Source organism: Mauremys mutica, chromosome 9, assembly GCF_020497125.1.
Source record: "Mauremys mutica isolate MM-2020 ecotype Southern chromosome 9, ASM2049712v1, whole genome shotgun sequence".
Classification (NCBI taxonomy): Eukaryota; Metazoa; Chordata; order Testudines; family Geoemydidae; genus Mauremys; species Mauremys mutica.
The window spans coordinates 48,424,306-48,898,210 of NC_059080.1; the positions used below are offsets into that span (position 1 = coordinate 48,424,306).

Genomic DNA, 473,905 nt, shown 5'->3' on the forward strand with positions numbered 1-473,905 from the left:
CACATGCAGCTTCCCCCTGATGTCAATTGCTGTTGCAACAGACTGGCTGGTTGTGTAGCCTCATAGGAAGAGCCCTGGCCTGGGACTCGAGAGAGCTGGCTTTGCTTCTGATGCTCTGTGACCATAGGCACCTCCGGATCCCTCTCTTTCCCTGTCTGGCTTGTCTGTTTAGAGTGGAAGCTCTTCAGGGCTGGAACTGTCTCTCCCTAGGTGTGTGTACTGCTCCTCGCACAGAGGGGCCCTGATACTGGAAAGGCCCTCTAGGCCCTGCTGTAATACCCTATAAGGCCAGGCTCCCAGGCGGCTCAGGAAGCATAACTCCTGGGATCGCACAGCACAGTAAAGACAAGCTGATGGTGCTGTTGTAACGGCATTTCAGGCTGGGGCTTGCGCTATAGGCATCAGCTGGGATGGCAGCTAACCTGGGTGCCAGGTATGTGGGTACCATCTTAGACAGGTGGCCATCTTATTGCACACCCATTTATGTTGGCACCCAGCTGTATCCTAGGGGAAGAGCAGCCAACTGCCCAAGCCTAGGTCCCGCCTCCTGAATGAACCGGCTGGGTGTTGTCCTGTCCGAGATGTTATCTGAGTGGACATTTTCTCCTGCCACTGCAGCCCCAGTGGCTCAGGCTCCAGACTGCACCTGTCCGAGCACTGGTAACAGAGGAAGGGAGCCTTGCCAAACATCCGATCCTTGCTGTACAGCCAGCCTGGTCCTCACTGCTCACGCTCACAGAGCAGAGACCCCGCCCACAGCACCCTGCCCCCCACACCTGCGGCCGCTGAGCCGCTCAGCCTGTGAGAGGGGGCTGGAGAGCCAGAGGGGCCAGTCTGACTCACCCCCCCCCCCCCGCAAGCTGGCCAGGCTACTCGCTCCAGACAAAGCAACCCCTGTTCATGCACGGCACAACAAACACTGCATCCGTGGGCAGTCCGGGCCTGTGGCTGAGGCTCTGCATGGCTTAATGTGCCCTGGTCACCAGGAGGCAGACCCGGCAATGACACAGCTACAGCCCTATCCCGGTACCCAGCAAGGGGCCCCATGTCAGCTCTGCCTGGGGGACCCTCCCAGATTGGTTGGCGTCCCCAATCATCTGCCATCTAGTGTGTAAACAGCCACTTGGATCTGCTGCAGCAAGCAGGTGGAGCTCTGGCCCCTGCCCTCAGGAGTCCACGCTGTTCTCACGGGTGGGATGAGGGAGCTAAGGAGCCCCACAGCTCAGGGCAGCTCTGCCCCCTCCCCTTTCCCCGCAAGCACTCAGCCTGAAACAAGGAGAGGGGCCCTGCTCCAGCTGCCACCCCAGGCCTGGGAGAGGGGGCTGAAGAGCCTCAGGAGCAGCAGAGGGGAGGCCATGGGGCTGAACTGAGGGAGCTGGGGGGGCAGGGCTCCTTGCTGGGCAGACGTGGGGTGAGAGCTGCTGTAGGTGGCCAGTCTCCCCTCACCCAGTGTGTGTGGGAAGGGGGCAGTGCTGATTGCTGCCCCACATGGAGGGGCAGGACAGTTCAGCCTCAGAAGACGGGCCATAGCTACACCTGCAGGGCCGACTGGGGGGGCAATCTCTGGGCTGGCCATAGTGAGGGTATGCAGAGAGCTCCACGGTCCTGGTGAAGGGTGAACATTGCTCGGGGCTGAGTGCTTGCATAGAGCCACCCCCACCATTTGTGTATCTAAATGAGAGCAGAGCACCTTTGAGACTCTGGCCCTTCACCTCTCTGGACCCAGTGCCACCAGGTGCCCAATGGAGCTAACAATCCTTCCTTCCACTGGGGTCTGTCCGGTCTCTTTATGTGGGACCCTCTTTGGGGCAGGGCCTGCCCCGCATGTATGTGTGCAGCACCTGCCCCGCGCGGCCTGCCCATCATACAAACACTAACTAACACCAGAGTGGGGTGTTCTGGACAATTGCTGCTGCAGCCTTCCTGTTCTCCCTCCTGCATTATGCCTCATGGCCTATCTCCCTGGGACTGGCCAGGCACTCCTGGGTGAGTAGTGCTGGGGGGCTTTAGACAGAGGAGCCTGGGGCTGCCTTACTTTGCACAGCATCAGCTTTATCCTGCCCATGTGTCATCATGGCACTCAGGGCACCATTCCCCCAGTGTGCTTGCATTCCTCTTGGTTCTGACCTGGCTGGGCTTAGCTCCTGCCCAGGCAAGCCTGGCCTCAGGGTATAGCCCCAGCATATCTCTCCACACTTCAGCCTGCACACAGGCGGGGCGGGGGGCATTTGCTGCCTCATCAACATCTGTTCCTTTATGATCCCCTTACTATAGCCCAGAAGCACAGTGGTGTGGCCAGGAAGCACAGCCGCTTGTTTTGGACTGTAAGTTGTATAGCACCTCCCACAATGGGGGGCCCAATCCTGAATGGGCACCAGGGTGACACCATAACAGACAATAAGAGGCAATAATACAGAATGATAAAAGCTCAATGAGACCATTCCAGCCCCAGTGCCCCAAGGAATGCTGGACTGTGCCATTCGGCTGCCTCTTTCCTACTGCTTGCATCATGGAGAGACTCTCCTTGACACAGCCAGCAAGATGGGGCCAGGGGCCTGTGAGACCAAACCCCTTTGTGGTTCATTCATTTCTGTGTTGCCACATGGTGAGGTTTAACACCTGGACAGTAATGGACAGCAGGAATTCAGGCAATGGGAAAGAGAAAGAAACCAGCAGCCACCAGAATACAACGTCTCTCTTATAAGGCTGGAGTTCTGATGAGAAGCTTGTTGTTGGAGGAAGGGTAACACCCATGCACACGCACACTTACACGCATGCATATAAATGCACACATGCAACACACACAGACATACACACACACACACAGGCATCCATACAAATGCACGTACACAGCACACACACACACAAACATATTGCTGTGTAGCATGTTCACACGCACACATTTACCAGAGAGCAGTTTTCATGGGATGTTTTTTAGGCATGCCAGTCATTAAACCAGGAAAAATTCATTAAAAAGCGGGAGAACATGGACATCAAGCTCCAAAATCCACTTGAAATGTTCATTTGCTTTGCACAGCCTCTTGGTTGCTCACTATCAGTGTTACGTTCAGGGTGTTCACAGGTTTGGCCCTCAAAGAGTTAATATAAAAGCCTGCGGAAGGTTCAGTGTGTAGCCTTTATAAAAAAAAAATTGCTTCCTGCAGGGAGTTTGTGTTAAGTTGTGAGAATCTGTCCCCAGCTCAGCCTCTAAAATTAGATTTTGCCTCTTTAACCTCTTCACTCCCAAATCAGACTAAAGGCAAGCTGGTTTCTCATCCGTGTTTCTGTGTTAGCCACGGTGACCTTAAGGTGATGCTGCCAAGGGGATGCTGGCATCAGCTCTGACCATAGGTGCTGGAACTAAGGAGGCTGCGGGGGGGCTGCTGCACCCCCTGGTTTCCATCATATTCAGGGTTTGCAGTTTAGTTCAATGGATCTCAGCACCCGCACCATACAAATTGTTCCAGCACCACTGGCTCTGCCATTCCCACATGGTCTGTGCCATCATGTCTCTGTCCCCGTGGGGCTGGTCTGAACAGGACTCTCCCGCTCCATCTTGGCTTCTCCCTTGCAGGATGCTGTTCCTAGAAGCCAATGATCCCAATTGCCCCTTCTGGCCTTGGAAGCTCTGAAGCTATAATCCTGCCAGCAGCTCAGCGATGAGACTTCTGGCCTTGGGATTTGAACTACATGCCTCCTGTGGCTCCTACGCCATGGGGTCCTTCCTCCCTAACCTCTCCAAACCGTGGGACTCCAGTACAGTTGTGAAGCATGGGGTGCTCAAATTCCTAACCTTGACTGATGAACAGGACGATATGACTCAGACAGGGTCACCTTTGAGGTGCTGTACTCAGGGGTGGCCTTAAGCATAGTCAAAGCAGATGGCCATTTCAGGGGTGCTGCAAGCTCTGCCAAGCCTGGGCCAGCTCCACATCACTCTCTCACTGGGAGCAAATGGCTCCTTGCCAGCCCCTTCCCCCAGCAGCAGCACCAGAAGCAATGACAATGTAGGCCCTGATCTCCCCTCCTGAACTCCCCAGACCTCAAGGCTGGCCCCGGACTGTGTCTGTACGCTCCATAGTCTGGACCAGCCGCTGAGAAGCAGCTGCAGGAGCCTTTTGCTCTCTACACTCTCCATTCTCGGGGACCTCTAGACGCTGCCAGCACAGCCAGTCAGAATGAATGGCGCTCATCAGTAATGTGGGTGAGTGGCTGGCTAAGTCTCTAACCCCAGTATGCTCTGCTTTGAGCCCCAGGACACATAATTTTGCCCTCCCATGCTCCAAAGGAAGGGGACACCACCAGGGTTCTCAGGGGGGTCAGGATGGGCGTGGCTTAGCCAAACACCAGAGCCCCAGGCCCAGTGGGGTTTGGGGCTGCACATGTGAGTGTGGGCTCTGCCCCTGGTGGGAAGCAGACCCATGCTTCTGCTAGCTCCCTGTGGTTCCTGCCTGTTTGAGATCCCTGCAAACCCTGAGGCTGTGTCCGCGCACTCCCTGTCTGCAAAGCCTCCAGAGTATTTCATCCCCACTCCAGGGTGACCCATTGCACCCTCCCTCTATGCCCTGTTCCCCAAGCATGATCACCCCGACCCCTGGCACGTGCTACAGGCCCTTGGGAGAGGAGTCGACATGTCCCCTTGGGGCACCCTGCCCCCATCCCACTGCAGAAGCAAGCCACGCAGGGGGGGCACCTAAAAGTGAACCCAGCCCTTCCTTCCTCCCCAGCTGCTGGCCCTGGCCCTTGCTCTTTAAGAACAGCCTTTCATTTACATAGCCCCACCTCTAAGATCCATGATTGGCTGGCCATGTCCTGAGTATTAAAGGATGGCCAGCAAGGGTGGAGTTTGCTCTGTGAATGAGACCCCCTCCTCATCCCACACCCAGCTAAACAGAGACATCAGTGTAGCCGAGAGAGAAGAATCAGTGGAGAGAGACCCACAGTGACTGGCCTGCGACTCTGGGACCTTTCTGTTTATACAGAGATTCTAGCTCTCTTCAGTGGTGCCTAACTCTCCCCACGCTACACTGCCTAGGAGGGGGGAAGCGGGGGGACTCTGGCTTTTGCACCATTGAGATCTGTGCCTTTTTATTCCTGCTAGGGAGTTCGCAGCTCAGCCTGTTTTTTTATCACATTCCCCTCCCCACTCCATCCCCTCCAAACAAAACCAAATCATACCAGCATTAAAAACCCAGCCAGCCCACGCGAGGACAGATAGCAGGGTTTTGCAAAGTTCTGCTTGATGAAAGCCAAAAAAAAAAAAAGCCCCGGTGTAACTCTGAGTTGAACTAAGCAACAGCCGGTGTGTTGTGGAGATGCAGGGCCTGGCTGGATGGATGGTGATCCTAGCCCTGGGGAAATGGGTTTGGGTCGAGGGTGTTGTGCCTCTGGCTGACTTTTACCCCTTTGGCTTGGAGCAGGGGGACGCTGTCACTTTGAAACAGGATGATGGAGGCTCCGGGCTTCAGCCAATCTCAGTGAAATTCCCTTTCTTTGGAGTGGGACACACAGGACTGTATGTAAGTAGTGGTTTCTTTACTTGGGTTCTGGGGGAGGCTGAGGGCTCTGAGTGGCTTCATGGCAAAGGGGCTTTGCTGGGGCATCACATTGTGCCGTGCAAGCTGCCAGTTCCTGGCACGAGGGTGTGGCCAGCCCACTGCCCATTTTGGGATGCTTATGCCCCCACGTTGAGTCCTCTCCGGAGCTCACCCAGAGGGAGAGAGAGACTCAGGGCAGAGTTTTAGTTCTCTTGCATTCCAAGCTGAGTAGAGAGAAAGAGCCAGGAGGGAAAAAGTGGCATAGAGTGAGTGACAAGTTGCTTTTGGCATGGAAACAGCTCCCAAGGCAGGCAAAGGGCTGGAGCTGGGCAGGGTGGCACTGGGGAGCCTACAGTTTTTTCCCAGACTCTACTCTGACTTTTTCTTTCCATAAGTCAGAGCCTAGTGCCTGTGAGAGGGAATGAGATTCAAGGGGAGAAACTGAAGTTGTGCAGAGTCTGGGTCCAGTACAGCCTGCTGCAGTGCCACCCTTCCCCGCAGCTCCACCACTCCTGGAACTGCAGGGAGAGAATCAGTCCATCTCCATGGCCATTCGGCCCTTGGCGTCTCTGCAGCATGCCTGCATAGGCGCTGGACGTGGACACCTGTCCACTGGGAACCAGACTGAAACTGCCACCTTACTCCAAACAGGCTACTGACGATACAAAGGCTCTGTGACTGAAGCCCAGTCTAGACAAGGAAGGGTTTGCCAGGAGAGCTATATAGCTATACCAACAAACCCTCTTAGTGTGGATTCTGCTTACAGTGGCTAAAAAGGCCTTTAGCCGGGATAGTTTATACTGGTTTGGCAAGCGAAACAAGCTATGCTGGCAAAAGGCCTTTTAGGCCAGTGTAACTGCATGGACACTGGGGCTTGTGCCGGTATAGAAATGTCCTTTCGAAATCACATCCAATCAGCGGGGCTGCGCCAATGAATGTTTTGAATGTAGACCCGGCCTTAGTGTGTCTGAGGGCATTGGGGGTGCGGGGGCAAGTCTAGCATTATGAATGATTGGTAGTGATTTGGGGGGCAGTCAGGTCCGGCCTCTGTGTTCAGGCAACATTCCAGGGGCGTCAATGTGGGTTTTGCCAGAGTATGGACAGTGTCACAACCTCCGGCCAAGGCACTATGTTTCTGAAGGGCACCTGTCCAGCATGTCTCAGACGCTGCCCGGCTTCGTCCTCTCCTACTATTCAAAAACTATCATGAAGCAAGATGATTAACACTGGCAAGGAATAAGATGCAATGGGCCAGTTCTTCTGCAGATGTAAATGGGCTTTGCTCTGCTGAAACCATTGGGGTGACACTGATTTACACCAGCTCAGGATCTGGCCCATTAAAAGTCCAGCTCAGGAGGAGGTGGGCAATAAATAAACGTGCAGCAGGGAGTGTATCAGATCTGAGCAAGTGGGGTCATATTAAGAGACAAGCCCTGTGAGCAAAGCTTTTGGGGTGCTGGTTCTACGCTGAGCTGGTGGTTCCGAGTTGTTCCCAAGTTGGAAAGTTTGAATTCGCAAGAAAAAATGTTCATGTACATTTTTTTGAATTATTTTTTGCAAATGTAATTCACAAAGGTTGATGGGACCTGGTGCCTTATTTTTCACTTGTCCCCATTCAGTGAGCAGCTGTAGGACAAGAGGATGGAAATGGGTGCCAAAGGGTCTATAGGCCAGGCTCTCTCTTAGCAAAGGCCAATCTCTCACCAAAAGGCTGGGGCGGGGGTGCAGATGGGGTGACAATCTGCAATGCAGGTAGAACCTGCACCTGCAAATCCTGGTGCTCTCTCCTCATCTCACCTGCCTCTGAGTGCTCATTTGGACTGAAAGATGGCCCTTGACCAAATGCCATGCATGGATGGTAACTCAGCAGGTCTAGGAACAGGCATATCTGCTTACTGTATTGCTATGGGAGGGTTTTTATCAGTCTGCTGATATAGGGCTATTAGAGAAGCTCTTATCACTTGTATATGTTTGTCTGCTTCCCATTAAAGTCTTGTATCTGAGTCACCATTAAAAAAACCCATTCATTCCCTGCTGACCTGGTGTGGAGGTGCCTGGCCCCAGCCGAACGCTCCCGATCGCTACATGTTGATAGTGGCTTCAGGTTGCCCACTTGGTTCCCCGGTGACCAATTGGTATGGAGATCACTGATCAGGGAGGCGCTTGTTTCACTTGGGGCAGCTCCCCTCCATCTGTTCCCTTAGGACCGGCAGGCAGAGGGGGTCAATAGGGAGTGCAGCGAGTGAAAGGAGTGATTCAGTCGCTCATCCCATTTCCATCTTCTTGTACAAACAGACAGAAGGTGAATATCCCCCAATCCCTGTGTTCCAAAAATGACCTTTAACCTTTACATCAGTGCAGAATTGGTGGGAAGGTACACCAGAGAACCCCCACAAAGTCTCTGTGGCAGTCTGCACTATGGACTGGAACATAAGAATGGCCAGACTGGGTCAGACCAATGGTCCAGCCAACCCTGTATCCTGTCTTCCGACAGTGGCTAATGCCAGGTGCTTCAGAAGGAATGAACAGAACAGGCAATCATCGAGTGTAGTCCAGTCCCAGCATCTGGCAGTCAGCTATTTAGGGACACCCAGAGCCCCTGGTTGTGTCCCTGACCGTCTTGGCTGAACAGCCCCTGCGGAACATGGGCTAAAGCAGTCCTGTGACCATTGTCGTTACTGTCACTAGACCAGGGCCCCCTTGTGCTAGGTACAAACTCTCAGTGAGAGACAGTCCCTGCACCAGAGAACTTGCTATTAAAGAGACTAAGGGTGGGAGGAGAAGCAGAGGCCCAGAGAGGCAGAGGGACTTGCCCATAGTCAGACTACAAGTTGGTGGCAGAGCCAGGAATGGAACCTGAGTCCCCTGTGTCCCAGTACAGCACTAGGCCAGAGGTTCCTAAGCCTTTTTTTCTTTGCCCCCCTTCTCTGTGGGAGTCGCATCACAGTCTCCCCTCCCCCCCAACTCCTGCCCATCTTGAGCAGAAAAGGACTCACTGAGGGGAATGGGCAGCTCATGGCCGGGGTGGCAGCAGGACCCAGCTGGCTCCATCCCTGGAGGAGCCCATAGCAGCGTGGTGCAGGGCGGGCTGGGGCGCCTCACATTCCCTCCCCCTGCCCAGAGCATCTCATTCCTGCAGGCTGTGGAGGGTTTGAAATATGCAGGGCTGCAGTCAGGCCAGGACAGCAGGGAGAGGGTACAGGGAGTGCCCAGCCATCTGGGCGGAGAGGAGGGGGAGCAGCAGGCTGCTGTCAGGGCGTGGCTGGGCAGGGTGGGGCTGCGCTCTCGCCAACGCTGATGACTCCCTGCGTGCCCTCCCTGGTGCAGCACGCAGCCGGCCGTGGCTCTGTGTCCCAACTTCCATCCCCCTGATGTCTTGTCGCATCCCACAGTGTGAAAGGCAATGCAGTCGCCACACTGCCTCCTTACAATCAGTCTGTGCAGTGCTTGACAAGCTAGGGCCTGCTCCTCTCCCATTGATGTCAGCATGAGCCACGCGCCTGGGAGCTTGCTGAACTGGGCACGTGGCATGAGCCACATTCCCTGCCATGAAGGGCTCACAGAGAAGGCCCCATTCTTGGACAGGGTTTCATGAGCAAGGACCTTGTGGTCTCCAAAAGGACTCTGCCTAGGGCTAAGGATCCCTACTTCAGCTCTCTGGGCAGGTGCAGGTAGTCAGGAAAGTGGGGGAAGCATCGGTGAGAAGTGACGGCTAGCTAGGACTCCTGACAGTGGTGGGGGGTGAGAAGGGATGGGAAGGAGAAGAGAGGGTGTGTGTTCCCAGGGTAGAGAGACCAGACTAGAAAAACCAAGCTGAGAGTGGCCAGTTTTGTGGCATTGGACAGAGAGTGGTTACGTCTCTGTATGGCTCAAACCACTCCACGCTAGCCTATTCTCTGTGAAAACCTGAAGGTTTGGGGAGTAATGTCTCAAGACCCCTCTTCCCTTTCCATAGCACCCTCGCAGGTTCCCTATTATTTCCTGTCAGACTTGTCCGTCAGGGGTGCGACTGACGAGAAGGAAGTGAGCTCGGAGGCATAGGTGGAACGAGGGGATTTAGGCCCTTGAAGGCGGGGGAAGGAGGTGCTGTGAAGTGGGGGTAGCAGCAGGAGGAAGCTGATGGTGGTGGCTCAGAGCCTTGTGGATGTTACCAAGGGCAGGCTGGGAGGAAGGAGAAGAGAGGAGGCCAACGGGCACTACTACAATAGTGAAGGCAAGCGGGGATAAGCAGTGGGGGCAGTGAGAGGGCGGGAGCTGAGTGATGTTAAAGAGGAAGAAGTGCTAGCATGTGAGAGGCTGTATCATGAACACATGGTTTGGCTTGCTGCGCATACACCACATCTGACACAAAAGCAAGGCGTGACCTAATGGTACATGCCCTCTCTGCCCCCCCGCCCCAAACATCCCCTTCCATTGCCACAACTCCGGCACATCACGCACCACAGCCTGCGCTCTACCGCTGCCCTGAGAGCTCCCTCTTCTGCACACACCCACTGGCCACCTACTACTTTCAGAGAACACCAGGCATCCTCGCCCCCTGTGGGGCCCGCCCAGTGTAGAAGGCAGCCCAACCACAGAGTCTCTGCCAGGGGCCTCCATAATGAAAACACCAAGGCTGACATCCCCAGCAGCCATTTCCTCATCATCTTGCTGAGGGTGACTGTTCTTCTTGCCGTTTCCCATGTTGAGGCATGTTTTCCTGCCACCCCCTGGGAGCTGAGCAGCACCCCTCACAGACTGTCCAAACCCACCAGGAACTCCCTTCCCTGCACCCAGGATTGAAACGGGAAGGCTAAGACTCAGCTGCCTTCCAGCTTCATTTTTCTCCATCCTCCCCCATCTTTTTAATTCAGTTTAAATTGTTCCAAATGCATCTGGATTTACTTGGGGACAGTTGAATAGTTCTAATTGAATTTAAAGCATCAAAGCTATAACAGGATGTTGAGAATCAGAATGCCTTTGGTATTTAAGGAAAACACAGGCAGGAGCCATGTGAAAAGTCCTGTTGGGCCGGAGATCTGGGTTCAGGCAAATCTCACAACTCACTTAGGCCTGGTCTACACTAAGGGGGGGGGGTCGAACTAAGGTACGCAAGTTCAGCTACGCGAATAGCGTAGCTGAACTCGAACTACCTTAGTTCGAAGTACTCACCCGTCCAGATGCCGCGGGATATAAGTCCGCGGCTCCCCATCGACTCCGCCACCGCCGTTCGCGGTTGTGGAGTTCCGGAGTTGACGGGAGCGCGTTCGGAATTCGATATATCACGTCTAGATTAGACGCGATATATCGAACTCCGAGAAGTCGAACGCTAGCCGCCGACCCGGACAGTAAGTATAGACGTACCCTTAGCTTCCCCCTGCTCTTCAGATCAGCTGTCCCACTAGTGACCTCCAGAGTAGCATTGTCCAGGCTGGTGGAGATTAGTAACTTGTAGTGGAGCTCCTGAGGCCTGCAGGCCTTGGACAGACAGACACCAGAGGCATCTCTTATATGTCACCTTTCTGCCGGTGAAGTTCAGCTGTCTCACCTGGGCTCAGTTCCACCAGAACTTGGGCCACAGAAACCAGTTGAATGGTGGGGCTGTCCTGAGGACTCATTTCTTGAATTGGTGAAGATCAGACACATCATGGAGGTAACCTCAGGAATTACATCCCCTCCACCAGTCAAGAGTGTATGGTATTGGCTGGTGGTTAGACATATCCCAGAGGTGACCTGAGAACGTGTGTTGTTGGGCGGTGGTGATGTCATGATTCATGGATGTGAGCTCAGAGCTCATGCTCTGTAAACTCTGGCTGTAATATGTGGCTGTGGGCGGATACCGTAGGACCTTGGGTGCGATGTAGAATAAACATCTCTGGGTTGAACTGTAAGACAGTGCCTGGGAATGCTCAGAGTCCTTCTAACAACTCAGATCACTTTCTGGAGAGCATTCCATTTATAGACCAGTCTCCTTACATAGAAGCAACTTTCTGTATTTATCTCTCCTCCACTATTGTTAGCAGAGTCCTCATGAAAACATGTCCCTTAACTGTCCCTCCTCTGCTGTCTCCGGCCCCTCACCTAAAGGCACATTCACCGGAGTTTGGAACCTCCATCTGCTGCTGTTGAAATGCTTGTGCCATAATCAGAGGGTGAGGGTTTCATGTAGGGATGACCACTCAAGCAGATAAACTCTTCAGAGACAAAGCTCTTGTTTTCATTCCAAATGTCCCTGAGGGAGAAGAAATATAAAGATATGACCTAAAAATTATAACCTAGAAGTTTGAATGGGGCCTGATTCTCTGCTCCTTGTGTTGACATTTACATCAGTGCAAAGTGATTGCTAGCAGATCAGAATGGCAGAGAGTTACGCACTCTCTGCACCAATCTAAATGACACCACCAGGTGCAGGGCAATGAAGAATCACACCCACATGTTCCTGATCCACCAATCACACCATGTCATCACAGGTCTGGAGATTCAGCACCAAACCAGATGACTCTCCTACTTGAGCTAAAGGGATAACTTTATTAGCTGGTAACAGTAATAGGCTCTTGTCCTCCATGTGGAACCAGTCACTGAGTGGACTGACACTCCTAGCTAGCATCTAAGTATTTAACAGTGAAGATAATTCATCACTGGAACAACTTACCCGGTCATGTGGTGGGTTCTCCATCATGCAGTCTATCAGTTAAGATGAGGTATGTTTAATGGAGATGCTGTAGCTCAGTGAGAAGCTCCAGGCTTGATGCACAGATTATGGCTAAGGTTCTCTGGCCAATATTACACAGGAGGTCAGACTAGATGATGGCAATTGTCCCTTTTGGCCTTAACATCTATGAGTCTATCTGAGGCTCACAGGAGTTCAGATCTCCATACTTTGCTGCCACCTGCACCACCAGGGACCAGAAAGGAGAGAACCAGGGCCACTGCCCCTTGTGTTAAGGATTTCCTTCATTGGTGCAGCAGGTCTTCCAGCTCCAGGGTCAAGGGGCAGGACTAGAACTCAGTCCCTGGTGACGACCCAGTCCTGGGGTGGGTAAACTAACAAAGGTTTTGTCTAATCTGCGTAATTTGTTAGAAATCCAAGATGATGGCAGCGACAGAAAGGGCTGATGAGCTGGGAGTTTAAATGCACGTATCTCTGTGATCGCTTGAAACCCCAACTGGTGCTCAGTCTCATGTGAGAGCTCAGCGTTTCTGCATAGCTGTGGGAATGTCAGCATTTGAGCAGATGTCATAAGGCTTTTGCAGTTTTGAAAACTGACATGCAGATGTTGAGTGCTGGGGGAAGGGCCTACCAATCCACAGGGAGAGACCAGAACCAAACTGGGAATAATAGTCTGCATCATTGGACTGTTAAAGCGTTGTGCTGCTTCCAAGAAAACTGCAAGAGCCATTCCTTCCTGTGCCTGGGTCACCTCTCAGTCACACCCACTTCTCCTACAGCCTCTGTCCAAAGACAATGTCTGGTCCATCACAAGGTGCACATGTGCCATCAGCACTGCAGATGCCCTTCCATGCATTCAGTCTGCCACCTCCAATCTACTTCTTCCATCAAATTGTACAGCACAATTGTAGGCCCTGAATCGGCAGAGGGATCCACTCTCATGCCTGTGTGGAGCTCCACTGGCTTGATGTTTAGGTCTAAGGCACCAATTCAACAAGACTCTGATTCAGGAAAGCACTTGCCTTAAGCATGTGCATGTGCATACATGCAGTCCTGAGCAGAGCTGTTTGCGTAACCTGAAGCACATACTGGCGCACCTTGCTGTGCTGAAGCCCAGGAGAGGGTTGCCAGAAGCTTGTACTTAGGACAAAGCATATGCCTGGAAATTAGGACCTGAAGGTTTGATGCGCCCCCCTGCTGCCAGCGTGTTGTGGGACTTTGGATATGTCACCCTGCCAGTCTCTGTACCTTTGAGTCCCATTGGTAAAATGGGGCTCAGGCTGCCCTATCTAACAGGGTTTGGGCTGTTGTTTCTGAAGTGCTTGGAGAGCCTTCAGTGGAAGAAATGCCTGGTGTTATCTTTATTACATGTAGGAGTGCTCCCCCCAGCCCCTGTATAGGATCCACACTGCTCTGTAGAACCCCTCCAGTCTCCTGCGAGGTCTTGCCACGCTCCACAAAGATTGTTCTGTTTGTATGGTGACTAGCACCACAAGCACCACCTTTACACTGACTTTCCAGGGCAATAGGAGACATGTAATTACAGTTGAACCCTGTTATGTCGCCGGCCTAGGGGTTTGCCAAAAATAGTCCAGATAACCGATGATCGAGATAAACCCCTATCCACCCCACCCCCCCCTGAACTCCCCTGCCCTCTCTCCAACACCCCCTCCCTGCCCCCTTACCGCGGTGCCTGCACGTGGCTGGATCCGGCGAAGCGGGACGGGGACCCGGAGCCGGGCAGCCAAAGAAGCGGGACCCGGTAAGCGGGCCGGGCGGCAGGCGAAGCGGGACCGGGTAAGCGGGGCCGGGCGGCAGGCGAAGCGGGGACCGGGTAAGCGGGGCGGGCGGGCGGGCGGCAGGCGAAGCGGGGACCGGGTAAGCGGGGCCGGGCGGGCGGGCGGGGACGGGCAGGGACCGGGTATGCGGGGCCGGGCGGGCGGCGAAGCGGAGCCGGGGGGGCGGCGAAGCGGGGACCGGCGAAGCGGAGCCAGGCGGGGGGGCGGCAGGCGAAGCGGGGACCAGGTATGCGGGGACGGGCAGGGACCGGGTATGCGGGGACGGGCGGCTGGGGACACGGTGGGTCGGGGATGCGGGGAGCCGGGCGGCTGGGGACGCGGGGAGCGGGCGGCTGGGGAACCGCGCGGCTGGAGAGCCGGGGAGCGGGCAGCTGGGGACACGGTGGGTCAGGGACGCGGGGAGCCGGGCTCGAGATATTAGGGTTCGGGGAATCGACATAAGGGATGAGAAACTCATAAGACAAAGAGGGAGTTTGGCGGTTCCACTTGTAAAACCTCGACTTAATAGAGTTGGCAAGTTAACCGAGGTCGAGATAAATGGGTTCGACTGTATTCAGATAGCTCTGGGCTGGATCCAGCTACCCTTACTTATGTGGAATAATGCTTGTGTGACATCCTGTCCCTGCTGAAGTCAATGGGAGTTTTGCCATTGATTTCAACTCATGAGAGCACCTATGGAGTAAGATGCTACCTAGCATGAGTAAAGGTCTCAGAATCTGGCCCTTCAAAACCAAGCAGCAGAAGAGTTAACTGCTTCCAGAGTACAGATTTGTATGTTCTGCTGCTTTCGCCTTGCCACTTAGGAGAGATACTAGGCAGGGTATTAAAATACACAAGGACAAATGTTGGCATCATCCAGTCCTTAATACTCAGGGAAACAAGCATGAAAATCAGCATTCCCAGCCCTGGTTCCATTGATGCCAGTGACAAAAGTCCCTTGACTGTGATGGGACCAGAATTTGGTCCAGTGAGACTTTGCCTGACTAAGGACTAAATCCAGATGGAGTCCGGACATCAGGACTTGCCCCTGGAGATGATGGCAGGGCACTGGAGGGAAATGTGGGGAGGGAAGACACTTGGGGGCAGACTTTTGGGTGCTCCTTATTCAGCATGGGGGTCAGCTTTTCAATATCTCAGCTGCCATTTGTCTCAGTAGGGGGAGTCTCTGTTTGTCTCAATGGGGGATTCTCCATTTGTCACAATGGAGGATTCTCCATTTGTCTCAGTGGGGTCGTATGGGTGCTAAGCTCTTGAAAATTGCCCCCAGTTGTGAGTGCTGAGCCTGTCTGAAAATTCGGGCCCTGAGTAAAAGTGTGATGAATTTCAGCTTGATCCTGCTCCCATTAAAGCCACGGGCTAAAATCCATTGAATTAATGGTGCAGGATCAGGCCCCAGGTCAGTGCTGGTTGTGGTTCGGTGGCATGGGCAGTGCCTGCTTGTTGTGCTGGCCTCTGCAGGGGTCCTAGGGCTTCTCCTTTCCAAACTGTTGAGGCTTCTCATGCATTGGGCAACACTGACTCACCCTGATGCAAGGAGCCACCCTGCTGTTGGACCACACACTACATGGGTGTTGCTAATTGCCAGGGCAGTTACTCATGTCAGGTAACAGCTTGTCACTGAACTGCTCAGAATTAGCAGATATGATGTGGCAAGCCAGATTCCCCTGCCCATTTCATCTCAGGCCCAGCCTACAGGACCTAGGAAGCTTGTGTCACTGAGCAGCATAATCAGGGCTTACACTGGACTGCAGGAGCACAAACCTGGGGGCTCGGCGAGGAGGAGCAGCACAGGGAAAGAGACAAGTGCGCAAAAGGGAAGGGGGATGACATGATTTGCAGAGAGTGTGTCAGATACTGACCCCAGTAGGTCATGCTCATCAGCTGGGCTCCAGCTCCAGCTGTCTGCTCCCTGCTTCCCTCCCTTCCTTGATTTCGGCTCTTGTTGAGTGCCTTGCATTACTGGCCCTGTACCCCACAGCGGGCAGCCTGAGTCAGCCAGCAACCAAGTTCAGGCAGGGGATTTCTTTCTTTTTTAACCTCTGGGGTTAAACCTCTGACTGTTTCAAGCCAGTGCTCTGGGGGAAGCCGGGGAAATCAATGTGTTTGGAAAACCAGTGATTAACTGAAACCTGAGCCAAAACATTGCAAAGCAGCTGCAAAGCAGCAGGGAGCCTTGGCGGAGACAGGCTAGGGGGTCCCCCAGGGAATGCTGATACAGCCCAGATAAGTAGGGACAACCCTTCTGTGCAGAGGAGCCTATGAGCAGACACAGCACCGCATCATGCCTGCCACTGCCCTCTTAGGTTTTTCTACCTGCCCCGATCCTGTGCTTTGCCAGCTGGGGGTTATAAAACCAGGCCCCGTTAAAGAGCTCCCGGAGGTACCACAGGTGGGGTGGGGGGAGAGAGTTTTCACTGAGCTCTTAGGTTATGTAGAACTCTGAAGCCATCAGGGCATGTGGCTAGCAGAAGAGGGTGAGAGTGCTGGCAAATGGAGGGGGCCCACAGGAATGGCTAGGCTTGCAGTCTTTGGGGACCAAGTTGCCAGGTGATGAGTTGACAGCAGGCATTCTCAAGTCATAGAATATCAGGGTTGGAATGCTCCTCTTCTCTGGGGTCTTAGAGTTCAGTATCCATAGAAGTGCCTGGGAGGTCCCAGAGCCACACGACTCCTAGAGGCCAGTGATTTGGGCACATACCTTACATGCACCCAGTTGAAAATGCACCCTGAATCATTCCCTGCTTCTCATTATTATTCAGCCATCAGTCTGTGCCTATGAAAATCCAGCTCCGTGATGGCTCAGGTCTGCTGGTGACCCAGAACCTACCAGGCCTTCTGTGCTTGCAGATTGGTCAGCATCAGAACTGAGTTTTAGAGACACAATTCACTGGGTCAAATCTAGCAGACACAACGCCACTGACTTCAGTGGCATGTTACTTGCTTACACCAGGTCTGAATTTGGCCAGTCATGTAGCATGGGAAGAAACCTGTCCCGCTTCCAAGCACCACCTCCTTCCCATGAACGATTCTTCTGTTACTGGAACGGGAGGTCGCTCATCCCTGTGGTGATGTGCTGGGGTGGCAGCACTAAGGGAATACTTTTAAAGAGCCAACAAGTCTTTGTGATTGGAACCTGCATCCCCCTCCCTTGAGGGGCCAGGGCAAGGTTCCACAATGTTATTTCAGGCTTTCGTGACTGTGAGGGTCAGACCCCAATGCCAGGGGCTTGAACAAGGCTGAGGCAACACTCAGCATCCTACTTAAACACTGTGGGCCCCAAGTAAGACCTAAGTGGGGCCTCAGCCTTGCACTGGTTCAGTGCAGGAGGAAGGCATAAGGTCCATGATTGCTACTGATGGCCTCAATGGGCCAGATCCCCAGCTGGTGTACATTAGTGTAAAACCATTGAGATCAATGTACACCAGCTGGGGATCTGGCCCATTGACTCCAATAGAGCTGTAGATGGTTTACACCACCTGGGGATCTGGCCCCAGGCATCCAGAAATTTTTCTATACAAGAGCGAGGGCTCAATTTTATATACAAGAGCAGAGGTAATTGGGTGAAATTCTCTGGCTTGTGATATACAGGAGGTCAAACTAGATCAGTGATACTCAGACCTCAGTGGTTTAGAAGCCAATTTAGCAATCAGCATTACCCAAAAGAGCCACAGGGGTGTGAGTTCATTGTTTATTTTCTATAGTACCGTATATTCATATTTAAACAGTACAGCAGGGAAATATTTAGAATATATATACATATATTATTCTCCCAGCAAAATGACTGACCAAGTCTTATTTTATCAACTACAGTTGGTTAATAACATAGGAAAAGCACATCCTGACTGATTAATAACTTAAATTGGTCAATAATTAAATCCCACGGGGCTTTAATACCATGTGCTGCAAAGAGCTGCAGGAGACACATTAAAGAGCCACTTGTGGCTCGTGAGCCTCAGTCTGAGGATCACTGAACTAGGTGATCTAATTGCCCCCTTCTGGCCTTAAAATCTAGGAGCAATAACATGACCTTGCAGCTCGGTGCTTTTGAACAGGAGGGGAGTCTATCCTGCTGGGGTTAAAAGCTTGGTGCAGGTGTCCTAGCTCAGCTCTGCCTGATTTGATGTTTTCCACACCTGCTGAATCTGGTAGGGAGATTACAGCAGGGGTTGGGCTTTATCTCCTGAGAAAAAGGGGAAAGACTAGGATTTTTTATTTTATTTTTTTGAGTGCTGTTTTCCAATTCCACATGCCTCTCTTTTGAAAAGTGCTGCAGGAGGGAACAAAATTCTGTCCCCCAAGCTGAGAGCAAGACTCCATGTCCCTGGTTAATGAAGGAGATGCCTAGATGAGAATCTTAACCAGGCCACATTCCAGCCAGATATGGGATTTAATGTGGCAGAGATAGAGCTGTGCTGGATGAAACCTTTTGCCAGAAAGACTCATGCACCTCTATCTGTCATGCAGTGTCCACACAGCACTAAAAGAGATGCATGCACATGTGCTATATCTGCCTGCCCTCCACTTCCACAATGGACAGGCAGAGACAGCTTGACTCCTTGTGCCAGTTCAGGAGCCAGTCCCACCTTGTCATTCTGCAGCTCTACCACCTGCCTACTTTATGAAAGTCAGCCAGCTCTTCAGCAGAGAGCAAGTGGGTTTACCATTCAGGTCATTGCTAGCCAAAGTCGGCACAACAGGGAATGATCCCAGATTCCAGCTGCTTACTCAGGCTGAGAAGTGAAGGTGCTGTTCCCAGGGGGTTGGTTTGCCCTGAAGTTTACTTTAATCACTGATTGGGAGGTCTTAAAATCACCAGCTTCGCTATGGCCTTTTTACATCGTGGGACAGAGTCCCCATTGGTGTAAAGCAGTGTCACTCCATTGTAGTCAGTGAGGCCAGATCCCCAGCTGGTGTAAATCAGGGTCACTCCACTGAAGTCAAGGCTGATTTATACCAGCTGGAGATCTGGCTTTACAGTTACCTCCCTCATGGGGAAGCCAATCACAGCCCAGTTGCACCCAGTCTATGTTCTCACACACTTTGGGTTTGCCTGTGTAGACCAGAGCAAACTCTTAGAGCACCATCTGCAGCCTTACTACACTCAGCCATGGCACACTTAGGACAGCACTTACTGAGGCCTCAATGTCCCCCCGCTACCACTTTCTAAAGGAAAGGCCATTGGTGAAGGAGCAGCTCCTCCTCACTCTCCCCACCTGTCTTGCTGGCTCTTGTTCTCTTTTCCTGTTATCTTACTTTGGGCCAAAGTCTGTGTGTAAGTGGTTGCAGTGCCATTGGCTCTGGAAACATGAGAGAGAAAGATACTTTCAGCCTTTCTTCCCCTTACCTTTGTTTCCTTTGTCTCCTCACACCCATCTCATTTCCCCCCTCCCCAGCACCCTGACTTGTCCCTCCCCAAGTTCCTGCCTTAGTCCTTCTCACTGCAGCACCAGGGCCGTGCTGCTGTCCACTTCATGTGTCTTGCTTCCTCGTAAGGAACCCCTGATGCTCTGGGCTGGGGCAACAGAGGATGCTGGGATGGCAAAGGAACCTCCACTCAGCTACACTTCCATTCTAGTTTTCTTCTCTCTTTGTATTTGGAGAGGGAAAGGGGGGCGGGGTCTGAGCTGTGCGGGGGGCCCAGTGTGCCAGTGGCATAGGCCAGCCTTTGGGGATGGTGAGAACGTGTCAGTTCTTCAGAGGGAAGCTGGTGGCTTTCTCAGGACTCTCAAAAAGACAATAACGGAGAACCTGCATTAGAGAAAATAAGGTCTCCCTGCTTAGGGGGAAATACATTCCTGAGGAGGAGGATGTTCTGTGCCCCCTGAGGAATACACAGGGTTATGCTTTCAATACACATTCCCCAAGAGAGGGATTTTCCCAGTTCTGTGTGAGACCTTGTTTCCTTACCCGGATCTCCCCCTGCAGAATACAAGGGATTAAAAACCTTCAAGCCAGGCATTCCCGCGCAGCATCGGGTTTACTCATCCACCTTCGGTTAAGAGTACTTTTCCCAGCTTTTGTTCAGGGGCTGTTTTCACCAAATGGTCTCTTGCTTCAGCACAGAAGGGAAACATCTTAATTTCTCCATACCAGAGAGAGGTTTCTCCCTTGAGAAGAAAGGGGATGCTTTTCACAGGCTGGCCTCTCCTGTCAGAACATGGGGGGGTAAGCTTTCCACCCTGAATTCTTCAAAAGGAAGGTAAGGCTGTGATTCAGTCAGGGGATCCATCTTAATCCCAATTTCTCCAGAAAAATATTCCCAAAACTGGCTCATTCTGGTCCAAACAGCATTGACAGGCCATCTTCAAGGACATCCCAATGGACAATTGCATCAATGCATTCCCTGCCTTTATAGAGTAAAGGCAGAAAACTTTGGCTAGCTCTATGATGGGACCCTTAAAGGGACACTATCCATTTGAAAATCCCAATCTGTTCTACCTACTAGTACATGTACAAGTAACACCTAATGCCCATGCTTCATCTGTGAGTTTGTTCTGTGTTGTGCAATGGCTAGCACAACAGATTCAATGATTAGGGCCCCTGGGCACTACAGTAATACAACTGATAAATACAAATCCCATTGCAGCCAGTGTACGTGTGTGTGTGGGTGGGTGTTACGCATGCCTGTAAATTTTGGCAGGACCAGGGCCTAAGATGCTAAAAGGCGTTAGGAAAAAAAAGAAATGGTCTCTGGATTTTCCAGTTTGTTTACTTGGTGTGTTTGACAGCCCTTTGGCCCAGATCCTCAAAGGTATGTAGGCTCCTAATTCCCACTGAAATCCCTGGAAGTTAGGAGCCTGAAAACCTTTAAGGATCTGGGCCTTTGTGTCTAGCCAGTTTCATGGTTTCTCTGGCAACTGGTTAGCAAAAGACCCTTTTAAACATCAACCGGGGGGGGGGGGGGAAGCAGGAAACCCCTTATACAAAGTTGAAAGGGAATTTTAAAAATCCAATTTAAAGGGCACTCTCCCAGAAGAGCCTGGAAATTAGTTAATATTTTAAAATACATGGAAGTTGGTCCCTTTAACTCTCTGGGTAAGGTTGGGGATTTTATTATTGCATGGGGATTTCCCTGGATTCCTGCCTTTTAGATTTCTTTGCTCCCTTTTCTTTTAGGGGAGATACAAAACAGCCCCTGGAGCAGAAACACGTATGAGAGCCATGTGTTTCTGGAAATGTGCACGTGCTTTTGGGGCTGGGGGAGCAGGGCCAGTGGATGTGCATTGCCACATTGTCAGCACTGGCCTGTTTGTTCACGAGGCTCTGCCCCATTTCAGGCCAGTGACAGGGGCATTGCCCTGCCCAAAGGGGGACTGGATTAATCTGTTGCATTAGGGATTCTAAAGAGGCCTGTCAGGAATAAGAGGGTCAGGACATGGGAAGGAAGGGGTGCTAATTTGTAGGACCTTGGTGCTCAAAAAGTTGATCCAGCCCTGCTGGCATGACTCTGTCCCCTGACTCATGTGGGCAGCCTGGGAGAGCTGAACTGTCTTGGCAGATTGCTACAAGATGCCATTAGTGCAGGGAGGGATTCTCCCCCCCGGGGAGCCTGGCGATTTAGCAAGAACCCAACCCTGGGCACACACAATGAATGCTGTGTGCTTGGAGATTAGGAGATTCCTGCAGGAGCACAGCACCCCTAATCATATCAAGGACAAAAATTCCTCACTAGAGAAAAACTGCTAGGTGCAGTGCAGTCCTCTGAGGGAGCTCAGGGTGACAGAAAGGGCAGGGGTGAGCTCAGTCTGGGAAGCAGGGGATTTCTGTGGAGTGGGACAAAAGTGCTGTCAGTAAGAAGCTGCCTAGCCTTTCTCTTCTCTGCTCACACAGGAATAACAACAGTGCTTAGCATTTATAGAGCACTTTACCATCATTCAGCCCTCACCACATCCCTGAGATCAGGCCTGGCAGGGATCTGACTTGACTTACTCAAGGCCATGCAGTAAATTAAGTGGCAGGACCTAGATTAGAACCCCCCAACCCAGTATTTATTCCTTCAGATCACACACATACTCTCTCTCTCTCTCTCTCGAAGCTTGGCACCCCATTGCATAACTAGTCTTAGTGCCCTCACTGTGCATGCAGAATATCATCTTGGACTCAAACCATCTAAGAAACATTGGGCTCATGCTGGCACATGGATCCCAGGTGGCTGATGACACACAGCACATTTCCCCACCTGTCTGTGGCCTCATTTGCATCATGTTAAAAAAAAACCAACTAACTCTTCCTTCCGATCAGTTAGCCAGAAAGAAAATTAGCAGTAGACTGTTTGTATCTATATTGAGACCAAGTAATGACCTTACAACATTCAGTGGTTTTTCTCCATATTCCTTTTAACTCTTTACAGGCACGCTAATTTGGCAAAACTAGGGCTCCATCTCACAGTTCTTATTCAGGCAAGAAGCCATTAGTTATTGGCTCCAGCCATGTCCACTCTTGCATGGATGAATTTGCTAGCTCAGGCCCCTAGTTCTCTGAAATGCTTGCTCAGTTGAACGAGTTAAAAGAAACCCCAACCCTTTACCTGCTGCCCTGCTAGCAGGTTACAAAATGCCCTGTCACTCATAGTTTCCAATACACACTGCAAGGAAAACATCTGAGATTAAGACTGACATAGGCAGATCTGGCAGCCTTTCCGTGTTTCCTTGAATTGGGAGAGATTTGAATTTGGTCTCTCTAAGAATGACTGTTGCGTCACTGCTATCTGAATAAGTCTTTGTTATGGATCAGGCACAGCTCTACAGTGTGTTTGTCAGATAGGGCGGATCTTCAGCCTAGATTGTGCAGGTCCACTTTTCTTCACGTGCCACTGCACCCTGAGGTGTGAACACGTGTCGGGTTGCGTGCACAACCCCCCCTATAGTTGTCCATGTAAATCAGATGCTGGGATTTTCCTACACCCCCCGTAGAGGGGGTGTACAGCCCCATGAATTTCCCCAACACCCCTCCCCACCCCATTACATGCAGTGTTGCCAATGTAATCATTGGTTGGAAATTTTAATTGAAATAGAAACATTTATACACACTTTAAAAGCATATACAGTATATGAGAAAATACTTGTACCTGAGAAAGCATAATGGGTTTGAAAAGTTATGATCAAAGACTAGCTTCTTCATACAGCTGTTATTTACGACAATGTCGGCACATTTCAAATGATTATTTATAAACAAGGTCTGAATGAGCTCTCCCCTGACAGCTAGTGATGAGCCAGTGGTGGGTGGAAAGGCTTCAGGACCAGACTGTCTTTACATGAACTCACCTACTCTGCCTAGGTATCCAGCAGACAGAGCTGTGCTGCCCAAGTGATCAGTTTTGGCTGGTGTTGGGTTAGAAATCACTTAAATATTAAATGTGGGGGTTATGAAACGTTGTTATCCTTATTGTATGAGTAAAGGGCAGCAGAACTGTACTTAGCCTGACTGAATAAGGGGGTCTCCCTCAGTGCTTAATTTGTGCCAGGGCTGAGCCCCAGCATCCCTAGGCTCGGCAATTCATAGCCCTGGGACCTCTGGGCTTGTCCCATCAGTTATGAAAGTAACAAACTTGCTTGAGCCCTGTCACCTCTTTCATTACAAATTAAGCACTGGTCACCCCCAACTGAACTGCACTCCCTAAGCAGGAGGTTTGGATGCCATACCCTAGTGAAGCGAGAGAGGGTGGGGCACAGGTGTTTTGCTTGGTGGTGTGGGCTCTGCCTAAGAGTCACAGGCATTATTTGACGTGCCGCTCTCTCCTGTTTAGAGAGAGAGCTGATTAGGCTTCATAAGTGACCACTAGAGCTGAAATCACTGATAGTCAGGTCTAAGTGCTTAGACCTGCTGTGGGACAGTGTTTCTGGGGAAGAGACAGCCCAAACTGCACTAGCAGCGAGGTTCCCCCCACCCTGTGAACTGAAATCACGGACAGCTGGGTGGTACCGTGAGAGACTGACTTGCAGAGGTTACAGTGGCATAGGGTGACCAGACAGCAAGTGTGAAAAATCAGGACAGGGGGTGGGGGGTAATAGGAGCCTATATAAGAAAAAGACCCCAAAATCGAGACATCTGGTCACCCTACAGTGGCAGGTGGCAGAAGAAGGTGACAGTGCAGGGCCATTGAGGACAGAGAGGTAGCGTGAACGGTGGCATGACAAAAAACAGCAGCCAGAGCATTGGACTATGCTTTAGTGACTTCACTACAGAATGTTAGATTTGTGACTGGGAAACATATATAAATACGTTTCCTAGTGGGCCAGGATTTTTAAAATGCATTATTTGCCAAGGTCATTATCTTACATCATCGCTATCTCAAGAGGTCATTATCTTGGGGAGTTTCTGTACTAAACTTTTTTATTATAATTACTTTTATGTAAGAACAGCCACATTGGTTCAGACTAATGGTCCTCTATCCCAGTATCCTATCTTCCGACAGTGACTATTCCAGGTGCTTCAGAGGGAGTGAACAGAACAGGGAATCATCGAGTGATCCATCCCCTGTCATCCACTCCCAGCTTCTGGCAAACAGAGGCTAGGGACACTCAGAGCATGGTTTTGCAACCCTGCCCATCCTGGCTAATAGCAATTGATGGACCTAACCTCTAGAAACTTATCTAGTTCTTTTTTTTAACCCTGTTATAATTTGGGCCTTTACAACATCCCTAGCAAAAAGTTCCATAGGTGACTGTGCGTTGTGTGATGAAATGCTTCCTTTTGTTTTAAACTTACTGCCTATTAATTTCATTGGTTGACTCCTGGTTCTTGTGTTAAGTGAAGGGATAAATGACACTTCCTTATTCATTTTCTCCACACCAGTCAAGATTTTATAAGCCTCTATCATATCCCCTCTTAGTCGTCTCTTTTCCAAGCTGAAAATCATTTTTGTTGCCTTTCTCTGTACCTTTTTCAATTCCAATATATCTTTTTTGAAATGGGGTGACTAGAACTGCACACAGTATTCAAGATGTGGGCATATCATGGAGGTATATAGTAAAAGTGGAGGAGCTTGGCTTGCCAGACTGATCCGCTAAGCCAATACTGACAACCTATATGAAAAGGCTGCAAAACACCATGCCTCTGGACTGCATCAACATGCAGAAAGCCTTATAAGCCAGTCACTGTCAAAGCCAATTTTAGAAGAACTTAATGAGGCTGTTAAACTGAGTTGTCTCCAGCATTCTTATGTGAACCAACATGGCTGTTGCACCATCCTTTCTATTTAAGTAAAAGATACCACACACTACAAACTGGAGGCCAATATTAAGTGCATTGTCTCTTGTTAATCCTGAAGTTGGACACTGGTTTCAAACAAGACTGACAAATGCTCGCTATCTTTCTGAAAAAACTCAGCTGACTCTCTAGAACAGGTTAGGGTGACTAGATGTCCCGATTTTATATGGACAGTCCCGATTTTTGGGTCTTTTTCTTATATAGGCTCCTATTACCCCCTACCCCCTGTCCTGGTTTTTCACATTTGCTCTCTGGTCACCCAAGAACAGGGGTAGGCAACCTATGGCATGCATGCCAAAGGTGGCACGCAAGCTGATTTTCAGTGGCATTCACACTGCCTGGGTCCTGGCCACCGGTCCGGGGTGCTCTGCATTTTAATTTAACTTTAAATGAAGCCTCTTAGACATTTTTAAAACCTTATTTACTTTACATACAGCAATAGTTTAGTTATATATTATAGACTTATAGAAAGAGACCTTCTAAAAACATTAACATGTATTACTGGCACGCAAAACTTTAAATGAAGACTCGGCACAGCACTTCTGAAAGGTTTCTGACCCCTGCTCTAGAAGCATGCAGTGCGACAATGAAAAGGCTCAGCAGTTGAAAAAGTGAAGAACTCTCTCACAGTATTCAAAATATGTGCATACATGACTGATGAAGCACCAATGCAAACAGGCATCAAGTATTAAGTCATTGCATATGTTATCTTGATGTCCGTGGTAGGCCAGTAGATGCATTCTAGATGTTCAGGTTATAGAAGACACATCAGCTGTATCTGTGACATCTTAGAAGAGTTAAATGCTTGTAAATTGAACCCCAAACAGATGGCTGCTTGTGCATTTGATGGAATTACAAACTTCTCTGGAAGACATGGTGAAGTACAAGCTTTGCTGAAAGAAAAGTGTAACCCTAATCTCTCCTATACACACTACAGAGGCCATGTACTCCAGCTAGCGCTAGTACAAGCTGCAGAATCTTAAAAAGTCATTAAAAAGCCACAAATTTAATGGCTTTTTTTATACTCTTTTTTTCAGCAAGATTCCAAAAGGACTGAACATCTTGGAAACAAATAGAAGATACACTGGGATTGAAGTTCAAATTAGTCCAACCTGGGAAAACGTGCTTTCTCATGAGTGTTTCTTGGCTGTTGTCTTAAAATTACTGCAACTGTTATTACTGGCTTTGGAAAGTATCCACCAAGATAGGACAGATCTAAGTAGTAAGGCTGGTGAATTACTTTTGTTACTAAGTTCAGAGAAGACTATCGCGATTCTCTCTCTTGTAAGTCTACTGTTGAAACCACTTGGGTCATTAAACAATGTCATCCCAAGCTTCTGCTTCAACAGTAGTAGATCTTTATCCAGCAATAGAAATTGCCCTTGGATCACTCAGAGATATCCATTGAAATTGTACTAGAAGAGGCAAAGACTTCAGTCCAGAAGTTGACTAATGAAAGTACTTATATTGACTCCTTAAGTGAAGAGGACAAGAAGTGCTTGTTAAGCCAGCTGAAAAAGTACCCAGACTTGATTCTTACAAATCCACAATAGCGATTTCTGGATTCTGCTCAACCTTCATGTCGCTTTTACAGATGCCTGTCTTATAAAACACCTACAGTTCAGTGGAGTGAGGCACTACCAGCAATAGGGCTGCTATGTGATCAGGACAGAATAGAGAATTTTGAACACAGAGTGGAATATCATATGACGAACGAATGAAGATTTAACTTCAACTTCTTTCTTATCACTAGTGGTTTAACCCAATCTTTGTGCTATGTTTCCTGGGATGAAAGAAGTAGGAATTCATCTCTTGCTATTCCCAATAACAATATCTACAGTTTAGCATACTTTTTCCTCATTGAATAGAATTTTGTGTTCTGAAAGAAGTCGCCTTTTGCCTGATCATGAGCATATCATGAAGGCCTGGAAGTAATGGACACACAAGACGACACCAAAGAGTGCAAAGTTACTACAAGAAACCAAGACGGATGTAGATGTAGTGCTTTGTAGCAGGTTTGAGTAGCCAACTTTAATTTTTGTGATGATTTTAAAATATGAGTTAAATCTAATAAAATGGTCATGAAACATTTTTCATTTACAGTGGTGCCATACAGCCCACCTTTGCCCTCACAGTCTCAACTTTCGTCAGCGCATGCGCGCACACACACACACACACAAATATTCCAACAGCCCCCTAATTTCAATTCCTGAGGAAAACACTACTGGTTATCCTGCCACCATCTTTACATATGGTTGGGTGACCAAGATGGAGGTGGTATGCACACTTTGAGTGTGCCATTAGTTGCTCATGCAAATATAGGTGTAGTACACACTGAGTGGGTGGGTCTTTATCCCAGTCTATTGGCTGGTGCATGTAGGAGATTTCTGAGTCTACCACCACTACTAGGTACCGCAGCAAGCTCTGTAGCTGAAGCAGCAGATGCTCATGCTGTTAGTTCTGGAGGTTCCAGGTAGAGGTCCTGCTGCTGTCCTGAGTGGGGTCAATTATACAGGCATGCTAAAAGGCCAGCCAGAACTAGGTATTTGGCCCTCTAATTGGGTTGCTGCCCCTGCTTCGTCCCAGTCAGGGGTTTTGTTGGTTATGTTTTTAACGTTTTAAAACTTTAAAACAAAATAAATTGGAAGTACCAGGGTAGTTGCTGAATTTGGATGCTATGTATGTGTGTGAGTGCTTAACCCTGGGAAGCTTGAGGAGGAATTTACTTGTCTTGAGGCCTCTGTGTTGTAGATGGAAGCTGAGTTGATATCAATGAGAGTTAAGCGCCAAAACATCTTTGAGAATCTGGGCTATGACTCCTCATTCGCTCCTCCTGATTCCTTTCCCTGTGAATATGGGCCACTAGCAGAGCTGTCCTATGTTAGAAGTCATTGGCAGCTAGAACGCTGGGAAGACCTATGGAACCAGTGAGCCTTGACCTGACCTGCCTCTGTCCCGATGAGAAGCCTCTTTCCTTGGCCTGCCCTCTCTCGTGACCTGCCTTCCTTAGCTGTTGGGCCCTGAGCACTCCCTTGGCCTGGGAAGGAGCTGGGAGGGAAAATCAGGAGCTGATGCCTGCGGGAGCTGGCATGGAACCCAGGAGCATAGCATGGAGAGGTCAGCCAGTCTACTAGGGGTGGGGGCAGGGACTTTGACCCTCAATGAAGGGATGGGGCAGGCTAGGGAAGACAGAGGTGCTTTTGCTGGTGGAGCACAGGGGCTGGACCAGCCTCAGCAACATATATTCCACTCCCATCCCTCCCTAAAGAAACCTGGAGTCACAAACACTCATCCTGAGGGATGGAAGAGTTAAATATACACTGGTATAATTGCACGCTTAATGGGTTGAAAAACTGTGTGCAGTCGGGCAGGCATCACAGCAATTTCCAAAATGTAGCCCTAGGCGACTAAAGGGTATTGGTAGCCTGGGAGCAGACTGCTTGCCCGGCTAAGTGAGTCACTGCTAAGTAATCACTAGTACTGGTGGGAAGGGGCTCTTTTAAATGTTTTTTTCACTGAAAAAAGGCTTTTTCATCCCAAGCGACAGATCCACAGGAAATGGCTGTTTTCAAGTCATTCTTCCCCCCCCCCCCCCCAAGCCCCCCCACCCGGGTATTGCTGAAAAATGTTCAGCTTTTGGTGACCAAAAATGTCTTGAAAAAACGTTTTGGTTTCTAGCAACCTAAAGCTGGAATTTCAGCTGGTTGGGCCAAACTTCACTGAAACCAAATCCTCCAAAAGCCTCTGTAGGAAACTTGCCAAAATTGATCATTTTGTTATTTTTGTCAAGATGTCATATGGGGGGGGGGGAAATCCTGAGCAGCTCTAATAATCCAGTGATTCTCTTGCGATAAACATGGGCGAGGGAGGTTTGGGCTTAGCAAGGAAAACAAGTCTATAATGCAGTAAGGAATTGACTATAAATATATTAGTTGCTGGTCAATTTTTTTGCATCTGTATGAGGTTTGCACATCTCGCTCTCCACCACTACCTAGAGACATCTAACTCCTTGGCTTTGGTGAGCTCCTCCCCTTCCCTCATGGCTCTCTGTTATTGCCCCCCACCAATTAGCAGCAGTCCTGGCTTGTGGGGGGTGCTGACATTTCCACTTGCAGCGCAGCAGCATCTCCTGCTGGGGGGCTGAATCCATTATCCGTTCTCTGCTATTTGAAAGAAGCAGTGAGGGCAAGTGACAGCTGCTCAGTGATGTCTTGGTGGGGTAAACACTGCACTGGGAGACGCTCGACCTAATCTGAAGGGATGGGCTGTTTTCCAGAGCTCTGGCAAAAGGCAAGTTCCCTGAGAGGTGTGCACTGATACCAGTCCTAGAGATGCTGCCCTTCAAGTGCAGCTGCAAACCCAGGCTCCTGGTTGGTTAGCAGAAAGCTGCCTCTGCCTGCCCTGCTCAGTGAAGCGAGCTCAGCATTCCCCTGGTGGAGAGCGCTCAGTATGGACTGGGCTAGATCCTCAGCTGCTGGTCCCTTGAAGTCAGTGGGGCTCCGTGGAGTTAAAGCAGCCGAAGCTCTGTGCACAGTTGCCAGTTACATTGCCAGTGGTGCAGCTGGTGGCCGTCGGCCTGCCAAAAAGGCCCTTGTTTTGTGCCATTGGCAGTGTTGGGGCCCCAGGGCAGGGGGCTGTCACGCAGTTTCCATCCCGCTTCAGCGAGCCAAAGCACAGGAGAGTGAAAATGCAAACACATTGTGTGCATGTGAATCCTGGACAGCTGTATTTGGTTCACTAACCCAGCATTGCAGCAGGAAAGAATGCAGGGGTCAGCTTTTCTGTTAGGGAACTGGCATCTGTGCGAGTTTAGCCCCTTGGGGCCAGCTTCCCGACTGCCATGTGCAGCCCCCGACCCTTGTGCACAGTGGGTGTAAAATGCTCCTGCCAGGGGGAGTGAGTGGAGTGTTCAGACTGTGCCTGGTGTAAATCGCAACACAAGGTGCTGGGCAGCAGTGAGTCAGAGCTAGGGAGTCCCCACTGTTCACGTCCCATAGATCAATGGAGGAGCGTGGAGCGAGGTAAGTGTCTGAGCACAGGCTTGTCCTTTCCCCCTTTTGTCGAACTCCTGGGACTTAGCATTTTTCTTACAGCCCCAGCTCCAAGAGTCATGTGATCCTGTGAGAATCCCAGCGTACTGCTCTTTTCTACGTACCCCTCTTGCCCTCCATGCCAGCAGAGAAAAGTGTGAAAGTCAGAACCCCAAAAGGCAAATTTTATTGATTTTCTTTCTTTTAAATCTCATGATCTGTAAGACAATTTCATGACTTCTTTGGACCCTCATATAGAATTTTTGAGCGCTTGGAGTTAGTAATACTGGACTTATTCCCATTTGTTGTGATCCATACATAGGAGGAGAGATGACCAGGCAGGCTATGGTCTCCTGTGCTGCAAGCCTAGAATCTGTCACCTTGTACATTTGGTGACTCCATTTAATAAAAGAATGAGTGATTGTGGAGAAGCTACTTACCAGGCATGTGTGTTTTAATGATAGCTCAGTGTTCTGAGGAACTAACAGAGACAATTCAGTGTAAATTCAGATACCTATTCATTTGGGGTGTTGAAGAGAATTGCACTACAAAGTGGTGACTAGTCCTGAGATTCATGTTAAATACCCCTCTTTACCTGTGTGAAATCTCCACTTCAATCTGTACATAAGACATTTTGGGGGGTAGTGGATTCTTTGAGTTGAAGTAAAGGTCCAGGTTCTTTGGTTTGGTATGATTGAATATAAAAATGAACTACATAGTAAAGAGAATAGCTGGCCTCAACAGCCGGAGGAGTGTAGTGGATATTTACTAGCGGTCCCTGTTTGTTGAGTGTTTCATGGACAGAACAGGTGCCCAGAGGATAGTGTGGTGGGGGTGTAGATACTCCTTATAAATTTGAACAAATATATAAATGAATGATTAACTCTCTGTATTATGGTAGCACCAGAGACCGTGACTGAGATCAGGGTTCCAGGTGGTTGGTGCTGTACCTAGTAATAGCAGCAAAGAGTCCTGTGGCACCTTATAGACTAACAGACGTTTTGGAGCATGAGCTTCCGTGGGTGAATACCCACTTCGTCGGATGCCTGCATCCTGCATCCATCGTCGGATGCCTGCATCCTGCATCCGACGAAGTGGGTATTCACCCATGAAAGCTCATGCTCCAAAACGTCTGTTAGTCTATAAGGTGCCACAGGACTCTTTGCTGCTTTTACAGATCCAGACTAACACGGCTACCCCTCTGATACTTGATACCTAGTAATAGACATTCCCTGCCCCAAAGAGCTTCTAAAAAGACATCTAGAAATCTAAGTAGATAAAAGGTGGGAGGGGAAACTGAGGCATAGAGGGGGAAAGTGACTTGCCCACAGTCCCACAGCCAATCACCAGTAGAGCTGGAAATAGAACCAAAGTCTCCTGATACCCAGTGTCCTATCCATGCTGCCACTCTGAAGTGAAAAACCCTTGGATCTGTCTTGAGGATGGTTGCTCCTAGCTGCCATTACTACTGGATGTCATGGGACATACTGTTAGTGGTGTTCTCTAGGGGATAAAATAGTGATGTTACTAAGAATAGTGGTAACATACTGGCTGTCCAAAAGATGAGAAGCGCACCAGAGCCTTATGGCATTGTTTTGTCAGCATGATTCAGCCAAGAGACATTGGGACTACATTCCATAGAAAATAACTTGGCGTGGGGGTGGGAGGAAGCAATAGTGAAGAATTGTAAATTGCATCTTGCACATAGTGGCGCATTGAGAAACTCTGGACTTCCATTTATTTCATGTGGATGTTTGTCCCTACCAGTCCCCATGCCCAGCTCTCCAGTTGATATTATTTCTAGAATTCTTATTCTGGAAATAAGGAATTCAACCCTCTGTTATAGAAATCAGGGCTTCTGAGAATAATGTTTGCGGTACTAATTTATATTCTGATGGCACATGAACCTAGGTCTGAATTTCAAGCAGGGAAAGCAAAGGTCTGGTCCTTGATTTCTATTAATGCATAAATCAAGGGCTAAATCCTACACTAAAAAATTCACGCTTCAGTGGTGTTTGGCTTGGCAGCAAGCAAACCAGGACAGCTTAAAGGAGCTAGAGTGCACTAAAAGGAAGAAAGGAGTGTGTTGAAGGGGCCCTCTGACTGGGTGTAACTTGAAAGGAAAGCTTAGCCTTTCATTAGCATAAAGACCTCTCCCTGCCAGCTCTGGGTGTGGCACGAGTAGCCATCTGCTGGAACTGTGCAATTGCATTCTGTCTCTCTGTGCTGCACGGAGGAGCATTTGGTGAGCTGTGCTCCTTGAAACATGGAGTATTTGGTCAGCTTTCTAGGCACAGTCCAGCCTCGCTCGTGCACTAGAGACTTTGTTTTGTATATTCATGTGGTGCTTAGGTGAGAGTCCCTGAAGGACAGCTCTGTGAACATACGGCCAAAGCCCAGCCTGCTGTTGGTCCCAGCAGCACAGAGCAGTAATGCTTGTGTAGACAAGTTGCCAATAACTTTTCACCTGCAGTGTGCCAAGCTGGGACACCTACTGCCTTAATGGCAGAGGTGCCAAGGACCTGACGTTCCTGTTGACTTAAGTTGGAGCTGTGGATCCTCCCCTTAAAATTAGGCACAAGGGCTCCACCAGGGCCGTCCTTAGGATTTATGGTGCCCTAGGCGAGATTATTAAACTGGTGCCCCTGTGCCTGATCTGCTCTTAGCAACACAAATATAAGCTTACAGTATTGGAAAACTTGCCACATTCACGTTATTAAAACCAGTTTAACTTAATTAAGCACACTGTAATGCTGATGCACTAGCACTAAAGAAGTAGCCCTATAGAAAAAATTCTGATTTGACAGAATGATGCAAATAATATAATTTTTTTCATTTGTCAAAATTTTATTGGAAATTTATATGAAGAGGTATTGAAACAAAGATTTGTTTTTAATTAAAAGCAATCTTTCTGGCTTTTTTGGCTGCAAAATCAATTTAATAAGCTGGGTTTCCAAACAGTGGGAAAATATAACCCTAGTTTTACTGCTAGGTAAAGCACAAAGTGACCAAAATGAAGTCAGCACAGAATCATCTCATCTAGATTAAGGTAGCACAGAAATGTTACAGAAGTCCTATTGTGCCTTATTTTTGTTTGGCAAGACATTGGCAATAGCAGCACATTCACATGATAAAATACATGATAAATCACTGTCTCTAAAGTTCCATCAAAAACTGACATTTTCACAGCTCTAGCACGATCTGCTGTACAGATTCTTCACAAGGAAGTGCCCCACCTAGAGTGACCAAACAGCAAGTGTGAAAAATCAGGACAGGGGGTGGGGGTGGGGGGGTAAAAGGAGCCTATATAAGAAAAAGACCTCAAAATTGGGACTGGCCCTATAAAATAGGGATATCTGCTCACCCTACCCCAACCCCCGTCCTGATTTTTCACACATCTGGCTAACCCCAGCCCAGCCCTGTGTGACATTCCAATCCTGGCTCACTGCCCAGGAAGTGAGTTACTTTCACTTTCATTCCTCAGCAGGCAGCCAGCCTCCTCCCCCCACATACCCCCCAGCACCTCACCCAACCCAGCCCTGACGGAGGGGAGGGAGGAGAGAGAGGGATGCTCCTGGGGAGGAGGGAGAAAGGAGGGGGTGCTCCATGGGACGGGGGGGAGAAGAATGGATGTTATGGGGGACAACAAAGGATACTGGTTCCAGAGCCGCAGAGCCTGCCTCACCTCACCTCAGCCAGGGGGAAAGAGTCACACTCACAGGTGAGCTCCTTCCCCAACCCCCTCCCCTTCCCAGAGACCCCAGCAGCCAATCCCCTCCCTCAGACTGTGCTGCATTCGGCTCTCTCTAGGACCCAGCAGCCTGCTCTTACATGCTCCACTGCTTCCCGTCTGTCCCGGCTCCCGGCAGAGTGGTGCCCCCAGACCTAGTGGTGCCCTAGGCGGCTGCCTGTTCTGCCTATGCCTAAGGACGGCCCTTGGCTCCACTGAAGTCAATGAGAGTTTTGCCATTGCCGTCAAATTGGGGCTGGGATTTCACCCGAGATGTCTCAAGAGGACACCCCAAATTAGGCTGGACCCTGCACTCTGATAGGCCTATGCAGAGTCCCCTGGACTGACGGGTCTGCCCACAGGGATCAGACTGCCGGATCAGGGCCTTAGCACTCCAAATCCAACCTGCGCCTTCTCTGGCCCTTGCCACAGGTACTGGCCATGTGCAGCTGTCATTTTGCTTGATATGATATTGACTATGCCATTAAGGGGAGATTTCAATAGGCATTTGGAGACTCAGTTCCCATTAATCAGTGGCACCAATTAGGGGGAGGTGATTCACTTGCTCATACTTCCACAGGCCACGGAGCTGGGGGTGGCCGTGGCCCAACCACTTGTAAGCAGTGGTCCCGTACTAAATCCAGAGCATTGCTCTGGCTGTGTGAGCGCAATGCCACTCAGATTTGACCTGGCTGTCCCTCCTTCCAGACAGAGGTGAGGCTGGGCCAAATGGCATTGTGACCTGGTGCATTGGGAGTCTGTTCCTGTGCGGTGGAGCATAGGGGAGGCTGCCCAGAACTCGACATCTGGCAGAACTGGCTCATGCACTGTGTGGGTAAGAGAGTGGGGAGACTCCCTGGCTGAGGGAGACCCAAGTCCCTGTGAGGTGCAGGGGTGTCGGGAGACAGAACAGAGTCCCTGCCGGAGGGCAGAGACCAAATCTCCCCCCCCCCACACACACACACCCGTAATAACAGCAATGGTACCATTGCTGTTAATAGACCCTTCTCAGTAAAGTTGACTATCATTCCTACCTCTAAGTAGGCTGGGTCTGTATTTCACAGGGGATGGCCTGATGCACAGCTTAGCTCTGGATTCGCTGCCGATTGAAGGCTCTATTCTGCCACCCTTCCCCTTCCCCGTTGTGCTCAGTGGAGGGCATTACTAGTCAGTGGGAAGAATGGTGGCACTAGGATGCCAGTAATACCTAGCTCTGACAGCCATAGTTCTCAAAGCGCTGTACAAAGGAGGACAGCATCACTAGCCCCATTTTACAGGTGGGGAAACTGAGGCATAGAGAGGTAAGGTGACTTGCCCATGCTCACCCAGCAGGTCAGTTGCAGAGATGGGGGGGAAAAAAAAACAGGTCTCCTGAGTCCCAGTTCAATGCTCTATCCATTAGGCCATGTAAAACCTGGCCCTGATTTTTCTGAAACATGGTAGCTCCATGGGTCTGGAAATGATACTCCCTTTTATCTCCCTTTCTTCAGCTCCCGGTGCTCGGGGATAATCTACATTGCTCCCCCGAAGACTGGGTTGAGTTGTTTGTTTGCGCTCCCAGATGGAGCTCGGGACCATCCTATTTATAGCTTTAAAGCTGTTGGCCAGGACACTCCAAGGGATCATCTGGAACCAGTAAAGGAGTTTATTGGCACCCATGCATTTGTAGCAATGTGATTTTTTCCAGATAAAGACGGTGGTTCTAATTAGGGCTGTCAAGCAATTAAAAAAATTAATCATAATTAATCGCGCAATTAATCGCACTGTTAAACAATAATAGAACACCATTTATTTAAATATTTTTGGATGTTTTCTACATTTTCAAATATATTAATTTCACTTACAACACAGAATACAAAGTGTACAGTGCTCACTTTATTTTTATTATAAATATTTTCACTGTAAAAAACAAAAGAAATAGTATTTTCAAGTCACCTAATACAAGTACTGTAGTGCAATCTTTTCATAATGAAAGCTGAACTTACAAATGTAGAATTATGTACAAAAAATAACTGTGCTTAAAAATAAAACAATGTAAAACTTTAGAACCTACAGGTCCCCTCAGTCCTACTTCAGCCAATCGCTCAGACAAACAAGTTTGGTTACAATTTGCAGAAGATAATGCTGCCCATGTTTTGTTTACAGTTTCACCTGAAAGTGAGAACAGGCGTTCGCATGGCATTGTTGTATCCGGCATGGCAACATATTTACGTGCCAGATGCGCTAAAGATTCATATGTCCCTTCATGCTTCAACCACCATTCCAGAAGACATGCGTCCATGCTGATGATGGGTTCTGCTCGATAATGAGCCAAAGCAGAGCGGACCGACGCATGTTCATTTTCATCATCTGAGTCAGATGCCACCAATAGAACGTTGATTTTCTTTTTTGATGGTTCAGGTTCTGTAGTTTCCACATCAGAGTGTTGCTCTTTTAAGACTTCTGAAAGCATTCTTCACACCTCATCCCTCTCAGATTTTGGAAGTCACTTCAGATTCTTAAACCTGGGCTTGAGTGCTGTATCTATCCTTAGAAATCTCACATTGGTACCTTCTTTGCGTTTTGTCAAATCTGCTGTGAAAGTGTTCTTAAAATGAACATGTGCTGGGTCATCATCCGAGACAGCTATAACGTGAAATATATGGCAGAATGCAGGTAAAACAGAACAGGAGACATACAATTCTCCCCCAAGGAGTTCAGTCACAAATTTAATTAATGCATTATTTTTTTAATGGGCATCATCAGCAAGGAAGCATATCCTCTGGAATGGTGGCCGAAGCATGAAGGGACATATGAATGTTTAGCATATCTGACATGTAAATACCTTGCAACACCAGCTACAAAAGTGCCATGCAAACATCTGTTCTTACTTTCAGCTGACATTGTAAATAAGATGCAGTCAGCAGTATCGCCTGTAAAAGTAAACAAACTTGTTTGTCTTAGCAATTGGCTGAACAAGAAGTAGGACTGAGTGAACTTTTAGGCTCTAAAGTTTTAAATTGTTTTGTTTTTGAGTGCACTTATGTGACAAAATAATCTACCTTTGTAAGTTACACTTTCACAATAAAGAGATTGCACTATAGTACTTGTATGAGGTGAATTGAAGAATACTATTTATTTTATCATTTTTACAGTGTAAATATTTATAATAAAAAATATAAAGTGAGCACTGTACACTTTGTATTCTGTGTTGTAATAGAAATCAATATATTTGAAAATGTAGAAAAACATCCAAAAATATTTAATCAATTTCAATTGATATTCTATTGTTTAACAGTATGATTAATCGCAATTAATTTTTTTAATCGCAGTTAATTTTTTGAGTTAATCGCGTGAGTTAACTGCGATTAATCAACAGTCCTAGTTCTAATTGTAGTGGGAGAGGTCCTCTGATTCCTAATCACACTGCTTGCCACGGCATATTTAGCTTGAATGGATAGTTTGTATTGCCTGAGCAATTGATGTCTGAAGTGTGTTTGTCTGAATGGTTCTTGTTTGATCGTTTTTCCTGGATTTTTTTTTGTTTGTGGTTTGTTTTTTGGTTTTGGGTTTTGGTTTTTTTTGGAAGGGGGTGGGTTAATTGTTCCTGGGTTTAATTGGGAATTTTTTTTCATCATTGTTTTAGTTTTGTCTGTTGTTTTTACCCTTTCCCTGTGTTTGTTTTTATAGTTTATGAAACCACTTTCTGAATGAATGCGTCATCCATGCCACATGTAATCACTGGGTGGCTCTTTGGAGTTCAGACATATGACAGCAATTAGAAATGTGGCATTCTACCCGTGAAAGGTTGGAAGACCCTTTCAGAAATGGCCACATAGGGTGTATTTGTGAAAATGTGGCCCTTGGGTTTCTTACTCTGCTTTGCCTGCACAGTGAATGTGCATTAAAAAGGAATCTGGGTGCAAAGTTTGAGAAGCAGCTGCTGTTAGTAACAGGCAGACATTTTTCAGAGTTTAACATCTTGGTTGTAGTGCTTTATTTTTTAAAACTTCAGATTGATCCTAGACAGCTACATTCTTTGTATTATGGAGATTAGTATTCCATTGCACTAGGCGCTGTACATAAACACAGCCTGAGGCAGTCCCTCCCCCAGAGCACTTCCAATCAAAATAGACAAGACAACAGGTGGGAGGGGAAACTGGGGCACCGAGCAATGCAGGGATTTGCCCAAGGTCACATGGCAGCTCAGTGGCAGAGTCAGAATTGGACCCCAAATCTCCTGATTCCCAGTCCAATGCCCCATAGACCAAACCATCCTGCCTCTGTGTGGATCATTGTCCTCTTCCAATGCTAAGTGCCTGCATCTCCTGTTGATTGCAGTGGGAGTGGTGAATGTTGGATATCTCTCAGCAAGAGGGCTCAGCAGCCTGCTGTGGTTGGCTCTAGGGGAGCTCAACAGCACAGATCTCATAAACTGTTTGTCACGGTGCCTGGAATGACTCACAGCTGAGAATGCCAAACTCAGAACAGGCTGTCAGAAAATAGAGCAGACACCTCAAACTGGTGGTGTATTCAATCATTAGATTTCACCAAGCCAGTAACAAAAGTTCACTCCTGGACCACTATTCTAGTTTTACCATGGAGTACAGGCAGTCCCCTTAGGCATCCCCACCCCCTTGTTCCACCCAGCCAAACTGGACTTTATGATAAAACCAAATTCACCACACATTAGATTCTTCCAGACCCAGAGGGATAGTCACTAACCGGGTCAATGAATTCTTCAGATCACACACCACAAGTAACGCTGTAGCCAATCCTTAGTAAACTAACTAAAGATTCATTAACTAAGAAAAAGAAATGAGTCATTAAAAGGTCAAAGCGGATAAAATACGTTACAGTGAATCAGATATGAGTCCAGTTGTTAGCAGAGATAGAATGTCTGCTAATTCTCCATATGTATATCAGAGTCCTTCCATGAACCTGTCAGGGTGTCCTGTAACAGGTTGGACTCACCGCAGCGGCGCCTCCTGCTGGTGTCTCTGGGAATTAGCTCTTTCCAGTGGAACGCCTCCTCCTGGTGGTGTCCCGTCTGTCGTTCTGTCCTCTGTTGTTATCTCTGGACCCGCGTTGCTGCGTGCTCAGCGGCATCCTCTTTGAGGCCACTGCCCTCCGGCAGTGCCCCTTAGTCCATCTGCACCCCCTTCCGGGGGTCGGTGCTCAGCAGTCCCACACCTCAGTCACTATGTTCAACCGCCCTTTGAGTCCAATCCCTTTTGTCAGGGATCTGGTGTAGCAAGATGGCCGCTCCCTACAGCCAATGGCTGGGTGCACTGCAAGGAGTGAAGGGGGGGGGACGACCCAGGCCCGCCCTCTACTCTGGGTCCCGGCCCAGGGACCCTCTGGCGTCAGCCTCGCTGTCCTTCTCTCCCCTTCAGCTGTCTGTTTCCCTGGGCCGCTTCCCCTACGGCCTCTTGCACCCGCTAGGCCCTTCCCTTCAGGGCCTGCAGCCTGGCAGGCTACGGGTTCAAGCTCCCTAGCCTCCCTGAGCCTGGCCAGCACTGCGCTGTCCGCGGTGCTAGTCTCCTCCCTTGGAGACTGACCTTTCCCTGTCAAAGGCCTGGGACAGACTGACTGCTCCTGCTCTGGGCAGCCTTTTTATATGTCTGAGCCTGGCCCCGATTGGCTGTCTCCAAACTGGGCCCTGATTGGCTCACAATAAGCCCTTCTCTGTTTGGCTCCCTGTATGCACAGGCGCCCTGGCCTGCCACAGCCCACTCTCACAGGGAGTGGGGCAATCCGCCCCACTGCATGTCCCAAAATGGCTTTTTGGGATCTCAGTCCAATGGCTCAAAAGTCCCCCTGTTAGAGTTCAGCAGGTAAGAGATGTTGGATCAGTCCCATGAACCTGTATTTATCGCTCTCTGGTACAGGGAGCAAGCCGACCGCTGTTCTCCCAGAAAGCCCATCACAGCATGTTTGTTCCTCTGGTGAAGAACAGATACTCGAGTCTGTGAAAAGTTCCAATGGCACTTGCTTTGAAGACAGAGGCGGCTCTAGTTTTTTTGCCACCCCAAGCACGGCAGGCAGGCTGCCTTCGGCAGCTTTCCTGCGGGAGGTCCCTGGTCCTGCAGATTTGGCGGCTTGCCTGCAGGAGGTCCGCCGGTCTCACGTCTTTGGCTTACCTGCCGCCGAATTGCCACCGAATCCGCTCTCGCAGGAACTGGCAGGTGCCCCCCGCGGCTTTCTGCCCCAGGCACTTGCTTGGAGCGCTGGTGCCTGGAGCCTCCGCTGTTTGAAGAGTAAATGCTTCAGCCCTCGGGCTTCTGTCTTGTAAACACAATTGCCAAGCGTTTCTTCAGTAAGTAAATTCACACTGAAATGTTAAATTAGGTACCTTTTGATCTAACAACAATTGAGTATAGTTGCATACATAATGTAAAGGTAATATAGAGTTATAAGACATGAAAAGGATTTAGCAACTCCAGGTTAATTTGGTTACTGCTGGTATACATCTAACAGGATGTCAGTAAATACAATTAACATCTGTTCTTGACTTTTATCAACACAAGTGAATGGGCTTGTGCTTGCTAGCCTATTTAATATCCCTTTGTTATCCACACCCAGTGAATTAACATCACTTTGAGGTTGTGCCCTGGGCTGGCTAGTTGTCACAGTTTTATAGCATCAGCCACAGATAGGCCCCAATTCTGCCCGCACGTCTGCCTACCTTGGGACACAAATGCAGTCCTGGGGATTGGGGCCTACACCACAGACAAAGCAAGATCAGCCCCAGGCAGGAGAGGACCCTAGAAGTCAGAGTCCAGGATGACAATACTGACAAATCCTTCACTGTAGTGCCCCTGTTAGCCCAGGAGCACTGTAGGCATCGCGGAACCTCATGTAACAACTTGTATGGTTAGGGCAAGATTTTTTTTTAAATGACTGCCAAAAGTTAGGCTCTTACCCCAACATGGGCACTCAAATCAGTGGCCTGCTTTTCTAAAGGGCTGGGAGCTGCTGGATGCTCAGCACTCTTGAAAATCAAGCCATTTACTTAGATGCTGTAAATATTGAGCATGGATTGAGATTTGTCACAGAAGCCGGGGGGATTTAGACACCTTTTCCCTTAAAAAGAATGCCAGGGAAGCGTCTCAATCCCCCAGACTGATCTGAAATTTTCACTGTAGGGGCCTGACATTAGGCACCCACCCCTCCTTTAAAAACCTTCCCACCTTGCTACAATAATCAGAAGAATGTTGCTCTGTGGACATTGAAAGGTTACTAAGAATTTATGGAGCAGTAATCTTATTCCCCTTAGTTATGGCAATAATTCACCGTGTGTTTACACAGGAGGGGCTACCTCAGCCAGAATGCTGACTGGAGAGCTCTCCACACCAACCCCCAGCACTGCCATGTGCTCTGCTTGACTGTAGCCCTTTCACAAGGAACTGTAATGAGCAGGCTGGAAAACCAGACTAGAGGGAATTAACCATTTCCAATGCTTAAACATCTTGTCTGAGGAAACAACCATGGATCCAGCTCTAGCACTATTAGGCACTCTGGGTGTGCCCAAGGGAGTTAGGAGCATACATCACATTGATTTTTCAGTTGGACTCATGTTCCTAACTCCTTTTGTCTGTTTTTAATCTCCACCCCTTGTCTTTATCTTCTGGGTATTCTGCATTTCTATATTTTCTCCTTATGTCTCTGAAGGAGGCAGGGATTCTGTTCTTTGCTTGGCCTGTGCTAGCTACTGGAAAGGGCCATGTGCAGTCCCATTATATAGAACGGCAGAGTTTGTCACAACTGTGAGCAGTTTTTTGGGTGCCCAACTGGAGATGCCTTAGAGCAGCATTCCTCTGAAATCAGGCTCCTAGGTGTCTCTTGTTAGGCACCCAAATCACTAACTGCTCTAGAAAATGGGGGCTGAGATCTATGTTGAACCATAGCTTCCAAGACCCCACATTAGGGAGCCATCATCTAGTCTGACCTCTGCACAGGCCATTAAACCCCACCCAGTTACCCCTGTGTGGAAAAATATAAAATAGTCAATTTAAAAACCTGTGTAGAAAGAGCCCTATATTTGCAAAGTGTAGCAGGAAATACCAGCATTGAAATTGCCTGGACCACCTTAACTCTGCACCCTTACGTGTGTATGCTAGGAGAGAAGGCCCAGTCCTTGAGTATGGCTGAGCTGTGCTCATGCAGAACCCAGGTGCTGAGAGGACAAATCTGGCTATATCCTGCCTTTGCATTAGTGTAACGTAGAGCAGCCTCAGAGTTGCTCTAATTCACACTAGCTATTAATGGCTCTCTACGGACTGTTATGCTAGCTGGGGATCCTTTCCACCACACCTCCTAGGGCAGAGAGGATTGGAATGGGTGGTATGCAGGTATATCAGCCCTACACTAGCAAGGATTCTCCTATACTTAGGGAAGCTCTCCCTCCTGGATCTGCCCCCAGGTATTAACCAAATATTGTGCTTTCCCCAGAACTCCACCGGCAAGTTGGACAGAGTGCTGGCAATGCACCAGCTGCTCAGCTTATCTTTGTAGCTCCTCTGTGCAGCATGTAGGCAAAGAGCACCAGCCCTGATCCCATGGACTTATAAGGTGGATAGAAAGCTGGCTAGATCATCAGGCTCAACATGTAGTGATCAATGGCTCCATGTGTAGTTGGCAGCTGGTATCAAGCAGGGTGCCTCAAGGGTCGGTGCTGGGGCCAGTTTTGTTCAATATCTTCATTAATGATCTGGAGGATGGTGTGGACTGCACCCTCAGCAAGTTTGCAGATGACACTAAACTGGGAGGAGTGGTAGATACACTGGAGGGTAGGGATAGGATACAGAGGGACCTAGACAAATTAGAGGATTGGGCCAAAAGAAATCTGATGAGGTTCAGCAAAGACAAGTGCAGAGTCCTGCACTTAGGATGGAAGAATCCCATGTACTGCTACAGACTAGGAACCGAGTGGCTGGGCAGCAGTTCTGCAGAAAAGGACCTAGGGGTTACGGTGGATGAGAAGCTGGATATGAGTCAACAGTGTGCCCTTGTTGCCAAGAAGGCCAATGACATTTTGGGCTGTATAAGTAGGGGTGTTGCCAGCAGACCGAGGGACGTGATCATTCCCCTCTATTCAGTGTTGGTGAGGCCTCATCTGGAGTACTTTGTCCAGTTTTGGCCCCACACTACAAGAAGGATGTGGAAAACTTGGAAAGAGTCCAGCGGAGGGCAACAAAAATGATTAGGGGGCTGGAACACATGACTTATGAAGAGAGGCTGAGGGAACTGGGATTATTTAGTCTGCAGAAGAGAAGAGTGAGGAGGGATTTGATAGCAGACTTCAACTACCTGAACAGGGGGTTCCAAAGAGGATGGATCTAGACTGTTCTCAGTGGTAGAAGATGACAGAAGAAGGAGTAATGGTCTCAAGTTGCAGTGGGGGAGGTTTAGGTTGGATATTAGGAAAAACTTTTTCACTAGGAGGGTGGTGAAGCCCTGGAATGGGTTACCTAGGTAGGTGGTGGAATCTCCTTCCTTAGAGGTTTTCAAGGTCAGGCTTGATGAAGCCCTGGCTGGGATGATTTAGTTGGGGACTGGTCCTGCTTTGAGCAGGGGGTTGGACTAGATCAGTGGTCCCCAACCTTTTTGTGGCCAGTAGCACATTCATGTTTTCAGAAGAGTGTGGCGGGCGCCAACAATTTTTCAAGGCTTATTTTGTATTTGTACATTAAATAATACAAAAAACATCATATTTAATATAACATAATATATAAATCCAGAGAGAAGCGAGAAGCCGGAGAGAAGCTGTGAAGACAGAGAACACCGGCGCCCGCAGCCTGCAGCCCCGGAGTTCTCTGCCCCCGGCAGGCGTGGGACCATGGCTTCTCTCCGGCTTTAGCCGCGGCCCTGCGCCTGCCAGGAACCGAGAACACCAGCACCCACAGCCTGCAGCCCCGGAGTTCTCTGACCCCGTCAGGCACGGGGCCACGGCTTGTCTCCCCTGCTGGGCACTAGGCGGGCCCTGCGCCTGCTGGGAACAGAGAACACCGTGCTCACAGTCTGAGTTCTCTGTCCCCGTCAGCTGCGGGGCTGCGGCTTCTCTCCCGTGCTGGGCACTAGGCGGGCACACATAAATGCCCCGGTTGGCGCCATGGCGCCCGCGGGCACCACGTTGGGGACCACTGGACTAGATGATCTCCTAAGGTCCCTTCCAACCCTGATATTTTATGATTCTATGATTCCCCTGCTGCTCTCATGGGGCCCCACCAAGCCTGCTGACTGAGTCTGGGTTGGACCTAGCAGACACAGTCTGTTTTGGGGCCATGAGGAGCCCAGAGTTGTGCAGGCAAGGGGAGTCACTTGCAGTAATGGCCCTTTTGCAGGGTGCAGCGTGCTCTCCCCCACTCCCCGCCCTCCTGAGGCATTGGAGAGGTGGGATCCAATCCATGGCTCTGTCTACTTACAGCTTCCTTTTGGGGGAGCAGTTCAGAAGCACCCTCCCTTCCCTTCTTGCCCAGACTTGTAGCCCCTTCACTCAGGGAAGCAAACATTTCCCTGCCCGTATTTGACCTTACCCAGAGTGCTGTGTTACTCAGGGAAGAATTCCCCTCCTCTCTAGCCACCCCTCGCCCCCGCCAACTCAGTCCTGGACCAGGATGAGGCCCTTGGCCCTTCCTCTGAGTTCTGTCAGCCCCTCAGTAGCTCCCTGGGACAGAGTGTAGGCCTGCCTGGTTCTCTGGACATCTGCCCTCAGGGCAAGTGGCTGAAATATCTTCATAGAATCACAGAATCATAGAAGATTAGGGTTGGAAGAGACCTCAGGAGGCAGGGCCGGTTCCAGGCACCAGCTAAAGAAGCAGGTGCTTGGAGCAGCCAATACCAAGGGGCGGCACTCCGTCCGGTTCTGGGGCAGCACGTTGGGGTCTTTGGTGGCAATTCGGCAGTGGGTCCCTCAGTCCCTCTCAGAGCGAAGGACCTGCCTCCGAATTGCCGCCGAAGAGTGGAGCCGTGCGATCACGCTGCCACGCCTTTTTTTTTTCTGCTTGGGGCAACAGAAAACCTGGACCCGGCCCTGTCAGGAGGTCATCTAGTCCAACCCCCTGCTCAAAGCAAGATCAGCACCAACTAAGTCATCCCAGCCAGAGTTATGTCAGGCTGTAGGAGCAGGATTTTATAATTGTACTATGAGAATTAATATTTGATTTGATTTTGCTAGCCACCCTTTTTGAATAGCAGAAAGGAATGACCCTTTGGGATTATGGGCTTTTGTTTTTTATATGCATTACAAATTGGGCCTTTTTTAGTTTTTTGTTTTAAGGTTTAGTTAGTAAGAGAGAGGATTTTGTATTGTGTCTATGTTAAATAGATTAGAGGAACGTTGAAGGCCTGGGCCTTAATGTGAATTGTTTTGGTTATAAAACTTAGCAAGGTTTAATTTAGGACTTTTTGCTCAATATAAAATACTGCTCTTTGTATTCTCAAAGGTCTCTGTAAAAGACTGTTTCTGTGAATGAGGAATGCATGCATCAGGAAAAGATAAGTTGTAAAGGCCATTGTTAACCAAATGGTCAAGAAAGAAGGAGCGAAGACACTTATACAAACTTATTGACGCCAAAAAACCATTAACGTGCATCCATGATTAAGAAAGGGCAAATTAACGACCCTAAGATGGAGGCTGGCACCCCTAAAAACAATTAATTAAATCAAATCCAGGACAAAATGACCCTCTCAGAGGTGTTTTAAAATGTTTACATAAAAAAATAACACCAATTAAAAAGTAACCGGTCATAAACTGACACAGCAAAATCCATAAACTTCAACAACAACAAAAAACTATAAGAACAGGGTGCTTTGCCATGGAACTTTGGGTTCGTCTTGCCACTACTCCAAAAGCATCAAATCGCAACCAGCAAAGCCCAGCTCCCCTCTGCAACCAATCCGGCTGGCCACTAAATTAATCCAAACTCTAAACTAGTAACTATAAACATCAACTGGCAAAACTGTGTGCATAATGTGTGTGTATAACTAAAAAGCATAAGCTAACTGCTGTATTCTCAATAAATGCAGCATGTTGCCTCCTCCCCTATAAAAAATCTTGTGTGCTTTGTTTAAGTATAACAAAGCCGGGCCTTAAAAACCTCTAAGGATGGAGATTCCACCACCTCCCTAGGTAACCCATTCCAGGGCTTCACCACCCTCCTAGTAAAATAGTTTTTTCCTAATATCCAACCTAGACTTCCCCCATTGCAACTTGAGACCATTGCTCCCTTGTTCTGCCACCTGCCACCACTGAGAACAGCCTAGCTTCATCCTCTCTGGAACCCACCTTCAGATAGTTGAAGTCTGCTAACAAATCCCTCCTCACTCTTCTCTTCTGCAGACTAAATAAGCCCAGTTCCCTCAGCATCTCCTCGTAAATCATGTGCCCCTGCCCCCAATCATTTTTGTTGCCCTCTGCTGGACTCTCTCCAATTTGTCCACATCCTTTCTGTAGTGTGGGGCCCAAAACTGGACACAGTATTACAGATGTGGCCTCAACAGTGCCGAATATAGGGGAATAATCACGTCCTCGATATACTGGCAATGCTCCTACAAACGTAGCCCAATATGTCGTTAACCTTCTTGGTAACAAGGGCACACTGTTGACATATATCCAGCTTCTCGTCCACTATAATCCCCAGGTCCTTTTCTGCAGAACTGCCACTTAGTCAGTCAGTCCCCAGCTTGTAGCGGTTCATGGGATTCTTCCATCCTAAGTGTAGGACTCTGCACTTGTCCTTGCTGAACCTCATCAGATTTCTTTTGTCCCAATCCTCCAATTTGTCTAGGTCACTCTGGACCCTATCTCTACCCTCCAGCATATCTACCTCTCCCCCCAGCCTAGTGTCATCTGTGAACTTGCTGAGGATGCAATCCATCCCATCATCCAGATCATTAATTAAGATGTTGAACAAAACTGGCCCCAGGACAGACCCCTGGGGCACTCTGCTTGATACTGGCTGCCAACTAGACATGGAGCTGTTGATCAATACCCGTTGAGCCCGACGATCTAGCCAGCTTTCTATCCACCTTATAGTCCTTTCATCCAATGCATCCTTTTTTCACTTGCTGGCAAGAATACTGTGGGAGACCATATCAAAAGCTTTGCTAAAGTCAAGGTATAGCACATCCACCGCTTTCCCCATATCCACAAAGCCAGTTATCTCACATAAAAGGCAATCAAGTTGGTCAGGCATGACTTGCCCTTGGTGAATACATATTGACTGTTCCTGATCACCTTCCTCACCTCCAAGTGCTTCAAAATGGATTCCTTGAGGATATACTCCATGATTTTTCCAGGGACTGAGGTGAAGCTGACCGGTCTATAGTTCCCCAGATTCTCCTTCTTCCTTTTTTAAAGATGGCCACTATATTTGCCTTTTTCCAATTGTGCGGGACCTCCCCCAATTACCAGGAGTTTTCAAAGATAAAGGCCAATGGCTCTGCAATCACATCAGCCAACTCCCTCAGCACCCTTGGATGCATTAGATCCGGACCCATGGACTTGTGCACATCCAGCTTTTCTAAATAGTTCTTTCAGCTCTGAGGGCTTCTCACCTCCTCCCCATACTGTGCTGCCCAATACAGCAGTCTGGGTGTTGACCTTGTCTGTGAAGACCTAGGCAAAAAAAGCATGGAGTACTTCAGCTTTTTCCACATCATCTGTCACTAGGTTGCCTCCCTCATTCAGTAAGGGTCCCACACTTTCCCTGACCACCTTCTTGTTACCCTTCACATCCCTCGTTAGCTGCAACTCCACTTGTGCTTTGGCCTTCCTGATTACACCCCTGCATGCTTAAGCAATTTTTTTATACATCTCCCTAGCTATCTGTCTAATTTTCCACTTCTTGTAAGCTCCCTTTTTGTGTTTAAGCTCTGTTAAGCCAAGCTGGTCGCCTGCCATATTTGCTATTGTTTCTGCACATCGGGATGGTTTGTACTTGCACCCTCAATAAGGCTTCTTTAAAATACAGCCAGCTCTCCTGGACTCCTTTCTCCCTCATATTAGCCTCCCAGGGAATCCTGCCCATCAGTTCCCTGAGGGAGTCAAAGCCTGCTTTTCTGAAGTCCAGGGTCCATATTCTGCTGCTCTCCTTTCTTCCTTTTGTCAGGAAGGCAAATATCTTGTGACTGATCTGGTGCTAATGGAGGAGGGGCATGGCACTGTAGTCCTCTTTCGCCCTCTTGCTGCATCTGCTGGGAAAGGCCATAGCACTGAATCCATTTCTTAAACTTCAGCAGGGCATCTCGGGAGGAGATGGGCTCTCTCTCCTAAGCACAGAGTGCAAAGGTGCTAGGAGCCAGAAGATTGCCTTTCCCTGTGAAATAATTCTCTCCCGCTTCCAGCTGCGTGCCCTTCGCAGGGTTCACTTCCCCTTTTCCCCACTGCGATATAGCCGCCCAACCCAGCCCAGGCATAGTGTGCTCAGTGCCTCCATACCCATTGCCCCATTGGTGTCTAGCACTTCCCAGGATTGGGCTATTAGCTTGTAAACAAGGCAAGGACCATGACTCGATCCAGTTTCCATTCATCGTAGTGGAGCTGGATCAGGCCCCATGGAGCTCTGTCTTCTTGTACAGCACCATGCACAGCCCCATGCTGTCCTGACTCCCTCAGTACCCTTCTTGTAGCACTTCAGCTTTGTGCACCAGCCAGCTCCAGGAAGTATGGGCATGTGTCTCCTCTACACCATGGCCTATACGCAAGAAGGCGGGTCTTAAAAGGACAATTAGACTAGCACCTGGTAGTTTTGTGGCTCTTCGGTGCACAGTGCGAACTCCCCAACAGCGTGTGTTACACCTAGTGTGATAGGCTGGGCAGATCAGAGTTAGGTTTCTTATTGCCCTTGTATAGAGCCGCCTCCTAAACGCAGCAAGTCATCGGGTTAGGGTAAGCAAGACAAATGTGTCACTAAATTCCCAGTAAGGTTAGTGCTGAACAAAGCAAACGTACAGGAAAGTGCTTCAATATGTCCTCAAAGCTGATGTTCCTTTCTACAAATCTTGACTCCTGCTCTTCTATTTAGGAGACTGTCCCCAGCTCTGTGTTGTCAGTAAGAGCACTGGCTGAGGACCCCACTCCTCCTTCCCAACATGCTCTCTAGATGAGTCCCAAGTCCCTGAAAACACAATCTAGCCATGTGCCCTGAAGGCAAATTCAGTTTCTTTCAGCTAGGTCTTGCCTCCTAGTGAATGTGTTAAACCCCAGCCCTGCATCATAGTGGGTTACTTTGGCAGCCCCACCATTTCACTCTCACAGACCATCCCAGGCCTGTAACTTTCATGCCATCAAAAGTCAAAGTCTAGTTCAGGGAAAATTTTCTGACCTCTTTGAAATCTAAAAGATCCCAGTTTGGCCCAAAGGTCCAAGCTGAGACACCCATCCCTTCTTTGATGCCTCTCTCTTGTTGCCGTTTTACCGAGAGTGGGAACTTGATAGTCTTTAAGTTGCTCAAGAAATAGAAGCCACTGTCAGGAAGGAGTTGTGCTATGTGGGCAGCTGTTAGGGGCTCAGGCAGGAAGGAGAATTAAGAGAACTTTCCATCACTCTCACACTCTGCCTCTGAACTAATCACCAAAGTGCTAATTAAAGGGTCAAGAAATAAAGTCAAACCCTCTTGCATTTCAAACACTTCAGGGACAGTTCTTAAGTCGGGGGGATAGCTCAGTGGTTTGAGTATTGGCCTGCTAAACCCAGGGTTGTGAGCTCAGGTTGGGGGCCATTTGGGGATTGGTCCTGCTTTGAGCAGCGGGTTGGACTAGATCTCCTGAGGTCCCTTCCAACTCTGATATTCTACTATTCTAAATCATTTAAGTCATCAGGGCTATGTTGATTTGTGCCAACTGAGGATCTGACCCCAGCCTTCTTTTTGCTCTCGCTATGCACTTATCTGCACAATGCTCCTGTGATTCCTAGGACATGGCCAGCCACTCGCACACAAAAATTTACTTGACTCCCAAGTTTGCTCAAAAGGGCTAAACAAACCCCCAAATGTAACACTTGCATGTAAGGTGGCATTCCATCTACAAACAAGGCTTAAGCTTCTTTCTCCTTCTTTTACCATTCCGGAGCTGTGAGTGATCTTTGTGTGGACATGGCACACAAGGAACTAGCAGTGCAAGAGGGACTTCCTAGGGTGGCAAGTGGTTGCTTTTCTCCTGGGCCTGGCTGCTCTTCCCAACATGGTTACATTTGATCAAACTCTCTCTGGGGTGGAAAGTGAAATCTGTCTTGCCAAAACATTGGCACACATGGCATGGCAGCACATTCAGTGCTGGGTTTTCTAACTTAGGCCTGCTTGGAGAAAAGCTTCACTCAAAGGCAGGGGCTGTGTGATCCGCAGCCCTCACAGTGCACTCCCTGACCTCAGCACACCCTGGCATTCTCATTGGTGAGACTAATTTGTCACTTTTTCTCCCAGAGAATGGCCATGCGCCAGCATGGAGCTTTGCTGTGGCAGAGTACTGTTGTTGAAGAGCTGCCAGGGGTCATTTTTAATCCTTGTGCATCTGGTCATTGCTGAAATAATGAAGGGGAGGGGTTCGTGCTGGCCCCTTCAGCCACCTGAGACCAGCAGGGTGCTGCAACTTCTCAGCAATTACAAGAGTCTTAATGAGTTGGTAATTTAGTGAAAGAGAGAAGCTGAGGGGCTCGGCTAGCCTGGGTTACTACCCAGGACCTGGCCACATTGTCCAGGGCTAGAAGAATGGAAATGAGGGGAACACAGCTGAGCTCCAAAAGTGTATGTTGGTAACATCTAGGTTGGACTATGGTAACTTGCTGCTTTTTGAGCTAGCAGATAAACCGGGGACCTCTGGAGCTTAGTGCATGAGCCTCTACTGCATGAGCTAAAAGCCAGTTGGCTGTTAGCTAAGCCCTGGTCTACACACAGCCCCGGGGTCGAACTAGGGTACGCGAATTCAGCTACGTGAATAACGTAGCTGAATTCGAACTACCCTAGTTCGAATGACTTACCCGTCCAGACGCCGCGGAAGCGAACTCCGCGGCTCCAAGGTCGACTCCGCCAACTCCTCCTGCCGCGGTGGAGTACCGGAGTCGACCGCGGCGCTTCCGGAGTTCGAACTATCGCGTCTAGATCAGACGCGATAGTTCGAACTCCGAGAAGTCGAACTCGCCTCGTCGACCCGCGCGGTAAGTATAAACGTACCCTAAGGCTGTAGAGCAGACTCATTTAACTCTGGGTGGTCTCGGTGCTACTAGATGGGACAGAACACCATGCCCAGAAGGTGTGTGGGTTACACATGGACCTCAGTTTTTATTCAGCTCAGTTTCACTACCAGGGTGTCCTGGGAAAGGTCACTGCCCAGAAGAGTTTGGTTGACACTGCAGCTCTGGGTGAGGTCCTATGTGCCTTATTGACTCCTCCTATGCCACCTGGGGTGCTCTGACCTAGGCAGGCTCCTGGAGGGCCTCGTGGGAGCCACCCAGCTGAAAGGACAATTGGGGCAGCTTGCCAGGCTCTGGCAGAGTTTCTCCCTGGTTGAATATTGGAGATGGTCTCTTCCACACAAGACTCTTAGCCCGGGCTAACGAAAAAATGTGTGAAGAGCACCGTTCTTGCCAGTTGGAGCGGCCCAGACTGCACCATGTGACAGGACTTTTCCCAAGGCCCTCCCTGTGCAGGTTGTGCACAGAGTCCCCTCCAAGCTCTCCCCTATTCTGACACCAGCTGAGCGCTGTGCTTTCCCATCAAGAGAGGCAGTGGAGTTTTCAGGAACACAGCATCAACTCTTCCAGCAAAGTGGGGCTTGCTGTGGGCTGCTTTCCCAATGGGGCTGCCTCCCGTCCTTGCAGATAGTCCTGAGAAAGTGTGTGTGTTGGAATGGGAAAACAAAGGAAGAGCTTTCCCCAGCTCCCCGCCCTTTGCAACACAGGGACCTGGGGTACATGTGGCTTATTATGAGCTGGGGGAGAAGGAGCATTTTGGCTCATCCTCTTGTGAGTTTGAGTCCCAGGCTGGAATTCTTTTTCCTGATTTGGGCCAGAAGATTCTGTTTTCAGGGCTAGCATCAAGACACCCACAGCAGCCACTCTGCCCCCCAGCCAGGAGTGATCAAGACCCCAGCGCCCATTCTTGCCCCCCATTCAGTTTTTTATGGTGTTTCCAGTTCTTCAGGGATTTGTTCTGAAAGGGTTCTGGACAGTAAAGCACTTTGGGGCATGTGACACCAATCTCCTCCTGGGATGTAAGAGGACTAGACCATATTTTAAACAAAGCCTTGTTATTTCAATCTGTCAGGGCCAGATTCTAAGCCAAGGCACCACCAGGACCCTCAGGTCCTCTGGGGCCCAGCAGGGCACCATGGCTGCTTGCCCCTAGGCTGAGGGGAAGGCACCCATTTTGCAGTGACGCATAACTCCACTGTCCCATCTGACAGCCCTGTGGACAGCTGCCCATCAGGGCAGTGGTGATAACCCTGGGGAAAGCAGTGAGATGGGCAGGGCAGGATGCCTGACCATCTCTCCTGAACAGAAGCTGCCACCCCATGGCCTGGAGACAGGCAGTGCAGCCAAAAGCTTCACCCTTCTCCTCTAGGGCATTTGGGGAGGGGTGCAACAGAGAGCCCCCAGCAGCTACACTTCCCCCACCACCAGCCAGGGATGATCAAGACCTCAACCCCCATTCTTGGCCCCTCCCTGCCTGCCCGGGGTTAAACTCCAGAAGGAGAAAAGCCTATTAACGTGATGTGGGAGTGGGTCTCTGCTCCTGAGGCATCGCATCATTGGCCACGTTCTCCCCTCTTGCGGCATTAAAGCAGTGCTGTGCTCCATTCTGCTAACTTGACGTTGGCCAGGAGTTGGTCTCTAGCCATCACTAATTAATTCTTTGGAAGGCCAACTTGAAAAAGCAAGTGACCCTGGAATACAGTGGGCTGCCAAGATGAAGCCATGAGCCATGCCTGACTATCCTGGAAGTCATGGTTTCTGGTTGGTTTTGATGAGATGGAGGGAATATGCTGGGGAAATGTACTGCCTCTTTGGAAGGTAGCTTGGCCTAGTGGCTAGGACACTGACTAGGACTAATGAGCCCTGGGCTCTGTTGCTAGCTCTTGCCTGCTTGGGCAAGTCTCTTTGCCATGTGTGCCTCGGTTTCCCCACCTGTAAAATGGGGATAGTGATACTGACCACCTTGTAAGACACTGTTGGGGTCTACCCCTGGAAAGTGCTAGCTAAGAGTGAGGGGGGGGTATTATGGTTATTTGATTGATTACTATTGTGTGTCATTTGAGCCCCCAGTAGTTCTGGCTCATGAATGATGTCTTGGGACACCAGTGTATTTGCGTTTCAGGGTCTGGTCCTGTGCAGGCAAAACTCCCTTTTGGCCGTAATGAGGGTTTCCCATGCAGGAGCGGAACTCTTCTGTGCGCTGAGAACACGTACGGCCCAGTTCTCCCATTGGTTAAACCCTGATGGAATTGCCACTGGAGTCCATGGACGCTGCCCTCCTGCAACTCTTTGGCTTCGTTAAGTGTTCTTTGGTTCCTGCTGGGTGGTGGAAGGTGCAGGGCTCAGTGACAGACACTCCTGTTGTCACTAAAGGAGAGGCAGATGCCAAAAGAGCTGAGATGTACAAGCAATGCCCACTGATGGAGAACGAGGGGCTCCTTTGTAATACTTCTGCTCCTTGCCCTGTGGCTGCCAGGAAGAATCTGTTTGGACTTGGAGGAGGCCATGGGTCTGCTCCAGAAATTCAGAGCTGGAAAGGAGGTGAGGCAAATGCACCAGCCTCTCCACCCTGTGGCAGCAAAGCCCAAATCCAACTTTCTAGCAGGCATTGCTGAAAGCTGAGCGCAGCCTTGGAGCAGCCTAGATGGAACTGGTAGCAGCTGGCACTGCTGCTGGGTCGTGCACAGAACGCTGTCGAGCGATGGGCTGATGATATAAGGGAATGCATTGCTCTCTCCTATTAGTAGCCTCAGGATTTGATTGGTCTCACAGCAAAGGTGAGATGAGATTGGTTTTGCTCCTGTCACTTGGGGGTGTTGGCAAAGCTGTGCTGTGATGCAGCGCTCTGTGGGACTCAGTACTAGACTAACGGGTGTGGATCAGGACTGCCAGGGATCAGCAGGGCAGCAGAAGGCCCAGCTCTGGCATGGCAGAGATGTCTGAGGTTCAGGCGTGCAGCTGGGGAACCTGGGGCTGGAGAGCGGAGTCGAGTGCAGCAGGTCAGCACTGAGACGTCTGTGGGGATCTGAGTGTGCAAGGGCTGAGCAGCTCTCTGCTGTGCTGCGGTGGCTGCTGGGCAGATCCCCATCCCAGCAGCCAGCCTTGAACAGGGAGAGAGAGAAAACCTCCCCCTCACACTTCAAGATGAATCCCAGCCTATTTAAAGCAAGGAAGTGAAAGCCAGTTCCGCTGGCACCAACGCCTTCCCTCCCAGCAACACGCAAACGACCCAAGTGAACTGGGCGCTGTTTGTTTAAACTGCTGTGGCTGCTGCAGTTTTCTCAGCTGTTGCTCCTTCCTCTGGCCCATCTCCGGCAGGAGAACAGAGCCCGGTTTGTTCTAGCCTCCTTCCCAGACCCCCAGGCTATGGCTTTGCAACCCGCCCCTCAGTCACAGCCAGCGAGGGGCAAGGCAGGCAGTAGAGTGAGGGGGTGACAGGGAGGGGCAGCCATTCCCTGGCAGGGCCTCAGCACGCTGTTTTTCATCTGCAGCCCATCAGCACCTAAGTGAGGGGCAGTCTGTGCTTCAAAGGGCAGGAAGAGGAAAAGCTCAAATGTTTATGGAAAAAACTCTCTAAAATAAGAATCCAGCCCATGCCCTGCAGCCATCAGACCATTCAGTCAGCCACAGCAAGGGAAGGCAGCTGTCTACTCCAGAAGGTCAAAGCATGAAAGAGTCACTTAACGGCTTGTAGGGAATGATTTATGTCAGGCTCTTTGGCCCTGATCTGTGTATCTAAGGTACGTATATGACCCCCATTACCATAGTAATGAGCACCTCACAATCTTTACAACATTCCTGGGAGGCAGGGCAGTGCTATCACCCCATTGTACAGACAGAGAACTGAGGCACAGATAGTCTAAGTCAGTGGTTCTCAAACTAGGGCTGCCATTTGTTCAGTGAAAGCCCCTGGCGGGCCGTGCCGGTTTGTTTACCTACTGTGCCCACAGGTTCGGCCAATTGCAGCTCCCAGTGGCCACGGTTCGCCACTCTAGGCCAATGGGGGCGGCAGGAAGCGGTGGCCAGTATGTCCCTCAGCCCACGCCGCTTCCTGCCGCTCCTATTGGCCGGGAGCAGCGAACCACTGCCACTGGGAGCTGCGATCACCAAACCTGCGGACACGGCAGGTAAACAAACCGGCCCAGCCCACCAGGCGCTTTCCCTGAACAAGTGGCAGCCCTAGTTTGAGAACCACTGGTCTAAGTGACTTGCCCAAGATCACACAGGAAGTCTGTTGCAAAGCAGGGAACTGCACTCAGGTCTCCCAATTCCTAGGCTAGTGCCCTACCCACTGGGCAATGCTTCCTCTCTCACACTGGCTGTCTCTTTCTGCCATGTCTAATTGTTCTTCTTCCCCTAATAGGTAAACAACAATGGAATCATCTCTTTCTTGAAGGAGGTTTCCCAATTTACACCGGTCGCTTTCCCAATCTCCAAAGACCGGCGTGTGGTAGCAGCTTTCTGGGCTGATGTGGATAACCGACGGGCAGGCGAAGTGTATTACCGGGAAAGTAAGGACCAGACCATCTTGGAGAGAGCCACCAAGGACATCGGACAGTATTTCCCTGAATTCCTGGAGTTCTCTGCCGTATGGGTTTTTGTGGCCACCTGGTACCGGGTGACCTTCTTTGGAGGAAGTTCCTTTTCTCCAGTGAGTTGTTGGCATTCAATGCTGGGTGGAGGATGGGATGGGAAAGGGTCAAGGTATGAAGTCCCAGATTATGCTCTCTGAGTTGCCCAAAGTAATTAAATTTGACCTAGCTAAGATCCTCCCGAGTCTCTAACTCAAAGGCAGACCCCTCTCACCTGCACAGCTGCACTTAGGGACTAAGGAACTGTGGATATTAATGAGGGAGTTTATATCAGAAATTTCATCAGAAAAATGTGAGTGATAATTTGGAATAATTTAAGAACACCTTACTACATGCCTAAAAAGTCACAATCCCACAACTGAGAAAGATGACCTATTAGTTAAAAAATCAACCTGATTTAGAGCAGAAGTGAAGACAGCAATTATATATATATAAAATGGAAGAAGAAGGAAGTTAATAGTAACAAATATAAATCAGAAGTTAGGAATTGTAGAAAATGTATAAGGGAACCAAAGGGACATGAGGAGAACGTATGGCCAGCAGAGTTAAGGACAATAAGAAGCCATTTTTAAAATATATTAGGAACAAAAAGGATCCTGACAAACGTATTGGTCCATTACTAGATGGAAATGGTAGAATTATCGATAATAAAGCAGAAAAGGCAGAAGTGATCCAAAAATATTTCTGTTCTGTATGTGGCGAAAAAACAGATGATATAGTCTCATCATATGGTGATCTCTTTCTATTCCTCTAGTATCTCTGGAGGATATTAAACAGAAGCTACTAAAGTTAGACATTTTTAAACTAGCAGATACAGATAACTTGCATCCAAGAATTTTAAAAAAGCTGGCTGAGGAGCTTGCTGGCCCATTAATGCTGATTTTCAATAAGTCTTGGAGTACTGGGGAAGTTCTGGAAGAAAACTAACAATGTGTCAATTTTTAAAAAGGATAAACAAGATGACCAGGGTAATTATAGGTCTGTCAGCCAGACATCGATCCCAGGCAAAATAATGGAGCAGCTGATACGGGACTCGATTAATAAGGAATTAAAGGAGGGTAATGTAATTAATGCAAATCAACATAGATGTATGGAAAACAGAGCCCGTTAAACTAGCTTGATATCTTTTTTTTATGAGATTACAAGTTTGATTGATAAAGGTAAAAATGTTGACATAAATTGCTTAGACTTCTTTGAGACAGACAAGACGAGTGAGTTAATATGTTTTGTTGGACCAGCTTCTGTTAGTGAAAGAGACAAGCTTTCAAGCTCACACAGAGCTGCTCTTCAGGTCTGGGAAAGGTACTCAGAGCGTCACAGCTAAATACAAGGTGGAACAGATTGCTTAGCATAAGGACTTAACACATATTTCAATGGGCCATTCAAGGTGCAGTGGCCTGTTAATGCTCCACCATTCAGAGAGGGCGAAGGAAAGAGGGAAGCCAGGTGGGAGGAGTTGTTAATGGATTGGGGGGGAGGGATAGCTCAGTGGTTTGAGCATTGGCCTGCTAAACCCAGGGTTGTGAGTTCAATCCTTAAGGAGGCCACTTAGGGATCTAAGGCAAAAATTGGTCCTGCTAGTGAAGGCAGGGGGCTGGATTCAATGACCTCTCAAGGTCCCTTCCAGTTCTAGGAGATTGGTATATCTCCAATTATTACCTATTACAGATTGTTGTTATGAGCCATAAATCCAGTCTGTCTGTTCAGTCCATGGTTTTAAGTGTCTAGCAAAGTTATGAATTCGTATGTAGCCTACTAACAGCCCCCACAAGCTGCGTCACTTCCTTTTCCCCCTATACCTGGAAGGGAGTTAACGGGCCACTTCACCTTGAATGGTGTCCCTTGAAATATGTTAACTACGTGGGGATAAGAGGCTTGGGGAGGCTAAACCTCCGCAAACAGGGCAAGAAATCCCAGATGCAGCACACCTCCCTTTGGAGGCACGCCACCCGCTGCCTTTGGAGCACCATCGCCGGAAGCTCCCAAGAAGTGGGGGGGGCAGTGGAGTCTGGACTGTGGCTCTGCCTGCGCTCTGCCCCCTTTCCACCCTGAGGCCCTGCTTCCACTCAACCTCTTCCCCCCAATGCCCCGCCTGCGCTCAGCCTCTTCCCGCCTTTGTTCCACCTCTTCCCCCCAGGCTCCCCTGCCTGCTGCTCACTCCTCTCCACCTTCTTCCCCCACCCACCATCGCTCACCCTTAAGGCAGGAGGGGGTTGAGAGGAGGAAGTGGCGGGCAGTGGCGGATTAATGATTTTGCTCCCCCTAGGCCCTGAAATAATTGCCACCCCTGGCCCCATATGAACTTGTTTTAGTTTTTTTACAAATTCATTTGAACTAAAATGAATCTAAATATCATTAAAATAATTGAACATTTACAAGTTTTATTATAAATAAAATTACAAGCACAGCGGACCCTTGCTTGAACATGCATCTGTATAGCGCAGTTTCACTTATAGCATGGGACCGTGCATGGATCCAAAACTGAGAACTGCTTAATTTCTTCCTTCCAGTCATATTATTAACATTTAGGATTCTCACGAGTATGTTTACTAAATGGCGCCGCGCCGTCATTGGTGGTTTCAATACACGCTATGATTGGTAGAATCGTGGTGTCACTGATGCCGCAATTACAAAAATGCTGCTATTATAAATTTGCCGTCCCTGCAAATTTGCCACCCTAGGCCTAGGCCTAGGCCTTGTTGGCCTAGGCGATAATACACTGCTGGCGGTGGGTGGGGGGCCTCAGGGGAGGGGGCAGAGAGGAGCAAGTGGCAAGTGGGGGGAGCCTCAGGGGAAGAGGCGGAACAGGATGGGAAAAGGCAGAATGGGGGTGGGGTCTTGGGGCGCAGCCAGGATGGAGTGGGTGCAGGACCACAGTTCTTGCACTGGTGGGTCCCACACACACTTCTAGGGGGCTTCTGGCGCTCACACCCAGCATCCCCAAATGCAAGAGTCATGTGCCACCTATGCATAGGGTTGCCAGTTTTGGTTGGATGTATTCCTGGAGGTTTCATCACTTGACATAATCTTTAATTAAAGATTAATCTTTAATTCCTGGTGATTCCAGGACAATCCTGGTAGGCTGGCTATGCTTGTGCTAAACCAGGGATTGGCAACCTTTGGCACGTGGCTCGCCAGGGTAAGCACCCTGGCGGGCCAGGCCAGTTTGTTTACCTGCCGCGTCCGCAGGTTTGGCTGATCACGGCTCCCACTGGCCGCGGTTCACCGCTCCAGGCCAATGGGGGCAGCGGGAAGCGGTGGCCAGCACATCCCTCGGTCCGCACTGCTTCCCACAGCCCACATTGGCCTGGGACGGCGAACCGCAGCCAGTGGGAGCTGCGATCGGCCAAACCTGTGGACGCGGCAGGTAAACAAACTGGCCTGGCCCGCCAGGGTGCTTACCCTGGCGAGCCACGTGCCAAAGGTTGCTGATCCCTGAGCTAAACAATCTGATCCAACTGGTATTTAGCTGTGACACTGAGTCCGTTTCCCAGACTTGAAGAAGAGCTCTATGTAAGCTTGAAAGCTTGTCTCTCTTGCAAACAGACATTGGTCCAATCAAAGATGTTACCTCATCTACTCTCTTTCTAGTATCTTGGAACCAACATGGCTACAACAACACTGTAGACTTCTATAAGGCATTTGACTTGGTATCACATGACATTTTGATTTTAAAAAGCTAGAACTATATAAAATTAACATGGCGCACATTAAATGGATTGAAAAGTGGCTAACTGATAGGTCTCAAAATGTAATTGTAAGCAGAGAATGGTCATCAAGTGGATGTGTTTCCAGTGGAGTCCCACATGGATCAGTTCTTAGCCCTATGTGTTTTAACATTTTATCAATGATCTAGAAGAAAACATAAAATCAAATCATCACTGATAAAGTTTGCAGATGACAAAACTTGGGGGAGTGGTAAATAATGAAGAGGACAGGTCACTGATTCAGAGAGATCTGGATCGCTTGGTACGGTGGGGACAAGCAAACAATATGTGTTTTAACACGGCTAAATGTAATTGTATACATCTAGGAACAAAGAATGGAGGCCACACTTACAGGATGGGGGGCTCTATCCTGAGAAGCAGTGACTCTGAAAAAGATTTGGAGTTGTGGTGGATAATCAGCTGAACGTGAGTTCCCAGTGTGATGCTGTGCCAAAAGAGCTAGTGTGCTCCTGGAATGCATAAATAGGAGGAATCTTGTGCAACCACTGCTGGAATACTGTGTCCGGTTCTGGTGTACACAATTCAAGGACACTGATAAATTGGAGCCACAAGAATGATTAAAACAACGAGGAGTCCGGTAGCACCTTAAAGACCAGGGCCGGCTCCAGGCACCAGCTCAGCAAGCAGGTGCTTGGGGTGGCCAAGGGGAAGGGGTAGCACATCAGGCTCTTTGGTGGCAATTCGGCGGCGGGTCCCTTGGTCCCTCTCGGAGGGAAAGACCGGCCGCCAAATTGCCGCCAAAGAAGAAAGTGGCGCGGTGGAGCAGGCGCCGATCGCGATCGCGGCTTTTTCTTTTTTTTTGCCGCTTGGGGTGGCAAAAACCCTGGAGCTGGCCCTGTTAAAGACTAACAGATTTATTTGGGCATAAGCTTTCATGGGTAAAAAAACCACTCCTTCAGATGCATGGAGTGAAAATTACAGATGCAGGCATAAATACACTAACGCATGAAGAGAAGGGAGTTACCTTACAAGTGGAGAACCAGTGTAGACAAGACCAATTCAGTCAGGGTGGATGTGGTTCACTCCGAATGAGGAGGTGTCAATACCAAGAAAAGGAAAATTGCTTTTGCAGTAAGCCAGCCACTCCCAGTCCCTATTCAAGCCCAAATTAATTGTTAAATTTGCAAATGAATTGTAGCTCCGCAGTTTCTCTTTGAAGTCTGTTTTTGAAGTTTTTTAGTTGAAGGATGGCTACTTTTAAATCTGTCATTGAATGTCCAGGGAGATTGAAGTGTTCTCCTACTAGCTTTTATATGTTACCATTCCTGATGTCTGATTTGTGTCCATTTATTCTTTTATGTAGAGACTGTCTGGTTTGGCCAATGTACATGGCAAAGGGGCATTGCTGGCACAGGATTGCATATATCACATTAGTAGATGTTCAGGTGAATGAGCCCCTGATGGTGTGGCTCATGTGGTTGGGTCCTCTGATGGTGTCGCTAGAGTAGAGATGAGGACAGAGTAGGCAACGGGGTTTGTTACGGGGATTGGTTCCTGGGTTAGCGTTTCTGTGGTGTGTGTAGTTGCTGGTGAGTATTTGCTTCAGGTTGGGGGGCTGTCTGTAAGCAAGGACTGGCCTGCTTCCCAAGGTCTGTGAGAGTGAGGGATCATTTTCCAGGATAGGTTGTAGTTCGTTGATGATGTGCTGGAGAGGTTTTAGCTGGGGGCTGTACGTGATGGCCAGGGGTGTTCTGTTATTTTCCTTGTTGGGCCTGTCCTATAGTAGCTGACTTCTGGGTCCCCGTCTCACTCTGTCAATCTGTTTCCTCACTTCCACAGGTTGCTATTGTAGTTTTAAGAAGTCACCTACTACAGGATAGGCCCAACAAGGAAAATAACAGACCCCAATGAATCACAAGCAAAGCCAGGAGGACTGCACTCAGCTTTCTCCATAGTTTCTCAGTGCTGCTGCGGCTTAGTGTGTCCCCTTCCTTAGCCAGCCACTCTACAGAGCTATCTGCAATGATGCCATCATGCTCTTGGGTACGCCTACACTACCCGCCGGATTGGCGGGTCGTGATCGATCTATCGGGGATCGATTTTATCGCGTCTAGCGTAGATGCGATAAAATCAATCCCCAATCGCTCTGCTGTCGACTCCGGAACTCCATCATGGCGAGAGGTGGAAGCGGAGTCAACAGGGCAGCGGCGGTGGTCGTCTCGCCGCCATCCTCATGGCCAGGTAAATCGACCTAAGTTAAGCTGACTTCAGCTATGCTATTCGCATAGCTGAAGTTGCACATCTTAGGTCGACCCCACCCCCACCCCAGTGTGGACCTAGCCTAAGTCTCCACTGGCCCAAGAAGCAAGTGTCATCTCTGAACCTGTCTGCCTGTCTCTTTCATTGTTTCTGTCTCACAAACAAGCTCCCAGCCAGGGAGCAGGGACATGTAGAGAGCCAGAACCGAGCCATGGTCCTGTGATCCCTGAAACACTCGGGTGACAACCAAGCCAGCTGGGTTCTACCTCTTTAGATTAGTTATTTATTTTACTATACCCTTATTGTGACAATGAAGGTTTACAGAAAAACCTCCCCATCTAATTGAAAAGCAAAATCCTGACCAATTACAAATTCCTCCCTGCCCCTGCCCCCCAGAGAGTGATTGGTTACTTCCAAACACCATCTCTTTTAACTCAACTTGATGTCGTCATCCAGTTTTCACTCTTAGGCTATGTCTACACTAGTATGTTTGTTGGCATAACTTTTGTTGGGCAGGGCTGTGAAAAAACACACCCCTGACCAATGTAAGTGTCACTGATAGAAGCACCAGCATGGACAGCGTTATATCAGTGGGATGCCAGTTGTAGGGGGTGTTTAATTATGCCAGCGAGAGAGCTCTCTCCTGCCGGCATAGAGAAGCTACACAGGAGACCTTACACTGGCGCAGCTGCAGCAGTACAGCTGTGCCACTGTAAGGTCCATAGTGTAGCCATAGCCTTAGATGCAGTGATAATTCTTTACTTCAGCGGCAAGTCTGTTCCACCTATTCAATACCCTCCCTGTGACATAATACCAAACTGTCAAAATCTACCTTTTGCGTGCCCCAAACTGGTGTGAAAATCCCAGTGTTCTCAGCTTCCAGTGGGTGTGCTGACTGAGGTTTGTCTGTCTAAACCCCCGACTTGTGCAAGGACACAAGGAGTGCGTGCACTGGGAGTTGCGCACATGTTAATCAGAGGATTAATGTTGGCTTTTACAAAGCTGATCCTAAATTCTTCCTTCTTAACTTAGATCTGTGTCATCTTATTCTGATCTTCCCAATGACCTCAGATACTTTTTTTGGTAGTAATCCTTATTTTATAGCCAACACTTAATAATAACCCTTGGCCAGCATATTTAGATTTTGGTTCCAAGATCTAAGCATCCAAACCCAAATTTAGGTACCTATGGAAGTGGCTTTATTCTCAGAGTGGCTGAGTACCCACAAATCCTAGAGAACCTAAAGGTGTCCTTATCTTTCCTCTCAAGCCCTAATTCATATGCTTTGATCATGTCCCCTTTTAATAGTCTCCTCCCAAGGCTAAATAATCCCATCGTTAATTTCCCTTTCCATGTAAAACACTCCATTCCAGGATTCCTCTTTAGTTTTTTTTACACTGAATTCCTGAGAGCTGATTGAAAAATGGAATTGCCATCCCATGGAGAGTGTTGATAAATCAACATTTGTTTTCATCCCAAATCAGGTCAAAAAAGTCTAAATATCAAAGATTTTTACACAATGAAAAGTTCCAAAGAGTTTCATTTCAGGAATGTCAAAACTTGTCAACTGAAATGAAATGTTTCGACATTCCACAGGCAGAGACTGCAGTGCATCATGGGAGGTGTAGTCCAGCCAGGGAGCAGGGTCCATAGGTTAGAATGCAGGCACAAAGGACCCGGAAATACAATTCCCATAAGGCACTGAAGCAGCAATGCAAGAAGACTCAATGCTTAAGGTCAATGCAAAACGAAACATAACATCTCATTGATTTTCTTGATGGAACGTTCTGTGGAAATCTATCTTTTCCCATGGAAAAAAATGAGTGTCAACAAAACCCCATTTTCTAATGGCAAAATGTTCCACCTGAACAGATTCCACTAGCTTTAGTCCTTTCTAAAGGCAAAGTGTCTTTCTCCAATGAGTTCTCTCAAATTAAACAGTCTGATCCAAACGGGTCAGCCGTTTCTTTATCTGCCAGTCTCCCTCCTCTGCTCTAGCTCCTCCTCCCTTAACCTGGATGTTTCTCCTGCTCTTGTAGGTAAACACCTTCCAGATTGTCCTCATCACTGACAGTAAACTCTCCTTTACCATCTTCAACTATGAGTCTATCACTTGGACCACAGGCATGCATGCCAGTAGCGGGGGAGATTTTGCTGGCCTGGGAGGCATCGCAGCACAGGTAAGCTCTGCCCATTGCAGACGCTGCTTCCTTTCTAATGTCTGGCACCATAAGTCTTCAGAGCCTCTTGGTGCTATTTCTTTTACTATATTATTAATTTCTTGCCAGGATCATGAAGCAACTGAGGAAATGTTGATGGTGGTTGTAGTTCTTAAATATCCATGTGTTCTCTCCCTCCTTGATGCTAAGTCCATATAGGGGGCTTTGGTATAGCAAAACCACAGTTCTTTACATTGGCCAATGCCTCTTAATTCCTTTCCTTCCTAACCTCAGACTTCAAGAGCAGCTGCTGCAGCAAGCATAGCTTTCCATTGTATTTTTATTCCAGCCCTGTGTGGTGGGGTGGTGGTGTTTTTTTGAAATCAGTGCCCGCTCGTATGTGTGAATTTCCCACCAGTTGCTCTGTCCTTGGCCCATTGCCTGCTCTTGTTTGAGAGTCTCCAGAAAGCAGGAAATCGCAGGTGTAAAGGAAACGGACACGTTTCAAATCCCAGAATTCAAAAGTGCAGATTTTATGTCTGTAAACAGAGCAGTAACCACATGCCTTGGAAGGCAGACAGTGCTCCAGAACACCCCACCCTAACACTGGCCAAAGAGAAGGGAAGTCTCAGAAAAGTCTCACCCAGTGGCAGTTTGTTAGTGAGTTTGCAAGAGTGAACTGCAGCCACTTAGAGTGAGACACAGTGACTGGGCTCTGTGTAGGAACAGCAGGACTCCACATGGCAAAGGAGCCTGCTTGGCCTGTGCTAGCAGAGCTGTTCCCCTGGACTTCTTTCCGTCCAAAATTTGTCTGGGCTCAACCTGCACACACAATGCCAGGTGCAGAGGAGAATGAAAATAGAATAGACATCACATGCTTTTTCCAAGGAGTGAGTCATCAACATGAGGAGATTGCTAGGGCAACGAATGCTTCCGTTTGCTGAGGCTGCTATGCTGAGCCACGCAGGAGGAGTGTTTCAATGGGCAGGCCTTTGAATTCCCTTTCTTTTAAAGCTGTCATCAGTAGGTAGACCGGCCCTGTTTCCTGCTTTTTATTCATAACCATTCTGTGTACAGCCATGCAGGACTTCCTACCAGCCAGGATTGTGTACTCCTTACATTGTTGTTTGTGTTCCTAAGCTGAGATCAGGGCTTTGTTGTGCTGGGTGCTGTGCAGACATGCGGGATACACCTGCAGTGCACTGGGAGGTGTAATTTCCAGGCAGGTAGATGTACATGCACTAGCTTTGATGGAGCTAGCATGCTAAAAATAGCAGTGAGAGCTGGCAGCACGGCCTAGCCACCTGCATACAATGGTACTCAGGTGGCTAGATCAGTGACAGAGCCAGGATTAAAACTTAGGTCCTCCGAGTCCTAGTACTGTGCCTTAACCACTAGACAACACTATTTCCAGGGCCTTGTTGTGCTGTGCCCTGTATACATGTGGCCAGCACCCCAGAGCAAAAGCTAATAGTGAGATGATAGTGAAATAAACAGCAGTCAAAGAAACCAACTTCTTCCCTTTTTTATTTCCTTGTGGATTTCTTCTTCTCAGGGTGCTGGACCATGGTGGAAAGTAAGCATCCCAGTCTCTTTACCTTCCCTCCACTAGAGTTTTCACTTTCCACTCTTGTCTTCCTAGGCAGGTTTCAATGCCGGTGATGGAAAGCGCTACTTCAACATCCCCGGATCCCGCACTGATGACATCGTCGACGTGGAGATGACTACAAATGTGGGTATCCCCGGGCGCTGGGTATTCAGAATCGATGATGCCCAGGTGCAAGTGGGGGGCTGCAACAACACAAGTAAGAGGACAGCAGTTAGGTTTGTTTAAACAAACAATTCTTCACTCCCTTCACTGGGTTCTCTTTCGTTCCCTGGGTAATGCCAGTGCCCATGAAAAGTGGGAAGAGAGCAGCCATGCAGTGGGACTTATCAGGAAAAAGAGCTAAGGGTATTGTGGGAGGAAATCCTAGAAACCACCAGCCCAATGAATGGCTGCAGTAAAATAAATGGCCAACGGAATACTGGATGCATTGACATAAGGCCAGAGTACCAAGCAAACCAAAGTGAGGTGGTTACTGTACCACGCACTGGCTGAGCCAAGTTCAAGGCCATACTCCTCTTGCTGAGGTTGATGGGAGTTGTCCTTCTATACCATGGCTGAGTGGCTCACTGTGTTTGCTCATGGGAAGGCTGCTTTCGCCCTTGAAGGGGTGCACCATAGAACAATAAAGCTACATCTTTAATGAGAAAAGGGCTAATGAAGTCCGGCCAAATTCAACTCCCTTAAGCAAGGCAGAGCTCTGTTGCAATGAATGGAGTTGTGCCTGCTTCTCCTAGGGCTGCATTTGGCCCGTTGGCCCTCTCTGCATTGGGGAAAAGACAACTGTGTGGTGTTGGGAGTGAAGTATTCACCATTATGAATGTGTTTGATAAGGGGGGAGGTGATAAATGTCTCTTGCTGATGAGATTCAGAGATGTACATAACCACTGTGGGTGCTGGAATGAGGGTCTCTCTCTTGAGTGCCCGGGATTGAAATTTGGGCTCAATGTCTCTTAAAAATAGGAAAACAAAGGGAAAACAATGGGAAAACTAACGGGAAATGGGGAATTCCAGCAGGACAACTGTAAAATGTAATAAGCAAGGTGGAATAAGGAAGAAATATAAGAGGAAGGACCTGGGAGAGCCAGGTTCAATTCCCTATTCTGCTACCTTGAACAAGTCACTTAAGGTTTGTTTACATGAGAAATTATATGGGTATAGTTGTGTGGCTCCAAAAGCGACATAAGCTAAACTGTAAAAAGGCCACTCAGCCACTCTTATATTGGAATGAGAGCATCTGCATGGGGACTGACAGGGTATAACGCTCACAAGTCCTAGCAAGCACCCTCCCATTAGAATTGCTGTGAGGGGAATCCAAGCTTCTGTCCTCTGGATCCCTGGGGCGTTTCAAGCTCCTGGAGCCTGATTGGCGTTCAGCCATTGCCCCCGTCTCGGGGTCCCTAGACACACAGTGAGGGCGCAGACCTTCTATCCAGCACCCCTCGGAAGAGGGGTGGAACCTGCTGTCCAGCGCCTAGCCCTGACCCTTTGACTGCCCCATGCTCAAACACACCCCTCCCACAGAACTGCTCCCCAAAGGAGTGTCACTCTCTCTGGGGCACGGAGAAGTTGTGAAGTAGGTGCGCGCACACACACACACACACACTTGGTACTACAATCTAACATCTTTATACTCTTTATATTTAATCTGGTAAAGCACAGAGCACCCAAAATAATAAAGCACCCTAAACCCTCACTAGCTCACTCTTCCCTTGGGGGATCATCTCTATTCAGACAGGCAGAGTCCTCCATCCCATTGCCTGCCCAGCCCCTGCAGCAGCCTCCCCCAGTGTCATCTGGTACAAAATGGCTCTCACCCCCAGCTCAGCCTCCCCCCTGTGAGTCCCCTTATGGACTACTGCGGGGGTCACCTGCTTCTTTTGTTCTGCCATTTGGTGACATTTGTTACTCCCAATCCCCACACAGGTGCGCGCACACACACACACACATACTCACACACACACCCATGAGACAAGAGGAAGAATTGCCTTCTCCCAGGCAGAGCAAATGCATTTTCCCAAGATGTACTTTGAATAGAGAGCACTGAATGCTGATCATTCACCATTGCCTCTCACCTGGCAGAGCTATGACACTACACGGACAGCTCATGAGGGATTCAGGTATATACATGACATGGTCATTTCATGAGACAATTTCACAAAATCATCCAAAATTCAGAAGTGGTACAGACAAAACCCCCAATTCATCACAATAACTATTGCACTTCAGAGTTGCACCATACCTTATGTAAGCAGGGGGATGGTCCTGCTATTGTGGGGAACTTTCCTACTTCTGCACTACCCCGGTGGAATCGGCTAGCGAATGGATCTGAGTCCTCGCTCCCACTTCCTTTACCCAGAGACCTGCCTGACCACCAGGACTCCCCTTCCTCCCTCCCATGTGGCAGAGTCCTCATAACCCCTACAAGACTGGGCCCAGGATTCCTGGGAGGCTGAACCCCCAGTCTTATCATGGTCACTTAGGATAGGGGCTAGGGTGTCCCCACTCCGGGGTGCTCACTTCACACCAGCCATGTCCCTGGCCTGGTGAACACTACATTAAGTTCAAACCAAATACAAGTCAGCAAACAGAAACAGTAATAAAAATAAGGAAAGAAATGGGAAAGGTTAAAGCAAACAAGGATCCTGCCCTGTGGGCATGGGGATACCACAACCAGCCCTCTCTGGGATGTAAGGGAAGGTCACAATCTGTTCCTCGCCCGTCCCAGACCTCCCCACAGGCCTTGGCTGTTCTGCGATGACACCGTGGGTCAGACCCTGCTCTGGAAGTGACCTCAGGCGCTGCGTGGCAGTGACCCCTCTCCCCAGTAGCGCCCCTCCCATTGGGATCATGTCCCACCTTTGAGTCAGGCCTGCAAGGCCTCTTGTTCAGCGACGTCTCTCTGCGCTGGGCCCTCTGCCAAGGGCTCCCCTTACTCTCCACAGCTGCTAGCCATACTCAGCTCTGGTGTTACTTGTGGCACAGCTGGCACCTGCTCCCCAACTCTGGGCCCGCAGCTCCTGCTATAGCTCAGCCCTGGCTCCCCATTGGCGTGGCTGGTCTGTTCAGTGCCAGCTCCCCAGCTCTGCCTCCTCTGGCTCAGTGTTGCTGCTCTGCCCCCAGCTCAGTCCTGGCTTCTCCTCTCCCCTTAGCTCTGCCCTACTCTGGCTCAGGCAGCTCCCGCTCACACATAGGATGGGCCCTGGACTCCTTACTCCCTCATTGGCCTGCCTGCCATGTCAATCAGGCTGACCTGGAGTGTTGGCCTCTCCCCATTGGCCCTGGAGACTGTCAATCTCAGGATCTTGATTTCTCTTTGTCCCTTCCCCTTTCTTTTGGTACTGGGAGAGGGCTGACCAAAAACCCCACTAAGTTTCAGTGAGAGGCCAACAGCCCCCTGAGATTTATACTGGTATATGTCCCATATAGAGAGGCCCCTAGCCAGTCTGTGCCTCAGTTCCCCATCTGTACAAAGGGGATAACAGCTCTGCCATGCCTCCCAGAGGTGCTGTGAGGATAGCTACATTAAAGACTGTGAGGTGCCCAGACACCATGGTAACAGGGGCCATATGAGTACTATAGCCAGAATGTGTTGCCAAAAAAATGCACTGAAACAAACCAAATAGCTACATTTAAGAGCCAGTGGCACTGGTATGCCATGGCTGGGACTGGAAGTCCCTGGGAATGCAGGAGAAAGTTGGTTCAGTCCAATGCCATTGTTGCTAAGACATATGGTAGGAGTCCTGTAGCGCGCGTTCTCTTCCATTAAAAGGTGTGCTACCTTGGTTTGCAGCCTCTGTGTGTTTGACGTTACGCCCCTGTTTGAATGGGGGGAAGTGTATTGAGGACTGCATCACGGGAAATCCTTCCTACTCCTGCTCCTGCCTCGCAGGCTTCACGGGCAAGAGATGTCATCTTGGTAAGTGCTCTCTGTGCTATCCTGCATGGGCAAGTTGATGGAGTACAAACATTTCTCCTCCCTCTGAAGCTTGCACCTCCATGTTAGCGTCTTCCCTTCTGGAGATCTGCCTCAAACTAGCTGCCATTATCCTGTGCTGCTTTGCTCCCTCCAGGAAGAAGAAAATTCTCCCAGTCCCAGGAACAATTATCCAACAAAAGGGCACTTCTGTTCCATAGGAAGGATGATCTAGTGGCTAGGGTGTTAGCCTAGGACTCAGGAGACCTGGGTTCAGTTTTTGTACTCTGCCTCAGACTGCCTGTAGAATCTTGGACAAGTCACTTAGTCTCTTTGTGCCTCAGTTCCCCATCTGTACAATGGGGATAATGGCACTGCACTGCCTCTCGGGGAGAGGGAGGGGTTGCAAGGATAAATAATGAATGATTGGGAGGTGCTTGGGTATCATGGGAATGGGGCCTGTATACGTACCATAGAGTCTGAGAACAGGGGTCTGAGAAGAGATGCCTGGGATGGAATGATGCTTTCTGGTCAGCCAGCCACAGGCCGAGAAGAGAACATGCCAGCGACGCCCTGCTCACCCTTATGGTCTCTGTAGTCTGTGGCTGACATATGACGGAAATGGGGACAGTTGTGGGGGTGAAGCAGAGTCTGTCTGTGGCTCTCTTCTGCCCCAGGCCATGGGGCGGTCTGTCCCAGTGTTGGTGAGCGTGGGCGGCAGGCTTCCCCTGAGGGAGGCTAGCTCCCTGCCCTGCCTCTTCTGCCCATGGCCCCTTGCCACTTGCCCCCCACAACTGCCACTTGCCGCGTCCCTCCTCTCCTCTACATCCCCTTTTACCCCAAGGCCCCCACCCCGTGCACTCTCCATTTCCCTCCTCTCCTCTATCCTGCTCCACCGTGAGGCCCCCACCCCTGCCCGCAGGGACACAGCGAGCAGCGGGGACCTCCAGAGAGCGGGCGTGGAGTGGAGGAGAGGAGGCACTCAGCCAGGCAGTGGCGGGCGGTGGGAGCCTCAAGGAAGGGGCAGAGAAGGGAGGGGAAGAGGTGGAGTGCAGGCAAGGCAACCAAGGCCCAGGTGACTAGCGGTGGGTCAGCAGCGGCTGTGCCAGGGGAGGCTTAGCCTCCCCTAGCCTGTTATACCCACCACCTATGTTGGTGAGCCCTCCTGGCCATGGGGCTGCTCTGGTGTTCCATGTTTCTTTGCCGCTTTTCCCCTCGCCGCAGGGGGAGTGTCACGTGCCCCTAACCCTCGGCTCGACCTTTGTTCTCTTTCAGATGTGGATGAGTGTCTTTCCCACCCATGTCAGAACAGTGCCACCTGCATCAACGGCATCAACAGCTTCAGCTGTCAGTGCCCACCCGGGTTCAAAGGAGCCATGTGTGAGACAGGTGCGTTGGGCTGCCCAGCTAGACATGTGGCCCACAATGCATTGCAGATGGGCTAAAAACCAAATACAGCTTGGCTGAGAGAATACAAACTCAGTGAACTCTGGGAGAGGATCCATCATTCTGTTCACACATGGGAACTTGGGGTGAGGGACCTCCATCAGTATCTGCCCACCTGGGATGGACTCTGGGCACTGGCTCCCTTTCTGCACATGCAGCTGGATTCAACAGCTATTCTAGCCAATGGAAAGACTTCCTTTGGCTGCACAGGGCTTTGGGTCAGGCCTTTTCCATGGGAACATGGAAATGCTCTCCCAGTGAAGTCCTCTGCATACAAATTGGTGGAGTGGAAACACACACGAAGGAAAGCCTCAAAGGCTGCGTTGATTGTATTCTAAACCTTGGCTTCCAGTTCTAGTCTAGAGGCAGGATAATGGGATGGGGAGATAGGAACTCCTGAGTTCTGATCCCAGCTCTGACGTTGACTCCTGCTGGGGCCTCGGACAAGTTGCCTAGCACTACGTTCTCCCATCCTAACTCTCTGTGACATAAATAGGAACACTCCCGGAGGGAGGCACCAGTCAGCATGGGTAAGAGTGATTGGAATGGGCCTTTAACCTCCCACTGTCAGTCCTCCCTCTGACAGAGGAGGATAACAGGATGTACCTTACAGAGCGGAGAGACAGCCCGTGGAACTCACTGCCAGGGGATGTTGTGAAGGTCAAAAGCATAACTGGATTCAAAAAATAACTGGGTACATTCATGGAGGATAGGTCCATCCATGGCTATTAGCCAAGATGGGCAGGGATGCAACCCCATGCTATGGTTGTCCCTAATCCTCTGACTGCCAAATGCTGGGAGTGGATTACTGGGGATGGGTCACTCAATAATTGCTTTGTTCTGTTCATTCCCTCTGAAGCATCTGGCACAAGCCACAGTCAGGGAGAGGATACTGGGCTAGACGGACCATTGGTCTGACCCAGTATGGCCGTTCTTATGTTCTTATGAGTGTGAGGGACAAGGCTGGGGCTGGGCAACTCCCTTTGGCTCCCCTGAAGAGTTAGGGTCAGATCCTCCCCATCCCCCACTCTCCATTGAGTAATACCTACCTCTGCAAATAACCCCACTGAATCAATGGACTCCTTGTGGAACTAAGTGCAGCTGCATGAAGGGGCAGGATCTGGCTCTTGAGGCCTGTCAGTGCTCTGTATTTTTTATCCAGCAGGGACCCTCCACTGGCTTAAAGAAATACCCATCAAGCTCAATGGCATGGTCCAGAAGCAGTTCTGAGCTCCTTGTAGAGAGCTACATGCATCCTGGATTTGGACCTTGCAAATCCAAATGAAACTGGTATGGCTGCAAGTGCCTCTTATCTGACACTGATGGCGCATTTCTGAACAGTCTGGGTGTTAGCACAGTGCACGTCAGCAAGTCATTTTGAAGCCTCCTCCGCTGTCAGTAGGTCCTGCTTAGTGAAACAAGCTAGGTGCTGTTTAATTAGAATGCAAGTGACCCTGCTCTCCGCAAGACTTTCACCAGTTCGGGTTTGGTCCAGAGCCCTTTGAAGTCAATGGGAACCTTTCCCCTGACTTCAGTGAGCTTTGGGTACAGCCCTTGGTCGTACTGAGTCGATGCTAATCCAAGCAGCAATATAATCAGGAGCTAGCATATCCACCCAGTCATGTGACACGTGTAGACTCCTCTGGGCATGAGGATGGCAGCAAGGGCCATATTTCAAGAGCTCAAGGGCGGATGTTCAAGTTCTCAGCACCCACAATCGGAGCCAGGTTTTCAGAAGAGCTCAGCTTCCCTTTAGAGACCTAAATAAGGGGCAGAGTTTCAAGAGTGCTCAGCACCCAGCGTGGTCCTGAGTCTGCATCCTTTGTCATGGAACCCCATCAAGACACCCCAGCCTCCATACTGGTGAGGGTATCTTATGTGCCCTGGGACAACTAAGCCAATAAACAGTGAGGGAAATTCTGAACAAACCTACTGAAAAATCAGCCATCTTATAAATAAGCCTGTGTAAGCCTCTACAGAGCTGTATTTAAAGGGGAGACCAATTCGCTTAGTTCTCAGAGATCTTAAAACAAAGAACAGGAGCTTAGCTCTGAACTGTTCAAGTCTGGACACATCAGTGTCCGTGTCCTCGCCATCCTGTCTGATTTCCTGATCCCTTGGGATGGGAAGTGGTCGGCATTCTCTAGAGAGACAAAAGATATTACAGCCCTGGCTGAGTTCTCCCTTGCAGTTGGACATCAGGCTGCTGTATTGGATCCAACCTTTGGATCTCAGGTACTTCCAAGCCTACTGAGTCTGAGCAGTGTCCAGACTCTGTCTCTAATTCTGGCTTCTCCGGAACCCTTCCAAGGTACAGTCCCCCGATGTCTAGTTCCCCTTCTCAGGAGGTCAGATCCCGTGGTCCAGCTGCCTAGACTCCAAGGCCAGTACTGCTCCATAAGTCTCCCCAAAACTTAAGCATGTCCTCCCTTAAGTTTTTCCTAATATGTAACTTAAGTCTCCCTTGCAGCAGATTAAACCCCTTACTTCTTGTCCTACCTTCAGTAGACGTTGAGAGCAGATAATCACAGTCCTTTTTATAACAGCCCTTAACATATTTGATTACTATTGTCAGATCCCCCTCAGTTGTCTTTTCTCAAGACTAAACATGCCTACGTGTTTTAGGTCAGGTTTTTAGAACCTTTTATCAGAACTGGACACTCTGCTCCCACTGAGCGCCTCAGAAGTGCTGCGTAGAGCAGGATAATTACCTCCCGTGTCTTACATACCACACTCCTGTTCTATAATTTCCTGGGTCTTCTTTGGTCCTCTTTTTAATGATAGGTACTGTTTGCCCTTCTTCAGTCCTTGTGACCTCACCCGTCCTCCAGGAGTTCTCAAAGATCATTGATAACAGTTCCAAGTTTACTTCAGCTAGTTCTTTAACTATCTTAGGATGAATTTCATCAGACCCTGATGACTTGATTATATCTAATTTATCTAAGTATTTTTTAAACTGTTCTATCCTTATTTTGGCTTCTGCTCCTTCCTTCTTGTTGTTAATATTAATTGTGTGAGTATCTGGTCACCATTAACGTTTTCAGTGAAGAGTGAAGCAAAATAGGCATTAAACATCTCAGCCTTCTTGATGTCAGTCGTTACTACATGGGCAGTGCATGACTCCTGCATTTGGGCAGGCTGGGCACAATCGGAAGCTCCCAAGACCCTGCCCACACTCCACCCCGCTCTGCCCCTAGACCCTGCCCACACTTCACACCTGCCACATCCCGCCCGTCTCTTATGTTTCTTGGCCCCCTCCCCTGAGGGCCCTCCCAGCCTGCCTCTCACGCCTCTCTGCCCCCTTCCCCGAGGTCCCCCCTGTGATGGGTTGGATCACAGAAACCCCCTTAGAACTGCCAATTGATGTGCCAAGACTACTTCTGCCCCTGCTTTCCTGCCCTGGCAGCTTGGGACTTCAGTGCCCTGCCTGGTTTGAGCCAGATCCGCTGACCTGCTGCAAACCCAGACCCAGGTCTGAGCCACGTCTCCTAACAGCTGCAGGCTTAATTGAAAGCAGCTTAAGAAGTGTTCCTGTCTTTAACACTCAGATGCCCAACTCCCAATGGGGTCCAAACCCCAAATAAATCCGTTTTAAAGCTTATACAGGGTAAACTCATAAATTGTTCGCCCTCTATAACACTACAGCGAGATATGCACAGCTGTCTCCCCCCCCGTATTAATACATACTCTGAGATAATTAATAAGTAAAAAGTTATTTTATTAAATACAGAAAGTAGGATTTAAGTGGTTCCAAGTAGTGACAGACAGAACAAAGTGAATTACAAGGCAAAATAAAATAAAACCTGCAAGCCTATGCCTAATCCAGTAAGAAAACTGAATACAGCTAAAATCACACCCTCAGAGATGTTTCAATAAGCTTCTTTCACAGACTGGACGCCTTCCTAGTCTGGGCACAATCCTTTCCCCTGGTATAGCTCTTGGTCCAGCTCAGGTGGTAGCTAGGGGGTTTCTCATGATGGCAGCCCCCTTTCTGTTCCACCCACTTATATGGCTTTGGTACAAGGTGGGAATCTTTTGTCTCTCTGGATCCCCTCCCCCACTTCTAAATGGAAAAGCACCAGGTTAAAGATGTCACTGTAAGGCTTCATTACCCACTTGCCAGCACACACCTATACAGGAAGACTTACAAGTAAAACAGAGCCATCCTGGTTGATGGGAGCCATCAAGATTCCAAACCACCATTAATGGCCCACACTTTGCATAATTACAATAGGCCCTCAGAGTTATATTTCATATTTCTAGTTTCAGAAAGAAGAATGATACATTTATACAAATAGGATGAACACACTCAGTAGATTGTAAGATTTGTAATGATACCTTACAAGAGACCTTTTGCATGAAGCCTATTCCAGTAACATTATATTCACACATATATGCATATTTTCATAAAATCATATAGACTGCAACATCACATCCCTGCCTGCCCTCTCCTCTCCACCTCCTCCCCCAAAACCCCCACCCACCCACCATTTAATAGTTTCATCATCAGCTAGGTGAAGAGTCAGTAGCTCGCTGTCAAAGTAAGTCAGCGAGCACTTGTCAAGGATATGCGACAGTCTGACATTGACCACATCTACATGACAGATTGTTAGAGAAACCCCATTTGAAAAGATTGGCCACACAATTACCCTGTCCTATATGAATCCAGGTCAGGGATGACCACTGGTACCTTGGCAGGTCAAAACTTGGTGGGCAGATGGTTGGGTCAGTGACGAGAGAGTGATTAATGACTGTCATTGCTGACCACTCGTTATGCTGAGCAGATTTCACCGCCGTGCCCTGTGGTGGCATAAGTGGCCAAAAAGGGTGTCTAGAAGACAGGCGAACTAGCGGGTGGTTGAACAGGTCTGAGTACAGAGGCAAGTTGCTGTTCTCACAGATCTTGGCCAGGAGTATGATGGAGGCCCCCTCACGGCGAATATGGGGCAGTGCTATGTTACTAAGTATTGGCAGCCATGCAACAGAGTTGCATGTAAAGTCCCAGTAACAATGCACATAGCTTTGTTAGCTCTACATTGATCAGCCTCGTGTGAGACGAGTGACCCCAGACAGGAACACAGTACTCTGCTGTTGAACAGCAGAGAGCAAGGGCCGATGTTCTCAGCGTCCAGGCACTCACACCCCAGCTTGAGCCAGCCAGTTTTCTGAGCAAATTGTTCTGAGTGCTAACTTTGGCTACTGTCTTCGTCAAGTGGTGCATCAATGACCTATCCAATATCACGCCGGGGTAAACCAGGTTTGGGTCGTGCTGAAGGCATTGGCCATTTAAGAAAATATTTAGCTTGTGGCTTGTGCTTGCATTATGCAGATGAAATACACGAGAAACCATCTTGGAAAAGCTTGGCTGCAGGTGCCATCAACTACAGTAGTCTGCCATGAGCTCCACAGCATCATTCAGAACCTTGTCAATTTCTGAGAAGCACTGAGCTTGGTAGCTGCAGCAGATGTCATCAGCATAGATAAACTTGGGTAAGAGTATCAGGGGGTAGCCATGTTAATCTGTATCCACAAAAACAACAAGGAGTCTGGTGGCACCTTAAAGACTAACAGATTTATTTGGGCATAAGCTTTCCTGGGTAAAAAACCTCACTTCTTCAGATAAACTTTGATGTACACTGAACAGTATTGAGAATAGAACTGAACATTGAGGAACACCGTTAACATGACACTTCCAGGAACTGAAATGGTCACCCATGAGTACTCTGAACTGCCTATTTTGAAGTAAGAGCTCTACTACTTCGACCACCCAATGAGGGGCAACTCAAGAGCATTTATACAGATGGCCGCTGTGCCAGACTGTGTCATAAGCAACAATCAAATCCAGGAAGACAGCTGTTGTCTTTAGATTTTGTTGAAAACCATTTTTGATAAAGGTGATCAAGGCTAGAACTTGATCACAGATGCTACGTCCTTTTCTGAACCTGCCTGCTCAACCTGCAAGACATCGTCCAAATCTGGAGCAATTTGTTGAAGGATCAAATGCTCAAACACCTTGAAATGCACTGACAGCAAGGATATTGGGCAGTAACTCACCATATTGTAGGGGTCCTTGCCTGGCTTGAGAATGGCTATAATCTTTGGTTGACGCCAAATGCACGGGAGCGTCTTCTCATTAATGACCCATATACAGAAATTAGTGAGCCACAGTGTCACCTTTGATCCAAGGTGCTGAAGGAATTCCGGCCAGATGTTCTCATACCCATTACTTTTCCAACCAACTTCTGGATAGTTAAAGTCCCCCATTACTGCCAGGCCTTGTGTTTTAGATATTTCTGTTGTTTGTTCAGAAATGCCTCATCCAGCTCCTACCACAATGTCATCCCTATTTTTCCCCCTTTTATCTTTACCCAGAGGCTCTCAACTGGTCTTCCTCTCCCCTCCTTCTGGACATCAGAACAAGCGTGTATGGTTTTGATGTATAATGCAACACCACCTCCCTTTTTACCCTGTCGGTCCTTCCTTCCATAGAGAACCATACTTCTCTATGCCAATATTTCAGTCATGACATTTATCCCACCAAGGCTCTGTGATGCCAATAAAGTCACAATTTACCTTATGTAGTAACATTTCCAGTTTTTCCTGTTTATTCCCCATATGCCTTGCATTTGGGTATAGACATCTAAGTTACCAAGCAGATTTCCCCACTGATTTCCCTCTTGTTGCTCCTGTGATCCATGCATTTCAGTATGTCAGCCTTCAGCTGTGCTGATGCTTCTCCCCTTCAGGGCAGATGACACAGGCGTCTTACACCTTAGCATTGATTCAGGACATTACTCCCTGCAGAAGGCTGAAGACATCAGTACTCGGAGACACAGTCTCTGATCATGATTGCAATGTGCCACCTCCTGCCAAATTTGCGTGGGTGCAGATGAGGGTGTTCAGAGGCCCAATTTTGGAAGGGAGAGGCTCTTGTGATAGATCAGCTGAGCTGTGATGGGGCAGCAGAGGGCAATGGGGTGAATCTGCAAGGTGTGAATATACCTCTTGCCTTCCAGCTGGGGAGAGTGAGAGCCAGCCAGCAGGGGCAATTCGGTGGCAATTGGAGGAGGGTTCACAGAGGCCAGGTGCCTAGGGCCCTGGGAGGAATGTGGCAAATGGGGATAGGGTGACTACATTTGTTGGCTTGAAATAAGGGAACATGAAAAATAAGGGACAACACTTTATTTTAAGGGACATTGCAGGGAAACACCATTTCTCGTAAGATAGCATGCATTTGTCTCTCAAGTATACACTTCTGCTGCCCTCAAGAATACAATGCAATTGTCATAAACTTCAATTTAATATTTCAAATGGTAAAGGGACAATCCCTTCAAATAAGAGATGGATGGTCACCCTAAGGGACAAATCAGTGATTTAAGGGACAGTCCCTTAAAATAAGGATGGCTTGTCCCCCTAGCTGGGGTGTGCATATCTGTCCCATAGACCCCTACAGCACTTGCTTCAGCTTTGGCCACCTGGGGCTCTAGAGGGGCTGTGTCAAGCCCATGTTTAGCACCCTACCCCAAATGAGTAAGGTTCCCACATCCAGGATATCCAGGACCAGGACATCCAGGATGATCCAGAGTCCATACAACTGAACAGCTGACAGTGTGTACTGAGCACCCATCCCAGGTCAGCTGTCTAAGAAGGTAAGGTGCTGCTCAGGATGCACAATGGTGTGGTGGGGCCCATAGTCATTCTATGAATCCAAGCTGGAGGGGCTGGGGTGCACAAGAGCTGTAGGATTGGGATCGGTTATATACAAAGCATGCTGCCATGGCAGATGATGATTCTGATATTGGGGCCTCATCTGGAGCCGACTGAAATCCAAGGGGTCTTTACATTGACTCCAATGGGCTTTGGCTCTGGTCCTTACTGAGAGCCAGCAGGCAGAAGCTGGACAAAAAGCTACACCTGCCTGGCAGGCAGCTGTCACTTAGGGTCAGAGAGAGCCAAGCACGAGGGCTTCCTTCCAGAAATGCTGACCAGGGCAAATTGCAAACAGACACTGACCAGAGCTTCCACTGGGGGCTGTTCTCAGAATGACAGATAGCTGCGGCTGCCCAGCTCAATGGACTCTTCTGGATGAGCCACCTCAGTCCGAGCACAGGCCCATGGTACTACCACGGGCCTCAGCAACTTGCCCTAAATAGCTGCAGTATCTTGGCCTCCAATAAGAAACCTTGTCCTAGGGAGCGAATATGAAAGTGGATGTTTACTAAAGGAAAACACATCCAAGAGCAAACATGGCACCAGCACCAAAAGGAGGAAGGTAAATGAACCAGCTGAACTGTCCAAGCCAGGGAATATTGTCTGATTTGCCCCAATGTAACAATAGCATCCTACATGGTATACATCTCTGTATAACTCCTTCCTCCTTGCATGTCACTGTTGAACCAGACTTCAGGGGAGCAAGTGCTAAAGGGGAGGGAAATGTAATGAAAAGGTACGTGATTTACTTAAAAAAACCCTAATGTGCAAGAATTAGAGAGAATTATTTAGTGCTGCCCCCTGCTGGTGTGATGGTGCTTGGCTTCCTGGGATGGTATGATTTTTGATGGTAGGGCTAGTGGCTGCTATAAAGATGAGCAAAGACCCTTCATTTTGAGGACCTGTCATTCCATAAAGGCCCTGAGATTCACAAGCTGTCCTCCTCGCTTTCTCCAGCAGCAGGACTTGAATGGGAGGAAAAACACCAGCAGTCCAGTTCCCTTTCCAGCCAAAGGATCTGATGTGGGGGCAGTGCCTGGGAAACGTGTCCTTACAGCAACCATGGGGGTGGGCTTGGAAGGTGCGATGGCTCCAGGTTGGGAGGAGAATGTTCTGAGCTTTGCGTATCATTCCCCAGCACCAGATTCAATCTCTCATTTGTTTATTTTGAACATTGCAGTGGAGTCGCCCTGTGAAATGAAGGAGTGCCAGAATGGCGGGCAGTGCCAAGTGGCAAACAAGACAGCGGTGTGTGTTTGTCAGGCAGGATATACAGGAGACTCCTGTGAGATAGGTAAGAAGCCAATTGGATGACCACGTGTTGGACTGGCCTCAAGTGAGAGGTGAAGTTTAAGGGTGACATCTCATATGTTCCACTTGAACTGAGGTGAATTTATGGGCCTCCTAGCAGATGTTGGATTGTACCCACAGAGGTAGCCCTGCATGTTTGGGTTTGCTTTTCCTACCTCCCTAATTCCTCAAATTAGCAGTTTTTGGAGGGCGAGGTTCTGTGTTGTTATTGTACATTTAGTTGATTTTCAACTCCATCTCTGCGCACCTGGATCCATATAGATTATTACTCTCCTCTGAAAGCATTCACAAGGATCTTAGAGGAAGTAAAGATGTATGTGTAGGTCAGAGATGAGACCACACCTAATACCAGACAGGTCCACATGGCGGGGTGGGGTGGAGAAGGTCAACGATGAAAGTGGAGTGAGCTAGACCAGGGATTGGCAACCTTTGGCACGCGACTCGCCAGGGTAAGCACCCTGGCGGGCTGGGCCGGTTTGTTTACCTGACACGTCTGCAGGTTCAGCTGATTGCAGCTCCCACTGGCCTCTGTTCACGGCTCCAGGGCAATGGGGGCAGCAGGAAGCGGTGGCCAGCACATCCCTCGGCCCATGCCACTTCCCGCAGCCCCCATTGGCCTGGGACAGCGAACCACGGCCAGTGAGAGCCGCAATCGGCCAAACCTGCGGACACGGCAGGTAAACAAATGGGCCCAGCCTGCCAGGGTGCTTACCCCGGCGAGCTGTGTGCCAGAGGTTGCCGATCCCTGAGCTAGACCAACATGTGGCTATGAGGGCAGAGACAAAGAAGTGCACTAGAAGTGCACTTAGTGGGGAGGGATAGCTCAGTGGTGTGAGCATGGGCCTGCTAAACCTAGGGTTCTGAGTTCAATCCTTGAGGGGGCCATTTAGGGATCTGGGGCAAAAATCTGTCTGCGGATTGGTCCTGCTTTGAGCAGCAGGTTGGACTAGATGACCTCCTGAGGTCCCTTCCAACCCTGATATTCTATGATTCTATGACACATGAAGCAAGCATCTGGGACTTGGAGGAGGGCAGAATGCTAGGTTTCCCCTAGGAGAGAGTGCAGAGGTCAGAGACAAGTCAGAAATCTAGAACCTAGCAGATACATTCGTCTGGAGGAGGAGCTGGAGAAGAGATCTAGCCCTAAGGAGATGCACACACCTGGAGTTAGAGTCAGAATCAGGGGCGGCTCCAGACCCCAGCACACCAAGCGCGTGCTTGGGGCGGCATGCCGCGGGGGGCGCTCTGCTGGTCGCCGGGAGGGCAGCAGGCAGGCCACCTCTTGCGGCATGTCTGCGGAGGGTCCGCTGGTCCCGCAGCTTCGGTGGAGCCGCGGGACCAGCAGACCCTCCACAGGCATGCCTGAGGGAGGTCCACCGGAGCCACGGGACCAGTGACCGGCAGAGCGCCTCCAACGGCATGCCACCCTGCTTGGGGCGGCGAAATGTCTAGAGCTGTCTCTGGTCAGAATAGGGATAGAACTCTAGGAGAGGGCTTGCCTCTCTATTTCCGGTGGTAAGAGACACAGCTAACAAACAGGAGGCCTTAACCACATCCACAGATGTGTGTGTTGGGTTTTAGCTAGTCCTGGAGCCAGGGTTAGCCCTGAGCCCCTTCCTGTTCTTCTCCTACAGAAATAAATGAGTGTGAATCCAGCCCCTGCTTGCATGGGGGGCGCTGCATCGACCTGGTGGATAACTACACGTGTGTGTGTGTGGAGCCCTTCGTGGGACAGCGCTGTGAGACAGGTGCCCTTCTCTTATCTGCGCACGTCAACAGCCCCTGGGTAGGGCTGGGATCGGTCCGTGGCTGACCCTTCGCCGTTCCTGCCTGCCCATGTGTGGCTGTCCCTCCCCAGGCTCCATCCAGCCATGCTCTTAGCACTCCTGAGTCAGCGTGGCTGAGCCGAGGCTCCCTCTCTCCCACTGCAGACCCCTCGCTGTGTGAGGACAGGAGCTGCAGGAACCGGCAGACCTGTAACTACATCCGCCCAGGACGCTACATCTGCACGTGTTCGCCAGGCTACTATGGCAACAACTGCCAGTACGGTGAGCTCGGCCTTGCTCCTTCCCCCTCAGCCGAGGACATGGGGCTCGACTCTGAGCAGCTTTGTGCTGCTTCCGCTGGAAACCTCTTTGGGATTTACCCTGGGTGGGAAGTCCCCAGACAGGACAGAGCTCTATGTCACACCACCTCCCAGCACTCAGAATCAGGCCTGGCCAGGGAGAAGGAGACTGCCGGGCAGTCCCCAGCCCTTGAGGTGCTCTTGGCTGCAGGCTGTATGCCATGGATTGGATCAGCCCCCAGCTGACCTCAGGGGAGCACAGAAGGGATCCTCCCCAAGTCCTACCCCAACCACCACTCAGGGGAGCGAGCAGAAGATTCGGTAGAACTCCCCCTAGACCGTGGCAGGAGAAGAAGGTGCAGGGCCAGAGGGACTCATCTGAAATGAGCCTTTTCACCAAGGCTCCTGCCAAGACACATGTGGGAAGTGATCGGAAAAGGACTATGGCCGGGGTTCTCAAACCCCTCAGGGGGTCACGAGGTTATTTCGTGGGGGTCATGAGCTGTGAGCCTCCATCCCAAACCCCGCTTTTCCTCCAGCATTTATAATGATGTTAAATATATTAAAAGGTGTTTTTAATTTATAAGGGGGGATCACACTCAGAGGCTTGCTATGTGAAAGGGGGCACCAGTACAAAATGTTGAAGTCAGCTGGGGACTGATCCAATCTGTGGCATGGCAACCAGTGTTTTCCGGCAGGACCTGCCTGGCTGTTGGAGCTGGCTGCTGGCCATCTGACCAGATTCATCTCTGGAGTTACTCCTGTTAATATCCTGGAGGATACTGGGGGCTGTTTTGGCCCCTCCTTAGCTTAAATGACTGACTTTTCCTGCCCAGTCTTTCACTGATGTTCACTCTTTGCAGGTGGGCCCAGAATGCCAAGTGCTTGTCTCTCTAGTCCATGCCAGCATGGGGGGAACTGTCTGGAAACTGAACAAGGCTATGTCTGTGAATGCCCAGAGGGATATACAGGCACTGACTGCAGAGACAGTAAGTAGCAGAGGTGGGGGTTTCTTGAGCCAGAGGCTGATCTCTGGATAGAGTTTGTCTTGGACAGTTTTACTGTTGTTACATTTGAGAGCAGGTCAATTAGATCAAGGGTTGATCAGAGTTCAGGATGTGCACAGACAAGTGTGGAAAGTGTAGGGGACAATTTCCTGGGGCAAGTGCTGGAGGAACCAACTAGGGGCAGAGCTCTTCTTGACCTGCTGCTCACAAACAGAGAAGAATTAGTAGGGGAAGCAAAAGTGGATGGGAACCTGGGAGGCAATGACCATGAGATGGTCGAGTTCAGGATCCTGGCACAACGAAGAAAGGAGAGCAGCAGAATACAGACCCTGGACTTCAGAAAAGCAGACTTTGACTCCCTCAGGGAACTGATGGGCAGGATCCCCTGGGAGAATAACATGAGGGGGAAAGGAGTCCAGGAGAGCTGGCTGTATTTTAAAGAATCCTTATTGAGGTTGCAAGAACAAACCATCCCAATGTGTAGAAAGAATAGTAAATATGGCAGGCAACCAGCTTGGCTTAACAGTGAAATCCTTGCTGATCTTAAACACAAAAAAGAAGTTTACAAGAAGTGGAAGACTGGACAAATGACCACAGAGGAATATAAAATATTGCTCAGGTATGAAATCAGGAGTGAAATCAGGAAGGCCAAATCACACTTGAAGTTGCAGCTAGCAAGGGATGTTAAGAGTAACAAGAAGGGTTTCTATAGGTACACCTCTACCGCGATATAATGCGACCCGATATAACACGAATTCGGATATAACGCAGTAAAGCAGTGCTCCGGGCGTGCGGGGCTGAGCACTCCGGCCGATCAAAGCAAGTTTGATATAATGTCGTTTCACCTATAACGTGGCAAGATTTTTTGGCTCCCGAGGACAGCGTTATATCGGGGTAGAGGTGTATGTTAGCAACAAGAAGGTGGTCAGGGAAAGTGTGGGCCCCTTACTGAATGGGGGAGACAACCTAGTGACAGATGATGTGGAAAAAGCTAATGTACTCAATGCTTTTTTTGCCTCTGTCTTCATGAACAAGGTCAGCTCCCAGACTACTGCACTGGGCAGCACAGTATGGGGAGGAGGTGACCAGCCCTCTGTGGAGAAAGAAGTGGTTCAGGACTATTTAGAAAAGCTGGACAAGCACAAATCCATGGGGCCGGATGCGCTGCCTCCGAGGGTGCTAAAGGAGTTGGCGGATGTGATTGCAGAGCCATTAGCCATTATCTTTGAAAACTCATGGCAATTGGGGGAAGGTCCCAGATGACTGGAAAAGGCTAATGTAGTGCCCATCTTTAAAAAAGGGAAGGAGGAGAATCTGGGGAACTACATGCCAGTCAGCCTCACCTCAGTCCCTGGAAAAATCATGGAGCAGGTCCTCAAGGAATCAATTCTGAAGCACTTAGAGGAGAGAAAAGTGATCATGAACAATCAGCATAGATTCACCAAGGGCAAGTCATGCCTGACTAACCTAATTGCCTTCTATGATGAGATAACTGGCTCAGTGGATGAGGCGAAAGCAGTGGACGTGTTATTCATTGACTTTAGCAACGCTTTTGATACGGTCTCCCACAGTATTCTTGCCAGCAAATTAAAGAAAGTGGGGAAGGTTTAGGTTGGATATTAGGAAAAACTTTTTCACTAGGAGGGTGGTGAAGCACTGGAATGGGTTACCTAGGGAGGTGGTGGAATCTCCTTCCTTAGAGGTTTTTAAGGTCAGGCTTGACAAAGCTCTGGCTGATATGATTTAATTGGGGATTGGCCCTGCTATGAGCAGGGGGTTGGACTAGATGACCTCCTGAGGTACCTTCCAACCCTGATATTCTATGATTCTATGTCCTCAGATAAGCAGTGGATCTCCTCTCCAACAGGAAGGTGCAGCTGGCTGGGGATTTGCCATCTCCTAGAGGTTAATTAAGTTAAAGTTCTGATGTCCTAGATGAAGAAAGGAGAGGTTCTGCTGGGAGGCTCTTGTAGCTAAATGGAATCTAGGCTCCTCGCACAAGGGAATCTGTGCAAGCCTCGTGTTTACTCCTTGTCAGAGTCACTTGGTTGCCACAGTGATGGGCAACCTGATAAACACCTAACTAGCTAGCTAGAGCATGGACTCAACTGTCCCAAAAGAGCCTCCGTTTGCCATCTCTGTTTGTCACAGAGCTCTCTGAGGATTGCGAGTGTCGGAACAGGGGAAAGTGTCTGGATGGAAACTTCACCATTTGCCAGTGTCCGCCTGGATATTTTGGACTTCTCTGTGAATTTGGTAAGAGCAAAGATCTCCCAGTTTATCAGACTCCCACATTTCATTCCTTTCCCCTTTCTTTTATAATTGAAAATAGAGAGAGAAGCTAGGAGTCCTGCTGGTCCCACAGCCATTGATGGAGTGCTAGCCCTCAGAGACTATTCCCTATCACAGCATCTGCTGTTCCACCAATCAGCCTCTGCTCTGCTCTAGAGCCAAGGGGAGGCTACATGCCCAGGTCCTCCCCTTCCTACTCTTCTCCACCAGAGCCCCCTATTCAGCATCAGAGAGTCACCTGCTCTGGGGAAAAGGAGAATGGACTATTTCCATTTGTTCAGTCCTTAACTCCACACCCTGCAGCCCGTGGACCCTCCCTAACTTGGCTGCTGTCTCCTGGAGGAAAGGGAGGTTTGGGGTTTCATACACATTCGCTCCTGAGCTCTCCACACCGACCCAAATAAAGCTGCAATAGCCTCTCCTTGGCAGGAGGGATGAAGGGATTCGGACAGGGTCACTTCCCCCTCCAGCTCCTCCTTAGCAAAAAAAGAGTAAAAAATCTCTGTAGAATGCTCTTCCCAGGCCCTGAGCTGTCTGAGCAGCTGGCTGGACACTGGCTTATGGCTGGCACACCACGGGGGGGTCACTCACCGGATGCTGACCTCTGGCTAGCACACCACGGGGGGGTCACTCACCGGAAGCTGGCTTCTGGCTGGCACACTCTGGGTCATTGAACAGACGCTGGCTTCTGGCTGGCACACTGAGGGATCACTCACAGGACACTGGCTATTGTCGCTGTTCTCACAGAAGTGACCACTACACCATGCAATATGAACACACAGTGTCCGGACGGGGGCTACTGCATGGAATACGGTGGGAGCTACCTGTGCGTATGTCATACGGACTATGGCACCAACCACTGTGAGTCCGGCTGGGTCTGGGCACAGGGAGGGGCTGGGGTCGATGGAAAGAGGGCGGGGCAGGCACTCGTAGTGTGGCTGAGGGGATCCAAGCTGCAGTGCTGCGGGGGGGGGGGGGGGTCAGCAGTGCCTACAATGACAGAGGAGCAGCGGAGGGGAGGGGTGGGGGGGGTGTCAATGGAGGAGGTCAGGCATTTGTGACATGGGTTGATGAGCTGCTACAGCACAAGGCATGAGCAGGGAGCACCTCAAGGGGATGAGCCGTGCCAGTAGGACGGCAGGGGATACCAGGGAGCCAGATTCCTAGCAGTTCCCTTAGGGAGTAGATCTCCCCTGCCCCACTCGTTCAGGGGTGTCAGAGACCCTCTTCCTCCCTCATGTCCCCCTGGTGGTGTCCCCGAAGTGGTGGTGATGACAACGCCTAGTTCCTATCTGGACATTCTGGGTCAGCTCTTTATCCCCATTGCACAGCTGGGCAGAGCAAGGTGCTGAGTCCTGCAGACAGGGCCTAACCCACAGCTCAATGGGGAGAGTCTCATGGGCTTTGGGTGATTTGCCTTGTGGCACCCAGTCACGCCACTGCAGGAATGCTGGAAGCTCCCCTAATCCTAGCAGCCCTGTGAATGACTAGAGCGCAAATGCTAGTGGCCCACAGCAGGGTGCAGGCCACAACAAGCCCTGCAACGATACAGCCAGGGAGGAATGCCAGGGAGCCAGCCAGCCCTGCCACAAGGAAGGAGCAGACTAGATGCACCTGTGGGGTTTTGCCACTCAGACCTGCTCTGCCTGGTAGGATTTATATTGACCATCTTAACTGTGTGGTCCCATCCGTGGTTTTTCAGCTGTGCCATCTCCCTGCGACTCAGAGCCCTGCCTGAACGGGGGGTCTTGCGAAGCCCACGACGACTCATACACCTGCGAATGTCCCCGGGGCTTCAACGGCAGGCACTGTGAGAAAGGTACTCCTGAGGCATGGGCTGGAGAGATGGGGCAGGGAGGGGCCTTTGGCATGTCCCACCTGCCATGCACTCTGGTTAGTCTGTGTTCAGGAGACTCCAGCCTCATGCAGAGTAGCAGCACAGGTGCAGGAAACAGCTGCATCCAGCCTTCCAGCTCCCCTTCCTGTCACTGTGTTGGGTAGCTCGGTCAAGCCGGGGAATGGTCACCTAGAAAGAGTTCCGGCTACATCCAAGAGATTGGAGCAAAATCCAAGCTCCGTAAGGCAGATGAGCAGCCTAGAGATCCTTCAGCTGTAAGAGCCAGTGCAATATCTACTGGCTCTTCACAGTGGGGAAATTCCACTCCTGGCTATGGGGGCAGTGGAAGGTGAGAGATCGGGGAAGAACTAACAGCCTTGGGCTCTAGGAAACCCCTGAGGAACAGAGATGCTAATTGGGGCAGTGAAATCAGAATGGCGATTCGGCCTGTTCAGGTCTCTTCCCTTCAGGACATCTCTTGGGACTGTCTGGCTTCCCCAGCGCTGAGCAGATTCTGTAGCTCATTTCAGAATGGAGTTAATCAGCTCTGGTGTCTGAAGCTGTGCATGGCTCATGTGCTATGCAATCCAGCCAAGCAGCCTTTGCCTCACTGGGGAGCAGTGGGTGACTTGCCCAGTTCATGCAATAGACAGGTGGTAGCCAGGGCCGGGCCAGAGGATTCAGGGGGCCTGGGGCAAAGTGGGGGCACTTGTACTCACCGGGTGGTGCTCCAAGTCTGCGGCGGCAGCGGGTCCTTCACTCACTCCGAGTCTGTGGCGGCGGCGGGTCCTTCACTCGCTCCACGTCTTCAGCAGCACTGAAGGACCCGCCACCGAAGTGCCGCTGAAGACCCAGAGCGAGTGAAGGGCCCACCGCCAAAGTGCCTCCAAAGACCCAGTCCGCCACTGGGTGAGTAGCCAGGGAAGGGATTCTCGGCCAGGGCTCGCAGGGCCCCTGCAGGGCCCGGGGCCTGGGGCAAATTGCCCCACTTGCCCCTCCGTCTGGGCGGCCCTGGTGGTAGCATTGCTGTGCAGGGCAGATACATGGGAGTCGCTGCAGCTGCTTCTGGCGTAGAGCACAAGCTGTGTCAAGGCACACAGCGACGCTGTGGAACAGCTTAGGCCAAGAGTGGATGTGCTGATTTGCCAACACTTTCAAACTTAGGTGGGGCCTAAAGTCAGGCTCTTAAATCCATATTTAGGCTCCTATGTTTAAGTGGCCTGTGTTTCCACGGTGCTGAGCTCCTACCTGCAGCGCCATTGGCTTTGGTGGGGCTGTGCCTGCTCTGCGTCATTGACAATCAGGCCAATCAGTTGCCTGACTGGATTTCTTTAAACCTGACTTTGAGCCCCCAGGGAGGAGATTGTGGCTGTTTCTGAGCAGCTGGCGAATGGAGCCCTTGGTGGCCCAGTCAGGAGGGGGTGGCTGGGGTGTGAGAGAAGCAGCCAGCCCATGAGAGGGGGTGAATCGAAGCCATCCCCACTCCTGTTGACGAAAGCACAAGGGGTGATGCTTTCACACGTGGCTCCTCTGCCTGTGTTCTCTTTCCTCAGTCAGGCCAAGGCTGTGCAGCTCCGGGCCGTGTCGGAACGGGGGGACATGTAAGGAGGCAGACGGAGAATACCACTGTGCCTGCCCCTACCGATTCACCGGGAAGCACTGCGAGATAGGTACCCACAATGCTGAGCACTAGTGAGGGGAGAGCTGGGAAGGCATTGGCTGCTGCTTAACATGGCTCTCTTTGTGCTCACAGGTAAGCCAGACTCCTGTGCCTCTGGGCCATGTCAGAACGGGGGCACATGTTTCCACTACATCGGCAAGTACAAGTGTGACTGTTCCCCAGGCTACACGGGCCGGCACTGTGAGATAGGTACGAGCATGGCAAACTGGCAAGGAGGAAAAACTAGGGGTCTGGTGCCAATGCTCAGCTCAGAGCCACTGGCCAGAGACCCAAGGTCTGCCGTTCAGTGCTTGGCTACTAGGCCGGCAATCAGTGGGCTTGGATTTGTTCACAGGCTCTACACATTAACCAGGGGAGCATCCTCGGCTGGGGAAGCCACAGTCAGGCAGTTTGGGGTACTGGGTGCCATTGCCCTGTCAATGGTGTCTCTGGCCATTTAGCAGAGGGCGTGCATTCAATCCCTGATTGCTGGAGCACAGCAAGCAGAGATCTGTGCTCAGTCTGTAGTATCCACAGAGACTGAGTTCAATGGCTGGCTAGTGTAATCACTGCCCAGTGAATCCAGCACCCGTCCAGTCGTAACCCAACTCCTCCATGTGCCTGGTCGGGTTCCCTAGAAAATCCTCTGCGAGCTGAGCAGGCTGGTGCTGGTTTGTTAGTGGGGTTGGAGGGCAATTGATTTAATGCTCCTGGGAGCTCATCCCTACATCCCCATGGTTTGGCAGCGTATCCAGGTAGCACTGTAGATGTGGCACAAAGAGGGAGGAAGGGCTCCAGGCAGCATGTCCATGGCCATTTGTGATACTCTTTTCCAGCCCCTTCTCCTTGCTTCCTGAGTCCGTGTGAAAACGGAGCCACCTGTGAGGACCACGGCAGCAACTACACCTGCACGTGCCCTGCGGGATACGTGGGAAAGCTCTGCCAGTCAGGTAATAGCCAAGAAGCCTCAGCACCAGGAGCAGCCCAGAGAACTAACCCTGCTCTTGAGCAAGGCCAGCTTAGAGCACGTCTCAAGCCTGCCCCTCGACAAGGGGAGAGTCCTGAACATCAGCTCTCTGGTGTTAGACCACCCAGCATGGTTCCATCATCCTGGCTGAATGAAGGGGGCAGGGCGGGGGGTGCTTTGCTGGAGAAAGAATGGGAGTTGGAAGACACGGCTTCTCTTTGCAGTTCTGCACAAATCCCCAGGCAATCTCGGGCAGTCCCTTAACTTGGCAGTGGAGTTCCTCTGAACTGACACCTGCATAACAAGCTGCAATTTGGCCCAGACTTCATACTAAAGGTGCCATCTTCTTAAAGAAGAAAAGTTCTTAAAACAAAGGGATCATGGAAGCGAAAGGCTCTGTGAAGATGCATCTCAGGAAGATCTCATGTTGGTCTCAGCCCTGTTGACACTGTAACTTCAGCCCTAGAAAGGCTGTTCTGTGTATCCCCAATATATAGGTCCTTCACTGTGGCACGGCTCCCCCTCCCCCAGATCATTGATGGCCTGGTGCAATGGCATCATGTTTCCTCCCTGAACAGTTTCCTCCCTGCAAGTAATGTCTTGGGCACCCATCGGAGGCGCTGGGAGAGGGTGGGAACCGAGGCCACTGGTGCTGTTCCTGGATCCCCACAACCCTACCAACAGCGGTAGGTGATTAGAAGCACTAGTGAAGGCACGTGAGTTCCTAATGCCTGCTGCTGGGCTTTCCCATGCCTCCTTCCCACCGCCCCCGCTTGCCTTGGCATATTTCAGGGCATGGGCATGGTGCCAATGTCAATGTGACAGGTTGGATCACAGAAACTCCCTTGGGAACTGCCACCTAATGTGTCAGGACCACCTCTGAGCAGGGGCGGCTCTAGTAATTTCGCCGCCCCAAGCACGGTGGCACACTGCAGGGGGGCGCGCTGGCGGTCGCCGGTCCCGCGGCTCCGGTGGACCTCCTGCAGACGTGCCTGCGGAGGGTCCGCTGGTCCCGCGGCTCCGGTGGAGCATCCGCAGATATGCCTGCGGGAGGTCCACCAGAGCCGCGGGACCAACGGATCCTCCGCAGGCACGCCTGCGGGAGGTCCACCGGAGCCGCCTGCTGCCCTCCCGGTGACAGGCAGAGCGCCCCCCACGGCGTGCCGCCCCAAACACGCGCTTGGCGCGCTGAGGTCTGGAGCCGGCCCTGCCTCTGAGCCCATTTTCCCTGCCAGCTTGGGACTTCCTACCTTGCCTTGTTTGAGCCAGACATGCTAGCGTGCTGCAAACACAGATCAAAGTCTGAACCACGTCCCCCACAAGCTGCAGTCTTAACTGAAAACAGCTTAAGAAGTGCTCCTGTCTCCAACACTCAGATACCCAGCTCCCAATCGTATCCAAACCCCAAATAAATGTGTTTTACCCTGTATAAAAACTTATACAGGGTAAACTCATAAACTGTTGCCCTCTATAACACTGACAGAGAGATATGCACAGCTGTTTACACCCCTCCCTCCCCAGGTATTACTACTTAGTCTGGGTTAATTAATAAGTAAAAAGTGATTTTATTAAATATAAAAAGTAGGATTTAAGTGGTTTCAAGTAATAACAGACAGAACAAAATAAATTACCAAACAAAATACAGCCTAATACAGTAGGAAGCTAAATGCAGGCAAGTCTCACCCTCAAAGATGTTCCAATAAGCTTCTTTACAGACAAGCCTCCTTCTAGTCTAGGTCCAGCAATCGCTCACACCCCTGTAGTTACTGTCCTTTGTTCCAGTTTCTTTCGGGCATCTCTTTGGGGTGGAGAGGCTCTCTTGAGCCAGCTGAAGACAAAATGGAGGGGTTTTCCCAGGGGCATATATAGTCTCTCTCTTGTGGGTGGAAACCCCTCTCTCCCCCTGTGTAGAATCCAGCTACAAAATGGAGTTTTGGAGTCACATGGGCAAGTCACATGTCTATGCATGATTCAGTTCTTAGAGGCCGATGCCATGGTTCACTTGTTAGCCCGAACATTCCCAGCAAAGCTCAGTTGTGGATTGGCGTCTATCAAAGCCCTTTGACAACTTAAGTGTTTCTTGATTGGGCACTTCCTGAGAACAGTCTTTTCTCAAGAAGCTGACCAAATGCTTCACTGAGGCTACTTAAAATCAAACAAGTACATAGCCAATATTCATAACTTTGAATACAAAAATGATACATGCATACAAATAGGATGAATATATTCAGTAGATCATAATCTTTACATAGATATGTTACATGGCAAATCTAGCATAAAACATATTCCAGTTATGTATATTTACACTCATAAGCATATTTCTATAAAGCATTATGGGATGCAACGTCACAGTCGATTCCTTTAAGGGGATGCTGTAAAAGTGCCCTGGGTTGCAGCCCCAGCCTTGGGGTCTGCAGGGTTGTCTCCAGGCTCAAGCAGCTCTCTGAGGCCAGTTCTCAGGCACGGCAGGGTTCGCCTCCCCAGGCAGAGCCAAGGTTCTGTGGGCTGGAGCTGGAGAGCTCTCTGGAACTCACAAGCACAGCCCTGGATGGCAGAGCCATCATGCTCTCTGGACTTGGCCCAGCTTGCCGCCTCTCGAAGAGACAGGGAGCAACTGCTTCTTGGATGCCCAGGTTACAACGCTGGCTCAGGGACGCCCGCTGTTCACATGCCTTGTCATTCACGCCTCTCCTCTTTCCCCAGAGGTGGACTGCGGCATTCCCAACGAGGTGAAGCATGCCCGGGTGCTGTTTAACTCCACCCGCATGGGCTCTCTGGCTGAATACCAGTGTGAGCGAGGCTACATCTTGCGCCCTCAGAACAACCCCCGCATTTGCAGCGCACAGGGCGTCTGGAGCGACCCCCCGGAGTGTGACGGTAAGTTGGTGCAATGAGGAAAGGGGCCTACACAGCCTAAGCTATCCTGCCAGAATGGCTGCTTCCTGGGGCCTAGCTGGGCCTGGAGCCCCCTTAGCAGCCATGAGATGTGGCCATTTCTCTTGTGGCACAGCCTGTGTGGTGCCCCTGGGGATGCTTGGGAACACCCCTCCCTGACTAGACCAGACTCTTTTCAGCCTGTGCTAAAATACCCAGGGCCCCATACCCCCTTGGAGGCGCACAACTCCTGGGGGGACATAGGGTCTGGATGCGGACTTCATGCTATCCTCGAGCCCTCTGCTCAATTCACATCTCTACCTGGTAGCCACACTTCTGGGATGTGCAGCACCTGCAAAGGACATGCAGCCGCTGGGAAAGGAGAGATCAAGCCACTATTCTGTGTGGTACCAGGGAGCGAGAGAGGAGCAACATTGTGGGGGCAGATTGGGATCAGCAGAGAGCAAGTGCCTGCAGCATGGGAGACAGAGGATAGTGCTGACATGGCGTCAATCAGAGCTTCCAGATGAGGGAGAGGACGGGCCTCCTGCCAGGAGCGCAGCACTGGGGGATGGAATGTCACTCCAGACCAATGGCTGGTTCACCGTCACTAGCCACACTCCCCTGGGAACCACCTCCCTGGCCTACTCCTGGGCTGGCTAGCTGGCGTCTCTGCAGCTGGCATGCGTGCTAGGCAGCACTGCGCTTTACCCTCTGCTCGGTCTCTGAGCTTTGGCTCTGACTTGGCCCTATCCGAGCTGCCATCCACGTCCATAATTACTGTTACTACAATCCCTTAGTGATCCTGGTGAGGTCCTCAGCCAAGTGTCCTGCTCCATTTGTGAGTTGTCCTCCCAATTTCTATACTTCATCCAAGAGACAATAGACCAAATACTGCATTGCCTTCCCTCTGCCCATCCCACAACTCTCTCCTCCTTCTCCCCTTCCCTTGGCCCAGTGACTCCATCCCATCTCCTGATCTCCCTGTGCCCACTCTTATCCCTGTTCTCACTGTGTTCTGAAACCTCTCCCCACCTGGCTCTTCCACTCACAAAACAAACATGCTTTAGCCTCTCCCAAAATTACCTTCCCATCTCCCTTATCTCTTCCACCTCTAAGCTCATTGAATGTGCTGACTACAATGGCTGTCTGGAGTTCTTCCTCTCCAATTCCATCTAGCCCTCTACTCCAGGCCTGTCTCCATCTGTCCAAGCTAAAACCTCAGCCTGTGTCTCTGACATCTCGTCATGGGTGTCCAAGACATCAGCTCAAACTCAACATGGCTAAAACAGAGTTCTTAATTTTTTCCCCTCCCAAGTCCTCCCCATTACCTCCTTTCTCAGTCACTGTGGACAACACCATCATCCCTGCCTGTCCTTCAGGCCTGTAACCTGGGCATCCTCTTCAACTCAGCTTGGATGTGAGTGTGACGGGTTCCCCCCGGGGTGTCACCTGGAACTGGGGTACCACTGAGCCCTCTGACCCACCAGCCTGGGCTCCCTCTCACACTTAGCTGCTGTGACAAGCTGCAAAGCCCTCCAGCCTGCACTTTCACCAGCATTCACACAGGTAGAGACACACCCAGCTGCAGTTACAGGCTCTCTAACCACCAGCTTCCCAGCCTAGGACCACAGAGCAGTACCGTCCTGCCCTGGTCAAATCTGGCCAGTATATGGGCTTAATGCCCAGTCTGCTGCTCCCTCAATGTGAAGAGGACAATGCACACTTGTGGTAACTGTGATGGGTTGAATCACAGAAACCCTCTTGGGAGCTGCCACCTGATGTGCCCAGACTACTTCTACCCCTGCTTTCCCTGCCAGCTCAGGACCCCAGCACCCTGTCTTGCTGAGCCAGACACTTCTGTCTGCTCCAACAAAGACCCAAGGTCTGAATTACTTGCCCCAAAGCTGCAGGTTTACCTGAAAGCAGCTAACAGAAGTGTTCCTGTCTTTAACACTCAGATGCCCAACTCCCAATGGGGTCTAAACCCAAATAAATATGTTTTACCCTGTATAAAGCTTATGCAGGATAAATTCATAAATTGTTCGCCCTTTGTAACACTGATAGAGAGATATGCACAGCTGTTTGCTCCCCCAGGTATTAATACATACTCTGAAAAGTAAAAAGTGATTTTATAAAATACAGAAAGTAGGATTTAAGTGGTTCCAAGTAGTAACAGACAGAACAAAGTAAGTCACCAAGCAAAATAAAATAAAATGTGCAAATCTATGTCTAATCAAACTGAATACAAATAAGATCCTCACCAGTTCCAGAATGCTCCCTTTTACAGACTAATCTCCTTTTAGCTTGGGTCCAGCAATCACTCACACCCCTTGCAGTCACTGTCTTTGTTCCAATTTCTTTCAGGTATCCTGGGGGGGTGGAGAGGCTCTTTCTTTAGCCAGCTGAAGACAAAATGGAGGGGTCTCCCAGGGGTTTAAATAGACTTTTTCTTGTGGGTGGAGACCCCCTCCTCACTCCTATGCAAAGTCCAGCTCCAAGATGGAGTTTAGGAGTCACCTGGGCAAGTCACATGTCCATGCATGACTCAGTTTTTACAGGTAGTGTGATGTCCATTGTTCACATGCTACCTTGAACGTCCTCAAGTAGACTTCTTATGCAGATTGGAGCATTCCAAGACTTATTGTCCTTTAAGTGTTTCTTGATTAGGTACTTAATTTCAACATTCCTTTCTCCAGGAATTGACCAAATGCTCTACTAAGGTTATTTAGAAATCAAGCCAGTACACAGCCAACATTCATACCATTCATAACTTTGAATACAAAAATGATACATGCATACAAATAGGATTAATACATTCAGTAGATCATAACCTTTGAGATATGTTACATGGCATATGTAGCATAAAACACATTCTAAGCATATTTCCATAAAGCCTTATGGGAGGTACCGTCACAGTAACCAAGCAGAGATTTTCCCTGAGCACTTCAGTCAAAGCCCACTGGTTTAGATTAAAACAAAAACAAGTTTATTAACTACAAAAAATAGATTTTAAGTGATTATAAGTGATAGCAAACAGATCAAAGCAGATTACCTAGCAAACAAACAACAAATGAAAACTAAGCTTAATATACTAAATAGAGTGGATATGAATTAGCAGATTCTCACCCTAAGAAATTATACAAACAGGCTGCAGATTCTTAAGGTACAAACTACACTTGCTTTGCAGCTTGGAATTCCCAGGTTTCAGTCTTTGTTCCTCAAGTTTTTCCAGGAGTCTTCTTGTGTAGGGAGTAAAGAACCCTAGATGACGTCACTCCTTGCTTATATAACTTTTATATAGGGCGGGAACCCTTTGTTCCAAAGCTGTGGACAAATACTGACATCCCAAGATGGAGTCCAGCATCATGTGGCCTGGTCACATGTCCTTGTACAGTCATAGCAGCCATCACTCACAGGCTGTCTGTAGTGTTCTCAGGAAGGCTCACCAGGTGGGAGATAAGCTTCTCCTAACGCTATTGTTTTTTCTAATGGCCCATTACTATGAATAGGTCTTTTACAACCAGCTGTTTAGACTGAAAGCATCTTGTCTAGGGGCTGTTACCCAGGTGTAACTACATTTGAAGTATAGATACATAGTGAGTATTTATAACTTCAGATACAAAAATGATACATGCATACAAATAGGATAATCATATTCAGCAAATCATGACATTTCCAATGACATCTCGCATAACCCGTCTTGCATAAAATGCATCATAATTACACTATAACCATATCATAACAATGTCACTATGAAGAGTATGGTGTGCAGTGTCACAGTGAGGACCTAGAGAGAAGTCTAAATCTTCCTGATTCTCTCTGCTTAACCCCTAAGGAACAGCCCTTCCTACCCCTCCACACAACTAAGGCTCTCATCGACTCACGCCTGAGTTACTGCAACATCCTTTCACGAGTGGAGTCCTGCCCCGCTCATGTCCATTCAGACTGTTGCTGCAAAGATTGTTCTCCTAGCCCAGCCTTTCTCCATGTCATGCCTCTCTTTGCATCCCTCCCTTGTCTCCCCCTTCTCTAGTGCATCGAACATGAACTACTTCTCTTCATTTCCAAGGCCCTTCACAGCCTATCACCAGCCTGTGCATCATCTCTCATTCACTACCGAGTGGTCGACTCCCACCACCAATGGGTCCACAAGGCCAACCTTCACTGCCACCAGTTATGTTTTCAAACTAGTCTCATGGGGCTGTCTCCCTCCCAGGCTGCCCCAGCCCCTCGCACATGGGACAAGCACCTTATAAACGTGTGACGCGTTCCATCTTCATCCCCTTCAGAGTCCTCCTCAAAACACTCATCTGCGGTGAAGCCAACAAAACACTTGCTGGTGGCTAGGCCACGGCTGCCCACAGCATTGACTCATAGCCTCTCATAGTTCCTTTGTGCTCCTCCATTGTTTGTCTACATCTGCTGGGTCCTGTCTTAGATTCCAACTCTTTGGAGCAGGCGCCATCTTATTGTTCTCTTCTTGTACAGCACCTGGTGCAATGAGATCCTAAGCCATGACTGGGGCTCCTCGGTGCTACCATAATACACCTAATAAATAATATATGGCTCCTGGTGCAATGGGGTCCTGGACCATGGCTGGGGCTCCTACATGCTACTGTAATATTTCTAATAAATAATGTGCAGTACTTGATACAATGGGGCCTGGGCCATGGCTGGGGCTCCTCGAGACTACCGTAATATGAGGGGTTTGGAGCTCCAGGGCTATGGCGGGAGAGAGGGCTCCCTCCAGCTCTCTCTCTCCGCAGCAGCACTGGAGCTGGGGAGGAGAGGCACCTCTCCCCACAATGGCAGATCCGGGGCTGGGGCCACAGGATAGGTGCCTCTCCCCAGGCCATGGCAGATCTGGTCCGTGGCAGAGTTGGGGCTCAGAGAGGGGTGCCCTGGACCGCGGCAGAATTGGGTGTGGGGGAGGGTGCCTCAGCCATGGCAGATGTGGGCCGGACTGTCCCTCCCCTGGCCACGGCATGTTGGGGGCCAGGCTAGGTTGGGGTTGGGGGAGGGACACCCCTCCCCCATCCGCAGCAAGTTCCTGGGTGGGTTCCCTGACCACCTGTGTGGCTCTTAATAGGCTGCTGCACGGCCATGCAGCTTAGAGGGATATTAGGTCCTAGGCCAAGACTAGGGCTCCTAGGTACTATGGTAATACACCTACTAAATAATGTACAGCATCTGGCACAACGAGGTCTTGAGCCATAACTGGGGCTCCTACGCGCTACCGTAATACACTTAATAAATAATAATGGTGCACAGGTAGGGAGACTCCACTCACCCACTCCCCACTGTAGGCCCAGGCAGCTCTCTGGCAGGCTGTCAACATGGGCTGTGCTTGCTCCTTTAGGCATGGTTAGCAGTGCAGCCTGCTTCACTGAATGCACCTCTGTGTGGGATGGGACAGTCATGGCCATGAGAGACGATCCTGTGTGGCTTGGATATTTCATTGACTATAATCCCTTCTCTCCCCCCCCCCCACATGCTTCCCTCCTCAGAAATTAACGAGTGCCTTTCTCAGCCCTGTTTCAACAGGGGCTTGTGCAAGGATCGTATTGCTGAGTTCCTGTGCCTGTGTGAAGCAGGATACACAGGCTCCCACTGTGAGTTGGGTAAGAGAATGTGAAAAATACACTTACGGGGACCCCATCCAATGGAGAGCATGCCTCTGCCTGAATTGACCCTGAAAGCTGCTTCAGAAATGGCCTGGGAGGGAGGTATTACCCAGGGATGGCCTCGCCCAGCAGCCCATCTGGAAAGCATCACAGCCAGGGCAGCCAAAGGCCAGTGAGGCAGCTCCAAGATCCATACCACTGGTGCTGCTCCTTAGAGTCATACCCTTAAAGTCATGCGAGAGCTACAGCACTCATCCAGCATACGGCCCTGCTAGCAGCTGTGGCAGAAAGAGTTCCAAGGTGCTTATCATCATAGATCTGTGCCTTACGGGGGGATGAACATCCATGCCACTGCGCATGTGTGTGATCAGTCTCCTAGAGCTATACAGGACAACGTGGCTGAGTTTTTCAATTCAGCCTAATGAATTTAGATTCACAGTCCCCTTTTAAACAAATGGGAATTGTGTATCTATATCCCCTAGTCAGCTTTAGGTCTGTATGTGTTGGGGATATAAACAGCCACATGTACCCTGCACCCTCTTATTCTCTTTATTGGAGCTGATTGGGACTTTTATTTTTTAGAAATGTTTCATTTTAATAATTGTAATATTTTTGAGATTTCATTTAAAAGAATGGCTTTCGGCAACCAAAAACTGAAAAAATTCAGCAGGTCAGGAGAAAAATGTTCAGTAAAACCAATAATTTTTTGCCCAGTTGTCCAAAATGTTTTGGTTTTTCAATGAAAGTCTGAAAAATGTGGTTGAAATTGGACACTTCCCATGCGTGCGGAGTGAGGGGTGAAGAACCCAAAGCTTTCCCCCAACTCAGTTCCTTGTACCTGCCGGGCTTGTGCCTGTGCCCAATGCACTCATGAACAGCAGTAGCCCTCTTAAATGGGTACCAGCCTAAGGGCGCAAATGCTTTCCGTGTGGCAGGAGTTTTGGCAATGCCTTTTGAACAGGGCATGTGTATATTTTACTGGCATGAATTACACACACAGCTGAAGGGGAGCTATGAAAAGGAAGAAAAGTGGCTGTGTTCTCTAGGTGTAGCATAGCGCACACAACCTACTGTCAAACCCACAGCATATACCAGCAAAAATACACACCAATATTCACAGTGACCCCCCTGAATAACAAGGCATTTGATTGTGTTTCGGACCACTCCTTCCCTATGTGAGGCTCTTGTTGTTCAGACTGCCCAAGCCTGAAATCAGAACTGGAGTAATGCACATGCCAGGGGTTCCAGCACAGCAGCCTGGCCTTTCAGGATTGACCTAGTTGTGCAGTTCTTACTCATGTTGGTGAGCACTTAAACAAGTAGCCCCAAGCCAGTGAGGCTTCTTGTGTGTGTAAGCGCCCAGGGCAGTGAGTAAGGGCCACCCGGTCTAGCTCTGTGTTGTCAGTGCATGCTGTGCTGAGGATGGGGTTCTGGTCTGTACATGACTGTTTCCTTTTGCTTCTACACAGAGATTGATGAATGTCAGTCCGACCCCTGTAAGAATGGAGGAACTTGCAAGGATCTCCCAGGATCCTTTGCTTGTCATTGTCCCGATGGCTTCGTGGGAATCCAGTGTGAAATAGGTAGAAATTTCACAGGGTAAAGCTCAACCCAAGTCCCTCAAAGGCAGTGCTGGGATTTCCAGTCTGATGCCCCGGACTAGTCTGAGAGAGAGCCATGGGGGCAGTACTGGCCTGCCCAGCCTGGTCCATCCTCACGAACCTTGACAGATATGCCCTGGAGTTCCCAGGCATGCTCGCTTGTAGGAGAACTATCTTCTCAGGGCTGGGATGGGAATTCAGCTTGGATATGCTGAATGTAAGGGGTTAAAGGATGAATATGTGTCCTGCATTTAGCCCATGGTCTGCACAGTATGTGCATCTGGACTATCTTGAGTGAGTCACCAATTTCACTTCCCCTTGAAACAGATGCATGTTCTGTGCATGGCCCATGGTTTGCACATATACTTCACCTGCTGCATCTGCAGCAAGAGTCCCCGCAAGGGATCCAGAGTTTCCTCTAATGTCCATGCTGTCTCTGGCAGATGTTTGACTGAGTGTATCTGTGCCCTCTAGAAGTGGATGCCTGCGAATCAGCTCCCTGCCGTAATGGAGGGGACTGTGAAAACTATGGTGGTTCCTACCTGTGTGTCTGCCCAGAGGGTTTCTTCGGCTACCACTGTGAGACAGGTAAGCCTTGGCTAGGTGTAAGAGATTTAGCTAATGACTTCCCAGAGCCCCCAGTACTTTAGCACTGACTGGTTAATTCAATGTGGCTGCATGCACTGAACCTGGCTCGTTTGCCAGCCTTGAACAGTAATTAACATTTTTTATTCGGCTTCTGGGCAGCGTGAGCCATAACCCTTGGTCTTGCTCCTCTCCCCCAGCCAGCGATCCTTGTTTCTACAGCCCGTGTGGGAGCCGAGGCTACTGCCTGCCTAGCAATGGATCCCACAGCTGCACCTGCAAGGTGGGCTACACAGGCAAGAGCTGCGAAAAAGGTAAAGGGGCTGGATGGCGACTCAAGTGAGTCCTGTCTGTCACCACAGACAGCATAAGCTGCCACGTGCACTGCTAGGATGCAGCCATGTGAGCCCACTGTGTGTGCGGGGGGAACCTATGTCTGGGCGAGACCCACTTGCAACAGGCTGGCACTGCCGGGCTCAGGCATCAGGGCAAATCGCCGCCTCGTCTTAGAGTGTGGTGATGCCTGCAGACGGAAGGTGCCAGAGGGGCTTGATCTTGCTGGGTGCTGAGCAACTCCTGGAGGTGCTGAAGTCAGTCTGAGAGAGGAAGGATGGCATTGGACTGGCACTCATGAAGCCTGGATTCAGTTCCCAGCTCTGCTGCACACTCCATGCAGACACACTCTGTGTCTGGCCCTCAGGTCTCCGTCTGTAAAATGGGGATTGATAACCTCTGTCTGGCTCGTCTGCTTTTAAACTGCCAGCTCTTCAGGACAATGCCCATCTCAGACTGAGTGGGCAGTCCTAGCACAATGGGGCCCTGATCCCAGCTCATGCCCCAGGGTCCTTCTTCAGGACTCAGACAGGATGATAAGGAGCAGCAGGCACCAGCCTTTGGGCCTGTGTCAACCCCCTGGGAGTGGAGAGTGCTCAGCACCATGCAGGCTCATGCCCAATCAGCACACACTCCCTGCACTGTGCACGACTGTTGTGCTGTATATCAGGGCTCCCCTCACAGCTACCTTGACACAGTCCTGTCAGCCAGTGTTTGTGTGCTGGAGGGTCAGTCCCAGGGGTCTGGTGCCTAAAGATTTACCATGTTACTTCTTCCCTTTGCTTTGATTGATACCCTGAAGAACTGCTGCCACCAACATCATTAAAGGTGGTCAGGGTGGAGGACACAGGGGTGTCGATTTCTTGGTACCCCCCCGAAGACCCAGTCGCCAGGCAGATGATTGACGGCTACGCCGTGACGTACGTATCCTTCGACGGCTCTTACCGCAGGACAGATTTTGTGGACCGAAGTCATTCTGCCCACCAATTACGGGCACTAGCCTCTGGCAGAGCCTACAATATTTCTGTCTTTTCAGTCAAACGCAACGTGAACAACAAGAACGACATCAGCAGGCCTGTCATGCTCATCACACGCACTAGTGAGTAGCGTCGGAAGGGGAATAGAAACGTGAGCATGCCCGCCTCTGTCCAACACCTAGGTTAATGCTCCAACGCCAGCTGGGGGCTGCTACTGTACAGACAGCTCATGGAGACCCACCAGCCAATGCTACCTCCTAACGGATGGCAGGACCTGCTTCCCGGCTATCCCAGCTTGCTTTCCACCACCTAACGCTACAGCAAAATTTTCAGCTAGTTGTGCACTGGTCTAAAAGCCCCCTCAGCCCACAGGACAATCCATCCTGCACCACAACCCACTTTGGAGTGTGTTAGGCAACATGGGAGCTCGGGGGTGGGAGTGGCCTCCAGGGACCAGAAGCTGTATGAAAAATCATGTTTTGCATACAGATATTTTCTTGCATCTATGAGCTTTATTTGGGAAATATCCATTTAGATCTAAAACCAGCATCCTTATGTATACATATTAACCTCTTAATGAAAAAGGCCCTCCCACCAACCTAATGGCCCAGTGGCAAGCCTCTGGCAAGGAAAATCTCCTCAGTCACTGACTGTGTCAATAGACAAGGAGAACTGATTGAGATGATTTAGTTGGGCTTTCAAAGTGTCTATTAAGGAAACTAAGTAGCCACAGAGTGAGAGGTGACCTTGAAATGGATCAGGAACTAGCTAAGAGACCAGAAGCAAAGGAGGACTAACAGGTCAATTTTCATATCCTTGCTGGGATCTGCAGTTAATATTATTTATTAACGATTGGGAAGGGGGGGCAGTGAGGTGGCATAGTTTATTTAGGTCAGCCAGGACCAGAGAGGACTGAGAGGAACACCAGAGACCTGAGCAAGCCAGGGGAATGGGCACCACACCAGCAGAGGAAATTCAGTGTTGATAAATGCAAAGTAATGCCAATTGGAAGGAGTGATTTGAGTTACTCCTGCGCTGCACAGGGTTGTAAGCTTGGTGTGCCAACTCAGGAAAGGGACCTAGGATCACTGTAGACAGGTCAATGAAGACCTCTCTGCTCAGTGTGCAGCAGAGGTTGAAAGAGCAACAAAATGTTGGGGTGCATAAGAAGTGGGATGGTGAATCTGTAAAATAGTCTCCTGCCTTTACACAACTCAGTGGTGCGGCCTCACCTGGGTACTGTCTCCAGGACTGGTCATCCTCTCTACAAAAGGGTATTACAGGACTAGAGGGGAGTTCAAAGCTGGGCACTGAAAACAATTAGAGCCCTGGAAAGAATTCCCTATAAAGAGAGGGTGCAAAGATGGAGGAGACAAATCAGAGCAGGCATGGTAAAGGTGCATAATGAGTGGTCTAGAGAGGGTATCTCAAGGAACTTCTGGTCACCCTATCTCCTAGCACTAGAACAAGGGAACGTTCAAAGAAACTGAAAGGCAAGAACTGTAAAAGTGACTAGAGGATAGGGTGATCAGACAGCAAAGGTGAAAAATCGGGATGGGGGTGGGGGTAATAGGAGCCTATACAAGAAAAAGACCCAAAAATTGGGACTGTCCCTATAAAATTGGGACATCTGGTCAGCTTACTAGAGGAAATACTTTTACCCACCACGTAACTGACTCTGGATTCCCTGCTACAGGATCTCATTGAGACCAAGGCTTTCCTAGGGTTTGAAACAGGCCTGGACCTCTTAAGGAGAGTGAGGGGATCAGAGTTACATTACAAAGCATAACAGACTAATGTAGAAGGGATCAAAATCCTCCTCCATCAGGGCATAAGTCAATCACCAAGTGACAAAGGCAGGAAAACACTTCCCTCAGGGCAGCTGATGCCATGGTTGTCCATTCTGGGGTTTCCTGTCCTCCTCTGAAGCAGCTGGTGCTGGCCACTGTCAGAGACAGAGTAAATGGACCACAGGGCTGATCCAGTCTGGCAGAGTTCAACCATCCAGCTGAACTGGGACACAGAGAATGGCTCCCACCTTGAGCTTTCACCCCCTGGCATGCTGTCTGGAGAGAGAAACAGCATAGCCAGCTTTGAGCAGGCCCTAGAGGGAAGGGCAGCCCTCCCAACTGGTAGGGCAGCGGCACCGAGGATGGTAGGAAAGGGCGAGTGAACATTGCACAGCACCCTCCTGCTTTCAGCAGACTGATTCATTCGGAGTCAGATGGGAGACTCCCTTGGCACATATTTAGCAGGGGTGAGGCCTGGGTTCCCTGCAGAGACACTAAGTCAGTAGAAATCTGCATGTACTGAGCACCATGTCTGCATTGGCTGGGAAAGGCTCCTGGTTGGTCTGGTCCCGCAGCAAGCTGCAGGACTCCTCCCAGCTGTGTGTTAGGCCACTGCACAGCAGTGCAAGTACAGTTCTGAGCTGCATGTGAACATTAGCAGGGTAGAGCCTGGGTCTCCTCTGGGAACAGAGTAGCTGGCCCTCCTGGCTGATTGCTGTGTTCTCACTCCCTGGCAGGCTCACAACTCACAGCTCCTTCCAGCTGCTGTGTCTCCCATTAATACGGAGTCGGTTTTGCCCTGGGTCGGGCCTGTGCTCCCTCAACTCCTACTATGTATTTTACAGTAGCACCTAGAGGCCCCAGCTGAGGTTGGGGTCCCCTGGTGAGAGACAGACAGCAAAGAGCTTACTGAAACAGCTGAGATGGCCAAAAGGTGTGTGTGTGGCGGGTTTGAAACTGAGGCACGGGGAGGGGATGTACTCACTCAGCCAGGAACAGGACCCAGGTGTCTCGAGTTCTAGTCCAGTGCTCTACCCACTGGACCACACCATCTCCATTGCCCTGTTCTAGGAAACTCCTGGCCTTTTGAAAGACAAGTATTTCAAAGATTGGGAATAAGCTTTCCTATCCTACAGCCACTGTCTGGCGCATGCACCACAAACCAGAGCAGCCTGCTAGGACTCAGTGAGGGTGATGCCTACCTGATTAGCATAGCCATGTGCCCATGTCCAAACTTTACCCAGCTCTCCTGCTGGAGTGCAGAGAACCCCCACCCACACACACACACACACACACACACAGGCCTGTGCCCTGGGCTGCTCTTTCTCTCTCTTTCCTGGAGAGCTGAACTTGGTCCTGAAAGTCCTTGGGAAACATCAGAAACAGCTGATGGGTTCTGGGTTCTCTCTCATTGGTGCCGTTAAGTGCCAAGCTGGCATGTCCCAGCCTGGTGCTTGGGGGATGGGCTCTGCTGCCTTGCGGGCACTAAGGGCCAAAACAGTGGGGGATAGGAGCCTGCCCAGCAGTCTCGCTATGTGCTGGCCTGGCGAGGATCAGGCCCCAGCCTTTGGCTGTGGTGCTGGTGCTCCCTGGCACCCAGTGGGAGCGGGCCTCTCGCTCTGTCTGTCAGAAGCACTGCAAGTGCTGGGCAGCCCAGGGAGGCCAGGCCAAGCAGCTGGGCTGAGATGCGATGCTCTGACAGGAAGATCTCAAAGGGGCAGGAGAACAGTCGTGGAGATGCACACACGGGCACAGGCCCCATAGGGATGAGAGGTAGCACCATGTCTGGCTTCTGAGGGGCACTCGAGGCTATTGTTCACCCCCCCCTGCCTTTGCTTCCTCCTCACCACAGAACCTCGCCCAGTGGAGGGATTTGATATCGCCAACGTGACGGCCAGCACCATCACGGTGCAGTGGGCTCTCCACAAGCTCCAACACTCCTCCATCAGCAAGGTGCGCATCTCCATCCACCAGCCCGGGGACCTGGAGGACCGCACCGTGGAGCTGAACAGCAGTGTGGCCAAGTACACATTCAGGTGAGGGAGGGCATGGCACAAGCTAAGAGATGGGGCTAGACACAGGGAGAAACAAGGGGAAATAATTCCCCCAGTTCTGGGCTGTGACTGAACTGAGCTTGGCACAGACCTGGGGCTTTGAGCAAAGGAGGCCATCCAGCAGATAGCACGACTGGAGATCAGTGTTCTCTAGCCAAACTCTTCTCTCCCTCAGCTGTTCCCCAGCCCCTCCATGGGGACTGCAAGTCGAAGGTGGCATAATGCTTTGGCTAGGGTTGCCCCTGGTGAGGATCTGCTGGCTTCACATACCCAGGATACTGCACATGGGACTGCAGCCTAGGGCAGAGTGTGGACCAATGAGAGCAGGCAGTTAATGATCCTAGGCGAGATTTAAAGGGATGCTGCTGACTTAAGAACCACCCTGTTGCCTGAGCATTGCTTAACCCACTTCTGTAACAGGTATCACTGAGGAGCATCTGTCTCTCTCTCTCTCTCTTCAGTCCATTTGCTTCATGCATTTTATAGCACTTTATATCTAATCAGTCCCATTGCTTTCTTCGGTAGTTAGTTACTGTTTGTGTGGGTAGTTCCTGCTTCCAACCTGGCTGATTCCTAGGGGAACTCCTGCTTTGTATGGGCCTTTTCACTCAGCAACAAGGCAGAAAGAGAGAACGTGATTGTAAAACAGAGGAACATGTGATTGTAAAACCCACAAAACTAGCAGGGGGTTCAGGGTACCACCTTCTTAAACTGACCACACTTCAATGTGATGGCCTCCCATTGGACACAAACTGAAAACAGCTTCAGTATACAAGTGCATTTATGGTCTGCAGACAGGGAGAGATCAATGCAAACCCAGGGGTTTACCTTTCACCAAGTTTCTCTTCATTCAGATTTTTTTAACCTAGTTTTTAGTAGCTGTTGGCCATGTGAGGCTGTGAGCACTGGTACTGGCCTACCTCAAAGGGGCATTGTGAATGAATGTCTCAGATGAAAGGTGCTGGATAGCTACCAAGTATCAGCACTAGGCAAGTTTCAGGATGAGGTGAAGAACCAAGCAAATGCCATGATGCTGTAATTTCTGCCATGCTGGCAGACAGCTGTGTCCAGGGACAGCCCCACTAACTTCGATGGGACTCTCTGCGGGTATGTTGTAAATTGCAGGATTGAAATCCAAGCTGTTACATCCCTCGATATTGTTAATAAGCAGACACGCTAACATGCTAGTGACACTGACAGCGGCCTCTCTTCCTACCAGTGACAGACACTTCAGACCTGGCAGTCAGTTTCGGTCCTTGAGAACAAATAATATGTGACAGATGTTAGTCACATTGCTCAATACCCTACTGGAAGGCGCTCAGATCCTACAGCAATAAGTGGTGTATAAGAATGTGTATGCAACAGAAGAGGGAGCCCTACAATCAGACAGTTTGTGTGATTCCTGACCCTTACCTATTTGCCACACTTGGTTTCTGGAACTCCTTACTCAGCTAATCCAGCTGAGCTCGATGGAGATCTAGTGGGGTCAGGATCATGCTATGAATTGTGTGCTCAGGTTTTTCACAAATGTTATCAGTGTAAAGTCTTTTGCAGGCTCTCATCACCCAGGATCTCAGGACCTGTGTGTGATAAGTTACATATTCAGTGGGGTTTGATTGACATGTTTGTAAAATGCTCTGAGACTTAGGTGAAAGGTCCTGGAAGGGTAAAGTGCTGTTTATGGGTTCTGTCTGTTGTCACGGTAGTGATGGTGAAACCAGCCATCGCAGTCCCTGCAGCACATGCTCCCTGCCTTGTCCTGGCCATTGGTGGCAGTTGCCAGAGGGAACTGACCTGGCTCCTGCTCTAACTCCCACTCCTTTGCTCTCAGCTCTGGACCCTGCTCCTCCGTTCTAGGGGGATGCGTGACAGGCCCCTCTGTCCACCCAGCCCAAACCCACTACAGTGCAGACGACTGCAGTGTGAACACCACACCACATCTGCAGAGAGCAGCACACACCGGCAGAAACCTACATCCCACGTGCTCAACACCCAGGGCCCTCCTCACCCCTTCCATGGGCTCTCATTACAAGGGTTGTGGGGAGGAGCACAGCTGCTGGTGCTAGCTGTGATCACATGCCCACCGATGCTGGTAACTGGGAGAGTGGGCAACCTGGCTTTCCCTGCAACGCTACGGATGGCAGTAGTTTAAAACCGATCCCCCCACACACACACACCCATGGTGCAGGGGCTGAGTGACTGTGTGGACACTGATAGCCACAGAGGGGTTGTGTAGTAAAGAGTCCGTCACACAATAGAGTCAGGTTTCTGCCCCACCCTAGGCTCCTTGGAAATCACATCAGTGCTCCTGCTTTCTTAGCTTGGGGATTGCAGTCACTAGGGGCGGGGAAGCATAGTGAGTATTTCTGTCAGGGGCCCAGTCAGGAGTGGGGTCCATTGTGCTGGGTGCCATCCAGACATGGGAAAGATGCAATCTCTGCCTGGAAATCTCTGCCATAAGAGCTAATCGTTCCTATGTTCCTTCCCTCTGCCTCCTCCACCTCAGGGACCTCCGGCCAGGGGAGAGGTATCTCATCCACGTGTCGACCCTGAGCGGGCTGGAGATGGAAGATCCTCCCTCAGAGAGCCAGGCCATGGCACCCTTCCACGTGTGGACTCGTGAGTGCGACCAGACATTCCCTTGCCTCTTCCTCAGGGCCGGAGCCTATGGCCATTCCCTGAGGAGGAGCCTGTGATGTCCTAAGGGATGTGAAGGACTCATTCCAACCCCCTGCCCTTAGGGGTCCCCAGCCAGCATAGAGCAGCCCAGCCCCAGATGGCCTGTGTGGCTGAGGGTCAGCACGGAGTGGCTCTGTTTAGAACATGCTCACCACGTTTTGGCTGGAAGCAAATGGGAGCATAAGGCTAAGACAGTGAGCCCACAGACAGCAGCCTCTGCTTCCAGCTGGAGAGTGGGCACCTGCTCCAAAGCCAGCCTCCCTCCCAGGGAAGGGGAAATTCTCACCAATGGTCAAGACATCCAGCATGGTGTACAGACCCAGCCAGCACTCGCTTGCACCATCCCGCTGCCTGGAGAGCAGCGACAGCAGCCGCTGCTTCTCTGGGCTGTGTGCCTCTCCCTGGACACAGCGTGGTTGCCTGCACTGTGGAGTGGGGGGGCTGGTCGGACTGATATCATTGGGTCCATGCTGCATCCTGACAAACCAGCCTGGGTCCCGCGTCTGAGCTAGGGCTGGTTCTGGAGGGTGGCAGGAGCATGCTGTGGCTGTGGCTGACGGGGGCTGGCCCACCAACCCATGCTCAGAAGTACCCTTTGTTTCCCAAGGCCCTGGCTGCTCCTTGACCATCAGCAGGGCTGTTCCATGCCTGTGCCCGATCTCATGTGCACGGTGATAGACAGAGACAGGGGCAGCTCCATCCTGCCACTGGCTGTGGGATCATGTGATGCTCCCCGGATCCCCAGGCCAGATCATGGCAGAAGCACATTGCTTGCCAACTGGAATAACATCAGGGGGAGCAGCCACTCTCTGAGATCCTTGGCTCGCTCCAGCTTCGTTGTCTTGCCTAGGGGGCCGATTCACCCCTCGAGCCTGCAGGACCAACTCCATCAGCCTCAGCGGAGAAGGCCCTGTTCACAGAGGCTCTGATTTGACACTAAGTGTCAGGGGGCAGAAGCAGGTGGTGGGGATTGCCTTAAACTAGGAGCTGTGTGGCAGATTCTTCATACGCACTTGTTAGTTATAGTCAAAGAAGGGGAGAACCTCTTGGTTCGCTCCTTGCTGTGCCCAGTGAATGCCAAATGCAGCTGCTTGCAGCTCTCTCTCTCCCTCCCTCGCTCCACTTGGGGCTGATTCTGCGCCATCCCTGAATATAGAGCCATGCTGGAGCTATGGCCAGCCTGCAGCTGGGCTGAGCATCACCCACACTCTGCCCCAGGCCCCGGGGTGGTGGTGTAGGAGCTGACCCTATACAAATTCCCTGCCAGGGGCACTCGCCAGGTAGCCCTCTAACCTGGCTTCGCAGCACCATGGTGCCGCTGGCGCAAGGCTGAGGATCTGGCCCTGCATTTTCAGCTCTAGATTAGAGATACCCCGGAGAAGGGGCTGAAGCAACAAACCAGGAGTGCTGCAGAGGTCTGGAGATGGGCCCCGTCCTAGCAAGTGGGGTGCTGGAGGGGCTCCCTAGAGCTGCCACCCACTGTGGGCCCTGGCTGCAGTCAGGACACTTGCCCCATTGGAACTACATTAGCCTGGCACAACCTGTATGTGGCCTGGATGCAGCAGTGCAGTGGGGTTTACCTCAGTGCTGCTCACTTCGCTGCACCAGATCACCCCATGCTAGGATCTGCCCCAGACGCAGGGGCGGCTCTAGACATTTCGCCGCCCCAAGCAGGGCGGCACGCCGCGGGAGGCGCTCTGCCGGTTGCCGGTCCCGCGGCTCCAGTGGACCTCCCGCAGGCGTGCCTGCGGAGGGTCCGCTGGTCCCGCGGCTCCACACCGAAGCCGCGCTGGACCAGCGGACTCTCCGCAGGCACGCCCGCGGGAGGTCCACCGGAGCCACCTGCCGCCCTCCTGGTGACCGGCAGAGCGCCCCCCGCGGCATGCCGCCCCAAGCACGCGCTTGGTATGCTGGGGTCTGGAGCCGCCCCTGCCCAGACAGTTACACTGGTGCCAGGCTCACAGCTAGCCCAGGCCTGAGCATCTAGGTTAGCCTAGCCTGGGGGCGAGCAGCCATGCTGCACAGCCAGAGCCTGGTTACTGGGTCCTCGCTGCTGCTGTGTGCCCCTGGGGTGTCACTAGGACTGCTTGGGCCATTCCAGCAGTGAGCTGAGCCCCTCTCTGAGTTTGTCCCAGTGAAGTGGGGTAGAACAGGGCACCTGGCAGGAATTGTAGAAAGGCATCAGAGGACTTTAGCCAGTGCGAAAGTAGCACATGGACTCTAAGCCCCGCCCCGCACCAGGCCAGTGAGCTGAGGGGTTCTGGGTGTGGGCAGGACTGAGGGGATAGTGGCAACGCCTGGGTTAACTGCAGTGAAGACAGACCCTGAGTAAGCAAAGTTAAACACAGGCAGGCAAGGCTCAGAGCACCGAGCGGTCCCAGAAGCAGAGATCACAGGCAGCTTGAGCCATGTAATCAGCGAAGGGACGCTCCATTGAAATCATTTGGACTGATGTTTCCTTCCCGCTGGCACAGGGCCTCTTCCTCCCCAGAACCTCACTGCCTCCAGAGTCAGCACCACCTCTGTCCACATGACCTGGGACCAGCCACTGGCAGGATCCGTGGAGGGTTATATCATCAACGTCACCACCAACCAGAGCATCAAGAGCCGCTACGTGCCCAATGGGAAGCTGTCATCCTACACAGTGCGTGACCTGCTTCCCGGTCAGAGGTATCGCTTGTCCATGATGGCCATCCAGAACACCGAGCAAGGGCAAGGGCACAGCGAGCCGGCCCATGTCTACATCTTGACCTGTAAGTCCATGATCCCGCCATAGCCTCCCCGGAGCCTGGCGGGGGAATGTTATGCTGTGGGGGGCAGAGCATACACAAGGGAACAGGTGCCTCTGCTGGAGGAGGTTAGCGGGGGGGACAGGCATTGAACTAGTGATGTGACAACAGGGCATGGGAACATCAGCATGTCCATGAGAAGCAGCGTAGCCACCTGGGGATGTAAATGGCCCACGATCTGGAGCCGCCATGCCCTGCAGGTGTTTCACTGAGCTGGAGGAAATGCTGCTTCCCTGCAGTGTTCTCCACTCGAAAGCCAGCGGGGACCCTGCATGGTTCTTCCTTTGCTACACTGGGTGTGGGTGTCACCCCTTCTGTATCTGGACACGCAGTGACATGGGGGAGCTGTCTCGCATGGCGCGTCTGGCATGGGGTGGAGGCAGAGCCATCGTGGGGGTCCAGGCGTTTCCCAGGGGCATGCTGGCTGTACACACACTGATTCCCACAAATGCCATCGCTGCTCAGCGGGAGAATCCCCGGCCAGCTGGGAGTGGGCTCTCTCGGGGGCTGTGGCTTGATGGTAGAATTACACTCCATTTACTCCACTGATTCACTGCTTCGTCCTGGCTAAGCCTAACCCTTTGTGCCTGCAGTGCAGAGGGATGGAACCCCAGAGAGGCGATGGGGCCAAGCAGGACAGCCACGGGTGCTCAGGAACAGGCTCCCCCCAGCATTACTGCCGGAACTGCGCCTGCTTGCTGATCACAATATCCCGGAGGAACCCTCGCAGGCTCCCAGGTAGGGACCGGCTCAGTGGCAATTACACCAGCCCTGCTTGAAGTCTGAGCACTAACAAATAACATGTGGTGTTGGGAGCTGGATGACAGCGGGAATGGGCCACTTCTGCTGAATCTTTGCATTCCAGTACAGATCAGGTCACATGTAAGCCATATTTCCTGGCCTTGCTCTAGTTCTCAGTGTATATTTGGCCACATCACAAATCCACCGTATAATCGCATGATTGACAGCCTGCACTTGGAAGGGACCCAGCCCTAGAACAGTCTGATTAGTGCATGGGGGATGTTCCCAGCAAATCCCCTGCTGCCCTGGCTTTGACCCTTGGGAGCTGGAGTGCACCTGCCTCTCCCATGTGTACAAAGAGTGGGTGGGATGTTCACAGTTGGTGGGTGGCTCTGGCTGCCTGATTTCCTTTAGGGGACTGAGCATCCAGCCCCACTTCCATGACAGGTTTCAAAGTAGCTTTAAACAGCCCACCCAGAGTGCTCTATTCAAATGTAACCTCTCCATGAAGTTGCTACAACCTATGCAGCCCAGTGCTCGTCAGTTGCTCTGCTGTGTGAGCATGGAATCTCTCCTCCCCCTAGGGTGACCAGACAGCAAGTGTGAAAAATCGGGATGGAGGTGGGGGGTAATAGGAGCCTCTATAAGAAAAAGACCCAAAAATCGTGACTGTCTCTATAAAATCGGGACAACTGGTCACCCTACCTCCCCCCCTACCCCCACTCCCACCCCTGTGGACACTGGCTGCCTGGCTCATGTTTCAGATCTTCAGCCATCTCCTTACTGCTGTTCCCACCTTGGAACCAGCCTGCTGCACCCCTTCCTGGAGCCAGTAACACAAACCAGGCCTGCTCCTCCTGCTCAAGGGAGAGATCTGCATTTTAAATAGAAGCTCTTCAGATTTTTTAAGTGGGGTGAGCAGCTGGAGGAGATGGAACACAATAAACCCAGAGGAGAAAGCAGACACTAGGGTGTAGACTGGCTGAATGCCCTGGATATGCATGGTGGGACACAGGAGAATGTAGTAGAGGTGCCCTCTGCTGCTCAACGCATCTGTATCGTGGCCACACACACTCCTCCTGCTAATCACTGTAACTCCTCAGACAGGAAACTGTCAAGGGCAGTGAGACTCCAAAACCTACATGAAGCGCCAGATTCCGCAATGGGCTATGTGGCTACAAAGCCAGCATAGCCACCATGGGATTGGCTCCCCATGGCAGTTGTACCCACATCACTGAGTAGAATGTGCCCCTAGTTATTTCTCTGCATCTCAGTTCCCACTTGCTGTGGTGTTAATGCAGCACTTTAGGAGTGTGCGCCACAGGCTTCCTGCATTGATGCTGATTGGTGGTGTCCCAGTAGTGCCTTGAAGCCCCACTTGATATCGGAGCCCCTCTGTGCCTGCATGTCACCAAGAGGAACGGTACAGGACTTTGCAAACAGCCTTCACTTTGCAGGCTCCAGGAAAGCACTGGAAACAAAACAAATTTAAACAAGATTTTGCAACACCATTGGTGCAGTTTAAATGACCAGCGTATTCATCCTCTGGCTGATGCTACGCTCAGCGTGGTCCATCACAATTCCTTTCCACAGGCTGCTCTCTGCACTCAGAATGCCACTGCTACGGCCCACCAGCTGAACGAGCAATTCTTGTCGGCAAGCCATATAACTGTGTGCTGTATCCCACTGATTTTTGTGTGGGGGAGCACCCTCTGGTACGAGGGCTAGTAATTCTTTCCCTTTCCAGGTTTACTGAGCTGGTGGATGGCAGACGGAGGATCAGTGCCAAGTTCAGCAGCTTGCCGAGCAAATCTGTCACTGTGAGAACACGTAAGTACTCTCCATCCTCCCCAGCCCCCTTGTCTGTCACCCAGGCCTCTGTCCCACATAGGGCGTGAGAGCAACACCGGCACGATTGCCTGCTGGACTGCAGGAGGTGTAACTGAGATGGTTTGACGTGTGCAGCACCTGCCCCACAGGGGTGTGAAAAGTCTCTGTCTCGCTCTCTCTACACACAGCCCCCAGCCGGCTTTGGAGAAGGGGCCAATCCCACAGCCCAGCACAGATGTGGACGTGACTCCGCGGGCAGAACAAAGCCGGGGGAAATGCTGGCAGGGGCAATGGCTCAGCTCTCTAGAAAGAAGATCCCTGGGTTGGAATGGCCAGGGGTCCCGGCACCGCATGTGCGAGGCCACAGTGCCCTGGCAATGAAGCAGCACAGGCTGACCCTGAATGCCACGGAAGAGCCCCAGAGCCATGCTGCTTCCCCACCAGTCTGTGACTTGCTGGGGCAGGGGTCAATCCCAGCTGACTGCTGCAGGGCCTGGTCCACACCTGCTGCTAACAGCATTGTCAGATTGGCCAGACTGGTGCTGCCCGAGGTGCAGCTCTCCCTGTATTCTGTCTTGGATGGTGGCCGGCTTCAGCTGCCTCTGAAGAGAACCCTGCTGTAGGCAGCTGCCCCATGTAACTCCCAGCCATGCTCAGACACGGTAACCAAGGCCTGGGATGCAGGTGCCATGACCAGCCCCGCCTCCAGCCCAGCCTGGGCTAAGGGATGGAGACTGGAGAATGAGAGAGGAAATGGGCAGGGTGCTCGAACGAGCGGCTGTGCTGAATACAGCCCTGCAGCCATCTCTCGACTCCCTGGACCATGCACATCACCAGGAGGTTTTGCTAGTGGTAGCTGTGCTGGGGTTTACATGCAGGGATTCAGATCCTGTGGCCCCACATGGTGAAGGGGGAAGGAGTTAACCTGTCTAGAAGAATGTAAATCCTATTCAGAGGACCTCTCTGAAATGGCACCTGGCACTGAGTCACCTGAGTTCTAGTCCCAGTTCTGACACCTGACTCCCTGGGTGACTGTGGCTAAGTCCCTTCCTTTTCTGCACAATGGGGCTAGTTGTACTCTCCGGCCCTGGGGAAGTGCTGAGTGATCACTGTGGGAGAGGGGCTTTGGAGAGGAGCTGAGCTTAGCGGGGTTCCTAAACAGACTGGACATTTGTATGGATAAAAATGGCCTGAATGACAGGAGCCAGGATTCAAAAAATAAAAACTAAGCATTTTGGAAGGAATAAATCTTAATGCTTTAGGCCTTAATGCAGCCTCTGCTTGTTGGGGTTTAGGAAGAAAGCGTCTTTCTGGGCAGATTACAGCTGCCTCCTGTGGGGTCCTTCCACCTGCCACTGAAGCAGCTGGTGCTGGTGACTGGGCTGGATGGCCCTTGGGGCTGATCTTGTCTGGCACTGCCTAGGTTCCAGTATAAAAGGGATAAATATTATTGGTTGTTCTCCTAGAACCTGAGGCGCCGGTGAAGCTGGAAACCATGGAGGAATCAACCAATCGGGTTGGCCTGGCACTGCAGCTGTCGGAGTCTGAGAACCAGAAGAGAGAGCGTAAGTCTGGCGAGAGGGGGGTTTATGTTCGCAGATGGGACCCAACCATTAAAGCTGGTCACAAACCGTATCCCCTGCGCTAGACAGCCCCAAACTTTGGGGAGATTTGAAATCCAAACCTGAATCCCCAGCCCCACTTTGCAAGTGATCCGAATGGTTATTATGGGTCAGACCCAAACGCCAGGGCCGCCCAGAGGATTCAGGGGGGCTGGGGCAAAGCAATTTCAGGGGCCCCTTCCATAAACCCTCTGGCTGGGCATGCTATGGCACTCTGTCCAGGCCATACACTTTGACCCCTGGATGTGCATCCTCCACCAAAGGCTGGAGCAGCCTGATTCTAGTGTTTGTGTTTGCAGACGACAGCCAGAACTGCTCTACAAACCCCTGTAAAAATGGGGGGACCTGCATCCCAGGTGTCGAGGTCTACCTCTGTGACTGCATCCCCGGCTTCAAGGGCAGACGCTGTGAACTAGGTGAGGCTACAGCTGCCCCCCCCCAGCCCTAGCCCTGCTGCCCGCCAGCAGTGAGACCAGCGAGTGTGAGGCGGGAAGAGCCAATGCTAGGGCTGCAGCAGTCAGTCACACCAGGGAGCAGGGCCCAGCCAGCAGGGAGCCCCTGTCCTGCAGGCTAGGGGGGCGCCAGGAGCAGCAGTGCCAAGGCAGAGCATGGCGTGCGGGGTCAGTAATGCCCAGCAGCAGGCTAGAGGCCAGGAGAGGCCCTGGCATAGTGCCCATGTGACTGAGGACAGGCTGCTTTGGTGCTGGCTGGGCCAGAGGAAGACAGAATTCCACCCCTCAGGCTCCATCATACCGAGCAGCCCCCAGCCCCCTCACCTTTCCTCCCAAGCGGCTGGGGGCCAGGGTCGTGAGGCTGCTGCTGCCTGAGGGGAGAAGAGGCTGCTCCCTGTTAGCACTCATTTGTGGGAGGGCAGATCTGAGACCCAGCCTGCCCCTCCCTCCCAGGGAAAAGCTTGCTTGTCTGCCCCTCCCCTGCTGTCTGGAGCAGCCAGTCACTCCCACGCTGCCCCTGGAACACTAGTGTCTGGGCTTTGCAGCAGGTGCTGCCTCCTGCCCTAGCTCTGCTAAGAGAGAGCAGGGCAGCGCTGCAGCCCCCAGGCAGCAGGAGCAGAGCCATCGCCCCTGAAATGCTCATCTCCGCTGTGGGAGGTGAGAGCAGCGTTTCAGCAGAGGGGGAGGAAACCTGGGCCAAGACTAAGGGCAGGCACAGGAGCTGCTTTCTCTGCGCACAGTGGGGCCTGGTCCGATAGCAAGCGCTGTGTGCTGCTGGAGGGGTCAGTTTGTCAGGGACTCTAACCCCGACAGCGAAGTTCGTTGTCTGACCAGAGAGAGACAGGCAACACCAGCAAGGTCCGATCAAAAGCTCTTTATTGACAAGTGCACGCATCAATAGAGAGCAGCTCGGCTCCAGAGAGAACCAGCCCCCCTTTACAGCTTAGTGTTAGCCTATATAGACAGTTTTATTACGTCATACATCATTCACTTGAGCAACCCACCCCCCTTTGTCTAACAACTTGAAACTAGACACTTTTAATATACACACATGCCTAGACTTTATGTCTACAACTACAGATTATTTAATAACATCTTAACAAGCACCAAAAGTTAGGAATACAGGGGAGTTTTAAACAAACCTATAACTCAACCAGGGAGTTAGAATCTGAACTGTGGGATGCTAAAGTTTCTTATCAGTTCTTCAAACACTGTTCTTAACACTGCACTGCTGATACTATGCCAGGAATGCAACTCCTGGTTTATCTCACTTTTTCCAGGGCTTTGTGAGACAATGCTGCTTCTCAGTATTTTCCCACTCTGGGATTACCCAGAAACCTCTATTAGCCTGACTTCAGTCAGGTTGGTATACCTGTTTTGTCTGCTATATCTTCATTCAGGCCTAACAAGTTCATCCCCCACGCTGGGGTGCACTGCCCAAGGGGCTAGAGCTCTTGGAGATGGTGCCCATAAGAGCTGAGGCTAAGATTTTTCAAGAGTGACCAGTGACTTTGGGGAAGGAGCCAGAGGCACCTCAGACGGGCCTGATTTTCAGGCCTCCCTGTGTGCCCCAAGTCACGCACTGCTTTTGGAAACCTTCTGTCAAAGTACTGACGTGGTCCCCGTCCGGGAAGCATCCAGGCGTCTCCCACGTGGTAACGGCCATACCTTCCCAAGGCCCCTGGGAGGCGGGGCTCATACGCGGCGAGTTCCATACCCATGTGGTGCTCAGGCACCAGCAATATTCAGAACCAGGGACCCAGCTCCAGCAATATGTGGAGCCGGGTGCCCGCCCCACCTGCGGCCCCCCCCCCACCCGCGCCTCCCCCGAGTGTTCCATGGCCCCGACTTGCTGCCCCTGGGCCCTGCCCCCCACTCGTCTTTCCCGGGCCCAGGAGCAGAGAATCACTGACTGTCTCTTCCCTGAGCAGCTCCATGTTGCCTCCCAGCAACTGCTGCTGCAGAATCCTAGTGCCCCCCAGCTCCACGGCCAGGACAGACTGACTGAGCCTGCCCTGCCCCCTCAAACCCTTCCCTTTTCTGGCAGGACCCTCAAGCAGCACATGGGGGGGGCCCTCTGCCCACAGTCACCATTCCTGCCCCATGCAAGGAGGCAGCCCCATCCCTCACCCCCAGTGAGGCTACAGTGACAGTGTGCTGCTGAGGGGCAGGAAAGGGGGGCCCCTCCCCCAGAGCTTGCTGCTGCCTGCAGGGAAAGGGCTGGGGGGAGTCCTCTCTGGCCCCTCTCCCAGAGCAGCCTGCTTGCACCCCAAACTCATCCCCAGCCCTGCCCCATCCCAGAGCCCCCCCACCACACCCTCAACCCACTACCCTAGTCCTGAGCCCCTTCAGCCCCCCAAACACCTTATCCCCAGTCCCAGCCAGAGCCCTCATCCCCCACACTCCTACTCTTGCCCTGAGCCCCTCCCACACCCCAAGCCCCTCATTGCCAGCCCCAAAGCCCTCACCCCTACACCTCTACTCTCGCCCTGAGCCCCTCCCACACTCCAAACCCCTCATCTGCAGCCACACCCCACAGCCTTCACCCCTGCACCCCATCCCTCTGCACCCCTCCCATCCCCAAACTCCCTCCCAGAGCCTGCATCCTGCATCCCAATCCCCTGCCCCAGCCTAGGGTCTGCACCCCAGAGCCTTGGGCAGGTGGGGGGTGGAGTTTGGGGGCAGGGTGGAACTTGGGCAGGGGCGGGTTCTGGGCACCACCAAAATTTCTACAAACATGCCACCCATGGCGGGGCTGTGCTGGTGGCCTCACTGCAGATGGGAACCTGAGGCAGGCTGAAGCTGAAGTGACTTGCTCAATGTCACACACGGCATCTGTGGATGAGCTGGGATGGGACTTGAATGCGGGTGGGCTCCTTAATCCTGTGCTCTAGCCACTAACTCCTCTTCCCTGCCCTTGGGCCCGAGGTCTTACTTGGATTCCAGTTCTATCCACACACACCCCAGCCCCCAAGATACCACAAACCTCCGCAGCGGTAGCCATCGCGAACGTGGAGCTGGTGCCTTACGGGCACTACCATGGCGCCTTGGGAAGGGCAGCAGTGCTTCGGTCGCCATCAGCCACTGTGATGTTAACACACACATTATATGGCCCCCTGGCTAAAGAATACTCAGCCAGCCTCACATAACAAATCCTGCTGGGCAGCGAGCCCCATGGGCTGACGGCCCTAGGAAATGCCACAGAGCATGCACTGCCATCCAGGGCGGGAGCCTGGCACTGCTAAGCCACGCTGTGCAACCTCAGATGTCAGGCAGGCACTGGGATGGCCCAGAGTACAGCATGTATGAGGGCAAATATTTCACGGATGCACAAAGGAAATTCAGCAGGGGAATAAACTCAGCTGCCTGATTTCTGATTTCCCCTCATGCATTGCTGCCACTAGGACTCTCACCCTCTGTTCGGTGTCAAGCAGAAAGCAGGAACAGTTGTCCTGTCCTCAGCTGCTAAGTCCCCATCTCGCTTTCCCCTTTATAGCCCTGCTTTAAAACCCAGCCCCCAACTGCCACCCACCCAAGCTGGGGGTTGGCTGGCTGGCTGGCTTAGCAGTTCCTGGTGGCAGGGACCATGCCTCGCTTGGGATAAATGCATGCTGCTAGGGAAGTGGGTTTGAGCAGTTAGTGTCATTCTTTTAATGACAGATTTTTCCTCCATAATTGGGGTGTCCTGTTGCTAATAGGGCTTCAAATTAACCCTTTCTCCCCTTCTCTCTGCCTAGCCTGCAAGAAGCTGCCCCACTCCTGCACTCGGCTGTACTCAGAAACCAAGTCATTTCCTGTCTGGGAAGGCGGCATCTGCCATTACCTGTGCGTATAGCTCGCCTCTTGCCCTTCCCCCTTCCTGTTTACACTGGGCCCCATGGAGAGCTCGTGGGTGATGGCTGAGGGTACACTGCAGTTCAGCCGGGTTTGGAACCCCAAGGAGGAGGAATGAGGATCAGCTGCTTCCGGATGTATTTTGTCCCTGTCTCATTTCTGTTATCTTGTCTGGCTATGTCTTATGGGGGGGGTAGGGGGAGCTGCAGTATGGGGGCAGCTGTAGCAGCCAAAAACCATTCCACATGCTGTCCTAGCACCTTCACTGATGTTTGGCGTAGGTGTGGTTCTGCACTCGAGGGGCAGCTCCAGGCAGTGCTGCAGTAGCTTGGGTTTTCATCAGTGTGATGAAGGCAGGTGGTAGGCTAGGGCGTGACACTAGACATGTTGGCTCTTCTGGAGCATCTAGAAAACATGACACTATACCCACCCCTCACCTTTACCAGACATTGGGGTGTCTGCACGTGTTGTGCTTATGCGAAGGCAACCAGTGCCTTTTCCCCCGAGAGTTGGGCAGGGAGGAGGGAGAGTGAGCTGGTTGGAGGGGGGCTGGCTGGCTCATCTTCTCCAGTTCCCCTATCTCCCTTACAAGCAGAGATTTCTCTCTCTCTCGCCATCAGTTAGGGCCGCAGCCAGTCTGACAGTGAGTATTTCCCATCTGCTGAACCCATCTCAACGTGCTCGCCCCTCCAGAACGCAGCTGGCACTGCTGTTTCACTCGGGGGCAGTGCTGATGCTCTAGTTGCTATCACGGGGTCAGTTATTCAAATGTTTCTGGGCTGTAGTTTGACACCCTTGGTCCATTGTCTGTCTGTTTGGCTCCCATGAGCTATCTAAGTGCTATGGGAGAGGCTGGCCATTAAGCGTGCAATAGCAGAGCTGTGTTTGAGTTGAACGGAGCTGTGGTGCTTAATGTCTTTAAGCATTTCCACCTATGTAAGGCATTGTTAATCCCTCTCCTCTTCACAGAATAGAGAAATAAAGCAGCAAAGAGTCCTGTGGCACCTTATAGACTAACAGACGTTTTGGAGCATGAGCTTTCGTGGGTGAATACCCACTTCGTCGGATGCATGTATTCACCCACGAAAGCTCATGCTCCAAAACGTCTGTTAGTCTATAAGGTGCCACAGGACTCTTTGCTGCTTTTACAGATCCAGACTAACATGGCTACCCCTCTGATACTATAGAAATAAAGTAGCTGACAGTGCAGTCATATTTTAAAGCAGGGTGATAACCACTGGGTCTTTAGTGGCAGCCAGTCACAGCACATACTTACTGGGCTCTTACCCACCAGACCCTAGACTCCAGGCTATGTTTGTTAACCGTGTTACCCTCCATACCAGCCACCTCTTAGCTATGCGCCAGACCCATGCACCATTTCTGGAAGGGTCTCGTCTCACTCCCCAAACTGTGCTGCCCTAAGTACCAGCCAGAAAACTGGCTCCCTCCCCGACTCTAACAGTAGCTGGGATTCCACTAAGGATTAGGAGTCCATTCTGAACCTGGCCAATAGACCCTGCAGCTGGTGGGTGAGTGGCCAGTGCTCTCCCATCACTGGGCTGGTGGTGAGCTTGATCAACATTGGACGTGACACCAGTCTTTTGATCAGGATTGACCAAATCCCACTCCACAAGCGGACACAGGGATCCAGCGCTTGCGGCCAGGCAGGTCTCTACCCTTTTCACTGTCTGTCTACAGCAAATTGTTCTGCTGTGTCCTCTTTGTGCTAACAGATACAAGAGGGTCTACAAAGTCCACCAGGACATCTGCTACAAGGAGAGCTGTGAGAGCACTGCTTCAAAGAAGACAGGCAGCAGGTAGGGTCGGTTGACAGCTACTGCAATGGCTTTGCAACACTGCAACGTATGGACACATGGGAAACCAGGGCTCACATTTTCAATAGAGACTAGTCATTATTGGTGCCCAGTCTGAGACACCATTACAGGGAGCTGATTTTCAGAAAATGCTGAATGCCTGCCTGCCTTCTAGAAACCAACCCCTTTAAAGCAGCTCAGCCTGGGCCCCCCAAATCAGTCACAGCTGAAAACTTAGGCCTAGATGCCTGAAGCTGTAGCAAGGGCTGGTACACTGAAATTGTTTGCATGAGGGGCTGGTTAGGATCAGTATGTGTGTGCTGTCGCTCCTCCTCAGAGCATGGAAACACAGAGCTGAGTCCTAGGCTGTCTGGATGTTAGTCACCTTGGAGACAATGTTTGTGGGTGTCTGCCATTGTGAGCAACATTAGTCCTTTAGAAATGATGAGTTGGGTTTATGGGATAACTTTCAAAGTCATGAACTCTGGGGGTCCCATTAATACAGGGACTGAACTGCACCTCACTTCTATGGAAACGTACCAGTTAGTGTGAACAAAAAGAAAAAGGTCAGCTGTCTTGTATACCGAGACCTCTCTCTTTCCTTCTTCCAGAAAACAAAGTAACAGTCACGCACTGAAGAAGCCATAGAGTAAGTGATCTTTCTCCCTGAGAGTCTTTTAGAAGGTTGCTGCACTGAGGAGTCCGCCACCATGCATAGGACCTGCCAAGGACAGATGGTTTCACAACGGGGTGGGGTGTGAGACAATCATTCTCCAGGGTTAAAAGGGCAGTCAGGCAGCCTCCTACCTGGAGAGCTGTAAGAAGCACGGCTGCTAGGGCCTTGCCCCAGTCTTTAACCACAGTGAGCACGTCCAAAACCCACGACATGCTGCTCATTGGTACCTGTGATGGACCCCCAAACTACTCCCATGCAGAAATGGCACATGGGCAAGACCACCTCGGCCAAAGGTGGCAGAAAGCTGAAATCCATTGCTAGAATAATGCGGAGAGCCCCGGACTGAACAAATAGTGCCCTGGCTCCCTGGAAATGAGGGGGCCCTTGAGTTATCAACAAGCTTGTATTTGCAATGGATTCTGGCCCCACTGATTTTCTATGTTGATTTCCTCCCCGCACTGCAACACCAGGATCAGCCTCTTACAGACAAACATTTTCTTGCTAGCTTCAGATAAGAGTTAAACCCTTGGTTTTAAGATCTTAAACTTCACTTGTGTGTGTCTGTTCAAGGCTAATGTAAAGGCATAGCTGGGGGTCAGGTAAGCCACCCTAGATGGATGGCTTTGAGAGCTCTTGTCCGCATTCCCCTTCTCATTGTGCTTAAGCTGGTTAAATATTGCCACAGATACCAGCCAAATGATATAAGCATGCAGTGCCTACAAGGAAGAGTGTGCACTTACTTTATTTGGAGTAGACTCAAAGTTTGACCCCTCAGTTCATCTTTATTTACTGTAGTTGAGTGCTGCAAGGTCTTTGCTTCCTATTAGCCTGGGGCTTTTGTCCTCCTTGTAAGAGAATGCTTGCTGTGCCGTCGAAAGCTAATCTAACACCTTTTACAAATCTGCCATCAGTTGTTGGGGACTATCTTCTAATGAGCCCAACTCCCACAGACCCATCCCTGGCTTCTGACAAAATCTGCCATGCCATGGGTGCAGCAGTAGCCGCCACCCACAACTCCAGCTCTGCAGTTGACTGATGGAGCCTTTTAGGTGGGAACGGGCAGCCTGGAGATGCAGTGATCCAGCTTCTGTTGGCAGGACTCCTATAGAGCCCCGCTCCTGTCTATCTACCCTCCGTTAGGAGAATGCCCAGGGCAAGGCAGTAGTACATTATTGTTGTATTTGTATTATGGGAATACAGATCCCTAAATGGCCTCTTGTTTTTGATGTTAGAATTAGCCAGACAGTGGCCTGGTCTACGCTGGGGGGGGGGGGGTGGAGGGGGGTGTCGATGTAAGATACGCAACTTCAGCCTCAGGAATAGCATAGCTAAAGTCGACGTATCTTATTTCGACTTACCTCCCCTCCTCACAGCGTGGGATCAACGGCCGTGACCCACCCATCGACTCCACTTCCGCTGCTCGCCCTGGTGGAGTTCCAGAGTCGACGGGAGCATGTCCGGGGATCAATATATCGCGTCTAGACGAGACGCGATATATCGATCCCCGATAGATCGATTGCTACCCGCCGATCCGGCGGGTAGTCTGGACGTACCATAAGAGAGAGTTCCTGCCTTGCAGAGGTGCATATTAGTGAAATGAACAATTCAGACAAAGGGTAGGAGGGAAAGTGACTTGCTCCAGGTAGAGATCAAGGAAGTCTGAAATATTGATGGCTATTACGTGCTTCTCAAAACTAAACTTCCTTTACTTCTTTCAGAATGAGAAATGTATTATGTGTACTTCAGTTAGGCCATAAACAAGTGCTGGTTGGAGAAGTATACATTCTTTAGCTTTGATATGAATAATAATAAATTTACCTAGTGCGAGGGAGGGAGCTGCAGATGCACCCTAAGGTGCTCAGATGTATTTTTTCCAAAAATCTCTTTCTTGAGTGGGGTCTGAATTAGCTGTTACCACTCAGAAAAGAGAACTTGGAGTCACTGTGGATAGTTCTCTGAAAACATCCACGCAATGTGCAGCGGCAGTCAAAAAAGCAAACAGAATGTTGGGAATCATTAAGAAAGGGATTGATAATAAGACAGAAAATATCATATTGCCTCTATATAAATCCATGGTACGCCCACACCTTGAATACTGCGTGCGTCCCATCTCAAAAAAAGATATATTGGAATTGGAAAATGATTAGGGGTATGGAACAGCTTCCGTATGAGGAGAGATTAATAAGATTGGGACTTCTCAGCTTGGAAAAGAGATGACTAAGGGGTGGTATGATAGAGGTCTATAAAATCATGACTGGTGTGGAGAAAAATAAGGAAGTGGATCACTAAATGAAATTAATAGACAGCAGGTTTAAAACAAACAAAGGAAGTATTTTTTCACACAACATACAGTCAACCTGGGGAACGTCTTACCAGAGGATGTTGTGAAGACCAAGACTCTAACAGGGTTCAAAAAAGAACTAGATAAGTTCATGGAGGATAGGTCCATCAATGGCTATGAGCCAGGATGGACATAGATGTTGTCCCTAGCCTCTGTATGCCCAAAGCTGGGAATGGACAATAGGGGATGGATCACTTGATTATTCCCTGTTCTGTTCATTCCCTCTGGGGCACCTGGCATTGGCCACGGTCAGAATACTGGGCTAGATGGACCTTTGGTCTGATCCAGTATGGCCATTCTTATGTTCCCTAGTGGGTGACATAGGAAAAAAAATGTAAACTGTGAAAGACAGTTGTAAACAAAAGGGAAGGTATGTAAATAGACGTGACTTGCCATACTCACACAGCTACAGAAGAAACATGTTTCTAGAGAAAAAGCTCAGGAAATGAATGTTTCTAAGATGTAATTAATAGAGCGTAATAATCAGGACCACCAATACATTCAGGTATATACCTAAACTTTATGGTAACACCACCATTAGACTCTTTAGTAGTGGAGTGTCGTCATATATATATACACTTGGACGGGTTGGATCACAGAAACCCCCTTAGGTTGCCAGCTGATGTACCACGACTACTTCTGTTCCTGCTTTCCTGCCCTGGCAGCTTGTGACTTCAGGGCCCTGCCTGGTTTGAGCCAGACCCACTAGCCTGCTGCAAACCCAGACCCAGGTCTGCACCATGTCCCCCAATAGCTGTAGGCTTAACTGAAAGCAGCTTAAGAAGTGGACATCTGAGCATTAAAGACAGGAACAACTCCCAATGGGGGTCCAAACCCCAAATAAATCTGTTTTACCTTGTATAAAGCTTATACAGGTTAAACTCATAAATTGTTCATCCTCTATAACACTGACAGAGAGATATGCACAGCTGTTTCTCTCCCTCCCCCCCCCCCCACGTATTAATACATACTCTGGGTCAAATAATAAGTAAAAAGTGATTTTATTAAATACAGAAAGTAGGATTTAAGTGGTTCCAAGTAGTAACAGACAGAACAAAGTGAATTACCAAACAGAACATGCAAGTCTACGCCTAATACAATAAGAAAACTGAATACAGATAAAACCTCACCCTCAAAGGTGTTCCAGTAAGCTTCCTTTTACAGACAAGTCTGGATCCAGCAATCACTCACACCCCCTGTAGTTACTGTCCTTTGTTCCAGTTTCTTTCTGGTATCCTTGGGGGTGGAGAGGCTATCTCTTGAGCCAGCTGAAGACAAAATGGAGGGGTCTCCCAGGGGTTTAAATAGACTCTCTCTTGTGGGTGGACACCCCTCCCTCCCCCTGTGTAGAATCCAGCTATAAAATGGAGTTTTGGAGTCACATGGGTAAGTCACATGTCCATGCATGACTGAGTTCCTTACCAGCCAAGCCACATTCCTGGGAAAGCTCAGATGTGGATTGGTGTCTCCAAGTTCATTGTTGGCTTAGGTGGTTCTTGATTGAGCACCTACTGAGAACAGTCTTTTTTCAGGAAGCTGATCAACTGCTTCACTGAGGCTATTTAAAATTAAACAAGTACATAGTCAATATTCATAACTTCGAATACAAAAATGATACACGCATACAAATAGGAGGAATATATTCAGTAGATCATAACCTTTACAGAGATATGTTACATGGCAGGTGTAGCATAAAACATATTCCAGTCATGTCATATATATATTCATAAGCATATTCCCATAAAGCATTATGGGTTGCAACATCACATACACACAGTAAATTTCATAAATATAGACAAAACTAGCCAGTCTGTGAACCACTATAATATCACGTAAACAGTTACTAATGTAGCCTTGGATATGCTAGCATAGCTCAAGTTTTTCCTTTTTTTCCTTCCTCTTTCCTGTTAATTCTGAGAGAAAATATTTCATATAAGTTTCTTCACAATTCTTCTCAAAATTTCAAATTTTTCCATTCCAGGTCTTGAAGGGGCATCTAAACATTTCCACTTGTTTTCCAAGCCCTTCCCCAAGTCAGCAGCAGAGCTGAGACTTGATCCCAGTCTTCAAGGCCTGTCCCTATGGCCTTTCCACTCCCTACCCGTGCCTCGTTGTGGCAGAGCTGCCCCAGGCACAGACATTGCAGGCTGCTACACAGGGGTGAATCTCATAGACTTTGAGGCCAGAATGTACCATCATGATCATCTCTGACCTCCTGCACTAGTTTAAACCTGCACGTGACCAATACCCCATGCTGCAGAGGAAGGCAAAAAACCCCAGGGTCTCTGCCATTCTGACCTGGGGAGAAATTCCCTTCCAACCATAGAATCATAGATTCATAGAAGATTAGGGTTGAAAGAGACCTCAGGAGGTCATCTAGTCCTGTGGGGCCCAAAACTGGACATAGTACTCCAGATGAGGCCTCACCAATGTCCAATAGAGGGGAATGATCACATCCCTCAATCTGCTGGCAATGCCCCTACTTATACAGCCCAAAATGCCATTAGCCTTCTTGGCAACAAGGGCACACTGTCGACTCATATCCAGCTTCTCGTCCACTGTAACCCCTAGGTCCTTTTCTGCAGAACTGCTGCCTAGCCATTCGGTCCCTAGTCTGTAGCAGTGCATGGGATTCTTCCGTCCTAAGTGTCCTTGTTGAACCTCATCAGATCTCTTTTGGCCCAATCCTCTAATTTATCTAGGTCTCTCTGTATCCTATCCCTACCCTCCAGCGTATCTACCACTCCTCCCAGTTTAGTGTCATCTGCAAACTTGCTGAGAGTGCAGTCCACGCCATCCTCCAGATCATTAATGAAGATATTGAACAAAACCGGCCCCAGGACCGACCCTTGGAGCACTCCGCTTGATACCGACTGCCAACTAGACATAGAGCCATTGATCACTACCTGTGTTGGCCCAATCCTCCAATATGTCTAGGTTACTCTGGACCCTATCCCTACCCTCCAGCGTATCGACCTCTCCCCCCAGCTTAGTGTCATCTATGAACTTGCTGAGGGCGCAATCCACCCCATCCTCCAGATCATTAATGAAGATGTTGAACAAAACCGGCCCCAGGACCGACCCTTGGAGCACTCCCCTTGATACTGGCTGCCAACTAGACATTGAGCCATTGATCACTATCCGTTGAGCCCGATGATCTAGCCAGCTTTCTATCCACCTTATGATCCATTCATCCAATCCATACTTCTTTAACTTGCTAGCAAGAATACTGTGGGAGACGGTTATCAAAAACTTTGCTAACGTCAAGATATATCACATCCACCGCTTTCCCCATATCCACAGAGACAGTTATCTCATCATAAAAGTCAATCAGGTTGGTCAGGCATGACTTGCCCTTAGTGAATATATGTTGACTGTTCCAGATCACCTTCCTCTCCTCCAAGTGCTTTAAAATGGATTCCTTGAAGACCTGCTCCATGATTTTTCCAGGGACTGAGGTGAGGCTGACCAGTCTGTAGTTCCCCGGATTCTCCTTCTTCCTTTTTAAAAGATGGCCACTATATTTGCCTTTTTACAATTGTGCGGGACCTCCCCCAATCACCAGGAGTTTTCAAAGATAATGGCCAATGGCTCTGCAGTCACATCAGCCAACTCCCTCAGCACCCCTGGATGCATTGCATGGACTTGTGCATGTCCAGCTTTTCTAAATAATCCTTAACCTGTTCTTTCACCACTGAGGGCTGCTCAGCTCCTCCCCATACTGTGCTGCCCAGTACAACAGTCTAGGAGTTGACCTTGTCTGTGAAGACCCAGGCAAAAAAAACATTGAGTACTTCAGCTTTTTCCATATCATGTCACTAGGTTGCCTCCCCTATTCAGTAAGGGTCCCACACTTTCACTGACCACCACCTTGTTGCTAACATATCTGTAGAAACCCTTCTTCTTACCCTTCACATCCCTTGCTAGCTGCAATGCCAACTGTGCTTTGGCCTTCCTGATTACTCCCTGCATGCTCAAGCAATATTTTTATACTCCTCCCTACTCATCTGTCCAAGTTTCCACTTCTTGTAAGCTTCCTTTTTGTGTTTAAGCTCACTGAAGATTTCTCTGCTAAGCCAAGCTGGTCGCCTGCCATATTTGCTATTGTTTCTGCACATTGGGATGGTTTGTTCCTGCACCCTCAATAAGACTTCTTTGAAATATAGTCAGCTCTCCTGGACTCCTTTTCCCCTCATATTAGCCTCCCAGGGGATCCTGACCATCAGTTCCCTGACGGAGTCAAAGTCTGCTTTTCTGAAGTCCAGGGTCCTTATTCTGCTGCTCTCCTTTCTTCCTTGTGTCAGGATCCTGAACTCGACCATCTCATGGTCACTTCTGCCCAGGTTGCCACCCACTTCCACTTTCCCTATTAAATTCTTCCGTTTTTGAGCAGCAGGTGAAGAGTAGCATGGCCCCTAGTTGGTTCCTCCAGCACTTGCACCAGAAGTTGTCCCCAATGCTCTCCCAAAACTTCCTGGATTGTCTGTGCACTGTTGTATTGCTCTCCCAGCAGATGTCAGGATGAATGAAGTGCCCCATGAGAACCAGGGCCTGTGATCTGGAAACTTGTTAATTGTCCTCAAAAAACCTCATCTACCTCATCATCCTGGTCTGGTGGTCTAGCAGACGCCCACCATGACATCATTCTTGTTGCTCTCGCCTCTAAACTTAACCCAAAGACTCTCAACAGGCTTTTCTCCAGTTTCATACTGGAGCTCTGAGCAATCATACTGCTCTCTTACATAGAGTGCAACTCCTCCAACTTTTCTCCCCTGCCTGTCCTTCCTAAACAGTTTATACCCATCAATGACAGTGTTCCAGTCATGTGAGTTACCCCACCAAGTCTCTGTTATTCCAATCACATCATAGTTCCTTGATTGTGCCAGGACTTCCAATTCTTCCTGCTTGTTTCCCAGGCTTCCTGCGTTTGTGTACAGGCACCTACGATAACTAGCCGATTGCCCTACTTTCTCAGTATGAATCCGGAGGCCTCCCTTGTTGCACCCTCCTCCTTGTGTTTCCTCCCCGGTATCCCACTTCCCCACATACCTCTGGGCTTAGGTCACCATCCCCTGGCAAACCTAGTTTTAAGCCCTCCTCACTAGGTTAGCCAGCCTGCCTGCAAAGATGCTCTTCCCTCTCTTCGTTAGATGGATCCCATCTCTTCCTAGCAATCCTTCTTTCTGGAACAACATGGTCAAAGAATCCAAAGCCCTCTCTCCCACACCACCTGTGTAACCATACATTTACCTCAACAATTCGATGGTCCCTGCTTGGGCCTTTTTCTTCAACAGAGAGAATATGGTTCTTTCAACCCCAAATATGGTGATCAGTTAGACCCAACACCAGACATCAGGGAAAGACTTATCTGTAGTAACTGAGAGCCCTCCCCATCTAATCTGCCCCATTATCTTTATTTTAAATATTACTTGTCGAACGGGGGAAGCACAAAATCAAATGCTCCACCCCACCCCTTGCTGGTGCGTATGACCCTGAATCCCATAGCTTTGCCTTTCTATGCTAGAGCAAATAAGTGTGCACTAACAAACACTAGGGGGCAGATTTACACACTTGTCAATTGCAACTAGAGAGCTAAGCCCTATAAAAAGCGGCAGCCCAGAAATCTTTAAGAACCAAAGGGCCAAAACCACCACTGACTTCAGTATGGAAAAGGGGACACATAGGAAAGCATTAATACTGTTTCCAAGCTCTTATGGGGCAAGTACTCTCCATCAGCCAAACCCCATGGGAGCAAGAGTGGGTCACTGCCTCAGGCCAAAGGGAATTGAAGTTGGAGTGCTTTCAGCTGATTCTAATGTTCTCTCTCTCTTTCATAGGGTTCAAAGCACTAAGAGCTTCCATCTTACCAGGTCTAAGGGCTTTCAAACACCAGGAAGATTGGATCTACAAATAGTGGGGGAGACCTTCCTACGTGGAGTCACTGCCCTTCCCTCTCCTCCAGCCTGTTAGGGATACACTCAGACTGGCACTTCCCCTCCCGGTAGCAGGCGCACCAGAGCCCTCACACGGGCTTTGTTTATTGCGGATGCCCTTCTTCCCATCACCAGACCCCATCCAGGGACAAGCAACATCAGATTAGAATGGCTGACTGTCTCATATGGGGGTTCGCCTAGCTTCGTAACCCAGGCATGTTCATGTGAGTCCCCCTCCTCTGCATGGGCATTTACAGGGCTGAAATCCAGCCCCCTTACCAGCATATGCACCAATCTGTTAAATTACAAATCAAGTTTAATGCAGCACTACACTCCTTAGCTATGAACTGACACCTGACCTACAGAGCCCCGGCAGAGAAGTAAAATATTCCCCTGCACAGTCAAGTAAAAAAAAATCCTATTTCAACTGATGAGGGTGGAAAATAAAGAAAGTAGATGACACATGTCCCCTTCTTTTGTACCTTAAATGTTTGGTTTTTAAGAACACTGTGCTGAATAGCAGGCAATATTGGCTATTTTCCTCAAGTTATTAATTTTAACTGAGTTTCAGTGTGTAGCTTAGAAAAACATCTACAGCACCTAACAATGGTGAACTTTTTTCCTCAAAAAAAAGGGTGAAGGCTTAGAAATGTGTTTGCTCCCATACTCATTTTTATAGCACATCAACACACTGGTCTATGAAATCATTCCAGGGCACTGTAGCTGTGTTCAGCAAAGAAAATGTTTAAAGTCCTTATCTCCAGCTGAAACAGATTTAGTAAGTGTCCAGAGCATTTGTCAGCTGTAATCCACTTCTCTGTAGCTGTGTATTTTAAACCAAGCAGTACCAGGAAACTGACACACACACTGATACAACTGTGACACCAACTGGCATCCAAGCACTAATTCCCTGTATTACTGCAGTGGTGCTTAGGTATTGGCAGCAATACCAGCTGGGCAGGCTCAAGGAAAGCATGTCTGGCTTTTAAGATTTCCTAGCTTTTGAGAGTTTGTATGAGTATGACACTAGTTACACATAGATTTGTGTATTACTATACACAGTGTATATTATAAATTAATACACACCAGAGATATAGCTTAGTAATGGTACTAGAGTGTTTCAGGAGCAGTATATGGGTGCACCTCTAGGAGGCTGTGACTCATGGCACAGGATACAGCAGCCTTTCCCCACCACCTAGACCTAATAGTCAAGGGGGTGTGAAGTGTAAATACAGTTTCTTTAGCAAAGGAAAGAATGGCTCTGAGCAGAACACAGCGCAGGCGTTAAGCAGCTCCCCTCAGCAGGCGTCCTCCCTGTTCTGAGCATCTTGCCAAACACCCCTCTGAGCAAGAGAATGTCAGGGTGCTGAGGAACCTGGCCAGCCACAACAGCTAACTGGAAAACCAGGCTCCTTTCCAGGCAGTGGTGGTAATGCCATTACCCACAAGGGATGAGGAAAAACCAGTTCACAGATCTCTGCTGCAGTGGACTATTCCCTTTGCCTCCCAACTCCATCAGGCCACTGCCATAGAGATCAGGCACAAAAACGACTCACTTGAGAGATGCTGTCGGAAACCAAACTGGGAATTGGACGGGTTGACAGGTAATAAGGTTTCCTAAGGACCCGCCCCACAACTCTAGAGTCCCAGTTATCCTGAGCTCATTTCACATAGGAAAGCTTAGAATCCCTAGCCCTTAAACGCCCTTCACGTGGCCATGGGGGAGGGGTGGCATTGCTTCTGGGACGTGGGAGGAGGTTGTCAGAGATCTGGAAAGCCCTTGTCATTACCTGGGGAGAGAAGAGAGTTGGGACCAGAACACCAGGGGTCAAATCATCCAACGTTCGCAGTCAGAATGACAGGCCCCTTTCCCCAGGTGTTCTGTCACCTGAGTCCAAGCTGGCGGCGGACGAGAAGGACGTCCAACCCTTCTGCGATGCTGTCTGGAAAACGGGTCACTGAATGCATCCGCAGACAGTGAGGTTCAAAAGAAGCCAGCAGCTTGTTAAAATCTCGAGTTTTCATGCAAACCTATCCCTTTAACTGGAAACTAAAGCAATCCTGCAAGCAGGCTGTGCATGTTCCCTTTCAGTCCAACTATGGCACCCTTTGAGCTATAGGACAGGAGAGTAGATCTCTGGCTGCAATCCCAGGAGTTGGCGCTCCCACCCTCCTCATGTTCCCCCAGCAAGACCAGCAGGTTTACATGCACCGTCAGCCTGAGAGCTGCTGCCCGGAACAGATCCATGGCCTGGCAGCAGCAAGGCAGGTGCAGCAGCTTGCTCCCCTTCTGCCATACAAGGAGTCTCCACTCTTGGTATGTGTTGTAATGTAGCTACCTGAGAGCTTGCGCAGCAGCGTCCAGGTCAAACCATATGCTACACAGAGACTAAGCACAGTATGTAACGCAGCAGAAAAAGATTTTATCTTGTTCAAAAAAGTTAGTTATTTTGTTTTTTAAATAAAATTACAATTGCTAGCCATTGGGTCCTTTGTTCAGTGGGTGGTGGGGAAGAGGCAGAGGGAAGGGGAGAGTCAATCCCTTTTCCCCAGCCCACAGGGCCCACCTGTGCCAGAGGCATCTCCTCAACACCAGCCACAGACACGTGCCTCACATCAAACCAGTCTCTTGCCCCCCAACCTACTCACCAGCCTCCTCAGCCCACAACCAAACCACTTCTCTTGAACCAGCAGTTCACTTGCTCACACAACCTGTCTCCTTTCCTGGGCCCAACCCCGAGCTCTCTCCTCTCTCTTGATCATTCACCCCGCATCCGTCTCCTCTCCTGCCTCTGAAGCTCGGTGGACTCTTTCCTTCCACAGCCAAAAAATCCATCATCTTGTCCTCCTGAACTCTGATCCCAAGCTCCCCCATCGCCTCCCCTCATTAGAGAGCTCAGGTGTCTCAGTCTCCAACCCCAAAATCCAGCTTCTCTCCAGGACCCCACACAATCCAGCCCCTCTACTTGGGGCCATGCTAAACATTTACACTCCCTACGGCAGCAGACAGCTCTCACGTTTCTGGTTCCTAGCAGGCGCAGCCATCCCTTCCTCCCCTGACAGCTGTCTTTGTGGGGGAAGGTTTGGGCAGGACAGACCTGTGCTTGAGGAGCATTTCCTAGCACTGGCCCTGGCCACCATTGCTCGTGTAGCAGTGCCATTGGTGGGGTAGCCCCACCGCATCAAAGCAGGCTGTGCTGCAAAGGGTGAGCAGGCGTGAGCTACCAATGCCCTCTGGTGTGTGGCAACCAGGGCTCGTCTTCCAGCTACACCAACTTTGGGCAGCAGTCCCCAGCCTAGAGTTGCCTCTTCCCCTTGCTGAGCCCATCTGGCAATGAAACAGCAAATCCCTCTTGAGCTGGGGTGTCCCACCGCTCTTGAGTGGGGAAATCAGGCCAAGTGAGAGAGAAGGGCACTCGCTTCCTGAAGGGTCTGAGCTTTATTGGTTTTACACAGCTACCTGAAACAGAGGCCTCAGCTCACTGAGGAAAACAAGGACAGAACTGCCTGTCCCCAGGCAGAAGTCAAGCCCCAGGCTGTGGCCCAGGGGAACCTGTGTCCAGTGAATGTTTCCAAACTAGTGATGTTATGGCAACACAATTAAACACACAGGTCAGAAGCACACAGGTCTAGGAGCAGCCAAGATGTGTGGTAACCCCAGCAGCTGGTTTCCACCAATGACTCTTTGGCCAAGTCCTTAGTGAAGCTTGTGGGTAAGAGTTCAGTTTCCTTCCTCGCTGTCAGACATTTCCCCTTCCCCTTCACTGGCTGAGTCTGTCTCTTCAGACGCTATATCCTGATCCCCCTCCCCCTCCTCCCGAGCCAGCAGCTTCTTAAAGACCTCAAACTCCTCCAGGGAGGAGTGGGCTATCTTGGCCAGGAAGTCCCCTTCCGAGACTTGGACGATCTCCTTCAGTTTCGGGTTGACGATCTGGGTCTGGCCTTTCTTGTCAGGCGTTTGATAAAGCCCCAGGCGTTCTAGGAAGATGTGCCGGTTCTTGACCTCAGCTATTGGAGTTTGGAAGAGACCAGATTTCACCACTGCTTTGTGCTTTACTCCCATTCTGAAGTACACGTACTGCAGGAAAGACAAAGGGAGACAAAAATACACCCTGCAAAGTGGAAGGAACAGACACCTGTTTGGCTGATGTCAGCACATCCCAGGAAATACACTGGGTTGGAGCTAAGGGGATATAAAAGCTGTGCCTCCCTTTTCCTATAGACGTACCCAGGTAACTAGCCGCAGAGAAATCTGAATTGAGGACTTCTAATGCACCTACTGCGAATAGTTATTACTGTGCACACTGGCAGTACATTTACCAAGACACAGTCTCTGCTCCATAGAGCACTAGGTGACGGACGAACTCAAAAGCAGAGCAGAAGTCTTGACGGGATCACTGCTGATGAGGGTGTTTTGAGGAGGGTGGAAGAGTACATGCATTAAACACAAGTACACTTCAGCTGTTACATTTTGGAGGTCATCCTTTTTTTAGGAAGGCTGGGGGAACAGTGGAGCAGACACCAAGCAAGTAAAATACTGCAGCTCAGTCCCTCCAACCTCGCCTCTGTAAAAGACGACAGCACTCTGAAGTGTTAGCATCAACAGTACAGTCAGATCCAGTTAAGCAGAACCTGTTTGCACACTGCATGTGTATCTCCACTAAATACACATGCATGCTGCTCCACGCAGGCCAAGAAACTGGTCTCTCCTTCAGATCTCTCAGATTGAGAGGCACGAGAGAAGCCAATCCCATGACACTCAGATGTCAGTGTGCGGCACAAGACAGATACATGTGGGGAGATAAACCTGGTGATTCCTACTCTGGTTTGATTTATCCACATGCCCTGGAGTCCAAACCACCAGCCAGACTTTCAGATGGGTTCATGCTACAGCAGGCCCTTAGGGAAGGAGTTCTGCAGCCCCCCAGAGGCCCAGCCTCACCTGGAATTTGTACTCCAGGTCATTCGGTTCCTCCAACAGGACATTGGGGCAGCGATGCAGAATCTCTGTCACTTGATCCACTGTGAAAATACACTTCTCCTTGAACACCCGCACCACTGCATCTATTTTCTTCCAGGACAAGGTGAAGATACTGGGGCAGTGGCTCACCACTCGCTGAAGGTTCCCTGCATCAGATGAAAGGGCAGACAGTGAGACATGCTCAGCATGCAGGAGAGGATGATTTACTGGGGACAGGGATTCAAGCAGTAGATATACACAGTCAGATTTGAAGCAGAGGTGGATTGGTCTGCCTCTCCCTTCTCACAAGCAGCATATGGGATCAGGAGTCTCATGCAGGACAAACAGCCTGAGCCACCTGCCTCTCCCACCAGGGTGCTCTGTGGAGGAAAGATGCAAAGCTGTAAACAGATCCCAGACTTTCTCTCAGTCATCCGCTAAGACCTGGACAGCTCCCCTGCTCTTCACACACACTGGCAAAGACCCCCTAGAGGAACAGGTTGGCTAAGCTGCAGGTGAACAGGCAGTTTGCTACTATGTCTAATTAGTGGCAGAAGCACAAGGGGGAAATTTTCAGCTATAGAAAATTAGTCCCCATCAAATGAAACACATTCCTGTCAGGGCAGGCGGAGATAGGGGAAGAGCACTGCAACAACCTAGGGGGAGGTTTAGGTTGGACATTAGGAAAAACTTTTTCACTAGTAGGGTGGTGAAGCACTGGAATGGGTTACCTAGGGAGGTAGTGGAATCTCCTTCCTTAGAGGTTTTTAAGGTCAGGCTTGACAAAGCCCTGGCTGGGATGATTTAGTTGGGTTTGATCCTGCTTTGAGCAGGGGGTTGGACTAGATGACCTCCTGAGGTCCCTTCCAACCCTGAGATTCTATGATTCTATGAACACACAAGTAACATAGAGATTGATCTGTCAGCAGCAATTCAGTTGGGACAGAGATGCTTGGGGTGGCAGAAATGGTCTGATAACAAGCTTTTCTCCCTGGTACAGATCAGCATTTGCAGAGGGCTGGAGAGAGATTGCATACATTTCTGGGAGGCAACAGGCTGGAGCTGAGGGAAGAAATTTAAAACATTCTTGCTAAAATGTTTCACAGAGCTGGGATAGTGTTAATTAATCTGCTGACTTTCCTTCCCATGATCCTGACTCTGTGCAATTTCTGGCAGCTGAAACAACTGCTGAAGCATTCAAGGTGCAAATACCTTCAGACTGGGTGATTTTATGAACCCCACCAAAGGCAGAGCTACAAGCTGCCTGAGTTCTTGTGCATCATTTTGGTAGGTAACATCCATCAGGTCAAATCTCCCATCTCTTACACCAGAGGGTGTGCTGCCAGGACACCAGAGTTAAATAGCTCTCACTCCAGAAGAGCGTAACTGCAGAGAGGGGATCGTCTGAGGGCACGAGGTACTTTTGGCAACACTTCAGCATTGTATCTCGTGTAAGGCAGTAAGCACGCAACACCATGTTACCTTCTCCAAGGTCCAGTCTCCGCAGGTAGTCTGCACGATGCCTCAGCTGCTGGGCCGTCATCCTTAGCACCTCAGGGCTCTTCTGCAAGACCTTCAGCGTGGAGTCAGCATCCAAGCCCAACAGGAGGAGCTCGGAAACCACCGCCAGCCGTGTCTGAGGAGCCAGCTTGGGCTGCAACCCGAACAGCTGCATTATCTGGGTGTTACTGAATCCCATGTCAGAGAATGAATTCAACATCTTCCCCAGCTCCGAGTTCCCTATATCAGCTTGTCTCTGCTGTGCCGCCAGGGACAGACGGACAGCTTCCAGGAGCTTTCCACTGGGTGCTGGCTCATTGCTATCCTGCTCCCAACTAGCAGAGGACAAGCCCCCACCACTCCATTCTGATGAGGCCACAGACGCCAGTCTACGCCCACTGCTTAACAGAGGGCAGAAAGAGGCAGGCAATCCAGCAGATGGAAAGGCACACAACCATGACTGTCTTGTAACAGGGAGATGGGTGCTGGGAACCAGTCTGCATCCCTGCAGGACCTGCAGAAAGATACCACAAAACAAGCTGATTGCAAAGTCGGTACAAAAGGATCAGAGAGGTCAGAAACAGGAGAGATCTTGTAGATCACTGAGTCCATCCTCCTGCAGCGTGGAAAATGTAACCCAATAACTGACATTAAACCAACACTCTACTTAGGACTAAGCACACAGCACTCGTTGGCTCTCTTGCTCATCTTAAAGGGTGACTGTAACAGCACAGATTTTAATTAGTCATCACTGGCTGCATCCCACTAGTGCCTAAGTGCCTCAGACAAAGATCTTGTTGCAACTGATTTCATTTTGTTTAAAAAAAAAAAAGTTAAATAATTCTTTACAAATCTGGGATGTTGAAGGAAGCAGCAATGAAAGAACTCACTCTTCCAACGTTATTACCTACAAAAGAGTTTTCAAAGTCCCCCTGTTCAAAAATACAAAGCGGTTTTTGTTTAAGACAACAAAACTAAAGGGAAATAGAACCTCCTGTGGTTTGTTTTTCACAATTTTGCCTTACATGAAGTATCCAAGTCAAAATAAAATACATCCTTTCTGAGGTCTATTATCTAGTTTATGCAATCGGAAATCCTATCAGACCAGAAGTCCAATAGTTAAGATGACTGAAACTGCTCCAGTAAACACTAGATTATATAGACTACTACATTACAAAAAAAAAGAAAGGAAAAAAAGTTAGAAGTTCAGGTTGCAAAATCAAACACTCATAAATTAGGAAATGCCTGGATTAAGGATGCCCCTGCAATTTTAGTTTGGCCCCCTTGTGCATACACGTTATGAAAGTCTTTAATTACATGATCACATGCTATTTTTTCCACAGGACTCCTGCTTCATTCCATGCACAGGATGGATGGTGCTCGCTGAAGGTAGCTATTAGGGCTCTCAAGAGATTAAAATATTAATCATGATTACTCATGCAACTTAAAAAATTAATCACGATTAAGCACACTTAAAAATTAACAGAATACTATTTATTTAAATATTTTTGGATGTTTTCTACATTTTCAAATATATTGATTTCAGTTACAACACAGAATACAAAATGTACAGTGCGGACTTTATATTTATTTTTGATTACATATATTTGCACTGTAAAAAAATGAAATAGTATATTTCAATTCACCTAATACAAGTACTGTAGTATAATCTCTTTATAATGACAGTTGAACTTACAAATGTAGAATTATGCACAAAAAATAACTGCACTCAAAAATAAAACACTATAAAACTTTAGAGCCTACAAGTCCATTCAGTCCTACTTCAGCCAATCCCTCAGACAAACAAGTTTGGTTACAATTTGCAGGAGATAATGTTGCCCACTTCTTGTTTACAGTGTCACCTGAAAGTGAGAATAGCCATTCACATGGCACTGTTGTAGCCGGCACTGGAAGATATTTACATGCCAAATGCGGTAAAGATTCAAATGTCCCTTCATGCTTCAACCACCATTCCAGAGGACATGCGTCCATGCTGATGATGGGTTCTGCTCGATAACGAGCCAACACATGTTCATTTTCATCATCTGAGTCAGATGCCACCAACAGAAGGTTGATTTTCTTTTTTGATGGTTCAGGTTCTGTATTTCTGCATCTGAGTGTTGCTCTTTTAAGACTTCTGAAAGCATGCTCCATACATCATCCCGCTCAGACTTTGGACGGCACTTCAGATTCTTAAACCTTGGGTCGAGTCCTGTAGCTATCTTTAGAAATCTCACATTGGTACCTTCTTTGCGTTTTGTCAAATCTGCAGCGAAAGTGTTCTTAAAATGAACATCATGTGCTGGGTCATTATCCAAGACTGCTATAACATGAAATATATGGCAGAATGTGGGTAAAACAGAGCAGGAGATATACAACTCTCCCCCAAGGAGTTCAGTCACAAATTTAATTAACGCATTATTTTTTTAACAAGTATCATCAGCATGGAAGCATGTCTTCTGGAATGGTGGCCAAAGCATGAAGGGACATACGAACGTTTAGCATATCTAGCACGTAAATACCTTGCAATGCTGGCTACAAAAGTGCCATGCGAACACCTGTTCTCTCTTTAGGTGATATTGTACATAAGAAGCAAGCAGCATTATGTCCCATAAATGTAAACAAACTTGTTTGTCTTAGTGACTGGCTGAACAAGAAGTAGGACTGAGTGGACTTGTAGGCTCTAAAGTTTTACATTGTTTTGTTTCTGAGTGCAGTTACCGTATGTAACAAAAAATAATCTACATTTGTAAGTTACACTTTCATAGTAAAGAGATTGCACTACAGTATTTGTATGAGGTTAATTGAAAAATACTTTTTCTTTTATCATTTTTACAGTGCAAATATTTGTAATAAAAATAATAATATAAAGTGAGCACTGTACACTTCATATTTGGTCTTTTAATTGAAATCAATATATTTGAAAATGTAGAAAAACATCCAAAAATATTTAATAAATTTCAACTGGTACTCTATTGTTTAACAGTGCGATTAATCGCGATTAATTAATTTTTTTTCAGTTAATCGAGTGAATTAACTGCGATTAATCGACAGCCCTAGTAGCTATTCAATATTTTGCTTTATCCTCATCATTCTATGTATGGTCCCATGTCTTAATTGCTGCACACTATTCAAACCCTACACTGAGTACAGAATTATTCCCTCAGAGGCTTTTTGTAGCGCTCCACAAACACTAATGAATTTAACTTCCCAATATTCCTGTGAGGTACAGTTTATATCAGTATCCTCATGTTACAGATAGGGGCCTGAAGCACAAGAGATTAAGGTCAGAAGTGTCCACTAATTTCAGGTGACCAACTGGAGAGACCTGGGACCTGATTTTCCTGGTATTACATAGCAGTCTATGTTCAAAGCACAGCTCCCAGTGACCAGCTGCAACAGTGAGTGCTCTGCACGGGTGCAAATCAGACCCCAGGGGTCTCAAGTTTGGCATACAAAAAAGGAAGAACACCTGTGAAAATGTGCATGTAAGTGACTTGCCCAGCATCACATAGAAACTCTGTGGCAGAGGCAGGGATAGAATCCAGTTCCCCAAGGCAGCATTCAAGTGCAATGGGACCATTCTGTCTCCTTCTGGAATCCCATACTTCATTCCCTACACACCTTCCAACTTCTGCAACAAAGGAGGCAGAGGGCCTGCAGGTCTCCTTCACTATACAACCGAGATGCGGCCAACCCATGGAGCTGTCCACCCCATGCGACCTGTCATGTGCTCCAGGTGGTGAGGGCAGCCTTGCCGCCTGTCTCTCTTGCTTTCCCTTAAGCAAGCCTTGAAGGAGTGTGCTCCCTGCCCACCTCTCACTCCTGGCCCCCCAAAGCATGCCATCGATGCCACCCCGCAAGCCTCGCCAGCCACCTCCAATATGCACAGTATCCAGCCAGTCCACCTCCAAACCATGCCCAGGAAACATCTGTACACACTTCTCCTCCAGCCTATTCACTTCCTCACCCTCGCGTCCCCCCAACACCAAGCAATGGGGCCTGCTGCCACCAGCGGAGGGCAAGGAACCCAGTGCGCCAGCCTATACTCCACTCTGATCCCACGGCCCACTGGGGATATCAGCTGGCGGCTTCCTCACAGAGCTGTGAGTGCAGGCACGTACCTGGTATGGTTCACAAACTCCCCTGACCCCTGCCTCTTTTGTGTGTCTTTTGTGCTGCATCTACGTAGGGTGGGCCAGGCTGCAGCCCCTCTTCCGGCTCCTCCAGAACCTCCTATTGAGGTCCTGGCTGCACTGTCCCCTGCACCTCCCAATTTATACACACCCTATCTGTGGCCCCACAATTTGAAAAACCTCATCAACCTACCCCTGGTACTGGCCAAGACAGCCATCCACCACTCTAGGCGGAGAAAACTGGGGGGGGGGGGGGGTATTTCCTTTTCCTGGTAAAGTCACGTCTCCACGCAGATCTGCTCTGGACAGTGTCCACTGGACTTCTCTGAGGAGCAGTGGCTGTTGTCGGGGTTTTCTGCTCCGTGTCCCCCTCTGGATCCCTGAGTTTTGCCCTGTGACCTTCACTCCCATTCCTGTTTTTTCATTTGTTGCCCCCTGTAGTCAAGTGGAGCCTGAATGTAGTGGTTCCTCCACTTTGTGAAAGGGGAGGGCCTTTAGTTTTTGGCAGGCCTAGACCCACCTGTACCGGTATTTCAAATAGTGCACAACGCTGATTCATCCACAGTGGTACCAACCTTGGTACCACATTCATCTATTCCTCTCTTGGCTGTCTCTGTGCCACCCACCCACACACAGCATGCCCTCCCTACTGCAGGCCCAGCTCTACAGTTTTCACCGCCCCAAGCAGCACACTGAATTGCCGCCGCGGGTGGTGGGGGCAGTCCGTCTGCCCTTAGGGCGGCAGGCGCATTTCCGCGGCAGCAGCAATTTGGCGGCAGCTTCTATGTTTAGCTGAAGCCGCCCCAGACAGCTAAACATAGAAGCTGCCGCCGAATTGCCACCACCGTGGAAACGCGCCTGCTGCCCTAACGGCGCATGGACTGCCCCCGCCACCCGTGGCTGCAATTCAGTGTGCTGCTTGGGGGCAAAACAACAGGGACTGCCGCCCCTTGCAGAATGCCGCCCCAAGCACCAGCTTGGAATGCTGGTGCCTGAAGCCGGCCCTGGGCCCAGGCTCCTTGCTCAAGACTCCCATCATCTGTGATAGTGACTAGAAAGGAATCAAATCACATTAACAATGTATTTTTAAAAAACCATGGGCATTCCTTCCACGGCCCATGCACTCTCACTCGGGCTTGTTTAGACTGGAAGCTCTTTGGGACAGGGAAAGGCCTTTATATTGCAAATCATGTCTAACCCTCCTGGGAATAACGTCCAGAATGGTTCAGTCCCTCCTAAGGTGACCAGATGTCCCGATTTTGGGGTCTTTTTCTTATATAGGCTCCTATTACCCCCCACCCCCGTCCTGATTTTTCACACTTGCCCTCTAGTCCCTCCCTGCGACGGAACGTCAGCGGGCCAGGCAGATGGGTACATCTTTCCATATAGAATAGTGAGTTCAGGAAGGATTCAGCAGCCAGCAGGCAGGGGAGGCGCTATGTTTTTTGCCACCCCAAGCACGGCAGTCAGGCAGCCTTCAGGGGCATTTCTGCGGGAGGTCCGCCCCGGTCACGCAGATTCGGCGGCAGTTCCGCGGGAGGTCTGCTGGTCCCGCGCCTTCGGTGTACTCACCGCCAAATTACCACCAAAACCACGGGACCGGCGGATCTCCTGCAGAAACGCTGTCGAAGGCTGCCTGTCTGCCGCCCCCCACGGCTTGCCGCCCCCCCCCCCCGCCTGTGCTTGCTGCGCTGGTGCCTGGAGCCGCCCCTGCCAGCAGGAACGGTGGGTACAGGTCAGGGGCAGGTGGAGGCTGAGTTAGCAGCTGATGCTTAGGGGCTGGGCCCAGAATAGTGAGACAAGAAGAGCCCCCCAGGACTGTCACGCCCACGCGTTCAGAAATCAAGGGGGGGAAGTGACCTGCCCCTCTCTCCGCAGTCCACGGCCGGGCCGCGCCGCTCACCCTGTCATTGTCTCACTCCCCGCGAGTCCTGCCCTGCCCCCGCATGGCCCGGCCCCGCTGCCCATTCTGCCCCCGCGCTGCACGGCCGGGCCCCGCCGCTCACCCTGCCCGCGCTCCCCGCGCTGCACGGCCGGGCCCCGCCGCTCACCCTGCCCGCGCTCCCCGCGCTGCAGGGCCGGGCCCCGCTCCCCGCGCTGCACGGCCGGGCCCCGCCGCTCACCCTCCCCGCGCTGCACGGCCGGGCCCCGCCGCTCACCCAGGCCGCACTCCCCCCCCGCGCTGCACGGCCGGGCCCCGCTCCCCGCGCTGCACGGCCGGGCCCCGCCGCTCACCCAGGCCGTGCTCCCCCCCGCGCTGCACGGCCGGGCCCCGCCGCTCACCCAGGCCGCGCGCCCCGATAACTCCCGTATCGGGCCCAGGCTGCTGCTGTGCATGTCGCCGGGCGGCTGCAGCCTCCGGCCCGCCTGGAACCAGCAAGCGGCCCGTTCCGCAGCCCCGGGCCCAGCTCTCTGCCGCCGCGGCTCTCCCGCTGGGCCACACAGGCCGCTTGCGGCTCCTTCGGCGGGAGCGCCCGTGCGCGCCGGACTAGAGGCGCCTGTGTTACAGCCCTGGGCCTTCGCTCGGCTCCCTAGGAGCTGGCACGTCTCCGCACCGCCCCTGCCCCACGGGGACTGGACGGGGTGAACAGCGCCGCCGAGCTCGCTCGGCAGCGGGCCGGGAGACACGGGGTGTGAGGGGCTGCGCTGAGATCGCATTGGCAATTGACCCAGCAGGCTAGGCCCACATGGTGTTGGGTGGCCGGAGAACACCAAGCCATGGCCCTGGGTAGGCACAGCTTACAGCAGTGTGCCTCTCTACCTTTTCCTGCTGGCCACCCTCTTTCGACTTAAAAAAAAAAGTGACCCCCTCCTCCCCCCGGGCTCCAGAGTTCAGCAGCCCCACAGGGTTCTGGGTTTCAGCCCAGCATGGGGCTGAAATGTACATTAACTTTCTGGGGGGGCAGGTAATTGCCCTGCTACCTACCCTCTCATGCTTGGGGACACCCCCCCCCCCCGAAGTTCCCCTCCTGCATCCCCCAGATTGAGAAACACTGGCTTAGAGAACATACATAAGAACAGCCATATTGGGTCAGACCAATGGTCCGTCTAACCCAGTATCCTGTCTTTGGACAGTGGCCACTGCAAGGTGCCCCAGAGGGAATGAACAGAACAGGTAATCATCAAGTGATCCATCCCCTGTCACTCATTCCCAGCTTCTGGCAAACAGAGGCTAGGGACACCATCCCCATCCATCCTGGCTAAAAGCCATTGCTGGCGCTGGACTGAGCTGCCATGAATTTAACTAGCTCTTTTTTGAACCCTGCTATAGTCTTGGCCTTCACAACATCCTCTGGCAAGGGGTTCCACAGGTTGATGACATTGTGTGTTTGTTTTAAACCTCCTGTCTATTAATTTCATTTGGTGACCTATAGTTCTTGTATTATGAGGAGGAGTAAATAACACTTCCTTATTTACTTTCTCCACACCAGTCATGATTTTATAGACCTCTATCATATCCCCCCTTAGTCGTCTCTTTTCCAAGCTGAAAAGTCCCAGTCTTATTAATCTCTCCTTATACGGAAGCTGTTCCATATCTCTAATCATTTTTGTTGCTCTTTTCTAAACCTTTTCCAATATATCTTTTTTGAGATGGGGTGACCACATCTGCATGCAGTGTTCAAGATGTAGGTGTACTATGGATTTATATAGAGGCAATATGATATTTTCTGTCTTATCTATCTCTTAATGATTCCCAACATTCTGTTCGCTTTTTTGACTGCCGCTGCACATTGAGTGTATGTTTTCAGAGAACTATCCACAATGACTCCCAAGATCTCTTTCTTGAGTGGTAATATAACTCTACCTTGATATAACTCTGTACATGATAGACCCAGATTCTTAAATAATTCCTATATAGGGCTCTACCTGATCAGACCAAAGCCCCTATGAACGCTCCACAATAGCCCTGGGAGAGAGGAAATTATAACCATTAAATAGAAGGAGAAACCTGGCGCACACAAGTGAAGGCATTTACCAAGACGGTAGAGCTGGGATAATTCTCACCCCCTCACCTGAAGGAGAACACCTTTCATGTTGTACAGCTGGAGATACAGGCAGCAGGACAAACTGGGGAAGAGGTTTTGAACCCAGCAGCACTTTCTCTTGGAGGATTATGGGAAAGTTTGGCATCTAATGGTCATCATCACTGAAGGGGAAATGTTTATTACCTTCATCTGCTCCTGCCCATCCAGCCTTTAAACTCCTAAGCCCCTCCCCATCCACCAAGAACCAGAGGGGAGAGATCCTCCCTAATGACCCTCTTCATTCAGCAAAATCTGCTATCCTGGGGCTTGTACAATTTCCTACTCTACATGCAGCATGGCAGGTGCTCTGTCCCATCATACAATGCAGGGGAAGGGGGGGCACAACGAATGTGTGAGCTAGAAAGATGGCTGACAGAGAACCACCTAGGCAGCTGTTGAAAGCAAAAGCCTACAGCACCTGGTATTGCCAGGAAGTCTCCTAGCCAAGCGCTAACCAGGCCCAACCCTGCTTCCAAGTGCATTTGGCCTGCTAAGGCTAGAGCCACCCTCCGCTTTAACATTTGCCCTGTTCTGCCAGATCACACCTTTCCCCTGCCATTCACACAGCTACAAGCCCCACACCCAAAACAACTCTGTGATAAATGAAGGGGGGGAGGGGTAGCTCCCTTTTATGGACACCCAGCCAGCCAGCTAGCTATAAAGTCCTGCTTGGTAGCTACTTGCTTTACCTGTAAAGGGTTAAAAAGTTCCCCAGGTAAAGAAAAGGGTGTGGGCACCTGACCAATAGGAAGGCTAGAACTTTAAAAAAGGGGAAAAAAGTTTTCCCTTCATCCTCCAAACCTAGAAGGATTAATTGGGACAGGGAATGTTTAGATAGATGTGATTAGGTTTATTTCTTTTATTTTCTGTAAGGCTTGTGGACTCCTCTGTGCTAACCTCAGATGCTTTTGTTTGCTTGTAACCTTTAAGCTGAACCCCCAAGAAAGCTATTTTGGGTGCTTAATTTTGGAATTGCTCTTTTAAAATCTAGCAAAAGCCTAAGTTCCAGATGTATTTTATTTTTGTGGTTTTAATCAAATTTACCTTTAAGAACCTGATTGGTTTGTGTGTCTTAAAAGGTCTGTGCATATGTTTTTCAATTAGCTGGTAGCAACAGCTGGGTTTCCCTTTTGTTTGTTTTCTTCTCAGCTTTCCTGAGGGAGTGGTGGAAAAGCCAAGGGACCTCAGGGAAAACTTCCCAAGTGAGTTTTTCTAGGATTTGCAAGAGGCAGCTTTTCACTTGAGTGGTGGCAGCGTTTACCAAGCCAAGGTCATAGAAAAGCTGTAAGCTTTGGGGTTTAATACAAGCCTGGAGTGGCCAGTATTATTTTTAAAATCCTTGTGGACCCCCACCTTCTGCACTTGAAGTGCCAGAGTGGGGAACAAGCCTTGACAAACTCACTTGTTCCTTTTACTCACACGTTTGCCACATACAATATGCTGCACAACTGCGGCAATGGCTCAACACATTTGTTACAGCTCTTGGCTACATTTCACTGCCTAAATGAACTAAAGGAACAGATACAGGGCAAGACCCAAAACCTTTGACATGTTACATGGTTACACTTTTAAAAAAAAAAAACCTCATACATGCTAATCACCATCTGTTAAGGCAAAATCCCCACTCTCACTCCAAGTGTGGAAGGTGGGGGCCCACAAGGATTCTAAAAATTAATACTGACCACTCCAGGCTTGTATTATGCTCCCAAGCTTACAGCTTTTCTCTGACCTTGGCTTGGTAAATGCTGCCACCACCCAAATGCAAAAAACCCACTTTGAGCCCAGGAAGGAGCACTTGGGAATTCCTCCCTCTGGGGAACCCTCAAACCCTTTCACCCCCACTCTGGGGAAGAGCTGAGAAAGAAAACAAAGAAATTAGCTGTGGCTACCAGCTAATCAAACAATATTCACAAACCTCTTAGGACACCAAAAATCCAATCTGGTTCTTAAAAAAAGGTAAATTTTATTAAAAACAAAAAGGAGAAAAATTACATCTGAAACTTAGGCTTTTTGCTAGATCTTACAAGAAACAATTACAAATTAAGCACCCAAAATAGCTTTCTTGGAGGTTCAGCTTAAAGGTTACAAGCAAACAAAAGGATCTGGGGTTAGCACAAAGGAGATTCACAAGCCAATAAATAAACAAACCTAATCATGTGTATTGAACCATGCCCTGTTCAATAATTTCTTCTAGGTATGGAAGATGAATTTTTATACCTGCTTCAAACCTTACACAGCATTGCTGCTCCATCATCCTTCTCTAGAGAACAAGAGATGCAGACAAAAGGAAGTTTTTTCCCCCATTTTAAAAACTTCTAGCCTTCCCATTGGCTCTTTTGGTCAGGTGCCCACTCCTTTTCCTTTACATGGGGAATGCTGTTAACCATTTACAGGTAAAGCAAGCAGAGAATAGCCACCACGAGGGACTTTATAGCTAACTGGCTGGCTGGGTGTTCATAAAAGGGAGCTACCCCCCTACACAATTTATTTATCACACCATCCCAGGTGTGAGAGCGAGCACGTGCAGGGCCTTGGCAGGAGGGAGACAGAGCAGAAAGATTCAATGTGAAATGTTTTTCTGGGCTGCCCTGCTCTAGAGCAGAATCAGAAGGGAGGGAATGGTCATATCCTCCTCCACTAGGACTTTCATCTAGCAGTACCATGTGGGAGCAGGTGTGATTTCCAGTGCTGCGAGGAGCATGGCAGGAGTTTTTGATGGGAAATCAGAGAGTGGAGTTTGTACCAACTGCAAGGTACACAGGCAAGTTGCTCTTTCAGACTGTGAAGTCTTTATTGCACCCACAAGACATTGCCATTGAAAACTGCAGTGCACAAGTCAGTCATATGATAACACTCCTGCAAGTTACACACCATTTCCAGACAGTCACGCAATTAATGCTGGCTGGGCCCTCCCTACAGCTGTGCTGCCTGCTGGGGCCGACCCTCCTTGCACATGCTGGTGCTAGCCACAGCCCTCGGTGCCTCACACCAGCAGGTGGCTTCAATTTGGAGACCTGAAAGGAAACCCCTTTCACCCCACCCTATCACAGATGGGTCAGCAAATTTAGGTCTTGGCAGGGTCAGAAGCAGAAACCCCCAAACCATATTAACCCACCACATTCCCTCAAACTATCTTTGCCCCCCCAGGAGGCTCAATGTGAAAGGCATCCCTAGGTCACTTAGCTCTACAACCAACAGGGAGGAGAACCTGAGCAGAGAGACCCTCCTTCAATCAGCAGAATTTGTGGTTGGTGCATACTGCAAGCAGGTGTGATCTCCAGCTGTACATGCCATTGTTGCAGGCCCATTGCCCTGTCACTGAAGCAGGAAAAGAGGGGAAATAAAGGTGGTCTATGAATAGGGCTCCTAGGTGCTACAGCAATACAATAAATAAATAATAATAAATTAGGAAAAGAGGTTGGAGAGGCTGTATGTGTGGTTGTGCAAGGGAAAGCAAAAGCCTACAGCACGTGGTGTTCCCAAGCAGACTTCCATCAAGGTACTAACTAGGCCCAACTCTATAGCTTCCAAACTCAGGTGTATTCAAGGTGGAATGGCCATAGACAGCCTTTACTCTAACTGCGCTCCTTTTCAGGGCTTGTTTACACTGGCAAGTTTTTTTGTTTAAACTAACATCGCCAAGGAAAAATCGACAAAAGCAAAGTTGCCAAAGCGTGTCTTCATTTGCTGTCTCTGTTGACAGAGCGTGTTCACATTTGGGGCACCTTTGTCAATAGCGAGAGCAATGGACTGTGGGGTATGTATCCCACAGTGCCTGGCGACACCATCCGTTGCTACGTCTTGTGGGAATATGGAAACTGAGTGTGGCATATCCTGGGATACGCAAAATGTTCCATCATGCATTGCTTTGTGTCCCACCCCTCCAAACTTTTCTGGCTTCCTTTCGCGCCATTTTTCCAACTGTCATTTCTTTGTAGTGTGCGCCAGCATCTGTCGTGAGGATATCGCGCATGGTAGCACAGTTACACACAGAGTTACTCGCAAAGTTAGAGGATGTATCGCAGGCACCCGAGTGTGATATGGACGGCAGCAATTTATCAGTGTTTTGTGCATTCACAGAGCAGCTGCATATGGTAGACCGTCACTTTTGGGCTAGGGAAACAAGCACTGATTGGTGGGATCGCATTGTCATGCAGGTGTGGGATGAAGACTAGTGGGTACAGAACTTTAGGATGCATAAAGCAACCTTCATGGAGCTATGTACTGAGCTGTTCCCCAACCTGCAGCGCAAGGACACCCAATTGACAGCTGCCCTTTTGGTAGAGAAGCGTGTTGCAATCGGTGTGTGGAAGCTGGCGAATCCAGACTGCTTCCAGTCAGTTGCAAATCAATTTGGAGTAGGAAAGTCCACTGTTGGGGCTGCATTACTCCAAGTGTGCAGGCAATAAATTGCATCCTGCTTCATAGGACTGTGACTCTGGGAAATGTGCATGAAACAGTGGATGGCTTTTCAGAGATGGTTGTCCCTAACTGTGGCGGGGAGATTGATGGCACACACATTCCAATTTTAGCACCAGACCACCTTGCCTCTGTGGAAGCAGGGAAAGAATTAATAAAGTATTTGATTTTGCTGCACCCAAACGAAAAAGCGAGAACTGAGTTTTTCTCTGACACCTCTGAACACATCAGTAGGAAGGGATACTTCTCCATGGTTTTGCAGGCACTTGTGGATCACCAAGGGCATTTCATGGACATCAGTGTAGGCTGGTCTGGAAAGGTGCATCACACACGCGTCTTCTGGAACAGTGGCCTGTACAGAAAGCTGCAGGCAGGGACTTTCTTTCCAGACCACAAGTTCACAGTGGGAGATGTGGAAATGCCATAGTAATCCTGGGAAACCCGGCATACCCCTTACAGCCCTGGCTCATGAAACCTTACATGGGGCATCTGGACAGCAGCAAGGAGCGTTTTAACAACAGGCTGAGCAGGTGCCGCATGGTAGTTGAATGTGCCTTTGGCCATTTGAAAGCTTGCTGGAGGTGTTTAAATGGCAGGCTAGACCTTGCTGAGGATAATATTCCTGTGGTCATAGCTGCGTGCTGCACTTTGCATAATCTGTGTGAATCTAAGGATGAAATGTTTGCTCAGGTGTGGAGCACTGAGGCAGAGCGCTTGGCTGCATAGTTTGAACAGCCAGACGCTAGGCCTGTCAGAAAAGCCCAGAGGACTGCTATTAACATCAGAGAGGCTTTAAGGAACCACTTTGAAAATAAGTGGTAGTAACACGTCTGCTTTGGAGTTGCTTCCCTGTTGCATCCATGTACAATTTTGGGGCCTAAGATCCAGGTAACACAATGCTTTAGAAGCCTGTTCCCGAAAGTAAATTGATTGCTATACACTTTTGTAGAACACAGAATAAAAACGCTGTACCATTAAATATCTTAGCCTTTATTTATTGATAAAAAGGGTAAAACCTCACAACTGTGTGTAGCTCCAGCTATCACTGTGCAACTTGAGAGAGGGGGTGGAGTGATGGGGAAACTCAGGGGTGCTGTGAAGTGAAAAGGAATGTGTGGGCATAGAAGGGGGTGAGATTGGCAAAGAATCGTACGTGTTCTGCAGTGGCAGTCGAGCCCGGATCTGCTCAGTCTGCAGCTGTATCAAAGACTTGAGCAGCTCTGTCTGATCCTCCATAACTCTTATCATCCGCTCTGTCGCTTGCCTAGCAAAAGCAGCATTCTCTTTTCTGTCCTGCCTTTCAGCTTTCCAGCACTCTTTCCGTTCCCGTTCCCTGGTCTGACTCTCATCGCACTGCAGCACCTCGCGAAACATGTCTTCTTTGCTGCACCTAGGGTTTTTTCTTATCTGCCGAAGCTGGCCCGCAGGGGTGCATGATGTGTCCTTCAAGGTCTGTGCTGAACAGAAGAAGGATTGTTACATTCCAGCAAATGATTGAAACATTGTAGTAAAAAGGGCATTTTGCTAGTAGAAATCACTTTCTCTCTGAGACTCTAGGCAGGCACACAGCTCCACGATCACCTCAATCATGGTGAGTGTCGGGAGTTGGGGGAGGCGGTTGTGTGTATGGACAAAAAGGTCACGGCTTGCAAGGCAGCTTTGCAGGAAACTCATTCTAAAATTATCCTACACTTTTTCACAGGTGGGCAATCTGCTGACTGACATCTCACTGCTGCTGAATGCTTGCGGTTTTCACCCCGGTCTATATGCAGCTCAGCTATGTGCCACTTTGGTCCCTGCTCCCGTGATTGCTAAATGGCATGGTACAGTTTCCTACAATGGGGGAACTAACAAGGCTGCAATTCCTTGGAATCTGTGGCAGAGGATTAACAAGTACCTCCTGGAAACTTTCCAAAGCCTCTCTCTGGAGGATTCCCTACAGGTCTTGATGTCCATCAACACCCTGCTTGGCCATGCAGATTAGCTACACAGAAAACACTACCTGCCTGCCACTTTTTGATTCCCTACCCAAGCCACAGCAACTTACCTGGTATCTCATCTGCTTCCTGCTCCCCATTGATCACTTCTGGAGTGGAGAAAAGTTCCTGGCTGCCTGCCCCAAGCGACCCTGCTGGGAAATCCACTTCCTCTTCTAGCTCCACTTCTTCATCCAGAATTTCAGCCTGCGGGTAACCCCCTCTTTCTGCTGCCTATGAAGAATCCACGGGGCTATCGGTGATGGAGTTGGGATGATCACCGAGGATAGTATTCATCTCCTTATAGAAGTGGCAGGTCTTAGGTGCACCACCAGAGCAATGGTTCGCCTCCCCTCATGCCTTATGGTACGCCTGCCTCAGCTCCTTTATCTTTGCTCTGGACTGCTGCGTGTCCTGATCATAGCCCTTTTCGCACGAGCCTCGAGAAATTTGCCCATATGTATCCTGATTTCAGCGGGTCACTCGCAGCTGCGACTGAACAGACTCTTCGCCCCATATACTGATCAGATCCAACAACTCAGCGGTGGTCCAAGTGGGAGCGCATTTGGTGCAACAGCCAGCCATGCTCACCTGGGAAGCTCCTCTGGAAAGCCAGCAAGCAGGAAATGAGATTTAAAATTCCTGGGGCTTGCAAGGGGGAGGGGCGAGTTGGCTGTAGCACAGCAGAGTTCAAAACACTGACCAGAGCGGCAGCATGGGAATTGAGAGATACTTTCTGGAAGCCAATAAAAAAAAAACGGGAAAAAAACCTTGTGGTGTCTACACTGCATGTTTGTCAACAATAAAGGGAGGAGAAAAGAAAAGTCTCTCACAGGGGTGGAAGTTTTTTGTCGCCAAAACTTACCAGTGTAGACAAGCCTTCAGTCTCATCCCTACCACTCACAGCACATCCTGCAGAGCATGTCACTACACACATACAGCACAACTCACACATGCTGCCTTTGCCCACCCGCTCTCCACATTCCCTAATCACCACGCACAACATGCTTCACAACGACAATTTGCAGCTCTTGGCTATAATTCACCTCCTAAATAGGGCTGTCTGTTTTGGTTGGACATATTCCTGGAGGCTTCATCACATGACAATCTAATTAAAAATGAATCTTTAATTAAATTCCTGCAGACTCCAGGACAATCCTGGAGGGTTGGCAACCCTACTCCTAAACCAACTCCATGAACAAACACTGGGCAAGACCTTTCAATACTCTGCAGCACTGTATTTCAAAACAATCCCTCTCCCTCCTCAACCCCTCCCCCAACCTAATTCAAGACATACACGTGATTAATGTGGCTTGCTCCCTACCCTCCCATATATTTCACCCACCATACACACAATTCATAGTGCTTGCTCCATGCCCTCCAGAATTAACACACTTAAGCCTGATCTACACTAGGCGTTTAAACCGGTTTTAGGAGCGTAAAACCGATTTAACGCCACACCCGTCCACACTAGGAGGCACCTTATATCAATTTTAATGGCTCTTTAAATCGGTTTCTGTACTCCTCCCCGACGAGAGGAGTAGCGCTAATATCGGGATTAACATATCGGAATAGGGTTAGTGTGGCCGCAAATCGACGGTATTGGCCTCCGGGCGGTATCCCACAGTGCACCACTGTGACCGCTCTGGACAGCATTCTGAACTCTGATGCACTGGCCAGGTAGACAGGAAAAGCCCCGTGAACTTTTGAAATTCATTTCCTGCTTCCCCAGCATGGAGAGCTCATCTGCACAGGTAACAATGCAGTCTCCTGAGAATCGAAAAAGAGCCCCAGCATGGACTGCACGGGAGGTACTGGATCTGATCGCTATATGGGGAGAGGATTCAGTGCTAACAGAACTGCGTTCCAAAAGACGAAATGAAAAAGTATTTGAAAGAATTTCTAAGGCTATGACGGATAAAGGCCACAGCAGGGACTCAGTGCAGTGCAGAGTGAAAGTTAAGGAGCTCAGACAAGCCTACCAGAAAACCAAAGAAGCAAACGGAAGGTCAGGGGCAGGTCGAAAAACATGCCGCTTCTATGCTGAGCTGCATGCAATTTTAGGGGGCTGCGCCACAAGTACCCCACCCCTGACCGTGAATTCTGAGGTGGGGGTTGTAATCTCTGCCATGTCTGAGGATTATGCAGACGGGGAAGATGAAGATGAAGAAGAGGACGACGACCTAGCAGAGAGCACACAGCACTCCGTGAGCCCCAGCAGCCAGGAGCTTTTTCTCACCCTGACGGAATTACCCTCCTCCCAGCCCTCCCAAGCAACTATCCCAGACAATGACGCCATGGAAGGGACCTCTGGTGAGTGTACCTTTGCAAATAGCAAACATTGTTTTTTAAGCAAGCGTTTTTTAATGATTGATTTGCCCTGAGGACTTGGGATGCATTCGCAGACAGTATAGTTACTTAGAAAAGTTTGTTAACATGTCCGGGGATTGAGAGGAAATCCTCCAGGGACATCTCGATGAAGCGCTCCTGTAGGTACTCCAGAAGCCTTTGCAGAAGGTTTCTGGGCAAGGCAGCCTTGTTCCGCCCACCATGGTAGGACACTTTACCACGCCATGCATGTAGCAAGTAATCAGGTATCATTGCATGGCAAAGCATAGCAGCGTATGGTCCCGGTGATTGCTGGCATTCAAGAAGCATCCGTTCTTTATCTCGCTGTGTTATCCTCAGCAAAGTGATATCGTTCAGGATAACCTGGTTAAAAATCAGGAATTTAAGTAAGGGGGATGGCCATTTTCCTACTGGGTTCGTGGACTGCAGCAGCTTAAAAAAAAATCCTTTCCTGCACGTAGCCAAGCGGGGGGAGGGGAGGAGTGAAATGCCGATGATCTTTTTTGTGTTTGGTCAGCGGGGATCTTCCCCAAGCTACCAGCCACGCAGTGGGTGGGGGGGTGGGAAGGGTGTTGATTAGCAGGGAGCTAGCGTGGTATTAGCCATGCGTTGGGGGGAGGGGTAAATCACTACAGAAGCCGAAAGACAGTGGCTTACCATGGCCGCATGCAAGCTGAATTCTGATGCCCGGACCTGTGTCTGTGAGATCTGTAACTCCAGAGCTGCAGGCACTCAGTATTAAGATGAAAAATGCGACCTTGTAGGGAAATCACATGTGCTATGTAAGGTGAATAGTGCTGTTCACTGTGAAAGAGTATAACCATTGTTCTGTAAAATGTATCTTTTAAAATATTTCTCTCCCTCATGCAGCTGCAAATTTTTCAAGCGTCCCTCCTCCATCCCAAAGGCTAGCACAGATAAGGCGGAGGAAAAAGAAGACGCGAGATGAAATGTTCTCGGATATTATGGAAATTACACGCAATGAAAGAGCTCATCTGAATGAGTGGAAGGACGTGGTATCAAATTACAGGAAAGATGCCAGTGAACGTGAGGACAGGAGGGACACCCGAGATGAGAGGTGGCGGCAGGAAGACCGGCAGGAAAATCAGCGGTGGCGGCAGGAAGATCAGCAGTGGCGGGATGCAACTCTGGGGCTGCTGCGTGATCAAACTAACATGCTCCGACGTCTGGTGGAGCTTCAGGAACGGCAGCAGGATCACAGAGTGCCGCTGCAGCCCCTGTATAACCACCCTCAACCCTCACCATGTTCCACATCCTCCTCACCCAGACGTGTAAGAACGCATGGGGGGAGGCTCCGTGCACCCGCCCACTCCACCCCCATGGACAGCCCAACCAGAAGGCTGTCGTTACTGTGAAATTTTTTTAATGGCCTTCTCCATCCCTCCTATCCTCCTCCCAAACCACACCCTTACTTCTCTCCCTCTTTTTATAATGAATTAATAAAGAATTCATGATTTTTAAATGAGAGTGACTTTATTTGCATAAGTAAGCTGTACTCGAAGGGGGAGGGTGAGTTGCTTACAGGGAATGAGTCAATCAAGAGGTTGGGTGTTCATCAACAAACACAGCAGTCACACTGTACCCTGGCCATTGATGAAGCTCGTTTTCAAAGCTTCTCTGATGCGCACCGCTTCCTGGTGTGCTCTTCTAATCTCCCTGGTGTCTGGCTGCGCGTAATCAGCGGCCAGGTGATTTGCCTCAGCCTCCCACCCCACCATAAAGGTCTCCCCCTTACTCTCACAGAGATTGTGGAGAATACAGCAAGCAGCAATAACATAGGGGACATTGGTTTGGCTGAGGTCTGAGCGAGTCAGTAATGTGCGCCAGCGCGCCTTTAAACGGCCAAATGCACATTCCACCACCATTCTGCACTTGCTCAGCCTGTAATTGAACAGATCCTGACCACTGTCCAGGCTGCCTGTGTATGGCTTCATGAGCCATGGCATCAAGGGGTAGGCTGGGTCCCCCAGGATAACGACAGGCATTTCAACATCCCCAACTGTTATTTTCTGGTCTGGGAAGTAATTCCCTTGCTGCAGCCGTTTAAACAGAGTAGTGCTTCTGAATACGCGAGCGTCATGAACCCTCCCTGGCCATCCCACGTGGATGTTTGTGAAACGTCCCTTGTGATCCACCAGTGCTTGCAGCACCATTGAAAAGTACCCCTTCCGGTTTACGTACTGGGTGCCCTGGCACTCCGGTGCCAAGATGGAACCCATATCCCTATCTATCACCCCCCCACAGTTAGGGAATCCCAGTGCAGCAAAGCCATCCACTATGGCCTGCACGTTTCCCAGAGTCACAACCTTTCGTAGCAGCAGCTTAGTGATTGCTTTGGCTACTTGCATCACAGCAGCCCCCACAGTAGATTTTCCAACTCCAAATTGATTCCCGACTGACCGGTAGCTGTCTGGCGTTGCAAGCTTCCACAGGGCTATCGCCACTCGCTTCTCTACTGTGAGGGCTGCTCTCATCTTGGTATTATGGCGTTTCAGGGCAGGGGCAAGCAAGTCACAAAGTTCCATGAAAGTGCCCTTACGCATGCGAAAGTTTCGCAGCCACTGGGAATCGTCCCACACCTGTAACACAATGCGGTCCCACCAGTCAGTGCTTGTTTCCCGTGCCCAAAATCGGTGTTCAATGGATAGAATCTGCCCCATTACCATCAGGATCTCCAAAGCGCAGGGGCCCGCGGTTTGAGAGAATTCTGTGTCTACGTCCTCATCACTGTCATCGCCCGCGCTGCCGTATCCGCCTCCTCCTCGCCTCGGTTTGAAGGTCCTGGTTCACCATATACTGCACGAGAGTGCGCGAGGTGTTTAAAACATCCACGATTGCGGTATTGAGCTGAGCAGGGTCCATGCTTGCTGTGCTATGGCGTCTGCACAGTTCACCAAGCAAAAAAGGCGCGAAACGGTTGTCTGCTGCTTTCAGGGAGGGAGGGGTGAGGCTGTACCCAGAACCACACGCGACAATGATTTTTGCCCCATCAGGCACTGGGATCTCAACCCGGAAATTCCAACGGGCGGGGGAGGCTGCGGGAACTATGGGATAGCTACGGGATAGCTACCCACAGTGCAACGCTCCAGAAATCGACGCTAGCCTCGGACCGTGGACGCACACCACCGATTTAATGTGTTTAGTGTGGCCGCGCGCAATTGATTTTATACAATCTGTTTTGCTAAACCGGTTTATGTAAATTCGGAATAATCCCGTAGTGTAGACGTACCCTTACACACACAACGCACACACAGGTCCACACATATTGCAGTACCTTCACTCACACAGAATGCTGCACCCCACCCCCACAAAAACAACCACGCACAATAAATGTTGTTTGATCCAGTTCCTCCCTAAAACATACCTGACACATACCCCTCCCCCACTACACCCACACACACAGTGCAGACCCCCCCAACCTCACAGTTAATACACACAGACACACACACACACAAATTTGTACAACCTGCAGCTCCCTACACTCAATTTATACACACCCTCTGCAGACCCTACACAGTTCTGTCTCTCTCACACACACCACTTGGTGCTGCTTACTGCATTTCCTCTACAGTTAAGGCTAAGATTTAGTCATGGGTATTCTTAGTAAGAGTCATGGACAGATCATGGGCAATAAAGAAAAATTAATGGCCCCTGACCTGTCCATGACTTTTACTATAAATACCCCTGACTAAATCTTAGCTGCTCCTAGGGCGGTGCTGCTCTGGGGGACCCTGCGGGCCGACGGCTGGCTCCTGCTCCGGCGACAGGGACCAACTGCCTCCAGCCACCCGCTGCTCTGAGGCCCCCGCAGGGGCTACTCTCCAATGGTCTCCGGGGTTGCTGCTCTGGCTGCCCCCAGGACTGCCCACTGGTCGTGGCTCAGGTTGCCCCCGGGACCACTGGTGCTCCAGAGGTCTCCGGGCCATCCCTAGGACCGCTGCTTGGCTGGTCCCTGGGACCAACAGCCCCCAGGGCCGCCCAAGCAGTGGCTGGTGCGGCTGGCCCTGGGGCCACTCCAGCAACGGTCGGTGCAGTTGGCCCCAGGACCAGCCGTACTGGCCACTGCAGCTACGGAAGTCACGGAACCCGTGAATTCCGCGACCTCCGTGACAGACTCACAGCCTTATCCATAATGAAGGCCTCCCTCACATACTCTGCACCACATACACACACCACTCTGCACACAATTAATACATCCTACACACTGTCATCGTTCCACCCCCAACTGTCATAAACTGCATTCCTGCTCTTCCACAATTGATGCATCCTCACACACTTTGCAAATCTCCTCCCCCTCTACACCCACTTATCCCTGCCCCAGAGGAGAGAGCAAGGGAGCAGCAGGACCTCTGGAGATGGAGAAGAAAGAGGGGAATCTGAAGGGAGGCAGTGGTTATGTTCTCCTTGACAAGAGCTTTCCTCTGCAAGCAGGTGATATTTCCAGATCTGCATGCAGCATTCCAGCTGCTTTTGACTGGAAATTGCAGGGGGGGGAGTGGCAAGGGGGAAGCAAGAGAATTTGTGAGATAGAAAAGTGGGTTTTAGAAGTGTAGGCAAAAGCCTCCTATCCAAGTACTAACCAGATCTGACGCTGCTTTGCTTTAGAGGTCAGACAAGAGCAGGTGCACCTGGCAATAGACAGCCTCAGCTTTAAACTTTGCCCCTTTTTAGACTGATTTCGGCCTCTCCTCTGCCACTCACACAGCGCCCACTGCAGGACACACTGCGACACACACACAAAAATCTCCATTGTTCTCCTTACCCATGCACACCCCCCATTCTTTACACACTTCCCACATACACCAGACTTCACAACTGCAACAACAGCAGCTCAAACACATTTCTTGGCAGCTCTTGGCTACAGTCCACTGCCTAAACCAGCTCCAGGAACAAATCCTGGACAAGACTCAGATCCTTCAACACATGACATGACTACACTTACAAAAAAAAATCTCATACACAATCTAAACCCACTGCATCCTTCAAACCTGTCACAGGATGCACACAATTGATGCTGCCCTGATCCATTCCCTATTTTAGTCTATGTAGGTTCTTATACCATGCTTTTCACCATGGTATCTGAGCACCTTCCAGCAGTGCGTAAAACAATGTCACTGCACATGTCACACATTGGTTGTTCTCTGATCCTCTCCCCAGAGGAAGAAGCATGTGCAGTGGAGTGTCTTCTTTTGATAGCCGGGGGGGGGGGGGCAGGGGCAGGGGGAAGAGGGTTCTTGTTTTTGTTACATAACTATACCCTTGAAATGTGTTTGGTACAGGACGCAGGTCAAAGAAACGGACCTTGCACTTGGAGCAGAACATGAGGAGGTTTGGGATGGCCTGTAGTTGTTGGGGAAATTCACTCTAGTGTCTTGGACCAGCCCCCAGGAAAGCTCTCCCTCCCACACAGATTGCCTTTACTCTGACTGTTGAGAGCTCCATTGTGCCAGAGGAGCATAGTCAATGTTGCCAACTCTCATTTGATGAGCCATCAGGAAGGAACAGCAAAACCATGAAGATACTAATCTCTCCCCCTCCTGGGAGGACGTAACTGTGACACTACTAGATCAAGTGGTCTTGTCACCTGATATTAAACGTTACCTAGGATTTCTTGTAACTTTCCACTGGGGGGGGGGCAAGTTTGGGAAACAAAGGATTCCTGCCTTACGTAAATCCTGTTTAAGGGTGGGGAGGAAGGCAAATGTGGCTCATGCTCTCCATGGCCTGTCTGCCCAAGAAGAAAGACTGCTAAAGCCACCAAGGGAAGGTGGGGGAGGGGGGCGGGGGGGAGTCCAGACTGAGACAGGGGTCCAGTCTGAAAAGAAATATAACGAACTCTGAACCACAGAAACTTTGCAATCTGCCTAAAATAATATTTAGGGTAAGAAATTACATTTTGTAAACCGTTTCTTAGCTTGAATATTTTGCTTTATTTGGTCAGTAATCTGCTTTGTTCTGTCTGTTCATCACTTAAAATTCACCTTTTGTAGTTAATAAACTTATTTCTTGATTATAATATAACCCAGTTTATGTAATTTCTAACTGGGGGAGGAAGGGGGAGAAGTTGTGCAAACTCCCTCCACATTGAGGGAGGGGGCAAATTTCATAAAACCATTGGGTTTGTACCCCTTAAAGGGAGTGGGCTCGTGAGTGCTGGGGGAGCCCTCTCACCCAGAGCTGACTTCAGTCTGTGTCTGCAGTGGAGTGTGGCCCTACCTCTGTGTGTGTGCTGCAAGAGGCGGGAGAGCCTAATCCAGCAAAGCACTAAGCAGGAACCCAGGCTGATGGAGCAGGGGAGGCTCAGTTAAACCCCAGCACATCAGGTGGCATCCCAGAAGGGGGGTCCAACCCATCACACCCATCACTACTTGTTGGGTGTGTCCCTCCAGAAAGAACTCACACAATTTTAGTGTGTTAATCTAGACCTCTGCCACCTCGCCTCGTGGGCGAGACAACAGAATCTCATGGTCAACGGGACTAACTGCTGCAGAGAGGTCCAGGAGGATGAGAATTGATATCTATTCTCTAGCCACTGAAAGATCATCCAGCAGTACCAATAAGGCAGTTTCAGTTCTATGTCCTAGCCTAAATCCAGCTTGCAACGGCCGAGAGCTCAGTTAGGTGACTTTATAGCTGGCCTTCTGCTAGCTTCTCTGTGAGCTTGCTCAGGACTGGGAGGTTTGACACTGAGCAACTGTTGGCTATAACTGAAGTTTGCAGGGTGGGTTTCTTCTGCCTCAGTCAGCCTATGGCATGTTTGAAAGAGGAAGGGAAAATTCCTTCTCTCAGCGAGACGTTGGCTATTTCAGTCAACAGTTGACCAGTTGTTCATGGCTCTCTTTCATAAGCCAGGAAGGACATAGGTCAGATTAACGAGTCTTGGAGGAAAACTCCTTTAGGGTATCCAGAACTTCTTTGTGAGTGAAGGTACTAAACTCTGGGAATACAGGTGGGATGCTGATTAGGGAGTAGGCAGAGTGGATCCATGCTGCCCATTCCTCCATAATTAACAATTCCTTCACACCCATAGCTCCACACACATAATTAACAGATGCTGCAGACCCCCTAAATCCCTCCCCCCTCACACACACAAGACAAAGAGGGAATGGCAGCGTCTTGGGTGGAGGGAGATGGAGAAGAAAGAGGGTCAATATGAAACACTTTTCAGGGCTGCCCTGCTCTAGAGGGGAATCTGAAGGAGAGAATGGTCATGTTCTCAACAAGGGCTTTCCTTCAGCAGCACCATAGTGGGTGCAATATCTAGCTGTGTGTGCAGAGTGTTGGGTACTTTTGATTAGAAATTGGACAGCCGGGGGGTGGTGGTGGTGGTGTGGAAAAGGACTTGGGAGGTAGAGAAGTGAGTTTGAGAGGTGACTGGGGGTATGGCTACACTGGTGAGTTGCAGCGCTGGAAAGCCTCCACCAGTGCTGCAATTAGTAAGTGGCCACACCTGCAGGGCACTTCCAGCGCTGCAACTCCCTGGCTGCAGCGCTGGCCGTACACCTCACTCAGCATGGGGAATAAGGATTCCAGCGCTGGTGCTGCAGCGCTGGTCATCAAGTGTGGCCACACACCAGCGCTGTGATTGGCCTCCAGGGTTTAAGGATGTATCCCAGAATGCTTTTATAAATTACTCTCTTTGTTTTGTTATGCAGCCTCTCTTTGTTTTGTTGTGAACTCCGAGCTCCATAGCTCCGTTGATCCCGGAGCTGTTTATCTACAAACACAGCTCCTGTTTGCTGTGATCAATCTGTGAACAATCAAATGAGATAATGAGGCAGGCAGGGAGTGAGTGTTTGCTTGACAGAAACAGCGGGGGCAGAGGGGAGAAAGGGAGTCGTGTTGGCTGCAGGCTGTTTGCAGTTAAGAGTTAAGGGTAAGGGATCGGGAACATGTTCTGATTTTTCAAGTCAGGAAGCTAACACACAGTGTTGGCTCCAAAAATCCACTCTCTCTCTCTCTCTCTCCCCCCGCTCCCTGTCACACTACGCCCCACCCCACCCCCCTCTTTTGAAAAGCACCGTTGCTGCCACTTGAATGCTGGGATAGCTGCCGATAATGCATCACTCCCAACAGCGCTGCAAATACTGCAAATGTGGCCACACACCAGCGCTGGTAGCTGTGAGTGTGGCCACACACCAGCGCTGGCCCTGCACAGCTGGACGACCAGCGCTGCAACTACCAGCGCTGCAGATTTGTAAGTGTAGCCATACCCTGGGTAGGCATGTTTCGGAAGCACAGACAAAAGCCAGTATTCCCAGAGACTCTCCCAACCAAGCACAAACCAAGCCCAAGGCTGTTGAGATCAGGTACACTAACTTTTCCCCTTTCCAGTCTGGTTACTTTCTCTTCCCTGCTGCTCACACAGCACACACACTGCAGGGCACAGTGCTACCCAGACTCTCAAATACTTCACACATCCTTTTCACCTTTTTTTTTTTTTTAATTGGAGATATACCAATCTCCTAGAACTGGAAGGGACCTTGAAAGGTCATCGAGTCCAGCCCCCTGCCTTCACTAGCAGGACCAATTTTTGCCCCAGATCCCTAAGTGGCCTCCTCAAGGGTTGAACTCACAACCCTGGGTTTAGCAGGCCAATGCTCAAACCACTGAGCTATCCCTCCCCCCTTTCATGCAGTGCCCCACCTAAAAGAACTCAAAGACCCTAAACCCTCCCCCATGCTACCTGAATACACTTCAGAAATCACACACATTGACAGAGGATCCCTCTGCCCACAACTTCATACAGGACTGGACACGCCTCATTAATCCTATTCCCCTGCAACTGATATGCACACATAACACTCTCTCTCTCTCTCTCTCTCACACACACACACACATCCACCCTCTCTCCCTCTCACACACTTCCACCTACCCACCCACAAACTGCAGACACCCTCAACCCAGAAATTCACTCACACACTCTCAATGCTGCTCAATCGATTACCTCTACAATTAGAGTGCACGGAGTCCCCAGGAACTCTGGGAAAATCCCCAGGCCCACAGGGAGGCATTTCCCCCCCAGAATCAGAGGTCTGTGTCTCCACAAGGCCTGCGGCCCACTCAGTAGCTCTGCTGCTTGCTCCTCAACAGGCCCACTGGGGCTGGATCCTGCCTCATTCACCCTGCTGCCGGCCAGGAGGCGCTGCAGGCTCTCAAAGTTACACTTTGTCAAACCAGCCTGTGCAGGAGGAGAATCAGACCCAATGGCTTCAGCCTTGACAAAGGCAGGGGAACGGAACCCACCTTCCCCCAGCAACTTTAGGACTCAGTGAGGGTAGGTAGAGAAACACCCACCCATACAAAGCACATTCCCCACAAATCATCCCTGTTCCCCCGAGAGGCTCAATGCAAAAGGCATCTCCAGCCGACAGGGAGCGGGGGACTCTTTATTCAGTAAAGTCTGCTGTTTTCCTGAAATGAGTGCAGTCCTGGAGCAGGCATGAGCTCCAGCTCTCCATGCAGCGTGGCGGGCACTGTGCGCTGTCCCTGAACTGGAGAAGAGGGGGAAGAAAGTTGGTCTACAGATAGGGCCCCTAGTACTAGAGCAAGACACTTAATACATAACATTACTCAGTTAGAAAAGAGGTTGGAGAGCCTGTGCAGGTTGTCACAGCAAGGAAAAGCAGAAGCTTACAGCACCTGGTATTCCCAGCACGTAAGTCTGCCATCCAGATACTAATCAGGGCCTGACCCTACTTAGCTTCCAAGACCAGGGGCAGTCAGGGTGGTATGACCATAGACATTCACATCTCCAAGTAAGACCCTTTTCAGCCTCATCACTACCCCAGCTGCTGCTCACACAGCGCACACTGCATAGGCTCTCACTCCACACAAACACAATTCACATGTCCTCTCCTTACCCACAAACTCTCCACATTCCTTACCTCACTTGCCATGCACAACATGCTTCACAACAGCAGCAGCACCAACTCCTTATCTTATTCTTTGAGTTCTTCACGCCAGTTCCCTGCCAGAACCAATTAAAGCAACAAACGCTAAGCAAGACAGATCCTTCAGCACAACATGGCTACACTGAGCAGGTGGGAGAGGAGTAGGGAAAACCAGCGCACACCCCCTATATTTAATACAGGATACACACATAATCAACACTGCTCTCTCCATAATTAACACATCCCTCTCATGCACAATGTGCACAGACACACACTGCAGACCCATCATCCCCAACATACTGTAGAGCCAGCCCCACCTTGACAATTCGTATGCACAATAAATGCTGTGCAATCCATTCACTCCATAAATGCGTTCCTCAAACACTACCCACCTCCCAAAATTCTCACTTATTTGTATTGATTTTGTACCTTACGTCACACACACATTGCCCCCCAAATTAGAGACCCACCTGAATCTCCCCACTCCTTAAATTTCATACACACACTGCACACCCTTATCCCCACTTCACACACACAATGTGGGTCATTCCAGTGACCCATAATTAACATACACAAAAATACACACTGCAGATTCCCACCATGCACAATTCACACCCAAACTCCTTCCCTCCCCACAATTCTCATACTGCAGACCCCCACTTGCACAATTTAGACACACAACTCCCCCCCTCCCCAAAGTGCAGATCCTCATCCCCCACAATTCTCTCACACGTGCTGCACCTCCCCAGCCCCACCACATCCAGTTCATCCCCACACATGGATTGTTTCCATTGGGGTAGTGCCCAAAATCCTGAAGAGGAGCAAAGCTGTGTTGTGTGGGGCACTGCATACAAGAGTAGCAAAGGAGACTTTCACTGCCCCAAGGTGGTAGGTAACATGGCAGACCCCTCCCTCCACACAGAGTGGAGACCCCCCTCCCACTCCTACAATTCACAGACACACTTGTTTGTATATTGCTGCAGTGCTTTCCCTCTCACATACAACTAGTACTATTTGCAGCTCCCCACCCTAGTTTATACACACACACTGCAGCAGCCCCCTCATGTGCACAGTTCACCACACAATTAATTATGGAGGAAATGAAGTGAGCAGCATTAACACATCCTTCACACACACTGCTCCCTACACACCATTCACACTGCAGACCCCCACCCCATTCCCTAAACCCCTATCACCATCCCAGAGAAGAGAATGAGGGAACTTCAGGACCACAGTTGGGGGAGATGGAGCAAAAAGTGGTTCAACATGAAGTGCTTTCCTGGTTAGCCCTGATCTACAGAAGTCAGAAGAGAGGAATGGTCGTGTTCTCTTCGACAAGGCACTGCCATCTGGAAGCAGGTGTGATTGCCAGTTCTGTATGCAGGTCGGCAGATGCTTCTGATTGGAAATCAGAGGAGGGGGGGAAAATCCAAACAACTTTGGAGGCGGCTGTGCATGCAGTTTATGGAAGTGAGGGCAAAAGCCTACCCATCCAGTATTCCTAGGCACTCTCCCATCCAAGTACTAACCAGGCCCAACCCTGCTTGGATTCTGAGACCAAACAAGATCAGGGACATTCAGTGTGGTACGGCCATAGATCCGGGTGGGCAAACTTTTGGGCCAAGGGCCACATCTGGGTGGGGAAATTGTATGCAGGGCCAGGGCAGTGGGTTGGGGTGCGGGAGGGAGTGCAGGGTGTTGGAGGGGGTGCAGTGTGCAGGAAGGGGCTCAGGGCAAGGGATTGGAGCAGAGGAGGGGTGCGGAGTGTACGAGGGGGCTCAGGGAAGGGGGTTGGGGTGCTGGAGGGGTGCAGGTGCGACATGGGGCTCAGGGCAGGGAGTTGGGGTGCAGGGTATACAAGGGGGCTTAGGGTAGGGAGTTGGGGGTGCAGGAGGGGTGCGAGGTGCAGGCAGGGGGCTTTGGGCAGGGAGTTGGGGGGCAGGGTGCAGGAGGGGTTCGGGCTCTGGGGTGGCAGCGGCGCACACCGGAGCCAGGGCAGGCTCCCTGCAAGCCTCCCCTGTCCCCACCCTGCGCCGCTCCAGGAAGTTCTGCAGCCCCTGGGGGAGGGGAGGGCAGAGGACTCCGTGTGTTGCTGCCCTTGCTGCGCCTCCAGGTACCTCCCCCGAAGCTCCCATTGGCCACGGTTCCCTATTCCTGGCCAATGGGAGCTACGGGGGGCGGTGCCTGGAGACAAGGACAACACATGGAGCCCTCTGCCCTCCCGCCCGGTGGCCGCAGGGACGTGATGCCAGCCGCTTTGAGAGCGGCACGGGGCCCGCAGCACCATGGGGGGCAATCCTGCGGGCCGGATCCAAAGCCCTGATCCAGCCCACAGGCCGTAGTTTGCCCACCCCTGCCATAGATGGTCTTAGTTCTAACTCTTCCATTTTTCAGCTCCTACACAGCCTCTTTTCTACTATTCTCACAGATGACCTTGCATAGTACATGGCTACACATACACTACACACTGCACCCTTCTCATTCATGCACAACTTACTCTTTTTCCATAACTTTTGGCCTTTCCTCTTTCAAGCAGCAATTAAACATCAAGTGGAGCTTTGCAGAGTTTTTTCAGCTCTGTGTTATATTTGACCTGCAAAGGAAACTACAAGAAACAATAAGTAAGCATGGCCAGAAATTCTTCATGAGTCTGTCCTGGCCAGTACTGAGGGCATGTCTGAGCCAGAGTATAACATCTTTTAAGAAGGTCATCAGAAATCAATGCAGCAATATTAATGTGTGACCAATATCTATAAACATAGTAGCCATATATACATAGCCACGTTTGAATGTTCCCTAATTAGAGATTTTGAACCAAAGGCAGTCCAACCTCAGTGTTGTGCTCAGGCTACAAGTTTAACCCTCTTATTTGTGGATTTCTGAGCCGTTCAGAGTGCTCAGAACAAAGTCACACATGACAAAGATGAAAACAGCTGGGACTGAGAGCTTTGTGTTTCTTTAACCTTTTAGGTAGTCTTGAAAAAAAAAGATTATAAATCTAGACATTCAGTTCTATCCTACTGAGTTTTTCCCGGCAGAGTCTATGAATGACTAGAGAACTATTAAGTTTATGACATCACAGATACCAAGTGGAATTATGGTTGAATTGAGAGAGGAAGTAATTTTTATTCTGCATGTTTCAACATTTGTATTTTGGTTAAAATCAGGCTCTCTGTTAGAAGGAAGAAAAAAAACCAAAACTTAAATTTAACATCTAGCATCCCTACAAATTAAGGGCTAAACGCTTCCAAGTGAGGAGCCAGTGGAGTCATCTGGCAAAAAGAGGAAAGAGAAAAAGAGGATTTTTTAATTCTTTTTTTAGGAAACAAGCCTTTCATTGTAAGTCAACAGTTCACACAGCAACAAAAGTGAAAGACACAGCCAAAGAGATACTTTAAGAACTAAAATGTTTATTCTGTTCACTTTTAGAAAACAGTGATACAGCACAATTTTGATAAAAAACCACAGCAAATAAAAATATACTTTGTATTGCCAAAAACTAAACAGGGTGTTAAAAATCCGTCACTTTACATTTTAAAATGTAATCCACTCAGTAGAATTAGAGACACACATTGGCTATAGGATTTTCCTGAAGAAACCTTTTAGGTGTAGCAGTAGTCAGTATAAACAGAGTTATTTTGCTACAGGAGAACAAGGTCCAGTGAGGTTTCTCTCTGTTACCCTTTCATTTGTGTGCACATCTCAGTTGCATCTGTCCAGAATCGTTCAAACCTGCAGCATCACACACAAAGCATCTACTAGTGAGGGCAGCTATACAGAGTTCAGTGATCAAGCCAGTCCCATAACACTGGAATTATGTATTGCAATACAGCATCAACAAATACATATTTAGATGTATAAATCCTGTTACTGCTCTGGGCTTTTGCATCCAATTCCACACACAGTGCACTAAAAACAGGTCCTTTAAATACTCTCTCTCTCTCTCTCTGTATCTACCATACAGAATGACAGCTCCTAGGCGATGGGGAGAAGACGGTATGAGTGAGATTTTGCCGCCCAGCCAAAATCTGGGAGGTCACTCTGGGGAAGTTCTGGCCCAGATGAAAAATTAAAAACAGAATTAGGGGAAAAGTCTAGTTCAGTAAAAGACTCAACTGATGGGAGTTATATTATTGAGGCCCTGAACTCCTGTGCAATTTGCCCTAAATAAAGCCATGCATGTAATCTCTTTTCAGCCGTGCACCCACCACCTTGTTTACAGAGCAGTAAACAAGCATTCAGGCTTGATTCGATTTTGTGGTGCAGCAAGGATCACTTGAAAAACCAAGCTGCATTTCTGAAATCCTTAAACCAAGGTTTACAAGAGAACTACAAACCAAGTAGGTCAGTTTCCAAGCTTGACAACATCTCAGTCTTTCTGTCTAGAGAAAAGCACGCTCAACAACAACCACCACCAGCTTGCCCATACTCCAGAACCAAGTGCTATTAAACAGAGAAACAAAGTCAAAACCAACTGACCATGCTGGGGTTTTCCACTGTATGTTTCTTTCAATATGAATTCTGTCAGAATCCAAGCCCCTTGAAAAATGGGCTGACTCAGCTTCCCACTGCCATTACAGGGATAGAGGATGATGATCAGCTGGGGTTCTTTCAATCCTCAGCTTCCATCAGCAAACATTAGGACTCCAGATTCTAGATGTGAATGAGCTAAGAAACAGATATAGTAGCAAAAGTAGTCTTCCCATTCGCAAGGGAATGCTTGCTTCAAACCACATTCTAACAACTGCTGCAGGAAGGCTCATCCGCAACCACTGTGCGAAGCCTTGTTCACATGAATAGGATTTCAACCAGAGTCCCAGCTCCTGGGAGGAGTGCATGCCCTGAAGTCTCCTGGCTTGAGCTAATTTTACTTCCAAACAGCTACCAGGGGAGTGTTGCAGTTTCAGATAAGCAGAGGTTTGGCCCAGACTGGAAACTGTATGAGAGTGTGTGGTGGTCTCCTGAATAGGACTCAATTTTATACTAGGAGGACAAATCCTAAACTCACATGGGAAAATCTGGTAAGTGTACCGCTGGATTCTGTTTCATTAACACTATAGACTTCTCAGGCTCACAGGGCCTGTCCAGATGAAGTGCTGATGGCTCAAGGACAGTAAGAAAGAAAAGGCACATTTGGATCCAATCACTGCTAGGGATATCCAGAAAAGCTCATCTGGAGAAAGTGAAAAGCTTCTGCATTTAAGAGTCTAGAATGGATCAGCCTGAAGTCAAAGACTGGCTCTTTCACATCACTCTCAAACCCCTTCATATCACAGGCCTCTGTTACAGTAAGTGCATGAAGCCAACAGTGTACCAGTGGAGAGATTTCTCTCAATGGTGAGCAATTCCTGTCTTCTAGTACCTAAGGCTAATCTGTCTGTTAAAACAGAAGTGCTTAACGGGAAGCTTCTTTTAGTTCTTGGGAGGACAGTAAGTGCTGTCCAGATGACGACTAGGGAGCTGTTCTCCAGCAGGTGGGGAAATCTGCAGTATGCGTCCTCCGCATGTCAGTCCCAACACTGAAGATTGGAACAAGATCTCTTGGCCTAAGCAGTGGCTGTTCCTTCCAATTGGGGATCTGTGAGCTCACTGTCATAGGCATCATGGATCAGTCTCTGCTCACTCTGCAAGCAAGGAGCTGGCTGGCTGGCTCTGTGGCTGTGCTCAATACAGTGATTTCTGAAATTATTGCTTTCTGAGAAAGAAGAAAAACAAAGGATGGAACAGGAATTTAGGGATGAGTCATAAACACTGTTAATCAGCCAGCACGTACATAGGTGATGAGTTTTTCTTTTCCCTGGGGAAGCTCTACCCCTGCTCTGCCCTAAATACCCACCCCTAGTCCATCCCTCCCCAAGGCTCCGCCTCTTCCTGCCCCCACTCCTCCCTTCAGCCAAAGCCCCACTCCACCTCTTTCCACCCCCTGCTCTGTCCCCTCCCTGAGGTCCCTGCCCGCTCACTGCCCTCCCCTCAAGCCTCTCCCCCAGCCACCAAACATGTGCTTGGGGCACCGCCAAACAGCTGTGGTTGGTGGGTGCTGAACACCCGCTATTTTTTTCCTTGGATGCTCCAGCCCCAGAGCACCCATGGAATCAGCGCCTATGAACATGTACCTCAAACACAGAGGCACAGATTCCAGAAACTAAGCCTTAAACTGCAGTCAGGAAGCAGGTAGGAGCCAAATCTCTGCAAGCACTAAGGTCTAGCTTAAAGCAATGACAACTGACATGACCTAGTTATTAGAGCTGTACTAATACCAGCTATGATTCTAGTTATATGAGCTTCCCCACTACACTATCTTCTCCACGCCAGCCAAGATTCCACTAACAAGATGACTGTACCTAGTCTGCACCATTTAGGATTTCACTGGCAAGTGTTTAGTCCATCTATCAACAGCAGCCATATTTGAGACAATCACAAGAGTAACCACCAAGTTATGATCTGACTCCACACAACTCCTAGTTGGGGAGGAGGGGAAGGGAGGGGAGTCATTTTCAGACTGATGTCTTACCTGGCCTGGCCGACACATACACTTCTTCCCACGTATAATTAGCCAAATTCACAGGCTGCAGCACCCAAGGATCCTCTACTAGCTTTTCCAGGGTTGTGCGCTGCTCTGGAGCAGCATGCAGGAGCCCAGACACCAGAGCCATCAGATCTAAGCAAAAAAAAAAAAAAATTTAAGTTAGAGACAATAAGAGGTGTTGCTCTGTCTCTGTCCTAGGTGATGTCTACACTGCACAGCTTACAGTGGCACAGCTGTGCTGCTAAAGCCTTGCTGCTGTAAGGGACGCAGTGTAGCCGCTAGTTATCGGCATGAGAGCTTTCCCACCAACAAAGCACTGTCCACACCTGCCCTTTTTGTGGTTAAAACTTTTGTCAGTCAGGAGGGTGTTTTTCTCACACCCCTAACCAATGAAAGTTTTAACAACAAAAGTGCAGTGTAGACATAGTATCAGAGGGGTAGCCGTGTTAGTCTGGTTCTGTAGAGGCAGCAAAGAATCCTGTGGCACCTTATAGACTAACAGACGTTTTGCAGCATGAGCTTTCGTGGGTGAATACCCACTTCTTCGGATGCAAGTGGTGGAAATTTCCTGGGGCAGGTATATATAAGCAAGCAAGAAGCAAGCTAGAGATAACGAGGTTAGATCAATCAGGGTGGATGAGGCCCTGTTCTAGCAGTTGAGGTGTGAAAACCAAGGGAGGAGAAACTGGTTCTGTAATTGGCAAGCCATTCACAGTCTTTGTTTAGTCCTGAGCTGATGGTGTCAAATTTGCAGATGAACTGGAGCTCAGCAGTTTCTCTTTGAAGTCTGGTCCTAAAGTTTTTTTGCTGTAGGATGGCCACCTTAAGATCTGCTATTGTGTGGCCAGGGAGGTTGAAGTATACAAAAACCCGTAGGAGAACACTTCAACCTCCCTGGCCACACAATAGCAGCTCTTAAGGTGGCCATCCTACAGCAAAAAAACTTTAGGACCAGACTTCAAAGAGAAACTGCTGAGCTCCAGTTCATCTGCAAATTTGACACCATCAGCTCAGGACTAAACAAAGACTGTGAATGGCTTGCCAATTACAGAACCAGTTTCTCCTCCCTTGGTTTTCACACCTCAACTGCTAGAACAGGGCCTCATCCACCCTGATTGATCTAACCTCGTTATCTCTAGCTTGCTTCTTGCTTGCTTATATATACCTGCCCCAGGAAATTTCCACCACTTGCATCCGAAGAAGTGGGTATTCACCCACGAAAGCTCATGCTGCAAAACGTCTGTTAGTCTATAAGGTGCCACAGGATTCTTTGCTGCCAGTGTAGACATAGTCCTACTTACTCTGAGACTGCTGTATGAGGTCACAAGGCACTCTAAGGCCCTGTCTACACTGGCAAGTTTCTGTGCAATAAAGCAACTTTCTGTGTTGTAACTCCCAAGGTGTACACACTGCAGATAGTGTGCAGAAACTGCAGAGTTACAGTGATGTAAAAAAACCACCCCGACGAGAAGCATCCAGTCTTCTGCGCCAGGGGTACAGCACCACAGTGCCAGTGTAGACACCCGGGTTGACTACAGCACTGCGATTGGCCTCCGGGAGATGTCCCACAATGCCAGTTCTTGCCTTTCTGGTCATCATTTTGACCTCTACTGCCCTGCCCTCAGGTGACCAACCTTAATCCCGCCTCATAAATTCCTTTGGAATTTTGGAAGTCCCCTTCCTGTTTGCTCGGTGATGCGTGCTGTGGTCTCAGCGCATCTTTCCAGATAGCCACACCAGGCAATCCCCCGCTTGGAGCAATGCAGAGCTGCTGGCCCTCATCAACATTTGGGGAGAGGAGGCTGTGCAGTCCTAGCTGCGCTCCAGCTGTAGGAATTATACCTATGGACAGATTTCACATTCCAAGACAGAAAGGGGCCGTGACTGGGACACACTGCAGTGCAGGGTCATAGAATATCAGGGTAGGAAGGGACCTCAGGAGGTCATCTAGTCCAACCCCCTGCTCAAAGCAGGACCAATCCCCAACTAAATCATCCCAACCAGGGCTTTGTCAAGCCTGACCTTAAAAACCTCTAAGGAAGGAGATTCCACCACCTCCCTAGGTAACCCATTCCAGTGTTTCACCACCCTCCTAGTGAAAAAGTTTTTCCTAATATCCAACCTAAACCTCCCTCACTGCAGTCTGAGACCATTACTCCTTCTTCTGTCATCTACTACCACTGAGAACAGTCTAGATCCATTCTCTTTGGAACTCCCTTTCAGGTAGTTGAAAGCAGCTATCAAATCCCCCCTCATTCTTCTCTTCCGCAGACTAAACAATCCCAGTTCTCTCAGCCTCTCCTCATAAGTCATGTGCTCCAGCCCCCTAATCATTGTTGTTGTCCTCCGCTGGACTCTTTCCAATTTTTCCACATCCTTCTAGTAGTGTGGGGCCCAAAACTGGACACAGTACTCCAGATGAGGCCTCACCAATGTCAAATAGAGGGGAATGATCACTGTGATTAATCTCTGAGCAAAAGTATTGCCAAGCTTAAAATGAACAAAGGTATTGTCAATGTTAGGCCTCAAACTTCCGCTTTGCAGAGGTAAAAAGGGAAAGCTTTGCAGAAGTATAAACTAAGACTTGTGGTCAAAATGCGCTGTAACCAGACAACACATTCTAACTCCTATAAAGCGAGGTAGGTTGTACCCCTGGGCACAGCTTGTCTAACCCACATTTAAAACAATTGGCTACAAGAAAATAAGTAAGCATAAATTATACGGTCAAAGCAACACAAGGAGATACGCAAGCATAAATTATATAGCCAAGTCGACAACACTAACCACATTAAAGATTTGGCTGACCCTAATTGGTCTGCCTGTTTTAAGACACGGCCGACAGATCAGATAAAAAGTACAAAGGCATGAGACTGTGTGTGTTTCGGTCATAAGGGAAACCTGACCCACATCTGCTGAACCGAAGGGACGTGCACTTCACGACTGTCTGGACCTGGCCAGTGCGCAAAACGGCCGACTGAAGGGTAACGTATTTTTGGGTGAATGTAGGGTAAGGTTATGGAGTAAAGAACTCTGGTTGCTCGAGCAGAATTGATCTCAAGTTGTATCAATACTATAGTGTTAAGATAGTAGTAAGTAGCTAATGAATAATAACTTTATATGCACTTGTGCTTGTCTTCAGTATAACTTGCCATTTATATTAATCCTTATTCAGTGCTGGTATTTAATCTTGCTTTTCTTATTTTGTCTGTGTTGCCTTTATAGTCAACAGTCATTAAAAACCTTTTTGAGGAATAATCAGTAGATTTAATTTTTCTTATACGGGCAATACTCAACCTCATTACATCTGTGTTGGGTGGTGGGAAGTAGCGATCACCCAGGGCCCAATTAGGGTCCTGACGAGTGCCTCCCTCTTCCTTTATCTCCGCAATCACGTCCCTCGATCTGCGGGCAATGCCCCTTCTTATACAGCCCAAAATGCTGTTAGCCTACATGGCAACAAGGGCACACTGTCAACTCATATCCAGCTTCTTGCCCACTGTAACCCCTAGATCCTTCTCTGCAGAACTGCTGCCTAGCCATTCGGTCCCTAGTCTGTAGCAGTGAATGGGATTCTTCCGTCCTAAGTGCAGGACTTGGCACTTGTTGAACCTCATCAGATTTCTTTTGGCCCAATCCTCTAATTTGTCTAGGTCCCTCTGTATTCTATCCCTACCCTCCAGCGTATCTACCACTCCTCCCAGTTTAAAGTCATCTGCAAACTTGCTAAGGGTGCAGTCCACGTCATCCTCCAGATCATTAATGAAGATATTGAACAAATCCAGCCCCAGGACCGACACTTGGGGTCAAAGTGAAGGAGCTGCAGAATGCCTTCCACAAAGTGCAGAAGGCAAACTGCCGCTCTGGTGCTGCACTCACGAGCTGCCAGTTCTACAAAGAGCTGGACGCGCTACTTGGTGGTGACCCCACCTCCACTGTAGATAATTTAGTGGCTCACACCAGTCAAGAGTGGACCAAGGCAAGAGGATGAAATCTTGGATGAGGATGTGGAGGGGGACTCTGAGGCAGAGAATGACTCGGAGGTCAGAGATGCATGCAGCCGGGAGCTCTTTTCTACCCCAGAGGAGGCTAGCCAGTCACAGTTGTTGGATCTTGGAGAAGCGCAAACAGGAGAAGAGGCCCTGGTAAGTGGATTTGATTTTGGGAACTGCTGAAGTGAGTTGTCGGGGGCAGAAAGCAGACTTGTCTCTGTATGATTCACGTAACACTACATGCCTAGTCTGAGCAGCAGAATAGGCTGTTGATAGACTCCCTCACTTCACGGGAATCTGCCTCAGATCTCCAGGAAACTCACAGAGATACTGGGCAATCCACTGCCACAGGTTCTTTGGCAGAGCTGCTTTGTTTCTTGCCCCATTAATGGTAACTTTCCCGTGCCACTCTGACGTCACGGGGACGGGGGGTGGGGGCATTGCTGCACACAAGTGAGCTGCATAAGGGCCAGGGCGGAAGCCGCAGTCTTGAAAGCCCTCCCTTGATTCCCTGCTCACCCTCAGCAGTGAGATATCTTCCATAATGAACACAGCCTGTGGAAAACATGGGGACAGGAATGATTATCAGCCCCCCTCCAGTGCTGGTTTTCCCCAAGAGCCATGTGCCCAGCGTACGGCAGGGTCCGGGAACACTGATTTACCCTGCCCCTGCGGCTACTCACCATTTTGGGGGTCTTGTGGCTCATGTGTGCTTCCCTGGGGTCAGCCAGTTAGTGACTTGTATGTGAACAGAGGCTGTGTTTTAAATCACTGAATCAGTGTTCTCTGTGTTGCAAACAATACTGCTTCTGTAAAATGTTGCATTTTGGCTTCACAGAGATGACCTTGGGAGCCCAGCCTCCCTCTTTGTCATCACTGGCTGAACTGCTGCACAGAATTAGAAAGCGGTCATGAAAAACTAAAGAAGACTTTCTGTGTGACAGCAGCAAAGAATCCTGTGGCACCTTATAGACTAACAGACGTTTTGCAGCATGAGCTTTCGTGGGTGAATACCCACTTCTTCAGATGTGTGACGTTATGATGCACTCCACAGCCGAAAAACAGGAACTGAAGGAGTGGCAGGACAGCAAGAAGAGAGACTGAAAGAACGCAGCAGGCAAGAATGAAGCCATGGAGCAGCTCTTAAAGGTTATGGGGCATCAAGAAGACACGCTCCAGACAATACTAGCACTGCAAACCAAGCAGCTCCGCGCCTGCCCTTCCCTACAGCTGCTGTCGCAAAACTCTTTCCCATGCATCCCCCAGACGGCACCAACACACTCTTATCAACCTCCTGGCTCCAGTCTGTACCCGCGGCATTCCACTCTTCCCCTGTCACAGTCCAGCACTGCAGACCCCCAGTACTCCACACCCATCCCTCTGCAGTTTGGCACTGCTGAAGTACAGTACCCGCTGCACTGTACTCCAAAGGAGAAAGTTGAATATGATCCCTTGACATACACAAATCTTTAACTGTCCCAGGACCCCACCTCCTCCTGGGACCTTCCCTCTCCCCATTCCTCTCAGTGCTGATGTGGTTTTTTGTTTGACTCTGTCCTCTGGTTGTTGTTTTTTAATAAAAGAATTGTGTTGGTTTGAAAGCAATTTTTATTCTAATAATTGAAAGCAAACAGAGCCCTGCAAAACAACAGACAACTATCTTAAACCTTCATATTGCACCATCTCCACCAATCAAAATAATCTCCTAGCATTACAAGCACTGCACTCCTGAGCGTAGCAACAAATATTAGTGGCTTTCAGCTTCAAATTACTGCCTCCAGGCATCCCTGATCTTTATGGCCCCACGCCACACCCCTCTAATAGCCCTGGTCTCTGGCAGTTCAATTGCAGCCTCCAGGTGCTGAGCCTCAGCAGTCCAGCCCTGAGTGAAGCTTTCACCCTTCCCTTCACAAATATTATGGAGCGTACATCACACAGCTATAAGCATAGGAATATTTTCATCAGCCAGGTCCAGCTTCCCGTATAGGCAGCGCCAGCCGGCCTTTAAACAGCCAAAAGCACACTCAACAGTCATTCTGCACTTGCTCAGCCTGTTGTTGAACTGCTCCTTGCTGCTGTCAAGGTGCCCCATGTATGGCTTCATAAGCCACAGCATTAAGGGGTAGGCAGGGTCTCCCAGGATCACAATGGGCATTCTGACTTCCCCTACAGCAGGGGTAGGCAACCTATGGCACATGTGCCAAAGGTGGCACACAAGCTGATTTTCAGTGGAATTCACACTGCCTGGGTCCTGGCCACCGGTCTGGGGGGGCTCTGCATTTTAATTTAATTTTAAATGAAGCTTCTTAAACATTTTAAAAACCTTATTTACTTTACATACAACAATAGTTTAGTTATATATTATAGACTTACAGAAAATGTTAAAATGTATTACTGGCACATGAAACCTTAAATTAGAGTGAATAAATGAAGACTCGGCACAGCACTTCTGAAAGGTTGCCGATCCCTGCCCTATGGTGATCTTCTGGTCCGGGAAGAAAGTCCCTGCTTGCAGCTTCCTGAACAGGCCAGTGTTCAAAAAGATGTGTGCATCATGCACCTTTCCAGCTCAGCCTGTTAATGTCTGTGAAATGCCCATGGTGATCCACAAGCACAAGGAGGACCATTGAGAAATACCCCTTCCGATTAATGTACTCGGTGGCTAGGTGGTCTAGTGCCAGAATTGGAATGTGCGTGCCATCCATCACCCCTCCGCAGTTAGGGAAGCACATTTGTGCAAAGCCATCCACAATGTCACGCATGTTGCCCAGACTCATAGTCTTTCAGAGCAGGATGTGATTAATGGCCCTGCACACTTCCGTCAACACGAGTCCAACAGTCGACTTTCCCACTCCCAACTGGTTAGCGACCGATCGGTAGCAGTCTGGAGTAGCCAGCTTCCACAATGCAATCGCTACACGCTTCTCCAACTGCAGGGCAGCTCTCATTCTCATGTCCTTGTGCTGCAGGGCTGGGACCAGCTCATCACACAGTCCCATTAATGTGGCTTTCCTCATCTGAAAGTTCTGCAGCCACTGCTCGTCGTCCCAGATATGCATCGTGATGTGATCCCACCACTCAGTGCTTATTTCCCAAGCCCAAAAGTGGCATTCCACGGTGGACAGAAACCTCCGTGAATGCCACAGGCAATCTTGTGTCATAGCTAGTACACGTGGCGAGATCAATGTTGCACTCCTCTTGCCTTTGTAGTTTAAGCAGTAACTCCACTGCCACTCATGACACGTCAGAGCGAGCAGCATACTGGTCAACAGTTTGGGATCCATTCGGGCAGACCGAAGAGGCAGAGCGCACAGTACACAAACCATTGAAAGATGGCACCAAATGCAGATGGAAGCATAGGGATTTCTGCAATGCGAAGCAATGCATCACAGAGTATTGGGACAGGACCCAGGATGCCCCACGATCCCCTCCGCCTTCCCACAACTCTTAGCGACAGAAGAATCATAGAATCATAGATTATTAGGGTTGGAAGGGACCTCAGAAGGTCATCTAGTCCAACCCCCTGCTCCAAGCAGGACCAATCCCCAACTAAATCCCCAAATCCCTAAATGGCCCCCTCAAGGATTGGGCTCACAACCCTGGGTTTAGCAGGCCAATGCTCAAACCACTGAGCTATCCCATAGAAATGCTCTGTGGGATAGCTGCCCAGAGTGCACCGCTCCACATACCGCAAGTGTGAACACGCTATTACGCCAGCAGCTGACAGTGTGAACACACAATAGCAGTTTCCCTTCAATGCTCTCTGAGCGGCTCTATAACTCTGCCAGAGTAGACATACCCTTAGTAAATTAGGTTCAATACCCATAAGTAGGTAAAATTGTAATCCCAGATCCCTCCAGCCCTTCTGCCAGGATCTCTCTGTCTTGTTTCATTCACTCAGGGCTGTGTTTGCCAGGCTTGGAGAATGATCTAAGCCTTCCACATTGTATAAACAGTGAACTGAAAAGAGGTAAGAATAGAAAGAAACAGAATCTATGCATGGAAGACTTTTTTCACACCATTCTTTTTACAACTTTGGTGCCCCTGATGGGCACCCACCCACTCCAAGACCAGTCCTTTTGCAGAAATGGGGTCTTGTGTTTGTTTTTCTTTTAAGGGCATATACTGGTGGCTTGGGGAAAACACCAGGAAATTCCTAACTGCAAAGCTATAGAGGCTCTGTATGGGACTAAAATATTCCTAAGACCACCTACAGAGAGGTTGCTGATGAAAGATTTATCAACCCAGGACATGCTTGTTCTCTTCAACACCTCCCCCAGGAAGCAAGTCCAGATCATGAAACCAATTCTGAAGCTACAATTGCAAGCAAACACCCTTCACATTCCTAAGGGCCTCACTGAGGTGAGGAAGTTGCCAGCAAGACCTCTTAAGCCAACAATACAGGTTGGAAATGGTTAAGTGAAGCAAAGCCTGAATTTGCATTCAAGCCTCCTGTGGACCACTGGTAGTCACTGGACCTTAAATTTATCTAGTAGGCTGAACTTTCCGATTACATTATTTGTTCCAGCTCACTCAATTTTTAACTCCTTGGTGGTTTGGGATAATGAATGAAGGAGTGAACTCACCATAGAGAAGGTCTGGAATTTGAAATATTGCCACTGCAGGTAATACACAGATACTTCCATATGTGTAAAGAATTAGAGCACTTTCCTTAAAGCAGGTGAATATACAGATTTGCATGTCATAGCTCTTTTTCAGATGAGAACTGATGTTTAATAAACTAAGCATGTGTGAGACAGACTCCCAAGAAGAGGGCAAAACCTGGAGAAATTAATATACACTGTGTGCTTCCAGCTACACAAAGGTTCTTTCTAGAGCAGTGGTTTTCAAACTTTTTTTTTCCTGGTGATCCAGTTGAAGAAAACTGTTAAAGCCCACGACCCCACGGAGCTGGGGGATGAGGGGTTTGGGAGGGGCTCAGGGCTGGGGCAAAGGGTTGGGGTGCAGGAGTGAGGGCTGCGGGGTAGGGCCAGGAGTGAGGGATTGGAGTGTGGGAGGGGGCTCTGGGCTGGGGCAGGGGGTTGAGGTGCAGGAGGGGGCCAGGGCTCCGGGTGCAGGCTCTTGGGTGGAGCCAGGGATGAGGGGTTTGGGGTGCAGGGTTAGCATGCAGGCTTACCTCGGGTGGCTCCTGGTCAGCAGCGCAGCAGGGGTGCTAAGGCAGACTTCCTGCCTGTCCTGGCACCACAGACTGCACTGCACCCCGGAAGCAGCCAGCAGCAGGTCTGGCTCCTAGGCGGAGGCGTGCAAGCGGCTTCACACAGCTCTTGCCCAATGGGAGTGTGGAGCTGCTGCTCAGGGCGGGGTCAGCACACGGAGCCCCATGGCCCCCCCTGCCTAGGAGTGGGACTGCAGCTGGCCGTTTCCAGGGTGCAGCATGGTGTCAGAACAGATAGGAATTAGCCTGCCTTACCTGGACAGCACCGCCGACGGGACTTTTAACAGCCCAGTCGGCGGTGCTGACCAGAGCTGCCACAACCCAATGCCTTACGTTCTGTGACCCAGTACTGGATCGCAACCCGCAATTTGAAAACCACTGTTCTACAGCAATCTCTTCAACTATGGTCAGTTCCACTGGCAATGAATGGCATGAATAAATGAAAACTCACCTTCTGACACCCTGTAAGGAGGATTTAGTACAGGCTCCATGGTCTCCTCTAATTCACAGAAGGGATTCTCTCCAAAGAGTAGGGTATAAAGGGTGATGCCAAGTGACCACATCTCCAGCTCTGGTCCCTGGTACCTACAGAAAAATACAGAAGCCCACATAAACTCGAAGTACAAATACACTAAGATATATGAAAGAACACACATTTATAAGGTGTGTATATGTGGTTCTGAATTTAATTTCAAAGTTAGGAAAGATAATATGCAAATATTTTAGTTCTACACAACTATATAAATGCTTAAGCAGAAAATATATATAAACACTTTTAGTTGTCCTATAGTGCCTTCATGCACACGCACACATAGGTCAATCCCTGACCATCTCCCACCCTCATTTCCCCAACACTTGGTATTCAGTTTCGCAAGTTGGTGCTTTCAAAAGTGAGAGCACTTATCACTTGCAATCACTACACAAGCTTCCTTCATGCAGCTCTGTATTTTTCCTCACATACAACACTTCCAGTAATTTTAGTCATGGGCCTCTCCTAAATAGAAACTGATAAATTATGCCAAACTGCAAACAAATTATGCAACATGAATTAACAGCCACTAGAGGAACAGCCACCTCATTATAACTAGTGTCTAGATGAAATCAGAACCTAGCCTTCCTGAACAAAGAGGGCTAGTATAGCTACAATATATATCTGTTGACCTGAAGAGCGGACTAACTACTGAACCCAGGCCAAAATTAGAGCTTGTGTACACTTACAGCACTGCAGGTGCACCAGTACCACTGTAGCGCTTAGTGAAGACACTACCTATGCTGGTGGGAGAGCTTTTCTCGTCAGCAAAGGTAATCCAATTCCCCACGAGGCAGTAGCAATGTCAATAGGATAAGTCCTCCTGTCAATATAGCGCTGTCTATGCCAAGAGTTTGGCCAGTATAGCTGCACTGCTCATTCCACACCCCGGAGTGATGTCATTATACCTACGTAAGTTTGTAGTGTAGACCGGGGCTTACCAACCAGAGTTTCAAACTACAGGTTAGACAGCTATGGGGATACCCCTCATCATCCTGAAACACCCTCTCCCAAGAGAAGAGTCCTACCACTTGACATCCCATCTGGGAAGGAAGGTAACTTGCTTCACACAGGGCTAGAAGTGTGTGACACTCTGTACCTCGGAGGAACACCCTGCACCCCCATGTTCATCCTTATAATATGATTGTGGGGTATCCAAAGCAAAGTTTAGTCATGTTGGGTGTCTTTGGAAGGTTCATGATGCACTGAGCATTGCTGTTATAGTAATGTTATTAGTTGTAATTTCATGTATAAAGGTATGAGGCTGAAAATGTGTCCTCATGGCTTCAAACAAGCCCAGGCAAAACTCTCAAGGAGCAGAGGGGCAGTTCACACCTCATGAGGGCATGTATGGGACAAACCCAGCCCAGCCTCACAGGAACAAAGAACACTGGCCTAGGCAGCAACAAAGGATTCTCCCACAGTATTCTTGCCAGCAAGTTAAAGTATGGGCTGGATGAATGGACTATAAGGTGGATAGAAAGTTGTCTAGATCATCGGGCTCAATGGATCGTGATCAATGGCTCCATGTAGCTGGAAGGTATCAGAGTGCCCCAAGGGTCAGTCCTGGGGCCGGTTTTGTTCAATATCTTCATTAATGATCTGGAGGATAGCGTGGACTGCACCCTCAGCAAGTTTGCAGATGACACTAAACTGGGAGGAGTGGTAGACACGCTGGAGGGTAGGGACAGGATACAGAGGGGCCTAGACAAATTAGAGGATTTGGTCAAAAGAAATCTGATGATATTCAACAAGTACCAGTGCAGAGTCCTGCACTTAGGATGGAAGAATCACATGCACTGCTACAGACTAGGGACCGAGTGGCTAGGCAGCAGTTCTGCAGAAAAGGACCTAGGGGTTACAGTGGATGAGAAGCTGGATATGTTACCAAGAAGGCTAATGGCATTTTGGGCTGTACAAGTAGGAGCAATGCCAGCAGACCGAGGGATCATTCCCCTCTATTCGGCATTGGTGAGGCCTTATCTGGAGTACTGTGTCCAGTTTTGGGCCCCACACTACAAGAAGGATGTGGAAAAATTGGAGAGAGTCCAGCGGAGGGCAATAAAAATTATTAGGGGACTGAAGCACATGACTTATGAGGAAAGGCTGAGGGAACTGGGAAGAGAAGTCTGCAGAAGAGAAGCATGAGGGGGGATTTGATAGCTGCTTTCAACTACCTGAAAGGGGATTCCAAAGAGGATGGATCTAGACTGTTCTCAGTGGTAGAAGATGACAGAAGGAGTAATGGTCTCAAGTTGCAGTGGGGGAGGTTTAGGTTGGATATTAGGAAAAACTTTTTCACTAGAAGGGTGGTGAAGCTCTGGAATGGGTTACCTAGGGAGATGGTGGAATCTCCTTCCTTAGAGGTTTTTAAGGTCAGGCTTGACAAAGCCCTCGTTGGAATGATTTAGTTGGGGATTAGTACTGCTTTGAGCAGGGGGCTGGACTAGATGACTTCCTAAGGTCCCTTCCAAACCTGATATTCTATGATTCTATGAAAGGATCTGTTGGACTCTCGAGTGAGTCACCCCCCACCCACCTTGTTCAGTTTGGGACTACGATAAGGTAATGCTCACCTGATTCTGAAGAGGTGGGGGGCAAAGACAAGAGGGAAGAAAGAATGATAAAAGGGAGAGATGTTTGCCATGCTCTCTCTCTTCCACCTCCATCTACAGACACCACCACCAAGAGAGTGAAGCGCTGATCAAAGGGGAGAGGCTGGCTGAAGGGCAACCAGCCAGCCTGTGGTGAGAAGCATCTAAGTTTGTAAGGGCACTGAAAGTGTTAAGATCAGCTTACAATGCTTTTTGCTTTTATTTCATTTGACCAAATCTGACTTCTTGTGCTTTGACTTATCATTTAAAATTTATCTTTTGTAGTTAATAAATGTGTTTGTTTATTTTACCTGAAGCAGTGCGTTTGGTTTGAAGCATGTCAGAGACTCCCCTTGGGATAACAAGCCTGGTACATATCAATTTCTTTGTTAAACTGATTAATTCATATAAGCTTGCAGCATCCAGTGGGCATAACTGGACACTGCAAGACAGAGGTTCCTAGGGTTGTGTCTGGGACCGGAGATATTGGCTAGTGTCATTCAGTTGCACAATCCAAGCAGCGGCTGACCAAAAGTGCTCACTCACATAGTTGGGAGCAACGTACATGCTAGCAGCCATGCAGGAACAACCTGAGAGTGGGGGTTCTCACAGCAATGCAGGGTAACTAAGGCTGGCTCAAGGATTGGAGTGACCCATCAGATCACAGGTACAGATAACAAAAGGGGAACATCACAAAGTGACATTTGTTAATTCACTGGTAACACAGCTTAGTCATCAGTCTACTCAAAGCAGCTGTTCCTAGACTGTAGACTGCACAAAGCACTTGCTGCTGCCCTGGAGAAACGACTGGCTCGCCTCCTTTTTTCCAGCTGCTGCTATACACGTCAAGTTTTTTCCATTAGAAAGAAGAGCCTGGGGAGGGGACTCAGGTGAACAGCTAGAAACAAGGAGGAACAGCTAACCTACATGTCCCTAATAGTAGTCCTTGCTCCCAAGAGGAGGAACTGTAATTCTTCTTCAGGGGCTGAATCCATAAGCTGCTAACCTCCACTTGGAAAGGAACATTCAGAGGACATGGGGAATGAGAAAACCCAATGCCTGGACCATGTGTCTGGGGGAGCAATGAACCAATCATCAGGGAGATACATGTAGTGGGAGAGGAAGCCCAGACTACAGGATAGCATGATCAAGGAGAGGACAATAAACTGATCAAGCAGCAGAGAAGTATGTGCCAGAAAGTAAGTAGAGAAGGGGGACAGAATAGGATGGGAGTGGGAAATGACAAAATTTCTTTCAAAATAAGGCAAGTTAAAGGACAGCTACAACATAAATACTTCCCTGATACCCTGTTTCTCCATGTAAACAATTGTTGTACTTGCCAAAGAGATTTGTGTTCATAAACAGGCTTGAATGGGAGAGGTGGTGGGTCACCAAGACCCATCTATTAAGATGTAGATCGTGAGAAACACAGAACAGATTAAGTTGTAATATGACTCACCTAGACCCTACCAGCCTAGGGATAAAAATCTTAAACCTGCTCCTTAACTTGGTTGTACAGCATGGCAGCCAGAAGCTCACCCGGCATGCTATTTTTAATAAAGCACTGCATGAGCACCACTAGTTCAGCTTGAAGTGGCACTTGCATTCTAATCACAGCAGGCAGTTAGTCCCCCTTTGGCTGGGAAGGTTCATGCTTGTGCTGAGTACAAAGGAGAATTCCTTTATGATCTTGTATCAGAGGGGTAGCTGTCTTAGTCTGGATCTGTAAAAGCAGCAAAGAGTCCTGTGGCACCTTATAGACTAACAGACGTATTGGAGCACGAGCTTTTGTGGGTTGCATTTGGCCAACTGACAAAATTTAAAGCAGTATTTCCCAATGTGAGGGTGCACCCCGTTGAAGGGGCAAGAAAGACTAATGGGCAGGGGCCCACAGATAGATTTCTCAATTGTTACCCAGTCTCAGCTTTCATTTGAAAGAGAGGAATGAAGTCTCTGCAACAGTAGTGTAGAAAATCTTCAAAAGATGTGAGCCAAGTGCAACCCATGCAGCAATGTCTGTGAGTTTGCAGAGTACCTGAAAGAAGAGCTCTGAGGTGTGAAATACCCAATTTATTTCAATGGGTCTAGCATAGATGCTAATGATAATAGTTTAAGCATCATTCTGTCATTCTTCTGCCCCGGCCTTACAAGTGCATTGCTAACAAGGAACACAAGAGCAGTTTTCACTCAGGTCCAGTACATACGGATTGCCCAAGAGCACTTCTGGTGAGCAGTACTCAATTGTCCCACAGAAGGTGTAGAACAGCTTGCCAGGTTCCAAGTAAGCAGCTGAGCCAAAGTCCACCAGTTTGATTGTGAAATCTTCAGCAATGATGATGTTCTCATCCTTGATGTCTCTATGGAGAATATTTCTGCAGTGGAGATATTCCACTGCTGACACTAGCTGAAGCACAAAGAGTGAGGTCACAATACAAAGAAGTTTACATGAGGGACACTTATCCAGAACACAACAGAACTCTGATAGGCATATTTGGGGGGTTTGTTTACATCTCATCTATACACGATGAGGAGCTGCATCCAACTGGGGATAGCTGTCATCGTATTACAGTAATACTCTCTGGGAAATATATTTGGAAGCAAACTAAGGTTTTGCCCTCTCCAAATGTGTAAGGTTAGGGTGCCTTTTAGCCATGTGGTTTGTTCATCCCCTGGGGTTAGGAGCACCAGTGATTAGTCACAATCCAGCAAGTTAATTTTTTTTTTTATCCAAACTTTGACCAAAGAACAATTTAGTATTCCCACATTTCCTTCCCCATCATTGCAGGCTTATAAAGTCTGAGTATTTGGGAGTGGACTTTTATATAAATAAGATAACTCACTCCTAAATACTGAGGCCTGGTCTACACTAGAAAATTAGGTCATATAACTACGTCGCTCTGGGGTGTGAAAAATCCACATCCATGAGCAACAGTTAAGACAACCTAATTCCCCGTGTAGACAGCACTAGGTCGACAGAAGAATTCTTCCTTGCAATCCACCTGCCCAAGAGGTAGTAAACTACACTGACGGGAGAACCCTGCCTCTTGACACAGGTAGTGTCTATGCTCAAGAGACACAGCGGTGCAGCTGCAGCTCTGCAGCGTTTCAAGGGTAGACAAGCCCTCAGTCACTTCCTTCTGCACAATTAATTCTGCAATGCCACAATTAAGTACAGCATCACAATTTGCAAACAAACAATTCTGATAAAGTGTTAATTTTGTGATACCACAGTCCAATCAAGCAGGCAGAGCAGAAAAGTAAGGAGGAGTTTCAGTTTTCATAAACCTTTGTGTGACAGCAGTAAAGGAAAAGTAAATAAAATATCTGATTTATTAATGGGACTTGGGGAAACCTCACTTAATGTTACCCCACTTGTGGCAGCAGTCTTTTAAAGGTTATTATGGGTGATATTTCAGACCACTAGAAATCTGCCTTCCAAAATGTTCAAGTGGGACTCTCTAAATACTGCACACTATCATAGAAACAGAGCAGTGCATATAGATTAATTGACTAATCTTATCTCAACTTTCCAATGAAACTGGATTTTTGTATTAGCCAAGTTTCCCCCATCATAATTGTCAAACTGGCACATTCTCAGAAACACGCTTTACTTCAAAAGTAGCTCTCACCTGTCTGAATATATAGCTTGCCAAGGGCTCATCCAAGTCAGGCTGATTATCAATGAATGTGAAAAGATCTAGACCAGATCCATGCTTCTCCATCACTAATTGGAAAAAACGTCCATTTTCAAATACATCCAGCACCTATAAATAACAGGCACTTCTTATAATGCTTTTTATCCTTACAGCATTCTACAGACATTAACCTCCACGAAGGGCAGTGATAAAAGCATATTATAATCTTTAGGGAATTAAATCTCTCTAAACATACAGCTTGTCAGCATTAATTGCCCAACTTGTAAAATCATCCAGGGTAAGCGGGGCAAGAATTTAGAAAGGGAGCATCAGTTTCTGGTCTAAAGCTTTCTTGTGTCACCAGATCACTGCCACCAGAAATAAAGTCTCCTCTGAACACTGAAGTCTGAAGTATACAAAAAATTCAGAGGAAGGCTTCCTCAGTCTTGTGACAATCAGCATGAACCTCCCGAGAAGGGTAAATTTCAACAAAATAAGCTTCTCATGTCTTGTGGAGAATTAGCTATCTTCTGCACAGGGCCGCCCAGAGGGGGGGGCAAGAGGGGCAATTTGCCCCAGGCCCCGAGCCCCACGGGGCCCCCACCAGAGCTTTTCGGGGCCCCTGGAGCGGGGTCCCTCACTTGCTCCGGGGTGCCCGGCAAACTCTTGTGCGGCCGGGCGCAGGAGCTTCTGCCGCTCCCGGTCTTCGCCGGCGGGGGGTCCTTCCGCTCCGGGGCGGAAGGACCCCCCGCTGGCGAATTACCGCCAAAGACGGAGCGGGACCCGCCACCGAAGTGCAGCCCGGTCTTCGCGGTAATTCGGTGGCGGGGGGCCCTTCCCTTCCGGGACCCGCCGCCGAAGTGCCCCGAAGACCCGCGGCGGGGCCCCCCTCCGCCGAATTACCGCCGAAGACCGGGCTGCGCTTTGGCGGCGGGTCCCGCTTCGGCGGTAATTCGGCGGCGGGGGGTCCCCGCCGCGGGTCTTCGGGGCACTTCGGCGGCGGGGGGCCTTTCCGTTCCTGGACCCGCCGCCGAAGACCCCGGGCCCCCGGAATCCTCTGGGCGGCCCTGCTTCTGCATACTCCCAAAACCTAAATAGCAGGTAAAGGAGTTAGGAATTCAGTCCTGAATCCTTTACAAGATAAATCAAAACCTTCTGTTTAATGGTATTAGCTACTGTTCTCTAACTGCAGGGACAACCAAATGAAGGCTTTGATGATCGTGACAGACAACTCAGACTAATTAAAAATCCACTCTTAATTGAACATGGTCTCTTTCATGTCACTAAGTCAGCATGTCCTGGAGGGAATTCTGAACACTGACAGAATCAGAGAACCCCTGTATGGTCTGAATATAGACACCACAGAATTCAGTAAGGCAATGTTACAATGCCTCTAATTCTCCAAAGACTGTTGCAACAATCTAGCTCACATCTATATCATTGTCTCTGAGTAAAGACTGCAAGCCATGCCAAATTCTTCTGACCCGAATAGTTAGAACGCAAGATTTTTGAAGTGAGCCATGTCTAATAAGTCTGTAACAGACTTCAGATGGTTTATTGTGATGAGAGTGGGTTTGGTCACTTTGCCATAATCCTAGAATCAATTTAGTAAAGCTAAGTTAGTGTTTACATTTTTGTATACAATTATGATCATTACTAAAAAAATCAGGAAGGATACAGAGTTCCACATGTGGAAGACTTTATTCCCCATATACTGGATTTTCCTTGTGGGGGGTTAAAATGGTACTTAAAAAGAATCAACTATTAGTTATCTTTCATTGATAATTTTGATGAACTAATCTGACCAGATAAGTGTCTTGGGTGTACTTTAAAGAGTCAATACTATATATTAAGCAAGCAATTTTACAGCATTTATTGTATAGTCTACTTTGCATTAAGAAAATGTCAGTAAGAGTTATTAGCTACTAGACAACAGCCTGATGGAAGATCAGTTTGAAAGATGGAAGGAAGTGAAGAATAATTCAAACTATGACTGTACCTTAAAAGCTGTGTGCTTTGAATTATACTATACCTTAATAATACTGGGGTGCTGCAGCTTTAGCAGGATTGCGATCTCCTGAGTAACTTTCCCCAGCTCAGGATCCTCTACCCAGCAGTCTTCCAGCACCTTCTCCTTCCAAATGAACTTTACTACAACCTACACAAATAATATAATGCAAGAGGGCCCTGGATGATTAAGATGAAAATTATTTTCTCTACGAGTTCACTAAAAGGCCATTGCCAGCAGGATCTGAGCCATCATTTGCAATTTGTCCTCTCTGCTTACTGATAACTTAATTCTATGGCATTGTTAAGATCTGCAATACCACTGCTCTCAGACTTTCAGTGGGCTGAATTAGATACAAAATGGTTACCAGTCACAAAATGAGGCTGGCCACATAGAGAGATTAATATATCCTTTTCCAAGAACCTATTACATCAGTGTCAATACCTTTCTGTTACTTCTTTTGTATGTTTCTGTTTGTCTTTTTAAAGAGCTAAGAACTTCAGATTTAATTTTGTGTTTTTGATAGTCTGAGGTTGACATTTCATTACAGATAACCTTTGCTCTTGCAATAAATGGTCATATTATAAAAGAAAAAAATAACTAGAAGAGTAAATTAAGGAAATTTTTCCTCCTTAACCTCCTTATTATCTTTCTTGCATCTGGCAGTCCAGACAAAGCCAAAAGCTCCTTTGCCAATGAGATTGACAGTGTCGTATTTCTTTGCATATTCTCCCTCACATGCCCTCAATCTTTCCAGATCTTCAGCTCTTTGGGAATTTTCAAACAATGGCATTGTTCTGATCACCTGGAATAAGAAGGAAGAGACACCAAAAAACTGAAATGAGCCAGCGAGTGAGGTTTATAAAATAAAGAGATATAAAGAAATAAGATATTTAGAGGAAGATGCTTTTTCACAGTAGTTGTGAAAATGTGTTACTTTAACTCCAATGAATCATAGAATATCAGGGTTGGAAGGGACCTCAGGAGGTCTTCTAGTCCAACCCCCTGCTCAAAGCAGTACCAATCCCCAACTAAATCATCCAAAAGCTGTCATTGTCATCAGAATCACCAAAATGAACTAGAGTGATGGTTCATCTAGTTCAGCAACCTAACTCCGGCAGTCGCCAATACCACACACTTCAGTGGAAAGAGAAGAAACAGAAGAAAATGTACCTAGATAATTGTGTAAACTTTCTCCGTACACAGCAGTTATCTTCTTCAACTACCACCAAGCACAGATTATGTTACATTCTGAGCAAGAATTTAGATTATTTTTCATGTTTTAACTTGACCATTAGGATCAGAGTCACACAAGTGTTTAAACTCAGTCACAATAGTTTGTCTCACTAACCTAAAACTCAGCAGTGAATTCCACAGCTATAAACACCACATCAAGAGTGTTCATAAGAATGGCCATACTGGGTCAGACCAAAGGTCTATCTAGCACAGTATCCTGTCTTCCGACAGTGGCCAATGCCAGGTGCCCCAGAGGGAATGAACAGAACAGGTAATCATCAAGTGATCCATACCTTGTCACCCATTCCCTGCTTCTGGCAAACAGAGGATAAGGACACCATTCTTTCACTAGTTCTAAGTTTAATGCCCTTTAAGTTTCATAGACTGTCACCTTGTTCTCCTGGGAGACAACAAACAGATACTGATGAATTTTGGGATACATTTCAGCCTTCCCTACCCAGGTGTAGTGTATTAAATTGCTCCCCATAGGAATGTGCTACTTACTGACAGCTGCCAGTGCTGGTGCTCCATAAGTAGCACATTCCTACAGGGAGCAATTTAATACACTACACCCGGCACCAGCAGGAGTTCACAGCTCCGCCACCCAGAGCACTGGTGGCACAGTGACCTGAGGCTGCAGGGGAGGGGCCGGGGACTAGCCTCCCCAGCCAAGAGCTCAAGGGCCGGGAAGGACGGTCCCGCAGGCCGGATGTGGCCCATGGGCCATAGTTTGCCCACCTCTGCTCTAACCGATACACTTTAAATGGTTTAAGGCATTTATATTAGATGCACTTAGACCATTTTATGTTATCTTTGCATTAATTTAGCTTAATGCAGTAAGTTACCAAGTCTGAACAAGAGAGGTCCTCTAAAGCATTACGGTGCACCAAGAAAAAATCCAAAAATGAATGAGTAGTTAAAACTACTTTGTTTTGTCCCTCTCGTTACAGTTAAATACTTCCTGCAATACACATTACATCAAAAAAAGTCTCACTTCAGCTTCACCCTGAGAAGGGTGCAGCAAGAACTGAGAAGCATTTTCAAACACTAAGTCAGGGGTGGCCAAACTTACTGGCCCTCTGAGTGCATCTGCCAGAGCTTAGAGCTTCAACCTTGTGGGGAGCGGGGTCTCGGAGCTTCAGCCCCATGGGAGGTACCTGCTCTGGGAGCTGCAGGGAGGGGCCGCTGATGGCAAGGGGGGATGTGCCTGGGGGTTGTGACTCAAGCTGTTAGGGGAGCCGAACCTTTAAATTGCGTCCCCCGCACTCTCAGCAGGCACCAGTCATCTCTGGCAGAAGCCCCTATCCCCACCATCCCACCGCAGGACAGAAGCCTTGAACTCTCCCCCAGGTCCAGTAGGCGGAGAATGGGGGGGAAGCGGGCTCCGCAAGCCACACTTTAACTGTAAAAGAGCCGCATGTGGCTCACAATCTGCAGTTTGGCCACTCCCACACTACGTGATGGCAGAGATACTCACTTCTCCCAGGCTGAGTGTGGAGAGATCCGCTATAGACTGGGAAGAACTGGCTAGACTGGAGAGCAGAAGCTGAGTCCTTGCTGCTGCTTCTTTCTGGCTCTGAAGGAGGTCTCTCACCACCCAGACACAGAAGAGAGCTGCAGGGTCCTGCAATTCTACACGCTTCACTTCAAAAAGTATACCTTCAGAAACACAAATCCCAGCAGAAAGATATTCAGACCCATTTAAACAGTGAACATGGGTAAAGAAAAAAGTTACCAATGCAGCAAAAGCATTGAGACCAGCTTTATAACTCGCACTCCTAAGTTTAGAAGATTTGAAATGATGGCTTGAGGTGCTCTATTTTAGGGCCCCTACTCAGGAGAACTCCCATTGACTCCAGTGGGAGTTTGCCCAAGTAAGAACTAAGTGAAGCCTAACTAAGGGTTTGGCCATTAGAAGATGGCAGGCAACAGTGCAAGTGTTCTAGAGACTCTTCAAATAACCACTCACAGAAGAGCAGTGACTGCACCTTTAGAAGTGGCAGGTTAAAGAAAATAAAAATAAAAAGATTCCTTGTGTTTTGACCAACACCTGAGATTACTAAATCAGTGAATTTTAAGAGAAATTTACTCTTCATCATTTATGCTACTTACTTTGCATTTCGCTCCATTTGGACAATGAAAACAGACTGGCCCACAGATTAACCTTTTTCCTCCTGCAACTCCAAAGCCTCCTCCCATCCTCTATCCCAGAATCATTGCATTCTTTCAGAAAGGAAAAGAAGTGTGTCTAATCAAAAGCTTCAGAGGGTCAGAAATGGTCATTGGTTTAAAAACTTACTTAGTCGTGAACCATCTCTGTGATAGCAGTTCCCAGAGTAGCTGCCTTCCAGGATCTCGGAGTCAAGCAAAGGAACTGACCGAGATAATGTAGCTTCTGGTTTCACAGGGGTGGATATTACTTGCATTTTCAAGTTCTGCTGCTTGAACAGCAGAAAGTCTTCTTGGGGATTCACATCATTGTTCAGAGGGCTTCCGTTCAGATGAACCCCCATGTTCTCTGCAGCACTTTTAGGCACTGAATGAGATGTTCTGGAGGAATCCTCTTGAATATTTTCCAAATGTGTGATGAAATTCAACCACCCCTGGCCACCCTTTGGGGAAGTGCTATTCAACAGGAGCTCTTCCTGTTCAATTGTAGAGGAATTAGTCTTCTGGGCCAGGAGGCTGTCCATATCTAAGTCACAATCCACCACACCAGGCAAGTGTGTCCTTAGAAGATCTGAAGTAGTATCTGAACAATTGGCTGAAGTCAGCTCTGCGCCAGTGTTCAGGTCCAGTTCCTTAAGACCTTCGCAAATGCAATTTACCTTAGTGCCCGGTTCTTGGATTTCTTTTAAATTAATGGCAGCCCCCAAAGCAGAGGCATCACAAGCTGGTCGACTTCCTGAACAAACATCTTGGCTATTACTCCTTCCAACGGGAAGGAAGGATGAACAATCAGTCAGTTTGGAGTTTTCTATTGTCATCTGCTCAAAGCTGGAGTTCCTTGTCCCACTCATTGACTTTGTATTTGCAAACTGCTCTGTAATCACATGGGCTTGCACATCTTGTCTGCAGTAAGATGTTGCCCCAAGCCACGGTTCATCTAGTGTTGGTGTCCCAAATGAGAGACAGGTAGCATCACACAAAGATCTATTCAAATCACTGGTCTCAGTTTCTTCTAATCTGCAAGGAATAAGCATCTGAGGGTCCAGTAGTAAAGTAGCCTTTCCCTGAGGTTCAGAGGAAGATTGACACTTCATGGTTTGATATGGTAACCTAGAGCTCAGTTGGCTATCTAAATCCGCAAGGACTTGATGATGTTCTTCCTGCAGCAGGTCAGAAAAGCTACCGGTCACATCAATGTTCACCTGCTGAGTCTCAGATGGTATTGGACCATCACAGTCTCTCATTGGGACTTCAGTATCCTGACCAAAAACTGATTGTTTTGAATCAGATGGTTTGGGATTGTCTGCTGCAGAGAGGCTCTGGGGTGAGTTATTAGTTTCTGCAGTTTCCATCACCGTGATGACTCCATCATGCTGGCTCTCAGACAATGGCTGTTCATCTGTGGCTGGCAGGCCACCAGTAGCAACACAGTCCACACTATAGGGATTCAAATGTGTCATTAATGTCAGGGCCAGAAAAGAATGAGGAAGAATTCCTCAGTACACAACTTGCACTTTTGTTGTTGTTTTTTTATAAGATTCAGTAGGAAACTCTTGGTGCAGACTTCCCAGTTCATGGAAAATCCAGTCTTAATGCAAAGGAATGGCTAAAGTTAGTATATGGAACAGGCTGCTAAACATTGTTCCAATAGATTGTCTAAGAAATAGATCTAGAACAAGAGTGAATTTGCCACAATGAAATGAAAACAACCTACAGCATACGGCAGGACAGATGTTAATGAAAGATCTGTATTGGGTTCCCGGATATAGTTTTTATATACAGTTTTATCTATGATAATACAAAATGTTCTTTAGATTATTGTAAATTTACAAAGGCAGTAACAATTCTAACTCGAGTTAAACATTAAATGAGGGATAGTGCAGATATAAAAAGGTTTTAGAGTCTGTACTTAAACTATGGATGACAAATACAGTTCTGTTAATGTAGAATTATCATTCTTGTAGTGAAAAGAAAAGAGAGAAGACTGACCTAAAGAGATGCAGCAGAGACAGTTGGGCTGTTATACTAATAGAGTGCAAAGTTCTACGGGAAGACTAAGTACTAAATGAACCAAGACTTTTACATAGCATATAGTGACTCTGAGAAGGATGGAACACTGTTTAAAACATAGTTTCAGCTAACCTAGCTTCTAGAACACTTTTGCTGGATAACATAAATGGGGCCAAGCAATGTTAGAAATTGGTTTACCTAGAACTGTGTTTAAACACTTCTTTAAATCTGTTCCTGACCTAGTGCAGACAGAAGCTAGGTATCACTTCTAGCTGGGGAGAAAGTGATCCTTGCAGCGCAGAGTGGTGGTAGTGGGTAATCTAACAGGCTGAGTATGGGTAGGACTAAAGAAGCAGCAGAGATGGGCAAGATGCTTTACCTGCCCTGCAGATAGCAACTCAGCTGCAGAAAACCAAGTACAGGAGGCTAACTCTCCTGACCCCTCCTAGTTCAGTTTTACAAACAATGGAATTGTTGCTAACTGGTTTGGTTTATAGAAGCGGTGACAGTGCACATATAAGACTTACCCATTTAAATGTGTGGATGTCACTGCAGGTGATGAGAGATTAGATCGCAAACTGCTCCCACTGTTCAGCCAGGTCTCTGCACTAGTGAAAATCTCTTCTGCCTGGCTCTTTGCTAGTTTCTGCTTCTCGTGTAGCAGGAGGACTGCATCTCCAGCAAGCAAGAGGCTGGCATCTGTACCAAACAAGATGAGACAATTCTTCAGATTTAGTCTTTACTGCAGATATGTCAGCTTTCATAGCTCAAGAAGCCTGGGACTGGCCTTGTTTTGTATCTAGTACCTAATTATTTAAAGAGTTGAACTGACCCAGGTGACAAAGGGGGTGTCATAGGTTTTTTCCCCACTTTTAACTTTAGCATTCACAAGATGGGGACCTGCATGGACTCCTCTAAACTAAAATCCTAGTTTAGATCTGGTTCTTGCTGCCACCAGTCAAGTTTTAAGTGTCTGACACACTCCGTGTTCCCCCAAAACTTTCCCTGGGGAACACAGATCCCAACTTCCTTGGATCTTAACACAAAGGGAAATAATTCATTCCCCCCACCTTCTTCCCCCTCCCCTTGTCCTTGGGAGAGATTGTTTTGATTCAAGGAGTTTGAATCAAAACAAAGAGGGATTCACTTTTCCCCCTCCCCTTCCCCTGAAAATCCAAACAAGGGAAGAAATCACTCAGGTTCTAAAAGAAAAGATTTTATTAAAGAGAGGAAAAAAAAGTACACTATCTCTGTATTACCAGGATGCAAAAATACAGGGTCTAACTTATAAACCTGGAGAGGCTCTCCCCCCGCTCCTTTCTCAGAACAATCAAAGTAACAGCAAACAGAAATAAAGATATTTCTCCAGCAACCACACAATTGCAAATGCAGAAATTAATTAGAAGATTAATTCGCCTTTCTAATACTCACTATACTGGATAGTAGGAAATACTCCAGGAGAACTTGGAGACATGTCTGGCCTCTCTTAGATCCAAAGAGAGCACGGCAATTCAAACAAAGGACACAGACAAAGCCTTCCCTCCACAGAGATTTGAAATTATCCTGTCCCTTGATTGGTCCTCTGGTCAGGTGTTCATCAGGTTACTGAGCTTGTTAACCCTTTACAGGTAAAAGAGACTTTAACCCTTAACTATCTGTTTATGACAGGGGGGGGTCACAACTTAGCTTCCCAGAAAAGCACGGTAGAGTGCTAAAGCATCAAACACATAGGTGGATTAAAACAGAAGAAAGCATCAGCTCTGAAACCACTGGGTAGGTGAAGAACCTGAGCACTACTTTTGGATTTACCACTGTGTTCAAACCTGGGACAGTGAATCTGAGCTCATGCTCAGATCCCCACAAAAAGCCTATGACAAATGCAATACAAGAGAATTTACATTAGTTATTTCAAACCACTCCAAAATCAAGGATAAAAAAAAAACAAAGTTCTGTTTGCTATGGTAACCTTAATTCACCCAAATTGCACATCTAGGATAGAAAGGAGAACAAAGCTCCAAGATTTAAGGAAAGACTCAGAGAACAGAAACAGGGGTCTGTTACAGGGCAAAAAAATCCAAAGGGAATCAGAATGCAAGTGAGGATGTGAGGTAGAGAATCATAGAATAGAATATCAGGGTTGGAAGGGACCTCAGAAGGCCATCCAGTCCAACCCCCTGCTCAAGGCAGGACCAATCCCCAGCTAAATCCCCAAATAGCCCCCTCAAGGATTGAACTCACAACCCTGGGTTTAGCAGGCCAACGCTCAAACCACTGAGCTATTCCTCTAAAGTAAACAGACATTGCCAAAACTACATACAGCTAAACTAGGCTATATACAGCTACAAAATGAAGATACAAAGTGACTAAATCTAGACTAAACAAGAAAAGTTCCTCCCAGAATCTATTTGGCAAAGACTGACAGTCCACAAATTCCTTTTGGTTCCAGTCACCACATCCAAAAAGGAACCAGAGGACAAAGCTGAGAACTAGAGGGAAATGTGAAGCCAATACCCGTAAGTCCTCAAACAGCTGCCATTTGCCTTGTGCAAATGATCAACATATAATAGTTCACTCATCTCAGATCTCTAATTATTATTTAGGACCAAAATTCTCTGCAGGCATAACTCCATTGGAGTTACTCCTGTAGCAAATTTAGCCCTTAATGGCTTACCAAAGGGTATGTCTACACTACGGGACTATTCCGAATTTGCATAAACCGGTTTTGTAAAACAGATTTTATAAAATCGAGTGCGCGCGGCCACACTAAACACATTAAATCGGTAGTGTGCGTCCATGGTCCGAGGCTAGCGTCGATTTCTGGAGCGTTGCACTGTGGGTAGCTATCCCGTAGCTATCCCATAGTTCCCGCAGCCTCCCCCGCCCCTTGGCATTTCCGGGTTGAGATCCCAGTGCCTGATGGGGCAAAAATCATTGTCGCGTGTGGTTCTGGGTACAGCCTCACCCCTCCCTCCCTGAGCAGCAGACAACCGTTTCGCGCCTTTTTTTTGCTTGGTGAACTGTGCAGACGCCATAGCACAGCAAGCATGGACCCTGCTCAGCTCCATACCACAATCGTGAATGTTTTAAACACCTCGCGCACTCTCGTGCAGTCTATGGTGAACCAGGACCTTCAATCCGAGGCGAGGAGGAGGCGGATACGGCAGCGCGGCGATGACAGTGATGAGGACGTAGACACAGAATTCTCTCAAACCGCGGGCCCCTGCGCTTTGGAGATCCTGATGGTAATGGGGCAGATTCTATCCATTGAACACCGATTTTGGGCCCGGGAAACAAGCACTGACTGGTGGGACCGCATTGTGTTGCAGGTGTGGGACGATTCCCAGTGGCTGCGAAACTTTCGCATGCGTAAGGGCACTTTCATGGAACTTTGTGACTTGCTTGCCCCTGCCCTGAAACGCCATAATACCAAGATGAGAGCAGCCCTCACAGTAGAGAAGCGAGTGGCGATAGCCCTGTGGAAGCTTGCAACGCCAGACAGCTACCGGTCAGTCGGGAATCAATTTGGAGTTGGAAAATCTACTGTGGGGGCTGCTGTGATGCAAGTAGCCAAAGCAATCACTAAGCTGCTGCTACGAAAGGTTGTGACTCTGGGAAACGTGCAGGCCATAGTGGATGGCTTTGCTGCAATGGGATTCCCTAAGTGTGGTGGGGCAATAGATGGAACCCATATCCCTATCTTGGCCCCGCAGCGCCAGGGCACCCAGTACGTAAACCGGAAGGGGTACTTTTCAATGGTGCTGCAAGCACTGGTAGATCACAAGGGACGTTTCACAAACATCCACGTGGGATGGCCAGGGAGGGTTCATGATGCTCGCGTCTTCAGAAGCACTACTCTGTTTAAACGGCTGCAGCAAGGGAATTACTTCCCAGACCAGAAAATAACAGTTGGGGATGTTGAAATGCCTGTCGTTATCCTGGGGGACCCAGCCTACCCCTTGATGCCATGGCTCATGAAGCCATACACAGGCAGCCTGGACAGTGGTCAGGATCTGTTCAATTACAGGCTGAGCAAGTGCAGAATGGTGGTGGAATGTGCATTTGGCCGTTTAAAGGCGCGCTGGCGGACATTACTGACTCGCTCAGACCTCAGCCAAACCAATGTCCCCTATGTTATTACTGCTTGCTGTATTCTCCACAATCTCTGTGAGAGTAAGGGGGAGACCTTTATGGCGGGGTGGGAGGCTGAGGCAAATCACCTGGCCGCTGATTACGCGCAGCCAGACACCAGGGAGATTAGAAGAGCACACCAGGAAGCGGTGCGCATCAGAGAAGCTTTGAAAACGAGCTTCATCAATGGCCAGGGTACAGTGTGACTGCTGTGTTTGTTGATGAACACTCAACCCCCTTGATTGACTCAGTCCCTGTAAGCAACTCCCCCACCCCCTTCGAGTACAGCTTACTTATGCAAATAAAGTCACTCTCATTTAAAAAGCATGAATTCTTTATTGATTCATTATAAAAAGAGATAGAGAAGTAAGGGTGTGGTTTGGGAGGAGGATAGGAGGGATGGAGAAGGCCATTAAAAAAAATTCACAGTAACGACAGCCTTCTGGTTGGGCTATCCACGGGGGTGGAGTGGGCGGGTGCACGGAGCCTCCCCCCACGCGTTCTTACACGTCTGGGTGAGGAGGATGTGGAACATGGTGAGGGATGAGGGTTGTTATACAGGGGCTGCAGCGGCACTCTCTGATCCTGCTGCCGTTCCTGAAGCTCCACAAGACGCCGGAGCATGTCAGTTTGATCACGCAGCAGCCCCAGAGTTGCATCCCGCCACCGCTGATCTTCCTGCCGCCACCGCTGATTTTCCTGCCGGTCTTCCTGCCGCCACCTCTCATCTCGGTTGTCCCTCCTGTCCTCACGTTCATCCCTCCCGTCCTCACGTTCACTGGCCTCTTTCCTGTAATTTGAAACCACGTCCTTCCACTCATTCAGATGAGCTCTTTCATTGCGTGTAACTTCCATAATATCCGAGAACATCTCATCTCGCGTCTTCTTTTTCCTCCGCCTTATCTGTGCTAGCCTTTGGGATGGAGGAGGGATGGTTGAAAAATTTGCAGCTGCATGAGGGAGATAAATATTTAGAAAGATACATTTTACAGAACAATGGTTATACTCTTTCACAGTGAAAAGCAGTATTCACCTAGCACATGTGATTTCCCTACAAGGTCGCATTTTTCATCTTAATAGTGAGTGCCTGCAGCTCTGGAGTTACAGATCTCTCAGACACAGGTCCAGGCATCAGAATTCAGCTTGCATGCGGCCATGGTAAGCCACTGTCTTTCGGCTTCTGCAGTGATTTACCCCTCCCCCCAACGCATGGCTAATACCACGCTAGCTCCCTGCTAATCAACACCCTTCCCACCCCCCACCCCCTGCGTGTCTGGTACCTTGGGGAAGATCGCCGGTGACCAAACACAGAAAAGATCATCGGCATTTCACTCCTCCCCTCCCCCCGCTTCGCTACGTGCAGGCAAGTTTTTTTTTTAAGCTGATGCATTCCACGAGCCCAGTAGAAAAATGGCCACCCCCCTTACTTAAATTCCTGATTTTTAAACAGGTTATCCTGAACGATATCACTTTGCTGAGGATAACAGAACAAGATAAAGAACGGATGCTTCTTGAATGCCAGCAGTCACCGGGACCATACGCTGCTATGCTTTGCCACGCAATGATACCTGATTACTTGCTACATGCATGGCGTGGTAAAGTGTCCTACCACGGTGGGCGGAACAAGGCTGCCTTGCCCAGAAACCTTCTGCAAAGGCTTCTGGAGTACCTACAGGAGCGCTTCATCGAGATGTCCCTGGAGGATTTCCTCAATCCCCGGACATGTTAACAAACTTTTCTAAGTAACTATACTGTCTGCGAATGCATCCCAAGTCCTCAGGGCAAATCAATTATTAAAAAAGGCTTGGTTAAAAAAACAATGTTTGCTATTTGCAAAGGTACACTCACCAGAGCTCCCTTCCATGGCGTCATTGTCTGGGATAGTGGCTTGTGAGGGCTGGGAGGACGGTAATTCCGTTTGTGAGGGCTGGGAGGATGGTAATTCCGCTTGTGAGGGCTGGGAGGACGGTAATTCCGTCAGGGTGATAAAAAGCTCCTGGCTGCTGGGGCTCACGGAGTGCTGTGTGCTCTCTGCTAGGTCTTCCTCCTCTTCTTCATCTTCATCTTCCCCGTCTGCATAATCCTCAGCCATGGCAGAGATTACAACCCCCACCTCGGAATCCACGATCAGGGGTGGGGTACTTGTGGCGCAGCCCCCTAAAATTGCATGCAGCTCAGCATAGAAGCGGCATGTTTTTCGACCTGCCCCGGACCTTCCGTTTGCTTCTTTGGTTTTCTGGTAGCCTTGTCTGAGCTCCTTAACTTTCACTCTGCACTGCACTGAGTCCCGGCTGTGGCCTTTATCCGTCATAGCCTTAGAAATTCTTTCAAATACTTTTTCATTTCGTCTTTTGGAACGCAGTTCTGTTAGCACTGAATCCTCTCCCCAGATAGCGATCAGATCCAGTACCTCCCGTGCAGTCCATGCTGGGGCTCTTTTACGATTCTCAGGAGACTGCATTGTTAACTGTGCTGATGAGCTGTGCGTGGTCACCTGTGCTGATGAGATGAGATCTCCACGCTGGGGAAGCAGGAAATGAATTTCAAAAGTTCGCGGGGCTTTTCCTGTCTACCTGGCCAGTGCATCCGAGTTCAGAATGCTGTCCAGAGCGGTCACTGGTGCACTGTGGAATAGCTCCCGGAGGCCAATGCCGTCGATCAGCGTCCACACTAACCCTAATCCGATATTTTAATACCGATACTAGCGTTACTCCTCTCGTTAGGGAGGAGTACAGAAACCGGTTTAAAGAGCCATTAAAATCGATATATGGTGCCTCCTAGTGTGGACGGTTGTGGCGTTAAATCGGTTTTGCGCTCCTAAAACCGGTTTAAACGCCTAGTGTAGACCAGGCTAAAGGGTGTAGTACCAAAATACTCCAACACACACACAAACTATAATTTGAACCTCTACAGTTTGCAGAAAGGGAGAAATCAGAGTCCTTTGTCTTGGATTATAACATGAATCAATCTGGAATTTACTGTAGAAAAGCCAGCCTTCTGAAACACTTTAAGACTTTGTTTTGTTAAATTTCTAAGTTACTTCTCACCTGCACAATACACACACAAGGTCATGTTTGTCCACAAAGGTTGTATTATGCTCAGACGCTCCTTAAAATATCTTCATAAGAACATAAGAACGGCCGTACCGGGTCAGACCAAAGATCCATCTAGCCCAGTATCTGTCTACCGACAGTGGCCAATGCCAGGTGCCCCAGAGGGAGTGAACCTAACAAGCAACGATCAAGTGATCTCTCTCCTGCCATCCATCTCCATCCTTTGACGAACAGAGGCTAGGGACACCATTCTTTACCCATCCTGGCTAATAGCCATTTATGGACTTAACCACCATGAATTTATCCAGTTCTCTTTTAAACACTGTTATAGTCCTAGCCTTCACAACTTCATCAGGTAAGGAGTTCCACAAGTTGACTGTGCGCTGCGTGAAGAAGAACTTCCTTTTATTTGTTTTAAACCTGCTGCCTATTAATTTCATTTGGTGACCCCTAGTTCTTGTATTATGGGAATAAGTAAATAACTTTTCCTTATCCACTTTCTCCACATCACTCATGATTTTATATACCTCTATCATATCCCCCCTTAGTCTTCTCTTTTCCAAGCTGAAGAGTCCTAGCCTCTTTAATCTTTCCTCATATGGGACCCTCTCCAAACCCCTAATCATTTTAGTTGCCCTTTTCTGAACCTCTTCTAGTGGTAGAAATTCTTTTTTGAGGTGAGGAGACCACATCTGTACACAGTATTCAAGATGTGGGCATACCATGGATTTATATAAGGGCAATAATATGTTCTCAGTCTTATTCTCTATCCCCTTTTTAATGATTCCTAACATCCTGTTTGCTTTTTTGACCGCCTCTGCACACTGCGTGGACATCTTCAGAGAACTATCCACGATGACTCCAAGATCTTTTTCCTGACTCGTTGTAGCTAAATTAGCCCCCATCATATTGTATTCATCTATCTTTGCATTGAGACCAGCATGGAAAATACCCATGCAGAAGGAGAATACTTTTAAAAGTCTGAGATTATGGAGACAGCAGTTATAATGGAAACTTCTACATTACTTTATCCAGAATCTTCACAGAAGCAAATGCTATCCAGAGCAGGATTTGGAAGTAATTCTATGAGTCAAGTCCACTGCACTAATAAAAGCTTGCATTGGAGGTCATGGGTTTGCTTTCAAAAGGAAAGCGCTAAGTTATTTCATTAACAGTTGACAATAGCACTTTTGAAAAGCCACTGATCCTCATCAATATATACATAATTGGTGACAGAGAGCAGTTGCTACAGAGGGAAAGGGAAAAGAACAGAATGAAAGGAAAAGAATAGAGACAAAACACAGAGTGGGTGGGAAGGCATACTGCTGAAATGTGATCAGAGTAAGCAGCCGGAAGTACTTTTAAATATAAGGAATCTTATAGAATGGTTGTGTGTATCAGTGACAGCTAGAAGTTTGCTGAACACAGTAACTAAAACCATTCCCCTCTCCTTTTCTTCTTCAAAAAGAAGCATGCAAAATAAAGCCACACACCTTAAGAATTTGCTGTAAAAAAAAAATGTGATTAGCAAGAATGCCTTAGATTACAGTAATTGCACATTTGTTAGATAAAAGTATTTCAGCCTATTAAAAGTGAATTTCCAGGAGAATTTTTAAAAATACTCTCCAGTGTTTCCAGCTAAGAGTGATCACAGTGGTAGCTGTCATTGCATAGCTATTTCTCAGAAGGAGCTCATTTTGGAAGATGTAGACTATGACTTGGGATATACAGCTGATTTCAATGCATGAAAAAGCAAGGAATTTAGCAAGACACTGTAACACCAAGTCTAATATTTTAACAGCTCCATTAAATAGTAAAATTAACTAACCAAAACACCAACAAGAGCTCTTTTGTTAAACTAGAAGTTTAACTACAATGACAAAAGGACTGAACATACCTTACAGCAACTTGATACATTTCTTGTTTCCCCCACCCCAGGTATTCAGCTCACAGATGCATTCTCCAACCATGCAACTCTACTTGATTGAGAATTCTTCTGTCATATTTAAAATACTTTTACTGTTCTTTTGTAGTAGACTTATGCTGGAGGATGTTGCTAGCTGACAACAAGTGTGTATTTGATCCATAGACAATCACATACTGCTGAAGGGCATGCCAGCTGCCCTTTATTCTGACTGAATGGAAGAAGCAATTAAACTCATTTATGGAGTAAGGTAGCTGAAACAATAGAAGCCACCATCCAAAGCACAGGCCACATGGAAGGCCTGAACACAAACTAACTCGGGGAGAAGGAGAAGAATACCCCTGGGAACAGATTTCAAATGAAGGGGCTGGAGCATTGTTCCGAATGCCACTGTGTGTCAGAGCAAGAAAAGCCATGAGAAAGCCAGAGAAGCAGTGATAGCAAAGAAGCCTAGAAAGAAAGAACTTCTTGTAGACAAGGGCCCTGATTGGAAAGGTACACTTGGAAACTGTGAGCAAGAAAGAAACTGTCTCCTTTTTGTTCCTACTGTGTTAAAGGGAACAGGAATGTGTGTCTATTCTTTGTAAATAGACAGGATTGCACCAAATAATATACCTGACTCATCAGCACTTTCTCCTCTTAACAGAAACAAACCAGCAAAGCTCCAAATATTGGCTAACTAATATTAAGGTTCTCCTTTAAAACACTAATACAGTAGACTTCTGCATACCGACACCTCTGTCAAGCCAGTTACATTTCAAACATTTTAAAGTGCTTTGAGAAAAAAGGATGCTATACATGCAAAGTATTATTTATTCTTGGTATAATTATTTCTGAACTGGCATGTTCTTTGTTTTTTTGCCATTAGAAATGCAGAGGGAAGAAGAAGTAAAATCAAGTTTCCATCCATGCAATGTAACTGATTATTTAAAATGTGGTTTCAGCTATACAGAAATCCAATGATTTCATAGCACACATAACCATTTTCAGTGACATGCTTCTCCCCTTTCAGGTCATTTTACCTTCACTATTATCTGCTATACAACAGTCTCCCCGCTGGGCTCTTTTAATATCTCCAGAGGCTCGTCCATTTTCTGTCTCCATGCAATTATCGAGAGGGGGAAATGGCAAGGAGGATTCATCAGTTCTATCCATGTGGTTACAGAAACCAGGAATCAGGAAGGTGATGTTCTAAAATACAGAGTGCAACAGTATGAACCAGACTGACTCCTTACTGGTTGGTGACAGATGCCAATAACCTGTGCTGGTGGAGAAAGCAATCCAATCTGAAACTTGTGGAAAGTCAGACAAACATGATCCACAACAGTGATGGAAGAAAAGAGATTGCATAGTCTTCTCCCGCATACTTAAAATTTGTTCTAATCCTTTGGCAATCCTTTGTTCAGAAGTTAACTTCTGCACCAATGACCACCCCACACTTATTTGTTGAAAACAGCAGTTCTAACTGAGCAAGTGGAATAGATTCTTTTGCTGGCAGACTTGAGATCATTAAGACACACCAATCATTTTTGGGAGGAGGAGGGGGGAGAATTCAGTCCTCACCTTTCCCAGCAGCTCCTTTTTCTCATAGCCAAATAGCATTAAAGCAAAGCTGTTGTTGATGCCACAGATGGTCCCATCTCGTTGGAGTGTGATAAGCCCACTGATGGCAGTGAAAACCCAGACAGTGGCAGAGTAAGAATAGTCTGTGGAAGATCCTGTCTTGCACTCCTGTAGGAGTCCATCCTCAACCACTGGGACTTGGTCCTCATCAGGAAGGCTAGCCCTCAGCTTTAAACTGAGAGGAAATGTTGTGCCCTCCCTGGCTCGACCTACTGATCTCTGGATCTTGAGATTCTAAAAAGAGAAACACTGTTTACATTACAGCATGCACATCAAGTTATGTACAGGAAAGCTTTCCAGTTGGTGGGGGCGTAGAGGGAAGAATGTGTTATTTCATTAGGAGAGATTCTGCATTGAAAGCCCTAGCTCATTACCTAGCTAGGAAACACCTGAACTGCAACCAACAACTCCATAGCCGTTATCAGGAGACTTAGGTCTCAGGTGCTAATTCTGCCACCAGAGGCTCTATTTGTTACCCAACTAGAGAAAGCCAACGCATATGAAATATGAAGACTGTGCAGTATTTATATCACAAGTGATAAGAGCAAGGAACAGCTTAGTTGATAGACCACACTGTACCTTCGGAATTTTCCTGCCAGGAGGAGGGATCTGCAGCGAAGGAATCAGGTCTGTTATGTAGTGCCCAACTACTTCTTCCAATGATGTGTAACCATGGAGATGTGCAAAAAGAAGGTCACACGATGTAATCTCTCCCTTAAAAAGAGTTCACATGACCCTCATAACTGTAATGTTTTAACCACAGGCCACATCATTCCCAAACAGCAGTTTATGCTAATATCAAACAATATGGCTGGAAGTGCCCATGAAGAGAGACAATACCAATAACAACCACTGATTCAGTAACCAGATGCGGCATAATACAGTGCCACTCTGACACTATTTTTATGCACAGAAACCACATGTAGCTAAAATCCACGTGAGGCAAGTGGAAAAACAGAATCTGAGATTTCCCCCAACAAAAAGTGCTTGTACACAAAGATTTACAATCATGTCTGCTAATTCACTTGCAGTATTTCATCTATTCCACTGCAAAGTGTCCTTTGAGGAGAGACCACTCAGCTAATCTTGTTAGAAAGTGCACGTCAAGACTGAGATGAACTGGCACAGCTGCGTGGGAGAAACTTGCAGAGTCTGCCCACACTACACCTGGCTCCAGCCAGTACTACATACATCTTTCATAGTCATGAGTACTAAATTGTCTGTTAAGGCTTTTAAGACCCCCTCACTTGCACAAAATCTCTTATATCAAATTGCTCTGACATTCTGTGACTAATAGAACCGAACACTCACATCACTTCTGAAGGAAACAGAGGCAGAGAGCCTTTCCACTGGTTCCAGCACAACCACACAGCATCGGCTGTCCTTGCTTCTCATTCTCCTCATCCAGACTGAGACAGGGATCTTCTCATTGCTATGTCCTATAAAATCCACCTGTTAACAGAAATCAGCATTAAATACAGTATACCAACATGTCTCTTTTTACCTACCAACAGCTTCAGGGCAATGAGAGCTGAATAAGATATGCAAGATAAAGGATCAAACAGGGCAAAGTGAAAAAGTCTTCCTTAATAGTGCCAATTCCTCTTGCATGCTCCAAAACATTCAGTTAAATGGGAACCTCCATTTGTACTATAGGGGGTTTGACAAACAGTTTGAGCAGGACTATAGGATTGCAAAGCAAAGCTGAGCTGTCATATCTGAGATGAACTACAAGTGAGACAAAGTGGTAATCTTGGGGCAATCCCACTATACTTATAAGGCACTAACACATGAAGGAACAGTTAAATCAGTGGTTCTCAATCTTTTGTACTGGTGACCCCTTTCACATAGCAAGCCTCTCAATGTGACCCCCCCTTATAAATTAGTAACACTTTTAACACCATTATAAATGCTGGATGCAAAGTGGGGTTTAGGTTAGAGGCTGACAGCTTGCGACCCCCCATATAATAACCTCACAACCCCCTGAGGGGTCCCGACCCCCAGTTTGAGAACCCCTGAGTTAAATCAAGCATCCTCTTTTTGTGTAAACTAAAAACAGAAGAAAGCAGTTGGCACCACACAATGAGGCACTCTCTGGCCAATGTTACTCTACCCTTCTTGGGGGCATCTTTGAGTCTGTTCTAAGTTACAACAGAAGCCTGGACCAGTGAAGGATTACAGGAGACAAAAGCAACTCCTTCGTGTGCACTGTTCCTACACTGCACTTGATGCTCTTTGGCTGCAGCCAAAGATCTGACCTAATGCCTTTATGTCCTGAACTATTTCTTATCTTCCCTTTCAATGTATAATAGACATGCAAATAGACACTAAAAACGAGACCACAGCACATTCAGTGCATGCATAATATCAATATGCAAGCTGCATATTTATACATTTATATCTCCAATATTGCGGCTTTGCTGAAATGCTGTTACAAATAAAGTTGTTTAAGTTACTCAGCCATTGAAAGAGCATGCAACATTAAAACTTCTTTGTGCTTGGATAACAGCTTTGTTTTTAAACCTCATACCTGACATGCACAATCAACATGGAGTCCTCAGTAAGATCCAGTGCTTTTGCTTTGTTAGAAGAAATATGGCTTTAATATAAAGGGCCAAAGATTTGCAAATAGCTCACTGGTCACACATACTATGTTGTTCTCTTCAACCTCAGAAAAATGATCAAGGTGTTTCCCAACTTTTGCATGCATTTTAAAAAATGATACTCTAACACCATACATTCAAAGATGCATTCCTTATGGGAATCTCAGTAAGTTACAATAACCAAAACAGCAGCTGGATCCTTGCAAGAAGAGTTATCGGTGGCGTTACTGTGGAAATAAACCAGCAGACTCAACTTCAATGGTAGCTTTATTAATTTCAGCTGTAAAAATGCCAGTTTCATTTCTCCTTGGAATAGATTCCTCTCAAATAAGAGGATTATTTCATATGAGGTTTACTCACTTTTTCCCCCTGCCCTGTTCATATCAGGGCTTACTAATTTTGTGATAGAAAGGGTTAATGCATTTATACTACATCACAAGAAGTCTCTAAAATACATTTAATAGCACAAATTTTGAGTTGAACAGCTGCCAGAAATGCTAATTTTTGTTCTGGGGCCTCAGACAACCAAACCTTCACTTTTCTCCCCAAACTTGTCTGAGGACTGAGAAAGCTGTAGTTGTGAAGTGCTGTAAATCTCTTTTAAAAGAGAAGACCCGCTGAGAGGATATGAGCTCGTTTTCCCCCCAGAATATTTGCACACGCATTAACTGTGGACAATAGCAGCAAAAAAAGGCTTTTTTTTTTTTTTTTTTTAAAAGACATTTCTCTCAGACAGTTCCACATACTTTATGGCTTATTATATTCCCTTGAAGGGAAGATATCAATTGTTCTTTCATGTTCAGTTAAGTGTTTTGCCATATATATCCTCAGATATTTCATGGCATTTGACTGCTTTGATAACTATTATAATTCATGGAATGCAATTTAAGAGTTTAATTTTTTTTAAAATTACGTTGAGGCAGCCCTTGGGAATCTTGCATTAGTATTAAACTGCTCTATGTTGAGCCATTAACATTGGTTCTCTCTCTAGTGTCCATTATGAATTCATTTGAGCAAAAGTCATCCTGACTATACAAGTTGACACAAGGAAGAATCTTATGTGTGCCTCCCAAATGGACTTCATAAGCCAGAATTAAAAAGGCAAAACATGTTTATAAGCTTCTTTTCAAAAAGAAATGCCTCCACTGTCAAACAGTGACAAAAGGTTACCTCTAACCCAGGGACATGTACTGGAGGACACTGAAGAGTTAAATTGAAATAATCACACAAGGGTACTTCTGTAAGGGATTATTTGCTTGAACATCTCACACACCACTGTTCCAGAAACCACAGCTGCATATCCATCAGCCTCCACATGGTCCTCCCCTAGGGCCTCCACTATACCCTGAGTAGATTTTGATATCAACTGGGATAGCTTCTGGCCAATCAGCTCATGACTACTGTACCCAAGGAGCTTGCAGGCTTTGTCATTGGCAACGAGAATCTAGAAGAGACGAAAAAGAATGCAGTAAGAATTTTATTTCTAGTTCTCCTACCGGGTGGCTGGTCTAATATTTCATTATGTCATATCTTCTCTCAATGAAAGTTGGAAATGATAGGTCTTACTTTTATTCTGAAACCTGTTATGTATTTCACTTCATACTTAGTAGTACACCTCTACCTCGATATAATGCTGTCCTCGGCAGCCAAAAAAATCTTATAACGCAGTTTCACCTATAACGCGGTATCGAACTTGCTTTGATCCGCCAGAGTGCACAGCCCCACCCCACCAGAGCACTGCATAACCATGTTATATCCAAATTCGTTATATCAGGTCGCATTATATCGGGGTAGAGTGTATTCCTATGTCTGTTTCAATTTTATGATAATCTGCTGCTGCACACTTTGTCTACACTGCCAGTTGAATGACAAAACTTTTGTCATTCACAGGTGCTTAAAAAAGCTCCCCGAAAGACAAAAGTTTTGCCATGGCAAGTGGCAGTGTAAATGGCTCGTTGTCAGCAGGAGCACTCTCCTGTTGACAACGTGAACCCCGCTCGTACGAGGTGGAAGTATTTTGCTGGCAAAAGTGCTGACAAACAGAGTTTACGCTGCCCGACTTTTAGCAACAGCCATGTCGCTAAAAGCCGTGTAGTAGAGACAAAGCCATAGTCACGTATCTGGTAAATGAAACAGAGATACTGCTTTCCTTTTATCTTTCCACCCTTCTTATATACTACTCGGCACTCTCCAGCTGTTTGGCTTGTGAAAACAAAACTATCTAGTGGAATAAAATTATGTTATATTTACAAGTAAATCCTAAATAGGACTATAGTTTTAGATATATCTAACAGAAGAAACAATTGATCAGCAACCTGCAGATTAGTATCCAAAATCCAATTAGCCAACCCTTGCTCTTAACTTAATTACAATTCCTTTAAATTGATTATAGTAAAATAATCCAGTTAGCACAGTGAAAGGGTCCTTCTTTACAAGCTACATCAAGCCACAGTTGTCTCCAGCTTACTGCGGCTGCAACTGCTGCTTGCAGCTGACCAGTCTTTTTTATTTTAAATAAAGTGACCTGCTCCAGACCTTCAAAAGGTGCATTAACCACACAGTGTTTACAGTTCTTAAAGCAATTTTGTACCACAAAGAGCATTTTACATACTCAGTGTAGGACCTATGTCCGCATGAGAAAAGCCTAAACTTTCGGTCACCTAGAAACGCTGGTCATAAGCTTAAATGAATATAGCACTAAGTACAGAGAACTCCAAGTATATTTAAATTTTATAATTTGTATTAAAGTTTGTCCTAAAGTTTTATTTTCCCCTACTCTGCTTGAAAAGGGCTCAAGAGATCAGTGTTCTGTCTGATCTTGTCTTGTGCATTTTGCAAATTATAAACTATACTTGGGATACATAAATCTCACATATTTTTAAGACATGATAATGACTACGAGTTCTGTTACATATACACGTAAAAATTACACAAGTCTGCATCTACATAAAGCTATGTGGTTTATAACAGAACTATACAAAGCTCATTTTTAGTGGGTGGCCCTGCTACAGCCATGGTAAAAGGCTGGTACAGGCAGTCCTCGAACTTAAGACACAATTGGTCCTGAAAATTGCGTCCTAAGTCGAAACATCGTAACTCAGAACCGCAATCCACTCCATTCTGGGACGGAGCATCATAAAGTCGAAACCAATTGTCGTAAGTCAAATCAAGGTGTCAATTCAGAAATGTCTAAGTGCCGTTCATCGTAAGGCGAACGTCATAAAGTCAAGGATTCCCTGTACCTCTGTTGTCCTGACATCCACAGTGAAGATGGCTTTATTTGGGTTGCACACAGCAGCTGGGAACGAATGGAGGGATTTCTCTACACTCAGAACATTCAAGGAGGAACAAGAAGAGGTGCTATCGACTGAACAGGATAAGGAGGCAAGTTCCAAATGAGCCCATGGGTTACCAAGTGTGCCAGAACAAATGTTGTGAGCAGCCAGTGAAGATAAGCAATAGGAAGTCCATCCATCCGCTAGAAGAAAAGGAAAAAAGATTAACATCTCTGTAGCTAAAGAAGTCTGATATAAAAGAACATTTAGTGGGAACACAATTTTCAGGGAAAGATCAATCACCCACTGAAGCAACTGTCAAGTAGTTTAGTCTAAAAATTTAAAGGTTTTGAAAATCTTTCTTTAAGTACAAAAGCCTAGTATTACATAGAAATGTTTTCAATATTTTTTAATGTTAATAAGAACAGTTGTTTGGATCAGATTTAAGTATTCCAGTACCTATGATTCAAAGGCTGGAAAAATGCGATGTTACTGGTTCCCATGCACTATTTCACTAGTCTATTTTCTTTTGGCCAAGCTGAGAAAAGAGCAAATGATGATTTTAAAAATTCTCTCAGTTTTAATAATCTAACCTGTTATTAATTTTTACATAGACACTGTCCCAAGTCTATGTTTGTTTAGTCAGAAACTAGTTAATTAGCTGCTTATAACTACAGCAGCACTGGAACTGGTGAGGAAGCACTGTTCACCCACCTATACTTTTGACTACTAACAAACAAACAAAAACAACAAAAAAAATCTGTAGGGCACATCTTGCCAAGTGACTGTGCTGAAATTCTCAAAGCTCCTACATTGAAAGAGAGGCACTTCAGGAAATATCACAGTGTCACCTATAAAGTCATTTTACTCCCAAAAAAACAAGGAGCTTTCAGGGGTAGGCAGCACAGGAGAAGGTGTCTAAAACAGTGGTTCTTAAACTTTGTTTCCCCCACGGACCACTTGAAACCTGCTGAGGGTCTTGGCGGACCACTTAATGATCTTTCCAAATGTTGTTTGTACTGTTAGCTAACTATTGTAAAGTGCTTTGGATAAAAGCATTATATAAAAAAAAACCTTAATAATAAAAGGTTTATTTGTTCTACAAATAAAAGCACACAACTCATTTTAATATCAGTAGTCTTCCTTTCTAATGTGATGGATGTGCCCTTTCCCCCCTGTATCAGCAGCCCCCGAGCTGGGCTGGGAAGGAGGGGAGTCTCTCCCACTCTCCATTGCCGCGGCAGCCCCCGAGCTGGGCTGGGAAGGAGGGGAGTCTCTCCCACTCTCCATTGCCGCAGCAGTCCCCGAGCTGGGCTGGGAAGGAGGGGAGTCTCTCCCATTCTCCATTGCCGCAGCAGCCCCCGAACTGGGCTGGGAAGAAGGGTCTCTCCCTCTCTCCCCCACCAGAGCAGCCCCCAAGCTGTCTGTGTCTCTCTCTAGACACATTGCTGAGGCTGGGAAGAAGGGCCGTCTCTCTCTAGCAGCCGCAGCCCTGGAGCTGGGGAAAGTCACCTCTTTCTCTGGCCACCGCAGCTCTGCACATCCCAAATTCCTCTCACCCCCTCTTCTCACCTCACTGCCACCTCCCAACTACCCGCTATTCCCCCCAAGGCCAGCACCTCACCTTACATGTGCATCTTCTCCAGGGTTCAGGCACCTAATTAGTGGAGCCATGCCTGCACAGCTCCACTAATTAAGTGGGTGGCCGTTCATTCTCTCATGTGCAGCCACCCCAAGGTTCGCACCTTAGAGGGAACTATCTGCGGACCACCTGAATGGAACTTGGACCACAGTTTGAGAACCTCTGGTATAAAACAAGGCAACATAAGGGTACATAAACCATTATGCTGGTAATAGTCACCATGTAGTAAGACCTTCATCCAACCCATGTATATGCTCTGGGTTCAGAAGTAGTCAAATTCCTTCCACATCCCTATATCTGTTCTAGATTCAACCACCTTCTCCTCCTCGCCCCTTTGGTACAACTTCCTGAACACGTTATTTTTTTTAATTTTTTTTTCCAATTACTTCTTTAACTGTGTCATTTCTAATTTATTGGGAAAGTCTTAAGGCATTGGAAAGAACACATATCTTGATTCATAAGTTCACATTGCCAAATTCAGAGTGCTACACGATAATCACCAGACAAAGAAGCTTTACTCCGGCAGAGTCTGGAAAGCTCACTTCTTCTACTCTTATTGGTCCAAGGGTAGGATTTGCTCAGCTCATCAGAGTCAATTGGTCCTGGAAGGGGTAATCCTAATGAGGTGCCCTCTTCAGAGAAGACACAATCCTTGGTTGCCATATTCAGACCCTGTCTGGAACACCACAGCTAGGAATCCATCTATAATGGAAATATAGAAGAGACCAAGGAGATCAATGATTGAGAGAACACTACATGGCATACTGACAGCCATCAATGTTCCCCAGTTTGCACCACGAAAAATAAAGACAGGGTGAGGTGAAGACAAGATTTTCCATGGAGAGATGAGCCTTTGGTGTGGCTCTCTGCTGCTCATACAATACTTTTACTGTTGTTCCAGTATTAGTATTCCTTAAGGAGACCCATCTTTCCCTGAAAGATTCATTTCTCAGCAATCTTTATTATGTATAACTAGCTATTTAGTAGTTTCCAAATTCACAATGGAAGAGACAAAGTAAATGCTACACTCTACATTAAGTGTCTCTCCTCTACTGATATCACTTTCTTTAAACAGTAAAAGTCTTAGGGCTTAAGAAAAGTTGTAGAGGTTTTGTCACTATCCATAGGGAGTACAATCCAGCCACATCAGTGTTAGTCTGATAGCTTCATCAATCGAACAACTGGAGACACAAAAGAGGTACACATGTCCCCCACAGAATTCATGTGCTTAATCTTAACACACACATCTATATCTATGCAAAAGAGAATTAAATCGGGCAGTTACATACAGTTAAAAATTAGGGCTGTCGATTAATCGCAGTTAACTCACACGATTAACTCAACAGAATTGATTGCGAGTAATCGCACTGTAAAACAACAGAATACCAATTGAAATGTTTTAAATATTTTTGGATATTTTTCTACATTTTCAAATATATTGATTTCTATTACAACACAGAATACACTATTATTTTTATTACAAATAATTGCACTGTAAAAATGATAAACAAAATAAGTAGTATTTTTCAATTCACCTCATACAAGTACTGTAGTGCAATCTCTTTAATGTGAAAGTATAACTTACAAATGTTGATTTTTTTTGTTACATACCTGCACTCAAAAACAAAACAATGTAAAACTTTAGAGCCTACAAGTTCACCCAGTCCTACTTCTTGTTCAGCCAACCACTAACACAAACAAGTTTGTTTACATTTACAATTCTTATTTACATAACCTGAAAGTGAGAACAGGCATTCACATGGCACTTTTGAAGCCGGCGTTGCAAGGTATTTACGTGCCGATATGCTAAACATTCGTATACCCCTTTATGTGTCGGCCACCATTCCAAAAGACATGCTTCTATGCTGATGATGCTCATTAAAAAAATAGTGTGTTAATTAAATTTGTGACTGAACTCTTTCGGGGAGAATTGTATGTCTCCTGTTCTGTTTTACCCGCATTCTGCCATATAGTTCATGTTATAGCAATCTCGGATGATGACCCAGCACGTTGTTCATTTTAAGAACACTTTCACTGCAGATTTGACAAAATGCAAAGAAGTGTGAGATTTCTAAAAATAGCTACAGCACTCAACCCAAGGTTTAAGAATCTGAAGTGCCTTCCAAAATCTGACTGGGACGGGGTGTGGAGCATGCTTTCAGAAGTCTTAAAAGAGCAGCATTCCAATGCGGAAACTACAGAACCTGAACCACCAAAAAAAAGAAAATCAAACTGCTGGTGGCATGTGACTCAGACGATGAAAATGAATATGTCGGTCCGCTCTGCTTTGGATCGTTATCGAGCAAAACCCGTCATCAGAATGGACGTATGTCCTCTGGAATGATGGCTGATGCATAAAGCGACATATGAATCTTTAGCGCATTGGCATGTAAATATCTTGTGACACCGGCTACAACAGTGTCATGCAAACACCTCTTCTCACTTTCAGATGACATTGTGAACAAGAAGAGGGCAGCATTATCTCCTGCAAGTTGTAACCAAACTTGTTTGTCTGAGCCATTGGCTGAAGTAGGACCGAGTGGACTTGTAGGTTCTTAAGTTTTACATTGTTTTATTTTTGAAGGCAGGGGTTTTTTTGTACATAATTCTACATTTGTAAGTTCAACTTTCATGATAAAGAGATTGCACTACAGTACTTATAGTAGCTCGGGGTTCTCAAACTGGGGGTCGGGACCCCTCATGGGGTCACAAGGTTATTATGTGGGGGGGTCGCAAGCTGTCAGCCTCCATCCCAAACCCCGCTTTTCCTCCAACATTTATAATAGTGTTAAATATATTAAAAAGTGTTTTTAATTTATAAGGGGGTTCGCACTCAGTGGCTTGCTATGTGAAAGGGGTCACCAGTACAAATGTTTAAGAACCCATGTGTAGATGAACTGAAAAATACTATTTGTTTTTTACTGTGAAAATATTTATAATAAAAATATAAAGTGAGCACTGTATAGTTTGTCTTGTGTTGGAATTGAAATCAATATATTTGAAAAAGTAGAACATCCAAAAATATTCAAATAAATGGTATTCTATTATTTTTTTAACAGCGCGATTAATCACAATTAATTTTTTTAATCTCTTGACAGCCCTATTAAAAATACATTGCTTATGCATTATCTATTTGCTAATGTGGAATTTTTATAGTTGCCCTCCAAATACCCTTGTTTCTTTATACATCATTAAGAAACAAAGACTGGAAGGATTTTTTTCCCACCCTAGAGGGCTGGTTTGATGTTTCAGACATAAATTGTTAGCCCTCGCACCTTAACTGAAGGAGTTAGGGTGCTGGAGCTTTAATAAAAGCATGCTTTCTCCAAAACATTAGTCACTTAAGTTAACTAGGCATTATACACACAAAACAAACTCCCCATCTCACCTGCTCAACTTGTGCTCTCGTATTACCTCCCATTTCATCCTCTCACTACTTTTCCAGGGCTGAGTCTTGTCTATGCCAAGAAAAGCACCCACCCTGTCAAGGGGGTCAAGAACAGGTGCCGTGGAGAAAGGGGGGGCGGAGGAGCATAATTAAACAGCGCCCCCTTAGCCCGAGCCCCGCGAACCCGCGCCAGTCCCCAGCACAGCCGTACCCCGAGGGTAACCCGCCCCCCGCCCCAGATCAGAAACCATGGCTACAATAGGCGCCACAGGAACCTGCCCCCAGGAACACCCACACCAAGGGAACGTGAGGCCAAACCAGCAGAGACCCGGTCCTGCCCCTCGCAACACCCCACTCCCAGGGAGCATCTTTCACTCCCCGCCCCGCTCACCCCGCCGGGCGACCCACACTCTCCCCTCCCCCCCGTGGCCAATCTCCTCCCTACAGGTCCCGGACTCACCACCACGGGGACCGTCCCTCGCTTCATCGTCCCCCGGGGGCCATAACTACCTCGGGCCCAACGCGGCCGCTCCCTGCCCTGCCCCCACCTCGGGGAGCCGGTCACCGGGACCTGGTGGCGCGTGTTAGCGCGAAGGGAAGGCGGGAAAAGCACCGTCTCCACCAAGGCCAATCAAGATGGTGAGAAACGCGGACTGTACAGATTGACAGCCAGAGGAGCCAATCAGCTCCCGAGTCTGTGCCCACCCGACCGCTGAACGGCAAAAACCCGGCGTAAATGGTTGCTAGGGCCCCCTTGGGCCCGACCCACGGGATGTCAGAGGAGGCAAAATTAATTAAGCATCTCGAATCGCGCTCCCCGCGCTACGAGAGACTGCTGCAGCCACGGTTGCAAATTCTGGTTGGATGTATTCCATATTGATGGGTACGTGCAGGGCCGGCTCCAGGCCCCAGCACGCCAAGCGCGTGCTTGGGGCGGCACGCCGTGGGGGGCGCTCTGCCGGTTGCCGGGAGGGCGGCAGGCGGCTCCGGTGGACCTCCCGCAGGCGTGCCTGCGGTGGGTCCGGCGGAGCCGCGGGACTGGCGACCGGCAGAGCGCCTCCCGCGGCATGCCGCCCTGCTTGGGGCGGCGAAATGTCTAGAGCCGCCCCTGGGTACGTGTCACCTGAGGATGGGATGCAGAGATAGAGTTTCTTGACACCTTAAATGACTGCTTCTTGGAGCAGCTAGTCCTGGAACCCACCAGAGGAGAGGCAATTCTTGATTTAGTCCTCAGTGGAGCACAGGATCTGGTCCAAGAGGTGGATATAGTTGGACCCCTTGGTAATAGTGACCATAATATAATTAAATTTAATATCCCTGTGGCAGGAAAAATACCACAGCGGCCCAACATTGTGGCATTTAATTTCAGAAAGGGGACCTACTCAAAAATGAGGAGGTTAGTTAAACAGAAATTGAAGGGTACAGCACCAAAAGAGAAATCTCTGCAAGCTGTGTGGAAACTTTTTTAAGACCCCATAATAGACGCTCAAAGTTACATGTATACCCCAAATTAAAAAACATAGCAATAGAATCAAAACAGAGCCACCATGGCTAAACAAAGTAAAAGAAACAGTGAGAGCCAAAAAGACATCCTTTAAAAAGTGGAAGTTAAATCCAATTGAGGAAAATAGAAAGGAGCACAAACACTGCCAAATGGAGTGTAAAAATACCATTAGAAAGGCCAAAAAAGAATTTGAGGAACAGTTAGCCAAAGACTCAAAAAGTAATAGCAATTTTTTTTTTAAGTACATCAGAAGCAGGAAGCCTGCTAAACAATCAGTGGGGCCACTGGACGATCAAGATGCTAGAAGAGCACTCAAGGACGATAAGGCCATTGCGGAGAAACTAAATGAATTCTTTGCATCGTTCTTCATGGCTGAGGATGTGAGGGAGATTCCCAAACCTGAGCCATTCTTTTTAGGTGACAGATCTGAGGAACTGTCCCAGATTGAGGTGTCATTAGAGGAGGTTTTGGAACAAATTAATAAATTAAACAGCAATAAGTCACTAGGACCAGATGGTATTCACCCAAGAGTTCTGAAGGAACTCAAATGTGAAATTGCAGAACTACTAAATCAGCTTCTGTACCAGATGACTGGAGGATAGCTAATGTGACACCAATTTTTAAAAAGGGCTCCAGAGGTGATCCCAGCCTAATGGGTTGCGCCGGCCCTGCCTCTGCCACCCAAGCCTGGGGAAGAGATGGAACAGTGGGGAATGGGCATGGGATGGGGAAGAGAAGGGGCAGGGGAAGCAGAGGCAGGGGGAAAGAGGCAGTGGAGACGAAGGGGGTGGGGTGGGGAGGAGATAGAGCAGTGGGGAATGGGCATGGGATGGGGAAGAGAAGGGGATAGGAAAAGCGGGGGCGGGATGGGGAGGAGATAGAACAGTGGGGGAAAGAAGGGAGTGGGATGGGGAAGAAAAGGGGATTTGGGAAGGAGGCAGGGGGGAAGAGTCTGGCAGAAGGAAGTGGGTGGCATGGAGAGGAGATGGACCAGTGGAGAAGGGGCATGGGATGGGGAAGAGAAGGGGATAGGGGAAGTGGGGACAGGAGGGAAGCTAGAGCCCAGCATGTGGCATCTCCTTGGCAGAAGCTGGGGCTCCCCTGTTAAGCAAGCCCATCGAACCCTCGCCCTGACAAGCCCCACCTCCCCTGCACCTAGACACCCCCCCCCCCGAGCCCCAAACAGCTTCACCTGGACCCCTGCAGAGTCCCATTGCCCCTGCACCTGGAACCCCTCAATGAGCTTCTGTGCATCCAGATCTCCCACTGAGCCACCCGCACCCAGATTGCCCCACAGAGAACTCTCTTACCCCCACCTGGATCCCCACATAGTAAGTCCCTCTGCACTTGGATCCTGCTGCCGGGCTGAGCCTGTTCACCCACACCTGGTGTGCCTAGCACAGGGAGGCAGGGCCCCAGGGTGTTTCTGGGACAGGCCTGGCCCTTGCACTGTGTCAGGGTCAGGTGCAGCCTCACTGCCGAGTCCCTGTCCCAGGGTGGGGTGGGGGGAGGCTGCAGGGTAATCTCCCATCTCCATGCAATCCGTGGCCTGTGCTCTCCACTACCATGTTGGAGCCTCCACATTTATTTATTGACAAATAAAATGTGCAGAATTTTAAAATATTTGTACACAGAATTTTTAATTTTTTGGTGCAGAATCCCATCTGGGCTATGGGGTGCTGTGCAGCTGTGGTGGTGGGACTCTGAGGAAGGTGGTGGGCAGTGAGGAAGTCTATGGGCGAGGGACGCTGGGCGAGCGGTGTGGTGTGCAGGGTGCTGTGCAGTTGTGGTGGGAGGCCAGTGGGGGAGGTCTCTGGGAAGGGTGTGGGCTGGGCATAGAGATCTGTGGTGGAGGCCTCTGGGCAAGTGGGCACTGGGCATAGGTGGGGCACTGGGCAGGGGGGCAGTGTGGTTCGGGCCCGCCCTCAAGGGGAAGGGGCATACTGGTAGCACACGGCTGCGCAGGCCAGTGTGAATCTGGCAGCTGCTCCCGCCGTGCTGTGCCTCATTGCCCCCATTCCACCCTTCACTCTGGAGACTGATGATCCCGCCCCCCTGCACCTTGCCCCATGGGGGCCCACAAATATGTTTGGCCCCAGGCCCATAAAAAGTTAATCTGGCCCTGGGTCTGACCCAGTAGGACCATTCTTATGTTATGTTCTTATGAGGTTTCATCACATGACATAATATTTAATTGAATATTAATATTTAAATTCATAGAGACTTCAGGACAATCCTGGAGAATTGGCAACCTTATGCGCAGCACTGCTGAGGTTAAACCACCTTCAAAATCTAAATGCTGCCCCAGGGTAGAGCTACCCTATCCTAGTGTCACACTCGGGGGGTGGGGGGAGCAGAGCTACCCCATCCCAATGTCACACTCGGGGGCGGGCAGAGCTACCCAATCCCAGTGTCACATTCTGGGGGAGGATGTGACATTATTGACATAAACTGTGACCGTATAGATAATTGTTGCAACCATTGTTATATATTTGCAGCAAATATTGTACAAAGGTTGTCGTGTGAGGTGTCTATGACAAGGTTATGGTTTGCTGGTTATGATTATGCTATCTGTATGCATGTATCATTTTTGTATTTAAAGTTATAAGTATTGGCTCTATACTGTCTGTATTTCAAACTTGTACTATGCTTCTGGGTGACACCACAAACTGTTACCCAAAATTGGGCCAGCTAGTAAGCTTAGGGAGGACTAATGACCCACCAGAGTTTGGCAGAAAGCAACACTTTTATTATACTGAAAGCTAAGCTCAAAAGAAGTGGGGGGAGGTCACACTTACACTTGCACACTCACGCTCCCAGGACAGGCACTGGAGATGTCAGGATTCTTCCAGGTAAGTGTCCCACAGAACAGCGATGGATGGTGCGATGAAGGTAAGTCTTCCCGAGGCACGATGGAATACAACACAATGAACCACTGGCCAGGCAGTCCAGGCGAAGGGCCTTTACACAGTGGTGAGCTCCAGCCAGTTCGCACCAGTTTGCAGGAACCGGTTGTTAAATTTAGAAGCCTTTTTAGAACTGGTTGTTCCAGGACAACCGGTTCTAAAAAAGCTTTTAAATTTAACAAAGGCTCGGGCAGCTGTCCACCTGGCCCCGGCCCCAGCTCACCTCCCCCTCTCCCCTGAACGCTCCGCCCTCCTTCTCCTCCCCCTCCCCTGCTTCCCACGAATCAAAGCACCCCCGGCTCGGGCTGGTCCCGGCCGAACGGCTCCGACCCGGCCGAGCTTGGGGAGTCAGGCCCCGCGGCGCCGGTTCCAGTGCCGGCCGAGTGGCTCCGGCCCGGCCCGGCCTGGCCCGGTGAGTCGGGCCCCGCGGCGCCGGTCCCGGTGCCGGATGAACGGCTCCGGGCCGGCCCGGGGAGTTGGGCCCCACGATGCTGGTCCCGGTGCCGGCCGAGCAGCTCCGGCCCAGCCCGGCCCGGGGAGTCGGGTTCCACGGCGCTGGTTGCGGGCCCTGCGGAGCGGACCCGGTCCCAGCCCCAGGCAGTGTGGTAAGGGGGCAGGGAGCAGGGAGGCGGTGTTTGGTGGGTTGTGGGGGGGTGGATAGGGGTCAGGGCGGTCAGAGGGCAGGGAACAGGGGGATTGAATTGGGGCAAGTATCCCGGGGGGCAGTTAGGAAGGAGCAGGGGTTGGATGAGGTGGTGGGGGGCAGTCAGGGGACAGAGAGAAGGGGTGGTTGGATGGGGCAGGGGTCCCGGGGGGCCATCAAGAATGAGAGGAGGGGTTAGATGGGGCGGCAGGGGGCAGTCAGGGGACAGGGAAGGGGGGGATGGGTCAGGGGTCCCTGGGGGGGGGTGCCAAGGAACATGGGGGGTTGGATGGGGCATGACCCCCCAGGGGGGGCATGACCCCCTCGTGAGGTGAGGAGGAGGGAACCTGTTAATATTTTGGCAGCTCATCACTGCCTTTACAGGAGGTACAATCTTGTGAGTGCACTGCTGAGCACATGGCCCCTTCCCCTTTAAAGACCTGCTCCTCATGGCCTGAGACTAGAGATGACTTGGCCATATCTGGTTAGTCACACTCCACCTCAGGCAGTGTCCATGCACTGGGTGTGTGAGCAGTGCCTAATTAGAGTCCCAGACATCTTGTCTACCTGGGCGCTCTTCTGATCTTCCAGCTGTTCAAGCAGCCCATTCATTCCACAAGCATTCCAGGAGGGAGTGGGAGGGGGAAAGCCACTTCACAGGTATTCAGAGAGGGAGAGGAGAAAAAAGGGGGGTGGGGGTGGGGGAAGTGTAACAGACCTTTTGAGCCTACAGATTATACATAGCATGCAGATCACTGGTGCTCCTACCACACAAACAGTGTGGTGTCAGCACTGCCTAGCCTGCTTGATGGCCATTAAGGACCATCAGCTATACAACTGACCCATTGAGAGAAGGCAGATACAACTTGTGACTTGTCAAGGCAGGCAGGGATATGCCTATGGACAGAACTCTAAGGTTTTCCCATGCCATGTGCTGGGTGGCTTGTGATTGGAACAAAGAAAGCATAAGCCACAAAAGGATTATAAAAGGCATCATCGTCATCTCCATTTTGTCTTCAATACTGCTTCTAACCTCTGGAGGAACTTTGCTCCACTGAAGCTCTGCACAAAGGACTGAATGACCCATCCAAGCTGTGGATGTACTCCAGAGACTTGATTTGAGCCTGCAGTTTATTTCATCACTGCTACAAGCCTGAACCAAGAACTTTGCCATTACCATATACGTATGTAATTGATTCCATTTAACCAATTCTAACTCTCATCTATATTTCTTTCTTTTCATAAATAAACTTTAGATTTTAGATTCTAAAGGATTGGCAACTTCGTGATTTGTGGGTAAGATCTGACTTGTATATTGACCTGGGTCTGGGGCTTGCTCCTCTGGGATTAGGAGAACCTTTTTTTTCTTTTACTGAGGTATTGGTTTTCATAACCATTCATCCACATAACGAGTGGCACTGGTGGTGATACCGGGAAACTGGAGTGTCTAAGGGAATTGCTTGTGTGACTTCTGGATAGTCAGTGGGGTAAAACCAAAGTCTTCTCTGTTTGGCTGGTTTGGTTTGCCTTAAAGGAACTCCAGCTTTGGGCTGTAACTGCCCTGCTCTAAGAAATTTGTCCTGAATTGATACTCTCAGTTGTGCCCCGCCAGGAGCAGCATCGTTACAGGGGGATGGAGCTACCCCATCCCAGTGTTACACTCGGGGGAGGGGGGGACAGAGCTACCCCCATCCCAGTGTCACACTCGGGGTGGGAGGCAGAGCTACCCCATTTCAGTGTCACAGGTTGAGGGGGGCAGAGCTACTCCATCACAGTGTCACACTCAGGGTGGGGGGCAGAACTACTTCATTCCAGTGTCACATTGGGGGAGGGCAGAGCTGCCTCCCAGCCCCCTGGGAATTCCTGTTGGAATTATCTATCGCACGGATGGCTCTCCAGGCTGCATGTACACTCTCCTCTCCATGCCCATCCACTATGGCTCCTAATCACTCTGATGACAAATAAGAGCCATACAGGTGCAGAGGAAATGCTGGATCTTATAGATGTGTAGTAAAGCAGCGTCAAGATTTAAATACATTTACCTGTTGCCTAACAACCATCAGATATGCACCATAGAGTAAAATAAAACAAAACATTAAATTCAGAAACAGAGATCAATTAGCCCACTAGGTCAAAGAAAAAGAGAAAAGCAAACAATTTCCTCTCAGGCAAAGCACCACTGATCAACGTGAAAAGTAGACAGCTGCACAAGATGTAAATTGATGCACCATTTGGCCTTAAAAATTTTCTTGGCAAATTCTTTTGATCTCTTTTTAATATGGCAAATGGCAGAAGAAGCAGCCGCCGGAACCCTGCAGCAGTGCTAGCGCTGAGGCTGCTGCTGCTGCCAATGAAGCAGCGTGGGTGGGCACCATCCCCTCCTCTCAGCACGCTTGTCAGTGCCTCCCTAATCTAGCCAGCGGAGAACTACATCTCCCATGAGGCTGCGGAGACTACACGCATGCGCCTGGGGTCATACGAGGCCTCTGCGAAACAGCAGCTGAGCTGATTGGCGGAAACCCTTGCCCCGCTGAGACCGCTGATTGGTTGTTCCCGTTGCTGCGAGGCGGAGTGGGTGGGGGCAGGAAAAGCGACATGGCGGCGGAGAGAGGAGAGGGGCCGCTGCAGGAGATGATGGAGGGTAAGAGCCCGGCTGTGTCTGCGGGGGCTGAGCCCCAGCCCTCGCCCGTTCGCTTGCTCGCAGCAGCCGGAGGCGAGACGGGGCTGGGCCCCCGGGGCAGCCGGCGAAGGGGGCCGGTGGGGGGAAGCCCGTGGGGCGAGCCCCGGGGGCCGGGCGGGAAGGAGGCAGCTGATGGCGGGGGGCTCGGGCCGGCCCCGGGCAGCCTGAGGTGACAGCCCAGGCTGGGAATGGCGGGGGGAGCCGAGGTCTGGGGCGATGCTCGGGGCATCAGGCCAGCTTCCCTGCCGGGTGCGGTCGGGCTGGTCTGGAGTCCCGGGCCCGAAGCGGACTGACCCGGGCTGGGCAGGGAGGGGGGTAGCAGGGTTGGGCCTGCGGGGACGGCTGGCTGGAGGGGCAGGGTCTGCCGGGGTGCTGGTGCCCGGAGAGCGGAAGGCTTGTTGCCGGGGTCAGAGCCGTAACTAGCTATTTTTGCGCTTGAGGCAAGAATATAAAATTGCGCCCTCCCGCCTCCATATAATTTCATAGTAGTTACTTTGTAAAAAAAAAAACAAAAAAACCCAACCGTAAATAACAATAATAATGATACTAGAATGTTTGTTTATTTGAATCATAAGTTCCGCATACAAAATCAACTAATACATATAAGGTGTGCATCATAGTGCATGTAACCTACTATTTAAATAATCACAAATAAAACTTAGCTGTAGAACCATATCTGATATGATTAACGATTATTTTTCAAAATGCTTTTAATGAGGCAAATTCATCGATAATTGCATGAAAATTAATATTATTCGCTACTTCATGTTCTATTGACAAGATGGACATATTTGTTAATCTCTCCTGACCCGTGGTTGCTCAAAGGTAGTTTTTAATTAATTTGAGTTTACTGAAGCTTCTTTTGCAAGAAGCCACAGTTATTGGCAAGCAGAGAAATATTCTTAATGCAATTTCATCTTTTTCTGCGCCCCTCAGCTTTGCATGCCCGAGGCAAGTGCCTCACTTGCCTCACCCTTGTTACGACACTGGCCTGGGTGCTGGCAGCGGGGGGCAGGTGGGGTCAGGTCAAGCTTTGGACTGGCAAGAAGGGAATGGCTGGGGTGCCGAAAGGGAGATCAATTCCGAAGCTGGTTTGAGGGATGGGGTTTGAAGAAGTACTTTGTGTTAGTTTCCTACTGGGAGTAGTTAGGGCTAAACTTGTTAAGTGTTCCTGCACTTGCGGACTGGAGATGAACATAGGGTAGTGGTTAAAATATGGGATTTGCAAGGGAACTGGGTCCTATTCCACCTCTGGATCTGGGTGTTCTTGGCTAAGTTGCTTGACCTTTTTGTGAATCACTTAAGCTATTAGTAAAATGGGGAGTGTTGTGAGGCTAATTAATCACTGTACAGTGTCTTTTCATCATCAAATGAAAGGTGCAATAGAAATACAGCTTATTTGTAACCATGATTGAATCATCTTTCCCCTACTCTCCCTGCCCTTCCCCCTCCCCCCATGGGATAGTGTCATATTTAAGGTTGTTTATAGTCACATAAAATTCTGTCCAAACCTTTGAGCAAGATGGATCTCAGTGCTCAAGAGGCCTTAGCTCTGCACTGAATGAAATTATGAACGGGTCTCATGAGTTGTTGCTGGGGAGATGAGGTGGCCTTGTGGGTTGCAACAGGGAATGGTTGGTCTTTAAATGTCACAGTTCTAATTCCATCACCTTAATCTTTGGATTTAAACTCCATTGATCTAAGAAATTTCCTTTTTCCTCCAGTCTTCTTCCCAGATTGTTGGTTTAGGAAGATGTGAAGGGAGGAAAAAGTGCTTCAAAAATCAAAGTAAAAACAAGGGGTAAGAGGACTTTTATTTAAGACTAAACCTTTAATTTAGTAAATTTAGGCTCTCTACTAACCTCATAGTGGTTTATATGACTCTTGGCTATTGTACCTGCTTACTGCTGCTGTTTTCTGAAACTAGCCTAATCCTGCTGTTATGTATCTTACACAGTTGACAGGCGGGTAGAGTCAGAAGAGTCAGGAGATGATGAAGGGAAGAAGCAAGCAGGTTGCATAGTAACAGACCTCAGTCAGCAGAGCCTGAGAGATGAGCAGAATGGGGAGAACTTAACAGGTACCTAATCGAGCCTAATCGTCATTTTAAGAATGGACTTCTTAATGCCATGTGTAATAAAATGTTTGTACCATTCCCACTTTTGCAGTTACTCTGATCATGTATTATATTTTAGTTAATTAATCACATCTGCTCTATGGATCTATATTTTGAGATTCACTTTAATTCTGGTCCTTTGTAGTATCTTTGTTTTTATTTATCTGCAAACATATTTGACTTAAAAGGAATCTTCAAAGAGTTTACAGTATCAAAGAGAATAGGATTTTTCTGATGTACTTCATTATTACTTTTTACTGTGGAGAGGTTTCAGGCATTGTTCCTTTTAAAGTCCTATTTTTGCTCCTCTCCTGAATCCTCTTAGCTCAAAACTAGCACCATTATTATTTATTATTGTTTGTAATAGTGCTTAGAGGCTTTAGTTGTCCTGATGGGCCTGCAGGAGAGTAGGTCTTCTTTAGCAGTCCATTTAAGAACTGTCAGAGCAGATCCCTTTATGCAGATCTCATATGCCAACATCATTTAAACTTTTGGGACTTTTTTTTTTAAAGGAGGGAAATTCTCCAATACAAACTTTTTCAAGAAAGAATTACAGTCTGAAGTGTTTCAGTGAGGTCCAGATAATACTCAGAAACACAGTTACACTTTTTTTGGTAGAAATTCTACACACGCTTTTCTAAAAAATTAGGGGTTCCAGCCAGTTCTCCATTGCCATATAATCCTTCCTCTCTGACTAACACATCACTGGTTATAGAGACCACCCAATCTTAATATTACCCCTTAATATTTGCAAAGGTATACTCAGTTCAAAATAGCAAATTACTAGGAAAGTTTAAAATCCCATGTCCCATTCAAAGGATACATTCCAATATACTGTGTAACTCTGCATTACTTGCTGTAAAAAGTACATATGGGAACTGCTGTACAATTTACATAAACTTTCAGCACCTTATAATTAGGGCTTTTATTTTTAGGGGTTTATTAATTATTTGCAGGTTATTTTTATCAATCTTTGAGTTTTATGTATGTCCAAAAATTGGAGGGTTTGGGGTTTTTTTCTTTTTATATCTGTAATGTTACATATATTATACATTATTAATTACAGTAGGACATACTGTAATGCAGGGGTAGGCAATACATGGACTGTAGTCCAAATCCAGGCAGCCAGATGCTTTACAGTGGACCATGGGGGCAGAGGCAACGCATGGGTGGTGCTGGCGGAGTCACGTCTCCCCCCCCCCCCCCCGATTGTTCCGGATGCCCCTGGAGGATATGCCCAGAAGCGAGGAGACAGCACTCCCTCTGGCAGCTGCACTCTCCCTGTGTCGGTGCAGTGCAGGTAGGGAGCAGGGGAACTGGCTGAGCTCCTCCCTCCCCACCTACATGGGGCTGTTTCACCTTGCCTGCTGCTGGAGTTTCAGCACTGCTGCCTGCTTTGCAGACCATCTGCAGGTGAGAGGCAATGCAGCCCCATGGTGGGAGGAGCTCAGCCAGCCACCATGCTCCCTCCTTGCACTGCACGGACACACATGGAGAGTCCTGCTGCCAGGGAAGCACTGCCTCCTTGCTTTTGAGTGTCTTGAGAAAGGGGGTGGGAGGGTTACGTGACCCCCCAGAACCTTTCATTTGTGCCTCCCTCCACTAGCCACAGCTACATGTTGCCTCTGTGTGCAAGCTGAAGCTGAGCTGGAGCCAAGCGGAGCCTTACTTGTACTCCAAATAGTCCCTGGAGGCCCCCGTCTCGTGCCCCCTGCTCCCAAACAGTTCCTGGAGTCCCCACCCTGGCCTTTTGCCCCCTGACCCTGAGTGGTTTCTGGAGCCTCCACCATGGCCTTATGTCCTCCCCAGTACCCGGAGCCCTCTCCAGCTCCGAGTCCCCCACCCAGCCGGTCTCTTTCCTTCCCCAGTCCGCTTCCACCACATCCCGGCTTCCCCCCATCTCACCAGGGCTGCTATCTGGAGTCTCCTTGGGCCCTCCCACTTAGGGTGACCAGATAGAAAGTGTGAAAAATCAGGACAGTGGGTGGGGGGTAATAGGTACCTATATAAGTAAAAGCCCCGAATATCAGGACTGTCCCTATAAAATTGGGACATCTGGTCACCCTACTCCCACTACCCGGAGCCTCCTTCCTGCCCCTCTGCTATCCCAGCCCTCAAAAAGGCATTGCGCCACTAGCTAGATCATAGTCCAACAGCTTCACCTCCTGGCTCCAAGCTCAAAAGTATTCATGCACAGTCACACACTGCTTTGCTGCCCAGATCCCAGTCCATACCCTTTCCTCTTACCCTCTGCCCCATTTCTCCTACTTGGCTTAATTCGGGACACAGAGGAACGTGTGTGTGCGTGTTTATGCCAGGTGGCTGAGGCCAACCCCTTGCTTTCTGTTTTCAGTTTAGGGATATAAGGTCACCTTACTCTCCTGGCAGGGCAGGTGGGGAGCTGGCAATCAATCAAGGAGCTTGGTATGTGGGCAATCAGAGGATTAGGGGAGAGGAGCTAGGTGGCGGTCTGGACCTTGACCAAGAAATTTGGACCCTGATAAAAAATAATTGACTATCCCTGCTGTAATACTTGCAACACTTTAGTGCTTGTTAAAAATCACACCCCCAAAGTCCACATGTAGGCAAACCTGTAGATATAAGTAACCGTTTCCAGTGTATTTCTGGTTTTAATTGGATAAACACTGATTTTTTTTTGGTAGTATCGGGAGTGGTTTATCACTATTTATTGGTTAAAACCATAAATCAGAAGCCCTACTTTTATAATCAACATATTTGATAATGCCAAACAGATCAATCTTTCATAAAATTCTTCTCTGCTAACACAGTACATTATGATTGTATATAGAACTGACATAGCTTAATTGTACCCTGGGACTAGATTTTATGTGTTTGTTTCTTTGGACATCTTTATTAAATAGTTAATAAACAGTATATATCAAACAGCATATTTCCACTACAGAACAAAACAAGGAGACAAAGTTTAGATTGGATGGACAGTATAAATTGGGAGCTTATTTAATGTTTCCATCTAGATTTCATCTTTCCATCCAAAACTGTCAGTTAAAAAATAAAAATACCTGTTCTCTGCCTTGGTTGAAATATTTGTAGTTAAATCCAGCCAACCAGTTTGAGTTACACAGCTGAAAGGTAAACTTAAACCTGGATAGCTCAAACAGCTGAGATTTCAAATTTCACATGCAATCAGTTCTCCAAGGAATAGCATACGTGTTTTTAAAGAACATAGTTATAAGTAATCTAATATTTTTTTCATGCATTTGGAGTTAAAGAAAAGTGCAGTTATGCTTGTAATTACAAGTGCCTGTGGTACTATGGACTTACATAAACCAGTCGTTTTGTAATGTGGAACTCAATCTTACAGAAAAAAACCTACATATGGACTCTCCAAGGTACAAAACTCTACAGTCAGTGAAGTTGCACAAAAGCTCAGTTGTGCAATTCTACAGAGTTGGAGTTTTTTTTATTTTTTCCTCAGAAAACACAGTTAATATAAAATAAAAACTGTGCGAAAGCAATATTAACATATTTTAATACACATGAGTTAAAGTGCAGTTCTACTCTTAGCAATGACTGTAAAAATACCAGTATAGGGTTATGTGTTTGATGCCTGTTAGTGATGCTATATCACTTTTGCTCAGTTTACAAGTAAAAACCTGTTGTTTTTCTATCTAGTGCATTGATTCTGAAAATCAAGCAGGGTTCTTTCTGGCTCCAGTACCACCACAGATATCAAAAGATTCTGCAATCAGAACATAATAGTTCTGGTGATGATGCAGGAGCCAGTATTGGATATAAAGTGCTAACAGGAGGAAAGAGCAGTAAAAACTTATTTTTGTTAGAGAAATAAGAAGATTACAGACAGACTACCTAGGAAGTAGATCTGTTAGTACTGTTTTTATTACTTACTTTGCAGAGTCAAAATACATTTTAAGGTTCCTATAGCAATGTTATGTCACCTGTGTTGCACATATATAGAGATGTCTGATTAGACTATTAAATGTGTAATCCATCTTAATATGTAGGATATAGAATGTTGGTGGGGGGGGGGGGGGGGAAGTCAGCATTGATTTGTAAATCTTAACTGTTTTGCATTTCCTGACTTTTGTATATTTGGTTTTAAATTGCATGTCTGTAGGCTGTTACACTTGATATATATTCACACGTGTATTTCGTAGTTGTCATCATCACAATTTATATTTATTTGGCACCTTAGGACTTCTCATGTGCTGTCTGCCTGAACTATTTAAAAAATACCAACCCTGTTAGAAGAGTGTCAAATAAATAAATAAATAAATAAATAATTCTGTCTTTATTTATAATTTCCCTTTTCTATTTGTGGCAGCTAAAAAGTCCCCCAACTTCTCCAGTGGTACAGTGGTTCTTCCAGCCCACTCTCTCTCTAAACCCATGGGAAAGTAGGTCGTGTACAGCTTCTTTGCTGTAACTACAGCGGGGATGAATGCGTGTGGGCGAGGATAGTAGAAGGAGGAGGGAATGAGAGGGTTTCTTGCTGTCTCCTTTTGAAAAACTACTTTTGAATCATTTTAGCTGGCTTATTTATGTACTGATAACTCTTGCTCTGGCTCTAAAGCTGGATTGCTTTAAATAGCATGACTTAAAGTAACTAAGGCAACCCAGCTTTGCAAGCAGATAGATACAGAACATACAGGAATATGTTTAACATATTAAACATTGTATTTAATATGACGTGTTAATCCCAAACCTAAGTAAGATTTAGGAATTCTAAAGATTGTCTCTAATGTGCCATAAACCAGCAGTTCTCAACTGGGGGTCCGTGACCCCCTAATGGCCCATGAGCCCTTTCAGGGGGGCTGCGGAGCCCCACGGCTGAAACCTGGTGCCCCAAGCCCCAGAGCCGAAACGTGCAGTGTCACGGGGCTGAAGTTGGCACCCCCTTCCCTCCCCCCCCCAAAGCCGGGAGCGGACCTCCTACACTCCCCCCAACCCGGGAGTGTTGTGGGGCTGAAGCCAGCACCCTCCATACCCACCCCCGAAGCCAGGAACATCACGGAGCTGAAGCCAGTGCCCTCTTCCCCCCCCCCCACCCAAAAGCGTTGCAGGGCTGAAGCTGGCACCCCACCTCCCCCCCCCACCCCAAGCCGGGAGCAGCGCGGGGCTGAAGCCTGCGTCCTCCCCTGTCCCCCAAGCTGGGCACAGGGCTGATGCCAACACCCTCGCCTTCAAGCCAGGAGCAGCACTGGGAGCCCGCCCCCCACCTGTACACAGCCACTACCTACCTCCTGCCTGCACCCTAAGCTACTTTCCTGCCTGCACACAGCCCCCGTTACCCCCTCCCTGCATCCTGAGCGATTTTTCAAACTTTTTGAACTGAGTCCCCCCTCCTTTAAGTTGTATTTTTTTGATTGCATCCCCCCATAGCCCAGACAGGCCGAGTGGCCTCCTGAGTGAGTCGGGGTGGAGGTAGTGCTCCCTCCTTGGACCCCGCTTTGCAGACCTGGCTTGAGCCCCCCCAGCTTTTACCCCCCAAATAGAAGTAAAACTATGCCTATGCCCAAGAGTTCCCCCCCACACCCTGGCTCAGAGACCCGCGCTTCTGCCCTCCCCCTGCTGGGCCCTGATGTTTTATTAGCATGTTGAGGGGGGCCTCAGTAAGAAAAAGGTTGAGAACCCCGCCATAAAATAAATGCTAGTGTGGCAACAAGTTTTATTGGCACTTGTTTGGGATAACATGAATTATGTATGAGTAGCAAAATCAGGTGGGCAGCCATGTTCTTCTCAATGAAATCTTTATTTATACTCATGGTGTTAGCATAACATATACAAGTTCTGGGAAGGGCAGACTTTGTCATTAAGAGGTTCCATTACCTTATTGATTTAAGTACAAGACTGGGAGTCAGATGTGGTTTCTGTTCCTGGCTGCGCCACAGAATTTGTGTGTGACCTTGGATAAACCATCTAACCTGTCTGTGGCTTATTTTACCCAATGTCAAATGGTGACAGTACAGGGATTTGGGTTTTTTTTATTAATGCCTGTTTAGTGCACTTATGTCGAGCCTTCCAATCAGGGCTCGTCAGTTAAAGTAGTATTAACTCATTGCTACCAAAGAAAGCACATGTGAATGGGTCAGTGCCGAGGTGATCCTGAGGGAGCTTGTCATGGAACAAAGCACAGTAAGATTTTGAATAATACTAGTGTTTGTTAATCACAATGATCTACCAGCTGTATCACTTTGGCAATGTTGTCATTGGAGAATTGTGGAGATACAGTGGAGTGGCCTCCTGTACCTTATGCCTTGCAACAGGCTCTTTATACTTCTTAATACAAGGAGAATGTGTTAGTTTCAAGTGAGATCTCAAATAATTGTTGTTACAGTCTTGTCCTGCAGTTCTGTAGTTGGCTGGCTGTAAATTCAGTTGGGCTGTTCGTTGCAGCGTAATTTGTTTGGGCTGAGGCTGTTGGCAGTTTGGCAGCCTTTTTTACTCTAGGCATCCATAGAACGTGTACAGCTTTGGCAGTGGCAGAGCATGCTTCTCCACACGGCTCTAACAAGGTGTTTCAATCCAAACAAGAAGGGATTGCCTGGAAGGATCACAGGGTAATTCATCCTTTGGCATCTGCTGAGGCTGTCAACCAGCATACTGATTGGTGTCAGTTGTGGCCGTGTTTTTTGTGATGCTACTCAGAACGGCTCCCAAACTTCAAGTTTGTTTCACATCAGATGGCTACAAGTTGTGGTCACTGCTGATTTATGCTGTATTCAGATTAGAAAGATAGAGGGCAAAGGCTCCATATCAATCACCAACTCCCCTGAGTCAATCAGTCCTCCCATTCTGAATTGATGAAATAGGGACAACAGTAGAAGTAAAGCAGGCAACGTATATTACAGAATTTGAGAATATTAGCATATCGGTCTGCTAGACTCTATTGAGTTTTAATTCTGTACCATGAATCCCTTCAGTGCTGGAGTGTGTGTCAGGTACGTCTAAGAAATGCACTTTTCCAGTGTAGTTGGATATTAGTCATTTGAATGGATGCTTGATTGAACCAAAAAAAACAAATAGGATCAGGTATTACTGAAGGGGCTAATAAAGTGAGATCGCATTAATCCAAAGTCTGTGTGCTCAGCAGTAGTTAATTCCTGTAGGTTTCCTTCAGCATAAAGGACCATAGGTTTGAAATGTAACCTGTTCCTATGTTGTATATCTGTCTTTTGAAATCGTATACTGAAATTGATACACCCAGCCCACTCACTTCACCAAGTGGGTGAACACACATGAATTATTCAACGTGAATCTCTCCACTAAATACCCTCTAATGTTGTGCTAGAAGTGCATGAAAATACTGGGCTGTGTTCCAGAGATGTAAAAGCATTTCCCAGAACAACATACCCCACATAACAAATGCTGCATTCTAAAATATTAGTGTGCTCATTTAAACAAAAAGGAAAAACCATTCAAGAAGGCACGCAAACCAGTAACATATGCTTTCAGTATTCCAATAAGGGTGGAATTCTTCAGGTAGTTGAACATGCAGGTCAATATGTTTCCACCAGACAACCTGTGTGTGCTAGTTTTTCCCCTGGGAATATTATACTGGGTTATTTGAGGAGAGTAGTTATTTCAGCAACTGTGACTGTTCACAAAGGAAGATGGAGAATGTGCAGGAGTAAATCAGCTAAATGTCAGGGTAGCTGAAAAATCAACAGTCCTGCTAAAACCTGGCATCCCAGTATTAGTCACTACTTCAACCAGAGACCTCCATCATACCTGGGTGTTGATCCAGCAGCATTTACCAGCTTCACTAGAGCTAGGCTGGAGAACTATAATTATTTTCTGCACTGTGAATCAAAGTATGACATTCTGTTGTTAGTGACGTTTGCATTCTCAACTAGATGGACAATGTTGACATTCATGTAGCTGCAGCTTCTGTCCAGTGCAGCAAAGACTCAAAGTAGTATATTTCTCACCTTCTTGGATTGCCTAAAGAGCATTCACTCCCGCACCTCCCTGCCCAGTGGAGAAGCACTGCAGCCTTTCCATCAGTTGATGTATAATGTGAGTTTATACTGTATGTTCTCATTCTGCTGCAGGAGAAGCAGAGACACCAGTCGATATGGAGACAATTAACCTGGACCCGGAAGCTGAGGTAATGCTGGTTGCATTCATATCGGACTTATTTAAAGAAGGAAAGGTAGGCAAAGGATGACTAGTTCTGTGAGAAAGTATCTGAACTTTAGACAAGAGGAATAATTCTTCCAGAAGTGTTGGCTGTCCAGATCGCCCCCAAATTGAATCTGAGTTTTGCAGTCAGAAGCAGAGATGTACTTTTTTAATCAATAGTTGGGATTTTTTTGTTAACAACCTGGGATATTAGGACAAGCATGGAGTCATTTTAAAGCAGAGACAGTATAAACATAAAGCAACAGGTTGTAAGCATTTGTTAGACTGTCTTTAAAGATCTCCTTGCTGTTGCAAAACTTTATTCTGTCAGCACACACAGGAAGTTATCCACTCAGCCTGTCAGATAAATGAATTGTGAGAGATTGTTTACAGAGAAATTTGCTGAACTTTGGCAGGTGTTGTATTTACATTTTGTTTGTATGTTTCTCTGGCAAAAACTGAGGAGCAGGGGCTAGACAGCACAGATGGTAAATGTATTAGCTGTTCACCTATTCACACCTGTAGTCACAAAACCACCAAATAATTAGACACAATTGGTAATCTCTGCCAGCAGAGGCCCAGGACTGGAATAGCAAAGGATGCTCTAGTTAGGATTGAGGTAACACTAGAAAGGTATGTATGGGAATCCTGTGCAGTACCTAGCTCTAGCCAATAGAATTAGCACTTTATCTTCATAAAAGCAAAACTCATCCAAAAAACTTCCCTTCTGTTAAATGAACCAAACACATGCAGGTTGCTATAACCACTAAAATATTCTCTAGTTCAGACTTTTTCAGCTGTAGGCAGACATGCCATCTTGGGCAACAAACCCAAACTCCCCGCATACTTAATGGCGCTCAGCTGCCTGCAAGACCAGAGTTTTGCAAGCTTTTTAAGAAGGGGTCTTATTGAGGTCTATATATTCTATGAACCTACAGTCTCCCTTTCATGGCAAGGCACAAGCAGCATTTGCACTTGGAAGACTGGACTTGGAAGACACTATCATGAAACAGACCTTCAACCCCAAACAGCCAGTGAATGACTCAGAGTCTTTTCTCTTTCAGGATGTTGACCTGAATCATTTCCGAATTGGAAAGATCGAGGGATTTGAAGTGCTCAAGAAAGTGAAGGTGAGACTCAGAAGGAATGGTGAGCATCAAGGTACAAGCAACTCTAGGAGCTGCAAATCTTATGTCATTTATCTGTAAGTCAGCCAGTATGATGAGTCTTTCTCTAGCTGGGAACCAGCAGAGATTCCAATGAGCAACCTTTTAAGATGTGTGGCTGTGAAGAATGTAACTGTCCCTCTGCCAAGCAGTAGCAGATGTCAGGGCCTCGTAAGTCTGCTTCCCAGTGGAGGAGAAATCAGTGACATGGAATCTAGGTTTATTCAAAGTGTAACTTGCTTTATTTACACCTACACACCAGTCCTGGAACAGAAGTGCAGGCAACTCTCTTCTTTCAGGAATCTCATCTCAACACACACTCTGCTTCAAGATTTGACATTGAGGCAGAGAGCAATCTCTCCTGCTGCTTCCACAACTCCCTCTCTTCCCAAAGCTGCCTCTACACAGAAACTTGCACAACCAAAACCTAACACCACTACAAGCATTTCTTCCAAGACTAAAAATTTGCTTGCACACCATCAAACTTGGAAGACTTTTAACAGTGTGACCTGGTGACATCTGCCATAACAATAACTTTTGAGGGCTTTCTGAAAATCACTGTTGTGCATTTTGAGACTATAGTACACTCTATGATAGGCTGAAACATAAAATATGCCCTTGTTGAGAGACTAGTCAGTTGGAAGTAAGTTCTTTGGACTAGCAAACTGTGATGCTGAACCCTAATTTGAAGTGTAACTAGCTCCAGCAGGACAGCTATTAACAAAACTGGAGAAGCAAAATTCTGTAGAAAAATTTATTGACTATTGCTTTTTTCAGCATTACAAGGATTGTTCCTGTGTGATGGTCCATCCTTTCAGCTAGAATGACCTGTCCTTATTTTGCAAGTCTGTGGCATAGCAGAATCCTTTCAACAAGATAATGGGAACGAGGTCCCTCCCTGCTTCTAGAACGTGACTCCCTTTGGGCTGAAGTCTGCAATCCTTGAATTCCATGACTAAATTCCTATTGACTTGAATTGGGCCTTTAGTTAATGCGCTAGCCACAGCATCAGTTCCATGCGCTCCTTCCCCACCCTATACCTGGCATGGCTGTGCTTTTCTTGTCCTTAAAGAAACTGGATCGACATTTCCTTCTCATGGTAATGGGGATGAACTATAAAATGGAGTCTGATGGTAACTCCAAAGAAGGGGTGCATATTGTCGTTTTCAGATGCATTTTTTTTCTCATGAGGTTTTTCTCACTTTGTTGTGGCTTTTTTTTAACTTATCCCCAATACTCAGACTCTGTGTCTACGTCAGAATTTGGTTAAGTGCATCGAGAACCTGGAACAGCTGCAGACTCTCAGAGAACTGGATCTCTATGACAATCAGATTCGGAAGATTGAGAACTTAGAGGCCCTGACAGACCTTGAGTGAGTATCCAGCGAGAAGGGAATGACCAGGACTGCGTGGTGATGTAGTAAATGAGGCTCCAGTCTGCAGGCTTTCTATAAAGTGGTCGTCAAGCAAAATGTGTTATTAGGCATTTAAAAAAAACCAAACCAAAACCTTAATTACGCACGTGGCACTCTTTGCTTGTAGACTTTTCTTATGGAGATTCATATGGGTGCTACATACACACTGTCTTATGTTCTTCATTGGAATTTAGGTCTTGCTGTAAACTGGTTTCATTAGAGGCGATTAGGGACAATTTTTTGTTAAAACCAAAAATTAAACGTACTGTAGATGTTTGGCTAGAGTGCTGCATTACGGCAATGGCCTTCTACCCCAGAGAAGAGGAGTGTAGCCTCCCATTGTTCTGTGGTGACCACTGTAACTAGGATTTGCATTATAGAAGCAGCTATTGGCCATGAGTGAGATCAGAGCCCCTTTGTGCAGGGCACTGTGCAAACACAGTTCCTGCCCTGAAGAGCTTCCAGTCTAACTAAGCAAGGCAGACAAAAGGTAGCAGAAAGAGAGTATTGTTATCCCCATTATACAGTGTCTCGCTCAAGGTCACAGTGGAAGTCTATAGCAGGGAACTGAATCCCAGTCCAGTGTCCTAACCACAAACTCATCCTTCCTCCTCCCAAGCAGCTGAATTCTGTACTGTCCTCCTAGCTAGAGGACATGAGGCCTTGCAAAAGGTGATAAATTGTTGAGGATACTGAAATTCAGCTTAGTTTAGACTGAGTACACAAACGCCTCCACTAGTAGTAACTGTCTAGTGCTTAAGGGAGGTTTTGATCCGGTGCTTTTCAGAGGGAATTTCCATAGGGACATGCGGGGTTGGGAAAGGGATGTTGTAATAGCATTTTTAAAATTGGAGGCCTGAGTGCCACTGTTGGGTTGGGTTCAGGCGGTGATGTGAAAGTAGTGCCAATTCTTTTTGTTTCTTCAGACCCTGTTTTAAGCATGTATTTAATTTCCTGTATGGTAAACAAATGCCATTTCTGACTCCCTATAGCTCAGTGTGCTAACAAAGTGCTTGAGCTCCATAGGTGATATAAAATTTGCTTTAGATCCCCCTCCCTCCCCAATATGCAAGTGCCCTTTCCATGGTCTCCCTTTGCTTTTGCCTTGGATTGATAAGGTCTTTGTTTGCTTTGCTTATGGCAGGATCCTGGACATCTCTTTTAACTTGCTGCGACACATTGAAGGACTAGACTGGCTCACCCAGCTTAAAAAACTCTTCCTGGTCAACAATAAAATCAGCAAAATTGAGAACCTGAGCAACTTACAGCAATTACAGATGTTAGAGCTGGGATCCAATCGAATCCGGGTAGGCACAACTGCAAAATGTATAGTAGTAGCAAAATTAACATCTACTCTATGTGGTGAAAGTAGATGGGGATCCAGTAATAGCTGGCTAGATACAACTGAGACAACCCAGTCATGTCGCATAGAAATGTGGAAGGGGCAGATAGAAGGAATGCACATATTTTTGGAGAAAAAAGGAGTACTTGTAATATCTGCTATGCAAGATCGAGAGTGGTAGGGAATGGCTTAGTCTTTTCCAAGTCCTCTTCCTTGCACACTCACTCATTTGGATGCTGACCAGTCCCGTCTCTAGAGATGAGGTCAGAAACCAGCCTAGAAAGGGAGCAGCTGCTCCTCCCTTCTGTCTTGTTCTGCATACACCTTGGAGACTGGAAAGCTCTGTTCTGATTGAACTATCTGAGACAATCCAGCCATGCTGCTTTCCTTTGATTGGGACTTTTTACTCTGTGATTACTTTAGCTCTTGTATAGAACTGATTAGGCGTAACTGAAATGGTCCATTTTATTTCTTGTGTGCTTTTGAAAATTTTACCCAGAGTTGTATTTTCAGATGTCACTTAGGAGCCTACATTCTGTTGACTTAGTGCGTCAATAGCTTTTTGAATTAGGATTTAGATGCACTGTGCACTTCTGAAAATGTTACTTGCAGTGACTCACTTTGTTCCATAAAGGGACAGTGCACCCTAGGAAAAGAAGATCATGGGCATCATAAGAGAGAAGCTGATTTCTGTCTTGAAAATACTCAGGTTCTTATAACAATGTAATCATACTGGAATAGTGCCATGAGCTTGCCAATAACTTAGGCAGTAACACTTTTGATACAAGAATCAAAGCTGTCTCACAGGAATACAGCAGGGGAAGCCAGCCTCCCACCCAAGTCTTGTGTTGGTTGTGGAGAGGGACTCAGATGTCCAATGTGTCTTCAGTTTCCTTTCATCTTTTTGGAGCAAGGCACTCTGTTCAGGTATACGTGTTTGAGTATTGAAATCTGTTAAGCTTAGATCTGTTTTTTCACTTCTGGTTTATGCTGCTTCATGCAGATGTTGCTAACCTATAGTAAGAATTAGTTATTTTAATTCACTTATAGCCTAAAATGCCTGTACATCTCCTATCCTACAGCTGACTTTTCCTTTCTATCATTTGTTTTCACCCATGTGGTTCTCCTGACCTTAGAGACATGGTCAATTTCAAGAAGATGAATGAGTGATTTCAGATACTACATACCCCTGCCAATTGTGTGTTCTCTTGCTGTTGCTCGGTGTGAGATCCACACAAAAAGGGAACATGGGAAATACTGAAGCTGACTATACATAAAGTGTTGTCAAATGCTCAAGATAAATAATGTGAAATAGAGAGAAATACTTCCCTAATCTCTTTCAGGATAGGAATCTTAGGGAATGCTTGTAACAATAGTAGGTAGAAAAGTGTCAGTCAGAACGGTGATTTCTAAGTTGATGCTATCCCTTTAACTCAGCTTCTTTGGTAAACCAGCTGTTGAGCTGAGGGCGATAACAAGAAAAGAAGGAAAGCATCTGAGGTGGGGAGAGTTCTTGAAGTTTTCTTTTTTTTTTTATCATAACCACCTGGGAGCACGTTTCTCTTCATGGACCCCGGGTGCAATTCCTTCCCCTTCCCTGTGTTCGGCCTCTTTTTTTAGGCTGAAGGGGAGGAGCGCTTTGCTTGCATTATAGAGTCAATAGATTTCCCTTCACAGCTAAGAGAGCCCCATTCATTTCTCCCCAAGAGAGGGAAGTATTACTTGTGAAATGAAACTGCTGTGGGGAATAACACTGCAGTTTTGGGGCTCCAGCCAGTTAAATCATTGGGAATCTTGGACTTTGCACAAACAGGGCAATGGGATCTTCATAGGTGACCTGGAGAGACAGGCAGGAATCTAGCAAAGTGGACTAGCTTCTGTCCCACAACTATGGGTACGTGAGGCAATTTGAAAGACAGGTAGAGAAAGACAGAGAGGATCCAGTTATGTTCTTAATACTGTATTGCTGCAGATAGGGACTACCCAGACAATCTCTTCCAACAGCTTAAAAATAAATAAGTACAAATTTGGGTGCATTGTCCTCCATGGTAAAGGACTGAAAGGTATGTGGAGATAGGTCACATCAGATTATGTAACCTCTAAAGCTTATTTTAATGCAAAAAAAAAAAAAGTATAAACATGGTACTTATCCTTGTAGACTGATTGTATTCTGACTTCTCAAAGTGGCCCTGTCCTAAGTGGCTGGCTGCTGCAGCGCAATGATGAGAGAACACAAGGCAGACACAAGGAAATAGCTCCTGTCCCTTTTGGGTTTGTGGGCAATAAAAACCTTTGATAGCTGTAACTCTCTTCTGCAGTGTAACTTGTGTCTTGTGCGTCACAGATGGACAAAATTCCTGGAGATAAATCTGTAGGGTGAAAACATAGGAAAGGACCTTTGAAATTTCAATCTTAAACAAGGTCATATCAATATTTTGATACTCGGGACTTCTCTGGCTTGCTGACAGAGGGTGCATTAGAATGAATGGCAAGAACACTGGAATTTGAAGCCACAGGTCAGTTGCCTTGCAAAATTCTTTCACTTGATGTCAAGTAATTCTTCTTTGTGATGGGTGGGTAAAATGCTGCTAATTCTCTGATTGGTGGTGTCATGGTAAGCGTGGGCAAGTAAGTTTATTTTGTGCCTGCTCTGGTAAATTTTCTTGCTGATTTTTTGCAAGGCTGGCCTAAGCCAATTATCAGATGTTTAACTGATGACCTACCTCTTATGTCTCCCATCTGCACTTGTTCTATAATATTCTCACTAAAATAAGCATCTCGTTGACTCAGTGCTTTAAGGAGAGAGATTCCCCCCCCACACACATTTTCTTCTCCCCAGAACTCTAAGCATTTTCTTCCCCATTACCACAGCAGAAGTTGCCAGTGAGGGGGTATCAGCTGGTTGTATCAGAGGTGGTATTAGCTGCAAGTTTCTCACACTGCTGAGCTGAACTCGGGGAACAGACTGCCCAGGGACCTGGCAGAACACAATCATTGGCAGGGACTCAGGCTGTGAAGTGTAATAGAGTCCCCATTTGAGCTGTTACCAGCATGTATTTATCGGTTGATGGCTACATGGCAGACATCGAAAAGCCTTTTCAATTACGACACTCTTGTTGTTTGAATATTTTTCTGAGCTACTTTAGAGTCCATTATAAGTTGTTGTATATGACTTATCTGATCAGTATCATATGCCTTTGAGGCTCCAGGAGAAGAAAAAGAAAATTTCTTCAATTATTTATGTGCTGAAGTTCCCTATTTTTTTTTTTTTTTTAAAAGCTTGCCTGTGTTTCCTTTTCTTTATGGGAGTCTCTGGGATATCCCCCCTTTCAACTGCCCTCTGGTACTTTCTCTTGTGAGGAGGGCTGGACACATCTCTTTTTGGAAACAAAGAATACAGTTCTTTTGATCATCCAGAGGGAAATCTCCTCATTCTTCCCCTCATCCCCCTTCACTCCAAGCAGTTCGGTACTTAAACTAGAATGGCACATGTACTAATAGTTAGTATTAATAATAATTAGTTGTACTAATAATATTTGGCACATGTATAGCATTTCCGTCTTCAAAGCACTGTCTCATTATGAACTAAACATGCCTGTGAAACTAAAAAGCATTATTATCCTTATTTTATTATAGGGAAACTGAGACACAGGCTGAATGACTTGCCTCAGGCCACACATCACAACAATGGCAGAGTCAGGATTAAGACTCCTAGCTCCCACTCCTGCATTGATTCCATGAAAGCATGCTGGCATTTGTGCTGCTCCTGCCCCAAGGCAGGCCCCAGCTCATGTGAACTACGCGTTGCAGAATCATTCGGGGTTGTGATTCTCAGCAGCACAGCTGTGGATGAATGCTATAGTTAATCTCAATGGAACGTGGTGTTTGTAATATTGAAAATGCTGCCATCCTCAGAAACCTTTTTAAAAACAAGTCCAATGTATCTGCCAAGGACAGTAACTTCCATTCTCATTCAGTTGGCTTGGCTGTAATGTGTTTGTCTGCTGAAGTTATTTATTATGTTAAGAGTGAGTTTTCTAAATGGATTCAGCTCACTATTTGTTCTAGGTGATGTGGGGAAATGGCTTCTGCCTTCTAAAGAATTGCTCATCAGACTATTAAATTTCTTTGGGGATTATAAAGAGTAATGTGAACTCCACCAGAAGAATTGGATCTTTCCATAGATTGTCTCCCCTTTCCTGCTCCCCTAGTTAGGGATGCCAGATTCACTAACACAGCAGTTCTCAAATTGTGTGTCTGGGCCCCAAAGTGGGTTGCAATCCCATTTTAATAGTGTCACCAAGCCTAGCATTAGACTTGCTCTGACCCAGGGCTGAAGCTGAAGCCCAAGCTCCACCCCCGGGCTCCGGCCACCTCCTTTCCTCTCCCATCCTTCCGGGGGGAGGCGGGTGTCGTAGTAATTTTGTTATCAGAAGGGAGTCATGGTGCAATGAAGTTTGAGAACCGCTGTGGGAACATCTCTAACATCTAAGATTGCTTGCTTTCAAAGCTCCAGGTGGAAAAACATCTGGATCAGTGGTCCCCAACGTGGTGCCTGCGGGCACCATGGCGCCTGCTGGGGCATTTATGTGCGCCTGCCTAGTGCCCAGCAGAGGAGAGAAGCTGCGGCCCCATGCCTGCCGGGGACAGAGAACTCCGAGGCTGCGGGCACTGGTGTTCTCTGTCCTCGCGGCTTCTCTCCAGCTTCTCTCTTCTCTCTGGATTATTCTATTATGTAATATTAAATATGATGTTTTTCATATTATTTAATGTACAAATACAAAATAAGCCTTGAAAAATTGTTGGTGCCCGCCACACTCTTCTGAAAACATGAATGTGCTACTGGCCACAAAAAGGTTGGGGACCACTGATCTGGATGGTATGGTGTAAGTTCTAATCTGAATATGAATAGTCATTTTAGGACTCCATAGATCCAGAAGGACAGAATGCTTAATTTGATCAGGAGATCTAGGTTTGCTTGCTGTGCTCCCACCATCTGAACACTCTTTAAACGAATCTGGTGGTGGCACCTAAGGCTGGAAGTAGTGCCCAGAGCAGTAACACTGCCTTCTTTGGTCATTTTACAGGCAATTGAGAATATTGACACATTGACTAACCTTGACAGCCTATTCCTGGGAAAGAACAAAATCACCAAGCTCCAGAACTTGGATGCACTGACAAACTTGACAGTGCTCAGTATACAGGTATTGATCCTCCTTGGATTCCTCTTTCCACCTTGACAAGGGAGCATGTAAACCACAGCTCAATTTAAAGCATGAGACAGCCTGAATCAGCAGATCTGCACTCTTTCTTCAGCTAAATTTTTTTTAAAGACTGACATTCTCTGTGCTCGGTATTTTGTTTCATGCCCTTTGAAAATGGAACTGCAAGCACTTCATAAGTTCATCAAATGTGTGTCTAGTTCTACATTGGTTGAGGGGAGGAAGAAAGAAATACTTCTGCATCCTTGGCTGAAATACGTTTACTAACTTCTAGTAATTGTAGTGAAAGAGGTGCCGGGGCTCAAGCTGTTTTTTTTTTACCTTCGTAACTGACATGGAAATCCCAGAGGTGCCAAGGTTACAAACTGCCAAGCCTATAGGCTCAGCCTTGGCAAGCCCTAGCACAAATTAAGCACTGGGGTTGACCCTACAGCAGCTGTCCCCATAGGATGATTTCCTCTTGCTGCAGCAGTGGAAAAGAAGAAATCTCCCCAAGGCTGTGCTAAATGAGGGGATTTATCCTTTTTTCCCTGATACCAAGTGTCTCACTTTTAGGGTGACCAGATGAGTGGAAGAAATGAGTGACCTCTCATTAGGGTGACCAGAGGAGAAAATATCGAGACAAAAAAAAGCTGTGAAATTGCGTCCCGGCCAAACATCAGTCGGGACGTGGGACAAACGCCTAAATATCGGGACAGTCCCAATTTTATCGGGACGTCTGGTCACCCTACTCACTTTTAACAAGCAGAGCTAATAAAAGTAGTAAACATTTGACTATAAGAACAGCCATACTGGGTCAGACCAATGGTCCATCTAGCCCAGTATCCTGTCTTCTGACAGTGGCCACTGCCCAGGTGCCCCAGAGGGAATGAACAGAACAGGTAATCATCGAGTGATTCATCCTCTGTCGCCCATTTCCCAGCTCCTGGCAAACAGAGGCTAGGGACACCATCCCTGCCCATCCTGGCTCATAGCCATTGATGGACCTATCCTCCATGAACTTATCTAATTCTTTTTTGAACCCTGTTAATGTCTTCACCTTCACAATATCCTCTGGCAAAGAGTTTCACAAGACTGACTGACTGCGTTATGTGAAGAATTATTTCCTTTTGTTTGTTTTAAACCTGTTGCCTATTCATTTCATTTGGTAACCCCAAGTTCTTGTGTTATGAGGAGGAGTAAATAACACTTCCTTCTTTACTTTCTCCACATCAGTCATGATTTTATAGACCTCAATCATATCCTCCCTTAGTCGTCTCTCTTCCAAGATGAAAAGTCCCAATCTTATTAATCTCTCATCATACAGAAGCCGTTCCATACCACTAATCATTTTTGTTGCCCCTTTCTGTACCTTTTCCAATTCTACTATATCTTTTTTTAGATGGGGCAACCACATGTGCACACAGTATTCAAGATGTGGGCGTACCTTGGATTTATACAGAAGCAATATGATATTTTCTGTCCTATTATCTATCCCTTTCCTAATGATTCCCCACATTCTGTTTGCTTTTTTGAGTGCCGCTGCACATTGAGTGGATGTTTTCAGAGAACTATCCACAATGACTCCAAAATCTCTTTCTTGAGTGGTAACAGCTAATATAGACCCCATCATTTTGTATATATAGTTTGGAAAACAATCTCATGTGCATTACTTTGCATTTATCAACATTGACTTTCATCTGCCATATTGTTGCTCAGTCACCTTTGTAACTTTTGACAGTCCGCTTAGGGCTCAACTATCTTGAGTAGTTTCGTATCATCTGCAAATTTTGCCACCTCGCTGCTTACCGCTTTTTCCAGATAATTTATGAATAAGGCTACAATGTTGTCACGAAATCCGTGACTTCTGTTGACCTCTGAGACACTTTTGGCCCAGGGGCTGGAGCTCCCAGCCAGCCCTACTGCTGCAGCTCCCAGCCCCCACCTGACCCTGCAGCTGCCCAGCCACAGCGGGGGGTAGGGGAGTCCCCACAGCTGCCCAGTCACAGTGTGGGGTGAGGGTGGGGGAGAGACCGGGGACCCCCAGCAACAATGGGTGCTGAACCCACTTATCCCTTTCGTCAGGGATATTTTTTGTGAAAGCCAGGGACAGGTCACGGGCTTCTGTGAATTTTTGTTTGTCCCGTGACCTGTCCCTGACTTTTACTAAAAATATCAATGACAAAAACTTAGCCTTATTTATGAATATATTGAACAATTCTGATTCCAGTACAGACCCCGGGGGACACCACTATTTACCTCTCTCCATTCTCAAAACTGACCATTTTTTCCTACCTTTTGTTTCCAATCTTTTAACCAGTTATCTATGAGGGCCATCCCTCTTATCTCATGACAGCTTACTTTGTTTAAGAGCCTTTGGTGAGGGACCTTGTCAAAGGCGTTCTGAAAATCTAATACACTATATCCACTGGTTTCCCCCTTGTCCACATGCTTGTTGACCCCCTCAAAGAATTCTAGTAGATTGGTGAGGCAGGATTTCCCTTTACAAAAACCATGTTGACTCTTCCCCAACAAATCACATTCATCTGTGTATCTGAAAATTCTGTTTACTTTAGTTTCAACCAGTTTGCCCGGCACTGAAGTTAGGCTTACTGGCCTGTAAATGCTGGGATTGTGTCTGGAACCTTTTTAAAAAATTGGCATCACATTAGCTATCCTCCAATCATCTGGTACAAAAGCTGATTCAAATGATAAGTTACATATCACAGTTAGTAGTTCTGCAATTTTACATTTGAGTTCCTTCAGAACTGTTGGGTGAATACCATCTGCTCCTGGTGACTTATTACTTTTTAATTTATCAGTTTATTCCAAAACCTCCTTTGGGTCAGAGAAACAATCTCTTTTCCCCTGCACACCAGTATAGTAGCCTGGCAAGTTCCAGCAGGGGGTATAACAACCAGACATTAGTACACACACAGTGTTTCACTGCCAATAAAAACTTCACATGTATGACAGACACAGTAAGCACATAACAGATGTATTTAGGAGTCTGTTTATAATTGCTACATCGTTCTCTTCTCCAGCTCGTAAAAGAGCAATATAAAATGAGCGCTGTTGAAGTCCTTGCCTGGTCTTCTAAACAGACTAAATAGAAAAGGCCTTCAGGGTTGCAGCTGTCATAAGTAGGGGGAGAATCCGAGATCCTGCAAGGTTTGAAGGGACTGTGGCTCACCTGGAACTTGCTTGTGAGTTGGTTACAAAAGTTTCAAAGTAATTGAATGTCCCAGATCCATCAGGGTACAGTGTTGTGCAGTTCCTTCCTCTGTAACAGGCAAAGTCCTTCCTCCCCATGCACTTTATTTCTATCTAAATGATCTGTGCTCTGTAGAAATATTCTTGAAATTCTTTCACTCTGGGTTCATTCCTTTGGGCTGGACTTTCACTCCCTCCTGTACAATTTCAGAGCAACCGGCTGACCAAGATTGAGGGTCTACAGAACCTGGTGAATCTGCGTGAGCTGTACCTTAGCCACAACGGCATAGAAGTCATCGAGGGACTGGAGAACAATGTGAGCGTCTCATTGGCTTTCTTTTAAGAAGTCGTCAGGGCTGACCTCACAATACTTCCCAGGATGGCTGGGTTCGTCTTACATTGGTGTTGCTGGGAAGTTCCTGTTTTCCTTAAGTTACCCAAAGAAAGTTGAACTTCTCAGAAAACCATATACATTCTTTATCTATTATACCTAAAACAACAAAACAAAACATAAGCCGCCTCCTCTTCTGATGGGAATGTGCATGTTTCTAGTCAGTCTGGAGTGGACTCTCAAACTGTACAAGGTAGATGGAGTCTTGAAGCAGTTAATGTAACAATTTGACTGCTAACTAGCACAGGGAGGCCTAACAGCACTTCTGCCAGTTATCTCTGCTGCTAAACTCCTGAGTTGAAAGATTAATTGGATCTGTAATAGGTAGCCATGAGTTTCTCTCACACAGGCACCAGAAATGACTAAGTGAGTTGTCATGGGTCAGAAGAGGCAAACCATGCCATCTTGCTCTTTTAAATCAGTCCAACTTTCTGTATTTCTGCCTTGGATTGCCCTGATGGAAAAGCCTGTGATGTTTCCATGCCCTTTTACCAATAGGTGGCATTGTGAGGCACCCCTGGAGATCAGAGCAATCAGAGTACTTTAGCTGATCTCCTGCATATGCAGGGATACGTTTTCTAAAACTCTTGGGCTTCCTAATGCATAGAATTCCTGTCTTTAAACCTGCCGCCTTAGAGAGTTGTTTTTTTAATCAGATTTTTTGTAGATTCCAAAACTTCTTGTTGGAATGTCTGATTACTAATCTTAAAATATTACAAGGAAAGCTCACTGCTCAGGAGCAATTGGTTCGTCAGCAACGACTGGCCAGCTAGTAATTGTTTTCAGTTGTTTCAGGGAGATTGGCAAGCTGTCTTGATTTAAAAACTATCTTCTCTGCTGTAGTTAAGCAGTGAGAGTTCTTGCACTGAATTTATTTTTTCTCATATTCAGAAGTTTCATAATCCTGGGGAGGAGTTAGGATAATACTAATTAGTCCCTAATTAGCTAATTGTATTTTTGCTAGCTAACAATATAGCCAGCTGGCAGTGGTGTTACTAGTGCTTCTCAGAATTTTCAGCTCTGGGACTCAGAGTGGGGTAGAGGATGAGATGAGGAAATCCAAGCTAAAGTTTTCATTTGCTTGTTTCAGAACAAACTTACAATGCTGGACATTGCATCCAATAGGATCAAAAAGATTGAAAATGTCAGCCATCTAACAGAGCTGCAGGAATTCTGGGTAAGTGCAGGCCTTGCTGAAACAGATACATACTGAAAGAAATCCTTCTCCTTGACTGGGTGTGGTGGGGAGGCTTTAAAATCTTGAGTTGTACATCTCTTAGATTCCAGCTCCAGTGCTCATTAGAGCTGATGTGGACTGAGTTTTTTTCAAGTGTTCCCTTTGTTCTGGAGACAAGGTTGTAAGCCCTTCTTCTCCTTACCTGTCCGCATGGGGGAGGGATTATGAGAAAAGTCATCACAGTTCATTCATTTTACAGGTTTTTAGTGATAGCAGGCCCTTAATTATGTCAGGTGCCTGTCTCCTTAGAATACTGATCTTGCCACTGTGCTCGGGCTATAGCCCTAATCATGATGGCTTTGAAGTATAGAGCTCTGCTAGCTTTTCTGTACGTTACAGTATGGCTGTGTAATAGAAGTAGATATAATGCATTTTGGTGCAGAGGTGAGCCAAAGTTTTTAAAAGCAGTTTTAGAGCAGAGTCAGTCTGGTCAGTTCCTTGTAACCATTCAGGAAAAAATCAGCTGTCCTCTGGGTGTTTCCGCTCCTGCTAGCCAGATCATAATACTGAGCTGGCTCTGGTTGGTGGCATCCTGGATGGCTAAGCCCTGCATTTTGTTTCTGCAGTTTCTGTCAGGAAGGGAAAAAAGTTTGAACAGAGGAATAGATAGCCACCTGGAATCCAGCCCCCATAGTGTACAGTATTTCTTGCTATGTTCAGTTAAGGTGTGTCAGCACTTGCTCTTCTAATGCTTAATAAATAGAAGCCATAGAAGCCACATTTTTCTGTTTCACGTTTTCATCATTTGGAACTTTTCACTATCTGAGCCCTTGGATGGAGGCTTTGGCTGCAGGACTGGGAAGTATCTGGACATGAAATCAAGCTAGAATCCAGTATAGAGGCTTCTTGGACGGTGCTTTTCCAACCCTTTAATATAACCTTTCAAAGGCCGTATTAGTCAGTTTTGTGGTTCCCATCTGAGCCTACTCATGCCAGAATGAACTGCCTTTATACATCAAGGAGCTCAGGCTTCCTATGAAGTGTGGCCTACTACAGGCCTCAAAGTGAGACCGTACAGATTAGTTTGTGTGTGCAGAATCTGGTGCGATTCTTTTCAAATTACTAGAATCTTTGAACCAAATGGAGAAATTTACAGAGTGTTTTGCTCCCAGAAGAAAAAGTTGCTCCAGTTGCTGGTGTTTCCTCCTCAGGAAGGAAAGGGGGAGCAACCTAATTCTATAGGACTTAGACTTTATGAAGAGGCCACTACTGAAACGGAGAGCAGTGCATTGGTAAAGGTCTGCTCATGATCTCCAACTCCCTTCCCCATCTAAGCCTCAGCTTTCCCGTTTAATACGCTTTTAACTTGGCCCTATATCCCTCCTGATGGAGAGAACTGGGCAAAATTCTCTTCAAAGCACATCAGTGTTGCTCCTACTCTAGTTACAGTTTCATGAAGCCCACCTTAAAGAATTATTTTTTAATTACCAGTAATTGCAGGGTTCTAGTTCCTAAATGCTGTATGCATCCTTCTGACCCTATTCAGTGCCCTAAATAAAGAGTATTAAAATTAGCACAGATGTAGTATCACTTGTTAAGTCCAGGAATGTTGCAGATAGTTTGTCCTACTCTAACTAGGTATTCATATGGCTCCTGGCACAATAGTATATGAATGCCTCTCTATCACCCTTCTGAGTAGGGAAAAATGACTCCCATATTATGGATGTGGGCAGGGGCGATTGAGGCACCAACAGATTGACTTATCTGAGGTCACACAGACTCTGTGGCAGAGCTGAGAAGTGATTTCCAGAGGCCCAGTGCAGCGTCTTAACCCCACGACCATCCTTTGGTGACACATGGCCCCTGTTAGAGCAGCTGTCTTTCCCTGGGGTGGTGGGAAGTAGGCACTTCAAGGAAAAACACTGCTTTTCCACTTCACAACTGCAATTTTGGCAAGTTAGGAGTTCTCAGTGCTGCTTGCCTTGGTTGCATGTTGTGAGTGGGGAGCAGTGCGCTGAAAGAGGTCTGGTCCATTATTTTGAGAGTAAAGATATTGCTGGTGCTGTAACTTGTGAACCTGCAAGCTCTGCTTACAGGAGCAAAGGAGAGCTGAAGCTTTCACATCTGGGATAGGGGAATTGTGGCTGCATAGTATGCTCCTCTCTTTCTCTGACACCCCTGCTGGAATTCGGCCAGGATCCAAATGTGGGACAGAATGGTAATAACACCGAATCCCTCCCCCTTGCCAACTGTGGTTCAGAGTACTGCCAGCTGCTGCATATTGTCTTCAGTGACACGCATGGAGTCTCTACGCTGTGGAAGCCATACTGCCTTCCAGTGGGTGTATTTTGGGGAGCAGTGTTCAAAGGAGCCGAGCTGTCAAGAGACCATAGTTAGCCCTGCGGGGGGGTTGGTTGCAGTGGGGGGGGTATGAGGCCTCTGTTGTAGATGGCATTGAGATCTGAGCAGGCCTTAGGTTTATAGCTTGAACCATGCAGTTTCTTCTGTGGGAGTCAGGCTGCCTCCCAGTGAAGACACGAGAGGAAACCTGCTAAAGCGAGGCTCACAGCATTTCTACCCCTACATGAGAATGTCCACCTAGGAGAGGTTGGTGCCCTTAGACTGGAGAGCTCAAGCTTTGCCTTGTCGGGCAGGGGCTGGCTTCAGGGGAACAATATTAAAGGGGAACCCGTGAATCTATCCTTGAGGCCAAAACTGCAGCAATGTGCTGAAGGGACAAGTCACGAGGGTGTGGGGTTTGCAGTGAGTAAGGCATTCCTGTGATGCTCTGTAGACAAGAGAGAGCTAATAGGTGGCATTTCCATGGTACGTTAAAACCTGTCGAGTTGAATTCTGGTTACACATTACCTGGGGGCGGGTGTTGTGGTAGATATTGCTGAAGAATAACTGTGCTTGGAGTAGGGAACAGAGAATGCTTAGCAAGGCTTCACATTGAGGAAGCTCATATGGTGTCATTCTTTCTAGCTAGATTCATAGAATATCAGGGTTGGAAGAGACCACAGGAGGTCATCTAGTCCAACCCACTGCTCGAAGCAGGACCAAGCAGATTCTACCAGGATGGTAACCACACAGCCTAACTGCCCCCTGGTTCTTGGTAACGGGTGACTCCTCATGAGCGGTGTCTGTCTGGGTTATGTTCTCACTAATGAAGCTTTGCTGGGAGTGTTCATGTGTGTGCTTCACAGATGAATGATAATCTCGTTGAGAGTTGGAGTGACCTGGATGAGCTGAAGGGAGCCAAGAATTTGGAAACTGTATATCTGGAGAGAAACCCCCTGCAGAAGGATCCTCAGTACCGGCGCAAAATCATGCTGGCTCTTCCTTCTGTCCGGCAGATTGATGCCACGTTTGTCCGATTCTGAACCTCCTGCCTACCCTCTCTCCTTCCCTCCTTGGAGAAATGTCCCATCTGGGTTTTTTATCCACTTACCACTACCCAAATACACTGGCACAGAGCAAACGGCCAATAAAAAGCACTGAGTACCAGATCTTGTGTATAATGCACTCTCTCATTGTTTTTGAAATATTATTATGATAATTATTATTAAATCTTAACACATGATATTTCCTGGTTGTATGAGTGTTTATTTGTATTGGGCATTTCGTCAGCAAGCTTCTGTGTTCAGTTTGAGCCAGCAGCTGTCTCTTGCGTCTCAGAATCAAGTAACCATGTTGGTAAACAGGAGTGAAAAGTCTTCAAGTCAGTAACAACCCGTGAATAGAACTTCAGTTTTTGTAGTGGGGGAGATGGGGGTGACAATCCTTTACAGGCACTGAACTGTGTTAACACTCCTACCCTTGTCCAGAGTTTCCATCTTTTCTGATTCTTTTTGAGATAAGCACTCATCGGTTGGAATATTGCTTAAAAACCTGCGTTTAAAAACATTCTCAATATAAAACAAAAGACTGAGCTAAGTAGGATGTGTGTGTGCGAGCAGATGGATGAACTGCCGGTCCACACACTGTTATGGTGATGGGAAGTGATAACTGTTACATGCTACCACTGTGAGTAGGTGATTGGGGAAGGAGCTAGAAGCTAGTGTCTGGATTAGGGTGGGAGGGACTATGAATTTGACTTTTGAATCTAAGGAGGCCTAAATCTGTGCCTTACATTATTTCCCACACATTTGTGACTTAATTTGCCTCATGACTTCCCCAGAATTAGCCATAACAAAATATAGCTTACAGTAAATATGGCAACTCCCTGCTATGCTGAGGCATTCGGAGATCCACGAGAAGGATAGTCTTCTTTAAAGTAAAGGCATCTTCAACATTCACCCTACTTTGGTTTGTATACCATATCCACTGTTGTGGTATTGGAGCCCATCATTTGCTAAAGCTAGGATGAGGAGTGGAATTCAGAGGGCACTGTATTGTGTACATACCATTCTGTATTCTGTTTTTGTTTGGCCTGGTACCTCACTATCTAATGCAGTTGGGATTTTACCATTACACTTTTCCATTGTTTGAATAATGCACTTATACAATAAGAAAATGTTCTCCAGATTCTGTATTCTCCTTAGCATACTCAGAATGTAAATCCTCATGTTCTAAACTTTACACGTAACCAATCCTAGAAGAAGTCTTGGCAGCACAGTTACCATCAGGAAGTCTTCTAGGTGACACCAAATAATGGGATCCAGTGGACCCATTGCTTCAAGCAAAGTTTTGAAACATCCAGCAACAACGAAGTTGCAAAGTTCCTGATGCCATGTTCTCCAGTATGCCAGCCAAGCAAAAATATCTCCTCCTCTCCTTTGGTTTTGAGGTAGTCTACTCTGTGGCACAGAACTGCACTGTCCTTGTTAATTTGGGTGACTGTAGCACCATACCCTAATGCAGAACCCTCCAAATCACATGGAGCTATAACTCCCAAAGCTGGCAGTTTCCTACTGCTTCCACCTTCCTTTTCATAGCAGAAATGTCATCCATATGTGTATGAATAAGAGCAAAGCTCTGGAGCAAAGGATTTCAGTTCAACTGGTGCTGATTCCTGGGTGACTTCCTGAGTCAGTCTCAAAGGTGTGGGTATAGCCTTCCTCCTCTATGACATTCAGGACTTCAGAAGGATTCTTAACGCCGATTCTTCAGTCTGGGTATTTCTGCCAGGTTGCTACAAAATGCTGAAGGTGACAGCCTGATGTAATCTAAGAATCATAGAAATGTGGGGCTGAAAGGGATTTAAAAGTGATCAAGTCCAACCCCGTGTGCTGAGGCAGGAACATGTATATCTAGACCATTCCTGACAGGTGTTTGTCAAACCTGTTCTTAAAAGCCTCCGGTGACGGGGATTTCACAACCTCCCTTGGAAGCCTGTTCCAGAGCTTAACTACCCTGAGAGTTGGAAAGGTTTTCGCAGTTTCTAACCTAAATATCCATTGCTGCAGATTAAGCCTCTTACTTCTTGTCCTACCTTCAGTGGACATGGAGAACGATTGATCCCTGTCCTCTTTATAACAGCCCTTTACACATTTGAAGACTGTCAGCCCTCCCACCCCTCCAGTCTTCTTTTCTTAAAACTAAACATGCCTATTTTAAAAAACTTTTTCTGATAGTCCAGGTTTACTAAACGTTTTATTGTTTGTGCTGCTCTCTTGACACACTTCAGTTTATCCACTTCTTTCCCAAAGCGTGGCACCCAGAATTGGACACAATACTCAGCTGAAGGAAACTTCAAAGAAGAGTCTAGAGTAAGAAGGTGCTCTCCATTAGTGAATCATACCTAGTAAAGGGGGATAGGGGATTTCACTACCTCAGGTAGAGTTCACCCCACTCTTTGGATATTGCTAAACCATTACTGCCAGAGAGATCTCTTCTTTCTTGTGCCTAAAGATTCTTCAGATAAGCAGGTATTTTCAAAACCTTTTTCCACAGGAGGGTACCACATCTGAGAGCTTTATTCCTATAGGCTGCCTCTGTCATAGAATCATAGAATATTAGGGTTGGAAGAGACCCCAGGAGGTCATCTAGTCCAATCCCCTAGGACCAACACCAACTAAATCATCCCAGCCAAGGCTTTGTCAAGCCGGGCCTTAAAAACCTCTAAGGATGGAGATTCCACCACCTCCCTAGGTAACCTATTCCAGTGCTTCACCACCCTCCTAGTGAAATAGTGTTTCCTATTGTCCAACCTGGACCTCCCCCACTGCAACTTGAGACCATTGCTCCTTGTTCTGTCATCTGTCACCACTGAGAACAGCCTAGCTCCATCCTCTGTGGGAACCCGTTCAGGTAGTTGAAGGCTGCTATCAAATCCCCCCTCACTCTTCTCTTCTGCAGACTAAATAACACCAGTTTCCTCAGCCTCTCCTCGTAAGTCATGTGCCCCAGCCTCCTAATCATTTTTGTTGCCGTCTGCTGGACTCTCTCCAATTTGTCCACATCCCTTCTGTAGTGAGGGGACCAAAACTGGACGCAATAATCCAGGTGTGACCTCACCAGTGTCAAATAGAGGGGAATAATCACTTCCCTTGATCTGCTGGCAATGATCCTACTAATACAGCCCAATATGCCATTGACTTTCTTAGAAATGAGAGCACACTGCTTACTCATATCCAGCTTCTTGTTCACTGTAATCCTCAGATCCTTTTCTGCAGAACTGCTGCTTAGCCAGCCGGTCCCCAACCTGTAATGGTGCATGGGATTCTTCCTTCCTAAGTGTAGGACTCTGCACTTGTCCTTGTTGAACCTCATCAGATTTCTTTTGGCCCAATCCTCCAATTTGTCTAGGTCACTCTGGATCCTATCCCTACCCTCCAGCGTATCTACCTCTCCCCCCCAGCTGTGTGTCATCTGCAAACTTGCTGAGGGTGCAATTCATCCCATCATCCAGACCATTAATAAAGATATTGAACAAATCCAACCCCAGGACCGACCCGCTTGCCAGCTAGACATCAAGCCGTTGATCACTACCTGTTGAACCTGACAATCTAGCCAGCTTTCTATCCACCTTATAGTCCATTCATCCAATCTATAATTTTTTAACTTACTGGCAAGAATACTGTGGGAGACCATATCAAAAGCTTTGCTAAAGTCAAGCTATATCACATATCCACAGAGACAGTTATCTCATAGAATGCAATCAGGTTGGTCAGACATGTTGACTGTTCCTGATCACCTTCCTCTCCTCCAAGTGCTTCAAAATGGATTCCTTGAGGACCTGCTCCATTATTTTGCCGGGGACTGAAGTGAGGCTGACCAGTCTGTAGTTCCCTGGGTTCTCTTTCTTCACTTTTTTAAATATGGCCACTATGTTTGCCTTTTTCCAATCGTCCAGGACCTCCCCTGATCACCACAAGTTTTCAAAGATAATGGCCAATGGCTCTGCATTCACATCAGCCAACTCCCTCAGCACCCTTGCATGCATTAGATCTGGACCCATGGACTTGTGCATGTCCAGCTTTTCCAAATAGTCCTTAACCTGTTCTTTCTGAGGGCTGCTCACCTCCTCCCCATACCGTGTTGCCCAGTTCAGCAGTCTGGGAGCTGACCTTGTCTGAAGACGGATGCAAAAAAAGCATTGAGTACTTCAGCTTTTCCACATCATCTGTCACTAGGTTGCCATTCAGTAAGGGTTCCACACTTTCCCTGACCACCTTCTTGTTGCTAACGTACCTGTAGAAACCCTTCTTGTTACCCTTCACATCCCTTGCCTTCTGCAACTCCAGTTGTGCCTTGGCCTTCCTGATTACACCCCTGCATGCTCTAGTAATATTTTTATATTCCTCCCTAGTCATCTGTCCAAATTTCCACTTCTTGTAAGCTTCCTTTTTGAGTTTAAGCTCACCGAAGATTTCACTGTTAGCCACGCTGGTCGCCTGCCATATTTACTATTCTTTCTGCACTTCGGAATGGTTTGTCCCTGCGCCATCAATAAGGCTTCTTTAAAATATAGCCAGTTCTCCTGGACTCCTTGCCCCCTCATATTAGCTTCCCAGGGGATCCTGACCATCAGTTCCCTGACGGAGTCAAAGTCTGCTTTTCTGAAGTCCAGGGTCCATATTTTGCTACTCTCCTTTTGTCAGGATGCTGAACTTTACCATCTCATGGTCACTTTCTCTGCAAACTATTGTTTGAGCTGTTGCTCAATGTCTTTGCTTAGAGCCATCACATGAGTAATATTTATGGTTTGGTCATATGGCCCTGAAAAGTAAGTGACGTTGTTCCTTTAAGTGTCTACTTTCTGATTACTTTAGAACCCAGGAAACACAAAATTGTTTGTTGGAAACTGGATGGTAAATCCTTCTAGTTTAAAAAATTATGGGGCCAAATACAGAGCAGCCATCACTCACTTGGATTTCAAGGAACACAGCGCTGTTCTGCTCTGACCCTCAGTGAACCTTCTATTAGCTGCCACACAATCTTTTCATTAGCAAAGTTGAGCAAGCTTGTCATAGACTGTGCACAGGAGTTCTCTTTTGTAGAAGCCACACACAAAGGAATCCTGCCCCGGTGCCATATGGCTTGCTCATAATGATGATGGGCATGCAGTGGCAGGAGTGCTGGTGGTGTTCTGTACATGAGGCAGGTTCTTGCCCCAAGAGACTTACAGTTGGTTTGACATGACACAACAGGGGTCACCAATAAACAAAGGATGTGGGGCTTGAAGGATGAGGGTTACCATGGTGAAGATCATGAAGTATCTAATTGTAACACACACTGTTAGTTCCTCTTACATTTAAAATGTGAAATATAACTAGAATGGGGTTTCTCAATCTAGGGGTCACAAACAGGTTAGAGGTTATGACCACCACACTCTTCCCAACTGCAGAATAGGAAGGGTTTCTGGCTAGGTCCCAAGTAGGTGGGGGAGGTCCCAGGATGGAAAATATTGAGAACCACCAATCTAGATAAATTAGTTTGTTGGGGCAGGGACTGTCTCTTACTGTGTTTGTACAGTACCCCATGCAACGGCCTTGGTTCTGACTGCATTGTTGTAATCTATTTTTATAATCTAAAAAATAATAGTACCTCTGCAGCTAGCCTGCTGGCTGTCTTCACACAAGCTTCTTGCCTCTCTATGGCCATGTCAGCACTGGTTCTCCACTTATAAGATAACTCCCTCCTCTTCATGTACCAGTATATTTATGCTTGTATCTGTAATTTTCACTCCATGCATCTGAAGAAGTGGGGTTTTTTACTCGCGAAAGTTTATGCCCAAATAAATCTGTTAGTCTTTAATGTGCCACTGGACTCCTCATTGCTTTTGCCTCTCTGTTCGGCTTCTCCAGCTGGATAATGATCTGACCTTTGTAAAGCACTGGAGATCTATGGAAGGAAAGAGTTATGGAAGAGAGAGATATTATTTAGTACTGTCTTCTTTTGCTATCTAGACATTTGTACATCTCTCACCATCATAGTATCTGAGCATCTTGCAAACAACCATGTATTTCATCACAGGTTCCTTTACCCCATCCAGAAAAGTGTTTGATGTTTTCAGTCTCTTAATTCACGGCTAGTTGTCACCAGTAGTGAGAACTTATCAAACCAGAACCGACTGGTACCTCATTTGCAATTCTGCAACCCCACCGATCTTATGCACAAGCTTTTAAATGGTCACTGAAGGCAATAGGGCTGCATGAGTGTACCAGGGGGCACAGTGTGGCCCAAACTGGTTTTCACTTAGCCAGAAACTGGATTTTCTGGTTGGAGTGGGGTTTATTTTTAAACAGGGCCTGTGAGTTAAAAATCCAAAATAAGAGGACAGTCAAACCCCAGGTGAGCAAAGAGTTAACTGAATATGTGAGCCAGACAGTAAGCTCTGTACTACTTGCTCCAAGCTGCTTTCAGTTTCTTGATCAGCAAGGAAAGAACTTGGTGACATTCTGCACCTGTCAATATTTTCACTCAGAAAGCATCATGAATCACATCCTGGTTCCTATTAAATACAGAGACGTGGCTTTGTCTTTCAGATACGCCTATGTTTACCCTAGTGTATTGAATATCTGATCTGGTAAATTTAACTTCTTCGAGTCTTACTGTGAAACCAATTAGTTACCGTATATTAATGTATTGTACAATACATGTAAAAATATTTATATAACTTATCTCTCACCAGTAAAATTCAGTGAAGTAGACACAGCCTGAGGCAGGTCAGTGTGGAAATTGAATTTGTGCTAATTGGTGCAAGGCACGGGCTGTGAGAAATATACTATACATGGGAATGACCTGTTCTCCAATATACTTGTGACTGAATTCTGACTATGTGGGTGTATCTTTAACAATGCTTCTATCTACCAATCCCTTCACTATTTGTAATGCATTTCTCTTGTGGGCTCCATGCACACAAGCATTGATAAAACCAGTAAGAATGGTAAGTGTTTTTAATATCAAAGCCCCAATTGTTCTAAGCCCAGAAGGGGAGATAACTCATTGCGGACAGTCACTCCTGTGATTTTCCTCTACTGAGGCTGCAAACAAGGATGCTGATTGTGATGGTGGCTTTCTTTAACAGAACCCATTGAGAAATGGGCTGAGACCACTAGCTCCCGTCCCAAAGGCAACTGAACAACTATTATTTGTATTGCAGCAGCACCCTCAGTCACAGTCCAGAGCCCCACTGGGCTGTACAAACAGAACAAAAAAGTACTTGCCTCATACAGCTTATGATCTAAGCCAAGGGGCAACAGGTGGCGACAGACAGCTGAGGGAGCACAAGTGGACAGTGAGACAATGCTGGTCACAGCACACGGTTATCAGTTTTTTGTAGGCAACACAGCAGAGGAGAGTTTTAAGGAGGAATTTGAAAGGGGGCTAATGAGGTAACTTTGCAGGGGTTTATGGGAAGCTCTTCCCATGTACAAGGGGCCACAGGAAAGAGCTTGTTTGAAGAAGTGAGGAGAAAAAGTGTGAAGTTGCGTGTATGAAAATGTAACATATTTAACATTTACAGTAATATCTGGCTAATACTAACCTGAAGAGGATTTGAACCCATGAAATGAGATGCATGGCTCTGTCCCTTTAGCAGGCCTGCATAGCCATCCAATTCCATGATTGTAAGTGGTATTCACTGGCAGCTTCTAATGGTCTCAGTGGCCAGCTGTGAGTGGCTATGGAGACTGGTCACCCCTTTCCAGGATGAGTGGTGAAGTACATTGGTGGAGCAACATGAGGAAGCTCCTGTTTGTGCCCTGTCTGCTTTGAGCGGAACAAGATTTGGTGCTGGCAACTTAGCATTCCTGAGCCCTAACATCACTTCAAGATAAGCTTTAAACTCCTCTTGGAGATGTGGAATTTTTAATTGATGAGGGGCTTGTGGTATTGCAGTGCTATGCAAACTGTCCACAGATACAGGTGTGGTCTATTGCAGAAGAGGACAGGACTTGAGGTTCGCCCACCATTGTCCAGTCCTAAGGCCAGAAACTGCAGGGCAGCTTTATGATGTGCCTACATGAGGACAAGGGTGAGAGTACTAGGTTCATTTTCATGTGTGAGCAGAATTAAGATGACAACTCCAATTCTCAGCAGCTAGGTGCCCTGTTATATCACTCTGCACTGCTCCCTACCAATCAACATGCATTGTCTCCATCCTTGTCAAGAACTCACTGCAAGCATATGTCCCACTCATCCAGTACCATCCACCTGAGGATATCAACAAATGGAGATAATTCCCCTCTTCAAGACTCTCTCCTTCCATGTAGCCTTCTGGAACTAACCCTCCACTCTTACCTTAAATTATACTAGCTTATATTACAAATTATAAGAGGCACTAACAAGCCATGTAGACACCAAAAAGCATATCTTGATTTTACTATCATCACTCTTATCCCTTCCCATAAGCCACCCGTTCCCCTGCTCTTTGGGCTGTGTCCAGTGAAGGTGGGGGTGGGGACGGGGACCTGGCTTTTTTACTCATCTGTAAGTCTCTCTACCTACCTGTGGTACTGCATAAATATGAATAAAATGCTGAAGCTTGTGGTATTTCACACACTGAAAACAGACAAGGTAATATCCTTGACAAGTCGTGAGATACGTTGGCATAGCCATGAATGGATATGATGATTCTCTGATTGCCTGCAGACTATTCCTCTGTCATACACTGTATCTAGACTTGCTGTGTTCAGTTTGAAGGCCATTTTAACTTTTAACAGAGCCCCTTCATGCAGTGGGAATTCATTCTGGGGTGGTGGTGGGGTGCACCAAGGGCAACAGCAGACCAAGGAATCCCTGAGGATGTGATACTGACTCCCTGGCAGCATGGAACAGCCAGTAAGGGACAGCCAGAACTTGTCACGGGCTTTGCATGGATGGCTTTAACCTCCCCCCCAAGGTCCACGCAGATCTCCGGGGAACTGTATATTCTGGAGAGCATCCCCTGCTCGTTTCCTAGTGAGAGGCAAATCCTGCTTCCGTAGTAAAGTGATCTGGTGAAAATGCTCCAAAATAAAGTTCCTCATGTTTTCTTGGCCCCCTCCTGTGTTCCTTTTCTGCAGAAGAAGGCAGTCTGGATCTATGGACCTAATATTGCTCGATCTGATGACACCAGTTGATTTTACCATGAGCAGCCTTGGATTTGCAAAAGCTTCCCGCACTCTGATTTGTGAGAGATGAGTTCAAATTGTGCTTTGACGGTTTCATTAATGGCATGTTTCATTTCCCCCTGCATTATGATATCACAGATGACAACATCAGAACTTGCCAGTAGGACAGCAGGAAGAGGTAAGGTTCTGATTGCACTGAGCAGGGTGGAAGGCTGGGCTTGTGGTTAAGACACTGGACTGGAAGTCGAGTTGAGCTTAATCCCAGCTCTGCCAGTTTTACTGTTTGAATCTGGACAAGCCACTTAGGGACTGAGTCAGAGAGAGACTATCTGTAAAATGGAGATAATAGCACTGCCCTGCCTCACGGGTGTATTGAGGTGCTGATAGTACATTGATTAGGGGGGCCGTGTATGTATGTAGAACTGGCCTAAAGCCTTCATGTCTAACTCCCTTCTTGGGGTGCTGATCTCTGTTCTTGCCAATGGAAGTTGTCTCAGTGTGAATGGGGGAATCCAGCACTCAGCTGGGCTACTCCTGGATTCTTGCTTTTCAGAGGGTTTGCCTCCTATGCTCTATTCTTCGGCAACTGGGAATCTCAGCTGTCTAGTAACTCCCACACCTGCAAACTTGGGTCTTTCTCAGTGCTTCCGTGGTGGCTGCTTTTATCGTAGTTGTCACATTTCAGCAAAGACCTGAGGAGAAATTGATTTGGGATGATACCAGCTTTTTTTTTGTCCTATCCTCTCCCCAGATAGAATTAATAATAATGAATAAATAGTGTCTTCCTAATATAGCCCTTTCCCACTATTTTTATTACATGTATTGTGGCGGCACCCTGAGGCTAAGCCCCACTGTGGTGCTGCACAGTGATGCTCTCGACACACCTGCATGCTAGAGAAGCACAACATGACTTGAAATCTTTAACCTGGCCAAGACACACACAGCCAGATCAGCTTGAGGGCAGAAATACCAGGATTGTTCCGCATTCCCTTCTGGTATTGGCTCTTTAAATTTTTATCATCAAAGCTTTATTTAAATGTGGCTATGCTAATTTGTGCAGGGACATGCAAATCCACACCCCCATCTCAAACAAAGGCAGGGCCTGCTAGAGACAATAAGCAGGGAAGTGATTATAAACCTGCTGTTTCCACTGCTTTATCTCCATTTCTTGGTCTTAAGCACACTCACTGACTGGCGTTTCCCAAGACAGGAAGCAGCCATAAACTGACGTTTAAAAGCAACCAAGTGGAGATGAAGTGAGACCGTTTCCCTGTCTCTAGAAATTCCAGGGGACGCAGAGGGAGAGCGAAGCTTTGGACAGTAACCTAGAAGGACCCTTTATGGTCTTGCTTGCACTTGGAACACAGCAGGATTACTTGAGTGCAAACTGTCAGCATGGAGCTAACGTCTGGAGTCTGAACACTGGCTAGGAGGGCTTTCCAGCTGCAATAAACCCCAGTATCAGGTACAGTAGAAGGACAGGACTTCATGAAAGCATAGAGACTGTTCCTGTTCATGCTGGCCGCGTCTCTGTAAGGCTGGGGCAGGAATCCTGCTTCTTGGAGGGAGCAGTGTATGCTGCAACAGAGAGGCTAAAAGAATGTGAATGGTGCTGGGTTACTTGGGAGTGCTGATTTGGCTCTGTCACTGGTTTGCTGTGTGTCCAATCCCTGCAACTCTCTCGTAGGCTCCCCAGCTCTAACATGGGGTTAATACCTCACAGTTGTGGGGATTAGCTGGTAGTTTTACTACGTGGGCAGAGTTTACTGTGAGACTGCTCTGAAATAGCTGTCTAGCATAGCGAACTATACTAGGAACGTGTCATTCCACTACTACTAATTTAATCAACTCATAAGACACACGTACGCCTTGGCTCCACACACAGCCAGCGTGGTTGAGGACTGGCTGGATGTAGAGCTGAATGCAAGTAGGAACTTCCAAGGAAACATTTTGCCCCTGAACTGTATGGAGTTGCAAACTTCCAGGGAAAAATATTTCCTGAAAATCTTCATATATTTTACCAAGGCTCCATCTTCTTTACTGTTAGGATTTTACATTCTTGCTGATTTCCCCTCTTCCACAATCCAAAAACCTTCAATGCTGATTAAAATATAGCAGTACTCATATTGGGTCCATGTTCTGCACTTACAGTTCCATTTGACTTCTGAAAGCTGCGAGGGGTGTAAGCCAGGGCTGAATTTGGCCCATGGTTTGGAGACTTAGGCTAGCATGTTCAAAGGTGCCTAGGGAATTTGGGCACTGGAATGGAACCAGGCATGCGCTTTCCTGAGGAGGCTTTGCCAAGCTAAGCCTTAAATCAGCACTTCTCAGATTTTGTTGTTTGCTTTTTGTCCAGCTTCTGCTTGTGATTGGAACTTGTCCTTATTTGCAGACTCCAATCACTCTTCCCAAGATCCTTCCACCAGGTTCTTCTAATTAAAAGGAAGCTTTCCTGCTGGAGAGTTACCAGTGTGTATCTGATCTCAACCTTAATCTATTGCACAGCTGAGAATCCAGCACAACAGAGGAAGGAGACAGAATCATTTCCTGGACTATCATGCTGTTTGCATCCAGCATGCCATTTGTTGGGGGGACTGGCAGGCAATTTTCAAATTTCTTAAAAGGACAATCCATAAATGTACTGATAGCTGGCAACACAGCTGAGACATGGCTGCAATCAGATTTTACTTGGGGTAATGCAAATATACCTTGGTTTTGAAATCCGGAGAGTGAAGGAAAGTTCTGTGAACCCCAGCCTGCAACCCATCTGCACCCCAAATTCTACTCATGTAAAGGCAGAGAGCCATTAGCTTAGTGTCGCTATTTTAGTTTAGTGTTTCTCACATAAGCTCAGACTGGTACATTATATTGGTCTATTGCATATGAGCCCAAGAAACTTTTATTGCTTTCTAACCCCTTAGTTGCTCATTCTTGGCTCACTATGATTTGGGGTGAAAAAAACATTAAAATGGCAATGTAAACCATATGGACCCTCTAGGTCGGAGTACTTGGCTAAGGTAAAATCCAATAGCTTTTGATTTCCTTCTGCTTCTCTTTCCTATAGTTGACCATGACTGAGTTAACCAGAGTCAGTTAACATGTTTTTAAATATGACTGCCCCTGTGCCAAGTCACGTTCAACACAGGATTTGTTAGTAAGCCTTCTGACGTGGGGCTTTTTCCCCAGCATGGACATGACCAAGGTTTTCAGAAAAGTGACTAGCAATTTGGGGGCACTCAATGTGAGATGCCTTAGAGGGACTTGATTTCCAGAAAGGGCCAGGCACCCACCTTCTACAAACCAGATCTCAAGTTGGACATCAGGGGGAGGGATAGCTCAGTGGTTTGAGCATTGGCCTGCTAAACCCAGGATTGTGAGTTCAATCTTTGAGGGGGCCATTTAGGGACGTGGGGTAAAAAACTGCCTGGGGATTGGTCCTGCTTTGAGCAGGGGGTTGGACTAGATGACCTCCTGAGGTCCCTTCTAACCTTGATATTCTATGATCCCTAAATCACTAGTTGCTCACTATCTTGGCTGAGATGCTCATCAGTGGCTGCCTGGAACCCAGACCCATAATGGGCCACAACAGGAAGGTAACAGTTTTTCACCTTAAACAAAAATAGTCCCCTACTATATGAATGGGGGAGGTGTCTGCCTGTGACCCACTTGCTTTCAAGGAGCTTGGCAGGGAAGAGGGAGCTTTTGGACATATTTAGCATGTTTCTTCCTCTAGATACCAAGCAAGGAAGCTGTTGCAGCAGCAGCAGCATTACTTGCATGATGTGGATTGCATTTTTTCTTCACTACATTTTATCTTGCCCAGGCTGATTTTCACAGAACCATTTTGGTGCATTCAGACCCAACCTGTATTCTGAGACTCCTGGGGCAAATACCCTACAGTGTCTGGCAGTGCTGCATGGGGAGGAAAGTTTGGCTAACTTCCATATGTGAGGTGCTGCATTTTGGGATGGGGTTATGAGCAGCAGCTGAACTGCCACAGCTGTGATGCTTGGGGAAGCGGGGGGGATGAGGGGGAAAATGTGTTTCACCCATTCGGATGGAAATGGTTGAAGATTGCAACAGTTCAGTGACCCTCAGCTAGAGACCTCTCCATAGGTGTTAGAGCCAAATGGCAAATCCATTGCTTGTAGAACACCTGAGACAGCTGCTGTGTGGGAGCATGAGGCATTGCAAACTCAAGGTATTTGAACCAATCATTTGTAACACCTAATAACCTACTGTAGAAGGCACCAGTGGTTACAATAGGATTCAGAGCCCTGGGGCTAAAGTGATGCTCCTGAGACACAGCTGAGGCTGCTTATGTCCTGTCTGTGTCATGCCCAGCCTGCAATGCCCACTTCATACAAGAGATTCCCAGATCTCCCACCTCTAATTACCTTCTGAGTTTGGGACTCTTTGCACTTACTGCACAGTTTGTTTAATGTGCTATGAAAAACAAGCCCCTTTGCATTATCTCTGGGCAAGTTTCTTTGTGAAGTTGATGTGACGAAGAAAGATAGATATGTATCGTCCTGTGATGGGAGTCCCAAAGCAGCACTCCGCATGTTGTGGCTTAGGGATTGAACTGGTGTCAGAAGACCTTGGTTCTATTCCCAGTTCTGCCACAAACTTACTGTGAGCAAGTCACACCATTGCTCTGTGCCTCAGTTTCCCGTGTGTAAAACAGGGATAATATTTAGTGTTGGGATGCTAATCTCACTTTCTTAAAGAACAAAGTTATATCTTCTAAAATGTAAATTCTATATCAGGTGCTTTAAAAGCACTAATAACAAATACATTTTATAATAAATGATTTAACACTTTACAAAAGAAATCTTAAACTTAAGATCAAATATACGTCCCCTAACTTATTAAATATCTCTGGCGATGACCTCTGAGCCAAACTATAATATGACTACCATTGTCACATGCCATGGAAAGTGTTACAGAATGCCCAGCCACCCCACCCAGACAGGGAACGAGGCACTTAATTGTCCCTAAAGCTACTCCATCTCTCTTCCTGCTTCACTTCAGAGCTTCTTCCTAAAATCTTTCCCAGCCTCTCCTGACTGGCTTCTTGATAAGCAATTGAAGAAAGCTCACACATCCTTGTATGGCATGCATGTGTTCACTTAAACCACTCTGATACAAAAGGTAACAATTTCTTTTTCCAGTGTCTCAACCTAAGTTCTCGCTGCTAGCAATGCTGCTCTTATAGATTCCCCTTGATATTTTTAAATAAAACTCCTACATTTATTTAAAACAAAATGCATTAGGTAAGTCTTGTACATAGTGAATAACTGCCTAGCAAGGTAGCAAAATAATGTATCACAGCAGAACGAGAAGGGAAGGAAGCAGCTCCCCACTAGAGCACTCCTGTACCTCTACCATCAGGACCAGAAAGGGAGGCAACCTGTGTCTTGATCTCTCCAGGCATGGGGCCCCACACATTGTGAGGCCTGGTCTGCTGCCTCCTGTGGGAGGGAGCTTTGGCCCATTCACACTACACTCACATCTTGCTGACTTGTTTCTAAACAGCAGAAGGTGCTGGTGGCGTGAAGGATCAAGATGCAGCGGAAAAAGATCAAAGCAGATGATCATGCCAACCTGATGGGTGAAGACCAAAATGCCAAAGGGCCTTATTATGGTAGTCTGAGCCAGGCTCCTATTGAAATCTCGGAGGTAGGCATATAAAATCTACTGTGGATGGATATTTAGAGCTGTGAGGGGGAAGGGTGGGTTAATCTACGCCCATCACCTCCTGCCACAGGGGGGATGACTAGGGAGCTTTCTGGGAGCACAGATCCTGTTCCTGTTGAAGAGGTGGGGGGCAGACAACACCAGGGATGCCTGCATCCAAAGGGAAGATGAAGGAGAGGGTGTTCAGGGAGATCAGCTGCTCCAAACAATAGACAAGCTTGTATACAGAGCCACCCACTTCCAAACGGTGAGGCTGGCTGGCCGTTGTTCGTGGGCCCTGTCTCCTGGCAGTCACTAAATGCACTGAGACTGGTTTGCAAACAGCAGTTCCCACTGTATGCACATGACTTATTTCATATTACCATGGCAGTGGCATATGCTCACTGTAGGAGGGCAGCCCTGTAGTCCATTGCCTTCTCTCAGATGAGAGCTTAGATAAGTCCTAGCTAGCACCTCGGTGAGGTCACACTCACTTCTGGAATCCTGGTGGGGACTGCATGACGCCAGCAGCACCTTCACTTCCTTTTGCTAGTTCCTGTCAGCATTCGGCAGGGCTGTTGCAGATACAAACACAAGCCCCTTATGAGTTAATACTTATTTCTAGCTGAGTAAACCAAGTCAAGCAAGCCACGTCACGCAGAGCACTGCAAACGTCTTCAGCGATGGACGCACCAGGATAGGTGAGGACACAGCGCAGGGAGAAGTGTTAATCTATGGGGAGGTGGTTTTGAAGTTGGTGGCCTTTGTATTTATTTATTTTAAAGAAGGAAACCTGTAAATAAGGGGTGAAGTCCCCAGCCCTGCTCTCAACACTGTGGACGCCCTTGGGTTGGGATGTGCCTGCCAGTCCTCGTGGATAGGGCAGAACTGAATGGGTTCTGCTGTTTGCAGTAGTTCTGTTGGGCATATCTGGAGTCCACTAGGCCCCTGTCTAGCTTGACTGTCCTGGTTTGTCTTGGGACTTTTCCTGTAGCTACATGTGGTAAACTCATTCCATAAAGGGTGGGGCTCTTAGGTTTATAATCCCCAGCCTGCTCCTCCCTGCACATGCCCCTTTCTGCAGGCTGCTCATCTTACTCCACCAAGACTTGGCCCTGTGACAAGAATCAGCTGAGCACCAGGCAGGAGTGGATGGAGAAGCAGATGAAGCATGAGCAGTGTGGTTCCCAAGAGCTTTGCCCCCATGTGCCTTGCAGTGTCCATCTGTCTGTGATGTGGACACAAGCTGTCTCTTCTTGTCCCAGACTTCGTCCTAGTGTGGGAAGCAGATCCCCAGGAGCAGGAGGGACAGAATGAAGAAACCACTGCTGAGAGCGAGGTGCCCCGGTGGAGAAGAGCTGTCGATGTCCGCAAGACTTGGCGGAAGAAGTTTCTGAACAAGCTCCAGGCCACTGGGATCTGTATAGAAAAGGTAGCTGGATCCTTTCTGGTGCCCAGGCAGGCTTCTTCCCTGTGTATCAGCACACTAGCCTGGCTCTGCAGGGCCACCCTGTCCTGGGGGGAAGAGTTGCTTTGTTCATTGGATCCTGGTCTTCCCCCCTTTGCTCAGTAATCCTGTCTGGACGGTGTAGGACCACCCTCTCCAGAAAGGGGAGCTCATTGTCCACCTTGGCTTGGTCCTGGCTTCTCTCGGTGGGGAAAGGAAAGCAAAGGGCCAGTTGGCTGGGCAGTCTGAGGAGGAGGCTGGAAATGCAGCCATCTGTCAGCAATATAGGCAGCCTGCCAGCACGTGGTGATAAATTGAGCCTTCTTCCCCCACTGGAGCCAGGACACATGGTCAGTCCTCTCTGCATCGCTCACCCAGCAGAGAAAACCTGGTTCATGTAGAAACAAGGCCCAGCATGTTAGAGCAAAATTATGGGCGTGGTCCCCTGGGCACAGGAGGAGGGCAAAGGTGCCTTTCTATTGTGTCATGTTAGATACCATCACCATAGTATCTGCGCACCTTCCAGCAGAGCATTAAGTGACACGAATGACCAACGTCTGTAAATCACCTTCCCGCTTCCTTTATCCCGAACCTGGTCAGGGGCCCATAGAGCCCCCAGCGTAGCCTAGCCTGCCCGCACCTGCCACACCATTTATTTGTCATGAGGGATAACAGATTATGCCTCTTCAGGAAGCTCTCCCTCCTCTTTCCACCGCCAGAGTACCACAAAATGGATGGAGCCTGGGGCCAGAACTTTACCCTGTTCCAAAATGGCCCCCTCCCCAGTGAATGGGCCAGGGCAGCAGTGGGCATTTCAGCCTGCTGGGAATGAGGCAGGGCTGCGGTGGGTGGCTAGGGAATCATCTGCTCTTTCATTGGAATAATAATGACTTTGTGCCACATGGTGAGTGTGTCTAACCTACTCCGGTCATCTGGTGATTCTCCTGGCAGGCTCAGGAGGGGAGCTCTTTGGTCTCACGCTGCCTGGCCTGCTGGGAGATGCACTGTCGTGGAGATGAGTGATGGGAGGTGTCTGCCAACAGGAGCACGGCTTGCTCTGTGTGATATGGGAGCTACATATGGTGGGTGCTCCTCTGCTGCGCAGTTCCCGAGCTCTGCAAGATTCCTAGGGCATGTTTACACTGCAAAAGAAAACCCCTGGCAGTGAGTCTCCAAGCCCAGGTCAACTGATTTGGGCTCACACTACAGGGTTAAAAATAGCAGTGTAGATGTTCCGACTCTGGCTGGAGCCCCGGGCTCTGAGACACACAGTTCGGGGCCCTGGGCTCCAGCCTGAGCAGGAACATCTACACTGATATTTTTAGCCCCATCGTGTGAGCCTGAGCTCTGGATTTTTCTTTGCAGTGTAGACATCCCCCTAGCTAGAGGCTTAGTAACAGCACAGCTAGGGTGAGCTCTGCATGGCTGGCCCCTTGCTGCTATGAATCTACATAGAAGCCTCAATTTCAAGGTATCCTTGTTGATTCACCCCAGCTGATGATCCAGCCTATAATGCCAGGCCTGAGTACAACATGTAGCTAATTCCATCTTTCCCTCTTCTCTCCCAGCACGTGGTCCAGGATGAGAAGAAGGTGGTGCACTATGTGCTGCTGAACGCCCCCTGGAGCGTGCTGTGTTATTATGCAGAGGATCTCCAGCTGAGGCTCCCCCTGCAGGTGAAGGTCTTTCCGAGACTCATCCTCTTCCCTCTAGGGCCCAGTTCACCCCTGCAGGAGCTGAGGAACTCCCAGTCGCCAGGGTGAAGCCATCCCACTTCTCCCATGTGCCACAGGGGGGAGAGTTGTGAGGGGGGATGACTCCATGCCGGCTGATTGTTGCACACTCTGGGCTGGGCAGTGACACAGTATGGAGCCAGATTAGGGTGATCAGATGAGATGAAGAAAATATCGGGACACATGGTGTGGGGGAGGATCCGTCGGCGAAGCAAAAAAACCCCAAAAAACTAAGTGCTGCCAGCGGAGCAAAAGATCAGTCAAGGCGCCGGACAACCACCCAAATATTGGGACGGTCCCGATTTTATCGCCTTCCTGTTTTCAGAGGCCTTAATCCTGTGGGCTTTGCTCAGCAAAACTGTCCTGGACATCAGCAGGGGGGCTCCTGTGCAGGCCCCGGAGGAGCTTACTTATCCCTTCAATTCTTCCCCACTCACCCTCTTTCACATGCCAGTGCTCCCAGCCTCTCGCGCTGTTGTGCATGCAGCTGGGGCACTTCTCTCTTCCCCCACCCTCCTCTGTCCCCAGAAGCTGACTCGGCACCATGCTGCTGCTGTTGTCCTCCTCCTGAGCGTTTTTCTCTTGCTTGTGCCCAGGCCCTGCCGAATCAGGCTTCAAACTGGTCTGACAGAGTGGCGAAGCAGCTGGGTGTCCCCAGCCTGCTGCATGAGGAGGTTCCCAATCTGCCCCTGGACTACTACACTTGTCACTTCAAAGTGAACAAGTTAGCATGGTAAGAGCCCCGGGAGCCTGTGGAACGAATTCACTCCTGCTTCCTTGTGCTGATCACCTTTCCTCTTCCTGCTGTCTCCCTGAGGGCAAGGGCTATGGCACAGGCAGTTACCCAAGAGGCTCTGAGAGGAGACCTCTTCTCCCTGTCCAACAGGCCTGCAGGGCACCCACAGGGAAGCCTGTTATGCCACCTGCTGGAGTGCTCATCCAGGCAGCTGCCTGATGTCTGCCTTCCCCTTTCTGCCTGTGCACGTTATCTGCCTAGATCAGGGGTGGGCAAACTTTTTGGCCCGAGGGCCACATCGAGGTTTCAAAACTGTATGGAGGGCTGGGTAGGGCAGGCTCCCCAAACAGCCTGGCCCCCGCCCCCATCTGATCCCCTTCCACTTGCCACCCAGAGCCAGACATGCTGCCGCGCTGCCCTGCAGGAGCGTGCAGCCCTGCCACCCAGAGCACTGCCCGTGCGGTGGCTTAGCTGCGGGGGAGGGGGAACAGCAGGGGAGGGGCCGGGGGTAGCCTCCCCAGCCAGGAGCTCAAGGGCCGGGCAGGATGGTCCTGCAGGCCGTATGTGGCCCACGGGCCGTAGTTTGCCCACCTTTGGCCTAGATCGTAAACTCTTCAGGGCAGGGAGCACGTTGGTGTCAGTGTCCCTGAGACCCCTAGTGCACTGCCGAAGCTATCCGAGCAATAAAGGGATAAGAATTAAATACCATCACTTGGCCGGGCACAAGGTACCTATAGGGAGGAGGAGCCATGTGTGCGCAAAAGGCAGGGGTCGGGTGGGTGGGTTGATGATCAGCAGAGCAAGGCTGCTGTGAGAGGACTATCCTGGGAGAGTGACTCTATAGGCCGCCCCTCTGAGCTGATGGATGAAGCCACGGAGGTGATCTGCCAGTTGGAACTGCCTCTGCAAGTGCCTTCTCTTTGCAGCTGGGCTGGCAAGGGCAGGGAGGTGCCATCCTCAGCTGGATGGGTGAGGTGCAGGGCTGTACCTGTGGCAAAATGGGGTGGGGAAGTGGATGGCTGTGGGCTCGGGGAGAGGAAGCAGGATGGCTTGTCCTGTGGGTTGCACTTTGGGGGGCATGTTCCCATCATGGTTCTGGTGTGTGTGATTGCAGGTTCCTAGGGAGCAATGAGCAAGACACCTTCTTCAGCAGCACACAGCGGCACAGGATAGTGAGTAGCCAGCCCAGGGGTCTTCTGGGGAGGGAGAGGTCCCGCAGGACCTGGGGCTGAGATGGGCCCTTCCTCCTTGGCTTCTGGTTCAATTCTTTATCATCCTAATTCATTGCTTTTGTGTCAGCCCAGCTGGGAAGGGCTTGAGTGTTCTGGCCCGGGCAGAAAGGGCCACACAGGGGGGAGGCTTTGGGTGCAGCAAGTTTGGGCCCCTGGTGAGGCTTGGGTTTGGGCTAGGAGGAGAGATGGGTGTCGTGGAGAAGGCCCCACTTGAATCTGGAGGGTGCAGGGCTTCCAGGGAGGCATGGGCTTAGGTTGGGGGCAGGTATGGTGGCCTCTAGGGAGGTTGACATTTAAGCAGAGGGAAGGTTGAGTTTAGGGGGTAGCTTGAGTAACGAGTGGGCTTGTGACCCTGGCTGTTTAGGCGGTAGGCACATCCCAGATCCTGATCAGCCTAAAGAAAGAGGGTCACTTACTCCTGTGAAAAGTGAGTGTGAAATGTTACCAAATCAGATGTCTCTGCTTTGCTGCACAGGTGTGAATGGCTGCAATGTGCAAGGTAATGGGGAATCAGCTATCTATTTTAGGGACTTACAGGGCCCCTCTCTTCATTGGATCTGAGCACCTCACAATCTTTAAAGCTTATGAGGCAGGGCAGAGCTATTATTCCCATTTACAAGTGGGGAACTGAGGCACAGAGAGGCTAGGTGACGTGCCCAAGTTCACACACACAGTCTGTGGCGGAGCAGGACCAGGTCTCGCAAGTCTTAGACTACTGCCCTAATTACTGGACCATCCTGCCTCTGTCAGCTCCTGCAAGTCTCTCAGTCACTGAACATACTGGTCATGTCCTGCCAGGGTGTGAGGCAATAGCTAACGGTTAGATGGAAGGATTAGATTTTTATCAAGAAACGTCAATTTTACTGTACAATGCAAGCTGACGAAAAAATATTTCCATTGATAAACGAAACTCACAGATAAGTAAAGTAAGAAAAATGCTGCTTGTATTAGAGTGTGATTCAAGGATATTTACTTCATATATTTTGATGTGATGCTGTCAATTTTGTTTTACTGGTTATAGAACTTTAACTTTGTGAATCACAACATCTACTATCATTAAATAATTATTGTCTGACACCCCCCCCATTATTTCCTGCCACTATGAAAATTTAAATTAATAAACATTTAAAAAATGCTTAAAATTTTTTTGTGTAACTCTGAAAGTTTAAATAGATTAAAAACTGCTTAAAATAAACATCAATATTATCCATTAATTATAAAAAGATAAAAATTGAATTCTACCAAGCCCACTAATGATCAACAATATCCTGCTGTTTATAAACCTCAAGATAGGAGGGTCTTCCTTCCTGCTCCATCTCTTTGTGCTGTGAGCCAAGCAGCCATGCAGCCTGGTGCCAAAAACTTGACTTCCAATGAGGAAAGTCAAAAGCCCAGAAGTGATGAATTTCTCCCACTGGGGCAGTGTCTGCCCATGGACTAGAGCCTGTCAAAAGTGCACTTTGCAAAATACAGGTCAGAACTGATACAAACGTAGCTGCTAGTAAATTACCAGTGTATTTGTGAGGACACCAAGACATATGTGCTGTGAGTTTGTTCCTGACCATATTGACTGGGCTGGGGTGATAATGGAAAAGCAGCTACAGAACACAGAGAAAATAGGCCACTTATTTTAAAGAAGAAAATAGTGAAGTAAGAAAACAGCCATTTGTTTTCTCTTTCCTGTCTGCATTCTCCTCCTCATTTGTGTGACTTTAGGCTTAAAGGAATCCTGCAAAGATTTTTTTTTTTAAGAATAGCTCTCACTCATTTGTGTTGCTTTATGATATATAAAGGCCTGAAAGATGTGTTTCAAACAAAGTTGTCTTTCTTGTTTGTTAACAATAGAAATATCATGGCTGTTAATTCTGGTCTTCTCTGGTTTAGGCTTTTTGTGGAGTCTGAAGGAGGTGTAGTGTGAGGATTTTGCTCATTCATGGGCAGTGTGGGGTTTGAATTTTAACAAAGACAACTTTTCTCCTAAGACATCATTGGCAATTGGAGTTAAATAGATTTTAACACACACAAAGTTTAAAGAGGCTGACTAAAAACGAACCCTTCTTTCTCAGGTTTCAATGTCTGGGGAAGGGAATGTTACAATGCCTATGAGAGTCAGGCTTGGAATTGGTGGCAAAACCCAACTTCTTGTACCTGAATTCATATGAACTTGTTTAGTCTCTTTCCACCCAAATTCTCCATTTCCCTCTGGAAAGATGGTTGCTGAGAACCTTTGAGGCATGGGTCTCCATAGCGCAGTGCAGAGCATGGTGTTGGTGCTTAGAGAGAGATCATGGGGCTCTCGTTGGAGCTTTCGTCAGGATGACAGCAGTTATTTACCATCTCTTTGCTTCCCCCAGCTGTACGAGATCCTGGCCACGACACCATATGGCCACCTGAAGCAGGGGGAGGTTGGGGTGGATCGGCTGCTGAGCGAGAATGTCTTTGCAGCTGCATTCCCTCTGCATGAGGTAAGTCAGGAGACAGTCTCTTTCTAGCACCGGTTCCCTGCTACCTCAGCCAGACTGGACTTTGGTCATGCCCCGATCTACAGCTCAGGGGGCAGCAGGGAGCCCTGGCCAGGCAGAGCACTTGTGTGGCCTCTGCCCAGAAGGGGACCGGGCTGTTCAAAAAGCTCCTTATTCAGCCTTTCCAAAAGAACGCGGAGGTAACTGGGGTTGGGGTAGCATGGCTGTGGGGAGCTGGGGAGGCAGGGGGCTGCTGTCAAACCCCTCTCCCCAGCCCAGCCCAGCCAGCTGCTCTGCTTTCACCAGCCTCAGTTGGAACCTCCCTGCTTCTCCCCTGCAGGGTCCCTTTGCAGTACCCGCTGACAGGCTGGCCCCTGAGACCCTGACCGAGCGCCAGGTCCTCTTCCAGTACTGGGCGAGGTGGTGGAAATGGAACAAATACCAGCCACTGGATCACATCCGCAGGTACTTTGGAGAGAAGATCGCACTCTACTTTGCCTGGCTGGGTGAGTACAATGCTCTTTGGAGCCCTCCCTACAACCTGCCTTCATCCCTGGCCCCAGCCAGATGTGTCAATATGCTGCCCTGGATCTCCTGCCCCATTCTCTTTAGCCTCTAGCCTGCACCTCTGTCTCCAACCAATTCCTGAGCTGCGATAACCATGTCCACTGGAAAAGGAACTGGAGCCTCGCTGATCAGGAGATCAGACTGTCCAGGCTTGGTGAAGAATAATGCCTCCTGCAGCCATGTGGCACAAAGGGGATGGGTTCTAGCCAGCAGCGGAAGGGCACCACCAGCACTAGTGTGCATTGTTCTGCCCTGCTCCTTACTGCTCCCTCAACCACCTACTGTGGCACCCAGCTCTGCCCTAACCTGAAACCTTCTCCAGAAAGAGCTAATGCTCCACTGGAGCATCGGCCTCCTTGTCTTCTGCTGCAGGGAATGCTGGGATCAGCGCAGAGAATAACAATCGCTTGTGTAAGCAGAGCGCTTTGCTTCCCCAATGCAGACCAAGGACGGGCTGTACTATAGTAAGGGGCACCCTTTACATCGGGTGCATGGGTGTCATTGCCAGAGGAACAGGGAGGATCTTCCTCAGGTTGCCATTTTTCACTAATCATCCTTCTTGCCCCTTTCCTGCTATGGCTTGTTAAGAGAAGCTAGATTAGGGTGCATTTGTTTTTCTTGTACTGGGATTGTCTGCCAAGCAAGGAAAGCTGTCCCTCTTGCACAGAGCAGCAGCCCGAAAGCTCCAATGGCCAGAAGCCCTTCCTGTTGTGTCCAAGCTGTGGGATGCATTTGAAATGAACGTGGCTGACCAAGCAGGAGCAATGGATGTTTTGCTGGTCCCTGTCTGCGGTGGGGCTGAGTTTCAAGTCCTAGTCCTAATCTACAAAACCCTTCATAGACCAGGACACTCATCCCTTCGCCACAGCCCATCAAGACAAGTTCTCCATGATGGGACCCCAGCTGTGGCACTCCTGATCAGAGGAGATCGTAGCTGGAGCCTAGATCTACATGCAAGCCCCCCAACACCCTTTCTCTGAGGCTTCCCCCAGGAACACCATCCATTCCCACTGCCTGTCGCTGAGGAGAGGAGGGAGAAGGTGCAATAGAAAGGGAGGGAAGAAAAAGGAGAGAGAAATGGACAAAATTAATTAAAAATTAAATTAATTAAAAATAGGTCTGGAATGGGGAGAAACAAAAAGTTGATGTATGGCCAAAGAACGTAATTGTTGGCATGCTGGCAAGCGTAACAGACTCTGCCCTGCCTCCCGACTTGATTAACTTGGATCGTTGTCTCTGTGCATTGGACACGAAGGTGGGATTCCAACTGCCACTCGGCACTGGGCAAGCTCTGCTCCATAGGAGCAGAACTGAGCCAGCACTGAATGGTTTTGAAAGTCCTGCCCTACGGCCATTACCAAACCCAGCCTCTCTCTGGAGGCCACGTCTCAGGGTGAGGACATAGCCAGCAGGAGGCTCTTGAAGTCAATGCCAGGGTGGGATAATCCTTAACCTCCCCTTTTACCCGCATGTAGATGGGAGGAAGCCCCTGCTCCCCAAGTGACCTCTGAGAACATGGTGGGAATCCTCCTTTACAATGGCTAGCAGGGGACTCTCCTTCAGCTGCTGGGATGCAGTGTGTCGCTCCGCAATTGGTTTCACTAGGAATGTGGGGCTCTGAACTGGGCTCTGCTGCTGAGATGAGGGTACAGGTTGGCTACAGGTCCTGTGTTTGCAATGAGACTCCCACTCTGAGGGACTGGCCTTCTCTCTTCCCTCTCTTTAGGTTTCTATACTGGGTGGCTGTTGCCTGCGGCAGTTGTGGGGACACTGGTTTTCATCGCAGGCATATTTCTGATGCTGAGCGACATACCTGCGTAAGTGTCAGCATCTCTCCCCTTTCTGTCCCTGCCTTCTCCTTCCCTCTCCCACTGGCTGTCTCCAGCCTGGAGGATGTGGGGGCAGCCCCAGGGAAGGCTGGAAGTCAGCAATTCCTGGCTGCCTCTCCTGAGGTCAGTCCACTAAGCCACAGCACCCCCAAAACGCACGCTCACTGTTGAGCAAACCTGGCTTCTCACAGGCTTCTGAGCAAAACTCCTGGTGAACAACCCAACTGCGAGGGGGTCAAAGTCCCCTAAACACCCTGCAGGGAAATGTCACCCAGTATGTGACCACCTGTTCCTCCCTGTCTGGCCCCAGGTTCCAACATGGAGGGGCAATGGCTAGATTCTAACCAGAGGAAACTGTTGGGGAGAAGCTCCATGAGGTGTTTCTGTCCAGGGCAAGGACAGGCAGCAAAGGGCCAGTGCTCTGTGCTGCCACGTGAGCATCCCAGCTTTGATCCCAAATGCCGTGCTCTCACCTGAGGTCCTGCAAGGGGAATGTGCTCAGCGGCTCTGCTCCCCCAGGACCCTCTGGCTGATTTAAGGATCAGTGTTTATGGACTCCCATGGGGTCCTGGCTAGTCCTGCATCACTGGAAAGAATGAGGCCTCAAGAGGTGCGAAAGGATGTACCATGGTCCTGATTTCTTTCCTTGTCTGCCTCCCCCAGGCAGGAGATCTGTGAGAGCGAGGATCAGTACCAGATGTGCCCGCTGTGTAAGGAGTGCCCACAGTGGCAGCTCTCCAGCATCTGCAGCATGTTCAAGGTAAGGTTTGTGGCTCTGAGTGGTTAATTTCCAAAGGGGAGGACCAGGAAGAGAGAATATCCTGCAGTCTCCCCCGTAGATGGTGCTTGCTAGAATGCCCAGGTGTGCACAGCTCTCTCGCCCCTGCGCCAGGGCCTGGCTGGGCTGGGAGGTGCTGTGTTCATGCACGAGGAGGGGTGATAACCAGGCTGTTTGCACAAGCACAATGCACTGGGATTTGCTCTCTGCCTTTTCATCTTAATGGCACTAGAGGAGACATCTCAGGGGACATGCTTCTGTGTGAGAGGAGAGAGCACCAGGACTCACCTCCCCCAGGACCTTTCCTCATCCCCTCCCATCAGCAGCATTGGACCCTTTCCCCTCTTTCTAGTGTCAAAGTTAGACTCAGGGCTCACAGTTTGTCAGACCACTCTGTTTTATTAGCACAGCGCTCTGCTAAGAACACCCAGATAATGTGAGCACCATGCAAGACACAAACTATCTTATTTATACAGATAAAAGGGCACGGACTTAACAAGATAACAAAGGAAGCAGAACTGACAAGTTTACCAGAGGCTGGACATACATAGTTAATTTCCTTACTAACTTTTACCAATCTTCGACTAATGTTAAGTGGGTTCATTGTTTATGCCTTAATGTTTCTTTTCCTGACACCTGTATTTCAACATTTATTTCTGCTTAAAGGAACATACAACATTTCTTTAATCCATTCTTATTTTTACAATATAATTAATTCTACTTTCACACTAGTCTCCCTCCTCCCAGCTGTGCACATTTGCTGGCATCCCACCTCCTAAACCATCCCTCTCCAGCTCCTCTTACCCTCTTCTCCCTTGCATCCCCTCCCTAGTCTGTTCCTCCCCAGGTCCACTGCCTCTTCCTTGGCTTCCCCCTGCTATCCCTCCTTGTTCCCTCTCTTGCATTCCTTGTCTGATTCCCTCCCACCTCTCCTCTCCCTGTGTGTACAAAGTCTCTCCTTTCTGGTGCTGGAGCAGGTCATGCTGCAGAGATGAGAAGGGGTCTGTTTCACTTTGCTGCTTGCACATGGAGTGGAGCAGCAGAGACGGATCTCAGGGACAGCTCCTTCTCGGGTGCTGCTCTAGTGTGTGTGGAAAGCACAGCAGAGTACAGAAGAGGCTTTCTGCAGCTTGAACTGGCTATGCAGATTCACACTACCACATGGACGTTTCTTGCCTCAGGACGGAGATCTGCTCTGCACAGCAAGCCTCTGCTGAGCTGGGTAGTCGCAAGATTCTACACTTAAGGGATTATGGTTGTCGGGCTAATCTCCCTCTGTAAGCTACATAATGGACCAGTCCTCCCAACTGATGTAAATTGGCATGGCTCCATTGACTTCAGTTTTGGTCCAGACTTGCACCAGGTGGGGATCTGTCCCATTGGCTCCAGTGGAGCTAGGGCTGATTTACACCAGCTGGGGATCTGGCTCAATGCTCTTTCGCCAGCAGGAGATAGCGCTGATAGTGCTGACGTAAGCTTCCTCAGACAGTGAGGGTGACCTCTCCATGTGGCTCCAACCTCTTCCCAGGGAGATTCAAGCAAATCCAGAGAGAATAAGGAAAGACTCTCTTCCTTTCTGCCTGTCTGAAGCTGAGGCCCCATCCCTGTGCAGGGAGAGATGAATGCTCAGAGTCGGAGGGATCCTGCTCTGAGCCTGGGGATGAAGCCTGTACGGGGCCCCAAGCTGTGAACTGCTCCCTGCACACCCCAAAGCCATACCCCACCGTCGCCTTCTCAGTGCAGCACAGGCAGCTCTGGTTGATCAGACACAGGAATCGCAATCGCCCTGTCCCCATGCCTCCATTCCTGGCATGCCATGACTTGTGTTTGGGAGCAGCATGGGTCTGGTGTTGGCAACAAGTGGGCAAATCAGCTGTGCATTATGCTGCCACTGATCTCCTTGCTGCCTCTGGAGCGCTGCAGCCTGAGTCCAAGGACTCAGACTGATCCAGCACTCTGATTCTTGTAGATGATCAGTTCCAGTGCTGCTTTGTCTCTTACAGAAACCCCAATGCTTCCCTTGGGGAACCTCCTGGTCTGTCCCAGAGGGAAACTCATTATCTCTCTCCTGCCCTCACCCTCCTTCACACACCCAGAAAATTAGCACTCTGCTGCTCTCAGGATCCACCTTAGCATCCCTTTCCTCCTACAGGTCCCCTGTGTATTCCTTTCACTCGCCTTGCTTTGCTCCATAGGCAGGTCGCCTCTTCGACCATGGTGGGACCATCTTCTTCAGCATTTTCATGTCCTTGTGGGCGGTGACATTCCTGGAGTACTGGAAGCGGATGAACGCCACCCTGGCACATCGCTGGGACTGTTCCGATTTCGAGGATATTGAGGTACAGGCCTGGCCCTCCATCACACAGCTGAACTCCCAAGGCTGTACAAAGCCAAATCAAGGTGATGCCTTTTCCCACTGTCCTAGGAGCGGCCGCGACCTCAGTTCACTGCCATGGCTCCCATGACGATGGAGAACCCAATTACTGGAGCAGAGGAGCCATATTTTCCTAAGCGGAACCGTGTAAAACGGGTCACGGCTGGATTGATGGTCATCATCATGATGGTAAGGGCACTGCAGGCCGCTGCCCTGTGCCTGGCTCTGAAGGTCTTTCATGGAGTCTGCAGCTCCTGGCATGACTGCCTCTTTTCTGCATGCTGTTTGCCTCTTACTGCCTGCATGGCTCTTCCATAGCTGCCAGTGCCCCCAGAGATCAGAGCAAGCCCAGCTCCCCCAAACACACTGTAGTTCCTGATGGCAAGTTGATGGCCACTGGGTTGTGTTTGCAGATTGCTGTGGTTGTGATGTTTCTGATCTCCATTATCCTGTACCGGGCGATCGTCAGCATCCTTGTGTCAAGATCTGGGAACTTCCTCTTTGTGGCATCGGTAAGAGGTAGATGCAGCCAGCTCTGCCCTGGGGTTTAATGGGCTTGAGCAAGGCCCAGGGGATGTTCTGGTTCATTCCCTCTGCTCTCCTCTTTTCTAGGCGTCTCGTATTGCCAGCCTCACGGGCTCAGTGGTGAATCTAATCTTCATCCTCATCCTCTCTAAAATTTACATTGCACTGGCCCATTTCCTTACCAAGTGGGGTAAGTGGTGGAAGAGAAATGGCACAGACTTCAACTGTGGTTCCCTGGGACAGTTCCTGACAGGCCTGGCTCCCCACTCCTTTGCAACTTTTGCATTGCAATCGCATCCACCTGCACAAAGCGAGTGTGAAACACTGCCACCTGATCTGAGAGGGAGTCACACCCACTCACACAGGAGGGGAGAATCTGGTCCATTGTCTTCAGCTAGATTCTTATGCCATTAAGCAGGGGCTGCTAAAAGAAATTGGATTTAGGTGCAGAAGGGAAAAGGCAGAAAAACGAGGATACAGACAGGTCAGGAACTGAGAAAGGTGGAAGGGCTCAGATCAAAGTAGAGAGGGACCAAGGCAGGGAATGAGTGCAGGTGTTTGGTGTAGGGTCACAAGGTTGCCACCTTTCCCAGTTTTCATGAATGCTGTCTTAGGTCCTGCAAGCTAGATAGTGTGACACAAGGCAGGAATTTGTCTCATAGGGCAAAACATCAAAAGTTGCAATGCACAAGTCCTGTAGTCAGGTGTCCAATGGCTTTCTGTGGGTCCAGGGCTAATGCTGGCACATGCCTGGGGAAAGCATTGTGTGTGCAGAGGGATGTTGGAAATAATTAGAGAAGGCTGAATTTTTTAAACAATCTTTTTGATTAATATTTTAATTTTAATTGAAATATTCTTTTTTTGGCTGGTGGAGGGAACTTTGGTTTTCATTTAATCAATACACTGAAATTTAGTGACAGTTGTTGGATATTTTCTGCCGAAAATTTCAAACTTACAGGAAATGAAAATGTTTTTGTTAATTTTTTTGCAGAATAATACCGCAATTTTTTTCACCAGCTCTAGAAATAATATTAAAGGATATGATCTTTATTAGCCTTTAAAAAGAAAAATAATTCTAATGAATTTGCTAGTAGCTAGTTTATAGGTACAGTGCAACATTATTGCCCTCTGCTGGGCAGAATCAGAACTGTACATGTGTGTGTCCTAGGCCCTTTACTGCTGACTGCTAATTGAGATTCTCCATAGGCTCAAGAAGCAGAGCCATGGGCTTGTGCACAAGAGGGACTGAGTTCTATCCTGGCTGTCCTATGACGTACTGCATGGCCACACCATATAACATAACACCCCTGAAATCCTAGGTGACCATGCATTTGTTGGGAGTTTTAAAAATACAGACATCTTAAAGATCAAACAAAAAAGCCTCCTAAACAACACACAGTCATCCAGGTTCCTCTGTTAGGGATGCTGTTGCCATGGTTACTGGGTGACAGGAGTAAGTGCTGCTAGTCTGCTTGAATGTTGCCGCAGGGCAGAGCTGATGCTGTCTGTGTGTGTTGCTCTGCCACAGAGATGCACCGGACTCAGACGAAGTATGAAGATGCTTTCACCTTCAAAGTGTTTGTCTTCCAGTTTGTCAATTTCTACTCTTCTCCCATCTACATCGCATTCTTCAAGGGCAGGTAAGACATCTCCAGGGGAGGGCAGCTCTTGCCTCCCCCACCGATCCCCCAGCTCTGGGGCATGGCCCCCTCCTCCAAACATAAACCCATCTTAGCTGGTGGCTGGAGTTCCTGCGGCTGGCCCAGAGGGACCTGGTGATGTGCAGTTCCAGTGGATAGCCGTAGAGCAGTGGTTCTCAAACTGTGGTCAGCGGACCATGAGTGATCTGCCAGCTCCATTCAGGTGGTCCGCGGATAGTTCCCTCTAAGGTGTGCAGCCACACACGAGAGAATGAAGGGCCACCGACCTAATTAGTGGAGCTGCATAGGTGTGGCTCCACTAATTAGGTGCCTGAACCCTGGAGAAGATGCACATGTAAGATGAGGTGGTGGCCTTGGGGGGGAATAGGGGGTAGTTGGGAGGGGGAAGTGGGGTGAGAAGAGGTGGGGGGTGGGAAATTTGGGAGGTGCAGGGTTGTGGTGGCCAGAGAAAGAGGCGACTTTCTCCAACGCCAGGGCTGCGGCTGCCTTCTTCCCAGCCTTAGCTCTGGGTGGGGCAGAGACACTCCCCCCTTCCCAGCCCCAGCTTGGGGGCTGCCACGGGGGGGGGGGGGCGGAGAGGGCACATCCATCACATTAGAAAGGTAAGACTACTGACATTAAAATATGAGGTGTGTGCTTTTATTTGTAGAACAAAAAATGTTTATTTTTTTAAGATCTAGCACTTTTATCCAAAACACTTTACAATAGTTAGCTAACAGTACAAACAACATTTGGGCGGACCACTTAATGATCTTTCAAGACCCTCAGCAATTTTCAAGTGGTCCTTGGAGGGAAAAAAAAAGTTTGAGAACCACTGCAAGAGAGAGAGACAGGGAAGCTGCAGCACTGCTGCCATCTAGAGGCAATGAGCGGCATGAGATGGAATGTGCGGGTTTCCGGCACAATTCTAATGTGGGAAGGAGCAACTAGAAACCACCCTTGTGCCTGTGTAGCTCTGAAGCAGCCCTGTATCCGTGCAGTGAGCATGTCGGAGAGCTAGCTGGCCTTTTCAGTGTATGATCCCATGGCACACACAGCCAGTTCAGACTGTTGAGGGGCTGGGGGTCCTGTATCCGAGGGGTCTCTGTGTGAGAAGCTGAGTTTGGGAATAGGGTGACCAGATGTCCCGATTTTATAGAGACAGTCCCGATTATTGGGTCTTTTTCTTATATAGCTATTACCCCCAACCCCCGTCCCGATTTTTCACATTTGCTGTCTGGTCACCCTATTTGGGAAGCACATGCCCATTGGGGAAGCCCCTCCAAAGCTCAGAGCTGAGACTCCTTGGGCAACTTGGGGCTTCTGCTCCCTGGTGGTGATGAGGGTGCTTGTTGTGCGCAGAGCTGGGATTCTGAAGGGAAGCCAGACTGTCGCTGTGTTGCACGGGGAAGGTCTGCTGTATCAGCAACTGGCGGATCCTGTTGCAAGGCCCCAACCGCCATTATTTTATATAGAGACCCCCGCTAAGATCAGGGCCCTGTTGTGTTTCTGGGTGCTGCACATGCAGTGAGACCCAGCCCCAAGGAGCATACAATTGAAACAGTGGGTGGGAGAGGAAACAGGCACGGGCAAGTGATGTGACCTGCCCAGGTCTCCCAGCAGGGCAGTGACAGATCTGGGGATGGCATGCAGGGCTGGAGTTCCAGCCCAGGCCTGATCCAAGACCATGCTGCTCCCCAGAACTGATGGAAATGGGATCTGAAGCAGAGGGGTAAGCAGGGGAGTGCTGGGGGTAATTGTAGCCAGCATAGTTGTATGTAGTGGGCTGAAGTTTTGCTTCAAATGCCTCTCACATGTAGAAGGGATGAAATTAACATGAGGGACAAGTCCGGGGGGTGCCCTTTGATGATCTCCTTTCAGACAGGCACCATTGCACGGTGTCCCTCCTTTCCCCTCTGTTGGGAAGAACAGGGCACAGGGTGAGTGAGAAATTCCTGACACACATGCTTCCATCATGGGAAGTTCCTGGCAGGCAGAGCTGCCCTCCATGCCCATCCACAGGGTATCATCTGTGCTGGCTTCAGATGTGAGCTGAGGAAGAAGAAAATGAAGTAGGTCTGACCTTGTCCCATTCAATCCAGCAGGACTGGCTGAGTGGCGTCCTCAGCCACCTAATGGACAAGGGTGGCTGGGATGTGGGAGCAAGGCACGGTGCATGACAGCACCACATCTCGAGTAGCCTCAGGAGGAATAAGAGATTGATGGGGGGAAGCAAGGGGTTCAGCTGTGCATTTATTGCTCTGTCTTGCCATCCTGGATTTCCCAGGTTTGTAGGCTACCCAGGGCACTACAAGACCTTGCTTGGGATCCGCAACGAGGACGTAAGTATCAGCTGATAAAGGTTGAGAACAGAAGAAGGGCCATGCTGGGTCATATCAATGGTCCCTCTGGCCTAGGGTCCTGACACTGGCCAGGGCCAGGTGCTTCAGAGGGAGTGAAGGGAACAGAGCAATTAGCGAGTGTCCATTCCCCATCATCCAGTAGCAGTGTCTGGCAGGAGGTTGGAGTCTTAGGTGAGGGACAGTGTGAGGTAACCTGCCAAACAGAATGGGGACCCTTTGCTGGGGTGGCAGGAAACACTCCAGTTGCTGCCCAGCTCTGTGCATGGGGAAAGGCTCCACAGTTCTCAGGATAGCCCTGGCCAGAGGAGGAGGGAGGAGGGAGGCTCATCTGCCCAAAGACTAGTGGCAGCAGCTGGGGCCCCTCATTCCTGGCCCACCCCGCCCAGCAGTCAGCCCCTAGGGCTACCCTGAGGGTTGGGAATGGCTTCCTGGGGCTTGGTGCTGCAGGCTGCCTCCTCCCCATGCTCCTCTGGCTGCTGGGACACCACTGACACCAGGATGTGGCGATGGTGCTGGGGGGCGGGGGGGCGCAGTGCACCAGCCTGCTATGCTGTGTTAGGGCAGCGTGTGTGGCTCAGGAGTAGCCTTTCCTGTGGGAGGTGGAACCTGGTAGGGCTCCCCCATCCCCACAGATCCTTTTGAGCTTGAGGGGAACATGCAGCGGAGCTGACGTGCCTCTGTCCTACCCACCCAGTGCGGGGCTGGCGGCTGTCTCATTGAACTCGCCCAAGAGTTGCTGGTCATCATGGTGGGAAAACAAGTCATTAACAATGTGCAGGAAATCGTCATCCCGTAAGTACCGAGTGCGCTATCGGGGCAGGGGGTGGTGGAGGGCCAGAGCCCAGCTCCACAGGGACCAGGGGGAGTTGGTCTGACTTCTGGCAGACCATTGCACCAAAGGGAGCTGCTGCCAAGCTCTATAACAGGGATCTATGGGGCTGCAGGTGGGGCCGTCTCTTTCAGGGGTACTGTGATAGATTTGGCATGGGGGGGAGAGGGGCTCAGTCAGGATAAAGACACTTGTATGCGTGGCCCCATCTGCTTGTCTTGTGCTTGGCAGGTGGCTGCAGCACCTGCCTCAGGTGGTCTGAAGGCTGTGGTTTGACCTATGGGCCCCAGCTAAGACAGGGCCAGTGCCCACATGTGCCAGGGCCTGTGACCACAGTCCTCTCCTCCCACTAGTGAAGGAAGAGGGGACAGTTGCAGGTTGTGACCATTGGTGGGCGCTGCTGTGACAGATTGACAATGAGGGTGGGGGATCCACAACCCACGTGGACCAGTCAAAGCAGAACAAAGTTGTTTTGCAATAGGTCTCATGGCAAGTTAGCCATGTGCATTATGGAGCCTCTGGCTTCCCACTGCCACTGCCCCGCCTCCTGCTCGGGGATTCCTCGTCCTGGGCTCCTGCCAGAGGAGGCATTAGGTAAAGCAAACCAGGCCAGGAATGCTGGAGCTGGGAGGGACTTTTCATGGCCCTTTTCTGGAGTAATGTCCAAGCTCAGCTCAGCCGTTTGTCCTCTGTCATTCCCAGGGCTAAGGCATCTCCGCCAATGATCCCTAGCTGCTGGACCATGGGCTGCTGGGCATGCATGAGAGTAGCTTTTCACTGGGGCCTCACCCCACCATTCGACACAGAAAGGGGACTTAAAACCACCTTTGCTCCCACCCTACTCTGATGCCAAGCCCAGCCCAGCCTGTCTAGAGAGTCAGACTCTGTTCATAATAGGGAAGCAAAGACCCTTTCCCCCACCTTGGATTCTTGGCTGGCACTAGGGCTGGGTCAGGGTGTGTTGGCAGCACTGCCAAAGGTCCCTCTGATGCTAGCTGCCTGAAAATGCCAGGGCAACTTGGAGAGCCTACCAGGCCAGTAAGAGTGAGACTGGCCCCTGCAGTTTCTGCTGGAGCATCACCCTTCCCGTAACCGCTCCTTTCTCTGCTCCCCCAGGAAGCTGAAAGGCTGGTGGCAGAAGTACAAGCTTCGATCCAAAAAGCGGAAAAGCAAGGAGGCCCAATTGGGCCTGGCGCAGCAGGTGCCCTGGGAGAGCAACTACGAGCTCCTGGTCTGTGAGGGGCTGTTTGACGAGTACCTGGAAATGGGTAGGAAGCAAATGCCAAGTCTGCCACCTTGGGAGACTACTCACAAAGTGTCCTGGCCAGGTGGGGTCACCTGATCACTGACAGCACCAGGAGAAGAGGCTGGAGGTCAGAGACTTCCTCAGGGGAGGAAGCTTTTGCAGTTGATAGTGTTGATGGCATGTGCATCAATCACTTATCCCACTGACATGCTCTCTGGTGCCTGCTAGTGGTGATGATTTGGGAAGCAGCACTTTCTCTAGCATGTTCAATTGAGTGAAGCCCTAGAGAGAGAGTGAACTCGAGTGCCTAGCCTTGGTGTTGAATATTCTGAGCTCTGGGATTGCAGTCAAAGGTCTAAGGCAGAGGTAGGCAACCTATGGCACATGTGCCGAAGGTGGCACGTGAGCTGATTTTCAGCAGCACTCACCGTGTCCTGGCCACCAGTCGGGGGGGGGGGGGGGTGCTCTGCATTTTAACTTAATTTTAAATGAAGCTTCTTAAACATTTTAAAAACCTTATTTATTTTACATACAACAATAGTTTAGTTATATATTATCGACTTATAGAAAGAGACCTTCTAAAAACATTAAAATGTATTACTGGCACACGAAACCTTAAATTAGAGTGAATAAATGAAGACTCGGCCCACCACTTCTGAAAGGTTGCCGACCCCTGGTCTAAGGAAACTCTCCATTAGAGGTGGTAGCCTTGTGAAACTGACCCCAGAGCCACAACTCTGCCTCCTGGAGGGGAAATTGGAGCCCCGGCAGCGAATGTCTTCTCTTTCCCCCAGCTGAAATTGGATTATGCAGCAGATTCTATTGCCCCATCTCACCCTGCCAAACAGCCCTGCTGGGTCTGGCTTGATGTACAGAATATCCCACAGGAAGCCTCCATCTCAGGCTTGGAGTTACCCAGGGCTCCAGCCCAATCTTTTCCACATTGCAGCTTCCTCGGCCTGAAGGCTCCTCTCACCTCCCTGCTGTCAGCTTCCTTATGGAGCCAATCACAGCAGTGAGTCAGTGCTATCTCTCCAAACCCTTAGTGCAGCCATGGTCGAGCAATGGATGCTGCCAGCCCAGGTGTGTCAGTCGGGTGCCTAGGGGTGATGGCTGACAGAGCTGTGCCAGCAGAAGCCCATGTAGATGCAGTTATACCAGCACAGCTGTGCTTTTACCAGTCTAGCTTGTTTGGCTCATGGGCGGAGGTTTCATCATCCTGGTACCCCCAGGTCTAGCTGCATTTTTGCCAGGAGCACCTGGCTGGTACACCATATGGACATTCCTATACTAGTAAAAGTGTGCCTCATCGCCTGAGGGAGCTCCTTCTCCTTACCGGGGTCTGTCAGGTGATGCTGGCAGCCTATTACAGATGGAAAGCAGAGGCCAGTGCATCTCCAGGAACAAACCAAACAGTGGCCCACAGTGATCTTTGGATTGCAATATATTCCCCGGGGACTCCCTGTTCTCTTCCTCCGGAAACCAGAGATAATGGGGAGGGGAAGGGGGACCAGACAGGCCATGATCACTGCTGAACACAGCTCACACAAGCCATCCTCTGCTTTGCTTTTCCACTGTGAATGTGAGCTCTGATGATTCTTTCCTTCTGTACAACAGTCCTGCAATTTGGATTCATCACTATCTTTGTGGCAGCTTGTCCTCTGGCGCCCCTTTTCGCCTTGCTCAACAACTGGGTGGAGATCCGCCTGGATGCACAGAAGTTTGTCTGCGAGTACCGTCGTCCTGTGGCTGAGCGGGCCCAGGGCATTGGCATCTGGTTTTATATCCTGGAGGTCATCACCCACTTGGCTGTCATCAGTAACGTGAGTAGCGTTGGGCAGCAAGAGAGAGGGAGGAGAAGCCAGCTCCCAGCGTTCAGACACAGCCAGCCATGTTGCTGATGGTTAATATAATCATGTAGCATTGTGGAGTTTGAAGGCAGCCACTGAGCAGGCCGGTATCGGGGACAGGGGACTGAAAGCCAGAAGTAAAGAATGTTACTGAAATCCCACTTGGCAGATACAAGTCTGTAGACACGATATAGTAACTGGAGCATATGCAGAGCTGTCATTGTATGTGACAGAACCACACTCTGATTCAAGGGCTGCTGCAGCTCAGGCCTCTGGCTCAGTAACCCCTTAAAAGGCTACTCTACTATTGGAGCAGCGTTACCTGACACAGCCTGCTCTGACGGGTTCCTCATCTTTGCAGCTTAGTTCCCAGGCACACTGGGACTGGTTTTCAGTGACCCGTGAGAGCTGTGCAGTATTGAAGGGTGTCTGCATTTGAAGAATAAATGCTTGCTGCTATAATTGCTAGTGAGCAGTGACCCTGTAGGGCTGGCACGCCTCAATCCAAACTTTCAGTGGGGACTTGCCTCAGTAGGAAGTGCAGGGTCGGAGTTTGGGTCGGGGGTTGGTGGCTGGGAGAGGCGGTCCAGCCAAACACAAGAGTCACACAAAGCTTCAGAATAACAACACTTAGCCTGAGGCTCAGGCGGGTATGCTGAAAAGGTGTGTGGACATCTGTAAAGTGGTAGGAAGCTGGCTGTAGCACTAGTATTTTCCTCCTTATTTCAGGCCTTCCTGATTGCCTTCACTTCAGACTTCTTGCCCCGGTTGTATTATCAGTACACCCGTGCCAGTGACCTGCAGGGCTATGTTAACTTCACCCTGGCGTATGCTCCAAAGCACTTTGCCTCCCAGCACAATGTCACGTGCAGGTAGGAGTCCCAGCTCGGCTGCTTGCGGGGGGGCCTCAGGACAAAACTCCTTCCCATTCTCCATTTGAATTGCAACCTCTGATTTTTCCTAGTGTTTCTCTCTTCAGGACAGTTCTCTCCTCTGTGGGGCCCCAGCCATGTTTGGAAGTGAAAGATGGGGTTTCCACTTACTTTAGCGCAGGTCTCACACAGTATTACTTCTCACCGATTATTGAGAATGCTGCTCCATCCAGCAGGGGGTGGGAGAGGGAAGGGAGACCCAAGGCTAGTTCAGTTTATTAGGGGACAAGAGATACACCATTCCATAGACACATCCAATTTACACCTGAATTAGGAAGTCCAGTGTTAGCTTCCCTAGGGGAGTGCCACTCGGGTCCTCCTTCATGTGCAGGGGGCTCACCTCTTTATGCTCTTGTTGTAAATCAGTCTTGAAGGAACTTGAATGTGTTTTTTAACTGAGCTACTTCTACTCTGACTGATTTACCTTGCTGCTGCTTGCCAGTCCTGGAGGAATGGGCACATACTCCCTCCCGGAGAGCTGGATTAGCCATGCCTTACACCCAGACAGTTCATGGGCCAGATAAATGCCATCAGTTATTAATCCTTAAGAGTGATTACATATGTGGATGAAGTGTCACAAGGAAAAGTTGTGGGAGTGAGACTACCAGTGGTTGCCCTGAGGATGTTGACACGCAAGGGCTCCTCTTTCCCAGCTGTGATGCATCTAAGTGCAATGTTATCTTCTCTTCCCCAGGTACCGTGCCTACAGGGATGAGAACGGCAGGTACTCGCTAACCTATTGGAACCTACTAGCAATCCGCCTGGGCTTTATTATAGTGTTTGAGGTACCTCCCTCTCATTTTCCTCAATCAGTTCCCCCTGCTAAGGTTTTGTTCCTTTGCTGTCCCATTCCTCAGTCTGTTTTTTTTTTTTTTCTACACCTGTCCCCAGGACATGTACTGTCCAGCACTGCCTGTTTCCAGCCAGGCATAGACGTTTCCCCTGTGGAGTTGGAGAGTGTGCTCTCTAGGGAATACTGCTTGGTTCAAGTCCTTTCAGTGCCTGTCCCATTCCCTGCAGTCAGGCACTTCCATGCTGTTCCTTACTCATCCTGTCTTGCTTTGAAAAGAGTCAGCTGTCTGATTGGACACATTGCTCTTTTCCTTGTTTCCAGCATGTGGTTTTCTTTATTGCTCGTGTGATAGACCTGATGGTGCCTGACATTCCTGAGTCACTGGAGATCAAGGTGAAGCGTGAACGTTATCTGGCCAAGCAGGCACTGGCTGAGAACCAGGTAAATCTCAGGGCCAGTGGTCTTTATTCTTCAGCGGGGTAGTCAGTAGGTGGTCTGTGGGCCACATCTGGACCACCAGTTGCTTTTGAACAGACCCTCAAATCTTTTTATTTATGCTGGAGTCTGCTTTCCTGTGGGCATCCCACTGCCCACCCCTGGAAGATGTCAAGATGAAATGCACTAAACACCCTGTGCCTTTTGGTCTTCAGATGTTTCATTAGCAGCTGGGGGGCTCCCTGTTCATAACCCCTTTCTCCAGGGTCATTGATAATCTCTTCACTCATTTCTTTGCTCCCCAAGTTTTCTTCGTGCTGTAGTTTCTGAACAGGCTTGTCTGTCAGTTCTGCCCCCTAAATCTTAAAATTATGTACCTGATGAAGCCAGGAACTCATGCCTTCCTTCCTTAAACATAGCTGATGCCAAAGCAGTTGGAAAGCTATCCTGCAGTGACCAAACTCTCTAATTCTGGGGATACTAATTGTCCTTTCTTCTTTTGATCCATTGCTGAGGTAGGCCCTCTTTGAGAGAAAGGAAGTCAGAGCCACCTCCAGCACTATGCAAACAGCACCCAAAGCCTGGGAGCTGGGTGGGATGCATGAAAACCAGGAGCCTACCCAACTACGGACGATGATGTCTACACACACAGTAGCTGCGAGTCTGGAAGCTCATCCTCAGCAGCAGTTTGAGCCTGAAGCGGAATCTCCATGAATTGCTGTTGACTCAGTTTTAAAACACAAAAAATGGTGACTGCTTCTAGGTGAGGGTGAATGAAACTGAATTCAGACATGAAGTATGATTTCTAGCATTCTCCTTTGGAAAAGATGAAGTCAACTTGGCTCTGACCCTGAGCTGGTGGCTGTTGTAAGAAACCTTGCAGAGGAATGAATTATTTTAGTGAAATTTCAGAGTGGATAATTGTAATTTCATGGATAAATAAAGCATGCCAATTAATAGTACAGTGACAGGCATACTTGAATACCATCTAAGTCCTCAGAGCCCTGCAGGTTAAGTTAGACACCTCGCAAAGCCTGGAGCTGGCTGACTTTGGGGTTGGAAGAAGAAATTCATGGAATGGCCTCTGAAGAAATTCCTTCTTGCTCTGAGCTATGGTAGCCAACAGGTGGGCTGTATAGCCCTCAGCTGGCAAGAGGATGGTATGTGGGAGAAGCAGTGCTTCAGGCTGAAATGAAGCAAGTCCCACTACTTCAGTGAGGTGGGAAGCAGCAATTCAACAGGCCTGGCTCTTACACAGCTGCAGCAGGGGCTCAAGAGAAGTCTAAACCACAGCATGTTGTCAGACAGGAGCAAGCCTAAATTCCCCCCCTTCCTGTTACCAGAGAGAGGAAACTTGGGAGTTGTGCATTCTGTTCCCTTACAGAGGAGAGAGGGAGATAGCAGGGGAGAGCCTAGGCACTAACTGGGGTTCTTTACACTGGTAGGCATGGAGAGGGGTCCTTGAGGGCACCTACTTCAGTAGTGCTGGCCTTAATACCTCTTCCTCCCTAGGGCCTGCACTATGGTAGGACCACTGAGCCTGGTTTAGATTTACTACCTACTGACAGGGAACAACTGCCACTTTAAGATGACAGCTTAAGTCTGAAAGAACCTATGAAGATTAGGTTAACCCCCACACCGATGTACATGGAGAAGCAATCTCTTCACAAACCATGGGTAGAGAAATACAACACTCCAAGCTGTTTCAGGTTTTTATTTTAGAATTTATAAAATTCCAGTGTCATCCATACTCATGAGCCTTTTTACATGTTTGCATATAGTTTCCAAATTCCAAAGTTAAGGCCAAGGGATCATTGCCATGGAAACATACACTATGGAAGACGTTGAAAATAAAGGAAATAGAGTACATACCAGAGCATCTGCTACAGACTGAGGGGCAGCAGGAGACAGTACTAGGTACAATCAATCACTTCATGACCTTTAGCATGTAGGGGACCCTGAATTTAATTCAAGCCAAGCAGGGCAACTGATGGGGTGGGGTTTTTTTTGGGGGGGGGTGTGGGTGTGGGAGGGAGAAGAGGAGGGCAGGCTTGATAACCTCAAGCTGTGCCCCTTCCCCATCTGGGTTGTCTAGCCCTTTTCAAAACCCCTTTAGCTGAAGAGGAGGGAATTAGGGCACTACCTCATTTGGTCAGCCACCCCCTTTAGACATCTACCATGGGGCTGAAGTGTGGTCAAGTTAGTCACCACTGCCTTTGCATAGCGCTGGGACCTGGCTTGTTCAGTTGACCGCAATTCTCCACTTCACTGTAAGCATCAGGACATTTTGGTGTCTGACTTCTGGGCTAGGGTCCTCTTCCGAAGAGGGCTAGAGCAGAGGGGGGTTGGGGAAAAGAAGAAATGTCAGCATTTCTAAGCCTCACTTTTAACACAGGTGCAGTGCTGGGAATAGCAAGAGAACTGGGGCCAGCCTTTCAACATAATGACCTTGCCCCAGTCAGCATTATTGGGGAGAGACTGGGGACTTGCTTGCACAGGCACTGAAGCAGTAGGGAAATGGAGGTAGGAAAGGAGGAGACCCCACTCCCTCACCACACCAAACAATTTCTCGCTGGCTGAGTGAGCAGCTCAATAGAGAAGCCTCCTTCAAGCAAGCTGTGTCAGTACTTAAGGTTCAGCAACTCAGGGGCCAAGATGCTATGGTACAGAGCATGGGATTCACCACATATAGTGGCAAGCCCTGGGCCTTAGTTCTCCCTGCACTCTTGGCCTCTGTGTACTTCAGAGCAGCTCGACTTTCTGTAGCTCAGAGCTGACATGCAGACTGCCTCTCTTCCCTCTCCTGAAACCAAGCCCACCTTCTGGCTCAGAATCCTACAGCTCTAAGGGGTGGGAGTATTTTACACCATAACCTTGCTCTTAGTTTCACGTGCGCGTGTGTGTGTGTGTTTCCAACAGCTACATATGCTGATTGATGCTCTTCAGCTCTTCCTGCACCTGGTGTAGAGAATTCAGCTCTGGCCCCCACAATGAGATGAGCAGGTTAGCATCAGTGCTGATGCTCTAGACTAGGAGGCCACCCCCAGACTGGTTTTTGAGGTAGAAAGAAGGCAATAGCAAATAGTGATAAATTCCCTACCCCTTGTGTCCAAATGCTGTCAGTGGGAGGGGGAAATTATGTAGCTTCAGCATTGCAGTTCCCATCAACTAGCTCCTGGGCCATGTTACCATAGCAACCTGGGCTGACCCGAATTCTGTTGCACCCCATAATACTGTCATGTCCTGGCTTTGACCAGCTCTGCTGCTGTTGGGAAGAACAAACAAGGGGAAAAAAGGGGAACACTGGGAAGTAGCTGTATTTTTACTCTCACATGTTGGAAGACTCATCAAGTGTGCATGTGAGAATCTAGGCTCTCAATGCTACACATGGACACGCTCAGTGCCACATATCACTCAAAGACTTTTCTACTTGACTAGGGGATCCCTTGTGTCACTGCTGGTCCCTTCCAGTGTCGTTGCTTCTACAGATTATTGTATTGTTCCTTTAAAAGCAGTTTCTAATCTTTAGACTTTTAGCTCACTCCCCACATCCACTATCACTGTTAGATGGATTTTTGGCAGTTCAAAGGAAAAGCTGATTGCACTCTACAATAGTAAGGTAAGGTCCAGGATAAACACAAAGGAAAAAGGGCAAACGTTTTGGCTTTTAGAAAGTCAAGGAAATTTATTTCCTGAGGTCATGAGACAGGAAGTTGATTCCTAGCCACAGTAAAGAGGTCTCCTAATGAAGGCTGGAGTGCCTAGCAAGACATGCTCAAGGTATCTGATCACTGTCACCACTTTGGCAGTTGTGAAACTTAGCAGATGAAAGTCACTTATGACATTTCAAACAAAAAGCTGTGTCTGAATCAGAGTGGAAAGCTTGGGGCGGGGAGGAGAACCATCCATTTATAGTAGGTCCTAAACCCAGTAACAACAGACAAATAGAATGGGTTCTAGCACTCCACACAGCATTAGGAGACCTCGCAGGGCAATTTACTTGTGGTCCAGCCGCCGGGTCAGAATTCAAACAGGAAGTATTTGTGGCAGGTTAGTGTCAGGTCAGCTAGCTGGAGGAGATGTTTCTGCTTCCAGGTCATTATCGTTTGGGGCCCCAGGGAAGAGTCTTGGGGGTCACTTGAGCCCCAAAGCTGGGGAAATCTTCAGAACTGCTCATATCAGGGGCCTAGAGCAAAGAAGAGAATGGTCCAAGTTATATAGGCTGGCTGCAGTTCTATACAACACTCAAGAAGCTCAGACAACTGTAGCATTCAACAAATATCACATGTGCAAACACGTAATGAGTGAGGAGGGGGAGAGACAACTGTTGCAAGGCCACATATGGAAGAGTGTTCTAGGATATCAAAGTTCTTGAAAGGTGCAGAGGTCAAGGACAGTACAGCAACAGGGTTTTAGTAGGACCCATGAAAACAGCAGGTAAGTCACTAAGATGGGTCACAGAAGGATCATGATCTGAATTAACCTAATCAGGTTAGAATATCAGGGAAGCAGATTCTGCAGAAAGGTCAGAAGGACGTCTACTTCTTGGGGAGATTGACACCAAGTATAGTTTGTCCACTGTTTCCTCAGTGGTGCCAGGTCTACCCTAATACTCAAATGCTATCCTCTATGTTCTACTCCTTCTCATCACTGTAGTATTGAAGTATTCCTGCTAACAGGCAAGGCTTTTCTGTACAGTGGCGGGGAGACACTAGCTGGGTCAGAGGTTCTTGACACCCCTTAATTTCTGTGGTTCAGGCTAGCTTTAGAACGGAAACCTGCCAAGTCCTCAATGCACCTTGTGAGGACCAAGTGGACAACAAGAAGGTATTTGGTTTAGTAGCTTATCCCCTGCCTTTCAGATAATGGTCAGAAGTCCCTAACCTTGAGTTCCACAGTAACAAAGTGCCAGCCACAGCTGCTTTGGAAGGCAATCTGAGCTCCAGGGGCTGTGGAGGGGAGATCTGCCAGGCTAGCTGCTCCTTTCAGAGTCTCTACAGGAGGATTCATAGAACCATAGAATATCAAGGTTGGAAGGGACCTCAGGAGGCCATCTAGTCCAATCCCCTGCTCAAAGCAGGACCAATCCCCAGACAGATTTACACCCCAGTTCCCTAAATGGCCCCCTCAAGGATTGAACTCACAACGCTGCGTTTAGCAGGACAATGCTCAAACCACTGAGCTATCTGTTGTTCCTAGCAGAGGCGAGAGGTGACAGCAGTGGAGGAAAGCTGGGCAATTTAGAAACCCAACATACTAACTTCTAGGGGCCTAGCACATAGTGTGGGCAAGCTCTCCAGGTGATGAACAGACTGATCATGACACTCCCCAATGGTCAGGAAAGGCCTAGAAATCCACTAAAAAGAGGGAAGAACATGATTCTGAAAAAAGAGTTACCTACCTTTCATAACTGTTGTTCTTCGAGATGTGTTGCTCATGTACATTCCATTCTAGGTATGTGTGCACCCACGTGCATAGTTGTCAAATTTTTGCCTTAGTGGTATCCGCAGGGTCAGCTGTAGTGCCCTCTGGAGTGCCGCACTCATGCAGCAGTTTATCAGGTGCTGCTGGCCCTGCGCCCTCTCAGTTCCTTCTTGCCGGGCAACTCTGACAGAGGGGTAGGCAGGCGGGTAGTGGAATGGACATAAGCAACACATCTCAAAGAACAGTTACGAAAGACAAGTAACAGTTTTTTCTTCAAATGCTTGCTCAGGTCAATTCCATTTTAGGTGACTCTCAAGCAGTACCCCTGGAGGTGGGCTTGGAGTTCACAGTTGTGTGGCTTGCAACACTGCTCTACCAAAGCCAGCATCGTCCCAGGCCTGCTGGGTAAGCATGTAATGGGATGTGAATGTGTGGATAGATGACCATTATGATCATCTAGTCTGACCTCCTGCACAATGCAGGCCACAGAATCTCACCCATCCACTCCTGTATCAAACCTGAGCCACTGAAGTCCTCAAATCATGGTTTAAAGACTTCAAGATGCAGAGAATCTTCCAGCAAGTGACCTGTGCCCCATGCTGCAGAGGAAGGCGAAAAACCCCTAGGGCCTCTGCCAATCTGCCCTGGAGGAAAATTCCTTCCCGACCCCAAATATGGCAATCAGCTAACCCCTGAGCATGTGGGCAAGACTCACCAGCCAGACACCCAGGTAAGTAACTCAGATCCCACCCCATCTAACATCCCATCACAAGCCATAGGGCATATTTATCGCTAATAGTCAAAGACCAATTAATTGCCAAAATTAGGCTATCCCATTATACCATCCCCTCAAACTTATCAAGCTTAGTCCTGAAGCCAGATATGTCTTTTTCCCCCCCCCCACTACTCCCCTTGGAAGGCTGTTCCAGAACTTCACTCCTCTCTGATGGTTAGAAACCTCTGTCTAATTTCAAGTCTAAACTTCCTGATGGCCAGTTTATATCCATTTGTTCTTGTGTCCACGTTGGTACTGAGCTTAAATAATTCCTCTCCCTCCCTGGTATTTATTCCTCCAATATATTTGGAGAGAGCAATCATATCCCCCCTCAGCCTTCTGTATCCTTCTGTTGGTTAGGCTAAACAAGCCAAGCTCTTTGAGAGTCTCCTTTCATTAGGCAGGTTTTCCATTCCTCAGATCATCCTATTAGCCCTTCTCTGTACCTGTTCCAGTTTGAATTCATCCTTCTTAAACATGGGAGACCAGAATTGCACAGTATTCCAGATGAGGTCTCTCCAGTGCCTTGTATAACAGTACTAACACTTCCTTATCTGTACTAGAAATACCTCACCTGATGCATCCCAAGACCGCATTAGCTTTTTTCATGGCGATATCACATTGGTAGCTCATTGTCATCCTATCAACCAACATTCCGAGGTCCCTCTCCTCCTCTGTTACTTACAACTGATGTGTCCCCAGCTTATATCAATAATTCTTGTTATTAATCCCTAAAATGCATAACCTTGCACTTTTTGCTATTAAATTTCATCCTATTACTATTACTCCAGTTTACAAGGTCATCCAGATCTTCGTATATGATATCCCGGTTCTTCTCTATATTGGCAATATACCTCCCAGCTTTGTGTCATCCACAAACTTTATTAGCACATTCCCCCTTTTTGTGCCAAGGTCAGTAATAAAAAGATTAAATAAGATTGGTCCCAAAACTGATCCCTGAGGAACTCCACTAATAACCTCCCTTCAGCCTGACAGTTCACCTTTCAGTACGACCCGTTGTAGTCTCCCCTTTAACCAGTTCCTTATCCAACTTTCAATTTTCATATTGATCCTCATCTTTTCCAATTTAGCTAATAATTCCCCATGTGGAACCGTATCAAATGACTTTCTGAAATCGAGGTAAGTTAGATCCACTGCATTTCCTTTGTCTAAAAAAAAAATAAAAATTAAAAAAAAAAAAATCTGTTACCTTCTCAAAGAAGGAGATCAGGTTGGTTTGGCACAATCTACTGTTTGTAAACCATGTTGTATTTTGTCCCAGTTACATTGACCTCAATGTCCTTAACTACTTTCTCCTTCACAATTTTTTCTAAGACCTTGCATGCTACAGATGTCAAACTAACAGGCCTATAGTTGCCCGGATCACTTTCTCTCCCCCCCCCCCCTTCTTAAAGATAGGAACTATGTTAGCAATTCTCCAGTCATGTGTTACAACCCCTGAGTTTACAGATTCATTAAAAATTCTTGCTAATGGGCTTGCAATTTCATCTACCAGCTCCTTTAATATTCTTGGATGAAGATTATCTGGGCCCCTCCGATTTAGTCCCATTAAGCTGCTTGAGTTTGGCTTCTACCTTGGATGTGGTAATATCTACCTCCATATCCTCATTCCCATTTATCATCCTACCATTATCCCTAAGCTCCTCATTAAAGACAGAGGCAAAGTATTTGTTTAGATATTGGGCCATGCCTAGATTATCCTTAACCTCCACTCCATCATCAGTGTTTAGCGGTCCCACTTTTCTTTCTTTTCTTTTGATATGACTATAGAACCTTTTACTATTGGTTTTAATTCCCTTTGCAAGGTCCAACTCTACATGGCTTTTGACCTCTCTCACTTTATCCCTAACATGTTCTGACCTCAATAAGGTAGCTTTCCTTGCTGATCACTCCCATCTTCTACTCCTTGTAGGCTTTCTGCTTTTTCTTAATCACCTCTCTGAGATGCTTGCTCATCCAGCTTGGTCTACAACTCCTGCCTATGAATTTCCCCCCCCTTTCTTGGGATGCAGGCTTCTGATAGTTTCTACAACTTTGACTTGAAGTAATTCCAGGCCTCCTCCGCCTTTAGATCCCCAAGTTCTTCAGTCCAATTTACTTCCCTAACTAATTCCTTAACTTTTTAAAGTTAGCTCTTTTGAAATCAAAAACCCTAGTCAGATCTATTGTTGTTTATCCTTCCATTTAGTTTAAACTGAATTAGCTCATGATCGCTCAAACCAAGGTTGTCCCCTACAACCATTTCTTCTATGAGGTCCTCACTACTCACCAAAACCAAATCTAAAATGGCATCCCCTCTTGTTGGTTCTTCAACTACTTGGTGAAGGAATCCATCAGCTATCACATCCAGAAAAATCTGAGCCCTATTATTATTACTAGCACTTGTCCTCCAGTCTATATCAGGGAAGTTAAAGTCTCCCATGATCTTCTGGAAAGTTCCACATAGAAAAACAAAGATGCCTGGAGGCTGGACCTCACTTGCCCTTGCCTGTCCTTTTCATTGGCTGCAGATACGATTAGTGTCCCTGGGGGTGGATGGGTTTACAAATACTTGAACGCATTAGCGGGGACACAATATTTCTTTTCTGCCCATTTGGAGGTGGGCAGGATAAAAGATGGGATTTGCCACAAAGCCTTGGCTATCTTCAAAATCCCCTCATGTACCAGCAATGTGAGCCGTGATGGGGCTGCTGCTGTCAGAATGTTGAACAAGTTGCCCGACTGGTCCGCCAGTTCCTCCACTTCCAAGCCCAAGTCGAAGCCACCCTTCTAAGCAGGGCTTTGTGCTCTTTAAAGTCCTCGTGGGGACTGACATGCGAGGGCCATGCTACTGCCTCATCTGATGAGGATGATGATTGCACCACTGAGGGAGGGCCTGGGGCATTATCCCCTATTGGGGAAGGCTCCCTTGTAGAGAAGCATGTGCCCACTCCCCCAGCATTGGAGTCCGCACCACACACTGGAGTCTGGTATGGTTGTTGCAGGGGGTTGCTTCTCTGAAGCAGCAAGGGAGGAATGGTGTGAGAAAGGCATCAGCATCACCAGCATGCCCCATGCATTCCAGTAGGGCTGGCCACTGACCCTGCTACCATGCCGACACTGTGGGAGCAGAGATGGTCTCCAGTGCTCACAAGATTTGCTGCTGCCACGGCGAGGGGCTAAAGTCCCACTCTGACCTAGACTAGTCCCCTTCCAGTGACCAAGGTGGGACTGTAGACACTTGTGTCTGACGGTAGGCGCCAGGGAACTGTGCCTCAAGTAAGGTGATCAGTGCCTCTGAGGACTGGTGCAGGAGGCATGGAGTCCAGTGCTGGGAAGGTGAGATGTCCCGTACCAGCGGAGACCTGTGCCGGGACATCGGCTGGTGCAAATACAATCGGTGCTGGGTGTATGGAGACCAATGCCTCACTACAGGTCTTCTGTGCTGGTGGAGACCAGGACTGCGGTGATGGCGAGTTGCTAGATTGCTGAGTCAGGGACCGCAGTAGTGGAACGCTGCCTCTGCTCCGGGGAGGGACGGTGTTCAACTGCCCCCTGAGGTGGTCCCATAGCTGGCTTGCCCTGAGAGCGGGGAGCTTTAGCCACCTCCAATATGCTGGAAGGACTCTCTGGTCCCTAGCTCCCTGGAGGGCCTCAGATGTTGACGGTACAACCAGGTGCCAGGGTCCGTACTACTTCCAGGAGTGGGATCCCTGCATGGGGGTTCCTGGGAGCTCCAGCCTGAGAGGTACCCCCTTGAGGCTCTGGAGTGGGCAGACAGTCCTGTCCCTCCTTGCATGATGCCAGGGAGCCTTACTTTTTCAGGTACTTCTTGGACACCGGCAAAGGGGAGCAGTGCCGGGCAGCACCGACGCCGAGGTGCTAGGCGTAGAGTTGGAGCAGGAAGGCTCTAATGCCGAAGTGCAACCTCCATAAGAAGGGTCCTTAGACAAATTTCCCGCTCCCTTTGAGTTCTGGGTCAAAAGTTCTTGCAAATTTGATACTTCTCCTTTACATGCGACTCTCCCAAGCACTTCAGGCAGCGGCTATGAGGGTCGCTAACAGGCACAGGCCTATTGCAGGCTGAACAAGGCTTGAAACCCAGGGACAGAACGAGGAGTAATGGTCTCAAGTTGCAGTGGGGGAGGTTTAGGTTGGATAGTAGGAAAAAAAAAATTTCCACTAGGAGGGTAGTGAAGTGAATGGGTTACCTAGGGAAGTGGTGGAATCTCCTTCCTTAAAGGTTAAGGTCAGGCTTGACAAAGCCCTGGTTGGGATGATTTAGTTGGGGATTGGTCCTGCTTTGAGCAGGGGGCTGGACTAGATGACCTCTTGAGGTCCCTTCCAACCCTGAGATTCTAGGATTCTATGACCGGGGCTGTGCCAGGGCAAAATCCCTGCTGAGACTAATTTATTAAACTAACCCTTACAACTTAACACCTAATTACTAACTACTGTAAACAACTATATACAAAGAGCAGATAATAGGTGCTGGGGAAAACCCATTATCCACTCAGGAGGCAAGGGGAAGTTGCTCCGACTACACGGGCGGTAAGAAGGAACTGAGGTCGTAAGGCGGCAACTCCTCATATACCAGAGAGAGGTTGTGAGTTCAATCCTTGAGGGGGCCACTTAGGGATCAGGGCAAAAATCTGTCTGGGAATTGGTCCTGCTTTGAGCAGGGGGTTGGACTAGATGCCCTCCTGAGGTCCCTTCCAACCCTGATATTCTATGATCTATGAGCATGGCACTCCAGAGGGCACCACAGCCGGCCCTACAGATACTGCTAAGGCAAAAAATTCCAACATCTGTGCACATGGGCACACACACACCTAGCATGGAATCGACAAGAGCAAGCACTCAAAGAAGAACAGGCATTGGTCCCTCAAAGGTCCCACAATGAACAGGGAGATGACCCTTCTGTTCACATCCTGGCCATGCGGAGTCCATGGCACAGGAACAGTCTCTAGAAAGAGGAACCTCTGGAGGTGCAATAGCAGAAGCAGCACTCACCTTCTCATTGTTGCCAGCTGCCCAGGGGGCGTCTCTCACCACAAATCCCTTGGATGGGGCCTTGGACTCCTCATGTGCAGAGGGTTTCATGTACACCTGCATCGCCTCATTGTCCACCACATCAGCCAGCTGCAGACAGAGGGCAGCACAGGGAGAGTGGTTCTCTTTGTATGGTGATGTTCCTTGTGTTCCCTACTTGGTCAATGAAGTCTCTCTTCCCGCACAGCGTCAAACAGCAATTGCTGCCAGTAGCAGCCTAAGACTAGCACGTTGCACCCCTCAGACAGGCAGATGACATCCATCTGACTGGCCGCTCTATTCACTCATTTACCCCTCCTCACTTCAGTGGCACGGGGCAGTGGCCACATCGGCTGCCTTGACACTGCTTCACAAGCCAACACCTACTTGGGGCTCTAACGTCTAGGGGACAGTTGCACAGAACAGCTGAAATTGCCATGAGCACAGTGTGAGAGAGATGGAAGGGAGGAGGAAAACGCTACCTTCCTCTGCCCACAAGTGGCAGGAGCCAGACAGATCTGGACATTCAGTGATCATTATCATGCAACAGTACACCCATATTAGAGATGCCCCGTAAGTTTCCACAGCTGCTCGCTGAGCTCCCTGCGTGCACACAGCAGGGACTTGTAGTTTTTAGGCCTATACTCTCCACTAACAAGGAAGTTCACTGGGCTGTTTATGCTACAGACCAGAGCCATTCTTCTGGCCTTCACGTCCCTGCCTCCTCCACTACTCACATATTCCTCCTCCAAGTTCAGGATATGATCTATTGCTTCCTCGACGTTATCAGGGAGCCCGGTCACAGTCACACAGTTGGGGTCAGACGCGCCACTCTGGGGGAAGCGGATATCCACCTGGAATGCAAGGCACAGCAGAGGGTTTTAAACGTGCACCAGCCCCGCTCAGCTGGCTCATCATTCTGGAGGTCCATGGCTAGGCTGCAGTGATGACCCCACAGGCGCTCACAATCAGAGGGCTCATTTGCACTGGACCATACCAAGCCCCATTGGGGAGTGTGTGGTTTCCAGTACAAGGGAACGCTGAGCTGCAGCCCATACACAGCAGGAAGCCTCATTCCCAGCAGAATGGAGTCTGCTCAACTTGGGAGCAGGGGGATCTGACCCTTCTCCAGCCACTGCTGCCATTCGCTCAGCACCCCACAGCTTTGTAGTGTTGTGTATCCCAGAGCCCAGCAGGGCAGGGCTGAGCTGCTCTACCACCAGCACCTGTCCTGGGCAGAGTATCCACTTCTGCAGAGTGCTTAGATCTCTGGCAGCCAGAATGCAGGCGATCACTCCCACTGCCATCATAACCCGCCATGCTTTAGCAGTCACTATGATGGTGGGAGTTCTAACCACTACATCCTCAGCTATCACCTCCTCTGTCAAACCACTGCTAGTGCCGCCTCACGACACTAGAGTGCTGGCAAAAACCAAAGGGTTCTAGGGAGCTTCCAGGATTCGCCAGCAGCCCTCAGCTTGTTTTAGACACTCTAGAGCCCCAGGGACAGAGTGGTGCTCAAGATGCCACAATTTCCTCTTCAAAGAGGAGATTTCCAGCCTTCCCAATTTCCAAGAGACAGAAGGAAAGTGCAGGTCTTCAGCCTGGCACAGACTCAGAGGTCTGAGCTCCCCCCAGGGTTATCAGTGGATTGTTCATGGCAAAGCTAAAAGACAAACGCAGTGTCAATTATGTTCATTATTTCACTGCTGATCATTTCAAGAGAGACAGACACCGCTAAGGCCTTTCTTCCAAGAGCCCAAACAATCCTACTCCAGCCTGAGACAGGTGCGTGGCCTGTTGCTTTAGGCACTGTTGGAAGGTAATCCAATATTATAGTGAAGCTGTCTAGAACAGAAGTGTCTCCCACGCATTGTGAGGGACCCAAAAACCCAAGCTGCTCCCTACTCAGCTCCCCCTGCTCACAAACAGCTTCCATAAAGCAGCTGTGTTTTCAACAGGAAAATCTAAACCCTCTGAAAGTGTTAAAGATGTAAGGGCACCACAAACACTGAATCCAACAGCAAATTCAATACAGCTCGTATGGGACTCTTTGGTTTTTTGTTTATCAAAAGCTGCCAGATTCCCTAGTGGTCTCACAGAGCTGAGTACCCAGGGCCCTGGGAATGTCAAACGCCCCTCAGAGAGGTGCCTAAATGATAGCAAAGGTTCCTCATGGGCTCCAAGCGGCCATGGCCCCATCACTTTTAAAAGCCATAAGGGTGAGAGCAGGGAGCGGGGCCTCGGGGGAAGGGACAGTGAGAGATCAGGGCCTCGGGGATAAAGGGGCAGCCCTCGGTTCAGACACCACTGGGCCCCCCTAACACTTTTAGGAAGCTTCTCTCACCACGGCTCCATAATCAGTGACAGGGGAGCAGATAAAGCTGTTCCCTCTCACTGGGAGGAGCCATTAAGCTCAGGTCTGAAAGTGTGAAATGATCAGACCACTGAGATTGTGATGGACAGGTGCCACTGGCAGAGGCACCTGAAGAACAGCTGTGGCTTAGCCCTGGGAACAGCACAGAGGGATCACACAGAAGCAGGTCTGGCAGATTAAATCCACCCAGGCCACAGACACTCAGCATACATCTACACTGCAACTGACCACCTGCAGCTGGCCCATGTCAGCCGACCGGGGTCCAGGATGCAGGGCTATACAATTGCAATGTAGCTGTTTGGGCTCAGGCTGGAGCCAGGGCCCACCAACCTGAGCATCTACCCTGCAGTTAAACAGCTCTGTAGCCCCAAGCCAGCTGACGGGCCAGCCGCAGGTGTTCAACTGCAGTGCAGACACAGCCTAAGGGCTCAGTGGAGTTCTCTCTCAGCCTGTGTATGGAACACTGAAGTCATGTGTCCCACCCTGGGAAGAGCTCCAGAAACCAACTGGGACTCAGACACCCTGGGTCACCATTTCCAGAGATCCCATTTTGCTCAAGGTGCGGGGGAGGGCAGGGAAGGGAGACAAGCAGGCTGCTTCAACCCATTCCCAGTTGTGGCGTCCAATCAACTATGCTGTGTGGTCCATCTACGCCCTGGCATGCATCCATCTACCACATGGTCCATCTATGCCCTGGCATGCAGCCCTGGCTCAGACTAGAGTAAGCACAGGAAGAGAGCAAGGCCTGTGCAGTTAGACAGACTGGGACCTTGCCTCCCATCACCCGACTCCTGTGTCCATCTCTGTCTCAGTCAAGCCCACAGAGAGATTCCCTGTAACACATCAGCACTGTCATCCCTTCAGCCTTTGCAGCCCAGGTCAGAATTTGTGCAAAAGGCAGAAAGCATGGGCATCAAGGGCCCCAGAGTCCTGGGTTTGAAGTAGTTCAAGCTATCCCAACCATTGTACAGCAGCCCCTGCAATGGATCCAGCATACTCTCTGTGCCCACCTTGAACTCATCCATGATTTTGCGGATGGCTTTGCCCCGTGCTCCAATGATGCGGGCATGAACACGATGGTCCAGCATCACATCCTCAGAGACCATCTGCTCCAGCTCACCCACAATCTTCATGATGGCGTCTCGGGCTGCCTCAGTGTTCTTCTCATAGCCAGTTATGGTGATCTGATCCTGGGACTAGGAAAGCAGGTTGGGGAGGAAGTTAGAATGTAGTTGCTGGGAGCAAACCCATCCTGGACCTGTTAGGGAGAAGTCTGACTGGAAGGCAACACTACAGGAGACTCTGGGCTGGAAACCACGTGTAGTGTCAGACTGGCCTGCCAGGGACAGACTTGGGGTGTTTTTTCTTTGATCAGCATTTTGCAGTAAGCAGCTGCTGGAAATGTCATGTGTGCTCTACTCAGAGCCCAGAGCCTCTATTGTGCCCCAGAAGGTTTTATCCCACTCTAGTCCTCACCTGGTTTTCATCATCCTTATCCGGAAACTGGATGTTGACCTCATGCTCTGTGCGGATCTGGGTGATCACTGCCCCCTTCCTTCCAATAATTTTAGGGTGGTATTTGGGGTCAACAGTGACAGTCAGCTTGAAGCTTCGCAAGGCCTGTAATGAGAAGGGAGACCCTCTCGAGCGCTATAGCAGAGTATACACCAAGGTTTGACCAATTAAATCCATTCCTGTCTATGTCAAACTTCTACCTCCATCTCTCAAGTATCCCGCCTGTAAGGGGACACCACACATTTAGGCAGATTCTGGGGGCGTTTTTTGCTTTCCTATGACATGCCCCAGGTTGTCCCACAGTGACTGCTCTGGGTGGAACTACCTGAACATATTTGCATGATTGTCGAGCCAAAGTAGCTGTGCGCACGTCTGCCACTGGCCTGTGCTTCTGCTGAGCCTCTGCTCATTTACCCATAGCTCCCTGCTCATGACAGCTCCTCGTTGTTCTGCCCTGGGGACTGTAGAGAGGGAACCCAACAGAGCAGAGGAGCCAGGGAGGATGACCAAACTGCCACACTTCACATAAAGAAGGTAGAGAATGGGGACTCAGAAGCATTCCTCACAGAGCGATGATTAAAAGCTATTGGGGAGCGCTGAGACACAAGCCACTGGCCAAACCAGTTACTGTATGCCTGGTTTCACTGCAGAAAGATTGCCCCATTCCAAATGCCTCGCCTATTTGTTTAAACTAGGATAAAAAACTGGACAACCCGATCACTACCTTTTCCATCAGCTCACACTGCACAGCTGGGCTATTTTTAATTAAAAAGATAAAGTGGATTCTAATTACATTTGAGTAACACACAAAGTGGAGGGGCCTCTTACCATCAGGTTAGTAGCCAACGGGGCTGTAACTACTCTGCTTACAGTTCAGCAACTTGGGTTATGGGAGCTTGTAACTCAGCCTTCAAGTTCACTTGAGGCAGAGGCAAACAAGCCTTCATAACTCTAAATTCCTCATTGTAAGCCAAGGCAGCTGCCTCCAATAGTGCTGCAGAGCCCAATCCATATGAGCTTCCACTTCTCTGCCAGCTAGGGGAATGTTGCTCATTTTCACCTTACTGCCCAGGTTCAGAGGGCGGCGCCCAGCTGTCGGGGGTGGGGGGTCTGAAAGGCTGATCTCATGTGCCTACCTTATAAGCTCAGATGTCAGGCCAAATACACACTATTTACAAGAATGCATTCTGCCTCTATACATCCTCTGATATCTCTGACTCCTTTACACAAAGCTACAACACTTGGGGTGGGGGTTAGGGGGCTGGTTCTCCTAGGAGCAAGAGGGACAAGGGCACTAGGGCTTACCCGATCTTCTTGCTCAGCCTGCAGTTCCTTCACTCTCTCCAGCAGCCCAGCCTTCGCGCGGTCCAAGTTTGTAGCGAGCCCAGTGATACTGATGACATCAGACCGAAGCTCAGGGGCAGGGACTTGGATGTTCACCTAAATGACAAACACTTATGGTCACTTTGGGCCAATGGACCCTACCCTATAGCCAGTCCACATGCCACCTTTTCATTGCTGGGGGAAGAACCTGAGGTTGCAGCTCCACTGCCACGGCCACCCCCACCAAGGAACCAAAGCAAACTTAATTAATCACTGTGTGACTAATTCTTGACTGTGCAAGTGGTATGTGGTAGCTCTTGCACCAAACTAGGGAGGTTTGGGAAAGGGAAAGGTTTGAGCAGCATGGCCCTGTGGCTACCATACACATAGGAATGGCCAGTATGGATCAAGACATAAGTCCACCTAGTCCAGTATCTGTCTGACACTGGTTAGTACCAATTACTTCAGAAGAGCCCTGCAATAGGCAGATGTGGAATAACCTGCCTCCAGGGCATCAGCCAGGAGGCTGCAGAAATCAAACACTGGTGCCAGTCTATTCCAGGTGAATTCTAACTGCATCTCATGGACTTTAATGCCAGAAGGGACCATCATGATCATCAAGTCTGACCTCCTGCACATTGCAGGTCATGGAACCTCACTCACCCACTCCTGTAATCAGGGTGGATTTGATTTAAAATCAAATTGATTTAAATCACAATTAAATCTAGTCTTCCTGACTAGTGATTTAATCAGGGATTTCTACATAAAAGTGCATTCTTATTGGTTGTTATAACCTTAATACATATTCTTCACAACTCAGAGATAGATGTAGATTACATTTTTAGAAGGTACACACTATAAATTTTTAAGTGATTTATTTCTAAAAACTTTTCAGATTAGTTTTACAGCTATATCAGAAAATGAATGATTGTCTGGTTATTTCATTTACCAAAGGTAATTGAAGCAGATAGTTCACCTCTCACTGACTTCATAAATATCTCCAATTCAACAGGTTAATCATTAATATTTGGAGGATTTTCTTGCCATGCTGTATTAGGAGGAGACCACCACCATGCAGACATTTAAATTGTTTTATTTAAATAAAACATTATATATTCTGGATTTTTTTCTTCAATAACAAACATATTTTAACACAACAAGCATATGAATTTTTTAATTTAAACATTCAAGTTTTTTTAAAATCAGGTTTGGTTTTGTTAAAACTGTTTAACTAAAATAGTTAAATGTTTTTTAAAAGAAAACAAAAAAAGTTAAATCAACTATGTCAGCCAGCTCAACATGAGAAACTTAAAATATTGGCTTCTGCAGCTAACTCAGTCATCTTCACCTTCATTTTCCTGTTTGTTCATAATCTGGAAAAGAAAAAACAAGCTTTCCTGCTTTTTCAGGTCCCAAACGATTTCTCAGTTTGGAATGAATTAGTCCAAAGGAAGAAAATATTCTTTCTACACCGGCAGAAGAAGTTACTGTTTAACTGCTGTTAAAAGTGAGATTATCATTTCCACAGTCTCTGAATCCAAGTTCTTAAGTCACTGGTGTGACTTTCTTTAAAACATCAAACATATATTTCTTGAATGGTTCACCCTTAGCTCTGAAGTTTATTATAGTTGGCATTATGGAGGGATGATTGCTGGATGTCCATGTCAGAGCCAACTCCTCTTCTTCAGCAGTTAAGGTTTGACCCTGGTACCGAATATTTGCAAGAAAACGAGCTGGAGATAGTGCTTGTCCCATTCATTTTTTAATGCTTGTAATTTAACTCGGTCATTGCATATTTCTCTTTTTAAGATCTCACTCAGTTCCTTCCACATTTCAATAGCATCAGCAATAAAACAGCTATTTCCCTGAATTTTGTTCAAGGCTACAGAAATAGGCTTCAGGGTACTCAGCATGTGTTCAACATTTCTCTTAAGACCAATGTTGAGAACTTTGGCTGCGACAGTGCCATCTATTTTTTCACAATTTTGTTCAGTCATCAGGTTAGGCCAGTTCTTGATATAGGGCTCAAAACAGTCCACTACTGAGTTCCATCACACATCTTGTGGGAGAGTTCGCTTCGTTCCTCCCACTTTTTTCTGAGCAGCTACTGCAAAGCGGTTGTTACAGAAGTATTTTGCAATATCACCATTACCCTTTATTTCTGGAACACTGAAGTCTTTGGCTAGGAGGTGCATCAAATGAGCACTGCAACCGTATGTTTATTAGCTTGGGACTCTCTCCACTCTTTTCTAAATAATTTCTTCTCTTCTTGAATACATTTGCAGCATTATCTGGGAGGGATAGCTCAATGGTTTGAGCATTGGCCTGCTAAACCCAGGGTTGTGAGTTCAATCCTTGAAGGGGCCATTTAGAGATGTTGGGCAAAAATCAGTACTTGGTCCTGTTAGTGAAGGCAGGGAGCTGGACTCAATGACCTTTTGGGGTCCTTTCCAGCTCTATGAGATAGATATATCTCCATATATTATTAGTTATCTGTGACCAAGCTGCGTACTAGACATTTGAATTTTTTTCCCTACAGTTCATTACAGCTTTCACTGCTACTTCTTGTAAGTATTCTGCTGTCTGTGCATTTCTTGATGTATCAATTGTTTCTGAAAGGAAGACATTCCCTTCTGTTGTCACACAAGCACATACAACAGGATCATTGTGGACACTGCTCCGCCCATCAAGACTCAGGTTAATAATTTCACCTTTTAGACCTTTCACACACTGCTCAATTTCTCTTTCATACACTTTATCCAGCAATTTGCCTGCAACGTCTGCTCTGTTGGGTGGACTGTATCCTGGTCTTAATGACTGAACCATGTTAATGAAGTGTAGGTTCTCAATCATACGGAAAGGAGTTTGTGTTGCATAAACAAACCGGGCAATTTTCTCATCTATTACTTCTTTTTGTAATATGCTGGTTCTTAACACAAACTTATCTATGGTTGTTTCTGGATAATGAAGATTTTTCTTCTTTTTGCTACAGGTGATATACTGTGGCTATGTGACATACATGATGCGACTGAAACACTATCATTGGCAGATAACTCTGCAACTATAGAAAATGATGGTGATCTTGAAGGTGGATAGTCTTCATAATCCTGTACGTTGAGGATGGATTCGCCTAAACAAAATAAGTCAATGCAGTTATTTAATTACCACCATACTGCTCATTTAGTATTACTCATTGCATTCACCGACACTCAGTATTACTTTAAAAGGTGAAATTGTAAAAGGAAGATCTGCCTATTTCAGTTATTTATTTTTTAATCACAACTGCATCTAAAATGATAGTACCATAAAGTAACAACTATATTTTTTTCCTCAAACATGATAATTCAAGAATAGTCCAGAAGGAAGACAGGCAGTCCTAAAGAAAGAAGTATGAAATAAAAGAAGTTGACCAACCTGAAGATCCTGCATGTTCAGACATGTTTCTTTCATCATCAATGCAGCTTCCTCCTGAGAAGGAACACTTCTCATGATGTTGTTTCATTCAGGCAACCAGGCCTTGCATTTCTTTGTTGCACTGTCTGCATTTTGCACACATGCCTGTCTTACTCACAGGTAGAGGAACTTCATTAAAATATTCCCAAACTGGGTCTCTTTTACAGCCTATTGCCATTATAGGTTTTCCCCTTCTAGTGAGAGAATGGTATGGTAGATCTCAAATCAATGAAGGCTACACTGAGAAAGACCTCAAGACTTCTGGAATATGCTGCTCAGACAGTTTCACTTTTGTTTTTACTGCCTGTCCCTCCCTTCTCACATTTATCTCCAGACTTCGTCTCCTTGTCCAGATCTGTTCTGCCCCCAACAATCTTCTATTCATTGAACTTTTTTAAACTCTGCACTTTTAGAGAGAAGTAAGGGATTGACTCTGTGTACACAAATTTGCAGAGGGACAATAGGGTTGAAGTCTGTTATTTCTCACTTCTATATATTATTTATTTAAAAACATTTTTGCTGTTAACAAGCATGTTATCTCTGGAGAAAGAAATCCACAGTTTGAGAACTGCAAAACTAAGCATATCTGATGGGATCTTCTAGACTGAGCACTAAGTCCCATTGGGTAGATAGAAAGATTAACCTACAAAATCTATACAGAAGCCCCTGGAACCGCATAAGATTGTGTCCCTAATCCATGAACTATTGGAACTCATTTACAAAAAAAACTTATTAATCGTTACATAAATATATTGTCTCATACTATAGAATTAGAATTTATAATCCCTATTCCATGATGATATCTCTTAGGTTTTTTTCTTCAAAAAGCATTTTATCAAAAAATCCGAATTAAAATAAATCAATCAGATTTTTTATTTTAAAAACAAAACAAAAAACATTGATTTTTATCCAACCTGACTCTGGCTGAGTTACTGAAGTCCTCAAATCATGGTTTAAAGCAGGGGTGGGCAAACTTTTTGGCCCAAGGGCCACATCGGGGCTGCAAAACCATATGGAGGGATGGGTAGGGAAGGCTGTGCCTCCCCAAACAGCCTGGCCCCCACCCCTTATCCGCCCTCTCCCCACTTCCCACCCCCTGACTACCCCCCTCAGAACCCCCGACTCATTCAACCCCCCTGCTCCTTGTCCCTTAACCGCCCCCTCCCGGGATCCCCCGCCCCCCACCCCCTGTCCAACCCCCCTGCTCCCAGTCCCCTGACCGCTATCCACACTTCCACCATCTGACAGGCCCCCTGGGACTCCCATTGGTTACGCAACCCCCCCCCCGTTCCCCATCCCGACTGCCCCTCCCCCCAACCTCCACCCCATTCAACTGCCCTCTGGGACCCCCTGCCCCTTATCCAACCCCCCAGACCTGGCAGCCGTGCCGCCTGGCCAGAGTTAGATATGCTGCTGCTCCGCAAAGTGCTGCCCGTGCAGCAGCAGGGCTGCAGGGGAAGAGGGAACAGCAGGGGAGGGGCCGGGGGCTAGCCTCCCTGGCCAGGAGCTCAAGAGCCAGGCAGGAGGGTCCCGTGGGCTGCCAAAGTTTGCCCACCACTGGTTTAAAAAGACTTCACGTTGCAGATTTAAACTAGTGTAAATGGTGGATTCTCTGTAAGTGACCCATGCCCCAGGCTGCAGAGGAAGGCAAAAAAAAACCCAGGGTCTCTGCCAATCTGACCTGGGGAAAAATTCCATCTGTACCCCAAATATAGTGTTCAGTTAGACTGAGCATGTGGGAAAGACCCACCCGGCAGATACCGGAGAAAGAATTCTCTGTAGTAACTCAGAGCCCTCCCCATCTAGTGTCCTGTTTCTGGCCACTGGGGATTTTTGCTACTAGCAGTCTCTGATGGGATTTCCTACAATGGCATATGGCCGATCACTAGGGTCCTACTAAATTCATGGTCCATTTTGGTCAATTTCAGTGTCACTGGATTTGAAATAAATCATGAAATTTCATTATTCCAGCTTTTTAACATTTCACAGTGGTGTAATTGTAGGGTCCTGACCTAAAAATGAGTTGTTGGGGGGGGGGGGGGGACAAGGTTATCATGTGGGGGTTGCGATACTGCTACCATTACTTCTGCACCTCTTCTGGTGGTGGCACTGCCTTCAGCTGGAGAGCAGTGGTTGCTAGCCAGGAGCCCAGCTCTGAAGGCAGTGCCACCACCAGCAGCAGTGCAGAAGTATGGCGTAGTATGGCCATGTTATATTTTATCCCAATTCACCGTTCACCTCTATGTCCTAAACTACTTTGTCTTTCAAAATTTGTCACAGAAAGATGGTGACATTTCAGAGTGATTCAGTTCAGAACTTCAGTGCATAGCCCATTCCTCCCACTCCTGGGGGAAGGGAAGGAGGGATTAAATACTAGACTCATGTTCTTATTGCAGCTTCCTAGTGGCTGAATCAAGCAAACACTTGTTGTCCAGTACCTGCCATACCAGTGGCACACTAGTGACTGCTGGGGCCATGGATTTGCCCATATTCCTGGCACTCCCAAAAGGCAGCATTCACAGCAACAGGATCTCTGGGATCCAGGGAAGGGAGGTAGACAAAACCCAGCTTACTTCAAACTCGTCCATCATTTTGCGGATTCCACTTCCTTTCTGACCAATGATGTAACGGTGAAGGTCGAAGGGCACTTCCACCTCAGTGGTGACAGGAACCAGAGCCTACATGGGGGAAGAAGAGCACAGAGTTTACCCAGCAGAAACACTCTGCAGAGTTAAGGGCCAGGTTTCATAGAATATCAGGGTTGGAAGGGACCTCAGGAGGTCATCTAGTCCAACCCCCTGCTCAAAGCAGGACCAATCCCCAACTAAATTATCCCAGCCAGGGCTTTGTCAAGCCTGACTGTAAAAACCTCTAAGGAAGGAGATTCCACCACCTCCCTAGGTAACCTATTCCAGTGCTTCACCACCCTCCTAGTGAAAAAGTTCTTCCTAATATCCAAGGTCAGTTTCTCCCAAAGCCTTTTGAATGGCAGCCCTGCTGTGCTTTGGATTAGCCACACCTGTCCTGAGAGGGAGAAAGATCTGGCACTTCCTGAATCCTGCAGAGTTTACATTTGATCAGAAGATCATTAAGCCATTGATTAGGAAAGAGACCAGGGCGTTTTCATGGGCAGGTCAAGAAGAAAGCCTAACAGCAGCAGTGAAAGCTATGAGAATGCACTGGATACTGAAGAACATACTTAGAATTAACAATGGTGCCTCCTCTGGAGTACAGTGCCCCATTTTCATAGCCTCACCTTAAAATACAGTGGAGACTGAAAAGGTCTAGAAAGTCATTAGATTAAGGATGGAAACCACTTAGGTCTGGTCTCCATTAGAGTTAGGATGACTCAAGGAAGCTTAGGTTAACCTAACTGCGGAAGTGTCTATACTTAAATCTTGCTCCCACCAATGTAATTGCCCCGCTATGCCAACTTAACTCCAGCTCCATGAGTGTCAGGGTCAATACAGTGTCAGTGTAGACCCTGTAGTGCTTTTGTCAACGGTTACTGGCTTTCAGGAGCAGTCCTATAAAGCCCCACACTGACAATACAATTGATACAAGCACTGCTAGTGAGGACACACACTGCTGACACAAGAAGCCAAGTGTAGACATGTAATTACTGTGGCAGCTGTAGGCCAACTTAAATTAGGTTGACTTAATTTTGTAGTAGAGACATGGCCTTAGCGATGATGAGAACTTGCCAAGGCTGGAATTAGTCAGCTTGGAAAAGGTTCGAAGTGACTTTTCTGTATTGTTCCTCAATAAACACTGATTGCTCCTGTATCATGGGGGAAGGTTGAAAGGACAAGTCTTATGCATAAGCAACTCCCACTACTGCTTGGAGCCTTTAACACCTACTGGCCAGGTCAATTCACACCCATCCTGCAAGTCATTAAAGGGCAGGAAGTTTAGATACAATAAAGGGAACCCCTTTCCTTTAGGCTACATAATCTACCTATGCCCCATTAGCCCCAGGAGGACACCAACTTGAGCAAGGCCACCTGGCACCAGAGCCCAGAGAATTAAAAAAGAGCTTCCTGCTGCAGGGTACAAGTAGATTACAAGAGCTATGAGAGTCCTGCTGAGACCCAGCAGCACCACATACCTGCAGCGCCTCTTTGGCTGCCTCACATTTTTCTCTGCGGCCAGAGATGATGATAATGTCGCACTTCTTTGGGGAAGTGGGATCAGTTTCCTTAGCTTCTTTTCCTTCCCCATTCTCCTCTCCATTCTCCTGCATGGCTGGTTCTGTGGCAGGGGCTGAGATCATGGAAACAAACAGAATAAGAATCTTCTCTGCGAGTACAGAATTGAGTTTCTATAAGTAGTACAGTTGAACCCGGTTATGTTGCCGGCCTAGGGGTTTGCCAAAAAGCGTCGAGATAACCGATGATCGAGATAAACGAAAACCAATATGGCGGCAATATATTAACATGTGCTTGAAATTTCTTTATGTACATGATGTGCGTTAATAAATAAGATGAAGCGATCGGCATGCTATAAAAATGTACATACATGTTTGCTAACAACAAAAGGCATATGTGCACCAACAGCAGAGATTTACCAGTATACAATACAAACCACCGTCGATTCTCGATACAAACCTTTATTATATTCTCCAACATTGCAAACACAAAGATCGCTCACAAAATCACAAAAAACGTGCGGGATGTAGTTCGTTTTTACAAAAAGCTAACCAGTGTCAAAATTAAATTCGTGAGTCATTTCACTCTGACACAGCTCTGAAAAGTATCGTACACGCGGTTACTATGGTTTCTTTACAAAGTCTAAAATGCTTCGTTGCTTTTTGCCTTTAACAGTCTGCTTGAAAACAAATGCTTCAATATTATTTATGCTGTCTAAAACAGTTTCATCTCCTACAAAAGAACCATACCGTCGAATTTTCTGTAGCATTTCTACCACCTCACCAGCTGAGGGAATTGGTTCCAAATCTTCGTCCGCATCTTCATCTTCTTTGTCATTGCCGCATGCAGATGTGCTTGCCTGTGCTGACTGCACACTTGATACAATGTCTTCATCGGTGATCACGCCATCAGTAACGACGTCTTTGTCGATTTCTATGTAATCTCGGAATTCCTGGACAGTGATGGCTAACTCCTGTGCCTCCTCTTCCAAGATAGCATCTGTAAGGCTTGATTTTCCCGCCACTTCCGCGAGTTCTTCTGCGGCTGCACGGCACTGTGCCTGAAACTCATCATCGGAAATATCCTGAATGACGCAGTGCATCCAGCAGTTTGAGATTGTTTCCTTCTTCACGTCATTCCAGGCTGATCTCAGGAAGTTCATTGCATCTAGAAGGGAAGGGGTGTACTGTGCCTTCTTTTCATCATGGAGCAGGTATTGGCGCATCAACATTTTCCTGTAGTACACCTTAAGCACTTGGATTATCCCCTGGTCCATTGGTTGGAGCTTACTCGTTGTGTTAGGTGGGAGGTAAAAGATCTTAATGGCCTTGAGACCAGGAACATCCGGATGAGCTCTACAGTTGTCCACGATCAGTGCCACCTTCCTTTTCTCTGCTTGGAACTTCCTGTCCCACTTTTTCACCCATGCACTGAATAGATCTCCTGTGATCCAGGCGCTTGGCTGGCCATCGTAATCACATTGGAGAACTTTGGTCTGCTTAAAGCATCTGGGATTCTTGGACTTTCCTATAACGTAGAGCGGGAGTTTTTGGCTTCCATCCATGTTAGCAGCAACTAGCACTGTAAGTCGGTCCTTCGACTTTTTTCCACCGTGACAAGCCTCCCCACGAAACGCCATAGTCTTGTCTGGAAGGCATTTCCAAAACACCCCAGTTTCATCAGCATTAAAAATGTTCCGAGTCTCATAGGTATCCAAAATTGTGCGCATTTGAGTCTTCAGCCATGAATCCACTTGTTCCTGTTGAACCGCAGCGCTCTCTCCACAAATTGCTTTGAAGACAATGTTGTGCCTCTTTTTGAAACGACCCAGCCACCCCTGACTTGCTTTAAAGTCAGGGTGTCCTAGCTTTGCAGCAAGGATGTCCGCCTTCTCCATCAGCAAGGGACCACTGACGGGAAGGTTTGTTGCTCGCGTATTTGTGAACCATTGAAACAGTGCATCGTCGACATCTTTGTGCTCAGCCACTCTAAGTTTTTTTCTTGCTGGATCAAAGACAGACTTCTCGTACATTTGCTTTATCACGTCGGCCTTCTTTTTCCATCCTGAAATGGTGTTTGCTGGAATGCCATGCTGACGACTAAGGTCTGCCGGTTTTGTTCCTTTTTCTAGCTGCAGTATGATTTCATACTTTTTCTCTATTGACTGATTGTCCAGTTTTCTCTTAACACCTCCAGACATTTTTAGAAGGGAAAAAATAAACAGAATAGCTACAGCATGTTATCCTTCAGACAAGATCAACAAGAGAGAGTGAACTGGCATGGGAGTGAACGACCATACGGACCATGATCACGTGCTACGTGAACTCAGCACATGTGCAGTGAACCAAGTACGATCATTTTTATTTATATACTAATATATAAGATGCACGATTGGTCATGGGGATCGAGATAACGGACGTTAAGTGGCAAATTTGGCCCTCTTTTGTGCTCGAGATATTAGGGTACGACGACATAAAAGAACCGACATAACCGATGAGAAAATGCTAAGACAAAGAGAGAATTTGGCGGTTCCACTTCTAAAACGTCGACTTAATACGATTGGCAAGTTAACCGAGGTCGAGATAAATGGGTTCGACTGTATTCCTCCCACAGAGATCAGTACAAACCCTCCACCTGGCCCAGCAGGACCCCAAGGCACACAGAAAGGACGACAGACATTCACCATAAAGAAAGTGAGATTTTAATAGCATTTCATTAGTACAAGAGGTTACCTACCATCGGTGCTAACTTTGCCTTGGCTCCATCCTGGATTGTAGAGTCCACCATTATGCCCTGCTCTGTACATAGGAGAACAGCCTCTCTCCAGCCCAGAAAAGAATTCCTCTTATTGCCCCTTCTGTATGGCACCCTCTGCTTACTCAGCAGCAGCAGATTATTGTAATAAGCATTACACATAGTCCAGCATTGCTGCCTGAGAACCCACATTCCCAGTAGCTTTTCTTTCAGCTGTTATAAAGTGCACAGACCCAGAATATTTCACATTAAAAGCAGCATATTCTACATCTGTCAGGACTGCTGTCTAGTTTCATGCTCTGTTCACCACCTTCAAGTGGTAGGAGATCTTCCCCTCTCTCAGCCCTCCCCCACACCTTATTTAACATGTGCAGTTAAACTTAAGGCAGCCAGGAATCAATGAGCCTTGCTGTGTGCGGGGTATACATTACAGACCAAACTTGGCAATATGTAGTGGAGCAAACAAGCCATTCTCCTTTCGCTTGGGGGAGCAGGAGAGGGGTAAGGAGAGGTGGTTTGTTTAAAAGTTCTCCATCCCCAAAAGAGTTTAAAGGTAAAAGACTTGAAGTTTATAGAACCTCTACTGCTGTTTGTTGTACACCAAACAATAGCTCTCTCCTGCCATTGCAGTTTGGCCTGGTTCTTAAAGGAGCCTAAGGAGACAGAAGCAATAGTCCATATAGAGAACGAGATGCTGTCATGATCGCCCATTTTAGTATTAGGCTTGGAGGAAGGCTAAGGACTGCAAAGCTCAAAGAAGCAGTGTCCACTGGCAAGGCTCCCTCCCGCCCACATCACCCCTCTGCAGGGAGGGACTTAAACTGCATGACTTGGGTTCCCTCCAAAGCAGCAGCACAACCCCCAGCCATCTGGGTAGCTCAGAGGACCCACACAACACTGAATTAGGGAGCAGCCACTCTTACAGCCTCAGCTTCCAGTGAAGTAGAGTTCTCAAAGCATCATACCTGGGTTCTCCTCCCTGTCGGGGAATTTGATCTGAACACCATAGTCGCGGGTGATCTGCTGAATTCGGGAACCTTTGGGGCCCATGATGGAGCGGTGAAACTTCTGGGGGATGGTGCACTCTATTGTCACCTGAGCTTCCTGCATGTTTGACAGAGAAACAGGTGAATTATTCAGGTGACACCTGTTGTCACGCACTCCCTCCCACTTGATCAAAATGTGAGTCTCAAAGATTTGTCATCATAGCAAGTTCATATAGTCATGTGTGTCATAGGAAGGAAGGGAGCAGGGTGGAGCCAAAAGATTGGGACTAGGGCTGTCAAGCACACTGTTAATAATAGAATACCTTTTATTTAAATATTTTTGGATGTTTTCTATATTTTCAAATATATTGATTTCAGTTACAGCACAGAATACAAAGTGTACAGTGCTCACTTTATTTTTGATTACAAGTGTTTGCACTGTAAAGAGACAATAGTATTTTTCAATTCACCTCATACAAGTACTGTAATGCAATCTCTACCATCAAAGCTGACCTTACAAATATAGAATTATGTACAAAAATACTGCATTCAAAAATTAAAAAAAAAAAAAAAAGTAAAATTTTAGAGCTTGCAAGTCCACTCAGTCCTACTTCTTATTCAGCCAATCCCTCAGACAAACAAGTTTGTTTACATTTTCAGGAGATATTGCTGCCTGCTTCTTGTTTACAATGTTACCTGAAAGTGAGGACAGGTATTCTCATGGCCCTGTTGTAACCGGTGTCACAAGATATTTATGTGCCAGATGTGCATGCTTCAACTACATTCCAGGGGGCATGCGTCCATGTTGATAACGAGTTTTGCTTGAAAACCATCCAAAGCCGTGCGGACCGACACATGTTCATTTTCATTATCCGAGTTAGAGACCACCAGCAGAAGACTGATTTTCTTTTTTGGTGGTTCGGGTCTGTAGTTTCCGTATTGGAGTGCTGCTCTTTTAAGACTTCTGAAAGCATGCTCCATACCTAGTCCTGCTCAGACTTTGGAAGGCACTTCAGATTCTTAAATCTTGGGTCAAGTGCTGTAGCTATCTTTACAAATCTCACATTGGTACCTTCTTTGCAGATTTGTCAAAACTGCAGTGAAAGTGGCCTTAAAAGGAAAATGTGCAGGGTCATCATCCGAGACTGCTAGAACATGAAATATATGGCAGAATGAGGGTAAAACAGATCAGGGGACATACAATTCTTCCTCAAGGAGTTCAGTCACAAATTTAATTAACAAAATTATTTTTTTTAAACAAGCGTCATCAGCATGGAAGCATGTCCTCTTAAATGGGGGCCGAAACATGAAGGGGCATACAAATGTTTAGCCTATCTGGCACGTAAATACCTTGTAATGCCAGCTACAAAAGTGCCATGCAAATGCCTGTTCTCAGTTTCTGGTGACATTGTAAATAAGAAGAGGGCAGCATTATCTCCTGAAAATGTAAACAAACTTGTTTGTCTTAGCAATTGGCTGAACAAGAATTAGGACTGAGTGGACTTGTAGCCTCTGAAGTTTTACACTGTTTTGGTTTTGAGTGCAGTTATGCAACCAAAAAAGTGATCTACATTTGTAAGTTGCACTTTCAGGACAAAGATTGCACCACAGTACTTGTATGAGGTGAACTGAAAAATACTATTTCTTCTGTTTATCATTTTACAGTGCAAATATTTGTTATCAATATACACACTTTGATTTCAATTACAACACAGAATACAAGATATATATGAAAATGTAGAAAAAACATCCAAAATATTTAATAAATTTGAATTGGTAATCTCGTTTAACAGTGCGATTAAAACTGCAATTAGTCACGATTAATTTTTTTGAGTTTATCATGCGAGTTAACTGCGATAATCGACAGCCCTAGTTGGGACAGAGCAACAATTATTCTGTCCAACACATTTCCAGAATCCCTCGTACCTCCGCGTCCAAGAAACAAAAGGCAGCCTGTCCTCTAAAAAGCTACCCCACACCTAACTAAGGGCCACAGACGAGAACTCCATTCCCATGCGCATACCTCTCCCTCACGAGGCTCTTCAGGGGGAGGGAGGGTGGGGAACAGCTTGTTATGGAGGCATGGACAAGAGCACAGGCACTTAACCACTGGTGAGTTGTAAGAGCCACCCTTGGGAGGATTGGTGCCAATTCTTGAGCCAGGAACCCCAAAGTTAGCACCCATTATCTGAAGTGCTTTGTGCACCATCTCCCAGATCAGTATGTGCCAGAGTCGGGAGCAAGTGAAAGCTACTTTTTAATAAGACAGTGTTGAAAGTACAGCTCCTCACCTCCCCCAGAAGACACCAAAGGGCTGAACAGAGCAAGCCAGAAAGATACCTAGAAAAGAATTAGAAACCCCTAACCACCACCCTTCTGCTCCTACAATGAGAGGGAGGCAGGGACCTTGGGCGGAGGAGAACTCATAGGCATTAAGGAATTGAAGTGCACAGGAAACACAGCAGAGTCTTAGCCAAGAAGAAACTGCCACCCCAAACAGCTGGCTAGGGGAAGGCCAAAAGCGGATGTATATCTCCTCCCAGCCAGATCGTTGGGGAGGCCAGGCACCTTTCCTAGGCTAGGATCTAATTGGGGGTTGCCCTGGAGATTCCTAGGTTCTGACCCAGGCTCAGAGTGCCAGATACACTATGGCAGGTCACACGGGTCCCAGGTTCCTCAGGTCAGAGACTAGGCAAAAACAGGACCCTCCACATTACATGGAGCAGGGGATTTTGGGGCAGGGGCGGGGAGATGGTACAGAAAAGGGACTTGTGATACATGTAAGAAATGGCTGCTTCTTATTAAAACAAGCCTGCTGGGACACACACCAGGTCCTCAATGATCTCCAGGATGCGTTTCTTGGCTGCCTCCACACAGTCCTTTGCTCCCTTGAGGGTGACCTTGTCACTCTGGGTGCCAGAGCGGGGGAAACTGACCATCACACCGCCGTATTCATCAGCAATCTCACGGAGAACCTGCCCTCTCCGGATTACAAAGTGTCGGTGGTGCTTGGGGTCCACCACCATGGAGTCCTCAACCACGTTATCCTGTGGAGAGGAGACATTACACAGTGGTGTTTATTCACTGCACTCTACTTCTGGATTAGAAAAATCTCTTCCATAGCTCACAACATGGGAAACGCCTCTATAGTGAACACAACCCACATCTCTAATGATAAACATGCATCTTAATTCTTGAGCCCTACCATGGCCTCTCAAATAGACATGTCATCCATATCCAGGGCCAAGCAGTTCCTCCCAACTGACAGGTTAGCACCTGCTACCACCTATGCAGCAGAGAAACAGATGGGAAATGTGGATAGAAAGAAGTGAATGGAGGAAGCCTCCCTCACCAGGTTCTTGATGAGTGCCTCCAACTCCTTCTGAGCCTCCTTGACAGCCCCCTCAGTCCCCATGATGGTAATCAGCTCCTGGTCTTTGTCTTCAGAGGTTGGGAAGATGATGCGGGCCCCTGTGTTATCACGCACCTTGCGGATATTGCCACCACCTTTGCCAATCAGGAATTTGTGGTACTCTGGCTTGGCACGAAGGTCCACTGTGTAACTCTTAGTTTGCTAATAGAGGTCAGCCCCCCCCAAGAGAACAAAGCACAAATGAGTACTCAAGAGTACATGAAAACACAATTATTTCACCATCAGAATATATGGAAAAACTTGTGGAATAAGTTTGTGTACATGCACATTTGGCTAAGCGTGACTAGTGTTACAGACTAGAAATCCAATATTTCAAAGTAAAAGCAAACTAGAAGCATTCTGGTATCTGCAAGATCAAAGATGTTACTTCATGTTCTCCAGGCATCAGAATGTTTGCACCATGAGAACTTGCATTTAGGAGGATGTCACCTTACTTCTGATATGCCACAACACAATCCAGTAAGAATGCAGCAGGATTAAAATGGTACTGAGAGCAGACGGGAGCAGGACTAAGTGAACCAGAGAACTGCTCATTCACAAGATGGGCCAGACCCATAGCAGGATAAGCCAGTGTCACGCCACTGGCCAGCTATGCAGGCTTACCGCAGCTGCGTGTCTGGCCCATAACATGAGTGTACACAGCACTTTCACCAGGCAGCCATTTCCAGGAAAGTTGTGCCAATAAATAAATAAAGTGGCCAATCATGCATCTTAGAGTAACGTCCTGTCACTTGAGACCCTAATTACATCCGTAATTATATCAAGGGATGTGAAAATATAATGCCACTCATTTGGAATCTGCAGACATAGGCTAAGGCCACAAAGGAGGGAGGAGTGAAGGAAAGTTGCCTCTGAGTTTAACTAAACTAACTCCAGTCACATCAGTGTGTTTCAATTCCAAGTAAGGGGTGGGGGGGGGGGGAGGGCTGGAAGAAGACATTTCTGCTCCTTCATCCTGACCCAAAGAGGCATTTGAGCAAGGGCAAATCAAACAAAGGGGTTAAGTCACTTTGTTGGCAAAACAGTTAGTTCTTTTACTAACTCGAAAAAAAGACGGTTACTCACCGTAGTAACTGTTGTTCTTCGAGATGTGTTGCTCCTATCCATTCCAGTTAGGTGTGCGCGCCGCACGTGCACGGCTCTTCGGAACATTTTTACCCTAGCAACTCCGGCGGGCCGGCTGGCGCCCCCTGGAGTGGCGCCGCTATGGCACCTGTTATATACCCTAGCCGGCCCGTCCGCTCCTCAGTTCCTTCTTGCCGGCTACTCCGACAGTGGGGAAGGAGGGCGGGTCTGGAATGGATAGGAGCAACACATCTCGAAGAACAACAGTTACTACGGTGAGTAACCGTCTTTTCTTCTTCGAGTGATTGCTCCTATGCATTCCAGTTAGGTGATTCCCAAGCCTTACCTAGGCGGTGGGGTCGGAGTGAGACGTGGCGGAGTGTAATACCGCGGAGCCGAAGGCTGCGTCGTCTCGAGACTGCTGCACCAACGCGTAGTGGGAGGCGAAGGTGTGGACCGAAGACCAGGTGGCCGCTCGACAGATGTCCTAGATGGGGACATGGGCCAGGAAGGCGGCCGACGAGGCGTGCGCTCTTGTGGAGTGAGCGGTCAGGCGGCATGGTGGCACGCGAGTAAGCTCGTAGCAGGTCCGGATACACGCTGTGACCCAGGAGGAAATCCGTTGAGAGGATATCGGCTCGCCTTTCATGCGGTCCGCAACCGCTACGAACAGCTGGGGCGTGCGCCGGAAGGGCTTAGTCCGCTCGATGTAGAAAGCGAGCGCCCTGCGGACGTCGAGGGTGTGCAGCTGCTGCTCCCGAGGCGAGGTATGCGGCTTCGGGAAGAACACCGGGAGGAAGATCTCCTGGTTGAGGTGGAAGGCTGACACCACCTTTGGGAGGAAGGCCGGATGTGGTCGGAGCTGCACCTTGTCCCCGTGGAAGACGGTGTATGGCGGACTAACCATCAGAGCGCGTAGCTCAGAGACTCGTCTCGCTGATGTAATGGCGACGAGGAAGGCCGTCTTCCAGGAGAGGTACAGCAAGGAGCACGTGGCTAAGGGCTCGAACGGAGGACCCATCAGCTTGGCCAGCACGAGGTTCAAATCCCAGGTCGGGGCAGGACGCTGCACCGGCGGATACAAGCGGTCCAAGCCTTTAAGGAAGCGGGAAACCATCTGGTTCGAGAAGATGGACCGACCTTCCACGGATGGACGAAAGGCGGAGACTGCTGCCAGGTGAACTCTCAAGGAGGAGACCGCAAGACCTTGTTCCTTAAGGTACCAGAGGTAGTCCAGGATGGTCGGGACAGGGACTACAAAGGGATTGAGGCCTCGCTGGTCACACCAGAGCGCGAACCGCTTCCATTTCGCCAGATAGGTGGAGCGAGTGGAAGGCTTCCTGCTCTCTAGGAGGACTTGCTGAACTGCCGCTGAACAGTCCCTCTCTGTGTGGGTCAGCCACTCAGGTACCAAGCTGTAAGATGGAGGGACTGGAGGCACGGATGGTGGAGTCTGCCGAAGTCCTGAGTAATGAGGTCCAACCACAACGGGAGGGGGATGGGATCCCGAACGGAGAGCTCGAGCAGCAGGGAGTACCAATGCTGCCTCGGCCAGGCCGGAGCTACGAGAATGACAGTGGCTCTGTCCCTCCGAAGCTTCTGTAATACTCGATGGACGAGCGGGAACGGAGGGAAGGCATAAAGGAGGTGATCCTTCCAGGAATACAGGAAGGCATCCGACAGGGATCCCGGCGTGTGACCCTGGAACGAGCAGAACAGGTGGCACTTCCTGTTCGCCTTGGATGCGAATAGGTCTACTTGGGGAAACCCCCACCTGCGGAAGATTGTGTGCACGACGTCGGGACGGAGAGACCACTCGTGGGAGAAGAAAGACCTGCTGAGATGGTCGGCCAGCGTGTTCTGTACTCCCGGGAGAAAGGACGCTTCTAGGTGAATAGAGTGGGTCACGCAGAAGTCCCACAGGAGCATCGCTTCCTTGCAGAGGAGGGAGGAGCGGGCTCCGCCCTGCTTGTTCACGTAGAACATTGCTGTTGTATTGTCCGTGAACACTGTCACACAGCGGCCTTGCAGGTGGGTGCAGAAGGTGCGACAGGCCAGACGGATCGCTCGCAGCTCACGGACATTGATGTGCAGAGCGAGCTCCTGGGGCGACCACAGGCCCTGGGTGTGAAGGTCGCCCAGGTGAGCTCCCCAACCGAGCGCTGAGGCATCCGTGGTCAGAGTGGCGGACGGGCGAGGAGGATGGAACGGGACTCCCGCACAGAAAATCTCCGGGTCGAGCCACCAGGTGAGGGACTCGAGTGTTGGCCTGGAGACTGTGACCACCATATCGATGGGATCTCGATGCGGCCGATACACCGACGCGAGCCAAGTCTGGAATGGGCGGAGATGAAGCCGCGCATACGCGGTGACGTAGGTGCATGATGCCATGTGGCCCAGGAGGCGGAGGCAGGAGCGCACCGTCATGGTCGGGAAGGAGACGAGGTCCCGGATGAGGGAGACCATCGTCTGGTGTCGAGATTGAGGTAGGCAAGCCCGGGCTAGCGAGGAGTCGAGGACCGCTCCAATGAACTCTACCCGCTGCGACGGAGTCAAGGTGGACTTCTCGGTGTTGATGAGAAGACCGAGCCGTCGGAAGAGGGACAGTATGTCTGTCAACTGGCCCATCACCAGTTGTTGAGACTGTCCGCGAACTAGCCAGTCGTCGAGATACGGATAGACATGTATCCGACGACGGCGGAGGGCTGCGGCAACCACCGCCATGCATTTGGTAAAGACCCTCGGTGCGGTGGAGAGCCCGAATGGCAACACGGCGAACTGGTAGTGTGCGTTGTTGACCACAAACCGGAGGTAACGTCGATGAGGAGGATAAATCGCGACATGGAAGTAGTTTGCCTTTCATGTCGAGGGCGGCAAACCAGTCTCCCGGATCCAGAGAGGGAATGATGGTCCCCAAGGTGACCATGCGAAACTTGGGCTTGAGCAGGTACTTGTTCAGCTCGCGAAGGTCCAGGATAGGACGTAGCCCCCCTTTCGCTTTGGGGATGAGAAAATAACGGGAGTAGAATCCCCTGCCCCGCCTGTCTTGAGGCACTGCTTCTATGGCACCCACGCTCAGAGTCTGAACCTCTTGTAAGAGGACTTGCTCGTGAGAGGGGTCCCTGAAGAGGGACAGGGAGGGTGGGTGGGAAGGTGGGGGCGAAACAAATTGAAGGCGGTATCCCGACTGGACTGTTCGAAGCACCCAGTTGTCTGTTGTTAATTGGGACCACGCCGAAAAGAAATGGGAAAGGCGGTTGTAAAATAAAGGGGAAGGATCCGGTAGGGAGAGTGATGGGCCGTCCTCGAGCGTCCCATCAAAAGGCCTGCTTGGCCCCCTGAGGGGCCTTGGAAGAGGCCTGGCCCTGGCTACGCCGATTGCCGGAAGGACGGCGGCGATTTTGAGCCGGTCGCCGGCTATTGTACGGTCAATAGTGCTGCTGGTAGAAGGGCCGGGAGGGTTGCTGCCGGAAAGACCTGCGCTGTGTCGCCGGCGTGTGCATCCCCAGGGTGCGGATGGCCACGCGACCGTCCTTTAGGGTCTGGATCCGGGAATCCGTCTTCTCGGAGAAGAGACCCTGCGTGTCAAAGGGCAGGTCCTGCAGTGTATATTGCACCTCCGGTGGCAGGGTGGAGGACTGCAGCCAGGCGATGCGCCGCATCTACACGCCGGAGGCTAAGGTCCGAGCTCCGGAGTCCGCAGCGTCGAGGGCGGCCGTGATGGAGGACCTAGATGATCTCCTTCCCTCATCCAACATCGCCGCGAACTCCTGGCGGGAGGCTGATGGCAGGAGCTCTGTGAACTTCGCCAGGGACGTCATGATGTCATAGACGTACCTGGCGAGGAGGACCATCTGGTTGGCGATGCGCATCTGTAGGCCGCCTGCCGAGTAGACCTTGCGGCCTAGCAGGTCCATGCGCCGGGCGTCTTTGGACTTAGGCGCAGGGGCAGGTTGACCGTGCCTCTCGCGGTCGTTAACCGATTGCACGACCAACGAGTCCGGGGTCGGGTGGGTATAAAGATACTCATAGCCCGTAGGGGGAACTGAGTATTTACGCTCAACCCCGCGGGCCGTCGGAGGGATGGAAGCGGGTGTTTGCCAGAGTGTGGTGGCGTTTTTCTGGATTGTCTTCACAAAGGGCAACGCTACGCGCATGGGAGCGTCTGCGCCAACCACGTTGGTAATGGGGTCCTCGTCCTCCTGGACCTCCGCTACTGGGAGATCCATGGCCGTCGCCACCCGGCGAAGCAGGTCCTGGTGGGCCTTCAGGTCAATGGGCGGCGGCTCCTTGGCTGAAGCACCAGCCACCGCCTCGTCCGGGGAGGACGATGAGGACAAGCCCTGCATGACGGCCTCCGCCGCAGGGGCTGCTGACTGCGCCTCGGCTGGGTCATGCTGCATGGAGGACTGGAGGTCCGGCGGAACGGAGGGCTCGCGTCGAGGCGAAGGGGCCGGCCGGCTAACCGTTGCCTCGGGGACCCTGCGCTCGGAAGCCGAGTGTCTCGGGGGAAACGGTACGCCCTGCGTTTCATACTGGGCCCTGGGAACCCAGAAGCCCCACCGTTGAGCCCCCTGATGTTCGCCGTGTGGGGTCGGTGGCAGGTGCGCGTTGCTGTCAGCGCCAGAGGCCATCGATGCTGGGCGGGATGGCCAAGGAGGCGCTGACGGATTGTACCGCCGAAGGCGGCAGTCTGTCCGCAGACGGTGCCGCGGAATGGTGCCTGTCCATCCGGTACCGGGACGGTGACCGAGACCGTCAGCCACCGCGGTGCCGGGAGCTCGACCGGGAGCGGGATCCGCGGTGCCGGGAGTGGCTGCGGGAGTCGCGGTGCCGGGAACGGTGCCGGGACTGAGACCTCCGGCGGTGCCGACGCGACGGCGATCGGGACCTGGATCGGTGCCGGGAGTGCGACCGGTACCGGGATGGCGAGCGGCGCCGAGATCGGGATCGACGGGATGGCGACCTTCGTCGGGACCGGGAGCGTGACCGGGAGCGTCGTTTGTGTCAGCGGTCCGTGGAGGGCGGCCGGATCATCATCGCCGGCTTTCCTATGGACGCGACAGCCCGCGCCGGCGGTGCCGGGGGCCGGAGGCTCGGTGCCTCTACGAGCTGTATCAGCTCATGCGCCGCGGAGAATGTCTCCGGCGTCGACGGCAGTCGTGGCTCAACCGCGGACGGTGCCGGACTCGACGGCCCTTGCGGCGCCGGAGTCAACGGGCCGGTGCCCGCCTGGTGCACGGCCACCGCGGGAGTCGCCGGTGGCGCAATAGTTTTGGCTGAGTCCTCAGCGCGGGACTGAGCGATCGCCTTCGCCAGCCTGCGCTTCCTAGCAGGCGAAAGGGAGCGGTGCCGGGACTTCGCAGTTGCTGGCTGAGGTTGTGGTGCCGCGGTGCCGGAGCGGCTCGGAGCAGCCGGTGCGCTCTGCACTGATGAGGCTCTCGGTGCCGGCGCGGCCGGTGCCGGGGGCTGCAGCGACGCCTCCATGAGGAGCTGCTTAAGTCTATTGCCCCGCTCCTTACGCGTTCTCGGCTTGAAGGCGGAACAGATCGGACACTTGTCTGTCCGGTGACCTTCGCCGAGGCAACGAAGACAGGCGTCGTGCGGGTCCCCGATCGGCATAGACCTCTGGCAGATTGCGCAGGGCTTAAAGCCTGGTGCCTTGGGCATGAGCCCGCACTGGGGGAGGAAAGGGAGGAGAAACCCCCCTAACCTTATCACTAACTAACTAACTAACCTAACTAACTAACTAACCTAACTATAACAACTATCTACACGTACTATGAACGAACTATATACAAAAAACCTTTAGCGAGAGCTAGGGTAGTGGAGGACGGAGAGCACTCCACAGTTCCAACTGGCCGTCATGGGCGGTAAGAAGGAACTGAGGAGCGGACGGGCCGGCTAGGGTATATAACAGGCGCCATAGCGGCGCCACTCCAGGGGGCGCCAGCCGGCCCGCCGGAGTTGCTAGGGTAAAAAAGTTCCAAGATGCCATGCACGTGCGGCGCGCACACCTAACTGGAATGCATAGGAGCAATCACTCGAAGAACCACCACCAGGATTAGGGCCTTTTGTCTTGGGAGTGGTGGTACCAGTGTTCTGACTGCGTTTACAGTATGAGTACAATGACCCAAATGACAGGGCCTCCCTTATATTATCCACCCCACCCAGCACCTCCTTATGGTAAAGGCACACAGCGGGGGATTGATCATACATTAAGAGGGAAGAGACTGGTTGGATCTGATCCTTCTACCTATTTGCAAGGCTCACCTTCTCCTCTGCCAGGTGCAGCAACTGTTTCTTGGCTTTCTCCACATCCTGAGCAGGGCCCCTGATGGTGACGGTATCGCTGCCAGAGCCCTCTGTGGGAAAGTGGATGTGGACTCCACCACACTCCTCCATGATCGAGCGAATGAAGCGACCTTTGGCACCGATGAGGGAGTTGTGGAGCTTTGAGGGGATGGAGACCTCAACCTCTGTGATGTCAGCCTAAGAGAAGGAGCCAGGGCATTAAGGTTGGATTGTATGGCAAGCTGTTGGGAGGAGACTGTTGAGGTAAGGGGGAAGCAGACCCAGGCAGTCTGTTCCTCTTCTGCTGATATCAGAATACTGAGATTATTGGGATATCAGTACTGGGAGATGACCACACAATCGATTAAAAACAAATCTGAGCAGAGGATTTGGGAAATCTGCCAAGCAGCAGCTGGATGTGCCAGCACATGCCAGTCTCCCAAAACAGTAACTGGCACTTGGAAAAGTATTACTCCCCCACCCCCAATGGCACTGTTACCATTTGGGCACAAAGAAGAGCTGAAAGCAGCATCATCTACTAAAAAAGATAAATGAATAATGTATATTCAAAAAGATTCTGGTCAGAAGTTTTGGGTGCTTTCATGAAAACCTCCACATGGAGACAAGTGGCTGCAATACATACCACTGGAAATTGTATCCTGGACTTGTCTTTCCTAGATGTTCTCAGGATTAGGCAGGTAGATTTCTTTGCCTACACTTTGGTGACCTGACAAAGCTTGCTATGTTTTGAGGACTCAGTTCAATTTGGTGGTCCTCAATTATCTGGGGGAGATTGGTCTCAAATTAAAGCAACCTCTGTATTAAACATTATTTTATTAAACAGTTCAGTTGCTAGCACTGTAAACATTCAGAATTTGATTTTTTTTTTTTTTTTTTTTTTTAAGTTTCCTGAGTTCAGCTATCTTTAATATGGCATTTTTAGTAGCAGCTCTCAGAATTTGAAACCTAGCAAGTTGGATACGGAGGCCTGACTAAAGAAACTGCCAAGACAATTAGGCATAAGACAAGAACCTCTTGGGAAAGGATCATAAGTATCTTTTGCTGAGAATCTCGGCAGTTTGATCTTAAGCATGCTAACATTCAAGCCATTAACTCAACACATAAGAGTCTGGATTCTTTAAGTTTAACGACCTCCTGTATAATTAGTTTGCATCATTTTTGTGTATTTAAGGTGACATCAAGTCACCTATGTTTTGTCAGGCTTCTGTGCTCCATTTATAACACCTTAAATTAACCAGTTCCTGTTACCAGCTCTTTTTGGATGGAGAGAATTCGGTGGCGAGCGGCTTCACAGTTTGCTCTCTTGCCAGTGATGATGATTGTCTCCGAGTTGCTGTTCTCTGCTGGGAGATCGATCTTGGTGTTGCTTTCCTCACGGATCTGCAATAAAACAAAATACATGTATGAGGTTGAGCATGCAGGAGGAAGTTCTGGAAGGTGTAGCCCTGAGGATTAATCTGTTGGTCTGTATAAAATGTCTTTGTGATAAAAGTGTGTAGGCTGCATAGATTAATAGAATTTGCAATAGCTGTAAACGCAAGATACCTAGAAACTTCTAGACCAGACATCCTGGCCTATTTCCTCTGTGACGCTGAAAGCAACCTTTAAGACCCTTACTCAGAAAAGTGATAATAGGAAACAGACCTACGCAAATTGTCTAGGGACTTTCTGAATATCTGCTAACCTTTCACCTAGTTAGGTGCAAAAGGACCTAACAAGTACACCACAAGATACGTAGATAGTTGTCATTAATACGTATACAAAGGTCAGCCTATGAAAACAGGTACCCTCACCTTTCCATGGGGAAAGCCAAATTTGGGCGTAAGAGGAAGGAGTTCTCCCTATAAAAGGTGTGATAATCCACCATTAGAGCAGGCGATACATCTCTCTGTTTCCTTGTCGTCTCAACCTGCTTCGAAGCCTTTTCTCCTATGAAAGCTGTTAATACTAAGTCGTAGTATTGATTCTTCTCAAAGTTGTGAGTATGAACATATTCTCATTTCTGCTAGAGCATTTAGGTTAAACAAAAGAGGGTTTTACTTATAACCAGTTTCTTTGTAACTTCCTCTAGCAGAGGTGTGAAATTTACTCCAGCGCTGTAGAGTACATTTAGAACTGTATAATATCATATTATATCTCTTAAAGAACTGTGATATTTTATAACTTTGTAATCTCATACTGCTTTTAACATTTTACATTTACTTCTTGTTTTGTTGATTTTAAATAAAAGGTCTTGTTTGACTAAACTCTGTCTCTGTCCTAATCCCTGTAATACACCCCAATCTCCTTGTATTAAATTCTGTGAAGCCTGATTCAAGACGAACTTTTATCTTCTGATCACACATATTGGCGAGCCATACCCATATTATTAATATCTATTAATTATTACTAACACTCTTAATTAATTATAAAATTAATTATTACATACAACCAAATTAAGTGGATAAATTCCACTGTCCCTACTAACCCTCCCCAAATCAGGCAACAAAGGTTAAGTTTTACTTCACCACCAAACAGATGGGATTGATGAGTGGACGGTAGCTAAAGGCAGAGAGAACAAAAGGAACTTTGTAGAACATTTGAGGGCCAGTAGCAACGTCACCTTTTTGATGTTGGCACCTCCTTTCCCAATGATGTTCTTGTGGAATTGTTTGAAGATGGGAACAGAAATAGAAAAGCTGTTTTCAACCTTACAAAGAGAAAGAATAGAATTAGTTGGCTGAGGAGATGAAGTCACACCAACAAGCTTGGTCATGCCTCACCCTTTCTATTTCTGTTAGGATTTCTTAAAACACCTGGAAAAGATCCTCTGTTTACCATTCTGCCTAGAAGGTGCCTGACTGCTGATGAGAGAAGGTCAGAAAAGTAAATTAACTCAAAATAGAGTGAAGCTATGGGTTTGGGAGGTGATCCCCTTCTCACTCAGTTATCCTGGAGCCACTGGAAGAGCTGTCCCTTCATTACTAAACATCAGCACAATGCAGGTGTCTCACCCATCTGCTGTACATTCCAAGGTTTCAGACAAAGCTCAAGTGTGATGTCAGCACAGAGTTATCCTCTGTCCCAAAACTAAAGACTGGGAGGTGGGGAAGACAACACAGGAAGCTCTCATACCAGGTCTGCCACCATCTTCTGCATGTACTTTGTGCATTTTTCCACCTCGTTCTTGGGTCCTCTAAGTTGGACAATGTCACTCTTGTGTGCTGGGTCTGGGAAGTTGATGATAACCTGCAAGAGGTGGTCACTTAACGGCAGAATCACGTAACATGCAAAGGTGTGATTGGCATAGCACAGCACAATTCCTCTGTCCCAAGAATCAGTAACCCTTCAGTAGAAAGGGTCTTTGTGTTAAAGAACATTCTTGCTAAGGAGGGACAGAGTCACATACAAATTGCAAATTGCAGCTTGCTAGGAGAAGCCTTACCTCTGGGAATTTATCTCTGATTTCCCGGATCCGCTCACCCTTCTGCCCAATGATGGTTCGATGGAATCTCTGCTCAATAATTAGGTCCTTGGTACGTTCGTTTTCCTGAGAACATATAGATGAAAATTATATTTTCATCAGGATGAGTTCCATGCCCTTTATTTACTTCATTTTGCTGGATGGCAATTGATCAGGCAGTTACGTCTTTCAGATAGCTCTAGTCTGGCATAGAAGATGAGTTACTTTTCCCTAAAGCTGAAAAGTAGACTCAAACACCCATAGACAGACATTAAATTTACTCTGCTTTCAGCAAGAGTACAGTATGGTATACAAGTGCTGGTTGTGGGGAAAGGCCACCTTTGCTCTAATTCCAGAAGTAGTCATAAGAAATGGTATAGACCAGGGGTTGGCAACCTCTGGCACGCGGCTTGCTAGGGTAAGCGCCCTGGCTGGCCGGGCCAGTTTGTTTATCTGACGCATCAGCAGGTTTGGCCGATCGCGGCTCCCACTGGCTGCAGTCACCATCCCAGGCCAATGGGGGAGGCAGGAAGCCACAGCCAGCACATCCCTCGCCCACATTGCTTCCCGCCACCCCCATTGGCCCAGGACAGCGAACCGCGGCCAGTGGGAGCCGTGGTCTGCTAAACCTGCCGACGTGGCAGGTAAACAAACTGGCCCGGCATGCCAGGGTGCTTACCCTGGCGAGCCGCATGCCAGAGGTTCCCGACCCCTGGTATAGACACATTGGCAAAGTCAATTCTGTGGTGCTTTCTTGCTCACCATACGTGAAGCAAGTTCCAGCAGCTCTTTCTTGGCCTGGTGGACACCTTGAGGGTCTCCTTCAATTCTGATCAGGTTGCTCTTCTCATTGTCTGGAGGGATACGCACAGACACCTTGTACTGGTCCTTGATCCTGTTAACTGCAAGAGAAGGATTTTTCTGAAACACTCGTCCATTCTATCACACCTACCAGTGCAGGACTGGAATCTGCTGTCATTACAGCAGCTCTCTTATATAGGGATTACCTGAACCCTATGCCAGCCTTTCCAAAAGAGAGTGGGTGGGGGGAAGGAGAAGAGGGGGATTTTTTTTAAAAAAAGAGGTGGTGAGGTAAAGCTTTTCCACCTGGGAGCTCAGCAAAAACAGGATTGTCTATTGCACAGTAGAAAACACTCAGCAAGAACCTACAAGAACAGACCGCACAGTGTCTACAGATACAAGGAATGCAGCATCTGCCACTTTTATTCCTGGAACAACAGCAACAAAAATCAGATGTTCCTTCTGCAGGCACAAACAGGCATGAACTTAAGAGTCTACCCTCCAGGACCATCTTTCCAGATAATTTTTTCTATTAGTTAAACCTTTCTTCTTGAGTTAACTCTCCACCCTTATCTGGAGGGAGGCCCCTCATCTTGGATGAAGAGGTTTCACACCCATCTAATCCCCCAGGACAACTTGAAGAGTTAAAATAAGTCTAGTAGTTTGCTCCTCATCTAATGTTCCTTGAGCGAACAGCCCTTTTGAGAAGCTGCTGATCAGTGTAAAGACAACAACATGTGATATTAACACTGCCTGTGGAAATTCAGCCACTGTCTAATGGAGATTAAGCAGATGGATAAAATACAGCTGCCAGAGTATATTACATTGCTCATAAAAAGGCATCTCACTCACTATTGGCTCCATTCTTTCCAATGAGGTGTCGGTGAAACTTGTGGTCAACATTGATCTCCACATAATCCATCCGGTTGATCTGCAAAGAGCAGTGCAGGGTTAGGCAGACTGCAGAGCACTAGTTCTTGCATCTGTTGTCCATAATAATTGAACATCAATGCTAGCCCTTTGACAACTAACCACAAACACTCCTACTGCTGCTGAGTTGAACAGCATCATTAAGTTACTCTGGTCTGTACTAGTAGTGCCCAGTGTGTGAAACACTAAGCCCCCATGCAATCTCACCAGTCCTAAAGTGAAAACCTTCTCTTGTGCAGCTACCACCACCTGGAAGAGTCTTCTTGTATTGCATCAACACTACTCCCTCTCTTAGTAAGTCATAAGGCAAATTACTGAGGGTCAGAGAGACAGAGGATGCTTCATGATGAATGCTTTAAATTTCAGCTCATTGTACACATCTAGACTGCCTGCTTTTTGTCAAATCCCTGTCCCCCATCTGTTTATAAAAGAGGATATGCAAGTTAGCCCTTGTTTCTTGTTACTGCCATCTCCGCATTGTTACTTTTACAATAGTTTGGAGCCTTACCCCACTGAAGCTAAAACATGCCAACTCACCAGATCCTTGACCATGACCTCAATCTGTTCCTGAGCCACATTCACGTCCTCTGTTGGTCCCTCAAGGGTGATTTTATCCTCCCCTTCAGTGAACTCAATATGAACCTTTAAACAAGACAAGGAATGCCATAAGAGCTTCAAGACGTGTAACCCAGATCAATGCTGCTGGCCATGACAAAGCCATCCATCTCTGCTGCTGAGGGCTTTGTTTCTCTCCCAATTGGGGAGCACACAAGTTGCATGTTATCCTTTGCTTATTTTTATGAAGGGACAACCACCTATATCAAAGGCCACATGGTTGAGTGTCTAGAGCAGGTGCCCTGGGTTCTAACTCCTGACTCCCACAGTGACTTTGGGCACCTCACTCCACCTATGATCTCCATTTTACAGATGGTGGAAAAAAAAAAAAAAATCACCAGCTTACTGACCCTTTGAACAGCACCATACAGAGATGCAATTACTACATCTGGCGGTTGTTTAATAAGAATTGCACAAACTTTCATATGAAGAGTTCAGCCTGTCTTACTGATTATTTGAACCTATATAAAATGGAGATATACTGAAGGGAAAAGTGGTATTACTGATCCCAACTGCAAGAGCATCTTGTAAAGAAAGATGCTCTCTTCTCCATTCCCGTCCGTTTCTAGCGACATTCCTATAGTATTTACCAGAAATCTAGACACTTTTAGAGAGGTTTGGAGAGAAAGGGCAGAGACCATCTCTCTAAGGAAAGAGAAAGGAGTTGAGTGGAGTGGGTGAGGCTGCCATGAACTGTCTATACCTTTGGCATCTGCTGAGTGATTTTGGCCAGATTTTGTCCCTTCTTTCCAATGATGAAACGGTGAAGCCAAGAGGGGGCAGAGACTGAGGAGACGGTGAAGCTGTTAGCCTAGGGAAGAGGAAAGACTATGAACATGAATGACTATGAAGGCACATCACAACATACCCACCATTCAAGGGCTATTGAAGTGTGCATCTCAGCACCAGCCTTGTTAGTACAGAGTTCTCAAGTTAGCTATCCATATACAAGAGCACAATGGAGATGCTCATGGCCTCTAGATGCTTGGGGATCCATTAAAATTTATGCCTTTTAGACAGTAGTGCAGAAAGTTGCTTATGGGGAGTCCCCCCATCTAAAAGACATCGCTTGGCAACTTAAGCTGATGTGCTATTTTGCATTACCTTGGCATAGACTTCAGTCAATGCCTGCCCAAGTTTTTCAGGCTCGCCACGCAGTATCACCGTCTCAGAGCTGCTGTCAGTGGGTGGGATCTCGACTGAGACTCCAGTTTTCTCCAGGATCTCCTGCAGGGAATTCCCCTTGGGGCCGATGACGTATTTGTGCTGGGACTTTTTCACCTCCACTGCAATGGTCGTAGTCTTTTTTTTCTGTTTGGGCAAGAGGTGTGAGGGCATCAGTCACAAGGGGGGATGCCACCAGATACAGTTAAACTCTTTGCCCAGAAAGGAGCAGGATAAGGAAGAAAGAATGAACCAGTTGTAGGATAATCCAGGACAATTAAAAAAAAAAAGTTGGGCTCTTGCTGGGAATCTATGATCAAATGTGGTGCTTATAAGGATTTTGAAGTAAAGCATGCCATCTGCTATTAGATTGTAAACTCTCTGGGGCAAGGACAGCCATACGTGCATGCACATATGTATATCGTACTTACCCTGATTCCCAATTGTGTTCTCAAGGTGATACCCAGACTGCAATAAGTACATGAGTTATAGGATAGGGATTTCAGCAAAGGTTAAGTACTCAGACTCAGCCATGGGGGAGCAGTCCTGCAATTCATAGCTGGAATGTCAATAGCAGCTAATGGAAAGTTGACAGGAGAGACATGTACTCTGCAGCTATCGTAAAAAGCCAGCTAGTCTCCAAGCCCCATTTGTCCTGAAATTCCTCCTTCCCTCAGTTTTGGGTTTGTGTGGTTTTTTTTTTTTTTTTTTAAATTTAAATCAGATGCAACTCCTTGTGGCAGGCTGACCACAGAAGAAATTTTAGAAGCTGAACATTCAATACCTCACCACACCACAAGACCTACTTTTCTCCAACAGCAGATGGGCAACACGGCTGAACAGATCCAACAGACATAAAACTTTTTTGGGAAGGGTAACAAAAAGGGGTAAACAAGAGGAGTATATGGTGGGTAACATAACATAGGGAGGAAGAGGCAGCTATGAATGTGAGCGATTCTCTCTAGAGCACCCATACCTTCTCCTCGTAGATCTTCTTAATACGAGCTACAGCTTGGGCCAGCTGCTCCTTTTCACCTGTGAAGACTATCTCGGTCTTGTTGACGCTAGGTGGTGGAATGTTGATGCGCGTCCCTGTCTCCTGCATGATCTCACTCACCAGCTTGTTGAAAGGGCCAGCAATGAAGGGGTGGTACACTTTATCCACATCCAGTCTCTCCACTGCACGCTTATCCTTCACAAAGGCAAAACAAGACAGATTATTCAGAGCTCCATGGGTATGTTCTAGGTAAAGTGTGCTGGAAAGTCCCCACTCTGGAGAGCAGAGTTCTCAAGTATGACTTCTTACCTCTCTACAAGAGTGCCCTATACTCCTGGATACAAGTATCACTTGTGTTCATAATCCTTTTAAAATCCACCCCTTAAATCAGGGGTAGGCAACCTATGGCACACGTGCCAAAGGCAGCAAGGGAACTGATTTTCAGTGGCACTCAGACTGCCCGGGTCCTGTCCACCAGTCCGGGGGGCTCTGCATTTTAATTTTAAAAGGAAGCTTCTTAAACATTTTAAAAACCTTATTTACTTTATATACAACAACAGTTTGGTTATATATTATAGACTTATAAAAAGAGACCTTCTGAAAATGTTAAAAATGTATGACTGGCACGCGAAACCTTAAATTAGAGTGAATAAATGAAGACTCGGCACAGCACTTCTGAAAGGTTGCTGACCCCTGCCTTAAATCTTCAGCTCCTGTAAGAGAGTCTTACTACCTATATCAGGGGTCGACAACCTTTCAGAAGTGCTGTGCCGAGTCTTCATTTATTCACTAATTTAAGGTCTCACGTGCCAGTAATACATTTTAACATTTTTATAAGGGCTCTTTCTACAAGCAAGTATAACTAAACTATTGTTGTATATAAAGTAAATAAGGTTTTTAAAATGTTTAAGAAGCTTCCTTTAAAATTAAATTAAAATGCAGAGCCCCCCGGACCGGTGGCCAGGCCCTGGGTAGTGAGTGCCACTGAAAATCAGCTCGCGTGCCGCCTTCAGCGCACGTGCCATAGGTTGCCTACCCCTGACCTATATCATGACAACATTCCCATCCATGAAACCCCTCCTCCTTTCACCTAGCATCTATAGCATTTTTCACCCAACGATCTCATAACATTTTAAAATAGTAATTGTAGAAACAGAAAGGTGGAGGAACAGAGCCAGTGGCACTCACGGCCTGACGCCAGGGCTCCTGACTCCTAGAACTGCACTTTGACCACTAAACACAACACTGTCTCTCCACTGAACTATGGTCCTTTTGTACAATGAGGCTGCACCATCTTGTGCAACAGCATACATCTATCTGTTCCCAGGAGGCAGGGAAGATGAAGGTGCCACTCAGATACCTGCTCGGCGGAGATCAGCAGGATCTCGTGTCGGGCTTTCTCTATCCCTTCCTTGGTGCCAGTGATCTTGATCTGGTTGCTGGGGTCATCCGGGCGGGGGATCTGGATTTTGGTTGCCGTTTTGAGCTCCAGGTCCTGCAGCTTCTCGCCATTCTTGCCAATGACAAAGCGATGATGCTCCTTGGGAATGGCAACTGTCGCTGAAGCCTGCAACACAGGAACCAAACACTGGAATGAGTACTCATCTGTCATGGTCAGAAACAGAAGACTCAAGTTAGTTGCCTCTCAGAATGGTGTTACAGAACAAGACAAGTCCCCTTAGCCAGGGGCTATGTTCTGTCTCAGGAATAAGATACTGATTATTTCCCTCTGTGGAGCCTTATTACCAACAAAAATGAAAGATTAATTGCTTTCCTCACCCAAATAGCAGTATTTTGAGTTAATTTAGATCTTGTATGAGATACAAGAAGGAAGCTCTGGAGACCGAAGTCCCCTAGCTGCTGATGGCAAGGTCCCCTGGATACACCATGGGAAGGAGCAGCACAAGCAACTTTGTACTGCAGCTACAGTTTAGAGAGACTGCCTCAAGGGCGAGTGTTGATTCAGGCTTTTGGCCTCTGCTGCTAAGGTTGCCAAGACCTTAGCATGTGGGCACTTATTCATTAGGAATTCAATCAAGACCACTTATTTCACAGAGAGCAGACAGCTATTAGATGGTAACCTTTGCTCACTACTGAAGTGGTACGTTTGAACATGTGGTCTACTAGCAAAAGGCACTGTTCCTGGTGTCATCCCAGGACAGTAGAGGCTACTTTTTCAGAACCTACTCTCTGAATCTGCCATTAAGGGTTAGGTATGTGCTTGGGAATATTGCCTTCTCTTGTATATCCCATCGCTTCAGTTTTAACCTTTTTGCTATCTTGGTGGCTTATGATCCTATTGGATCTCTTGATGCCAGTTCCTGTATATTAAGACTTTAAAGTTACACACACACACACACACAAAAGTCAAGGCAAAAGAAAAAAAACCACAAAAATCCTTAGCGGTGTAGCCTATAGACAACTTCGGCTTCAACTCTACTGCCTGCTACTCTTTTTTTTGGTTAAAAACAAGAGATACAGGGATGAGGAAGGGGTGGACAAAGACTCTGGGCAAGCGTGATAGGAAACCTTAGCCTGATGTCCCCAAATGTGCTATATTCAAGCAAAAAAAGTGCTCTCCTACAGCACTCCCAGATGTGTCCCATTCTAGAGCTTGTATCATTGTTTACCATCTGGTTGGGTGCGACGTGTGGGTGGAGAGGTACTGTTGTGGTGCGTACATTAGTGTTATCAATGGCAACTGCCTCTGCTGGAAATGCATTTGAGAAACCTTAACAGCAAGTCAAAAGTGAGCTGAGAGATGTTAAAAAAATAGAAAGAAAGCCTTGATAATACTCTTGTCCTCAGACAGATTATAAAAATATGCAGCAGTGAGAGGAGAAAACAATTGCATCTATGGGTTTCTGGTAACTTAAGTCCCACTTGTAAGCTATGTCATCAGAAACCTCGATTGTATTACCTATCTAGTAACTCCCCTCCTTCACCTCCCCCATTTATCTGTATGTATATACTACATTAACAGTTAACCATCTCCCAGGCAATACCAGCTTCTTGTGAGGGGTCTGCAGTCTCTCCAGGTGCAATGTCTTGTTTGTATAGCAGATGTTGCAGGGATCTAGCTGGGGAGGAGTTTACACCATGGCCTGTAATTAGCTTTGAACCCTCTTTCAAGCCTGGTCTCCATCCCGATTCATCATTTGTGCATTTTGAAAGAGGCAAGGCAAAACTAGATTAGTCATCTAATTACAACTCTTCAGTTTATGAGCACCCACGCCCAGAGGCCTCCAAGCAGCAGGGCATCTTATTGGAGGAGCAAAGACAAGTAGAAGAGAACAGTTAGATACACTCACCTGTGTCTGAAGCCGAGCGACAATCTCCTTCCGAGCTTTCATGACTGCTTCCAGCTTGCCAGAGACCATGATCGAAAGGCCCTGGTCCTTTGCGAGAGAGAGCTCCAGGTGAGCTCCAGTCTTCTGCATGATGTCCAGGCAGATCTTGGCCTGCTCTCCTTCTCCAAACTGGTTCATGTCCTTGTATTTCCTTTCCTCCAGCGGTACATGAAACACCTGATCAACCCATATAACAGGTGAGGCAAGGGCAGATTATTCAGCGTGACACAGGCTGTTGAGTTATATGGACAAGCCCTACTGCTTAGACTACAAGTTGGGTTACTACACTGGATCTTCGCCCTTCACAAAATGAAGATACTCGTGCAGTAGGCTGAGCCATCAGTTCTTGGCAGTTTTAATAATATGTTTTATTTATGCCACAGGAATCTTCTGCATGCCAGCATTACATGCTTTCAGAGGAAGGTGCAAGAACCCCACAGCAGGCAGATGTGAGATAGAAAGTCTGTACCCAGAAAGGTCTCAAACTCCCCAACCCTAGTTAGAGATGAACTTAAGCCCTGAAGCATGAGCTTTTATATCCTTTCCAAGTTTTAGTATTAGGTATTAGAACTCGGGATATTCTTGTCCATTCTCAGGATTACCAATACTATTTATGAAATGAGGGTGTACGGACAAGAATAAGACTCTCTTTTAGCTAACTCCTCTTCCACTGAACTCTCTATCACAGGAATGCTGGGCATACTCCTCTCTGCAAGCAGCGCCCTTTGATTTAACCCTCTTGGCATATCACTTTCACCTGCAGTACTTCCTCTCCCTGTACCCTGGGTCACTGGAGAGGAGGAAACCACTCTCCACTTTCTCTCAGCATACTACCTAATGAGTTCTTAAGGGATGCTCATCTGTATTCTTTTTGGAATGGGAAGGAGATACACTGTTGCGGGGGGAGAAGGGGGAAGATGAGACGTTTGGCTTCCACCAACCTGAGTGATGACAGAAGCCTTGATCGGTCGAATTTTGCTCCAGGCACCAGCCGGTTCCTGGGCAGTTTCCAAACATGCAGCTTTCTCAGGGAGTGGAGGAAAGGCATCCTTATAAGTTGGAGGGTCATTTTCCTCTTCAGAGTTTAAAGCTGCAACTGCAGTGAGGCAAACAATACAAAGTTTTAATTGCTGGCAATTCTCCCATTCATGCCCATTGCAGATGTCTATTTAAGTAGGGTTGAGGAAAGCAGGTTGTGCACAATTAGGTTTATTATATTGCAGTGCCCAAGGACCAACCCAGAACAGGGCTCCATTGTGGTAGGGACTGTACAAAGAGAGAAGTCCCAGCCCCAAAGAGATTACAGTCTAAATAGAGACATGACAAACGCAAGGTGGGGGGAAAAGAGCAAAACACACCAGCAGAGTGAAAAAAGTGATGGCAACAAACTGCACATTAGTGCTACAATATGCATTTATTTAGGGTGGGTTCAGTTAAGAGGGGGATCAGCTATATGCAAAGAAAAGTAAAGAGGGTGAGGCAGACAGGGCAAGGGAGAGGAAGGTAGGAGGGGCAGGTGTGGAGTCAAGCTGAGGTGAAGAGACTGAGGGAGATGGAGGGTTGGAGCAAACAAAGCAGAGGAAGTCCAGCAAAATCCTGGATATTGGGCAAGGGGACAGGGGGAGCTCAGGTATGATCCACTAGGGAACTTGCAAGAGCTCTAGGTACACTGGACCAAGCTAAGACCTGTTGTGAAGTAGGTGCAACTCTTCTCAAGTTAGAGTTGGCCCACTGTGTTGAAAGGATGGGAGACAGAGTCCACCAGTAGCTTCTCCTACATAGCTGCGGCCATGAAACCCTGTGTGTGTGTGGCAGGAAAGAGCCCCCGGTGCCTGATCCTGCTACTAAAAGAGCAAGTACTCCCACATCACTGTGTGTTGCTCTCCCAGATACACCCTATTCTACAGCATGTACCACTGTTGACACAATCTGCTTAAAAGGAGGATTCTTTGTAGAGGCTGAGAGCCTGATTCTGTCAGGTCATTTACACGTGAGCAAAATAGATATGAAATACTACTATTCTGCTCTAGGTGGGTAACCATAATCTGATGGCCCAACCACACTATGAATAAGGAGACCTCTTCTTTGGCTGCCCACAAGTACCCTGCAATTCTGAAGCACTTGTAGGCAGCAGGAGGGACCTCATGTGTGCAGCAAATATCAAGTAGGATTTCATAGGAACTTTGTGACTATCTTACCTTTCACCTGTTGCTGAGTCAGGCCGCTGCGGTGTTCAGCGAAGCTCTCCTGGGTCAAAACTGCCACAGAGCTCATTGTCGATTTCCCACCTACACACAATCCGGGTATGCCACTGGGAGAGAGAATGGTGCACTGCTTATCACCAGCATCACCATAACCAAAAACAGGGAGAGGTGGACTTCTCCATGGGCAGAATTTAAGAGATTAGTTTAAAACTTAATTTGGAGTGAAGGAGCCACTGCGTTTACCTAAGAGCTTCCATAAAAGTGAAAACACCTCCCCCATACCATGCCTAGGAAGGAAGCAGTGACTTTAAGAGATTCTTGTCAGTATCAAGGGAAAACCATTTCTCATTTGTACATATGTCATCTAGGGACAAATTGATGGTAAGTGTCATATATATACACACATATACACACACACACACATATATACACACACAAAATAAGAGTTCATTAGTAGAGCCCTGCATGGATACAAAATTTGTATCCACAGCCAATCTGCAAACATGGCCCATGGATATAAAGCGAAGATCTGCAGATTTACAGGGCTCTATTAATTAGCGGCCACACTTCTGCATGGCAGGGAAATGCAAAATCCACTTCTAATAATTTTTTCCTATTTACCAATGGATTTGATTCTGCAGTGATCACAAAGGACAGTACAGTACTGAGGAAGGTTCTGTATCTTGCCTAGCCACTGCCTCTAGTTTCTACTATGTGGACTCTTGTCCTCTCCCCACTGCTTTCTATGCTTGGAGTACTATCACGGAACAAACATTAGCAACAAATCTAGATTTTAAGCATTTAGCCAAGTTCTCTCTCAGATTCATCCTTGGTAATCTGAGTCCTCACCCCCTTTCATGATCAACTACAGCTCCACCTCACCTCTAGCTTGGCAAGCCAGAATCACTATGACCAACACTCATACAAACTGTGTGAAACTTGCTTCATGAGCAAGATTGGAGTTAAGTCCCTCTCCTGACAAAGAGCCCTGAAAAACAGTTGCTTTAAAGGAGCAAAGTGGTCTATGGCAGCTCCCAGCCTCAAGCTTTTCATTCAATCCAGTAACAGAACGTATTGACCTTGACACAGCCCAACATTCCACATTCTAAACTCAGTGATCAGAGTTCAGAAGGGTGGGATGTCTACAGCCTATGCCTACAGAAGAGGGGAACACAAGTAGACTAGCACCCTCTAATCATCCTATCAACATTTATCATTAAGGTGGGTTTTTCGGTTGTTTTTAAATTCAGTGACCATATATTGACTCTGGATGGGATAAAACTGCAGAAAGGTGCTCTCTAAAGTACAGGTCCATCATGCAAGAAAGGCCCATAATGAGAAAAGATAGCTGTGGGCAGATGGTCACTGCAGAACACTGGTAATTTCTCTTTGCTGAGCAAGTGGCCCAGCAACAGGAAAGTCTGATATATACAAACAGTAACTTACCAGCTAAATGGTCAGTAGCCAGAAAGTCCGTCCTGTTAGCTGCCTGTTTGTCAGCCTGCCAGCTTTTGCTTTATAGAAAGAAAAAATAGTTATTAACTCTGCTCCTAGACAAAAGAAAATATGACACTCCCCCAATCCTGCAGAATTTCAAGAGTGTTGCAATCACTGTATTTTTTTGTTTCAAACTAAGTACGCGTCTGTGCCATCTCAAACTTGCCCATCATCAAGGAAGCTCCAACACTAACTCACAGATTGCTGCATCACCTCCATATTGTTTAACCACAACCATAGGGAATCACCAGCACAAAGCTAAATCCCACAGGAAACTTTGTTCGGTTACTCTGCCTACAAAAGCGTATATAGCGTAAGGCTGAAATACAGCAGATTAGTAACAGATGTAGGATATGAATTGGAAGTTTCAGGGTTGAAAACCATAGCATCAACAGCAATCCATCTAGTTGGAGGAAACAACCTGAAAAACTGCCAATAAAATTGACAGTAGTCAGAAGTTAGGAATGTAACTTAGTGAAGCCCGGGTGAATCAATGCAGACTCTTCCTCAGAACCCAAGACAGAGAGACATAGCTGCATGCAGACAGGTGCTGGTTATAAAACACACTAGACACTAAACTTGAGTCTTGAAACATATTCTAAATCCCCCTGCCAGGTATACTCACCTTGTCAAGAGAGCTTCCCCTAGAACTTCAGAGATTTTGAAGTTAGCATATAGGCAAACCCAAAAGCTAACATCTAATCATCAATTGGAGGCACAAGGCCACCTTTTACTCGAAGTACTGCAGTTTTGCTTTGAAGAGGCTTTCACTAAGTGTTCCACAAATGACATCTCCTAAATCCTTTCCCCACCTTCTCAATAAGCCAGTACCTCTATCATTTCTTTGACTGCCCCAAAGCATGCTAGAAGTGTCACAAAAGTCAAGACTCAGTCTTTGCTGCTAAGAGGTCACAATCTAAACGAGATATGACACAATAAGTGATGGTGATTGACTAAGGGGGGTGGGGGAAGAGGAGGAGGAAAGGACAAGAGTAGCAAGATTACCACAATGTGAGGGCCTGATCCAAAACTGATTAAAGATCTTTGGGAGTCTTTCCACTGTCTTCAGTTGGCCTTGGGATCAGGCCAAGACACATGATGGTTCCCTTAGTTTTTCGTTTTACAAAAAATGTTTACTCACCTTCTCATAACTGTTGTTCTTTGAGAGGTATTGTTCATGTCCATTCCAATCAGGTGTGTGCACATGTATGTGCACAGTAGCCGGAAGATTTTTCCCCTAGCAGTATCTGTCGGGTCGGCCTGGGTGCCCCCTGGAGTCACGCCTTCATGGTGCCCAAAAGAGAGGCCTACCGACCCATCACTCCCTCAGTTCCTTCTTGCTAGCTACTCCGATAGAAGGGTAGGAGGATGGGTATTGGAATGGACATGAACACCACATCTCAAAGAACAAGGGTTACGAGAAGGAGAATGACCGTTTTTTCTTCAAGTGCTTGTTCATGTCAATTCCAATCAGGTGACGCCCAAGTTCAGGAAGCGGGGTCAGAGTTGTCACTGATTGGAGCACTGCTCGTCCGAAGGCCGCATTGTCTCTGGCCTGCTAGATAATCACATAGTGTGTGGCAAAAGTATGGATGGAGGACCACATCGCTGCTCTGCAGATATCCTGAGTGGGAACATGAGCCAGGAACGCTGTTGATGAAGCCTGCGTCCTGGTGGAGTGCGCAGTGATTGGAGGTGCAGGAACCCCCACCAGTTTGTAGAACTCACAAATACAGGACGCTATCCATGATGAGATGCGTTGTGACAATATTGGCTGACCTTTCATTCTGTCCACCACTGCCATGAATAACTGGATCGACTTTCTGAATGACTTCGTTCTCTCCACGTAGAAGGCTACTGCCCTGCAAACATCCAGGGAGTGAAGTCTGCTCCCTGCTACTGGAATGCGGCTTAGGGTAGAACACGGGAAGAAAGATGTACTGGAAGCAGGATCTCCAACGCCTGGGTCCAACTGAGGTCGGACAGCTGCCGCCATGAGGAGAATTTTAAGCCACTGCTCCCTCTGTTTAGAGTTCTTGGTCGGAATTTCCAACAGATCTTGCAGCAATCTTTTTGGTGACCCTCGCCCAGACACCATAAACAGGAGGCATGGGGGTCACTTTTAGGCAGTCCTCGCAAGTCTTGAAGCTCAGGGATCACGGCATCTCCCAGTGACAAATAAGGGGGAGGAGAGGGGAAACTATTAACAGCGAAAACCGAAATTACTGCTAAGCTGCTTGCCGAAGCAAGAGCACGGGGAAGTTCCAACTACCATCACTGGTGGTAAGAAGGAACGGAGCAGGTGGCGGGTTGGCAGGGCCCTTTATTGGGTGCCATGAAGGTGCAACCCCAGGGGGAGCCCAGGCTGACCCGACGGATGCTACTGGGGGGGGGGGGGAGAAAAAAAAAAGTCTTCCGGCTAATATACACATGCACACCTGATTGGAATTGAGATGAACATTCAAAGAAGAATAAACATTAAAGTTACTTGTATTCTAGTTATAGTAGCCAGCAGGGAATACAAGGGGAAAAGGTTGAGGGAAGGTGAAGCTAGCCATTCTGTTAAATTAGAGCACTGCCAGCAACATGTTCTGGAAGGAATATGCCAATATATTTGTATGTGTGGCTAATATTCTAACTTAAGAAACAAACTCTAGTCTCGTCAATGGTAAGAATGGAGACTCCATCCTTAGAGGTTTTTAAGGCCTGGCTTGACAAAGCCCTGGCGGGGATGATTTAGTTGGCGTTGATCCTGCTTTGAGCATGGGGTTGGACTAGAAGACATCCTCAAGTCTCTTCCACCCCTAATATTCTATTATTCTAATGACAGAGTCAGTGTGATAACATCAAGGTTTACAGTCCCAAGCAGGTTAAGCCATGATGGTACAGTCAAAGAAAGTATGTTAAGTCACACCCTTCCCAGAGTTTCAGCCAGAGGTAGTGACACGATGGACACGAGTATGGCTGAAGAGGTCTTCACCCAACCATGACCCATGAATAGCCGTAAGGATACAGAAGGAATATTACTATCCCGGCCATAAGCAGTCACAATCTACACAAAAGTCGCAGATTTCTGTACTGCCTAGTTGAAGACTGCAGTATGTTGGTGTCTGGCAGTGATTCAGATTTCCCAGAAGAACACAATTTCCTGCCAACCAGGAGTGGGCTAAATTTGCACGTGCTCTGCTCCTTAAAGGTTATGGTTAAGGACATGGTGTTGGTGCACTGTGACCTAATTTAGTGCCCATCTGACAGGGACTTCGGAGCACAGCTGCTGGTTTCACTGAGTCCACACCAGCTGCAGTGATTCTCCTTGCAGTCAACACCAGAGCAATGTATTTAGGAACAGGAATCCCTGAGGTTTAGCAGTGTGAATTACTGCTCTATTACTGGTAGAGCAGGCTGAGTGGACATTGTTAGTCTCCACAATTACCCAAGCTGTGAGATACATTGCAGTCCTCAGAGGGTCATGCCAGGCCAGAACTGAAGTGGTCATCAAGTCAATACATTCAGATAATGGGCCAATTATCCCTTATTAAACCAAAGGGATGCCCCACCTTTCGGGGAAGTATGGCCATACTTTTTCACCCAACAAGCCACGTTCTCATGTTTTAAATGGCTTTGTGCCACTGGAAATTTCAGAAGCCCACTGGATGAACTGCAGTTCCTAGGCAAAGGGGAACAACATAGTACTCTCAGAAGCTTTTATTAAAATTTTGTTCTGAATGTGTGTATGCAAGAACAAATACATGAGACTACATGGCAAGCCACAATTTAGATTTTCAACAGGATCAGCATTTTTGGACAGCAGTAGCAAATCATGTGCCATTTTAATCTATTTTTAATTAAATAGATTCTCATTTGGGTAATCAAGTTAAATTACATCACATATATAATCAAATGCACAGAAAACAGAAAGGGTGGCTGGGGTCAGCTCCCTTCAACCCTGCAAAGCTCTGGTGTCCTGTTATTTGCCCCAAGGTGTGATTCCCTTCATGGACCTGCTTACCCATCTTCAGAATAGGGACTTCATCTGTATTTATTGCACGTACTCTACAAAACATGCTGAAAAAAGTGCTTTCAGCTAGATGCACTCCTAAATATAACCAGCCTAGAGACTGATTAGTTAAGAACATTATGGCATATTTCTACTCCCTGACCACTCCTATTTTATAACTACAGCCACCTTTTCTGCCTTAAAACTCAATTCTCGTCCATGGGCAGTGGTTGTTTCCTGTACGCGTGTCAGACCACAGCCTTGACAGCGACACCCACTATGAGAGCGGAGTCCCTAGTTCTGCATCCTTCTGAGGTAGGGTATGTCTACAAAGCAATTAAATACTCGCAGCTCATCGGGCTCAGGCTGCAGGGCTGTAAAACTGTGGTGCAGACATCCAGACTTGCGCTGGAGCCTGAGATCTGGGACCCCGCGAGGCTGTCCCAAACCCAGGCTCCAGCCCAAGTATCTACACCACAATTTTACAGCCTTGTAGCCCAAGCCCCACAAGCCTGAGTCAGCTGTCAGGACCAGCCATGGGTGTTTAATTGCTGTGTAGACATACCCTGATAGCCCCGACAGAGCAGTGCAGGCTCCACACTCTTTCCTCTGAGGTTGAAAATTAATTCACCTTTCCAGGATGGTCTGTGAAAGTTCCCCCCAAGACAATCTAAGATCCAACCAGTCTAATTAAACGGACAAGAGGAGATCAAAATACAACAGTTTGGTCTTGCAGGGTGACATGGTAGACAGGTTATGCAGTCCAGACAGGTTAGTTACAGTGAATGCAAGTCGCCCTTCTATTTTTGGAAGTGCACTTTCTCTCCCCATGCCCTCACCCTTGCCCTCCCAATTTCAGCCTCTGAGTGCCATCACTCTGGCCCCACTTGGTCAGGCAGCCTCTCAAGACAGCCTCTGATTTCAGGTATTTTATGCTGCCTCACAGATCCCATCGAGCCTGTGCCCTTTTTGATGTTAAAGATGGAACAGAATATACTGTCCCATCAGGCACATTGGTTAAACTTACATCAGCATTTAATAAATGCAATATCTGATCTGGGGGAAATTTCAGTCTGTTCTTCATGCGACAGAGTATCCTTGATCTCATCCCCCACAAATCTAGCTTTAGAATTATTTCAATTCCTTTTCACGAAACCTTACATTTCAAATATACCTTTGATCTTGCCTGTACTTTTAATCAGTTTAAGACAAGGTAGTCAATAGGTGGACGGTGGGTCAAATCTGGACAGCCAGATGCTTTGGAATGGACCCTGAAATTTTTTTATTTACTAATCATTATTTTCTCTGGAGTCTGGACCTGGATTATACCTTGACCAAGAAATCTGGACCCTTGACAAAAAAATAATTGACTACCCCTGGATGATTGGATACTGGTGACTGGTTTACATGTCACTTCTAAGGCTGAAGCTGTTAAACTGACTCAAACTTTGGCTGCCTTCAAAGTGACAAGATTTACTTTTTTTGCAGCTTCCTCTTACCAACGTTTCTAGTAAATTGTTACTTGACAGATGAAAAGAAATCTATCCCAATCACACACAGATCGAGAGTAATTCAGACAATTTGTTATAATGCACGCATATTCTAACAAAGGCATTCATAGCAGATTCTAAATGAGACTAGACATTTTGCTTAAGTAAAGCCTTATGTCTAAAGTAGACAGAGAAGAAAAGTTGGGTTTTTTTAAAAAATAGGTAATTAGCCTATCTGTACATGTGCACACCTGTGAGGGGGTGCAGGCAGACTTCCAAACCATTCTGAAGTTTAGAAAGACTTTAGGAGTTCCCTGCAGAGCAAGCAGTCAGCGTAGAGCAGAAAGTAATTTTCGCAAATGCCACCTCAGCACTGCCTGTACCAGTGACCATTCATAGCTTCAGAGAGGGGGAGGGGAAAGAGATGAGGGGGAGGTGCAACCTTAAAGGGCCAGTAAACCTATCAAATCCCTCCCTAGTTAACTGCATCTACAAGACGACTTTATTCACAAAAGCTTGAGCTTTAAAACAGGCCATCCAGAAAGATTAAGAGTAAACACCAGATAATGCCCCTTACAAAAACCTTGTCCTCTTCAATATGGTCAATTATAAATTGAATAACAAACTTCATTTGTGTGTTTGTCTAACCAGTGTTTAAGTGCTCTGAAAAGCTACTGTACTAGTCCCAACTTCAATGAAGTTTAATCCATTTCTCATTAAATCACCAAACAAGTTTATAGAGACATACATCCAAGATGCCTAGTCCCTAGTTATTTACACTTTTCTAGGCCTTGTGATCTATGGCACAATAATAGTGAGACTAAAGATTGGAGGGGGGGGGGTTGAAAATGAATGGTGGGGAGAAGAATAGACAAACAGATATTCACTGGTTGGAGAGGAACCAGGGACATGGTAATACTGAAAAAGAGCTAGAGTTGATAGCAGAGATCAAATTATATGAGTTTGCAATGTGATACATCAAAGAAAAAAAGGCTAGGTCAGTTTTGAACTGCAGATGAAGAGTAATCATGTCATGGAGGAAAAAAAAGGCAACAATCCCTCTCGATATGAGAGCACCACACTAAGAATATTGTGTTCAGTTCTGTGTACATAGATTACTAGGAAGATACTGACAAATTGGAGTCTCACTTTTAGCCTCACTACAGAAGAACAACCCAAATGATTAGGAGGCGATGGGGATTAATTTGTGAGGCACGTAACATTTACAGTATGGCTAAGAGATGACATGATCTTCTACAAGTATTTGACATACACACCAAGGAAGGACAGGAATTCTTTAGGGAAGGTAACTAGGAGTAACAGGATAACATTAAGGGGAAAAGCTAGTAAGTTACTCTGATATTCATTCTAACAGTGATACCTACATAGAAATAACCTCTTAAAGGAAGTGGTTGCAATGAGTCACCTGAGATTCTAAAACTAAAGTCACTTGGGAGAGGGGGGCAAGAGACACAAATACCAGAACCCTGCACTTGCAATTTATGGACCAAATTACTGAAAGCCTAGTCACACATTAATATCTAATTATTTAAATCAGACTTGCAAAATTATCAGAGAAACCACCAGCTAAAGCACAAAAGCACCTCACCTGCTCTTCACTATGAAACAAATGAAAAAGCTTATTTTACTTAAAAAAAAAAAAAAAAAGGTGTGGGGAGGAAAAAAAAAGTTACACCGGACAAATAGCATTTTGCAAGTCTGATCTGGCATTGGACAAGATCCCAAGGCAGGCCATTTTGTTACAATTAAAGATTTCAGTACACCAGGTCTAACTGGGTGTAAAGCCCCTCTAGTCAGCTTCTGGTGCTAGGTATTTGAACCACTGCCCTCCACCCTTTTTTCTTCACTAAAAGGAGAGTCATCCAGAAAACCTTCTCATTAATAAAACCTACCCAGAATCTCTCTGCCATGCCTGACCGCTACTCAGTCTCATCTACACATTTCCATTCAGGGGAACCCTCCTTTCATATAGATCCCATCCAGGAACTCTGGCTCTTGTCTAGGTTAGGATAAGAGGCATAACCGGTGGCTGACATCCTAGGAGTCCAGTGCAGACAAGATACTGTATAACATTTGTTATACTACTATAAAGTGCAAGTTAGGCTCCCTCTGAGGGTTTAACACACAGAGAACACATTAAAAACAGTGTGCTTTCTCTACACTAGATTACAGAACATGTTAGCAGTATACCTTTAAATCCTAGTCTAGACAAAACCTAAATCTGCCCTCTCGCTAGACAGCCCCATCCCGGAAACCATAACATTTTATCCCCCCTCCTTAAATTTCTGCAAAGCCATCCTCACCCAGTCCCACCCAAACACCCCAGATAAAGTAATTTCAAAATGATAAGATTGGGTCTTATGAGTCAACCACCCTCATTCTCAAGTAATTAAAAGCAGAACATTGATTTTGTAACCAGCCTCCCCCAATTCCTTATGCCTTGCTTTTATTTACTGTCATTATTTCATCCTCTCCAAATACATATAGAGAAATAAGATCAAGGAAGATAATTAAACCCAGCCCTACCCAGACAAATATACAGTACCTACCCAGAACCCCGCTAACTCACCTGATGGGACTTTCTTAGTGCACACTAAAACCTCCGATGTGCTGTGCAGATTAACAAACTACGGAGTGGTTTCTAGCAAAGAGGTCTAAAAGACTAAAGTAAGTCTGAAAAGATCTGATGGAGGGGTGGGGGAGATAACTGAACTTTGTACAATTCTTACAAATATCAGCTATGAACAATGTCAGAAATTTCACAATCCCAGCTCCAAAAACGACTAGCTTGCAACAATCTTAAAAAGTAAAACAGTCAAAGCGACACAGAAAGTTAGCAGTGATACCACAATGAAGTTACACTTCATCCTTCTTATTAAATGTTTGTTGAGCTGTTTTGGGGGTGGAAGGGATGTTGGCTGGGCTGATTTAAGAAGGGAATTATCACGCAGCCCTGAAACCGAGGTGGAGGGGAGGGTGCTTGGCTGCTCTCTTGTGGCCACTGCCAGCGTCATCATCAAAATCCCACGTTAATTCAGCGATGCACCCCTCCCCCCTCGAGCAAAAGAGAAGGAAAAAAAGAGACAAACAGTGAAAATGGAGCCAGGCGCCGCGAGCAGCAGGTCTGGGAACAGCCCCACGTGCAAGGCGCAGACCCAGCGAACGCACGAACAGCAGGTGGGCGCCCAGCGAACAACGCCGGCGGCAAGGGCCCAGCCAGGAGATACCCCCGCGGGCAGGCAGCGAGCCCGAGCCCGCTCGGTGCCAGGGCACAGCGTCCTGCCCGGCACGGGAGACAGGCGCGCAGGCAGCTGCAGCACCGAGCCCCCCCCGGGGGTCACCGGCCCCCACCCCGCGCCGGACAAGGCCGGGGAGAAAGTTCGTGCAAAGTTCGGCGGCGCCGGGCGAGCACGGGCCCATGCGCAGTAGTGACACGTAGGTCTCTTCCCCCCCCCCCCCGCCCCCAGCGGCGGCAGCCGGGGGCTACGGGAGTGAAGCTCTCAGCGGCGGCGCGGGGCTGCGGGCAGGGAGGGGGCGCGGCAGGCAGCTCCCTCCTCTGCCGCCGCGTCTCAGCCTCCACGTCGGCAGCTTGGCTCCGCTGCCCGCGCTATCCTCTCCAGCCAACTTGGTGCCACGGGCCCGACCCGGCCCCTCGGCTGCAGCGGGCGAGGGCCGACGGGTGCCCCGAGCCCCGGCCCCCGCCTGACATGCAACTTACTCCGGCCGGTGCCCTGCTAGCTCTCTCTGCTGGAGAAGCCCCGAAACGCTCCTGGGAAAGCTGCGAGGCACCTTCCCCGGTTACTATATAGGGCGGGCGGCTGCCAATCCCAGCCACGCACGTCAGAGCCATGCCCCTTCCCTTCCAGGCCCGGCCTGGCCCCGCCACCGCAGCGCCGCCGGCAGGGCGCTGCCCCGGTCCGGTCCAGAGGGGCGGCCGGGCCTCAGGGGGAAGGAGGAGCTGGGCCCCGCTGCGCGACCTTGGCTCCCAGCGCCTCCCGCTCTCGACGGAGGCGGTAGGTTCTCAGCTGCCCCGAAGATCAGCATGATAACCTTCCTGTCTCCCTCTCGTCTGCAAAGTAGGGGGAGGTGAGCTCCGCGGGTGTGACCCCCAATTAGCTGGGAGCCAGGAGCGCCCCCCCTCAGAATTCCACTTCCCCCCATTCTAACAGTCCAGGCAAGCGTCAAGGTTGATCTGTCCATTTGGAAAGTTCAAGTACATCAGCTACAGGGAAAAAGTCACTTTGATTTCTGGACCAATGTCCACGTGGGGAGTTACAGAGCTGTGCTGGTAAAGTATATCATTATAGTTCTACTGCTTTCCCTGTGTAGGCAAGCCCTTAGTGTTAATTCACTAGTGTTTGTAGAGTGTTCTGAAAAGCAAAGACATAAGGTCTTAGTACTATTTTAGGACCTATGTTTCCTATGGCTCACCTTTTACATACAGCACTTTACACAATGTCTTGTGCTGCTTTGAACTCTCTCACCCTAAATAGCTAGCCTCTACTCAGTCACCTGTCTTCAAAGCATACTTCTGTAAAACTTCTCAACATTAATCTAAACAAGGATATAAAAATACATTTGCTTGGTACAGAGATTAGACCTTCATCTGGTTGATTTTAGAGTTTTTTCTATCTTGGGGTTTTGTCCTGCTGCCCATCATTGTAGTATCTAAAGGTTTTCCATGTAAAATGGATTGGCAATAGCAAAGTCCCCACTCTAAGACTAGGTGTGGTAGCTGAATGGTTGAGGTGCTCTACTTCAGTCTTGGAAGTTGTGGATTTGAGTCTTGCCTCATCTTACACTGAAAGGTCACTTCCAGTTCACTAGCTACAAAATGGGTACCTGATCCTATTGGGTTAGGGCAGTCAAAGGCAGCCAGCTGTAATGCTAGCTTGTGCATGGGTGGCTATGAAACTAAGGTGCCTTAACTGGGAGAGACAAGGGGGGGGAGGTGGAGTGTGAGATAATATCTTTTATTGGACCAACTTCTGTTGGTGAAAGAGACAAACTTTCAACCTACACCGAGCTCTTCTTCAGGTCTGCTTAAACCATGGTAACAGTTGAGCCATTGGCACAGAGGAACTTTGAAGTTCCTAGCAGGCTTCATGGAGTTATTGGCTCTTCTCCTTTATCAGGTATAGAAAGCGCTATAAGGTAGAGGGCTTTTTGGAGTGGGGATGGGGGTAATCTGAAACATTATGTCTGAAATGTATAGTCTGTTTAACTTAGGCTGTAAAATCCTCAGGGAAAGAACTCAGTTGTTCCCTACTTTTATAGAGTGAAATGTATACAGACAGTATTTAATTAAATAGATTGAAAAGACCCAGTAGGGAATCTAGTCCATCCCCTGGAAGCTAAAAGCAATAAACTTTAATATGCTTCAGCACCCAGTATACTGTATATCTACTGGTCCTCCCACGAGCACATTTTCACTTCTGCTGTTTTATGTTGCAGAGGCAAGGTCCATGCAGCTGGCTTGACATAGCACAAGTCCCAGGCAAAACAGAGAAACCCCCCCTCGCCATTTCAGATTCCCTTATAGTTTAAGGTGCAACCAAAAATCAAACATATGTAAAGTCTCTGACCCTATTCCCTCCATGCAACTAAACACCACACCAATATTAAACAAGGCATTTCTAGTGTCTCCCTGGCCTGATTGCCAAAAAGCTGGACCCACATCCTCAACTTTTTAGGCTCTTAGCTTCCACTGATTTAAATGGGAGTTACAAGCCTAAATACCTTTGAGCATGAGAGCCTTATTTCCATCCATTTTCTCTGTGAAACGATAAGTCCTTTTTAAGGCTCTGAGTGCAACTAGCATCAGCTATACCCAATTAGCTCTTGTGCAGGTAGTCTAGCGTTGCCCAGGTTACCCTCAGCGCAGGGAGGCACTGCCAGATGAAATCCCCGTCTAGAAACCCCTACTGGGATTTATCTTCCTTTCTCCAAATCTCCATCTCATTGTCTGGCTCACTAGGGTATTCCTTAGGGACATACTGCATCATATCAGTGACAGGGGTCCACATACACCTGTCACATTGTAGTTATCCACATGAAGTTCTAGTCTCTCAGACATTACAGGTTTGTGGATCTCCTCAACTGTATCCTTCAGAGGGAATCCTCGGGTGGCTTGGCTTTTTAACCATATGGCTCCAACTACAGAACAGCAACACACAGCATGAGATGGAGTGTGCCATCAGGCTTTGTGACAGAGGAGGTTCTAGAAGGGCCTATCACTGCCTCTACTTCTAGAGTGGAGATTTCTGTTGTGGGAAAAACCTTTCAGAGGCTGTTCTCCTCAGAAGTATAAAAACTTCCATAGAGGGAGACAGCCTTTCGTCACCTCTCTCTCTCTCCTCCCGAGGGGGGCGGAGGGAGAGGGGGAGAGAGACAGAGAAAAAGCTTCAGAGATGTTCTGAGGACTGTTGTGACCTATTTCCCTGTCCTCCCACTGCAACACCACCAGTGGGAGCAACCTGCCATGGTCACTATCCTTCCCAGGGCCGGTGCAAGGATGTTTCACACCCTAGGCGAAACTTCCACCTTATGTAAAAGCAGCAAAGAATCCTGTGGCACCTTATAGACTAACAGACGTTTTGCAGCATGAGCTTTCGTGGGTGAATACCCACTTCTTCGGATGCAACCCGAAGCTGATTGGCGCCGCAAGCCTGGGAGGTGGGAGAAGTGAAGCAGCCATGGCGTGCTCGGAGAGGAGGCGGGGCAGGGGTGAGCTGGGGTGGGGAGTTCTCCTGTGTGCCACCCTGCCCCGCCCCCCTCCTTGCTGCAGGCAGCCCTCCCCGTTTTCCCCTACCCCAGCTCCCTCCGCCTAAATGCCGGCGGCGACTGGGGCGGCCGAAGATCCAGACGCTGCAGGCGCTGCCAAAGAAAATGGCACCCCCCAAATCCCAGTGCCCTCGGCGACCGCCTAGATTGCCTAAATGGTTGCACCGGCCCTGTCCCTTCCCTCCACAGAGTTCTTGAAGGATTGTTTAGAGCCTGTTCTTCTTACCATTCTCTGTCAGGGTGACCACATACTGAAAACAAGAAAACAGGCCATCTGTCATGGAGGCATGTATACGGTGGGTTTGGTAGGGCCTGGCCAGGAGAGCTGACGCATCAGGGGAGAAGAGGGTGCCCGCTCATTCTGACATGCAATGCCCCACCTCTCCCTTCCCTGATACCCTGTGGATTTGGCTGCATAAAGAGAGGGAGACTGGCTTGAGGACTAGTGAGAAGAAGAGCCAACAACTAGGCATCATGGGAAAGATGTTAACTTCTGACAAGTGGAGCAGTCCTTGATGAGTACATATGCTCCAGCAACCTATTGTCAGTTTCCCTAGCTCAGCTGCAGCCAGCGCCTATATATGGCCAGTCTGAAGGAATGCACAGAAAACTGACACAAAACAATGATGCAAAACCCTCAGGGACACTGGGTCAGGCCCTAAAAACAGGACATGTCATGACATTGTAAGAATGGAAAAATGGGGAGAAAGAAGCCTCTCCGAGCCCTGCTCTCCTTAGGAACAGAGATTTCTAGGAAGGGAAAAACTTGGCCCCTCAACTTCTGGTGCAAAGATGCTGGTCTTTCAAGCCACATTCACCCTCGGACAACCTGGGATCTTTCCAAGGGCTTTTCAAGCGTTTTCTGGTGTTGCAAGGGATGCATACTTTGTTTTGCAGCCAAGGACTGCAGGTCTTGTTTTGAATTCAACCCAAATGTGCTAAAAAAGTGGTGAATATAAATGTATGATTCATTATATCTTAAGATTTCTAAAATGTAACTAGTAAGCACCCATATTGTGCTCTGGGTGCTTATCCCACACACTGAAATCACAAAATAATGCAAGAGAACTGTCTATAAATATATCTACCTCAGTTGCATTAGAGAACAGAAAAAAAGATGGGCTTTGCAGCATGCTCAAAAGGTTAAATCTAGGCTCTACAGCACAGATTCTCAAAAGTATTTAGGCTCCTAACATCCACTGAAATCAGTGGAAGGTAGAAGCCTAAATACCTTTGAGGATCTGGGCCCAGCAGACTAAGGAGGGAAGTGAGTTCCAAAACAGAGGACTAGTCATAAAGAACACCTTGCAAGTTCCCTCTCGTTTATATTGAGGGAGTTCCAGCTTTACCAGCTCTGCTGATCTCGATTTTGGCAGTACTAAGGCTGCGTTAGAAAGTACTTGTTTATTTCTTTTAGGCAGGCTACTGTTTTAAAAGAAGGTGGAAGGAGAACTCAGAATGAAGGCCTTACACAAGTCAGAGAATACTGAAACTCTCTCACAAGCAAAGCAAGTTACTCCATGGAGCCAATCATTTGTTTTCATGGTATACACTCAGATACATTGTTTATCACTGGAAGAAAACCTTTGATAAGGTTGTGATAATATAGATCACCATGAGGAGAATGGGGGGAAAGAGAGAGAAAAAAGTAGTTTGCTGTAAAAAGTGACTCAGAGTTACATAACAACATTCTAAGCACTTCCTATATCAATGACTTCCAAACCAAATTTGCATCATTTACAACTGGATAGGAAAAAAGTTCTCACCGGAGATCTGGAAGTGAAGCTGTGTTCCTTCTGATTCATTCATCATCACCAGTAATAAAGTTTCCATTGGCCAAATTCTGCCATAGGTTACACCTACGCAACCCCACTGTCTTCAGTTGTCCACTGTCTACACTTGAGTGTAGGGCAGGGGTCGGCAACCTATGGCACGCACGCCAAAGACGACACACGAGCCAAATTTTAATGGCACGCGGCTGCCTGCTGGGACTCCACGTGCCATTAAAAATCCTGCCCGGCACAGCAAGCCGCGGTCCCGGGCTGGAGCACCGGGCTGACTGCAGCAAGCCGCTGGCCCCTCCCCCACCTTCGCCCCTCCCCCACCTTCTCCCCTCCCCTGGAGCCCTGCCGATGCGCGCACAGAGCTCTTGGGGCCGGGGCTGCGCGCTCCCGCGGGACAGTGTTTGGCTCCGCAGGGAGGGAAAGAGACTCCCCGCTCACCCAGAGCCCTGCAGCCGCGTGTGCAGCACTCTGAGGGGTGAGGCTGTGCGCTCCCGCGGGGAGGGAAAGATGCTCCCCGCTCACCCGGAGCCCTGCAGCCCCGTGTGCAGCACTCTGAGGGGCGAGGCTGTGCGCTCCCGCGGGGAGGGAAAGATGCTCCCCGCTCACCCGGAGCCCTGCAGCCGCGTGTGCAGCGCTCTGAGGGGCGAGGCTGTGCGCTCCCGCGGGGTAGTGTATCTAGCTCTGCTTGGAGCCTCAAGGTAAGGGGCCCGGGGCTGGGGTGCGTGTGGATAAGGGGGGGGCAGTCAGGGGACAGGGTGGGTTGGATAGGGGGTGAGATCCTGGCGGGTGACTAGGGGCGGGGGGTCTCTGGAGGAGGCAGTCAGGGAGCGGGGGGGGGTGGATAGGGGTCAGGGCAGTCAGGGGACAGGGAGCAAGGAGGGTCCTGGGGGGGCAGTTAGGGTGGGGGGGTCTCTGGATGGGGTGGTTAGGGGGCAAGGACCTGGGGGGGTTGGATGAGTCAGAAGTTCAGGGTGGGGGGGCTGTCAGGAGGCAGGGGTGTGGAGAGGGGTTGTGGCAGGCAGGGAGCAGCAGGAGGGTTGTATGGGTCGAGAGTTCTGGGGGTCCTGTCAGGGGGCAGGGGTGTGGATAAGGGTTGGGGCAGTCAGGGGACAGGTAGGGGGTGGAGTCCTAGGGGGGCAGTCAGGGGACAAGGAGCAGGGAGGCTTAGATAAGGGATGGGGCCCTGGGGAGCAGTTAGGGGTAGGGGTCCCAGGAGGGGGTAGGCAGGGGACAAGGAGCGAGGGGGGCAGTCACCCAGCCCTCTGCCCTGAGCACCGCACCCCCCCACACACCCCAGGCCCCTACCCTTGGCCCTGTACCTCCCTCATACACACCCAGACCTCTGCTTGACTTCTTCACCACGACCCCAGCCCTGACTCTGGCACCCCCACACATACCCAGCCACCCCCTGCCCTGACACCTGCACCCCCTCACATGCCCCCAGCCATCTGCCCTGACTCTTGCACTCCCCCACATCCCCAGCCCCCCACACCCGATGCACTCCCCACATCCCCACCCTCACCCTGAGCACCAAACTGGAGCTCCTGCACACACACACCCACATTCCCACCTGCACCCTTCGCATCATATGGGAGTTGCCCAGGTAAGTGCCCCACACCCAAACCTCCTGCCCCAACCAAGCCCCCTCCCTCATTCTAGCTCCTGGCCAGACCCTTCACTCCCAGCCCTGTGCTCAGTGCACTCCCACCCTCAGCTCAGTGCAGAGAGAGAGGAAGAAAATGGACCAGAACGAGGGAGAAGGTAGGTACCCACTGTATGTGGGCAGGGCTGGGACCCCAGACTGGCAGCGAGCTGAGTGGATCTGGCAATCAGGATCCCGGCTGGGAGGAGCCGGCGGAGGGAACCCCTGAGTGGCAGTGGGCTGAGCCGCTCAGCCCACTGCCGGTCTGGGGTCCCAGCAGCCGGCCCCGCACAGCCCGCTGCCGGTCTGGGGTTCTGGCTGCCGGACCCTTGCCAGCTGGGGTCCCGGCTGCAGGCCCTGCTCAGCCTGCTGCCGGCCTAGGTGAAGAGAACCCCAGAGCAGCAGCGGGCTGAGCAGGCCGGAGGCATAAGATCAACATTTTAATTTAATTTTAAATTAAGCTTCTTAAACATTTAGAAAACCTTGTTTATTTTACAATACAACACTAGTTTAGTTATATAATATATAGACTTATAGAGGGAGACCTTCTAAAAAATATTAAAATGTATTACCGGCACATGAAACCTTAAATTAGAGTGAATAAATGAAGACTCGGCACAGCACTTCTGAAAGGTTGCCGACCCTTGATGTAGGGGCAGGTTTGTATCTCTAAATGGTGCTCCTGTTGAATGGAAAAGCACCCATACCTGAGACTAATATGAATGAATAGCATGATCCTAACCAAGTAGTTTTATAAAGAAGTTCCCCTTACCATAGTAAGAAAGCTGACCAAAGAGTCTGAGATCAGGGTGAATTTGTGAGACTATTTAACCTGACTGGGCTTCTCTGTCTATCAGCCTATAAACAATGCAGTGTCCTTATAGTATCACTGAATGCTCCACAAAAAAGGCCAAGCAAAATAGGTTTGAAAAATTAAAGTAACTTATTGGTTTGGAAAGCATTCTAAAGTGAGCAGGATAGATAAGAGCAACCTCCATCTGAAGAAAGAAGAACTGCAGCAAGTTGGGGTGTAGGTGGTCATGATTTACCTATGGTAAAGTGAGAGGAAGCATTGTGTAGTGGTGTGACTAAGTGGGGGATTTACTTAGTGTTTTGCATTAATATGGTGTGTGCCTCTTTGTGCATGTTTAACAAGAGGGTGCTCGTTGTTGCAGAGGGTCAAGTCTGACTATGCATAGCAGCCTGGACCCCGGACAACAGCCAGGACCCTGTAGAATTTAGCAACCAGTTACCTGGAGTCCTACCCCATCTTGGGAGCAAGCCAGTTCTGGCCAGTGGGAGGACAAAGGGCTGAGGAGAGAGGGCCCCCATGATCTGACTAGCCGATTCTGGCCAGTGGGAGCAAAGGATGGAAGAGAGGGCCCAGGTGATCTATTTGCCCAGGACCAAAGACAAAGGATGGAGGAGGGGCTGTTGGGAAGGTGATATATATAGGATGGTCGGCTGGAAGGACGTGGCTTCTGGACTGGGGACAGAGGGCAGCCTGAGCCAACTGGACGCTGGACAGACCCAGATGGACAGGCTTGAGGGCCCTGAGAACTTTTTGTGCCGTGTCCAGACGTACAGTAAACCCTTCTGTTTTACGTTGGCTGAGAGTCATTGCAATCTAGAGATCAGGGTTGCATTGCTCCCTCTGAGTATGGAGGTCCTGGGGGTCCAAAGCGAATAGACTTCCTGAGGGGACTCATGGAGACAGACAGGTGTGCTGAAGGCTCAGAGAGGTGGGGTTCCAGGAGGCGGTGGAGCTCAGGGCTTAACCCCCAAGAGAGAAAGTGACTCCCAACAAGTGCTATCACACACTGAAGGAGGTTCCTCCCAGGGAACGTACAGAGCTGAGAGTGCACAGGTCCCGTGAGACCATGACAAGTGGTTAATGCAAAAGGCAGAGTCAGGAGACGTGAAGTCCATTTCCAACTCTGCCGTGACTTTCTGTATTGGCTTGGGAAAGGCTCAACTTCTGTGTCTCAGTTTCACCAGCTATAAAAAAGGAGAAGATAATCCTTATCTACCTCACAGATTGTGATTTAATTACAGGTTGTACAGCACTCTGTTCTTTGGATGGAAGATATCATAGAAGAACAAAGTTATTATATGTGGCTAGAGAGAGAAAGAGGAAAGTCAGCAGAGAGCCCATTCTAAATGGATTTACAAAGCAAGAGAAAGCAGCAGATGCTGTGTGTGAGATAGTCCTGCCATTTAACGCAAGAGAGCAATCTGGCTGCTGTTTTATATTAATTTGGATTTTAGACACTAAGGATTTGGGAACACCAAAGCAGAAACTACTATAGTTAAAATGGGGTGTAATTAAATACAAGTAAGTATTTTAGCACAGGGATGACTCTAGTAGCATTTTCTAGCAATATTCCAGAGATGTTAATAGGCAGACTTATGAATCAGGGAGATATGGAAAAAGATTGCCATGCCTAAGGAAAACTCCAGGATTCTGGTCTGTATTAAGGGGAAATGCTTGTCAAACAGAAGGGACAAAGAAAGGAAGCATTCGTTTGTGGAAAGTTATATTGCTTCACTATAAGTTAAGAGCTGATTGAGTCAAGAATGGGAGAAGAAGCTTTCAGAAAATGAGTCACATGAAAAATAGATTTAATTTTTATCTGGGTAGAAGTAATGGCATAGGGTAGCAGGAGGGGGGAAAGTCAGGAATTCAAGAAAATTGAAGTTTATGCTATTCAAATCTTCCCACAATTTTTGCTGTTTTCTGCAGATTACATTTTCCCCTTTAATAAATACTGTTTTAGCTGTTCAACTTGCAAAGAGACCCTTCGTAATGGAGCTGCAGTATTGTTCTTCTTTCTGTTAAGCAATACTGCAGAAAAACCGTCTCCAGCCAATAATTAGCAGAAAGGTGTGTTTCAAAGCGAAGTTGGTAGCTTGCATTTTTAAGCAACAGTTCCACAAGAAATGAGTATTGGGCTGATGTCACAGAACAAAACATGGTCTTTCTGCTCAACATCCACCACTTATTTCCACTTTCTCAGTTTCTGGGATTGTTTATTCATTAAGAATATAAGAGCAGCCATACTGGGTCTGACCAAAGGTCCATCTAGCCTAGTATCCTGTCTCCCGACAGTGGGCGATGCCAGGTGCCACAGAGGGAATGAACAGAACAGGCAATCATAAAGTGATACTTTCAAATGGGATTTGTATCCCATCCTGCATTGGCTGGTAAACTGATGTTCTTATCCATTCATCCTTGCAGTGTTTCTTGTTTCCCTAATTCCCTTCTAGCAATTGTAATTTAGAATGAACATGTGGTACTTTTTAATATGCTGTTGCCAGAAGGTGCAGTAAATATCACATAGCATGAGACTACTAGGGTCTCACAGCCTATACCTTTTCTTCTGGAGGCTAAGTGTGATCTCTCTGCTATCTCCTGGCACAGATCTGGGGAGTGAAAAACAGGGTCAATATCTTAGCGTGGGGGTCTCCTAATGTGCTGCCTGATGCACATACTGTACAAGCACCCCTTGCTGATGCTTTACAAAGCAGATTTATCTAAGAGGACCAGTTTACAGCATTTTTAAAAGACCATAACCCTCACTGACTTGATTTAGGTAAGTAAGTATGAGCAACCACTGCAACAAACTGTGAAAGAGCAAAGAAAAATGCCAAGAGATTACAGAAGACACCACAGATGGACAAGAAGGGAGGAAGGACAAAGTTAACTCCACAGTGGAAGGAACAATAGAAAGCTTCCACTACAAAGGAGTGATTAGAGAGGTATTGAGGATTAAAATATGGAAATTGTGAAGAGGGACAGATTTTTATCTAGTTTAGAGACTATGATGCGGGGTACTATAGAAAAATCTAATGTGGTTCTTTTCAGCTCCTTAAAACAGTAATAATATTGAGGGCTGTCAAGCAATTAAAAAAATTAATTGCGATTAATTGCACAATTAAATTAATCGCAATTAATCATGCTGTTAACAATAGAATACCATTATTTAAAATATTTGTGGATGTTTACTACATTTTCAAATATATTAATTTCAATTACAACACAATAGAAAGTATATAGTGCTCACTTTATAGTTACTTTTATTACAAATACTTGCACTGTAAAAAAATGTATTTTTCAATTCACCTCATACAAGTACTATAGTGCAATCTTATTATGAAAGTTGAACTTACAAATGTAGAATTATATACAAAAAAACTTACATTAAAAAAAAAATGTAAAATTTTAGAGCTTACAAGTCCACTCAGTCCTACTTCTTGGTCAGTCAATTACTCAGACAAACAAGGCTGGTTACAATTTGCAGCAGATAATACTGCCTGCTTCTTGTTTACGTCACCTGAAAGTGAGAAGAGGCGTTCATGTGGCATTGTTGTAGCTGGCGTTGCAAGATATTTACGTGCCAGATGCGCTACAGATTCATATGTCCCTTCATATTCAACCACCATTCCAGAGGACATGCTTACATGCTGATGATGGGTTCTGCTTGATAATGATCCAAAGCAGTGCAGACCGACATGTTCATTTCCATCATTTGAGTCAGGTGCCACCAGCAGAAGGCTGATTTTCTTTTTTTGTGTTTCAGATTCCGTAGTTTCCACATCAGAGTGATGCTCTTTTAAGAGTGGTAGCCGTATTAGTCTGTATCAGCAAAAACAATGAGGAGTCCTTGTCAAGAACTCCTCATTGTTTTTGCTCTTTTAAGACTTTTAAAAGCATGCTCTACACCTTGTCCCTCTCAGATTTTGGACGACACTTCAGATTCTTAAATCTTGGTTCGAGTGCTGTAGCTATTTTTAGAAATCTCACATCAGTACCTTCTTTATATTTTGTCAAAGCTGCTGTGCAAGTGTTCTTAAAACGAACATGTGCTGGGTCATCATCTGAGACTGCTATAACATGAAATATATGCAGAATGCGGGTAAAACAGAGCAGGAGAGACACAATTCTCCCCTCATGGAGTACAGTCACAAATTTAATTGATGCATACTTTTTTTTAAACGAGCATCATCAGCATGGAAGCCTCTCCTCTGGAATGGTGGCCGAAGCATGGAAGGGGCATACAATGTTTAGCATATCTGGCACATAAACACCTTGCAACGCCGGCTACAAAAGTGCCATGTGAACACCTGTTCTTATTTACAGTGCCACCTGAAAGTGAGAAGCAGGCAGCAGTATCCCCGTCAATGAAAACAAACTTGTTTGTCTTAGCAATTGGCAGAATAAGACATAGGACTGAGTGGACTTGTAGCCTCTGAAGTTTTACACTGTTTTGGTTTTGAGTGCAGTTATGTAACCAATAAATAAATAAATCTGCATTTGTAAGTTACACTTTCACGATAAAGAGATTGCGCTTCAGTACTTGTATGAGGTGAATTGAAAAATACTATTTCTTTTGTTTCAGTTTTACAGTGCATATATTTTTAATAAAAAATAATATAAAGTGAGCACTATGCACTTTGTATTCTGTGTTAATTGAAATCAATATTGAAAATGTAGAAAAACATCCAAAAATATTTAATAAATTTCAATTGCTATTCTATTGTTATAAGTGCAATTAATCACGATTGATTTTTTTAATCACGATTAATTTTTTTGAGTTAATTGCGTGAGTTAACTGCGATTAATTGACAGTCCTAATAATATTGTATCCAGTGTTGCAACAAAATCTGAAGAGGTGGCAAGTCTAAAAAATATTTGATGTTTTTCTTAAAGCCCCAGCTGCTAGAGAGTCATGTGATTACATGAGACTCTCAGCTGTTTTTGTTGTTAAGTTTCTGGCTGTCTTGGTTATAGATAAAAGCTTGAAAGTGTGAACTGTAAAAGCTCAAAAATCAGAAGGCAAATATAAGCACAGTGTTGTCCTGCTCCATAAATAGGGCTCCTCGGTGCGATAGTAATACAAATAATAATAAATAACAAAATAAGTCCCAATTTTTAAAAATCATTTTTATGCCAATTTGGGGGGGGGGGGGGGGGCGCATGACTTTTGACCACTTGGGATTGGCAATATTGGGTCTGAAAAGACTATAACAAGTGTCTAGTTACAATGCCAATTTTTTTAAGCAATGATGGGACCGTAGCTATTTAAGCATAGCCTTCTCTTCATCCTAACCATTGCTATCCATGGTGCATGTGTAATCCACACACCTCCTGGATGTGGTGTGGTGTTCTGTCCCATCTAGTGGCACCGAGAGAGACAGAGAAAGAGAGAAATGAGTTTGCTTTACAGCCTTAGCTAACAAGCAGTTGGCTTTTAGGTCATGCAGTAGAGGCTCATGATATAAGTTCCCAGAGGTCCCAGGTTCAATCCCGCCCACCGATGACTGGGGTCTGTCGACGTTACACATGCCCCAGAGGCTTACTATGTCCACATACAAGCACTAATGCCTAATCTCTACTAATCCAAAAAAGAGTTTCTCCATGTGTTAGATGCAGTTATAGTATGGCAATCTAAACTGGCAGTAAAGAAACCAGACTGACTCTTTCTCACAAAGCTGCAAGGCCCCTCTAAGCTAGCTGTGGTGGAAGAGAGAAAGCTTTGAGTACAGCTAGTCACACTATTTGTTACCAATAATATTTGTTATGGATTGAGGTTAGTGAATCATTCCTGATCCCATCCTGATCTTCTTCAAATGTATGTATTCACCAAAGAATTTGGAATTTATGAATAATTTTTCAGCCTGTGTTACTAACTGTTCACGTTGACTAGTCATTATTTGTGGTCACACACGCAGCACTCTGTATTGTTTCTGCTCCCTGGTGGATAACCGAAATGTTTACTGCATTATCCATTGTGGGTTTTTAGACAACAGTGGAGTTCAAATTTGTGAAACTTCCAGGATTCACAAACTTTTTTTTTAAATTAAATACTCGGTAGCTATCCACGTCCTTGTGACACGGCCCAATCAATGACAGCCCACTGCACTCAACACTTTAATAATATGAAAATATTTATGAATCAGGGTGGGTTTTTTTGTTGTTGTTTTTTTTTTTTACTCTTTGGCCAACTCTACTTTTAAGCAATGCACCAGTCCCTCCGCAGACTCAGAGATCCCCTCAAACACATGCCTCTCATTCTACATAGTAACTGGTGAACTCTTAGTTGTGAACCTATAAGCATATGTAACAATAGGCCTACTGTAATTTGTACCTTAAATTTAAACATGGTATTTTCACTCTGCCTGGCCAGTGATATCCCCTTTCTCTGTGGCTTTCCGTTCAATAGCTGTTAAACAAGTTTAAGTCCAACTTTATCTCTTACTGTCATAGCTGTAAAGGGAAGGGAACAGCCCTCCTGTGTACAATACTATAAAATCCCTCCTGGCCACAGACCTTTTACCTGTAAAGGCTTAAGAAGCTCAGGTAACCTGGTTGACACTTGACCCAAAGGACCAATAAGGGGACAAGATACTTTCAAATCTTGGTGGGGGGAAGGCTTTTATTTGTGTGCTTTTGTTTTGGGGGTTGTTAGCTCTTGGGACTAAGAGGGACCAGACATCAATCCATGCTCTCCAAATTTTTTTGAACCAGTCTCTCATATTTCAAACTTGTAAGTAACAGCCAGGCAAGGCATGTTCATTTTAATCTTTGTTTTCTCAACTTGTAAATGTTCCTTTTTGCTAAGAGAATTTACCTCTGTTTGCTGTAACTTTGAACCTAAGGCTAGAGGGGGTTCCTCTCGGCTCTATGAATCTGATTACCCTGTAAAGTTATTTTCCATCCTGATTTTAGAGAGATGATTTTTACCTTTCTTTTTTTAATTAAAAGCCTTCTTTTTAAAAACTTGATTATTTTTTCCTTGTTTTAAGATCCAAGGCGGTTGGATCTGCACACACCAGGAATTGGTGGGGGGAAAGGAGGGGGAATGGTTAATTTCTCCTTGTTTTAAGATCCAAGGGTTTGGATCTGTGTTCACCAGGAACTTGGTGGAGAAGTCTCTCAAGGCTACTGGGAGGGAGATAGTCTGGGGGGAAGGTAGACAGAGTTTCCCAAATAACTCTTAAAGGATTTGGGTGGTGGCAGTAAAACCAGATCTAAGCTGGTAATTAAGCTTAGAGGTTCTCATGCAGGTCCCTACATCTGTACTCTAAAGTTCAGAGTGGGGAAGGAACCTTGACACTTACAAACAGAGATAAATACAAATCGGTACATACATGAGCAACTGATACAATTAGGGCCTGATCTGAATAGGTACAGAGCACCCCCAGTTCCCTTTGAGACTACAAGGGCTGGCTCAAAAAGGGTGCCCAGCCTGCAATGCCCCCAGGGAGATGGTGAGAGAGACACACACAAAGAAAGTTCCCCTTTGCGCTCCAAACAGGACTGCCACTGGGTCAAAGAGGAACACTGACAAATGCAGTTAAGTAGTTCCTGGCACCTTCCTCTGTCCAGGGATGCTTTGCTGTCCCCAGTTAGGGCTTTCTCTGATCCCACCTCTGCAGCTGCTGCCTCTCTTAGGCCATTTCCTTCATCTGACTCCATCCCTTCCCTCCTGCATTCTTTCACCCTCCTCTCCTCATGCCCCCACGGCCTGTCCTTGCCCTGCTGCTACATCCTTCCCACATAGTTTCTCTTCTACCTTGAGCCTAAAAATCAGGCTTGTCTTTGATTCATTTTAGAAGATGCATAGAATATACAGGTTTAATTCTAAGCACATGGGAGTGCATGGATGGTTATGTAGGAGGGGCCTCAATTCTGAGGAATTGCAGGTGACCTGGAAGTGCTTGAACCAGCTCAAGCTAGTGGATGTTGTGAATGCTCAGCACCTCTCAGACACAGATTTTAATTAGAAGTTTCATACAAACCACCGCAAATTCTGTTGGAAAAGATGTGGAGAGACTGGTATTAGCATAGGCCTCGCTCATGCGAGCTATTTACTCATACGCCAAACCTACTCTGCCATTTGCTGAAAGCTGCTATGTGTTTGATGAAATCATGCCACGAGTCACATTAGTTCTATGAAAATAAGCTATTTCTACTCCAAATGTTGTTGACTGTGTGAATATTCAAGATAAAGGAAAGATGATGCTTGGCTCTAAGTGTTTGATTACGGTCACGCGTTTGAGATACCTGCATTAATTTTGAGCGTGAAAGCACTATTACTGGGTAAAAAGAGAGTTGCAGACAAATAATTATAAGTCTACTACTTCAAGAAGAATCTGAGGTTGGTTTACAGCAAGTCGCCCTCTAAGACAATAATGGCCAAAGAACTGACATGATTTCAACTCTTTCTTGTTAAAGTGTAGTGTTTAGTTACTGAGGAAATACCTTGCTAGATACATAGCTACTATATAACAGCAGAATTTAGCTCTTGTGCAAATAAGCCTAATTTCTGTGATTTTTGCATTCACTGATATTAAGTGCTGAAAGATGTGGATATGTGGTATACATATTGATTCTGTCTATGTATGCTTCATTCTGAGAACCACCTGCAACTCTTATAACATTCTTCCCTCTAAGGGAAAGCAGAGCATCACTGGAAAACAAGTCCAGACGCTGGAATTCTTACAACTGAGAGGGCAAAAATCTGGTCTTATTTCCACTTTTCATGCATAGATAACAAATCTGTTTTACTTTACGGTAATCCAGCAGCACTCTTTATCAAGAGAGGTCCCCTCCACAATACAAAACAATCAAGTAGGTGGATTTACAGAAGTTTTATTTCTTGATTTCTTTCAGCTACTGAAGTGGTAGCCAAAATCCCCCCAAGTACAACCTCTCCCCTGAAATTAACCCATAAACATCTTTCCCTCTCTCCGCCTCCCCTTGGATTTCTTCCAGCATTTCTTTTTTTTGGAGATCTCTCAGCATCTCTCTACATTCAATAACCCTCTAAGCTGGACATGGCTCCTTTCATCAGCCTTTGCTGTTGAATAAAGAGTGACAAATGACATGCTTCCACCAGGGGCAGAGCATACTGCCTCAGCAATATAATCAGCGTCTATGTATACAGAGAGAGACACCAAGGTCAGCCCTACATGCTGCTGCTATTAGAACACAAGACCTAGTCTAGTGTTTCTCAAATGCGACCACCAGAGGCTTTTCTTGCAGCCACAGCCTCCTGAGTGGTGATTGGAAGGAGGGGGGGGGGGAGAAAGAGTACTGGCCCCTGTCCCAGGGCCACCAAAAGTGATTGGGTCCTGTTCCCATCTGGAGCCAGAAACACAGGAGGAGCAAGCAGCCAGTATGAGTTCCCCACCTTCCTGAGGGCAGTGGGGCTTGGGCTTTTGGCTTCAGATCTGGAGTGGTGGGTGGCAAGCTCCAGGCATGGGGCTTCGGGCTCCAGCTGTGTGGTGGTGGGCTCTGTTCACTGGCCCTAGGCTCACAACTGCCCCCTCCCCCCTCAGCCCTGCTGCCTCCTCCTGCTCTCATCCATCGCCCCTGACCCCCGCTGCCTCCCTATCCACCTCCCCATCCAGGGCTTAATTTGTCCCCCAGCTTGCCAGGGCTGAGTAAATCTGCTGTGAAAAGTGATATTTGTATGTTTTTTAATATCTCTTTTCACTGCCTCCCAGTTAGCTAGCAAGTCTGATTCTGGGAAAAATGCTATTAACAAACATATAAATATCACTTTTCACAGCAGCAGGCTTACTAGCGAGCAAATCTTTAAAAATAAAATGCTATGCATGTTCTTGTCTTGTGGTGGTTTTTTTTTTTTGGTTTCTATTCTGTTTATGTCCAGTAAAGAATAGAAACAACTGTACGTTATTGTTACTGAGTTTGGAAAAAAAAACAACCCCAAACAACTCTACATAAATAAATTACAGTGATATGGACATGTATATTTGCATATTTATTTGTTTTTCCTAAAGTTAGTTAAGTATTTTAGGAAAAACTGTCAGAGTGGCCACCAGCAAGAGTTGGTGGCCACACTCTGAAGCCACCAAAAATTTTGTTGTGTGAGAATTCCTGACCTAGTCCCTCCATCCCTGTCTGTTTGTGTGCCTTTCCTTCATGCCTGTGCTGCTACCCCTGCAGAGTACAGCGCGGTAACAACAGTCCCAGACTCCTAATCCAACAGTTGCTGGAAGGCCAATTACATGAGTCCAGTTAAGTATCTCTTTGGTAAGAGCATTGCTAGGAAAATGATAATTACAACAGTAATTAGACAAGAGGAAAGAGAGAGACTAAAGATTAGGACCATTTTGTTTTTTAAGAAGTTGAAGTTTTTAGAAGAGACACGTTGATCTTCCTCTTACTTCATGTATCTCATAGCAGGAACTAATGATTTATATTTCCCCAATAATGAGATGAGCATACAATAAATTGTGATATATTTAAATCAAAAGTTTACCTGTGAACTCACTGCTGCAAGGCATTACTACATCTAATACTATTTTGAACTTCCACAGTAATTTTGATCAAAGGATGAACAATAGCTATCTTCACATCTTGAAAATGCCCCTGACGTACTACAAGTCAGAAGACTGAATTTACTAGCCAAAGACAAGGGGGTTGCCACCAGCAATGTCCAGAGATGACCATCTGATAAGATACCCAACACCCTGCTACTTTCAGGTACACGGAATGATGTTGGCATTTCTATTATGCTGCTTAAGGCAATACCAGAATCTGTATAGCTGGAAAGAAACTTCACAGAAGGCCTGGGTTAAGTAGAAAGAGCAAGTATCAGAGGGGTAGCCGTATTAGTCTGGATCTGTAAAAGCAGCAAAGAATCCTGTGACACCTTATAGACTAACAGACATATTGGAGCATGAGCTTTCGTGGGTGAATACCCATTTCGTCGGATGCATTCACCCACGAAAGCTCATGCTCCAACACGTCTGTTAGTCTATAAGGTGCCACAGGACTTTGTAGAAAGAGCAGCCTCTTCAGGTTTAATGTAGAGCACAAATTCTTGTTGTAGAAAAAAACAAACACAAAACAAACAAAACCCATCACAGACTGGTCACATTGTCTTCATGCAAATTAAATCCTTAAACACACAAAAATCCTCCAACAACCCAGAACTTTCCAAAAGCATAGAAATGATCTAAGTAGGGAAGATTTTCTTTCTCTAGTACCATAGCAATAAATTTCTTTCACTGAAACAAAGCTTTTTAAAATCTGTCCCACTACAGTCACAACATGTGAGCTGTGGGGCACTGACTCATAAGTGCAGTGAAGGGCAACAGGAAAAAAAAAATAGAGTAAGGGAGTTTTAATTTAAGATCCTTTGGGAAACATGTTAGTTTAACTTACAAAAACAGCTTCAGAAGAAACAAACAAGCCTTCCTTTAAGGCAAAGAGGCTGCTAAATCAAACCTTTAACTGAAATCTTCCCACTGTAGGTCCCAGTCCAGGATGAATTCCTAACCCATACTAAGCTTCTAAAACTAGGATAGAGAGCTGAACTGGAGAGAGCTCTGTAAAGCTAGAGCAAGCATAGAAGCTATGCTAAATTCCCAGGATAGAGAAAGTTTTTAGGCTATACTTGTAAGCTAAAATAAACCTCTGAGCTATGAACCTCTAAAGCAGGGGTAGGCAACCTATGACATGCGTGCCAAAGGCAGCACACGAGCTGATTTTCTGTGGCACTCAGACTGCCCAGGTCCTGGCCACCAGTCTGAGGAGCTCTGCATTTTAATTTTAATTTTAAATGAAGCTTCTTAAACATTTTAAAATCCTTTTTTATATACAACAATAGTTTAGTTATATATTATAGACTAAAGAGACCTTCTAAAAATGTTAAAATGTATTCCTGGCATGCGAAACCTTAAATTAAAGTGAATAAATGAAGACTCAGCACAGCACTTCTGAAAGGTTGCAGACCCCTGCTCTAAAGTTTAATCAGACAAAGTTCCCAAACCAAAATGCATTGCTCCTCAACCCTAGAGATCAATTTGATAAATCTCTTAACTCCACCTTTTATAAATTCTGGCCAGCCAGTACCCCCTATCTGACTCAAAATGGAGTATCACAGTCAGTAATAAACAGTCTCTCCCAACATTAAAGAAAGTTTCACTAACATGTTACCTTAAAATACCTACTCTATTATTTCAAGGTAAGAACGGTTAGGAGGAGGAACAGAGATGCTACCTCTACAGCATACATCCTGCAATTGAATTCTACTTTCCTATCTCTTCTTGGGACTTGGTAAGGTATTTTAATATAAATAACACCCCCATCTAACTATTTCACAGCTCTAGTCCTGGGTCTGTATGCTCTCTGTGAGAGACTATTGGATAAATAGTTCTTAGCCAAACTAGGCTCATTACTTCCTTGCTAGATAGGTCTTCCTCACCTGTCTAAAAAATTTTCTGGGATTTAAGTTAATGACTCAGGCCACTGTTAAGATTGCTGGGGCTTTATAATAGGGTTGCTACTAGGTTGGGTGTATCATGGCCATGGGGTCCTCTCCAGGGGGCCCTAAAAGGCCTGTACTTCTTGACATGGTGCTTTCCCTGGACTTCAGTATCCATATTCACAGCTTGCATATGGATAAACTGAGGCCTGATCTAAGCAGTTTTTATACCAGTACAACGGTTTTTGTTAGTGGTGTGACTTTTTTCTTCCAAAATAACTACTGGTATAAAGATGCCTTATACCAGTTTACCACATTCCCATAGCATAAGGGAAATAAGCTCTACTGGTACAACTACATCCACACTGGGTGGGTTACCACTTTTGTACTGTACCAGCATAACTACACCACTACCTCAATATAACGCCACCCAATATAACACAAATTTGGATGTAAAGCAGTGCGCGGGGCTGCGCACTCCGGTGGATCAAAGCAAGTTCAATAGAACACGGTTTCACCTATAACGCGGTAAGATTTTTTGGCTCCCAAGGGCAGCGTTATATCGAGGTAGAGGTGTACTTTAGATCACAGTATACATCGGTAGCAGAATGAGAGATAGAACCCAAGTTGACCGACTTCCTCTTCTAACCCCTACCATAGTCTATTAAATAGCGTAATGAGTGTCTCACTAGATACATGACTAAGAAGAATATCTGCAGTTCCACTAGCTGAATTACTACTACTGCAATTACCATTCCTCATGCTTTGAGCATATACTTATCAGAAATTGGGATCAAGGAGGAATTCCCTCTGCCCTCTCATGGTTAATATTACAATGGGGGCTAGAAGTCTCAGCTATGATTAGGGTTGCCAACTTTCTAATCCCACAAAACCGAACACTCTAATCCTGCCCCTTCCCCGAGGTCCTGCCTCCCACTCACTACATTCCCCCTCCCTCTGTGGCTTGCTCTCTCCTACCCTCGCTCACTTTCACTGCGTTGCAGCAGGGGGTTGGGGTGCAGGAGGGGATGCAGGCTCTAACTGGGGATGCGGGCTCCAAGGTGGGGCCAGAAATGAGGGGTTCAGGGTGAAAGAGGAAGCTCCAGGCTGGGGGGCAGGGCAGAGGGGTTCAGCATGTGTGAGGGGGCTCTGGGCTGGGGTGCAGGGGGGCGTGAGGGCTCCATCTGGGGTTGCAAGCTTTGGGGTAGCTCAGGGCCAGGGATGAGGGGGTCGGTTTGCAGGAGGGGGCTCCCAGTTTGGGGGGGCTCAGGGCTGGGGCAGCATGCAGAGCCACATGGGCCCCCCACCTAGGAGCTGGACCTTCTGGCTGCTTCCGGGGGACAACACAGTGCCAGGACAGGGAGGGTCTAGCCTGCATTAGCTCCACAGCACCACCAACCTGACTTTTAATGGCCTGGTCGGCAGTGCTAACTGGAGCCACCAGGGTCCCTTTTCAACTGGGTGCTCCAGTCGAAAACCAGACACATGGTCATCCTAGCTATGATCTTGAGCTCTATTGTATTAGAGACTGTTTATATGCATAGTTATAGACAGTCTCTCTTCCAAAGAGCTTACAATCTAGACAATGCAGACAGAGTGGGAGGAGATAGGAAACCTGCTGAGCAGTTTTGATGGCAAGTCACCTATCTCCAGCACCCAAACACCCAGCTCCCAATGGGATCCAAACCCCAAATAAATCCATTTTACTCTGTATAAAGCTTATACAGGGTAAACTCATAAATTGTCCACCCTCTGTAACAGTGAGAGAGAGATAGGCACAGCTGTTTACTCCCCCAGGTATTAATCACTTACTCTGGGTTAATAAAATCACTTTTGTTTAGTGATTAAGTATAAAAAGTAGGTTTTAAGTGGTTTCAAGTAATAATAGACAGAAGTAAGTTATCAAGGAAAAAAAACACACAAGTCTAAGCCTAATACATTTAAGAAACTGAATACAGATAAATTTTACCCTCAGAGATGTTCCAATAAGCTTCTTTCACAGACTAGACTCCTTCTTAGTCTGGGCCCAATCCTTTCCCCCGGTGCAGTTCTTGTTAGTTCCAGCTCAGGTAGTAACTAGGGGATTTCTCATGACTTGAGCCCCCTTTGTTCTGTTCCACCCTTTTTTATGGCTTTGGTTCAAGGCGGGAATCTTTTTTCACTCTGGGTTCCCACCCCTCCTTCCAAATGGAAAAGCACCAGGTTTAAGATGGATTCCAGTATTAGGTGACATGGTCACATTTCCTGTGAGACCAGAAGCTTCCATTCTTTCCAGCCTTACTCACATGAACACAGGAAGACTTACAAGTAAACAGAGCCATTTACAACCAATTGTCCTGGTTAATGGGAGCCATCAAGATTCTAAACCACCATTAATGGCCCACACTTTGCGTAGTTACAATAGAACTTCAGAGTAATACTTCATATTTCTAGCTTCAGATACAAGAATGATACATTCATACAAATAGGATGATCACACTCAGTAGATTATAAGCTTTGTAGCGATACCTTACAAGAAACCTTTTGCAGAAAGCATATTCCAGTTACATTATATTCGCACTCATTAGCATATTTCCATAAGTCATATGGAGTTGTAACGTCACAGTCACACTGCAGCTCAGTGACAGAGCCAGGAATAGGGCCCATGACTCTTGACTCCCAGTCCAATATCCTGTTCATTAGACCACCAGCTTCTGCAAGGATAGTCTTGCACACTTACTTGTGCAATAGGGTTTTACTCCTACCTCTGAAATGTCACTCACAAGCCATGTTTTAAACTTCGTTCATAGACTTTAAAGCCAGAAGGGACCATCATGATCATCTAGTCTGGCCTGCAGGCCACAGAACCTCACTCAGCCACTCCTAAATCCCTAATCTCTGGCTGAGTTACTGAAGTCTTAAAACCATGATTTAAAAACTTCAAGTTACAGAGAATCCACCATTTACACTAGTTTAAACCTGCAAGTTACCAGTGCCCCTCACTGCAGAGGAAGGAAAAAAACCCAGGGTCTCTGCCAATCTGAGCTGGAAAGAAATTCCTTCCTAACCCCAAATATGGTGGTCAGCTGGACCCCTGTGCATTTTGGCAAGGCTCATCAGTCAGACATCAGGGAAAGAATTCTCCATAGTAAATCAGAGCCCTCACATTCTAGTGTCCCATCAGTGGCCACTGGAGATGTTTGCTACTAGCAATCACAGATTAGCTACATGCCATTGTAGGCAGTCTCATCATAAATTTATCAAAATCAGTTTTGAAGCCAGTTACGTTTTTACACCCACCACTCCCCTTGAAAGGCTGTTCCAGCTCCTCTGATGGTTAAAAACCTTTATCTAATTTCAAACCTAAACTTGTTAATGGTCATTTTATAACCTTTTGTTCTTGTGTCCACATTAGTGCTTAACTTAACTACTCTCCCTCCATGGTATTTATCCCTCTGATGTGTTTATAGAGAGCAATCATATCACCCCCAGCCTTCATTTGGTTAGGCTAAGTAAGTCAAGTTCCTCGAGTCTCCTCTCATAAGGTAGAACATAAGAATGGCCATACTGGGTCAGACCAAAGGTCCATCCAGCCCAGTATCCTGTCTACCGACAGTGGCCAATGCCAAGTGCCTCAGAGGGTGCGAACCTAACAGGTAATGATCAAGTGATCTCTCTCCTGCCATCCATCACCACCCTCTGACAAACAGAGGCTAGGGACACCATTCCTTACTCATCCTGGCTAATACCCATTAATGGATTTACATTCATGGAGGTTATCTAGTTCTCTTTTAAACCCTGTTATAGTCCTAGCCTTCACAACTTCCTCAGGCAAAGAGTTCCACAGGTTGATTGTGTGATGTGTGAAGAACTTCCTTTTATTTGTTTTAAACCTGCTACCCATTAATTTCATTTGGTGGCCCCTAGTTCTTATATTATGGGAACAAGTAAATAACTTTTCCTTATTCACTTTCTCCACACCACTCATGATTTTATATACCTCTATCCCCCCTTAGTCTCCTCTTTTCCAAGCTGAAAATGCCTAGCCTCTTTAATCTCTCCTCATATGGGACCCGTTCCAACCCCCTAATCATTTTAGTTGCCCTTTTCTGAACTTTTTCTAATGCCAGTATATCTTTTTTGAGATGAGGAGACCACATCTGTACGCAGTATTCAAGATGTGGGCATATACCATCGATTTATATAAGGGCAATAAGATATTCTCCGTCTTATTCTCGATCCCCTTTTTAATTATTCCTAACATCCTTTTTTTCTTTTTTGACTGCCGCTGCACACTGCGTGGATGTCTTCAGAGAACTATCCACAATGACTCCAAGATCTCTTTCCTGATTAGTTGCAGCTAAATTAGCCCCCACAATATTGTATGTATAGTTGGGGTTATTTTTTCCAAGGTGCATTACTTTACATTTATCCACATTAAATTTCATTTGCCATTTTGTTGCCCAATCACTTAGTTTTGTGAGATCTGTTTGAAGTTCTTCACAGTCTGCTTTGGTCTTAACTATCTTGAGCAGTTTAGTATCATCTGCAAACTTTGCCACTTTACTTTTTACCCCCGCTTTCTCCAGATCATTTATGAATAAGTTGAATAGGATTAGTCCTAGGCCTGACCCTTGGGGAACACCACTAGTTACCCCTCTCCATTCTGAGAATTTACCATTAATTCCTACCCTTTGTTCCCTGTCTTTTAACCAGTTCTCAATCCATGAAAGGATCTTCCCTCTTATCACATGACAACTTAATTTACGTAAGAGCCTTTGGTGAGGGACCTTGTCAAAGGCTTTCTGGAAATCCAAGTACACTATGTCCACTGGATCCCCCTTGTCCACATGTTTGTTGACCCCTTCAAAGAACTCTAAAATCTAATAGATTAGTAAGACATGATTTCCCTTTACAGAAGCCATGTTGAGTTTTGCCCAACAATTAATGTTCTTTTAGATGTTGGACAATTTTATTCTTTACTGTTGTTTTCAACTAATTTTGTAGGTTTTTGTAGCACTTCTCTGCACCTATTCCAGTTGAATTAATTTTTTTTTTTTTAAAACATGGGAGACCAGAATTGCACACAGTATTCTAGCTAAGTCTCATGAGTGTCTTGTATAATGGTAATAACACTTCCCTATGTGACTGGAACGACTGGAAGATAGCTAATGTAATGCCAATATTTAAAAAGGGCTCTAGAGGTGATCCCGGCAATTACAGAACGGTTAAGTCTAACATCAGTACTGGGCAAATTAGTTAAAACAATAGTAAAGAATAAAATTGTCAGACACATAGAAGAACATAACTTGTTGGGCAAAAGTGTGACACTCCCCTTTAAGCAGTTCCTTATCCACCTTTAAATTCTCATATTAATCCCCATTTCTCCAATTTAACTAATAATTTCCTCATGTTGAACTATGTCAAATACCTTCCTGAAATCCAGGCAGATTAGATCTACTGCATTTCCTTTGTCTATTTAAAAAAAAAAAAATCAGTTATCGTCTCAAAAGGAGAAGATCAGGTTGGTATGGCATGATCTACTTTTTGTGAAACTATGTTGTATTTTTATTCCAACAACTGTCTACCTCTATGTCCTTAAGTACTTTCTATTTCAAAATTTGTTCTTAAGACTTTATGTAAGCCCCCCGGTCATCGGCAGCCAGGATTGAACCTGAGACTTCTGAAGCTTAGTGTATGAGCTGCTACTACATGAGCTAAGCACCACATGCCTCTTAACCAAGACTGTAGCAGACTCATCAATCTCTAGGTGGTCTAAGTGTCAGTAGAGGGAGATAAAGTGCCACACCAAACAGGCATGGGTTACACTCACATACAATTGAGATTAAACTAACAGGCCTGTAATTTCCCTGCTCACTTTCCCCCCCCCCTCTTAAAAATAGGTACTAGATAAACAGTCCTCTAATCACAAGTTTAAAGATTTGTTAAAAATCCTTGCTATTCGGCTTGCAATTTCATGCACCAGTTCCTCTAATGTTCTTGGGTGGAGATTAACTGGCCCCCCAGATTTAGTCCCATTCAGCTGTTTTAAATTTGACTTCCACCTTGGATGTGATAATTTCTACTTCCATATCCTCATTTACACTAGCCAGCCTGCTAGTACCCCAAAGCGCCTTGTTACTTTGCCACCATTTTTAATAAAGGTATTTGTTTAGGTGTTGGGTCATCCCTAAATTATCCTCAATGTTTAGCGGTCCCACTTCCTTTCTTAATTTTCTTTTTATTTATATGGCTATATAACCTTTTACTATTGGTTTTAATTTCCCTTGGAAGGTCCAGCTCTGTTGGGCTTTTAAAAGTTCACTTTTCCCCTTCACTTTCTGACCTCCAAGAAATATGGATCAGCAAGGAAACCTCTCATCTTCCATTCTTTGTAGGCTTTCAGCTTTCTCTTAATCACCAGTTTGAGATGCTTGCTCTTCCAGCTTGGTCTGCAACATTTACCTACACGTTTTTTCCCCTTGTGTGGGATGCTGACTTCGGATAGGCTTTGCAACTTTGACTTAAAAGTAATTCCAAGCCTCCTCCACATTGAGATCCTTGAGTTCTTCAACCCAGTCCACTTTCCTAATTAATTCCTTTAATTTTTTAAAGTTTGCCCTTTTGAAATCAAGGACTCTAGTTGCAGATCTATTTTTGTTTATCTTTCCATTTAGTTTAAATTGTATTAGCTCATGATCACTTTAACCATGGTTGTCCCCTACAACCAATTCTTCTATGACATCCTCACTACACACCAATAATGAATCTAAAATGGCATCACCACTTGTAGATTCGGCGACTATTTGGTGAAGAAATCTGTCAGTTATCATCTTGACAGGTGCCGACTCCATGGGTGCTCCATAGAAATTAGCAAGTGCTTAGCACACACTGGCAGCCAGCTCCTCCCTTCCCCCAGTGCCTCTTGCTCGCAGGTGGCCCCACCGATCAACTCCTCCTAGCGCCTACTATCCACCGCAATCAGCTGTTTCGTGATGTGCAGGAGGCTCTGGGAGGAAGGGGGAGGAGTGGGGACAAGGTACGCCTGGGGAGGGGGCAGAACTGGGCGGGAGGAGGCAGCGTGGGGGCAGGGACTTGGAAGAAGGGGTGGGGAGGTGTCAGGAAGAGGCGGAACAGGGTGAGGGGTTGGGAGAAGGAGGCAGGTGTAGGCGGGACATGAGGCAGAGTGGGGGGTTGAACACCCCAGGCCCAGAGGAAGCCAGCACCTATGATCACATCCAGGAAAATGTAGCCTTTACTATTATTAGTAGCATTTGTCCTCTAATCTATATCTGGGAAGTTAAAAGCCTCCCATAATCACACAATTCCCAGTAGGTTTTTATTGTATTTAATATATTAAAGAGGTCTCTATCCATATCTAGACTGGATCATGGGGGTCTGTAGCATACCTCAAGCACTATCACAGGGGAGCCTCTGGTAGCATTCTTCCCCAAAGTAATTTTGTCCCAAACACAGTTATCCATTCCCGTCACTTCTAAATTTCTTTACAGTCTACCTCATCATTAACATACAATGCTACTCCATCACCTTTACTTCTGTTTTTCCTGAACAGCACATACCGTGCAATAACTATACTCCAGTCATGGCTACTATTCCACCATGTTTCTGTTATCCCTATAATATCTGGTTTCACCTTCCTGCACCGGTAGTTCTCATTCCTCCATTTTGTTACCCAGGCTCCTTGCATTGATATACAGACATCTTAGTTGTTTCTGCTTGGCTTGAGCCAGATTCCTCATTTGCTTAGGTACAGTCATTCTACTGACAGTACTGCAGTCTGGCTTGATTGGTATTGGCACTCTCTTTCCTCTTAATGTCCATTCTCCTACCCACTGCTGTTCCTTTCTCCATTGCAATATTCTCTTTCTTGATTTTTTCCTCCTGGTCAATATTCAAATTAGGCATGTAGATTACATGAGTATATCTCCCAACTGTCTCCCAAATTCATAGTTTAAAGCTCTTTTAATCAGCTGTGCCAACCTCCATCACAAAGTCTATTTCCCTCACTACTCAGGTGAAGTCAATCCGATGAGAACAGCCCTCTGTCAGTGAATCCTCCCAGTGGGTGAACATCCCGAAGTCCTCCATTGCTCGAGCCATCTGTTGATCACCATAATCTTGTCTCACCTTTGTTCTCCTCCTCTAGGGACAGGTAGAATCCCATGGAAGATCATTTAAGCCTTCACTTCTTTAAGCATCATCCCCAGCCTAGCACCATCTCCACTGATGCATTCTAGTGAGAATCTAGCAGTATCATTTGTTCCCATGCAAAGGTCAATGAGTGAATTATTTCCTGTTCCCATTAGTATTTTCTTCAGTCTCAGGTCCATATCCCACATCTTAGCTCCTAGCAGACAGCACACCCTTCTGTTCTCTGGATCAGCTCTGGTGCCAGGCCTGTCCTTAGTAGGGAGTCACCAATCACGTAGATCCACTTTGTCCGGGTATTGGTATGATTCTCTGGCCCTCCTCCTGTACTTTCTGACTGCAAGTCCTCTGGTCTTTTGTTCTTTCTTGCAATCTTCTGAGAGTCAGTCTCTATCCTCCAGTGGTTCCCAACTCTGCCTATCTTCACTGACTATTCCCCTCTTCTTGTAGGACTAGTTACCCTTCTCGTCTTCCTTGCCCTCCCACTTTCTGTTACCGCCTGCTGTGCCCCGTCTTCATTTTCCAACTCAGAAAACCTGTTCCTGAGCTCTATTTCTCCTTCACTAGCCTTCTTTTAACAAAGATGTAAAACCGCTTTAAAATTGTTTTATGTGAATAGCTTCTGAATTAGATAAGCATGTGGCAGAAGGTGCTAAAATGATCTGTGTTGGTCACAGGGCTTTTTTGTCTGAGGGTGGGAGATTGTGGAGCAGATGGCAGATGTGCCTCAAGACAATAGTAATGGAAATGACAACTCATCCCAAATCAGAAGTTTAGTAGCATAAAATCTTCACCCAACTTACTAAAACTTAAGTAATAAAACCCACAAAAAGCAACCTAACATGTACAGCATCAATCAAGCATGTTGAGTTGCTCATAGTATAAACCCTGGAGACTTAGAATGTGTCTTTAACCTCTGGCTACAGTGCTATGTATTACAAGTATCGACTCAGCATTGCATAAGAGATAATGAAGATTTCCTGGACAGACGTCAGGATATGCTTCTACGGGCACAACATTCTGAAGAATAAGAGCAGGCTGTGCAGCGGGGAAAGAGAAACAGTGAAGAAATTTGGCAGCATGTGACCTCCAGAAGAAGAAAGAGGAGCGTCCATGTACCAGCAATGGAGATACAGATGAGCAACCATTTTCATGTTCTCTCCACAGGTACTAATGTGGATAGTGGACTAGAGGATACATCTGAGGGAAGGGAGCAAAAGGAGACTCCACCGATTGGAAGGCATGAGATGCACTGTCCTAGGGATGGGGGTTCCACGACCACCGCTCCCAAGAGAAGGAGGAGGGTGGTGGTGGTGGTTAGGGTCTCCCTCCTCAGGGGGACGGAGTCATCTATCTGTCGCCCCAATCGGGAAAACTGAGAGGTCTGCTGTTTGCCAGGAACTAGGATTCACAATGTGACGGAGAGACTGCCGAGACTCATCAAGCCTTCGGATCGCTACCCCTTCCTGCTTCTCCATGTGGGCACCAATGATACTGCCAAGAATGACCTTGAGTGGATCACTGCAGACTACGTGGTTCTGGGAAGAAGGATAAAGGAGTTTGAGGAGCAAGTGGTGTTCTCTTCCATTCTCCCTGTGGAAGGAAAAGGCCCAGGGAGAGACCATTGAATCGTGGAAGTCAACGAATGGGTACGCAGGTGGTGTCGGAGAGAAGGCTTTGGATTCTTTGACCATGGGATGGTGTTCCAAGAAGGAGGAGTGCTAGGCAGAGACGGGCTCCACCTAACGGAGAGAGGGAAGAGCATCTTCACAAGCAGGCTGGCTAACCTAGTGAGGAGGGCTTTAAACTAGGTTCACTGGGGGAAGAGACCAAAGGTGGGGAAATGGGACACCGGGAGGAAGCATGAGCAGGAGAGTGCAAGAGGGGAGGACTCCTGTCTCATACTGAGAAAGCGGGACGATCAGCGAATTAGCTTAAGTGCCTATACACAAATGCAAAAAGCCTGGGAAACAAGCAGGGAGAACTGGAAGTCCTGGCACAGTCAAGGAATTATGATGTGATTGGAATAACAGAAACTTGGTGGGATAACTCACATGACTGGAGTCCTGTCATGGATGGATATAAACCGGGGTCTCAAAAACGTGGCCCGCAGGACTCTTGCGTGTGGCCCGCCAAGCTCCTCATCTCCCACCCCCACCCCTCTGCCTACCTGCGGGATTGCCCCCTATGGCATTGCGAGCCCCGCACCGCTGTCTGAAGCAGCTGGCAGCACGCCCCTTCGGGCCGGGGGGAAAAGGGGGAAGGAGGCAGAGGGCTCCTGCATTGTCTCCTTCCAGGCACCACCCTCCGCAGCTCCCATTAGCGGGGAACAGGGAACCGTGGCCAATGGGAGCTTCGTGGGAGGTACCTAGAGGAGCGGCAAGAGCAACACATGCACAGAACCCTGAGCCCCTCCCCTTCCCCCAGGGGCTGCAGGGACACAGTTCCAGCTGCTTCCTGGAACGGAGTAGTATGGGGCTGGGGGTCAGGGCAGGCAGGGAGCCTGCCCTGGCCCCAGTGCACGCCGCTGCCACCCCGGACCCGCTGTAGGTAAGCGGCGCCAGGCTAGAGCCCGCACCCTGAACCCCAACCCCCTGCCCTGAGCCCCCGCCACATCCCACACCCCTCCTGCACCCCAAATCCCTGCCCTAAGCCCCCTACCACATCCTGCACTCCCTGCCCTGAGCCACCTCCCGCACCCCTCACCCTCTTGCACCCCACCCACCAACGCCATGCCCTGAACCCCCTGCCACACCCTACATACCACCTGCACCCCCTGGGGGCAGCGTTGGGGTGGGGACTTCGGGGAAGGGGTTAGATTGGGGCAGGGGCGGGGTGGAAAGAGGTGTGGCAGGGGCGGGTCCTAATGGAAGGGGTGGAGTGGGGGCAGGGCCAGAGGCAGTGAGATGGGGGTGTCAGTGATGCGGCCCTCAGTTCAATGCACTAGTCCTCATATAGCCCTCGTGGTCATTTGAGTTTGAGACCCCTGATATTAACTGTTCTGGAAGGACTGGCAGGGCAGAAAAGGTGGGGGACTTGCACTCTATGTAAGAAAGCAGTATGACTGCTCAGAGCTCCGGTATGAAACTGCAGAAAAACCTGAGAGCCTCTGGATTAAGTTCAGAAGTGTGAGCAACAAGGGTGATGTTGTGGTGGGAGTCTGCTATAGACCACCAGACCAAGAGGATGAGGTGGACAAGGCTTTCTTCCAGCATCTAGCAGGCCCTGGTTCTCATGGGAGACTTTAATCACCCTGATATCTGCTGGGAGAGCAATACAGCAGTGCACAGACAATCCAGGAAGTTTCTGGAAAGTGTACGAGACAATATCCTGGTGCAAGTGCTGGAAGAACCAACTAGGGGCAGAGCTCTTCTTGACCTGCTGCTCACAAACAGGGAAGAATTAGTAGGGGAAGGAAAAGTGGATGGGAACCTGGGAGGAAGTGACCATGAGATGGTCAAGTTCAGGATCCTGACACAAGGAAGAAAGGAGAGCAGCAGAATACGGACTCTGGACTTCAGAAACGCAGACTTTGACTCCCTCAGCGAACTGATAGGCGGCATCCCCTGGGAGAACAACATGAGAGGCAAAGGAGTCCAGGAGAGCTGGCTGTATTTTAAAGAATCCTTATTGAGTTACAGGAACAAACCATCCTGATGTGTAGAAAGAATAGTAAATATGGCAGGCGACCAGCTTGGCTTAACAGTGAAATCCTTGCTGATCTTAAACACAAAAAAGCAGCTTACAAAAAGTGGAAGACTGGACAAATGACCAGGGAGTATAAAAATATTGCTCAGGCATGCAGGAGTGAAATCAGGAAGGCCAAATCACACTTGGAGATGCAGCTAGCAAGAGATGTTAAGAGTAACAAGAAGGGTTTCCTCAGGTATGTTAGTAACAAGAAGAAAGTCAAGGAAAGTGTGGGCCCCTTATTGAATGAGGGAGGCAACCTAGTGACAGAGGATGTGGAAAAAGGTAATGTACTCAATGCTTTTTTTGCCTCTGTCTTCACGAACAAGGTGAGCTCCCAGACTGCTGCACTGGGCAGCACAGCATGGGGAGGAGGTGACCAGCCCTCTGTGGAGAAAGAAGTTGTTCAGAACTATTTAGAAAAGCTGGATAAGCACAAATCCATGGGGCTGGATGCACTGCAGCCGAGGGTGCTAAAGGAGTTGGCGGATGTGATTGCAGAGCCATTGGCCATTATCTTTGAAAACTCATGGCAATCGGAGGAGGTCCCGGATAACTGGGAAAAAAATAATGTAGTGCCCATCTGTAAAAAAGGGAAGGAGGAGGATCCAGGGAACTACAGGCCAGTCAGCCTCACCTCAGTCCCTGGAAAAATTATGGAGCAGGTCCTCAAGGAATCAATTCTGAAGCACTTAGAGGAGAGGAAAGTGATCAGGAACAGTCAGCATGGATTCACCAAGGGCAAGTCATGCCTGAGTAACCTAACTGCCTTCTATGACGAGATAACTGGCTCTGTGGATGAGGGGAAAGCAGTGGACGTATTATTCCTTGACCTTAGCAAAGCTTTTGATATAGTCTCCCACACTATTCTTGCCAGCAAGTTAAAGAAGTATGGGCTGGATGAATGGACTATAAGGTGGATAGAAAGCTGGCTAGCTCATGGGACTCAACGGGTAGTGATCAATGGCTCCATGTCTAGTTGGCAGCCGGTATCAAGCAGAGTGCCCCAAGGGTTGGTCCTGGGGCCGGTTTTGTTCAGTATCTTCATTAATGATCTGGAGGATGGCGTGGACTTCACACTCAGCAAGTTTGCAGATGACACTAAACTGGGAGGAGTGGTAAATATGCTGGCGGGTAGGGATAGGATACTAGACAAATTAGGATTGGGCCAAAAGAAATCTGATGAGGTTCAACAAGGACAAGTGCAGAGTCCTGCACTTAAGAATCCCATGCACTGGTACAGACTAGGGACCGAGTGGCTAGGAAGCAGTTCTGCAGAAAAGGACCTAGAGGTTACAGTGGACAAGAAGCTGGGTATGAGTCGACAGTGTGCCCTTGTTGCCAAGAAGGCTAATGGCATTTTGGGCTGTATAAGTAGGGGCACTGCCAGCAGATCATGGGATGTGATCGTTCCCTTCTATTCGGCATTGGTGAAGGCCTCATCTGGAGTACTGTGTCCAGTTTTGGGCCCCACACTACAAGAAGGGTGGGGAAAAATTGGAAAGAGTCCAGCGGACGGCAACAAAAATGATTAGGGGGCTGGAGCACATGACTTATGAGGAGAGGCTGAGGGAACTGGGATTGTTTAGTTTGCAGAAGAGAAGAATATGGGGGGGATTTGATAGCTGCTTTCAACTACCTGAAGGGGGGTTCCAAAGAGGATGGATCTAGACTGTTCTCAGTGGTATCAGATGACAGAACAAGGAGTAATGATCTCAAGTTGCAGTGGGGGAGGTTTAGGTTGGATATTAGGAAAAACTTTTTCACTAGGATGGTGGTGAAGCACTGGAATGGGTTACCTAGGGAGGTGATGGAATTGCCTTCCTTAGAGGTTTTTAAGGTCAGGCTTGAGAAAGCCCTGGCTGGTATGATTTAGTTGGGAATTGGTCCCGCTTTGAGCAGGGTGTTGGACTATTTGACCTCCTGAGGTCCCTTCCAACCCTGATATTCTATGATTTTATACCCAAGCACTAAATAATAAATGCAGTGAGTCGGAGGGTCTGGCCCCTGTTCCCAAGGGACATGTGTTAATATTACTAAAGCCCCTAGCACAAGTTTCCTTGTTGCTGTTTCAGCAGCAAGGAGATTGAACTACCCTTGTCAAGTCTGATTCCCTCAAGGCTAGAGAGGGACAGGGGCAGGACATCTTGGGGGAAGCTTATCCTGCAGCTAGGTGCTGGGGACTAGCAAACTTAGAGAATCTCTAAGGCTGCCATTGCTGCAGTAGATGGGAAAAGTTAAACTCCAAGCCCCAGTGCAATAATTGTCCAAGGGAATGCAAAGGCAGGCCCAGTGGAGCTGGGAGCAGAGCCACCACCAAGTAAAATGAGAGAACACTGTCTCCTCACCCCAATTAGTGCCTAATCTCCCTCTACAGAAATAGCTTTAAACCCTAAGTATGGGAATACATCAGAATATCAGCTTTTTTAAATTTCATTTTAGCTCATGTTTTTTGACAGCAGCAACAAAATCTGCACAAACCCGATGGCAAATAAAAATCACCCCATATACATTTACAATTTCATGAATTTGGCGGTGTGGGGGAACCAGGGCATGACTCATTTATTTTAAATACTTGGAGTTGGCAACACCCCCCCTGCCACTGATCTAGGGGAGAGGGTGAAGCTGCCACCCGGTTAAAAGCGGGGGCAGGGATGAGACAGCATCCACTCTGCACCCATAGCTGGGTGGGAGGCTGGACAGTGGCACCCCCGCAGCTGTAGTTACATACGCCCCTCTCTTGAGCAGAGCACGTAGTCCCGCCCCCACCCCCATCCCCACCGGAAGGCGGCTGCCTCTCCCTCCGCCGCGCTCTATGGTAACGGGGGGCGAGGGGAGTCCCACTAGCACGTGGCCCACCAGCACCAATAGAAAAGGCACAAACCATAGAGCGAAGATGAGCGCTGGCTAGATATTGCGGGCTCCAAGCCCGTCTCTCTGCTGCCGTCAGCTTGTTGGAGGCAGCAGAGTCCTCCCAGCCCCCCGGGGTGGGGGATCGGGTTCAGCTGTCCGGCCCCTCTTACCTGATGCGTCCCTGACCCCCCATTTTATCGCGCTGCCATAGCGAGTGTGAGCGGAGATCGGCATTACCTCTAATAGGCCTACAGCGAAGCCTATGCTGGGTACGAGGCCGAGGGGCCGGCCGCCATCTTGGTAAAGGAGAGGGATGTGCGTGACCTGCCAGCATAAGGGTGGCCCCTCCCCCACGCACCCTTGTCCTGTCAAATCGCCACAGGAACGGCGCGTGCGTCCGCGCAGTTAGTTAAGCGCATGCGCTTTTAGGGCTCTTGAGGCGCGCAGGCGCGCATTTATCCTAAATCAGCCGCTCGTGCTTGCGTCTCTTCGCGCTGTCAGTCCCGGCTCCGCCCTTGGGGTGGGGTCTGCGAAGGAGCGCGCGACTGTGGCAAGAGACCTTGAGTGGAGAGCGGCTCGTAGCGAGTGCGCGCGCGTGAGGGACGGTTCGAAGAGCCTGGTTCCGCAGTCGCTCTGCACAGCCCAGGCCGCCAGGTGAGGGGCGCGGCGGCGGCGGCCCCCGGCTCGCCAGGGGAGGAGAACTCCAGGGCGAGGAGTCTGGGCTCCGGAGCCGGACAGGGGCGCGTTTCTTCGCGTTTCTTCGCCCTTCCCCCATCCCCGGCTCGCAGCTTCCGCGGGGCTGGGCCCCACAGTGTCCAGTGCTGCTGCGCTCTGCTTTCGGGCCGCTGCCTGGCGGTGCTGGGGGGCGAGAATCCCCGTGGCTGGGGGCGGGCGCCGCGCCGCACTCCCGAGCTGTCGGGTACCCCCGGCCCGATGTCTCTCAGGGCTCTGGAGATGCAGTGCCGGGGATCGCCGGTGGGCTCCCTCGTCCCTTCTGCGTTCAGAAGGTGGCCGGATTCCCCGTTGCTTGATACTACCCTCTCCGGTGTGCGAGCGGGAGGGGAGATGGCTGTGCGCGGGGGGGGTTCTCCTAGCGTTTCGAAATTGAAGGCTAAGGCGCTTTTCAAATACTATGCACTTAACACGCCCCCCCCCCCAGCTTTGGAGAAGCTTTCTGGCCGTAGCTGTAGCTACCTAAACGTACTCCTGCAAAAGGTAGTTCGGAAGAAGAATGTGTTTCAATTACACCACTGTGAAGCGTTAACAGCTTAGCCTTTACAGTGTAAATTACTTTAGTTCTTATTGTATTGTGGAACTAACAGACGTGCACAAACTCTAGCTGAAGAGGGAAGTTCAGGTCCAGTGGCAATTCTGGGCAGGTTCACAGGCTGTTAGGGGTGGAATGTACTGGGCTGTTGAAGTGAGGGTTGTGAACCAGGTGAGACTAGATTTAGTGTCAGGGATGGAGCAAAGGAAAGAAAATAGGGAGCTACAGCTGGACACTGATGACTATAGGGGTGGAAAGTAGAGCTGTCCAGAGAGTAGGGTTAAAGAGGTAGCAAAGATCCTGGCAGCCTAAAATGCTTATTACACCAAGTAGAAGAAGATGGAGCAACTGTAAGGTTAGAGTTTTCTATGCCATGTGTGAAATTTTTATAGACCGAATCTCAAGTGTAAGAAAAGCAAATTACTTATCTTCATCTGCATTTGAAATGAGATCTAACGGTGGTTTAGATGTAATTTAATAGCAATCTATTGTTAACCTAGTTCAAACTATGCTCAAACCTCCTCTTTGATCATTCAAGAGTCAAGACAGATGTATAATGTCTTCCATAGGGTTTTAGAACAGCTGTAAGGGAAGATCTAGGATGCTGTCAAATTGGAAACTGCTTATGAATTTGTGTATTGCTGCATGCATGACAGAACTTAATCGCAGTATTAAAACATCTTTCATGCAGTATTCCCTGTTGTGAAAGATTTCTATGGGCTTGGCTACACTTGAAAGTTGCAGTGCTGGGAGTTACAGCGCTGGTCATGCAGCTGTGCAGGAACAGCGCTGGTGTGTGGCCACACTCACAGCTACCAGCGCTGGTGTGTGGCCACATTTGCAGCGCTGTTGGGAGTGCTGCATTATGGGCAGCTATCCCAGCATTCAAGTGGCAACAATGTGCTTTTCAAAAGAGGGGGGTGGAGGGTGGTGTACTGTGACAGGGAGCGGGGAAGATAGAGAGAGTGGATTTTTGGAGCCAACACTGTGTTAGCTTCCTGGATTGATAAATCACAAAATGTTCACGAACCCTTAGTCTTAATTGCAAACAGCCTGCATCCAACTCTGTTTCTCTGTCAAGCAAACATTCACTCCCTGCCTCTCATTTGATCGTTCACAGCCAGGTACAGATAGCTCCTGTTTGCTGTGATCAGTGTTTGTTTTTTTTAGATAAGCAGTTCAACGGAGCTCCGATTGGAGTTCACAACAAAACAAAGAGAGGCTGCATAACAAAACAAAGAGTAATTTAATTAAAAGCATTCTGGGATATCTCCTTATTCCCTGGAGGCCAATAAAAGCGCTGGTGTGTGTCCACACTTGATGAGCAGCGCTGGATCACCAGCGCTGCAATCGCTACACCCCAACCCGACCAGGTGTACAGCCAGCGCTGCAGCCAGGGAGTTGCAGCGCTGGATGTGCCTTGCAGGTGTGGACGGTTACTAATTGCAGCACTGGAAAGCCTCTACCAGCGCTGCAACTTGCAAGTGTAGCCAAGCCCTAAGTTAGTTGCCTACAGCAGTGGCTCTCAACCTTTCCAGAATACAGTACCCCTTTCAGAAGTCTAATAAGTCTTGTGTACCCCCAAGTGACTTCTCACTTAAAAACTACTTGCTTATAAAATCAGACATAAAAAAGTGTCACCGCACACTATTACTGAAAAATTGCTTACTTTCTCATATTTACCATACAATTATAAAATAAATCAATTGGAATATAAATATTGTACTTACATTTCAGTGTATAGTATATAGAACAGTATAAACAAAACATTGTAGGAAATTTTAGTTTGTACTGACTTCACTAGTGCTTTTTATGTAGTCTGTTGTAAAACTAAGCAAACATCTTAATGAGTTGATGTATTCATTGGAAGACCTCTGCGTACTCTCAGGGGTACGCATACCCCTGATTGAGAACCACTGGCCAACAGGAAGCCTAAGTGGATAGATGGTTACACCAGAGAAGCATCAATTGGGTCGGACAGTACAGTGTGTCCAATACAAAATAGTGTGATCCTATAACTACAAACAGAAAATTCAAGGTGCTTTTGTTTCAAATCTCACCTCTGACATGGACTTGCAGTGTGATCCTGGGTGAATAACAGTCCTCTTTCTGCCTCAGTTTCCTCCTCTGTACAGTGGAGGTAATGAAACAACTCACAAGGGTGTTGAGATTTGATCAGTTAATATTTGAAGTTCTATCTGTATGGAAGGTAATTCATTGTCATAAGTAATTCAGTACCCTTGGACCTATTTGTACAGTATTTAAAGTGAAAGTTACTACTAGGGAGAGGTCTTTTAATTTACCTTTTGTTCAGTTGATATAATGGTAACTCTCGACATTTTTTTGTTTAGATTTATAAAATAAGCACCTGTTTGCAATCTAAATTTCACAATGAATATCTCCAGGACTCTTATCTTTAGTAATAAATATACAAATATGCATCAGCAAATGTAAATACCCCATTCCACCAGCCAGCTATAATAAAATTCCTCCAACCCACAGCCTGCCCTCCCAAACTGCATGGGTGGAAAGATGGACCTTGCAGTGTGCCTGGAAAGCCAATATGGTCCCTGGACCAACAGGGAGAAGATTTTCTAAAGTTGAGAACACCCTGCTAGTAACTTCCTCTCCCTTACTGAGAGTTTGTCAGCTGAGCATTGCCTCTGATCCTAGCTGCAGCAGTGTAGATTGAGGAGTGGAAGTCTCTTGACTAACATCTCAAACAATTTAGGACTTTATCGGTTTAAACCAGGTTCTTGAATTCCACTTGGAAACTGATCGTTGACCACTGATCATCGACCATAGATCGCGGAGCACTGGTGTTATGTAATTCTAGCATGGAACTCCACCTAATAAACACACTGTCATATATTGCACTAGCTTTTGTTTCTTAGGCTTTGTCTACCCTGCACTTTCATTGTTAAAACTTTTGTTGCTCAGGGGTGTGGAAACCCTCCATCCCTCCTGAACAACAAAAGTTTTAATGACAAAAAGTGCCGGTGTGCATCATCAGCGGACGGTGACCTGGCCATTGTGGAAGCCTAGACCTCAGCCCCTCCCCTTGTGCCTGAGTCTCCGCCCCTCACCCTCCCCGTCTGCACCTCCACTGTGGCCCCCAGCCCCGGTGTGCTAGGTGGTGCAGCAACAGCGCCCCCAGCCCTGGTGCGCTGTGGCAGCAGTGGCCCCCAGCCCCAGGGCAGCACAGCAGCCAGGGCAGAGGGCTGGGGGGAACTGCAGGAGGGGTCCTGGCCTGGAGGCAGAGTGTGGGCTGGGCTGTTTGGGGAGGCACAGCTTCCCACAGCCTATGATCTATTGCACATGATGTGGACAGCGTTTCATCCGCGGGAGCCACTCTCCTGTTGATTAAGATACCATCCCTCGTTGGTATTTTATTTTATTGTCAGGAGAGCTCTCTTCTGGTGACAAATAGCAACTACGCTGTGTGCCTTACAATGGCACAGCTGTAGCGGCACAGCTGTGCCGTTATAAGGTGCGGGGTGTAGACATACACTAAAGCTACTCAGGCTATTTCCTTCACACATGCGCACACATACACAATGTGTGACAGTAATTCAGTCCTGAAGGCACAGCTAACTGTGGCAGGTAAATTTGCACTCTTCTTGCTAGGCAGATACCAAATTTGGATACATCTGCTTCCTGAAATCCCTGGTAATGACCAAAATAGAATATTTGCTAAGGAGCTGTAGTTAACACCTCTTGTTCTTGTGAAAATTACTATTGAACATTTAGTAACCACAAGGGGTCAAGGCCTCTGGTTTATAGCTTGGTTAAGATGATATACTGTAGGCAGTCAGTAGCAATCATCACAGTTCTCTACCTATCTAGCCATTATTATGATCTATATTATGGAAGAGATGAGTTTTGAGGGACTTGAAGGAAGATTAGGTGGTGGTTTACAGTTTTTGGTTGGAAGCTTTTCCCCCCCCCCTTAATGAGTGGCATAGGGGAAGGAATGCAAGTGCTTGGAGAACAAGCAGAGAATTGGGTGACCAAGGTTGGCATCAGTGATAGTGAAGGTGGGATTCAGCCTGGTAGGGTAGGGCTATAAATTATGGAGACCTTTCCTGAGTAAGGACAAGAAGTTAGTTTTTGGTGTGGTGGATGAAGGGGAGCTAAAGAAGAAACTGGGGGCAGAGCTGGCAGAGCTATGAGGCAAAAAGATTATTTTAGCAGCATTTTGAATGGTAGGATTAGATTGTAGACCAGTGGTCTCCAAACTTTTTTTGATCGCGCATCCCTATCAGTAAAAAAAAAAAAGTGTTGAGCATGCACCCCCTGCCGCGCCAAAAAAAAAAAAAAGGACGCTCAGACTTCCGCCCAAACTGCCGAAGCGCCCAAAAAAAAAAAAGTGCTCCTCCTGCCACGCACTCCCAAGGATCCTCTTGCGCATGCCCTGGGATGCACGCACCCCACTTTGGAAACCACTGTTGTAGACATTGCGATTAGAGAGGAGGAGGTGATAGTTTCTCTTTTTTCTACCCTATCGCATTTCAAAGTTGTTGAATCTCTTCCTTTAATGATTTACAGGACACTTAGAAGTGTGAGGGAGGAGAGAAAGCTGTATGCTTTTTGTTTGAATTCTGAGAAAGCAATTTCCTGTAAACTCTAATTTGGGCATGTATTTTTATTAATAGTTTATTTTAGAGAAACAAGGTAGTTGAGGTAATATCTTTTACTAGTCTAACTTCTGTTGGTGTACAATACAAGCTTTTGTGCTACACAGAACTCTTCTTTAGGTTTTGCTTCAGTTATTTTTTGTAAAAGGTGTAGACTTTACAATTTTTCCAGATTTAAAAGCTTTTTTTTTATTTTCATATAGTTTGAGTGGAATTTTCAGACGCACGCACTGTTGGCTTAACTTTTCCTCCAGTGAAGTAAATAGAATTGGAGTTAGGCATTCAGTGTTGGTCTTTGAATATGTAGTGAGATTTTAATAACAAAGGTAAAGATAAAAATATTGGTATTTGGCAGGAAATCATTTGGGGTGGTTCAGAAGCTGGGTGATACATGCAAGTCTGTCTTGTTCACTGTCAAGAGACCATTGAAATTTGATTGCACAGTGGTGGTTTTAGTAGGTGTTTGGTCTTCATATTATCCTGTTTGTAATAAACTAAAAAACATTTTGTTCACAGAGTGGCTGACCTTCCATAAGGATGGCCAAGGTAAGAACATTTGTATCTTCGTTAATTACAAGATAAAAGCATAGTTTTTTATTAAGGTTTTTAGATAGTGCAACCGTTCCTTCATGTGCAACGAATATAACGTTTTTAAAGTGTGGGGTCCACAGTCAAGTGTATGGAATATTTCAGATTTAGAAATGAATGAAAATAAACTTTGAACCATTTGGTAACAGGTGACATTATACAAAACATTGTGTTTATGCAAGTTGTTTCCCTGTGAAGGTTATAAAGGGAAACCATGTAGCTTTTTTCCACTGAAGTAACGTCCCTCACTTGAGCAAACCCTTTACCCCAGTTGTACAGTTTTGTATTTGAACTTCTCTTCTGCCACTGTGTACCCAGTTTGCAGTCAGCAACATTCAGGAAAAGGATGAGCACCAGTTTAGTTGGCTTTGCCCCTAAAGCAAGCTGGGGGATTGACAGATCCTTTAAGCAAGATTATAAAAGCAACAATAGAGAATTTAAACCAAAAGATCATATTAATGTAACAGTCACCATATAAGATTCAGATAATTTCTTGTTCCACACATTTTATGTCACAAGTAGAAATCAGAATGGCCCATATTAACCTATTGGCAATGACATAAATAGTGTAAAGTATTTGAGTAGTATGTTTGGAGAGGATAACCAATATGTCTGAAAACTTTTTCTGCTTTTCTTTCATGTTGGATGTGCTTATACATTTGTAAATTGAAAATGAAAGTTGAGTCCTTTCCAGAGCACCTCCTAGTTTTTCCTTCTGATGAGAACTGATCACAGATTAATTTGGGCTAGAAGGACACCTGTATTAAGTCAATTCCCTTGCTTTATTATAAGATCTTTAATATACTACTTCAAATACATTATCATCAGGCCACGGGTAGTTTAAGTTTTTTTTATTTGTATGTGTCAGAACTGACTAGAAATGTAGAGTTGCAATTTGACTTAGCATGTGCATAAGTCCCATCCACACAACCACTTTTAAAATGGTGTTAAACACCACACATTTTTAAAAGTAGTTAGCATGATTGTTACGGAACCATAGTCTGCTGAGGGTAATCTTGAATATAATTTACTATAATTCCTGGAAGGATAGTTGGAATAAACTACACTAGTTGTGAAAACTTTCACTTAGCAGTTAATCTATTCTGTGTTGTAAAATTGTTTAACCATTATGGTAGCATGAACATAGCTGTAGTGCATTTCTGCACATTATGTAGTAGTGTTAGTGACAGAAATGCATCCCATGAATTTTCAGTTTCATTTAAACTCTTGGAGGAAAAACTTGCCATTTATTTTAATCTAGAAATGAAATAGACATAATAAAGCTGTTGCTATCTAATTTGTCATTGAAAACTTTGATATGTAAATGTTTTTTAGGTTTACATTGTGCAAGTGCAGCCAGTCATTTATGTATCTACATTTATAACAATATAATATACAAAAGGATTCCTATATTTTACTGCAGGCACCTTTGACAGTTATTTAGATAAACAATGCAAATAAAATCAGCAGTGAAGTCGCAACCAAAAACAAATCATGAATCCCTTCCATTCCCTAAAGCCTGAGTGGAAAAAGTAGACCTTGCAATGTGTGATGCAGACCAACAGGTTTGGGTTCTGTCAGACCAAAGGTTGGGGAGTATGTTCCAAAGCTGAGGGCCTTTTACAGAGAGCGCTCGTGCCAGCTCCCTCTGTTTTAAATCAAGGTGACTCAAACTTGAGTGCCTCTTCTGTAGAGAACAGTGTGAGCAACAAAGACTGAAGACTTCAAAGATTTTCCAGCTCTGTCTCTAATTTGTAATTACAAGCTTCAGAACTGTCCTCAGTTAGTTATTTCAACCTATAGCATATATAATCTTCTGATTATTTTATTTAGCAACCGCCTGCCCAATTTACCAATCCAGAAACTCCTGGCTATGTTGGATTTGCAAACCTTCCCAACCAGGTTCATCGGAAGTCTGTGAAAAAGGGCTTTGAGTTCACTCTCATGGTGGTTGGTAAGAGAATATATTTTATAGTCTCTTGTAATTAGAATTTAGAAAACTGTGGATTAGACTGAATGCAATGTAACTTCTCATATGAAGGAAGTCTTCATATACTTTATATAGTATCCATCAGTTCTATCCTGTATGGTTGTATAGTTTGAAGTATACTTTAATTTAATTATCATCTTTAATGTGTTAATGAGCTAGCTGTTCCACATAAGTAGCTAATTCTGTAGATAAGACTGAGAAGGTCTTCTCACACCTTTTGTACTCATTACTTCCTCCTGTTTTGTCCTTTGGGACTTAAGCTTTCTGTGCTTAAGTGAGTTTTAAAAAAAGTTTGAGAGAGGTCTTATTTGCTGGTTTTTGAGTTGGGGAAACTCTTTTTTTCACATATCCCTATTTGAACCATTTATTGTGCTCAGATAATTCAAAAATGGGTGGACTATGAAACTCAGCATGTGGCCAGTCAGTGAGTAGTAGTGACTACTCCAATTTTCTTCATGCATAGCGATTTTCAAGTTTTAAATGTTTAAAATTCCATCTTTGCACATTTAGTGTTCCATTAATTGTTGTAATTGTATTGTGCATGCCCAGCAGTGTATGGGAGCTGATACAGTTTCACTTGGAAAAAATGTCTGTAGGCATAAAATGATTAACTGTACAATTCATTATTTTTTTAAGTACATTTAAATGGAAACTTGACAGGCCATTAAATTGACAGGCCATCACTTTAGTGGTACATCAGGAATAGCCAAAGAGGTCAAAAGAAACCCTAGAAACCCTTTCATACCAAACTGACCACCTCATGTAGCTCTGCAATTCAGCTGTCTTCAGACTGTCTCTTCACTCCCCACCAGGCTCCCAAGGTTAACTCAGACATATTACGCTTATGTATCCTTGTTATTGTGGAAACCATAACTTCTGAATTTCTGGATTTTGAGCATACTAGTTCTCAACCATAAAATATGTTTTTACTGATAAGTGACATTTCAGGATTCTATCCATCTATTTTAAACTACCAGTAAAATTGTGGTAAAAAACCTACCAGCCCAGCAGCCTAATCCCAGATCTGAAAACAAAGCTGGGTTACATCTTTCACACACAGTTACTAGTAATAAAAACTCCCTTTTGTTAATTGCGTCTGCAGGAGTTGGCTTGTGAGTCATGGAACTATTTGGTGGTAGAACCATTAGTGGTTGTTTATGTACCACCTAAGATGTAATCATTCTAGAGTTCAAGACTTATAAAAGACCTTCTTCTCGAACCTATAATTATTTCCTTGTTTTCTACCAGCAGAGCATCCACAGCATTACTTCTGTCCTGTTTTTGTAGATTACAGTTGAATGCTAGGCAAGCTTTGCTTTTCACATTTTATTAGAATAATTCATGAGAGCCCGCTTGCATCACCAAAGGTGAGAATTTTAAAAAAAAACAAACTTAAAATCAGTTCGTTCCTTGCTAGTTAGGGTTTTCATCGGCTCTGTTGGCTTTGTTTTGGATAAAATCTTTACAGGATACATGTAAACAGCTTTTATATAAAATGTCAGTTTACTTTCTAAAGCTTTATCTGCTAAGAAACCCTCTAATTCTCAAATTATGGTTTTATTTTTAACCTTTTTGAAGTCTACTATTCAGTAATCCAAAAAATGTAAACAATTAAGAGAACTATAAACACATTTTCTCTGCTGCAGCTAAACTTAATTCCCAGAACTCTGTGACATCAGCTGAAAATACAACTATGTAAAATGGCTTTGGCGTAGAGCCATGTATAAATTATTAAACCAAACAACCCAGTGTCTGCTCCATTCAAAAACAAATTCATGTATGCCAAATGGAAAAAAGACAACAGTAGTAGTAGCAGAGAAAACACTTATTTGAAAGTTTCTGTGTGGTATAGCATTGCTAATTGTGTTACCTATCTGCCAGTAGTTTCAAGGTATAAATAGATATTTGAGGAGAAAAATTAGAGAAATCAACAAAAATTCATTGAAATGCATTGTATTAGGAGAGTTTGGATGATACTTTGCTAAACTACAGGGGCAGTAGATGAGTTAAAAAGAAATTACCGTGTATATACTCGTTCATTAGCCCGTTCGTTTATAACCCCCCCTCCCCACCCCCCAAGATGGTTAGGTAAAAATAGCAAAAACTGTATGACCCTTTCATAAGCCGACCCTATATTTCAGGGGTTGGCAAACTTTGGCTCCCGGCCTGTCAGGGTAAGCTGCTTCCCACAGCTCCCATTCACTGAGAACAGCAAACCGCGGATACTGGGAGCTGAGGGACTCTGTGCCTGTAGACACTCCAAGTAAACAAAACGTCCTGACCCACCAGTGTCTTATCCTGAGGGGCCAGGAGCCAAAGGTTTCTAACCTCTGCTATATTTTAAAAGCTAGCATCACAAGAAATACTCAGAGTTTTGCTAGAATTATTTTAATGCAATCTAACAAAAAACCTGTTATAATAGCTGAATAAATATGTATTCACCTTCAAAATTAGTCAATATTTATAATCAGTAAATGAATATTTAAAACAAGTAACTTAGAACAATATGGACTTTAAAAAGTCTTAAAATCCTTTAAAGTCTGAATCAGTCTGATTCACCAAACAGTTCATTAAACTCTGCTTCAGTCACAGCTGCACCTGCATTGTCATTATAGATGTCGGCAGTGTTGTCTTCAGACTCAATTCCTTCTCATCATTAGCCTCTGTTGTCATCAAATATGGCATCATCTTCTGACCCATTGCTGATACAGCATTTCCTAAATCATTTTTCTACAATTTCCGAGGGAATGGACACCCACGCGTCCTTGATCCATTGGGCTACCAGATTGATTTCGGGCTTCATAAGATTCCCGACTTTTGTCAACTTCGCCATGCCTGAGCACATCCATTCAGACCACATTTTGCGTAGCCTGTCTTTAAAGGGTTCGTTCAGGCAGACATCAAGCAGTTGTAGAACTGAAGTTAAGCCTCCAGGTATTACAGCCAAAGTAGTTTTCATATTTTTGGCCAAATTTTTCACCTCATCCGTCTTGTGTGCCCTGAACATGTCCCAGACGAGCATAGCAGGTTTCTTGGAAAGTGTTCCTGGTCCCTTATGCCACACTTTTTCCAGCCATTCAGTAGTCCCACTTTCATCAATCCATCCCTTTTCGTGTGCACATACGATGACACCAGCAGGAAATTTCATGTTTTTTCTTTTAAAAATAACAGGAGGGAGCTTTGATCCATTTGCCAAACATGCTAAAACCTCCATAAAATTGATTTTTTTTTCCTGTGGCCAGTGGTTTTAATTAAAACTGTTTTTTCACCAACACCGGTTACCGTTTTGTTGCTCGGGAGATCAAATGTCATTAGTGTTTTGTCCATATTTCCTATTTGTGACAGTTCAAATGCATATTCCTTTTGATATTTTATAATAATCCTTTGGAGAGATTCCATTTTTTTTGTTCCAGATCTCTAGGCAGCTTTTGCACTATCTTTGTTCGCTGAAGAAGACAGAGACCATGACTGTTCATGAAGCGAGTACACCAACCCGCTGATGCGACAAACATTGATGGCTTTACTGACTTGTATTTGTCTTCTTTTGACATTTGCAGAGCATGCAGACGAATTCCAGTTCTAGTGACAATGTACCCTTTTTGTCGACATTCAATCCAATTATTGAGATCTTTCTCTAGCTCAGGAAATGATGTGCACCTCACTGGACATTTTTTTTTTCTTGCTTCTTGTCATGTCTTTTAGTGTGGTTGTTTTTTTTCCCCCCCACCATTCTCTTACTTGCTTCTCATTGATACAGAATTCACGAGCAGTGGTGCAATTATCGTTTGCTTCTGCATATTCAACAACTTTAAGTTTGAACGCTGCATGATAAGAAGACCTTTCTCTTTTGATTTCACCGTTCATTTTAAATACTAGTATGAAAATAGATTATTATTATTGTAGTTATAGATTTTGTATAGGAATGTCACCTGCACTGTCAAATTATTATTATTCTTTGTTTATTTCAAAGCAGCCCTGTAGATTGGCATGTCTGTAGGGATAACAGGCTATTTCAATTTTATTAGAGATTCCATCGATTCTGCACATTATATTTTCATATTGTCTTGAGACTTATGCGGTCCAATGGTAGAAATGCATGAAGAGATCAAATTACACAGTAGTGCACTGACACCAGTGCTATAGTACTATCATTCATTATATTTTTCTAATTGGCTTATAAGGCATAGCATTTTGTGAAATGCATGGGTCACATGTTATGCAGATCTGCGGCACGGCTCTTTTAGTATTCCTTTCAAGCCAATCTAGTCCACTAAACAAAGGCTTTGCAACTTTAAAAGGCTGCAGTATTGACATCAATAAATGGGTCAGCAAACTTTGCCTCCCAGCCTGTCAGGGTAAGCCGCTGGCGGAACGTTTTGTTTACCTGGAGCATCTGCAGGCATGGAGCCCTTCAGCTCCCTGTGGCTGCAGTTCGCCATTCCCAGCCAAGGGGCGCTGCAGGAAGTGGCACTTCCCACAGCTCCCATTGGCTGGGAACAGCAAACCGCAGCCACAGGGAGCTGAGGGGCTCCATGCCTGCAGATGCTCCAGGTAAACAAAACTACAATGTATTAGATATTCAATTCAATGATTCTATAGAGTTTAAAATCATCAAATTTTGGTGTAGACCTGTTTATAAGCTGACCCCGGCTCTTTGATGCGTCTTTTTTTTTTTTACCAAAAATATTCAGCTTATGAACGAGTATATACGGTACTCAGAATTCTGATTATTTCAGCAATTTGGCCTGAATGTGTCTTCCTTCTGTTCAGATACGTATAGGTAAACAAGGATAGTCATTTAACTTTTTCTTCTGTTGTGGATCACATTTTATGTCTTTATTATTTTGACCTATAATCTTATTATTTGAAGTCAAATTTCTTCATTTTCAGGAAACTGGGATGGGATAAATTTTCTTAAAAGCTTTGTATGCTGATATGGTTCTGACCATAATTCTCCCTATTTCATTGACAGCTTCCATTATTGCTGTCCAAATTATCCAGGTGTAGACAAATTGGCTGATTCATGAAAATGCAAGCTGACGTTTATATTGTCCTGGCTGCTTGGCCATGTTAAACCAAAAGGAAGGTTGTGTTAATTGACCAATTTAAAGTTTCCAGCACTAAACTATGGCCTTGTCTAGGCTTGGGATTAGCCCCAAATTCATTAATCGGTGGACAGTAGCCAATGTAGCTGCACTTACTCAAACTTTTAAAGTAGATAAGGAAAACTGATTTGTTTTGGTGTGGAGCTTAGCCTCGTTTCAAGCACTGGTAAACTCAATCAGTAAAAATCATAGCTTTCCTGTTGCAGTGACTCTGTTCAGCCAGCAAGCTCCATTCCTGAATCTGACTATAGGAACTGATTGTAATTTTTCAGTTTGAAAAATGGCCATTTTTCTAAAACATTTGACCAACTATTTAGCTGGTTGGGTTTTTCATTTTTGTTATAGTTTTTAATTTTCATTTTGGTCTTCATATTCAGTCATCACATCTGTTTGATCAGTGTCATTGGTCATAGAGCCTGGGGGATTGACTGGCCCATCTTTCACTCTTTTTTTCATTTTTATTTATTTATTTTATTTATTTATTGTTCAGTTCTATTGACCAGTTTAATGAAGAACAGGTTCTTTGACAAATCAGTTGGATACATTGTCAAAGATCCTCCCCACCACCTCCCCCTTTGAAACAGTTTGGCTATATCAGAAGCTGAGCAGTTTGACAGAGGTCTGGGTCTTCATCAAAGCAAATGGCTAAAGTATCAAAGATCCTGGTCTTCAACTATGTAGCCATTCCTTTGTTGAAGATCTTTTTTTTTCCTGATGCAACATAAATGCTCTGAACTAGCAAACCTATTAATCACACATTGTGTTAGCCTTCAATTACAGGAAACATTACTTGGTGCATATGCCAAAAGGTAGTGTTGTATGCCTCTCTGTAACAGTTTGAAAAGGCTTCTGCATACCATATCAGACAACATAAGTAGCAGGTATAATTGCATTCTCCATTGGCTAACCACAGCACAAAGATTCAATTGTGACAAATACCAGTAACTTTTTTTTTTCTGGTCAGTGGCATTTATTACATAATCCCAGATGAACTCCAAACTCTTATTATTTACAAAATTTTCACTACAACTTTTAGCTTAAAAGCTACAGGAGACTGAAAAATCATAAGACTCAGACTATGAACTTAAGGTCAATTAGAGCTCTAACAGATTTACATGTAAATCTTCAAATATCAAGCTTTACTTAGAGCTTATGTGCTAAAAATTTGGAATATATAAAATTAATCATAGAATATCAGGGTTGGAAGGGATCTCAGGGGGTCATCTAGTCCAACCCCTTGCTTAAAGCAGGACCAGTTCCCAATTTTCTTTTTTGCCCCAGGTCCCTAAATGGCCCCCTCAAGGATTGAATTCACAACCCTGGGTTTAGAAGGCCAATGCTCAAACCACTGTGCTATCCCTCCCGCTTTAATTGCGTAGTAGCGGCTTTACTATGTCATTACCACTCCATGTCAGTTTAATCCACAATTTGAAATACTTGGTTACATTTAATGCAAGAAAAATATCTATAATCAGATGTTGTATATCAGTTCTGAAAGATTAATTATTTAGAACATATTTATGATCAGCATATTTTCAAAATGAATCATAGGTGAATCTGGATTGGGAAAATCTACACTAATAAACAGCCTGTTCTTGACAGATCTCTACCCAGAAAGGATAATCCCAGGAGCAGCCGGTAAACATTTTTATTTCCTAATGTCTCTTCAGTGTGAATGAACATAACATAACAGCTATACTGGGTCAGACCAAAGGTCCATCTAGCCCAGTATCCTGTCTTTCAACAGTGGCCAATGACAGGTGTCCCAGAGGGAATGAATGGAACAGACTAATCATCTAGTGATCCATTCCCTATCGCCCATTCCCAGCTTCTGGCAAACAGAGGCTAGGGACACCATCCTGGCTCATAGCCATTGATGGACCTATCCTCCATGAATTTATCTAGTTCTTTCTTGAACCCTGTTATAGTCTTGGCCTTCACACAATGCACAGTCACCCGGTGGAACTCTGCCAGAGGATATTGTGAAGAAATACTTCCTTTTGTTTGTTTTAAACCTCCTACCTATTTTCATTTGGTGACCCCTAGTTCTTGTGTTATGAGAAGGAGTAAATAACGCTTCCTTATTTACTTTCTCCATACCAGTCATGATTTTATAGACCTCAATCATATCCCCCCTTAGTTGTCTCTTTTCCAAATATGGTTGCATATTTCTGCTATTGTAGCGATAGGAGTTTGTGACTGGAATACGCCAAACAGTATTCAAATTGCCTTGGCAGAAGAACCCCAGTTGCTTATTAGCCACATTATGAGTGCTAGGGTGGTAGTACGCTTCACCCCAGGGAATGTGAGCCCCTTGCATCTGTTAATGAGCCCATGTGGTCAAGTGAGGAATGATGCTGAATGGTACCAAAGAGTCTACCCAGTTCTCTTTGGGAAAAAAGTCACCATGGTACAGGAAGAAGGGAGGACAGAAGTCTTGTTTGAAAATAAAGTCAACTTGAACAAAAATGCAGAAAATTCTCATACCTCCTCCCTTGGAGAAATTCTAAGTAAGGCAAGAGGCCAAGTGATGCCTATGATAGACATACTGCTAATTTTCTTTATTTTTTTCTGCACATGCCTCCACTGGGTATGCAGACTTTATCTGTCTTATATTCTTATTTGTCATACCCCTGCCACATTTCTGCCAAAGGAATTTGAAGCTGTTAATGGGTATTTTTTGTTTCCCTTCTCTGGGAATCTTGGTCCTATTTGCATTGCTGTTCCACTGCTTTCTTGTTGGTGACTCATATTCATTAGCTCAGCATGTCATGAGGCATGTCTGTCACTTTCTTCCAACAATGGAAAAGGACCTTCCCTATAAAAATAAAAGTACTCCTAAAGCTACTGTGTCTGTTTCTCGTTCTATCTAAACTCATCCCCAGCCCCTCCTGCCTTGCTTTCTGCTACAGATTTAAAGAAACAGTACACATCCTCAGATGTCTTAACACATCTATGGAAAATGTTGTGTCTGCTTCTGATGTCATGTGACCCCAAGAATAAGGTTATTAGTAGACTAAAGCCTCTTAAATAGTTCCAATTCCTGGTTATTCTTGATCTAGTCTCAGCATTAACTACGTTTAAGATTTCTTTTTAAGATGAAGTTTGCTGTTTTATAGAAAAAATTGAAAGGACTGTGCAGATCGAAGCTTCAACAGTTGAAATCGAGGAAAGGGGTGTTAAACTCCGTTTGACAGTTGTAGATACACCAGGATATGGTGATGCCATCAATTGTCGGGACTGGTATGTATGTAAAGGGTTTATTGACCTATAGAAAAGAGGATTTAAGTTTCTCTTTAAATTCTTTAAAGTTCATTCTCCTATTCTTTTCTCGGAACTAAATCACTGAAGTGCAGGTACATTGCACACATAGTACAATCACAAAAATGTAGGGCTGGAAGAGATCTTTGGAGGTCGTGCAAGCCCACCCCCTGTGTTTGGGCAGGACCAAGTATATCTAGACTATCTCTGACAAGTGTTCGTTTAACTTAAAAACCTTCGTTGTTGAGGATTCCACACTCTTCCCTGGGTAACCAATTCCAGTACTTAACTATATTTAGTGTTAAAGTTTTCCTTAATATGGAACCTAAATCTCCCGTGCTTCAGGTTAAGCCCATTACTACTTGTCCTAGCTTCAATGAACATGGACAGCAATTGATCAGTGTCCTTTTTATAACATCCCTTAATATATTTGAAGATTATCAGCTCCCCCTCGTTTCTCCCCCCCCCCCCCAGCTGCCCCTCCAAGGCTAAACCTGCCCAGATTTTTAACCTTTCCTCCTAGGTTTTCTAAACCTTTTATTATTTTTGTTTCTCTCCTCTGCTCTCTCTCCAATTTGTCCATATCTACCTTAAAGTGTGGTGCCCAGAACTGAACACAGTACTCCAACTGAGGCCTCACCAGTGCCAAGTAGAATAGGACAATTACCTCCCGTGTCTGACATACTGCATGCCTGTTAACACACACCCCTGAATAGTAGCGCTTTTTTGCAACTGCGTCCCGTTGTTGGCTTATATTCAATTTGTGATCCACTCTCACCTCCATATTTTCTACAGAACTATTGTCTAGTCAGTTATTCCCTGTTTTGTATTTGATTTTTCCTTTAAGTGTAGTACTTTGCGCTTGTCTTTATTGAATTTTAACTTGTTGATTTCAGACCAGTTCTCCAGTTTGTCAAGGTTGTTCTGAATTCTAATCCTGTTCTCCAAAGGGTTTGTACCCCTCCCAGCTTGGTGTCATCTGCAAATTTTAAAAACATGTTCTCTATTCCATTACCCAAGTAATTAATGAAAATATTGAATAGTACCGGACCTGGGGGTGACCCCTGCAGGACCCCACTAGATACATCCTCCCGGTTTGGCAATGAGTCACTGATACGGAGCATGTGTGGTGTTTTTTTTTGTTTTGTTTTGTTTTTTACAACCAGTTATGCACCCTTCCCTTTAGTAGTTCCAACTAAACCACATGGCAGGTAACGTACCAATAATGGCACTTTTAGGTACTATATTACATCATAAAACACAGTTTGTTGTAACATAACAATAACTGAATTATAAAAGTCTTTTTTATTAATTTATGTATTTGAAGTGTTGAATCTGAAACGTGACTTCAGAAAGACAGGCTTGCTTTATTGCTTTGAAAGGGTCTCATTTGCGGGGGGTGTCTTACACAATCAATTTGTAAAAATAAGGATTTTTAATGTTCCCGACTAACAGGAAAAGAGTATTTTAGCACTCTGATAAGATTACTGTTCTGTAGTGCTCAGTTTTTTTAACAGTCCTTGATAATCATAAACTCCTGCCAGGTATGATACCTTAACATTCGCTTGACTCATGATGTTATATTTGCCTTTAAAGTTCTGGGCATGCGGTATATTGGAGTGAAGTAAATCAGCACTACTTTTTATAGTGTGTGAGTTTTATAGCTATTTATAAAATTAACATACATGATGAGATTAAAGCAAGTATATTGAAGTTTTTATAAAACTACAAAACTGGAAGAAAATCTTGCCTTCTTTAGGAAAAATCTGTATTTTACAGAGTAACTTAAATAGCTTAATTACAAAATAAAAGCCGGTGAGTGACTAGGGTTTGGCTGCTGGTGACTCTCAAGGACCTGTTAAAGGAATTAATTTATTCAGATTTACTAAACAATAGTAAAAGTGCTCATCCATGATCTCTGCATTCCCATGACAGTCTTAAGATACACTAATAAATACACCTGTCACTTACTTTAGATCAAATAACCCAGTAACAAAATAAATATAGAAATTAATCAACCTTCCCCGCACAATCCTTCATAAATAGGGTGAAATTCCTTTTATTCTATGTTCTGAGCTTTGTCACCTAATTCCAATTTTATTTTCATGCTTTTTAAGATGAATAGGGAATTTGCAAGGCTTTAAGTGAGCTATAGTCAGGGCCGGCTCCAGGGTTTTCGCTGCCCCAAGCAGCAAAAGGAAAAAAAATAAGTTGCGATCTGCAGCTCTACCAACACTGCTTCAGTCTTCAGTGGCAATTCAGCAGCTGGTCCTTCTCTCCGAGAGGGAGTGAGGGACCCGCCGCCAAAGAGCCGAACATGCTACCCCTCACCGTTGGCTGCCACAAGCACCTGCTTGCTGGGCTGGTGCCGGCCCTGGCTGTAGTGCAGCCCATTATGTACTCTTTCTAATTGAAAATTACTAGGATGGGAAGTGGGACTTGGAGCATAAGATAGCAGCAAGCAGTTCAGCAGAACTTCATTAGAAAATGGTTCATACCATCTTTTTTTGGTACAAAATGTTCAAATTCCACACTCTTACAGAAAGAGATGAACTACCATTCCTGCAGATGTGCTGGAAATACAAAAGAAAAAGCCCACATCTTGATTTATCCTAACTCAGGCCTACTAAAGGTAGGGAAAAGTTGATCTAAGCTACACAATTTGAGTTATAGAAGTAACATAACTCAGATCAACATAGCTCTCCCGTCGACTCCCCTTACTCGTCTCGATCCAGTGGAGTACAGGAGTCGACGTGAGAGCAATCTGGGGTCGACCGCCAATGCATCAGTCGCCACTCATGGATCCCCTGGTAAGTGTACACAAGCCCTCAGTCAAGCATCATGCCTCCCAAGTTTCATATGTTAAGTGTAATCACCTCGCATTCAGATTTTCAAAAATAAACAAAAAATGATCTCTAAAAGGTACTGGAGAGAAATAAGTAATTCCCTGGCAAACATTTTAAAGATACAATTAAAGGCAAAGATAAACATTAAATACAAGTATTTATTTTTGAGTTTTAAATATTTTTAAATTAAATAGTTTCAGAATTCTACATACAACTTTAACTGACCTATTGCTGGTCAAATATCTTATGGGTGAAATCAAGAAGGTTCAAATATAGTTTACTGCAGCCAATACATATTCTGGAGTGTGGCTGAGGTAGATTGGGGTTCTTTGACTTACAGTGGAGAGATGACCATAAAACACTATCTGGACTGTATGTAGAGATAAAAATTGCAGAAGTGTTGTTTCTTGCTGTTGGTAGGTGAATGAAGTGGACAAAGGCTGATGTAGCTAGTCCATCACTCAGCCACTGATATGGAATTAGAAGGAAGTTTGGCTGGGTGTATCAGTTCTCTTGCAAGAGCAGATAGCTCAGTGGTTTGAGCATTGGCCTGCTAAACCCAGGGGTTGTGAGTTCAGTCCTTGAGGGGGCCACTTAGGGATCTGGGGCAAAAATTGGTCCTGCTAGTGAAGGCAGGGGGCTGAACTCGATGACCTTTCAAGGTCCCTTCCAGTTCTAGAAGATTGGTATATTTCAAATTATTATTATTTTTTATTTATTACAGTTTGGATAGGCAATATAAGGAAGGGGGCAGACAATAATAGCAGCTGCAGTACTGCTTTCCTACCTTTGAGCATATATCCTATCCATGTTAAAATCAGGCATAACTGCTAGTGCAAATCTGTTGTGGGAATAAATGTAGTCTTGAATCTTGTATAAGTGACTTAAAGCTGAGCTTTATTTCTTACTATTACAAAAATGTAAGTAAATGTAAAAAAGGCTTTGGAAATAAATGTCAGTCCATAAACATAACTGGAATTTCTCGAAGTCCTTCATAGGCACTAGCAATTACTTTCCATATGAACTTATGTTTATAGTTATGCATGCCAACATTTTAGAATGTATATCCATCATATGGTTTTAGTATATCTTCCATGTGTCTGCCTAGCTATAAACCAATACCAGATCTATTCAGTGTGTGATATTTACAATCGATGAACATGTAACAGGAATTAAATCCTTCCCTTCCATAGTGAACAGAATCATATATTTATAATCAAATGAACTGATTCATTATGACATAGATGTGATAAGCAATTGGATGTATTTTCTCAGATCTGTTGCATGGCACTGCACCACCAAGGCTGACTCCCCCCACCCCCCCTGAACTGAGTTGGAATGTTTAAGTTGAGTCTCTTGAACAACTGTTTAATATTAACACAAGAGGAAATCTCAGTAGAAAGTCACTAGAGGAATAAAATATAATACTGATATATATAATATATGATCATTAACACAGGAATTTGACTTGCCTAACATCCTAGAGTATAAACTACTGTGGTCTCCAATCTTGTTAGCTTATCTTATTTTCACTGCCCCAATACTTGCTTGATATTGAGGGCTAGTAGGTTGGTTGGTTAAAAGGCAACTTGGTGTGTTAGTTTTTCAAAGAAAAACTACTACAAAACCCTTCTTCAGAATATGGAGCGTGAGCATCTAAATGGTCAGCATAACTATATTAATCCACATGTTTCTTACAGTTTTAAGACCATCATTTCTTATATTGATGAGCAGTTTGAGCGGTATCTGCATGATGAGAGTGGCTTGAACAGGCGGCATATTGTAGATAACCGGGTACACTGTTGCTTCTACTTCATTTCCCCATTTGGTCATGGGTAGGTATCTATGCACTTTTTTTCTTTTTGGACTGCTTTTACTTTGTAAGTGTTTGTGCTCACTAAGGTTTTTTGTTTTTTTTTAAAAACAAGACAGGTAGATCATATTGAAAGCGATACATAGCACTATTAGAGGTGGTGAATTTACCCTTTTGGGGAGAAGTGGGGGACATTTGGGATGACAATCTAGAATTGTTGAAAATGGAAACTTTAAGAATTGTGTTTGAAAAAACCTCATCTTTGTAAGATTATGTATATGTTCATCTTAGTGTAAAAATAAATTGGGCATTTAAATACCTGACACTCTTTAAAACTTCAACATTATTTTTAGTCTTAAACCCTTGGATGTTGAGTTTATGAAGGCCATACACAACAAAGTGAATATTGTACCTGTAATTGCAAAAGCTGATACACTTACTCTGAAGGAACGGGAAAGGCTGAAAAAAAGGGTAAGTTCTAATTTTGTTTGCGTTAAAGTATATTAATGTTGGCTACTAATAACACTAGTGTAGGCAAGCAGGGAGACTTCAGCCAAGAAAAGTGCTGTTCTCTGTGGCGGACTGGGCACCCCAGCATCTCTTTGTGGCAGGGGTAGGATGAGGAACCAGCGCCTCACCACTCTCAAGTCCTTATGTTTGCCTCCCTGCAGGCGGTCAATGATGGCGTCTTGGCCTTCCTCCCTACTATCACCCCTGTCTGGCGTGGGGGCGTGACCTAGAGGTCATAGTCTATATAACCTCCCTTACGAGCAGGGTAGCACAGCCTAGCGGCCAGAGTCCATATAAGATCCCTTACGAGTGGGGTAGCATGGCCTAGTGGCCAGAGTCCATAAAAACCCCTTTATGAGCAGGGTAGTATGGCCTAGCGGCCAGAGTCCATATAAGATCCCTCATGGTGAGGGGGTAGGGGGACTCGGGCCCGCTCTCTCCACCAAGCCCCAACCCAGGGCCCTCATAGTGGCAAGCTCTCCTTGCCCCTTGCTCGGCAGGGATCCGACCGCAACACGCTGAGCTTCCCCAGAGCTCTAACATTGTTTGTCTCTAGAGTTCCCGTGAGTCACTTCCTACCGTAAGTACCAGTTCATCTGGGGCAGGGGGTCCTAGGGTCTGTTTTTCCCCTGTGACGTCCCCCGTTAGGGTCCCAGGTAGTATCTCGGCTTGGCTGACTCCTGGATCCTGACACGCAGGTTCTCACTCCTCAGGAGCAGGCAGCATGCGTCCTTCTCCGGTGGTCAGCCCAGACTGAGCTGATCTGCAGGCTTTTATATCTGTTCTCCAGTTGGAGCATGGCCATCAGGGCTTCTGGGGTGTGGCTTCCTCTGCTAGGAAGGAAGTGTTAACCCCTGCTGTACCAGTGCAGGACCACTCTGCCCCGTCACATTCTCCCACATGACACTGTACAGGCATGGTGTACTGTACTTTAAAAGTTGCCAGAAAACCCCCACAGTCTTTGGCATCCTGAGGATTCTGATCCTTGTTTTGGCTGGGGTATTATCCTTTTAAAAAAAAATTTGAGCAATGGTCGGATTGGCTATGCACACTAGTGTTAAATTATAAAATGAATTTTAAAATTTTGGGACTGGCTGACTGAAGCAATGAATGGATTAACATAAGAACATAAGTTTGTTTGCTAGTGCTAATGCTTATTTAAAGTAGGTGACTCCATTATCATTTAAACACTTAAACACATTTAAACGGTTAAAAATCACACACTTAACATATGTTATCACTTTCTTTATGTATTGATACTCCCTACCCCCACTGCTTGGTACCAGTTTATTCCACCCCTTCTTAGACACAGTGTCAGATCCTTCTAGCCTTAAAGAGCTTTTAAGGTTTACTCTTTAATTTTTAAATCAAGCAAGAGCTGATTATATCTGTTTGAGTTTTACAATGCAAAGTGTTAAAGAGGCCCTGGTGACCCAACCACCACTCTTAAATTTAAAACTTCCGCTCATTCTGTAAATCCTTTCAACTTGCTTCCTGAAGTCTGATCAGAGAGTTAATTACACTTGGCTTTGAAATACAGGTAGTGCTAGAATTTTGCAAAAATCAGCTCTTAATTGAGGGAGGGGCAGGAATAAAGGATTTATGGGAGCCAGAATTCAGGATAGGAAGCCACTCTTAAACTAGTAGCCCCATATCTCTGCAAATTTTACTTTGCTTTGAAAATGTAACTTGGAGCAATAAGCAGTTCCAAGTTGAGTTGTTCGAAGTAAATCTGATTCTCTCCCCCCCCTCCCCCCCACTAAAATTCAGAATCATGCTGGTTTTTTTCTCTTTTTAAATCTTTTACTTTAAAAATATATATATATTGCATTTAACAATAAACATGGTAGAACTTAATCCATGGATGCTGTTTACAAGGAAAATGACAATCTCCATCGTGTTTGGACTATTGTTGACTGGTGAGAAAGCATTTTCATTGTACACTGTTTATAGGTAAATTGAAACGTATCTTATTTAAATGTGGCTACACATGCTTTTGTTTTGAATTTTAGCTGTTTACTGTCAGATTGAATCCAGGAGTTAGGTCCATTACCTTACTGCTTCATATGCAACATGTCTTTTTCTTCCCTCCCCTCGTGGATAGGAGTGGTTTCGTCATTCTCTGAAAATAGAAGAGCTGAATCTTCTGAGCTAAAAAGGAGAGAAATCTTTTCTCCCCTCCAGCCCAGAAGCAAAGTTGAGAATAAGTCTGCTCACTGTCTTAGAGGGAGTGGAGGGTGATTTCCTGTTTATATCAGTGGCTTCCAAATTGTGATCCATGAACCACCAGTAGCCCACCCAAAGCTAGTTCTCACATCATGCTGACTCTCCTTGATTTCCTTCTGCTATATCACACTGACAGCTAAAAATATATTATATGGGAAGGCATCATTAAGAAAGTAAGTAATTGCTGTAGTTGCCACAGAGATTCTATTACCAGTGGGGAGAGGAGTGTCAATGAGACATTTTCTCATAGTGTGGCTCATGTCTTAGTAGAGTGAGGTTGAGAACCCCAAGTGAATTTTTATTCTGTAATTCTTGACCACATCTGCCTAGAAAGTAAAAAATTGATTATAAAAACAAAAATACATTTACTCACAAATTACTGTTCAGTTAGTGACTTTTCCCTATGGAAAATTCTCTCCAGCACAATTAATAATGAAGATGGCAGTCTCCATACCATATAACAAACTTCAACAAGTGTTGTGATTTTGTCTTTTTTATACACACACACACACACACACACTCTCTCTCTCTTTTTCTCTTTGCTATGCGGTCATGGAAGGCGAACAATTTTCTTCTAAAGCAAAATTTAAGTAATATGTGTTGAGCAGAGAAGGTAACACTTAGTATATGCTGTCTACAACTAGCCTAAGGCTATGTCTACACTACACAGCTTTTAGCAACATGGCTGTGTCACCACAGCCATGCTGCTAAACGTTACGCAATGTAGCTGCTGTTTGTTGGCTCTCCTGCCAACAAAAAAACTTCTCCCCCCCTCCCCTCCCCAAGCTGTGTTCGCGTTGTTGGCTGGAGAGCACTTCTGCTGACAACACGCTGTTCACACTGGCACTTGCCATGGCAAAAATTTTGTCCTTTGGGGGGAGTGAAGGGGGGTTCAAACACCTCTGAAAAACAACGATTTTGTCATTCAATTGCCAGTGTAGACATAGCCTTAGAGAGGGATATTAAATGGGGAAGGGGATATTAGTTTGAACAAATTTTATGAACAAATTTTAGAGATTACTATTTGTATACTCCCTTCATAATCTCAAAATGGTATTGTAGCAGTGATAAACACATTAGTGAATTAATTGCAAAGGCTTATGCCTCACTATGCACAATTGCTACATTAATCAGTGCTATTGTTTTTGGGGTAAATTTATGTGTATCTCTCTACAATGCAAACCTGAATTCTCCAAGAAAGAGACAGGAATTTTCCAAAACGCTAACCTGGTGGAATTGGAAGGAACAGAATTGTCATTTGTCTCAAATTTGAGGGCAAGATTTATATATTGGTATGATAGGATTAAGTAATTTTTATGGGTGTTTAGAACAACTGAGGATAGTTAAGTCAGTTTGCAATCATGGCCTTTATTTTAAAACAAGACAAAAAAAATTAGGATTTTTCAAAACCTAGATTTTCTTTGGACATGGTTCTTGTGCAATTAGTTTACCTTGCAAGTTAAAGGATTGACTTGTCATGTATATTACCTTCATTCCTGATATACTCTTTCAGATTCTGGATGAAATTGAGCAACATAGCATCAAGATTTATCACCTGCCTGATGCAGAATCAGATGAGGATGAAGATTTTAAAGAACAGACCAGGCTCCTGAAGGTAAGAATAGTTTTTTAGATTAGAAGTAGTTGTGATGGATACAGTTCTTGAGCTAGAAGTGGTGTATCATGTTTTACCAGACTTTCCAAGGTGAATATATAATTTTAAAACAAGACCTGGATTCTGTTCCAGGCTCTGCCACTGACCTGCTGTCTGACTTCAGGTAAGTCACTATAACTCTGTGCCCAAGTTTCCCCATCTGAAAAATGGGGATAATGATTCTTGCCATTCACAGTAAATTATTTTGAGAACTACAGATGAAAAGTACTATATAAAGCTTACTGCTTTTTTATGCAGAGTCTAGTGAAACTGATATTATTGGTTATAGTTTGTTTCTAGTTCATTCTTGGTGACTCTTGATTTTCAGGTCAGTATCCCATTTTGTGTAGTGGGATCCAATCAGTTGATTGAAGCCAAAGGTAAAAAAGTTAGAGGTCGTTTCTACCCATGGGGTGTAGTTGAAGTGGAGAACCCAGAACACAACGACTTCCTGAAGCTGAGAACCATGCTAATGTAAGACTATTACACTTCTATCAAAACTTAATCATGTGTTCAAACCTCTTGCTTAGAATACAAGAGGTAGTACTGTCGTCCTTTCGTCAAAGTCTCAAGAACCTCAAGGTTGAGCAGCACTCCCTGCATATTAAAAGTGCAATCAAAATATCTGCACAGAACTAAAACTTATAAAAAAGTTAATAGTGTTTTCTAGTGCTTTGTTGTTCGGCAGTCTTATTTGGGGGTGGGGTACCCCCATCAAAGGCTGAGCCTGGTTTAAGGTTTGCATTTCGGAGCCTAGGGCCTGCTATATATATGGAAAGATTGCCCTGGCCTAGCTATATCCGTTAAAAAGACAATGTAAATTAAACTGGTTCAGACCCCTGCGTGGACACTTATTTTGATATGTGTTTTTAGTTGAGCTTTAAACCTGTTCCTAGTCACCTTAAGTTGATACTGAAAGAAGTGTCCACACAGGAGTTTATACCACTTTAAAGTCGCACCTTGGGTCATACCACTGTTATTTCCCCATGTAGACATAAATAAAGCTAATGGGGGTAGCCCATTATGTTGCCATGCACTTAACCATGTAAGTGAGTTCTTAGTTTGGCCTGTCTATCCCATCATACAAGGAAACTAGAGAGAGAGAAGGTGGGTGAGGTAATAACTTTTATTGGACCAATTATTACCTCACCTATCTTGTCTCTCTAATGTACTGGGTCCAACACAGCTACAACAACACTGCATAGATACAAAGAAACTTCAAGGCAGCAACTGGGCCTTCAGTACATACGTTCTCAAAACCCTACAAAATAGCCTTCTTGTTCTCTAGATATACAGCCCTTTGGTAGGAAAGGTCTCGAATAAATTTTTAATACTCTAATGTGTAGTTATCCCTCCCTCAAAAGCAGTGATTCTCAAACTTTTGTACTGGTGACCCCTTTCACATAGCAAGCCTCTGAGTGCGACTCCCCCGCCCTTATAAATTAAAAACACTTTTTTATATATTTAACACCATTATAAATGCTGGAGGCAAAGCAGAGTTTAGGGTGGTGGCGGACAGCTTGCCCCCATTTCTCCCCCCCCCCACATAATAACTTCACAACCTCCTGAGGGGTCCCGACCCCCAGTTTGAGAATCCCCACTCAAAAGGATATTCATTACTAAGAGCCCCTACCTATACAGACTTCTGGCCGTGCAAAGGAAATTCCCAGGTGAGAATGAAATTTTCTCAGACCTTTCATGTCCAGCAGTCTGATCTAACCATCATGGGTTACATTAGTTGCTAAAGTCTCCCAGCTTTGATGAAAGACTTCCTTGCAAATGTTTTAAATTTGAAGGGAATAAACAGTATTACTGAAGTACACTGATGTGTACTAAAGCTTTGGAAGCTATCTGCTTGGGTTAGGGCTTCTATGAGGGATAGATCTTAAGGTCAGTCCATGATCAAATTCCAAACCGGGTCTTTGGGACTGAAATGTTGGCATGCTGCATTCCCTGCAGCCAGGCAAATGGAGCCACACACTGAACTATTCTGGTAGCAGTAAGCCATCTTGCTCTGAAAAGAGAACAACCAAAATCCTGGTGGTATCACTAAACCTCATTTCCAGAAGGTGGAATTAGAAATACAAATAGGTATTGATACTTTTTCCATAACTAAAAACAGCAACGTTCATTAAAGTGTCACCTGACAGTTTCACAGAAGGGGAGCATACGGCTGTCTTCACTAGAAACGCTGCAGTACTGCAGCTGTGCTGCTGTAGTACTTCAGAGTAGACACTCACTATACCACCAGGAGGGGTTCGCCCATCAGTGTGGGTAACCCACCTCCCCGAGAAGTGGTAGCTAGGTTGATGGAAGAATTACTCCATCGACTTAGTGCTGTCTACACGGGGGATTAGGTCAGTATAAACATTGCTCAAGGCTGTGGATTTGTCACACCCCTGATAGATGTAACGTTGTCAACCTAAGGACTGGTCTACATGGGGGCGAACGGGCGACTGGGGGTGTCAATGTAAGATACGTCGACTTCAGCTACGCTATTCCTGTAGCTGAAGTTGCGTATCTTATTTCGACTTACCTCCCGCCCTCACAGCGCGGGATCGACAGATATGGCTCCCCTGCCAACTCCTTTCCACCTCTCGCCCTGGTGGAGTTCCAGAGTCGATGGGAGTGCGTTTGGGGATCGATATATCACATCTAGACGAGACACGATATATCGATCCCCGATAGATCGATTGCTACCCGCCAATCCGGGTAGCTCCTCTTTCTCTCTGGAGGAGCTAAGGGGGGAAAGAGCAGTGGGGATGTGGCCTGGGGTAGTCCTCACTGAAAATGCCAAGGACATGACAGGTTGCAAAAGGGAGAGCAGATATTCCCAAAACTCACCAACCAGTCACCCACACACACCCCACCCAAATGCCTTGCTGACTCATAAGGTGTATCCCCTGGCTCCTTTCAATGGGTTCATTGTACAGCTGATGACACTTGATGGGCCATCAAGCAGGCTTAGTGCTGAGGCCATTCTGTCTGGGGGTATCACTCAGAAATGCTGCACAAGTTTTGAAATACAGATATACTATGCATATCTACAGCTCACAATACAAGGGCGATACAAACATATAAACAAGATTATCATACTTAGTAAATTATAACATTCGCAGCTATCTTACATGGCATATCTGGTCAGATTGATTGCAATTTTTTAATATTGGTATCAATAATATCATAAAGTGTTCCACATATTCCATACAGCGTCACTGGGGCCTGGGAGACTTACCCTGTCTAATATTCAGGGCAATAGTATCCCTTTCACAGGGCCCTGCATGGACCTTGCCACCTGAGCCTTCCCCAGGAAGAGGAAGTAATTGTTTGAGGAAAGACCGCTCCCAATTCTTCCACACCGAAGTGTAGCTGTTGTACCTCTTTACCCCCATGTCTAGGGGGAGAAGGCAACGCTTGCTGCTGTTGCTCCACTTTCTACAAATGGCAAGGAACCTTCATGTTCTCTATACTAGTGTACTTGCACACCTTACTTTCAGTACTTGGACTACTGGTTGTGACCTACTACTGTTCAAGAAAAATAAACATTGTAAAAAATGAATGTTAATGTCATGGGGAGAGGAGGGGATATGTGGCGGTTCAGTGATGTGAGGGTTGTAAAAGAATGTGCTTGTATTTTTGCATTTTGGGTTCAAATGACCAGACTATCCCTATTCATACTATGTTTGAGTCATGCATCAAGAAAGTGCCTCAGCAAGTTATGATTCGGCACAGGGCATGGTTTCACTATCCAATTCCTTTTTTTTTCCTTCTTCTAGTACCCATATGCAGGATCTTCAGGAGGTGACCCAGGACCTTCACTATGAGAACTTCCGCTCTGAGAGACTTAAAAGAGGCGGCAGGTTGTCAGTCCATGCTTACAGTCTACCTTTGTCTCCTCTGAGTCTACCTTTCTATCTGTCCTTCCCCTTCTCATGCTGACCTTCAGTAGCAGGATCTGATGTACCATAGGATGTTCAGGAGCTGTAACCAAAAACTGGATATGAAACACACTCTGTCCATCCCCTACCATTGTCCTGTCACCAGCTATTTGACATAGCTAGCTGCCTCCTAAATTTTTTCTTCGAGGAAAAGTGATGGCAGAAACAGCCCCTTACTCACCAGATCTGTTTCCTGTGTATTCAGAATCCTATTTGCTGACTTCATTGACTAAAATAATTTTGTTCAGGTTTTATGTCTATTAATGTTGCATAGCCAACAAACTGATGAGAGATTCTACTCTCTTAGAGTTTGACTGCTGATATAGTATCTAAGAACCAGGTAGTATCCTTGTGCATCAGTAGAGTTGATTAGTAACATCTAACTAAAAACTGGACAGTCTTGTTTGTGAAACTCTTTTGAAGGCATTGGTGTGCAAGTGTCACTAGTTTGGCCTGCAGAACTTTCTACAGTGATGGTCTGTCAAGGCCGGTTCCCCACTCTGGCACTTCAAGCGCAGAAGATGCGGGCCTGCAAGGATTTTAAAAATTAATACTGGCCACTCCAGGCTTGTTTTAAACTCCCAAGTTTACAGCTTTTCTCTGACCATGGCTTGGTAAACGCTGCCACCACCCAAATGCATAACCCCTTTTGGAACCCAGGAAGACGCACTTGGGAATTCCTTCCTGTGGGGTACTCTCAAGCGCGCGCACACACACCCCCTCAGGGAAGAGCTGAGAAAGAAAACAAAGGAAAGTAGCTGTTGCCACTAGCTAATTAAAAAGACGGTTACTCACCGTTGTAACTGTTGTTCTTCGAGATGTGTTGCTCATATCCATTCCAGTTAGGTGTGCGTGCGCCGCGTGCACGCTCGTCGGAAGATTTTTACCCTAGCAACACTCGGTGGGTCGGCTGGGCACCCCTGGAGTGGCGCCGCTATAGCGCCAGATATATACCCCTGCCGACCCACCCGCCCCTCAGTTCCTTCTTGCCAGCTACTCTGACAGTGGGGAAGGAGGGCGGGTTTGGAATGGATATGAGCAACACATCTCGAAGAACAACAGTTACAACGGTGAGTAACCGTCTTTTCTTCTTCGAGTGATTGCTCATATGCATTCCAGTTAGGTGATTCCCAAGCCTTACCTAGGCGGTGGGGTCGGAGTGAGACGTGGCAGAATGCAAGACTGCTGAGCCAAAGGCTGCATCGTCTCTGGATTGTTGGACCTATGCGTAGTGTGAAGCAAAGGTGTGACTTGATGACCAGGTAGCCGCCCGACGTATTTCCTGGATGGGGACATGAGCCAGGAAGGCGGCAGAAGAGGCCTGCGCTCTTGTAGAATGGGCAGTGAGATGGCTAGCGGAAATGTGAGCCAGTTCGTAGCACGTTCTGATGCAGGATGTCACCCAAGATGAGATCCTTTGGGAAGAGACCGGCATGCCCTTCATGCGGTCTGCTACCGCTACACATAGCTGAGGCGAACGGCGAAAGGGTCTCGTTCTCTCTACATAAAAAGCGAGAGCCCTACGGACGTCCAAAGTATGTAGATGTTGTTCCCGGCGCAATAAGTGCGGCTTCGGGAAGAAAACTGGAAGGAAGGTGTCTTGATTGATATGAAAAGCAGACACCACCTTAGGGAGGAAGAGGGGTCCGGCCGCAGTTGCACCTTGTCCTTATGGAAGACCGTATAAGGGGGATCAGCCGTCAAGGCACGAAGCTCGGAGACTCGCCTCGCCAAGGTGATAGCGACGAGGAAGGCCGTCTTCCAGGAAAGGTATAGGAGGGAACAGGTGACCATAGGTTCGAAGGGGGCCCCCATAAGCTTGGTCAACACCAGGTTTAAGTCCCATGTAAGGGTTGGGCGTCAGACCTGTGGGTACAGCCGTTCCAGTCCCTTAAGGAACCTGGAAACCATAGGGTGGGAAAAAATAGAACGGCCACTTTCGCCTGGGTGGAAGGCAGAAATAGCTGCCAGGTGGACCTTTAAAGAAGAGACCGCCAGGCCCTGCTCCTTCAGGGACCAGAGGTAATCCAGGACAGTAGGGATAGATACCAGTCCGGGGACTAAGTTGTTCTGATCGCACCAGTGTGAGAAACGCTTCCACTTGGCGAGATAAGTCATTCTAGTGGAAGGCTTCCTGCTCTCCAAAAGAACCTGCTGCACCGAGGCAGAGCAACGTAACTCAGCTTGGTTCAACCACGTAGGAGCCATGCCGTGAGATGAAGGGACTGCAGGTCCGGGTGGTGAAGCCTGCCGAAGTCCTGCGTTATGAGGTCCGGCCATAGTGGCAGGGGAATTGGATCCGCCATTGAGAGGTCGAACAGCAGGGTGTACCAATGCTGCCTCGGCCATGCTGGAGCAATGAGGATGAGGTTGGCTCTGTCCTTCCGGAGCTTGAGCAGCACTCTGTGAATGAGGGGAAACGGCGGAAAGGCATAAAACAGGTGCCTCGTCCACGGGAGGAGAAATGCGTCTGAGAGGGAGCCCGGGGAGCGTCCCTGGTAGGAGCAGAACACGTGGCATTTCCTGTTCTCTCTGGAGGCAAAGAGGTCTACTCGGGGAAAGCCCCACCTCCGGAAAACTGTATGGATGACATCGGGACGGATCGACCACTCGTGAGACTGGAATGACCTGCTGAGGCGATCTGCCAGAGTGTTCTGTACTCCTGGGAGAAAAGACGCTACTAAATGAATAGAGTGGGCTATGCAAAAGTCCCACAGGTGAATGGCTTCTTGGCAAAGTAGGGAGGAACGTGCCCCGCCCTGTTTGTTTATGTAAAACATTGTTGTTGTGTTGTCTGTGAACATGGATACACAGCGGCCTTGTAGATGGACTCAAAACGCCTGGCACGCCCTCAGACTGCCCTCAGCTCCCTCATGTTGATATGTAAGGCCAGCTCCTGGGGTGACCAGAGGCCTTGAGTGTGTAGGTTCCCGAGGTGGGCACCCCAACCCAGAGATGATGCGTCCGTGGTCAGTGCCACTGAGGGTTGGGGAGGGTGGAACGGTACCCCTGCGCAAACTACCGCGGGGTCTAACCACCAAGTGAGTGAGTCGAGGATTGTCCTGGGGATCGTGACCACCGAGTCTATATTGTCCCTGTGTGGGCGGTATAATGAAGCGAGCCATGTTTGGAAGCGCTGAAGCCGCAGTCTCGCGTACATGGTCACAAAGGTGCATGACGCCATGTGACCTAAGAGGCCGAGGCAGATGCGCACCGAGGTTGTCGGGAAGGATTGGAAACTTCGAATAATCGAAGACATTGCCTGAAAAACATGGCAGAGGCAGGCAGGCCCTGGCCAGATTGGAGTCTAGAACTGCTCCAATAAAGTCTATCCTCTGCGTTGGAGTCAGAGTAGACTTTTCGACGTTGACCATGAGGCCTAGACTCCCGAAGAGGTCTTTGACTACACGCAGGTTCTGGGATACTTGCAGCTGGGAAGTCCCTCGAATGAGCCAATCGTCGAGGTACGGGTAGTCGTGTATTTGACGACGGCGGAAGGCGACAGCGACTACGGCCATGCATTTGGTGAAGACTCTCTCGGGCCCGTAGAAAGGCCAAAGGGAAGCACAGTGAACTGGAAGTGCTGTTGGTTGACCACAAACCGGAGATACCGTCTGTGCGGCGGGTAAATGGCAATATGGAAGTACACGTCCTTCATATCGAGGGCGGCATACCAGTCTCCCGGATCCAGGGATGGGATAATGGTCCCCAGGGTTACCATGCGGAACTTGAGTTTTACCATAAATTTGTTGAGTTCTCGCAGGTCCAGGATCGGTTGTAGACCGCCCTTTGCGTTGGGGATTAAAAAGTAACGGGAATAGAATCCCTTGCCCCGCATATCCTCTGGCACCTCCTCTATGGCTCCCAGATTTAGGAGTGTATGGACCTCTTGGAAGAGGAGTTGCTCGTGAGAGGGGTCCCTTAAGAGGGACAGGCAGGGAGGGTGGGAAGGGGGGGAGAAAAAAATTGGAGGTGGTATCCCGCTTCCACCGTGCGGAGGACCCAACGGTCGGAGGTCAGCTGGGACCAGGCAGGGAGGAAATGGGAGAGACGGTTGAAAAAGGAGGGTGAAGGATCCGGCAGGGAAACTGGTGGGTCGTCCTCGGGCGTCCCATCAAAAGTTTTGCTTTGGCCCTGTAGGAGGTTTAGGGGGCGCTTGACTTTGGTTTCCCTGAGGGCCAGACTGTCTCCTCCGATTCCCCCTGCCGCACCGTCTGGCCGTATCCTGACACGGCCTGGGCTGGTTATAAGGGCGGTATGGTTGGGGCCTGAAGGACCTACGTTGGGTAACCGGTGTGTGCATACCCAACGAGCGCATTATGACGCGATTGTCCTTGAGATTCTGCAATCTGGGGTCGGTTTTGTCCGAAAAAAGACCCTGTCCATCAAATTGCAAATCCTGAATTGTCTGCTGCAATTCTGGAGGTAGGCCTTAGGCTTGTAGCCAGGAGATGCGTCTCATTGTTACCCCAGATGCGAGCGTTCTGGCTGCTGAGTCCGCTGCATCCAGAGAGGCCTGGAGGGAAGTTCTTGCCACTTTTTTACCCTCCTCTAGCAGGGCCGTAAATTCTGTGCGGGACTCCTGGGGAAGGAGTTCTGCAAACTTCCCCACAGACACCCACGTACTGAAGTTATAACGGCTTAGGAGGGCCTGCTGATTTGCCACCCTAAGCTGGAGGCCTCCAGCCGAGTATATCTTACGGCCTAGGAGGTCCATGCGCCTAGCCTCCTTTGCCTTAGGAGCTGGCGCCTGCTGGCCATGGCGCTCCCGTTCGTTCACGGATTGGACCACCAGGGAGCAGGGAGGTGGGTGGGTGTAGAGATATTCGTAGCCCTTAGACGGGACCATACATTTTCTCTCTACTCCCCTAGCCGTAGGTGTAACGGAAGCTGGGGATTGCCAAATCGTGTCTGCATTGGCTTGAATCGTGCGGATGAATGGGAGAGCCACTCGAAGGGGTGCATCTGCCGTTAATATGTCCACCACGGGGTCCTCTATCTCAGCAACCTCCTCCACTGGTAAGTTCATATTTTGGACCACTCTCCGCAAGAGGTCTTGATGGGCTCTGAGATCTATAGGAGGACCAGAGGAGGATGTTCCTGCCACAGCCTCATCAGGAGAGGAGGAGGAGGAGAGGCCCGGTACCAAAGGGTCCTGCGGTGGGTCATTGAGTGACGGAGCCCCATCTGCATCAGGCGGAACCTCAGGCTCTGCAGATTCAAGTGGCTCCTCATCTGTGCCCACGGGAGGAGGACGGCTCACCGTGGCTTTGGGAACCTTGTGTTCTGAGGGCCCGGGACGTCGAGCCACGAAGGGGGCACCCTGTGCCTCGTGGTATGCCCAGGGAGTCCAGAAGGCCCATTGATGAGGACCTTGCTCCTGGCTTTGCACCTCTGGGTGCTGGTGGTACGAAGCACTGCCAGCTTGGGAGGACAATGACGTGTGCCTCGAAGGCCACGGTGGTGCCGAGACACCCTGGCAAGGTGCCGCTGATCCGGATGTTCGTTCCCGGGGCAGTACCGATGAGCGGTACCGGTTGTGTCGGTGCCTGGAATGAGACCGGGACCATCTACCGTGCCGGTGCCAGGAGGTTGACCGTGATCTTGAGTCTCTGTGCCGGGAGTGGCTGTGGGACGCACAGTACCGGGAGCAGTACTGAGAGCCGGATCGGTGCCAAGAGCGTCTGTCCGGCGACCGAGATCTTGAACGTCTCCGCGAGTACGACCGATACCGCGATGGAGAGCGGTGCCGGGACTGCGAGCGGTGCCGGGATTGGGACCAGCGTGAGCGGGAGCGTCTCCGAGACCGCGATCTGGAATGACGCCTCTCCCGCTGGCCGACGGAAGGAGGCCTCATCATGGCCGGCTTGCCGACGGACTGGATAACCCGCACCGGCGGTGCCGGGGGTTGAGGCTGCATCGACTCCGTCAGCGCGATGAGCTCTCGTGCCGTCGAGAAGGTCTCCGGCGTAGAAGGGAGAGCTAGCTCAACCGCAGCGTAAACCGGGGAGCTATGTGGTACCGGACTCGACGGCCCTTGCGGTGCCGGAATCGACGGTGCCGCGCTAGGAGGAGCTGCCAACTGCGGTGCCAGTGTTGATGGTGCCGGCGCGATAGCCAGGGTCCGACCTACGGACCTGGGTGCGTGCTCCTTCCTCGAGGATGTGGCCAGAGCAGCATGACATTTCCCAGTGGGTATTCACCCATGAAAGCTCATGCTGCAAAACGTCTGTTAGTCTATAAGGTGCCACAGGATTCTTTGCTGCTTTTACAGAACCAGACTAACACGGCTACCTCTCTGACAGATGGGGAAAGAGATTGGTGCCGAGGATCCGGTGCCGGCTGATGACAGTGCCGGGAGTCCTTCTCGGTACTGGAGTGAGCTGGTGCCGAAGGTGCGCTCCTCACCGATGCGGACTGTTGAGTGGTCGGTGCCGGCGCCGCAGGACTAAGTGCCGATTCCATTAGGAACTGCTTTAAGCGAAAGTCCCGCTCCTTCTTTGTTCTTGGCTTGAACGACTTGCAAATTTGGCACTTGTCAGTCAGGTGAGATTCTCCTAAGCACTTTAGGCAAGATTCGTGAGGATCTCCCACCGGCATCGGTTTCTGGCACGCCGAGCACAGTTTAAATCCCACTGCCTTGGGCATGAGCCCGCACCGGGTCGGTGGAAAAGGGGCTACTCCCCCAATCCCCCAGTCAAGTATATACACTAACTATGACTAAACTTACAAAAGAACTAACTATAACTACAATGACTTGAACTATATACACTAGAAATAGTTAATAACAGCGAGAAGCTAGGGTTGTGGAGGTCAGTGAAGCCGCTCTCCACAGTTCCAACGACCGTCACGGGCGGTAAGAAGGAACTGAGGGGCGGGTGGGTCGGCAGGGTATATATCTGGCGCTATAGCGGCGCCACTCCAGGGGGCGCCCAGCCGACCCACCGAGTGTTGCTAGGGTAAAAATCTTCAGGTGTGCGCGCGCCGCATGCACGCTCGTCGAACTGGAATGCATATGAGCAGTCACTCGAAGAAGAACAACATGCACCAACCTCTTAGGACACCAAAAATGCAATCCTGTTCTTAAAAAATGTTAAATTTTATTAAAACCAAAAGAGAAAGAAAATACATTTGGAATTTAGGGTTTTGCTAGATTTTAAAAGAGCAATTCCAAAAATTAAGCATCCAAAATAGCTTTCTTGGGGGTTCAGCTTAAAGATTACAAGCAAACAAAAGAATCGGGGGGTTAACACAGGGGATTCCATTAGCCATAAGAAATAAACCTAATCGTGTCTTTCTAAACATTTCTGATCTATTTACCATTTGGGAGTTCCAAATAAGTAGTTCTGCGTATGATCTGATGATTTATGATCATACCTTCAGCATAACTGCTCCCTGTTCCCCTCTTTCCCGGAGAAAAAAACAGACAGGAAGTACTTTTCCCCATTTTAAAAAGTTCTAGCCTTCCCATTGGCTCTTTTGGTCAGGTGCCCACTCCCTTTCCTTTACCTGAGGGACTTTGTTAACCCTTTACAGGTAAAGCAAGCAGAGGACAGCCACCAAGAGGGACTTTATAGCTAGCTGGCTGGCTGTCCATAAAAGGGAGCTCTTCTCCCCCCCCCCTCCCCTTCATTTATCACATGGTCTTTGAGAAGGAAAGAACTGAATTCCTCTCTGAGGCAAGAATAAAGGCTAGCATTCAGTGGGATGGGGAAAGAGGGATTCTTGTAAACTGAAAATAGTTGATCCAGGAGTCATTGTAAAGATACCTATGGAATGCCATGGTCTTATTTTGTACAAAATCCCTTTTGAGAGTATCACTTAACTACTCTGAAGGATCAGAAACAGGTACAGTTGATATAAAGCTTGAGATTCTATCCATTGTTCTCTGTTCAGAATGCATGTTACGCTGGGTATATGTAAACCACACTTCCCGCTTCTAAAAATTGAATTGTAACTGGTTTACTGTCCTTTGGAGTCAGTTGGGTACCAGTAGAGCCAGTGGATGTGAAATGAAGCTGTGGCAGCAGCCACTAATAAATTCTTAGACTTCCTCACAAGCATCCCTTGCCCACTGGCAGGTAGGCTCTGCAACTCCCTCAGAACCTTGCTGGATTAAGCCTTTAATAAGGAATGATTGCCTTTAGTATGCTATCTTGCTAATCAAGAACTTGTAACACCTTATCTATGAGGGAATTCCCAATAGTCTTTAGCACCACAGCTTTCGTTTTCCCCCAACAGCTGTTTGGCTCTCCATCCTGAAAGGGTTTCCATGTTCATTTACTGAGAGGGGGGAATGGAAAAATGAGAATGAGTTCTGTTCTCTCCCTTTTTCCCTTATGTTCTTTTAAATTCTCCCTACCATTCTCAAAGAGAGGGGATGGGGTGGTAATAGTGAAAGAAAAACGGGATGACAGATATTGTGAGATTGAGGCAAAAGATATTCCATTGTTCTTGGAAGTGTCTCCAGGGTTAGAAATCCATCTTGGCAGTCCGCTTTTGAAAAGGAATTTAATGTTCTCACCAGATTCTACTACTATATGGACAGGTGGTTGGATTTGTTTGTTTTTTAAATCACAGGGTAAACCTGAGCTTCCACTACAAGCACTTTATTTTACCTCCTGCAAACTGCAGAGTTTTCCTGTATTGCAGAGTAGTTGACAGATGATGCCTTCTTTAAATATGCTAGTTCCCTTTTCTCTGGGAGTTTGGAGGGTGGGAGAAACAGAGTTAGATCCTTCACAGCAGGAGTGAAGGAGACAGGGAAAACTTAATTTTGATTAAAAGTAATGTGTTTTTGAGTTAGGGGAGGTCTGAGTTTCAGGTAGAAATTAATCAGGTATGCCTTGGCTTAAAGTTGAAAACTGCTTTTGTATGTTTCAGCCACTAGAGGGTTACATGATAACTCACCAGTAGGGCGGACAATCTTTCACAACCAGCAGTGGATTTTCCCTGCTGTTAAGACTGGAGAGAGAACCAGATGGGTCAGGATAGAAATGAGTTCCAATTCCTCTATGGTAGCCTGGTAGTTCAGTTCTCCCTCCAGGCAGACCAGCAACGTATTAGTCTCTGTTTTCAGCCACCTTGTTCTTTGAAATTGTAACCTCTTTCTAGTCTTTAAAGGGATTTTTTGTTGAACTGGATTCCTGTTATCTAGCAAGTGTGTTTCAAGGTCTTAGTGTTTATATAGCTTTAATATAGAACTGGTCTATCTGTGATTGTGTGCTGCTCAGAATCTCACGGAGATTAAAAGTAGAGTTAAAACTGCTGAGCTTTCTGCCTCCGTAATCTTGAAAGAACAGGAAATAGGCAGTGTACACCAAGATTCTCTGACAGATTGAGGATAGTCAATGTGTTTTGTGGTATCTTTCTAGATTACACTACAGATGTTTTTGTCTCCTATCTAGCTATAAATTTAGGGGCTGTATCTGTATTATGAAGTGGTGGGTGTCAAATTACCATCTTCTTAGTAAACATCAGTTTGTTTACTTCATGCATTTGACAACACTTAATGTATGGTTAGCTACGCATGCTTCGCTCATGCCTGCAATGCTATGCAACGACTGGAGAAGTATATCGGCTGCCACTGGATGTGGTGCAACGAATACCAGGAGCTGGGAGTCCTGGTGCCACAGTTGAAGAATACAGATCACACTATCATCACTCCAAGAGCTAGAACCATGCTGGAGAGGACCCTGAAGGATGCCATCCGCTGGCAATACGTGGAAAACCTGAAACGGAAGCCGGACCAGGGCAAGGCATTCAAGGTGATGTGCAAGTGGGACGCCAGCAAGCACTTCCTCCCCAGGGGCAGCTTCACCTGATTTGCCGACTGGAGGTTCATCCACAGGGCCCGGCTCAACTGCATCCCACTGAACGGAGCCATGGCAATGCAGGAATGCCACTATGCCAATGAAATGCTACCCCACGTCCTGTATAGCTGCAAGCCCCATTCCAGAGCCTGGCAGCTGCAACACACTACACTAGCCAACTACATTTTGGGCTGTATAAGTAGGGGCATTGCCAGCAGATCGAGGGACGTGATCATTCCCCTCTATTTGGCATTGGTGAGGCCTCATCTGGAGTACTGTGTCCAGTTTTGGGCCCCACACTACAAGAAGGATGTGAAAAAATTGGAAAGAGTCCAGCAGAGGGCGACAAAAATGATTAGGGGGCTGGAGCACATGACTTATGAGGAGAGGCTGAGGGAACTGGGATTATTTAGTCTGCAGAAGAGAAGAATGAGGGGGGATTTGATAGCTGCTTTCAACTACCTGAAGTGAGGTTCCAAAGAGGATGGATCTAGACTGTTCTCAGTGGTACTAGACGACAGAAGGAGTAATGGTCTCAAGTTGCAGTGGGGGAGGTTTAGGTTGGATATTAAGAAAAACTTTTTCACTAGGTGGGTGGTGAAGCACTGGAATGGGTTACCTAGGGAGGTGGTGGAATCTCTTTTTCCTTAGAGGTTTTTATGTCAGGCTTGACGAAACCCTGGCTGGGATGATTTAGTTGGGGATTTGCCCTGCTTTGAGAGGGGGTTGGACTAGATGTCCTCCCTTCCAACCCTGATATTCTATGACACAACACCATATAAGATCACCTGGTCGGAGCCATCCCACCACCCATAGGGAAGGTTGCCATGAACTCTACCATCCCCAGAACTGACAGCCAACTGTGACCAGACATAGTCATCACCAATGAGGACCGGAAGAAGATCATCATGGTGGACGTCACAGTGCCCTTTGAGAACAGGACCCCGGCCTTCCGCAATGCCAGAGCTCAAAAGGTGGAGAAATACGCCCCTCTGGCCGACACCTTGAGAGCTAAGGCTTACCAGGTTCAGACAGATGCGCTGATCATCAGAGCCCTGGGCACATGGGACACCAGTAATGAGCAAGTGTTGAGAGAATGTGGAATCTGTCAGCGGTACGCTCTGCTGATGCGGCAACTCATGGTGTTGGATGCCATCAGGTGATTGAGGGACATCTACATAGAACACATCACCAGACATCGGCAATACCAGGAGGGATGAGCTGGAGTGCTGATGAGTAGTGTAGTGGGGAAAGTAACTGAAATACTTTCCTCATGGATTGTATTTTCCAAATGGACAATCTACCCTAAATGCACAATTACTGAGGGACAACCTACACTCATTCCTATATTTGCTTTCTGCAACCAACTCTCTGTATAACTTTTCATGAGTGATATACCCGAGTATTCAGATTCTAAATCTAAACGGAATTGTTAAATTTATTCACCTTAATTTGGTGATTTATTATTGCTGATAATGCACTACATGTATCTTGGGCCTTTTTAAAACAAACTATGTATTGTGAATAATCTGAGCACTATACCCAGATATACAGACACTCTTTTCTTAATCTGTGTACTATAAAAAAAAATTAACATTAGCTTTAATTTTTTTAATTTGTATGAGTCTTTGATGCTGCAATGGGGAGAGGAGAAAAAAATGTCAGGGAAACATGGTATGTGTGGTACTTGAAACAACTTCTAACAGCTTGAAATTGGCTAAACTTTAAGTTGAAGTGTCCCTTGTAACATGCATTGGGTTACTTACTTAGCAGTTAAAATTAAACCTACTTTGCAAGTGCTATTGGTTTCTGAAGCCAGGCTGATTGTTGGAAGCATCATCACTCTTCTGTAGTCTACATAGGTGATAAGCCTACTTTTTAGTGGTTGTTTGCATTTGATGCTGTCTTAACAATATATATTGCTCTTTATACCACTTCTGAATACAACTCTACACATGACTGCAAAACACATCTCTTCGACTGATTTGCTTGGAGCTTGCTTTTTCACAGTAAGATCTCCAAACAGATGTATACACACTCTTTTAAAAAACCTGTATTCTTTTGTCTCTCTCAAACTGTCCCATAGGTGGAGAAAGGGAAGAATGCTGCTCTGCCCTCATTTTGGGAGGCTTTCCTAAATATTTTATATGGTGCTCATCAATGTACATATCTGAATTTATATCATATTTAAGTCACTTACAGAACATGTGTACGCCTGATTAACAGGCCTTACCAGATACATGGCTAAATGCACCCACCTATTGAGCAAGCTGAATTATGTATGGAATATATAGAAGAGTAAAGAAATTAAGGTGTTGGTCCCACTGAGTCAATGGTAAATGCAAATAAAATTCCCAAGTTATTGGAATGGCAATGATATGCTACATGAAATCCAGCTCTGAATTAAGTGGCAAGATATTTAGAAGCCAAGGAGGAATTGTGAAGGATCTTTTTCTTCTGAAAAAGCTCTAGGTTTGCACTTGGTACTTTGAGAAGACATTTTGCTTTATCTTAAATCTTGATGATAATGCATGGCTTTTCATATGGTTGATCGCAAACCTGTGCATATGCTAGTTCTATTTCATGTCTCTGATCTTATAGGAAACAGTACCAGCTGCAAGGGCAGCCAAATTCCTCACACAGATCCTAGTGGGCCTCTAGGAAAACCCAAAACTGATGCCCAGTTATTTTAACAAAAACAACAAGGAGTCCTTGTGGCACCTTAGAGACTAATAAATTTATTTGGGCATAAGCGTTCATGTCACTTCTGAACTCATGCTCATAGTTTGTCCATCATCTTAAACTTCTGGTTCGCTTCAGTCACATAGATATATGAACCCTAGTACTTCTTCTGAGATGGATCTACCTGTGCTTCTCTGACATGGTTTTGGAAAATAAGATGGTTGAACTTGTGAAGGACAGAGGAGAACACTGGAGCACTTGTACCATCTCTAGTAAATTGTATTTAGGTGATGATGAACAAATTTTGTTTGATATTAGTATACCTCTGTTGTGGTAATCAAATATGTGCATGGACACAACTTTATCTTTACTGCATCAATTACTGCACTTAAACACTGTTCAAAAATAATACTAAGTCCTGCATATAGAACAAGGATGACAGCTGTCTTAATTCACAGCAAGGAACTTTCTCCTGCATTCCTCACTTGTGCCTATCTTAAGCTTCTTTGTTGGTTTTTCTTTTTTTTTGGAGGTGGATTGGGGGAATTGGTGTACTTGCTCTGAAAAAGGTTTTTCTTATGAAAAATGTTTTTCAGTTGATGTGGGGAAAGTGCCTAAATAAATCCTATGTGTATTTAAAGAAACTACATGTGAGAAATAAGAATGCAAGTCTGGTTCAGAATGAGAATCTTGGTTGCTTATTCATAAGATTAAGATTTTGTCATGGTTATTTTTAGTAAAAGTCAGGGACAGGTCACAGGCAATAAACAAAAATTCATGGAAGTCATTGACTTCAGTGTTTAAAAAACAAACAAACCAAAAAAACTGACAAAATGGAACTGATGCAGGATGAGAGCCCAAGCCCTGCTGGGTGAGAAGGGGAGGGCTCCCGCTGGTGGCGTGGGGCTGAAGCAGAAAATGTCAGTGGTCTCTGGATGACTTTTGTGACCTTAGTGACATAATCTTAGCCTTACTTATGAACAGATATAAAGCTGCCACTTTGAGTAAATGAACCAGAAGGCACACATGTTGTTGATTAATGTTTATGCCTCTCTTTTTTTAATCTTAGGAAAATTGAAGATGAGGAAGTGAATAAAGATCAGATTTTGCAGGAAAAAGAAGCTGAAGTAAGAATGTTTTCTTTATAGACAAGCTCTGTATTGCAGAAATGCCCACTTTTCATTCCTTAATTATTTTCTTTGGGGCAAAATATTTCATTGTGGTCTCAGTGCAGAAGGTTGGGGGGCGATTTGTTGTCTCTCTTTTTTCTTTTTCTTTTTCTTTTCCTTTTTTTTTCCGTTATAACAATTTCAGTAGTGTGAGTGACAGGAGAATGAAAACTTTCTCTCAAGAATTGTCAAAACTGTGTGCTTGCTTGCTCGCTCGCTCTTGTAAATTCAAAGCTGATTTTTTTCAAAATTCCATCTTGGAGTGGACTGGATGGCACAAGATAGTGACTGTATATGGAACCTTTAATCTCCTGGCTGCCGGCTCATATCTGTTTTGGATCAGAAAGTAGTTGCCATCTGCTGGTTGTTTTTAAGTCTTTTGTGAAATGAGCGTGGGCTCACTCCAATTCATAGTGAGCAGATGTGACCATATTACAAAATCCCTGCTACAACTGGCATCAGTCTGCACCTTCGGAGCATTCTGAGGCACAAAGTTATTGAATGGACGGTTGACAATTATTTTCTTGCCTCTAGATACAGTTCTGCTAAACCAGGATTATCCATGTAGCAGGGCAGTGGGGAGAAGCTTGTGTTGTAATTATAGAATTTCAGCACTTTAATAGGGCACTTTTTGTGAACTTTAAATTCACATTGAAAAATTAAATTTCACACTTAGCATAAGTTGTTACTCAGTGATAACCAGTGCTTTGACAAGTGTGAACAGCATTATAAGCAAACGGAGATTGCATACTGCAATTAGAATTTGCATTTGAACATGCAATCTGATAATCAGTCAAATAACTTCCTTCCGTTACTAGGGTGACCAGATGTCCCGATATTATTGGGACAGTCCCGATTTTTAACACATTTGTCCTGCGTCCTAACTGCACATGGGTCAGGATGACCTTTGTCCCGATATCGGGAGACCCACTCACCATCACCGCCAAAGTCCCAGGGCTGGCGTGGCCGCAGTTCCTGGGACAGCTCCCGGCGGTGTGCCTGCCCGCCTGCAGTGCTGGTGGCCCCAGGCACAGAGACAGAGGGAGTCTCTGCATGCTACACCGGCTCCCTCCTGCCCAATCAGATGTGGGGGTGGGGCTTGCAGGCGCCAGCAGCGGGCAGAGAGCCCTCCGCCCCCACCCCACCGACCTGACCCTAGGAGCCAGAGGGACCTGTTGGATGCTTCCTGGGACTCGCCCCAGGTAAGCACCGCCGGGACTCCCCACCTCGCCCCCCAGCAGGTCCCTCTAGCTCTTAGGGTCAGGGCCCTGTGAGTGGTGCAGAGCGCCAGAGTGTGCCAGCCCAGGCTCCTGCCATCCCAGGAAGCGCAGCAAGCTGGCGCAGCTGCGAGCTGGGGGAGAAGCCTGCCCCGAAGCGACAGCGCAGCACCACTCAGGGAGCCGCCACCTGGCTCCGGGTGGCTGGAGGGGACCCCGGCACCACCCCTCAGACCAGGTAGCTCCGCTCTCCACTCACCGCATGGACAGCTCCCTGCAGTGCATGGGCTCTGTTCAGTACTGGGCACCATGCGCACCAGCGAGGTAAATAGCTCCCCCGCAAGCAGCTGTGACCCAACAAGGGCATTTGGCCGGGGATTGCAGCCTGCAGCAGCTGAAGGCAGGGAGGGCACCAAGGAGTCCGCAGCAGAGAGCAGGGATGGTTGGTGCCTCGATGTGGGGCAGTTTCCCATGTGCCCTCCCCAACTATCTCTCTCAGTGGGGGTGGTTATAAAGCCAGGCGGGTGAGTCTGCACTGCAGTTTAAGCTCAGGGTTAGTGGGATTTGAGTCAGCTGAGCTGTGTAGGGAGCCCTGGGCTTAGGGTGACCAAATGTCCCAATATTAGAGGCTTTGTCTTATACAGGCAATTATTCCCCTTCCCCACCCCCACCCTGAAAAAAGTGTCCCAATTTTTTATACTTTCTATCTGATCACCCTATCCATTACTAAACTTTCTTCTTCGAGTGATTGCTCATATCCATTCCATGTAGGTGTGTGCGCGCCGCGTGCACATTCGTCGGAAGACTTTTACCCTAGCAACTCAGTGGGTCGGCTGGGCGCCCCCTGGAGTGGCGCCACCATGGCGCCGGATATATACACCAGCCGACCCACCCACTCCTCAGTTCCTTCTTACCGCCCGTGTCGGTCATTGGAACAGTGGAGCGCAGCTTAGCTGACCTCCACTTCCCTAGCTACTCGTAGTTTCTCTCGTTAAGTATATAGTTCAGACGTTTATAGTTGTAGTTAACTTTATTTGTTTGTAGTATAGTATTTATTTCACAGGGGTTCGGGGTTTATCCCCTTCCCCTCACCCGGTGCCGGGTCCGATGCCCGGTCCACAGGGTTTTATAATGCTCGGCCGGCCACAAGCCGATGCCGACATGAGATCCTCTCCTAAGTGCCTCGAGGAATCTCACCTCATAGATAAGTGCCGCATTTGTGAGGCCTTTAATCCGAGATCAAAGGGGAGCGGGACTTTCGTCTCAAACAGCTCCTGAGGGAGGCAGCTCTTGCTCCTCCACTCTCGGCACCGAGCGCTGGTTAATCTTCAGGAGCACTCCCTCGGCCCCGGATCGCCGGTACCGCCAAGGCCTCTCGGCGCCGACCGTCGCTGGCTCCAATGTCTACTCGGCCTGGAGGATGAAGAGGCACAATATCCTTGCTGCGTCCGAGCTGCCTGCTCCGCAGCCGAGCGCTATGCTCAGTCGGATCGCCCAGCACCGATGTCTGCCGCGGCATCGACAATATCCGCACCATTAACTCCAGGCAGGTAAGAGCCGTCGAGTCCGGTGCTGGAAAGCTCCCCGGTACGGACCGTGGTCGAGCTCGCTATGAAGCTGTGTCCGAGCAGCCTGCTCCGCAGCCGAGCGCTATGCTCAGTCGGATCGCCCGACACCGACAATATCCGCACCATTAACTCCAGGCAGGTAAGAACCGTCGTGTCCGGTGCTAGAAAGCTCCCCGGTACGGACCGTGGTCGAGCTCGCTATGAAGCTGTGTCCGAGCCGCCTGCTCTGCAGCCCGAGCGCCCTACTAGGTCGCACTGCCCGTCGCCGGTACCTGCTGCGGCACCGACAGTATCAGCACCGTAGACTCCGGCCATGCAGGAGCCATCGAGTCCAGCACCTGAACACTCCCCGATGCGAGCTGTGGTTGTGCTCACCATTCCCTCCATGCAGGAAACATTTCCACAGCGAGGGTGTTAATGGCAAGGGCAGAACCTGCGCTGCTTTAACCCCCGGTACCGCCGGTGCGGGTTATATTGTCTATCGCGAGCCTGTCTTGCTCACGCCACCCGGCGTCGGCACCACAGAGCGGTACCGTTCACGATCGCAGTCTCGCAGATGTTCTCGGTCCTGTCGTCAAGCCCGGTGCCGGCACCGTTCACGGTCCTGGCACCGTTCCCCATATCGGTACCGGTCGTACCCGCGGCACCGATCAGCGGCCCGTTCCCCGACCTGGTACACTCGGTGCAGATCCAGCTCTCGGCGCCGCTCCAGGCACTGGACTCACGTAGCCGCTCCCGGAGTCGAGCCTCGAGATCTCGGCCAGCCTCCCGGCATCGCTCCGGTTGCAGGTCCCATTCTCGCTCCCGGTACCGGTAGGCCTCATGGTACCGATTCCCGGTGCCGCGTCAAGCGCCATGGCCATCCATTCGGATGTGGACACCAGAGTCTTCCGGGTGCTCCAGGACAGGACCCTGACCTCCATCAGTGGCTGCCCTGTACATCTTGGGCGCGCTACCTGTGCTCCCATCGCGCTCTGTTCCGTCAGAGCACTGGGTACCAGGGGTGACAGTTAGTCGTCCCTCTCCGACCGCTACGGAGGGAGTCCGGTTCTGCCACCGGATTCCCACATCCCACCAGATCAGCAGGTCGTCCAGGAGCGTGAGCCCACACAAGACCCACTTGCCCCGGCTTTTCGTCTCCCTCCTCCCCAGATGAGGCGGTGGCACAAGCGTGCTCCTTGGACCCTCCCCTAATCGGCCTGGGGGCCCATCAGGACCTCCCGAGACGGGTGGCATTCACTATGAATCTCCAAGTGGCCACTATCCCGCCCATAGGCACGGGAGTCGAATGCATGTGCATGGTATCCTCCAGGGGCGACGGGCACCTATATGTACGTCTTTCCCCCTGCTCCCTTGTCATCTAGTGGGAGACTTTACGGAGTCGGGTTCTCAGATCTCCCGTCAAGAGTTTGATGCCCTCCTGGAAAAAGGGCTCAAAGTGGCGAGAGCTCCCCTCCACACCTTGTTGGAGGTAGCGGACTCCACGGCCACGGCTCTGGCCTCGGGTGTTGCCACGAGGTGCATTTCATGGCTCCAGTTATCAAGCCTTCCCTCGCAGCTGCTACACACTATACAGGACTTGTCCTTCAATGACAAAGGCCTGTTCTCAAAACTGGCCCTAGGCTGCAAGGCCCAAAGGTCAGCGAGGTCACTATGCACTCCCTCTCGGCATGTACATGCCGATGTCTCACCGCCGACCTTTCCGCCCAGCCTCGCCGCCCTTACCCTGCGCCTCGACAAAGACAGGGCTTTGCCAGCAGGCGACACTGAGGCAGTCGTAGGCGTTGGTCGGGACCCCTAAGGGGCCAAAATCAGGGTCCTCCTAACCACCAATTGGGCAAAAGCCTATCCCTCCTCGTCCCTCTTAGGGACCCCTCTCACGAGCAATTCCTCCCGCAAGAGGTGCGGGCGCTCCTCACCATTGGAGCTATAGAGGAGGTTCCACGTTAGAAAGGGACAAAAGGTTCTAGCCCCACTAGTTCCTAATCCCCAACGTGAAGGGAGGTCTCAGACCTATCCTAGACCTTCGGGAGCTCAACAAGTTATGATATACCTGGAGTTCCGCATGGTATCCATGGGGACCGTCATCCCATCCTTGGATCCCGGAGACTGGTATGCCGCCCTCGATATGAACGGAGCGTATTTTCACGTCGCCATTTATCCTCCGCACAGCAGGTACCTCCGGTTTGTGGCCAACCGTCATTTCCAGTTTACGGTCCTCCCGGCTGACCTCTATCCAGCCCCCTGTGTATTCACAGTGTCTGGCTGTAGTCGCCGCCCTCTCCGCCACTGTTGGATACACGTTCTCCGTATCTGGACAATTGGCTCATTCCAGAGGCAACCGGGGCCCAAGTTACCACTCGTGTGGGTGTCGACGAGATCCTATTCCTGCGTTTAGGCCTGAGGATCCATATAACGAAATCCACCCGGATTCCCGCTCAGGGAATAGACTTAACTGAGGCCACCTTGGACTTCAGTATCGCACAGCCTGCTTACCTACGCCTTGCTTTCACGCGATGGTAACCATTGTACAAGCTCTACGGACCTTCCCGGTAACTTTGGCTTGAACGTGCCTAGGTTTTCTGGGCCACATGGCTGCCTGCACGTGCGTAACCGAACATGCCAGGCTTCGCCTCGTACACTTTAATCATGACTCACCTCAGTGTACCACCCGGCCAGAGACAGCGTGGTCATGGTCGCCTCGATCCCCCCGAGCGTCCTAGGCTCCCTCGACTGGGGGTCGACGCCCTCCCTGATGTGTGCAGGGGTGCTGTTCCATCCACCTCACCCTCGGTGTCCCTCATGATGGACGCCCCCATCTCTTGACTGGGGTGCTCACTTGGGTCAGTTTCCCACTCCAGACCTTTGGTTGGCTCAACAGCTGCCCTTGCACATCAATGTCCGGGAGCTGAGAGCAGTCTGCCTTGTGTACCAGGCGCTTCAGCAGCACCTACAAGGCTTTTGTGTCTCGATGTTCACAGATAACACAACGGACACCCGTTGCATAAACAAGCACAGAGGAGCACAGTCCTCCTCTCTTTGCAGGGAGCTATCCAGCTCCGGGACTCCTGCACAGCTCCATTGACGGACCTGGTAGCGTCCTTTCTCCTAGGGGTCCGGAACACTCTGGCAGATCGTCTCAGCAGCTCCTTCCGGTCTTTCAAGTGGTTGATTCCTCCGGATGTTATCCCTTACGTTTCTGGAACTTCGCTCTCGCGGGAACGGAACGAGAGAGAAGTTCTGCTCATGCCAAGGCCTCTCCCAGGACTCGATCTTGGCCGCTTTTCTGATGCCGTGGACGAGCCATCTGCCGTCTGCTTTCCCACCGCTCCCGCTGGTTCGCAAGGTCCTGCTAACACTCCGCAGGGACAGAGAGCATCTGATCATGATCGCTCCAGCGTGGTCCAGGCAGCACTGGTACACCATGTTGCTAGACCTGTCGGTAGCCAACCGATTCCCCTGTCTCTTTGCCCAGACCTCATAACGCTGGATCACGGCAAACTTTACCACCTAGACCTGCAATTCCTGCACATCTCCGCATGCCTGCTGCGGGCCTAAACCGATCCGAGTTACATTGTTCTGCCTCGGTTCTACAGGATTCTCCTGGGTGGTAGGAAGCCTTCCACTCGGTTAACGTTTCTGCCCAACTGGCACTCTTTCTCTTGCTGCTACGAAACACAATGTTTCCCCCACAGAGGTTCCGATCTATTTCCTATGTGATTGCCTATGATCTTCAAACAGCAGCGCCGGGCGCAGTTCATCATTAAGGGTGCACTTGGCAGCCGTCTCTACCTTCCTCCCAAGGGAGAGTGGACGCTTCATATTCTCACACGCTGTGGTTTCTAGGTTCCTCAAGGGCTTGGGGCATTTATGCCCCAGGTTCACCGCCCCACCAACTCCTGGGTCTTCAACCTGGTTATAAGCAGACTTATGCCTGCTCCATTCGAACCACTGACAACATGCTCACTGAGATACCTGTCCTGAGGGACAGCTTTTTCCTTGTAGCCTTTGCATCGGCTGGACAAGTCTCCGAGCTTCGGGCTCTCACAGTGGACCCACGGTACACTATGTTGCGTAAGCACAAGGGGCGGTTGTGGCCACGTCCGGCCTTCCTCCCTAAGGTGCTGTTGACCTTTCATATCATCCGGGTTATCTTCCTTCCGGTCTTCTTTCCGAAGCCCCATTCATTGCGACGGGAGCACATTCGCCCTCCCTAGACATCTGTAGGGCGCTCGCTTTTTATGTCAAGCGGACAAGCCTTTTTGTATGCCCCCAACTCTTCGTTGTATTGGCAGACCGGATGAAGGGCCTACCTGTCTCCTCCCAGAGCTTTCCATCTTGGGTGACGTCATGCATTTGCACCTCCTGTGACTGGCCCATGTTCCGTCGAGCCACCTTACTGCTCGTTTCACCAAGGCTCAGGCTTCTTCTCCTGCCTTTCCGACTCGCATACCCTTCCAGGGGCTATGTCATGCTACTACCTGGTCCTCTATCCGGACCTTTGCCTCTTTGGTCTATCTGTCCAGAGATGATGCAGCCTTTGGCTCAGCAGTTTGCATTCTGCAACATCTCACTCTGACCCCACCGCCTGCGTAAGGCTTGGGAATCACCTACATGGAATGGATATGAGCAATCACTCGAAGAAGAAAAAACGGTTACTTACCTTTGTAACTGTTGTTCTTCGAGATGTGTTGCTCATATCCATTCCAAACCCACCCTCCTTCCCCACTGTCGGCATAGCCGGCAAGAAGGAACTGAGGAGTGGGTGGGTCGGCTGGTGTGTATATATCCGGTGCCATGGTGGCACCATTCCAGGGGGCACCCAGCCGACCCACTGAGTTGCTAGGGTAAAAGTCTTCCGACGAATGTGCACACGGCACGCACACACCTACGTGGAATGGATATGAGCAACACATCTCGAAGAACAACAGTTACAAAGGTAAGTAACCGGTTTTTCCCCCACCATCTCTAGAGATGAGCTTGTAGTCCTTCACAGCAGTAAAACATCTTGCTCCCCACAATTGTAGAAACCTTTCACGGTGTCCCTTTTAACAAGAACAAGATACCTTCTGAACCCCTTGCCTTCCACTGGTGCTCTTATCACTGGAGTGAGGATGATCTCTTGAGGACGACTGTAGTTAACATGGGGGTGGCAGGCTTGTCAATGTGGAAGTGGCTGGGATGGAGTAAGGTTGTTGGGGTCATTATACTAACTTATTTAAAAAAAATAAATTAAATTGCAGAAATCTATTAATGCAGCATTAAGGGTGAAAACTTAATACACAAAAGGCAGGGCATTAAAAAAACAAAGTTCCTAGAGCAGTGTTGGCTCCATTACTTTAAATCTATCAAGACCATCATTCAGTAGCCTAAATAGAACTTAAAAAGACTACATACAGTAACTCCTCACTTAAAATTGTCCCAGTTAATGTTGCTGATCAATTACAGAACATGCTTGTTTAAAGTTGTGCAATGCTCCCTTATAACTTTGTTTGGTAGCCACCTGCTTTGTTCACAGCTTGCAGAAAGAGCAGCTCATTGGAGCTATCCGGTGGGGGCTTGGAACCAGGGTGGACTGGCAGCCCCCCTATCAGCTCCCCGCTCCTCTGAGTTCCCTGTCCAGCAGTCACCCAGCAGGCTATCAATTGCTGGGCAGTTCAGCTCTCCTTCCCCCCACTGCTGTGTGCTGCTCCTCCCATTTGCCTTGGAGCTGCTTCCAGAGCCTCCTGCTTGCTGTGCAGGGGATGGGGGGCGAAGAGGGGTGCTAATGTCAGGGTGTCCCCCTCCCCCTTGCTCCTGCCCACCTCTCCTTCCTTTACCCCATCTCCATGGGGGGGTGGGACATGACAGTGCTCAGGACTGAGGGAGCTTGCTGGCAGCAGCTGCTGTCTCAACTTGCTGATCTACTTAAAAAGGCAGTGTAGTTAGTGGGGTCAGCATACTTAAAGGGGCAATGCATCTCTCTCTTTCACTCACACAGTGTATGTCTCTGTCTCCCCTCCTTCCATTTGTGCTGCCTTGTAGAGTGTGAGGCTACATTAACAACAATGTGTTAACCCTTGAGGGCTCAGCTGAGTGCTAGTTTATCATTTAGCAATAAGGCATTCCCTGGGAAATATCCCACCCTCTGACTTCACCACCTCAGCCAAGTTTCACAATCATTGCTGTGTACAGTATTAAATTGTTTAAAACTTATTTTGTGTGTGTGTGTGTGTGTGTGTGTGTGTGTGTGTATGTGTATATATATATATAGTCTTTTGTCTGACAAAAAAAGTTTCCCTGGAACCTAACCCTTTCCCCCCATTTACATTGATTCTTATGGGGAAATTGGATTCGCTTATAGCTGCATTTTTCAGGAAAATAACTACAACGTTAAGCGAGGAGTTACTATATGCAATATGGTTGGGTTAATCTCAACAGTTGTTTCCTGACTTGTGCATTTAAAGAGACAATTCAATAATTCTAAAATGTTTGAATTTGTAGAACCCCAGTCTAAGTTTTCTTAATTTTAATATCCTATATGTTTGGATGGATGGATGCGTTACCAGCACAACTGGGTTCCTGGCAGCAATCCCTATCTGCCACAGAAGAGGTTGTCTGAATTATTTTACTATAGCTGGAATGCTTCAAGTATTGTCTCTTTCTGTCAAGGATCAAGGGGTGGGTGGAGGGGACATAAGTCAGCTTGCAGACTAGGGCTTTACTAATAACTTCAGTGACTGTAAATAGTTTAATTCAACTCTCCAACACCACCACACACAATCCATTTTAATGTATTGCTGTAACTAAGAAAATAACACCAACTGGACATAGAGGAAGTAGAAGCTTCTGCTGAGACACACTTGGGAAACTGGTGCCATATTTCAAAAGTGATGCCTGTTATTTTGATCAGTAAATTACTTACATATTTTTGTGAGTGAAGAAAAGCTATATTTTTTTTAATGTTTAACTAACCATCAAAAAAGTATTAGTGAAGACCAAAATTAGTTCTCATTGAATAGGAAACAATCCGTTGTGGCAGTGAAGAGCCACCTGCTTAGGAGAGAGGACTAAAAGGCTTTTTCTATACTATGTCTTTTCCAGCTTCGTCGCATGCAAGAGATGATTGCGAGAATGCAGGCTCAGATGCAAATGCAGATGCAAGGTGGTGAGGGAGACAGCAGTGCAGTTCATGGACACCATGTATAAATTCTTTGGTAAGACCTTCAAATGATTATAATAATCGCAATAAGAAAAATAAATTGTCCTTAGTAGGTGTTTCAAGTAATTGGAAAACAATAACAGGTCAACTGATTGGTTTAAGAGGTTGAATCCATGTCATGTTACATTTTTAAATGTTCATACTGGTGTTTTGTAAAGTGAAGTAAATCAGTACCTTGAGGACAGAATAAGCATACTTAACTTAACTTAATTGAATATTGATGTTCAATATTCTGAATGAAAAAAGTATTATGAAAACTTGATTACATTTTTTAAAATGTAACTTTCAATTTCTAGAAAAATGTAGAGAACTATATTCAGTTCTTAATTTCTGTTTGAGTTTTGTCTTGAGAACACTGTCATGTGCTACTGTTCTAATAGTGGAGATAGCTTCCATCTGGCAAACTGTTCTGACACTTAGACAATTAAAGAATGGTGACAGTGAACTTAAAGGCTTGCTAGTATGTATTTTAAATAGCTATCCGAAAAGCTACATTCAGACTTTGTCTACCATCCAAGTCCATTCTTCTGCGCTCGTAGGACAAAGTACAAATTTTCATGGATAAATAGTTATTTGTTGTTGCAATGCTTTGATCAAGTGGTGATTTAAGATGACTACAGGCTCCCCTCTCCTGGACTTAAAATGGCCAAATGATTTTATTGGCTTCAGTAAATTCATTTTACATCTATGCACAACCAGGAGACAGTACACTGTCCTGTGATTTGGACTGTGCCATGGTGATCTGTGCATTTATGACCTTTAGACTAGGTTAATGTAATACACATCTACTCCTCCTCCTCCCTGACTATGTAGACCATGGAAGACCTTGGCCAGTCTGTTTGCCCCCACATCTTTCTGTCAAGTGCATTTTTTTTCCATTGATGGTAATTCACATTGAGCTCTTAGATTTTGCTTAAATTTTTTCCGCCATCTTCTCTTTGGTCAGACACCACAACTATGTCCTTGCAAGAGATGCTTAGCTGGTCTGTCTTCTCTCATCTCAATTACATGCCCTGCCCATTGGAGTCATCAGGATTTCACTACTATTATACTTGCTTCACCATAGAACTCCTGCAGTTCCCTATTAGATCTAACCAAAAACTTCATCTCAACCCTGTATTTTTGGAAGTATTTATAAGCTGTCTTTCTTCCTTCTTAGTAAGTGCTTGCTTCTCTCACATACATACAAAATAGTAGCCCTTACAATGGCCTCAGATCTGACGCTTGGTCTTTCTCAGTTGTTGGGAGCTGAAAATTCCATGCAGAGAAATGTAACAGGCATTTCCTCTCTCTATTCATGCCTTCTATTTCCTCTTTCACCTAACTGTTGTTGGCAATTGATAAACAAGTTTGATAGTTTAAATGCCTAGGAGCATTAAATTACCAAGTAAGCTTGTCCAAGATCCTCATTTTACAACCATATATTTGGTCTAACGTCCCATTTTCCTTGCCACATCCTTCAAGTCTCCAATCCTCCTTTGTACCTTCTGTCTCTTGGATAGCCCAGGTCATCAGTGTATCCAAAAAGTTGGTCAGGCCATTTAAATTCACCCCCATTCTGAGAATTTCACAATGATTGCATCACTATTTCAATAGCCACGTTAGAGTCCTGGGGATAGCACATCTCCCCTCCTTAGTCCAGTGTTGATGTCAAATGGGGAAGAGATTTCACTTGCTTTTCACAGTCTGCTTTTTGAATTGCAAACTCAGTTGTATCATTCTAATAATTTTGTCAGGCATTCCAAATTCCTTCATTGCAGCTCAGAGTCTATTGGGATGTGTGTGTGTGTGTGTGTGTATGTATATATATATATATTATATATATATATATATATATATATATATATATATATATATATATATGTGTGTGTGTGTCTATTAACAGCTGGGCAGATTCCAATCTTGCCTCAAATTGGTGAGGAATAAATACGCTCCTACCATTTAAAAATCTCCAGCTGGTCCCAATATAGCAGCCCATTTGACAAGCATCACAAGATGAGATTACAATTGCTGAGTACAATTGCCCTTATGCGCCTCTCACTATGCTTGCTCCTCATCAAATAGCACATCAGATCCAAAGTTTTTTGTCCTTCAAAGCCTTCCATGGGTTTGGCTCAAATTAGCAGAGGGACCACTTTATCTCAGATAAGGGTAGGTCTACACTATGGGATTATTCCGATTTTACATAAACCGGTTTTGTAAAACAGATTGTATAAAGTCGAGTGCACGTGGCCATACTAAGCACATTAATTCGGCGGTGTGCGTCCATGCACTGAGGCTAGCGTCGATTTCCGTAGCGTTGCACTGTGGGTAGCTATCCTGTAGCTATCCCATAGTTCCTGCAGTCTCCCCTGCCCATTGGAATTCTGGGTTGAAATCCCAATGCAAAAACAGTGTCGCGGGTGATTCTGGGTAAATGTCGTCACTCAGTCCTTCCTCCGGGAAAGCAACGGCAGACAATCATTTCGCGCCCTTTTTCCCTGGATTGCCCTGACAGACACCATAGCATGGCAATCATGGAGCCCGTTTTGCCTTTTTTCACTGTCACCGTATGTGCACTGGATGCTGCTGACAGACACGGTACTGCACTGCTACACAGCAGCATTCATTTGCCTTTGCAAGATAGCAGAGACGGTTACCAGTCATATTGCACCATCTGCCATTGTAAATTGGCGATGAGATGATGGTTATCAGTCGTTCAGTACCGTCTGCTGCTATCATGGGTGCTCCTGGCTGGCCTCGCTGAGGTCGGCCGGGGGCGCATAGGCAAAAATGGGAATGACTCCCCGGGTCATTCCCTTCCTATGTTTTGTCTAAAAATAGTCAGTCCAGCCTAGAATATGGGGCAAGTGTACTAGAGAACCAGAGAGCACAGCCGCTCCGTGTCAGAGCCCCAGAGATCCCGCAGAAATGATGAGCTGCATGCCATTCTAGGGGGTGCCCCTGCAACAACCCCACCCGTTGCTTCCCTCCTCCCCGAACCCTCCTGGGCTACCGTGGCAGTGTCTCCCCATTTGTGTGATGAAGTAATAAAGAATGCAGGAATAAGAAACACAGACTTTTTAGTGAGATAAAATGAGGGGGAGGAAGCCTCCAGCTGCTATGATAGTCCAGGCAGGACATTAAAGGGTGGAGGGGGAGAGGAGCCCAGCCCCCACTGCTATGATAGTCCAGGCAGTACAGAATCTTTTCTTTACACATGAAAGGGGGGGGCTGATGGAGCTCAGCCCCCAGTTGCTATGATGAGGACGGTTACCAGCCGTTCTGTACCATCTGCTGGGAATGACCAGGAGTCATTCCTATTTTTACCCAGGCGCCCCCGGCTGACCTCACCGAGGCCAGCCAGGAGCACTCACAGGATGATGACGAGGACGGCTATCAGTCTTTCTGTACTGTACCTTCTGCCACCGGGGAGGGGAGAGGAGAGGATGCTGCGGTTTAGCGCTGCAGCACCCCGTCTACCAGCAGCATGCAGTAGACATAGGGTGACATTGAAAAAAGGCGAGAAATGATTTTTTTCCCTTTCGGGGGGAGGGGAAGTGTGTAAATTGACGACATACACCCTGAAACACCCGGGAAAATGTTTTTGACCCTTCAGGCATTTGGAGCCCAGTCAAGAATGCAAATGCTTTCCGGAGACTGCAGGGACTGTGGGATAGCTGGAGTCCTCAGTACCCTCTCCCTCCCTCCATGAGCGTCCATTTGATTCTTTGGCTTTCCGTTACGCTTCTCACGCAGCACTGTGCTGTGGCCTCTGTCTATCATAGCCAGGAGATTTTTTTAAATGCTTTGTCATTTCATCTTCTGTAACAGAGCTCTGATAGAACAGATTTGTCTCCCCGTACAGCGATCAGATCCAGTATCTCCTGTACGGTCCATGCTGGAGCTCTTTTTGGATTTGGGACTGCATCACCACCCGTGCTGATCAGAGCTTCACGCTTGGCAAACAGGAAATGAAATTCAAAACTTCGCGGGGCTTTTCCTGTCTACCTGGCCAGTGTATCCGAGTTCAGATCGCTTTCCAGAGCGGTCACAGTGGTGCACTGTGGGATACCGCCTGGAGTCCAATGCCGTCGATTTGCGGCCACCCTAACCCTAATCCGACATGGCAATACCCATTTCAGCACTACTCCTCTCGTCGGGGAGGAGTACAGAAACCGGTTTAAAGAGCCCTTTATATCGATATAAAGGGCCTCATTGTGTGGACGGGTGCAGGGTTAAATCTGTTTAACGCTGCTAAATTCAGTTTAAACGCGTAGTGTAGACCAGGCCTAAGTGTGATCTCCCAGATGTTCTTTCTACTGAAACGTTGAATTACCAACCTCAAGATTGAGACTCATGAGTGCAGGAAACAACACTTTCTTGGCAAATGGCCCATAGCTATGTAACTTGCTGCCAGCATAGGTTGGAGGAAGATGTTACAGCTCACTTCGATGTATCCATTCTACAATAACATTAAAAACAATTATTTGACTGAGAAATGGAGATGGACGTGAAGTTTTGTTCCCTCCTTGCTTTAATGCAGTCTCAGTGATGGGGGTAGTATGAGTATCCGGATTCATGAATATTGAAATAGATGTAGTTAATTCTAGTAGTTGATTCAGGACACCATCTGGTTTCGACAATTCATGATACTTTCTTGCACAGGTCTATTGCTAATTAGCATCTGAAAGTTGAATGGGGATTGTTTGGAGGCTCTCCACCTGCTGTACGAGGCCCTCTTAATCACACGGACATCAGCTTTATCTTCATAATGCTGATAAGGGTGGTAGCTGCTCCCTTGAGAAAGGAAGGCATGGTGGGTGATACGTTGTGTCACAGAAGTTTGGCTGCCTCAGGGCTCTTTTATCCTGAAATCCCAGTTGTCTGTATCTAGAACAGCTATAGAGCTCTTGAATCTCGGACTTGCAGTGATCAAATCTATCATCTCTCTCCCTTAAAATTTATTTAATCTAGAGATGCACCAGAATACAGGTTTTTGTCACCTTCAGAAAGGGTATTAAAACGCTGAGGCAATGTCCTGGTTCCCACTCTGCTCGGTTATTTGGTTGACTATCATGGGTGTATTCTTCTCTTGTTAATTAAAAAAAAAAAAAGATGCTCTGTTCTCTGAAGTGGTCTGCATGATCATGAACGGAAGGGAAGGTTGTCCATGTGATAATATCTCAGGGTATGGGCCTCACTTCAAATGTTTGAGAAACCTCTAGAGAACATTCGTAGTAGGGATGTAAAATGTTAAACAGTAAGCAATAGTCTTACCGGTTAACCCACCCTAACCATTAACCTGCAACCCCACACCAGTCAGAGCGGCCCAGGGCCCTTTCTCTTTAATCAGTTAACCAATTAAATGATATAATTTTAATTGTTTAAATGGTTAACTTTTTAAATATTTACATCCCTAATTCATAGTATGTTTAATTATGTTTTACTGTGCACTTCTCACACTTTTTGCATGTATTCTGTTAAATGTACACAAACTGGGAAATACTAATAGGGCCAGTAGAAATGTTTAACTGCACACATCCTATATAAATACTAAGCATATTTTTATAGGGAATTATCCTTATAAATGATAATCTTTCACAGTGGAGGAAACTTAAGTACAATCACTGTAAGTTCTTGTAGAAAAAATGGCATTTCAGAAATAATATCACTTGATTAGGCTTTATGCAAGTGAGCAAGGTTAAGATTATACATTCAGTTTTAAATTTCACATTTCCTTAGTTATGAGTTCTTAGGTATGCAACCTTAGCTTTGTGTTAACACTTTTTTATTTATGTTCAATTATTTTCAGTGTATCTTCTGAAATTGGGAGGCACTGCTCTATCTATCAATATGTTACATATGCTAATTTTGTGTCTTATGTTGGTCTGTAACAATTTGTATAGTGTTCCAGAATGCCATAGAAAAGGGGTCTTCAGACTTTCATAGTGTAGACCTTGCATCCCATGGACTGCCTCCCTTTCCAATCACATGGTCTACCTCCCCTCTCAGTGGTGATTAAATAAGAGCCCTGTGGTGACCACAGCAAGTGCTTACTTGGGAAATATTTAGTATGCTTCGAATTCAGTTTAGCACCTGGAAACAGATCCAGCACCATGTGACTAACCTGCTCTCTGCCTACACCCAGAAAATTCTCCCTGGACCACCGTTTGAGACACTGCTTTAGCAACTGTAGGGATTTGGGGGAATAGGGAAGAAAAAGTTTTGTCCTCAATTTTGAGGTAGAAAGTCTGTCACATTAGCAAACTTCCCCCATGGGATGTCACACAATGCATTTAAGTAGTGATGTCATGACATTGTTAGGCATAAAGAAAATCCATTTTTTCAACATTGCCTGTATCTAAGGTTTTAAATCTTAATGTTAGTCTTTGTTGTGTTTATGAACCGTTAGAAAAACAAATTTGCCTTATCCCCACAGGCAGTCTCCTGCTCCAGAATTCAGAATGGGGGGGTTGGTGTGTCTGGCAAAGTGTGTTCTGGTACGGCTGATGGAAGGAATCTTAGACATCATGTAGACTGCACCTTAATAGACCCACATGTGGAATACCGAAGAGGATCTTTCACTGTTAACACTTAGTAATTGATACACACGCTACAGTTCAGTTTCTAAAATACAAGGTATAGTTACAAAACAGCTAGCTGTTAAATATCCATATTTCTGCCTTCTTTGCAGATAACGTCATATGCAGATTAAGAGGAAACATTCCAGCGTTGGGATGCAATAGTGTCTCTTACTGGGAAGGATGTCTTTTACCTCGCCTGTGACTTGGATGTCACATTAGTATGTTATGTGCAAATGCATGGTAATTTTTGTAATATGTACTTTGTAACAGATTGTATTCAGTCAATATTTTATACCTTATATAGAGAATGTGATCAGTTTTAGTTTAGTAATTTAGTATTATTTTATTGAGCTCATTTTCTGTAGCCCAGTATATTAGGAGTGCAAAATGGATGATACTGAGCCTTTCCTAACCTGACTTAGCAGTAGTCAGTCTATTTGCGTAGCTCACTAGCACCATTAGTCATACTACTTGTTACACCTAGGAATACATGAGTGTTGCTATAGGTTGTCCAGTGGTGTGATGTTTGACTAATTTGGGAGTCCAATGCCAAGTTAAGTTATTCTGTTTCCTATTTCTTGCATTAACTGTGTGCCTGTGAGACTCTTGGCCATTCCTCAGTTCTTGTCCAGTGCTGAATAGCCATTGCCTTGGCATCACAAGTGTCTAATTACAAAAGAGGTATGCTTTGTCTTAACTAGGAAAGAGGAGATAAGAGAATTCCTTGTTAAAGGGGGCACTTGCTGAATGACTAATCTTGTCTACTTGCCCCTCCAAAGCCAACAGTCAGATTTCATAACATGATGTGCTACTGCAAAATTAGTTACCAGTGCTGTTTACAACCCACCAGTGCCAAAGAGATAATACAAATGGCACCATCACAAAATGCTGAGATCTTTCTGGTCTCCTGCACAGCAGTGGCTTTGTTCATCCTCTTCTACATTTATATCAGAGATGAGGAATACCATAACTTAATCCTGCAGTTAAATTCCACAAATTGTAGCTTTAATGGTCGCTAAATTACTAATTTAAAGGAGTCCTGCTACTGAGCAGATCAGATTTTGACCTACCTTAAAATTACTGCAGTTTATAAATTGCTTTATATTCTGAGTATCTTTTTAATATCCAAAGTCAAACCCACCACAATAGCCCCTGTGTTGAACTCCTGTGCTGCCTCTAAAGCAGCTATCATTTCATAGAGCTGCTCGTCTTCCTACTCATCTCTTCTGATCTTTGTCCGCAATGAAGGGAGCAAAAGCAGCAGCCTTATTTACGTCTGCTTTGTCAGAAACACAGGGTTAGTGAGTCCTTTCTTGCTAAATGGATGAATACAAAATTAGTAGGGAAAGAAATGTAAATGTATTCATTTTGCCTTTTCCATAGATAAGAGATAGTAATAAGGCATTTCAGTATTGCCAGAGAAAAATGTCAAGCCATGTTACTTAAATCTTTCAATATATTGAGCAGACTGGTTTACTGAAGTGACCAGAAATAATATTATAAGCTTCAGTGAAGGCATTAGAACGAATACTTTAAAATACCTTACTATCCTTTTTTTTTGTTCTTTTTTTTTTCCCAGCCCCAGTGGGTTTTTTTGTTCGTGTAGTGCAGCTAAGCACCTCTGTGCACTTTTAGGGTTCTCAAATGGTCTCAGTTACAATAGTGTTCTTGGACATTGGACATAGGACATAGCACATTTTGAAGTGCTGCTAGGAAAAACTGTTGCATAACATTTCAGTTAATTTCATCTGAGGTCAGTACTGTGATCTAAACTGCAATAGTATTTATAACCAGTATTAGGAAAAAACTGTGAAAGCTGATATATATATTGCAAGTGACAAGTACATACTTAACCCTGGTATACCTTTGTTGGGGGACTGCTCCCTTCTTGTAGTCCTTACTTAAGCCAACTTCTGTTTGGAATAAAAAGATACTATGCAGTTAGTGCAGATAGCATAGGTTGAGCTCTACCTGTGGAATTGTCATGAGTAAAGCTACAATTTAGTCATGGAGGTTATGGTAGTCACGGGATTCCGTGACTTAACCGGACCTCTGTTACTTCATCTGCTTCAGCTGTCAGCAGCTGAAGCCAGGGCTAGAGGCAGGACTGTGCCCCTGCCCTGCAACTGGGGCTGGATGGCTGGAACCAGTACCCTGCAGCCCCTGCTTTGCGGCTTGGAGGCGGGGCTGGAGCCAGGCTGTGAGCCTCTGTCCTGGATCTGTGGCAAGCACTGGAGCAGGAGCTGTGCACTCCCCATGGCTGCGCCCTCTGCTGCATCCCAGCCCTGCGGCTGCAGTGGGGACCATGCTGCAGATGGAGCTGTGTGCCTCCCTTGCAGTGTCCCAGGGCCGTGCACCATCCCCCTCCCCCCACTGCGGCTGTGGGTTGGCAGGGGCTGCAGTTGTGCACCCCTATCCCATAGCTGTGACCAGCTCTGGAGTGGGGGCTGCGTGCCCCCCATGACTGCACCCCCGCCGTTGCACCCCAGCCTCATGGCTTCTGCTGGGGCTGCAGTGGGGACCATACTGCAGCTGGGGCTATGCGCCCCTGCCCAGCAGCTGCAGTGGGGCCATGTGCCCCCCTCGCGGCTTCCCAGGGCTACAGCTGGGGCTTGGTGGGGGCTGCAGCTGGGGCTGTGCACCTCCGTCCTGCAGCTGTGGCCAGCTTTGGAGTGGGGGTTGCGTACCACCTGTGGCTGTGCCCCTGTTGCAGCCACTGGAACTGGGGCTGTTGCCCCTGCAATGGCAGGGGGCTCGGCCTGTCGGTCTCCCCCTCCCTCGACTCCATTCCTCCCCCCAACTTAACCCTGACCCCAGTTATTTTTAGTGAAGTCACAGGCAGGTCATGGCACCGTGAATTTTTGTTTATTGCCCGTGAATTGTCTGTGATTTTTGCTAAAAATAACTGTAACAAAATCTTAGCCTTACTTATGAGAGATCTTGGCTTTTGGGGGTAATATGTATTCATTGAATAGCTAGCTTTTTTCAATAGAGCATTATGGTTTAGTTATTGAGTAAGTTGTTTTTAAATTATTGATTCTAGTGAGGAAATGCTCTCTTTTTTTCTTTTCTTTTTTTTTTTCCAATGGAAGTGTAAATTCTTGGGATTTGCTATCTTAATTAATGGAATTTATATGGTTGCTAATTGCTTCCACACATACACTCCTGGGGGGCGGGGGAGGCGGGGGGAAGTCCTCTGTGCCTGACCGCTCTGAGGATCTCTTCTCTTCACTTGGCTTTTGATGCTCCTGATTGCAACTGACATTCATTTATACAATGACTTGATGGGGAAACCTCAAAAATAAGCCATTCTTTCTCAAACCTCTTTTTTTACTGAAGCTAATCCAGACTGGAGGAAGAGAGACTTGGAGTCAAAGGTAGATGTCATACTCTGGAGTCAAGCATTATCACTGGCCCACTGAGCTGGCCACAATGGTTTTATTTTTCTTTATTGGAAGTAATTTTACAATTATTTTAGGAGTCAGAGTACTAGTACACTTGCAGTGCTCTATATTTGGTCACTAAAGGGGCTATTTCTTTGTATACAAACATTGCTGTATTCAGATTCTGTATTGTCATTAGGCAAGACTATATTAATAAAAATATCAAAATATACAGTGGGTCTTTATTGAATTCCTTCTGTAGTCTAACCAAGAATCATTAAATAGCATGACGGGGTTGGTGTTTTAGTTTCTCCTTCCCAGTCCAGTTTGTTGGACTCATGTAAGTGAAGGATGATATATTGATGGAACTGCACACAAATATGGGAATTAAATAAAACCTGCACAGCACTGAATTACGATCTATACAGTACACTTTTCATGCAGGTAATCCTGAGCTTGCAGAAATGTATGTATTACGTGATGCTCTTCCCCTTCCAGCAACCACTTACAACTTCCCGTGGCCCCTATTGATAACTTAGTGCAGAATGCAGCAGCCCACTTACATTCAGGCAGAGTGAGTTACAGCAGGGTGCCCTGGGACTGTTGACTCTCACCTAGGAATGCGTGTATTATTTTGGGACCTGGCTACCAATAGACTGCTTCTCTCTGTATGCAGTGATTGTGCAAATCAAAAGCACTAAAGCGAACTACACGATTGAAAAGTTATTGAGTTAGTGGCAGAGCATTTCATTTGAGTGATTCTTGATTTTTGGAACTGAAGAACATACTCACAGCTTGGTTTGAAAGAGCCCAAATTCCCACTTAGAAGGGGAGGTACTGTTTGCAGCTAAATCTCTACTGCACAATGGGACAAGGGGGGTGAGGTGATATCTTGTATTGGACCAGCTTCTGTTGGTGAAGGGGACAAGCTTTTGAGCTACGCAGATCTCTTCTTCAGGTCTGGGAAAGATACTCACGTGTCACAGCTAAATACAAGGTGAAACAGATTGCTTAGCATAAGTAGTAAACACGTTTTAAGAGAAGAGCTCTGTGTAGCTGAAAAGCTTGTCTCTTTTACCAACACAGGTTGGTCCAATAAAAGATATTATCTTACCCGCCTTATCTCTTATATCCTGGGATCAACATAGCTATACCAACACTGCAAACAGAGAATGATCTGTAATTTTGATGTGTGAAATGGAAACTCTACAACATGAAGAAAGAGGATGTAACACTGACGTGTATTTCTTGAGCAAATGCAAGAAACCTAATCCTCCAGCCACAGTGCCCCTCCCCCCCGCAGCAGCAGGAGTTTGGATATGGGAGGGGACTCAGGGCTGAGGCAGGGGGTTGGGGTGCGGGATGGGTGGTGCTTACCTGGGGGGGAGGAGCTCCCTGGAAGCCACCAGCATGGGAAGCAGATGGGGGCAGTGCGTGGAGTCCCCCTTGGCCCTGCCTCTACTTAGCCACTTCCAGGAGCAACATAGGGAGCCCACCAGCCCCCCTCTTCCGCCCAGCACCAGCAGGAGTCCCGGACCACACACCGCCACCCCCCAGCACCCACAGTGCCCCCAGGCTGCACCTCCCTTCCCCCAGAGCACCCATGGTACTCCTGGGCTGCCGCCCCGCTCCCCAGAGCAACCAAGTTGCAGTCAGGGGTATATAGTAAAAGTCATGGACAGGTCACGGGCCATTAATTTTTCTTTACTGCCCGTGACTGTCCATGACTTTTTACTACAAATACCCGTGACTAAAATGTAACCTTAGCTATGACAGGGTACTTTTCCCAGACAAGAATATGATCTGTGTAGCTCAAAAGCTTCTCTTTCACCAACAGAAGAATAAGATATTATCTTACGCACTTTGTCTCTCTCATCCTGGGACCAACACAGCTACAACAGTACTGCACAGTGGAGCAGATTTCTGCTGCACTCTAGCTCTGCCCCTTTTTAGCTGCTGGTGATGCCTGCTAACCAGGGATGGGAAGTGTTCTAGGGTGCACATGTTTTCTCTATTTCTTTATTTGCAGTGAAAGCAATTTGATCATTAGAAACATAGCTGGGTTTGCGATGACCGGGAGAACAGCATGGTGACTTGCCTGTGTGGTGTGAAGGTTGTGGCTCTCTCGAGACATCTAGATATACTTGTGTAGTGTTGGGGAGGAGCCACTGGTTGTGCTTCATGTAGGTACCAATGACATAGGGAAGGATAGGAGGGAGGTCCTGGAGGCCAAATTTAGGCTGCTAGGTAAGAGATTGAAGTCCAGGACCTCCATGGTAGCATTCTCTGAAATGCTTCCAGTTCCATGCGCAGGGCCAGTTAGATCAGCAGAACTGCATAGTCTCAATGCGTGGATGAGATAATGGTGTACGGAGGAGGAGTTTAGATTTATTAGGAACTGGGGAACCTTGAGAAAGGGGGAGCCAGTACAGGAACAGTGGGCTCCACTTAAACCAAAATGGAACCCGATTGCTGGCACTTAAAAAGGTCATAGAGCAGTTTTTAAACTAAGGGCTGGGGGAAAGCTGACAGGTGCAGAGGAGCACATGGTTTGGACAGCCCTTAGGGGAGGATCTATTAATAGAGAATCTCTATGTCCTAGTGAGGAGCAGAGGATGGAAAATGATAAATTACAGGCATGGTCTGATCAGAAACAGTCAAATAAAAAAGAGTTCCATTCAATTACATTTGTGTAATGGCAGACAGCTAACAGGAGACAAGTTTTTAAAGTACTTATATACCAATGCTAGAAGTATAAATAATAAAATGGGTGAACTGGAGTGCCTTGTATTAAATGAGGATATTGATGTAAGAGGCATCACAGAAGCTTGGTGGAATGAGGATTAGCAGTAGGATACAGTAATACCAGGGTACAAAATATAGCAGGAGGACAGAACAGATTGTGCTGGTGGGGGAGTGGCATTATATGTGAAAGAAAGCGTAGAATAAAATGAAGTAAAAATCATAAATGAATCAAACTGTATCATAGAATCTCTATGGATAGTAATTCCATGCTCTAATAATAACAATATAGCAGTAGGGATATATTACCGACCACCTGACCAGGATGGCGATAGTGACTGTGGCCTGGGCTACACTAGTTTGGGGTCGGGGGTTGAACTAAGATACACAACTTCAGCTACACTATTTGCGTAGCTGAAGTCAAAGTATCTTAGTTTGATTTACCTGGCCGTCCTCACAGCGGCAAGTCGACAGCCGCGGCTCCCCCTTCGACTCCGCTTACTCCTCCTGCCCAGGTGGAGTACAGGCGTCGATTCAGGGATCGATTTATTGCATCTAGACGAGACGCAATACATCGAGCACTACCCGCCAATCGGCGGGTAGTATAGACGCACCCTGTGAAATGCTCAGAGAGATTAAAGAGGCTATTAAAATAAACTCAATAATGGGGAATTTCAATTATCTCCATATTGACTGGGTACATGTCACCTCAGGACGGGATGCAGAGATAAAGTTTCTTGACACCTTAAATGGCTGCTTCTTGGAGCAGCTGGTCCTGGAACCCACCAGAGGAGAGGCAATTCTTGATTTAGTCCTAAGTGGAGCAGAGGATCTGGATCAAGGGGTGAATATAGCTGGACCGCTTGGTAATAGTGACCATAATGTAGTTAAATTTAATATCCCTGGGGCAGGAAAAACACCAGTGGCCCAACACTAACGTTTAATTTCAGAAAGGGGAACTACCCAAAAATGAGGAGATTAGTTAAACAGAAATGAAAGGGTACAGTGCCAAAAGTGAAATCTCTGCAAGCTGCGTGGAAACTTTTTAAAGACACCATCATAGACAAATGTTTACCCCACATTAAAAAGCATAGTAATAGAACCAAAAAAGAGCCACTGTAGCTAAACAACAAAGCAAAAGAAGCGGTGAGAGGCAAAAAGGCATCCTTTAAAATGTGGAAGTTAAATCCTAGTGAGGAAAATAGAAAGGAGCATAAACACTGGCAAATGAAGTGTAAAAATATAATTAGGAAGGCCAAAAAAGAATTTGAGGAACAGTTAACTAAAGACTCAAAAAGTAATAGCAAATTTAAGTACATCAGAAGCAGGAAGCCTGCTAAACAACCAGTGGGGCCACTGGACAATCGAGGTGCTAAAGGAGCACTCAATGATAAGGCCATTGCAGAGAAACTAAATGAATTCTTTGCATCGGTCTTCATGGCTGAGGCTGTGAAGGAGATTCCCAAATCTGAGCCCTTCTTTTTAGGTGACAGATCTGAGGAACTGTCCCAGATTGAGGTGTCAGAGGAGGTTTTGGAATAAATTGATAAATTTAAACAGCAATAAGTCACCAAGACCAGATGGTATTCACCCAAGGGTTCTGAAGGAACTCAAATGTGAAATTGCAGAACTACTAACTGTAGTCTGTAACCTATCATTTAAATCAGCTTCTGTACCAGATGACAGGAGGATAGCTAATGTGATGCCAACTTTTAAAAAGGGCTCCAGAAGTGATCCTGGCAATTACAGGTCTGTAAATCTGACTTCAGTACCGCGCAAGCTGGTTGAAACTATAATAAAGAACAATATTGTCAGCCATATAGATGAACATAATTTGTTGGGGAAGAATCAACATGGTTTTAGTAAAGGGAAATCATGGCTCACCAATCTACTAGAATTCTTTGAGGGGGTCAACAAGTATGTGGCCCAAGTGATCCAGTGGATATAGTGTACTTAGATTTTCAGAAAGCGGTTGACAAGGTCCCTCACCAAAGGCTCTTACGCAAAGTAAGCTGCCATGGGATAAAAGGGAAGGTGCTCTCATGGATTGGTAACTGATTAAAAGATAGGAAACAAAGGATAGGTATAAATGATCAGTTTTCAGCATAGAGAGAGGTAAATAATGGTGTCCCCCAGGGGTCTGTTCTGGGACCAGTCCTATTCAACATATTCATAAATGATCTGGACAAAGGGGTAAACAGTGAGGTGGAAAATTTGCAGATGATACAAAATTACTAAAGATAGTTAAGACCCAGGCAGACTGCGAAGAGCTACAAAAAGATCTCTCAAAACTGGGTGACTGGGCAACAAAAATTTAATGTTGATAAATGCAAGTAATGCACATTGGAAAGCATAATCCCAACTAAACATATAAAATGATGGTGTCTAAATTAGCTGTTACCACTCAAGAAACAGATTTTGGAGTCATTGTGGATAGTTCTCTGAAAACATCCACTCAATGTGCAGCAGCAGTCAAAAAAGCAAACAAAAGGCTGGGAATAATTAAGAAAGGGATAGATAATAGGACAGAAAATATCATGTTGCCTCTATATAAATCCATGGTACGCCCACATCTTGAATACTGTGTGCAGACAGGGCCGGCTCTACTGTTTTTGCTGCCCCAAGCACGTGCCGAATTGCCACCGCGGACGGCGGGGGCAGTCCATGTGCCGTTAGGGTGGTACGCGAGTTGCCGCCACCGCAGCAATTCGGCGGTAGCTTCTGTCTTCAGCCGGAAGACAGAAGCTGCACCGCCGCAGACATCTGAACATAGAAGCTGCTGCCGAATTGCCGCAGCCATGGAAATGCGCGTGCCGCCCTAATGGCACATGGACTGCCCCCGCCATCCGTGGCGGCAATTCGGCGCGCTGCTTGGGGGCAAAAACACAGACTGCCGCCCCTTGCAGATTGCCGTCCCAAGCACCTGCTTGGAATGCTGGTGCCTGGAGCCAGCCCTGTGTGCAGATGTGGTCACCCCATCTCAAAAAAGACAGATTGGAATTGGAAAAGGTTCAGAAAAGGGCAACAAAAATGATTAGGGGTATGGAATGGCTTCCGTATGAGGAGAGATTAATACGACTGGGACTTTTGAGCTTGGAAAAGAGATGGCTAAGGGGAGATATGATTGAGGTCTATAAAATCATGACTGGTGTAGAGAAAGTAGATAAGGAAGTGTTGTTTCTTACTTCTCATAACACAAGAACTAGGGGTCACCAAATGAAATTAATAGGCAGCAGGTTTAAAACAAAAGGAAGTATTTCTTCACACAACACACAGTCAATCTGTGGAACTCCTTGCCAGAGGATGTTGTGAAGGCCAAGACTATAACAGGGTTCAAAAAAGAACTAGATAAATTCATGGAGGATAGGTCCATCAATGGCTATTAGCCAGGATGGGCAGGAATGGTGTCCCTAGCCTCTTGTTTGCCAGAAGCTGGGAATGAGCGACGGGGGATGGATCACTTGATGATTACCTGTTCTGTTCATTTCCTCTGGGGCACCTGGCACTGGCCACTGTCGGAAGACAGGATAGTGGGCTAGATGAACCTTTGGTCTGACCCAGTATGGCCATTTCTATCTAAAATGAGCAGAGAAGATGGGTGATGGGAAAGAGGCAAAATAGCTTTGGAGCATGAAATCCATTTTAGAATATGCCTTTTCAGATGTCACTTTTCTTCTTGGAGGGAGCCAGAGAACAGAATGCTTAAAAAAAAAAAAGTATTAAGAGTTGCAGAATGAAACTCATTTTGGTAGTTGCTGATCCCATAAACATCATCTGGGGGAGGTACTGTAATTTGTGGAACTAATAACTAAAATGTGCAGGGGTTCTCAGGACAAACTTTTTGATGGCCTCAGTGCGGCCACCAACTCCTGCTGGTGGCCACTCTCACACTCTTTTCCCTAAAATACTTAACTAGCTTCAGGAAAAACAAATAAATATGCACATATACATGTCCAAATCATTGAAATTTATTTATCACTAGCTAGTAAGTCTGCTGTGAAAAGTGATACTTGTATACCTGTTAATATCACTTTTCACAACAGACTTACTAAGCCCTGTCAAGCCTGGGGACAAATTATGCCCTGAATGGGAGGTTCGGGGGAGACAGCGGGGGCCGGGGCAATGGAGTGGGGGGGAAGCAGTGGGGGACTGGAGCCTGAAGCCCTGAGGCCAGAGCCTGCCGTCTTTCTGCCCAAAGTCTGAACCCCACCGCCCCTGGGAATGTGGGGAACTTACCGACTGCCTGGTCCTCCAGCAGTGTGCCCCAGGTGTCTCCACTGGGGGAGCAGGGACCAACCACTGCTGGCAGCCCCAGCAACCAACACCAAGATGGTGCATCCAGGAGCAACAGGGAGGGGCCGCTACTCCCCCCACCCCCCAATAACAGGAGGCTGTGGCTGCAAGAAAAGCCTGTGGTGAGAAACGCTGACTTAAAAATCCATTTCCAGTATATAAGAAGATGAGGTGGGAAAGCAATGAAGGACAAGTCAGATTTCCTTGTCTGATGAGCGGAGATGTTTTCCCTTTTCATAACCTTTAATGGAAAGAGTATGAGAGAGTCTAAATGTCCTGATTTTCCAGTATAACATCCTTTGAATCAAGATGAAGCATGGAAGTCAGAATGTATTTCACTCACTACAAGCCAGGTCCTGGAGGAGTGTGAAAGGAGAGCTGTTCCAGGCCCCAAGGTAACACATTATTAATTTACTGTTAACAATGTAGCTGCAACAACCCTTTCTCCATTGCTATGGAGGTGGATTTGCCAGTACTGAGTGCTACTGAACATACTTTGTGCCTTTGTAGCATATTTCACTATGAGCAGATAATGCACTGTAGCCTTAACTTCGAGGCCATTTTATGTAGTTGCCCAAAGAGTGACACTGTGCAGGACCGATTCACAAAGTGACCCCCCCCCCTCAGTGTTGTTTCTCTTACTAAAATTGCTTGTTTCAAGTGTTCCCGCGTGGTATGGCTAATGCAGAGGGTCACAACCTTTTCTGAGCAATGATTGCTTTTTCCAGTTGGGCCCTAATGAAAGGAGGAATGTTGCAGTGAGACCACTGGTGTGATGACAGCCAGCTCAAGTATCACTGGTGAATACTAGTACATGTCCCAGTGTCTGGGAACCACTGATACAGCTGTTAGAGAGGTGCCATGGTCTATTAAGTCGGACACTGGACTGGACGTCAGGACACCTGAGTTCTGTTTCTCCTGTCGCTTGCCTTTGTGATCTTGGCAAGTTTCTACATCTTTGTGCCTCTTTCCTCTCCCACCCTTTGTCTTGTCTGAGCTCTTTGGGGCAGGGACTTGTCTCATTGTTTATACAGGGCCTAACACAGATGGGGGCTGGATGTTGGTAGTGTCTAAAAGCTCCAGCTGTAATATCAGAGGTTGCTTGCAGATATTACTGGTCACTAAGACTTGTTAGCTCTTAGCGGAACAACAGCCATGAGCAAGAAGGGTGGGAAATGAAGTTGCTGAGAGCTGAAAGTAATTGGGCAAAGCTGACTTATTTAGAGACAGTTTCTAAAAGTAGGCAAAGACCTTATAAACAGAGGTGGGCTAGGGACACAAAGTCTCAAAATATTTTTTATGCAGCTCCGTGGTGGAGCAGCAACTCTAATGAATTACAGAATTTTAGATACTAACATGCATTCAGGTCATATTTTATAATTCCAAATAATTATTATAATAACCCAAATAATATATATAATTCCAAATAACCCAAATATAATTCTTATATATAACTGGCTCCTAGACACAGTTCATGATAACACCATGAGGAATTTTACACTAATGCATTTCTGTGGGCAGCAGATCAAACCTCTCATCCACCTGTCAGAGCAAGATGGTTACTTTTTGCTCTTCAAATATGCTTAACCCATGAGAAGCTGTGTAAAGTGCTGGCTGAATCGCAGCCCTCATCCCAGATGTACCAGATGCTGGCTTTATATGTAATTACATAATGTAGATGAAAGTTTGGCTGTGCCTTTCTTTGCACTGTAAGTGCTCCCCTTTTTCTTTCTATTTTTAATTCCATCTTCCCCTAGCTTCTTACCTTCTGTCTTTGTCTTACCCTCTTCTAATATCTTTCCTCCAGTTAATTCTTTGGCCTTTTCCCCTCTAAACTTTTTCCCTCCGTTCCCATTCAACCTTTTTCTTTGGTCTCTCGGTAACCTATTTCCGGCTATCCTTTGAGCCTCTTCCTTCCCCTCTTTAGTTTCTTCTCTACTCTGTTTTTAGATCTTTGCTCTTTCTTTGTGCCCTCCCTTTGCCCTACTCCCACTTCCAACAGTCATCTTCCTCTCGTGCCTTGGTTTCATCCCCCATCTCTCGGTAGTATCCCATAGGCCGTGACCACTCTGTGAGCAGCACTAGTGGGAGCTGCTTACTGTAGTGACTCCTTTTGTCTGACTAGTTCTTTGGCAAGAAGTTGCATCTGCTCACTGATCAGCAGGAAGTGAACAAAGACGTGTTTGGAGCACTGGGATGGAATGGGGAATTCAAACCCCAAGTCTGCATTACCTGTTCCTAAGCTACCAGCTCAGTCTAGAATAATCGCGTTGGAGAAAGGCAACTCCTAACTGACCTGCAGGACAGCTGTGTGTTGTGAAGTGAGGATAATGAAATGTCCTTTGGAGTTCCATTAAGTTAGGAGTAAGGAATTAAGTTATTGGATCCAGTCCCTGTAGTCTGCCTCTGCATTAACAAACAACACAATTCTGCACCTGTGGCACCAATCCGGGAAGCTGTGGTATAGACGAGGCTCCAATATTTTACCACCAGGTTTTCCACAAAGGTTAGTAAACACTGGTGACATCTGAGTCCTGTCTACATTATTTTCCACCACTTCCTCCACTGATGATGAAGCTTGCTAGTGTACACAAGGCCAGGCAGCACATCTACTCTAGAGAGCTACTGCATTGCTAACTGAACCAATGGGATTGCCCTAGTGCCAATGGCAAGGGTGCAGTTCTATCCCACACAACACAGTTCTCTAGTCAAGTATTGCAGGTGTCTTCTCTTCTGGATACCTAGCCCTTAGCTGTCCAGAAGGGCATATTGTGCCTCCTGTCTTTGGCTCTGCAGATACCCTCTGTGGAGCTCTTGCTTCTGAAGCCTTGTTTCCATGCCATGGCGGCACTCCATGGCTTTTCTGGGCTCTTCTCTGCACTTGTCTTGGTGCTCAAAAGCAGAGTGACTGTGTCCTCAAATTCTTGTTTCTTGAACTCCATCTCATAAATCCCTTTCAGTGTCACTCTGAAGGCCAAGATTCTCTTATTCTTTGCAAGCAGATTAGGCCAGTGCTCTGCCCCTAAGTGGGATTGGAGGCTAGGCCGATCTATTCTGTGATGGGCCATCTTTCTAGAATCTAAATTGTGTCGTTGGTGATGGTGGTGGTCTGAAAGGAGGAGAAAGAGGTAAAGATGCCTACTGATACACTATCCACCAGCACATATCCAACAATATGACCCAAGCAACTTTATTAGTTCTTTCCAATTACAAAGTCTTTATGGAAGTCATTCCATCTTGAGATTCAACATGGTAATGACCATGGACTCCCTTACATTTGATTTACTGTTGTCCCCTTGATAGAGGTGCGTAGGTGGGGGGCAGGAGGAAACTGTATAGAGAAGTACAAAGGGACTGACATTGGGTTACTTACTGCAGGAGCCTGGACAGAATCTCTCTGCTGAGGGTTTCCACGAGGGAAAGAGAGGCTCTATTAGAGTAAATGGCTGATGATCTCATGCAGATGACACAGGATCCACTCTGGAACTGCTTAGTCCTAGTGCGTTTCTGCTGTGGCATGGAGAAATGAACATTCCCTCTTAAATTAAGTGCCATGCTAGATCTTGGGCTTTAATGGAGATTTTCTCAGATTACCCCTGTGGACTGTGGGAGAGTAAAAGCTAAAATCAACTGTCCTGTTAGTTTGTTGCCCCAGACCTGCTGGCTGACAGTAGGAGTCTCAGAAATAGCTGTATTTCCACCAGCACCACCCCCTTGCCTGTGGTTGCTTTCAGGCAAATGGCAGGATGACTTAATATTGTCCAAAACTAACTCAGGCTTCACAGATGGCTGAAGTGCTGAAATATTGTTTGGTTCAATACCAATAGGACAGGTTTTTCTCCCAGTACTGGAGCAGCTGATGGCATCCTATCTTTCTTGGATTGCAGCTTCTTTTTCTTGCACGATGTCCTGAAATGATACTCTACTGAGCAGAACCGTTAGGCCTGCAGTTGTAAACCAAGGTATTCCAAACCATAGAACTCAGTAGGGGCCATAATCTCTTAATCATGCCAAATATGAACAAGTGTCCTGTCACCTGCCTTGTGCCAGCTTATAATAAATAATAATTGGAGATATACCTATCTCCTAGAACTGGAAGGGACCTTGAAAGGTCATCGAGTCCAGCCCCCTGCCTTCACTAGAAGGACCAAGTACTGATTTTTGCCCCAGATCCCTAAGTGGCCCCCTCAAGGATTGAGCTCATAACCCTGGGTTCATCAGGCCAATGCTCAAACCACTGAGCTATCCCTCCCCCCTGCTTACAGCTTAGTTGTATGAAGGCTTCTTCTGAGACATGCCCCAAAATCGGCTGTCACACTGATCTAAAAGGAGTGGTTACTGGTGACAGGTGCATGCAAATGTGAGCTAAAGTTTGTGCAGCCCAATAACAGATGACCGAGGGACAGCAGAGTCCAGACATTTTCAGGAGGGATACATAAGGGTTAGTTGGTGCACTGTGGTGGAAAAGTTAATTGCACCAGTAGAGCTATTATGCACCAATAGAGCTATTATGCCAGCACCAGTGTAAATTGACACAGGGGGAAGGAGATGGAGACGGGAGGACTGGAGACAACACCGTGTTGTTAACCTTACTCAGAGCAAGTGCAGCCCAGTTGTGGTATGATTGCCTGTATGTGGTTCATAGCAATTTTGGATATCTAATGTGATGGGCATGCTGGGAAGTTCATACTTAGCATGCCAAAACTCTCTCATGCAGACAGTTTGCCAGCTGAGTTTCGTTGCTTGAAGCATGCCAAACACTAAGTTAATTTTTCCAACATGAAGGTGATAGCTGTACATCTGGCAAGTCAAGTGAGGTGTCACCTGTCTATTATGGGGAGAACACCATGCGTTTCACCAACTCCCTCTAGGCTAACAGAGGTGGTCCTGCAGACACTTCATCTTGACAGCCTGCTCAGCTTTAAGGAACAGGTTCCATAAACCAGGAAGTATTGGGTGTTGATCATTGTGGGAAAGATTATGGACCCCCTGGCAGGCAAGGAATGTGGGGAGTTGCTAGCTCAGCAGAACCTGTGGCTAACTCCAGAGTTGTCTGGAACTCAGTATAGCTTCACAGAATAGACACAACCTACGTGTTTATGCTAAGGGAAACCCTACACTCTCGCTGTCCTTCCGTGACAAGCTAGCTCTGTGCACATCAACTGCAGTGATGCAACACAGGTATGTAGGCTGAAGTATGGCCACACCCTAATAAAGCCCAACCTGCCAGATACAAAGTTGTTCTCAACCACAGTGGTTACACTGAGGAAATTGATGGCAGAAGGAAAAGGGCTCTGGGAGTATCTGACATGTCCAGCAAAAATAACTTGCCTCACCTTTTGCTGAAAAACCTGCTAGATCACCAGTGGAAAAATTACCTAATTTTGTAAGCTATAGCCAAAAATTCCTGGGAAAACTCCCACAGCAGTATGAGCAAGCAACCCAATCTTTCACAATGTGCTAATCTCTGTATCTGAGATATGAGTGAGTAGACACACCCTGAGAGCTAATGCAAAACACCCATTAAAACCTAGAATGGGAATATTCCTCACTGTCCTTTTGCCTTTATTAAAATACAGTAGGGGAAGTGCAGGCAGTAAAATGCTGTGTCCAGTACATGTTACTGTTGTTGATCAGAATTAAGATCTCCTCTGTCATCTTCAGTTAAATGTCTCCACTTTTAAGATGCGCATAGGATCAAGCTTGTATAACTGGGTCAAAATCTGCCCTTAGTGATAGGTTCTATACATCCAGATCTACACAAATTTTACAGAGAGCTGAGGTTGGTTTGCTGACTACTATGCAGTTTGGTAAATCTTCAGTTAGAAACAGGTAAGCTGGTGAAAAGCAACTTTTATAAATAAAAAATAAAACGAGCTCACAGCCACTAATTTACCTGCTTCTGAATATAAAAACTGTATCGCAAGAGTTGATACCAAATCTCTATAAAGACTACAGGATACATTACATTTCCTTGATTTACACATCTGAAGGAAGTTATTGTTGTGTATTTGGTTGTCATGGGTTTTGTTACTATGGCAACTGAGTTAGACTATTAAGGGATAGCTCAGCCGGTTTCAACCGGCTGAGTGAGCTCTCTGTTTCTGTAAATAAAATGGAGGTTTTGGTTAGCTGTCTGCTCTCTGGCCTCAAGTGATTGCTTCCTACACCGGCTGCCTCTAGGACATAACACTGGCGACGAGGATGGGATTCCGGTGCTGCTCCAGTAACAGAAGGAAGTAGAAGTCAAGGTAAAGACCAAACAAAGAAAAAAAGCTGCTTGTTTGCACTGACTGTGAAAGTGAAACTAAAAATCATGGCTACTCTGACCAGGCCCCTGGAGCCTTTCTAATGATGGGACGACAGCTGCGCACTTGCTTTGATCTGCTGAAACCTTCTGAACCCAGACAAACTGTGCAACATCAGCAGCAATATCAAGTAATCAGACGGGCACCCAGAGCAAAAGACCAAACCTTTAGCCCAGGGCAGCCAGTTTTGGCTCGGAATTATACTTCCAGAGCTAAATGGGTCCCGGCCACAGTCATCACTCAAACAGGACCTGTTTCCTATACAGTCCGGACTGCAGAGAATCTTACCTGGCGGCGACATGTAGATCAGCTGTTGCCAGGTCATGCCAGTCTTCAGGACCCATCTGCAGTTGAGGGGTTTGACTTCACCCCTCGTGGTGAGACACCGAATCATGAGTCACCTGTTCCTGACTGTTCTCCTCCATTACTGCTGGCAGCTGAGATACCCCTTTGCCCAGCACGAGCTGATACCACCTCCTCATCTATTCGTGCTGCGGACCCTGAGCCCCTAGTACTTTCGGGTGCAACAACACCAGAAGTTCGCCGTAATCCACCTAGAGACAGAAGGCCTCCTCATCGGCTGGATCTTTAGTTAGGGCGAACCCACGGTTATGGGGCAAAATAATCCCCAGGGTTTAGCCGGGAATGGAGGCAGTCTACCCTCCTTCTCTAGTTTAGTGTGTGTTTTATTTAGGGGATGTTCTTATTAGGGGGGGAGGAATATGTTGTGTATTTGGTTGTCATGGGTTTTGTTACTATGGCAACTGAGTTAGACTATTAAGGGATAGCTCAGCCGGTTTCAACCGGCTGAGTGAGCTCTCTGTTTCTGTAAATAAAATGGAGGTTTTGGTTAGCTGTCTGCTCTCTGGCCTCAAGTGATTGCTTCCTACACCGGCTGCCTCTAGGACATAACAGTTATGTTCTCCAGCCCAAATAATTGGAGTCATTCCTCTGGAACCTATTCTCATTTTAAAAGTATCGTGCATATACTGAATAACATTGATCCTTTCCCTCTTTTTCTCAAGTTCTTTTTGCATATTGCACATTATGGCAGAGTCCTTATAGATCTTTGTGTATATTTGTGAATACTTATCATGTATAATGACAATTTCAGTCAGAGAAAAATTATGTAATCCCACTATCCATTCCAAAGTAACTAATACATACAATTAGAGAAGGTCAAAACAGAAAACATTGGTGACTATTCTTGAGAAAATGTGTCCTTTTTCTTTTGTACAATTTTAAAATTAGTTATTTTCACCACCTATATGTACAATGTTCTTTACATGTTCAAAGTAAACCATGCAACCTCTCCTTTGAGGGAACTAAGTATTAGACCCACTTTGCAGAGGGGAAATTGAAGCAAGTCTTTGTCAGAACCAGGATTAAAACGCAAGACTTCCCGACTCCCAAATGTGTGTTTATTTCTCTAGTGCAGGGCATGATCAGTGGATAATCTCAGTATTTGACAGTTCTTCTTCAAGTGCTGTTCCTGTGGGTGCTCCACTCCAGGTGATGGTGCGTCCTGGCGCCGTTGATCAGAGATCTTTGGTAGCAGTGCCTGGTCGGGCTGCATGTGCGCAGCTGCTGTCTCGCAGTGTCGTTTGAGTCTGTGCAGTGCATGCACAGCCCGACCCCCTCAGTTCCTGCTCAACCGTCCTCAGATGAAGACGGAGCTCGGGGAAGTGCTGTAGCCCTCTATTAGATAAGATTAACTCAGGAAGCAGGAGAGGAGAAGGGGGGATCTGAGCTGGGGCTGAGGCCAGGGGCAGGGTGGACAGCTGCCCAAGCCTTTGTTAAATAAAGCCCTTTTAGAACCAGTTGTCCTGGAACAACCGATTCTAAAAGAGCTTCTAAATTTAACAACCGGTTTCTGCGAATCGGTGGGAACCGGCTCCAGCTTACCACTGGACACATGGACAGCTTATAAGGCTCACCATGCCCGCACTTCCTCACACCCAGGGCACAACTTCGGTCCAAACCGGTATTCCCTGTGCAGCCTACATCCATGGACACAGAGGACCCATCAGAGGAGCCTGAGGAAGAGGCCATATCTGAGACAGTGTCCCCAGAACATAACTCCTCCTAGTCTCCAGATGAAGCCATCATGCCACCTCCAAGAGAATTAACACAAGCTCTTAAAAATTTTGCAACTCTCTTTAGCATCAAAAATTGCACTTCCTATAAATGATGCCATCCTAGAACCTGCTGAAAACATATGGCAGACCCGCACTAGAGCTCCACCAACATGCAAGGGGGTGGATAGCAAATATTATGTCCCAGCCAAGGGCATGGACTTCCTATTTGCCCACCCACAACCCAATTCCCTGGTGGTAGAAGCAGCAACCCACAGGGCAAACAACCTCAACACTGATCCACACCACAAGATAAGGGCTGCAAGGTATATACATCATCCACACTACAATTCAAAATTGCCAACTCTAGCGCCCTCCTTGCCAAGTACAATTTTGACAACTATGGCAAAGTTTTCAAATTTACCACAGATATACCAGAGGACAGGAGAGCCCAATTCAAATTGGTCCTGGTCCAGGGACAGCTGGTTGCCAGAATGGCCATACAGGCTTCCCTGGACATGGCCGATATGGCAGCCCATACTACAGCTACCGCAGTGGTCATACACAGAGCTTCATGGCTATCATCATCTGGCATCCCAAAGGAGCTCCAATTAAAGGTAGAGGACCTGCCCTTCAACAAGGAGAAACTATTTTCAGCAAAAACAGACTAGGTCCTGTACACAATGAAGGACTCACGAGCTACCCTGTGTACCCTGGGCATATACACTCCACTCCCAAAAAGAAAGAGGTATCAGCCATACTGGAGACTCAGGGCACCACAATACAACCACCTGCAATCCAGACCCTATGAAGCAGCAAGAAACTGCAATAGACCACCCAGGCATAGACAGAACCAATCAGACCAGTTGGTGTCCCAACCATCAGGAAACAAACCACAATTTTGAAGGATTGGTCGAGGGTCTGAGTGACCATCCCCTAACACCAGCACTTACCTGCCCATTTGGCCACCGCTTACGTCATTTCCACAATGGCAGCAAATCACGCAAGACCCCGCTGGGTTCTGGAGATCGTGTATTTGGGCTACTCCATCCCTTTTACTTCCTGCCCACCTACCCTACCCCCTTCCCTGTCCCTTTTCAGGGACCTTTCTAAGAAGCACCTACTACAACTTGAAGTTTATCATCTTCTTCAACTAGGTGCCATAGAACCAGTACCAACACAATACAGAGGGAAGGGATTTTATTCCCACTATTTCCTAACCCAGAAGAAAAGTGGCAGATGGCGACCGATACTAGACCTACGAAGACTCAACAAATTCATATGCTCCCAAAAATTCAAGATGGTCACATTGGGCACAATAATCCCAGCGCTGGAACAGGGGGACTGGTTCTGAGCCCTCGACCTACAAGACACATATTTCCACATCTCAATACATCCGGCACACAAACAATTCCTCCAATTCACAGTGAGACATGAACATTTCCAGTACAGAGTGCTCCCATTCGGTATCTCCACTGCATTGAGGGTATTCTCCAAAATCCTGGCAGTAGTTGCAGCTCACCTACGAAAACAAGGGATCATATTTTTCCCAGACCTGGACGACTGCCTCATCAAAGGTCATTCATACAAGGAGACAAAAACAATTACAAGACTCACCATCAACCTCTTCCAAAAACTAGGGCTGCAAATAAATTTTCAAAAATCCACTTTGATACCCACACAACAACTAGAGTTCATTGGGGCCCATCTTGACTCAGCTCAGGCCAGATTCCTTGCCATCAAATGCCTCATAGACACTATGTTGATCTGCCCAAGAATCAAGGCACGGACATGCCTACAATTACTGGGTCACATGGCCACCACCACGTTCATGGTGAAATACGCCAGACTATACATGAGGTGCCTCCAGGGCTGGATGAGCTCTGTATACAGACCCACCAAACACAGACTCAACATGATGGTAACACCACCACCGCTGTACTAAAGTCATTACAGTGGTGGACAAAAACAGAGAACATCTGCTGCTTCTTTGAGTGGGGTCCCTGTGGGTGCTCCACTCTAGGTGTCGGTGCGTTCCTGTGCCAGAGATTGGAGATTTCTTGCAGCAGTACTCGGTCGGGGGAAGGACATGCACAAGAGTTGTCTCGTGCAGCCGTTGGTACCTCCTGTCTCGCGCTCCCTCGATCATCCCCTCAGTTCCTTCTCAACTGTCCTCGGCTGCAGACGGAGCTCCGTGGCAGTGCTCTCTTTGATACTTCCTGGGAAAAAAAAAGTTACATAGGAACTTCTTTTTAGTTTATACTTAGCCCTGGTCTACACTATGAGTGTAGGTCAAATTTAGCAGCGTTAGATCGATTTAACCCTGTACCTGTCCACACAACGAAGCCATTTTTGTCGACTTAAAGGGGTCTTAAAATCGATTTCTGTACTCCTCCCCAGTGAGGGGATTAGTGCTGAAATCGACATTGCTGGGTCAAATTTGGGGGTAGTGTGGACTCAATTTGACGGTATTGGCCTCCGGGAGCTATCCCAGAGTGCTCCATTGTGACGGCTCTGGACAGCACTCTCAACTCAGATGCACTGGCCAGGTAGACAGGAAAAGCCCCGCGAACTTTTGAATTTCATTTCCTGTTTGGCCAGCGTGGCACGCTGATCAGCACAGGTGACCACGCAGAGCTCATCAGCAGAGGTGACCATGGAGTCCCAGAATCGCAAAAGAGCTCCAGCATGGACTGAACAGGAGGTACTGGATCTGATCGCTATATGGGGAGAGGAATCCGTGCTATCAGAACTCCATTCCAAAAGATGAAATGCCAAAATATTTGAAAAAATCACCAAGGGCATGAAGGACAGAGGCTATAACAGGGACCCGCAGCAGTGCCGCATGAAACTTAAGGAGCTCAAAAAAACCCCAAAGAGGCAAACGGTTGCCCCAGACATGCCGCTTCTGTCATGAGCTGCATGCAATTCTAGGGGGTGCCCCTACAATTACCCCACCCCTGTACGTGGATTCCTGCAAGGGGGTCTCACGCAACAGGGATGAGGATTTTGGGGACGAGGAAGATGATGAGGAGGAGGAGATTGAAGATAGAGCATGGCAGGCAAGTGGAGAAACTGTTCTCCCCGACAGCCAGGAACTGTTTATCACCCTGGAGACATTACCCTCCAACCCGGGTTCCCGGACCTTGAATGCAGAGAAGGCACCTTTGGTGAGTGTATCTTTGTAAATATAATACATGGTTTAAAAACAACCGTGTTTAATGATTAATTTGCCCTGAAGTCTTGGGATGTATTTGCGGCCAGTAAAGCTACTGGAATGCAGTCAAGCAACATCCATTCTTTATCTCTCTGTGTTATCCTCAGGAGAATGATACCTTTCATGATCACCTGGTTGAAATAGGGGAATTTTATTAAGAGGACATTCAGAGGTGGTCGTTCCTGCTGGTCTGTGTGCCTGTGGCTGAAAAGAAATCCTCCCTGCTGTTAGCCATGCAGTGTGGGGAGGGGTGAAGCAATCATCCCAGAGAATTGGGTGTGTGGGGGGGGGGGTTAGTTGGATTTGTGCTGCACGTTAACCCGAAAACCACAGCCCCTCCTTTTAAATGGCCAACCCATTTTAAATGGTCAACCAAATTTTCCCTTTTTTTCCTCCCACAGCTGCAAATGTTTCAACACTCCCCCTATCATCTCTGTCCCAGAGGCTAGAGCAGATAAGAAGGTGAAAAAAATGCACTCGCGGTGAAATGTTCTCTGAGCTCATGCAGTCCTCCCGCACTGAAAGAGCCCAGCAGAATGCGTGGAGGCAGACAATGTCAGAGTCCAGGAAAACACAAAATGAACGTGAGGATAGATGGCTGGAGCAAGAGGAGCGGTAGTGGCAGTATGATGAGAGGAGGCAGGATGCAATGCTGAAGCTGCTGGAAGATCAAACTGATATGAGCTGGCATATGGTTGAGGTGCAGGAAAGGCAGCAGGAGCAGAGACCGCCGCTGCAGCCCCGTGTAACTAACCACCCTCCTCCCCAAGTTCCATAGCCTCCTCACCCAGATGTCCAAGAACTTGGGAGGGGGGCCCTCCGGGCACCCAACCACTCCACCCCAGAGGACTGCCCAAGCAACAGAAGGCTGGCATTCAATAAGTTTTGAAGTGCAGAGTGGCCTTGTCCTTCCCTCCTCCCCTCCTCTACCACCCCACCTGGTGCTTCCCTCCTCCACCACTCTTCCCGGGCTACCTTGGCAGTTATTCCCCTATTTGTGTGACGAATTAATAAAGAATGCATTAATTTGAAACAACAATGACTTTATTGCCTCTGCAAGCGGTGATCGAGGGGGGAGGGAAGAGCGGTTGGCTTACAGGGAAGTAGAGTGAACCAAGGGGGCAGGTTTTCATCAAGGAGAAACAAACAGAACTTTCACACTGTAGCCTGGCCAGTCATGAAACTGGTTTTCAAAGCTTCTCTGAGGCGCAGGGCATCCAGCTGTGCTCTTCTAATCGCCCTGGTGTCTGGCTGCGTGTAATCGGCCACCAGGCGATTTGCCTCAACCTCCAACCCCTCCATAAACATCTCCCCCTTACTCTCACAGATATTGTGGAACACACAGCAAGCAGTAATAACGATGGGAATATTGTTTTCACTGAGGTCTAACCGAGTCAGTAAACTGCGCCAGCATGCTTTTAAACATCCAAATGCACATTCTACCACTATTCTGCACTTGCTCAGCCTGTAGTTGAACAGCTCCTGACTACTGTCCAGGCTGCCTGTGTATGGCTTCATGAGCCATGGCATCAAGGGGTAGGCTGGGTCCCCAAGGATAACTATGGGCATTTCAACATCCCCAACTGTTATTTTCTGGTCTGGGAAGTAATTACCTTGCTGCAGCCATTTAAACAGATTAGTGTTCCTGAAGATGCGAGTGTCATGAACCCTTCCCGGCCATCCCACATTGATGTTGGTGAAACGTCCCTTGTGATCCACCAGTGCTTGCAGCACCATTGAAAAGTACCCCTTTCGGTTTATGTACTGGCTGCCTTGGTGCTCCGGTCCCAAGATACGGATATGTGTTCTGTCTATTGCCCCACCACAGTTAGGGAATCCCATTTCAGCAAAGCCATCCACTGTGACCCGCATATTTCCCAGAGTCACTACCTTTGATAGCAGCAGCTCAGTGATTGCGTTGGCTACTTGGATCACAGCAGCCCCCACAGTAGATTTGCCCACTCCAAATTGATTCCTGACTCACCAGAAGCTGCCAGGCGTTGCAAGCTTCCAGAGGTCTATCGCCACTCGCTTGTGAACTGTGAGGGCTGCTTTTATCTTGGTATTCTTGCACTTCAGGGCAGGGGAAAGCAAATCACAAAGTTCCATGAAAGTGCTCTTACACATGTGAAAGTTTTGCAGCCACTGGGAGTCATTCCAGACCTGCAACACTATGCGGTCCCACCAGTCTATGCTTGTTTCCTGGGCCCAGAATCGGCGTTCCACGGCATGAACCTGCCCGATTACCACCATGATGTCCAAATTGCCAGGGCCCGTGCTTTGAGAGAAGTCTGTGTCCATCTCCTCATCACTCTCGTCACCGTGCTGCTGTCGCCTCCTTGCCTGCTTTTGCAGGTTCTGGTGCTGCATATACTGTAGGATAATGCACGAGGTGTTTACAGTGCTCATAAGTGCCATGGTGACCATCAGCCCACAAACTTCAGTGAGGCCATGCCTTCAGATTCTGGGACATATGGCAGCTACGACTTTTGTAGTAAAGTATGCCAGACTCCATATGTGCTGTCTGCAGCACTGGTTGAGCACGGTCTATGCACCCAGCAAACACTCTCTCAACGGACACTACCACCAAGGGTTATCCTCTCCCTACAATGGTGGACACAACCAGGGAATGTATGCTCTGGGATTCCCTTTCAACAAGACCCCCCATCAGTGACTATTACAACACATGCCTCCCTGATAGGTTGGGGTGCCCACTTGGGTCACCACAATGTACAAGGCAAGTGGTCTGCAACGGAAACCCGACTACATATCAATCTCCTGGAACTCCGCGCGGTACACAATGCATGCCGACACTTCCTCCCACTCATACAAGAAACCTCAATCTCTATTCTCACTGACAATGTGATGTGCATGTTTTACATCAATCGCCAAGGAGGAGCCAGGTCTCACTCGCTATGCATAGAAGCCATGAATTTATGGAACTTCTGCATCCACAACAATATAAACATCACAGCATCATACCATAGTGCCAAAACACTACAGCCAACAACCTCAGCAGGTACTTCTCACAGGAACATGAGTGGGAAATCCACAACAGTGTTCTCGACACAATATTCCAAAAATGGGGTCACCCAGTAATCGACCTTTTTGTCTCAGCGACAAATCACAAATGTCCACTATTTTGCTCCAGGGAAGGCCTGGCACCGGGATCATTAGGGGATGCCTTCCTCATCCTGTGGAACACATCACTCATGTATGCCTTCCTGCTGATACCACTGATCCCACGGGTCATCCGCAAGCTACGACTTGACAGAGCATACATCATTCTCATTGTCCTCACATGGCCCAGACAGACTTGGTTTCCGTAACTCTCATATCTAGCAGTCTGTGCCCCACAACCGCTGCCTTTCCAGATGGACCTCCTGTCCCAGAACAAGGGCCTGACACTCCATCCAGACCCAGTGAAACTCCATCTCAAAGCGTGGCTCCTCTCTGGTTCCAACATGCGGAACTGAACTGTTCAGAGAAAGTAAAACAGGAATTACTAAATAGCCGTCGCCTCACCACTAGAAATACTTACTGCCACAAATGGAGAAGATTCTACCTTTGGTGTCAACAAAAACAGCTGGACACGACCAAGGCGCCTCTATCTGTGATCCTAGACTACCTACTAGAACTGAAGGAAACGGGGTTAGACATAAGCTGTATTAAAGTACACCTCGCTGCCATTACGGCCCTCCACAAACAGATAGAAGGGTCTTCAATATTTGCTCACCCGATTACACGGCGCTTTCTAGCGGGTATACAGAACATGTACCCAGAAGTATGCCAACCTGCACCACTGGGGGATCTCAATTTTGTGCTCAAATGTCTCACAAGACCACCCTTCGAACCCCTAGCAACCTGCTTGCTCCTTCATATGTCAATGAAGGTTGCATTCCTAGTGTCAATCACATCTGCAAGACATGTCAGTGAAATAGGAGCATTGATGGCTGAACCACCGTACACTGTATTTACCAAACACAAAATCATGTTACGTCCTCACTCAAAATTCTTGCCCAAAGTGGCTACAAATTTTCATATTAACCAAACCATACATTTACCTGCCTTCTATCCCAAGCCACATAACGACTCTCGAGAAGCAACGTTGCACAAGCTAGATGTCAGACGGGCTCTAGCCTTCTACTTGGACAGAACCAAACCATTTTGCAAGTCACCAAGACTATTTGTCTCTACAGCAGAGCGCTCCAGGGGCTCTACAATATTGACCCAGAGACTCTCCAAAGGATGTCTACCTGTATTCAAACTTGCTACCACCTGCATCACAAAGAACCCCCCGTGGGCATCAGATCCCACTCAATATGAGCCATGGCGATATCGATTGCATTCTTGAACAATGTCCCCTTAATAGATATTTGTAGAGCTGCAACCTGGACACTGGAGCACACTTTTGCAAAGCATTACACTGTCACCCAAGGCCTTGTCTCAGACTCTGTCATTGGCCTTACAGTGCTCTCATCACACACTTATACATAACTGTGAACCCCTACTACCCCTAGTGGGGTACTGCTCTACAAGCACCTAGAGTGGAGCACCCACAGGGACATCACTCGAAGAAGAAGAAGAAGAAGAAGAAATTACTCATCTTGTGCAGTAACGATGGTTCTTCGAGATGTGTGTCCGTGTGGGTGCTTGTAGTGGGGCGGCTGCTCCACTTCTGCAGAACAGGGGTTGAAAGCAGCCCTGGAGAGGGCTGTAGCTGGAAAAAAAAGAGTTAAAAGCAGCCAAGCTAGGCTGAGAGGGGAAGCAGCCACCGCAGCGGCCAGCTCAATCAGGGCCTAGCTGGCCCTTATAAAAGGGCTGGGGGCCAAGAGCTGGAGACACTCTCTCTCTAGCCTCTTGAGAGAGAAGGATCTGGCTGCCTGGGAATCTGAGGAGGGTACCTAGGGTGGAGCAGGGCTGGGGAAGGGCAGAGGGAGCTGGGGCGCTCCAGCCTAGCTAAGCCTCAGGCTGCAGGCCAAGTTAAGGGCCCACAAAAAGGGTACTAGGGCTGCAGAGGGGCAGCCCAGGAATAGGCAGAGGCAGCTGGCCCACCCCCCCTTGCTGATGATGTGTGGTTTATAGACTACAGTCTGCCCCAGTGAGCGGGGGCTAGATGGTGACTAGCAGTAGCCACTGAAGCAAGGTGGGGATAGGGGGGTTGCGGGATCCCCCGGGTGGAGAGACCCAGAGACTGTGGGAGTACTGCAGAGGGCAGAACCCCAAGAGAAGGGGCACCGGGGTCCAGGAAGTACACGGGGGCCAGTGGCAGGCGAGACATCAGCTGGCAGAAGGCGCTCCGGAGCAGGAAAAGAACTAATTCCCTGGACAACCATCAGGAGGCGCCACATCAGTGAATCTTCACCCCGCCACAGTGCTCCACTACCTACCTCCTCCCTTCTCCTTCGGAGTTCACACAGCCGAGCTCTTCGGTGGAGAAGGAACAGAGGGGACGGTCAGGGGAGCGCACACTACAGGAGGTGCCAATGGCTGCACGAGAGAACTCCTGTGCACACCCTTCCCCTGACCGAGTACTGCTGTGAGAAATCTCCAATCTCCAGTGCAGGGACGCACCTAGAGTGGAGCACCCACAGGGACACACATCTCAAAGAACCATCGTTACTGCACAAGGTGAGTAACTTCTTCATAGGTATCCCCTTCCACCACAGACTTCCCTCCATCATGATCACTACAGATGCCTTTCTACTGGGCTGGGGAGCGCACCTCGACCACTACACCATACAAGGAAGGTAGTCAATGTTGGAATCACACCTACACATAAACCTTCTAGAACTAAGGGCAGTA

General features: G+C 47.5%; 7 protein-coding genes across 22 annotated transcripts; 4 read left to right on the forward strand and 3 right to left on the reverse strand.

Moving 5' to 3' along the window:
* Positions 1-4,850: 4,850 nt before the first annotated feature.
* SNED1 (sushi, nidogen and EGF like domains 1) lies at positions 4,851-130,645 on the forward strand. Its single transcript, XM_045030240.1, has 33 exons — positions 4,851-5,519; positions 55,487-55,774; positions 63,682-63,822; positions 65,444-65,606; positions 69,201-69,326; positions 70,599-70,712; positions 79,660-79,773; positions 81,425-81,538; positions 81,722-81,838; positions 82,719-82,844; positions 85,014-85,118; positions 85,902-86,015; positions 86,857-86,973; positions 88,545-88,661; positions 88,745-88,861; positions 89,488-89,601; positions 92,322-92,495; positions 98,003-98,116; positions 99,589-99,702; positions 100,195-100,308; positions 100,506-100,619; positions 101,441-101,737; positions 105,258-105,441; positions 107,966-108,078; positions 110,613-110,891; positions 111,521-111,665; positions 113,416-113,498; positions 114,965-115,063; positions 115,420-115,536; positions 119,310-119,397; positions 121,140-121,223; positions 121,832-121,869; positions 130,075-130,645. The coding sequence occupies exons 1-32, from the start codon at positions 5,316-5,318 to the stop codon at positions 121,866-121,868; spliced, it is 4,347 nt and encodes a 1,448-aa protein (XP_044886175.1). The 5' UTR covers positions 4,851-5,315; the 3' UTR covers position 121,869; positions 130,075-130,645.
* A 2,945-nt stretch (positions 130,646-133,590) lies between these two features.
* On the reverse strand, positions 133,591-144,815 carry MTERF4 (mitochondrial transcription termination factor 4). 2 transcript variants are annotated; one of them, XM_045030242.1, is made up of 4 exons: positions 144,780-144,815; positions 136,613-137,144; positions 135,113-135,297; positions 133,591-134,248 (listed from the first exon to the last, which is right to left on the reverse strand). In XM_045030242.1, the coding sequence occupies exons 1-4, from the start codon at positions 144,798-144,800 to the stop codon at positions 133,892-133,894; spliced, it is 1,095 nt and encodes a 364-aa protein (XP_044886177.1). In that variant the 5' UTR covers positions 144,801-144,815; the 3' UTR covers positions 133,591-133,891. The 2 variants fall into 2 exon arrangements, with proteins under 2 accessions (XP_044886177.1, XP_044886176.1); XM_045030241.1 differs by lacking the exon at positions 144,780-144,815 and adding an exon at positions 143,050-143,452.
* Positions 144,816-166,868: 22,053 nt separating this feature from the next.
* Positions 166,869-215,589, reverse strand: PASK (PAS domain containing serine/threonine kinase). Of its 5 annotated transcripts, none has more exons than XM_045031449.1 (19): positions 215,418-215,589; positions 214,958-215,027; positions 212,070-212,271; positions 209,895-210,130; positions 207,926-208,096; positions 205,361-205,501; positions 204,629-204,763; positions 203,990-204,283; positions 203,449-203,617; positions 193,849-194,020; positions 191,442-192,748; positions 190,620-190,801; positions 188,544-188,711; positions 187,931-188,056; positions 185,893-186,027; positions 184,468-184,667; positions 179,592-179,725; positions 169,961-170,107; positions 166,869-169,144 (listed from the first exon to the last, which is right to left on the reverse strand). In XM_045031449.1, exons 3-19 carry the CDS (start codon positions 212,230-212,232, stop codon positions 168,996-168,998), a joined length of 4,029 nt encoding a protein of 1,342 aa, XP_044887384.1. In that variant the 5' UTR covers positions 212,233-212,271; positions 214,958-215,027; positions 215,418-215,589; the 3' UTR covers positions 166,869-168,995. The 5 variants fall into 5 exon arrangements, with proteins under 5 accessions (XP_044887384.1, XP_044887386.1, XP_044887383.1 ...); XM_045031451.1 differs by having other exon boundaries at positions 212,112-212,271; positions 214,958-215,050; XM_045031448.1 differs by having other exon boundaries at positions 214,958-215,050.
* Positions 215,590-222,506: 6,917 nt separating this feature from the next.
* Positions 222,507-250,419, forward strand: PPP1R7 (protein phosphatase 1 regulatory subunit 7). 2 transcript variants are annotated; one of them, XM_045030438.1, is made up of 11 exons: positions 222,576-222,651; positions 224,415-224,491; positions 224,648-224,770; positions 232,861-232,916; positions 233,995-234,060; positions 235,338-235,468; positions 236,655-236,817; positions 241,940-242,056; positions 245,478-245,582; positions 246,748-246,834; positions 250,041-250,419. In XM_045030438.1, the coding sequence occupies exons 4-11, from the start codon at positions 232,884-232,886 to the stop codon at positions 250,215-250,217; spliced, it is 879 nt and encodes a 292-aa protein (XP_044886373.1). In that variant the 5' UTR covers positions 222,576-222,651; positions 224,415-224,491; positions 224,648-224,770; positions 232,861-232,883; the 3' UTR covers positions 250,218-250,419. The 2 variants fall into 2 exon arrangements, with proteins under 2 accessions (XP_044886372.1, XP_044886373.1); XM_045030437.1 differs by lacking the exon at positions 224,415-224,491 and having other exon boundaries at positions 222,507-222,651.
* An 8,822-nt stretch (positions 250,420-259,241) lies between these two features.
* On the forward strand, positions 259,242-289,789 carry ANO7 (anoctamin 7). Of its 5 annotated transcripts, none has more exons than XM_045030165.1 (25): positions 259,242-259,512; positions 260,615-260,799; positions 264,876-265,016; positions 265,639-265,714; positions 266,279-266,445; positions 268,029-268,136; positions 268,790-268,926; positions 270,044-270,101; positions 272,516-272,626; positions 272,964-273,129; positions 274,917-275,007; positions 275,683-275,779; positions 277,993-278,136; positions 278,223-278,360; positions 278,585-278,683; positions 278,784-278,886; positions 280,225-280,336; positions 282,624-282,678; positions 283,394-283,491; positions 284,645-284,796; positions 286,392-286,597; positions 287,354-287,496; positions 288,251-288,341; positions 288,671-288,790; positions 289,304-289,789. In XM_045030165.1, the coding sequence occupies exons 3-25, from the start codon at positions 264,903-264,905 to the stop codon at positions 289,496-289,498; spliced, it is 2,781 nt and encodes a 926-aa protein (XP_044886100.1). In that variant the 5' UTR covers positions 259,242-259,512; positions 260,615-260,799; positions 264,876-264,902; the 3' UTR covers positions 289,499-289,789. The 5 variants fall into 5 exon arrangements, with proteins under 5 accessions (XP_044886100.1, XP_044886097.1, XP_044886099.1 ...); XM_045030162.1 differs by having other exon boundaries at positions 259,243-259,512; positions 264,873-265,016; XM_045030164.1 differs by lacking the exon at positions 259,242-259,512 and adding an exon at positions 259,530-259,711 and having other exon boundaries at positions 264,873-265,016.
* Positions 289,790-290,483: 694 nt separating this feature from the next.
* On the reverse strand, positions 290,484-386,400 carry LOC123377356 (high density lipoprotein binding protein). 5 transcript variants are annotated; one of them, XM_045030157.1, is made up of 28 exons: positions 386,270-386,398; positions 342,333-342,400; positions 340,881-340,993; positions 339,624-339,778; positions 338,644-338,859; positions 336,693-336,899; positions 335,312-335,527; positions 334,276-334,482; positions 333,875-333,982; positions 333,094-333,198; positions 332,479-332,557; positions 331,588-331,727; positions 330,808-330,912; positions 330,498-330,611; positions 329,986-330,072; positions 328,632-328,763; positions 327,342-327,560; positions 319,923-320,144; positions 319,399-319,617; positions 316,550-316,688; positions 312,791-312,945; positions 311,256-311,360; positions 305,212-305,346; positions 303,868-304,011; positions 303,402-303,587; positions 300,752-300,868; positions 299,997-300,125; positions 290,484-292,970 (listed from the first exon to the last, which is right to left on the reverse strand). In XM_045030157.1, exons 3-28 carry the CDS (start codon positions 340,954-340,956, stop codon positions 292,884-292,886), a joined length of 3,804 nt encoding a protein of 1,267 aa, XP_044886092.1. In that variant the 5' UTR covers positions 340,957-340,993; positions 342,333-342,400; positions 386,270-386,398; the 3' UTR covers positions 290,484-292,883. The 5 variants fall into 5 exon arrangements, with proteins under 5 accessions (XP_044886092.1, XP_044886094.1, XP_044886093.1 ...); XM_045030159.1 differs by lacking the exon at positions 386,270-386,398 and adding an exon at positions 351,610-351,694; XM_045030158.1 differs by lacking the exon at positions 386,270-386,398 and adding an exon at positions 343,009-343,198.
* SEPTIN2 (septin 2) lies at positions 369,588-449,697 on the forward strand. 2 transcript variants are annotated; one of them, XM_045030168.1, is made up of 14 exons: positions 369,588-369,615; positions 371,102-371,193; positions 392,453-392,482; positions 394,358-394,478; positions 401,171-401,257; positions 402,739-402,862; positions 407,427-407,561; positions 407,893-408,010; positions 411,789-411,890; positions 412,258-412,403; positions 415,706-415,789; positions 429,431-429,488; positions 439,399-439,511; positions 446,193-449,697. In XM_045030168.1, exons 3-13 carry the CDS (start codon positions 392,474-392,476, stop codon positions 439,501-439,503), a joined length of 1,089 nt encoding a protein of 362 aa, XP_044886103.1. In that variant the 5' UTR covers positions 369,588-369,615; positions 371,102-371,193; positions 392,453-392,473; the 3' UTR covers positions 439,504-439,511; positions 446,193-449,697. The 2 variants fall into 2 exon arrangements, with proteins under 2 accessions (XP_044886103.1, XP_044886102.1); XM_045030167.1 differs by lacking the exons at positions 369,588-369,615; positions 371,102-371,193 and adding an exon at positions 386,057-386,686.
* Positions 449,698-473,905: the final 24,208 nt, after the last annotated feature.

What these genes read in the sequence shown, in the direction of transcription:
- ANO7 (XM_045030165.1), top strand. Translation starts at nt 264,903, where the DNA reads ATGCAGCGGAAAAAGATCAAAGCAGATGATCATGCCAACCTGATGGGT. An exon ending in CCATTTCCTTACCAAGTGGG is followed by an intron (nt 278,887 to 280,224) that starts GTAAGTGGTGGA and finishes GCTCTGCCACAG; the next exon opens with AGATGCACCGGACTCAGACG. An exon ending in GTGCAGGAAATCGTCATCCC is followed by an intron (nt 283,492 to 284,644) that starts GTAAGTACCGAG and finishes CTGCTCCCCCAG; the next exon opens with GAAGCTGAAAGGCTGGTGGC.
- SEPTIN2 (XM_045030168.1), top strand. An exon ending in GCCATCAATTGTCGGGACTG is followed by an intron (nt 402,863 to 407,426) that starts GTATGTATGTAA and finishes TGTTTCTTACAG; the next exon opens with TTTTAAGACCATCATTTCTT. An exon ending in AGACTTAAAAGAGGCGGCAG is followed by an intron (nt 415,790 to 429,430) that starts GTTGTCAGTCCA and finishes TTTTAATCTTAG; the next exon opens with GAAAATTGAAGATGAGGAAG.
- MTERF4 (XM_045030241.1), bottom strand. Translation starts at nt 143,424, where the DNA reads ATGCGATCTCAGCGCAGCCCCTCACACCCCGTGTCTCCCGGCCCGCTG. An exon ending in GAGACTGGACCTTGGAGAAG is followed by an intron (nt 135,298 to 136,612) that starts GTAACATGGTGT and finishes CATCTGATGCAG; the next exon opens with GGAACCTTCAGCGAGTGGTG. An exon ending in ACCTGGAGTACAAATTCCAG is followed by an intron (nt 134,249 to 135,112) that starts GTGAGGCTGGGC and finishes TCTTTCCTGCAG; the next exon opens with TACGTGTACTTCAGAATGGG.
- SNED1 (XM_045030240.1), top strand. Translation starts at nt 5,316, where the DNA reads ATGCAGGGCCTGGCTGGATGGATGGTGATCCTAGCCCTGGGGAAATGG. An exon ending in CGGCAGGCACTGTGAGAAAG is followed by an intron (nt 86,974 to 88,544) that starts GTACTCCTGAGG and finishes CTCTTTCCTCAG; the next exon opens with TCAGGCCAAGGCTGTGCAGC. An exon ending in ATCTGTCACTGTGAGAACAC is followed by an intron (nt 113,499 to 114,964) that starts GTAAGTACTCTC and finishes TTGTTCTCCTAG; the next exon opens with AACCTGAGGCGCCGGTGAAG.
- PPP1R7 (XM_045030437.1), top strand. Translation starts at nt 222,606, where the DNA reads ATGGCGGCGGAGAGAGGAGAGGGGCCGCTGCAGGAGATGATGGAGG. An exon ending in GCTGCAGGAGATGATGGAGG is followed by an intron (nt 222,652 to 224,647) that starts GTAAGAGCCCGG and finishes TATCTTACACAG; the next exon opens with TTGACAGGCGGGTAGAGTCA. An exon ending in GAGGCCCTGACAGACCTTGA is followed by an intron (nt 235,469 to 236,654) that starts GTGAGTATCCAG and finishes TGCTTATGGCAG; the next exon opens with GATCCTGGACATCTCTTTTA.
- LOC123377356 (XM_045030157.1), bottom strand. Translation starts at nt 340,956, where the DNA reads ATGAGCTCTGTGGCAGTTTTGACCCAGGAGAGCTTCGCTGAACACCGC. An exon ending in TCGCTCGGCTTCAGACACAG is followed by an intron (nt 336,900 to 338,643) that starts GTGAGTGTATCT and finishes CCTGTGTTGCAG; the next exon opens with GCTTCAGCGACAGTTGCCAT. An exon ending in TCAGAGATAAATTCCCAGAG is followed by an intron (nt 330,612 to 330,807) that starts GTAAGGCTTCTC and finishes CACCTCTTGCAG; the next exon opens with GTTATCATCAACTTCCCAGA.
- PASK (XM_045031450.1), bottom strand. Translation starts at nt 212,232, where the DNA reads ATGGCAACCAAGGATTGTGTCTTCTCTGAAGAGGGCACCTCATTAGGA. An exon ending in CTGTTTCCTTCAGAAGTGAT is followed by an intron (nt 204,764 to 205,360) that starts GTGAGTGTTCGG and finishes ACTCTTTTTAAG; the next exon opens with GGAGAGATTACATCGTGTGA. An exon ending in CAAGCTATATATTCAGACAG is followed by an intron (nt 184,668 to 185,892) that starts GTGAGAGCTACT and finishes TTTGTGCTTCAG; the next exon opens with CTAGTGTCAGCAGTGGAATA.